This window comes from Tenebrio molitor, chromosome 2, assembly GCF_963966145.1.
Source record: "Tenebrio molitor chromosome 2, icTenMoli1.1, whole genome shotgun sequence".
Taxonomy (NCBI): Eukaryota; Metazoa; Arthropoda; class Insecta; order Coleoptera; family Tenebrionidae; genus Tenebrio; species Tenebrio molitor.
In genome coordinates, this window is record NC_091047.1 from 13786243 (window position 1) to 14362958 (window position 576716).

General features: G+C 33.8%; 30 protein-coding genes and 6 long non-coding RNA genes across 66 annotated transcripts; 21 read left to right on the forward strand and 15 right to left on the reverse strand.

Annotated features, from left to right (window-relative positions):
* Positions 1 to 2238: 2238 nt before the first annotated feature.
* LOC138123654 (uncharacterized) lies at positions 2239 to 147906 on the reverse strand. Its single transcript, XR_011156874.1, has 3 exons — positions 147702 to 147906; positions 143137 to 147448; positions 2239 to 2573 (listed from the first exon to the last, which is right to left on the reverse strand). It is a non-coding gene; the product is annotated as an uncharacterized lncRNA (long non-coding RNA).
* Positions 4992 to 49293, forward strand: brp (bruchpilot). 8 transcript variants are annotated; one of them, XM_069036820.1, is made up of 17 exons: positions 4999 to 6001; positions 36591 to 36740; positions 36802 to 36898; positions 37101 to 37156; positions 37488 to 37724; positions 37902 to 38228; positions 41175 to 42152; positions 42202 to 42354; positions 42428 to 42756; positions 42811 to 44929; positions 45170 to 45430; positions 45480 to 45664; positions 45720 to 45801; positions 46080 to 46568; positions 46618 to 46778; positions 46837 to 46984; positions 47042 to 47286. In XM_069036820.1, exons 1-17 carry the CDS (start codon positions 5321 to 5323, stop codon positions 47144 to 47146), a joined length of 6558 nt encoding a protein of 2185 aa, XP_068892921.1. In that variant the 5' UTR covers positions 4999 to 5320; the 3' UTR covers positions 47147 to 47286. The 8 variants fall into 8 exon arrangements, with proteins under 8 accessions (XP_068892924.1, XP_068892925.1, XP_068892928.1 ...); XM_069036822.1 differs by lacking the exon at positions 4999 to 6001 and adding an exon at positions 35452 to 35684; XM_069036821.1 differs by lacking the exon at positions 37488 to 37724 and having other exon boundaries at positions 5001 to 6001.
* On the reverse strand, positions 32422 to 115806 carry LOC138122588 (uncharacterized). The gene is made up of 2 exons (XR_011156548.1): positions 115177 to 115806; positions 32422 to 32661 (listed from the first exon to the last, which is right to left on the reverse strand). It is a non-coding gene; the product is annotated as an uncharacterized lncRNA (long non-coding RNA).
* LOC138122791 (phospholipid phosphatase 1-like) lies at positions 55853 to 84347 on the forward strand. Of its 6 annotated transcripts, none has more exons than XM_069037087.1 (4): positions 55853 to 56134; positions 81446 to 81620; positions 83399 to 83877; positions 83934 to 84347. In XM_069037087.1, the coding sequence occupies exons 1-4, from the start codon at positions 56078 to 56080 to the stop codon at positions 84234 to 84236; spliced, it is 1014 nt and encodes a 337-aa protein (XP_068893188.1). In that variant the 5' UTR covers positions 55853 to 56077; the 3' UTR covers positions 84237 to 84347. The 6 variants fall into 6 exon arrangements, with proteins under 6 accessions (XP_068893188.1, XP_068893192.1, XP_068893187.1 ...); XM_069037091.1 differs by lacking the exon at positions 55853 to 56134 and adding an exon at positions 62214 to 62340; XM_069037086.1 differs by lacking the exon at positions 55853 to 56134 and adding an exon at positions 64691 to 64838.
* On the forward strand, positions 65262 to 76679 carry LOC138122790 (uncharacterized). Its single transcript, XM_069037085.1, has 2 exons — positions 65262 to 76521; positions 76571 to 76679. The coding sequence occupies exon 1, from the start codon at positions 67485 to 67487 to the stop codon at positions 69576 to 69578; it is 2094 nt and encodes a 697-aa protein (XP_068893186.1). The 5' UTR covers positions 65262 to 67484; the 3' UTR covers positions 69579 to 76521; positions 76571 to 76679.
* On the forward strand, positions 78574 to 81116 carry LOC138122792 (succinate--CoA ligase [ADP/GDP-forming] subunit alpha, mitochondrial-like). The gene is made up of 2 exons (XM_069037092.1): positions 78574 to 80195; positions 80965 to 81116. The coding sequence occupies exon 1, from the start codon at positions 78787 to 78789 to the stop codon at positions 79738 to 79740; it is 954 nt and encodes a 317-aa protein (XP_068893193.1). The 5' UTR covers positions 78574 to 78786; the 3' UTR covers positions 79741 to 80195; positions 80965 to 81116.
* LOC138123877 (phospholipid phosphatase 1-like) lies at positions 87752 to 92815 on the forward strand. Of its 4 annotated transcripts, none has more exons than XM_069038704.1 (5): positions 87765 to 87863; positions 91583 to 91737; positions 91793 to 91901; positions 91964 to 92442; positions 92497 to 92815. In XM_069038704.1, the coding sequence occupies exons 3-5, from the start codon at positions 91823 to 91825 to the stop codon at positions 92755 to 92757; spliced, it is 819 nt and encodes a 272-aa protein (XP_068894805.1). In that variant the 5' UTR covers positions 87765 to 87863; positions 91583 to 91737; positions 91793 to 91822; the 3' UTR covers positions 92758 to 92815. The 4 variants fall into 4 exon arrangements, with proteins under 4 accessions (XP_068894806.1, XP_068894805.1, XP_068894808.1 ...); XM_069038707.1 differs by having other exon boundaries at positions 87778 to 87863; positions 91606 to 91737; XM_069038706.1 differs by having other exon boundaries at positions 87859 to 87964.
* On the forward strand, positions 98984 to 118869 carry LOC138122587 (facilitated trehalose transporter Tret1-2 homolog). Its single transcript, XM_069036828.1, has 2 exons — positions 98984 to 99279; positions 115801 to 118869. Exons 1-2 carry the CDS (start codon positions 99253 to 99255, stop codon positions 117169 to 117171), a joined length of 1398 nt encoding a protein of 465 aa, XP_068892929.1. The 5' UTR covers positions 98984 to 99252; the 3' UTR covers positions 117172 to 118869.
* On the forward strand, positions 99293 to 100591 carry LOC138122589 (uncharacterized). Its single transcript, XR_011156549.1, has 2 exons — positions 99293 to 100178; positions 100233 to 100591. It is a non-coding gene; the product is annotated as an uncharacterized lncRNA (long non-coding RNA).
* On the forward strand, positions 124150 to 128649 carry Herp (Homocysteine-induced endoplasmic reticulum protein). Its single transcript, XM_069038432.1, has 3 exons — positions 124150 to 124454; positions 124507 to 124853; positions 127895 to 128649. The coding sequence occupies exons 1-3, from the start codon at positions 124320 to 124322 to the stop codon at positions 128325 to 128327; spliced, it is 915 nt and encodes a 304-aa protein (XP_068894533.1). The 5' UTR covers positions 124150 to 124319; the 3' UTR covers positions 128328 to 128649.
* Positions 128472 to 129729, reverse strand: LOC138123653 (TIMELESS-interacting protein). The gene is made up of 2 exons (XM_069038434.1): positions 129203 to 129729; positions 128472 to 129150 (listed from the first exon to the last, which is right to left on the reverse strand). Exons 1-2 carry the CDS (start codon positions 129587 to 129589, stop codon positions 128677 to 128679), a joined length of 861 nt encoding a protein of 286 aa, XP_068894535.1. The 5' UTR covers positions 129590 to 129729; the 3' UTR covers positions 128472 to 128676.
* On the reverse strand, positions 130316 to 132084 carry LOC138123651 (NSFL1 cofactor p47-like). The gene is made up of 5 exons (XM_069038431.1): positions 131941 to 132084; positions 131598 to 131890; positions 131276 to 131549; positions 130754 to 130956; positions 130316 to 130701 (listed from the first exon to the last, which is right to left on the reverse strand). Exons 1-5 carry the CDS (start codon positions 132040 to 132042, stop codon positions 130482 to 130484), a joined length of 1092 nt encoding a protein of 363 aa, XP_068894532.1. The 5' UTR covers positions 132043 to 132084; the 3' UTR covers positions 130316 to 130481.
* Positions 132517 to 135914, forward strand: mIF2 (mitochondrial translation initiation factor 2). The gene is made up of 7 exons (XM_069038429.1): positions 132517 to 132646; positions 132701 to 132824; positions 132879 to 133491; positions 134318 to 134611; positions 134659 to 135027; positions 135084 to 135566; positions 135627 to 135914. Exons 1-7 carry the CDS (start codon positions 132561 to 132563, stop codon positions 135797 to 135799), a joined length of 2142 nt encoding a protein of 713 aa, XP_068894530.1. The 5' UTR covers positions 132517 to 132560; the 3' UTR covers positions 135800 to 135914.
* LOC138123645 (uncharacterized) lies at positions 137010 to 142325 on the reverse strand. The gene is made up of 14 exons (XM_069038418.1): positions 142010 to 142325; positions 141506 to 141945; positions 141105 to 141451; positions 140915 to 141051; positions 140839 to 140865; positions 140613 to 140786; positions 140223 to 140562; positions 139441 to 139986; positions 139214 to 139388; positions 138714 to 139164; positions 138369 to 138567; positions 138133 to 138315; positions 137720 to 138083; positions 137010 to 137659 (listed from the first exon to the last, which is right to left on the reverse strand). Exons 1-14 carry the CDS (start codon positions 142318 to 142320, stop codon positions 137403 to 137405), a joined length of 3951 nt encoding a protein of 1316 aa, XP_068894519.1. The 5' UTR covers positions 142321 to 142325; the 3' UTR covers positions 137010 to 137402.
* Positions 147907 to 150983: 3077 nt separating the features above from the next.
* On the reverse strand, positions 150984 to 156697 carry LOC138123650 (uncharacterized). The gene is made up of 9 exons (XM_069038430.1): positions 156270 to 156697; positions 155919 to 156216; positions 155723 to 155859; positions 155649 to 155675; positions 155423 to 155596; positions 155032 to 155371; positions 151760 to 152026; positions 151544 to 151712; positions 150984 to 151490 (listed from the first exon to the last, which is right to left on the reverse strand). The coding sequence occupies exons 1-9, from the start codon at positions 156509 to 156511 to the stop codon at positions 151033 to 151035; spliced, it is 2112 nt and encodes a 703-aa protein (XP_068894531.1). The 5' UTR covers positions 156512 to 156697; the 3' UTR covers positions 150984 to 151032.
* A 502-nt stretch (positions 156698 to 157199) lies between these two features.
* On the forward strand, positions 157200 to 165191 carry Klp98A (kinesin-like protein 98A). Of its 2 annotated transcripts, none has more exons than XM_069038419.1 (20): positions 157200 to 157411; positions 157491 to 157560; positions 157611 to 157829; positions 157883 to 158136; positions 158189 to 158318; positions 158376 to 158640; positions 158697 to 158902; positions 158959 to 159135; positions 159343 to 159569; positions 159621 to 159743; positions 159792 to 159966; positions 160040 to 160177; positions 160235 to 160369; positions 160449 to 160565; positions 160625 to 160848; positions 160900 to 161143; positions 161197 to 161376; positions 161427 to 161594; positions 163972 to 164041; positions 164100 to 165191. In XM_069038419.1, exons 1-20 carry the CDS (start codon positions 157365 to 157367, stop codon positions 164507 to 164509), a joined length of 3579 nt encoding a protein of 1192 aa, XP_068894520.1. In that variant the 5' UTR covers positions 157200 to 157364; the 3' UTR covers positions 164510 to 165191. The 2 variants fall into 2 exon arrangements, with proteins under 2 accessions (XP_068894520.1, XP_068894521.1); XM_069038420.1 differs by having other exon boundaries at positions 159795 to 159966.
* Positions 165192 to 165402: 211 nt separating this feature from the next.
* On the forward strand, positions 165403 to 168816 carry LOC138123647 (uncharacterized). Its single transcript, XM_069038421.1, has 3 exons — positions 165403 to 165918; positions 165986 to 166048; positions 166101 to 168816. Exons 1-3 carry the CDS (start codon positions 165848 to 165850, stop codon positions 168586 to 168588), a joined length of 2622 nt encoding a protein of 873 aa, XP_068894522.1. The 5' UTR covers positions 165403 to 165847; the 3' UTR covers positions 168589 to 168816.
* Positions 168817 to 169516: 700 nt separating this feature from the next.
* On the forward strand, positions 169517 to 194208 carry AMPdeam (AMP deaminase). 6 transcript variants are annotated; one of them, XM_069038422.1, is made up of 9 exons: positions 169517 to 169917; positions 185174 to 185324; positions 189024 to 189159; positions 189469 to 189634; positions 189850 to 189966; positions 191169 to 191382; positions 191442 to 191712; positions 191775 to 192124; positions 192339 to 194208. In XM_069038422.1, exons 1-9 carry the CDS (start codon positions 169809 to 169811, stop codon positions 193219 to 193221), a joined length of 2397 nt encoding a protein of 798 aa, XP_068894523.1. In that variant the 5' UTR covers positions 169517 to 169808; the 3' UTR covers positions 193222 to 194208. The 6 variants fall into 6 exon arrangements, with proteins under 6 accessions (XP_068894523.1, XP_068894528.1, XP_068894527.1 ...); XM_069038426.1 differs by lacking the exon at positions 169517 to 169917 and adding an exon at positions 181902 to 182051; XM_069038423.1 differs by lacking the exon at positions 169517 to 169917 and adding an exon at positions 182225 to 182494.
* Positions 194209 to 199491: 5283 nt separating this feature from the next.
* Positions 199492 to 200321, forward strand: LOC138124816 (uncharacterized). The gene is made up of 2 exons (XR_011157282.1): positions 199492 to 199802; positions 199852 to 200321. It is a non-coding gene; the product is annotated as an uncharacterized lncRNA (long non-coding RNA).
* A 1620-nt stretch (positions 200322 to 201941) lies between these two features.
* LOC138124125 (nose resistant to fluoxetine protein 6-like) lies at positions 201942 to 211677 on the reverse strand. The gene is made up of 10 exons (XM_069039072.1): positions 211415 to 211677; positions 211152 to 211363; positions 210879 to 211105; positions 210738 to 210829; positions 210495 to 210691; positions 210288 to 210445; positions 206265 to 206433; positions 202912 to 203247; positions 202521 to 202853; positions 201942 to 202467 (listed from the first exon to the last, which is right to left on the reverse strand). Exons 1-10 carry the CDS (start codon positions 211599 to 211601, stop codon positions 202273 to 202275), a joined length of 2106 nt encoding a protein of 701 aa, XP_068895173.1. The 5' UTR covers positions 211602 to 211677; the 3' UTR covers positions 201942 to 202272.
* A 5232-nt stretch (positions 211678 to 216909) lies between these two features.
* On the forward strand, positions 216910 to 219214 carry Rsph4a (Radial spoke head protein 4a). The gene is made up of 6 exons (XM_069039011.1): positions 216910 to 217313; positions 217368 to 217557; positions 217608 to 218274; positions 218324 to 218524; positions 218582 to 218866; positions 218914 to 219214. The coding sequence occupies exons 1-6, from the start codon at positions 217165 to 217167 to the stop codon at positions 219147 to 219149; spliced, it is 1728 nt and encodes a 575-aa protein (XP_068895112.1). The 5' UTR covers positions 216910 to 217164; the 3' UTR covers positions 219150 to 219214.
* Clbn (Nuclear export mediator factor NEMF homolog Clbn) lies at positions 219150 to 224183 on the reverse strand. The gene is made up of 11 exons (XM_069039010.1): positions 223972 to 224183; positions 223415 to 223923; positions 223198 to 223361; positions 222764 to 223144; positions 221875 to 222210; positions 221549 to 221817; positions 221047 to 221493; positions 220829 to 220986; positions 220653 to 220780; positions 219461 to 219738; positions 219150 to 219410 (listed from the first exon to the last, which is right to left on the reverse strand). The coding sequence occupies exons 1-11, from the start codon at positions 224025 to 224027 to the stop codon at positions 219212 to 219214; spliced, it is 2925 nt and encodes a 974-aa protein (XP_068895111.1). The 5' UTR covers positions 224028 to 224183; the 3' UTR covers positions 219150 to 219211.
* A 122-nt stretch (positions 224184 to 224305) lies between these two features.
* On the forward strand, positions 224306 to 244286 carry Myo81F (Myosin 81F). Of its 2 annotated transcripts, none has more exons than XM_069039009.1 (18): positions 224306 to 224521; positions 226514 to 226620; positions 232419 to 232481; positions 234445 to 234712; positions 234766 to 234956; positions 235012 to 235389; positions 235447 to 235689; positions 235745 to 235937; positions 235992 to 237003; positions 237055 to 237565; positions 237622 to 237972; positions 239912 to 240501; positions 240554 to 240740; positions 240795 to 241728; positions 241784 to 242290; positions 242352 to 242647; positions 242790 to 243029; positions 243083 to 244286. In XM_069039009.1, exons 1-18 carry the CDS (start codon positions 224494 to 224496, stop codon positions 243431 to 243433), a joined length of 6450 nt encoding a protein of 2149 aa, XP_068895110.1. In that variant the 5' UTR covers positions 224306 to 224493; the 3' UTR covers positions 243434 to 244286. The 2 variants fall into 2 exon arrangements, with proteins under 2 accessions (XP_068895110.1, XP_068895109.1); XM_069039008.1 differs by having other exon boundaries at positions 224307 to 224521; positions 237055 to 237568.
* On the reverse strand, positions 225367 to 230425 carry LOC138124088 (uncharacterized). The gene is made up of 3 exons (XR_011156997.1): positions 229128 to 230425; positions 228415 to 229075; positions 225367 to 228365 (listed from the first exon to the last, which is right to left on the reverse strand). It is a non-coding gene; the product is annotated as an uncharacterized lncRNA (long non-coding RNA).
* LOC138124081 (asparagine synthetase domain-containing protein CG17486) lies at positions 243689 to 246298 on the reverse strand. Of its 3 annotated transcripts, none has more exons than XM_069039012.1 (4): positions 246054 to 246288; positions 244819 to 246012; positions 244533 to 244774; positions 243689 to 244481 (listed from the first exon to the last, which is right to left on the reverse strand). In XM_069039012.1, the coding sequence occupies exons 1-4, from the start codon at positions 246111 to 246113 to the stop codon at positions 244307 to 244309; spliced, it is 1671 nt and encodes a 556-aa protein (XP_068895113.1). In that variant the 5' UTR covers positions 246114 to 246288; the 3' UTR covers positions 243689 to 244306. The 3 variants fall into 3 exon arrangements, with proteins under 3 accessions (XP_068895113.1, XP_068895114.1, XP_068895115.1); XM_069039013.1 differs by having other exon boundaries at positions 244819 to 246006; positions 246054 to 246287; XM_069039014.1 differs by lacking the exon at positions 243689 to 244481 and having other exon boundaries at positions 244539 to 244761; positions 246054 to 246298.
* Positions 246299 to 247079: 781 nt separating this feature from the next.
* Positions 247080 to 255016, reverse strand: kra (basic leucine zipper and W2 domain-containing protein kra). 2 transcript variants are annotated; one of them, XM_069039016.1, is made up of 7 exons: positions 254791 to 255016; positions 254222 to 254292; positions 253989 to 254165; positions 253775 to 253935; positions 247968 to 248510; positions 247587 to 247913; positions 247080 to 247371 (listed from the first exon to the last, which is right to left on the reverse strand). In XM_069039016.1, exons 2-6 carry the CDS (start codon positions 254280 to 254282, stop codon positions 247587 to 247589), a joined length of 1269 nt encoding a protein of 422 aa, XP_068895117.1. In that variant the 5' UTR covers positions 254283 to 254292; positions 254791 to 255016; the 3' UTR covers positions 247080 to 247371. The 2 variants fall into 2 exon arrangements, with proteins under 2 accessions (XP_068895117.1, XP_068895119.1); XM_069039018.1 differs by lacking the exon at positions 254791 to 255016 and adding an exon at positions 254484 to 254630.
* A 1943-nt stretch (positions 255017 to 256959) lies between these two features.
* Positions 256960 to 258533, reverse strand: Stoml2 (stomatin like 2). Its single transcript, XM_069039020.1, has 5 exons — positions 258393 to 258533; positions 258233 to 258343; positions 257784 to 258180; positions 257330 to 257730; positions 256960 to 257277 (listed from the first exon to the last, which is right to left on the reverse strand). Exons 1-5 carry the CDS (start codon positions 258435 to 258437, stop codon positions 257089 to 257091), a joined length of 1143 nt encoding a protein of 380 aa, XP_068895121.1. The 5' UTR covers positions 258438 to 258533; the 3' UTR covers positions 256960 to 257088.
* LOC138124083 (coiled-coil domain-containing protein 112-like) lies at positions 258499 to 260648 on the forward strand. The gene is made up of 8 exons (XM_069039015.1): positions 258499 to 258785; positions 258855 to 258955; positions 259104 to 259330; positions 259391 to 259538; positions 259590 to 259813; positions 259928 to 260130; positions 260186 to 260434; positions 260490 to 260648. Exons 1-8 carry the CDS (start codon positions 258499 to 258501, stop codon positions 260530 to 260532), a joined length of 1482 nt encoding a protein of 493 aa, XP_068895116.1. The 3' UTR covers positions 260533 to 260648.
* Positions 260517 to 261881, reverse strand: LOC138124087 (maspardin-like). Its single transcript, XM_069039021.1, has 5 exons — positions 261740 to 261881; positions 261437 to 261677; positions 261155 to 261384; positions 260853 to 261101; positions 260517 to 260804 (listed from the first exon to the last, which is right to left on the reverse strand). Exons 1-5 carry the CDS (start codon positions 261836 to 261838, stop codon positions 260736 to 260738), a joined length of 888 nt encoding a protein of 295 aa, XP_068895122.1. The 5' UTR covers positions 261839 to 261881; the 3' UTR covers positions 260517 to 260735.
* Positions 261882 to 262188: 307 nt separating this feature from the next.
* LOC138124085 (uncharacterized) lies at positions 262189 to 263682 on the forward strand. Its single transcript, XM_069039019.1, has one exon. The coding sequence runs from the start codon at positions 262288 to 262290 to the stop codon at positions 263479 to 263481; it is 1194 nt and encodes a 397-aa protein (XP_068895120.1). The 5' UTR covers positions 262189 to 262287; the 3' UTR covers positions 263482 to 263682.
* Positions 263683 to 292710: 29028 nt separating this feature from the next.
* Positions 292711 to 303587, forward strand: LOC138124415 (aristaless-related homeobox protein-like). Of its 2 annotated transcripts, none has more exons than XM_069039448.1 (3): positions 292711 to 292923; positions 295815 to 296038; positions 301829 to 303587. In XM_069039448.1, exons 1-3 carry the CDS (start codon positions 292812 to 292814, stop codon positions 302294 to 302296), a joined length of 804 nt encoding a protein of 267 aa, XP_068895549.1. In that variant the 5' UTR covers positions 292711 to 292811; the 3' UTR covers positions 302297 to 303587. The 2 variants fall into 2 exon arrangements, with proteins under 2 accessions (XP_068895549.1, XP_068895550.1); XM_069039449.1 differs by having other exon boundaries at positions 292711 to 292911.
* A 26285-nt stretch (positions 303588 to 329872) lies between these two features.
* Positions 329873 to 379484, reverse strand: LOC138123732 (retinal homeobox protein Rx1-like). Of its 2 annotated transcripts, XM_069038522.1 has the most exons (4): positions 379414 to 379484; positions 371587 to 371891; positions 351143 to 351420; positions 329873 to 330858 (listed from the first exon to the last, which is right to left on the reverse strand). In XM_069038522.1, exons 2-4 carry the CDS (start codon positions 371771 to 371773, stop codon positions 330487 to 330489), a joined length of 837 nt encoding a protein of 278 aa, XP_068894623.1. In that variant the 5' UTR covers positions 371774 to 371891; positions 379414 to 379484; the 3' UTR covers positions 329873 to 330486. The 2 variants fall into 2 exon arrangements, with proteins under 2 accessions (XP_068894623.1, XP_068894624.1); XM_069038523.1 differs by lacking the exon at positions 379414 to 379484 and having other exon boundaries at positions 371587 to 371909.
* Positions 379485 to 397177: 17693 nt separating this feature from the next.
* LOC138123707 (kynurenine/alpha-aminoadipate aminotransferase, mitochondrial) lies at positions 397178 to 399546 on the forward strand. Its single transcript, XM_069038500.1, has 4 exons — positions 397178 to 397388; positions 397592 to 397947; positions 398005 to 398463; positions 398847 to 399546. The coding sequence occupies exons 1-4, from the start codon at positions 397313 to 397315 to the stop codon at positions 399255 to 399257; spliced, it is 1302 nt and encodes a 433-aa protein (XP_068894601.1). The 5' UTR covers positions 397178 to 397312; the 3' UTR covers positions 399258 to 399546.
* Positions 399547 to 436643: 37097 nt separating this feature from the next.
* LOC138123240 (homeobox protein orthopedia-like) lies at positions 436644 to 480980 on the forward strand. Of its 3 annotated transcripts, none has more exons than XM_069037851.1 (5): positions 436644 to 436797; positions 444572 to 444864; positions 468879 to 469065; positions 469160 to 469315; positions 479389 to 480980. In XM_069037851.1, the coding sequence occupies exons 1-5, from the start codon at positions 436773 to 436775 to the stop codon at positions 479652 to 479654; spliced, it is 927 nt and encodes a 308-aa protein (XP_068893952.1). In that variant the 5' UTR covers positions 436644 to 436772; the 3' UTR covers positions 479655 to 480980. The 3 variants fall into 3 exon arrangements, with proteins under 3 accessions (XP_068893952.1, XP_068893953.1, XP_068893954.1); XM_069037852.1 differs by lacking the exon at positions 436644 to 436797 and adding an exon at positions 436971 to 437302; XM_069037853.1 differs by lacking the exon at positions 436644 to 436797 and adding an exon at positions 436971 to 437298.
* Positions 480981 to 526479: 45499 nt separating this feature from the next.
* LOC138123670 (glucose dehydrogenase [FAD, quinone]-like) lies at positions 526480 to 537467 on the forward strand. Of its 2 annotated transcripts, none has more exons than XM_069038448.1 (2): positions 526480 to 526850; positions 533885 to 537467. In XM_069038448.1, the coding sequence occupies exons 1-2, from the start codon at positions 526536 to 526538 to the stop codon at positions 535535 to 535537; spliced, it is 1968 nt and encodes a 655-aa protein (XP_068894549.1). In that variant the 5' UTR covers positions 526480 to 526535; the 3' UTR covers positions 535538 to 537467. The 2 variants fall into 2 exon arrangements, with proteins under 2 accessions (XP_068894549.1, XP_068894550.1); XM_069038449.1 differs by lacking the exon at positions 526480 to 526850 and adding an exon at positions 533008 to 533293.
* LOC138123671 (uncharacterized) lies at positions 530616 to 532544 on the reverse strand. The gene is made up of 2 exons (XR_011156882.1): positions 532194 to 532544; positions 530616 to 531156 (listed from the first exon to the last, which is right to left on the reverse strand). It is a non-coding gene; the product is annotated as an uncharacterized lncRNA (long non-coding RNA).
* Positions 537468 to 576716: the final 39249 nt, after the last annotated feature.

Sequence of the window (576716 nt, forward strand, 5' to 3'; positions counted from 1 at the left end):
GCAAACTTCATTCTTTTTGACAGCAATAGAAAAAAATATCCCTGTAGAGTTCACTATTGCAACGAAAAATTGTAGGTGATTGATTACGACGTTTTTATAATTCTGTAAATGCTACATTTAACATTAGCCATAAATAATACCGCACATAATGATAGCTTTTACTCACTAGAATAAAATTTAATTATTATTTTTATTTGTTCCGCACTTGTAAACGTCAGTTTTACAAGTCACTGTATTGACCTTGAAAATGTCTCTTAACTGGCTCGCCTGTAAAATTTTACACACAAATATTGGAATTTTTAATACTTAGTTTGTATAACTATTTACAAGTGTGGAACAAATAAAATATGTATTCAACAATACACGCAAGGTAACGGGTTTTACTGGCTCCAGAAGGTGACGGCCCTCCAGTCATATCCTTCTGTCGCCAGTAAAAACCCTTTTACCATGCTAGTACATCAGTACAAATTAATTTTTGATACTTCTTGTGCGCTGTAAACTTTTCACCTTACGATGGATTTATTATAGGTACTTTTGACATATCATGTATACAGAGTGTTTCTGAAATAAGTGCCTAAATTTTAACTGGTAATAGAACTCATCAAAAGGAACAACTTTTCTCTCTGCCATTTTGGCGAAAAACGTTGCGTAATGGCTTAAAAAACTAGGAAAGATTTTCATAAAACCGTTCATATCTCCAAAACTAAGCTACCTAAAAACGTGAAACAACCAGATTCTTACGAAGTGGATTTTTTGCTATACGGGTAGATTTATTTGAATTTCGATTTCGGCGTTAAAACACGTTTAAGAAAATTGACGAACAGAAACATATTGCTCAAATTTTATTTTTTTTTTACAATTGAAATCTAAATTTATAAAACAAAGTCAGGTTAGTTACACCATTTATAACTCAAGAACGGCTGGACAGATTTTTATGATCTTTGATTGTTGGATTTGTCTCCGCCCCGAATAGCAGAATAACTATTACAACATCGGAAAAATTCACGAAAAAAAAATTATGAAAAAAATTGATTTTGAAAGATTATGTCCTTTGTCATTGTGTGCGCATTAAGAATCAATCCAATCGGTAATGTAACTCATAAATTCATAGGCTCTCAAACATGATCTAGATAGTATGTGTGTTCACTACTTGTAACTTCTGAAATGATACTTTTTGTTCCTCATCTAATACTTAACTTACTTCCTGTTTGATGGATATCAGAGACCATAACCCTAGTTCCCTCACCAGAGGAAAAAGTATGTTACGGTCAGGCTTTTTGCTCTCTTGTAACAACCCATCGAATATTGATCAGGATCACTTTTATTTCTCAATTTAGATCTTGCTCATAAGAAGCGATTTCCATTGAAAAGGGTAATGATTATTATTAAGAGAAATCAGATGACACAACAGCTACGAGAGAACAAGTTTACAGTTCGCAAAAACTGCCTTGTCCAGATCTTGGACGTAGCATTCGGACCCTTTTTGGGAATTCAATTCGAATAGTACAGTATAGATAAAATTAATAGTTGTTTGGATATCAAGGCCGCGAAATCATTCTTTAATGTTTAACGTACCGAGGCCGCTTGCGTCCCAGGCAGACAATCGCCAGGATATTAAAGGAGTTCCCGACCAAGGTGTACACAACATTTTTTGTGGAACCCATAATTTGTAATTATTATAAAACGAACATAAAAAAATCATTTTTATGTAGACAGAAGTTGATGACAAGATGTTGGCATTTTCTGGAAACTTATACTGCTCTTGTAGTGGGCCTTTCTTGCTGCTGTAATGAAATAACATTAGCGGACATTAGCGACATTAGCATTGTAAAAATGTTCATATTTTCCTTGTCTTCTTGGTTACACATTGAGGTCGTCGGTTTCGAAAATTCTTTATTTGTGACGCCACGAAATTTTTTTCTTGCAAATTGAATCTTGTTCTCGACACAATCTTCAATGTAGCCATCAGCTGTACTTAAAGGCTTCCAGCTTCCAGCCTTTGCCTTCGTGTCTTTTCAATGCAAAAAGGTCTTCACCTTTATTAACTAACAATGTAGCTGAACTTCCAGGAAACGCGTTTTCCGAATCATTAAGATCACTCATTTTACTCCTTCTTTTTCAACACGACTGACGTTAATTATTATAATATGTAATTGGGTAATTTTGAATCAATTTACTTACCTTTCTAGAACACGAACATTACTTACCGTCGAGTTTATCGTTAGCAACGAGTAAACACAATTTAGCGTCTTGGTAACAGACGCAGTAAACAAGCAAATACAGTATGTACAATCGCGCAAAAATAAATTTTGATTTGTTGAATTTTTCCCTGAGTTTTATACGGAAAATTAACTTCTAAAATAAAATACTGTAATGATTTGAATACATTACTTTTTCCGCCAAATATTTGAACCTGCGCAAAACGGTAACAAATGTGGTCGTGATCGTCATCGAATCGGAGGAGCCCTACGTTGTGATTTTCTTTTGGCGGAAAAGGTTCGGAATGCAAACGATGAGGGTTCCAGTTGGAAGAGTGCCGCAAATAAAACACACATGTGAGGGACGCAAAATACCTTTTATTAAAAATGTCTGTAATAACTTTGATGAAAAAGAAATTGAAGCGAATATAAAGGACAGAACTTAAGTTAACGAAGTACAAGAAATTAACTAGTTGAGTACATCACAAAGATAAACGACAAGATGAATGCAACCATATTTAACATAACAGAAAAACGGCACATGACAGCCAAACTGACAGTTAAAGCTTGCAAAACAAGTAAACAAATTATGGTGCAGTTATTACAGACAGGGACGGATGAAAAACCCTCTTCAAAAACCGTATCCCAGGTATTACTCATATTTTACAATTCGATTAATGACAAAACAATGTTTAATTTGGAACTACGCGGTCAAGGTACGCCGACGGGAACTTAGAGCTGGAGGTAACAAACTTTCGGCCGCGAGGGGACTCAGAAAATCTGAGTCGTCTTGAAAGCAGCGACATTTATAGGTACTCGGGGTATCGCGTGTCGGACTACTGTGTACCGACCAATTCCGAGTGATATTAGCGTTCGGGGTTGTACGATGAGCTTCTCAGAGTCGCGTAGAGCAGAACTTGTTCCACCTTCCCCAACCAACCGTTTCCGACAAACTCCCAAGATCCCTATAACTGCGACGGGGGCTTCACGTCAGCTTCTCAGAGTCGCATACAGCAGAACTTGTACCACCTCCGTTATACGGTCCTACATAACCGTCGCCCCCACGGAAATTTGACTAAACAACCCCTCCGACCTCCTGAATGTCACCTAGCCCCCATGTGATCGTACTTACAACATTTTAACTTTAACTTTTCCGAAATCTAGCAACAACACAAAGAAAAACAAAAACCGAGTTTAATTCAATCAAACAAAGAGTAACATTCAATGATCGGAAAATCCAGCAAAACAGAGCGCAACATTAAACAATGATAAAATAAGCAAAACAAAACGCAACATTAAACAATGATAACATAAGCAAAACAAAACGCACATGAAACAATGAGGAAATAAAAGCGAACAAACGCGAGGTTCAATAACGATAAAATAAAACGTTTTAAAAAGGAATACCATACTTGCTGGCAATATTAAACAAAAAAAAAAAGGAAAATGGCGGGTCGAGTGCTGTTAGAAAATGTTAGAAAAAAACAACATGGACGCACGCGGTTAGGACGACGGCTCCGAATTTTCGAAATCACCAGGTTGCAAAAAAAAGAACCTCCCGGGAGAAAGATAACGCTTAAAATTAACGAATGGGCGCTTCTTAAAGCAACAGCATGCAACAAAATAAAATCTACAACATACCCTTACCACGTGGTCCTGGTCCCAAAAACCAAACACAAAAAAAAAAGCAACGAAAGTGGGATAAATTACCCAGGTGAATTAAAACGTTGAATTCCTCACGGGGACCCAAAATATCTACTCGGAACGGTAGAGTAATCGGTTCAGATGTAACTTACAGATTTTTGGAATATTGGATCGCTCTTCGCAAGGTCTGTTCGTTTCGAAAAACCAAACAAAAGTGACCTACCCCCGTCAACCACCCGCGCGGGCCCGTTTCACCCCCCGCTATATTTCCGCTCGTAGTGCCTAGTCTAGCCGCTAGTACCTTCACATTTGGTGCGCTGTTGTGGCGGTACCGGAAATTTAAATTTAAATTTTAAACTGGGTCACTACAATACACATTTGTGAACTGTTATGTTTATTATGTTTTTATGTTCTCATAAAAGCTTTTATTATATTATTCGGTATATTCTTAATAATGGTACTGTAACTGAACGCTGTACAAAATTTCTTACAAAGGTGGGACATAAAGTGATTGATATGGAGTCTGCGATTTTGTAGACCCTCCAAGAATTATCGTTAGACATCAGAAAATGCACCAGAGGCTAAGGACAATACATACCATCAACCTGTCTGGTAGATTAGTCTGATCTGCAAGCACAATAAGTTTGGTAAATTTGTTTTATGTTTAGCTCATTCCTTTAAATGAAATGATGGTCCAGGTTATGTATTATCTTTATTCGAACTTATTAATACTGTAAAAAATTTGTTCATCAATCACTAAATCCTAATTTGACTTTCAAACTACAAATTTATTTCTCTTATGATAGGAATGCCATAAAATGGTAATTTTTTAAAATAAAACGGACCGCCAAACACGGCTGCTTTTAATTAGTCGATGTAAAGAATCTTCTTATCTTTCGGTGGAATGTGGTAAATGAGGATTAAAATTTAATATCATTTACAATAAGCGGTGAAGAAACCGTAAGGAAAAAGCTGATATGATTAAAAGTAAAATTCGTACGGACGCGACATCTAGCTGCGAATAGATCAACAAGGAAGGATTAATCTATAACATCCTATAGAGTAGTGACCATGTCTTTCATTGTTCCATCTTCTAATTTTAGATTCTGCGCTCTTCCGGACCAAAATAGCATGCGTTTATTAATCATGTATGTATTGTTTAATTAACCGATTCGATACGTTTGCGTTTGGTGCTACGGTCGTAGCCATGTTGGGAGGTCCGGAAATCGGAAAAGAAGCGAGCTTTGGAGGGAGCAATCGAACTAGGTACCCCTGAAAAATTTAGGTATGGAAGAATGAAGCGGTTTGCGGTCGCGTGCGGGGGTGTACAGTAGGTATATGCGTGTAGGAGCCGCGTGTGCGGTGCGCGCGTCGCTCTACGCTACACCCGTTCATTGATCAGAGCTCGGTACGGAAAGTACAGTGCAAGAGTGGAGCGCGGACGACATCTTCAGTGCCCGTGAGTGACATGTCATGAGATGTCCCGAGACGCGTACGTGGGGGGCAGCCGGTCCCCGCGGGGCGTGAGACTGCCCACCGTGGACCGGTCCCCCAGCCGAGTGTACCCTGGCGGCAGCCCCCTGGGCCGCAAGCCGCTGCGGCAGACCCGATCCGGCAACAACTCCCCGGAACACAGCTACGGCTACCACCACTCGCCGTACTACCGCGACGAGGACCTCGGCAGCCCCATGCTGGAGGAGCGGGGCCGGCCCGTAGCCGTGGGGCCGGGGCACCACCGGTCGCGGAGCGCCACCAGACCCTCCAACCCCATGTCCGTGCGCTACCAGTCGCTGGACCGCGGCCCCACCGTCGATCACGAGCGAGAGTTCCTTCCCATCAGAGACAGACGGGACAGATCCCTCGACCGCGGCCTCTACTTCGACGATGAGCCCTACAGCACCAGGTCCGCGCGCCAGTCGCCCACCTCGCACCAACCCTTCATCGGGGAGCTACAGCACCAAAACTCGGACCTGCAAAGGGAACTCGGCAACCTCAAGAAGGAACTGGAACTCACGAACCAAAAGCTCGGCTCCTCCATGCATTCCATCAAGACGTTCTGGAGCCCCGAACTCAAGAAGGAACGGGCGCTGAGAAAAGAAGAGTCCGCCAAGTACAGCCTTATCAACGACCAGCTTAAATTACTCAGCAGTGAAAATCAGGTCAGTGCCACCAAAACACTGCGCATCCAATATTTATCGGCTCAGCCAGGAACTCAGTCCCAGAGACCTCTTTAGCGCAAAATCAAACTGATTTCAGTTAACTCGAAGACCTGACGCACCAGTCGATGGAAATACAATACTCCACTCACGTTTTACGAACACAATCTAGCACCAGGTAGCACAAACTTAAAAAATATCAAGGGTAAATCACCCACACGTACTTCAGACTTTCCCAAAAGTCGCACTTGACCCAAGCAATAAACATTAAATCCAGTAGCGCAACTTGCGAGGGTGGCATTTCCATATCAACGGTCAAATCTACATAAATTTTATGTCATTAAAAATATAAGTATCTCATAATGATATTATTGACACATAACTGTATGAAAATGTTTTTTTTGTCTTTGTTATCAGCGCCGAAAATTCGATTTTATGCCCGGTGAGCTGTAAAAAAGCAAGACGCCCGACAATGATAATTAATGACCTTTGTTTAACCATATCAGTGCATTTATTTGTTGAAACTAAAAATACAATTCGAAACACTGTCGAAACAAAGATCTTCATCAGAAATTATTTTTTATTTCATAATTTAACCCACTCCACGACTCCTCTAGGTGATATTGCAGCTGCAGATAATCTACAGGGTTCCTCTTTCAAACCAGAAATCAATCGCACAATCTTATTCTTCATCTGCTACTGCTAATATTTCTTCGGGCATTGTTTAGATATGGTCTCAATTTTCCATTTGTACCATGGTAACTAACCCCTTTTGCCAGCCAGATACCACCTAATAATTTTCTAACGTGTGTTCAAAAAATGTATGGTCAGATGGACGGTACTTTTTGTTTCTGTCAATTTCATCAGCTGTCATTATTTTATGAAACAGGAAGTGTAGACGGAAAGAGTGGAAGTGGACGACCATCAATACGAATTTTAGAAAGAGTTATGGAAATTATAATATATATATAACAGTTTTAAAAGTTTTTTACCAATAACAGAAGAACTCAATAATTGCTATCTGCAACGTTAAAAATATCTCGCTCTTTCTGTTTGAATAATAATAGTATATAAGTGTAAAAAGTTATCCTTTATTGCACGAACGGGTTTAAAATACGAGCGAGCTACGAGCGAGTGTTTTAAAGGATGTAAGTGCAATAAAAGAAATTTTTACACGTATGTTTTACAACATTTTATCAACGATCATAACGTTTTACTTTTAGTAATTATTTTATTTAAAGTTTTTTAAATTGTAACATTTCCAGCAAATTGTATTATTGTATTCTGACAGTTCTGTGCAATAAAAATTTTATTGCACAGTTCAGTCAGTGCAAAAAGTGCTTTGTACACGATCTCATTTATTATAACAGTATTCAGGTATTATGATAAGAATTTAGGAGAACTTAATGAAGAATATTTCTTAACCCATATATTCCCACACCAAAGAGCATGATAGAGGGAACATGGTAACTGGTTGTGGTGATCAATGTTTGACTGTTAAATAAATACGAGATAATTATAATATTATATAATATCCTTTATTACTGTACACTAGGTATTTTCTTTTTGGACTATGCGCATGGAATGATACAGAAATAATTTTCGAGTTCCCCTAGTGGCTAAACCCTAATCCCGACATTCGGGACAATCGCTGAGAAAAACCGCCAACCAAATGAAGAGTCCAAGTACGTGCGTTGTCGGCTTTGCGCCTTGTAATCTTATTAACCCATCAACATTGCTCCATTGCAGCTGAGCTTAAATGATTGAATTACGTCAAGCGATGACATTTTCAGACCGAACTTGAATTATTTTCAAGGCTGCACGAAACTTCATGCAACAGCCTATCTTGGCCTCCGTCCAAAAATTTAATAAATTCGTGGCATTTACAGTTTAATAGAGCGATAGAAATCTGGTCGTTTTTTGAAGTTATTTCGAATATAAGCAGTGTGCAATCACCTGCTTATTTATTTTCCGACACATGTCACTATCTGTTTAGATTTCAGGGTCGTGCCACAGATGTGTCCGATGTTTAAATAACTGTCAGAAAGGAATGCCAAATTAAAATAAACATAACGCCAGAATTGATTTTTATCTTTTTCCTGAGTCGATTAATCTTACCATTGCGAAAGCATTCTTCTGTAAATTGTATCGAAGAGTCAAAGAAAACTCCAAAATTGAGGTCTTCAGAATGGAAACGAATTAGAACCCATTTATCGATCTCTTTCTGTTGTTAAATTGATGTTGAATATTAACGTAGTGTCATGGTACCATTAAAAGTTAATAGAGAATACCAACAAATGATTGATTCATTGATTGGCAAAGTAAATAGTTTATTCAATAAATGAGCATAAATGGAACATGTCTTCTCTGGATGAAATCAACATTTATAGACATTAAGAGTCGTTAAAATTGTTTACAAAAAAACAACCGGATGTAATTGTTACCAGAAAAAACGAGCAGTGTACTCAAAAGAGTTTGCCTTGAAAAGAACCTTTATTCTTCTTAGCTAAGGGTCTCATACCAAGTTTTAATTTTGTACATTTATTTGATATAAGAACCAAAGTCTCTTTCATAAGATATTGCAATGTCTCTTTTGATTTAAAATGCTTCGAGGACGCAGAGTAGTTTTAACAACAACACAAAATTCCTGCAGCATAGACAAGAAAAGCTTTTTAATAAAAAGAGTGGTTGTTAATTTGATCAAGTAAAACTTGAAATTTGGGACTTACTCGTATATTTATGTATTATAAACAGTATTTGAAGGTAATTCTTTGTGTTTAAATTATGGCTTATTGGACACAATACTTGTGTTAAACCTATTATCTATTGATTACGTTCGTGATAATGTTGATATTTCACAACATTTACTAGACGCAAACACACTCTTTTTTACATTTTCATAAATTACTACTCTATACCGGGTGGGGCATCGTATACGCGCACGCCAGAAATCGCGACTTCTAATTAAATAAAATTGGCGAAATTTTATATACCTGACTAATTATTATTGATAAGGTATATTTGAGAATTTTTTAAATTTTTTTTGTTAATAAATAAGGCCGTAACAGTTTTATTAGTTTTCTGAAATTAACTGTTAATTTACCTATAAAATTTTTACACTAAATGAATCTGTATCTGCTAGCGCATCAAACCCTGGTGGGACAATTACAAATTTTGACTTGGTTTGCTAAATAATTAGCTTTTTTATTTAAACGTAAACCAGACGGGTGATTTACGGGACAATGGTATAACTTCCCAACAAAGGTATAGCCGACCGTTTTAAACCTTTTTGCCATAAAATTGACAGTTTCCATTGTCACCTAAATTTACGACAGCACAAGTAGCAGGTCATAAATAAAAATGATTTTGAAAGTTGAAATGTAAAAGTGCGTTTAATACAAAATCTAATTGGTATTTTTTTCCGTAGATTTCGTAAATAATTATAGGAAGTGAATCTGGGTAGGTTAGTATAAAAATCAGAATTTGACTTTTTGGTTGAAATTTACATTTTAATTTTTTTTGGCTTTGTTTGTAAGTGAAAAATTATCAAAAAATTATGAAATGCACCTTACCAATAGCCAGGTAATTTTGACAATTTTATTTAATTAGAAGTCGCGATTTCTCGCGTGCGCGTATACGATGCCCCACCCGGTACAATTCATACACAAGTGTAAATAAAAAAATCATTGAATATGTATTATATCATTTTTAAATTACATTGGTACTGTGCATGATTGTTTACAGTCTAATTATTTTTTATCGTCCATTTTTTCAATTTTTTTTATGAAAGCTGTTTCGTAACGGAGGCTGCGTCTTGGTCGTGAATTCCCTGATTATTATTTATTGTTCAACTCAGTCTCCAGGGTTATCTTTTTAAGACAACCTTCGGCATTTTTCCTCTACCATCCAAACATAAACAAATTAATTAGGAAGAGTTTTTGTGAATATTCTGCAACTGTATTTATTTCGACCTAAATTGTACTGTAGTGCATGTAACGAACGGATTCAAAAATGCATACTGTGTTCATTAGCTATGTAGAATGTTAAAAGTGTTCGGTCTACTGCACACATCGTTTAATTTTATTACACAAATTATGAAAAATGGGGTAGCAAAAAATAACTTTGTTTGTCTGTTTCCGCAATTTCATTAAATAAATCCTAGTTTTCAAAATCATTTTTATTTTTCAAATATTTACCATCCAATTCAATTAACGGGTGTATAGTTATCAAAATAAAAGTTCTACTCTTCTGTTGCTTTAAAAATTAAATCAAAACTACCAACCACTTGTTTTTCAATTTGGGGAACAAAAAGGAATAACAAGGTCCTAGGTAAAGACTATAAGGCGGATGTTCTCATAATTTTACTCCTGATGCCTTCAGAATAGTAAATTATATCATTAAGAGTAAAAGTGAGTCTTTTTGTGCTAAGCCCAGAGATTGAAGGCCGAGACGAAGTCGAGGTCGCAACTGGGCGAAGCACAAAAAAACCTTCTTCTCCGAATGATATGTATTATTTTATCTTCAAGCGCATCACAAAAAAAATCAGACATGAACTCATTTATTTATCAAATATTTCGTGTAATTATTGATAAATAAATCGTGAGAAATGCTTCAAATGACCTTACATTTGACTCGGTCGAGCATTTCAACTCCTTGGATTTAAAGTGTTTCAAGTCCGGCTACAAAAAAAAACCACTTCAATCGTTTCTATAGAGATACACAAAGGCGTGATTTTCGACCGCTTGAAGATAAAGTGTATTGTTTGATGTAAACTATGAAATGAAGCGTTGTGGTGGTGTAAACTACCTCACTTTTAGGATGCCGTAAACTACAATTTTAACACTTTTAGAAGACATACTCTTGTGTGGTATTCTGCATCAACTTTGCATTGACTCCCCAAAGTTCCCAATTTTGAGAAAAAAGAAGCAATTGTGTGTTTTTCTCCATTTGCAGTTTGCTTAAGATACCTCTATAATTATATACGTGACTCAGTTACCATCTTCTATCGTTTAGGTATGAATAACGGCTATTTTTCACGAAAACTGCCAAAACAAAACGACGCCTTGTGATAAATTGTTTCGATGTGAGAAAAATTATAAAATTGGAATCTTAACTCTAAAATTGTTGCCAAAGTAAAAAGGGGACTTAAAATTAAAAACATAACACTATTGGCTGTTGGTGATTTCACTTGAAAGCCAAAAAGAATTGTTTAGAACAAAAAACTCCTGTGTATAAAATTTAAAAAATGCTATGTATAAGAAAAGTTCCTTCATAAGTCCCTGGACAAGAATATCTGTTGGTTTACTGAATTACAAGATAACATGTTTAATAAAACATTTTCAATACAATCAATTGTAGCCAGAATCGACCAAATTCACCAAGAAACCAACCTCCCAAGAACATCGTTAAATTTCTTTACATTGGGAAACCATCAGTTGTCCAGTGTACATAATTTACCTTATAATTTCTGTTGTATTTGTGTTACGAAACGTCAGTTTAATAAAGAAGAATGTGTGTTGCAGATATGTAGCAATTTTCTTTGGTAATGTTATAATATAATGGTTCAACTAGATAGTAAAACCTAACAATTACTTCCTTACTTTCATTTATAAATAATTAATGGATTAGTCAAGCTAGGATTACAACCACACCATAACAAACGCGGTGCACGATTTTGATTTGTCTAAAACAGCAAAACGAGAGATTGTATCTTCGTATGTGAGTGAAATGGTAGTTTATTGTCGCAAAATGGCAGATGTGAACTGATGGTTTATACGAAAGTTTTGCAAAGTTCACAACGGTTCAGTTTTATGTTATTACTTCATAACTAAAGTTTAAGTAAACGATGACGCTTACTCCTGAAATTTCGGTTCGACGGAACGTTTATCGTCGATAAACCTGTATGTTATTAAGTTAGATTGTGCAGTTATCCGAGATGATAAAAATATTCATGTGCAAACAATTGCTCCATTTAATCGACACTGTGATATGATTTTGATAGGACATAATTTAAACTGAACTGAAAGAATATTTGTATTCGAAATGCAACCTCATCAGCCTCGGAAACAATGACTTCAATTTTCCCCTTACGAATAATTTAGACCAAGCAATTTTCCATCCAATCATTGGTGGATATGGGCGTTCCAAAAGTCAGGGGAAAGCCTCATGAATGTTGGCTGACGTGTAAAATTACAATCGGGCTTATTGATTTTTAACAGGTTTTAATCGTTACACATTTCCGGCCATTCATTAACATCGTTCATTTACAACGTAATAAGTTATTAATGGTCATATAAATCATGAGCGAAAAAATTTAAAGCCTAGCTGGTCATGAAAATTGAAAGTCAATTCGCAGATTAATTCGTGTGGCTTTACTTGTCATAGTAAAATAAATTGAAATCTGTTGTTAACTATAATTTTCTATTGTAATTTTTTTTGGCACTTTTTGGTTACATTATTGCATTGTAGTGACAGCAATTCCCTCGACTGTGATATCAGTGGCAGAGAATCTAATCTGACCCTTTTTCGAGCGACCCGTTTAATTTTCTTGTGAAAATGAATGCATTAATTTGTGTAAATGAAATGCATTTGTTGGGTTTTGTATGTTCCATCTATGTAGTTATATTGTTTTGAGATCGCTAATTGTGCTAGTAAATTCAGATGGAATATTTGTTAATTTGATTCTTGTAATTGTTTCAAAACACATATTAGATAACAGTTATGATAAAAAAAATCATGAAACTATATTGCCTTCATGACATATTAAATTTAACTCAAAGAAAGATTTATTCTTTAATGATAATTTAGTTCGAACGAAATCTGCCCAGATGTGTCATTAGATTTGAGCTGTCATAAATTCACACTTCGACTGGAAGCAGATAAAGAGGAGAAATTTTTAACGCGTCTTGCAACATTTAAAAACGCTTCTTTTCATTTATGTAAGCTAACCCCATATGACTGCTGCAGATGTGACACCACCCTGAAGTCATTTTTATTTTGACGAGTGCAGTAGTGTGAAACAATCTGCAAGTCTATTATTGTTTTTCATTACGAATTGGTCTCATACATTTTTGAAGTAAAAACTTCTTTAGGCGCACCGCGGCATTATTCCCGGGCAGTGAATTATTTTCACCGTCACGCGTCACTCGTCACGTCACACGCTCCGAGGTGAAAGGCTCATTCGAGTAAGCTTGCAGAGCCGAGTTTAGCCGAGCGAGCCAGAAACAGTCAGCTGTGCGTCACTTCCAAATTTTTATTGATTCATTGTGTTGCAAAGTTTAAACGACGTCAATGCAGAGCTGCAGGAGTAGCCATATACAGGTGTCCCAGAATTCGCGGATCAAACTTAGAGTGCGCTTTCTGGATAAATGAAACCAATAGCGTTTAAAAAAATAGTCAGAGTGTAGTAGATTTTTTTTAATTAACAATTGAAGTTTTAAACATGTTTACGAAAAAGCATTACAAATTGATTTAAAATTTGCAATAAATTAGCGATGAAAGTGTATACCCGCTATGGATAAGGGCGAAAATTTTTGATTGATTTACATTGTTAGAGAAAACATTAAATAATTAAAATTACCATGGTTACAAAAAAATTGAGACTAGTTAATCACACAAAACAATTGGCAATTTTTGGGAACTTTTGGGAATTTTGCAAAATGTTATAGAGAAAAATTTTCATAAATTGGCGAGTTCTTTCACTGGTTAAAATTAAAACACGTATTTCAGATAGACCCTGTATATTTGTCAATTTCGTATAAAATATTCCTTGCACTATGCTAATTTTTTCAGATAAGAGATCTACTTTTACAGTACATATAATGTTTTCCTAAGGAGAAGAAGTCCGTATAAATAATTGCGAGATTTTCAAATTGAGAAAAATTAGATAATACAATTTTTAGTTGTGAAAAAAAGGAAATTCTTGTTTGTTGAAAGAAGTTGTCAATGCCGAAGAAGAATTGAAGTTGAGACAGTGTGACATTTTGATATATAAAATATAGATCCAGCAAGACATCTGATCAAGAGGTGAAAAACGTGGTATTGCTATATAAAAAATGCTCTCTAACTGGTGATTTTGAAAAAAAAAGTACTTTGAATTGCGTATGCCAAGATCTACAAGTAGAATTCTAACATTTCAGAATTGCTTAATGTGACATATCCAAAATTGGCATCAGCAGAAATGAAAAAAAAGAGACTACAAAAAAAAGCAAGAATCCAAGAAACAATAAATCGTTGTATGCTGTATTAAGTCAGACCAAATTTTTGAATTTTTTGACGAAGTTTGTATGCAGGTACTTACGTTAGCAATTCTGTTCTAAAGGTTTAAACTTTTGGCGTACTTGCTAAAGAATATGTCAAGCACAAAAATACACGGTGTGACAAGCTATTTATAAGAAGAGAATGAAATGAAGTCGTGAGTTTCTGAAACCATAATAGACGGGAAATTTTTACAAGAATATAAAAGAGGCTAGTTCTTTTTGTTAGTGCCACATGTTCTCTGTTGGACTATTGCTTTTCAATACGGATAATATTTTTTTCCAGAAAGAGAACTACTCCTCAAGCCTCTCTCAAACTAAAAAGATTGTGTGCCCTACAAACTTAGACCTAAATTTTTCAAACCACAAAAATTTGCCAAAAACGACCATTGTTTCAGCGATTTGATAACCTTTGAACTTACATTAGCAAGAACAAGAAAAAAGCGTTGACTTAATTAAAAACACCAACATTTTCAGGCAAAAAATTTAATTTATAAAGAGATGTAATTTTGTTAATCAAATTTTGTTAAATTTACCCCTCGCATTAGATTTTTTTAAGTAAATTCATTCCGGTTATATGGTATTTACTAACCGCATTTCACCTTTTCGTTAATTAAATTTTGATAAAAGTAGGATGATAAACTAATTTTATAATTAAACTTCGGTTTAAGCAGTTGCTAAAACGGAGTCAAAGCCTTGGCACCGCGAGGACCGCACCACATACATTATAGCTTTCAGCGTGAGGATATAATTAAACTGAAGGAACAATAAGTTCAGGATTCAGGAATAAATAATATCAGAGAGGATTCTTTTTAAATAGGTCAGAAGCGACGATATTTAATTAAAGGTTTTATAACGTATAGCGCTGAATGCACTATCATCCGTCGAAATAATAGTTGCTATGGTTATGACAATCGTTTCTATGGATTTATTCTGCAGTTATATTTTACTGACGTTCATACCACCCCCTCTCAGACGTACACTATTTGCTTTCTCATATATTTTGCACACTACATTTAGCAAAATTAATGAAATCGTTATTCAACTCACAACATGCGTTCAAGGTTGCTACGAACGATAATTTTCAACATAAAAAGCAAAGGATTAACTGCTACCACCCACGTTAAGAAGATGTACAAACTTAGTCGAGAAATTGTTAATTACTTCACAAGTTAGTTTGATATTGGTACCTTCCAAACAAAAACTATAATTTATGAACAAACTTTTGTTTTAAGCTCAAAATTACGAAAATAACTTTGTTGAAAGAATTAACTTACTTACATATTTTATGTGTTGTATTAATCAATAGGACAAACTTACCTTGACTATAACACAACGAGATTAGCGAAGCGGCTTTTGACATGGTTGCAGTTGTAGTGAAGTGAAAGCTGCATCAGTAATTTCACCTAGATATTAAATTAAAGCTCAGCACTCAGCACTCAGCACTCCCTGCAAAGAAATGATTTATTAACATTTTGATATTTAACATTTTACATTTCAAATACTTCAAATGCTAAATTCTGCCTCAGGTACCGCTTCTGGATACAACAAAAGCTTTGACTTGTAACACAAAGGGAGAGTATCCATTTAATTTTTTAAAATATTATGTCAAAACAAGACCTTTACGATTTATGATTTTTTTTTCCATTTATTACAAAAAAATTCAGAACAATGTACATATGTCTACCCGTAAAACTTTAACTTTACCATTGCCTAATGTAATCCCTAACTCACTAAAATTAAAACATAAATAAGGTTAGACTCCAGTCGTTTTGTGAAGGGACATTAGGTGGGGATGTGCAGCAACGCTGTTTAAGGTTCTCGATAATAAATAAGGTTATAATGTTATGAGCATTTTAGGAACTACAGGGTTATTCACGCAAGATGACGAGCCTGACCAGGTAATGCAACCCAAAATACACTTTACAAAGCATTCATTAAGTAGGTATTCTATTAATATGCATTTTTCGTTCATATTTACTTAGCCAATACTCTTGTGATTTTAAGTGCTTATTATTGTTATTAAATCATACCTACTTTCTTGAGAGAGGTAGAGAGATATTGGCATTCATTAGGCTGACGTTAAAAACTATCTATGTTTTATGTGGATTATGATAATGCCGGATAATGTAACAGGGATAGAGATTGCTTTGTGAATTGTCTTTTGGGTTGCATTTTTACCTGGTCAGGCTCGTCATCTTACGTGAATAATCTTGTATACAGGGTAATTCAGGAGTAATAATGGGCCTTACAAACATTGAAACGCAACCAGTTATACATTTTCAATCGCCTTCGTTGATCATTAATAACTATTTAAAAAATGTAAAACATAGTTGGTTTTACTTTTTGTTTATTTGACATGAAGTTGACATCTAAATTACTTAATGTGAATTTTTATTTAAACACGAATACATTTTAGGTTTGATAGATGTCACGTAACGACAACTGGAAATTGTCTTAATAAAAGCAGTCTTGGATTCATTAAAAAATAAAAAGATCAATTGGTATCTACTCGTTTGAGAAAAATGTTTGTTTGGTTGCGTCGGGACGTTGTTAGGCCATTATTACTCGTAAATACCCCTGTATATAAAAGATATATACCAGGGTTGAATAAAACGTAATACCTACCTGGGATTTTATAATTCATCAGTAGTTGGCAGCACTGACGAGCAGCAAACACTTATTTGGCAGTTTTCCAGAGGCAGTGTTACAGAAGTTTTGTAGCTATAGCTTATAATATACACAGTGATCAAAAAGAAAACAAATCAGAGCAGGCACTGCAAATTATCGTAGCGGAATCCTATGCAAATCAGCGTCCAATGCATGGGCGTAGACAATTTGTGGTCTCAAACGCTACTTTATAATAATAAAGAATACCTCATGAATTTTACACGTTGGAATAATTGTGCATTTTATTATTATTATCTGATAATGGAGAAAATTTATAAAATATAGCTATATTGTCAAATACCACTCCACTGATAAGCAGATTTTTCGGTGAAATGTCAAACAAAGCTCAGTTTTAACCTTGAAAATACTTTAATAAAACGACTGTGTATAGCAACTATACATATAGTGAAATTTTTTTAATAAACAATTGCCAGTGTCAAAATGAAGTAAAAAACCATACTGTACCACCCTAAAATTTGGACATATTGACCAGCTGTATAACAATTTGACACCAAATCATGGTTAAGGTTATGTTCACTTCACTTCCCGTACTTTTCTTCCGTGAATTCATTTTCAAAACAAATTTAATGAGAAATCAGGAGAAACCTTTTCGAATTTGAAATAAACTCTCGCTCGTTGGGGCGCAGGCTCAGTTACATAAAAAAAATGTTGACACTCAATGTGACCAATCGTATTATCATGAAAATCACAGTTTGGCTCATACCAACAAGACAACGTTTTGACAATTGTTTATTAAAAAAATTCAACTATATGTGGAAGATCAAGTTAAGATGGCGTTTCGATAAAACAAAATATGAGATAGCCCTCTATATTTATTTGTTTTCTTGTTGATCACTCCGTAGAAGCATATTGTGACCCTTTGTCGCTGTCGCAGCGACTTCAGTAACTTGCACTGATTGAATTTCTCTCTTTGTAAAAACCGGCTTCAGTAGAAATTCGCCTACTATTACAGACTATTTATGGTGAAGATTGATGTGAGTAATGTATGTACGTTATTTTATTAAAAAATGCAGAAATACTGATCTACGTAATCATAAACGAAGCAGACTGCAATAAATGTATTTAACTGAAAATGGTTCTAATAAACTATTTTTCAAAAAAATGTGTTTTTTTTATTTAACGTCAAGAATAGATCCCCGTATAGGCATGTCGATCATCTAATAATTTCTGCAAATTTGTTTATTGAAACTTGAATCACACACATCTATGTAAGTACAGTTGCGGCCGTTGAAAACTCAGACACTTTGACAACGCCAAACTTTTGGCTTTGTAAATGGTACTGAAAGTGACGTTTCCCGAAATGTCACTCAAACATTATCCACATTAATTTCTCTCGCAATGGCTGTTATACTCACACCGTCCCTCAGTCAAACACATTCTTGCAAATCAGATAATTGCGGCATTTCAAAAGTTACGCGCGATTCTGTCCTAATATGTATGTCAAATACTGACACTGACTTTATAATCCTTGATGAAAATCCTGTTTACGCTAATCAAATTTCGGAATTTATACAGAGTGTTTAAATCTTTCCTGTCTGATATTTCAACGGCCGCAACTGTACTTACAATTAATGTTTATTCTATTAACATTTACTACACAGTACATTTGTATGTGTTGCATTTTTCATAATCTACATTAAATATTAAAATAGCGTCGAAGTTGATAAATCATTTACTAAAAATTGTTCTGCTTAATCAATAATCATTATCCTGAAAATAGCTGTCTTTACCAAACATTCGAAAATAATACGCTTCGTTCACTTGAACTATTTAAATATTTCACAATTTCTAAAACTGAACTTCATTAAAAATACATTCGATTCAAAAACCTACCAAAACTTTTGTTACGAAACTTAAATTGAAATATGTATGTCTATTATGAAATGTAGAAAACAACAAATTTAATGTTTCCCCTTTTTAGGTTATTAGCATAAACACTGAAAAAGTTAAAGTTTTAATATGACTTGCTTAAAAATGCTAAATATTGTACAAAGTAAATTTAATATTACGTTTCTGAAATCTTTTCAAGAAAGTGTAACAAAATGAAATAAATTGAACAATTTCTTAACAGTGCTCCGCATTCGCCGGATGAATTTTAACGCAGAGGTATGGAATACAATTAAAATACATTTGTATTCGTTATTGTGGTGCGAAGAAAACTTAGTCTTAATAAATAATAAAAGTTGGTGAAGCAATTTTAATTTTTACATTTATTATATTTTTAGAGCATAGTAATCACACAGTGAGGCCATTTCCTCTTTCCTTATGTGTTGGCCTCTGATGTACGTGAAAATGAAAAATTATCAACGAATCGTCGGCAACATGTGTGAAACGTGTCAAGCTTGTGAACATGTACCAGGCGCCACATATCCCAGAACTGTATTGAAACCAGGAAACATTGATCTGGTTCATGATATAATCTTCCATGTGAGTTATGGCTTTTCTGTAACTAGATCTGTTAAAGCTTCAGACTAATCTCTGAAACAAATTTTGCTGTGTAGCAGAGTCTCGATGAATTTATTATTTTGTTACGGTGAAAGTCAAGCCGACAAAGCATGTGGTGGAGAGATAAAGATTTACAATCTCCAGCTCACAAGTAAAAATTATCCAAAGCATTTTCTGAGATTCTGATGGAGTGCTTTTGATCAAGCATTTGTGACGTGGACAGAAGAAGAAGAAGACAAGCAAGTATTGTGTTAAATTAATTTTCGAAGTAGATGAGGATACCAAAAAAGAGCGGCTTAAAAAGGCATACATCATCATGTTGGTTTCAAAATATTGGAACAGTTATTTATTCCCATGATTAAAAGAAAATCTTTATGGTTCGCTAAATGAAAAAGCAATGTCGACAGAGATAAATGGCTAGAGGCACAAACAGGATTTTTTTTCTAAGGCCATCAAAACACTTCAACGTCGTAGCCTTAAGTTTATTAGTATCTTGGACGACTTTGCTGAGATTTTTCCTAGTCTGCTTGTATACCGGGTGTAGAATTGTTTTACGAGACATAGCATTTTACATGGAAAAATAAAGACTTTCAATTATTTGCTTTCCTAACAATTTTACGGCAAAATAGTTAAAATGAAAGTTGAAGAGAATTAAAATTACAGTCTAATTTCGGTCTTAGTTTTTTTCTTGTGGTACTGAAAGAAAGGCAAGAACGGAGACAAAATTATTATTTGTCGGATGGCTTCACTATTATTTAATTTTGTTTTGATTTGCCCCTCAAATTAACTCGTACAGGACTACAGGACGAATGAAAAGGTATCTTGGATTAAATGTTCAAACTTCTCTACAATTCTTCGAATTGTTGCTGGAATTGGTCGGTCTGAGAAACTTGAAGCAAATGTTGCTTGGAAGTTTCTTAAAGAAGATCCTCCATAATACCCATTTAAAGAAAGAAAGAAAATTTCATGCCTAGTACTACTTTTTAATATTTTTTACTTTCTCGCCTTTCTTTCAGTACCACAAGATGGAAATTAAACAGTCATTTTAACTCTCTCTAACTTTCATCTTAATAACTATTTTGGCATAAAATTGTTAGGAAGGCAAATAATTGAAATTCACTATTTTTACATGTAAAATCCTATGTCACGTAAAACAATTCTACACCCGGTATGTATAGAATAAATTGACGGTAGCGGGTAGAGTATTGTACAAAATTCAAAATAGGTGGTATTTTTGATAATGTGAAAAAATGCTGTAAGATGTAACTAATGAAAAAACTCTACTTGGAAAGAGTTTTTACAGGTGTATCTGTTAGTGTTCTTTACATTCTTTACGTCACTAGGATCTCTATTCGTCAGTATTACACTATGTTATTTATTTGTCACAAAAAACTCAAAAACCATAGTAGATAGGTACAGATTTAAAACATGTTTGTTTTTTCATATTTTGAAATATCACCAAGAAAGCTCTTCAGAAAATTAAAAGAAACTAGTATTGTTTAGCAAATTTTTAATAAATTGTTTACATTGTCATTTGGATTTGGAAGAATGCCATAGCCATAACATGAATCATCTTGAAAAAATTGGAAATGACGAGCCGCATTAATACCTTACAAAATTCCAAACGTCAATTAGAATCATACTTATTCTGCCCACGAATATTTTCTTTTAATGAATTTTCAGAATTTTCAAATTTGTATCATAGTTTCCTTGATTTCGATAAACTTTTCATGCTACCCGGTTCGTGGAATCTTGCTACAATTCTAGAGTAAGGCCGGTCTGAGATATGACATTTGGTGGGGGAAATCTGCGCGGACAAAATATTCCAGTGGCCTGACAAAACCAGTCACAGCAGAGAATAGCGGTCACAGTTACAATCAGCTGATTGTTAATTTGTTGAACACCCCTATTTTGCGAAGGATGGACTCGTCCGACTATTTTCCATCTATGCACTCTCCCACCAAATGTCATATCTCAGCGCGGCCTTACTCTACTAACTGTGAAACGTGTAGTAGGAGACCTCTCCGTGTACCTACTCCAAATAAAACAAAGCGCAGTTTTCCTGATGGCTCCGTAATCCGTACTCAACCATCAATTCTTTATGTTTCAGTTAAATTTGGCATTTTTTGTTTTGACATTCCAACTAGTACAGGATTATTATAAACTAGCTGTTGACCCACTTCACGCGAATGGATTTGCCTAAACAGAATAGATAAAAAATTGTGTATTTTCGTAGATAAATATTCATAGCAAATAAAAAATTTACCTAGGGGGAGGCAGAGCAGTCACCATTAGATATTAATTAATTACAAAGATTAAAAACAATCCGTTTTCTACATGCAAGAACATTTTGTAAACCTATTTTCTATTTTTCCCCGTGGAGCAAATTAAAATATATGACCACTGTTACTCACTGTAATACAGACCACGTAAAACTGTCCACACAGCAATTTTCACGTAGGTTCAGATCAATCTATTAATTCACAGTTTGGTTATAGAAAAAATAAATAAAACAGTAATGAAAAAGAGACTGTGTATACACATTGTGATGTAAGATGTGTGTGGAGGAAACCTTAATTGAAATTAGGACACTGTATTTTTTCTTACAAAAGACAGCATTACGTGTAAATGTAATTGCCGCAATTCTCACACATAAAAAATTGGTTGCTTGCCACGATTACAAATTTAAATCAACGAACTCAACTTTTAGATGATTTGCAAACACTCAATACGCAACTGCTCCGAATGGTTACTACAGAAATTCCCTCTGCTTCATCTTTTTCGTTAATACTGAGCCCTATGTCGTGCAGTGGTGTTTTTTTCTAAAACTGTAGTTAAAGAAACACTCTATTCACTATTAATGAAAACCCCATTAAAATACGAAGAGTAGGTTTTCAATGAAAAGTGTCCAAGAGCAGGTAGATATAAATTTTGCCTTTTAGGTATATGTTAAGAAGATGTTTCTTATATCATAACTGGTTGTAAAATTTGCTATGTACAATACATAGCGTAATTAAACTATACCGTTGATGAGGAGATATCTCGTCATACAAACAAAAGGGAAATTGTGTGATTATTTGGTTGCCTAAAAACAAGAAGCCTTAAACCACAAAGAAATTCATCTGTAGTAAAAAAGATAAAAACATTGTATTGTTTTCTTAGAAAAATTGTTCACTACTACATATACTTAATTACTCTTCTTCCCTTGTTTTCAAAAATGGTGTGCCTCATTGTCTGACTAATATTGCAGTGTAATTTCTTTCTGTAGTATTTAACTGGTCATTTAAACACTTTTGGATCTTTAATAAATGATCCAAATATTGCAAAATGTTTGTGGGTTATGCTTTGGTCAGTTCCTTAATCCTTAAACCACCTTCCTCGAATTCTGAAAGCGCTTCAGTTGATTTTCCTTTATTTACGCTTTTAGCCTAAATTATTGATGTTGATTACATTTTATCAAGTGGACCACCAAAAACATTTTCTGTTTTAGAGAGGTGGGATATTTTGTAAGGTATTCACTCTTGCTCTTTAACATTGAATAATTCCACTCACCATTGTTGAATATTCCATTTCAATAATAAGACACTACAATTAATGTATCCTCTTTCAAGGATTAAATAATTTTCTTTGTTACAAAAGTAAAACAGTGTTTATATTCATATGTAAAGAAAACGTTTACTGGGTAGGTACTTACTACATACAACTACCACTAGTAGCTAATGTCCTGCACAAGAGAACCTTAAAAACCTCCTTTACTGTCTTAATTAACACCTTGAAAAATGGTTAATAATGAAAATTGCAAGGTGACAAGTGTGAGCTGTCAAAATTACAAATCCAGAAGAGGCGCCAAATTTATTCGTATACCATCAATCACAGCCAACTACCATGTAATAAACATTTATAATAAATAACCCTCTGGAATAGTTAGATAAAACATCATTAACGTTGACGATCTGTGACGTCACATTAACATACATACTGTCACAACAGCGAGTTTATCAACAATACTAAAACATTTTTCACGTTTCTAAAAGGCCTCCTTTGGGGACATTTCAAAATAATAAAAAGCAGAAGTTTTCAAAATTTATATTATTGTTTTTGAGTAACAAATCGTCATAATCCTTGACGAATATGGGCTCTGGTGACGGTAAAAAATGCATTTACATAGTTCCTTTAAAAAATGTCTGAGGACATCGCAATAGTAACAGATACACCTGTCAAAATCATTCTCAAGTGTACCTTATTGTATCCTATAGAACTAATATTTGCCTTCTTATGATCTAATAAGTAATTTATATTTGGCTAAACTGCTAAAGTAAATATATTTCTCTGTCGATAAGTTGTTGATTTTGCTGTTGATTTTATAAATCCATTATTTGTTTCAGTAACAATTGAAATTGGGGAAAAAACTTTCTCATGAAGTAAAACTTTCGATATCGAAAACATGAAACAGTCACATTAGTAGTTTATTTAACGAGTTCGTGTGTAAATTGGGCCTTTTTTGGTACTCGTGGGCCTTTAAAACGCTCAATGAATATGTACGTTTTTTTTTTGTTCGACGAGCCTCTTAAAGGCTCCAAATCGCTTAAAATCTTTAAAATTAGCTTGACGTTTCGTTTTGACAAGTTGTGACATTTATCAAAATCCGTTCACACAGGAAAAAATTCTCAAATTCTGACAGTGTCGAACAAAAAACATTTTTTGTTGTTTTATTTTTAACGATACAGGAATAACAAAATGTTACTACAGCAATTGTAACGGATTGTAATTACAATTAAAATGTTTTTATATTTATCTAGATGTCAGGTAACTAACTGAACGATAAAAATATTTCAGATTCGTCCACCTATTCAGTTATAATTACTGTCTTCAGGATGTGAAATAATTCATCATTAGTTGGGGGAGTTTGATTATTGATCCATGAAAATATTTCCTTCGATATAATCCACTAATTATGCAGTTTAACGGCAGCGAACCAAGCGTAGTTCATTTGTTACACATCTTTGCTATGTATATAAACGCTTCCGGTTATTGACTGGCTACGTTTTACACTTTATGGATGTTGTGAAGCCAAATATCTCCGGAAATTAAATTCCTTTAAATTTATTACAAATTATTCAAGCTAAAAGACAAACCATCGGCCACCCTTGCAACAATTATGAAGCTAATAATTCCCCATTATACCTAAGAGGAATTTTAATTAGTTGAAAGTTGAAAGCTGTCCTGATTTAACTTCCACATTATGTCGTTAAACAAAGGGTGAATTTAATAGGTAAGCCAATCGAAAGATGTTACGTTATAGATGTTCACCGAGGAAGTGACTTGACGAATTACTATGGTTTTTTTTTTGTGTCAAGCGAATTCCGCTATTAAGATTAATTAAGACATAATTAAATCTAACTAAGTGTTATAAAATATGAAAGTTAGAAAGTCTAAGGTTTACTTGTAATAAAATCAAAACATCGCTGATAAAATGTATAAAAAATGTATGAAATATTCACTTGTTCACGGTAACGCCTTGTTCTAATTATATTGATATCATCTTGTACCACGTCGTCATGATTCATATTCAACGCTAAATTTAGATACATAATTGCAAAACTTAGAAACTCTACTACTTGTCACACGACGAAATAAACTTGGTGCGCTTTAAGCAAAAAAATTAAGTTATTGCCGTTAATAAAAATTAAATTTGCTTAAAGTTTAAAAATATGTTTCATCTTTCATGCAAAACTTGTTACTCATAATTACTTTTTTAAGATAATGTTTATCATTTTGAGACAAAATTGATGTAGGTTCCGACCCCATAGTTATGTACCTACCATAAATCTTGTTTCGTAGTAATTATTTTAAAATTATTTTAAGATGCAGATAAAATTTAAATTATGTACCCTGCTTGGCATAACTCAACGATTTAGACTTAAGTTAGATATAAAGCGTTTATCTTCAAACGGTCGAAAATCGCGCCTTTGTGTATCTCTATAGGAACCGTTGAAGTGTTTTTTTTTTTTGTAACTGGTTTGAGACACTTCAAATCCTAGGAGTTGAAATGTCCACAGGCGGCTCGATCGAGTTAAATGTAAGGTCATTTGAAGCATTTCTCACGATTTATTTATCAATAATTATACGAAATATTTAATTATTAAATTATCTCTATTAAAAAACGCCTCTAAAAAGGCGAAATAATGAAATTATTACCCAACATTTAACCGGTACCACTGTGGTGTAACACGAGTCGCCCGTGTGCACGGATGACAGATGTTAAAATCAAAAATAGCAAGATGGCCGTTCAACGTTAAAAAGTAAACTTTAGACTTTCGTAGACTTTACTACATAATTTGAACTTCAAGTACTAATAATATTGCCACAAGAGAACTAGGAATTATGGTCCCTTAAAATTTGAAAATTGTAAGTTTCAAAATGGTCATTTCACTGTAACTGCAGCAAAAGAAAATAAATGAGTTGATGCATGCCCGATTTTATTCATATCATTATCAATGACCTATACCTTTTACCTACACTGGTACCTGTGCTTTTCTAACTTTTTAAAACTTCCTGACACTTAGCGGTATTTAAGCGGACATCCAGTGACAAAATCAATTACTTCTACAATTTATTAGCAATTGATTTATGAGAATCAGAATCAGAGTTATCATTTGTTTACTTTAAAATTTGTTCGTACAATTTTTTCTTTTCTAATTTTCAAAAGATATTTCAAAGTACATAATAGTCACGAACAGACATCACACATCAACAACAATTACTAATCTTTCAAAAATTTAAAGAAAGATTTCAAGAAACGGAAAGCACCATTTGCTGGGTCTGGTCCAACAAAAATCTTTAACATATTTCTAAAAAAAAATGTTTATTTGCATTGTCATTTAAGTAACGAACATTTTAAAACCAATGATAAGGGATTGTGTAAATTTTGCTCCCACTAATTAAGAAACATTATTCCAGTGTAAATAATTCCAGCCTGATTTGGTTAATATGCCGATGTGAAATTAAGTCAAGTAAACAGTTGTAACTAAATTAAAGAAGTACATAATAGAAGCACTTTAAAAGATTTACTAGCACGTTGTTCAAGATTTTATATAAAGGCAAAATCCCTTGGATAAGAAATGTAAATGTTGACTAAATACGTAGGTAAATGCTGCGCAACGCCCAATAATTATTGAACAATTTTAATGAAATAACAGAACCAGCTAAACTCAACAAAATATAAAAATGATAAAAATTTACCTAAAAAGGGACAAGGACAACAAGAAATACCTAATCAATAATGAGTGGTATCACCACGATTTCTTATACATTCAGACACGATGGAAATCAGGTTATGAATATTTGGAGCATTTCATCCCAGACTTTCTGGCTTCGACGTCAGGTCATTAGACGAGAACTATAAGTTATCTATCTTAACACCTACGATATTCCATACGTTTTCTATAGGCTCGTCGGCCGTAGCTATAATATTACGTACTAGAAAGTCTTGCAATTGTTGCGATATCTGAAGACGATAAGAAAAATAGATTTTTGCAAGCCACTTACGTATGCGGTGTTACCATGACTCCTAAATGCTCCCAATGCAGCGAGTTGCATTTAAATTTCACAAACTAGAGCAAACCAACTTCTGAATGATACCGCAGCCCAAACTATAACACTCTGATAGACCCATCAGTAGCAAATTGCAGCAAAATTTGAAGTTTCCCTATTCGGCATCTTACTCTTGATCCCATTCCAAGAATCCAGAGTCATCATACACCACTCAAGTCTTGCTTGGAGTGAGTGGTATGCAAAGACATGAACGGTGTGTTCTGATACAAAAAAAAATCTCATGTAAATGGCTGCCGTAGAAACTCTGCGTTCACATACTACCAACCAGTCTTATCCAATTTCCGTTAATGTTGAAAATGGGTCTCTCAGAACAGAGAGACGAAATGCTTCATCTTCACGCTCTGTGGTTCTTTTAAGACGTCTTCATCCAGAGCTGATTTTGTTTTTGTTGTTGATTTTTACCATTCCAGGACCATCTAGAGTCTAGACCAACAATACAGAACGACGAAAACACTATGTATGACCTATTCTTAAAAAATTCGCATACGAAAGATATTCGACCCTCGCCAAAGTCCCTTCACTGCCTAAAATCTGCACGACATTGAACTGGGATCACCTTTTAGAACTTTTTGTACCCAGTGTCATCTTCTAGAGCTGCTGGCATAAAGGAAAAACAATATAATATGATTCTTAAGTTTTATTGGAGACCAGTTTATACATTTATCTTATTGAAGAAATAAAAATTCAATTCTAAGCAAAAGTTCTTCATGTTGATTTCGTTCTTTGTGTTGATTTAATGTCTTATTAAGATATAAATTGTTATTACTTGTAATATAGCTTCAGTAAATTATAGTGTATATTCTGTTTCAGTCAAAACATAACCTTAATAAGTCATAAAGTACCTAGAGGACACCCGGTATATGTAAAAATATTTTCACCTTATGCCCTTCCATTACAGTTACATCAAAATGACATTTTATACATGGAATCCTTGCATTTATGATATTATGCGATATCGTGATGACACAGAGAATAGATGTTTTATGTGGGAAACTATTCTGACCCAGATTTAATCTACAAATTAATCAATCCACAGTTGAATTAACTGTTCAAATTTGCAATATCGCCACATAACCAGACGCTTGTCTGGCAAAAATAGAACAGATCATGGACAAACCAACTCTCCATGTTTGTTTACGTTGATTTACTGAGAATAGATTGTGTGTTAATTTTGTTACTAAAGAAAATTGAGCATAACACAGTTGCAAAAAATGTTTTCTGTTTATTAGTTTGTAGTTTTAAAAAATTAAATTGGTCAGAACTGGATGAACCAAAAAAAAAAATCAATCTGAATATTGTGACTGTCGTTAAAAACAGGATCATTTAATTTAAGTATGTCTAAAAATAGATATAAAAATAAAACATTAACAAAAATGATGGGCAGAGAGATAAAATATTTATTCGTAGAAAATTTCTTTGTTAATGACTGTTTTACATGTGCTCCACTACAGTAGGTAATAATAATTATTTATGATCAATGAACATCAAAATTGTACGTCGAGTTCAAGCCTTCAATTATTTTTTTCAAATTAATGGTTTTCGTCTATTAGGTGTATACACGACACAAAAAGCAGAGAATTTACAATATGAGAAAGCGATTTTTTTTAAACGTTCCTGGACTAAAGAGAAAAATCATTGAAAGAGTAGCGAAATTGTATAATTGTAAGTAGGTAACTATTTAACTATTCTTGCTTTGGCAATAATCCTGGTGGCTAAAATGTATTCCATCCATAAGTTTAATTTCGCTTTTTAGTATTTTTATCTGACTAAAAACTGTTTGTGTCAAATTGTTGTTTACGTTAAATAATACGTAAATCCTACGTAAAAATTATCTTCAAAGCTGATATTATACACGGACAAATGGAAAAGCAATTACGTCATGTAAAAGAGAAAATGATATTGTATAACGATTTAATCTAGATAAAAATGAGTACATGTTTATTTGTAAAAGGCCTTTATATCTTTACAAATCCGCCATTTACACGAAGTGAGCTTCATTTCAAATGGGAGACAGATCTTGAGCGAAAAAATTGTTTATGAATGATACATATCTCAAGAATGTATTCACAAACTATCCTTCTGTTTGAAACCCGAAGTCAAAAATATCTCCAGCTTTTGTTGTTGCATTTTTCAGGCGTACAATGTCAGAAAATAGCGAAGGTATAAACTACTTGTCAGTCGTCATAAGGCTGTAAATCCTATTGATAAAATTCTTGTGAAGGTGAAGTTTGCACACGAATTCCCCAAGAATAGACAGACGAAAATCAATTTGCAAAATAGAATAAAACTCTGCCTTTCGAAATGATCTCACTTTTTGTTTTATTTAAAAACAAAAGTTGGAGTAAAACAATTACAAATAAAATATTCATTACATTTACGCTCTTTCATTTACTATTCTCGGACACTTTGATAAAAAATAATGCTTCGTTTATAAACGCCTATTTTATTTATTAGAAGCACTTTTTTAAAACCTAAATATTTAGTTTGAGCACATTTTTCATGGTAATGAACTGCATCACATATAAAATTGTTTAGTCGTCCAGCATGTTGCAAAATTTCGTTTATTCGAATCATTGTATGACTGTCGTTATGTTGGTTTTTTTTTTCTCCGGAAAAGATAGTTATTTGTCTTCGGAGAACACTTCACGACAACAAGCCTCTAAAGGCAGCTTTGGTCAACCTATCATTTTTATGCAAGGAAAGAAACCTTCAGAACGGCTGATACATAACTTGATGTTCAATCTAAAAGTCAGCTATTATTTTTTAGAAACATCAACACATCACTTTTAAAACGCAGTAAGAAGTATTAAAACCAAATTATAATTAGTATAAAAGAAGAATTTACCAAATTGAATAAACTGACCATAAACACGACTGTCAAGTAAATATTCGACACTAATTTCAAAAATAAATAATCAACAATTTAGTCTGCGTGCAAAGCTAGTTAACAGAAGTTACGGTAAACGATATTATAAATAGAAATAAAATTTTGAAGATGTTAGTCCATATTGTACGAACAACAATTTTTTCCATGATCATTGAATTTCAGTGGTCTTTGTCACTGAAAATAGTGAGCAAAGATGGCAGTTGAATAACTAGTGAGGAAAAATATTCTCGTACGGTTTGGGTACTCGCCTTCGGCTCAGACGCCCAACTTCCGTACTCGTGATTAAATGCACTACTTTGCTCACTTGTATTGAAAATAGCTATTAGAACCTTCTAATATTTAAAAGGGGAAGACTTAACTTTGTTCTGATTATTAATTATTACGAGTAATACAAATAAACAATATATCGACAATATTTAAAGCTCTTGTTTGCTTGTTTGACATTTTTTCTTAAATGGAAAATTCTTACACAAACATGTACATATTTGTTGTTGCAGATAAAATATTTTGCCATCACTTAAGTCACACATTTTAAAGTATGTTGAAACTTTTGATGTAGACCTGAACACTATTAATTCTGTCAGGGAAATAAAAACTACTTAGTTATATAAAAATTTCTGATACATGAGATTTGAATAACGAAGGCGATAACTTCCAAGGTATTTTTGTCCGGAACAGCAAGCAAACTTAGTCATATCGAAATCTCAACATACCCCCAATGGTAATATCACACGTGATCAACACATTTACTGTGCAAAGATAAGATTTTACGGCTCATTGAAAATGATTCTTTTTAAAAATAAATATCCAGTTATTACGTCATCCTACCACCTCAACCGTTCGCCACCGTTCTGAACATTTCTCCCCTCCTCGGAAGCAAATTAGGTGACTTTCTGTGCATTCGTTAAAATTAATTAACATGATTCGACGGCCTGAACAACGCACAAATACATTATGCAAAAAGGACATGGTTTATTCATTTATATATTTGAAATAGGCCAAATACTTAATTAAACCACCCCATTCGTTACTTTAGCAGTCATGAAAATAACTCCATGGAGTTTCTGAATGAGTGTGCACTGTAAACAAGGTAATAATTCCAAAATCAATGTAATATGCTGTTCCCAGAGCGCGTGCAAAGAGCACGCAACCGAACGAAAGAAGGAAGCTCTTCGAGTTTTATTTCCTTTTCGGCCAGGCGACATAACAAGAATCGTAAAATTGTAAGAAACACCCTACGAAATTGCTACTACTTTCACATGGCTGGAATTAACTAGACACATGTTGCGTGAATGTAATTAAAACTAACACAATGAAATTTGTGCACCCCATGACCCCACTTTCCATTTAGAATTAACTTTTTAAAAGTTGCAGCGAAGAGGTGTCTTGGGATAGGTTTTACGTAAGTCGCAGCACAGAAAGTTAAAAATACTCGGCCTCGAGCGGGTTTTTTGCATTAAATTGGGAAGAATATGAAATTAAATATACCCAACAATTGAGGCTTTTTAATGGCTTCATTTTATTAAAGCAATGTAGAGCTTTTAAATTTCTCTTGAAAGTTTTGGCTAAATTTATCTTCTCTCATGTGCATTGTGCCGATCAATAAATAGGGTCGTCGACCGGACCAATCCGGGAGACTTTCAAGTCTTATTCAACTATTTCTTTTAAAGCGAACCCATCAACCTACTGGGGTTAGACATCTCTTTACCCACTTACCCATTTTCCAGAAACAGTGACAATTACTTACATTTCTTCAATCATACACGAGCTATTGCAAGAGATTTTTTATCTGCGATTATACTTCTGCGTTTTTAAAAATGACTGTGAAAATACAAAAATAAAATCAAAAGGGTTTTGTGGAACAGCTGTAGGTAGATAGTAACGGCAATGTATTAAACTGGTTGCCTGTACTCCAGGCGTCATCATCAATGTGATTGCAGTGGCGTACGTCAATGACCTACTTATAAAAGCTTGCCTGTCTCCGTTACTGATATCGATCCTCCCACACTCACCCGTAATAGTGACTACCCTTACCCTTTCATTTTTATATTTTATGTGTGACCTCCAACTTAACACAAAGTGTGTTTGTTTAAGTTTCCACATGCTTAAGATATTTGATTCCTCGACAACAGAAAAGGAAATAATAATTAACGCCTCTGTTTATCTCTTCCTGAATAGTCACATCTGTGTTTGTTTTATAAGAAACCTAAATCTATAGCTGTAAAAAAACAACGTAAAAACCACCTAATTTTGTTCCAGATTACTGTTCGCGAAGGACAATTATGAAAAGAGAAAACTAAACCGCTGAAAAAAAACATTACATTTAAGCAAAATGTGTTTCTGTAAAAAAATCGTGATATTGATTTTACAATTCAAGCCAGAAATTTTGATCACACAATTTATGTTGAAATAAATTGCAAAAATATAAATTACGAATCATACCTGAAAATTTCAGTGACAAGGATTTGAATAATATTTTGTGATGGGTCCAGATTAGCTCAGTTTCGAATCGATCGAATCATTCTTAGCAATGTACAGTGGGGAGCACGGAATTTCGCACGCCAATTTGTACGTCATTAAAAAAAAACTATCTAGTCTAAGCTTTATTGTCATTATAATCAATAATGAGGTGGGATACGCATGATATATGTGATCATGACTGATGTTTCACCTAAACTGTCACGAAACTGCCGCCAGTAGGTATCTCATTTTAATAAAATTAAGTCAGTGAAATGTCCAATGTGTGCGAAATTCCGTGCTCGCCACTGTACCTAGCGAATTGTCACAATCGATATGAAGCCAACCTTTTTGTGTCCCCGTAAATCTGTTATTGCAGATATTATAAAATCTTGTTTTATGATGGCTCGTGCCATATATTCTTTATAGTGATTTCACATTTATACGAAATGCTCGACGTTTTACAATATAAACAAATTACAATAAGCGAATACAGCGTATAATACGTAGGTACAGGTATAAACAAACAACACGAACTAAAAAAATATGTCTTTTTGTTCATACTTTGTGCTAAAAGAAATATTTTAAAAATCTACACAGATACCGTTTCTATTAAAAATTTCAGTTTATAGTAGGTGTATTTCATAGTACGGAATTCATGGCTTCTTATAGCAATAAAAATGAAATATTGTAGAAGAAATTGCACTTTTTTTATCATCAGCACATTTATTCACATTTTGTAGAGACCGTAGGTACCTACTAACCTACTATAAGAGTAAATTCGATACGTACAAAAACCTATTGTGCTTTTATGCTGTGTATCCACCAAAAGAACAAAGGCTAACTTTTTAATTACTATTGCTTGTTGCTGTAAAAGTTCCGATACGTTCCTTAGCCTTTTATATTGTCAAAAAAGCACAGGCACACTTGTTAAGACAAATTATCTGTATGTACTTGGAGTAAAGAGGCGTCCCTTCATGGAAAACGCTCAAGCGCTTTTTATTATTTTGTAACCTCCATTGCTGTTTTTGTTTTGAGTTAACGCAAAAAAATTAGACTCCTATAAAAATTTTCAAATTATATACAGGATATTTCACAAGTGATAATGAGCCCGACGGAATTAAAAATGCAACCCACAATACATTTGTAACGTAAGCTGGATATGGACGCGCTAAATATCTTTACGCTTTACGTTCCAAATGTATCGTGGGTTGCATTTTCAATTCCGTCGGGCTCAGTATCACTCGTGAAATAAGTACCCTGTATATACAGGGTGGTCCCGATATAACCTGCCAAAAAAATTCTGGGTCATTAGAAGGATCTAACAAGTCCAAAAAACCCCCCTTCGTTAGGTCCAAAATAATGGGGATAAATTAACCCCTATCCACAGCCATTCGACGCTGCTGACCACAAAAATACGTACCTACTCAGGAATTAATTGTTGGTGTTTGTAAGGATGACAGTATCTAAGCAACATAGGTACCTGTATCGTTTATGACAAATCTCAAATCTGACAAACTAAATCAAATTAATGACATTTATTGAAAACGCTGGACACTGTGTGCGTTAATTCACCAGCTTATTTAAGTACAAAAGCTGATTTTGTAGACTGAGATGAATGAGTAATAAATAAAGTGGTGTTCCTCAATGTGTAAATAAATGTAGAGATAGTGTGTGCAAAATTGTGGAAGAACTGTGTAATAAGAGTATCGTCTTAATTGTGGTTAAATAGCCAAAATAATGTATTGAATAAATTTATTTACACTTTACATATTCGTACTTTCAACTCTAACTGAGAATATCTACTAACTAATGAAAGGTAAACTAGACTAGAAACATTATTTTATAATAAATGTTCTGTGTGCCTTCCGTTGGCATTTAAGCACATTTGAGTACGCCGGTACCAATTTTCATAAACAGAATTCAGCATTTCTGGGTTTTTACGAATCTGGTTCGCGGCATCTGTGTCGCGTTTCTGGAGTTGGCTTTTTGTATTTATTTCAACTTCGTATACCAAATCTTTCGTGTGGCCCCAAAAATTAAAATCCAGAGGGGTTAAATGGAGGATCGGGGACGCCATCGTATTGGAATCAGTCAGAACCAACCTCACATAAATGCAGATGTAGCTCCACAAAAGTACAACGGGACGGAAGGACTCCTTCAGGAAAACGCTCGCCGTATGGTAGCCTTGCCGGTCTTGAATTACCACGTGCTTCGCCATAGAGTAAATGCAAATCGGCGTATTCTTGTTTCGTGAATTTCATAACTTTTTAAAGGATTCGCAAATTTAAAATTAAACTTGATAAATGTCATAGGTGTTGCAGGTACCGTTGCTAAAGAAATCGCAGCCAAGTAACCAGAATTACCTTTTTAAAACTGATTAACTCATTAGCGTACAGCAAATTTTGACCAAATTTTCAATTATTTTTATCTCGAAAACGAAAAGACTTTTATTAGAAACTTTTTTTGTGTATGAGTTCTACTCATCGTCACCTATTACTGGATTTCTTCTGGCAGGTTATATCGGGACCAGCCTGTATAGTATGTCCTGATATCAGACCGTCGTCTTTCAAAGAATTCATGACACTCATGTGAATCCACCACACTCATTTCTCGCTCGGAGGCTCTGATTCTCTTTTAATTTATGCGTTTTTCTTTTCTTCTTCATCTCACTTCATGTAAACTCCTACATCTGCTGACCAAAGTTCGTCTTCTTCAGCTTAAACGTCGCTAATCCAGTAGATAGTTACAGCCAAATCTTAACAGTCTTAACAAGTAGCGCAAAAACTAAGCTGATTTAGTAAACAAATAATTTCTACTTCTTACCATGAGTTGCTAATTACTAAAAACAGTAAGTAACAACTGCCAATGAAAAGTAAGTTCCTCAAATATCTTTTAGGTAATAATCTTCCGTTTCTTGTTCGTCACAAAATATTTTCTCTTCTTTCTTTTCTACAATAGAACGTTTGCGTAATTTTATACTGACGGGTCGTTTAGAGCAGTAACGCGCATTTGGGCTGTTTGGTAGAGCCCGACCTTTGAACTAGTGTTACGTGACTCGATACGTTACTTTCATTAAATTTGCATTTATTTGGTGTTAAAGACGAATCGACTGGCACTTCAAAGTGATTATTAACAGCGGATTTTCCTAAACTTCCCAAAAGGACATTGCGAAACCGTTAGCCCAAAGTGCTTACATAGTAATTCATGATGTCTACCCAGAAGACATGGAACGAATGGGCGCTACAGGAGCAGAGAGGCTGTAAACTCGCGACCCAGATTTCCAAAGTCAACCCTTCACGTTATTATGGAAAGACTTGGACAAAATTCTGGACAAGTAAGTGCCTCACAGCTGATCGAAAACCAAAACATAAATCGGGTCAACATGACGGTTAACGGTAGCAGTTTCAATCTTTTGGAAGCTGCTGGAATGGACTTCGGTCATCGATGGGAGTTCAATGGACCTTATGGATGGCGTGATGAACCTATACGCGTCTCTTCCACTTCAGGTCTGTCCTTATTGATGTCTTTGGTCCACCACTGACTGGTAGCGGGTAAGCCCTTCCAGTCAACGATCGCGCTAGAACATTTTGTATTTGGGGCGCGCTATTCCCTAGTAGCACCTCTAGCTTTATGAATATACTGTTAATAATCGTGAAGTGAATTTTGACGTCAATTTATCTTTAATGCCAACAAATTTGCAGCTGGAACTTGTAAACAAATCGACCGAATGGCGTAGCGCTAGGGCGGGCTCTTCAGGGCAGCACAAACGCGCGCCACTTTTCTCTGTAAATAATCTTGGACCGAAAGACACTTTTTATAGCACCACAGAAACTGAAATCTGTATAAATTACATAGCATTATCTTGAAAATATTTTAAGGTAGCCTTAGTGCTCTGCTGACAAGATAAACCTATTCTAACCTATTTACCACATTTCAAACGTTATGTTCTTATTTTCTGGTTCTTGGCAACATAATCGTATTTCTAATAAATCGATAAAAAGTATTCACTCGTTTATCGTCTCTGTCCGCACTTAAAGAATAAAGTAAACATAAAATGTCTACCTACACTGAGACTGCGTGACATTTCCACCTTTTATCTCTATTCAGGAATATAAAATATAACACTTAAACTCTAGTAGTTTAGAAGAAAAATCCAAATAAAATGGATTTAAAGAATGGTGCAAAGGACTTTGAGTTGCTGCTTGTTAAACATGGTTGTTGAATGATTGATTTCTTTTAGAAACAAGCGATGTTGGTACGACAATTAGAGGAGGAACTGCGAATGCGAATGCGAGGTCCCAGTATAGAAATGCAACAACAAATGGAAGCGCTTTATCAAGAGAACGAACACCTAACTAGAGAGATAGCCATCTTGAGAGATACAATAAAGGTTTGAAATGTTTATTGATATGGCAATTGTAACAATTGCAACTGTTTTGTGTGTGGAGTAGGAACTGGAGCTTCGCATCGAGACTCAAAAGCAAACTCTACAAGCTCGCGATGAGAGCATCAAGAAACTCCTGGAGATGCTCCAGAACAAGGGCATGGGTGAGTGGTTTTCGTGTGTGTTTTATCGCTGCTTGCCCCTGCACAATCTGTTCCTTCAATTCTTCTGACGGCGGCGCTCGGGGAAGTCTTACATAGTTACAGTGCAACACACTTAGCATTGTCACACGTAGCCGGAGAGGTGTCTGCCTTGAAAGTGGTGAAGGTACTTGGACTAATCCCTCGGGTGTTGGCTCTGTTCCAGGTAAAGAGGAGGAACGACAGATGTTCCAGCAAATGCAGGCCATGGCCCAAAAGCAGGTGCTTATCATTCATTGTAATTTAGTAAGACATCTTGTCGAGTGAGTGTGTGTGATTGTACTTAGTCGTAATTCATCTGGCACATAATCAAGATATACCTCAGACTCATTAAGCATGTTCGATGTTTCCATATGGCTGTCTCATATCACACCAGACCCAAAGTGCGGACCTTACACTGCCCAAGGTTGGGTGCATGTGCCGTCCCCGGCGGGAGAAAGCTTTCTTTGACTAACAGGTGGTGGTCTTGATCATGTGTCGGTAACGGTGGGTGGTAAAGCGAGCGAGCGAGCGGTCGGCAGCACAGGCTTGTGACCGCTGCTTCCCTGTGCAGGAGCTGCAAGCCGCCAATGAGACGTTGCGCGTGCTGCAATCGCAGCTGGAGCTGGTGCCCTCGCCTTCCAGCAGCACGGTCAGGGTGCTCCTGGATACGAAAGACGCTAGAATAGCGACTCTGGAGCGCGAGGTCAACCTGCTGGAAAGCGAGGTGGAACGGCTGGGTGGGGGCACCCAACCTCCCCTCCCGTCGAGTACCGCGGACATTCCACAGGCTCTCCCATTTAAGCGACAAGTAAGTTTTCTGTTAAACGATGTGCAGATCGGGAAGGATGGCGCCGTTATTGGTAGACTGTAACTAGCTGTAAAGACTCTCCGGCCGCTTGGCGCTGAGTTCAGTTTTACCACCTCACTGTCTCTCGGCACGCATGTGTCCCGCATGGATAGTGCATGCCTCCGCTCATGTGTGCAGTTGGACGAGTTCCGGGTGGAGATCCAACGCCGCGACCAGGAGATCCTCGCCATGGGCGCCAAAATGAAAACCCTCGAGGAACAACACCAAGACTACCAACGTCACATTGCGGTTCTCAAAGAATCCCTGTGCGCCAAAGAAGAGCACTACAACATGCTACAAACCGATGTCGAGGAACTCCGTCAGCGGCTTGAAGAAAAAAACCGACACATCGAAAAGAAAACCCAACAGCAACAACAGGAACGAGCTCGGGCCGCCGCAGAAATTGCAGAACTACGAGAACACATGGACATCAAAGATCGTAAAATCAACGTCCTACAAAGGAAGGTAAATCGACACTGAATTTCGGACGTTAACATTTTTATTTTGAAAATTTTGATCCAACTGCATCAACAAGACATGCTGAGAATTCAAATGATTGCACATTTCTATGCTGCCGTGTGTGTCTAAAAGCTCATTTACGAAACAATATATGAGCGAAATACACAAAATTTTACTTGTTTTTCTTTCCTACAGTTTGTACATGTAAGTAGTTCACCTAATTGGAAACGCTCTACTAGTTTACAAGAATTCGATACAATTCCAACCAAAACCAAAAAGTAGATTTTTTTTTGTTTGGAATTCCACGGCAAATAGAATAAAGGCACTATTGGATCTATTCTTGTTGTTTGTCTTTTACTCTATCCACGAAGGCTGTTCAGAAAATTCTCAGAATTGAGTACAATCAAGCAAAATATTGTGGTGATTTGATTATTTTTTTATTTTTTGGTGTAATATCTTTTAACGGTATTTCACTGTTCTTACACTACTAGTCTAGGCTATTTCGTCAAGGTGTTCAAAATATGCAAAACATTTACTTCAGTGACAACTTTTTCATTGATGTTAAAGGAGAAATGGAAATTGTTGATTTTTTTGTAATAGCAGTTATTGCAGAATATCATTGCCATTTTTCCTGTGAAGCGTCTCCTCTTCAGCTTTCATCTTCAACTTCTCTTGCAGTTTGCAATAGTGGTCGGCTGTGATTACCTTTTGATCGTTTCTAAATAATCGCTGAAGATGATTCCTTTATTACCAAAAAAAAAATGAAAAAAACGAAACGAAGCTTCCCAACGAACTGAATCTTTCTCGGAGGAGGAGAATTGCCACGTTTTTATTGTTTCATAATGGGGTCATAACGGAATGAAGCTGCAGTTTCATATCGATGTAATTTTTCTGTAAGAGATCCAGACACTCTTTAGAAGTCACTCTTTTACTCCGACACTGCACCCACCACCCCATCCAAGTTCGTTTTGATTGTAGCGTCATTAATATTAGAATCCGGGAACTCTCTGGACAGCTCTCTTATACAATTTGATGAATAATATCGGACAATTCTTTGTTTTATTTTTAAAAATTTGCACCATTTGCGAAACATTTTAGAACACCTAATTAAATCTGTTGACAAGGTTTCACTTCATAGAAAGAATAATTGAAAATGTTAGAATATTGATCACTCCTAAAAAATGAGACGATAGTAAAGAGTTTCGTCGATTTTCAAAACTACGGCAACCTGTAACAGCATAGACTAACCTCTTTAAACAGACATCTCATTTACACATGTCGATTAAGCTTACCGGAATCAATGCCATTTGATGGAAGATAAATCACCCCGGATTTTCTTGGCAAAGAAAAGAGAAAATTTATCGACGTGAAGAGTAAATTGTGTGAAATAGTGTATCCGGAAATCGATTTAAAAGGAGAATAATATTGCAAAGAGAATTAGTGAGAGATATTAACAAGGACGCACTGGAACTCTTTACATCAAGGGAAAGATTTAAATCTGAATGCTGCTTACAGTGTAAATACCTATTTAAATGTAACAGCAAGATAGGTTGTTTGAAAAAGAGTCATTAGTTCGTGTTGTTGTCAACTATGGAGCCTAAACAAGTAATGACGTTAAAAAAATCTATTTATTAATAAAATGTAATTCCCTTTGAAGAAGTCTGTTAAGCAGACTAAACTTGATACTATAAGGCAGCGGCGACCAACTTGATTACTGCAGCGTTCGTCTTTCATGTTTTAAACGTAGCCAAAGCAACCATAGAAGACATCATTTTGCACCTTCCGGAAGTTTATGGATCTCTAGAACCGTCAGTTTATTCAAGTTTTCTGATAGATGTGCAAAAATTCTGTATCTAAGCAAAGGAAGAAAAATACTGCAGTATAAAACTTTAAATAACACATGCTTTTCTGTCACCTCAGAGTATAGTTTTCTCCACGAAAAACCAAGTCATTTGGAGATAACACTGCTGACATAAAAAAAACTTGTAACGGCTAAATTTTATAATTGTGTTTTCTATAACTGTCAATCAATGAAATTCTAATAATTGTCCAATAATCAGCCTTTTTCCGCTGTTTGCACTCTGAACTTCCATTGTATTTATTGCATTTATTCCAATACAGTGTCCAAATATTGCATCAAATCTACACTTAGTTCAAAATTCCAGTTTTATTCAGATTCTCAAACAACACTTTTTCTGCATTTAGAGACGTTAATCTCAAGGCTCGAGTTGTTCTCTTGTTTTCGCCAAATGTGTCTTACACCAAATTGCGCCAATGACATTTGGTTTAGTCGTTCGTTGGTTAAAAGCTCTAACGCTCCAAACGACAGTTCCTTCATAATAAGATTAATGCGACTTATTTTATGCATTTTGTAACTAATAGGATCTTATTTTCGTCTTAACAGAAATTCCATAGAGTGATCGATGACGTTTACATCATTAACTTTTTTATCCTATAAGTATTATTTTCTCTCCTGTTCATTCTAGTCTTGAACTTGTCAACCATTTCAAGGTACTCCTTGACAAGTTTCAAATTGTTTCTCTATTTTTCCACGGGATACAATGACCTCGTAAAACATAATACGCATGATTTTTTGCCACTCTTCAGGAAATTGTTAACAGTGTTTAAGTAAAACACGAATTGATATTTAACACGCTTAACATAAAACTTTAGAACGCATATGATTTTATCATTTTTGACATTGTTTTTGTACTGTAACAGAACGTGACTGACTGTTACATTTAGAGAATTTGCAAGCAACACACGTGAGAGAACAATTTACGTAGATCTCAGCATGTCATCTGGAATTTTGATGTTTAAAAAAATGATTTATCGTATGATTTTGCAAAAATTCTTCTGCTGCCATCTGTGTCGCTCATTTTATCAACGGTGTTGGTGTATCAGTGTTGAGGAAAGAAAAATGTTTAAAAATGTCCCTTAAATAATGAACAGGTCGAAAACCTCGAAGATCTACTAAAGGAAAAAGACAACCAGGTCGACATGGCCAGAGCCAGGTTGTCTGCGATGCAAGCGCACCATTGCTCTTCCGAAGGCGCATTGTCATCATTGGAAGAAGCGATCGGTGATAAAGAGAAGCAGATGAATCAATTACGCGAGCAAAGAGACCGTGCAGAGCAAGAAAAGCAAGAGGAACGCGAATTGCACGAACGTGAAATAGCCGAATACAAAATGAAAATCCACGCCTTGAACAGCGAAGTAGAAAAATTGACTGCACGTTTGGAACGAGCCCAAAATGACAGAGACCGGCTCGAGTCGAAATTAGAAAGTTCCCAGTCAGAATTGGGTAAATCCAAAGCCGAACTGGATAAAGCCGCAATAGAAGTGGGTCGCAGTGGCGCCGACTGGGAGCAAGCCAGACAAAGACTGGCTCGCCTGGAGTTGGAGAATGAACGGTTGAGGCAGGATAATGAACGGCTTAGGCAGGATAACGAACGAACGCAAACAACATTCGGCAGGAACACGTTCAGCAGCTCCCACGAATTGGACAGGGCGCAGGAACGCGTCGACAAGACATCTTCCGACTTGAGGAGATGCCAGGCAGAATTAAGAGTGACACAGGCCGACGCGGAAAGAGCCCGCTCCGAAGCAACAGCGCTACAAGAAAAACTGGAGAAGTCACAGGGGGAAGTATACCGCCTCAAGGCACGCCTAGAGAATTCACATCAAGAACAAGACAGCCTTCGCGAAGAGCTGGAGAGAGCACAGTCTACCACAGCCAGATTGCACGCGGACAAGGACAAAGCGTATGCAGAACTGGAGAAGGCTCGAGAAGAACTGGAGCGTATACAGGCGACCTTGGGAAAGGCCCAGTTACAACAAGACAAACTACAGAACGCTCTAGACAAAGCACAGACAGAGGTAGACAAACTACAAGAAAAATTAGACAAGTCAGTTGGGGAGACCAGAAGAGTATGTGAACAGATCGTTAAAGGAAACTGTTGTAATTGCGTTTTTTTAGATACAATTGGAGAAGGAAAAGCTAGGATACGATTTAGAGAACATCCAGTCGCAGTTGGACAAGGCTCTAGGCCAGTCTGCTCGTATACAGAAAGAAAGGGAAACCGCACAGTTAGAAGCAGATCGTCTTAGGGACAAATACGAAAAATGTCAGGTATTTTCTCACTTGTTCCTTCATTCCATGCGATTGTTAGTTTATAGCACCAGTACTTAATAACATTTTGCAGATGGCTATAACACGTCTACAAAAAGAAAAGGACGCGTATCAAGATGACTGCGAAAAACTTAAGGAAAAAGTAGAAATACAACTGAACCAAATAAGCAAGACGCAAAGAGAAAGGGCTGATATTGAACATGAATTAGATGTTATCAAGGAAAGATGGGAAAAGGCTCACATGCAGCAACAGAAACTGCAGATAGAAAGAGATGATGCATACGCGGAGATCGACATCCTGAAAGAGAAATTAGAAAAAGCAATATACGCCTCGCAGAAGGCAATAGATGACAGGGAAAATATGAATAAAGAGTTTGAAAAAGTTTTGGAAAAATACGACAGGTGAGTAGGTAGAGGTAGATCGTAGGAATGTTAACAATATATCTTTTTCTTTAGATCCCAGAGTGACCTCTATAGAATTCAGAATAAATTAGATACAGTCCAAGCCGAGAAAGATCGATTCGAATTAGAAGTAGAAAAACAACAGTTACTAGCTACGAAAACAAGAGAGGACCAACGTAAAGTTCAAGACGAGCTACAGAGAACACAAGAGCTATACGACAGAGCGTCTATTCAGTTGAGCAGATCCAAGGAGATGGAAGAAAAATCGAAGGAAGAGTTAGAACGCCTAGGCTTAGACGTGGAGATGGTACGAGAACGGTACGAGAAATCCCAGTTGGAGATTAGAAGACTGCAGAGTGAAAAAGACAAACTCCAATCAGATAACGAAAGACTTCAGTACGAAGTTGAACGCGCTCACGCACAAAGTGGCAAAGCACAAGCAGGTTATGAAAAGAGTCAGGAAGAAATCGCGAGACTCCAGGTCGAAGCAGAAAAGGCTCACGACAAACACGACAAATTACAAAATGAATTCCGCAAAATTGTTGCCGAATACGACGCCCTGCGAGAGACCAATACAGGTACAAGTCGATATTCCAAGTATGACAGAGATGACAGAACTAAGGAAGAAAACGACCGATTACGAGCCGAGGTCGAAAGGTTGAGAGAAAGACTCGACAAAACTCTGACTGATCTTGACAGATCCAGGAAAGACTTAGCTTTGGCTGAAAGCACAAGAGGCAAGTACAGTTACGAACAAGAGAAAGAAAGGAGTGCCGAACTGGACAGATTAAGAGACGAGTTGCAACGAACGTTAAGTAGCAACCAACAACTGGAGACTAAATTGCACGAGGTGACGATGCAACTCGATCTGGCGAGACAAGAAGTCGCCAAGGTCTCAAGCGGTCAAGATAAACAGCGCCACGAACTGGAACGTGCTGTCATCGAATGTGAGAAGTTGCGCGACCGACATGACAAATTGAAGCTGCAGATTGAGAAATATGAGAAGGAGAATGAGAAATTGCGTCTAGAATTAGCTCAGGCTGAACGCCGTCAAACTCTGGCCGCTGACAAGGTCAGAAACGATGAAAGATTAGAAATCGAACGCCTTAAAGAAAAACTAGAGAAAGCAATTCAAGCTAGAGATGCTACCGAATTGGAAGCTGGAAGACTGGCACAGGAATTAGAGAAATCCCAATTGCATTTAGCTAAAGCTTTAGAAACTAATGAAGCAACCAAGATTGAGTTTGAACGCATGGCAAACGAACTAGCTCGCATGCACGAGCGAATTGAAAGAGATAAGTTAGATTGGAAGACAATGGAACAAGAACGCGATGTGTTACGAGCAGAATTGCAACAAGTCAGGAGCGGTCTTGATACGCAGAGAAGAAGTATGGATCACAGAGCGCAAGAAACTATCGTTAAACTGCAACAAGAATTAGCTCAAGCGTCACGAGAACGAGAAAAAATGGCGTCACTACTGGACAAGCAAGGACGACAGGGTGATTCGATCGAGAAACAAATAATTAAGTACGAAGCAGATATAAAACAGTTGACGATGGAACGAGATCAACTCGTTATACAATTAGAAAAGTCTCAAGATATGCTGATGAACTTCCAGCAGGAATTAAATCAGAGCGAAGCAGAATTGGAAAAACACAAGACAGAGGTGGCTCGCTTAAAGGCTGAACAAAAGAAGATGTTGCAAGATATGGAGCGTGGAACAAAGGAGATCCTCGAGAATCGCGACAGAGAAATTACCAAGTTACAACAGCAACTGGCGAACGTTCAGAAAGAAAGGGAAACGCACAAACAACGTGCGGAGAAAGCAGAAAAGAGGTTACAAGAGTCGGGTGCTCGTGGCGATTCTGAATTGGAACAGTGGCGAAAAGTTGTTGAACAAGAAACCAACCGAGCTGACCAAGCTGAAAAAACTGCCCAAGATTTACAAAAACGTATACAAGTCATGGAAAAACAGCTCCAACAACAATTACAACAGATGGCACAGTATCAAAAAGAAAAAGGTATTCAACCGCCCATTCAAGACGACAAAGAGGTCGCTAGGTTAAGAAAAGAATTAGAAAAAGCCCAAGCAGAAATCAAAAATAGTACCACTGAGAAGGAACGTCTGCAGTCGCAACTAGAGATGCTAGTGCAAGAATTAGAAAGGAATCAGGTTGGTAAAACTGCAGTCGACATTAAAGTAGCCAATGTTGCGACTTGGAATTTTTATTTAACTATAGATTATTATTTTAAATTTTATTATTTATTTTTTTGCTAAATCTTTGTTTTATTTTAACATGTGAATCCTTCTAATTGACCTTTTCCTTGATTGTTTCTACTATTATTAATATTGATGTTACGCTTACGTGTATAAAGCTCAAAATTGTTTTGTCATGACGAGACCTAATTGCAGCTTGAGCTACACGAAACGACGAAGAAACTGCAAAGTGTTGGTGCCCAGAGGGGACCCGAAGATCTATCCGCACAGAAGAGACAACTAGATGACGAAAGAAAACGTAATGAAGAGCTCAAAAAGCAACTAGATGAACAAAAGAGAGCTACAGATAGCAAACACAGGCAGGTCGAAGAAAAAGAAAGAGCGTTATCAGAATTAGATAAACAGTTGAAGAAGAGGAAAGAACACATGGACCAATTAGAAATATCCTTACAAAAAGTAAAATTAAAAATATATTTTTACGTTATAATGTTTTTTTATCTTCAAGGCTGGTGGGAGTGCGGCTGCAGCTGGAGAACTGAACAAGAAGTTAGCAGAAGCCGAAAAGAATTTGGAAAAATCCCAGGAAGAATCAAAGAGATCTGCTGCAGAAATGGAACGATTGTTACAGTTGGTACAAATGAGTCAAGAAGAGCAAAATGCAAAAGAAAAGCAAATTATGGATTTACAGCAGTAAGTTGAGGTTTAAATTTTAACGCGACAAGTTGTAATTTTGGTAATTATCAAGGGCACTGAAGAATGCACAGGCCAAACTGAAAAGCCAACAGCAAGTAAATGCACAATTAGAAGAACAAAGAAAAAAGGAAGAGGTGAGATCTATTTGTGTAGTGATGAATCCGATACTAATGAATTGTTGAAAATTTCTTGCTTTCTGATCTGGATTCGTATGTATGTTGTGCTACGTTAGGCGGGTCCCGCTGGCTTCCTCAAAAGCTTTTTCTAGTCTTTTCAAATTTATTCATACAATACAATGTTGCCTCATTCCTATTACCACGTATCCATGTCGACTTTCTTAATTTGAGCAATCTTAATGCTTTGTCCGTTTTGTATAGTGTTAATGTGTTTTTGTTCGTTTTGTAAAAATTAGGTAAATAAAGACGAGGGTCTTGTAATTTTCGATTTACAAGAAAAAGATTCTGAACTTGATATTAAAGGAGAACTGTTATCCAAACAAAAATACATCGTTGAATTGGAAGACGCGCTGGATTCTTACGAGCAAACCATGAAGGAATACAAAAATGAATTACGGATATTGGAAACTAAACTGGTGAACAAAGACGCCATAATTAGCGATCTCGAAGGCGCTTGCGTCAAAGTAGATGATGTGGGAAGACTCCAGAAGGAGATTGATCAAAAATCAAACATAATATTACAACTTAGAGAACAATTAAAAGGATTAGAAGCAAATCCATTGCCGACCGATGAAGATGTAGAAGAAATGGCAAGACTGGCGGAAGAAAAAGATTCAAGAATTGCCGAATTAGAAGACGCTCTGAGAGAAAGCATGATAATATCCACCAAGCGGGAGGAAGTTTTGCATCAAGAGGAAAAGAAGAGAAAACAAATTCTCGAGAAGGTAGTTTTGTTTTGTTGCTTGAACTTGTTTCCCATGGTTTTTTTTCTAGGTGTCAAAATTGGAACAAAGATTATTATCACTTCAAGCTGCTCAAGCAATGCGATGTCACTCGTGTCGTCCATATGTTTCTAGGATGAGTAAACTCGAACTAAAACTTTCCCAGCTCGTTGCTGAACGAAAGGAACATCTCCAAGAACTTGCCCAGATGAAGTAACTGTCTTTGAAATATGTATTTGCACGTGTCGAGAGAAAAAATGACTGATTGCAGGAGGGAAGCTTTGGAATCTGCGATTAGTGAAAAAGATGCCCACCTAGCACTGCTGGAGATGTCGGGGATAAGAAGCGCGAGGCAAGCCGACGAAGCTGATCGTCTTCGAACGGACAAACGAAGACTGGTCGAACGACTTAAGAAAGAGGTGCCGGTTAAAATTTGAACAAATTGTCGTCGTTTACTTGACGTGAACGTTTTGCAGAACGAGTTGAGTGTTTCATTAAACGAGACAGACGAAGACGAGAGGTCCTTTTATTGTTTTCAAGAAGAAGACGAAGCTCAAACCGATTCCCTTGACACTACTTGAACTAAAACCAAATTACCAAAGATTCCAATGATCTCAGCAATAAGGAGTATTTATAGGCGACCGTTATCCGGTCTCCGCCATTATTACAGAAGCACTGCCTGTAAAATTGTATTAAGTACCACATAAACATTGTGAATGTGTTAGTTTATTATTGTTACCTGTTCGAGTTTAGACATGACAATAATTATTGGAATGGGGCAGAATTGTTTTCGGTAGTTCGGTTGTGTTACTGAAACATCAGCCGCCTTTGTCGGTGTACACGATAAAAACACTCAATTTAAGCGAATTAATGTTTCGTGATTTAGTTCTTTTACTCTGCAATTTGAGACCTATCATTTGGAACACGTGCTCTCTTGTAAAGCGGCTATAATTTTGTATTTTGACTAATTTTAGAAATTGTAAACTATATCTTGTTAGTCGATGCGGCCGACCCGAGTCCGATTACATTATAAGTGCGCTGTGCGTGTATGTGTGAATTTCCGCCACCCTTTGCGGCTTCTCACGAGTATAAATTTCTTTTCGTCGATACACGAAACAGTTGTCTCAGAGGATTAAACGAATAAGTAGGTACCTATTGGTTCAGACATTCCCGCAAGCGTTCGTTCACATTCCGCTAGTGTAAGTATTTTAAAAACGAAAATCGAACGCTGCAAACGGTGGCCCTTTTAGCGCCTCCTCTTTTGTAAAAAGCTGGTATGTTATACTTTGAGTACAAATGAAATATTGTATTTATCCATGCAAATACGTATTATACATTTGTCATCAAAAATGTTCGGAGTAAATAATTTCAAATGCCTTGTATATCAATTTGTACATTCATTATCATATCATAGGCCGAGCAACACTGCCATCTCGTGCCATTATCATAAATAAACAGCGTCTGAGAGCCCCTGTACATAGTGCGCCCAGCCAGCTTCTCCACGTTGTGTCTATCCGAATGTAGCGGTTAGGATTTACAAGAGTAGATAGACGAGAGACCAAGTGCGCAAACGCACATTTAATTAATTATTAACTCTATTCATTAATTCTCTTCCGTGTCGCTTTTAGAACATCTACTGGTTGGGCGAACATGCGGGTTTCGTTTCTACTTGTGCCCGCATATTAGGGTTGTATGCGGTGGTCCGCGATTCTCCACTCCTCCTCTTCTATTTCGTTGTCCATCCACAAAAACTGAAATCTCGAAGGAATTCGAACAGCCCGTGCGAACGTCCTTCATCGTACTTCAAGAGGGTTCCTAAAACGGAGTCCCGGACCAGTGCACCCTAAATTTGTTAAGCGAATTTAACCTTAATCTCTAATAAAATTTCATCCATCAGTGTTAAAGTATATTATGGCAAATATTAAACTAAGCACAATAAGTATGTAATAACGGTTATGATGTATAGTTAGGGTAGTCACGATTATAAAAGAAATGAATTTCATTATCAGAGGGGTTTTGATGTAAATAATTTGTTTGATTTGTTTCTTCCGTACTAAAGCGTGGTTTGTCCGTTTCGTTTCCGATTGAGGCCAAACCGCATCATTTGGCGACAGGATCGAGCTACGTCTGGAAATTTCTTTTACAGTTTGCTCTTTATGCATTGTATGTCTCGTTATTAATACTAAGCACATGGCGTGTATCATGAACTGAATAATAATAACACATTTAATACATTTATTTGATGGCATAATATCATCTCTTCCTCTCGATACTCATCGAAACCTCACCACTTTAATGTCACCTAACATATCTCATCCAAACTTATATCAAATTGCTTTTTATATATAATAAATTTGGAACTTGGAATAGGATGGATAAAATTGTTAGCAGTTACAATAATAAATGTTAATTGTTGAGTACGTCAGACGTTGTACGAAATAATTTCGTCTGCAGTTGATATTTTAACGATGTAAGCAATTCGTTGGCCACTTCATCAACCACTTAAGTCGGAACCCTTCAGATGCCATGTGTGCTTCCGAATTACCCCATGAGGGCTGTCAAATGAAACCGTTAACGGTTTGCTTACATTTTAAAATGTATAGAAAAACTAGTCTAAGTAGTTCATGTTACTTTCTTAAGTTGGTACTGATTTATTTATGTCACGCTGTTGTAAAAACATGTTAAGAACGATGTACGAAAGTGTGAAAAGAAAGTGATACAAAAACAACTACTGTCTTGTCTGTTTGCTACATTACTGACGAGTACGACCGACTCGAATTTAGAACGACGGGTTCAAGGCTTCTGACATTCAATGCTACCATGCCAAAACAGCAGATCACTGAAACAAATGGAACGAGTAAATGCTACATACTTAAACTTTGTTAAACTATTTGGAACAGACATTGTACAAGATCTCTGTCTGACTCTTTCCTTTATCACTCCTCTTATCCTTACTTATTATTACTTATCCTTCAAGTTGCATCTTCGAAATTATTATAGAAACAATAATTGTAAAGTAATCTAACATTCTGCTATTTGCAGAATAATGAAAGTACCTAGCACCCGCCACTTCACAATTTTAAGTTATTTTATAAAATTTAATTTAAAATTCCAGTCAAAACGGGTGATCCCAATGAATGTAATGAGAATTTATGCTTATAAATCAAGTAGGGTAAAATATATATTTTTGGTCATTGTTCACTTTAACTACTTCTGGAATTTTCCCGTTTTTTCTGGCTAGACAGCCTCAGGACGTCCTCCTACATCGTTTCCCACCACTTAAACTTTGTGCAAATGAAAATTTTCCTTACCCTTTAGTTATACTAAGACTTGGTGCGACCTTGAAACGCAACAAGAGAGAAAAAAAAAGGCATTTGCACAAGGTTTGAATGGTGGGACACGATCTAGGAGCACGCCCTGAGGCTGTCTAGCCAGAAAAAACGCGAAAATTCCAGAAGTAGTTAAAGTGAACAATTACCATATTTTTTTTATATTGTGCTACAAGGTTCATAAGTACAAACAATGTAATAGAATCGAGAAGGACTCGACTGCGGAAAGTGAAAAAATGAGACTTTTCACCTTCCAAGATTCTGTTATAAATAAGCATTTAACAATCACATAATATGTATTATTTTTTGGGCGATCGAATTTACAAGGCAAAAAAATCTCAAATTTTCACCAAAAAAAAAAAAAATACGGGCCTTATACCGGCTGTCTCACAGAGTGTACTATATACGGGGTCATTATAAATGATTGTATGTACCATCGTAGGTGCGCCGCTACGCCCACTAGTTGTTACAAACATTTATAATGACCCCGTATTTAAACCTGTAGTTGAGCCGCAAGTGAAGTTTCTTCAAAAAAAATTCAGTGTCCTAAATTTAACCGTGTGGGTACAAGAGCAATTTGAAAATTTTGTAAATGTGGCCACTGTTTAGAATTGGGTCAATGTCAAAGTCGCGCTAAGTACTTTTTTATTTTGTTGAATGAGGTGAGCTTATCATTTGTACGTCCAACAAATAAAAACTTAGTTTTTTCGACGTTGAGTGTAGAGTGTAGATTATGCATTATTTGTGTATTTCTTTTCCCGTTTTTATTCATCACTTTTAATACCAATGTCAGCGGTCCTCAATAATGCATTTCAGTGGTTTGAATGTCAATTTTTTTTTCTCACGAATTTTTGTTTTCAATAAATACTATGGCGGCCAATAAATTTTGGCCGTCACTTTCTTGACATTCAAATAAAATGTAAATAAACCTTTAGGATCGTAACCCCACTTTCGATTCTTGTCATTTTGACAATCAATTTAAACTGTTTGAAGCTCAGACATTCCAAAAATTCGATACGAATGAACAAAATTAGAGCAATCGTACATAGATAACCTGAGGTAAACGTTCTGTGTAGTAGAAATGACAAAATAATTTTGAGTTTTGAAATTTACCACCCAAAAAATAACGTTCGTAATTAAGACGGTAATCATGATGACAATAAAGTACGGATTACAATTTTTTTTTTTTGATTTGATAGACAATGACGGCCAAATTTTTTTGGCCGGCATAGTACGGTTAAAGATACGTTCAGGGTTTGCATAATGCAGGATTTGAATATATACCATACTCTGTGAGACACCCTGTATAAATAAATTACTGTTGTCTTGTGTCTTATTTATTACATACTTACTTTGTTTCTTTTACAGGACAACATTAGTGCTGTTATATTTTATAACCGCACTGATGTTTTGTTTTTCGTTTTGTAGAGTTTTGTAATTGGAACTTCCATGATTTATCAACACTGGTAAGTACCTACAGGATGAAACACAACCCCGCTATTTCTAGTGGGGTCGTTACTGATTATTATATTGGGTGATTCAAAATGAATGTAGATAAATAAGTATGGCAACTATGTACGAAGATTTATGTGGCAACTGTTGTGGGAGGGGTATAGTTGTCATTTGTATCACATTTCATAGACGTGCATTTGATTTTTTTTATACCATTGCATGTTGAGTTGACAATTTTCAAAATTGCGCGACTATGAACCGTCAAAGAAATGTCAACTCTATCCTACCTACAGAGTTGCCACATAAATTTTCGTACCTACATAGTTGCCATACTTATCCACAATCGTTTATTTCGCTGTCATTAATTTTTCTAACAAAACATGAATAATGTGTTCCTTTGTACTAGGTACTATTGCGATCAAAAAATGTTGGACACTAATGTCATCGTGCTGTCATATATTCTAAAACGACCCTTATGTATTAATTTTGATTGCGTCAATTTTGAAAATGTGAATGTCAGATTTACCGAGAAAATATTCAAAAAGTTGTAAAAATCAAACAAATGGTATAGAACGAGGTTTTAATTAATAAAAAATACAAAACAAATACCCAAATGTACTCGCATATTAAAAAAAATATATTTTAAACCGGTGTCAAATTGACAACAATTTCATCTTTCATGTGACAGTTTTAATAAAGCATGATTTAGAGTAATTTTTTTAATGTGACAGAAGTTTGATGTCCAAAATTTTATGATCGTAATAGTACAACTTGAAGAATTTCTTGCTTTATCAACTTAAAAATGATGTCGTAGTAGTTCTGTCCGTATCAGTAATAAATGATTCCGCTCTAATAACAATAATAATAATTAATAACTAAATAAATGATTTGTTTATGATTACTTTTAATTGACGAAATTTATTACCAACTGAAATTTTGCAATACCGTCTTCCTCCTTGGGCTTTGATAGAAGCTTGTAAAGGTCATCCGTCTATCGTAACACGTAGAACATCAAGGGGAATTGACGCCACGTACTTTGTGAAGAGTACATACTTGAACCATCTCCTCAAGAACAAACCATAGTTTATAGTTCAAAAAATTCAGAACCCTCTGCGAATCAGTGTTCAGTTGTAATCGCGAGGTTTTCTTCTCTTTTAAACAGAAATAAATTGGCATCACACCGTCATAAAACACACCCCACTAAAATGGGATAATGACCATCCTTGATCTTATAATATTTTTTCAGAAACTTGTCGGGAACTATGGGCATACAGCCGATCATTTTGTTTGTTAAATAGGAAATATTTACCAGAAGCGTAGATATATCTGACAGTTCTTATGCACAGTAAAATACTTTCCGTATGATGGACTGATGGATATTTTTCATATATTATTTATAACTGCTAATTGAAAATATACCCCAAATTTCATCTAGCTGGAGAGAAAAATCCTAACTGCCACCGAATGAATGGTGTTGTTGAAAACTTGGATTTCTAATTTCTCTGATCTCAAGTTCTTACTGTTGGTGAAGGTTCACTTGGTGGGGTCAAAAGTTGTGAGTTACATATCATGTATCACAATCAATGTCATGGCCAAATCAAAATATTTGTTAGTCACTTTTACGGGTTTTAAGAAATTCATTTTTCATCTAAGGAGTTGCAGTTGTTCATTATTTTTTGATGCCCAATTCTAAATTTCTATTTTTAATATAAAAGTTTAAACAGCTACATCTACTAATTATCTCTCTTCCGTAATCGAATGTAGACTTTCGCTGCCGTTGTCCATGAGATTGTGGGTTTCCGGTCGATAAAAATCTGCTGATGTTTCGTTAGTCATACCGTCAGCTTCTTCAGACCTGGTCTGAAATGTATTTTCCTGGAAACGACCTTATGCTAGGTTTACAAACTTTTTGCGCCACTTTTTAACACTTATAGTTTATATTTTTCTGCACTAATTATTCTCGAGAACTGAGATGCGTTATCACCTTGATGATAGTCACTGTACAGAACAGTGAGATTTTAAACAAAAAAGGTCAACAAATTAACTACCAATGTGAGGCAAAACATATACTTAACCAATAATTAACAACATGACAAAGTTGTTGGTCATAGTTTGAGTAAGGAAACAATAGGACAAAATTACTTTTTCTTGTGTATTATTATTGAAAATTATTGATGTTTGTATACTTTAAAATGCATGCCCTAGTTTTTATAATTATTCAGTACATTAAAACAACAATTTAAAGTGTTGTTCTCCTATTAATTTTTTTAGTTTTGTCGGTGTTGTTTCTCAGTAAATACCAGTGGTGAATCTCAGTGCATTAATATTAATTTATTTCTAAAAAGTGAAGTAGGTAAACAGGAATTGTTTTTTTCACAGACCAACACTGTAAATCCTGTTGAGTCATATTTTTTGTTGAAAATTCCTTTCATCTTTCATATGAGTAATAAAATTTCAATAGTTATTGAGGTATAGCGTAAAATTATTTTCAAAGCACACTATTAATTCTACATAATGTTATAAAATGTTAAAAGAAAGATACAAATGAGTGCTGTGAAGCAGTAGCTCAATGGTGTTCTTGATAAGCGTATCACTTGAAAACGGCTGACCGATTTGGCTAATTCTTTTTTTTTTTAATGTTCGTAATAGTTCGAATAAGGTTTTTAGTGAAAAAAAATTGGAAAAGTTGCCCCGAAAATTAGAAAATTCGGGAAAAACTGAAAATGCTTTTTTCTATGGGTTTTTGTGATGGATATGCGTAGTTCTTTTTTTGTTTTGTTCGTTATGGTCATGGAAAAGTTTTCAGGAAAAAAATTCATCACAATTACAAAAGAAAGTCGGAAAATTCGGACAAACTGCAAAAATAATAATTTTTGAATACACTCTCGATCATAACTGACGATAGGAACGACATATTTGATTGATTTTTTTTTATTCGATATGAATGACACAATTTTATATTTTTTCTTGTCAGAAATATGGCATGTTTGTTCCGACATTGAAATTTGAACAATGTTGTCTAATTTAATTTGATTAAAATTTTTTGTTTGTTTGTTAGAGTATAGATTAAGGTACAGTCGCCAGCAATAAATTTTGTTCGTCAATGTCATTTCAAAATTTGGTTAGATTATCAAAAATTTAAAAAAAATCTCCGTCTGATTATACTCACGTCAATCAAGTGTCAAAAAAATGGGAAAAAAATACAATTATTAATGTTTCATAATAGAGCATTTTCTATTGCGTCAAAGAATGACATTGACGACTAAGATTTATTGCTCGCAACTGTACTTACCATTTGGTTAAAACAAATTATAAGAAATCAATTCGTGATAGAAAAAATAAATACATGCTTACTCGTGTGTCAAAATAATAAGCGCCTACTGAAGGGTTAATCCTCTCAGGTACCGAACAGACCACCGGAGCAATTTGCCACTTTCCACTTTGAGGGTTGAAATCGGAGGAATTTACGTCTGCCCCGTCTCAAAGTATTAGGTATTTTATTTTTATAGGGTTAATAAATAATAAACCTATTCCATGAGTTAAAATAATGGGTAGGTACTTAGTATCTATGTATATTTTTCAGTGGTTATGCATAACAGGTGTATAAATTCAGTTATTTAGATAAATAACTGAAGAATTTAGTGTTTTACGCATAATAACTAAAAGTTTAAAGATATCATTCAAATACGCACCGAAATCTCTGGGGTGCATGCATATTATCGAGAGATATTAGTTAATATGCATATTAATTAAAATCTCTGGGTATTGTGCATAAAACCAGATTTAGCATATTAGCAGTAACATATGTTAAAATACATATGTTATAATAACGAAAATATCAAGCAAGTGCGACACACTGTAAGTTTCACTAAATAAATTCAATTTTATGACTCAACCCAAAAAGATGTTCAGTGTAGAAATAATTAGGTATTCTCGGCATATAATAAAAAATCTAATTTCCTTTAGAAAATAATTCACGTTTAGTAACATCATTATCATAATTGTGAGTCATGACTCATGATTCATACGTCATTAAACACGTTACAATTATTTTCCCTGCCTTTACCTTCATTTGAAACGCGCTGTTAGCTGTTACACACTATGTATTTGCCTAACGAAAAAATGATTTACTGATAAAGAAGTAAAATAAACTATAGTCTTTCAATAAGGGCTTGGCCAATGTAAATGCGACCGATAAAAATCAACCTCAATATCCGTTAAAAAAAATCCCATGTTTATTGTATAGTACGAGTATGTGACAAATTGGACTCCACACTACCGACTTGCATGTTGACATTATATTAATGTGGCTATTTTAAACTGCACTCCATTATCTGTACAACCACATGCTCTCCTCACAATATTCGTCAACAGTTTTTATGTTTACACATGGGTTTGTGTATCTGCTAGAGGACAGAGAAGAGAATAAGCTCAGAAGAAAGCACTTAAATACTTAATTTAAAGTAATGTAATGGGTAGGGTTCAATCGAGGTCTGAAGGTGCCGCACGCCAGTCTTGCGGTTGGTTTCACAGAAACAATAACTCTTGAATTCTTCTTACAGATGATTCCGTCCTACCTGGATGGTGCGTTCGTTTATTAGTCATACTCGGAATGTTCGAAACTCAGTTTACCTGTTAGTTGACCAACACGTGGTTGGCTTCTGAATGTTCGTGCAAATAACTTCTTAGTGGCTAGTTATAAGTTCAGTTTTAACATTTTCTAAAGTAAATATGAATAATGTTTATAATCCCAAAGAAATTTATAGCATAAGGGGCGACATGTGCTACGTAAGTATTATTTATTTCAACCGATTGTTGTTATTTATGCTCGAAATCGTAACCACAATAATTCATACAGTAGTTATAGACCAGCGAGAATTGCGATATTTTTATCAAATTTGATAACATATTAAAATAAAAATAGCAAATTGTTAAATATTTAACTTCTTTTTTATCAAGAAACCTTGTCAAACCGCTGGATTGATTATTTTATTTTGTTGTTAAACTCGTGTACGTATGCTCTAGTTGAGTAGATATGTCGTTATAGAACACCTCCTAAAACATATTATTGGAGTGTAAAAACTCTGCCCCTCACACAATGAAATTTCGACACATCTAAATCTTGCTTTGTTTAATACCTACTCATTTCATTATATGTAGGTATTTTACGATACAAAAAATCGTCAAGGATAAATTAAAATTAATTGGTAATCAGGATCAGGGAAACACTCACACACACTCATATGTAACGATTTAAATTCAACCTTAATGGTCTGCTAGTAACTCATAATTTTCCAAGAACACTACTTTCACTGCCACATTCCTGTGTATTAAGCAGTTCTGCTGTACATTAAACGTTTTATTTATTTAATTATTAGTAATGTGATAACTTATTTCATTTGGCTGATAATCCCCAGATATTTGACAAAATTGATTTGTATACTGTACATATTGTAGTGATTAAATGATTAATCAATAATAATCATATATATTTATTGTGTTACACATATTAGTTAGGTTCCATGATGAATCACAGATTTTTTAAATGTAAAACACAATTGATAACAGATATTATGTTTATTATTTAATTTTTAATTATAAAGTTTAATTAGTATTTTATCAGCATAGAAAAATTTAAAAGAGACATAATTTCACTCAATGTTAGTTTCACCACTTTTAAATCTGAATTCTAATATTAAATGATGATTTTACTAAGGTAAGATTTGCTATTTCTAAACATAAATGGGGACAGGTAATCTCGCCACCGTAATTACCTTAATATTTTGCTCATCCCCGTTGAGTAAAATCCCATCGGTAATTTCGCCACCAATATTTTTCAATACATTTTTATTGAGGATCATACCCAATAAGGGTAGGTTTAAGTAACTACTGACACCTGACCCAACTTTATTTGTGTTTTTAGAAAAACTGAAAGAATTTCAAATAGACACTTATGTGAAAATACAAAGTCTACATTTGGTAGCAAAAATTCATAATAAGCATGTCAGAGACAGACAAAAATGTATAAATAATATGATAAAACGACATAATAATAAAGAATTAATCTTTCCATTGTAATCTTAAATAATAAATTGTTTTTCCATACACATACATGCATTTACTTGTTTTCCTGTCTCAGACTCTCAGATACAGGATACAGAAATATTTATGTAGGCGCCGTCCTTATGGGCAGGTAGGTGTACAATGTAGATTAATTCCGGGAAGTACAGTGGCGAAATTACTGGTAGGCTTAGCATGGTAGTGGCGAATTTACCTGTATCTTAATCTCGTAATGATGCTTAGTGGCGAAATTACCAACACCGACATAAATATAAGAGTTATTTATAACCAGCAGCGGTGCGATTATCGCTTTCTCTTTTAAAACTATTGTTAAAATTCTTATCATCGTCACCCGTCTCGTTTTAACAATGTGAATAAAATATTGAACAATTGACAATTTGACGATTAATCATCCATCAGCACCTACAAAACAGAAAAGTTTAACAACGAAAACGTATTAAACAATTTGTAATTTCACATGTTATACAACGTGTTTCACCTAAAGTCGGCCTTACACCAAGGCAACATGTTCCATTCAAATGAAAAGATACTCTTCAAAATTATACAAGTTTACTATACTATGTATAATGCCTAAGATCTAATAGTACATTATATGGCAAGTGATTAAAATCCATCTTAAAGTCGTTAACAATTTATCTATTGTTTTAAAGTATTCCACAACGTTCTACAAAATGTAATAAGATCAGACGGGTTGAATTTTCAGTCCATTATTTTGATTAAAAGCTGCATTAAACGCATGATGCCAGAAGAAAATCGCACCCCAATTAGGGCCAACGACCAGGTGCAGAGCCGGATTTAGCACGGGGCAACCGGGGCGAGAGCCCCGGGGCCTCCACAAATCCCCTGACACATTTTTTTTTTAATTATTTATTTATGGTTATGAAAGTACTTAATAAAATATATTGAACTAATAGTTATTTTTATATTAAGTGCGCGAAGAGAGTGTTTTTTGTGCATGAAAAGGTCTTTTACGCCGAGACGAAGGTCGAGGCAGTATAAGCCTTTGAATGCACAAAAACATCTTCGCGCACGAAATATAAACAATATTTTTTCTATAATTGATTCAAAAAATTGAAATTAAAAATTCAAATTTTTGAAGGAACTCTGAAGTTTCAATGCAGTGACCATGTTGCTAGGTAACTAATAAAAAACAGTGCGTGAAATGAAAAACAGAAATAGTCGTATGCGTGAAATTGCATTTCACACACTGTTTTGTATGGTTTCTATGGTTTCGATCTTACTAACAATGCAAAAAAAATACACGTTAGAAAATGACCCACTTCAGGCACAGATAACTATAGTGCATTCATTTTAAATGTTGGGTTTTGTAATAAAACTTGCCTGCTTTGACACTTGTCCGAAACTCAGTGAATCTAAAACTGTTTTCAATATATTCGGGTCCAAAATTAAAGAATGGTGGCATCGAGATTAACTTTTAGAAGACCAAGTGAAACCATTAACATTTGTTGCCAATACTGGTGAATCATCTAGTGAATTTGATTCAGATGACGATTAATTTTTTATTTGTTTACGTATTTTATTATTTATTTTTTAATTACTTTAAAAGATACGTGTAATGGATACTTTACTAATTACTTTTATTTCTTTATTAAGTAATCTTATTTGTTAAATACATTATTTAAAATCAGCAATCTCTTTACATTTTTTTGGTCACTGATCACAAAATGTGTTTTAATTTTTTTTTACTTGTGGATATTTTAACGTCTCTTTCTTTTGCTCGTCGATAAGATGGTGAAAGTACGACGTGGTAACAGTTTTATATGGGGATTCCTACTTTACGGTACCGATACAATGAAAATTTGCCGCTTTCGTAATTTATGGTGTTTTGTGTTTACAACTTTACCCAACGTTTAAAATGAATGCCCTATATGCGTGAATTTCAATTTTTTGAATCAATTATATAAAAAGGATATTTTTATCCTATTGTTATAGTGTTCCCATTTCTAATTTGGTTTTACTACCAGCCCTGTTGTCAGGGAGTTAAATACTCCGACAATAGGCAACTATCGCCATAAATTCTAGGACTGTAAAAGAAGGTCTGTTATCTGTTGTCTGATCAGGCTACAATATCTTCACGTCTATTGCCAAAACCATAACCCCAGCCCCTAATAATTACAATTGGACTGCCATAAAACCAAATTATAAATGGGAAAACTATACCCGTGGGCCGTTTGGTTGCGGCCTTCAAGAACCACCACCGCTAGTTCTTTTGTAGTGTTAGGTCCCAACTTGCTAAATATAATAGTTGAATGTTCCTGCACAAAATGCGGCTCTTTTAGAGGCTGCAAGGAATTATAAAATCTAAAACATGTATCTATTAAAAAACAAAAAAATATTATACAGGGTGTAATCAAAATAGGCGAAAATATTTTAAGCCGTAAACCACCAAGACATTTGAAGACGATTTGTGATGGCTGAAATTCCGTATTTAAAAATTTAAAATTCAGTTCATTCTGGCCCGTGGTCAACGCTAATGTAGAGCAAACGAAAGTGAAACGGTAAAAAAGCTACAACGAAAACGATTACCACACAAGAAATTTGACACTGACACTGAATTGTGTCGAAAAAACGAACAAAACAATTTTACTTTTTAAGGCTTTAAGCATACCTACCTTATTCACAGTAAATGCTGAAAATGTTGTCCTTGATTCGTGATACACGCTTGTGCCCTCCGCACCCTTGAAAAAACTTCACGATCTTCCCGAATTTGAACACCAGCTGCCACGACTCGTCCAGTTAGGTCTTCTACTGAATTTATCTGTATCGTATTTATTTAAATCCGAAGATCTTGGCGGCTAAAGTGTTGAACCGTTTCGTTCAGTCCACCTTTCAGGGTAGTTTTGGTTCCATCACTTTGGCGAGCATAATGTGATGGTACGCCATCTCATTCTTTGCATGATATCTAAGCTTCGTCCAGTAACTCAGGCAAAGTATCACTCAAAAATCGAAGTACATATAGTAGATTATTCTTGAACATAAATAAATCAAACCAAACGTGATCAAGACAGAAAAGACACATCTATAATCTGCTTCTCAATTCGATTCCGCTAAGACATAAAACAACCGAAGCACTGACAGATTCCAGTGCGTCCAAAACATTTCATCGGGGAAGTGTTATGCTGCTTATAGAGCGCAATTCAGCCTACTTGATATTTTTAGATTGTCTGCTCTAAAGGACCACTATCCCTTACCTGGCATCTTCCAAACATTACCTTTTCTCACCTTACGCCTGCACACAGCTTTCAGAACAAGGATGGCCAATTTATTAACGTGAGTCTAGCACAAGTTTCTTTCTAACAAAAGAAACTTGCATTTGTGGGTGTTAAACGGTGATTATTACTAATTTATGACAACTCGAGTTTACGACTTATACGCATCCAACTCAGGACTAGTCTAATCAAAAATTAATTTTGCGTTCAAGTTAGCTAGCCATGTGGAAAATCTGTTCAACCCCCTTGCGGCTCTACCTGAATCTTCTCAGGTAGTGACCAAACGACTGAAGCATTCTGCCACTTCCTCCAAAGATTAAAAGGAATTCTTCAAAGCAGTTAGAGGGCAGCAGTCGGAGCTCTAAAAATTTATAGGAAAAAAAAAACATATTTTCTACCAATAAACAACCACACAGGTATCTACGAATAAAAGGTACTTAGATAAAGAGGTGCGCCAAAGTTAATTTTATAGACGTTCCATAATTTTCACAAATACATAATAACATTTCTTTAGTTAACTTTAATGAATGTTAATAAAATAAACTGTTATTTAAGAAGTTGTCATTTACAGCAAATGTGAGCTTAAACTGTTTTAACTGTTAAAATAACAATACATAGAGGAATTCCTTTTTTTAATGTTTTTTTTTGTTTTTATAATAAATCAAATTTGGTGGTTTTTGTATATTATATTTGAAAATAGATAGAATATAAAGTTTACAAAAATGTTCAACTATTAGATACCTACGTAATTAATTAGGTAAGTACTAAGTATGTATGTAGGTATACCTAGAAATAGTTTTAAAACCCTTTTAGTTTAATATTTGTTTCATTCCTGACATTCTACCATGAAATTGTTTATGAATATTGTTATTTGTTGCAATGTTATTCAATAACCTTTTTCTGTATTCTGATAGTTCATTACCACTCTTGAGTAACAACTGAAATTCTTAACCTCAAAATGAATCATAATTTCAACATTAACTGCGTTTTGTGTTTCGAAAGCATCAGAAACAAATGCATTTTAAAAGGAAAACCACATCAAAAAATATCCGTTAAATAGGTATCCAACAGATTTGAAATAATTTGCTGAACTAGACCGCGACTTCTTGGTAGAGAATTATCAAACTAAGCACAGTTTAGTCTGGGACTCTGCGCTATTCTTTATTTAATTTCCACTTGCAGACGAATCTGACACCAACATCAGGTGTTTTTTAAAAAAAACACAGGTGTAAATAACTTTCATCTGAGGTTTCTTCAGAACATACGTATCACCTATTAACAAATTGTATTAAACAACACGACAGTTTATCTCATCTTAAGGCATTATTGCATTGTTTTACAGTAGCTCACATTCCACCACTGCCCATGGGAATGTTGTTTATTCTTCTAATAGAGATTGCCACATAAGTTTACCTTAACGTAAGCATTACACGACAAGGCAAACTTTAGCTTCCTGAGAAAAGAGAAAAATAATAATATCTGAATAGATTCTCCACTTCACTCTAATTTAAAACAGTTACTTCTTCCGTACGCTGTTGGATGATTCTAAATAAGTTTCCGCAGTAGTAGTAACACTCAAGACACAACACTGGAAGAAGCTTCTGAGGTGTAGTGGAGTGGTGGATTTGACATTTCCGTTAAAAATTCTCGTTTTCGTTCTAGACTTAATTCCTCGAAAACAAGGTGAGAATACAACATTAAAGATACACGGAATTGATCAATTAGATTCTTTTGCTCTGAGTAAGCACATGTGCAGTTGGTCATCTAGCCTTGAGACTTAAGAACTTGAGATTAAAGATTAAATTATTTACGTATGATTAACATTCACAATCAAATGTTTATTGTTTACGTTTTAGAAATTTGGAAATAAATAAAGATAGTACCACACAATAATTACATAGTGCTTTGATTTTTACGACTTTTTGTAAGTAGGTACTTTATTATAGGAGATTAATCAAAGATAAAGAATAAAACAATAAACTGTAAAGAACGACTTCTGCAATTAACCTTAATAAGCGTATTTATTATATGGTTAAAAATTCTATGAACAGTAAAAAACATATTTTTGCTTTTTAATTAAATAGCTAGACCTTAATGTGTTTCTTTCGCAATTTTTTTTCGAGAAATATTTGTTGACAACATTTTTTATGTCCCTGTAAATTAATGGCGAATGTTCTTGAAATGACTAATTAAAAAAATTGAATCGTCAATTGCAAAAATAAGTTACGTTATTTGCAAGTTTTAATTGGCCACAATGAGTTACTGCCACGTGCGGTTACGTAAAAACAATAATATTCTTTATTTTCGGTTAAAAAATACAATAAAAAATGTCTAAAATTCTAGACAATCCCAGACCGCGGTGTCAGAATATACTAAAGGACGCATTGTCGTACGTTAAAGAATAATCACAATATGTATTTAATTTCCAGTCATTAAACATATTTTTCATTAATTTATCAATAAATTTTCACTTTTGTCTCCGATTGTATCTACAGAATTTCCTTAAATAAATCGTAAATATTAAATTTGACATAGTGTTGCCACCGACCCTCTGGAGCGGTCGAACTGTCGAGTTCATTTTCGGGGCCGGTGTCGAAATTTCTTGACCGATGCCTTTATTAACGTCGGGGTAGCACATGCATCCCGTCGAAAAAGATGGCCGTTCCGTAACCCAGCCGGTTTACCCGGACCGTCAGGCTCTAAAAGAGCCGCATTTTGTGCAGGAACATTCAACTATTTAGAAAGTTGGGTCCTAACACGACAAAAGAACGAGCGGGGGTGGTTCTTGAAGGCCGCAACCAAACGGCCCACGGGTAACAATAGGATAAAAATATCAATATATTTTATTACTTTCATAACCATAAATAAAAATTAAAAAAAAAAACGTGTCCGGGGATTTGTGGAGGCCCCGGGGTTCACGCTCCGGTTGCCCCGTGCTAAATCCGGCTCTGCTGATAGCAACAGTATATATAAAAGGTCCAACTAGATAGTGTTATGCAATAGTTTGTTTTGTTTGAAATGTACACATCAAGGAAGTGATTTTTTACTCGATTACACAGGTAATAAATACCATTGTTGATCACCTAAATGTTAATCATTAAAATAAAATTTATATTTTATTATTATTTCGAATTTGCCAATTTTTTACAATTCTAAGTTATAGGCTTAGGGTTAATAAGAAAAAAAATTTTTCTTCAAGTGTCAGTCATTAAACGAATGTTTTGGTAGTTCTTTCTCGTTTGTATACCTAAAAAAATGAAACTTCTAAACTAGTAAAACCTTGTTTTGATTCAACCACAATTAAAGCACCACACGATCAAATAGAATATTTTTGAAACACTTTTCTTAAGCCTTTTTAGCACTCTGAGTCGGTATTTCAGTCAAAGAAATCTCTGAAATGCCAATACATACATACCTACTTCTTTTTTCACGATTGTTACAATCTCGATTTTTCGCAGTTGATAAAAATTGCAAAATTTCAGGAAAGTTTTCAGCACGTCGCACAAAAAATTTAATGTTTAGCTGGGTTCATTGCCTTAATGGTCTAATTAAAAACGATGACTAAACCGTTTCATTAAACATTATTTTTTTTAATTAGTTCACGTACCTCGCACCACGAGGCCATCGATGTTAAATTTGATCTGTTTACAAATCGGATGAACATCCATCCGTACATTTATTATTCTGTTATATTAATACATTTTCTCCATAACAACAAAAAATTGTTGGATCCTGCTCGTGCAAGAGGTCCATTACATCTGCCATAAACACATGTTTGTTTTGGTGTGTTTATAAAATAATCATTTTATAATATGTAAACCATGTCGCTCTGTGATGGATGTACCTACACAAAAAATAATAGCATCTGCACTGTGTGGTAATTAAACACTGTCATTTTTAATTTCACATCAGACGTGAATTTCGATTTCGTTGATTTGTGGATTTGATTGTATGACATTTCAAAACGATTCATCGAATTAAGTGTGTTTCTGTTTTCCCAAGAGTCTCCTCTTTACGCATTTCGTATTTCCTTCCGGCAGGCGTCGGCAGTAAATTCTATTGTAGATAAATTAGTTGTGTTTACGACTTCGTTTAACAACCACGTAAACAAAATGAAAAATGCTGGACTCACAGAGTGTCTGCGTTTCTTTACATTTCAACGAAGAACTCCCTTACGAATTGTAAGACCCGTTTACTTTATTATTATATTTAATTAACTAAATAGGTGTCTCATTTATAACAATCTCGATGGGTTACGGCAGTCCTTTTACTCTTCCTACTGATTACGTTTAATTTTCATATCCTCACCCACTACTGTTTAGTCAAATTAATTGACCCTTGAAATCTGGCGGGTTAGTTCGTTTAAAAACAATACCGAAGCACTTTCGTGGTGTGTTTAATAAATAGTTTTAGGGATTAAAATAAACCCACAGTAAATAATTATGTTACAAAATTTTATGTACTCTTAGTCATTTTGCGTTGCGAGGATTAAGTAAGAACAATGGATGCCAAAGTGGTTATAAATGAGGTAACTTAATTTTTTCTCTTAGTTAAGTTCTATCAGGTACAATAAGTTGAGTGATACTGATAATATGTATGTAAGTAACACTTTGAACATTTTATATTTGGAAAAATATATCTTTAGACAATATAATTCATGTATCACGTGATCATGAATAATCCAATGAAAACGCGTAAAGTCCTTAGTTGCATGGCTATCACAGCGATAATAAAAAAACAAAAAATTATTATCTTATTTATTATACTTTCGTCGTTACGATTTTTGATTGAAATAAATTTGTCAGTTTGACAAATAAATGAATAATTTTGTATTTCATTCATTATATTGTCTCATCGAATATAACACGTGGTATGATTAATCATCGATGATTTTAAATTCGTGAAATTTCACTCATAATATCATCGATAATAACCATACCACTAGTTATATTATAGCCGACAATAATTTAAAATCAAAAAATTTACAAAATAAGTAACTTATTTATACTCGTACATGTGTTGTTGAAGTAAACTGGTTGTACATAATATTTCTATAATGTAATAATTGAAATAAATGTAGTGCTTACAACTAGTACTTTGACAGTGTAAATAACTAAAGTACCGGAAACGATATAAGTTTACCTAAATATTAACTAATAAACTAATCCTAACTAAACTAAAACTAAAATTTCAGAGCTTATAGTAAAACAGATTAATATGAAGATATAATTAATAATGATAAACATTGATAAGAAAATATTGTACTTTGGGAAGTTATTGCCACAGTAATGAGTAATATTATCTTTTTTTAGCTTTTATTTAAATACAAATATGCTTTTAAACCTTTTTTAAACATTTTTTTCCTTTTAGCTAAAATGTTTTTTGTTTTCATGGTCCACTACTTTTATACTTGATAAAATTATAACATTCTATTAAAAAATCGCTTGTTTAAAGAAATTGAAATGTCTAAACAATGATAAGACAACAATATCCATACAACTCTCTGTAAGAGTATGCCTACATTTTTTTTGAAAATACTTAATAACATCTAAATACGAGTATAAACCAAAATGTTTGTTCTAGCCAAATATCAGGCTAAATTTTATTTCATACTGGATGTCTGGATCTGCCTCTTTTCTTTTTCATGAGTTTCAAAAATTAATCGTTCAAATAAACTTCTAAACTGTTTTCTGGTAATACTTGTTCGTTAACTATCCTCTAATCTCACATATTTTTTCAAGTAAATTGAATCCCTTCTGTACTCAACCGATAATCATTGTTACAAGATTCTACTGCCCTATTAAAATGGATAAAATGAATTCTTTCAAATAAAACTACTATAACGGCCCCTTCAGCACACAGCACTTTTTAACGTAAAACACCCCGTTTTTCAAGGGTTAACAGAAAAGCAAAAAAAAATCGTGAAAACATCCCGATTTTCAAGGGTAAACATCCCCGATTTAAATTAACATTTTTTCAAAGATTTTAACCTGTTATAGTAATAATAGAGGATTAGGATAATTATAGAACTACTTATGTCAAAAATAGATAAAATTTATTTAAAAGAATCATATGAGTTGGTGCATACCCAAACGGTATACACTTCAGAAAAATTCTACAAATCATTTGACGACCGGGAAAGTTTCCAACTCGTTCTTGAAGAATAAAAAACGCGATTATAAGAATCACAGACGATTAATTAGTTTTATTATTTGATCGATAAGACCACATTTAAATCCAAAAACTGTCAAGTCAAATTTATCAGATTTAACTAATGTATTCGAAATATCATCAAATTCGTAAAACATTTTATCTTTAAAGAAATATAAATTTCTATATCTGAATGCTCTGTTTATATTTGGAGGTATTCCACCAAATAATTCTGAAATAAGACCGTTTTTCTTTGATCTAAACAAACACTCATCAAACTCAATATATAAAGCTTTATCATAAAATATATATGTTTTTCCAGAATAAGTTCTAAATATCGCATCAATTCTTTTTCCTTTTGGTATTCCTAAATTTTCAATAGATTGACCATTGTATCCACTTTTAACATTAAAACTTGGAAAATCAATTAAATAATATAAATTTTTAACAATTATTAAAACATCACCTGAAGGTCTTTGATAAATATGCGAAACTTCTTTAAAATCATCAGGCAAAAAATATAAATAATCTTTAATTAATTTCGGTTCTTTATCATAAGTCATATCTTTTAAATTGACTAACCAAACATACTTCTTATAAAAAATATACATATGATGATTTGCAATTAAAAATGTGTCAATTTCTTTATTAAAATCACATAAATTCACCATAGGGTCATGAGTCGAAGACGAATTACCAACAGTATCTTTTACTCCGACTTCAATAAAATTATAATTGAACAAATTAGTGAAGGCAATTCGTCATCGAGTTCAGATAAGAGTTCATCTTTGACACATGAGTCGTCCTCGATGGATAAATATTTTTTAACACCACAATCAAATAATGAGATTGTGCTAAATAAACTAAGTTTAAAAAAAATAAAAGCCATCGCAAAAAGACTGGGCTTAAGAAACTATTCACAATACAACTCGAAGACTAAATCAGACCTCATAAAATTTATTCTAAAAGAAGAGCTCGATGCTGGCGACTGGTTTAATAAATTAAGTAGACTCAATATTAAAAAATTAAAATCAATTGCTGAAAAACTAGGTCTAAAGATAAAGCAAAATAGTAAAAAGACAGATCTAGTGAATCAAATTTCAGATAATGCCCTCATGAGCGAAGCGAATTTAAATACTGTTCTTAAAGAAATCGGGTCGCAAAGTTTAGAGGAATTATTAGAGGAAACCATGTCAAAAAACGAATCAACTCAGAATACAACGATAAAAGAATTAAGAAAAATTGCTAAAGAAAAGAATATCAAAGGTTACTCTAAAATGAAGAAGGCAGAATTATTACAAAAAATTAACGACCAACCGTTCGCTTTCGAATATAGTTATTTTACAGAGTTTTCAAAAAAATCTAAAATTAAAATAATAGAAACAAATGCTGCATACACCAAAAGATGGAGGAAACATAAAGTTTACTATAAAGTTATATTATTGAAAGAGGAAGAATCATCCGATTCTGATCTTTCAGACATAATTATGAAAAAAATTACTGCTGTTAGAGAGGGATTAAAGGAAATGATTAAAATAGTAAAACAGAAAACAAATTTCAAAGAAGGAGATTTAGTGAATATAGTGGTTAATCATCCTGATCTTTGGAATCCTATTTCAACAGGTATGTCAAGAACCTCAGATATTAATAATTTATTAAACAATATTGAAAGTATCTTAACTTCAAATCAAGATTTAGATATATACGGTTGTACGTTTAATGCTGAAGTAGTTAATATGCCTAGAGGTGCTACTAATGCGAAAAGATTGCTAAATATAGCAGAAGACTCACGAACAAAGAAAAGCATAACATCGATAAAAAACAAAGATAATTTATGTTGCCCAAGAGCTGTTATTGTTGGATTAACTTATCATACAAATATTATACTTGGTAGAGAATATGATCATAATGATATAAGATACATAAGAATGGGAAGAAATTTACAAACTACTTTAGCTCAAGAACTATGTAATCAACTTGGGGAATATAATAGAAACTATTTTACTTTAGATGATATTGCGAATATAGAAAGATTATTAAATATTCAAATAAAAATCGTAGCAGCCGAATGTTTTAATTCTATAATATATTCAGGACCTGAAAAAGATGTGAAAGTTTATTTATATAAAAATGGAAATCATTTCGATACAATCAATAGTATGACAGGTTTCTACGGTCAGTCTTATTATTGTAAAAAATGTGATAAACCATATCAAATCAAAGACGACCATAAATGCAAAAAAGAAAAGAAAATGTGCCTAATGTGTTTTAACCCCAAACACAAAGAAGACTCTAGAATATATTGTGAAAAATGCAATAGATACTGTTTTAATCAAGAATGTTTAGAAAATCATTCAGAAGTTTGTGAAAGATTTCATAAATGCTTAAAGTGTAATAAAATACTCAAAAGAGGTGATAAAATGGTTGACGAAGGTAAAAAAATGATTGAAGAAGGAAATAACAAGAAGGGTAATCAAATCATTAAAAAAGGTAACAAAATGATAGAAGAGGGTTGTAAAGAACACAGATGTGGATGGGAAAAATGTCGAAATTGTTGTAAAGAAGTTGAAATATTAAAATATAAATGTTATATACAATGGAAACGACAAAAAGGTGGAATCTGCCAAACAAAAATAAAAGAAAATGACAAGGAATACACAGTAAAAGGTTGTAAAAATTGTAACGAAAAAGGTTGTACTATAATATACTTTAAGGAAAAAATTGAAAACAAAAACTATTGGGTTTATCAATGCTGTGATTGCAAAAATTAATAAAAAACCACTGAATGATACGAAACCGTTTAAATGTGTTAACTGTGGTTCTACAAGGCATACAAACCATTGTACCTATACAAAAAAATATTTATTCTTTGATTATGAAGCGATGCAAGAAACAGGCAAACACATCGCTAATTTAGTTATATCTTACGATTTTAGCGGAAATGTTAATTCTTTTAAGAGTAACGAAGATTTCTGTAAATGGTTAATTTCTAGAGATCATCGAGGGCACACAGCTATTGCACATTATTCTAAAGGTTATGATTCTTACTTTATTCTAAAATATTGCGTTGAAAACGGTATTAAACCTTTCTGCGTATATAATGGATCTAAAATAATGCTAATGGAAATAAAATCAATTAATTTAAGAATTATTGATAGTAGTAATTTTGTTCAAGGACATTTAAAAAATTTCCCTAAAACATTCGGTCTAAAAGAACTTAAAAAAGGATATTTTCCACATTTCTTCAATACTACAGAAAATCAGAACTATATTGGAAAAATACCTGATACAAAATACTATGGTGTTAATTCTATGAAACCAAAAGAAAGAGACGAATTTTTAGAATGGCATAAACAAAAAAGAAAAGAAAATTATTTGTTTGATTTTAAAAAAGAACTTTATGATTATTGTAATTCTGATGTTGACATATTAAGAAGAGGATGTCTTGAATTAAGAAATCAGTTTCTAGAAATTGCTAATATAGATCCTTTTAGATATATTACTATTGCAGGTGTTTGCTTGGCTATATATAGATCAAAATATATTAAGAAAGATACAATAGCTGTTGTTGATAATCTGAAAAAAGATCAATATTCTCAACAATCAATTTCATGGTTAAATAGTTTTCATAATCCAAATATAAAACACGCATTGAACAATGGTGAAGTGAAAATATGTGGATCAAAAGTTGACGGGTTTGATGAAAAATCCAATACTGTTTACCAATATCACGGTTGTTTTTGGCACGGTTGTACAAAATGTTATAGTTCAGATTTTATTAATAATAAGAATAAAACAACTATGGAAGATCTTTATGAGAAAACAATAGAAAGAAGTGAGCAAATAAAAAACGGCACAGGACGATTGCGCCGGTATTACCTGAGTTGTTTTAAGCCGATGGTACGATTGCGCCGAGGCGACCCAAGTGGTTGTTAATACCTGGGCACGATTGCGCCGCACCCCTGATTCTGTAAGCCCCTCAATAAAATACAGGTAGTAGGTAATGGTGGGCCCCAACGATGTTTAAAAGCAATTATGAAAACCAAATAATATAAAAGATTCTCAACAAACCATTTATTTACAAAAAAATATATACAAACTACATACGTATATTTCGGAATTTAAAATTTTCGAAAATTACAAGAATCTTGCCACGTTCACTAAGCATCTTCTCCATTGTAGCGTTTATTCCAGCGATCACTTGAATATTGTTGGACGAAACTAATGATTTTACTAAAACGTTGTCCGAATATTCTCAACTACCCCAACTTTATTTGCAAACAGGTACAGGTACTTTTCCAATTACCCTTCCCGTTAAGGGATTAAACTTAGTACTGGCGCAATCGTACCTGTGGATTACAGGTAGTTTGGGAGACCCCGGATTATGGCAGGTCATATCGGCGCAATCGTCCCCTGCCCATAAAAAAAGCTGGTTATAATTTAATAGAAATGTGGGAATGTGAGTAGACAAAGTCAAAAGAATATAAGAAAGAAATGAAACAAATTGAAGAAGAAATTAAGGAATTGGAAGAACTTAATCCTAGAAACGCATTCTTTGGTGGAAGAACGAATGCAACAAAATTGCGCGTTAAGGCAAAGAAATTGAAATATATAGATATTTGCAGTTTATATCCAACAGTACAATGTTACGATGATTATCCAGTTGGACATCCTACTAAAATATTCAAACCTCGTACGTATAATTCAGATTGGTATGGTTTAATAAAATGTGCAATTTTACCACCAAAAGGTTTGTATCACCCCGTTTTACCTGTTAAGAATAAAACCAAATCTGGTGATGAAAAACTAACATTTCCATTATGTCAATTGTGTGCAAAATTAAATAATCAAAAAGATAAATGTTCTCATACGGAATCTCAAAGAATTATCAGAGGAACCTGGTGTACCAACGAAGTAAAAAAAGCAATTGAAAAGGGGTACAAAATAATAACTATTGATGAGGTTTGGCATTTTTACAAAAAATCATCATATTTATTTAAAGGATATGTGAAAGCCTTTATGAAAATTAAATTAGAAACAAGTCCTTGGCAGGATGATTTTGAATCAGAAGAAGAATATAGAAAAGCCGTAAAAGAAATTCTAGGTATCGAATTGGGTAAAATAGAAAATAATCCTGGAAAGAGAGCTGTTGCAAAAATCTGCTTAAATTCTTTATGGGGTAAATTTGGGCAAAGACAAAATATGGGCGCAACAGAATATGTTACAGATGTTAAAAGGTTATATGAAATTTTATTAGACGAGAAACTTGATAATATACGTATAAACGATATAAATGAAAATATGTTACAAATTGATTATAAGTTAAAAGATTGTTATGTTGAAAATGATTTCAATACCAATATATTTATAGCTGCCTTTACAACTGCAAACGCAAGACTAAGATTATACGAAATGTTAGATAAGTTAGGAAAAAGTGTGGCATATTATGATACAGATAGTATTATATATATAGACGATGGAAAAAACACTGTTAAAACGGGCTGTCTATTGGGAGATTGGACAGACGAATTAAATAAAGGCGTATGGATAATAGACTGGATATCAACAGGTCCAAAAAGTTATTGTTATAAGACTAATACGGGTAAAGTTGTTTGTAGAATAAAAGGATTCACGTTAAATTATGAAACGTCCGAAAAGATTAATTCCGATAGTATAAATAATATTTTAGAAAAGAAAGACAGTAAAATCAGTACACAATATAATCGAATTACCAGGGATTCTAAAACTAAAGAACTTTTAAATAAATAGAAACAAAAGAATTTGGTTTTGTTTATGATAAGAGGGTTATTCTAGAAACCTTTGATACAGTACCATTTGGATATTAATCGTTTATTTATAGTACATTAACTTGTTATAGTTTTTGAGACACATTAATTAAAAAAATAATAATTTTGAAGAAGTTATTTATCTATCGTTTTTATTCCATCATATTACTTATTATACAAATTGGAAATTTAATGTACATACAAATAATAATTGAAGACTTGTTAAGGTCTAACCTATTTATGGAAAGTTATAAATCTTTTGAATTTTGAAATATACATAAATTGCATTGACATTATAATAAATGGACGAAGCCTAGTGATGTTTTAGCGTAGGATCATTGCAATTGTAGGGTAAAGTGGTGATGTACCACGTGACAATAGGCTACGTCAGATTTGACATTTGACAACAAATACGGCTGACAACTGACAGTACACACATAACCTCTTTTCTTAGCTGTAATGTTTTCTACAAGAAAGATTCTTTGTTTTCCTTGGGAAAACTACAATAACAACGTCTTTATATTGATAACACTATTGTTATTTAACTTACGGATGAAATGATATGTTACGAGTACTATGCTTTTTAAAACTATTTTTGCACCCAAACACCCAATACTTTACGACCATTGCATTTATCTAACTACTACTAATAGTTTCTGACAATGTTTAAACGTACAAACTACTGAACAAACAAACTACTGAACAACTAAACCACTAAACAATTACACAAGTGAACAATAAGATAAAACACTAACACTTTAAATTCAAATATTCCTCCGAAACAAGTCTTTCAAATTTGACAGATTCAGAAGTCAGTGTTGCCAACCTGATGGAAAGATTGACAACATTCGATCAGCTGATAATTACTTTTTTCTTTCTATCTATTTTTATGTATTGTCACCACCACCTCTCTCTCTAAGTCCGTCCATTTTATTATAATGTCAATGATAAATTGCATGCAGCAGTAGTGTTAAATTGGTTGCCTAGGTATCTCGGAAAATTAATACTGGTTTTAGGGATTGGCGTATGGGTTGTGCGCATATGCAAAATGGCTGTTTTGATATTCTGTATTATTGTTATTTTAAAGAAATGCCATCCTATGCCTATGTTTTGTGGCCATCGTAGTTTCCACTCGATTGTTTTATGTCTGTCTGAACACCTTTAGGGAAGAAGAAAGAACTGTTTTGTTTATTCCGTCGGTTCTGTGGCATTCGCCTTGGCAGCGTATGTGCAGTTTGCCCTTGTGTAGTCAGAATTGTGAGATAAAGAAGAATATAAAAAGCGTGGTAAAAGCCAGTTATCTACATTTTTGTTGATAAAATGGATATGGAAAAAATGTTAGAAGAATATCGTCAAGCGCAGCGGATACGAATTAGTCGTAAATTATTAGCCAACAACAAAGCAATGACATTGGTTCAATTCAGAAAAGTACAAGTCCAAGACGACGACGGCCCATGTTTTAAAGACGTCACGATGGAGATTAGGAAAGGGACACATCCCGATCCAGGCCTAGTTGTGTTTTACAATCAAGCTGCCAAATTTAATCTCATCATAGTGGGTTGTTCATTTATTTTTAACGATAAATTACCATGTGAAAAGCAATTAAAAATAATATTATTATTATTATTATTTGGTATGTTGGTTAACAGGTTGTACACCCAAACAAAAACCAACAGTAAACAGCGTTATACAATGCAACAGCTCAAAAAGCGACTGTGTACCCGTTACGGGAAACGCTCAATTAAACCTCTGAAATGCAGGTAATCAATCTCTTAAATTGTCCAAGACTAATCACAAAAATATCGCACTCACTGCAGTTGCTATTGAATAATGTGCAGGCAGTATAAAGAGGGGAACGATGCAGTATATTAGTAACTGCTCGCGGAACATAAAAAAAAACGACCAGATCTAAGATTTGCCCGAGGCACATTGAAATAAATTTGGGATAACAAGAAGGGAGAATTAATAATGCCGTGTATGATCTTATATAGAAATATCAGAAAACTATCATTGCGTCTCATATTGAGAGAACGCAGATTTGCCATATCATAAAGAACAGAATTAGGAGTACCTCTTGGAGGAAATTCAGCAATTAACTTGAACAGAAGATACTTGGCAAACTTCCTCTGAACCGACTCCAAAGCATCAACACCTCTTCGATAGATCGGCGACCATACAATTGAACAGTACTCCAATTTAGATCTGACCAAGGTAAAATAAAGTGCCCTTAAGCAACTCTCAGACCTGAATCGTTTGCACGATCGAAAGATGAAACCTAAAGTTTTGACTGATGATGCCACAATAATATCAACATGTTCGTTGAAGGTGAATTGAGCGTCAAATGTAACGCCTAAATCCTTGAAAGTGAAACACCTAGTCAATGAAGCATTCCCAATTCTATAATCGAACGAGAGAATGTAGCATTTGTCACGATTCAAGGGGAGACCATTACTGCGACACCAACCATAAAGCACATCAACATTTGATTGCAAACGCATACAGTCAGAAATATCTCTAATAGTAGAATACAGCTTAACATCATCGGCAAACAAAAGCACATTTAAACTAAATATTTCAACGATATCGTTAATAAACAAAAGGAAAAGCAAGGGATCTAAATTAGACCCTTGGGGAACACCTGAATTTACAACTAGCCGAGCAGAATAGAAACCTAAAACATTTACGTAACAAAAACGATCCAATAAATAAGACTCGAATAGATTTAAAAGAGAGTCACTGAACCCGAAGTGTCTGAGTTTATTTAATAAGATATTATGATCGATGCGATCAAATGCTTTTGAAAAGTCGGTGTAGATGACATCAACCTGAGTATTTTTATCCAACGCAGCTGAAATGAAGTGCGAGATGCAGGATAAATTGGTGGACGTAGACCTACCCCTAAAAAATCCATGCTGATGTTCAGAGATAACATTTTGTACATTAGTATATATACATATAAGAGTAAATAATAGACTCAAATACCTTGGAAATATGCGGTAGAATGGTGACAGGTCTATAATTTGAGATGATATTCTTCTTACCCGACTTGAATATAGGACAAATCTTACCAACCTTCCATAAGCACGGATAAACTGAGGTTGTTAAAATTAAATTGTATAAAAAATGCAAAGGCGTAACCAGTATTTGAGCACAATCCTTAAGGATAAAACCAGGAAGGGCATCATCACCGCTGGCAGAAGACGGCTTCAGTTTTAAAAGATGCCTTAGGATATCATCAGTAGAAATACTTGGCAAATGAATATAATTGTTGTTACAAGGATTATTAAACTGAAAATCCGTCATTGATGGTGACGAAAAATTCTTTTTGAAGTAGGATAGAAAGGCGTTAGCGATAGTATGCGGGGTGGAGTACTCGACCTCATCTAATTGCATAACTGAAGGAATAGTACTAGATTTCCTTTTATGGTTCACAAATGACCAAAAACAACGAGGGTCGTGAGTTAGTTGCTGTTCAACCGTAGAAATGTACTCATGGTATGCTGCATTAATGCTGATCTTAAGATCACGTCTCAAGGTCCTAAATTCAATTAATGTAGAGCGTGACTTAGTTTTTTTGTATTTTTTAAAAACCTTAAACTTGTGTTTTAATTTCCTAATAATGTCGGTTGTATACCAGACCGGATAATGTGAAGAATTCGCTCTGTTCAGCGGTACAAACTGCCGAAACATGTCATATAACTTTTCATAAAATAAACCGACTGCCACATTCACATCGTTCACAGCATGCAGAAAACTCCAGTCACAATTCGCAATACAATCGTAGAGACCCAACAGGTTAGCTTTACGGAAATTAAATCGATGAACAAGAAGGGGAAGAAGAGAGAAGAGAAGATATCCATCTAAGTTTTGCCACGGCAGATCTGAAAAATGAGTGTGTGGTGGCTTTAGTAAACTATTTGGACTTGAAGTGAGAAATCAATCTAGCAAATCTATTTTATTTTTTATTTTATTTGTAGCAACCGCTCAAGTCCACTTGTATAAGAAGAATCATGAAGGATCATCTAATAAAAAATCATTATAAATTTCAAAATTAATGTAAATTAAAAATAAAATCATTTGCATTAATTGACAAATATATATTTTCCAACACTTAAATCAAAAGGATGGAACCCAAACAGGACAAAATGACGAATTTTAAAGTGTTTTCAAAGGTGAATCGGTTTCGCCGAAATCGTATTCATGTGTACTGAAATGGCCCAATAAAAAAACAAAGTCAAAATGCTTAAAAAACAAAGAGTCTGGAGGTGCCTTATAAAGGTTTATTTTTATCAAAATTTTGTTCAATGGGTGGATTTCCTGAATCATTAATTTTGAACTGTTGTGTTGAATAGACCCATCTACATGAGTTTGTATGGCATGCTTTCTACCTTATAGAAACAGGGCAAATGTTCTGAGGGGGGCCTTATAAATTTTGCACTTTTCGAGTTACCTTGAAAATCAGGTTGTTTTCCTTAAAAAGATAGATTTTCCAGACGCCCTAAAACAAGGCGTCAAGAAAATTGATGTCAAAACAGTATTTATTAACGAACCGGGTTTGTATTTATTAATTATGAAATCTAAATTACCACAAGACATCGAGTTTCAAAAATGAATTTACGCTGGCTTTAAAAACAGGAGTGTTTTCAGGATTTTTTCTGCTTTTCTATTTACCATTGACAATCGGGGGTGTTTTCCTTAAAAATGTTAATTTTAAAATATACCTTTAAAATGGGAAGTGATTTCACGATTTTTTCTGCTTTTCTGTTTACCCTTGAAAAACGGGGTGTTTTCACGATTTTTTTTTGCTTTTCTGTTAACCCTTGAAAAACGGGGTGTTTTACCTTAAAAAGTGCTGTGTGCTGAAGGGGCCGTTATAGTAGTAATAAAGTCAGTCAGTGTGTATCTAAACATATCACTCTTTAACAGTACAATTTAAAAAAAGTTGTCACTTCCTTCATAACAGATAAGATTATCGTCTCTAATCTCTAACTCACACCAATTTCTCTGTTTGCAAACGATGTTTCGAGGATATTTGAAAATTGAAATCAATCCTAAGAACCCTTTAAACGAATTCATATTTAAACTATTCATTACATGATTCATATAAAAAATAACCAGGTATCAATTTTAAATAAAATGTTGGATTTGTCATTTACCATTAAGAAAGTTTAATCATTTTTACAAAACAAAAAAATACGTGTACTTATGCACGCAGCAAAAAGGGAAAACCAGCCGATGCACACAGCGAAAAGCGATAAATCAGCTTACTGGTACACGTAAAGTATGAAAAAAATTCTGTTGCAAATGACAAGTGGTTTTTTTCAACTTAAGTCAACTATAGGTATACTCGTATGTAGGTATGTAGGTACAGAACGACTGGTTGATATTTCACAAATTTTAATAGAGTGCTCATGCGGATTTCTCAATTTAATATAACACAACTGCAATAAAATGACAAGACAGGGATATATTACATTTAAACAATTACGACATGCGTTGCAGAATTTGAAACAATACTGATCGAATCTAACATATCCTAAACTATGGTTGATAAACATGTAGAGATAAGAGTGAGTATAGTACAATCGTCAGGCATTGGTGTTTTTCAAATTTATTCTCGGTTTAAACATTTAATAAAATCATTTTGACAGCTCATGTCATCATGACATTTTAGATTATACGTTGCCCTGGCGGCAAAACCAGGAAACTAGAATTGACATAGCCACGGCTTCCTAGATTAATAAGAGTCGAAGCCTCTAATACGGCTGGTCGAGTTCCTTGAAAACTGTCTGTTCCTTCAAAAGCCAAAAGTATAGTAGCGCCCTCTACCAAAAAACGAATATTTTTTAAATTAAATTAATGAAAAATCGTATTAATGTTTTTTTTTCTATCAATAATCTACTTTTTGAAGTAGTGTATGTAACATACAAATTACGATTCTTTTTAAAATGAGATTTGTAGTTGTACGCGGTTAAGCAGCCAAATACACAAATGTATAGTGGCGCCCTCTCAGGAACAGTAAAAATGCTTGCAACTGATGAACTCGACCAGCCGTATTAGAGGCTTCGACTCTTATTAATCTAGGAAGCCGTGGACATAGCTGGCCATTTTTGTTTATGAATGACAAGTGTTTTAAGACATTTAAGACCTCATCAGAATTGATCAATTTAAGGCCAGTATAACACGCTGATTAATGATGATTTCAAGAATGCACTGGATTCGACGTCTTAGTTATGATTCGACAAGATTCAATCTTAAGATAACTAAAGAAACTAAAGTCATATGTCAAGGTTTCACCGGAAAACAAGCTACATTTCACTGTAAACGCGCTCTTGAATATGGAACAAAATTAGTTGGGGGTGTTACTCCCGGCAAAGGTAACACGAAACATTTAGATTTACCTGTTTTTAACACCGTTAAAGAAGCCCATGCCTTTACAAAACCAGGCGTGAGCATAATCTACGTTCCTCCTTTTGCTGCGACCAAGGCAATATTGGAAGCCATAGATGCCGAAATTCCTCTTATAGTTTGCATAACAGAAGGAATACCGCAACACGACATGGTCAAAATCCGCTACAGGCTCGTACACCAAAACAAATCAAGACTCGTCGGTCCCAACTGTCCCGGAATTATAGCCCCCGAACAATGCAAAGTCGGAATAATGCCTGCCATGATTCACAAAAGAGGTTCAATTGGAATTGTTTCGCGATCTGGAACTCTCACATACGAAGCAGTGTCTCAAACCACAACTAACGGTTTGGGACAGACGTTGGTTGTCGGAATCGGCGGCGATCCCTATAACGGAACCAACTTTGTCGACTGCCTAGACGTTTTCCTGAAAGACCCCGAGACGAAGGGAATCATTCTGATAGGAGAAATTGGCGGTGTCGCTGAAGAAGAAGCTGCAGACTTTTTAATGAAAAATAATGCTGGACCGCATAACAAGCCGGTGGTTAGCTACATTGCGGGGATTTCGGCACCGCCAGGGCGAAGAATGGGACATGCCGGGGCTATCATTTACAGAGGAAAGGGTGGGGCAAAGGCCAAAATGGACGCTTTAGCTAATGCTGGGGTCACGGTCTCCAGATCTCCCGCTTTTATGGGAGATCACTTAAGGGCTGAAATGGCATCTCGAAAATTAATTTAAAAAATTTTCGCACGCTGATTCATTCAAAATCTGATTTAAAGGTCGTTGATTTCTAACTTTGCTATCTTCTGTTGATATACCTCTGAGAACACACTACTAATCTCTCTTCTTGAGAAAAACTCAAGTTTTGTTTGAATGTTATTTTTTTGAAGTGTCATTAAAGAGGTCTCTACTAGTTGTTTAAAATCTAGCAAAAGAAAACACTAATGGTCTACTGCCGGTCAAGATTTTTTTTATTTAAAGACATAAAATGTAAAAAGCTTTTCGGTGAAAGTTAAAATCTTGGAATTTTTTTTTTTTGAAAAATGAATTGCAAGAAATTAATTTCATTACTTTAAATATTCTGCTAAATAATTCAAAAAATATAAATATTTATCTTTGATAAGACATAGTTGAACTGTTCAAATGTTAGTTTGTGACAGAAGGTAATACGAAATGGTTCGTTTAGTCTAGCTGTGAGTAATATAATATGTGTATTACAAATAAAAAATTCTACTTCAGGCGTATTAATTTATTTGTATTCAAAAATAAATTCAATCTTGTGTAGTGAAGCAACAATTTTTTATTTTTTTTTTAATTTAAAAAGTAATACATATTCAATATAATTAATTCATTGTGTTTGAGCATGTTTTTATAATAAGTACATGAAAAAAATATTTTTCTCCCTACCGGTTAGAAATGTAGGCTGTGGATACCTCATTTGAGGTGAGAAAATTCAACTTTCTCACTAAGGTAAGAAAGTTAATCATGAAATGTTTATGGTAAAACTGTACCAAAATACAAATGTCAAAAGTATCAAAAGTGAAATAAGTTATTGATAAATGAAAGCCAATTCAATGAAGTAAGTTGGTAGGTCAATCATATAATCTGGAAAATAAACAGATAAGCTAGGTAGGTAGATTACTTTACCCTGTTTATATCAAATTTTCGAACAAACCTCAAATCTTCAAATGCGATGACAAGTTAATTAAACAAATAACACAGCCTACTATTCAATTCTCAAAATTTTCGTTTTAATCACGAATATAACCATCTTTTTTTACTTTTTTCAACAAAGTTGTGCCGGTAGGGAAAAAAATTGTATTCAAACCTTGTTAAGAAAGTGTCCTTGCAGACCTTAGGCACTTACAAACCTCGTCTACGACTCGGTTTATAATCTTTGCCTGCGGTCTGCAAGATCCCACTTTCTTACCTTGGTTTGAAATATACTATTAAATGGAAAAGAGACATTTTGGAAGATTTCTTCTTGGAAAAAAGTAGTATTAGTCTAATTACCTGGAAAACGTAATCTTGTTTAATAACATCATTTCCGAGTCTAACTGGAGTTACAATGACGTCAAAAAAAGTGAAACAGCATATAATATCTGAAAAAACATCTGAAAATGTGGAATTCAAGGCCGCTGATGAGATATATCGATTGCTTAGAAAAAATTAAATACAGATTAATATTAAGTAAAATCTCCGAATCACATTCTTTCGCTTCGTTGGAGTTTTAAAAGGTAAATTTTCTTATAATACCCTAACTGAAACTGACGATTTATTTGCAAACAGAAATAAAAAGTTTTATTTCATAAAACATAACAGAAAATTAAGAATACAAACTGCTATGCAACACATAATTTGTCAGTGGTTTGAGTTTGCCTAGTTCCTAGTATAAATGTTACTTCAGAAACGATTACCTAATAAATTAATATTTTTGTTAAAGGACAACAAAGTAATGATGGTGGCGACGCCCTCTGTAGGAACCTTGGACGAAGTCATCACTACCAACGTAACAGGACGCGATAAGAACATCAATCTAGAAAAGCGAACGACACTGGAAAAATTACGAGCGCGCTTGCGTGTACCAGTCCTGTTTGATATTGTGATAATAGTAATAGGTAAGTCAATAAATAGTCTAGTAATTGAAATTTACAATTACGTAGAGATCACCTGATGATTGCCAAAATTATGTCGTTGCATATTACAATTCGTACAGATTTCATATTTAGTAGGTTTTTACAATGACAGGGAAAATTGCAAACTTAACATGTTTGATACCTACATTTTCTTTTGCAAAAAGAATGTTTTGTGACCTATTATGTGATAATCCCAAGCAGTTCAAGAAACTATTCATTGTTCCAATGTTTCACTGTACAGTGGCCTTGATGAACCATAAAAGTAGACGTCACTGCCACATGCATTTGTTAATTAGGCTATAATTTACGATATTTACATTAAGTTAATTAATTATTTTTTATTTTTCGCATTGACCATTTTTGTTATTAATAACAGAAAAAATATTTTTTATTCAAATACCTACCTACTTTTCTTAAAGAGTTTGTAGTAAATGCTTTCAAAAAATTAATTTAATTTGATTTCTCAAAAAAAAAAAATATCTTGGACGCACTTCTGTTGGGCAACTTACTTTATTTTATAATGCATATCGCATCGTGCTATCTCCAGATTTGTCAATAATTTTCGTTACCCCAAATAAATCATTTTCCTCTGTTATTTGCCATTTCCAAAACCCAATGTACAGTCACGGCCACGGAATTTCGTCGGTCGTTGTCATTCACAGTGACATTACCTGTAAAACAGGTTTTATATATTTCTAACCCCACATTGAAATTTTTAACTTGGATGTCAATTTGTCGATCAATTTTTATTGTGCGTGACAGAATTTCTGTCACAAATATTTTGAATGTCAGTCACAATGACAATAAAGCTTAGGCTACACAAGTTTTTTCGAATTGACAGTAAAGTAACTGACGAAATTCCGTGGCCGTAACTGTACATATTAGTTTTTAGTTTAATTTTAGTAATTTTGAAGTCAATTAATCGTCATTTTTTTTCAACTAGAGCCAACTTTCTATTTAGATATATTTTGTGCTTATTCTATGTTTTTGACCAAAGCTGCAAACTTTACAGCTGAATAAAAACATCACATAACTGTTACAGTCATAATTAAGTCAGTTAAACATATTTTTGACAAATTTAGAAAGGCTTCTGAATTGATTAGTTAAGATAGTTTAGATATTGGGTGATTCAAAATGATTGTGGATAAGTATGGCAACTATGTACAAAAATTTATGTGAGAACTGTGTGGGTAAGATAGAGTTGGCATTTCTTTGACAGTCCATAGTCGCGCAATTTTGAAAATCAAATTAATGTGCAATGATATAAAAAAATCAAATGCACGCTTATGAAATGTCATACAAATGCCGACCCCACCCACACAGTTGCCAAACTTATTCACAATCATTTTGAATCACCCAATATTACCAATGTTATTGTTAACTGATTTTAGCACGGTAATGAATGCCTTACTGTGAAATTGATATTCTATTAAATAAGGGAGTGAAAAAATTACATTGACATGTGGGTCGTTGGTTACAATTCGCCTTATTCTCGGATTATTACTTATCCAATCATTGTTTCTTTACTGAAATACTTCCGATTCTCTAGATAGTTGGTCATATTTTCTGTAACAGTGTAGCGATCCTTTTCATAATTTGTCTTTTCCTTTCGCCCAGGTTAAATAAATGGTGGCCGACATCTAAAAAACGATGCGTAGTCGCTACAAACTTTTATTCAGTAAGTTGTACTTCGACGCTCAGACGTAATACCCCTAAAACCCCCATAAAAAAATCTCTCTAATCGTGAAGTTTTGTTACAGTTGCATTGTTGGTATGTTTCGTGGAGTTTGGCATCCTACCCAACACAAAATTGGGTTTCATATGCAAAGACCCGAAGATATCGTACCCGTTCAGAGGAGATACAGTCACAGTGACAAATTTACTACTAAGTGCATATTTTGGACCTATACTTATGATAATGATAGTCGAAGTGTTAAAAGTTCACTCGTTCAAGAAAGTGTGTGTTGGAACTGTGTGGAACTACTATAAGGAATGTTTGATTGGAGCCACCCTGGTTCTATTAATAACGGAAGTTATCAAAGTTATAGTGGGGGAGCCCAGACCCCACTTTTTAGACTCTTGTGAACCTGACTCGAATAAAATCTGCCAAGAAGGCACTTTTATAATTGACTACAACTGTACTAACACTCGTCTGAGCAATTTTTTCAGAAGTGACATCACTCGGTCTTTTCCTTCTGGACATACTTCTGTTTCTATATTCATCGCTCTGTACTGCTCGGTAATTTGACATTTTTTTATTAATGAAACAAAAACGTCATGTGTTACATTTTTCAGTATCTTATCCAAATTCGCATTCCTTCAAAGTCCGTGAGCACTTTGACAAAACCATTCCTCATTGCTGTGTGCCTTACCTGGAGTCTCTTATGTTCGTTGTCGAGAATAACTGATCGAAGACATCACTGGTGGGACGTTCTTGGTGGAGCGTTTCTCGGAATATGTGGAGCTTTATACACGTTAAGCGTTCTTCACAGCAAAGAAAGAAAAGAAAGGGCGAGAAACAGCCTTCGTAGAACTAGTACGTCCATGACGATGTTGCCTGAAGTTAAAAATAAATCAGCAGAAAGTGTTGTTATATAAGTTTTTTTTTGTATAACATTTTTTCAGAACTTTTTGTTAGTCTTCTAACTAACATTTAATTTATTGTACATTTGTAAATAGTAGTGTCTACGAATAAAGATGTTACCTATATTTTATGCGTTTTAATTACAAAATCGCTATTCTATTCTCCTTCTACAAATGCATGTACCTAAGTAAGTCACACAAGGTACAAATGTGTAGATATCAAGAACAAAATAAGAGATGCAAGAACACAAATGGAATAAGTATTAGCCAAAAGTTTAAACATTTATACAAAATATCTCATAAATGATTGTCGGGTCAAGCCAGCTTTGGAAAAAAAATTATTATTAACGGTCATTTCTCAGTTCTGACATTTACGATTTGTTCAAGCTTCGTACCAATTCTTGAATATAGGGTACCTACACTGCGTGGCGGTATGATGGGAGGATGAGTGTTCCATCGGAGTGTTCCCCTGTTGATGGTGTGGAACTGTGGAGTGTGGACCCGCGTGGACATTAAATATACAGGCTGGTACATGTAGCCCGTTCGTTAGAAACTTTCTGATTTCGATTCTACGTTAAATTTTGACTTTAGAAAGTCCTTTTGTCAACACTTATCTGTCATCGTTTATGACCTATGTTACCTTTTTCGCAAAAAAGCAGGGTTGCAGGGCTTCATTAAAAAATTTGTAACTCCCGTACCATTGGATTGAAATAACTGTTTTTTTTTATTGCATTGTTAACGGTTTGGCCGATCTTTTAGGCCACTAAATTCTTTTATGTTTCATATGCCTACTGCACTTTTTCAAAGTTGATAATCAAAATATGTGGAAAAGTTTATTTTTTTAATCGGCAACTACAATTTCTGAAACTAGATATGAATGTAAAACTTAATTTTAGGCTACTTTTATTAACATTGTGTATGCCTATTTCCAGCCGTTTTGGCGTAATTTCTATTTTTTTGAATAAAATATTCTTTTTTTTAATCAAGCAATTGTTTTATTTGAATTCTTATTCAAAAATCGCATTGCAATAAATAGTAAATATGTAACAACAAAATAATAAAAAATAAGCAAAATACATTGAGTCTTCAGTTGTAGTCAATGTTATGCCGATTATTTTTGTGGTGGTGTTATGAATGTCAACGGTGCTGGGATATGAATTTGACGAGTGCGTTAGCACGAGTCGAATTCGAAAGTGCTTCACTTCAATTTGTTAGAAAATAATATTTTTGTGTTCGTTTTTCCCTGCAAAATAGTATAACATATACTATTTTTTCTTCAAACCTTCATAACAAATTATTTAAGACATGTTAAGAAACCAGGTAGGAATTTCAAATGATTTAGCTAGTTTACTTTACAGCCGCTCATCAGCGAAGATATTGGGTAGTATGAATAAGAATAAGCATTTGCTTATACTATATATTTATCTTTTTCTATCTAATAGAGTCCACGTATTTCTATCTCTTACTAATACAAGTAAAAGCATTTGCTAATGGTTTATGCATATGGCCCAATAACTTCACGGACGCCCTCAGCGGAGATAATAACTTCACGGACGCTCCTCAGCGGAGATAATGGTGGCATTCAGCAGAAAAAGCGCTACCGCTACGCTACAATGTAGCAGCTCAGTGTTCTGCTGTTTTGTATTTTTGTACTGTTAGTTGTCAGTTGATCTTAACCTAAATATTTTGACATTATTGAACGTGGTAAACTGGTAAACGTGGTACTCAGTGGTGTTTTGAATTTCCCTGTTCTGGTAGTCCATTTCCCTCTCTTTTACCTCTTAATAGCTCAACGGCTCAACATGTTCACAAAGTAGCACAAAATTTTTACGCTACATAAAATGGCGTCCGCTCCCAACATGTTGAGTGGTAGCGGTTGTTGGCGCATGCGTTCAACAGAAATTTACTCAACAGCTACGGAGCGGCTTTTTCTGCTGAATGCACACAATAACTTCACGGACGCTGGTCAGCTCGTTAGATGCCATGACAATGAAGTGACACTTTAGCATTATCAATGCAGCAGTACAATGTCATATTTTACGGACGTTTGAAGAAAAAAAATTTTAATGAAGATTTTCATTTGTTTAAAATATTCACTTCGATTACTATATTTCGTCCAGTGAGAGATTGCGAGATTTTAAATTGTATTAAATTAACCCCACACTACAAAATGCACTAGAATACATTAGTGAGAGCATAATTTCAGGGCAAAAATGTTACTGCTTGAAGCATACCTATATTTGAAATTTTACGTGCGCTATATACCTACTACTTTTTCTACGTAGAATTTAGTGATCTTTTATGTCAACCAATCTCTCGCTGGACAAACTTTAGTACCGTCGTCTTTAGTATGTACAATAGTCGCTGATATTTGTACCTACTAGTCCAATATCCGCTGCAATTCTTTTGTAACCATGAAAATCACTAAAATTAAGTTTGTTTCATTGGTTGATGAATATTAAGTGACAGATGAATTAAATAGTCATTAAAATACGCCGCACATTTTCAAAAGTTTTGTTTTCCATAACCTCAACCTCCGCTTGTGTCTCTTTTTATCATTTTGTATCTACTTACGTAAATATAAAGTGATTTGACACTTTGTTTTTCTAAAGTAGGTATCAGGATTCTTTATACAGGTGTCCCCAAAAAAGAAGACGAGTCCATAACTCCGTTATTTATCGGAAGATTTTAATTATCTGTACACCAAATTAAATGATTGTTAATAGGCTACAAAATGGCCTAATAAATTCAAGTATAGCCCCATGGACTTCAAGGGTAAACTGTCAAAAAAAAATTTTCAAATGGGATTATATATTTTTTTTAAGTAATTCTGATAGAGATTTTTATTCTGAAAATAACAGTGTATCACAAGTATACACTTAAATACCAAAAATTCACAAAAAAAATGTAAAAAAAACGCTAGTATCGTCTATGTTCCATTTTGCGCTAAACATTGGGGGCATGTCTGCGCAATCCCACATATTATTATTTGTCATTTGTTTTTCTAGCTACCTTAATTTGGTTATTACATTGTAACGCAATGCATTTTGATAGCTTTTCGCTTGGTGCTCGTCATTTGTTTCAAAAGTTAGTGTTATTTTTTTATGTCAAGTTATACTTGTGATACATTGTTGTTTTTAGAATTAAAATCTCTATCAGAATGACTAAAAAAAAGTATGTAATCCCATTTGAAAAAAAATATTTTGACAGTTTAGTCTTGAAGCCCTTGGAACTATACGTCAATTTATTAAGCCGTTTTGTAGCCTATTAAAAACCATTTAATTTGGTGTATATATAATTAAAATCCTCCGATAAATAAGGGAGTTATGGACTCGTCTTTTTTTTTGGGGACACTCTGTATAAAGTCGAAATATACTAAAGTCTCTTATTCCTGCAGTCGCTAATGATCATTAAAACGTGTGTTTATTTTGGTTTGGCAACAATAACAGTGCAATTTTTAAATGCTGTTTCACTCTTTTCAATTGATGAATAACTTTCGTAATTACCTGTTTTCATTATTTTTATTATCAAGCATGATAATCATGCGCATTGAAATAACTTTTACAGTTACATAGTTTAAGAGTACCTAACGGTAAAAAGAGTTCCCAGTGTTGATGTGTTATAAGAAAATTCAGAAGTTTGGTAAATATAAATGAAATTATTAAAGAATTACTAAAGAAAATTTACTCATTCAGTTAACTATTGCGTATTGCGTGTGTTGTGTGTTTATTTATAAATACAGGGTTAATATAAATGATTGTAGTCGAAGTAGGCCATGCCCATGGGGCAGTATCAAATTGCAGCGGCGGTCAAGTCTTAATCTTTTAGGGGAAGCAGGTACTGATTTCCAAATAAGTAAATAGCAGCGCTTGTCATTTTACCCCCCAGGGAGTGGGCAGGTAGACGATTATGAATAATAACTATCCCTTACCTCCGACTTCTAAGGAGGTAACTAATTAATCATCTGCAAAGTCTGCAATTTTCAAAAAAGAGAATAGTAACGGGAAACAAAATTTTCTTCGAAATTATTGGAAGGTAAATTATATTTATTTATATGTAAATTGAAATATAGAAATATCGTTGGTGTACAAGAAAAAACCCTCATTTTTCAGTAGAATCTAAAAGAGTTTAAAAAATCGAGACGAAGGAGGCACATAATGTACATTTTTATATCCGTGAACAGTGTGAAAACGTATCGTCCGCGTAAATTTTTGACGATGTTGACAAAAATTTCAAATTTGTGTGGCAAGAAAAAATTATAATGTTTTTCTTTGTCATTCACCTGAAGAAAATCCTGATTTCGATTAGTTTTAATTTGAATCGATTCAAGAGCATCATGTACACCCTTCATAGGTACATCTGCGTAATGAACCGAGAAGTGCAGTGCTACCTGAAAATTTCTAAATGATAAGCCGAGCCCTTATTAAGATTATAAGCGCTGCAGTTTACATCAGGTTATTAAAACCCAAACTAACCGCGCGCTGCAATTTAGTCTTAGGATTGTAAAACCTTCGATCCTCGCTGCAATTTGATATCGCCGTGCCCATGTTATGAAATTTTTTTGTTCGACACTGTCAGAATTTGAGATTTTTCTCCTATGTGAACGGATTTTGATAAATGTCACAACTTGTTAAAACGAAACGTCAAGCTAATTTTAAAGGTTTTAAGCGATTTGGAGCCTTTAAGGGGCTCGTCGAACAAAAAAACGCTGTATTCAACTCGTTCGTGTATAAATTGGGCCTTTTTTGACACTCGTGGGCCTTTAAATCGCTCGTTTCACTCGCGTTTTAAAATAGCCCACCCGTGCTAAAAAGGCCCAATTTACACACAAACTCGTCAAATAAACTAATATTTGCCGCTTTTATGTGGACTGTCATTTTTTTTTTTTTTTTTAATTAACGATTGAATCCAAAAATACTGAGTTGTTTTGAAACCAATTCTAAAAATATTGGGTTCTTTGGCACCCAATTTAACTCTTGTGTGCTCACTTATTCACATCACTTTGATGTTTTTTGTATTGAGCGGCAACCATAAATTTCACATTCAGTTTTTACGCCTACTTGGACTACAATCGTTTATAGTAACCCTGTAGACTACGTATTAAAATGAGCCTATAGTAATTTTTATCTATTTTATACAGGTGAGTCGGGAGGAACGGCCGAAACACGTGAAAATAATGTAAAATAAACTCATATGTTCTTATCCGATTTTCATTTGTTTTCAAGTTATAGCGTAATAAGAAATAAAGAAAATTGCAAACATTAACATTGTCTTAATAAGCACGTTCTTTTGTTAAATGTTAAAAAATACCGCCGTTGACCTCTAAACATTTTCTGCTTCGCCTACGAAGGGCGCTTGTTGTTCTACTAATTGCTTGATGCTTTTCTTGGCTGCAAGTATTTCTAATACGTCGAATTAGTGCTTTCCGCGTGTTCATTTGTACTTTGTACACTTCATTTTTCAACCAACCAAATGCTTTTTAGCCTCAAACATGGCATACTCTGATTACAAAAGGTTTTCAATGTGATACAAGTAGAACGCTAGATACAATTTTTAATTACGCCATAACTTGAAAACAAATGAAATTCGGGATAAGAATATACGAGTTTATTTTACATGTGAATACACTCATGGAGTTTCGGCCGTTCCTCCCGACTCACTCTGTAGATGTGAATTGGGGACTTGTCGATAGGTTGCCACTACCAGCGAAAGTAACTACGCGCGCCAATAAGGTTATTGGAATTATGACAAATCTCACTAATGTATCTACAGTTCAATCAAGTTTTAAGCGACCTTAAGTTTGACAATTCACATCCAAAACGTTTTTACTTTATGCAAGATAATTAACGTATTGTTGACTCAAGTTGCAAAAAATCATTTTGCATTTGCAACAGCACTTTTATGGCATTAGTCATTTGAAATTACTTTAAAACTGTACTTATATGGAAAATATCCAACCCAAGCTATGATTTTCTGGTCCCTTGGTGCCTTTATTTGGTTCAAAAATATGAAAAAAATGCTGTTGCACATGACAAGTGGTTTTTTGGAACTTGAGTCAACTTTTATAATGTGACAGCCCTAAAAATGCGTAACTCCAATTACGCATTTTAAAAACGAACCTACATTTAATATTTGAAAATTGATCGCAGCAAGAAATTCTGCTTTTATAAATCATCTTGATCAAAAATTATTAAATTTAATAAATTATGACCAGAATTTATTTGAAATATATGTTATAATATGGCATGATTAGAAAATTGTTTAAATTAAGATGAATTTTTGATTTTTTATTCATTTTTAAAAAAGGTGCATATGTGTTATGTTTCCTATGAAATACGCTATCAATAGCAACGTATTTTTTAAAATTATAAAATAAGGTGATGGATACTATTCAAGTAACAGTTTATTCATTATGTTTACAGTAATTATTTCAAAAGTGAAAAGTTCCCTTTTTCTTATTTCTTCTGGAATGTTTTGGCACATTTCAACGATGAAAACTGTTTTTTTCAAAATTTGTTGATATTATTACCATAGTACCCACGACAATCTTCGCATTTTGTGTATTGTGACGCGCTTCGAATAATTTATTACATTTTGGAATGATTTCTGAATTTATTAAAATTTCTAATAAAATGTTAGTGTTAGAAAAAATCTTGAAGACAACACGTGTTTTATAATTTAAAAATTTCGGTCTAATAAATCCTCGATTTTTAAGTCATCTACAGGGTCATTATAAATGATTGTCCCATCGCAGTAGACGTTGGTGACGTAGTTGAATGTGCCGCAAGCCTCATAACATGAGTGAGACTAGTATCGCCGATAGGTGGCGCTAAAGGCTGTAGTGTAAATTTAGATAGGTACTATAATCGGGACAACCAACAGATATAGTAATAAAACCGCCCCCTAGTACCCGCGTATTTTAAACAGCAGCTTCCAAATGGCTTATTCAAAACGTGCGCATATTTTTGAAAGCCTTATGTATATCCACAAAAATTAGTTGACGGCATTTCATTAGTTTTAACCTCGCTTCGACAGTTTGACCACGTGTTCATGTTTGGAGAAGATGTGCACGTCAATGAATGCAACATTTTTCTCGGTCTATCAACTATATCACATTCTTATAACAATGACAAATGGCAAAGAACCTGCTTCATTGTGAAACACGCTTCGGCGTATATCGTTCTGCGCAACTAACGCCACATCCCATTTTTTATTACTATATCTGTTCGTTGTCCCAACTATATTTTGTCTAATGTTGCGAGGCTGGCGGCGCATTCAAAATTTGTGTGGGTTTTCAACGCCAAGTGCGACGGGACAATAATTTATAATGAGCCTGTATAAAACACTTGCTGTCTTAATAGCTATTAATACGTTGTCATCCCAGCCATCTACGTATAAAGATATCTATCTAGATAACTTTTCTATGCATCATCGCTCACCAAAATCGGAAACAATTAATTTTGAGGATCTACACGTTTTAAAAAACGCTTTTAACAATGAATAGTACTTAACCGAAGTAAAAATCTAACACCTTGCCTGATACAATTTCTTATCTGAAGTGCAATTTTTAGATCGCCAGGAAGATTATTTTATCCACCGTCATGTATTCCATTGTATGTCATCGGTTTATTAAGATACTCTGTATTTATGCGATGCAAACGTACTATAGACTTCTGTTTCGTAAGTAGACAAATATATTTTACCATTAAATAATTCAAAACCATGTTTTGTTTTTATTGCAGTTATCTCTTTATTGTTCTTGCTTGAATATAATGTAATTCCCAATACCAGATTTAGTTTTAAATGTAAAGATCCGAAAATATCATATACATTTAATGGTGATACCATTTCTGGAAAAGATTTATTATTAAGTGTATACTTTGGACCTTTCATAATCTTAGTGTTGATAGAAATTTTAAAAGAAAATTCATTAAAGAAAATCAATTTTGGAACGGTATGGATCTACTACAAGAGATGTTTCATTGGGTCTATGTTTGTTCTTTTAATAACAGAAATTTTGAAAGGTGTCGTGAAAGAACCTCGACCACACTTTTTAGACTCTTGTAAACCTAACTCAAACGAGATATGCCAAGCAGGGTCCTTGGTTTTCGAATACAACTGCACAAATGATCATCTAAGCACATTTTACAAGAACGACTTGACGAGGTCTTTTCCATCTGGACATACATCGATCTCAATATTTATTAGTTTGTTTTGTTCTGTAAGTAACAATTTTTACATTTTAAAAAATGGTTATTAATTCTATTGTTTTTAGTATCTTATTCACATTCGAATCCCTTCGAAATCGGTTCGATTCTTGACGAAACCGTTCCTGATTGCCATATGTCTCAGCTGGAGTTTGTTGTGTTCATTATCAAGAATAACTGATAGAAGACACCACTGGTGGGATGTTCTGGGTGGAGCAGCTCTCGGTATATGTGGTGCACTGTACACATTACATTTTCTACACAAAGATGTTATAAAAAGTACAACATGTGACGTGAAGAAATCACAAACTGAAGAAGTGATGAAATAGAAGAATTAATAGTAAATTGTTAAATCAATGACATCAAATATATCATTCATTTAACCGTTTTGTAAGTTTTACTTTTCCACAGGTGATCCATAAATCTCCTTTCTATTTAAAAATCAAATCAACTTTTGTTTGTACATATTTTTTGATCAATTAAAAATTAATTTAGGCTGGAATCCGTTTTTCCAGATTTTTCTCCAAATTTTCCAGATTTTTTGTTCAGTTGAAAACATTCAATTAAGAGTTATTTACATCCCGAGAGCATATCGAACAAAAAAAAAGAATCAATCAAATATGTCCTTCCTATCGTCAGTGGTCAGTCATGACCGAAAGTGCATACAAAAATTATAATTTTTGCAGTTTGTCCGACTTTTTCTCCTGCAAACTTTTCCAAGACCATAATGAACAAAATAAAAAAAGAATTACGCATATCCATCGTTCGAATCCCGAGTTATGGTCTTGAGTTCATACAAAAATCCCATATAAAAAAGCACTTTCAGGTTTTCCAGAATTTTCCAATTTTCCGGGCAACTTTTCCAATTTTTTCTCCATAAAAACCGTATCGGTCTATTACGAACATTTAAAAAAAAGAATTAGCCAAATTGGTCCAGCCGTTCTCAAGTGATCCGCTTACCAACGAACAGCATTTCAGTTTTATTATACAGGGTGTTTTCGAAGTTGAGGCGTTCCTTATAACACGAGTAACTATACATTATCCTTAAGAATTTTAGCCTAAATCTTCTTAGTAAAATGTTTGTATTAACGGAGATAATTATTGTATATTTTTATTGTTTTCTAAAATTTTGAGTCCGGTCCTGTCTATTTCTCCGCTGTACTAGATTAATAACTGACGTGGCCCAGGATGGTGTCTTTCTGGAAATCGCTCTGCGTACTCTCTGGACGCCGGAGCTGCATTCTGATAACGTGATAACATTGCCCATATACATTAGCAACATATCTGTGAGCTCATTATTTTCGTAATGATAAAGCCATTCCGACTAATTAGGTGACAACTCTGACAGTATTTTTGATTAAAGTCCATGCTCATTTGATTTTTTTTTGTCAATTCTAATTTCTTTAACAAATCAGTGCAAATTTGAGCAGGACCGGTTTGAAACATTTCAAAAAAATTCACTTATTTTATCTTCATTGCCGTACACATTTTACTAAGGTGATTTTGGCTAAAACTCTTTAGAGCAACGCATACTATCACATGTTAAAAGGAACGCCCCAACTTCGAAAACACCCTGTATAGAAAATAAGTAGATACAGTTATTAAAATCTCAATTGATGATAATAATTAACAGAAAGTTGTAAAAACCGTCAATACAGGCCAGTTTTACGATCAATAATAATATATTATAGTGCCATAAAATTGATTTATTTTTCACTTTAATATAATTGAATGATAACTCCTAGGATACGAAATACGTACATGTAAACATGTCCATAATAACTGAGGCATAATAAGAGGGCGTAATAAGAATAAGCGGGCGTAATAAGAATAAGGGGGCGTAATAAGAATAAGCGGGCATAATGAATTCATGACGCCCACATCAATTCATAATTGCAACACAAAAGAAAATTTGACAATTATAAATAAACGATTTGTTTTTGTTTCATACTAAATGTTGTATTTATGTAGGTAAAGCGTAAACAAAGATGCCAATTCTTTGTCTTTTTTTTAAAGAACACGTAGTGAAAAGTAAAATCTTGTATGCACCACCGCGTTACCGAATGATTACGCCCATCGAACGATATCCATCTCTCGGGCTAAAGCCCTCGAGCTGGATTCATTGTTCTCCGGGCGTAATCATCGTTGTAACGCCATTGGTACATAAATAACTATTATTACACTGACATACAATAATCATATAGTGAAGTTTTAAACTTGAAAGTGATAGGGAAATATGTCGAAGTCTTAAACGTACAAGGTATTAATTATTATAAATGTTTCGTACATCGTAGGTGGCTGTGCGCTATGCTTTAGGTGCGCCGTTACGCCAACTAGATGTTAGAAACATTTATAATAACCCTGTATGGATATGTATACCTCTTGAAAAATTTAATGAAAAATCTTGTTGTTATTACCACAACACTGAAGTCGCGAGACGGGGAAGATAAAAATGCTGCCAAATAAAAGAAATCACAGAAATAAGCAACGTTATTAAAAAACTTTTTTAGAATCTGCGACTCTAATAGGTCTATTATTGTATTCAATTTGGACTCGTTTATGGCTATCTATTAGAGCACTCGTAGTTTAATAGATCTCTAAGAAAATTTGTTATCAATATTTCAGTGTATTATTGTCATTTACACCAAAAAACTTCCAATATTTTAATGTTCAAATTCTACTATTTAACATATGTTGCAGATGTAGTTGCATCCGTTACCTTGAATTACCAATTAATACAAAATTCCCTAGAATTTTTTTATTTAAAAATTAAAACAAGGGTGCAAATTCTAAAAAATAACATAAAAAACTCGTTTTATAAGGGCATTGGCGCACTCGTCCCATACAAAATTCCCCTACGGGTCGTTTACTACACTTGGGACTCGTGCGCCAAATCAACCCTTATAAAACTCGTTCTTTGATATACTATAATCGGTAGCTACATTGCTTCAGAATACGTACGTGAGATTCAATCTTCATTTCTGAATGTGAATTTATTTTTTACAAATGTCCAGGTAAATTTAATCATTATTTTATATTTAGGTCACTTCACATTACGATAAAAGGGAATTTGGCGAAGAAGATGATTCACCATCTAAAACCCCAATGTAAGCAACAAATTATAAGACGTTTTCCTCAGAAAAAGTTGTCCAGTAAAATGGATATCAGCAAAATCTCTGTAAAGCGAATTTAGGACTTGTGTTATCGAAAGATTAGAAGCTGGATAGAGTCGATTTATTATTTACTTTTTGAATGTAGGATAAAGATCCCTTAGTAGGTATAGCATATACTCCTAGATCTATTTTTATTTTTTATTTGTATGTAGGTACTTACATTTTTTTCCTTGTGAAAGAATTTTACTGAGAATCGCCCTCAAATGTCACATGATTTATATTGACAAATCACAACTCCGAATTGTTTGAATAGCAACCAGTCACAATTTAATTAAGCGGAAATTTTCCCTAGGGAAAATTTCCGATATAATTTACCTAGGGAAAAGTTTTTTCGGGCGATTCTCTTCCGAATATACCTCGGGACAGATATATATCGCCAGAAATTTTTTCTTGCAGTCCAACACTCGTGTTTGTCGCTCAAAATTACCCTCGGGCTGGCGCCCTCGTGTAATTTTCTTGCTGCAAACACTCGTGTGTCAGGACTGCTCGAAAAAATTTCCGGCAATATATCTGTCCCTTGGTATACATATTTATTTTACTATCCCACCTCCACCCGGCGGCACGGCAATTTTGCCGGAGTACATACACTATTACGGATATTACTATCAAGTAATAGTGCAGTGCTTATCAACATAATTACCGGCGTCTTGCCTCCGCATTTTGACTTTGTTGTGTATTATGTTCTGTGTCAATGTTAAGGAACTTCCTCACGATGTGACATGAGTATAATAATATACCTTTTTGAATTTCAACTACCATTATATATATTATATTATATTATATGATAATAATAAATGGTATCAAAAATTCAGATATGTTTTCTTTCGCGTTCGTTTAGTTATATGTAGTTAATAACCCTTAGTATAGTTGTCACGTCATTACTTTACCCCCAACTTGCCCCACTTCAAAATTTAAGACATGTTCTTTGTATAATGATAATGTATAAAAATAGTTCGTAAGCTTAAAAACATTAATACTATATTATGATACAAGTTTTATAAGAAACATTTTGTAGCATGCACGGGTTTAGAACACGATGAGCTTGCGAGGAGTGCCATAAAGGAGTAAGTGCCATTTTTAAGTGAAAATGAGCAATTTTCAAATTTGGGAAATTTAGCCGTGGTTGGCAACAAATGTCTTATTGTTTAGAAGATTCAAATTTCAATTGTTAGTAACAAATTAATGAACGAAGACAATTGTATATTCCACGAAAATAACTTAAATTAATTCGTTTTATTTTGGCGTTTATTTTGCACTAGTTTGTTTCAAAACGCGAATTTCTTTACAGCACGTAAAATGGGTTTTGTAATAGTTTTCATACAGACGCTAAGTAGAAAAAATATAAATATAAACTGACTTTTGAACTACGTTAAGGATAATTTAGGCAAAATAGCAGATAATGAACCACAGTAGAGACACTTTCCTCAAAGGTTCAAACAATGGTATAATCCAATCAACAAGTTCTACGAATAAATTAATTGATTTAACTTTCGCATAGAAAAGTTTTGAAAACTGAGTAAAAGGATTAAAAGTGTATCACAAAAAATCCATTTTGGTCTTTTCATAAAAATATCTGCGATTTAGACAAACAGGATTTAACTTTAAGTTCGAAAACAATTGCGCGAAGATTACTTGATTTTAGATTGACTTGGAAACAAAGCGTTAAAACCTGCAAGAAAGGTAAGGATAGTTGGTTTGAGCGATAAATTTAATGAATTAAGAAAAAAGATTAAATAGCAAAATTGCGATGAAATTCACGATTAACAATTATGTTGGTGTGGTAAGTATTTATTTTTTGTTATGTTAAAGAACTCTCCACACTATCCATAAAAAAAACGGAAAGGATAAACAAATTGAACGTTTATTATTGAAAATGAATAACAAGCACGTAATAATGACAGACTACTTGATGACAAAAAAATAAAACAACTTTTTGGGCTTCCCAAACTGGTAAACACACCTTTACCTTTCACTTTAGGTTAAGGTAGCTCCGATTTCCCGACGCATGTTGTAAATTTCTGGGGGATATTTACAACATCGGTAGCACGCACGGTTAATTTTCTGCTTTTACAGTTAGGTAAAATTAAAGTGTTCATACCTACGTTACTTTAATTTAGTGAAAAAAAAAAACACATTTACATGTGTTATTTTTCCGATAAATGTGTTTCTTTAATAAATAATCACAATCATAAGAGAAAAATACAAATATCAGGTTGGCAGCTCTGTTTGAGACTTGTTATTTCATGAAAATCTGCAAAAGTGCAACAAAATACAAAATTCGGTCAGCCGAAAAGTCTAATACTCGGCTTCGCCTCGAGCCTGAAACCTAGTTTTCGCGCTGGAAAATACACCTACCGTACTCTAATGTAAATAACTATTGTGTCTGTCACTGTTGAATAGATAACTTTTAGGTTAAATTTGGTAAAATATACTGCGATAAAAAAAATTCATAAATCGAATAAACGTGACAATCATGGTGTTCAGTTGACAGCATTAGTTTAAATATTGGTGTCTTTGACAACTGTCAAAATTTTCTGTTAGAGCTTAGAGGACTTAAATATGTTTCTTTGACAACAACAATATTTGAACTAGAACTGCCAGTTGAACCACGACCACGACATAAACGGCTTACTCGAGTTTTTTTCGATCGCACGGTATAAATAACGTAAAGAATAATTCAAGCTGAAACGATAATTTTGTTGGCGTCTGGATTTCTGTGCACACAGAAAAAAATTATGTGAAATCAATCTGCTTCAACTCAACAGTTGGAGATAAAATCTCCCCTAAAGTTGAGGCATTAGGCGTTATTTACAAACATTTGCTACGCAACAAACAAAAATTTCTCACAATGTCTAAATCTGCGTAAACCACCCGAGAACGTTCCGTTGCAATATATTTGAAAATCTTCTTTCATTTGTTTTTATTTCCGTGTAAACTATATATTATGTGAAACACAATTTACAGGGGAGCGAATTTCCATTTTATTGTTACTGCCGTACTTTCACAGCTCCAAACAGTTCGTCAAATTTATATGAAAGTCGCTCGTCGCAGTCCCGCTATAAAGTTTTGCAGGAGAGTAAGTGCATCATTTCAATATTTTTACAACCCCTTTGTTGGTAAAACCGAAGACATAGCGGGCACGTCGCCACCGTCTCCTTACAGAGTAGGAAAACAAATGTTTAATTACAGATCGTGATAAAACAGGATCCCGTTTGCGAGCGAAACCTAAATTAAAAAGCATGGTCGTCGCGGCGGCGAAGCCCTTTGAAATTAGAAATTCCTTCAGCACTTCCGCACATAATCCAAGCAAATAGATAACAAAGGACGTGACTACATACAAATTTGATGTAGTTGATACGCAAAAGCAACACAATAATGAATTTGTTGGCGCGGTCCGGACCGCATAGGGGTGGTGGGTCGATATGTAGCGGCTCTCCGCCGCCCCTGGCACAGACCGCGCGCACGACAACGCCGCCTCCGTCGCCAGTCAACGAGCCCACAGTTCGCAGTGCTGTGAAATTCACTAAATCGCCGGCATGGTCACGCACTTCTTCGCCGCCAGTCTTCAGTCAACGAACCTCTGCCGCCGCCAACGTCCATGAAGTAGACTCCCACCAATGTCGCGCGATGTAGCGCTGTGCACGTGTTGCGATGACCCGAGAGCTTTACACCCACACGGTAAGAGCAACCGTCTGCGCGATTTCAAACCATCAACGGCCGCGAAATTTTATTGCCTGGAAATGGCCCATCACCGGCTTCCATATATTTTTCAACCAGGGGTTGAATCTTGTTTGCTAAACAAAACTCCGGCGTGTTGTTGATGCTAAAACCGTACTTGCATGAACAAACAAAATTTCTTCGTTTCGATTGGGAATACAGACTGACCAAAACAAAAACCGTCATTTATTTTGATAGATGTTGGAGTCATTTAACTTGGTTAAACTAATAAATTATAGGGCTTGAAACCTTTGTAACGCGGACTCCCTAGAGAGTAAAAGTTTCTAACCGAGTCCGCATTAAAAAGTTTTTATAGGAAATTTTCAAACTAAAAGTTTGAAAATCCTGCATATACAGGGTGTCCCAGAACTCGCGGATCAAATTGAAACTGTATATTCCTTGATGGTAATGAAGGTAAAAAACGTTTAGAAAAATATTCAGGGTGCACCAGCTTTTTAGTTATGAATTAATCAAATTGACCAATAGAGCTCGATCTAATTTTCCCTTTATGAGAAAATTGAGTACCTTCCCTCAATTGCCAAGCAACGTATAATTCGATGAATAATAAAATTATTTTCAATATTTATCTGGTCAACTTGTCGAAGCAGACGTCAAAAGTGACAGCTACTTTTGAAATAACCAAAAATGGGATAATTCTGCCAAAAGCAGGTGAACAAATGTATAGAATCTAAATCAGGGAACGTAAGAAGTTTCTTCTTCCGGCAATGAATGAAATATGGTTTGTTATGAGTGAAAATTTCCAGAGCAATTGTAACCTTGAGGGGTATGGGAAATTGACGGGAGGGATATGATGAATTGAACCTTTGTTGATGGAAGGTAAAATGACGACGTAGCGTCAAGTGAGCAGTACATATTACTACCTTAAAAATCTTAGTAAAAAGTGAAATATGCAGGGCCTGTGAAGTGAATCGGAATCACAAGAAATTTATCCTGACTCCTGTGGATACACTCTGCATCTGCAACGTATTTGCGCAGCTACACGAGCGGGACTCGTCATCGTTGAAATGAAAGAAAAGACTTTTAGGAACATTCTTGACATTGCAAAAAAAGCTGGAGTCACACGTAGGTTTTGAACAACAGATCAAGCATAGTGGCAGTTCTGAAAGAAAGAAGACAAAACTGGATTGAACTAACCTATTTATTTTAGCATCATTATTAGTGAAAATTTAAGATCAAATTTTATAACTAAACGATGTAGAATGCAACAAATGAAATAAGAAACATGCAAAATAAAAAGAATAATTTATAACAAGTGTTCAAAATGACCACCTTTCATCTGAAGGAATAGGCTAGCTCGTTTTATTAAATTTTCCCTTGCCAGTCTAAGCATATTAGGAATAACAGTAGCCAGTGTTTCGTGAATTTGGTCATTTAGTTCTTCTAAAATATTGATAGGTTCGCGGTAAATATAGTTCTTCAAATATACTTCTTCTACCGTCGTCATCAAAGGACTGAAGAACAGCATCTTCAGTCTCTGGCGTTCTAACTTCTCGCGCGGGACCACCAATTTCTTGTCAGGTAGGCACCAAGGACCCAGCACAGGGACCCAGTGTCTCGAGCACGGTACACCAACCGTAGAAATACGTTATAACTTGGATGTGGCAAACGTCGTGGAAAACGTATTGCATATTCCCTTGCATCCTCACGTGCATTGCGCCAGCACTCTCCATAAATTATGAGCATTTCGGTATACTCTGCAGCTGTATACATGATTTCAATACGAAGTTCGACAATTTCGAATCAAATAATAACTTGACGTTGTCAAAATCTTCACAGTTGCCCAAACATTTACTTGAAATTCCATACCATTCTTACTAGAATTATGTTGCTAGGCAATTCAAACCTTTGGTTAAATTTACGTGAAATTCAAATTAACAGCGTCCTTCTGATTGGTTAACTTTAACTATTCATTACAAAAAATCGATTATACCCTGTCCTTTTTTTTAAACGCTATTGCTTTCAGTTATCACTAAGGAAAACGCACTGTAAGTTTGATCCGCGAGTTCTGGGACACCCTGTATATTTGAATATAAGTTTTATACCTACTGAAAAACCAATATACCTATGTGAAGGGTCTATGTCTTAAAAACACTTTAGGACACATGTTTTTCGTTTATAATTAAGCAATAATAATTCAAAAGGACACGACATAGAGGCCGGATTTCTTTCTCACTACGAATTTATCATTTATAAATACATATTTCTATCAAGTAATGATAATTCTTTTTTTGAAAGCACTTTTTTATGTTATCAATTATCCACGACATTTTTTACATGACAGGTTGAGTTTGTTCAGAGGATATTACGGATTACAGATAATACTGAAATAAAGTGATGAAGCTAAGAATTATTGAAGTTACAACAGAAGGCGGATTCCTCAACGGCCACCCGTCCAAACACTAACCGTACCCGATCTTGCTTAATCTCACGGATCGAATGCTTTGGTTGGGCCGCTATGAATGATAATAATGATTCTGATTAATGTCGTTTTCAAAATAATAATATACGGTGCGATCAATTAAAAAATAAATCGAGTCGGCGTGTTATCTATGGCAACCCATGCTATAGCATAGGCTCCAAAGCAAACTCGATTTATTTTTTAAATGATCGCTCGGTATTAATACACAATTATTATAAAAAAGGGGGACCAAATTTATTTATAATTGATATTTCTACCAAGTATCGTATGATCAAAAAGTCTTTGGATCAGGGCTGCCGTGGAATTAACAAGCTATCTCTGTAATTGGATTTATATTGGGTTTATTCGCCTCGTTTATATTTAAATGAGTTCTGTGAAAGATTTGCGCTATTTTGAAGTACATACACATAAATACTACGGGCAGTAGAAGTAAATAATTTTATAGATGGTTTTTACATTTCATGGCTATCGCGATCCAAAGACTTTTTGATCATACGATAGTTATTCCTTCGAAAGCATTATTTTTCAAATTATCATTTATTTTGTTATCATTTATTATTATCAATGATTTGCAGAAAGTATGTCCTTAATGAAAAGGTAAAATTTTAATTTCCACAAAATTGTATCTTCGGTGATGGTATTTTTAAAAGCGTTCATATTACAAGGGTATAATGGGAATGTTAGAGACGAAGTATCTACGGGAGCACCTATAAGCCAAAGGTCATTAAATTCGTGTCCGTCACATGTGTTTCCATTTAACAGCTTATTACTAAGGGTATACCTAGTACCAAAAGGTCTTATTAATGGATCAATTACAAGAGTACATACTTACTCAACAGAGTAAATATGAAGAAGCTTCCATAATTTCTTGTGTAACTGTCCAACGTAGAATTTTGCGAAATATTATTATTAGCTTGTTCCACGATAAATGTATAATAATAAATATATTTTGTTTTTTACAAAAATATTTTATTAAGATAAGAACTATGAGCGGTAGGAACAGACTTTTATCAATGAAATACAAGCCATTTAATTAATTTTTGGTTTTAGGCAACGCTTGGGAAGTTCATATCTATCAAATCATTCTCGGTTGTCATCTTTTGTCACATGTAGTAATTTTTTGCAAAAAACGGTCGTTTCTGTTTCTCAGAAGCGGCAGAACAGATTCCGTAGCGACTTTTACAATTGCCACCCGTCAGCCAATTTATTTATATTTGTTCTCGTTCAATGTGACGAGAAATGGTTGCAACTCCAATATTTAATTTTGCAATTATTGCAAAGTTCCCTTAATATTATTCGAGGATCGGCCTTCCTGGTATTCAAAACATCATTGTCAAAAACTTCATACCGATCTCGACTTTCTTGTTCTTTTCGACTTTTGTCTACATTCTGCAATGTTGTAAACCAACATTATACGTCCTGTATACAGGCATTTCTCAAATGCAGAATTGGTTAATAATAATTATTTGTCTTGGCCTAAATTTATAAAGAAAATTCGGTTGTATTTCAACAATATTCATGTTAAATAACCCTAGACAATCGAAAGTAAACACAAATAAAGAAAACACAAAGTGCTATAGTCAAAACGAATTGTGTCAAACATCATCTAAATCTGTATACTGGGTGCCCCAAAATTCGCGGAACAATTTAGCAGTAGGTACGTTTTTAAGTAGTCATTAAAATATGTATCAGGTAAAAATGTTAAAAAAATCAATCTTCTTTTTTGTAGAAGATATAGACCTATTTGATTTGTTACACTAAATGTGGCAACTTTTAAAAACATTTTATGTATCCCAACAAGGCGATCTTCATTTACCAGGCCATGACACTGACCAGAGACAGTATGCTCTGGAATGGCCTACCACAGTCTGGCAACATTGCTTCACCAACATTTAGTGAAAAAATTCAAAATCCACTAAACCTGTTATTGTATTTGCATTTGTCAAATATCAGTTATCTAAGTTTACGACAGTTCACAAATGCGTTATCGCATTGTAATACACAGTTTAAAACGACCTTGGAGTCAGAAAAATAACGGTGGTCATTACTGATAATATTTTGGGTGCTCTGCTATGTTCCGGCCTATTGAAACTGTTTGATTATAAAGTGACGCGAGGTGGGCATTTTCAACTTAAATACATATAACAATTTTTTTCTCCCCATTGCCTAAATCCCACACAATTTCTTGTTTCTTGTTTCGTCATTAATAATTTAGATTATTTCTTCCGAAAGTGTAATTTCTTCGTAATTAGAAGTTATTGGCACGATTCGCTTCATTTTGTCTCCATTGATATCTGTTTCCCCAAAATGTTTAGCACAAGCATGGCTGCTTTTGCGAATTCTTCACTCTTCGATTTTTAAAATCTCTTTCCAAATTGGCTTCCTTTCCTCATTTGATGGAATACAGGTACGTAATTTGAAGAAGAAGACGCATAATTTGAGTTGCAATTTGGTACGCAACACTTAAATGACATTTTTAATTCAATTTGAGGAATTTGACCAAGGACTTGTCAAAATTTATTTTAAATGTCGAATTAGTTTCAAAATTTTAAGAACATCGTAGGTCATAGAATGACCTACCAGGGAATGTGGCAACACACCCAGTGTCCTGGCCTGTAACTTGACCCAATAGTCCGCAAATATTTCATTTTTGTTGTATCCGTGGATGTAAGAAAGAAAAATCAAAGCCATGTTGCCATACGTTATTTGAGATAAACCGGACATAAAATCGCTTCTTGGAAATGCTGGACATAATGAAAAAAATAATTGCAAACCTGATCACAATTACGCAGAATATTATGCCACTGGCTAGTAAAAGACAAACGGTCAAAATCTTTTTTAATATTTAAAAAAAAGAGATCAAAGCTGCACCTTTTGAGCCCTCATATGAGTATCTTAAAATCTAAAAGGTATAGAATTTTTAAATTATTTTTCTCATTATTTTCTAACATGAGTTGACATTGCCCCATTGAGTTGTTCGGCGAATTTTGGGCCACTCAGTATAATCTCATTTTAACAAAATAATGTTAAGTTATTGTTGATTATTTTACAACGGTTACTTTTACCAGTAAGTTTATCTTTGAAATATTGAAAATATCTACCTGAAAATATTTTTTATAATTATGTTATTAATATTTAATATATTGCAATTCCTTTTTTATAAAGAAAATTCTGTTTTTGTTAACTATCTTAATCCATCTTAAATCCATCAATGTCACAAAGTTACAAACAAGTAACATTTATCTTATAATAAAATAATTTTTGTTAAGTACAAGTACTACATCCATGGTAAGGATAAAAAGGGAGGAAATGCTTAAAAAGTGAGCAATTAGTCCTACTCAGGGCGGTCTTAAACAAAAGTTTTTACATTTTTTTATTCATAGAACATCTATTAAAATACATGAAGTACATAATATTTTTGTTTTACAATACAAAAATTTCCGATATTAATGCGGAATCCGGAAAAGTCCCTCGAATGCTTGCAGCGTTTCCACGTTGAATTTCTTTTATTTTGAATCGCCTGATTCCGCAATAAGTTGATTCCGATGACGTTAACGAAATCGATGGCTTCTTTGCACCAAGGGCCTAAGGTTTCAAAGGCTAAACCTTTAAATATGTAATTTGACGAAATAATTGAACTATATTTGCTATGTTTGCGTTTGCAAGCCATTTCAGCGGCAAAACCTAAAACTTCAGATGTTTTCAAAACGTAACTGTCTGCAAGTGTATCTACAACAGTAGTTGTTTAAAAAAGAATTTGAAAGAATCTCTTTTTCTTATTAGATTTAATGCAAATTTTCAACAAATACCTGGACAAAAACGAAGATATGATTTTTTCAATACTTCATTTTTTTTTTCAATAATTCTCGTCAGCATTTTTATTTCCATATTCTTTTATTGAATGTACACTGGCGGACAAAAAAATTGTCGTCACTCATTTGACGGCACTGTCATTTTATTTAATGTTTCGTTAATGTAAATCATACTTCTAATTTTGAGGTTAACCAAGGCGAGTTCCATTACAAGTCTATACAGAAACTCACTTGCCATATGTCACTTATGATATGACATATTATTGTGAAGGTTTGCAAGCATGTTTTACACAATAAAAATAATGAAAGACATTTTGGCGACAATTTTTTTGTCCGTCAGTGTACTGTATGTAATGTATTGAATGTATACAAAATGGTACTTATCTGTTTACTCTTTCGCAAAGTAATTTAAAACAGGAAACCTATTAGTGGTGAAATGTAGAGATATAGTAGACTTCGCGTGAGCCAATTATTAAAATATCTCATTTGAAAAATGATAATCCAAATTGTAAAAGACAGCCGGTGTCCCTATAGTTTTACAGCGCGGGCCTTCAATATTATTGATGTATTACATTCACATACTTGGGTTGGTAGAGACTAACGACTTCACCCGCAATCATACTGCGATCGAAAAAAATCGAGTAAACCATGACTATCACGATTGAGTTGGCAGCACTAGTTTAAATGTTACTGTATTTGACAACCGTCAAATTTCTCTATTATTATTATTAGAGGATAGGGAACTTAAATTATGTTTCTTTGACAACAGCAACATCTAAACTAGCGCTGCCAGCTGAAGCATTATGGTGATCTCTTTTTGGATTGATTTTTTTCATTCCTACTGTACAAATTGCTTTTCATGCTGTTGAAAATCCTCACGTCTTTAGCCCAGCTAACGACCAGCACAGGTTTAGTCTGAATATTTGAGTTGGCAGTTGGCATTGTCTGCAATCTTTTAACTGGACCACTCATTTTTCCCATCATCTTTTGCTGTGGAGATTTTTTTAGAATTTGTAACAAATGGTTTTCAAAATGAAATTGTTGATGGCGTCGGTGAGGTTTAATGAAGATTTTCGTGGGAGGTAGATAAGTAGAGGAAAGCCGTTTCAGTGGCCATCTAACAAGAGGTGGTTTACTTTAGCAAAAATTCTAAATTCAATAAAAGTATAATTTTGAATTCAAATAAAACAAACATCAAAATTAATTTCGTTTGTTTCATTAAATAATCCCCGATGTTCAAGACCGGTCACGTTGCGTGGGCACTGTTTCAGAGAGACCATTGAAAAAATATTTGATCTTCTTATTTTAAATCTACTGCTTTAATTGGATTTTATTGAGAACAAAAGTGTTAATAAAAACGAATATTTTCAGCAACATCATCAGAAGACGAGTTGTAGCTGAAAATAACGATTGTTATGAATTTCAAAATCTTAAAATAAAGACGCTATATTGTTACGATTTTCAGTTTTACTAAAATTATACTTTACTTGCTACTATCGGGACTTTAATTGAAATTTGCAATAAACTTTAAAGAAAGTTCAACAAGTGTCTGAAAACTAGTTCTTGAAAGTGTCTAACGCGCAATAAATAATCACACTGTACCTAAAAGTTGTAGCAATTTACTTCGTGTTACTCGAGTTCACTTCCAACTGTTACAAAATTTGGGAACACAACTTTCATAATTCAGATTGATGGTCCCTTTGTTACAAACTGTGATTACAAATTACAGTGAGATGCGCATTTTTACGCTTGACGTGACGGTTTTTGAAATTATCTTGCTTTGTCAGACATGATTATTTTTAACATTTTAGTCAACTTCAAAAATCACTGCCATCGAGTCGTACTAATCATAATTAGAGACACAAAATGTTTTCTATTCAAACTGAATGAAAGGATTCCGTTTTAAACATAAATACATATTATTATCGGAGTAGGTTATACTCGTATAGTAGAAGTTAGTATTTTTGTGGTAAGCCCAGAAATTGAAGACCTTCTACTCTGAATTGGGTGATAATTTCGTTATTTCGGCTTTTTTTTTAATAGAGATAATTTAATTATTAAATATTTCGTGTAATTATTGATAAATAAATCGTGAGAAATGCCTCAAATGACCTTACATTTGACTCGGTCGAGCCGCCTGTGGACATTTCAACTCCTAAGATTTTGTTTCAAGTCCGGTTACAAAGAAAAGCGACTTCAACCGTTTCTATAGAAAAACACAAAGGTGCGATTTTCCACCGCTTGAAGATAAATACGATTATTACCTATTAACAAATCTAAATTCAATTTTAATTTAACGAAAATATAATTCTCGTGTCACATGGTACATTTTTGATTAATTTCATTAGTTAAAATACGAAAACAAAGACGCAGAATAGGCTATCAAATCGATGATAATTTTATCACCGCCTGTTGACTGTCACCTGTTTTTAATGAATAAAATTGTTTACTGTCAAAGTGACAGAAAGTTTCAATGGACGCGTTGATGCTAGAAAATAGTGCTGACCTGACCTGACCTGACCAGAAAATATTTCAACCAGTAGATCACCATCGATGGGGAGATGTTAACGAGGAAGAGATTCGAAAGTTAATTGAGAAGAAAACTCCACAAAAATATTGTATTGAGTATCCGGTAACTGTAATTATTTACTGTCAAACTGACATCGTTTAAAATTTTTGACTTTTAAAAAAAAATATTTTCTGTTAGCGTTAATTATATTCTCTCATCAAATATAACATGTGTTATGATTAATCAACGATCATACCATTCGTTAAAACCTACAGACTCGTGCTGCGCACTCGGTCAATTTTCATGTGTTTTAACTCAGGCTATCGCCGATGATAATCATAACATTAGTTATATTATCCCCGAAAATTACTATCTTCATTCACAACAGTTTTGGCCTTTTTTTGTATAATAAATATTGCATTATAAAGCTGCATGTCAGTATTTGTAACGTTTCATATTCATCATGGTTAAGTGAGCATTCAACAATAAATGCTTTTAATTTAATGACAGTAAATGTGTGACTAATGATCGCTGAAATTTTTACTTGCCAGCCAATCACCATATTCTATTCCAGTGGATTTCAAACTTTTATTCTCTCTAAAGGAGTAAATATTACTTTTGCGAAAGTATGTCTTGCTTTCAAATGAAAAATAATGTAAACGTTTTAAGATTAACAAATCATTAAACATTTACAATTGTTGAGACAAAAATCGCAGTTATTTATTGTGGACATAACTAAGAATAATCGTTCAGTTTATAAGTTGTATTCGAAAATTATAAGAAAATACTCTTTGGTTATCCTCATTTCGACAGCAATTTTTTTATGCCTTAGGGGATTCATATCTGTCCACTCTGTAATGTAAATTTTACTAAATTGTAAAGGTGTCACACTGTAACATTTTATATGAAACGCAATAATAACCTAATCAAGCATATAAACGTAATTACAGTAATTCAACGTAGGGTTGAATAAGGGAATATATTTTCATTCAACGAGCATACAAAAATTAGTTGAATGTCTCTGCAGATTTTGTTGCAGACAAATTTTAAACTGTCAACCACACAGCAGTAGAGCTTGTGCCAACTGTCATGATCGATGACCTTGACAAAAGCTGCGCGACGGCGGAGCCCAATTTTAATAAGTGAAACGTAAAAACATCGGTCGTTTGGTTAGAATTTTCAGGGTGCCGCCAAATTTGCATTTTACACTGTCCAACGGTTTGGGTTAGATGCCGGACATTATCTAGGGACCTGTCGCTAAATAAATATCAACATAAATTAGTCCACAAATCTGTAAAGTGTGATAAAATGGTACCGATGTTTTTAGTTCGAATAATAAGGCCGCTTCGGTACGCATTTTGGTTTCTGCGTCATCGATGATGAGCTCTACCTAGCAGTACTGTAAGATGACTGTCAACCTTCTTTTTATCTAGTGAACGGATAGCAATTAACTCGACTTTACCTAAAAATACGAAAAGTGTAAGGTTTAAATTAGGAAAAAGATATTAAGAATTTGTAGGGCTTCCGCAAAACTTAAAAAGTCATATTAAAAAAATGTGAAGCTCGTATGAAGGTTTGAACGATTGAAATGAATAAGTACTTCCTTTACTTTTAAATCTGTCACTTATTAAATTACCTATAATTTATACTTTATTATGTCTTTCTATTAAAATAAATGTAGTAAATTAGAAAAACCCTTTTCCCCGACACCAGCTGAACGAATTCACCCAAATATTGCATACTCTCCAAGACCATTTTGAACAAGTCAACATTTTTACATAAATCTCCACTGTATGCAGTATTATTGGAACACCGCATAATATGTACAGTCGCCGACTCGGAATTTCGGGCACTACTGTCAATCTACTGACACAAGCACTAAAGTAGTCCTTATATTATTAACCTCACTTTTACTGTTGCTTCCAAGATAGACATTTATATAGATATTATTATTTGTCATTTTGACACTTCAAGACAATAAGTGCAAAAATTATGTTCTGGGGCCCAAGATAAACAAACACGTAACAACAATATGAAAAAAAGATTCCTGGTTAAATTTAAATGTATTAAATTTCAAAATTGGCTTTTGAATATGTCATGTTGACAATAAAGTGTGATTTACACTGCATATTTTTGAAGTGACAGAAGAATGATGCCCTAAATTGCGAGTCCCCAACTGTACATAATCCAATATTTGCTAATGAAACTAAAAGATGGGAAAAAATATTCAAAGAAAATCGCAATCCCATCGCAAATAGGGAAATGAAAATTATCTATATAAATATTGATAATAAAATTGCCTCGAAATATTTATTTAGTTTAAAAAAACTAACGCTAACAGTAAATATGTTTAAGATAAAACTTCAATTCTCAGTTAGCAGATAGTAGATTAAATTAAAACATAATTCAGCTGGTATATTAAAGACAAGTTTCATATAATGTTGACTCAAGTTGCAAAAAACCACTTGTCATTTGCAACAGCATTTTTTCAATATTTCCGAACCAAATGAAGGCACAAAGGGACCTGAAAATCATAGTTTGGATTGAATATTTTCCATACAGTATATAGTATATAGTATAAGTACAGTTTTAAAGTAATTTCAAACGACTAATGCAATAAAATTGCTGTTGCAAATCCAAATTCGTTTTTTGCAACTTGAGTCAACTTTAACGAATGAGTTTAAGCTTGGACCACGACCCGTGGAGTTTTCCAAAGAACGAGAGCGCTAATGTGCTTATTTTTGCTTAATAATGATGTTATTCTTTTAAAATATTAAAAATTTAATATCCCATCAGACATGGATATTGATTTTCACATTTGTAACACAAATTGACAATATTGAGAGTGACAGTTAAGTATATAATGTATATTAAAAAAAACTATCAATATAGTATTTTTACCCCTAATAGAAATATTGACTAAAATCATAAATCACACCAACAAAGAAACAGTTCCTAAAGCACCCCATCCGGTAATTTATGGTGGGGTGTTAGTTAAATAACCTCAGCCAAATATTTGGTGGCAAAAATGACCGGTTTCTTACCTGCAAATGTAAGTACCAGTAAGTGGATTGTAAACTGTTTCTTTGTTGGTGTGATTGATTTATGATTCTAATCAACATTTCTATTAGGGGTAAAAATACTATAACATTAGCTGTTCAAGACTTCATAAAAAAATCTAATGGATGACAGAGATCTAAGTTGTACGGCCCGTGAATTGTGGGAAGTAGCTGAGGGTGCTCTAAACACTTTACTTCCGAAGAAGTCGAATGAGTCCTTTAGTAACATTTCTCTGACAACTGAAATAAGTTTGGTAATAAAAATGTGGGATAATGAAGCTCTTCATCACATAAATTTTATTGATTTAATAAAAATTATCTTAGAACTTAAGTAAATAACTTTCACCGCAAACCTGATGATGTGATGAATAATAAAAAATGTGGTAGCGTTTTTATTTGTTGTCACACTTCTTGAAATACCACAGTCAAGTTGGGGTAAACTGGGGAAATTCCAATCAGATTAGATAAAGCCTCGTACATTTGATAGATATTTTAGTATGTACCAAAAAAAATCAAAGACTTCTACTTTCATTTTAATCGTAGTATATCAACAACAATGCTCAATTTTATGAAAACACGTCAATCTGAGTAAATAGTGAACTTTTTCCACTTTGGTATCATAAGCGAGTCTTTGTGAAACTAAAAGTAGTGTCACAAAGGAACTTTTTGTGAAACTGTTTTTGGATTTTTTTTATACGTAGTACGTTGCTATTGCTGTAATAGTACGCTGGCCGTGGCCGTCGTCCGGCATCTCCAGGAGCTCCTGTTAACACTTAAAATATTTGAAATTTGACATAAATTACACAGAAATGCCATCATAACTCATCCCACATGCCTAGATTATTTCATTTTGATTTGATTTTTGAGTTTTTATCAAATTAATGCGACCAAAGTAGAAAAAATAGTAAATACAGGGTGTCCCAAAAAAAAAGACGAGTCCATAGCTCCCTTATTTATCGGAGGATTTTAATTATCTATACACCAAATTAAATGGCTGTTAATAGGCTACAAAATGGCTCAATAAATTCACGTATAGCTCCAAGGGCTTCAAGACTAAACTGTCAAAACATTTTTTTTCAAATGGGATTACATACTTTTTTTTAGTAATTCTGATTGAGATTTTAATTCTTAAAACAACAATGTATCACAAGTATAACTTCAGAAAAAAAAAATAACACTAACTTTTGAAACAAATGACGAGCACCAAGCGAAAAGCTATCAAAATGCATTGCGTTACAATGTAATAACCAAATTAAGGTAGCTGGAAAAACAAATGACAAATAATAACATGTAGGATTGCGCAATATGCCGCCAATGTTTAGCGCAAAACATAGAACATAGACGATAGTAGCGTTTTTTTATTTTTTTTTTTGTGAATTTTTGGTATTTAAGTGTATATTTGTGATATACTGTTGTTTTCAGAATAAAAATCTCTATCAGAATTACTAAAAAAAATATGTAATCCCACTTGAAAAAAAATATTTTGACGGTTTACCTTTGAAGTCCATGGGGCTATACTTGAATTTATTAGGCCATTTTGTAGCCTATTAACAACCATTTAATTTGGTGTACAGATAATTAAAATCTTCCGATAAATAACGGAGTTATGGACTCGTCTTCTTTTTTGGGGACACTTGTATATTACACTCGTTTTGTAAGACGCACTGTGACATTCGTTCTGTTGTGTCACAATCAAGCGTCTTATAAAACTCGTATAATAATATACTATTGTGTATGTTCTGTGCGATATGGACTGTACAAGTCCACATATTTCTGAGCCTACAAATACTGCAATATCAAGAAAAATTTGATTGATTTATTTTAAATTTTCTATATTTTAGTGCGCTAAGTGTGCATAAAATTCAAACATTTGAGTGCGTAAAGCAGATACTTTACTGTTGTAGATGAAATTAGTTTTTAAAGTTAAAGTCGATTCTTTAACAATGTAACATCAGAACTTCACTTTACTCTCTGCGGTCATAACCTAGAATGTGCTATGTGTCGCATATCTGGTAACAACTTCTGCTACTTGCTTAGAAGAAAAAAATGACTAAATGACTTTTCCGCTACACAAAATAGTTTTCGTCTTCCCTAACTGGTAAACACGCATTTACCTTTCATTTTGGATTAAGGTAGCTGCGATTTCTTACAACATCGGTGGCACGCACGGTTAATTTTCTCTTTTTACAATTATGTACTTTAAAATTACAGGTAACACATACAGGTATTATTTTTCCGATAAATGTGTTTCTCTAATTTTTATTGACTAATAAATAATGATCATCAAATAGGGAAAATGCAAATATCGGGTTGGCGACTCTGCATGTCAAAAAGTTTGACATGTTATTTCATAAAAATCTGCAAAAATGCAAATAAAACATTCGGTCAGCCGAAAATTCTAATACAAATGTCGTATGGTAGGTATTTTTTCTACTAGAGTTTGGAAAACTAATATATTTGAATTCTAATTTGAGTTAGGAAAATTGGAATATTTCCTAACAAGTGCGGAAATAATATTTCAACACTAGAAATTCAATTAATTTAGATCGTTTCCTGAGATACGTAACTTGAAAACTGTCAAAGATAACCTCAAAATTTACAACTAATAAATGTTTTTTTAAGACTTTCCTTAAACTAACACGAAAAACGTTGTTCAATATTCGTGCGCTCTTACTTTTCAGGTATTCGGCCTGTCTTGCATATTCTTCAATATCAAACCATTCACTAGGTATAGCAGACATTTTAATAGAATTTCCATAAATTTACTCGAGAAAACACCTTAAACGCCTTCACAAACTTTGTTTTTTTTATAAACAAAATTGTTTCTCAAATCTAACGAAAACAGAACAATTTTGATTCCACATTTTAATTTATAAATAAATATTGGAATTGAATTATTTTTTTGTTCGACACTGTCAGAATTTGAGAATTTTCCCTGTGTGAACGGATTTTGATAAATGTCACAACTTGTCAAAACTAAACGTCAAGCTAATTTTTAAAATTTTAAGCGATTTGGAGCTTTAAGGGGCTCGTCGAACAAAAAAACGTTGTATTCAACTCGTTCGTGTGTATTAGGCTTTTTTTTGGCATGAGTTGGTCAGTTTAAAACGCGAGTGAAACGAGAAAAAGCCCACGAACTCGTTAAATAAACTACTATTTCCAAACTCCAGTAGAAAAAATAATGTGTGCAATACGTAGGAAATCTTTTTTTTTTTCGTACGACATGTTGATCTCGGGTATCACCTCGATCAAAAATCCCACACCTAATACGGAAAAAAATGTACATTTCCTAACTTATTGCATAAATAGCTATTCCAGCACTCAAACTAATCAACGACCCTCGGCTTCGCCTCGAGCCTGAAACCTAGTTTTCGCACTGGAAAATACACCTACCGTACTGTAATGTAAATAACTATTCAGATTCGTTTTTCCAAAAATCAGTGCTGAACAGATCACGTTTATCTAGTTTTTTTTAGAACTACAGTGAACAGAATGCCCACATGATCGAAATTTCCCCATTACATACAAGGCAAGTCACATAAGGTTTATTTCTGAATTTATTTTGTACGCAACCAAGAATACTAATTATGCTGACTACTTGATACCATTTATAATGTGATTTTATTTAGTAATCCACGTAGGTATGTAATTTGGCTAAAAATGTCAAAATGACAGAACAAGGAAAACGTAATTGTGACATTTTTAGCCAAATTACATACCTACGAGTACGTTGATTACTAGATTAAATCACATTACAAATGGTATCAAGTAGTCAGCGTCATTAGTATTTTTGGTTGCGTACAAAATAAATTCAGAAATAAGCCTTATGTGACTTGTCCTGTATACACATTTATGTCAACCGATTTTTATTTCATAAACTATAGTTGTATTCTATGTTTTCAGCTTTACGACGTAATGCAGATATATCTCTTGTCTTGACGATAACCGGCCGGATGCGGCAAACAAATCCTACGCTTATATGTATATTCTGACTCGACTTTTAATAAAGTGTTTTAAAAAGGACAACAATAAATGGACTGTCGCGTGCAATAAATTTTGGTCGTCAATGTCATTTCAAAATTTGGTTAGATTGTCACAAATTTAAAAAATTTCCCTGCCTGATTATGCCCACGTCAACAAAGTGTCAAAAAATTGAGAAAAAAATGACAATTAATGTCATACAACATGATGATAGGTTATGATATTTACGACTGTTTTTGGAGCATTTTGAATTGCGTCAAAGAATGACCTTGACGACCAAAATTTATTGCTCGCGACTGTACATAAGTTTCAGTACAAAATCGTAGCAGTAAAAATGTACAACTTTTTACTTCTTTCATGATCGATATCAACATCGAATGAAGATAATCTATTTCTGACAACTCAAATGCATTACTTTCAGTACAAACGAAAAAGATAAAATGATATATTTTTCTAACATTTTAACCTTTAACTCCTACATTTTTGGTGTCAGTGGTGACCTGACAATGACTAATGGGAATATATAGCCAGTTCCCCTTCCTTCATAACGCTACGCAATTTGTCGAAGTAGTGTTTATTTGTTTCTCGGGACATACAATATAGGTCGACAAATGATCTATTTGTGGCAACCGAATCGGACTTGGGTGGTTACGAAACAATAAACACTGGATTTTGTTGCAGATAGCGGGACCCGGAGGACGCCTTCTCGTTACCGGCAAACCTGAATATCTAGGCCAAGTCCTCGCCTCATTAGCAGTTTCTTTGGGTACCCTGACCGCCGGATTGGGGAAAGGCTACTGTTCACCAGCGCTGGCATCGTTACAAGACCGCGACGCCGACGCCTTTCCCGTCTCCAGACAAGAAATAAGTTGGTTGGCTAGTCTGTCCGTTTTGGGAGCTTTCTTCGGCGCCCTCCTCGGCTGCGCCGCCGTTCGCTGGGGCCGAAGACGCACCCTCATCCTGACCAGCATCCCTCTGTCCGTTTGCTGGATCGTAACCGCTTTCGCCGTGAGCGTGGAAGTAATGTGCTTCGCCGCCTTCGTCAGCGGCTTCCTCATCGCAATTGTCCAATTAGCTGCTCAAGTATACGTAAGTGAAATAGCGGCACCTTCCATTAGAGGGGGATTAAGCGGGATGCTGAAAGTAGCCGGGCACGCTGGCGTGCTTGTTGCTTACGCTGCTGGTGCTTTCTTAGATTGGAGGCAATTGGCCGGATTAATTTCTCTCGCTCCGGCAATGATGTGTTTAGTTATGTGGAAAGTACCGGAAAGTCCCGGCTTCTTGGTGCTCCGGGGCCAGGATGACGAGGCGGAAAAAGCTCTGCGATGGCTGAGAGGTGACAGTGCAGATTTGCGATTCGAGTTGGCAGTTTTACAAGCTCATGTCCTTACTCGAACGGTTACGGCAAATCACAAGCGCCTTTTGCGCGCCCTCATGACGCCGGCTCTGATCGCGTGCGGTTTGATGTTCTTCCAGCGCTTTTCAGGAGCTAATGCTTTCTATTTTTACGTGGTGAGCGTGTTCAAGGAGACTTTCGGAGGGACGAACCCTCACAGCGCGGCCGTTGCCGTTGCCGTCGTCCAGTTTTTGTCGTCGCTGCTGTCAGGGCTGTTGGTGGACAGCGTGGGAAGACTGCCTCTCCTGGTGGCGTCCAGCGTTTTGATGTCTCTAGCGTTGGCGTCGTTCGGCTCTTTCGCCTACTACGAAGACGCCCACCACAAGAACGTTCCGAATTTGGACTGGATCCCTCTGCTTTGCGTGTTAGTATTTACTGTCGCTTTCTCGTTGGGGATTAGTCCGATTTCGTGGCTGCTGGTCACGGAATTGTTCTCGCTGGAACATCGAGGATTGGGCACCGCTTTGGCTACGGCTTTCAGTCATTTGTGTTCTTTCGTGGGAGTCAAGACCTTTGTCGATTTTAAAGAGCTGTTGGGGTTGCACGGAGCTTTTTGGCTCTACGCAGCCATCTCAGTTTGCGGTTTGTGCTTTGTCGTGTGTTGCGTCCCGGAAACCAAAGGCAGGGATTTGACGGAGATCGACACGGTTAGGTAATCAAACGCTGTCAGGGGGAAACGCAAAATTTCCATCAGCGTAGTGGAGAGGTACTGCTGATCGGTTATTAATGTCATTACTTTGTGATAATGAAATGTACAATCGTGATATTTCCCCCGACGAGGTCAGGTTCCTTTCAAATTGGTTCGACTACATATCGATACCTTATCAAAGAATCCCCTTTGGAAAACAAATCTTTAGCGCCGAGCTTCAACTATACTTATCAAAAATATGAAATCTTTATCGACGATATGATCAAATTACAGTTAAATGAATCGTGGTCCATTTTGACAATACCACCATTTGACAATATTATATAGACAATACTTAATCATTAAAATGTTAGAGTGATGATCGACTTACATCTTTAAAACATTTAGGTGCTATTTAGAAGCTTTAGCAAAGATAATCAATTATGTACCTAATTAGTTCTTAGATGATGCAATGTCCAATGTCAATCCCAACAAAATGTACCCGGTCGAATCCAGCTGTTCAATTATAAGTTCAAATGCAGAAAATGTGAGATCAACTGAGATAAATTGATAATTTGATTCAGCAATTAACCAAATTAATGGCAAACAGTAGTCATTGTTCAGCTCCAATTTACATGGAGTTATAGCAGCAAATAATAAGGAAGCTGCCAATAACGTTGTTTACCTTATATTCCAGCAGCTGGATTCATTGTGGTTTAAATTATAAAGCTCAATCTAAAGTAGCCTATTTCCATGACAATATTTTACAGTAGGTATTTGGTAGGAACGTAAGCGTTTAACCAGCGAAAATTTGTAATGTACTCGGGCGTAGTTTTAACGATAAATCTGGCGGATCTTCCTATTGTTTGTTGCATTATCTCGCATTCAACTAAAAATTGTTCAACGTGTTCACTGGTTCGGGATTAAATCAAACTTTATATCTCCAACCACGCAGCATAACATTACGGAAGAGGATGTGTGCCGAGCAAAATGCAAGAAACATTCATTTTTATAAACGTAAGGCTGTAGTGTGATTTTTTTAAACTTGCCACTTACGTAGTTTAAAACTTTCTGTTGGCTAAAATGTAGACATCCAACATCTTAACAAAGACCAATCAAATATGTATATGTTAAATGCTTGAAATTATAACAAAGTATGAAATGTTATCGTTGTTTGTTAAAATTTAAATCTACCTAGTTTTTTACTATGGATATTCTATATTTATCTAGTTTATTTATCATTAGCTCACCATGTCGCATAATAGGTATTATTCTCTGTAGTGTTTCAACCGTTTCAATTTAGTTAATTAACAAAGAGAATGTTTTAGAAGATCTAGAGGTGATTAGAAACTGTCAAATTTCTTGTAACATATAAATGTAAATCACTGTTCATTGTCCTCACTCAAAATCAGATTTTTTACTTTCAATTACTTCATCACATCAAGAAACAAACAATAGGAAATTTTCTTATGTACTTTACAACTGGTAAATTATACAAACTGACAATACCTCTATTATATTCTGCTCTTTACTAAAGTAAATCTATTCATAGCTGGTCTATGGCACTATTGTGATGTTTATGAATGAACGAATGTGTTTATTGTAAAATAAACTAATTAGAATTTTTGTGAACGCTTCGACAATAATTTTTAAACGCTCCCTTTTTATAATAGTTTACTTTGTACTAGAAGAATTTATTACGAAATAAATAAAAAATAATGATATACTCAAATGATGTCTCCCTTTTCCTTTTTACAGCAGTCACTGAAGATGGATTTTATTGTTTATAGCTGAGTGAATCTCTTAAATTGTCCACTTGAATAAATGGAGCTTCGGGTAGACAATTCAACCACCATCGAAAAGGACTGGAAATTACAGAATTTACAAATCAAATGATGCTTCACGTAAATACTGGAACTGAATTTACGATTGTAAAATTCAAATCAGTAAGTTAAACCTTTTCGCTAATGCAAATATCAAAAGTACGACAGTGCTGCTGAGTTATCCAAGACTACTTATATTGGACAAATCTACCTATATTGTATGTATCAGTATGTAAATTTTCTCCATTTGTTCATTTATTATACCATATAAAAATATATACCCACAGTGCTCTTCATATAAGAATAAATACAAGAAACAATAGTAAAATAACACAAAGAAATGTCTATTCACAAATTAAAAAATGTTTACAATTTTTTAACTTCATTCGCAAAACGTAACTTTCATGACATTACATGAAGTCTTGTTCTTTTGTAGTCATGTATTTAAGGAGTGGTGTGTTGAACAAAGTTAAGTGTATAAATTACCATGGTTCTCTTTTTTAGTATTAAAAAGAATTGTGACAAAATCGTGTATGTATTTTAAAATCAAAAGCAAAAATTCTTTTTTGTGTTCTTTCTACGCCCTTCTTTGATTCTAGAAGAACTCCTGTCTGGTAGGTATACACTCTGACATCTCCCAACCGACAGCTTTTTTAATGTAAAGAAGAGAGTAATAGTAGTACGAGAAGACAGAAATCTGTTCCTCCTTGTTGTGCTGACAATGATTTATAGTAAAAAGTTTCTTGAAAAGAAAGTTTAGGTATTTTTACACCAATACATAAATTGTACGCGTTTAAACTAACGTAAATAAGTGTATTGATTTTATATTAATCTATCCGAGATTTGTATGATAACTATTTCTGAAAAGTTTATAACTACCGTATACGTAACTTTCCGACCCTGACGAACTTTAAATACAACTAGAATATCATTGGTTTTATGAGAAGCTTCTGAAGTCTAACATCTAACATCAATAAAGGTACAGTTAAATGCCTATTTCTTATATTGTTCTTACTGATTCTTGCCAATAAAATTACAAAATAGAACAAATCACTGAAAACATTCTTTTGTTATTGGAAATATCTTTTCTCATTTCTGCAATTACAAAATAAAACGACTTTAAAGTGATTCGCTATTTAATATTTTATTACCTGTCAGATGCAGCACATGATTGACATTTCTCTTCCTAAGTATGTTTTGTTGTTAGTTTATCAGATTGAACATAGTTATATAAAAACACAGTTAAGAGTAAGACTCATGAATACGAGATACAACGTGATTCGCAAGTAATAATGAGCCTAACAAAATTTGTGACGCAACCAACAATACATGTCCCCCAAACGTCTAAAGACTAAAGAATGGGTCATAAAGTGTGTCTATCGATATTTTGAACACTAAAAATAGTTAACATTTTGGGTCGTTTATGATGGTCTCATTACTATAGGGGATTATTTACCTATCCTGTAACAAAAACTCTCGATGGTACCTGCGGATTATTGAGGATCGGTTACTCACTACTTTTACAACAATCTTTGTTAGCCGGCAATAAACCACTGAAGGAAGCAAAAGGTCGTTTTAAAATATCGATAGACGCACTTTATGCATAAACCATTAGTAAATGCTTTTACTTGTACATATTAGTGATAGGTAGAAATACATGGACTCTATTAGATAGAAAAAGACAAATATATAGTAAAAGCGAATGCTTATTCTTATGCATACTACCCATTGTTAGAATAAGTTCAACAATAATAATTCCACATAATGTTTTTTTTTTATTAAATTTGACAAATGTAATGTCGGACATGTTGACTATGTTTTATAAAACTAAAATAAGAAGCTGTCTTATAAAAAAATGACCCACGCTATAACTTAGCTATTGATGACCCAAATAAAGAAAAATATACAGGAAACGAAATGGCTCTAAAAACACTACAAACCTGAGTAAGCATAAAAATTTTATCTCATCTACCCACTTATAGACAATGGGCAACTTTTATTTTTCAAATGGTAACCTATAATTTTTTTATTGATTCTGTTAGGGTTTTTTTTAATTGTAATGGCATTAAAAAACTATACCCGTTAATAAGAAAATTTCCGTGAAAAAAAGGAAAATATGTTCCATCAAAATTAGATTGACGTTTCGTTTTGACAAGTGGTGACATTTATCAAAATCCGTTCACATAGGAGAAAATTCTCAAATTCTAACAGTATCGAACAAAAATAAAATTTGCAACATGAAACGTGCGTAAAATTGACATTTAAGTGAAGTCCAGCATACAACCAACAAATTTTCGTTTATGAAATAAGGATAAATCTAATTTTGATGCAACATATTTTCCTTTTTTTTCTCGGAAATTTTGTTATCAAAGGGTATGGTTTTTTTATCCCATACAATCAGAAAAAAAACTTTAACAGCATCAATTAAAAAAAATAAGGTTACCATTTGAAAAATAAAAGTTGCCCATTGTCCATAAAAGGGCAGATGGTATAAAAATTATATGCACACTCAGGTTTGTAGTGTTTTTAGAGCCATTTCGTTTCCTGTATGATCTTTTTTATTTGGGTCATCAATAGCTAAGTTATAGCGTGGGCCGTTTTTTGTAAGACAGCCTGTATTTTTAAATCCACATAATCGGTGCAAATGTACTGCTGGCTGTATCACAAATTTCGTTAGGCTCATTATTACTCTAAACTACATATTTCATCTTACTGCTAGGTATAAACAGGAAACATAAATCAGTTATATCTTTCTAGGTAGGTAGTTCGTTCAAACCCTCACAGAATCCCTGAAAATCGGTGTTTTTATGTATCTCGAAAACTATGTACCTAAAAGAGAAACATTTCACGGACAAAGTTTTTTTCACGCTCTACAAGAATAGAAGATTTTTAAAAATAATAAAATTTCATAATTCAATCTATTTTACCTATCTAATTTCATCCCTTCTATACAAGCGTCCCAGGATGAACCAGCATAATTTTAACCACGAGCTACTGGCTTCATGTAGAACTCGGAAAAACATTTAAAAAATTCTATATTAAAAAATAAAATGACATTTAATTTTTGAGGTACAATTTTTTTAATTGCTTTTAGTCTTCTACGTTGTCCCACAACCTCGTAGGGAAAATTTCGGCACATTTTAAAAATACACCCTTGTATGTCATATCGAGCTAAAGGTCTCGGGTCTAACCAGAATAAAAAAGCCCAAATTCAACTCGCAAAATTGTCAAAGCAAAAAGTTTTCGTAAAATTGAAAAATTTATCCGATAAAAAAATTAGGTCTTATTATTTTACCTTCGATTAATTTCCACATACATCAAACGTTCGTATTCAGCCAATCAGAGCGCTTGCTTTCATCCAATCAAAAATGTTTATCGCAGATTAATCGTCCTCCTAGTCTGTCTTCTGTCAAAATCGGATAAAATTTCATGTTACTCCTGTTAGATTTTCAAATTGTTTTTAATAATTGTGTTTTTCATAACTGTAATTATTATAAATAAATAATTAACGTTAAAGTTTGTATTCTGGAACTAATCTTGCCAATAATAACACGACCGAATTTTTTATATCTGATAAATTTCCCAATTTTCACTTAAACGTTTTTGCTTTATACAATTTTACTCGTTGAATTTGGGCATTTTTATTCAAAGCTAAAGCTCCCGGGTCTAACCAGAATAAAAATGCCCAAATTCAAGTCGTAAAATTGTCGACTGTAATTACACAAGAGGTTTCATTTAGTCGGATATAGATATTTTTTGCAACGAAAACGTATTGCTTAGCAATTAGACGAGAAAGATTGGCACGATAAAAGCACGACGGCCGTAGGCCGGAGTTGATTTTATCGTGCCAATTTTTCGAGTCTAATTGTCAAGCAATTAGTTTGAGTTGCAAATAAATATTTTTCCTGACTAAATGAAACCTCGAGTGTAATTCGGCGAGACAATTTAATGAATGAACAATAATTTTTTTTTTTTTTTATTTGGTATTAAAGGTATTAGATGCCTAGCAACTAAAGGTATAAGTTACCTGAGTGTTTTTGCCGGATAAAAGTTAGGGCAAACTTTTATCCGCTGTCAAATTGACAAAATCACAGCGCCTTATGAGACTTTTTATACATGAATTAAATTGTCAAAGCAAAAAGTTTTCGTAAAATTGAAAAATCTATCCGATAAAAAAATTAGGTCTTGTTATTTTTCCTTCGATTAAACTACGTAAACCCAAAAATAATGGAAGTTGCTGTCGTTTAGTTTGCAAAGCAACACAGTCTTTGTCACGTGCTGAATCTGTAGCTATGTGGGAAGTAAAAAATAAATAAATAAACATTAGCCTTATTGCTAGTTCACAACTGTTAAGAGTTTAATAAAAATAATCCAGATATTCTGCAAGAAATTGCCTTACCCGGAGTAAGTACAAATAAAATTCGGAAATTTTCGCTAACTGATTTCCTTATTCTTACGTTTCTTTGCTTTCACTCGTTTTGTTTTTATTAAATTTAACTCTCAACTTTCTAAAATTTCTTGAACTCGGGTTAATAAAACGATCAGTGCTACAATTTCACCTCCGAATTAACAGTCAAAGTATTGCTAAAATATATAAAATTCAAGCCCCATATTTTTTTTACATTCTGTTATAATTAAACTTTCTGTAAACTATTGTATAGAACTGTTTCTTTATATAATATGAAGATTTTTTTAAATTTTTCCACGGGTATATTTACCGAAAACAATTGCTATTGAATAAAAAACATATTTTTTGAGGTATTCTTTTTAATTTTTTTATCATTCCGAGTGAAACAGTAATTCATAGTAAAATCAACTTCTTTACTTTCATTTTATTCATTTAAATTATTTTGTTATAGCATAGCCATAGGAGGCCTGCGAATCGACGAAACTCTTTTATTAATTTGCAAAAGTAGGTATGCAGGATTGCAGGTTTCTGTTTTAACATCCGCTTAGCTCACGCGGGTAGGTATCTACTCCACATTGTGGATTCCAAATTCTCAAATGTTCGCTTTATTTTTATTTTTCTAATAATGTGGATTAACTTATAAATACACGTATAAGTACAAGCAGACGCTTCCTGTATAAACAATAACCTTTTTGTTCTGATAACAAATTCTTACAATACGTGGACTTTTAGCAGTGATAGTACGCTCCGCCCCTGGCTCTTGATGTCACATGACCGAAACGAGCCAATAGTCAACCGACAAATGCTGTAGATGTTGATAAGCGATAAATATGTCATAATCCTAGAAATAGCTGAAAAGTAATAACATTTAGAGTGCCAGTTTGTAAATAATATCGCTCACCGTGTCAGTAAGCAACAACCAAAGTGGAGTTAAATAAGGAAGACATGGAAACATTGCCAATCACGTTAATAGTGAAAGCGCCTAATCAACAAATTGAAGATCAAACAATCAAATGTGAGCTGTCATGGACTATAAATAAACTTAAACAACACCTGTCTGAAGTTTATCCAAGCCGACCAGTAAGTACAGCTTTCTGGATATTTTGGACAGGCTTATCCGTGATTATTTCAGCCAAAGCATGAGCAAAAACTAATATATTCCGGCCAACTTTTGAACGACTCGGTGACACTAAAAGATGTCTTGCGACAATACGACGGTCAGGAGACTCACACTGTACATTTAGTGTGCACTCCAAAGCACTTGAAAACTCCACGACAAGACTCCACAAAGCAGCCAGCTCAAGCAACGATGACTACTAATTCCACACCCCAAGTAACACCATCTAGCAGTTCTACTGAACAGAATGTTCCTAACATGCCGTGGGCAAATGGTCCAGGGATGGATCCCAATCAATATGCCATGCAAATGGCTTGGATGCAACAAACATATCTTCAATACATGACACAATATATGCAGTTGTAAGTATAAACAATCTGCTGGCCTTGATTCCATAATACTTTACCTACTAATTATTTGACCTTTGTTACTCTAATCATTACTTTAATTTAAACAATAGGCTGAAGTTTGGTAAACAATTCTTTTTTCTGCTAGAACAACATTCTAGATAATAGTTAAATGATATAGATCTAACAAGTGATAAAGAGATGAGGTAAAATCTTTTGAGTTATACAGTAATTGTCAGTTTGAATAAATGCAGGAAGGCAGGTTTTTAATGTTAAAAAATTCTATTGAATCACCATCACATAACCAGTATTTATTTATATAGTGTCCCAAAATCACCAGAGGAGCTTTTAATGGTGGATTTGTTGCAATAATCTAATACAAAAATCTTGATACAATCATGTTGAAACTTTAACTGTTTGACGCTATCAAACTTTTGCAAAAAAAAATCCCTTGTGCGAGGCTAGTTGCGTGTTATTGGTAGGCCCTGGAATTTATTGTCATCAATTATCTGTCAGTTGGCTGTCAGGTACATTCTCATTTTTGCACGAAAATATGCGATTCATTTTTCCAATGGAAATCATCTGAAAACAATGTTTTTTTAAGACTGATATATCATACAAAAAACACAGTCACTTTAATTTGTTCATATAAAAGTGTGGCTGGTCGCCCGCATACGATACAAATTTCTGCAAATGAGGATGCTGTTATTAATGCAATTAATTGATAATGATAATCAACAAATTCCTCACGAAATTAACACAAACCTCAAAAAGTGGAACACAAAATTTTGGGAAACAACAAGATCATCACACGCGTCTACAAAATCTTATACCGCAAACATTACCAGAACCGTCTAAATATCTCCACTTGGATTCTGCAATAACAGATGAATACAGAATTTTTGTTAAAGTTACAATATTCTTCTGAAGCGTAATTTATTAATTATTACGTCTTGTACACTCACGGCCACGGAATTTCGTCATTCAACCGACATTAGCTGTAAAACAGGCTTTATATATTTCTAACCCTACATTGGAATTTTTGACATGGATGTCAATTAGTCAATCATTTTTATTATGCGTGACAGAATTTCTGTCACAAAAATTTTGAATGTCAAGTCATAATGACAATAAAGCTTGGGCTACACCGTGGAGGGAGAAAAGACTGGAGATGGCACTAATTCAAATACGTGTACCGGCCCGCGAAAACTACAGAGTCATAAAAGGTTTCTGAATATAGACGCTAGGCCAATGGCTTCCTTCGCCTTCCTCCCACGCGTATTGTGCTTCTTTATCTAGCACATTGTGGACTGGGTCATAAAAGGTTGTTGCACGTGCTTTTAGAGGGTACGGAATTTTAACATGGGAAGCATAGGAAATGCCATCTCCAGTCTTTTCTCCCTCCACGGGCTACACAAACTTGTTCGAATTGACAGTAAAAATTTCGTGACCGTAACTGTACCTCGTGCTTGAGGGTTGGCTTCTGTCTATCACTGTTTATCGAGTTTTAAATTTACTGTTTATGTTCATCCTTCAAAATTCACCAACAATAACAGTATTCATTGTAGGTACTATTCCGGACACGGAATCTTGGCCACAACTGACATTTAACTGACAAATATGTGTGAACTGGCCTTTATTGAATATAACCCAAGTTTTGACTCGATAATGCCATTTCCCTGCTTTTTTGATGTCACAAGAAAATCTTCAAAGTGATTTGTAATAATAATGTCACTAATGATTGGTTGACATAATTTTTTTAGAAATGTCCAAAAAAATGTTGGCCAAGATTCCGTGACCGGAATAGTAGATAGTTGATAGATGTTACAGTTGATTAAATCTTTATCTTCAGTTACGCATTTTATTGACTATACAACGGTTTTGGAATTCCCAAAACCCCATGTTGTGTATTGAACCAATACGAAACGTAATAATGACAAAAACGCCAGGTGCCTGGCAACTGACAAATATATTCTAAATTCAGTATGGTTATCGTGATTTATTTTAATTTCTGCTCTTAAATACAGGGTGATTCATCTTTTACCGCCGGTGGCAAAATTGACCTTAAAAATTATCATTTCCCTTTCATATTTTGCAGACCTAATTTATCATCCATAAGGCAAATAATATCAAAAAATGAAATTTATAAGTTAATTACGTCAAATTTTGCCATTTTCTCAATTATTAATTGTTTAATTTATTCAACTTTGTAGCATATGCACACTCAGGTATTTTCACACAATTTTACCATGTTCAATTAATTTTAGCGTATGGTATTATTGAAATAAACGCATTTTGATATTCAAATTTGTATTTGCTTCATGATTTACGACATAATGTCCAAATATCTTAACAATAAGATTTATTAGAGAATTTTTATTGCCACAGCAGGGGGTCCTTTCTAAATTGAAGAAATTCGCCTAAGCAGGTTAGTTTTACAAGTTAGTCATTGTTGGAGAAAATGTACAACACTAAAAGCCAACAACCATCAATAAAAGCAACTTTTCCATTAAAATCGATTTAATTCAAAAACTATCAAACATTTTTCGAAACGGATTGCAGAAATTGATTTTATACGCCATTAGCCACATTCTGATGCAAAAATTTGAACTTTTTTTTTTTGAAAAACAGTTTTATAAATATCTGCTCAATAATTTTTTTTTTTTAATAAATTATACCGGTCGAAAGTAAATTTTTCGACAAATCAACTCTAAATTTTATAAATGTTTCTCAATTCTTAAGGGTCATTTTGCCACCGGCGGTAAAAGATGAATCACCCTGTATAGGTACATTTAATAAACCACAACTAGCCTCGCACAAGAAAACTTTAACAGCGTCCCAGTTGAAAATGATTGTAGTCTAGACATAATTATATTAAGATTTTTTGTTTCATATTGTCGTAAAGAACTCGCTACTACGAGTTCCTCCAATAGTCTTGGGGCACCTGTATTCGTTTTAAGATCATTCAGTTCCATTTTTATATTATTTCATATTCATTTGAAATAGATTGTCAGGTTCTTTTTAAATGTTCTTTGACGCAAGACTTAATGTTATAGGGCTGCAAATTCTTATGGAACTGGTTCTGCATCTGCATCACCAAATGTCGCCCCTGACCCACAACCCCAGCAGAATCCCCCAGAACAAGCAGCGCCACAAGCTCCAGCAGCAGCAGTTCAAAGAGATCCAGAGAACCCAGAAAGGGATTGGTTGGATATATTTTACATGTTGAGCAGAGTGATGGTTCTTTTCAGTGTGGTGTATTTTTACTCAAGCCCGTTGCGCTTTGTGTTTGTGCTTTTGTTGGGATTCACCCTGTATCTATACCAAATTGGATTCTTCAGAAATATTAACAATAACAACAACAATAATGTAGTACCTCCAGATCCAGTGCCACAAGAAGAACAAGCACCCTCACGACTGATGATTGTGTGGACATTTTTTGCAACGTTTTTCGCCTCTTTGATTCCAGAAATTCCAAATGCTGTATAAATAGCAATAACACGTATGAGGTTTATTTGAAAATTAAATGATATTATGTTTAGGTACCACTCTAAATTTCAAGTGAATTAATGGTTTTATAATTTTTTAACAGATCTGCTGATATTCAAACCATGTAAAATACAAATACAACCAAATTATTAAATTGTTTATATTACATGTTGTATAGCTTTTAATGTACATATTATAGCTTTAGAAACAATTGTGATTTACATAATAAGTATCTAAATATATTTTTGTTTTTATTTATAAAAAGTATCTGTTGTAACATAACTAAAATTCCAATAAAGGTTTTTTATCATCATAAAGCAAACCCATCATTAAACATTATAACATACAACTAAACTGCAGTTGTTTCACCAATATCTTGACTGCTTTGGGATCTATCATAATTATCATTTTCCTGAGAGTTCACCAGCTCCTCATCTCTTTGAACTTTCTGACAAATACTGTCATCATTTTGCTGGTCACTTGGTAATTCAAAACTTGCATTACTAGCTTGTCCTGTTACATCTGAAAAGTGGATATCATCATTTGTCAAATCAAAGTCTGCACTTTCAATGTTTTGCAATTCATTTCCTTGTGTTACTTCTCTCTTTTGCATTAATTTCTCTTTCCTTAACTTTTCTGCCCTTTCTTTGTTTAATCTAATTTGTTCCAATTGCTCCTCACTAATTTCATTTGATGGTTCTTCCAGAGGAGTATCAAACAAATCATCAAACTCATTGTTTGGAACCTCATCAACTACTGAATCATCATTAACTGTTGGGTTCTCATCAAGTAGTAAATTAGTCCGTATTTTTTTAACGTGAGTCTATAAAATGAATCATGAAAAAACAAATAAATCAATTAACAAGGCAACATACCACGACAGGTCTTTTTGTTCCTAAATGTTCAATTTTCGCGATGCATTCATCAAATGGATATTTTGGAAATAAACGATGACACCAGTATTCATATGTTTTCAAAATCACAGACAAATCTTGCTCTTCATGACCCTGGCCCTTGTATTTAACTCTTTCAAAATAAGATTCTAAAGCTGTTATACCCCGTTTCCCTTTTAATGTTTCTGCGTTTAGCTTAGGCCGTGGATTTCGAACTACGCGTTTGGGCTTCACTGGCTTGTCAGCATTTTCTTCTTCATTCTCCCCACCTGGTTGTTCTTCGGTATTTTGTTCAGGTTCATGTTCTTCGATTGTTTCCAAGTCATTTTCTTCCAATTCAGCGACAGATAAATTTTCTGGACTATCCATTTTCTTCGATTTACGACAATTACAATAGTTTTCCCGCTTTACTTTGACGTTATAGGTTATGTGATGAGCAAACTTTTAGGTTATGTTACAACAGGGTTAGGTTTTGGTTATCATTCATTAATAAAATTCATTATCTCCACTGGAGACAACGGGGTCATCAGCTTCGACAAACTTTTCCAAAGCATCATCAGACTGGTTTATTCTTGTTAGAAATGACTGAAGAAGGTTCTTATTCAATTTGTCCGTCAATGTGATTTCAGATGCTTGTTTCTCTTTTTGTGTTAAATCTTCGTCTAGCTTTTTTTGAGAATTATCATAATTTTTACCTGGCATTCTCTCAAATGTTTTGTACTTTTGTAGGATTAATTAGAAAAAATTAAGTATTGCGGCTGTCGGCTTATCGATGACGTAACGTGAAACTGAAGTGATATAAATTTAAATAGATGGCGCAAATCTCATAAGCAACTACTGAGCAATGTAAAGTTGACTCAAGTTGCAAAAAACCACTTTGCATTTGCAACAGCACTTTTATGGCATTAGTCATTTGAAATTACTTTTAAACTGTACTTATATGGAAAATATTCAACCCAAACTATGATTTTCTGGTCCCTTTGTGCCTTTATTTGGTTAAAAAATATGAAAAAAATGCTGTTGCAAACGACAAGTGGTTTTTTGCAACTTGAGTCAACTTTAGCTTATTTTTATCCACAAATAATAGGTCAAGTCTTATCCAATAACAATGTTTTGGATCACAATTATTCAAGATCCCTTTATTCCTATACTTTTGTAAGATTTTTAAATAACTAACTGTATTACATTATCAAAAAAGAAAAGAAAAAATGACCTAAAAAATTATAATCAAAATACACACAACAGTGGTTGACAAAATTACTTAAATTAATTTCTGCATTATTGCAGAATTAAGTAAATTTCCCTCTGCCAAAGTTTGGGAGTCCTCCAGAATCCGCGACGGATATCCAGACAGTAGATTGAAAGACCTTGTCTGGTACTGTGGTCTTGCTGTTAAAATGTACTGACGAACTTGTCCCACTGTATGAGTGTGATTAAACTGCGCAACAAGTCTTGATCCATCAGACAAACGAATTTGAATGCTGAAATATTACAAATTAATTTTTGCTATAAAATGTTTGTTGAAGTATTTACTTTGTTGTAGGCTGAGATGTATCTAAATTTAATCCTTCTTTTGCGCGAGCTTCATTTGCAGGTTTATCTTCTTCCCTTGATGCACCAACTACAGGTGGCGCAGGACTACCTAGTGTATAACCATGACCTGTGAATGGTTTTATGCCTTTGTCCGCGTTTTGCTTAAACGCTTCCACTCTGTGATCTTCCATTGATAAATAAACCTAATTAGATAAGGTATGATCAGTCAAAGTTTTTTAAACTATAATATAAACTAGTTTCATCATCATGAGTAACTAAGCAAATCAGGAAAAAGAAACAAGATTTGATTGTACCCAAAACTGTTTTATTCTTTATGTCCCTGATCTTGAAAATATTCTTTAGTAAATAATAATACCACAGATTATTGAGTGCTAATGCAAAAAATTAATCATAATGTTTTATGAACATTGTTTTCACTTAAATGTTTAGTTTCCCGTAACAAATTGTAGAAAAACATAAATACTTCTTTTTTTTTTAAATCAAAAAACCTCAAAATCTCACCTCTGAATTACCTTGACGTAATTCTTGTGGAATTTCACCCCTCTGAATACTTTGCAAAAATTCTGTGTTACCAGGATCTGTATATGATCTTAACTCTCCATTATTTACAGTAAAGCCATCTTTCCATAACTTCAGTACTACTTCAGGAGAGCGTGCAGGTCCTGCAGCTCCTGTCACTTCCACAGAGTCATCTGCAGTTTGGCCTAATTTATAACCTGTACCTTTAAAGGCCTTAGAACTACCAGGTTTCTGATCTACTATCTCGACACCATGTCTATAAAAAGTTATTTAATATTTTCACTTTGAAAAAAGAAGAATATACTTGTGCACAGATTTGAACATTCCTGCTACAATATCTTTTTTCTTTGAAGGACCTAAAACTTGTTGCCCACTGTGTTCAGATCCTCCTGCATAAAATGCTTGACCTTCTTCCTCATCTTCATCACTTGAAGTAGTTAATGTATTTAAAGTGGCAAAATTTGAATTTGCAGTTTTAGTTTTTGGTCTAGGGGGTGTAGCTTGATGCAATGGATCACCTTCAGGTTGTTGTTGGCCTGTTGTATTGTCATCTCCCTGATCTAGACCATCATTTTCATAATATCTGCTAATTGCTAACTAAAATATCTTATATTTAAATACCTTTTCTGAAAATTTTTAGAACTTACGTCAAGCTTCCAAGCAGATGACTCCAAATAAAATTTTGCTCTTTCTTCATCAACACCTGTTATAGCAGTGAACTGAGATATCAGTTCAGGATTGTCACTCATTTTTCGGTTATTGTCCTGTACTTTTCGCTCAAATTAATTCTAAACCTGACAAAATACGCTGTAAATATATTATTGTACATCAGTTATTAAACGACTCTTTCAGACGAGATTCTTAAGAATCATCCTAACCTCGAATATTTGACAAGCACTGATGATCACGGAAAAAACCAACATTTAAAAAGTCAACATATCTAATTTTTATCGTTTCTCGGCAATTATTTAAACAGATGTTGGTATTTTGCCACTTCCACTATAAAATACAACTCAGTAACAAATTTTGGACCGTCGGTCTTCCGATTCTTCAGTCTTCACGTTCGGATTTTTTTTGTTATTTTTGTGTTTTAGGAATTTTATTGAGATTGCATGCAATGAATTAGTAGAACTCCCGAAAAGAGTGAATTGATTTCGTTGCATTTGCTACCCTGTAAAGTGACAAATTTGAATGGCTGCATAACCTAAGTTTTTTAATTTTAGATTTTTGGGTGAAAAGTTACTTTTATAAAACTCTGTTTAGTTAAATGGCGTTATATACAAGATTTTTAAAGTTTTACACCTTATTAAACGTATCTTCAAAAAGTGTCAATTTGTGTAGTAATAACCAAAGGTTGTTAAATGTTTTTTAAACTTGATGAGTCCATACATGTCACATCTTTTGCAGATTTTCATATTTAGTTTATAAAAAACTTAAAGACAATGTTCATGTACTAAAATACAGTTCACAACAAGGAAATATACACACAACTTCCATATTTTTCAAAAGACGAAAAACAGCTGAGGAAAAGGTTAGGATGAAGATTAACATGCAGTATGTATTGTATTTTTTTCAAATTTTGCAGAAAGCGCCTAGAGTATTAGAATATCCCAAAGTTAAAGGTGAACTTGTCGGAGTGTGGAAAGACATAACAGTTGGTGAACTAGCTAATGTGTTAAATGAGAATGTAAGTTATGTTCAAGAAATATTTTTGAACCAAGTGAAAGGCTCTAAGACAGTAATCAGTGATATGAAAGTTCTTCAACAAGGAATCAGACGCAGCGGCCGTCGTATGAAAATCATTGCAAAACCAAATAATAACACTGAGAAAGAAGTAATTGACAGTGATATATATCCAAGACCACTTGCATTAAAATCAGAATTAAAACCAAGACCTCCTGTAGTTACAGTCATGGGACATGTTGACCATGGTAAAACAACATTACTTGATGCTCTGAGACATTCCAGCATTGTGGAACAAGAATTTGGGGGAATAACCCAACATATTGGAGCATTTTCTGTTGTTTTGGAATCTGGAGCAAGAATCACATTTCTCGATACTCCAGGACATGCTGCGTTTAGCGCAATGCGAGCTAGAGGAGCACTTGCAACTGACATTGTTGTGTTGGTTGTAGCTGCTGATGATGGAGTCATGGAGCAAACTCTAGAATCCATTAGAATGGCTAAAGAAGCTAAAGGTCAGTACAGCTTGACAAAATGGATGCGCAGTGGACTGAAATCCCCCCTACCCCCGTCCCCCCACTAGCGGAGCGCACTTGTTTGTTGTGTCTGGAGGTGCTTAGAATTTAGATCATGTAAAATGGACGAAAATCAGATCTTCTTTCCAAGATTAAAAAAAATCAGTTCTTTACAGAGCTACTGCTTTTGCTTTGTGTTTGTTAATACATAATAGTGATTTTCAGCAAAAAAATGCCTCCATATAATAAGAAAAACAATATCTCCGAGTGAAAGTACGCTCTTGAAAATTTTATTTTTTACATTAAACATTTCGTTATAAAGAAAAATAACCAAATAAACGATACAACACTTTTTCGGGCAAACAAAATATATTTTGGTTAAATTTAACTGTCAAATATTATTTGTTTTCTGTCTGTTTACTCAGTTTCGTTGTTAACTTACTAAACAGACGAACAGATGGCGCCACGGTCAGCGTCCGAAAAAGAGTTACTTTTCGTCCGCTTGGGAGTAGGTAAAATTACCTTTTTCATTAAGGGTGCCTAAAAACTAAATTTTTTGTTCTTCAGTTGAAAACATGTTTATTTTCTTTTGTAATAAAACTAATTCAGTAACAACATTCTGATTAAGAAATAAGTAAAGTCTTTAGACCTCAAAATCAATTGATATATGCTTTTATTATCAACAACTGGAGGAAAGTTTCAGATCAGAAAAGAATGCTATAATGTAACTTTTTTAACTATGGTTAAATGCTGTCTGAAAATATAAAATGATAACGAAATTACTCGCATTTTGTAGTTATTTTTAACACTAATTTTAAAATTTCAGTACCCATATTAGTTGCTATTAACAAAATTGATTCTCCGAAGGCTAATATCGAGAGAACAGAGCAAATGCTAATGGAAGTGGGTATTCAAGTTGAGAAACTTGGTGGAGACATACAAGCTATTCCAATCTCTGCCTTAAAGAAACAGAATTTAGGTCAGCTCACCGAAGCCCTGGTTTTGCAAGCCGAACTTCTCGAGATCGGAGCGGACCCCACGGGCCCAGTGGAAGCGGTTGTTGTCGAAAGCAAATTGGATCCTAATAAAGGCAAATTGTCCACCGTTATTGTACAAAGAGGTAACAATTACGCTCGCTAAGTCAAGTAGATGGTAATGTGTTCGCAGGAACTTTAAGGAAAGGCGACATTTTGGTCGTGGGAACTTCAATGGGCAAAGTTCGAGTTCTGCGAGATGCAGAAGGTAGCATAATGAAAGAAGTAACACCTGGCTACCCAGCAGAAATTGAAGGCTGGAAGGACTTACCTTCTCCTGGAGAACAAGTGTTGCAGGTTGAAACCGAAAAACGAGCCAGAGATGTGATCAGAGTACGTCAAAACAAAATCGCCGTTGAGAAACAACAACAAGATGCGATCGTTATCTCTGAAAAACAAGCCCATCACGAGAAAGAGTACAAAGAAAAATTGAACTATAAGAGAAGTTTAGGAAGATATAAACTGAAGAATGAAGGACCACGAAAGCCAGAGATTCCAAAAGGTGGTGCAATAAGACAGTATCATCTGTGCAGATAATATGTATTTATATTTTTGTAGATGATGACCCCACACCTACTTTGAATTTAATCGTGAAAAGTGACGTAGACGGTACACTGGAGGCTGTACTTGACACTTTAGACACCTATAATTCTCCCGAGTGTAAAATGGATTTGATTCATTATGGAGTAGGAGCAGTGAGTGAAAATGACATAGAATTAGCACAGACTTTTAATGGGATTATTTATGCCTTTAATATAAACTGTCCCACTAATATCCAAGAAATGGCCGAAAACTTGAATGTTAAAATTAAATACTTTAACATTATATACAAGTTAGTCGATGATGTTAAAGAAGAAATTAACAGTCGATTACTCCAAAAAGAAATCGAAGAAACAATCGGTGAAGCAACGGTCTTACAACAGTTCGAAATTAACCAAGGTAGAAAAAAGGTGGCCGTTGCAGGCTGCAGATGCACGAAAGGGATGTTGAGAAAATCCGCAATGTATAAAGTTGTAAGAAACCAACAAGTTGTACATACAGGTAAATTTTCTTAAGATCTCAGTTTTTTCGATTTAACTACACTTGGGGAAATTCTTTTAGGACAACTGACATCAATGCGACATTTAAAAGATGAGGTGGATGTCATTAAAAATGATATCGAGTGTGGACTGCAGTTCTCAGATAAAACAATTATCTTTGAACCAGGTGATACAATTGTCTGTTATCAGAAAAAAATGGTGTCTCAAGTAACCTCATGGGACCCAGGATTTTAGTTAATTCGTTGTTACTTGAAAATATATAAATTTGAATTCGAATCTTCGCTTTTGGATAGATCTAAGATGAACGATGTTAATTCGCAGTTCGAAAATAAACGTTTCGTTGAAAAGATACCGTTTTGGTCCTTGATTCCTTGTGTCAGCGCCAAAAATTCGGGTGGATTTATTTCTAGCGCTTCAACGTCACAAATTTGAAACTTAAGGGATTGAGTCAGTGCATACGAAGATGTGACTGTACAGCTGTCACGGCATTACTCTGCATCCAAACACCCTCACTTCAAAATTACAAACGGTGTTTTAAATAGGCGATTATGAAAGCTTATGTCAAATGAGGACTTTTTTGTTCGTTTGTGTAAAAAAAAATATTCGTTAAAAAGAAAAGTTTTTGCAATACCTATGTATTAGATCTCTAAATCTAATTCTAAAAATTTAAAGTCTCAACTTTTCGCGCGAGTACCCGGAATATTTGACTCGCTCCCATGTTCTACAGATTGGTGACACGCATCACGGCGCGTTGAAATCGATTCAATTCCACCTTACCGTAGTTCAATCCAATCACAGTTACTTTGTGCAAAGCGGAGTCTATGTTCCTTGTTACTTCTTGAATTTTTCGTGTTTCTTGTCCATTTCTGATCTGCTGTGCATGGTTCTCTATATTTCATAAGTGTTTTTTTCCAGCGATTTTGGAACAAGGAATTCTTTTGAGAATCGCCCTCAAATGATTTATGATTTATATTGACAAATCACAACTCCGAATTGTTTGAATAGCAACCAATCACAATTTAATTAAGCGGAAAATTTCCGATATAATTGACCTAGGGAAAATTTTTTTCGGACGATTCTCTTCCGAATATACCTCGGGACAGATATATATCGCCAGAATTTTTTTCTTGCAGTCCAACATTCGTGTTTGTCGCTCAAAATTACCCTCGGGCTGACGCCCTCGTGTAATTTTCTTGCTACAAACACTCGTGTGTGAGGACTGCGCGAAAAAATTTCCGGCAATATATGTTCCTTGGTATATTATATGACAATAATTCGCTGGGCAAAACCCTTTTCTTAAAAAAAAATCTGCATCGCTTTTTATACCAATGTTTTACTATAAGTTGTGAACGTGGGTGAGTTTTTTAATGCTTTCAGATTTGTATTATTGATTGGTGGGAAAAATCAAATGCATAATGTTACCAGTTTATATCAAATCGCACGATCAAAACTTCTGAACATTATTCATCAACAAGCTTCAGTACAGACTGTTAGAGTTTACGAGTCAAACACAATATACGAAAATATCATGCATAAATTTGTAAATCCCATAGAAATAAATGTTTTGTGTATTTAAAAATAAATTGGAAAAAATCTAAATTTACAATTTTTTACTTATTCACAGTTGATCACCACAATAAACAATCAGTAAATTAATTTGGCTGGTGAATGATTTCTAAATATTATTATGAGATTCTTTGTTGCATTACATACTTATTGCGTTACAAAAAAAAAAATAAAATAAAATAAAACCATAAATAAAATACTTAACAGGTATAGTAGGTAGGTACATCAAATCTCATTGAAACTTGAATCCTTACATTAAAAACCACTACGTTTATTTTGCAGCCATTTGTTGTAAGAGACTCATTAACTTATGAAACCTATTTTTTATTTCTAATAATGACCTATTTTCAAGGATTTCAGATATATGTTTAAAAGTCGCTTCGTTGTCGTTTCTTTGCCGAATAGCTTGTAAAATAATTTTATCTTCTTCCCTAGTCCATGGCACCTCTTTTGAACCATCGTTTGTGTGATGATTTTTACTTGCTGACGCGCTAGAATCGTCACTGTCTTGAGACGAATCGCAAAATTCTGAAATTAAATCAAAATATGGTACTTTAAAAAAAAAAAAAAAAAAATGTGGTATCATACCACATTCAGAGTCTCCACTGTGGTCAGAATTAACTTTCAACTCAACCAACTCTGCTGGCTCTTCTGGTTCTTCCGCAAGTCTTTTTTGTTGACCGATGTTGGATCCTGGTTTGTGCTCTGGGGTTTTCTTTGTGGTAATATTTCGTTTTTTAGTTTGTCTTTTTGGGGATTTCCTAGATGATTTGGCGTTATCAGACTTTACTTTATCACATGAATTTGCAACTTCCTTTTGATTTTTTTTTCCAGAGTCTTTGGTTACATTTTTTTCACAATGTTTCACTTTTCGTTTTTGTGTTTTGGCCGAACGTTGATTCTTCTTCTTCCCTCCGTCGCATTCATCGTCGCTTTCGTTACTGTGACGTGGCTAAAAACAACCACATAGAACAGAATATTCAATGACTGTTGGTTGTTACTTCTTCATGTGTTTGATTTTCTTTATTTGGTGAAGTAACTTGTTTACTAGGGCTTGTTTCACTACGTTTACGTTGCTCAGCACTTAACCGTTTTGTATGGTCCTTTTCTGGGTTTGTTAGAAATGAAACCACAGCAGGCCTTAATGCTTTTCCTGTTTGGATATATATCTTTCCCTGAATAAACTAAAATACATGTCACCAAAATAACAATTGAATATTTTAGAATAATCTTCAACCTTTAAACCACATTTTTTACAATGTTGGGTCCTTGAATTAAATTGCGGATTTTCAACATTATGACAAGTGCAAATACAAGTTGGTCCACCATAAGGATCTTCAGTATCTGGTAGAACCACAGTTTCACAAATATCTTCATCGGGTGGTCTTGCAAGTTCTTTTGATATATCAATGGCTTCGTGTGGTCCACTTGTTAAACTGAAAACATACTTTCAGTATGCTGAATGTTTTGTTTCAAAACAAGAATATGTGATGATTAACATTTTTTTAAATAAACCTGTCAGTTTTAATTTTCCAAAATAAAAACTTTAATTGTATAAACAAAAATTAATCAAATTACTTACAGATTTGGAGGCTTTTCACAAGGAAAAATTTGCAAAAACCAATCTGTTAAGGCTGCATTTCCTTTAAAAAGAGGTAAAATTGTAGTTTTCATGATATCAATTGTTAAATTTGGATTTTCTGACAAATCTGTTAAACATTTAATAATCTTTTTCATTTGTGATGGCTGATCTTTAAAGTATACTTGTAACTTCTTCATAAATCTGTCCATATCTTTCATCACAAAATATGGCATAAGTTGACCAACTTTGGATGCTTGAATGCTTGTGAAAAAAAGAAGAAATTCTTCTAATAATTCCTTATAGTTAGGAAGAAGAACAGACAGTACATTATTATAGAACTCCACAAAATCACCATTAGTTTCATCATAATGTGCTAAAATATCTATTATTTTGTTGTAATCATCTGTAGTTAATGTCTGTCTCAGTTTATCAAAGAAAGAATCTGCAAAATCTTCAAGACACTTATTAATTAATTCAACATAATAAAATAACCTCCATACTTTCCTCTTTTTGACTTTGTACCTCAGGATCATCTGGAGTGGCCATAACCAGATTAGCAAGAAATTCTCTTCTTAACTTTGCACGTTTCTTTTCAGCACCTGATGGCTCTTTTCTTGGTACAGTCTTAACTGTAGAACTTGCTCTCATTAATTCATTAATATCATCAGGATTATCCTACAAAGCAAAGATTCAAAAATTTAACTGTAAACATATGGTATTGAATAACCTTTTCTGCCACAGAAGTGCTAGCAGCACTTATACCCTCAAAATTACGACGAACTTCAGAATTACTTTCAGGTTTATAAAACTGAAAGTTAAGACTTGTGGTGATATTTTTAAAGGATAAATTTTGTTCTTTGTTGCTGCTCGCATTTGCATCACTTTGTTTTGAAGCAGTTTGTTGTGCATCCAAATTCTGAGTATTTTTCATAGGAGTTGCTCCAAGATTAGGCATATCAGGTAACATTTTGTCAGTCTGTTTATTAATCAAAGTTGAAATGTTATTATTATCCTCTGGAATTTTTGTTTTCTTTATATTGTTCTGTTTCACTTTTTGTACTTTTTTTACAGTGGGCTGAGCTGATTGTTTTAACACTGTTCTTCTCTGGCCAACAGCTCTTCTCTGCACAATAACTCTCTTAGCAAAATTTATATTGTAAGCAGGAACTGAATTTGTAGCAAACACTGGCCAAATTTGAAATGATGGAGATATTATTATTGTCTGATCATTTAAGTTGTAATTTTGTTGTTGTATAATCTTTCTTTTTTCTTCCTAAAATTTAAAAACCACCATAAACTATTAAACAATAAATAATATGTATAAGAGATCTGACATCTGAATAATTAGTACTTCGAAAGACCCCCTAGATGGCAAGACTCACGTTGCACATGTCAACCAGGCTACAATTTACGCGCCAGTTTTTGAAATATCAATTTATTTATCAAATTCAAATTATCATCTTTGTTAAGCAACTAACCATTTTTTTTTAGTTTTACCATGTTACTAACCTCGTAATTCGGATATAGATATTGACGCCACTGATAAGGAAGAGTTTCAGGACTTCTTTTACATGGTGGCACTATGCTATTTTCATCTAATTGGGTAACATAATGAACTATTGGTGGTGCCTTTTTTGTACGATAGAAATATTTTATAGGATTCTCTTCACTAGTGGGACGTTTTTTCTTAATAACATATTGTCTCATTTTTGCTGGATCCACATGAGGCATTAATAATCTATGTATTAATTCCCAAACATGTTCCATATTAACTTTTTTCCATTTTGTTAAATGGAAGGGGTCATTCTTTAAATAATGAAGCGCCTGCTCTATGAAGAGAGCAATTAAACTAAAAATAATGTTTCAGTTCAATTAAAGGATATTATTAAAAAGCCTCACTTTTCCTCTGAACGAGTAAAAAAATAATATGCAGTTCTTGTAACATTTGTGGATCTAAATGGAATTCTTGGAAGTAAATTAGGATAAATAAAAACTTTACTGTTAGAGATAGTTTTCAGAACGAGAGGTGGAAAAGACACGATGTAAGTGGTACCAGCTGCCCTTGCCTGTATCCTATGAGTAACATAGCTTTTAAAAAATACCAATAAAACACATTGTTACTTACGATTCAGCCATAACTTTTTCCACATATCTGCAATTTAATTAGTCAAATACCAATTTATATAATGATTTTCACTTACTTTTTACACTCTAAAGCTTCTTTGCTTCCAGTTGCAAATAAATGCTCCCAATTTGCAATCAATTCTAATGCACCATTTAAATTGATTGCATGATATATAGATGCTTCTTTTCCTTCCGACTCTATTTTTATGTCCATCTAAAACAATTTTTGTAGAAATTCTGGAATATTTTATGACATAATTTATTTACAAGCATTTCTTTAAACTTTATGGCCAAATCTGAAAATTCTGGATTTTCATATGCTAGCAGATAATTATGTGTCAACATTTGTACATGTTGTCTCATTTGCTGAGCTAAAATGGCAACCTGATACTCTTTTATTAAAATATCTTGTTCATTTTCTACATCAGACACTACATTCTGGACTTCTTGAGGCTCCTCAAAATTCTTTACTGAAATCTCTTCTGTTGAACTTTTTTCGTTTAATTTGTTTGACTCATAAATATCTGCAAATTCAAACAGTTCTGCCATCAAACAATTAAATTCTTTTCGAGAGACTGTCACAGCTCTGTCAGCTCTTAACTCTTCCTTATCCACTGAAACAATTGCAATAGTAGTTTGAATTTTTTATTTAAATATTACACTACCACCTTCATCAATTTCTTCATCTGCTAAAACATTATATTCTGGATCATGATCTTCATCTTCTGCTGCCTTTGTTACTTCATCTAAAGGTCTAGTAAAAGTCTTTAAAAACTCCTTCCACACATCATCATCACAATCCATGTTGTACATATCAGTTGTGATATCTGGTGGCATAAATGCTTCTTCTATTACCTCTAAAGGAGTGTGACTGAGGCTTAATTTTGATCGTGTCCTCAGAGCAATGTTTGCCTTTTTTTTAGATGAACTTTGTAATACATCCAGAGAATTTTCACACAAAGATTTATTACTTTGGTTTTCAGGGACATATTCATCACCAGATGAATCTTCTTGTAGTTCTTCATTAAACAACATATGAACCACTGATGGTGTTTTTGGTGGTGATGCCCATGGTAAAATATTTTGAGTGTTTGTTGATAGCAATTGCCTGTAAAGATCCCACAGTATTATTTAAAAAATTCAAATAAACAACTGCAACAAATGCAACTCACTTTGTTTTAGCTCTGGTGTATTTCGGTTCATACACTGGTTCATTGTTATCCTCTGGATTTTCAGCACTTCTAACATAAGCTAACACATCTTCATTGGTAATAACTTCTTTGATTATATTCTTTACATTTTTAGCTGATAAATTTGCCTTGGCTGCTTTCTCTTCTAGATTTTCTACTAAATCCTTTTCAACGCATTCAATGATTTTTTTCTCAACTTCATTGAGATCTTTCTTAAATCTCTTTTTTGGTTTAAGACTATCAGCAGTTTGTAGTCCATCATTAGAATTTTCATTATCCAGATTGTTTTTCATTTTACCTGTAGGAGGGCACATTAAAATTATCGTTCATTTAATAACTACTCTCTCTTTTTCGTCTAATTTTAGTCTCAAAAATTAGAATGTTTTTAAAATTATAAAAAGGAACTTGTTAAGACTTAACCTCAACAATTTAAAAATTTCCAAAAGTTTGATGTTGCATTTTGCATTACATGCGCACAACCACGATCGCACAACTAACGATAACGATAACGAACTAACCAACCATAGACTATGCTAACGGTACGTTATTTCTGCTAACGGAGACTAAACACAAAACCATAGATAATACATATCACCTGTCTATGAAAATCTGACATAGTTGGCAATATTGTGATTTGGCATAATAAATCTATTTTAGGTTGTAATGATTTGAATACATTACTTTTTCCGCCAAATTTTCGAACCTGCGCAAAACGGTAACAATGGTGGCATTCAGCAGAAAAAGCGCTACCGCTACGTAAAAGTAGCACAAAATTTTTACGCTACATAAAATGGCGTCCGCTCCCAACATGTTGAGCACATGTTGAGTGGTAGCCACAGAGTGGTAGCGGTTGTTGGCGCATGCGTTCAACAGAAATTTACTCAACAGCTACGGAGCGGCTTGTTCTGCTGAATGCACACAATAACAAATGTGGTCGTGATTTATCTAGGGATTCTAGGGTCGTGATTCGTGATCGTCATCGAATCGAAGGAGCCCTAGGTTGTGTTTTTCTTTTGGCCTTTTGGCGGAAACAGGTTCGGAATGCAAACGGTGAGAGTTCGAGTTGGAAGAGTGCTGCAAATAAAACACACGTGAGGGGCGCAATATACCTTTTATTGAAAAATGCCTGTGATAACGTTGATTTTCGGCGAACAAATGAAATGAATCCAAATTAACGGGGGCCAAGTATAACAAAGTACAGAAAATTAACTAGCGAGGCCATTACAAAGCACAAACAACAATATTTATACAACAACATTTAAAACAAACACAACGGGTAAATGACAACAACAATGACAAGTTAAAGGTTGCAAAAAAAACACAAGTAACAAATTCATAATCACAGACAGGGACGGATAAAAACCCTCTCCAAAACCGTATCCCAGGTATTAAAATACTCATATTTTACAATTGGTTATGACAATTCCAAGTTTAATTAGTAACTACGCGGTCAAGGTACGCCGACGGGAGCTTAAAGCTGGAGGTAACAAACTCTCGGCCGCGAGGGGACTCAGAAGAATAATCTGAATCGGCTTGAGACCAGCGACGTTTCTAGATACTCAGGTTAGTAATGAACGTCGGGCTATTTCACCGACCAAGAAAGAGTGACAGAGCGCCTCGGGGTTGTACGATGAGCATCCTAAGCCGTTTCGAGCAGAGCTTGCTCCGCCTTCCCCAACCAACCGTTTACCGACAAAAACCTAAGATCTCTAGAACCGCGACGGAGGTTTCACGTCAGCATCCCAGAGCCGCATCGAGCAGGGCTTAGGTCCGCCTCCGCTAACGGCCATAACTTAACCGTGGCCTCCACAGAAATTTACTCAACAACCCCACGACTTCCTGATTGAAACCTAACTCCCATAGTGGCGCACTTACATTTTACAACATTTTACTTTAACTCTTCCGAAATCTAGCGGTGCTTAACAACAACATAAAGAAAACCCGAGTTTAATTCAATCGAACAAAGCGTAACATTAAACGGTGCGAAAATTCAACAAACCACCACGGAACATTAAACAATGATAAAATAAACAAAACAAAGCGCAACATTAAACAATGATCAAATAAACGAGAACCAAGTGCAAAGTTAAATAACGATAAAATAAAACCACGTTAAATGGCACAAATATCAGTAAACAACATAAATCACGAATACAATAATCGCTGGTAATGTTAAACAAAAAGAAAATGGCGGGTCGAGTGCCGTTAGAAAATGTTAGTGAAGAAAAAAAACACGCGCACGACGTTTTCCGCCAAAAATAATAATAATCCGAATTGAGAGGGGTGAAACTATAAAAGACAGGAGAAAGCGCGGGGAAGGGCTTTTTGTCTTTGGTCTTTGGTCAGAGAGGTGAGATCAGTGTGGGACTATGAAAGGGGCTGAAACGGCGAGAAAAGGGTGTGGAGAGTCCAGGAAGTCCAAACCCCGACGCCCAGGAGCGGATTTACGGATCCCCGACGGAAGGTTCGTGAAGAACCAAACGCCGGAGTGCGAAGTCAAATTCCACGCCTGGATTTCGTCGTCTACCGTGGGCCCGAGAAAGTCCAGCTCTCCAGAGACGTGACGTCGGCCGTCTCGTGACGATCAAGGTCAGGGTGAAAGAAAATTTTTTTTGTTTTAGCGAAGCCAGCGCGTCGTTTCAGGCAGAACGATTTTTTTGTTCGGGTTGAGTTATCGGTCTGCTGGTGACCTCGCCTGCAAACGGCCGGTCAGGTCGATAATAGTTTTTTTTTTGTGAGAGTTCTTGTTTATTTTATTTCTTTATCTTTTGTGTCCTCGTCCGCCGCGCGACTTCCTTTTCTATTTCGAATTTGGCTTTTTTTTTGGGACACGAGGTGAGGCCCGAGGGAACGGCCCCGCCGATCGTGGGCGGCGTAGAAGAATAGCGTCGAGGACGATATCGGGCTTCACTTCCGGCTCTCCCTTTTTTTTTTAATTTAGTTTTGAATTCAATTAATTTTTCGAGAGTTTTCCTTTTTTTTTGTCGCGGCGAGGGCACAACCCTTCATTTTTGTACATAATTATTGAGCGTGAGAAACGTTTTTGTTGTCAAATAATCAGATTTGTACGTGTGCTGAACTGAGTGAAAATATATTCATTTCGTTTAAACCACTCGGAGTTTACCTTCTTCCGATTATCACCACCCACCCCCACATTTAGGTTGTACTCTCGAGCAGTCTCCAGTGCATCTCGACCCAAAGTCTGTTAAATCGTTATTTTGGGAAAATTTCCCCATCAGGGAAACGTAACAGTACTTATGTTTGAATTACCGTTGAAATTTTGCTTTTAATATTATCGGCCGAAGTTATGTTACCTACTCAATATAATTTTGAAAATATTATGAATCTTATTAACATTTTTTACAAACTAAAAAACTCACACCTGCCACTTTCTGCTAAATTTTAGTATAAATCCAAAAATCCTTCCAATGTTTTCATTCAATTTTTTTATGGACGGAAGTGCTGTTTTTTTAATCCAAAAAAATTTCCAAAGTAGGTACATATTGCGTAAGTGTAGGACTGCTTCCTGCCAAAATTTTGTGTGCCCCAGATTTTTGTAAACTCCACAAGTAAGAGGTTTCTCGCAACGTGAGCGAAATGTCCCTCCCTCCAGATTATTACCAAAGAGTTTGTCAAAAAAGTTATTGTTTTTGCAGTTTCCAATTCTTCACCATTTAGGTTTGTTCTACCTGTTAGTTAAAATATATATTAGATTATTAACAACAATGTTATTAGAAATTACCACAGTTAACTAATAGCGTGATAGTTGATTTAATCATGATTATGACGACTCAAAACTTGAGTTGCATAGGACATCTTTTGGATCTTTTCTGCATGTCCGTAATTTTGTGGAGGGCTCTTAATTCGCATTCGCCCCACGCTGAGTCATAAAGATAAACCTTAACTATATGGTCCAATTTCACACTTAAAGTTTCTTCGTTTACTTCCCAAACCAAATCTTTTGTTATTCTATTATTTCTAATTCCTTTAATAAGATGACGTGTATCAAATAATGGTCTAATCTCTTGGTCTTGAAGTATTATTTTTCTTTCAATTTGTTGATTGTTTTTTTTTTTTTTTTAATTTTGCTTGATTCTCTCAACACCAAAATTTAGCAATCTTAGCAGCGGTACTACAGGGTTATTCTAAATGATTGTAGTCGAAGTAGGCGTGAAAACTCAATGTAAAATTTATGGTTGCCGCTCCACATAAAAAAACATCAAAATGATGTGAATAAGTGAGTACACACGGGAGTTAAATTGGGTGCAAAACAACTCAATATTTCTGGATTCAATCGTTAATTTAACAAAAATAAATAAAAATCTCATCACCGCACTTTTCACCTAAAAAATTACAGTGACAGCGACAAAACTGACAGTTCACATGAAAGCGGCAAAAATGTAATAACATGGGCATGGCCTACTTCGACTACAATCATTTAGAATAACTCTGTACATTACTTGTGAACGTGACACAGCCTCATTTCGAATTACAAGATAGTGACATAAAGATTGACACTGCTTTGACTAATTTTTAGATTATTGAGATTACTTTGATTTTAAAGTTTTGGCTTTTTCAAGGCCGTCTGAATCAAAAAGCTACGCTTATAAGGCCGTTTCATTGTCCATGATAATTGTTTCTGCAGAGTGGCCATGAAACAAAAGAAGACAGAACCTTATGGCGCGCCCTCGGTGGCCGATCAACGAATTAAAGCTACAATATTGGCGGCAATTTAAAATGTTACCCTTTTAATTTACATAAAATGGTAAAAGCGTGTTTCATTTGTGGGGCAAAAGATGTTCGCTTATTTGAAATTCCGAACAATATGGAACAAAGACAAAAATGGTTCGAAGCTTTTGAAACGTTTTGCGGTAAGCAAATTTATGCAGACAATGATAAGGACAACCTTTTAATTTGTATTTGTAATATAAGACACTACAAAAATTACTTATTACTCAGAAATTTGTGAGCGGCATTTTCAACAAGACTTCATAATTACAACCTCCAAAAGACGACGCTTATGTAAAGATGCTGTTCCTTCTATTTTTGTAAGTATCTATAATTAAAACAGACTTGTGGTGTTTATTGATACATGAAATATGTCTACATAGAAGCGAAGTCAACCACGAAATATGAGAAAATAAAATGAGCTTCCTCTTCTCATTTTTCAATCAATTACTTATTAGTTTTCACAGTCATAATCAGGAACCTCCAGTTATTAATTACTGTCATCTTATTAATATTTTTGTTTTTTACATTTTTCCCACTGTAACTCCGCTTGAAATTCCTGTACCCCAAAATCCTGTAGAGTCTTTCGTCATGCCAACCATTCCTATCACATCCAAATCAATTCAAGTAAATAGTATTTCTGCGGAGTATATGGCTAATCTCCAGTACCACTGCAAAATGTTGACCCAAAAGCTGAAACGAACAAATTGTTTAGCTAAATTAAAAGATTTAGAGGAAGAGAAACGTAAAAATTCAAAAAATATGAACTTAATACATAATATAATTCAAAACGCTGATGAGAAGGCCATCTTTCTGATGGATCTTATAAACAATTATAGCAAAAGAGTACCGAGATGGTCTGAAATATCAGCCAGAACGTGTACAGTATGTAGATTCTGTTCAGCTAAAGGTTACGGGTTTTGACATAACAACTTAACAAAATTACCTTCAAAATCAACAATTTTGAGACATCTTGGAAAATTCGACGATCAAAATAATGAATGTATCCAAAATAAGCTCGGATCTTGGTTATTTTATAGCACTCATGTTTTACTTGACGTTTTAAACATTTAACCTCAAAATAAAAAGAGGAAAAGTCCACGGCCTCCTAGATTCATAAGAGACTCGTCTCTTATAAGATAAGAGACGAGTCTCTTATGAATCTAGGAGGCCGTGGAAAAGTCTCAATCGACTGCGTTCGAAATCGGTAGATGGAGCGCAAAAAGGTTCTGCCGCCCGAAATGTCACAAAAACAAAGTTTATATGGAAAAATCGAAAATTGAAACGGCCTAATAAGCGTAGCTTTTTGATTCAGATGGCCTTGGGCTTTTTAAAACATTTGCGCCCTCTTGCGGTGTGGTGAGGGTGCGCTAAACGATTTTCCAAAAATTTATTAGGGACTTTTCGTTAGTACCTTCAAGGTTGGTAGAACTGACTAATTTGTATAATAGGTTGCCTCGTTGCCATTTAAAGCAATAGTTTGAATTATTTCCCCCCGCAAAAGTTACTCGTGACGTCACAGTGTACTAAACTTTTACGACAGAGTGTGCGGATCATGCATTAGGTGTTCCCTCGCTAGAATAAAGCCCAAAAAGCCCCCCAATAAACTCCACGGGGCTTATAAACCTTGGGTTCTATTCGAACACCCAAAATTTCTGGGTTGATTTTACGTCACGAGTTACTTTCCCCCCCGCCCCGCAATTTTCAACGAGGCAACCCGTGGAGGGAGAAAAGACTGGAGATGGTACTAATTCAAATAAGTGTACCGGCCCGCGAAAACTACAGAGTCATAAAAGGTTTCTGAGTATAGACGCTAGGCCAATAGCTTCCTTCGCCTTCCTTCCAGGCGCATTGTGCTTCTTTATCTAGCGCATTGTGGACTGGGTCATAAAAGGTTGTTGCACGTGCTTTTAGAGGGTTCGGATTTTTAACATGGGAAGCATAGGAAATGCCATCTCCAGTCTTTTCTCCCTCCACGAGGCAACCTATTATACAAATTCGTCAGTTCTACCAACCTTGAGTACCTTCACCTTTGGCGCGCTCTCGTGGCGGTACCGGGAATTAAAATTTAAATTTTAAACTGGGTCACTACAAGGTTATAATTTAATTGCACTTATAGTAGTTTATTTGACGAGTTTGTGTGTAAATTGGGCCTTTTTTGGCACATGTGGGTCATTTTAAAAAGCGAGTGAAACGAGCACTACAAGGTTATAATTTAATTGCACTTATAGTAGTTTATTTGACGAGTTTGTGTGTAAATTGGGCCTTTTTTGGCACATGTGGGTCATTTTAAAAAGCGAGTGAAACGAGCGTTTTAAAGGCTCACGAGTGCCAAAAAAGTCCCAATTTACACACGAACGAGTTGAATACAACGTTTTTTGGTTCGACGAGCCCCTTAAAAGCTCCAAATCGTTTAAAATCTTTAAAATTAGCTTGACGTTTCGTTTTGACAAGTTGTGACATTTATCAAAATCCGTTCACATAGGAGAAAATTCACAAATTCTGAAAGTGTCGAACCAAAAAATCAATTAGGTACGGAATTGACGACAAGTCGAATATTTAATAACGAAACGTCATATGACAGGAACTGACGAATATCGTGAACGGCTAATACATACAATTGGCACGACCTGCTGTATTATAACCATGTTATAACCGGCCTGTTCAAAAAACACAGATTCAAAATCAAAAGTGTAATTTGAGTGATCCCCGCACAGTGCTAGTGTACGGGCGCTTTTTGGGGATATTATTCATCTTAAGTTTTTGTCACCGAGAGTTTTTCTCGTTCAAATGACATTCGAATTTAAAATCAAAAATACAAAAATACAGTTGTATCACTACACAGCATAACGCTGTATTCAGTACCCATCGTTTTAGAAAGAAAATATGAACTTACTGTAGTCAATCTTAACTCTAAAATCATGTCTAAAATGATAATTGCAGGATTTGACCCCTGCCTTCTAGATTCCTCCTATTCTAGTCAATCTAGTCTTCTTGGTGTCGATTCGCCTAGCTTTTGCCCTGAGGCACGACTGATGTAGTGCAATTTTTGTATTTTTTCCAGGTTGTTACGAAAGCTCCCGTAGGATGAAGTCCAACCTGTATTTATAGTTACCGTTAAAATTTGGCAAGTTAATTGTAGGTAATTTAGTATCGGTAGCGTTATTGCTAGACTGCATTGTTCCGCGCTTGAGAATTTCTTCTGTGCACATGTTATTGCCTCGTAATATGTACTCCGATTCGAATGTGTCTCGTAGATCTTCGTTTTCTTGGTTATTTTTTAAATGCAATTTGTTAAATTTTTCAAGCAAGGGTCAAGTCTTGTACTACCTACTCAAGTTTCTAATGCTGTTAGTATGATTAAAATTTTTGACAAATTTAATAAAACGATTTGCTGACGATTATCAGTTGGCGCTCGTTACTCTAAGCGTCGATCAAATCGGTTACCTATTGCTGTTCTGACTCTAGCATTTTTCTTTTTTTATCAAACCGCGGAAGAGCTGATACACGGGGGATTATTAGTAAGATTGCCGAAAATATGAGGAACTACTGTTACATTTTAAAAATTCGAATCGTTCTCGAACATTCGATCACCGTGTGTACGACTCGCGGCGATTTCCGTTTTCCGCCGAAAACGAAAAAAGTCCCACTTGAGAAGGGCGAAATTATAAAACGAGGGAACCAGTGGCCTTTTCAGTCTTCTGTCTTTGGTCAGATCTGTGCCGGAGTGCGAAAGGGGCTGAAAGGATTAGTGGTTGAGCGGGGAGGGTGCGGGAAGGTCGAGGGTCCGAAGAGGGTGAGGCTAGAAAGAGAGTCCAGGGAATCCGAACCCAGACGCCGAGGAGCGGAAAACGAACGCCGCGCCGTAGAGCTGAGTCCATTCCACGCCCGGATTTTGTCGTCCTCCGTGGTCCCGAGGAAGTTCCCGAAGAACGACCGGAAACTCCAGAGACGTCAACTACCCCGTGACGACCAAGGCTAGAGTGATAGCTTTAAGTTATAGTTTCGAGAAGCCGGACGTTTTTCTTTTTTTTTAATTTTATTGTTCAAATCTCGTCTCTCACCGGATTGATTGTCCCGGTATCTTCGAGACATCCATCCGGAAGGCGAGCACGCCGTTTTCGAGTACGACCTTTTTTTATATAGGGATTGTGTTATCGGTCTGTCGGCGACCTCGCCTGCAAGCGGCCAATTATACCGATACTTATAGCAAAATAAACTTCTCATCTTTGATCTTTTAAAAGTGTTTTATTGCAGAACAAAATCAATCAGATCATTTACAAATTTGGGAGAGTCTCATACGGAAAAAGCGGCAAAAACCACTCTGGCAATGCTGCATTTCCTTTAAAAAGAGGTAAAATTGTAGTTTTAATCGTTTCAATTGTTAAATTTCGATTTTGAGACAGATCTGTTAAACATTTGATAATCTTTTTCATTTGTGATGGTTGATCTTTAAAATATATTTGCAACTTTTTCATAAATCTATCCATATCGTTCAACATAAAATATGGCATAAGTTGACCAACTTTGTGGGCTTGGATGCTTGTGAGAAAAAGGAGAAATTCTTCTGCTAATTCCTTATACGTAGGAAAAAGAACTGATTGTACATTTTTATAGAGACCCACTAAATCACCATTACTACTTTCATTATGATGTCCTAAAATATCTATTATTTTGTTGTAATCATCTGTGATTAAGGTTTGGTCCAATTTATGAAAGAGAGAATCTGCAAAAACTTAAAGACAAATATTAATTAGTTCATTAAATGTAACAGAACATCTTTAGTACTTTCTGTTTTTTGATTTTGTACTTCAGAATCTTCGGGAGTGGCCATGACTAGATTAGCAATAAATTCTCTTAACTTAGCACGTTTATTTTCAGGACTTGAGGGCTCTTTTTTTGGTACACTCTTAACTGCAGAATTTGCTATCGTTACTTCATGAATATCAAGATTATCCTACAAACCAATGATTAAAAACCTGTAAATATGTGCCATTAAATAACCTTTTCTGTTACGGTAGTGGTACTATTATTAACAGCTGTGCTGGTAGTAGTTTCATTTTGAGAACTAGAGCAACATTCACGTATACCTTCAAAGCAATTTTGTTCTTTCTTGCTGCTTCCATTCACATCATTTCTTTTTGAAATGGTTTGCCGTGGATCCAAATTATTTTTATTTTCTATGTAGTTCTCTGTATGTTTTACAGAAGTTACTCCAATACTGGGCACATTGGGTAAAATTAATAAAATGGTTTGTTTATTACTCGGAGTCTAAAATTTAAAAATAAACAAACAATATACATACAATTATCTAAATCGGAATGGGGAAATTAACTCTTATCCATGCACTTTTCACACCACTGGTAAAAAATTGGCATAATTAATTTGGTTTTGTTGAAATGACAACTGTGGTCAAAATTACTCATCATCAGTGTTAGGACAGAATAGTACCGGGCAGTCGACCAGTACAACTTTGCGTAATCCCTCGCTCGCACATAAACACGATTCGGCTGGTTCGCCTGTTATTTAAAGTGCAGGGCTTCCAGCGACAGTGTAAAAAAATTATATGATTATATGACTTTGGCTACTATAAATATGACTAAAGTATGTATAAATATGACTTAAAAATAAATTAGGACCATATTTTTTTGTCTTCAAGTTTATTTGATTTAGAATAAAAAAGAAACCGTAATATTAACAATTATAATAAAATAACATTTTTAATTTACAATGCGAAAATTTCCGATAATAATGCGGAATCTGGAAAAGTGCCCCGAATGCTTGCAGCGTTTCCACGTTGAATGGCAAGGGAAATCCTCTCAAAAAGGAATTTCTTAGATTTTGAATCCCCTGATTCCGCGATAAGTCGGTCTCCGATGACATTAATGAAATCTATTGTTTCTTTGCACCAAGGGCCTAAGGTTTCAAAGGCTAAACCTTTAAATATGTAGTTTGACAAAATAATTGAACTATATTTATTATGTTTGCGTTTGCAAGCCATTTCAGCGGCAAAACCTGAGACTTCAGATGTTTTCAATACGTAACTGTCTGCAAGTGTATCTACAACAGTAACGTCCCAAACCAAAATTCTTCTAACAAAATATAAAAAGGAATTCTTTCTTCCGTTTTTTAATAAACGAATTGATTAAAGCACTTTTGCGTTTATTAAGGCTAATTTTTTTGGTTTCAGCAGCATCTTTGGTTTCCATATTTTTGATTTGCTGATAACCTTCCAAAAGACCTTTGGCTACTCTGACCTCTACTAGGTCTCCCTTCTCAATTGCAGAATCAAGTCTCTCACTAGCTTGCTGTAATATAGAACAGGCAGCTTTATTTTGTTGGAGGACATTGCTTTCTCGCGTTTTTAATTCACTCTCCAGAGCTTCCAAAGATTTTGATTCAGTAACGACGACTTCAACTGATGTTTGAATGGATTTTAATTGATCTCTTAAATGCTCTTCCTCACAAATTCTTTTCTTTGCTCCCTCATTCTCCAGATATCCTTGATAACTTTTGTGGGCTAAAGTTGCCATTTGAATCAGCTTCTTTGAGATTCGGGTCTGTTTTCATACATTGCGAGACCATCAATAATATTCAACCGGGCATTCAAAGTCCTACATAAGAGCCCAGTCTTATCATCAGTTAGAATTCTCTTCGATGTTGAAAAACCTCTCTCCACATCAGCGCTTCCATGAGATAAAGACAAAACCGCCTTGACCACTTTCGTGATATTAGCATATTTTAGAGTGATGTCATCTGCATGTTTAATTTGGAAAACGTCTTTCCAAAATTTTTCGATGCAGTTACCTTCACCACACGTCTGATAATTAATTACACATTTTTCACATTTCAAAAGAGACCACTCATTTGTAAGTAGAGTGTTATTTATGTCCATTAAAGGTAATTTCTCTGCTATTGCTTGGACATGACGTTCACTAGAGATTTTAATTTGGTGTGGTTGCAAAATACGGCAATATTTTAAAAATGAGCTGTCGTTAATAGATGACTTTTTAAGAATATGTTTGGCCACTGCAACATTATGGTCTCTTACACCTTTGTAAAAAGTAACGCGATCCAATTCTTTAAACTCCGGATTATTAAAAACCTTTCTGGTATTCACTCCAATGTTGATCTCTTGAAGAGGAAGGTAGTTACCAACATCAAAAATTTTAGCTTCCGAGTCATTACGTATATCAAAAGAAATATTATTCTTGAAAATCTTCGCAACAATGGTGTTAAACAAATTTAACAACTCATCTTACAAAATCTGTATTAGAGGTTCATCTTTTTGAAAAAATCGAGTAAAATGGGTAATAGTTGAAGTACTTTCTACAATGAAATGCAATTTTGGTTTTAAACATTTGTCTGCCAAAGCTATGGTGATAGCTTTGTATTTTGGCGTACTGGTCAATTGCTTCCTTTTGGACGGAATGTAGTTTTTTGCTCACGATTCTTTAATGTGTAGAACAAAATAAGTAGGAAGGTAAAAAATATGATCAAAGTCATATTTATTCCCAGTTTTCATCAAAAATATGACAAAAAATGACATCTAACGTAAAATATGACCAAATATGACAAATATGACTCGCTGGAAGCCCTGAAAGTGAACCAGCTGAATCGTGTTTATATGTGAGCGGGGTATTACGCAAAGTTGTACTGGTGGACTTGTCCGGGACTACTCTGTCCTAAGACTGCTCATCACGGTTGTTGTTGAATAACGTGTTTCATCACCTTCAACTTGGCAGCGTACGGAAAGTTCTGATCAAATTTTCAATTAATTTTATTTCGAAAACGAACTTTTATGGTTTAGCACTTCTACTCATCATGACCAATTACCGTTCTTCCTTTGTACGTGTATTTCAAAAACATCATGTGTAATACACATAGAAAGTTGTTGTTAGTTGTAAGTTTCGTGTGTTAAAATAATTTGTAGGTACTTTGAAAGCCTACTCTAGGCTTGACATTTTGGTCGTAAAGACCAGAAAGAAGAAAAATTAATTCTGGATTCTCCGTTCCAAATCTGTTCACAAAACCTGACAGGGTGAGGATGACGCTACTATTATTTAAATACTAAATATGCTCAAAGTAAAACGAAAAGTGAGTGATTGGGTAAAAGGTAAATCTTCATGAACTGCTACATCATCTCGCTGATATAAGGTATGGTTATAGAAAACAAAATTTCTGAAAACGTGCGGCGTAGCTGCTTAATTTTTTTGTTGAATTCAAATTACTATCTTTGATAAACAACAATTTTTTAATTTTGTGATATTACTAACCTGGTAATTTGGGTACAGGTATTCACGCCATTGATAAGGAAGAGATTCTACACTTCTTTTACATGGTGGCACTATGCTATTTTCATCTAATGGGGTAACATAATGAACTACTGGTGGCGCCTTTTTAGTACGATAGAAATATTTTATAGGATTCTCTTCACTAGTGGGACGTTTTCTCTTAATAACATGCTGTCTCATTTTTGATGGACTCACATGAGGCATTAATAATATATGTATCAAGTGCCAAACATGTTCCATGTTAACTTTTTTCCATTTTGTTAAATGGAAGGGGTCATTCTTTAAATAATAAAGTGCCTGCTCTATGAAAAGAGCCATTAAACTAAAAACATATGTTTCATTTCAATTAAAGGATATTATTGAAAAGCCTCACTTTTCTTCTGAGTGGGTAAAAAAATAATATGCAGTTCTTGTAACTTTTGTGGATCTAAATGGAATTCTTGGAAGTAAATTAGGATAAATGAAAACTTTACTGTTAGAGATAGTTTTTAGAAGGAGAGGTGGAAAAGTCACAATATAAGTGGTGCCAGTTCCCCTTGCCTGTATCCTATGAGTAACATGAATTAAAAAAAAATTCAATAAAAAACTTTGTTACTTACGATTCTGCCATAACTTTTTCCACATATCTACAATTTAACTAATTAAATCAGTTTTTATCATTATTTTTACTTACTCTTTACACTCTAAAACTTCTTTGCTACTGGTTGCAAATAATTGCTCCCAGTTTTCAATCAACTCTATTGCACCATTTAAATTCATTGCATGATATATAGATGCTTTTTTACCTTCAGATTCCATTTTTATGTTGATCTAAAAAAAATTTTATAAAGTACTTATATACTTCTTAAAATTTTTATATCATAATTTACAAGCATTTTTTTAAACTTCATGGCCAAATCTGAAAATTCTGGATTTTCATATGCCAGTAAAAAATTATGTGTCAACATTTGTACATGCTGCCTCATTTGTTGAGCTAAAATGGGAATTTGGTCCTCACTAATTAAAATACTTTGCTCATTTTCTACACCCAACACTACATTTACTTCTGGAGGTTGCTCAAAATGTTCTTGTAATTCTTCTTTACATAACATATCAACTTCTAATTCTGTTTTTGGTGGTGATGCCCATGATAAATTATTTGGTTCTATCTTTATTGACAACAATGGCCTATGAAGATATCAAAGTATTATTTAAAGAATTCAAATAAAAAGTTAGCTCACTTTGTTTCCGTTTTTATGTATAATGGTTCATGTAAAAGTTCACTGTCATCTAGATTTTCAGCTAATATATCTTCCTTGATAAAGACTTCTTCTTTTATTACGCTCCCTTCTAAATTTTCTTTTACATCTTTTTCAATATATTCAATAAAGTTTTCATCAACTGCTTCAAGCTCTATCTTGATTCTCTTTTTTGGTTTGAGATTACCATCAGTAGAATTTTCATCAACCAAGTTGCTTTCCATGTTTTTCAAGAAGACACATTAAAATTATCTTACATTTAATAACTACCTACTCCTTTCTTTTAGGAACTCTAATTTTCGTCTTAAAACAAGTAGCAAGTCTCTGGTGTATATGTCCCGTATATGTCCTCAAAATTAAGAAAATGAAAACAACCTTTCAAAACTTAACCTCAACATTTAAAAATGTTTAGTTACTTTTTTGCGTCGTCCGCGCTGATAGAAACAAGACTAAAGTTAGTAACTATTATAAAGGAGGTATACTTCGTCCAGTGAGCGATTGGGAGATTTTAAATTGTAGACTTGTATCCCAAGAACCCAACACTACAAAATGCACTAAAATACATTAATTAGAGCATAATTTCAGGGCAAAAAAATGTTACTGCTTGAAGGTAAATAAATAAATAATTTGCGCTAGGGAGTATTTTCTCTGCGTAGAATTTAACCAATCTTTCGCTGGACAAACTATATCAGCGCAGACGCCGTGTTAAAGCTACCAATCTCTAAACATAAAATATGAAAAATACGAACCCAAGCATAAAATTCAAAGGTATAATTATTTTCAACAAAATAATTTGAAAAATTGACGAGATTTGCAAATATGTAATATAGTTGTCAACTAGAGTCAAATTTGATGATATATTTAAATACCTCTGATTTGAATTACTCTTTTTGTTGTTGGGCGAATGGTAAACCTGTACAAAACGTCACAAAATTAAATGGCGTCATTCCGTCATTGTCATTGAAGTGGTGACAGCTGTAAAATGAAAACAAACTCGTAGAGAGACGTGTTCTGCGTAAAACAGTGATCAGCAAAAAATGATCTTTTTTATCATTTGAAATAATTTTAAGCAACGAAATGGCGTCAGTGAAAGTAGCAGTAAGAGTACGACCCTTCAACCAAAGGTAATTTTAAAAATTTAGAATAACATGGTTCGATGCACAACACAAAGAGCAATGAACTTATTATATTTTTACGTTTTAGGGAACTTGATATGGATACGCAATTAATCATTCAAATGAACGGAAAGACTACAGGAATATTAAATTCCAAGGTAACTGGTACCTCTTGTCACACAATTATAATACACTTTTATTTTTGAAGGCAAATACTAGAGATGAGAACATCAGGCATAAAGAGTTTACTTTTGATTATTCCTATTGGTCACATGATGATAATTCACCAAATTTTGCTTCCCAAGAAAGAGTATATAGTGACTTAGGCACAGAGGTTGTTGATTGTGCTTTTGAAGGATATAATGCATGTGTCTTTGCTTATGGACAAACTGGTAGCGGAAAAACTTACACCATGATGGGCTCACCTGTAAGCATTTTACTCCAATTTAATAGTCTTAAATTAAGATTGTTTTCATCCAGGAAAATCAAGGCTTAATTCCAAGAATATGTAAAGCTTTATTTGACAGAATGATTGAAAATTCTAAAAGAGGTACAACACACAGAGTTCAAGTTAGTTATTTAGAAATTTATCAAGAAAGAGTAGCTGATTTATTAAGAGGTCGGGACAATACATCACTGAAGGTTAGAGAACACCCTAAAAAAGGCCCTTATGTGCAAGGCTTAACTACATGCTTGGTGACAAATTACAGCCACATCCAGGAATGCATGAATAGGTGAGTTGCATAATAGCTGTTATTAATTAATGATGTGAACCATATTTTTCAGAGGAAATTCACATAGAACAACAGCTGCCACAAACATGAATGATGTAAGCAGTCGTAGTCATGCAATTTTTACTATAACTTTTGTTCAAGCAGGTTATTGTGATGGTGTTCCTAGTGAGACAGTTTCAAAGGTATTTCATTAATTTTTAGTAGGGGATTTTGTAACTTTTTTTTTAACATTTATGTAGATTCATCTAGTAGATTTAGCAGGTAGTGAACGAGCAGATGCTACAGGAGCAACAGGTCAGAGATTAAAAGAAGGTGCACATATCAACAAATCTCTTGTTACTCTTGGTTCTGTGATATCAGCACTAGCTGAATTGTCAGTGGAAACAAGTGGGCAGAGAAAATCATTTTTTATTCCTTATCGAGACTCCGTCCTCACTTGGCTTTTAAAGGATAGTTTAGGGGGTAACTCTAAAACAATTATGATAGCGGCGATCAGTCCCGCTGGTATAGCATTCCATTAATTTACTATCGAATACATTGATAGGTATTGGTATTTGTAGATTGTAATTATGGAGAAACCCTCAGTACTTTACGATATGCAAATAGAGCTAAAAATATCATCAACAAACCTACAGTCAATGAAGATCCTAACGTTAAACTTATTAGAGAATTGCGTAACGAAATTAGTAAACTTAAAGCTCTTATGTTTAGTGAGCAAAGATCTGACATGTTGGCGCAGTTGCATGAGAAAGAAGCTAGGGAAAAGGTGAGTGTACTTGTTAGTTGTTTTAGAGGACAAATACACAATTTTATTGTTTTAAGGAATTGACTGAGGAATGGGCTGGAAAATGGCGTGAAGCTCAAGCAATACTCAGGGAACAAAGAGCACTAGGTTTAAGAAAAGCTGGACCAGGTGTTGTTTTAGATTCAGACAGACCTCATTTGGTAGCAATTGATGATGATCCACTCAGCACAGGCGTCACCCTCTATCATCTTAAGGTATCACGTCAATATTTTTTAAAATGCAGTGTGATACTTTTGTGATAAAAACCTTGAAAACCTCAGGAAACTGTTTAAAAAAATGTGCTTGTATAATTTGGAGTGTTACGATCAGTGATTGTTTTGTACTGATATTTTATTGATAAGAAAACAATTTTTTATTGAAGATGAAAATGAAAAAATAAATGTTTCTTTTTAATTTTGGAGGAAGGACAAACTACTATAGGAACTGAAGATGCTGACTTCAAACAAGATATAGAGTTAAAAGGCGCTGGTATGGAGACGCATCATTGTACTATCACATTCGAAAATGGTGTAGCAACTCTGATTCCTAGTCAAGGAGCATACGTCATGCTCAACAATGTACTTATTGAAGCTCCAGCTAGACTGTCTCAAGGTTGTATAATTTTTCTTGGTAAAGCTCACGTATTTCGGCAAGTAGATAAATATTTGATATTCAAAACGATAACAATTGTTAATTGCAGCTTCAACGATCCAGCTGAAGCCGCCGAATTGCGCAAAGGTGAGCGTACTTACAATCTGTCCCGTCTGAGTTTGTTGAGTTGGTCGACACCTGACTTGGCGATATCTATGGAAAATTTACAACCGTAGGTGACTTTATAATCAAAAAGCATTTTTTCCATCGGTTGTTTTAGCAGTCAAGATGATGAGAAAAATGAAATTGAAATTCAAAGACTCAACTTGGAGAAGGAGAAGGAAGTATTTGAGAGAGAACAGGAAGAGTTCGAGAAAAAGAGAAGATTATTGGAAAAAGCGCAAGAAAGATTAGAAGCTGAAAAAGCATTAATGCAAAAGGAACATGCTCAACAGGTGTGCATAACACGATTTCAATTTTCTTTTCAGCCTTATTTGTAAATTTATAATTTTCTGAATGTCGCCACAGACCCGTCAGTTGCAAGAAGATTGGCGTAGTTTAACGGTACAACAAACACAACGTGAACTAGAACTGAAAGAAAAAGAGAAAGAATTAATAGCGCGAAGAGAGGAATTGGAGCGTGAACGCCTTAAAATATCGGGCGAAGTATGCAGAACGTCTTCTTTTTATTTCTTTTTGTTTTATTTTGCTTTCTTGTCACAGATAAACCATGAATTCGAACAGTTGCAAGATTTTAAAACCGATTTCGGTATTAAGTTGAATAATGCTTGCCAATTTATTACTTCACACGCGAACGATTTTATTTTTCCTAATCCCCAAGCCAAAAGAATCTTTCAGGTATTTTCCTTGGTTTTTTTCTTTTATTTCGTTAATTACTGCAGTATTAGACTGAATGTAAAACTACAATTATTTACAGGAACTCGTGTTGAAATCTGAAAATAGCTCTCTAACTGATGCCGAATCTGATATTTTAGTTGACGTATTAAACAATGTCAAAGGTCCTTCACTAATTCAAGACTTGGTCATCCAACATGTAAATTTGGTCGTGCGAGGGTGTAGCAATATGTTTAGTGTGTTTTATTATTTTTTCAGAGAAGAGAGTTAGCGGAGCTTCAGGCTGAATTAAATAAGCGAGTCGATGCACTCTCTGAACGACGAAAAACCGTGGAAATGCTGGATAAAAAGCTACTAGAGCTGGTTGATCAACAGGCCTCACTCGATATCGGCACACAAGATGATCACTTGCATGATCTAAAACTGTCACTTGCCTCACGCACAAAAGAAGAACTTGATAAGATCGAGAAAAAGAAACAAGGGTATGTGTTGTGGTAGAGCATTTTTTTGGAATTGATTGTGAACTTCAACAGATTAAAATTGAATTTGAAAAAGATTAATTCGATTGATAGTCCGGATTCTTGCGAAACAGTTTACACGAGCAGTTTAGAAAAAGGGAGTACGTTGAGTAGCGACACGTATCATACAGCAGCTAGTGTTTGTTCTCCCCATTTAATAAATAATTTAGATTGTCTTATGAGTGATAGTGGGGTGGAACTGCGGCCTTCTCCGCGGGTTCAGGATGAAAGTGATTTGTCTAGTAATGAGGAATATAAGGTTAGTCGTAAAGTGCAGTAATTTTTATCTTATCATTGTGATGATTTGTTTAGGTGATAAGTGATTCACAGTCGACGAGTTCGATTGAAAATCACTCTCCTGTCATCAGAAAGAAACGAAAAGATACGGAAATCTTACGCCGGCTAGCTCAAAAGTTAGCTCAACAGAAACAAGTTATCATAAAAAGTTTAGATGCCGGTTGCGCCAAGAGCCAGTTAGATGCTCAGATCGCTGTGAGTTAATTTTTTTTTCTTCTCGTGACACCAACTAATACGTGGTGTAGATTTTGCAGGGGTTACAAAGACAATACATGTCGCTCAAATTTGGTTCTTCTTCGGTTCTTTCGCCCGCAGCTGAACACCCACTGCAGGATGTCGACAGTGCAAGTCCAAGTCCGATTAAACCGTTACACACTGGATCCACTTCAGCGCTTTACTCTCCAACCCTCCAGGTATGAAGCATTTTAATTAAAGTTTATTTCAAATGAAAACAATCGGCAAAAATTGAAAACACCAATTTTTTTTAAACTAAGTGTTTGCTCATTTGTTACTGAAGGGTACTAACAATACGATATTACATAAATTTTTATGAAATCACGTTATGATGATAATCTGCGAAATCCGGCTCGAAGGACCAAAATGTTGCGCGGGAATCAAAGACGGATAATTAATTCTATGTTTATTGAACGTACACTTGATATTTGCCGATCTCTCGCATACAAAAATAACGTAAGGCTTGATTTGTTGCTGTCAAGCTCTGAATTATAAGTGAGTCCGTATTCTAAAACTACGACTACATAGAACATATGTAACTACGAGGCGGGGGGTAGGCTGACAGATGACCAACGCCTCAACCCTAGTTCAGGTAAACTGAATAATATTTTTTGTAATTTGCCTCCATTTTGATTCTCTAATAGACATAGTAACGAACGCGACGTCATCATCTGGGATGTCCTTATAGCCATTATTTCACGGAACATTTAACGAAAATTTTTAGGTTGGCATAGCTTGATCCGTCATGCGTGTCAGTTTAAATTACAAAATGTGCAAAGAATTATTTATCAGGATTTATCAGGCAACAAATTCGCGACCGTATTTTTGGCAATTTCACGTATTTCAGCGGGCGTACATGAAAGATTATTTTCCACATTCGTGTTTTGTGACAGAATTTGGATAAAACAAAAGGCGACTTTGAAGACTTGATCAAATTTTCACTTTTAAAATTAAGACATTACCAACCGCCACAAAAATCCCTAAATCGAGAAAAGTAAACATTTTTGTTTAAAAACGACTTAAAAATGGCAAATTACAAAAAATAATATAAAAAACCCGTTTCATAAGACCTTGAAGCACTCATTCTTTAAAATAACTCGTGGCACGCCACTCGTTTTTTAATCTTGAATTCGTGCTTCAAGACTGCTCTTACGAAACTTGTCTTTTAATATACTATTAAGGCCCAGTATTTCAGTGCAGGGTTAACTTTTGGGTTTGCAAAACGCGGTTAAATTTTAACCCAATTATTAACCTTGTATGCGTATTTCAGTGCTTAGTTATGGGTTAAAGTATTTAACCAACTTTTTCTTAATGTTGGCAGTGCTTTCGGCAGACATATTCGAAAAGCTCGTAGCCAGTCGTAGCGGACAGGTGTAGAATGCTGCCGTTTGCTGTCAGCTGTGACAGTATTTAACCCACGTGTAGAGTTGTTTTGGTTAAAGAGTGAGGTGTTTTTATTCAAAAATACATACCTATTTTTTTATAATGGAATTTTACAACAGATACCGACTTTTGGATGAGATATGTATATTAAAAAACAGAAAATAATTATAAATATTAATGTAACAATTAAAAAAAAAAAAAAAAATCTTCTAGCTCTTTTTAATTCGGGGAAAATCAGAATTTATATAAAAATTTATGAAACACAAGGTACGGGCATACTATTAAATAAAATAATCTTTTATTAACAAAAAATAATTCTTTTACAATACTGTAAACTATAATAAAAAAGTATCTATTCAAGTAAAAATAAATAATACCTATTGTAAGATCAAATTAAATTGAATTTCACAATTAACATTTTAATGTAAATACAATGCTTATATCAAACTCTAATTTTTGGATCTTCGACGACTGTCCATTTTCAAACTTTCATTTGGCGCCCCTTCGAAATGCGAAATAGCCGTTATAAGTGCTAATTTAATATTAAACTTGCCAAAACAGAAAAATAAATAATTCTGCACCGCACTTTTGGCACGAGTAGTGCGCATGTCTAACCGAGAAAAAGCAGGTTAACCCACCCCTATCCCCTGGGTTAACTTTCCAGTTAAATTTAACCTTGATTAGAACCAACCCGACACCGAAATACCCCTAACCAGGTAATTTAATAGTTAACCATTTTTATTTGGTTTAACCCACGACTGAAATACCGGGCCTAAAATTACTATTTAAAACCAGTTTAACTAAACACCGTTTACGTTATGCCAAAACAACGTGAATGCATTTTATGTATCTGTTCCTAAAATTTCAAACTGATTTAACAAAGAAACAAACAAAATTCAAAACCGTCTCTGATAAACAGACAAAGCAATTAGGTAAGTAGGTGTAATAAATAAACTTTTGATGGTCTCATTTAAACGGTCCTTCGTTGTAGGATTATTGAACTAATAACCAAAAAGGGATAAACTATTTCAAACATCGAAATTTGGTTTTTCAACTACTAAATCATTTAAAAAATTTATATTAAGATTCCTGTAATGTTTGAAATTTGTACACAGTACACAGCATTAAAGCTTTAGGAAGTTGGAAAAATATAACTGTTCTTGTTTTAATTAGGTTCAAAGCCACAGGTTGTTGCCGTACCACAATTACAGCCTCCACAGATCAATGCCCTCTATTGCCACAGGTAAAAGAGTAAATTTTGAATCAGCGTGGCTCTCATCCAAAACGTACGTCATTTTCAGAGACCGACAGTGACGCAATCGTCACCATCAGTAGCTATTGCATAAGAGGTGCCGGAAGTAAAACACATTACGAGTACGAGGTTCGGATTTGTACGAGTGACGAACATTGGAGCATCCTACGCAGATACAGCCGTTTCAGAGATCTGCACATCGCAATGAAAGCGCGATACGGAGACAGAGTCGCCTCAATTCCCTTTCCATCCAAGCAACTTTTTGCCAATTGTGAAACAGTAGCCAAATCGCGCAAACGCCAATTAGAATTTTATTTGCGTCGACTCATAGATACCTGCAAAAATCATCCGTCTTGTCCATTGGCGTACGGTGGTCCAGTTACCAAAGCGGCCTTAATTAGTTTCACGCCATTTTTCCGAAAAGGCGTTTTCGAGAATGGAAAGTACGGAACATCTTGATTTTTTCTTTTCTCTTTTAGAGAACACTTGGGTATATCGGATGTCTATGTTAAATAATAGCCAGTTTTTCCTGTGACACTACACTTCTTCTTTATTATTGCTAATTTATTATTAATTGTTTAATCTGTTAGTTAATTAGTTTTAAGAACGCTGGAAGTATTTAACAATCTTTTAAGTTATTATTTGTGTTTTTACTCTTAACGAGACATTGGACAAGTCAAAAAATAGGTAATACAAACTTGGTCTTTTGGGCTGCTCTATTTAGGATTTCTAATAATTATTTAATACGCCTAAAAACTATTCCGCTTGGTTGGGACAAAATAAGCTTTAAAATGTACCAAAAATGGTTCGATGTATTATGTATAATAATGTAAAACGGGTTCATAGATTTGAAATGACTTCCTGAACAAATGTAAAATCGTGTTGAGATTTGATGCTTCAATAAATAACGGTAGATAGGAATATAAAATCTACTTAGCAAAAATGTGATAATGATTTTTATAGTGTGATAAAATGCAATTCGTAGAATAATAGATTGAAATTAAATGCAATGGTTATTGATCTTTCTCAAAACGAGTATGTATTATAAAACTGTTGGTTGAGATTTGTTATTATATTTTTTTTAATGTGTAAAGTCTGTACAGTCTGAATTTTGTAAGATGCAATAAAGTTTCTAAAAGTACTACCGGTCGCGTTTTTTTAAATATTTTTTTGCGAATCAGTTTTTAATACGAGTAAATGAGTTACGAGAGGACATAATTAATTGTTAAACTATTCAAATATGCTAACAAAGGATGCCATAAATTCAAGGTTCGATGCAGGATATATAAAAATGCACGCTGTAATGCACAATAAACAGGATTTTGTGGGGTAAGGTCAAGTTTAGTGTCCTCACTGTCCTGGTACGGGGAATCGCGTGCGCCCTTGCCACAAGATAAAATATTTGCGGACTTATATCGACTTTCATAATATAACAAAATGTTGAAAAACATGTCTCAAGTAGAAAACCCTAAACCGAGCTCGGTTGCTGTTCGCTCTGCCCGAAGAAATATTTAAATGTGTTATTGGTGTTAACTTGCAAGGATAATAAAGTGATTAATTGAAATCCGTACGCACGCAACCATCCAACTGATTATATCCTGCAATTAAAACAGCATTGTTTGATTGGTTTCAGCAGGAAGGGAAATTGTTGCATTCGATCAACCCTCTCGTGCGCCACGTAATTACATCGCGCATACATTATAATGTGTTACGTGTTCTGACGTCGAACCGGAGTCAGTGCGGCGTGTTCTAAACCAAACAAGTATTTTTTTTAATTGTCAAAATAACGAATCTAAAATGACGTTTCACTTTAAAACCGAAGAGTACTACAACCGATTTATCGAACTGCAGGAAAAATTGAGAAAAAGGTAAGCGACTTCCTTTGTCTGCGCTTTGTTTGTATTGACGCTAAATTGGGTCAAACTATTATTTCAGCGAGGAAGAACGCCTAAAACTCGAAATGAAATTTAACGAAATGGTGCAAGTAACTAGAGAAGAGTAAGTAGTTTCTGTTTTTGAAACTGAATTACCTACTTTTGTATTTTTCAAGAGAACAAATGCACTATCGGAAATTGAGAGCGCAATACAAACGATTTCTAGAAGAAGACAGACGTCGACAAGATAGAAACGAACGAATTGCAAGAACTTTAGAAAGAATTGAAAGTCGAGTGGCGATGCTAGTGGCAAAAACAGAACGCTACAAATTGCTAAGGCAACAGTATCACACCTTTTTGGACCGGATTTATAAAGACAATGAAGTAAAGAAGCCTGAGGCTCCTTACGAACAGAAACAAAAACAAAGCGAAAAATCGAAACTTACCGACGACACGAATGACGTGGTACAGACGTATCTTCAGAACTTGTCGTCACAGAAACTGAGAGAGTTGTTGAAGAAGGAAGAAGATGCAAGGAACAGACTGTCGGGAACTATGACAACAAACCCAGATGACAACTATAGTCATGGGGACTTGTACACGTTTAGTGAGAACGAATCAAGACCCAACTATGCCAATTCGATAGCCGACGATATTATGAGTTCTATCTACCGGAGGAGTAGCAAGCCAGTTGAGAATACTAAGCACCGGCAACCGAGAGAATTCAATAATAATGTTAGTTGGCACCCCAAAGTTGAGACGAAAAGTTATCCGGATAATTATCAGAACACGTCGAAAATTGTTGCGGAGCAAAAACATTCAAACACAAGCAGTGATACGGAAGATTTTTCAGAAACAGATGAAGTTATATTCAAAAACTCGAATCAAGTCAACAAACCGTCAGGTACAAATGAGACAGAAGTAGGAAAAATTAAAGACGATTTACTGAACCAAGGATTGAGTACGATTAAAAAGATGGGTCGTGTTTTGGACGATCAAAAATTAAATGATTTTGCGAAACGTCCAATAGAGCAAAATAGCAATCAGAAAGGGAATATCGAAGATAAGAGTTGTTATATTGATAACAAAGAAGAGAAACAAGACTTCAACCGAGAGATCAAGGATAATGGAGTTAAGGAAGAAATACAAGCAGGAGTCCAGGATCATCAAAATATTGTAGAAGAGGATAAGGCTGGTTTGGGTGAGAATGTAAATCAGGAAAGAAAACAGATTTCGAATGAAAATAATCTGCTGCCGAGTTGTCAGCTGAACAGCGAAGAAGTTGTAGAACATGATCAGAATGAACTTTCTAATACGGGAGAAAAAGTTACAGCTGATGACGAAATAAAGGAAGAACAGTTTTCACAAAAGTTAGAATCAGAAGCAATGGAAAAAGTGACAACACCAGAACAAATAAAAGAGGAAGAGAAAGTCTTAAGTGTGGAATCAGAACCTACATCCGTGCTGCAAGAAAGTAGTATAAAGATTCATCCGACAGATGACAGAAATTTGAAAGCAGTTAAAGATGAAGGTGTCGATGATAAGCAGCCGCAAGAGCAAGTAGTACACCATGAAATGGAAGAAGAAAAATTAGTTTCTCCCCAAGAAGGTTATAAAGAGAGTGGAAAACAAGCGGAATTAGAAGGTGAGACCATTCAGTCAGAAGAACAACACAATTTGTACGATCAGACCCAATATGGCGAGAACGATCTAACTGCTGAACAGTATCAGCCTGGTGAAATCCAGCAGTATGATGACAATGGTCAACCGATTCAAATACAACCGTACGAACACGATCAAACTATACACACTCAGCAGTATGACGATAACGGCAAAGCTATTGACATGCAGCAGTACGATGAACATGGCCAACCTGTCGATATGCAACAGTACGACGAAAATGGCCAACCGGTCAATATGCAACAGTACGACGAAAGTGGCGAACCCATCCCAATACCTCAATATGACGGCGATGGTCAACCCATTCAAATGCAGCAATACGACGAAAGTCAATATTTGCAACAATTTGACGAAACGGGTCAATCTATTCAACATTACGATGAAAATTCTCAACCCATTCAACAGTACGACGAACAGGGTCAACCTCTGCAGCAACAGTATGCTGAAAATGCGCAGTACGATGAAAACGGTCAACTTATTCCTCAATACACAGAACAGTATGACGAGCATGGTCAATTAATTCAACAATATGACGAACAGGCCCAACTTATACAACAGTTTGATGAAAACGGCCAACCCATACAACAGTATGAGCAGCACATGATGCAGCAGTATGCCGACGGTCAACAGCCCTTCCAGCAGTATGATGAAAACGGCCAGTTGATCCAGCAGTATGACTATGGTCAGCCGCAGTATGACGAAAACGGTCAACTTGTCCAACAATACAATGAAAATGAAGCGCCATATGTGAATGAACAACAGTACTATAACCATCCATATTCGGAAAACCCCGACGAGGGAATTATTCAACAGGAACCGGCTTCTCAAGTCAGCGAACCAGAACCAGAGAAAGATCAAAATTTAGCTGCACCAGAAGAATCGAAAAAAGCGAATGTGATGGAAATGCTGGACACCGATACAGAAAGTGTGAAACAAGACACGAAGATTTCGCATGACAGCGATTTTGATTTCAGCAACGGCTAAATTATTAAATTGTAATAGCGCTACGCAGCAAGGTAATTCTATTGTCTCATTGTAATTAACTGAGATATACAAATACATTTGATTTATCTAATTCAATTTTGGCATGTTAGGTGGTAGTTTGTGACTAGAATAATTGTATAGCATATCGTTGCACTTAATTAAATTAGCATTGTAAATTATACCTATGAATCATTTATTTGAAATAAAATGAAAATTAGATGAACATCATTTTGATGTAATCACAGAGGACATTAAGTACAAAAGCGAATAAAATATTTACAAAAACAGTTTAAAACTTTGAAATGGTGGATTTTTTATGTACTAGTGTATAACTGTATAATTAATGACATTTGAAAAATGTCACCTTCGTCGTGAATTTATACGTCTTTATATCCCACTGGTTCCAAAAATAAAAGGTAAGTATTAATTCATGTCAACTAGATTCAATCTTTGACTGAAGGCCATGTGTTTCCAGAATATTGCATGTGTATATTTTTAGACTAATATTTTTACGCAGCAGTTCGGTGTGACTAATCCACTTTAAATCCCGATTTTATAAAATTTCTTATCATCAATGTTATTCATGTTATGTATCTATTATAAACCAAATGTTTACTTTAAACACATAATTAGGTAGATATCACATATTATTCGAGAAGGTCCATTTGGATAGCCAGCATGCCGGATAGATCGCCACGTTATCAGATTATCAAGAACAAATTGATAAAAAAATAGCTGTGTGATAGTTTAATTTAGCTGATGCGATGCTCGCGAACGTTCACCATGATGCGTTGTGACCTCGGGACTCGAATTATTTAATTAATTCAGATATTTTTTAATTGTGAACAATGGACATCGGAATAATTAACATTTTAATTGGCAATGTTTATTTTTACTTAGTGGCGTATTTATAGAAGCCAATGAGATAAGTAGATAGAGTGTGGGTCTACCTACTTCCAGTGCAGCACACATGTGCTTAAAAAATATTTAATCATTTATTAGTTATCTCTATTCCGACGTATCGAAAGCACATATCGTAAAATCTTCCGCTGCGCGTTTGCTGGAGGCGCCTTATGCGGTGCCAAAATCAATATTTCCTGCACGAAGTTGTGTCGATGCAAGCACGCACGGTGTGCGCTCTTTTTGTTACATTTGACGTGGTTTTTTATGTTGAAAAGTGTTAAAGTTCAACTGGAAATTTTTGATTTTTATTTAAAATTATGGCAGACTTGTACACAAAAAGTTTGAGTAATCCCAAGTGCTCTATGACGTTTTATTCGGACTTTGGAGACGGAGAATCGGAGCCAACTCTTCTTGAACAAAGACAAGGTATATAATTAGCATTACTCCTAATACCCATTTTAGGTTATGTTTACAATTTAAACCATATTTGAACAAATTACGTTCTCGCCTCGGTTTTTCTCACATTATTATTAGGCCTATTTCGGAAAAAGCATGTGTTACACGACGTGGAAACTGAAATGTAATTAGTTTCCATTAAATAAATTGGGTTTTCGGGTGTGCCGGATGTCGGCATGTCCCATTCTACCTAATCTATCCTATAAAATGTTTTCACTTTTCTTTACATCGTCTAGATATTGTACATAATTTAAATATTAATCTACTCTCTGGCTATTGTTACATTAGTCATTAAACTATGATGTAATATGGTGTACTTTTTATTTATTACGCTTTCTTGGCCTAATTTATATACCTAACTATTTTGCATACGACGTACCTATTTCAAATTTTCTCTTTCAAAAAAAATCACAGTTTTGAGCAGCACTGATGTTCATCTAAATGTAAAATATTAAGATTTTAGGGTGTGTCGCCCCAGCTGATTTAGGGATGTTCTTAGAAATGGATAAGGAATTTTGTTTGCAAATCGTATTAATTATTTCAATTCTATTTTTGGAAAGTAACAGCAACTGCTCAGCACAGATATGTTATTTTGAGCATCATATTTTACACTGGACTGTAGCGTCTACACACTGAAATGTACGTTATCAAATTATTAATTTTTGTGTCGAATTGTTTCCATTTAAAATGATGCATATTTTACGATTACGACAAGAAATACAATCATACTAACATGACAATGGAAAACTGATACTCTGTGCTGAGAACATTCTTGATTTGTTTCTTAACAATGACAGTTCCAAAGCTATTATTTGCAGTCAGAGCACTCGGAGCAAACAAATGGAAGAAGCGAAGAAGTTCGGGGTCGTCACAAGAAAGAGTAAATGGTGTAATAAGTGCCCCCACTATGTATTCTTCTATTAAATTCAAATTTTTAGTGGTACTTTTGTAATTCAGGCACTGAAAAACATGTGTTATGTTCAGCCGAGACAAGCACTGATAAGATTGCTAATGTAGTAAATTCCCACTTACTTTATCACAATCTACTGTTACCTATATTATTCTTATAACGACCACATTATGAGTTTGTTTTGGGTTTTGATGTAAATACGAAAAAAAATAAATTTCAGTTTTATGATTTTTTTTAAACGCAACTAAACAGTGTATTTTCTACACAACAGACCTGATTCAAGTCTAAATCATTTGTGTGGCAGTTTATACCCAATTTGTTCATTTTTTGAAAGAGTAATATACGTAGAGGTATCATAGATGTCTGAACAACAAATTGAAAAAAAAACAATGAAACAAAATGAAAAAAAAATTAATAGAAGAATATGTAGATGTAGATCAAGAAAAAGAATTTCTTTCTATCAGAGAAGTGACCTGACACGGTCACATCATTTACCTAGTAAGCAAAGAAAATCTGTAAGTGAACATTGTTCGAGCCGCGTATAAAACTGGAATTTCTCTGGGACATTTTTCGAAAAAAAGTTTATATCATATAACTGCTTATTGCTAAACAAAGAAAATGTGATATTACCCCCATTGTTTTATTTAAAATGAAACAATTCAGATGTTTGCTTTATTTCAATTTTTTGTAGCGATGGAAATCTTAGTCAAATAATTAGTTTAATTAAACACGATTTTTAACATTCATCATAATTATGCTCACGATAAAAACGAATCTTACATTGCAATCAGCATAAATAATTAATGTATAATTGCCACTCGAAAATAAACTCTTTGTAAGGATCAGAACCAATATTGATCATAATCAAATTGCCAAATTTAATGACAAAATATTTACGTCGTTTACAACTTCGGAAAATATTTCTTATTATATGTAATTTTAGGCCCGTAAATTTAAAGTTAAATTATTTGATTGAAATTAAAAAAAAAAGTTCATAATGTAGGTACCTGTAAAGTTCGTAATTGAATTAAACAATATTTAAAAGACGGTTTTGCGAACATTACTACAGGGTAATTCTAAATGATTGTATTTAGTCCAAAAAACATCAAAGTGATGTGAATAAGTCAAGTGAGTACACACCGTTCACACACAGGAGTGGAATTGGGTGCAAAACAACTCAATATTTTTAGAATTGGTTGCAAAACAGCGCAACATTTTTGGATTCAATCGTTAATTAAAAAAAAAAATAAATAAAATCCTCATCACCGCACTTTTCACCTAAAAAATGACAGTGACAGCGACAAAAATTGACAGTTCACATGAAAGCGGCAAAAATTTCATAACATGGGCATGGCCTGCTTCGACTACAATCATTTAGAATAACCCTGTACCTACTAAAGGGTGTTTTTGTTAAATTTGGCGTCGAAGTTGGCGTTGGAGAGTCGATTGACAACGCACCGCTCGTGTAAAAGCGTAAAGGGCCCCACAGACTGCGTTTTTATTCAACGGTTTTGTTCGACGAACAAGTCTGTGCGAACAAATCTTGCAAAACAACTCAATATTTTTAGAATGTTAACTATTTTTTAAATTGGTTACAAAACAACTCAATATTTTTGGATTCAACCGTTATTAAAAAAAAAAAAAAAATCAACACCACACTTTTCACCTAAAAAATGACAGTGACAGCGACAAAAATTGACAGTTCACATGAAAGCGGCAAAAATTTCTTAACATGGGCATGGCCTGCTTCGACTACAATCATTTATAATAACCCTGTATAATAAATTCATAACTATTTCTCTATTCTGTGATCAACAGATTAAAAATTATTATTCAGCTAATAATAACTTATCGTGGTCGACAGCAGGATAGATATTGTGATGCTAATAAATAACACATAAGGTATATTTATATGGCTAAATAACAGGTTGAGTGGTATTAAGTAAACGAAGAAAATTAAACTTATAAAAACTAATCAACAACGTTTAAAGACATTGAATGACTAGTTTGAAGAGCATTGAAAATCGTGTACGTGTGCGTAAAATTGTGCATCAACTTCAAATTAAAAGTACGTGCAAAAAATAAGTAAAAGAGAGTAAAATACTTTGTACTATGGCGGCCAAAAAATTTTGGCCGTCACTTTCTTGACATTCAAGTAAAGTGTAAATAAACCTTTACGAATCGTAACCCCACTTTCGATTCTTGTCATTTTGACAATCAATTTAAACTGTTTGAAGCCCAGATGTTCCAAAAATCCGACATGAATGACCAAAATTAGAGCAATCGTACATAGATAACCTGAGGTAAACGTTCTGTGTAGTAGAAATGACAAAATAATTTTGAGTTTTGAAATTTACAACCCAAAAAATAACGTTCATAATCAAGACGGTAATCATGATGACAATAAAGTACGGATTACTTTTTTTTTTTTTTTGAATTGACAGACAATGACGGCCAAAATTTTTTGGCCGGCATAGTACCTATAGTTGTTTTTTTTATATTCAGTGTTTTTATGTGCCTATATACCAACAGATACTTTACAAACATAATAATTACTATATAAACAAAAGCTGATGTCGTAAGGTTTGTTTTTCGTTGCTAAACTTAACTACATATTTTAACATACCAGTTTCTGACCTTATTACTTTTCTTTTGAAGTAAAAATATATGAAATCTGCGCTGTCTTTTAAAAAGTAACAAAAAAGCTATTTTCAATAAATGTTGGCTTTATTGATTTAGCTTTAGTGCTTATTCACAATGGACATAACACACAAGAAATATATAAGAAATACCTAAGAATAATTTGTAAATTTGGGCAATTGGAAAATAATTTATGTGTCCTTATAACTCGAATATGCCTTTTTGTACACAACAATAATGTTCACTGAGGTCACATCTCATAAGTTACGTAAAAATTAATAGTATATCCACTGCATGTATCATGAATTTCTTATGCCTTATGTCAAGCTTACGTCCATTGTGAATAAGCACTTAGAATATAATAGTATATTATATTATACAGGTGTCCCAGAACTCGCGCGTCAGCCGTTAACTGCTAATTGTAATATTTAATCCGACAAGAATTCTACAACAAAAAACGCCAAAAGCATGTTAGTTTCGAAATGAAAACGATTTTAAGATAACCAATCACACACGCCTTCCCGAAGGTAACTCTACTAAATGTATGCGTTTCCGAGGAAATGACTTTAGATGTTGCTGCTAAAAAACTGTGATGAAATGTTTGGACAACTTTTATTAAATTCTGTCACTTTGACATTTAACAGAAAACGGAAACAACATTAAACGAAAAGTACATTTTTAAAGTAAATGTTCAAATTGTGGATTTTCTTCTGACCATACGTGAAGATTGTGACTATTAAAAGTCCCTTTGTGGCAAAAATAGGATTCATCCGTAAGTAACACATTTGCAAGAAAGCCTGTATTCTCTTCGTGTTCCTGGAGTTCCAATCGAGGTGCATAATCTTCCGATAATAGACGTTGAACTTTGGTGTAATGATTCGGGTGCATGTGGTTACCTTTTAAAATCTTATGAACAGTATTTTTTGATTGATTCAGGATGTCGGCTACATTTCTAATACTTCTCGTTCCATCTTCCGTAAATGATTGAAGTACGACTCCTTCCGTATCAGGAGTGCGAACCGTGCGGTCAACACCACCAACTCGTTTTCTATCGGGAAACAAAAAACCAATGGTTCTTGTTCTGTTCACTAAACCTAAAAATACGTCCGAACTAGGATGCCGACGATGTGGAAAGCGTTCACGATACAACCTTGGGGCCGCTTTAGAATTCCTGCCACTTTCCCCGTAGATTATCATTTCGGTGTATTCTTCGGGAGTGAATATTTCTTACTGTGTTGCCGTCCAAAAATCGACACTTTTCAACTGTAATAATTAATGTCACTTTGACGTTAGTATAAAACGTTTGCATAGTTGACCCGACAAATATTGACTTTTTAACATTAATTTTGTTACCTGGTAACAACAGTACACGGAATAATTCACCTGATACACTTTACTAATCATTCTTCTGTGATTGGCTATCTTAAAATTGCTGTAATTTAAAAACTAAATGGTTTAAGAAAAAAAAACTTGAAAATCCTATATCAGATGAAGAACAGAATTTGTGGTTTACGGCTGACGCGCGAGTTCTGGGACACCGATATAAACCACGGTGGAGAAGTTCATTATAGCCAGAGCGCCTTACATCCCTCGGCACGCCTCGGGATCTAATCTTGGCGCTCTGGCTATAATGAACTTCTCCACCGTGGTTTATATACAATTTTTTTCACTACTAGATACGTTAGAGCCGAGATTTTATAATCAGCCGAGTCTGTTATTTGCGTATCGGCCGTGTGGCGTTCAGTACATACTTTTCATGATACATACCATGAATATTTAATATTTGAGGATTCGTAAATTTTGCTTGTCTTTCATCACTAATACAATTTACGAGTGATCTGTGGCTTAATTGCGTAATATCATAACAACGGAATATTGTATATACCGTTAATAAATAACGGCCGTGGCTGATATGACACACATATCAATTGAGGAGAGTACTGTTATAGCAGGTTAACAGGATGGTATCATGAAAAAACCCTTTCTAATAATAATTATTAATTAAATTATTTTGTCCAACGGTTGCTATGAAAATTGAAAATCGTCTGTCTACGTTAACCAATGAAATCAACGAAAATCTTTCGTTGCTAACTTGCTAGTAACCAGTGGTTAATAATGAAAATTTATTAACCAGGAGAACAGAAATTCTACTTCTGGGGGTCTATTCTTCAATCTCGCATACGACATTTGTCACTTCTCGTTTCATTCGCATTTTAAACTGGCCCAATCATGCCAAAAAAAGTCCAATTTACACACGAACTCGTTAAATAAACTACTATTCACGTGGTATTCAAGATTGGACAATATTTGTAGTGTGCGACAACAACCGTTCGAGATATGTCGTATGCGACATGAACTGATCGAGATTGAAGAATACATACCCTGGGTTCAGTTCCAGAGTCAATAACGATGCCTTCTAAGATTAGTAGTGAAAAAAAGCACTTTTCCTTATATTGAAAGAAGTTAATTATTATGTTCTGTGTCAATGTTAAGGAATTTCCTCACGATATGACATGAGTACAATAATATACCTTTTTGAATTTCAACTACCTACCAATTTGTTCTCTAAATCCAGAATTTTTAAATTTTTAAAAAGAAATTGCGGTACTATTCCCGTTGCTGAAATTATAATTATAGTTTATTATTATAGTATACAGTGAGTTTTTTTTAAGACTGGCCATAGGGTTTTACATGCTAATTTTTCAACACCCTGTTAACTTTTGTTCCGATGAACCTATTTAAACCATTTTTGGAATAAAGTTGGAAGATTTTTTAAACTATCGGATAGATTACAATTCAATATCCCAAACTGTCGAAAAAGTTGTGAAAAAAATGAAAAAATATTCTCAGGGCGCCGAAATAATAGTACGGCGAGCGGCCGCCACAGTAGCGCCATTGTCGGCTCAACCAGCACCTGACGATCTCCACTTTTGGACGCTTTCGGCGCGCTAAAAAATATTTTTTTCACAACTTTTTCGACAGTTTTGGGATATTGAATTGTAATCTATCCGATAGTTTGAAAAATCTTCCAACTTTGTTCCAAAAATGGTTTGAATATTTTCATCAGAACAAAAGTTAACAGGGGGTTGAAAAATTAGCATGTAAAACCCTATGGCCAGTCTTAAAAAAAACTCACTGTATGTATTTATTTTCAAACGCTGAAAATAAATGACCTGACTTAACAGGTGTGGTTACTTTGCACTCGTAAATATTATTTTAAGGAAACATAATTTAAACAATACAAAGATAGATTTATTATGATAAACAAGTATTCTTTTTGCAAAGGGTAGGTATGGAATTAAGATGATTTATTCAAATGTGGGCGCACATAATACAAATCGTAAAATAATACTTTGATGATTCAACTTACAATAGGATGTACGGTTTTGAAAAATAGATTATTGTATAGGATTTTTTTAATGTGTCACCGGTGTTCTACGGTTCATGCGGTGAAGACAATTGCTATTAAAAATATAAATTGTTCGTTATTTTAACGAACAAATTTTCTTTTTTATTTTTTCTAGCATTGCAGAAGAACCACTCATCCATTGTGGTAGTAATTACACAATTATAGATATAACATATAGGAGGCTTATGATTGGGCAAGGTCGTTTTTCAAATTAATCAGCTAATGACTATTGCTTCGACATTACCGAAACCAATATGGTAGCTTCGTAGTTTACATACGCAGGTATAGGGATTTGTTTATGCACGTATTACTCATCTTAATTAATTATTTAAATAATGCGACATATTAATGGCAGATTATATGTATATTATACCGTGTTAAAAATAAATAATATGTATTTATCGATTAGCAAATAAACCGCTCGACAATTGAAATGGAACACTACAGATAACTAGTGTAAAAATGTTATAGGTACTCGTAACATAATCGTATTGAATGTGTGTTAGTGTTGTACACTTTGGAGGACCGAGGACATCTTCTGTTTAGGAAACTGACACTAAGTGCTTGTGCCAGTGAGTGAAACATCAAAAACACTTGTAGCTTCTTTTTGCATGGAGCAATATTGTTTTAAACGACTGTAAACCATTTTTCAATTTTATTAACACCAGGAGCACCGTTCAGTTTAATATGTTGAGTTTACGGTACTGTTTAAAAACTAACCAACATCAAGGGGAGAAGCATATCTTGTATTCATATAAAAAATCCATATGTTTTTAAATTATGGCTTATTGGTAATTTTCTAAAGGAAAAAGTAGCATGCAGAGTTACAGTCGATAAACCAATTATGTACATATAAAGAACCACGTAAGGCATCTGAACCCTAGGGGCCTGGAATGCACCTATGGCCTGTTTACATATTAAAGATCCACCACCTGTTTGCTTGTGTTAGTTAAACAATAAGTATCCTTATAATCCTGTATAGTAACTAAATAAACACAATACAAGTTGGCACAAGTGAAACGATAGTTTAATCTTGTCATTGGCCCATTTTCTTTAGAAAATTTTGAATTTAATATAATGTCTTGAAAATAAAGAAATGTGCTTGTTATGGTAATTATTTAATTTGATTTTCCTCACCAATGCCGAGTTTACCGATATGGTGTTACCATATGGGCAAGCCTTTGGTAATGACCTGACCTGAGGCCCACCATATGTACTTGGAATGATTTCCACACTTTGAAATTTTCGATTCACGTACATTTACGACCACTGTTCAGCGGTTACGTAACCAGAGAAAATTTAGATCTCCAACTCAAGATCTGGAACGTCCAAGAAGTGATCGCGTTTTTTAAATTGAACCTGAAATTCTGCAAGCCATGGAAGAAGAGAAAACTTGCTTTACGTGTAGGTGTTTCTACATGTATTGTCTATCGTACTCTATATGAAAAAACATTACATTCTTACCATGTCAAACGTATTCAGGCACTTTAGCTTGAAGATTCAGCTATCATCAGGATAGTTTTTTGTCAATGGTTCAGTTGGAACATAAATGAGGAACAAAACTTTTTAAGTCGGTTATTAACTACAGACGAAGCAGGTAATGGTGTGTTCAAGATCCATGACACTTCTATGGGCAAAAGTATTCGGAGGGAACTTTAATTTCTTCCCTAACCCAAATCAATGCCATAATAAGACCATAAAATCAGTGAAACAATTCGACAATATCCTGAAATGCTACTAAGAACGTAAACTTCAATGACAGAGCATTTGATATAAAGTGATTTTTTTTTTCCTTTTACTTCACCTTCTTTTGTTCACAACAGGAGTTTCATTAATAATTCTTCGTCTTTACATTATTAAACCACCGCAAGATTCAATGACAAATCACATCACATGTTATCATTTGTTTTTTTGCAATCGGTGTTGCACACACACGAAGGGTAGCGGTTTTTGTACCAAATATATTTTGAAATTTTCTCCTAAACAAAACTTTTTCCAAAAAACGACAAAATTACTGAAATTAGGAAATTCTACTATCAGTTAAATTATTTGGATTGATTTCCCTAACACCATAATGAGTAAATATAATTTTAATCCTTAGAGTCTACTATCTCTCTGTAAAAACGTTCTAACAATAAGCTTTGGTGCAAAATATGTGGTTTAAAATTTCTTATTCCAGCAAATAAGAAACGTAGATTAGGTACGATAAGATTTGTGACCGTCATAGGTATTGTGTGTTTTGAACGATTATTTGAACAAACAAACCTAATTTTGTTTGTCACAGTTGTGGTGATAATAAAATTGAAATTAGCATAAAACATTGATCACAAATTATACATACCCGGGATCATTACTATCCGTCCATCACCTACTACGTACATAGAAATTTTACAGAATTATGTTTTGGAGAGGATTTTGTCAGTGTGTCAAATTTCAAATATCAAAACGCATAATACCTAACAAAAGCGTGTAAATGTAATTGCAGTAACATTGTAAGATATAATTATAAAAATTGGTTGAATGTTCGTGCACACAAAGATGAAAGCTGCCAACCATACCAGGTGTTATGGAAGTCCACGTAATAAATATAACCACTAATAGGACTCGTTAAAATAAACATTTTTTTATCTATAATTTTTTTCCGCAAATTATTCCAAACAGAGTTAAAATTTTAATATAATTTGAACCCTAAAATTCATACCCGCTCATATGTTTACACATCCATTAATATTAATAACGAAGCACCAAAAAAGAATTACTCGATTAAAATATTCGAATGAAAAACAGTAAAAACTGTATAGTATTAGAAACACCAATCGTTCTCTCTTAAAAAAACTGTAAAGTTTTTACGGCACAAGAACATTTTCACTCATTTTCGTTTCAATTGATGATTATCCTATGAGCGAAGTGTCAAATTAGGGATTTGAAAAATGTAAAAAAAATATTCGACCAAAAAAAGATCAATATGTAAACATGTTTATTTTAAAGAGTTTTATTGGTGATTAAATTTATTAGGTGGACTTCCATAACACCCTATATAAAGCACAAATTGCTATATATGTACTTCGTCCAGCGCAGGATTGGGAGAGTTTAAATTGTATTAAATTAACCCAATACTACAAAATGCACTACAAAAGTGTTATTGCTTGAAGAGTATATTTCAAATTTTACGTGCGCTAGGTCTACGTAGAATTTAATGATTTTTATGTCAACCAATCTCTCGCTGGACAAACTATAGAAACATTTTTCTCCACGACCATGTAATAATTCTCCACGACCGGAAAGTATGAATCAAAAACAAACAAATCTGAACAATTTGTGTTTATTTCAATTAAAACTTGTCACAAAACAATTAGGACGTCGCACGTTGAGCATAATTATGGAATATTCATTCAGTTACTTGTTATGGAATGAAAATACATACGAAGCAAGTGTTTCAGAATAAATATTCAATCTCAAGAGTTAGAATTTTTACTTTCTATTATTAAAAATGATTTCGGAATTACTACATTCACTAACGGTCGTGGAGAAAATACAGTCTGTTACTTAGAATGAAAATTCGATCTACTTGTGGTTCCTTACGCTCGCTAACGCTCGCGCTCGGAATCTTCCACTCGTAGATCGAATTTTTCTTCTAACCTCGTTACAGAATAATAATTAATAATATACTATTCTTTTGGTCTAGTGGGCGAATAGTAACGAAATTCGGCCGTACATGGTCTAGTAAAGAACGATCAAATTAATTTGTAATCGAGTTATCCATGAATCCGAAATCGTATGTGGTTACTTAAACTCGACGCTCCAATAAACACGCCTAAGGCCCGTATTTATAGTCCAAACTTAAGTTAGACTCAATCTTGAGACAGACTTGAGTTCCGATTTGTGTTTTATAAACAATACTTGAGCATTGATGAGCACTCAAGTTTGACTCAAGCCCAAGTTAGGGGTTAGGCAGACTCAAGTCTTGCTTACATGAGTTTAGAGGTCCAAAATTGTCTTTGTATTGTCTGACAGTTGCTGTTTTCCTGTTTTTCGTTTCGTTTCAATTACGAGTATATGGGTAGGCACTAATGTTCAGATTTGAATTTCAGATGTAAGCATTAAATACTTATTTATCGCAGGATGGAAGATTGTTATGAGTTATGACTTTAAAGAAGAAGTTCCAAATACAACGTATTTTGTATAGAGGGTATTTCATGAGTGATAATGAACCTAACGGAATAAAAAATGCACCCCACAATATATTTTCAAAGAAAGCCGGACATTTTAATTTCAGTAGCCAGCTTTTTTCGGAAATGTAGTGTGGGTCTCATTTTTATTCCGTTAGGCTCATTATCACTCGTGAAATACTCTGTATTGTATATTGGTTCACAGTTTTTTCAATTGCTGGGCCGTGCGTACTGTAGTACTCTCTGGTTAGCTATTGTACTGGGTGTTAATCCTTTACTAAATACTATTTTTTCGTTCTACCGAAACTGTATCTGTTTTTTTATTTTTTATTGCCTCTTCCATATCGTGTATGAGAGAAGCCAACAGAATTTTCTCCTTTAAACTGTACGGGATTTTCATTTTTCAAAAGAATTCTAAACAAGCTGTCACAAGGTGTATGGTATAACCATGGCAACTCGACTCAAACGAAACTGGAGTAAGACTCAAGTCTAACTTTTACGAGTTTAGCCGAAATAATGACTATAATATGCATCTAGACTTGAGCAAAACTCAGGACTTGAGTACAACTTACCCAAGTTGGACTTGAGTTGCCGACTATAAATACCGGCCTTAGATGTCGACATATCAATCGCGAAAGACATACGGATTTCAATCCATGGATGACTCGATTACAAATTAATTTGATCGCTCGATACATATTATATGCATTTGTTTTGTCAGTTTTTATTCTTTGTATTTTGTTTAGTTGGCGTAAAACGAAGTCAACCGCAAATTGTCAAAAAATTTTATCGTAATTTTAGCTGCTGACGAAGTGAATTTGCTTTCTAGTTTATCAACTGGCGGAAACTTGATGATTCTTACATTATTGCAAATTTATAAGATGAAAATGTGAAGTTCACTTATTCTCCGAAATTGGAGATTTAATGAGTACACGAGGTAATCCTTCTCCAGACCGCAACAGCTCATTTTTACCAGGTACGAATAGCAGTGAGTAGGTGAAACGAATAATTTTTGCAGTACGACAACGTGCTAATTTACTTATTATCACAACCTTGAACAAACTGTTGATTTTTATAATAGTTTAGCAAACGCCGTCGACAATTTTTACAACATCGTATATAAAGCAACTGTTACCTAGTAGACGAGTTCAACGTTTACTGATAACTAGTGCTTTTCCTAGTTTATTTTCGTACTAAGAATTTATTGTTGGAAATTGACTACGTATTTTTGGCTTGTTGTACATGTGCCAGGCTGTCCGTGGTTTAGTTTTTATCGAATCTCCTGCATGTGAAGTCGGTATTCGAGCAAAATGTGTTCCCGTGGTGTCTATATTCCCAGCCCTAATGAGATAGGGATTGTCAATGCTCCCTCCTTTTTAAGAGTGAATTCTTTCGTAGACGAAGACACCCCAGCTTCTGGTATGTTTCAATTTTGGATTACACGAAATACCAAGCGCAATTCGATGCCAGTAGAATTCATAGGCGTACGCACAAAGTCACTAAATGATTTTTCACATTTTAATCCTATAAAGTTCTTTAGTTGTAGAGGGTACATACCTAATACATATTTCCAATACATGCACAATATCCCCAGGCATTTGTTAGATAACGCAATGAACGAGGTTTTTGCGTGTCAGAGTAAAATCTAGTAATCAACTTTCTTCAAATTTAACGCAAATGTAACCGAAAAATTTGATTTCATTAACTTTAATTTTAATTGAATACTAGGTGAGAGTACATCGCAAACAACACGTACAATTTATTGTAATTTTTATAAATAAACCAGCGAAATTAGTAACATTTACATTAGCACACTGTGGGGTGGTTTGGTCGAGTTTTATTTTTAAAATATTGATCAAACTATCACCACATCAGTGCATTTGAGGAAAAGAGAAATCCTATTAAGAAAACGTTTTTAAGACAACATCGGGAAATTAATTGAGGTAATTTTACACAATTTGCTTGAATCGAAATTACTGCATTTATAAGAAGTTTATGTAATCAACGTGTTTGAGTTTGACATCTCCCAGGTCTTACGAAGATCGTCTTTTTCTGTGCTTAAGGTGAAACATTTTTAAGTTCGAACCTTTATTGATTAAGTAATGAAACTTAATTTGTTTGGGCCCAGAACATCTTACTAAACCAAGATTGAGTCATAGCACAGAAGCATTGAGAAAATAGAACAATAATAAACTATCCGTATATCTACATTGATACTAAACTGAACAGACATTTATTTAAAAAAAAACTACTTCCATGGATTTTACAGTTAAGTATGCAAGAGCCTAATCCAAACTAAAACAGTTTTTAGCATCACTAAACATACTGGTGCCTCGAAAATGGCGCGCTTCCGATGCACTACGGTGTAGAAGAAATTACCATCATAAACGTGAGAAAAATGTTTAAAAAAATCTATTGGACTTATTTGCTGATTTGGCGGTCTTTGAAAGTGGCACTTAGCAGGTCAATTATTTCGAAATAAATGTATTAAATTGTAATGAAAACTACCTCTAATCGTATATATTATCACAAAGTACAAGATCACTCATTAGTCATTACCGATCCTGCATAATAGAGAATTTGCAATAATTGATTTTTTTGTCTGAAATTTTTTTTCCATATTTTTTTCATGTACATTTAAACATCCTCGATCAGGTAGTAAGTAGTGAGTGCGCCATTTTCGGGACAATGATCAATAATTGAAAAGTACCTACCTAATAAATATGCTTTCTAAAATTGTTTCTTCAGTTTCCGTAATTGGAGTTTAATAAAACCAACTACATGGATGTGTGGTTGTGCAATTTCTCAACACAAGACATTCTGGAAAGATCGTTGGTTTGCAGCCAAACCAAAATCGAAAGATATCTAACACGAATGTTTTTTTTACCAAAAATATTTTTTTCTGGAATTTTACTATTTATAACTTTGATTTATCATTGTTTGCGATCTTGTGACTCATCTAAAATTTGGACAAAATCTAGATCTAAATTTACCGTTAGTGGTACTTTTCCATTAAAAACACATTTTTCTTATTGCGAACAATTTTTTCAAGTTTCTTGCGTTACAAAACAAGTGTATAATTTCGAAATTTTGACAAGGTTAGGTCCTAAATTAAGACCTGTTTAGGCCATTTTCCGTTTAAATGAAGCAGTAATGGCATCAAATTTAACTGAGGCTATTCATTTGGAGACATTGTAAGCTGCTTTGGTGCCATAAAAAACAAATTGATAAAGTGAGTTGTAAAGAATATTGTAATGCGGGTATATTATTGCTTGGCGTGTTATTGACACGATAAGAGAGACAAGATTCTATTTTCATATTTAATGTTGCGATCACTTGTAGTCTTCTGGTGATCAGTGCTGGTGTTGCTGCAGTCCACAATTTGAGCTTGTTTAACACTATGTTTTTTAATTCACCAGCAAGCAGTGAAAGCCATTCAGAAAGCAAATCTAGTGACACCCCTGGTAATACCTACACAATTTTACACATTATTTGCAAGCATTCGGGGCACTTTTTCAGATTCCGCATTATCATCGGAAATTTTTGCATTGTAAATGAAAAATGTTATGTAATTATGTTATAAATTCAGAAATTTAATCAATAAAATAAAATGTTAATAAATACGTAATATGTACAATAATTTTTCAAGAAAATAGTTTTACGACGCCTACAATTTCGATTCGGTTCGTTTATCATTTAGTGTCTTTTTTGAAAGACAGGTACATTTGCGACGGTCAAAATAAAATGTTTTCTCCTTGTGTAAAATGATAAGGCTATTTTTAGAGCGCAAGGTTCAACGATAGGTTAAATTTATAACCAAGGAACAACAAAAAGTTTAATTTTAAATTATGTACTCCTGAAATCTTGGCAATGAAATACCAACGAGATGAGGGTGTAAACAATGAACAGGCAGTTCCTTCTTTCTGTGTCTCTCGTTTTTAAATATTTTTGGCAACAGAAACGCTCTATGACAGTGACCTAGCCCAATAATTTAAGCTATTTGCGGTTAGGTACTTTCCACTAGTTTATTTTAGTTGCAGTTGAATAACACTGGACAGCAGTTTTCAGTAATGATTTATTTTTGGTCTTTATTTTCAGGCAATGAAAGTCCATCATTTCTGGCGAATTCACAATTTAGTGGAATTCAACCCGAGCTTACCAATGAATTGTCAGCTCCATATGAAGTACCACAGTTTCCCATCGAACAAATTGAAAAGAAATTGGCCATTCAAAGACAGCTGAATGTAAAGTAAGTTGCTTTGTAAAATGAAGTAATATCTATTTCTACGAACTCTTCTATGCGGTCGAGGTAAAATAAAATAACTTTATAAAACGTTTTCATTCAGCAACAGTTCTTTAGGGATGAACTTTATTAATCAATATAAAAATGTAAATAAAAATTTTCCGTATTTTTTAGGGAAATGGTAATAAAAAGTTAATCATTCATTAATGGCTTAAAAAATATACACATTTCAAAAATAGTAGATTCGTAATTTTATACTTTTTTCAGTAGTCATCTAAGTAAGTTCATTCAAACATTTTCATTAAAATAAATCCTTCATTTTTCCCAAAAACATTTCACAAATAATAATTAATAAACTTCATAAATTTGATTTTTGAAATATAAATTTCCATTTCTCTATATCGAGATACATATGTAGATTTCGTTTGTTGCAGTTATGGTAAATTTAATGGGCCGTATCACGACACCCTTGTTAAATTTAATCATGACTTTAATTACCTTGGTGACGAATTCATCTCTTTCTGACAGGTTATAATTGCATAAATCTATATCGTTTTATGTTTACTTTAATCACGACTCTAGTTAACGCCAACTTTAATAACGGTGTCGTGATACGGCCCAATGTTTTTAAAACATTCTAAGCCGTACCTATCATATTATATCACTTTATACAGGTGTCTCAAAATTCGCGAATTCCGAATTCAGAGTGTTGATCACTTCAGTGTCCAAATATGGAAATTAAAAAAGTGTTTTCTTCAAATACAGGCTGAAAAGTTCAGTGTTTATTGTTATTCATGGTGTAGAACTGTAGATGATTGTGGAAAATAATAACGTAAAACAATTTTTTGAAGAATAGTTTTACTTTGGAGTAAAAAATCTTAAATTTTTGTAATTTTTCTTAAAAATGGAACGGCAACTTAGCTAGAATAGTACAGGGTGAGCAACAATAACTGTTACAGTTGGCAAAAAAAAAATTTACATAAAATTTTCAAGACTGTGAATTGTACCTATTTCGGTTTGTTTTATTGACAATATTGACACCTGGTATACATTTCAAATTTAAACATCTTGGTGTTTGTAATCTTTTATTAATAAAATGGTTTTCTCGTTGGAACATGACATAAAAGTCACCAAAAATCACCAGAATTTATTGCCAACTCAATCAGTACTTGTTGCTCACACGGTATTTTGTTACTGTGGATATGCAGGGCGCTATGAATTGAACAAAATTAAAGTGCATATATCTTCTTCAGGAAGAGCGAATTTTTTTTCTAAGTGTTTACGAGCTGCACTGGGTCCTTCCCTACCACGCTCTGAATTCGGAATTCGCCAATTTTGAAACACCTGTATATACAGGGTGAAATCGAAATACCGACATCAAAATGTTGAAACCCAAAGATCTTCAAACCATTTGTGAAAATCACGTGGATTTAGTTTTGCGCATTTGTATTTAAATTTCACCCGGTATGGTATGCTGGTGTTTTGCTTAGATCGACATTTATAATGCTTGCTTTATCTCATGAGGTAAAAATATTAGGTAACAAGTTGTTAAAACATCCATTTTCAGTCTAATTAAAATTGTGAAAATAATTGTTAATTAACTAACTAATAGCGCCTCCGTGTAGTTACCAACGCCTTCACTGTATTGCCAACTGTCTACAAAGATATATTTTCTTGATGATTTATAGTATGTTATGTACATATTTCAAAAGCAAACTCGTACATCATTCTAAAGTAAGGCTGAATTAACTTTGTAATCCATAATATGTCAAAGCGATATTTCTGCTATGACATTTTAATGTAAAAAAATAAGTCATCACAGATAACGTTATTCACAATCTGATTATCAGACGCGTACATTTTTTCATTATTTTCATTTGAGGTAACTTTGAAAAATGTCGTATAAGCCATAAACAAAATAAATCAGTGTAGACGTCTCTAGTGTGATGTTATTCGTTGGTTCGTTCTTTATATTTTCCTTATTACACTTATGTCCTAGCTCTCATTGAAAAAAAAATATATTTTTCTACTTTGATATCATAAGTGAGTCTTTGTGAAACTGAAAGTAGTGTCACAAAGAAACTTTTTGTGAAACTGTTTTTGTTTTTTTTTTAACAGGTATTACGTTGGTATTGCTGTAATAGCACGCTGGCCGCCGTCCGGCATCTCTACGAGCTCCTGTTCATAATTAAAACATCTGAAATTTGACATAAATTTCATAGAAATGCCACGATAACTTATGCCACACAAAAGTCCCTAGATTGTTTCATAATTAGATTTTTGAGTGTTTATCAAATTAATGCGACCAAAGTAGAAAAAATAGTATATTACACAAGTTTTATAAGACGCAGTATGACACTCGTTCTGTTGAAGCACTCTTCACTGCGTTCGTCATGCCCCAACCAACTCGTGTCACAATCAAGCGTCTCATAAAACTCGTATAATAATATACTGTTTTGCTTTTTTCTTTTGTATTTGCTGTCACATGGTCTCCATTATTAAATCAAATGACATTATATTTGTATCTTATATTTCTGTTGTTCAGTCTTTATTGATTGCTTTTCGTGTACTATATAGCTCTTGACTTTTTTTTTCTGCCGTTCTACAGATTTCCTATTATTTTTTTAAATAATAAAATGTACCAAATACATATGTATTAGAATTTTTTAAAGTATTAATCATTTAATTATTAATTTATTAATAAAATTAAGTATTAATTTATTACTTTCGTTATACTTTAAACGAAGCTTCCAATCGATACTGGAAAATTTTAATAGCAATTAAAGTGTATTGATGAATTTTAGTTTAACTTTGTACTAATTTGTGTACTTTGTTGTGGTGTAACTGGTACACGTTAATAGTGACTCTTGGAAAATGCATGTTTTTCCCTAATTATATTTGCCATAAAAGCGACATGAAATGTTTATTTTGAACTGTTTACATTGTCATAAATTTTTCCCAATACCCTTCATTAGAAAATTAAAATCATTATACTGCCGCTCTAAAGTACTCATTCATTACTGCGGAAATAATTATTATCCTGCCGTATTTGTAAGGAAAGGTAGGAGTGAAAATGAAATACCGAACTTTGGAAGCTGTAATATTTAAAGAATGTATTGATTTGACTTAGAACATACCTTTATTTCTCTTTTACTCATAATAAATATTGTTGCCCTTGTGCGCCGTCAGAAACTGTTAAATGATATTAGTCTACAACCAAGAATGTAACTTAGTTAATGAAATTCTTAAGATGATTTTTGCCATTTGACGAAAAAATAAGATGATTTCACGAGCTTTAATCATTGTTTCACTGTGGTGTTAATTTGTATTAAAAAATGGCCAAAACTTAACACTTATCGTTCGTTGATTGGATCGTACTGCTAATATTGCTGCCTTTTACAGGAGGTCAAATCCAATGAACGTAAGAGGGCGAGGGTTGGTTTATATTGGCTTGATGTGTGCTACTTGTCACACTTTAGATTAGTTTGTTATGTCCGGTCTAGAGGTGTGGTTGTTCCAACCGCCCATAATCGCGATCAACAGAAACGACTCATATTCCAATTAACAATAGTCGATAATAGTCGTACCCAAATGTTTGGACCTGCTTCCGAATGGCGCAGATTCCAGCCTTATTATCGGTAGTAGTCGACCCTCACCAGTCGAACGATTTAAATTTTGTGGCTTGATTAAAGTAATATATTGCAGGGTTTTGGGTGATAGACGTAGTCATTACGAACCATCAGTAACCGGAGAGGAACAGGACCACGCAGCTTTGGACGATCATGAACTGTACGTGCCGCATTTTCAAAGGGTTTCAATTTCGGGAGAAGACACGAGCGGGGTAAGTCGATTTGAAATCGCTTTAATCGTGCAAGAAGCCTTTCTGGTGCGCATTAACTTCGGAAACCTTAGAGTGTTCCACGCGTCGAGTAATTCATAATGCACCATTGTTGGAAAATTGGCAAAATTGTTGATGCTGTTGTTACATTATGTTGGTTGCAGTGCTTTCTAGGAGCTCAGAACAAGGTGAAATTGTTGTTTTAAGCATGCGGTACAACTTTCCCGATTGTTCTTTCCTGTGCACGAATATTTCAAATAAACCTTGAAAAATATTTGTTCAGCGCTTAATTACAATTTGTCGTTTTAAAAGGTGCCACTGGAAGATTTGGAACGAGCATCTCGACTTATCGTTCAGGCCTTGCAAATTAGGAAGCGCTACATGAAAATCTCTCACCAAAGCTTTTCTGCGACCGCTGCACGATTTCTGGATCCTAACAAAAAACAACCGCATCACGACGAGAAACAAACGATCGAAGGTAATTCGCCGAAATGCACTCAGAATCGATTAATTTAAACGTAAAGTTGATTCGTTATGATTATTTTGTAAGTGTGTTTGGTTTTCATGGTATCTCGTGAGAGTTAAATTTTTATGTCTTAATCTCCCTAAACGGAACTCTGATTTTATTACCCCGATAAAACGTGAGTTTCGGTTCTGCATGTATAAAACATTGAGAGTTTGCATGTGCTGTAGCCGAAAGCGCTTCTTCTTCGACCCCCACAACGTCGAGATCTTCAGCTGATTTGTGTATGACAGAATCGATGAGCGACGCTGTACTCGAAAGTATTTTAAAAGATGAGGTGCAGCAAGGTAAACTCAATTTTGTAAACAAGTGATAACACATTTTACAGTATGCACCACCCTACAGAACAGGTATCTTTTAACTCGCGACAACCATTTTTTATGTCGTAGACGATCCACCACCGCGTTATCAAAATTTGACAAATTATGACAAGTCCCGATTGATAATGAGATCATTAAGTGTAAAATCTCGTGGCTGCTTTTATATTTAGTGTGCTCATTGTCAATCCAATCGTTAAGTATTAAAACATATTAAAAGGCGATTAACAAAATTGATTAAGTACTACATTTGCTCCATGTTTTTTTTAATTGTTATTTTTGAATGTCGTTTGTGTTTATACAGACCTTGTTTAAGAGTCAGTAATTCACTTTCCCCACCTAATACGAATTTTTTATGATCATATTAGGTAGGTAGAGTAATTTTTACTAGTTTAAAGTGGCATTATTGGAATGAGTTTTGGGCAGTTTTTTAATTTTTCAAAATATGTAACATATTATACGAGTTGCACAAGAGAGTCTATTGTCGAACGAGTTCGACAACATATCTTGTAAAACGAGTGTAACATGCTATTTTTTCTATTTCGCTTAATTAATTTGATTTTTATTTTTTTATTAAAAATATAAAATAATTATCTAGTGACTTTTATTTTAATGGTATTGGGTTGGTATTCATGAAGCAATGACATTTCATTGAAAATTAAATTTAAAATTGTCTCCCAAATTTTGTTACAATAATAATCTACCCCCTTTTATTTTGATCCTACAACATGGATTCAGATTCATTTTTGACATCACATTTGATATTAACATATTGGGTGAATCAAAATGGTTGTGGATAAATATGACAAATATTTCAGTTAATTTATAAGACGAAAAAAGTCGCATTTATGTGAGCTTCGGCTTCCACTAAATGATATTTAATCTGATTTCACAGGATCAGAGAAAAACTATTTTATTTTTCAGATATTTATTGAAATGACCCACTTGCAATGAATAGAATGTGATTTCTTTGAATGAACAATACGATATCGTATGCATATAATTTATTTACAATTACATTCAATTAAATAGTCACAGAATGTTGTATTTAATCTTAAACAAGGGATAATTGCTTCTATGTACTTTAATGACTGCTACACCATTAATCTGACCTAACCAACAATTTAATAGAGGGTCGTCCTACCGAGTAATTTTTATATTCTTGTAAACAGAGCACGGCATTCATCCACCAAGCCACCACCCATGGGAGCCTCGTAATATTCCGGACACTAGCCACGTATTCAAGACCAGAAATGGTGTCTACGAAGTGTACCTCAACGAAGAGGACCTCGCAAATGAAAAGACGTGTGACTATCCGTATCCTGATGTTCCCACGTTTGCTGCAGACATGCAGACGATGTGTAACATGATAGCGGACGGGCCCTTGTAAGTGAATTTTTCTTATACTGAATGACAGTAAGTTGTGACGGTTGTGAAATTTTTAGAAAATCATTTTGTTATCGTCGTTTGAGTTACTTGTCCTCGAAATATCAACTGCACGTCTTGTTGAACGAATTAAGAGAATTGGCGTCGCAGAAAGCGGTTCCCCACAGGGACTTCTACAACATCCGTAAGGTGGATACGCATATTCACGCGGCTTCTTGCATGAATCAAAAGCACCTGTTGCGATTCATCAAAAAGACGTTGAAAAATCATGCAGATGAGATCGTCACGGTCACTAATGGTAAACCGATGACGCTAAAGGAGGTTTTTCAGGTATGGGTCATGGTAATCGATTTCACGTTGGGAAATAAATTTTATCGTAAACATATTTTCAGTCGATGAATCTAACAACCTACGATTTAACGGTTGACATGTTGGACGTGCACGCCGATAGAAACACTTTCCACAGATTCGATAAGTTCAATGCAAAATATAATCCGATCGGTGAAAGCAGGCTCAGAGAGGTGTTTTTGAAATCAGACAATTACTTAAACGGAAAATATTACGCCAGGATAATAAAAGAAGTCGCTAGTGATTTGGAGGAGTCTAAGTACCAAAATGCCGAGCTTAGGCTTAGCATTTACGGTAAAAGCAGGGATGAATGGGATAAACTAGCGAAATGGGCCATGGAGTCTAATGTTTATTCCGATAACGTTCGTTGGCTTATTCAGATACCGAGACTGTTGTAAGTATTGTTATAGTAGTAACTTTTAGGGAGTAGACTGATCGTAATTACCCCAAGCTTACATGAATTCTTACGATTGGTTTTGAAGCGAGTCATACCGAAAAATAACAAGATGTAATGACTTTACTATAAATTGATTCCAGTTCATTACAATATTTTAACATGAGGCTCTTCTAAATGTTGAAGTTTTGTGTCATTTTAACATTTTTTCCAGCGACATTTTCAAGCTGAACAAACTGCTACAAAACTTCCAGCAAGTAATTGACAACATATTCCTGCCATTACTCGAAGTAACAGCGAGACCCAGTTCCCATCCGGAGTTGCATCGTTTTCTAGAATACGTCATAGGTTTCGATTCAGTCGACGACGAAAGCAAGCCCGAGAAGAATCCTTTGTTCGATAAAGATATGCCAAAACCTGAAAACTGGTGTGACATAGAGAATCCAAACTATGCTTTTTACCAGTACTACATGTACGCGAATCTGACAGTACTGAATCATTTTAGAGCGGAAAAAGGCTTACCAACGTTTGTGCTGAGACCACATTGTGGCGAAGCAGGTCCCGTGCAGCATTTGGTCTGCGGATACATGTTGTCAGAGAATATTTCTCACGGATTGTTGCTGAGAAAGGTTCCGGTTTTGCAATATTTGTATTATCTGGCCCAAATAGGAATCGCGATGAGTCCCCTGTCGAATAACAGTCTCTTTTTGAATTATCATAGAAATCCTTTGCCGGAGTACCTATCGAGGGGGCTAGTAGTGTCGCTTTCGACTGACGATCCGTTGCAATTTCACTTTACGAAAGAACCTTTAATGGAAGAGTACAGCATTGCCGCTCAAGTATGGAAATTGTCCAGTTGTGATATGTGCGAATTGGCGAGGAACAGCGTTTTGATGTCTGGATTTCCACACAAGAGTAAGCAGTCCTGGTTAGGTCCAAATTATACTAAAGAGGGTGTAGCTGGTAACGACATCGCTCGTACAAATGTGCCAGATATTAGAGTCGCGTTTAGATACGAAACTCTTATTGACGAATTGTCCAATATATTCAAAGCTCATCCGGAACAGGAACAGCAGACTGGTCAAGAAAAGAAGTAACTCGAGTCCGGTTATGTTATGTACGCGTTAAAAATTCTTAAAAATTAATTGAACGGTTTTTATATGATTGATGTAGTGTTCTGGTTAAGTTTTTGAATTTTATAAATTATTTTTTTATATGTAAGCATCTATTATTTAAGCGTAGATATATATTTTATAACGTTACTTCATGTATGTAGTAAATACAATAAAATTTCAAGTTGTGATGAAGATACGCCTTATGATGTGAATTGAAACAGAATTTATATAATTATATTTTTTTATAAACTCTTTTTCATTTAATTTTGACAATGTTTACGACGTTTTGTCATCTTTATTTTTTACATTTCTAGGATAATTTAAATATTCGAGATGAGATTGTGTTAGTTATATTATTTTTTCTTGTTTCCACCTGAATCTTTTATTGTAGATAATTTAAATCTTTCGTGATAGAGTTTAGTTTTAACCACAATATTGAAATTTGTTTCTACATAGGTGCAATTAAAGGATTTAGTGAAATTTGAAAGCAAATTTCTGCGATTAAAGAAAAATGTAATTAGCACGATAGTGAACACCAACCAAATCTTTTTCGTAGATTACCACAACTTTCTATAGTGTTAATAATTTGCTTTCAAAGTTTTACTAGATCCGAAAATATCACTTATTTTGAAAAAAGATAATAAAATGAAGTTGTTAAAACTGATGAGGATAATTATATGGTTGAATATTGACATATTTTTAATTATAAACATGTTTAATTAGGCAGTTATTTTACGAATTTTCATGTATGCAGACCTCAATAACTAACATTAAATACTTAGCGCTAAATAAAAAAAATCAATATTTATAAAGTAATAACCAATAAAGCCAAATTATTGCAATCTTAATAATAAAATTATGAAGTTATAAATGACCAACATTATATTAGAATTTTGTGCCCTATTGTTAAATGTTTAGCGATTCATAAAACTGTATTCTAAACCCGTAATAAAGGTCTAAGAAATGAAACTTGTATTTTATTTCACAAAACATCATAAAATATTCCAGTTGGGGTTGTGTTCGTAAAAAATTGTAGGTACAGACGGAATCCTTCTACAGGAAGTTTCAAAACTTTTTGTACTCATAGCCTTGAAAGCAACGCTTCCAACATTCAACGCTCGCTCCGAAACGAGTGCTTCCCGGTCGACTCGAATGTAAAAATTGCAAAAAACACTGGCCCTTTGAGGCATTCAAAAAAAAATCTGTCTTGATAATAATAAAATTTAGGTCATAAAATACAACTTCCCTGGGTTTCCCTCCATTAAAAAAGTACGGTAAGATTTATAATCGTTGAAAATTGTTCCTACAAAATTCACAAATTATTGCAAAAATTGAAATATCAAGTGAAGCAATTGTTTCCAACAACCAAAGATCACTGCCTACTTGGTTTTATGTTCGTTTATGTTTAATGTATTAAAACAAAAAAATTTAATTTAATTTTCGTACAAAAAATATTGTACGAACCACTTGCGTGAAGACATCTTCCGTTCATTCGCGCTTTAATTAAAGGCACTCGCTCCTTCGTCGCTCGTGCTTTAAAAAATGCGCTCATGCGGGAACATCGTCTTCCCGCACTTGGTTCGTAAATAACTATTACGGAACATGATAAATACACATATACATACGTGCATTATTCATATTATTTTAAGATGGGCATACAGGGTGTAGGTATATCTCACGAATGATAATAATAAGCCCGACGGAATTAAAAAAGCAACCCTCAATACACTTGGAACGTAAAGCTGGATATGGACACGGTAAAGATTCAGCTTTACGTTCCAAATGTATTGTGGGTTGCATTTTTAATTCCGTCGGGCTCATCACTCGTGAAATAGCCTGTGTAGACATAACTGACACGATCTATCAAAAACAATCTGTTTTCGTTCTTTTACCAGACTTTCAAAATAATCGTTTCATTATTACTTTTTTCACTTACATTTGGCAACATCGATTTACCTTGCAATGTGCAATGTCAAAATTTAATAAAGTTATAAAAGTGTCATTGTCAAATTCTGAAGGCAGTTATTGTATACTTAACTTATAAAAATGTATTCATTTCAAGAGTACAGTACACCGGCCTTAGAAGAACCAATTCTTGACGAAATTTCAACATCCCGATTGTTCTTCGCGTGAAAATTCAATATGTTTTATTTTACATTTCTCCAATTGTAATTGACAAACCATTGCAACGTTCATCTTACACCCGTTTCGAAAATAACTATTCTGTCATAAATGCTTTTTGTTCAGTTGGATAATAGTATGTTACATAACGAGCATGGAAAGTGAGTGATATCGTGCGAGTGAAAATCTTGACGATCTCACGAGCAAATGATAGACACTTTCCACTCCAGCGAGTTTGGTACAGTTCCGGGTAATTGTTCACTTTAACTACTTCTGGAATTTTCGCGTTTTTTCTAGCTAGACAGCCTCAGGGCGTCCTCCTAGATCGTTTCCCACCATTCAAACCTTGTGCAAATGAATTTTCCTTACCCTTTAGTTCTACTAAGGCATTGGCGCGACCTTGAAAGACAACAAGAGAGAGAGAGACAGAGAGAAAAAAAGGCATTTGCACAAGGTTTGAATGGTGGGAAACGATCAGCAGGACGCCCTGAGGGTGTCTAGCCAGAAAAAACGCGAAAATTACAGAAGTAGTTAAAGTGAACAATTACTCAATTCCGGCCACGGAATTTTGTCCGTCACTTGTCATTCCATTGACATGAGATGTAAAGCGGCCCTTACGTATTCGTAACTTCATTTTCTGCTATGACAAAACTTGTCATTTTGACGCTGACTGACTTGCATGAAATTTTTGTAGTATTCCGGACACGGAATCTTGCCCAAAACATTTAACTAACAAATATGTGTGAACTGGCCCTTATTGAATATAACCCAACTTTTGACCCGACAATGCCATTTCCCTGCTTTTGTGATGTGACAAGAAAAACATCAAAGTGATTTTTAATAATTGTCATTTACTAATGACACTAACGATTGGTTTATAGTGGCGGCCGGGGAAAATGAGAATGACTTAAATCACTCCGGGCTGTATTCAAATAAAACTGTAATGGTTATCATTATAAAGATTTACGATAGGGCCAAATTTTTGCCTGTCACCACCTGCAAACAAAACCCTTCTTAAATCGTTCCTTCTAAGAACACAGGTATTCAAAGAAATCGGTCCCTGTTGTCGTAAATCTTTATAATGATAACCATTACAGATTTATTTAAATACAGCCCAAAGTAATTTAAGTCATTCCCATTTTCCCCGGTCGCCACTATACATCATTTTTTTTAGAAATGTCTAAAAAATGTTGGCCAAAATTCCGTGTCCAGAATAGTACAATCGCGGCCATCCAAAAGTGAACGATAGCTTGCGAAAATTTCCGTATTTTTCGTTAGATTAAATCAGGCTGTATTCATTGGCGTACGTGCAGCAGGCGTTACTATTTTAATAATAAAAAGTTGTAATAAATAATTTTTAATAAAAATGAGACTGAGAAGTAATTAATACATTATTAAAATGAAAGTAAACTTTAGTAAAGAAACCTTTCCAACACCTATTCGTATTGACCTCTCAAGCCTGTTTTCTTGCCAACGCCTCTTTATATTGAAGATGCAAGTCTTACTGCAATGTAATTCTCTTGGCACAGCAGCCAACGACCAATTTTCTTCTAGCTTTCCAATAGCCCTAGCTGTCTGAATCGCAGTGAGATGTAGCATTTAAAAAAAATAGTTTCAATAATTTTTTAAACGCTAATGTCAAACTTTGACATTTTAGGACGCCTATGATTTAAAGTAAAAATCAAACTATAAAAAAAAACGTTCACTTTTGGATGGCCGCGATAGTACCTACATACTGTCGCGAGCAATAAATTTTGGTCGTCAATGTCATTTCAAAATTTGATTAGATTGTCACAGATTTAAAAAATTTCCTAGCCTAATTATGCCCATGTCAACAAAGTGTCAAAAAAATGAGAAAATAATGACAATTAATGTCATACAACATGATGATAGGTTATGATATTTGGGACTGTTTTACAATGGAGCATTTTCGATTGCGTGAAAGAATGACCTTGACGACTGTACATATTTCAATTCCAAAAGTCAATCATAATAACAGTACCTACTTAAAGCATGAAATACATCAATTTTTTTTAATTGACATGAAAGAGGGCCAAAATTCCGTGACCGCAATTGTACACTATTTTTCCTACGACATTGAAAATGGGGTTTCTTAAAAAATTGAAGTTGAGACCATGTGTCAGTGTCTGATGTTGATATTGAATGTTAGAATTGAAAGCAAGGAATCGATTATTTCCTGTTCTGTTCTAACGTTTGATGACGTTGAATCAGCAACCGCATTTAAAATTTTATCTGCAATTTACATTTTATTGGTAACTGATTCGTCAATATATTCTTCGAGATTTCCATCCAGCGCGTCAACAAGAATGGTAGTCAAGAACCGGCGAAAATTGTTTGTAGGAAAACTCGTACCTGTCCCTGGATTTAGGTGGTAATAGGTTGAGAGAATTATTTTTGCGGCCTCAAGTACTTCTAGTGGTGTACAGTCATGTTCAAATAAATCTGGGACAACTGTTGTAAAGTTCTCCCAGAGCTGCAGCGGTTTTATGACAGGGCAATAATAATTGTTACGCCTGTTGAGATGCCGATAAGCGACATAAACAGACCCTGTCAATCATCATTTTCGTTCTATACCTGTCAGTTTACAGGGTAGTACTTGGACGAATTTACGATTAGGGGTTCTACTTGCGGTTTAAACCTATTGTCGGTGTTGTTAACTTTTGTACAATGGTACCCTGCCATAAAACCGCTGCAGCTCTGGGAGAACTATAACTTAACTCCCAATTTCACTTGTTCATATAAATCTGGGATAACTTTTTTTTTGGTTTTAAATGTGACTTCAAGCAGTTAATTAATTAACATTTTATTAAAAAAAAATATTTTGGCTAAATTTAACAATCCAATGGCTGTTATTTTATGATTGATGATAGGTTATGATATTTACGACTGTTTTACAATGGAGCATTTTCGATTGCGTCAAAGAATGACCTTAACGATCAAAATGTATTGCTCGCGACTGTACGTTACGATGTTTTATTAATAAATTTGAAAAAAAAAATCAAGCGCGCCGTGGAAAACAATGACAATGTCAAAGGCTCAAAGGGATAAATGTCATTTAAGTATTTAGGTCGTACTTTCATTCGTATTTTGACAAATTGGTTTTGCTGTTTATTAATTGATTGTGCAATGGATAACAATCAACTGAAAGACTTGCTGCAAGTGTTTTTCGAATGTAATAAAAATCGCAATCAAGGGATACGTCTTTACCCCAATCGTTTTCCTAACAGGGAAGTTCTATAGTTGACTCAAGTTGCAAAGAACCACTTGTCATTTGCAGCAGCGTTTTTTCAATATTTTTAAACCAAATAAAGGCACAAAAAGGCCAGAAAATCATAGTTTGAATTGAGTATTTTGCATATAAGTACAGTTTTAAAGTAATTTCAAATGACTAATACAATATAAGTGCTGTTGCAAATGCAAAATGGTTTTTTGCAACTTGAGTTAACTTTAGAACCTTTGACACTGTTATTGTTTTCCACGGCGCGCTTGATTTTTTTCAAATTCATTAATAAAACATCGTAAGGTAATAATTTTTTTATTTATTTTCCTGAATTTGTATTATTGCACAAAAGTCAACGTGTTAGACACTTAGACATCATTTAAATCAGAAAAAAATTCTCTAGTAAGAGCTGTCTTTTAATTTGTCGGTGGATAAAATGACAATTTACAGTCGAGCTTTCACATCAATATAGTTGCTTTTATCTGATGATCGCAGATATTTTTATGGAAATAGAGCACGGTCAAGTTACCGTATTTCTGTTGTGAAAATTTTAGAAATTATTCGGAAGCAATTGTTCACTAAGGACCTATGTACAGTTAATTTCAAAATTATAGAGTACACCTCAAAAATCAAGAAGTCGATTAATTACAGTTTTTTCCCCATGTGAAGATGCCTTTTTGAAATTTGAACGTCATATTTTTCATATAGGTTAGGTAAGTTTGACAACATAAATTATCCCCCCCATCGATCACCCTTCTAAATTGTAAAGAATGAACACTTTCGCCTTTTCGGTTAAATCAGGCATTTTGTTTGTCAAAAGTGACATTGACAAAAAATGTAAATGCATTTCACACTGTAGGTAAACTCTGTCCACTCATACGGGGCACTGACCTCTATAACATGGACCGAGGATGCTATGTTTCAAAAGTGAAGCAAAAAAGTCGGCCATATTGCTAGTCTCAGTTTTTAGTAACTTTCTTTTTGTCCAGTTGTTAACTGAATTCTCTCCTGCGTTTCACCGGAGTTCACTGACGTTTGACGTTGACACCTGTGGTTGACACTGACTGTTGACTAGTTAATAGATATATGGTGTTGTGCTCGTTGTTGGGCATAGATAAAAGACGTTGTTGGGAACGAGTTAAATATAACCTAACTTTTACAGTTTTCCACGCCAGTAACCGATATAATTGTTAAGATTCATGTATAAACATTTTTCGTTATACATTAGATTGTTACCTATTACATTTTAGTTGTAAATAATTTATCAAGATCGTCCACCGTAAGAGAGGGGATTATAAAGGTATCGAGAAAAATTCACCATGAAAATAAAAACCTTGTAGAGAAGATGAAAAGTCAAATTCAAAAGGAAAAAGCAAAGCGAAGACTATTGGAAAAAGAATACAGACGTATTAAAAAGAAAATCAGGAGTATCACTTTAAAATGTAAAGAATGAAATTATCCTAGCCTTGCAACCCTAGTACAAATTTTATTGGATACAGTTATACACCATTTTGAAGTTGTGTCCACTGTATGGGTTGGAAAATTATTATTTTTTTTCATATTTTTGAAGTTGGCATAAAAACTGAATGTAAAATTTATCGTTGCCACTCCATATAAAAATTTTCAAAATAATAAATAAACAGAACATTGGAAAGGAACAAACTTGTAATTTAAACAGAGGGAGTAACAATATTAACAAAATAAAGATTCTTACAATGAACATTAATTACTGATTACTAAATATTACAAGTCGTGACAATTTTTTCCTAATTAAGCTTTTGTGAAGCTGCTCACTTTCTTAGCAGCTTCATGATGGAGCCGTATTTTTAAATAACTTCCACAAATTTCCGTGCATGTGACTACGATACCGATACGATATCAGCGATGTCACTAAATCTGCCGCCAACAGCATTTTGGTGTAAAACTAAAAGTTTCCAGTGTGGGACTACAAAGATGGCCGACTTTTTTGCTTCACTTTTGCTGTGGCAGGGAGTACTGTACACGCAGTCCATGTTATAGAGGTCAGTGATACGGGGTGATCAATAAGGACTGTTTAAGTTGGTAACACTGAATCGTATTTTAAATCGTATAACAGGAGTAACTTCCGGTTGTTGGTGGCTTGTCGTTGTTAATGCTATACCTATATCAGATATTTGTCAAATAAATCAACAAAACATATCCAGTTACAGTGTTATAAATAAAAATTTTCTTAATTGTATTGCCAACTTAAACAGTCATTCTTGATCACCCGGTAGATTGATTGACATAAATGTTACTAAAAATGTTCACTCAACGCTACAACAAATAGATCCGGCGCGAAATTTAAAAAAGGAAAGTGGAAAGTGCAAGTTTAGGTACACATGAAGTTTTATTATTATTCTGCATGTTTGCACTTAGGAAAGAAGAAAGAAAACTTCAGTACAGTAGGAGTAATGTATTAGGTTTTATTTCACGAGTAATAATGTCCCCGACGGAATAAAAAATGCAACCCACAATACATTTTCGATTTTCCGAAAAAGCTGGCTATTGAAATAAAAATATCCAGCTTTTTTCGGAAATAGCTAAACACAAGCAAGAGATGTTTGTAATGTCACTTAAAGTGTTCATAATGCTAGATTCTTGAGGCACGCACTCACTTCACAAATTTAAAAAAATCAACAAAAAATTGCAACGGAACAGATCAAAACAGCAACACGATCAAAACGAATAACTTTTAAAACCAGAGAATCGCAAAACAAAGCTCTAAAGATGAAAAATCGCAAATCTAAATGCTTAAACCACTTGACAGAACTGACAATTTCAAATCTGAAATGTCATATAATTTATTTTTCGCGTGGGTTTTATAACAACCAATGAGAATCAGTGGCGCGAATGCTTCAAGATATTACCAACACAATCTTTGATACCTTCTTAATATTTTAATGTTATTGTTTGGGGATTTTCTTATCTAAGGATATTTAAAAAAATGCATTCTATTAGTGGACGTAGTCTACGTAATACGGGGTGATCAAGAAGGACTGTTTAAGTTGGTAACACTGGATCGTATTTTAAATCGTATAACAGAGTAACTTCCGGTTGTTGGTGGCTTGTCGTTATTAATGATATACCTATATCAGATATTTGTCAAATAAACCAACAAAACATATCTAGTTGCAGTGTTATAAATAACCGAATTCAAAAATTTTCTTAATTGTACTACCAACTTAAACAGTCCTTCTTGATCACCCCGTAGTTTGTTTGGGTGCGTATGGGTGTGTGCACATCAAGTTGCTCTGCTGATTTTTTTTTGGACAATTGAAAGAATCATCAGGTGGAGGGTGGAGGGTGATTTAAAAACATGTTGCAACTAAAAGAATTTTTTCGAAACATAATAAAGTTGTCAGATACAAGGACTAAAAAGTGTATTGAACATGGTTGCCTTTGATTTATTAATTTTTACTTTAATAAATTCTGCAGCAAAATTCTAGGTATTTCACATGCTTATTTACAAATTAACAATAAATACCTTATCTACGAACATTCCAAAACTAGATCCTTCAGCCATCACATAATTTAATATAAGAACTGAGAAGTAATATCTATTGTACATGAAATACAAAATAATTACCTAAATATTCAAAAAATTATTAAGTATCATCTGTTCAAAACCTAAGAATATAACAAAATACTTATCACAACCTACTAACACTAGTTCCATTCGTCATGTTATCTCGTATTGTTGTTGAGTCTGTCCGTTCCTGTGGCGGACTCACCCTGTTTGGCATCAATATTTCTCGGAACAATTTTCTGAAAGGTGCCTCAACCAGTAAATAGAGTCCAAGTGCTGTCAAGAAAGACATCATAATATCCGACATAGACAAACTAAACTGGAAACAAAATAATATAATATAATTTAATAAAAGTGTTTATAAATCTCTACCAAATCAAAATATGAAAATTGTCGTGGGTTCAAAAATTTAGAAGCGGCTCTTAACTGAAATTGCATATGCGTAAGATATGCACCGTACACTAATTTGCTGAGTGGAATCCATGGCGACCAAGTCAATATTTTTGCTAAAACAGCTGCATGCCCATAACTACATACGTAAATAATTCCCACACTTCCAAGAGCAAACGCTGCTCTGTTTAGTCCTGCATAAACGGCAGACTCCAACGAATTATATTTGTGATATGGATCGTAAAAGACGGCACTTCCAACAAGACAAGTGAGAATCATTAATGCCGATATTAGAAGAAGCAAATAAGATCTAAACTGTAACAAAATATACATCAATTCTTTTAGACAAATCTTAAAATAAATGTATGCGTACCCTGGACATGTGGCTTTCTTTGCCTTTTAGTTTGTAATATATGTAACCGGCAAACATTCCAATGAAGTATGGTGTAGCCCTAGTGTGGGATTTGATGTAAGTAAGAAGAAAATCTGGATGAATCTTGGGTCCCGTCAAAAATTCGGGATAAAAATGTAGTAAGGCCGGACGCTCATATATTATCGTTAAGGCAAAAGGAATCACAATGGAGATCATCGTGAGAAGCAACAACACATATAGCCCAACTTTATTCTTCTTTTGTAACAACAAACACACTCCGATTGCGATTATAAAGTAATGAAAATCACAGGGTAAGTACCATGAGTGAACCATGCACTGAAAAATATAGACAGTAGCTATGTTGTAAACATCTTCCTAGTTAGTGCAGCAAGTTCTGTTACGAGTATACTCCGTTTCTGAGTTCGATGCCGGTAAGTCGTAAAACCCGGTTGTCATTAATCAATAATAATCACGCACATACAAATTTCTTTTGTCGGGAAGATACTGCGCTCGGCTCACGTTAACAAATTGGGCATCCTCGTTGTGAAAGCTGTGTGCGGGCGTAAGGGTGAGAAAACATGATGTTTGGAAGATGCCAGGTAAGGGATAGTACTTTAGAACAGGAAATCCAAAAAGTTGAATTGTAACATTTTAAATACCAGTAGACTGGTCGAGGCGGCTGATAATTAATTATTCATGAAATGTTTTGGACGCACTGGAATCTGTCAGCGCTACAGTTTTATGGCTTAGCGGCAATCAGGTTCAGAAACAGAGTATACAGAATGTATCTGAAATACGTGTGTTAATTTCAACCAGTGAAAGAACTCGCCAATTTATGAAACTTCTCTAACATTTTATAAAATTCGTAAAAGTATTCCAAATTTTTTTGCCCCCCAATTTTTACCTAGTTTTGTGTGATTAATTTTTTGTAACTTTTGTAACTTTTTGACAAGGCTCCGTTTCTATCACAACAGAAAATTTTCATCTTTACAGAGCAAGTCACATAAGGCTTATTTAATAATAATAATATAATAATAATAGACTCATAAAATAAATAAATAAATAAATTCTGGATTTAGGGAACACATTGGTAGTTGAAATTCAAAAAGATACCTACCTATATTATTATACTCATGTCATATCGTGAGGAAATTCCTTAGCATTGACACAGAACATAATACACAATAAAGTCAAAATGCGGAGGCGAGACGCCGGTAATTATGTTGATAAGCACTGGACTTTATTTCCCAAAAAAACAAAGATAATACATAACAAAATAAAAAAGTATCCTATTAAAAGGTGAGAAATAGGAGGCGGAGTCTAGCTGTAGCTACTCCACTCAATCTCCATAATAAAAAGAAAAGGAAAAATAGACTATATATGTACATAATTATACTTATCTACTAAGTTATTTGAAAGACATAATATTAAGGAAGAAAAAGAAAGTGCAAGTTAAATTCAGATAACAATTAGAGGCCACGACATGTGGATAATAAAATTAAGCAGATGAATGTAAATTACTGATTAAGAGTAGAATTTATTTTGTACGCAACCAAAAATACTAATGACGCTGACTACTTGATACCGTTTATAAAGTGATTTAATTTAGTAATCATATCAACCTATAGTTGAATTTTTTTAATAAACAATTGTCAAAACGCTGTCTTGTTGGTATGAGCCAAATTGTGATTTTCTTGATAATACGATTGGTCACATTGAGTGTCAACATTTTTTTTATGTAACTGAGCCTGCGCTCTAACGAGCGAGAGTTTATTTCAAATTCGAAAAGGTTTCTCCTGATTTCTCATTAAATTTGTTTTGAAAATGAATTCACGGAAGAAAGGTACGGGAAGTGAAGTGAACATAACCTTAACCATGATTTGGTGTCAAATTGTTATACAGCTGGTCCATATGTCCAAATTTTAGGGTGGTACAGTGTGGTTTTTTACTAAATTTTGACACTGACAATTGTTTATTAAAAAAATTTCACTATATGTAATTTGGCTAAAAATGTCAAAATTACAGTTGATGAATTTAATTTTTGATATCATTAATCAGAACAGGATAACGTCATTTTGACATTTTTAGCCAAATTGCATACCTACGTTGATTACTAAATTAAATCACATTATAAACGGTATCAAGTGGTCAGCGTCATTAGTATTTTTGGTTGCCTACAAAATCAATTCAGAAATAAGTCTTACCTGACCTACCCTGTAGAGAAAACTTTAAAGAATTAGCGAGTTCTTTCTCTCGTTAAAATTAACACACGTATTTCAGATACACCCTGTATATTCTTTTATTCATGGTTCATGGTATATATAGGACCTTAAAATGTTAAAACTCTCAACGAAACCATTTTTCTTCGAAAAAAATGTTCTTTAAACGTCCGATTAGATTCATGAAATGATTCTTTTTTAATTTTCAAGAACTCTAATCTTTAAATTTCGTTTTAATTTCAAACCACATAAATACAAAAAAAAACATGTTTTTCATATTTTAATGTAAGATCTCATATTAGAAACTCAGTGAGAATGGTTTTATGTGCCGTGCAACAAACTGACTAGATAAAATAAATACAAGTGTAAAAGAAATTCTGTGGGATTTAACATTGACTCATTAATCATTATACGAGTACAGTCACGGCCACGGAATTTCGTCAGTCGTTGTCATTCAACTGACATTAGCTGTAAGACAGGTTTTATATATTTCTAACCCCACATTGGAATTTTTGACATGGATGCCTGTTTGTGTTTTATTGTGCGTGACAGAATTTCTGTCACAAAAAATTTGAATGTCAGTCATAACTCATAATGACAATAAAGCTTAGGCTACACAAAATTTTTCGAATTGACAGTAAAATAACTGACGACATTCCGTGGCCGTAACTGCAGATTTACGTACCAACCACAGCGATAAAATTGTTATTTCAATCTTAACGCTATTTTTTGCCAATTTAAAGATTATTTCTATTTATTAATGACAATGGACCAAATCATACGGTCCATCATCCTTTCATTAAAGTTAAAGAATGTCGTTAAATTGCTTTGTCTCTGTCTAACATAGTGCTTGGTATATCTATACTCTCACTTTGTGTAATCAGTTATTTAGCTAATGAAATGCTTAACGAATGGGAAATCATACGGCCCATTATCATCAATTCTTTCACTTTATAATTATTTGATAATACTTATAGGTAATAGTTTATCCTACTGTGTGACATTTTATTGCTGAATCATGTTATAAAACCATTTTTGCATCAAAAATCCTTGATACGATAAAAACTGCATTATGTATGATTTTCTCCTTTTCCTATCGCTTGCTATAAAATTATCTCAGTTATATCCACTTACCATGTGATCAGCGTTAACGTAATTACTGATGTATAAAATGTTGGTCCACCAATTATCTTTACAGTCCTGTGAATCTTGGCCTGCCACAACTTTCCACATCGGTCCGGATCCGGTGTAATTAAAGAGTGTAGCATAATAAAATATAACAAAAGCGTAGATGGGAGTCAATCTAAAATCAGATGTGATTAAATAAGAAAATCCTTGAACTAGTGAGAGGAAAAATTTATTCACACTTGAACAACTGCATTACATTTTACATGATTCCAAAATAAAAAGTAAGAAGAGATACTTATAGTTCTTCTTGAAGTAATAATTCTCACATCTAAAACATTTTTGAGGAAAAAAATGTCGTACTAGTTCAAAAGTGAATAATAGCTACCAAAGTAATTATACGTTTTCTGTCTTCCTGTTATAGACAAATACGTTTGAGCAATTGCACTGTTACAAATTTACATATTAAAATTTTAATTTTTATTCAGTGTTGTTGATTTAAATTAATATTTAATTGAAAGTCCTTGTGTTTATAAAATCTATAATAATGATTAAATACGAAAACATGTAATGTTATAAGTAATTATTGTGCACATGGCAAGTTATATTGAAACCAATCAATGTTATTAAGTGGGTACTACTAAATTCGTTTAGGTACATTATTCATTGTAGATTTTAATTGATATTATTTTAAGTACCTAGATTAAGCTAAAATTTTAACCTGTAAAACGGAAAAAAATGTTTTTTCAGTTAAGGGTACATAAAACCAGGTGGCAAGATAATAAAATCTCTATTACGTGTCATTTTTCACTGATAAATTTAACGATATACAACATAATAGGTACACTTAAGAAAACAGTATTTTGGTAAAAATTAAAGATATTTTTTTTAATGTAAGGAAATGCTTATTTTTGTTACACACAGGTGCTTAACCAATTAACCAATTCTTAATATTTCAACAACTTTTGTAGTGAAAGACATATTTAAAATGGTGTTCAACAATAATTTTTGTTTAAAATCAATAAATAGTACTTTTATATCAAGTTTCACTTGTCATGTTTTGCACAAAAATCACAAAACTGATCTGGCAACCAAGCCATTAGTTAGGTAAATATGTAATTGCATTTAGTTTCCTGACTATGAATTTACTTTGACTTATTGTTTAATGTCAGTTTAAGGTACCAATAATTCCTAGTTCTCTTAGTACTTGAAGATTAAAAATGATATTAGTAAAGTCTACTAAAGTCTAAAGTTTATACTTTTTAACGTTGAACGGCCATCTTGCTATTTTTGATTTTGACATCATTCTGCTATCCATGGGCGACTCGTGTTACACTACAATGGCACCGGTTAAATATTGGGTAATAATTACATTATTTCGCTTTTTTTAGAGGCTTTTTTTTTCATAGGAATAATTTAATTATTCAATATTTCGTTAATTATTGATAAATAAATCGTGAGAAATGCTTCAAATGACCTTAAATTTTACTCGGTTGAGTCGCAAAGTCCGGTTTCTATAGAGATACACAAAGGCGCGATTTTCGACAGCTTGAAGATAAAAGGTTTTTATTCGCAATCATTATTGTAATATGCCTATTGTTAACTTGCATGAGGTTGGAAAGTACGTCATTGCTGTCTGAAAAAGATTCCTCTTGGTTGGAAACTGAACACTTGCATGTCTTGGTCGGAAAATGACATTTTTGACAATTTTCCAAAATGTCAATGTCAAATGTCGGTACAACCTTTACAAGAGTTTAATTTCTATTATTTTAAGATTCTGAATGGGACATGTTGTCAGACAAAGAGAAACACACGTTTAAATTTCCAACCGAATATATGTATGTATATGTATATTGTTTAATTTGCCAAACATAACCTCAAAAATATTCAAAATTCAAAAACTATTCAAGATCATCCTCAATTTAATAAAATAAAAAGTGATGACTGCGAATAAAATAGTTCGGTGCAAGTTTCATTCCAGCATGGCGATCTGACTAACCTCGAAGTTACGCCTCTCAGTCATTTAACATGATCGTTCTGCTGTAAGGAAACGTTTTCCACCTTGCATGTAACGTACTAAGTATTTTATATGTTAGTCGTTCTGATGACAATTTCGCGTTTGATAGTGGACAGTATGCGCTTATTCAAGAAAATTAAAACAAAACAAAATATTAAACGTCAACTTTGCCAAACTAATATTTCAGAAGTATCGCCAACTTATCACAAATAGTCACAACCTTTTATAGTCGTCGTGTATAGAGATATTTTCATATTTGATGGCGGAAACAAAAGACTGAGAAATGTCACAAATTTGTATTGTCAGTGTCAAATTTCTCAAAGACGTTCGTGATTTCGATAGAAATGCCGCAAATTGGCAATAAGAAAGTTATTCATCGTCGAACTAGAGAAATAATTTGTAATACGTTTTATTATATGAGAATAACTTTTCCTTTAGAACCACTGACAAAAATTGGTTTCCTTAGAATTTATTTTTTCAGTCTATTTAGCGAAAATTTAAATTTACCTAGACATTCCTTTTTGCGGCGTTTATGAGAAATTTGACACTGACAATACAATTTTGTGACATTTCTCAGTCTTTTGTTTCCGCCACCAAATATGAAAATACCTCTACCTATCTTTCACTAGAAACATTTTTTAGGAATATGTATTTCTGTACAGAAAAAAATGATTTTACATGAAACTTATTACAGAGAGAACTTTTCTATCTTATCTGGTCCAAAAGAGTTAGAAGGGGGCATTGTATGTACAGTTGGTTGCAAAAAAAATGGAAGCTGTCAGAATAAAATTGACACATTTTTACAATTTTACCATAGTGTGAAACCTTCTTACGAGAGATAGGTTAGAATTATGATCAAAATCCAATTACATTAAAAAAAAATATTTGACAGGTATTGTCAAGTAAACAATTAACTGACAAATGAACAAACAAATTTTCTTCAAAATGTCAACAATTCATTGAATTGTCAAGGATTTTTTTGAAAATTGTTCAAAACAATGGACCCAATATCATATTTTAATAAAGCACCCACCATTTTTTTTTATTGAAGTAATTTTATGTAAATACATCTTTCATTTCATTAATTTCGATCATAATAAGCACACTTTTTATTGTGTCAAAGAGTGACATTAACAACCACAATTTAATGTTTGCCACTGTACAGTGGCGAGCACGGAATTTCGCACACACTGGACATTTTACTGACATAAATTTATTAAAATGAGATACTGGCGGCATTTTCGTGACAGTTTAGGTGAAACATCAGTCCTCAGTCATGATCACATATGTCATGATTGATTATAATGGCAATAAAGCTTAGACTAAAGAGTTTTTTTAATGACATACAAATTGGTGTGAGAAATTCCGTGCTCCAAACTGTACCTAGCATGAAAGAACAACATGGTCTGTAGTACGATCTTTTTGTCAGTTGTTATGACAGTTTCTCATATTGTTTATACGAAATAATAAAACCAATAATATAAAAATGTGTCATTATTTAATGTTAGAATATTTTTAAAAATTTTCATAGCATATTTCCCGCATCTGTCTGTCTATTGGTGTCTAGATTCGTAAATAGCTGATTCGGGTGTTCATTTAAATTTCCGGTCAAAGTTGGCGTTGAAGAGTCGATTGTGGACGCACCATTTGTGTAAAAACGTAAGATTTAAACAGCTGATCCGTAAACCATAATCCGTAGTGCGTTCACAATCCACTTTTCAACTCCAACTTTGACCGAAAATTTAATGAACACCCGACATAAAAGTAACTCGCGGCTTTACTTCAGAGCTGATTTAAATTATTAAAATTAGTTCAGAATTTTGAATTTATCAGACAGTTAAACTTATGGGTCCATTAAATTCGTTCAGAAACCTGACCTTAATTATATAAATCCTTGAATAAGTAAACAATCAACACAAGACAACAACGATCATCGTAAGTTAATTATCACTGGATAATCAATTTAAAAATTCTAGGCGCAATTACATTTTTTTTCGCAATGATTAAGTACATACCTTATGTATCGCATCAAGATAATAAATCCGGGTTGAATTTTTTTCTTGTCGAACTGATTGAGCAAACCGTAAGTAACTAATAAACCACCCAAAACAAAGAACGTGTCAACGAATAAATCTCCATGAAATAAAAAGGGCGCAAGTTTTGATCTGTATTGCTGCAATAAACTTAATTATACTTGAGGGCAACATGTCAAAAAAACTTACTTTTTCCACATAGTCAAAATTCAACAACGGTGCCGCCACGAACGTACCGAAACGGTGATCTACGATTATGCAAAATATGCAAATGGTTCTGATTCCATATAAAATATTCATTGCCCCATTTGATTCGTCAATTCTTGTCAAATCATTGAAATTTTTTCTTGCAGAAAATGTCAGAAAAAGCCGCTGCAAAAGGGATTCTGGACATGTGTTAAGAAAGATAACAGATATACAAAGTATTCTTACTTTTGACAGGCTTCTCATCATTTTTCTCTTCTGTGTTATACTCATAAATTGTCGCCCCGACCAACAGCAAAACAAGAATCAAAATAAGTGAACTAAGATTTTCAAGAATTAGTTTAGAATTTGACGGATGGATAATTTTACCAAAAAGATATATCAGCAGCAGTGAAACTTTCTTTATCTCGTTTTGTGTGACAAGTCAATTCCGACACTCGCGTGTCGTATGTAACATTGTCTTGCTTAAGAGGTAAATCTAATTCATTTACATAAGATCTGAGGAAAGTCTCTAAATCTTGTGTAGAGCACGACGCGGGGATGCACCATCCCACTTGTATCACATTTCTAGCTTGTTGAGATACGTCTTTGTACGGCTGGAATTCTGTTTAATTTAAAACTATCAAAAATTTAACTACTTACGTAGATTTTGTCGACGATGTGCTCGTTAGGGTGATGGTAGAGCGAGATCGAATCTCGATTTTGCTTCGGTTTTGGAACGTTGGCAGTGAAGCGAATTAAACAATATTTTGTAAGAAACGGTGCTTCCGTCATTAAACACTGTTCAAAATGGCCCATTTGAAAAACACTACCCCGGAGTACACCCGCAGGTGATTTTGCCGTAGCGTCCCACACTACAAGGATTTTTAACGTAACGATGTGATGAGGATTTTCACTTAACTTACTTTCGTATGCCCATAGAGTAAAATTGTCTAAATTTTTTATATAAATTTCACTTTCCTTCTTGCAAGTTGTGTCGTTGGCGTCCAACACAGCCACCGGCAACGGAGGGAAAATTGATTTTTCCAAAATACCACTTGCCCCAATTATTGTTATTAAGGCACTTGCGAAAAGCAAAATCGTGTGTCGCATATTATTGGCAACTATATTTGAAAGTATTTTTCATTCACTTGTGTTAACTTCAAGAATATGAATGCGTAAGGAAATAAGAGCAAAAAGCTTTTATAACTTTTACATTATGCGCAGTGTAGGCTTGTCCTTCATGCCGACACTCTTTAAATTATTACTTATTTAGTTAAGACTCACCAATTAATAATATTTTTCAAATTAATTATTTACTTTAACATCCAGTAATGAAGTCATTTACGTAAATCTGTTACCCCATTCACCCCATTCGACTATGTACCATAAATACTGATATTACAGTTTTTTTTATAAACACTTGCTATACATATGTAGTATTTGCACGTACAATTAATAAGCAATTTAAAACAGTGACGGAGTTAGGGGGAGCAACTAGTTAGGTCATCAAGAACGCCACACATGCTAAAAAGTGGTAAAATATTTTCAAAAAAACCAGTTGAAATAAAATTGCTTATTATAAAATTATTTTTAAAATATGATATAAAATAGTAGTTTATTTAATGAGTTAGTGTGTAAATTGGGCCTTTTTTCTCACAAGTGGGCCATTTTTAAAAGCGAGTGAAATGAGCGTTTTAAAGGCCCACGAGTGTCACAAACGAGTTGAATACAACGTTTTTTTGTTCGACGAGCCCCTTAAAGGCTCCAAATTGCTTAAAATCTGTAAAATTAGCTTGACGTTTCGTTTTGACAAGTTGTGGCATTTATCAAAATCCGTTCACACAGGAAAAAATTCTCAAATTCTTACAGTGTCGAACAAAAAAATAAATTACTTACCTACTATTTTATTTTAGATTGAACAACTCTTACTACAGGATGGTGTGATAATAATTTCGTAGTTACCCTACTGTCAATACTGTTTTGAATAAATTAGACTAAAAATCATGACCTACAGTTGGCTTCAAAAAAAAAAACGGGAAATGAAATTTGACCTAATGTGAACTGGAAATTTAATTTGTCAATTTGTGTCTGTTTGACAGTAGTATTTGTATTTGCATAACTGACATTTCTGACACATAAGTGTAGTTTTTTTAACCTAAATTCTAAAATACCGTTTCAAACTATAAAAATTTAATAAAATTTGACAGAACTTTTTCTGACAGTTCCCGTTTTTTTTGAAGCCAACGTACACTTCTACAATATTTTTATAACTATATACTTATTTCAAACGTTTTCTAGGTTGTAGAACAACTCGAAACAAATGTAGGTAATTGAGAAATAGATTATGATGTACTTACTGCCGCGAGCAAAAAATTCTGGTCGTCAATGTCATTTCAAAGTTTGGTTAGACTGTCACAAATTAAAAAAAAAATCCATGCCTGATTATGCCCATGTCAACAAAGTGTCAAGGAAATGAGAAAAAAATGACAACTAATGTCATAGAACATGATGATAGGTTATGATATTTACGACCGTTTTACAATGGAGCATTTTTCATTGTGTCAAAGCATGACTTTGACCACCAGTTTTATTTGCTCGCGACAGTAGTTCTTTCTTTATTGATATATACGGAATGACGAATGAATAAAAAAACGTTTCAACATTATTTACACATTAATGACCATTAATGACGTTCCATCATTAATTGGAATGAGCTGAAACTAAAACAAGATTTCCTAAAATTACTAAGTTACTACTAAATTAAATTAAAGTTTGTTGTTGATAATAAACTATTGATATTTTCTCATTATGTATCAGAAAACCCATTTTGCGATGACTTTTCCGATTAAATTGAAGGTTCTTTGAGACCTATTTACATCCTTGTTACTTCTGGTATAACGAAGATCAAAATCAACGGCAACATTATAGTTATGTAACTACGATGATTAAATTTATAATAAGTATTATGAAAAACTACACACGGTTTTATTGTTTCATATCATTTCATGAAACGTAAGTAGAAAAGAAGAAAATGTATTACATATACAGGCTGATTCACGTAGCCCGTTCATTAGAAACTTTTTGATTTCCCAAAATCATATTAATATGAAAATTGGTAGTTGACTATAATCGACTACTCGAAGTTCAAATGAAATATTTTCAAAATGGCGACACTTCCGGAAATACCGGAAATCGATGCCTTATTTGTTTTTTTTTTTAAATAGATAGGCCCCATTTTGACTTCACATTTCGATTCTACGTTAACTTTTGAGTTTAGTACTTACAGTTAATTTCAAAATTATCGAGTACACCTCAAAAATCAAGAAGTCAATTTATTACAGTTTTTTCCACATGTAAAAATGCCTTTTTGAAGTTTGAACGTCATATTTTTTATATAGGTTTGGCAAGTTTGACAACATAAAATGTCGCTGATATTTTAAAACACCATAATAATGTATGCTTTTATATAGTTTGGCAAAAGATATTCTGAACCCTCGCAATTATCCGTATTTAACTTTGTGGGTCGTTTATAACACTATAAACAACCCTCGCTGTAAAGCAGTAGACCCCGACGAAGCTGTGCAGGCAGGTCCAGCAGTGCAACTTAATACTTTTACCTACAACATTGCCTGTAAACCTATTGTAAAGGACCCAAAAAGTTAAATACGGATAATTGGGAACATTCGAGATATCTTTTGCCAAACTACAACTTTATTTATAAGAATATAACAAACAACACATTCAATATTTTGTCATAGCCCCATTAGCTTCAACTACTCCATTAAGCCTTCGGGGCATAGAAGAAATTAAATTTTCCCACAAATTCTGGTCTTGGCTAAGTTCTTCCCATCCCTCTTCAATAGTAGCCCAGAGCTCATTAGCATTTTGAGGCCTAAAGTTTCTTCTATAAATTTTTTTCACAAGTAAACCCCAGACTTTTTCTATTACATTAAGATCGGGACTATTTGAGGGCCATGGCATTACTTCTATATTATTGGTAGCAAACCATTGCCTAACGATACCAGCATTGTGGACGGGGCAATTATCCTGCAGAAATATAAAGTTGTTCCCATATAGTTGCGACACTGTGGGCAGCATTACATTCTCTAATATGTCTAGGTACTTTTGACCATTTAAGATACCATCAATGCGCCATGCAACACCCGCACCCTGCTGAGATATCCATGCCCACACATTGACGGAAAATCGTCCCGATCTAGTCGAGGACGTTACGTATCGTTCATGAAATCTTGTGTTTTTGGGACGATAGGCACGTATTCGGCCAGAATTTCTTGACTGAAAATTTTTTTCATCTGTGAAAATCACGTTGTTCCAAAATTGTGGTTCACGATACATATAATTTAGACCAAATATAATTCGAGACTGCTTTTGTTGTTCCGTTAGTGGAGGTTTTCTGGCGCTAGATCTGCTTGCCAATTCTGAATTTTGAATTCGCCGACAAACTGTTGATTGGGACCCCGGAAAATTCGTAACGGATGCAGCCTGAGTCGATGGTTCAAAAGGATTTTCTCTCAAACGATTCAGAAGAGCTTGGTCTTGTTCCGCTGTCGACACCTTTGGACGTCCCGCTCCTGCTTTTCTAGCAAAATGTCCATGTTCTTGCCATCTTTGTTTCACCCTCCGCACAGTGCTCTTTGCGATGTTATAATGCTGGGCCACCCTCCGGATCGACCACCCTTCTTCTAATTTAGACAGAATGAGCACTTTCGCGTTTTCAGTTAAATTTGGCATTTTGTTTGTCAAAAGTCACATTGACAAAAAATGTAAGTGCATTTCAATAGTCTAATTCACACTATAGAAAATTAGGTATACTCTATAATTTTGAAATTAACTGTACGTCTTTTTGTCAATACTTATCTGTCATCGTTTTTGGCCTATGTTATCTTTTTTGCAAAAAAGTGAGGTTGCAGGGCTTCATTAAAAAAATTATAATTCCTGAACCATCAGAAATAAATAATTTATTTTTACTTTACTGACTTGCCAAAGATACATATTATAAAGTCCATTCATTTTGTATTGAACTTTTCAAGGTCAAATAAATTAAATTTTGGCACTGTAATTATGTTTTGTAAATAGTGACATGCATAAAGCCAACATAATGTGATTTAGCAATGCTCAATTCAAAGCTTACGGTCTTTATCTGCATGTCACTAAAGATTAGTTTGTAAGTGCGTATTGCTTCCTACTATTTATGACTATATTTATAAATATTTAGTGCGATTCTATTTCAAAATTTAGCAATATTGTTATTGAACAATATTGATTTTGCATAGATCAAACCAATCAACAGCTTCATATCATAGCAACTACATATAACATTGTTATATAGCAATATTGGTAACTTTTAAAACAGAATCGCACCAATTATTAGGTTTCGTTATTGCAATTTCTTTTATACTTAATATAATCTTAATTTCATCTCAATTAATGCTAAGTTTGTGACGATGGATCATACATTACCCCATTACCGATCAATAATTTTTTAGATTTTTTTTAAATTGACAAATGACGTCTCACTTACAGTGATACCAATGAACTTTAAATAAATTTTGGATACTATCGACAGATCTGGAAATATATCTAGATACTAATTAATTCGTGTAAATACGTTAATAACATACTTTTTTTTTTATTGAAATTGAAATACCTTCAAACAGTATATTAAAGAACGAGTTTTATAAGGGTTGATTTGGCGCACGAGTCCCGAGTGTAGAAAACGACCCGTAGGGGAGTTTTGTATGGGACGAGTGCGCCAATGCCCTTATAAAACGAGTTTTTTATGTTATATAAAAATTAAATTTTCAAATTCTAGGGAATTTTGTATTAATTGGTAATTCAAGGTAACGAATGCAACTACATCTGAATCAGATGTTAAAAAGTACAGTTTAAACATTAATATTGGAAGTTTTTTGGTGTAAATGACAATAATACACTAAAATCTTGATAAAATTTTTTTTAGAGATCTATTAAACCACGAGTGCTTTAAGAGATCGCCCTAAACGACTCCAAATTGAATACAATAATAGACCTATTAGAGACGCAGATTCTAAAAAATGATATTTCGCAACCGCAACAGCTAACCGGGAACGTAGATTTCGCGCACTAGTGCTTCAAAATCATTCAAAAAGTATTCGCCTTTTTGAGCATTCTAAAAATAATTTGATTTGAGAATAATAAAATCTAGTTTACGAAACGCCACTCCTCTTGTAAGAATTTTTGATTTTCAATTTAACTTTTATAATTTTCAAAAATATGTGAACATAATGGGTAGTATGAATAAGAATAAGCATTTGTTTATACTATATATATGTTTTTTTCTATCTAATAAAGTCCATGTATTTCTATCTCTTACTAATACAAGTAAAAGCATTTGCTAATGGTTTATGCATATGACCCATTAATAAAAGTTTGTTGAACTTTTGTTTTATTTCTTTACACTTTGATAAAATAAAATAATAAACAGTAGGTACACGAGTTTCAACTAGGAATTCCTAGATAGTGTTGGTCTTTGTGAGTCTTTGACTTTGGATGAAAGAGTTTCGTCCCAATTAAGTTTATACATAAAAATCAACTAGGAATTGATTTTATGTCAAACACGTATTGACATTAACCACGATTTAAAAAAATAAAGATAAGAAAACATACCACAATAATGATTAACGATATAAATCTAGGATCTATTATTGAAATCAATGCCGAAGAAAGAGAACTTGCAATACCCACTGTACCTAACGAAGAAAATGAATTTATTTATGCGAAGACATTTTTGCAAAAAAATAGCACTGTCACAGGGGAAAATCTGTAAGAAATTTGTTGCAATCAGTTTTTAGAAATGTAACTCAAAACTTCTTTCAGTTACGATCATCTATCTGAAGTTTTGAACAAAATTTTGTCGGAAAGACCGGAAAATGTTGTCGACTTTTTCGAAGAATATTGCCGTAAAGTTAAAGAAAAACGTTTCAGACCGCTCACCGATCATTTGGAGGATATTTTTGTAGCACCCGGAAGATATCGATTGGCTAATCAGTTAATGCCATTGCTTAAAGTAATATCGTGCATATCCTTGTTTCAATAATAACGTATCAATTTTACTAGCCTTTGCCACCAGAAGAACCGTCTACACTAGACCCTGAAGACCTCGAGAGAGCAGACATGACAAAGAATAATATGCTAGAATTATTGTTTTTCCTTGAACATGCCGGACTGGGACTACCCAGAACAGAAATGTTTTGCTTGACCATGTCTATGAGACAGTTGATAAGAGTAGAACCGATCGCAACTATAAGATTCTGGGGTAAGATTTTTGGAATGCAAAAGAATTATTTGGTGGTGGAGACAGAACTCAAAGATGAAGAATATGCCAAAAGAAATGAGAACTATGCGCTAGATGATAACAAAGTTGACGATTTGGTCGCTGACCAGTTGGAAAATATTACCAAAGAGCAGGAAATTTCTGGAGAGAATGAGCTGCCAAAGCTGTGGGAGTCTCTGCCTCCTTTACCGAAAGTTCACTATGAAGAACCACCAGAACCACCTTCAGAACCGTCAGGCGTCGGCGTTAACAAGAAAGTGTATTATGTCTGTAATGAAATCGGTGAACCTTGGCACCAGCTACCTGACGCTACCCCAAAACAAATTAGAGTGGGTCGACAAATTTACAAAACATTCACAGGTGACCTGGATCAACCGATAATTTCATATCCGTACTTTCCAGGAACTGAAAGAAATTATTTACGAGCACAAATTGCAAGAATTTCTGCAAGTAATAACAATGGAATAATTGCAAACAGACGTATTAGCTTCATTTATAGGTACACATATTTCTCCACTGGGTTTTTACCATTTTGGAGGCGAAGGTATGGGAGAAGGCGAAGAAGCAGACGAAGAAATGGAAATGGGAGATAAGTCCGAAATCAAAGAAAATCCAAAATATGACCCTCTGCCGATTAAAGATTTGACTGATAGATCTATGATGTTTTGGGTCCATCATGTAGCTCATATCCTCAACCAAGGTTCAGATTAGATATATTTTCTCTCGGTAAGTCTGTGTTTCACTCTTGTTGTTACAGGTCGCACTACTTGGTGGAATCCAAATCCTTTACCGGAAGGTTTGGACGAAGAACTGGGAGAGGAAGAAGAAAAACCTGTTGTGATGGGTCCAGAACCAGAAACAGGACCCCCACTCCTCACACCGTGTTCTGAAGACGTTACTTTGGATGCGATTCCCGCATGGTCTGTGCGCTGTTCTTCGAGTATTGCTGAAGAATATGCGGTGGCTATCGTGAGATCCAATTTTTGGCCCGGAGCTTACTGTTTTGCTACACAAGGAAAAATGTTTCACAACGTTTACTTTGGTAATTAAAATTCCAGTTATTTAAGACGCTATTTTGCAAACTTTCAGGATCCGGTCTTAAAACAATGGTTCCAAATTTTTCCCCCGCTCCTTTACCTCCAGTGGAACAAGACTATCCGATAGGACCAGAAATTCTCGAGATAGTCGATCCAACTGGAGCGGAAGAAGAAGCGTGGAGAATTGCGCATTTACCAAAAGAGAAACCTCCTAAACTAGTCGGTGAAGAAGAACTAGGCGAAGAGGAAGAGGACGAAGAAGACGAGGATGAGGATGAAGATGATTAATTTATTTTGATAATTTTATTTACTTTAAAATACATTTCAAAAATATACAGTTTATGAAGAAATTATTTTCGGAGCGTTTGAAGTTTTGGTGCGGAGAGTTTAACTTTTCCCGGAAGATTCCTGGCGAGATGCTCGTCTTTGACTGCTTTGAGCAAGTCTTTTTCCCGTGCAGTTACTGTACGATCTTTCAAAAACATGTTTACTGCGGTGCGTGCAGCTTTACCTCTTCGGCCTGTACCAGGAGTTAGTTTGACCTTGAACCTGTTTAAATTCATTTGTTAATGTCCGACTTGCGGGTGTAAATAACATACTTGTAGTTGGCTAGGGTATTGTACGGAGCGACCACAGGCACTGCGAAGAGTAATTCGTCTTCGGCAAAAGGTACACCAGTGAGAGAATTGATCATATCTAATTCGTCCTGAACCACAGGTTCTTCGTCTTCGCCTCCACCGTCTTCCCCATTTTCAGGCTTCTGTGTAGGCGGCAACCTTTCTTTAATTATCTTAGGTTCAGTCTTTTTAGTTTTAACTGAATTCCCAGATTTTTTGTTCTTCTTGTTTTTCTTTGGCTCTTTTCCGCTGCCAGCAGACTGAAAAAGTTAATAAGCCACGTAAGTCCTTAATATCTTTTAATATTCAATAATAATAGTTATTTATGTAACAAGTGAGTAAAGTAATACTTTTTTTACGAGAAGGAAAATTGGCCGCATGAGCGAAGCGAGTGCGCAAATCCACCGAGTAAAAAAAATACTTTAATAACGAGTTACATACAAAAAAATTTTGGCGTCCGTTATTAAATGCACAGGTTTTTTTCATTCATTTGCGTTCATAAAAAAAATGACACGCTACGGCACTTTTTTTGCCGTACATGAACCGATTCAAAATGCAAATGAATGAAAAAACCTGTGCATTTACTAACCGACGCAAAAAAAATTTAGTATTTTATCCCCACATTTTTGCTTCAAATTTGGATAAAAATAATATTAAATTTTACATTTCATTTCAATGTTAACAATAAAACTATTGCAAACATAACAAGTTTAACAAATACCTTCAAATAAATTCGGAATTAAAGTAGGCTGTGATTTTATTATGAAGTTGGCAACATGGAATTCTTAAGCAGCACAGCAGTGGCATGTGACAGCACACTAAACGTAAAACGTGGTTATTCTGATCGTAACATAAAACTATTTTTTTTTTTACTACTGTCAGTGCTAAAAAGCCTACCGTTAATAGACAATAGTTATTATTGTATTAAGTGCACAAAATGATTGTTTTTTGTTGGAGCATGAGTTTTTGGTCGAGACCGTCAGGTCGAGTTCGAATTCTATTTTGGCATCCAAGGAAACTTTTTGACAAATATTGTTTCATTACAAAAAATGGCATACTTAGCGACTTGATAACGATGCATAAATGTCACGTTTTTTTGACGGTTGTATAAATTACAGCTTACTCTACTAGTAATTCCGAATTTATTTGAAGGCACGATATAAAAAACGTATACCTGAAGGATTTCCATGCGTAACTTTCTTTCTTCTTCATCTTGATCTTTGTACTTTTCCTTAATTTTCTTTAGCTTACTTTTTTGACCTCTCTTTGTCTGTTGTTTCTGAAAATCCTCCTTCTCCTCACCTGAAACAAGTACATTAAGAAATAGTTCAATTTAAATCAAAACATTACTTTTGGATTCTTGTTTTTGTTTTGTTTTGGATTCACTGTTGCCTCGTATCCTCTGATGAGGTTTAATAACGACGGGATTATTATCTCCTAAATAAACAACTGTTTCGCTATTATTCTCTTCGTCATTCGTAATCACAGGTTCCGTTAATATATTAATTCTAAAATAATATTTAAAATTTATAATTTCAAAACCGTACACAAATAATTTGCAAACGCACTTGGTTCCTTCAAAATGTTGAATCTTAATGTGAGTATCTGGAAATTTTGAATCTTCTTCATCATCTGAAGAACTAATATTTTTAGTATTTTCTTTTTCAATATCCAAAGTATTTGTTGGTTCATCCTTAGTCTCCTCGTCATCGCTTTCATCAGGGATTTCAACTTCTTCTTCTTCATCTTTACTAGGCTCGGCTTCGTTCACATTAATATCTTCTTCCCCCGGCGCGACAACTTTCCTTTCATCTTTGTGTTTTTCCACACAGCTTTCTTCTAATTTAAATAAAAAGCTGAAGCCCAGTATTAAATGAGATAGAGGCAAAAAATTCTTTTTACCCCTGATCATGAAACTACCGGTTGTTAAATATTCTCCAGTTGGTGCAGTTTTACTAACTTGTTCTCCCCACACCCAATATGCGTTGGTCACGACTTTAGCTTCCCAAGCAACACTAAAAATTAAACAAAGAAGGATAACCCAAAAGAAAATTAAACAGAAAAAAGCACCTGTAGCAAATAGCCATTGTCCCCGCTTCATTCAGAGTTTTAGGAGGTACTACTTGCCCTGATGGGTTTTTAATGATAATACTACTTGCACCGTGGATATCCGCGTGCACGTACACATCATTGGGCTTCATATATCTCTTAACAATCAACTCATTTTGCTGTTGATCCCGTCCCGCAATAACCAAATAATTTTCTGAACTTATAAACCAGAAAAATTTTTCGAACCAGTACACTTTTCTAGCTTTATTGATATTCGTAATGGTTTGAACCTGAAAAACAATTTTGTGTTTCCCAAAACGAAACTACTAAACTATTTGTATATTTACGTCTTTCAGGGTTTGTTTGGTTTTCTTTTCGGCTGATTTAAAAGCTTTACTTTGTGACTCAATTGTTTTCTGCTGTTTCTTTGCAGCATTTCGTTTTTGATCGTAGTACCTTCTGCCGTTCGCAAATGCTGATAGTTCTAAATCTACGTCTACTACCATCGGGGGAATTTTGTCGTCCGTTTCCCCCTCGGAACTGCTTGCATCCTCAGCATATGGGTCTGTCAGATATAAACTAATGTGATTAGTTTCCAATTTCAATTCCCTTATGCGTTGGGCTATTTCATCACCTTGTGAGGCAGCTTCTTTAATCAAGTCAGCCAAATCAGGCCACGAAATCTACAATACACCTGACAGGTTAAAAAAAAAAGGATTCCAAATGCCAGACCGCTAAACTTAAGTAATGCATGTAAACATAACATTATTTAGGAGTAATTATCCTAACTTAATTCAAAATTTAAAAGAATGTAAAAAAAAAATAGTGCAGCGTCAGTTCAAAGTTGCAGTTGGCGTTGTTTTATGATTTTATTTTTGGAATGATAAGAGATCCAAAGGTACCGTAATTCAGTAGTTTTCACGACTAATGGGGAGCAAATTGACACATTAATTGCCTGAACTGACCAAACATATCTTGACCACCAACATCTGCAAGTCTTGCATTTTAGTCCAATCAACTCAACTCAACGTGGCAACATGCATTCACGTTGTTTTGACATAATGAGAGGCGATGTAAATTTTGCATTTCATTTTATACTGAAGCTGTCTGTTGAATTAGGTTATAAGGTTATAAATAGCGTCAATGTCTAATGCATTGTTGTCAGTTTTACTGGTTTGCAATAGAAGAATACTCAGACAGCGCGGTAAATTCAACATGTTAAAACTTAAAACTAACCTGTGTGGCTAATGCAGTCTGTACAGCTAGAATGGCTTTATCTACAAGTTCCTGATTCCTTGTAATAAGCTCTGCCTTTTGTTTATCTATTTCTTGAGTTTTTTCTAAGGCAATCAACCTTTGACTGTGATCCTTTTTGACATTTTCCAACTTCTTCAATGCCTCTCTTTCTTGTTGCAAAGCTCTCAATTCTAATTTCTGACTTTCCAGAGATGAAAAGAATTCATCCACAGCAGCATTGAATGAGGGAAATTCTTTAAAAATGGCTGATGCATGTTGCTCATATAGAAATGGATGAAACTCCTGATTTGAATAATAATATTCTTTTTCTCGAGTATCTGGATTACTTATCCTTTCTTCCTTTTTTTGAATGATATATCCCTAAACAAACATTTTTACCAATGCTAATTACCAATACACAATAATTGATTTACCTTTGACATGCATGTTTTTGCATTTGCAAAAAGTTTTTCTGCTTCCTCAAGAGCACACAGAACCCTATCTGAATCATTTTCAATTGAAAATGTTTTACCTATTTTGGTACCACTGGTGAAACCCTGTTTTAACAGCACATGTTCAATCACACCTGGTCCATATTCTTAATATCAAAATATTAGCACCTAATAAAACAATAAACAATTCTATAGATACCTAAGTTTGGAACAAGTACTTTTTTCAACTGATCTCCATTTTTTGCACCTTTCAGAATATTAACCAATTGATCTTTTGTCAATATACTGCTTTCTCTTGCTCTATTCTTTGGATACTTTTCTCTAACTACAAATTTAAATCTATCACCTTCAGTATGTGGCCGGAGTACATTCAAGATTGTAAACTCAAAATCAGTAAAAATAATGTTTCCCTTGTCATACAACTCTAATATTACATGATATGCAGCTTCTCCTGATCCAAATTGTAAATCAATAATTCTATCAGTCCCAAGTTGAGTTAAACTCTCCAAGCGTTTGTTTTTCACGTGTTTCCTCAATTTCATGCTAAATCCAGATGGTGCCACATTCTTCGGCCATTCAAACACTGTCTCATGAATCCGACTACCTGATTCAAGTAAAATAACTGATTTCTCTTCGCTCCTCTGAAGTCTTATTAAATAAGTTTTGCTGTCAATGTCGTAAACATTGTTAACTCGCATTCCAACGCACCTTAAAATTAGCTGTAAATAGAGTCATCAGGTATTTAAAAAATCTTACTTTTGCAGTTCTGTCACTGTGCAAACAATGTCGAAAGTATTAAAACGTGTCTTCATCTTTTCAGGGAAAAATATTCTAATTATCTACTATAAATTGGCAGTTTAATTTTTGTAATAATGTTTTTTGTTACCAAAGATTTAACACATTCCTTGCGTTGACAAGATCGTAAAAGCACGATGACATCTCATGATAGCAGCACAGTATAATAGCAGCGTCAATTGACAACTGACAGCCAGGGAGCCAGGCCCAGGCCAGGACAGTTATTTTTCTTACCGACCGCCAGTGTTTTGATTGGGCGCTGCTGTTCCAAAGCACCCTCGATTATCTCATTCAATTTTTCCTCTTTCTTCCACCAGTTCTGCTTCTGTTTTAAGGACTGTCGGTTCTGTTCTGTTTTGTTATTGGTGTTGGTGTGTGCAGGTTGTCCCTTTGTGAAATGTTCGTGAATTAATTATTTTGTGATAAACAATTATTTTTCTCAATGGAAATCAATATATTTATGGCACAGGATTAACAAGGACCATGGTGGAATTAAATTTTTCCTCGACGAGTGAGTAATTTTCATTTTTCGCAACATGCAACCCCTATTAGAAGGGGCGGCTTTGACATTTGCTACATTAACATCGTATTTAATTTTTTGCATGTTATAAACCGATAAAATAATTCGGGGAAAGTGCAAAGTCGTGATTTTCCGAAATACGAAAATTTAATTCTTTTATTGGAGGGTTCGCCAGGGTGCAGCTTGTTTTTTATTTAAATTTTTGATGGACAACGCTTGATAAAATAATTGATGCGTTCATTTAGTGTTTTACATTGCCCTCGGGTGTTAACACATATTTCGCCCCATTTAGTTAAATGGCGGAAAGGGGCTGGGAAAAATGTTAATGTGAAATTACAGGCATGTGGGGTGAAAGTTCATTTTTAAAAGGGCGTTTTCGCCGTTTACATATGTGGGAAATTCGTAACATTACTAACTACATATTTCATGAACCCTTTAGATAGGTACAAGTTTTTTTTTAATTCACTCGTATTTTTTTTTTATCAATCAATGTCATTTTTCATAGTTGCTGTATAATGCTTTTTTTAATTCATTTTTAAATCATTGGAAACATTACAATATGATTCAAAATTTACATATTCACTAGGAAATTGTTCTTTTATTTGTTTTGTCTTATCATATTTGGCTAGAGCTGATTCCGTGTAATTAGATAATTTTGATGTATTGCGTGTGCTTCCGTTGCAAAATCAGTTTTCCTAGATAAAAAAATCCAAAAATGTGTGCAAAAAATTTCAATTTTTGTCAGACATAATATCACAAATTCACAAGACTTCTCATTTTCCGAAAAAAAATGGAAGTCGAGTTATATTTGGCTAGACAAATTCCCGAATGGATAATTCAAACAAAAATAGAGCTTTATTTATCTAAATGTACAATTATTTAATACATACACAGTTAACAAAACTTGGAATCAGATTCAGAACATCACAAAACGGATTAAAGGCTAGTTTATAATTATCATAGTAGGTACTTTTCCTGTAACAATTTAGCTGTTGTATTCCAAATTGTTTTCACACTGTAGTCAATATCACTGCTGGAGTCGTTTCCAAAACGATTTTTTAAATCCATTTCGGAAAACGTCAAAATAATTTTCTGACATTTTGTTCAATAATTTGTGTTAGCAACAGAAACAAAAGCCTTGTCAACGTTGTTTTTCGCCGGAAGGGAGATTTTTGTCGACGGAAGAGGCACTTTCTGACCATGATTAGATTTTTTCGCGATATTCGGCACACTATTGGTCAATATGTATCAACTGTTTTCATAACATGGGTGAATTTCTCTTAAATAATTATTGATCGTTGAAAGCAGTTATTTATATTCTTAAACATATTTTCATAAACTTCTACTATTTTCTGACAAGAACCAAGTATTTTATCAGCATCTTTGCCACGCACTTGGATAGGTAATATGTATAAAAAAATATTAGTTTGCAAGTTTGAGTTAGTATTTTATTGGGAGAAAATTTCTAAAAATCCATAAATTTTTCCTATTTGCACAAATTTAAAATTTAATTCGTATCTACTAACAGGGTATTAGCTATATAAAAGCCAGGTAGTTTAGGTATACATTCCTTCTACAGTTGAACGATAAAGGCTCGGCTTGAAGGAGTCCAGCAGATGTTTCAGACACGTGCCGCTGCCTCAGGGGCCACAGACATCAGCTGGTGCAACCTTTAATCTTTCTCTCTTTGAAAAGCAGCAGGTATTCTACTCAACCAACGAAATTTCCTCTTTAAAAAGACATCAAAGCCGCGAACACAACACGTTGAGGTTGAGGTTCATTTTATTAAAATGTTGCTGGAAGACTATTTTTACCGCTGACTGGAAGTGCAAATTCATCAATTTGGCATTTTGTGGTTTTTCTGCAAACCATCAACCTGTACAGAAGCAGTTTATTAACGCTCAAAACAAAAACGACAACTAAGCGTTATATTCACTTAGTTTGTAGAAAACATTTTTTTAAACTTTTGGATTTCGGTTACAGGTGCGATGCCCGACGATGGTGTCCCCGACATGACGAGGCTGACGGTGCTAGACGAAGAAGTTATCAACAAAAATCTGAAAGTCCGCTACGAAAAAGATTGTATTTACGTATCCTTTTTGCGGTGTAGAATTTTATCATTCCATTATCGCGCCTTCCTGTTTTGATTACATGCGAATTAGAATAATTTCGTGCCGATGCACGAGAACTCTCGCCCAATTCTCATCGATTTCCTATTTGCATGAATGTCACTCTCAAATGATGTTACATTCTAACATGTCGGATGTTGGCAGAATAGACACGCTCGGCGTTAGTCAGCGACGATTCTTGAAATTCAGGAGTGAGGAGTACCGGAACAGAATTAATGACTCAAGTTTATCGGTTTTTTGACCTATAAAAAATAAATTGATCGTTTATACCTACCACTTTCCTCGATGTATTGGGGTGATTCATGTGAGAAGAATCTGAGCGATTTCGTTAGCACGGTCGTACTATCGGGGACAACCATATCTGTGGAGTAACAGATCTGAAAACTAGCAGAACCAATCCAAGGCCGTTTTTTCGTAAAACACATTGCTCGAATTGCAACCAAAATATACTCGTAGACTCGTACTAGATGCTTTACAGATGTGTGGAACCAGAAATTCGCATTAAAATTATTATTTGTAGAGCGAGTTTGATGGTTGTATGTAATTTATTTTTATTTTTTTCATTAAATATTTTGATGATTAGATGACTCACAACGCATCATAACTAGTTCGCTTTGTCTCTTGGGATTTTTATATGACACAGTGATCCCCTCACAAACGCATCGCATAAAATATACCTACCCTCATTCTTTCGTATATGGTTGCATTATGCTGTCAAGCTAACGAACTCAAGGGTGCTGATTGTTATACTGACAACCTCAAGTATTCTCTAACTTGTTACGTATGAGAGGGAGTAATTAATAATAACCTTGTTAACAAGCGTGTGAAACGGCAAATGAAGCGAATTAATTACTTTTTCGGGAAAATTTAATTAAAAAGAAATGAATTTGTATGTTCTAAATAATTATTTATTCGACATAAAAAGTAGACCAGCATTTCTAGGCTTGTCTGTGTAATACATATTTTGTATTTTGTCATTTTTTAATAATGTTTATGATGATGAAATAGATCAAGTTTCCATAGACTGTAGAAGTCTTATTTTTAAAGATTTTAACCTTACATGAGGGTTTTGATCCAAATTTTTAAAAAATATGGAGCTGAATAAGCTGAAATAAGAACCTGTTCGTGGTAAGATTAATTAATTAATTTGAACCAAAATGAAGTATATGGGTAGGTATTATGTATAAAGATTATGAGAAGCGTTCCCGAGAATCCAGCAAGCACTTTGGAATTCGGGTGAATCAATCCATAACTACTCAATCATAGCCGTTTTTATGGAGTTTTATAAAGTAAAAAGTAATACACGCAGGAAAATAAAAACATTCAAAATCGAGAGTGATGTGACATCAAAAAATATAATTGTATCAAACTGATTTTTTATTCTGTCGATGTAACGCAAAATTTGGAACAGTTGACTAAATGTGTGGATGCTTTAAGAATGGAGTTTCTAATATCATTTTGGCGTTCCCATTGCCCGTAGACGTTTTTTCATATTATCCCATAAGTGCTCAATTGCGTTGACGTCAGGATTACGTGCTGGCCACTCTATGAATATTCCTAAGGTAGTCGGAAACTACCCTTGTAATATGTGGCCGTCTATTGTTCTGCGTATAAATGAAGTCTTGTTCTACGAATGGGGCAAATAGCACAACAACAGGTTCCCAAGATGTCCGTGATATATCGATGTGCATTTAAATAGTCTCAATCTAAAATCATCAACTATGTAGCTGCGTCTAAAGATATTCGTCCTCGTACCATTATTGACCCTCCCCCAAAACTCTCTTTAGTAACAAAATTACACTGCGCATATCGCTCACCAGGTCGTCTATTCACCATTACCCGTCCGTCAGACTTGTATAGACAGAATCTGGATTCATCGAAGAACAAAACTCTGCACCAGTCTTGTTGGACCCAATTGACATGTTCTAGTGCAAAGTTTAAGGGAGCCTTCCGGTGGGCTACAGTTAATCTGGATCCTAGATCTAGTGGCTGGTCTTCTCGGACGTATCTGATCTTCCTTTAGTTGTCTTCTAACCGTATTTTTACTCAGGTGGAGTGCATATTTGTCTAACATGCAATTTTGAAGTAGGGGAGCAGAGACAAACCTTTCTCCAATGTTTATTAATCGGTCCTGGTGGTGCCGTTCAGTGTCCCGCTGTCTTCTTAGAGCTCTAGATACAGTAGATTTATTCACATCAAGGCGATATGATATAGTCCTGTGACTCTCTTCATTCTGAGCTAACAAAAGCACACACTTTTCAAATGCTAAGTTGTTCTTAACATCACCCATATCAAAAGTAAATTAAGATTTATCTCAATACTTATTTAATTTCGTGGGCCTTTGTGAATTTTTGGTATTTAAGTGTATACTTGTGATACATTGTTGTTGTCAGAATAAAAATCTCTATTAGAATTACTAAAAAAAAAATATGTAATCCCATTTGAAAATTTTTTTTTTGGCAGTTTACCCTTTTTGGGGACACCTGTATAATGAGCAACTTTAAGTATAAAAACTACACAGTGAATGACCTACAAAATCACTAAATCCGACAGAATTTTTTGATAAGGCTACCTAAAAATAAATTGTGTTCGCTTTTATATTTGAAAATACATATTAATAATAAACGGATGGCTCCTAATAACATGGAAGTATAGGTGATATTGTAAAAAAATGGCATCAAAATTACCAGTGAAAAAGAAAACTCAGCGTGTTGTATAATTTTTATGTAAATACAGTGACTCCCGATTATCCGGATCGCGGTCATTCAAACAAGCATAAAACTACTGAACAAATTTATTTCTTCTCGGAAATTTGTCTGCTTTACTGGCCGGAAGTGACATCCTGCTTATGAAAAAATGGAAAGAAGAGTAAAAATTCCTGCAGAATGTAACAATTTAAAATCGAATTGTTTTTCAACAAACAGTGGCATAATTGAAAATTTTGATTTTGATCTGTTTAGATATACCGTATGATCGAAAAAAGACCGAGTAAGCTATGACTATCATGGTTTAGGTGACAGCGCAAGTTTAAGTGTTGCTGTGTTTGACAACTGTCGAGTTTTTTTCTTGGAGGTTAGAGGACTTTAAATGTGTTTCTTTGGCAACAGTAATATTTAACTAGAGCTGTCAACTGAACCACGGTGATCATGGCTTACTCGTTTTTTTTTTTTTCAATCACATGGTATTTTTTAGTTCCTTATTACGTAAGTGATCAAAAAGAAAACAAATCAAGAGTTTGTTTTATCGAAAAGTTCATCTTAGATTGACTCATACGCATATGTATACTCGTTTTATTAGTTGCCTACCTCTCAAAAAATCTATTCGAAATTAATTATTAATAATAATTAATGCTTTATCTACAACGGTAAAACCCATTTTATCACTTATTCTGGGATAATTGTTAATTACAATAAACTTTGCCGACATGGAAATGTTGTTTTCGAGGTTAACAACAGTACATCGTTGACGTTTCTTTGATATTTCCGCGAAAAATCTGCTTACCACTGGTGTTGCGTTTGGCAATAAAGCTGGAATTACCCGTTCTTACGAATGTAAAATGTTGCTCTTGTTTGTTTTATACATTTTCTTCATTATTAGATTATAATAATAAAATGTATAATTATAATTCCACCGTCTAAAATTCATTAGGTATTATTTATGATAAAGTAGCGTTTGAGACCATAAATTGTCTATGCCCATGCATTGAACGCTTATTTGCATAGAGGTAATGATAGAATCCGCTACGACATGACCGATAATAATTTCAAACGCCTGCTCTGATTTGTTTTTTTTTTTTTATTGATTATTATATTATTATATTATTGATTTTATTGATTACATTGTATCTACAATATACGGTACAAACAAACAAAATAAGATGTCCTCTTTTATAATCTGCGCCAAAGATGTAAGGCGTCATTTACAATTTTGCAGTGGGGGTAGCTGGGGTCGTGACAACTATTCTAAGTTGCGTCCCCCTCCGCGCGAGTGGTATCCTAAAATTTAAAAATTGTAGTAGAGACCATAAATCACGCATCCTCACTTTTCGCTCGAACACCCGATATTTGTGTATGAGTTATTGTGTTGTATAAATACATACATATAACATTTTGATTACATTTTTTTATTGAGTTTGTGTATCGGTAAATCTACATACATATATCAAGATAAAAAAAACACCATATGTTTCAAGAAATTCATAATAAACTCAGCTGTGAAAAACAAAATATTTGAAAACGTATGGCTTAACTTGAATAATCCAGTCGTGAATGTCATTATTACGACAGTTGTCATGAACGAAGTTAAAAAATGGGTTCGGTTTGAGAATGGTTTCTAGATGAACGAGAACGAGTCACGGTCACAGTTATCAACATTTAACTGATCCGCCGTCCCATATACTCTATACGGTCCCAAGTTATATAGGTTAGTTTGAGTAATGATGTAATCACGTTTCCTATACTTTTGTTGTTCACAGCCCTTTTTGATCATACGTTTTTGGAATATACGATGGTTATGTAATAAACATTTTAGGTACAATCTCTTTATTAGCCGAATTTTCGTTTATCCGAAATAGGTCCAATCTGCATTATTTTGGATAACCGGAAACCTACTAAAAATAATCTCACCACCGTACCCAGTGTTTATTGAATTTGTTTGCTCGTCGTTGAATCAGTGCAAAAGTTCTATTTTAAAACCCGATGACTTGAGCATTATTTTTTCTTTTGAACGCTATTTACTAATTACGACTCACTCCAGGGTGAAAATGAATATTTTAAAAATATTTTCTTAATATCTGTACACTGCAAACATTTCCGCCTTCAGCGTTGTTTTAAATTAATTAACTTGTCCTCAGAGAGCCCTCTTTTTCAAAAGCGCTAAATCCGTCACAGTATACATTAAATTTTATCTACAAAGAGTTCCTAAGTTTTTTTAAACGACAAAATGCGCGACACTTTTAATTTGATTGAGGTAGTGCCGGTTCTGCTGAATACCGATTGCGAACGATAAAATGGGGTCAGGAAACATCGGAAATTAAGAAATTATTAATGAAACGCCAACCGGAATTCGGGAAACTTGTATATTTTCTGACTCAGGCGAAAATTTTTAAATATAGATAGGTACAGCAATTATCACTGATTAGTGATAATTGCTGTACCTATCATACCTATATTAGTACCTATATTAGTGATAATTGCTGTACCAGTAAAGTGTAGTGATTACTACACTTTACTTTTGTTATTTTTGTAAATATGTGGCATCGTAAATGATAAAGAGACAAATGGCAGTTTTCTTCGTACTCTCATTTTATACTCGTACACTTATCGGCTAAAGGTGCTCTGAAAATGGTTAGGTACCACGAAAATACATGGTCAATTCTATCTATTTTTGGTGTTCATTAATAAATAATTATAATCAATATCATGGTATAATTTAGTTTTCATTAATTAAATTTTAAGAGTATTTTGACCTGAATACTTGGCACTAATAATATTGCTTTAAGACAAAGCTCTATGATCCATTTCTGCTTCTTTTGTAGTGTAAGATAAACAGGAAGACATGTGCATTAATAATGTACAGTTTTCTTTTGAAGTGGATGCAAAGAGTACTTTTCAAAAACGCCTGCAATAAACCAGCTTGCTGTTGGTAACGGTGAAGTAAAAATTTAATCAACACTGCTTGCATCCACCAACCACTGGTTTAAATGTTTACCCCAAGCAGAGCAAGGCCGGACGTACTGTGTTTTCCTTAATTAGATTTAGACATACACTGGCTCAATCCTCGTCGCCGTCAACCCCTACAAGGACATTGACATCTACACTCACGTAAGCAAACAAAACTTTTTTAAAAAGTAACTTAACATTCGCTACACGCGGAGTTTCCGGGCATTGTGCTTCAGTAAATTCGCAAATCGTTTATCTAGTGTTAATTTTGCGCTTTAACACTTAACATCCTGACGCGATGATTGCTTCTCACGCTATCCTCGTTTCGAAATCTTACGGAATCCAATTTCGTAGAACAACATTAACTCGGTTACATTTAGTCCATTTAGTATTCTTTTGAACTGATAAAAGGATTATCACTCTGCATTCGTTTGCACATCGTGAGTAAGTTGTATGAAAGCCTCAGCGACCTTGCGATTCATGTTGCGAATCAAGGTAACGATTTTTCCTCGTTATGAAAGAAGAAGATGCGATGTACGGAATATGATCAAGTTTTGTTAAAATTTTACAACATGTGATGCCATAATGTGGGTTAACCTGCCAGAGAAGGGGTAGGTTGTAGATATTAGCGAGGGGCTTTATTGATCAAGGCGGTGGCCACCCCAACGCGTACAAATAAAGATAAACTATGCCAAAAGCCAAAACAAGACAGAGACATAAACAAAAAGCAGACTTGAATGAAACACCGGATTGCTCATAAACAGTAGTTGGCAAGCATTTCAATATACCTACAGTATCTTTCTTTATCGCGATGTGACCAACAACAGAACGCTAAAACACATCGTGACATCCATGCGGGTTGAATAAAAAGATGATTTGGTTCCTGTGGTGTCATGTAATGCTCCATTGTACCCCGCCGATCGTTTGTTTAGATTTTTTTAAGCACGATTCGATCCAAGCAAGATTATTTGGATAAAATTGCACATTGAATTATTTAATAAAGCGCGTGATAAATGATAAATTTGCTCATTATTATTCACCACAAGCGGACATAATTAAACGTAAATTTTGTCGGCATTAAAGAATTTAACCTTCCAGAGATACATAATGTTTCTTGGTTCGGTTCAAGTCTAAAAATAATAAGATAACTTCCAGGCACGCACCAAGTTACAAAAATTGTGCCTATTGAATCACGATGCCGTCGGCTCATGGGAGGAATATTCATAAGCGGTAGTTTCTCCGTGCGACACATTTACTTCCTTTTGTGTTATTTCTGGCAATTATCTTCCACTTCCACGAAATAAATGAGTGGAATCGCCTACTTAAACAATAAAGTATGTGCATGCAAAATTTTAAATTATTTCCCTTGTAAATGTAGCAACTAAGTAATGGAGAGTGATTGACCACTTTATTAAAATTATCTTTCTTTGCACTTTGGTCACGTCTTCTCGCATATCTCGCAGTAATGATAAGCTGATTATTTATTATTGAATTATTGTGTGTTAGAAGGCATTCAACGGATATCCGTTATAGTTTTGCAAACCGAACTTATCAGAGGAACTCCTTATCATATCATTAAACTTAACTCCAAGACCACAGTGGAAGTTTTTTGTAATTCGCAATAATTTCAAATAGCTGCATAATAAATAAATATCTTCGTGCATTTCAGTTATCTACTGCAAACATGCATCTCTTATCGTATGCGTTAGACTCTTGGTAATTTATTCAAATCTGACTGCATTGCCGTTTTTCCTTCTCTTGAATCTCTCGTGGCCATTGTCTCCATGTGGTGGGAACGAATGTCAGTCACGGTTAGTGATTGTCCTAATTGTAACGTTTCAAATTTTTAATCAGGTACTGTATCATGGCAAAGGAAATGCGTCGCCTTTTTCTCTTGGGAATTTAGTCTTAGAAAGATTTGATGATAATCCGTGCACCTGCGGCTACAAACATGACACCTGCAGACAAGTGGCGTGTAATAAAATTGGAAGTTTGTTGGTTTTCTCACAACACATCGGTTGACACACGAAAGCACACATATATTTAATAAACGTATTTAGATAGTTTTGTATCGCACAGAGACTTCTTAAATTTCGCTTGAGCTTATCACATGTTTATCTCTTAGCAATATGTGAGTAAATACCAGGGGAAAAAACTGGGGGCTCACGAACCACACGTTTTTGCATTGGCGGAAGCAGCGTATGCCTCTCTACAAACCGACTCAAATGGAAAGGGCCACACGAACCAAAGTTTGGTGATAAGTGGCGAAAGCGGTGCAGGAAAGACCGAAACTACGCGTTTTATTCTACAATATTTATGTTCAGTTACTAGCGGAGTATCGACATGGGTCGAACAGCAGATTTTGGAAGCCAATACCATACTTGAAGCATTCGGTGCGTTGAAAAGTACGTTTTCTTTAAATACCTAAGAACGAGGGCGTTTTTAGGTAATGCAAGAACGGTGCGAAATGACAATTCTAGCAGATTTGGAAAGTTCATGCAAGTCTGCTTCGACTCCAGGTGGATGATTGCGGGGTGCATTATTCAGGATTATCTTTTAGAGCAATCCAGGTTGACGTTTCAAGGGCCGGGTGAAAGAAATTACCACGTTTTTTACCAGTTAGTAGAAGGTGCAAGAGTGAGTTTTTCCCTCATTAAATGTGAACAATTTTTCTAAGAACATTTTGTTGTAGAATAACAAGGAACTAGCTGCACAGTTGCATTTAAAAGACGCCAATTTTTATAATTATTTGAACCAGTCGAGTTGTTCGAAACTTGAGGGCGACGACAGACGACTAGACACGTTGAGACTGGCTTTCAATGTTCTTCAAGTACCAACAAATATGTGTAACGGAATTTTTCAAACACTGTCGGCTATTCTGTGGCTAGGGAATTTAAATTTTGAAGATATAGATGGAGAAAAATGTCAGTTGACGGAAAACGATAAGACAATTTTAGAAACAATTTCGAGTTTATTAGAGTTAGAAGTAGATAGTTTGAAACAAGTAGTTCTTTTAAGGCAAATTAACGTAAGGGGAAATATCACGGAAATTCCACTGAAATTACAGGAAGTATGTCGAATCGTATCGAGTCGTAAACTAATTATAGTACTAATCTTGAGCTTTTAGGCGAGAGAAAATCGACATGCGATGGCGAAAGCTTTATATTCACGTACTTTCGCTTGGCTGATCAATCACATAAACAACTGTACTAATCCGGGCCAAGATTCGAGCAGATTTTTAGGTGTTTTGGATATTTTCGGCTTCGAAAACTTTGCCGTTAATTCTTTTGAACAACTTTGTATCAATTACACAAACGAAAAATTGCACAAGTTTTTTAATCACTACGTTTTCGCATTAGAACAAGAAATTGTGAGTATTTTCTAAAAAAAAATATATCAAATATCATCATTTCTGAATGTCTTAGTATCAACAAGAGGCTATTCAATTTAATCATATTTCATTTACCGACAACACTTTGTGCTTAGAACTGTTAGAAAAACCTCCTCGTTGTATATTACGGTTGTTATCTGAACAATGCCATCTACCCAGAGGTTGTGATGCTTCCTACATTTCAAACTTACACGGTGAATTTGAAACCCACGAGCGATACGTTAAAGGTACTTGATTACTGTGGAATATTTCGCAAAAACTATCATCATAAAAATTTTTAGGAGAGGATAGAAGACGTTGGGAAACAGAATTTGGGATCAAACATTACGCAGGTTGTGTAACTTATAGTGTAAAAGGTTTTGTTGATAAAAACAGAGATGTTCAGCAAGACGTGTTTTTCGATATAATTTCTCGCAGTAAGAATGAATTCCTTCAAGATTTATCGAAATATCAAGACTTGACGAATACCGTGGCCTCACGCCAAATAGCGAACGGGGGTACGACAGTTTCGAGGGGAACAAGTAAGGGTAAACCAACAGTTTCTGACACTTTTCGACACCAATTGCAAGCTTTGGTTGATGTCCTGCAATCGACCACCCCGTGGTACGTCCGCTGCATCAAACCTAACAGCAAAAAACTACCAAATGATTATGACAACAATCTAGTCTTAGACCAATTAAAGTATTTAGGAATGCTAGACATAATTCGTATACGAAAAGAAGGCTTCCCGATACATATGAATTTTGAAGACTTCGTAAGCAGATATCACTGTCTTTCCAAAAACCGTCTTCCACCCGACATGATAAAAGCGTGTCGGGACCTTTTGGAAAGTCACAACTTACCAAAGACTGAATGGCAGTTGGGAAAAACCAAAGTTTTTATGCGATCTCATATCCACGAACCGCTGGAGGAAACCAGGAACAAAATGGTCACTTCGAGGGCAATTTTAATACAAAAAACCTATCGAAAGTATTCTGCACGAAAAGAATTCTTAAAGATCCGTAACTCAGTTTTACGAATTCAACACGCCTACATTGGATGGAAACTAAGGATTGAGTTTCTACGAAAGCGACGAGCCGCAGTAATAATACAGAGCCATCTCAGAGGAGTTTTCGCCAGAGAAGTGGCAGCAGCCTTGCGCGAGATGAGAAGAGTTGAAGAAGAAATGAGGAAACGGGAAAAAATGGAAGAGGAACGTAGAGCAAAAGAAGCGGAAGAGGCACTGAAGAAGAGGAACGAGGAAGAGGAAAAAGAACAGAGTAAGAGGAACGAGGATTTGGAAAGAAGCGAAAAGTACGTTTGCGTTAACGCATTGGTAGATATTAATTGCTTTGCACTTTTCAGAGCCGCCGAGCAAGAAATCGCAGCTCTGTCTCATATGGCTGAACAACTGAAACCTCGCTTGACAGAACCGGTCACCGAATCTGTAGATCTCGATAACCTTTTTGCGTTCTTGTCGGACGTGCAACCGCAAAATCGCAATCAAATCATAGACGAGATAGGCGAAAAGATGGACGAGTTAGTCGAGGATTTGGATGTGGAGCTGGAAACGGTCATTCAGCAAGAGCTTGAAGGTTTAGCCATGGAACAACAGCAACCGACTCCGCCAAAATTAGCGTTGCCCACTTTACCGGAACCGACAGGACCTCCTCCACCACCACCTCCCGCCTTCCAAACTACAACTGAATCTCCGCAACAAGAGACTAAAGACAGTAACAATACAGAGCCGATTTATGAAGCAGTTCTTCCAAGAGACGATTCGACTTGTGTATCACCTCCTCCCCTACCGGCACCACCAAGATTGCCCTCAGAGTCACCGAAAGCTAGTCCGCCCGTTTCACGACCTAACAGCGCGGTAGTAAGGTTCTTTGTTATGAGTGTCTACGAAATAATTATGGTGTCATATTCCAGCCTCCCTCATGGCGGTACAATAATGAACCAGAAACGAACAATGCGGAACGGGAACAAAGACGCAAATTTAGAGTAGAAAAGAAGTTGCAAGAATTGACAGAAACGAGTGAGAAGGACAGTTCAAATGAGGATACATATCACGACATGATTGAGTTTGCTGAAAGCTACTTCAATTCTCACGAGAGAAGTCCAGAGGGTACTATCATGGCAACTTTGACGCGAAAGCGGCAGAGTTCCGAGATGATTCCAAAGTGTGAGATGGTCACGTTTTACAAAGGAAATACTATCCCGAGTTCTCACATACATATGTATGATCCTGATAACATCAACATTGCGTGCAACATTTTTAGGGTAAGTGCACTTCACATGAATTATTTTTTATACTATCAAAATTACTTTCATTCCTGTTCTTAAAATTGCTGAAACGTGTATGTGAATTGTTAATCAAAACGAGCCCTACCAGTGAAAATATGCTGGAACATTTTTAAATATGTCAATGAAATATTTGAAATAGTTCATTTAACCGAAGTAAGTTTTACAAGTACGAAAAAAATTGATAAATTGAGTAACAGCCCTTTCACAATGACGTTAACGTTACGTCGATGTTAAAACGTTAATTTTAACGTTAGATCTAATTACATGGATTTTAGTATTTTTTTTTTTATTATTTCCGTTGGCTAATGTTAGAATGTAACGTTAAGAATCCAGAACATTTCTGGGTCTAACGCTAACAATATCATGTAACATTAACTTTTATCATAACGCCATTGTGAACGGTCTACACTGAAATACATGTAATTTTGAATTTCTGGATCTAACGTTAACATTAACGTTTTAACATCGACGTAACGTTAACGCCATTGTGAATGGGCCTTAAGACACGACTATCATGGTTCAATTGACAGCCCTAGTTTAAATGTAAATAAAATACGCATAATTTAAATCCTGTAACCTCCCTAGGTAACCTCTAACAGAGAAACTTGACGGTTGTCAAATACAGTATATCAGCGTTGCTAACTGAACCGAGATAGTTATGGCTTATTATGGCTTATTCGATTTAATTTTTTTTAGATCGCACGATATTATTCAAATTAATTTATCATTAGTCTAGATCAGTGATTCTCAAAAACATTTAACATGGGAAATCTTCCAGATATTTATTGACCTGCTGTATTATAACCGGCCTGTTCAAAAGTGTCCCTAGTTTGAGTGATCCCCGCTAGAGCGCTAGTAAACGGGCACTTTTTGGGAATATTATTCATCTTAAGTTTTTGTCACCGAGAATATTTCTTGTTCAAATGACATTTTGAATCTGAAGTCAAAAAACTCCTTGTTTTTTTGCTGTTTTGAAATTAAATTCTTGAATTTTTTTCCTTTTTGTTCGTTATTTTTGTTTTTTGTTATAGATATGTATTGCGTATTGATTTATTATCGTTAGTGAAGCGCCCGTTTTGTAGCGCCCTCATCGGTGAAAATTGGCTCTTTCTCGGAAACATTTTCATAATGCATTTTTTTGTTCGACACTGTCAGAATTTGAGAATTTTCTCCTATGTGAACGGATTTTGATATATGTCGCACCTTGTCAAAACGAAACGTCAAGCTAATTTTAAAGGTTTTAAACGATTTGGAGCTTTTAAGGGGCTCGTCGAACAAAAAAACGTTGTATTCAACTCGTTCGTGTGTAAATTGGGCCTTTTTTGGCACTCGTGGGCATTTAAAACTCTCGTTTCGCGCGTGCCAAAAAAGGCCCAATTTACACACAAACTTGTCAAATAAACTACTATTTTATGAAATGAGCAAGCCGGTTATAATACAGAAGGTCGTAATATTTATATATTATGTAGAAATAAGTACTGTAAGAGCAAAAAAAATGCCATAAAGAAAAAATGAAAAAGAAAGTGCCGTGTCTTTGATTAAGAAATTCGTCATGCGTTTGTGAAATCCTGAAATGGGTTATTTATAAATAAACGGTTATAGGTATTATTGCATTTTTTCCCTGCAACATACAGTGCACAAGCGCATCATGGACTGTGCTATCCGTGATGGCATTTTTTTTTGCTTTTACGGTATAAAGCTGTAGTAATATCGTGATTAATAAATGTCTCTTCCTATGTTGTGCGAATTCTTGCGGAACTCCCAAGAAAACTTTACATAGCTCTAATGTTCCGTGGAAAGCAGTTTGGAAATTACTGGTCCAGATATTCTTTAGAAGTATGTTTGAGTGTTAATTAATGAGTTAGAAAAGTTAAATGGGCAGCTGTAGTAATAAGGAATTTTGTTGTAATTAAAGGATTTGTGTAAGTACATTCGCGGTGAAATGAACGCAGAAAGGGAACTTTTGGTAATTCAGACAATAATCGGCCACGCGTTGGAACGTGAAGAAATTCGGGACGAAATACTTGTTCAATGTATCAGACAAGCCACCAACAATCCAAGTTCAGAGGGAACGGAAAGGGTCTGGCTCCTCCTCTGTCTTTGCGTCGTATCATTCCAACCTTCCAAATTGCTCCATCGTTATTTCGTGTCATTCCTAAAGAAGAATCTTGCCCAAGGCGGTAAAATATCACAATACGTTCAATGGTGCATTGATAATTGCAATAACACCAAAGTCAAAGTCAGAGAACACCCACCATCGTCCGTAGAAGTGGCGGCCATGAAACGTTTGGGCACTATCGTGTGCAGATTTTTCTTTCTCGACGGGCGAACGAAAGCCATAGATGTCCATCCGACCGACACTGCAGGAGACGCAGCCAGAAAATTGGCAGAGAGACTCGGCCTGAGAAACCTTGACGGGTGGGCTATTTATCAGAGTCGCCCAGAGGGAGAAGAGCACGTGAGAGCCCACTACTATCTGTATGACGTAATAGCGCAGTGGGAAATGTAAGAATGATCAATTCTTGTCGCTTGCTTGTAATAAAATCGCGTATTTCAGGAGTCAAAATAAGCTGGCGCCACCTAGCGGACTTTCGACGCTGGGTAGGCGCAGTGGGACGACACTGAGTGGCGGCGAGAATCGTTTCATTTTTAAGAGACGTTTGTTCAAGTCTAGTCGAGAATTGAGTCAAGATCCCGTCGAAGTGAATCTATTGTATGCTCAAGCTGTTCACAGTGTAGTTAAGGTAAGTGGGTTGCTCTTCGAAAAGTATTGATTGAATAATAAATGATACATTTAGAGTGATGATTTCCCGGTTACGGAAAAAGTGGCGCTGCAACTGGCCGGCTTGCAAGCCCAAGTGGCGTTAGGTAACCCCAAGGACAATAACAAACTCGAATACTACACGGATATCGATAACTACCTCCCCTACAGAATCAGCCGCACGAGGGGTGATGACGTTTGGGTGCCTATTATAGCGCAAGCGCACAAGCAATATGGAGCTAACCGATCCGAACTGACTGCGAAAGCTTTATACCTGTCCTGCGTCATGCAATATCCTTTGTACGGGAGCACCATGTTCCCAGTGACCTACAGAGGATATTGGTCGTACGGCAATTCGCTTATATTGGGAGTCAACAGTGAAGGAATCATGCTCATAAAGCCCGATGACAAATTCGTTCTCAACGAATATCGCTACCAAGAAATCGAAAGTATTCTCCTGGATCCCAGCGATAGTTTCATAACGATCACGCTACAACGACACCTCAGCGACAATAATCACAAATGTTTTGTTTTTGAAACGACCCAGAAGAACGAAATCGGATCGCTGATTGCCAGTTACTGCCCAAGTTTGGCGGCGTGGCTTACTGAGAATGAAGCACCGCAAAAGAGAGTCAAAGGTATTACGAACGAGGACCGAGTGCGACTGTACCACAATTTGGTCAACTGTCGAAGAGCACTGGTTGACCATGATATATTGCGAAAACCGACAGACTCGTCTGGTAGTTTTCTCAGAAATACTTTACGCAGACTGAGCAAGCATAAATTGGACAAGTTGAGACAAGAACATGGGGGTGATACCGGAGAAACGTACAAAGGCTTCCATTACGCGTTTTGGGCCTTTAGCCGCCAACAATTACCTCAAAGCATTAGTAGAATTCCTGATCAAGAGGAACAGATCATGCTGCAAGTTTTCCAAATCATATTGACATATGCGGGTTTAGGACAGAATGGTAAGTATCTATCAAGTGATTTGTTAACAATTCTTTATATATTATTTTTTGATAGGTGAGACAATACGGAGAGTGGAAGACGAACACGTTTCTCTGTTGCAAACCATTTTGGAAAGATGTATGCGGAAAGAATCTCTCCTGTGCGAATTATATTTGCAACTGATAAAACAGACAACAGATCATCCCGATCCCAATTCTCGAGTTAATTTACGCCATTGGGCACTACTATCTCTGGCCTGCTCAGTAGTTTTACCTCCTAGTAAAGCAATTCGAAGATACCTGATAGCCCATTTGAAGAGATGTAGTTCTGATTATGTTACGGAAGAAGGCAAATACGCAAGATTTGCAGAAAAATGCCTATTGAAGACTCAGGGAACGAGAAGACGCCAGTGGCCACCTTCTCGCGAAGAAATTCTTTGTACAATAAACAGACGACCAGTGTACGCTCGGTTTCACTTCATGGACGGTCAGTACCACTCGGTCGAATTTCATCCATCGGCGACAGCGAAAGACGTTTTGGAAATTGTGCGAGATAAAATTGGACTAGGTTCCGAAGCTAAAGGTGACAGATTTTTATCGATATTTTGGGACGATTTGCACATTTATTATTTTCATTCTTCCAGGTTATGCCATTTATGAAGTTTTGGGCAATTCCGAGAGAAGTCTGGCGGCCGAAGAAAAAGTGGCAGACGTGATGGCGAAATGGGAAAGGTACAGAGCGGCGACAGCGGCAAACACTGCGACCAATACAGGAATAGCGAAAAGAGCAAGACCGCAACACCACTTTTTCCTATTTAAAAAACATATTTTTATGGACAATTTCATTAATTTGAACGATCCAGTTGAAAAGGAATTGTTATACCATCAAGTTTTACACGACCTCAGAACTGATAGATTTCCAGTCACCGACAAAGAAGCGGTACGTGGGGCATTTTTTTCTTGGGAATATGTTTAGTATAAGATTTTACTAAGTAAATAGGTATTTCGAACAAAAAAATTTCAAATCTCGCCAAGGAAACAATTTAATTAAAAAAAAAAGATGGTAACGTCTTTCGTTGCAGATGATGTTAACTGCTCTCCAAGCGCAGCTTGAACTGGGCGACGTCAACGAAGCAATTCACGATTACCGCCCCATCGCTTGCCACTGTTTACCAGCTCGCCTCGTCCCGATTTTGCCACAAGAGGGCGTCGCCATGCACCATCAGTCCCTACGGGGAATGACACCATCGGAAGCTAAACAGGCTTTCCTTAATCTAATTCAAAGCTGGCCTTTGCATAAAGCCACCATTTTCGACGTTATGGTACGAGACTTTATGCTTTTCGCGTTTATCCTTTTTAACTTGTGCGTTTTTAGCAATCGTTTACTTCAAATTGGCCTAGAGTTCTGTGGCTCGCTGTTGATCAGAAAGGCCTCCACCTTCTCGAACACCGCTCACGAAACACACTCTGTACCTACGACTACGGCAGTATCTTGAGTTACGCTCCCGCTCTGAATTACCTGATGATAATTACTGGAAGCGATAAGAAACAAAGCAAAGTCATCTTGACCACTGCTCAGGCGTTTCAAATTGCAACTTTGATAAGAGAGTACATGGAAGTTCTGCAGGGAGATGCAGTAGAAATGAGGAGAGCGCAAACACCAAAGAGTCGACCAGTTAGTGCTTTACATCAGAATGCACCACTAGTACCACCGCAGCCTAGCTAGAAAAGGGTTACTTTCGCCGATCAGGTTATGGCGGCACATTATTAGAAATCGCCGCCTTAACAAGTATTACCTAGAAAATAAACCGATCTCTTTTAAATTAGGAAATTGACAAATATTTAATAGATACGTAAAAATTATAGGAATCTCAGCTTTTTCTGGGGATACTTGTGCTGATCTGCGAAATGGATTTGTTCATTACAGCAGTTGTTTTTTTTTTGACAGGATGATTTGTAATTTTGTAATTGAACAACTACAATTGTACAATATTTTTATTGAGCCATGAAGTATTATTTGCTAAACAAATCACTGTAAATTGATCACTGAACGGATGTCAGTTTGAAACAAATATTAACACTTTACGACCAGATGTATTATACAAATTCCAATTCATTAGTCCGTTATATAGTAGAAATTTGTGAAAAAGACTGACGGTAAGAAAAAAGTAATAGTCATACTGTTTATTATGGTTCGATCAAACACGTAGCTTGATACGTTACGCAACTAGTCAAAATGTATATAAGCCAATCAAGTTTACTTTGTACAGCTGTTATAAATACGCAATTGTTGTTTTATATTATATATTTGCTTGGTACTTTAAATTTTACTTTATACTATTGTGATATTTTCATTTAACTGAAACCATATATTTGAGTTTTGTATGTCATAATCTTGTGCGTTAAAAAGTGTCTACGTGTCTACGCTTTCACTGACTGCCAGTTTTTTCCGAAATCTATCCAATTCCGAAACGATTTACGAAAGTATTCCCCTCAGACAACGTGGACACTTTTTGGCCCATTTATATAAATGTCAAAACTGATTTATATAAATGTACCTAATAAAAATATCGCATATATTTGTATCGTTATTCAGAAACTATAACCTTAGGGACGTTTCGTGCGCATTTTCTTTCGGATTAGCTATCCTGGAACCAAACTGCAACGCCCGTTTTTTTAATCTAGCCGCATTCTTCAAGTCCAAATAATTAGCTAGGGTCCGAAGTAAAATTTTTTCCCCGATTCCTTGTGGCAACTCGTTCGAAGGGAATGTCCTACAATTACATCGTCGCAAACATTTAAACGCAAACAGTTACACCACTTACTTATCCCAACAATTTAAACTTTGAATGAAATCAACGACCTCTTCATCTAGATATGGAGTCCGGAGTTGTCGGCCATGGTCTGACACCACACGGTCATCTCTTGCTAGATTTCTGTGTGGTAAATTTTGCCAATCTTCTTCTAAAATTTCGTGTAACCCTTGCCACCCTCTCTTCTGAAACGCCGCTCTGTGTTTTGTGTAACCACCGAATAACTCGTCAGCTCCCATTCCTACCAATAAAGTCTAAACTTCAATTAACTGTAATTACTTTTAACATCTTCACTTGCCCTGCACGGCGACCTGTACGTAGCCGTTGAAGCTCTGCTCGCGAACCAAAGAGCGCAACCTAAGCTGTCATCCAAGATGGACTTCAAGGGATAGATTAAATCAGAAATGCGTTCTGCTCTGCAAGAATCTAACTCTTGTCTTGTTACATTCACTTCTACGAAGTTCCAGATTCTTTCTGGGCAAAGAATTTGCAACTCGCTTAGGGTACTAAGTCCTGTCAACCGATCGGGAGTGTTGTAACTGCCTTCTTTTTCAAACGCAACATTAATTAAATCAATTGGGCGCGTTTTTTCCACAAACTTGTCAGTCAATAAAGCTAGAACCGCGCAGTCTACGCCTCCAGAGAACAACACTCCAGTTACAGCGTGATCGCATGTATACTGTTTAAAACAATCTTGACAAAACTGAGGCTGTGATAAAATGCGTTTTCTGACACTATTTTCTAAGAGTGTTTTCAAATGCAAAACGTTATCAATGTAAGATGAATTCGTCAATTTACAGAAAACATCATCTGGTGGCAGCAATACTATTTCTTCCAATATTTCCAACTGACTTTTATTTGGAACACTAAAACTTTTGAATTGTTTAAATTGAAATAGCTCAATTAAAATCTTTTGTTCAACAAATAACTCAATTTCCTGCAATTTTTCATTGAAATTCTTATTTTTCCGTTTCCACGGTAAAACTTGCCACTTGCCTGTTTTAAGGTCAATTGAAAAAATGCCTATGCAAGGTAGTTCAATGAACTCAAATTCTGTGTGTCTCATCGCTACGCTTGTAACAACAATTTCATTTGCGTTTTTACCAATTAATAAACTGCGTCTTCCATAACTGTCGCGCCCAAAGTAAATTTTATTGTCTAGAATGTTTATATAAACAAATGCGTACGGACCTTGGATATCACGTAATACATGAAATACATTATCCGACTTCGTTAAAGCTTCAAAAAACAACTTGGTATCACCTACGCTTTGCCGCAATTCTTCAGTTATTAACGTTCCACCAAATACATCGCCGTTATAAATGAGAACTGATTTATCATCTTCGAGAGGTTGAACGGTCATATCTGCGCCTTGAAGCCATAGTACACTGGCGGCAATTAATACACTACTGTCTTTTAATTTATGAAATGCAGTTTTTACCGAATTTGGACCTCGCCGTAAAAGTGACTTCTCAAATAATTTGAACTGGAACTGAAGCGTCATTATTTCATTTTGGATGATTAAAGACCAACCTTTTGCAATAAAATTTCAGGGTTGTTTTGAAGCGAAATCAAACAAAATATTCCACACATATTAAAATATCAATAAATGTTTCATTATCAAACCATGTGCCCGTTTATTTTGTGGTGGGAGTGGGAGAAATGACCCATTGACGTATGACGATTGACCACTATGACGTATGCGATGCGTAAACAAACACCGTTCACCACCCGTTCTCGTTGTTTTGGCATTAGAGGCCAAGATTAATTTTTTTAACGTTGGACACACTGTTTGATTTCCGTCACTCAAGTACTCGACATGCGGACCTATCAAAATGAACATAACATGTTGCGGAATTTAGAATTTCCCGCGATGTTTTAAGTATTTTGGCGGTGATTCTTCTTATAGTCCAAACTAGTAAAACTGACAATGCATTAGATATTGTCGCTATTTATAACCTCAAACTTAGAAAAACATAACCTAATTCGACAGTTTTACTACGAAATTATTGTAAATGCAAAATTTCCATAGCTTCCTATTATACCAAAACAACATGAATGCATTTTTTGCACAACACATTTTATTTATGACATCATCGGCGTTGTGAAAATTTGGGGTTTTGCTTAAAGAAAATAATTTTTACTTATTTATCTATCTAACGAGTCTGATAACAATACTTGGCAATGTTTTCAAGTTTAAATGGACGTAACTATTGACATTTAGTCTACTAATAGTAGTGCTATGGAATTTGGTACGGAACAACGTAATTTTATAATCAAATAACTTCCTTAAAATGTCTTGCAAATCATCGTTTATTAACAAATAAAATGAAATCATAAATTTTACCAATGGTTGTCTTAGTTTCCGTTTGTTAAATCGATCATGACCTACTTTTATTTTCTGTAACCTTAAACTCTTAAAACTATTTTAATCATGGCATGCAATATAAATAGCACAATTTCGTCTTCTATATCCAGAAATTCATAGAACATTAGACCTGTGTATCATTCACGTTCGCACGTTCATCGAGGAAATTAAAATGTATTAAAAAACACTACTAAAATTTGTTTGTATATTAAAAAAATTGACAATAAATCATTTATATATAACATTGAGTCGACAATATTGGCGATATTTGATACAAATAACATTTTTTCCGATGCAGTAATACTTTAATATGAATAATTTGAAGAGGTCAGTACAGTAATACAGATCCCCGGTCACTATTGCCTGCCACACACCAACATAGTAAGGCACCAGAAATGTTTATACAATGATATAATTACATTGGAAAAAATGGTATTTTTAGTTGATAATTTGGTGGCACTGAAGCAATGAAGGTTGTGTTGTCTGAAAAAAAACAAAAACAGAAATTCACTTAAATATCAAGACACTAGTCAAATTGTAACATCTTTCGATAACATTTAGTTTATACAACAACTAAATGCCAGTACTGATGTTATTTAATGTTTCCAGACAGTATATGTTCAGTGTTAATAAAATATAATCACAAATTACCATATACCTCTGGTGAACAAATCAAAATAATAACAATAATGACGTACCTATTCAGTGCTGCCTTCAGAATCACTCTCTTCCTCTGCATTTTGAAGCCACTCGACAAATTGCTTCATTTGATCAACAAACATCATTTTCCCTTTAACACTGTAGTCCTGTTTATACCATTTAAGAATAACCTGTTCTGAAATTACGTCCGTCTTGTAAAAGAGCATGATGATCTTTTGGAAAGCCCTCATGAAAGTCATATTTGAATAGCAATATTCTTGGACTTTTAAGAGCAAGTTTAACTCGGGTCGTGCTGATTGGGTGAACGCTGAGAACAAACTAGTGTACTGCTTTAAGTGACGAACAGCTTGGTCAGTAACTAGTTCCTACAAAAATACATTTAAAAATTAAAATGCGACGATAAGAAACTGCAAACCTACTTCTTTCTTAGACCATTCTGGAATGTCCATGACGGTTGTCCAGATGATGCAAACCGTCTCGTGCTCTTGTATGTTCTCCTTGGCCGCAAATTCGCGCAATTCAGCTATGATATCGCGCTGGGGCTTGTTCTCGGAAAGGCTGTCGGCCAACATGACTTGCAGCTCCTTCTTGGCCTGCTGTTGATGTTGGTCGTTGTATAGCTTGAGTATTTCTTCCAGACCGTTCTCCTGGAAGGCGTTACGGAAGTACACCTGAGACTGTTTCGTATCGGGCACGAAACTCATCAGATGCGATTCGATGTTGGATTTCTTAATGGATGAATGGAGGGAGTTTACGCCCTTGTCCTGGCGCCAATACTTGAACACTTCGATCAGGAAATCTAAAGCCAAGTGATCCTTGACCAAATGCGAGTTACTTAACACCAGGACAGCACTGAACGGGATGCTGCCATTCGATATCCACAAGTACACCATCACAGACAGTTTTTTACGTTCAGCTGGGGTGAAGTACTTCACAAACATCAGCACTTTTTTTATTTCATCCTGTAATACATTACACGTGACATTAGGAAATATCATAGGATTTATTGTTTGGTACAAAAGCTTTTAGACCAATCTAATATTTTCTCTCTTTTTGTGAACAGAATCTTCGATTCATACGCAGATGAAACAAAATCAGTAAGTTTATGTAGTAAATTTGTTCTAGTACAAATTTAAGGACATGAAAAGAAAAGGATTGCACCAAGGCGGTCTCTAGTTAAATAAAGATCGCCTTGATAGCACACATGTACGACGACAAGCTTTGAAGAAAAGTAAAAATTGCACGAGGAACTTTTAGTTTTATTGTTGATATCAAGATGGATGTGTCAAGTGTACTAATCTTGTGAGGAATCACCTCTTATTTTGTGGCAGCCACAATGGAAAGGATTTACAGACTTCAGAACTTGGAAGAAATAATCCCCAATATTTTCCGATACCTCTAAGATCAAACACTCATTGATTGAGACTAGGGTATTTTGAAGCTATTTAAACCTAATCTTGGGGGTCAGACTCATCAAGTTTTCCACTTCATTCTTGTGTTCTTACTCTCAGGTTTATTATTTTACAAACGCTCAATATCAATTTATTGAGAGGTATCGATCAAATCCCTTAAGACCAGTACAACCTTCAAACTTAATTGGTAAAAATAAAAATCTACAGGATGATTGAGAAAAATAGCGTCAAAAATATTTTACTTTAAAAAATTATTGCTCGATGAGGGACCAAGTGATTGTAATACAGGACTTTCATAAATGATTCATGCATCAGGTGTGCTGTGACTCCATTTATTAAAATGAGGCCACAGCATTCTTGTGACACGAATCATTTATGAAAGCCCTGTATATAGACATACATATTTTCAAATGAAAGTCCACATTTACACAATTGCACTTTGTGGAATTCGCGATACGCTAACAAGACTAGATTCATTAAGGCTCTTAGAATTTCTTCTTGGTATTTTAAATTATACAGTATATATGTCCAAAAAGTCTGGAAACACCCAAATGAAAACGTAACGCTTAATTTTTGAAAAAAATCTAGACAGGTCAATTAGTGTTTTAAAAAAGCTTTCCGCTGATAGTGTCTGTTCGGTCTTTTCGATGACCTTGAAAAAGTTGTTATTAAAAAAATTGCTTTTTTTGACCGTCCGGTAGACAATTAAAAGATCTATTAAAACCGGTAGTGAAAATGCGACGTTGCAATTTAAAAAAAAAACCTGACAACTCTTTCAAGGTCATCAAAAACAGCAAACAGATATCAACAGAAAGCTTTCTGAAAACGCTAGTTCACCTGTTTTTGCGTTTTTCTCGAGAAAATCATTCGTTTTTATTTTATTGGGGTGTTTCCAGACTTTTTGGACACACTGCATGTTACAAAGTGTATAAATATAAATTTATTTAATACAAAATAATTTTAGGCGTGATACTAAAATGCAGAAAACATCGTGTACATTTTTTACTTTTCATAATTATCAAATTATTGTTCTTTTTGATTTTTTTGATGACTTGCACTTTCTGAAAAATACAAAAAAAAGGTATTTTATAGCAAACAGCGAAATTTTTTTTTGAATTGTTTGCTTCAATGTTACAACTTGATTTTAATTTTTAAACACTGAAAATATTTATACGCAAAATGAGGGTGTTTTTGAAATACATAACGATTACTTTGATCGTTCAATTTTAAACGTAGAGTAAAGTGACCTAATATGGAATAGGTACTTAATATGGAATACCGTAATATTTTCTTTAATACTAGTGGCATCTAACAATTTCATCAAGAAGTAACACCCTGGAAGCAGTAGTGTGGTGCCCCAAACATTTTAACACTTTAGTACCAGAACTCACCACATAAACGGTAATTATTTGTTTTCGTGAGATTTAAAACTATTTTGTCGGGTGAGTAAATTTTATTTTAGGGTGCTAATAACAGGAACTTCTTCATTACCCTATAATCATGAGCATGCAGTGTGATGACTGTTAACATGCCTGATACTATTTTTCACGAATATGTAACCGATGTTTCTATAAATTTTGTTCATTCTCACATTATGTTAGTTCCTAATATGGAATATATATTTCGACGTATCTTTTGACGTTTTTTTTTAAGAAAAACATCCAGATATGTTGTTTTTTTTAAATTTAATTATCTGTTTTTATTTTATTTAAATATTTTATTTGATTTGTTTGTTATTGTTTTTGATATTTTGACGTTTTTCAAGGAAAGCATCTAGAATTGTTTTTTTTTTTTTGTTTAATTGTTTTTATTTTATTTAAATATTTTATTTCATTGATTTGTTTGTGTTTTTCTTAAAATAATAAAGCATTTAATAATTTTTTATAATCATAATTTGTAGTACATATTCCATATTAACCATAGCGGTATTCCATATTATGAACCCTTTTTTTACTAACTGCAGAAATACTTTTTTGAGAATATTACGATTTACTGTTAAATTTTAAAAGCCTTGTTACCAAAAATGCTAGAATTGGCTTCATAGTATCTCCCCCAAATACTTTGCATTCATATTTTTAAATTTTTCCTAAATTTTCAACTTTTATTAATAAAAATAAAAATGGTATTCCATATTTGGCCACTCTACTCTATCGTAATGTTAAATAATTGAATTTCTAAAATGTGAAATGTAAAAATTCCGATAACAATTACAGCAGAGGCGTCTGATTAGAAGTTTCGTTTTATAGATTTAACTTGCAATAAAAAAAATCACAATGTCGGTTATACCGGGTGTTATGGAAGTTCAGGTAATAAATTTAACCACCAATAGGACTCGTTAAAATTAACATTTTTTAAAATGTATCCTTGTTTCAGCAAATTCTTCCAAACAGAGATAAAATTAACCCCAAAAATTCATACCCGCTCATGTGTTTACACATCCATTGATAACGAAGCACGAAAAAAGAATTAACTTTTTTCAAAAAACTGTGAAGTTTTTACCGCACAAAAACATTTTGACTCACTTTTTCGTTTCAATTGATGATTATCCTATGAGCGAGGTTTCAAATTAGGTGTTAGAAAATGTAAAAAAAAAAATTCATCAAAAAAGAAGGATCAATATGTAAAAAATGTTTATTTTAAAGAGTTCTATTGGTGATTAAATTTATTATATAGATACAGCACAAGCTTATTTGAAGGAAGCGATGTTTGCTTTATTTTATCCCCTGATAAGTAAAATTCGTTTAATAACCAATGTCACAATCAATATTTGTTCAATTTGATATTAGCAGGTATGAAAAGTTGGCATAAATGTTGTTCATGAATTGAAAACCAACCGTTCTTTGAAAACACCGAATGTGTTATGTATCTTTATACGTTACCGATTTTCGAACAGCAGCAAGATTTTTCACCTTTTTACAGAGACAAAAACCAATTGCCAATTACCAAGTCTAGACTGACAGTGGCAAATACTGTAAAAACATTATTTGCTTTAATGCCATAATCCTCAATGTTGTCACTCATTACTAATGATCTATCGGTATTTCTACTTTCAATGAGCGTATCGGGTAAACGAATTTTGCTAACTTCTATGTAGTACGCGCGCTCATTATTAAAAACATTGTGACAAATTTCAATTTTTTTATTTGTGTATTAATTTACTTAATAAGAAAATTCCTAAGTACTTACAAACTGAAGGTCAAATCATTTTCATTCAATTTATATGTGTACAAAAATGATAATCAATAGCAACAAACCCGTTACCCGCTTCCGTTAATATTTATAAACAAAGTAGCTTATTATTCTTGTTTATCCTTAATAAAACATAACTGATTGTAACAGATTTAATATTTCTCAAATAATTACTATAGTTAGTCTGGACGCGTACCACCGACTAAATAGTTGCCCCTGTCCTCAAATACATAATAATACAGATTTCACTAAAACTTTCTTTCTACTATAATTATTTGGTTTCAGAATATTTCAATTGCTTCAACGAATTTTTAACATAATTCTATCCACATGACTTTTGTCAACTTTTGGCAGAATACTCTTCCACTTAAAGTCGTGCCTAACGCTTCACTCGTCTATTTCACTAGTCAATACTTATAATTCCTTCTTATGAGCATCGTGTTCCTAAGTAAAAAATAATGTAACTAAATAAAAGTGGTCAGCAAGCGCCGACAAATTCAAACCCGTGTTCGAAGAGAATAAAATTTGTTCTATTTGGGCGATTAAATAGTTGCCGAGGGAAAGTTGCCATATGCGCCTAGCTTTAATCCTAGCAGAAAAGTTCTTCCCTTTGACAATGGGTTCCCCGTTCCCGAAAACTATTAGCAAGTAGTGCACAAAAGTCACTCTCCCTCTAACGGTTATTCAAGGAAAGATCTTTAGAAACCATGAAGACTATCCGCAACCATTTTTACCTGCAAGTCATTCTTAGAAATTTGGCATCAATTTCATTGTCGAATTCCGGATCTCGTTCCACGGGTTATCCACGGATTCGATTACAAAATAAAACACGTGACAACATTTTTGGGAGTGATGCCAAATAAATACTTGCGTGATTTAACCATATTTAGGCTCTGGGTCGTAATTATGGTAGATGATCAAAATCATTATGTGCAAATAGAAACTTTGGAAGCTATAGCAAACATAACTGTGCTATCAACAATATATACTAGGATCCTAGATACGGTGAAGCAGATAGTGTGAAACAGATAATTTCTTTAAATATACGGAAACCGGAAAATATACCGTGGATATGACTAATAAGAAGTCGCCCGTAAATATTTATCTCTCCCGATTTGAAAGTTTCCTTTTTATTCATACTATATTCCAGTAAATGTATAGTAGTCGTTCTGTATAAAAATATTAGTAATATATTCCTACTTCAAAGTTACTTTAGATGTATAAATTACATATCAATAAAACACGTCATCTGTCCTTGAGTAATCTGGTACAAAAATCACTGTATATTTCCAGACAAGTAAATTATCATTTTTATGAAAGAAATACGCCCAATTCTTAAAAAAAAAAACGAAAAAGTAGAGTGCCTGACGCTTAACGAAATAAATTTTCCATCAATTATGTTGAATAATATATGTGCTCGTTCACTCAATTATTTTTCTTTAAACATGGAAAATGATGAACTGTTCATTATATTATATATTTATATATCGTTCTGCACCAATTAATAGACGACCAACATGAAAGATTGATGAACTGGTCAGCTCAGCACTAATAGAATAAAACTTTTTGAATAATTATTTATTCATGTGGAAATAAATTTCTGTTCATTCAAAATTTCTACTTACTTGGAAAATCTTCTCCAAATATTTATAGCGACGCATAAGCTTAATGAAAACTTGTTCCCAACTTTTCATAATCTCCACATTTATTTCGTCCGGAGCGCTGAAGATACAAGCGGAGGTTTGGTGTGATGCCTCCCCCTCCTGCGACAGTGTCCCACCCGGTACTGTAAACACGAATTAATAACACTGCAAGAGACATGGGAGTAAAAATGCTCACCAAGGATGCCCCCCGCAATGAGTATGTCAAAGAGACTTTCTCCATAACGACGATAATCTTGTTTATTGCCTGCACCGTCCAAAAAACGTGAAATTGCTTCAAAATTGTTGCCGCATTGATCGAGTCCAGAGATTATTGCATCCCTAAACCCTACTGGATCGTATCTTTCCTTTTCATCTGTGAACATTTGAAAGGTTAGCGACCATGTCAATCAAACTTTTCTGACTTTTTACCTCTTTTTCTGGTCTTGATGCGTTGACCGGATAGAACTGGTTTTTCTACTTTTTGACTCATACAAAAATTTCTGGAAAAAAGAATTTCTTAGTTCCGTTTCCGGTTGACTTTGAAAATGTTACGAGGATCGGAATGGACAGGAAATTTAACAATAATATGAATTGTCACGAAGTCATTGCAACAATGTCGAAAAACAAAACAAAAAAAACATTTTGTCCAAATAACGGCACAAATAAACATGGAATCGGGTCAACGACTTACGAATTCGTCCAAGTCAAATTACAAAATTTCGATTTTGCCCTTGTTTTGACTTTCGTGATCGACAGATAACGTGACTAACTACAAAATGGTCGAATTTTCGAAATACGGACGCTATTTAGAAGGTAACATTGCACAACGCGCCCGATTCGCACATCGCAGAAGGCATGGGCCACCATTACAGACAGCTGAATTGCGAAAATACAACAAATGTCAAACTTTCGGCGTCCAAAAATAACTCGCAATTTAATATTTGACAGTATTTATCGTCAAGTTTAGATACGAAGCATTATTTGCAAAATTAACTTACATTTTTACGGTTTTAAAAAAATCACCTCACACGAGCTCACAGGAATTTCAAGACTAGCTCGTCAAAAGAAACTGTGCGACTGCGAACTAGATGTAAAATGGTCGTAAACCGGAATCAATACAGGCGAGCGGCGCGGGAATTTCAAAAGTTCACTGTTTCAAATAACTCTGGCGATGGGTTAAATGCACTTTTTAGATTTTTAATCTTATCGAAAAACTAATTATTGCTAAAACCCTACTATGACGCTTCTAGAAAACAAAAACAATGCGAATTTCTCGGATTGCTAAGAAGTAAAAGGTTTACGACACGTTCATTGTTCCACATCAAGACAGGAAATTACCGCCCAAATTAAATTAGTGGAATTTGCACGAAATGTATCGATGCATCTTCAAGACGTTACTTGCATATCATTCTGTTATATTATTAATTATATCCTGTCAATGAATATCATTGTTTCTCTCGATCATCTCTTTGAGAAACGATTATTGCAATTTAACTTACTTTTCGGTTGCCGCTCTTTTATTAATTACACTAATTAAACAGTAACATGAAAAATATTTACAGAGTTACGTACAATATCTCAAAAAAATATGCAAGTACTTATTGATAAAATATATACGTAAAACCTTTGCATTAGGTAGGTGTTAATTTTTACAAGTCTTCAGTTGTTATAACACATATTTTTGTAAATGGTATACCTAATAGCTTAGACTTTTGACACATGACTTAATTTTTTTTAAATGATCTCAGTTTTTCTCATTACGTGAAACATTTTCTTTTTTCTAACACTTGTAAAGTACCTATACGTAACATTTATTTTAATGTTTTACTAAAGTGCAATGAACTTAGTAGCAGATTTGCGAATCACATGTCTGCAAATATTCTGAAACAATAATACCAGACTTTTTAGCAAATGTTATATTTTTACTACGTGTAGTGGAATTAAATCATTATTAAATCTCGAAGGATAAATACTTAATTGAGGCAATAGAATTGTTTGAACGTCTTTTTAAGTAGGTAATAAATGTTTTGAACGCAAACTCATATGATGTACTTACAGATTTACAGTTTTTGGTGTTAAATATTATACCTACACCTGAAATAAGTACTATCTATTATATTTGTGTATGTACAATTTGATAATTGCAATTAACTATTCTGACAGTTTAAACTTTTCTTTTACATTGTGGCTTTAAAATTTTACAAACATATGTATAATTATTATTGTACTTATTAGTAGTTGTTTTCCTAATAATAAAATTTCATTTAATAAAAGTGAAAACATCATTTTTTATTTTAGGTATATAAAAGTCACGAATTAATGGTAAGTTTTTGGTATCTAATTATTTTTTTGTTATTTCATTATAATAATAATGAGATACAGATGGCATATTCTTGACGTGGCCGCAGATACTAAACAATTGTAGAGTTTATTAATCTGTGACACAGCACTTTATTTCTGCACTTCGGCTGTCGGATTGTTCCGGGGTTTGTTTACATTATCTTTTCCTCCGCAGAAAAAGAAATGGAGAGTCGTTAAAATAAAATAAAAGGTGATGGTCAATTATTTGCGTTTACTGCAGCTTCGGGATTGTGGGGTGTTGCTGCATCTTGCTGAATCCACATTTCAAATCTGTCCTTCACCCCTAAACGTACAAAATTTGCAGTCATGACCCCACATCGCTCCTCGGTAACTGTACTTGTATGATTATCTTTATTTCCAAGGAACTAAGGTCGGTTGATTCCCTGTGACAAAGTACAGCACTTACGGAAACATGTCGCTGGAAACATTTTAATTAAGCCACTAATCGACGTTCCCGACGGAGCAGTTTTCACATTAAAGTAGTGGGATACATTCTGAACGCTAAAATAATTGAATACTAATTTTTAAAATAAAATTGCACGATTTGAATTCGTTGTTGGATTGGAAACTTTTCCGACTAATTTGTTACAAAAAATATAAATATTAATGACCAAAAAAGTTAACATTCTTTAGCCTTTCCTGACTTTTGTGCTTTTCCCATGAAATTATAAAGATATTTAATACTGTATTTCACGCAACCTAAATCACAGATTAATCTAGTTTATTCAATTTGGGAGTAATTTCTTGTTGACAAAATGGCTGTTCCTATTTACCGCAAAAAATGCAGGATTAAATTTATACAAAAGTTGAAATAATGTAGTTGACTGTTTATTTTGTTTTTACTCACAGATGATAAAAAATGTGGCAAAATAATTTAAAAATTGTATGATCTACAACAATGATTTAATTGTAAAACATGATTTAAATAATACAAACTATTTAATAAGAGGAAGAGTTGATTGTTTACTTTTACTTTCTTTGTGCTTTTTTCGTTCTTCTTCATCACTAAAAATCTCAGCATAATTGTGTTCAGGAGAGATAAGACATTCATCTAATTTTTTGTAAGTCTTATTTGTACTATGTGTGCCTTGTGATTTTGAAATTGTCGAATAAATTGACATGGCCTGCAAGACAATATTAATTTAATTTCTATAAAACCCAAAGTACTAATCCTACCTGAGTAACTAGATTGGAAACATCTCCCACATTTGATGGTAAAATCAGTGTGTTATTTGTTTTGGCCAGCTTGTCAAAAGCAGTAACATACTGTTCTGCTATACTCAGCGATGCTGCATTAGGTCCCAAATCATTTTTTAACGCCTCTGCTACAAGTTTCAACCCACCAGCTCGAGCTTCAGCTACAGCTAAAATTGCAGCTGCTTCACCAGCCGCTTTGTTGATTTGTTCTTGGCGTTCTGCTTCTGACGCCAAAATCCTCGACTTTCTTTTACCTTCTGCCACATTGATGTCTGCCTCACGAATACCTTCAGACTCGAGTATAGCTGCACGTTTTTTTCGTTCAGCTTCTACTTGCATCTGCATCGCCTCTTGAACTCTAGGTGGTAACTTGATGTCACCTTGTGCAACAATTAGCAACATAAAAATAATATTACAAAACATTTCAACTTACGGATTTCATAGCGCAAGCAAGTCATTCCCCATGCTTCACTTGCTTTATTTATCGAATCAACTATTGATACATTAAGATTTTCCCTTTCTCGAAATACTTTGTCTAAAGAAATTTTACCCAGTTCTGATCTCATTGTAGTTTGGGCCAGTTGAGTAATTGCAAATTCTGGATCTTCAACTCCATAGCTTGCCAAGTATGCATCTACTATTCTCAAATATAACACACCATCAATATTTAAAGTAACATTATCAGAAGTAATGGCACTTTGTTTAGGAATATCGACAGCGATTTCCTTCAAACTCTGAACATATTTTACTCTATCTACTACAGGAATCAATACATTTAAACCAGGTTCCAGTATTCGATGAAATTTTCCCATACGTTCTACAACCCATGCCTAAAATTATTTGCATTTGAAATGTATTCTAAAAACATATTTATATGCATACTTCTTGTTGAGGAACAAACATTATGACGGTATTTATTGGAGTGTACGATCTGTGGCGCACTGTTACTGAACGAAAAACGTTGTTTTGAACTGATTCAACTCCCAATGGTTGCTGAAAATCAAAAATGAAATATATACAAAATCATGTAATAGCATATTACTTTTAAAACTGTTCTACAGGTATTTAGAAGTTGTCTTGACAACATTTTCGAAAAAATTGTACTTTTACAAATCTAACATAACCTAATACCACCGGCAACCATAAATATGAATGACATTTTTGACAATTTCCGACAGCGCCCTCTAGACACTCTCAAAAATAAAATTCAAATTCCTATACAGGGTGTGTTTATCCTCATTATTTTTCAGAGTCCTGTGATATGCCTGTCAGTACAAACAAAAACAAGCAAAATGAGTTCGTCTTTTTTGTCAGAAGCTAATAAACTGAAAAATATTCAAATGTACTTGGAAAAAAACGACAATTTATTACATTTTTCAAAATATAGTTCAGAATGTGATTTAAGTGAGTATTTTGTGGAGTTGGAAATAACCAGGTAAGGCACTAACTAAAATATAAATTTGTTTGTACTGATACTTATTTCATTTTCTAATGTTTATGAAAGGAAAAGTGAAACGGATCAAACAATAAAGGAACTGAAAGATATTTGGAAACTATTGGATGGAAAGAAAAAAATTCTTCAGCAAGAGGATTTAAACGCCATAGGTATATAAAAAATAAAAAAATTAATAGGCAGAATATAGCCATAGGTATATAAAAATTAATATACCTACTCGTATTTATACTTCATTTTTAATTTTATTTTATGCGATTTACATTTACACAATGTGAAATATACTTACACCTTTTTTAGATTTGCGGTCGTTCAAAAAAGATATGATTGAACTCCAAGAGAAGATTCACACCTTGAAAATTAAACTAAAAGCCAACATCGAAGTATTAAAAGATGAAGAAAATAACATATCTGAAATAAATAATACTTATAATCAAAGATTAACTGAATGGGAAAAACCTATTCGAACATTTTCTAAAAATATTTATGCAGTAAATAGAAACCTTTGCACAAGCAACACCAATAAGGTTTTCAGTATTTTAATAAATATAGAATACCTATCTTATGTACATGTATGCATTTTTTAGGAAGTCAAAGAATTCATGGATTTCGTTAACAAAAGTAATGGTCACGAAAATGGATGGTCTAGCGAAGATCATCAACTTTTTTTAAAATTTCGAAAAAAATATAAAAACGTAGACGACTTAGCTATTAACTTGAACAAGTTATTACCCGGTAGTATTAACAGTAATCAGTGGTACATTGGAAAAACGTTATATTTTGCAGATATTAGCATTAATGCTGTTAAGGAGCATGATAAATGGTTCAGAAAATATTTGCTATTGAAAAATAAAAAGGAAGAAATCCTGCAAAAATGGCGTGAAAGTAAAAATGAAAACATAGAACATCGGGATGTAGATTCTGTAGATGTCAATAAAAACATGTGTAAAAGTAGATCATATCTAAAAACTAAAGATGAAAATGTTCAAGAACAGATTGCGCTGTGGAAGGTAGGTTACAATATGATTTATTTTGTTACTGAATATTCTTTAAAAGTGAAAAAAATGGGGCGGTTTAGTTGTGGAAAAAAAACTTACGAATAATAATAACTTTTATTCAATTAGGAAAAAAAAGAAGAAAAACGTCGACAAGAAAGGATTGCTGAAGAAATTAGAAAAGAAAAAAGAAATCGTCTTGAAGAAAAAAAGAAACATTTTCACAACGAAGTAAAAGAAGCGGTTGCGAAATGGAAAGAAACTAAGGTAACCAAAATATATTATGAGAAGGTTCAAAAAGAGTTAATGGATTATCGAGAAAAAAGAATGAGGTGCTAATAAATGTTTTAGAAAATGTAGGTATTTTTAAAATTGGAACAATTTCAGAGCACTTGAAGCTAATAAGATGATTAAAAAATTTCAATCACAGGATGATATATTCATCACACGAATGAGATCAAGCAAATTAAGTAAAAAAAATGAAATTATAAGGAGCAAATCGAGTTATCTCGTACACAGAGATCCCGACAGGATTTTAAAACCGACGAAGCAATGGTTACTTCGCACCTCTAAAGACAATTTTGTGGATGACGGTGTTTCTTCTTACGTTCCTAACATTAGAGAAATTCCCAAATTGTATGTACGGAAACTTTAAAATTATTCGTTACTTAATACCTATTTCTGATTTTAGACGAGTTCCAGAATGGCGAAAAAACACTTCTGTTCCTTCATAAAATAATTGTTTATTTTTAAGACAAAGCCAGTATCAGAAAGATATTTATCATTATATCTAAAAGATACCATCATTATAATATATGTATAAAAAATCAAATTACACGTTCATTTTAGGCATACTTGTATAAAAACAATTAAAGTTCACCACTAACAATAAAACATGTATAAAAATATATCTGGTGGTAACGATTGGATAAATGGTTTAAAATCTGTTGATCAAAGGTCGATCTGAGGATGCCAAATTAGTATTGTCAAATTGCCGCAGGTGAATCTAAAATTTTATTTTTTTATATTTGTACTTGACCTTTCAGAATATTACCTGTAGGTGCAAATTTACTTCAGCACAACGACTTAAGTATGGGAAGTTTCCACCTGATTTAAGATGAGCTAGTTTGGCACTTGGATAACATTTGTATAATTCTTCTCGTACTGCAGTTGATAAGGCATATTCGTCAAATACATCAATAATGGTAACTTGGGTTTCTGCTAGCTTGTGAGCTTCTACATATCCTCTAAGGCAATTAAGTGTTAATCTACTGGCAAGTTCTGTTTGTGGAAGGCTTTCCAGCTAAAAAATTAATGTCTTATCATTTCTGATTATATTATCAAGAACTTTCTTACTCTCTCCACCATAAAGTCAATAGCTTCTACCATGCCTGGATCTACCTTGTCAGAGCCAAAATTACCCATAATCATACGTTTCAGTACAAGTCCAGGCAGCATCCAAAAAATTGCTGCAGACTCATGGTTATTAAAAATTGCAGTGTCAGTAAAAGTATTACATAATATCAATGATGCAACTCGTGGGCATTTAGATGTATGTTCGGCAAACTTTTGAGCCAAATAACCACCTAAAATTATTCATATTTTTAAGAGCTTATTCATGATTTGTAAATGTTTCACCTAGAGATGCTCCAAAAATGTGAACTTTTACAATTCCTAAGTGATCTAAAAGCTTTTTAAAACCTTCACACCATTCTTTCACATTCCAATATACCGGTGCTTCAGCTGATATTACTCTAATCCCTTTCGCTGATAAAGCAAGAGATTGTTTAAAAAATATATCTGCTGTCCCTGATACTGGAGGAAGGCAGATTAATGGACATTTAACTGTCTTAGGGCCACAGTCATATATCCTCCATACCTAAGGGAAAAACAGATTTTCATACATTGTGTATGAATATATACTGCGTTCTTATTAACAACCTTTGTGTTATCAGTGTCAACAACTAATCTTTTTAAAGGAACACTACTTCTAAAACTTAAGTATTCTTGAGATTGAGATAAATCACTAATGTAACTCATTTTCAGTCTTATATTGAAAGCAGTATCTTGAAGTTAACATTTAGTCAAAACAGAATCTCGCGTTTCTAATAAAATATCTTATCAAAAATATGTACAAATCTTAATTTGCGGTGAAAGAGGGGAAAGGAACAATAACACTTATTCCGGACTGTACAAAAACAAGCTGTAGAAAGAACAGGATCTATTTCTAAAAATAAATTAAATCATTAATTATTAATTTTCTTTGCTAATCGAGTTAACTATTGCATCTAATGGTATAACAGTTAGATAAAATAAAGACTATTTATTTTGCAATAGATGGGAAAAATTTAATTCATTTTTGTGATTTTGTACTACATTTAGTACAGCGGGTCAGCCACAGAACGGGTCAGCTAAATGTCAAATTCATGTGTTTATGTTAACCTCAAAATAAAAAAGATGAAGTTAAAGAGTTGTATCAAATTTACATAATGAAAAAGTACCATCAACTTTTGTTACTAATTATTTCTGTGGTCAGTTTAAGTTTGTTTCTGATTTATCGTCACGAGTACAACAGGTTGCATTATGTGTTGGAAGTTTTTAATTTTTTTGGACAACCATGCAACATCTCGAATTTACAACAAACCGAAAACATCTTAAGTCATCACGATTGGGGTCCGTCTCCTGTATGGCAAGAGCATGAAAGTGGTTATATTTATTCCGCTTTCCTGACTAGACAAAATGAAGCAAAGGCATTGACGCTGCTGAGTGATGAAAAATTGGTGCCTCGTAATTGTTATTTCTGGTTCGAAGATAAAAAGAAACCAGTTATCGGAAAATTTAAATTCTCTAAGGTGATGAATGACGAAAATGTCCGTTTAAATTTGTATTTTTATATTTGTGGAATGTCGAAAAGTGAACATGTACCATATGCTGTATCCTTCTCATACAAAGTGAAGAAAGATAGTGAGTTGAAAAAGATCATGTTAACCAACTCTTTTAAGCATCAAATCAATATTAACTCAACAGTCTGTGTTTCTCCGTCGATTTACAGTAAAAGGCGTCTCATTGAATTTTTAAGTTATCATAAGTTGATAGGGATTGATTCATTCATTTTTTACAACAGAGATATCCCTCATCGCTTGGTTAAAATTATTACAAATCTGTCAATGCGACTAGGTTTGCAGGCCACTTTTTTGCCTTGGAATTTTCCAAAAGGTGACAGCATGATTACTAGAATAACAGTGGAAAATGATTGTTTATTGAGGACTTTTGGACAAAGTTTATATGTAGTTACTTTGGAATTAAATGAATACATCGTTCCATCGCACATATACGGTTTTGACACTATGATGAAGAACGTTGACACAAATTCGGGGAGAGTGAGTCTACCTGTGCAAAAATTTTGTATTGCAAATACTGAAACTACAAAACCAATCTCTATGGTTAATATTAATGTTTCCGATGATTACAAATACAGCATCGTGCGGTATATTTACAAAAATAATGAAAGGAAGGAAGATCTTTCTACTTATGCAGTAGCCCCCGGATTTGCCTCAATTCATAAATATGTGAAATGTCCACTTGAATCCTCCAAAATCCACCAGGATAAGACTATTCTGAAATTTTCCACTGATCTGACCAGATCTACGCTGTTTCAGCTGCTTTTGCACGATCAAATATAGTACTAAGTAAACTTAGTATGTTGAAACGCATTTATATATCCACTTTGGTTGTACATACCTACATACGTCGTCGTTAAATATTTTATTGACAGATTTACAAACATTTCTTTGTTATTACCACATAAGTTATAATAATAAAAGTAGGGTAATTTACTCAACCAAAACCGACTCATGTATCATAAAATAAACAATTTATAACCACTATGTTTTTTTGTTCAAATCCTATAATAAATGATAAATTCTAAAGCAATAATTTTTAAATATGTAAATATGCATGTAACAAACATTGTTTTCGTATTATTTCATAATTTGACAAATTATATGATAATGAAATTGTATTTAAAATCGTAGATGAAATAGGTACAGTCGATGGACAAATAAAACTGGGACAAAAATGACAATCACATAAGTCAAAATTTACAAATTTGCATCGTTTAATTACGGCTTTATCACAAATAGGTTAACTTTGGTATGACATATTATATAGACACTGACAAATATATTGACAATTCAATGGTCTGATTTACATAGATTAAATTATAAGTGTCCCAGTTTTATTTGTCCACCGACCGTACATATTTAAGTTGTAACTATAGCAGGAAAAGAAAACTATAATACTATCCGTTTTTTAAACTCCCGCACTGTCAAAGTACATTTGCAAGTTGCCGCACTGCCGTTCTGAGACCAGTAATTTTTACAAAAAATTGAAATTTCAAATTTGAAGTTAAATTTAATGAATTTTTGACTTTTTCATTTTGGTTCGCTTTGTTTCATTCAAAGTATTACTTACACGAAATGGCTGAACAAGAAGAAGGTATGAAACGTAAAAGAATAGGTACATTACGATATTTTAATATCGCAATAGCATATTTTACCGTACTAGTGGGTTAAAGTAAAGTGCAATGTAAATTGAAAATACATCTTTTCACCTTTGTGGTGACTTCGATGATATCAAAATTGCAATAGCTGCATTTTCTGCAATGTCCGATATCCGAGGATACATCATCTGTTTCGTCTGAATTTTGGTAGTGTTGGCAGAACCATGATTGAAACCAAAAAATGTCTCCAGTGTCTGTTCTTTTCTCATTTACTAAAAATTCCTTACGATCAAAAAAGTAGGGAAATGGCATTATCGAGTCAAAAGTTGTGTAATAGGTAGAATAGGTATTCAATAAAGGTCAGTTCACATATATTTGTCAGTTAAATGTCAGTTGTGGCCAAGGTTCCGTGTCCGGAATAGTAGATACGACTTTATTGTTATCGAACGATAATGACTCAGTTTTCTGATACGTTACTACAGAAATAACCCCCTAGACCATTATCTTCAAATAACAGGCTCTAGGGCGTTATAAGTTCTTTGTTACTTAGTTACGACCAGATTTAATGTATTTCCAAACAACTTTTGACTGATGGGTATAAATTAATCAAATTATTGTCAATCCAAAAACACATGAAACTTATAGTCGGATTAAACGTTGAAGGCACCACGGGTGTTAAATGATACGCCCTCGGTCGGGGTGCTCCCCTCGGGCTAGAGGCTTTCGGGTTTCACTTTGCCAACCTCGCGCGTTATTAACCTTATAACATCCTTGATACCTTAGTAATATAAATACCGTTACATACTTTGTAGTTTTAAAGTTAATTTCTTTTGAAACAGTTTTCGATATGAATTTTTAAGTGCAATATTTATGACCCAAATTAGGTACTTAAAAATAAACTTAAACGCAGAAAGAATTAGTTTTATTTGAAATTAGAATATGGAACTGTAGGTAGCATATCGTAATTAACGTTGACCTAAAATAAATAGTGACTTCACGGATTCCTATTACTTTTACTGTAGCTATTTCGATGTCGTTACAATTTAATTCCGTCCTTCTAGTTGTAGTGGCTCAAAGTGCTGAAGAATATAAAGAGCTTATTGCGTGGAGAGAATGATTGAAGGATTGAGGGACAATGTGTGCCATTAGGAGACATTAGCGCTTCTTTGAACGTTTGCAACCTAATAGCGTAGTAATGGATTCCGGTCGCTCTCAACAATCAGCGTGATTCAATTTTTAACTCTGCAATTTCTGTATAGAAAATGGAAAAGAGAAAAGGACTTGAAACTCTTCTTTCGCAGGTGTGTGCATATATTAAGCGATCTGAATGTGACATCGTGAAAATGACGAGACATTTCTAAGATGCGCCATTAACGGTAATAAGCCATATTATAATATTGGCTGATAATTACGCCTATATTGTTGGTAGAAGCCTGGCTGTACCCAGCAGGAGACGAAGTTACGCCTGTCAGGACCATCTGGCGGTGCTAATAACCCGCTCATTACCTATTATCATGCGGTTTGACGTCTGCATACCCGGCTTTTATGTGTCCTTTAACTAACCAAAAACTCAGATTAATTAACTTGTATAAGTCACTAACTAGCTGCCTCTGATAGGTTGATGGACTTTCAGCTCTTTGACACAACCCGATACTGATTAACAATTCGTAAATGAAGTTAAAACTACATCCACTTTTTGTGCAAATGCTCAAAATAGTAGTTAGGTACCGTAAACATACGTAGTTACTCACTAAATATCTACTAGTTTAAGCCTTAACTTAATTTAATTTAATAGATTATTATTATTAACGAAATAATTATGGCCTGATGAAAATGCACACATGCCCATTGGTACACAGTAGGGAACATTTATTACTTTAGTTTGCAAGCTGCATATTCTGATCAATAATAGAGGGTGAGGAACAGTTTCCTGGATAAACTACATTAAGTACCTGGAATTTTACGGTGTAAAATTTAAAGTCACGTATTAATCGAATGTAATGCATAGGAAGACTATGAACTATGAAGTGAAGATGATAACAAAATATTGCCTTGTTCCGTAATGAATGACGGTGTTTCCCTATTGTTACACGAATATTAATGTAGGTATGTTGAAAACAAGTGATATGTCATTATATTTGAGATATTTTTTTCTAATTTAGAACAAACTGATGCCTATTTAGGCAAGAAAAATTGACGCTGCATTTGGTGAAGCTAGACAAATTTCAAATATTCTTTGAAATAGGTATGTTCGAAGTACGAATTTTACATACAAAGCAAAAGAAAACAACAATAATAAGTAATCGAAAAATGACAATGATCTAATCGATTTAATCGGATTTGTTCCGGACTTTACACTATTAGGTACACTTGCACTGTACAGTATGAGTCAATTGTGGGGTATTTCTGAAATTTTCTTAGAAGCAACCAAAAATACTAATTCCACTTACCGCTTGATACTGTGTTTAATATAAATAATAAATTGAATCAAAATTGCGTTTTTGGCTACAAACGTCAAAATGACAATGTGGGAAATTTAATCAGCAGACGTAAAAATTGTTCAACATACATTCAATTTTGGAGTAAACACGCGTCAACCCTGTTTAAAAAGGACCTTTGAACGTTGTGTAATGTCTCTGGCGTTATGGCCATATGTACTCATCACGAATTCTTTGAGTTCATCAATCGTAAGTACAGGTGTTTGGTAGACTCTTTCCCACAAGAAAAAAATCTAAGGGCGCTGCTAGAGCCCCTTTACGTTGTTGACTTGTTCATTTCACGGCCTCCTAGATTCATAAGAGACTCTTATGAATCTAGGAGGCCGTGGTTCATTTATTCACATCCAACTGTTCCAACAATAAGGGCTAACTCACTTTGTAAAAAATTTAAATAAACAAAAATGTGGCTGCAATTTGGATATTTCTGTAGATACAGATCTACAGCGACCATGGGATTTTTACGACATAGGTACCCCGTACATGAGAAACCATGTCCACTTTTTAATTGTTTGAGTCATACTCATAAGAGTTCATAACCAAGTTCTAGCAAAACTGTCACGGCAAAGTTGACAATTCTCAAAGCAATGCAATCATGGATTAATGTTTTAATTTTTTTTTAATTACAGATCTAGTGAATGCTGGAATTAGTATTTTTGGTTGCATCAAAGACCATTTCAGAAATACCCCACAATTGACTCATACTGTATAAATTGTGATTGTGAAGTAAGTTGTGTTTGAGGTTGCAACGCTGTTAATTTAAGTATGTTAAATATCAAAAACCTTGAAAATTACGAGTACATCACTTGTAAATATGATTTTATTTATCTAGTAGGTATACAGGGTATTTCACGAGTGATAATGAGCACGGCGGAATTGAAAATGCAACCCACAACGTTAACACAAGTTAACGTGGCTATTTTATACAATCTGTAACAGAAATAAGTACATTCATTTTAACTGGTAATAAAACACATCAAGAGCAACAACTTTTCTAAATATTATTTTTTGTAAACGTTCTCGTTAATGAGTTAAAATTATTTAAAATTTTCCACAAATTTCGCTACCCGCCACTGGTCGACACTCGACAGGGATAACCGACTAAACAAAAACAGTTAAAAATAATTTAGGAGTATTTGACAAATATCTGTGACGACCGTTTCTAAGCATTTTTACGAAAACAAAATTATACATTGTTAGATCCTGGCCTTAGAAGATTTACATAAACGGCTCGTTAATTTATGGGGGTGGATGTTCAAAAAAAATTGCCGATTTGGAAAAAATGGTACATAGAAAAATTGTTCATCACGACGAGTTCTGTCACTGGTTAAAATTAGTACTTATTTCTGTTACACCTTGTACATCGTATTATTTTAAAATTAAATTATGAATCCACGATTTTCATGATTGTCTCATACTGGACATTAGTTATTGTAGCAAATACTAAACAATTTGTTTATACCTAAACGGAAACATTTTCTTATTTTAGAGACAATGAAAATGGTCTCATCTACGAAATATGGTAGGTACTATGGCAGCCAAAAAATTTTGGTCGTCATTTTCTTGACATTCAAGTAAAGTGTAAATAAACCTTAAGGAATCGTAACCCCACTTTCGATTCTTGTCATTTTGACAATCAATTTAAACTATTTGAGGCTCAGATATTCCAAAAATCCGACATGAACAAACAAAATTAGAGCAATCGTGCATATAAGGCATTCACGTTCTTTTTGGGACCGAGTTGGCTATGACCATCTAGTGATTTTGTTGGCAGTACATCGGTGATAACTATATTCCCTAAAGGAAATTGACACTTTTTGTATTGGGTTAAGTTGCTTTCAGTTTAGGGTTATATTTTCTGAATAGGTACATTGTTGCCGGATCTCTTAAATGTGGTCTGTCCTTTTTAAATTAAATTAAATCGTTTAATAGAAATTGTTTATCGTAATGAAATTATTTTGGCAATTTTGACTGTACCTTTGACGGAGATTTAAATTATTTTTACACACTTAATAAATCATTTATGTAGTTTCTTACAATATTAAAATAATAAATCTGGCAATGCGGTGGTAAGAAAATGTCGAACAGACACTGACAGAAAAAAAAATTGCATCCATTGCATCACTGAGTCAGTTAGTCCAACATGAAAAGAAAAAATCATAGCCAACTCGGTCCCAAAAAGATCGTGAATGCCTAATAGATAACCTGAGGTAAACGTCCTGGGTAGTAGAAATGACAAAATAATTTTGAGTTTTGAAATTTACCACCCAAAAAATAACGTTCATAAACAAAACGGTAATCATGATGACAATAAAGTACGGATTACAATAATTTTTTTTTGAATTGACAGACAATGACGACCAAAATTTTTTGGCCGGCATAGTACATTAATTGTAGTGTTTTGTTAATATCTGTTCACGTTGGAATGAACATCAGTGGTGCAAATGACCTGACCTGTTACTATGACAACTCATATGAAAGTTAATGCCAAATGTGTACGATTTGCACCACTGATGATATTCAATCCAACGTGAACAGGATATATTTCATTTTATTAAATATTCAGTACCTAATGATCAGTGAACTTATCCAGAGTTGGTTTGCAGGAATAAATATCTCAAAAAATATCCCAATATTTTCAACCAAGAAACGTGTTTGGTAGTCCATATTAAAGATGTAATCAACAAGTTTGTTCAGATTGAAAATATAAATAAAAGAAAACCAACTAGAAAGCTTCCAAAATGCGAGGAAACTATTGAGGATTAAAAAAATGACTGCAGTACAACCTGCAATCATTTTGCGATATTTGAATATTTTTTTGTTCGACACTGTCAGAATTTGAGAATTTTCTCCTGTGTGAACGGATTTTGATAAATGTCACAACTTGTCAAAACAAAACGTCAAGCTAATTTTAAGGATTTTAAGCGATTTAGAGCCTTTAAGGGGCTCGTCGAACAAAAAAACCTTGTATTCAACTCGTTCGTGTATATAGTAGACCCAGAAATATAGTGATTTTATGAGGGATGGAGTACATTAACTTGAGGTGGTCAGTAATGGTAAGGCAATAAGCTTCTGGCACCCGTCGCGCGACTGGGCTTGGGCTCTAGAGTGCATTTCAATGAGAGGTACACAGGCGTGGCTACCGAGATGCGCCAGATGTAGGGGAAGGGCGACCCAAAATCGAGTGCATTGGCGTAATCCAGTTTTATTTTCGTTCTTACTTTCATAACACAGAAAATATCAGATTTTCGCAACCGGGAGTTATATGACATAAAAAAGAAGACGATAAAGAACAATAACCTGGCTGTGATTTGCGACAAAATGGCGATAAATCAGCTATTGAAATGAAATTCCCTAAAAAGTACAAACTAACGCCGCTACTGTCTAGGTAAGCCACGCCACAGTAGACCGAAACAGATTTCTGCGCAAGTTTATAGAGGTGTACCTCTCGTTGAGAAGCACTCTACCTACCTTTGTCTCCGATGGTCCATTTTCAGACGGTTCAAAAACATCTGTCATAGAAGATTTATAACTCTCTTCAAGTTGGTAATAAAAGTGACCCCAAAATTGTAAAAGAAATTATCGGCCTAAGTTCATAAAATCACTATATTTCTGGGCCTACTTTCAATCTCTCATGGGTTTTGACCTTGGAAATATCTGCGCGAAGGCGGAGCGATAAACCAGTGAAGAATTGGTAAATGAAAACTGAAAACATCGACTATTTTAGCCACGCGTTAAATTTCAAAATTACAATTTCATAATGACACAAGACAATGGTTCGTTAATGATCAAACCAGTTGTGAAAAACGAAAATGTTGCAGATTTGCCACTTCAGATATAATAAAGGTTCTACGAATGACGATGTTTTCCGGTCGGTTTGTAGCGCGTACTTGAAACCGATGTTCGTCGTTTGCGCAGATATGACTCACAACCCATGAGAGATTGAAAAATTAGGCCTTTTTTGGCATGAGTGGGCCCACGAGTGCCAAAAAAGGCACAATTTACACACAACTCGTTAAATAAACTACTACCGGGTGATTTTAAATTATTATGACTTTTTTTCTTAAGTTGGGAACATTTTTCAAAAATTATTTTGGCAAACTTGATACCTTAATCAACACATTGGCGTACGTACGTCATTTTGACATTTTATGTATTAAAAAATTGTGTCAAATAGGCGAGGACGCCTATGTTTATGTCAACTATCACATTAAAAAGCAGAATAACCAACAATAATATTACATTCATTTAAAATCACCCGGTATTAAACTTATTAAAGACCACTTGTTTAAATGAGAGTATTTAGGAATGCACGAAGAAAAGAAAATCAAATGTCTGGAACATACAGTGAACCTTTTTTCTTTGAAAGCGATACATTTGTTTTTGTACTAAGTGTGTTTTTATTTTTATCAATTCTCAAAATTTTAATCAATTCAACAGACGAAATTTGTTGAAGAGTGATTTGACTTTAGTAATTTGTTACAACCTTTTAACTTTCTCTTAGACAACCCAGTATTCACATTAATTTATCTTTTAGATAATATAGCCAGTCACGCTGTGTATGGTCCTACAGTACTACAATTTTTTGTCAGGACGTATGTAATGTGTTATCCTTGTATAGGTTCCACTGAAAGTTTCTATAAACTTTTATTAAAAAAAATCTTTATTGTTATTTTATACAGGTGTCCCCAAAAAAAAAAGACGAGTTCATAAGTCTCTTATTTATTGGAGGATTTTAAGTCAAAAAAACTTTTTTTAAATGGGAACACATATTTTTTTTTTTTTTTAGTAATTCTAACAGAGATTTTTATTCTGAAAACAACAATGTATCACAAGTATACACTTACATACCAAAAATACAAAAAAAAAAATTGTAAAAACCGCTAACTATCGTCTATACTCCATTTTGCGCTAATCATTGGCCGCATATCTGCGCAATCCCATATGTTATTATTTGTCATTTGTTTTTCCAGCTAACTTAATTTGGTTATTACATTGTAATGCAATGAATTTTGATAGCTTCTCGCTTGGTGTTCGTCATTTGTTTCAAAAGTTAGTGTTTTTTTTTATGTTAAATTATACTTGTGATACATTGTTATTTTCAGAATATAAATCTCTATCAGAATTGCTACAAAAAAATATGTATTCCCATTTGAAAAAAAAATATTTTGACAGTTTAGCCTTGAAGCCCTTGGAGCTATACGTGAATTTAGTAGGCCGTTTTGTAGCCTATTCACAATCATTTAATTTGGTGTATAGATAATTAAAATCCTCCGATAAATAAGGGTGCTATGGACTCGTCTTTTTTTTTTTGGGGACACTCTGTATATTCACCATTCAGTACAATACACTTGTGTTCGATAGAACCAGTCATTAAAACAAAAATTCCATTATTTCAGAAATATTGTTTTTTGTTCGACACTGTCAGAATTTGAGAATTTTCTCCTGTGTGAACGGATTTTGATAAATTTGACAACTTGTCAAAACGAAACGTCAAGCTAATTTTAAAGGTTTTCAGCGATTTGGAGCCTTTGGGGGGCTCGTCGAACAAAAAAACGTTGTATTCAACTCGTTCTTGTGTAATTTGGGCTTTTTTTTGGCACTCGTGGACCTTTAAAACTCTCGTTTCACTCGAGTTTTAAACTGGCCCACTCATGCCAAAAAAAGCCCAAATTACACACAAACTCGTTAAATAAACTACTATTTTAAACTCAGCGTCTTGACAGAGACTTGAAAATCGTAAACCATTCGTCTTTTAATATGGCGAAAATAATAAATTACAACGTACCAAATCAGAACTCCAGAAGGTCTCCAAAAAGTGCTTTATTTATTGTGCGGTATGTAACACATTTTTGGTAGACGTACGGTTACGCAATATTCTCCACAATTATACATTGATTCCCTAAAGCAACTTTTGCATCTACATTTCTAGATTGCTTAACTTTGACTGGATCAAGGTCTGTGGAAACACCGAAAGAAACTAAGCTATCTTCTATTATTCTTCGAATAGCAAGGTTCTTTCACCAATAACCAACATCTTCATTGCCAGAAGTAGAGAGAACATAAAAACAATAGAATAAACCTCTCATTAAAATAATTTTTATTATGCACCAAAAAATTGTGAAAAACTAATAGTGAAAGTTAGTGCGATCAAATTATAAATAGCTTTCACTATACAAAACAAGAAATGTTTATTTCACAGTCTAATTATCTCTATAGATGCAACTGATACATCGTCGCTGAAGTGCCAATGTCTTGCAACCAACATAAATTCATTTTATCTACTTTGAGTTACAAATAGGCTCATTATTATACCGAAAACAGTTTAATAATGAAGCATATTATTAAACGGTTTTTGGTAACTTTTGTGCTATTGGTAAAATCAGCCGTTTGACGTCAAGCGTCAAGGTAACGAATGAAGCTACGAGGTAAATTTAGTAATTAGGTATAACCTTACATTTTTGTGAAAAATGTCTATTACCAACCTAGCGAAAGTCCCTAGTCTAATATGAAAGCTTGAGCAGCCGAAATTTCAGGGATTAGTAAAGCAAAATAGATAGTAGTATATTATGATGACAGTTACAAGTTATATTTTGATAGAACAATTTTAACTGACATTCACATTAAGCATAACAGACCAGACATTATAATTTTAAATAAACAACAAAAGCAAGCATATCTTTTAGATATAGCTGTTCCAAATTCACATAATATAACACAGACATATAACACAAAAATTAATAAATATTTAGAGCTGTCCGTTGCTATGAGAAATCTTTGGTGTTTAGAAAAAAATTCGATTTTACCACTTGTAATTTCAGCAACGGGAATAGTACCGCAATCTCTTTTTAAAAATTTAAAAATTCCGGATTTAGATAACACATTGGTAGTTGAAATTCAAAAAGGTATATTATTATACTCATGTCACATCGTGAGGAAGTTCCTTAACATTGACACAGAACATAATACACAACAAAGTCAAAATGCGGAGGCAAGACGCCGGTAATTATGTTGATAAGCACTGCACTATTACTTGATAATAGTGTATGTACTCCGGCAAAATTGCCGTGCCGCCGGGTGGAGGTGGGATAGTGTAAATATTATACTCGTTTAATAAGACGTATTATCACATTCGTCGCTACGCTCGTCGTGCTTTAAATCATCACACTCATGTGATAATACAACGTCTTGTTAAACGCATATAATAATATACTACAGGGTGAGCAACAATAACTGTTTCAGTTGGCAAAAAAAATTTTACATAAAATTTTCAAGACTGTGAATTGTACCTATTTCGGTTTGTTTTATTGACATTATTGACAGCTGGTATACATTTCAAATTTAAACGTCTTGGTTTTTGTAATCTTTTATTAATAAAATGGTTTTCTCGTTGGAACATGACATAAAAGTCACCAAAAATCACCAGAATTTATTGCCAACTCAATCAGTACTTGTTGCTCACACGGTATTACGAGTTAGGTGTGTTATGGTACCTATTTTCAGCGAGCTGCAAAACTATAAAAGTCAAATTATTACCAAAGGGCCAGCGATTGTCTTTTAAATATTAATGTTACAACGGAAATTTACAGAAAAATATCTGAACAGAAAGATAATTTTTCTTTAAACTACATTCTTATGGAATAAGCAGAGAGCAAAATTTAAATTTAGCTGTACAGTGGCCGGCAAAAAAAGTTAGCCATCATTTAAATGTCAGTGTCATTAAAGCGTTGATTACACATTTGCAATTTGGTGTGACAAAAAAGTGATGGCTAGTTTTTATTGCCGGCCATTGTACTTGAAATTAACAATCAATGAATTAAAATATGTATGTAGATTAAAATACAAGTAAAAATTTAGTAAATCTTTTGTAAGCTACTTTAAATAATTATCAGAAATTTTGGTATTAAATGAAGTAAATTAAAAAGACAAAACATTTTTTTCTTCTCTATAATTTACGATATTTGGTTATATTGGTGCTCCAAAATTCGCGGAACAACTTAGCAGTACATTGTTAAGTAGTCATTAAAATATCAGGAAAAAATGTTAAAAAAAATCGATTTTCTTTTTTGTAGAAGATATGGACCTATTTGTTATACTAAGGGTCAGTTTATACAGGATGTCCCAGAACTGGCTCCCCAGAAAAAAAAGGGAGCCTTAGGGCGAATATATTAACGTGTATTTTGAAGAAAAAAAGTCCTATCTCAAATGATAACCGAGAAAAGACATTCTGAAGTTGACCAATCAGAGTTGAGCACCATTAAGGTGGAATAATCGCAATTTTGCGTTGCCTAGGTTTCCTTTTTATCCGTAAACCTCTATAATTCTGTCCATTAGATTTGGTCCACTACATTTATTAGAATGATTGTTTACGTCAGTTTGACATTTGTTATAGAATTGTAGATGTGATTCTTACTTTTGCACGATGTGGGAACAATGCACGTGAAGCAGTAAGGTTGTACCGTCAACAATTTCCGCAAAGACAAAGTCATCCGGATCATAAAACAATCCTGAAATTAATCGCTCGGAGTCCAGAAACGGGTCAGATGCAGCCAGTTCGAAGAGAAGTTGGGGGTGCTCCAAGAAATGTAAGGACTGTCGAACACTAGGAAGCCGTATAGATTGTCTTTGAGGAAGACGGAACCCGGAGTATTCTCGTGAAATGGGTTTATCCAAGAGTTCGGTGCAGAGAGGTCTAGCTGATAATGGGAGGCATCCGTATCACTATACACGAGTACAACATCTTCTGCCAGAGGATTATCCAATTAGGCGAGAATTTTGTCTATGGTTAATAAACCAAAACGATGCTCCACACTTCTTGTCACGGATACTGTTTTCTGATGAGTCGCTATTTTGCCGGGAAGGTTGTTCCAATTATCACAACCTTCATATCTGGGCAGAGGAAAATTCAAGAGAATTATTTCCGAGAGGTTTTCAACATAGGTTTTCTGTTAATTTGTGGACTGGGCTATTGGGCCATCGTTTGGCAAGTATAAGTGTGGTGGATCCTTCCATTTGTTAAAATTCCGAATCTCCCGCTCTAGATTGGACTGTTTGAATTCCCCGTAAGATTAACGGGGGCAAGATATGCTGAGTTTATTGGCACGGAGCTAGCTGATTTAATTGGAATTGTACCTCTTGCTTATCGCATAAATGACTGGTTCCAACATGATGGTGCTCCACCACATTTTAGCAGAAACGTTCGGGAAATTTTGGATAACCAATATCCACAGCGCTGGATCGGTCGAGGATCGGTGGCCGATAAATTCAGAGGCTGATCTGAGAGTTCGAATTCAGAAGGCTTTTGTTTCAGTTACTGAAGAAATGATAACTAACACTACTAAACTCGGTACAGGTTGCAAAGACACACTTGTCATTTGCAACAGCATTTTTTCAATATTTTTGAACCAAATAAATGCACAAAGGGGCCAGAAAATCATAATTTGGGTTGAATATTTTCCATATAAGTACAGTAAGTACAGACTAATGCCATAAAAGTGCTGTTGCAAATGACAAGTGTGTCTTTGCAACCTGTACCGAGTTTACAAGAAGTTTGTTACGTAGAGCACAATTGTGCATACAAATGAATGGTGGTCATTTCGAACATCTGCTTTAACATTATTACCTATTTAAATAAATGGTTCTTTTTAGAATCGCCATTTTTATTGTTTTATTTCGAAGTTATTATCTTTTACAATTGTCAGGTCTTGATGTTGATGACAGATAAACGAATTTTTATATCGGAAAACGTCAAAATTCCAGTTGCCCAAACATTTTATTGATTTGTGCGATATCAGAGATTTTTTGTTGTTGTTTAGCAACCGATCGGATTTTTTAGTAATACCTGAGGACGAGCTTCCGGGATTGGTGCAATTAAAAATTTTATAACTCGGTAATTTGAGCTAGCAGAAAATTTATTTTAGTCAATTTAGAGTCTCTTTTGTTGTCGGCACATGCCTGTTTTCTCTGGGGAGCCAGTTCTGGGACACCTGTAGAAGCGAAATTAAGTTAATCGTAATCAAATGCGAGATTAACCGAACACGTGATCAGACTGAACCAAACGCAGTTTCGGATTCATGGGTTAATCGCGCATTAAAATTTAATTCGAATTAAATATTTAATTCTCTTTCTATAAACTGGCCCCTAAATGTGGCAACATTTAAAAACATTGGGCCGTATCACGACACCGTTATTAAAGTTGCCGATAACTAAAATCGTGATTAAAATAAACATAAAACGATATAGATTTATGCAATTATAACGTGCTAGAAAGAGATGAATGCGTCGCCATCGTAATTAGAGTCATGACTAAATTTAATAAGAGTGTCGTGATACGGCCCATTATATGTATTCCAATAGTCTGCAAAAATATTTCATTTTTGTTGTATCCATGGAAATAAGAAAGAAAAATCAAAGCCATGTTGTTATTTGAGGTAAACCGGACATAAAATCACTTCTTGGAAATGCTGGAAATAATGAAAAAAATAATTGCAAACCTGATCAGAATCACTCGGAATTATTATGCCACTGGTTAGTAAAAGACAAATTGTCAAAATCTTTTTTAATATTTAAAATAAACGAGATCAAAGCTCCATATTTTCAAATCTATAAGGTATGGAATTTTTAAAGTATTTTTCTCATTATTTTTTAACATGAGTTGACATTGCCCCATTGAGATGTTCCGCGAATTTTGGGGCACCCAGTAGAAAATGCAACCTACACGTTATAATCGTGTATTATAATTATAAATTTTCAAAGGCAAAATTAGAATAACTATACGTATTCATAATTTGGGCGTTTATTTCCAACACGCTATTGAATATACTTTGTAATGGTTTTCACTAATAATTACGGGGCTTCGGTAAACCATCCATTACACCAGATTGCGAGAGGAAGTACATTGCTTAGGTCTTAAAGTAGAAATACATTTCGTCGATTTAAATCTGTGACAATGACACGCCAATGCTTTAGTTACGATCCATTAAAAGCATTTTCAGAAGATTTTATTAATTAATAATTAACAATATTTGAAAAGATAAATTATTATTTTCAAAGTAGCTTCGGTGAAAATAACTTTACGACAAACCAAAAAATGAATTCAATTTACATATTTGAAAAGTACTAAATTAGGATTGGATTTTATAAAATACATAAATGTATAAGAAAGAGGCAATGATGAAACAAGCACTGAAAATGTTTTAGTAAAAATTCGTCGGGAATTGAAAATGCAACCCATAATACACTTGCTAAATTAACGTGGATATTGTTTTTTGGTTTAAAAAAACATAAAACATAGTTATCTGTGCAGTTTAGTAATTTTTGACTTGGTTAAATGAAATTGTGAAAAAAATAGTAGTTTATTTAACGAGTTCGTGTGTAATTTGGGCTTTTTTTTGGTATGAGTGGGCCAGTTTAAAGCTCGAGTGAAACGAGAGTTTTAAAGGTCCACGAGTGCCAAAAAAGCCCAAATTACACAAGAACGAGTTGAATACAACGTTTTTTTGTTCGACGAGCCCCCCAAAGGCTCCAAATCGCTGAAAATCTTTAAAATTAGCTTGACGTTTCGTTTTGACATGTTGTCAAATTTATCAAAATCCGTTCACACAGGAGAAAATTCTCAAATTCTGACAGTGTCGAACAAAAAAACAGTTTTTAGAAATTATGTATATCAAAATTTACGAAATTACACAGCTATTAGGTATGTTTTAAGTATGTTTTTTTTAAACCAAAAAACAATATTCATCTTGACTTTGCAAATGTATTGTGGGTTGCATTTTCAATTCTGTCGGGCTCATTATCACTCGTGAAGTAAGTACCCTGTATACTTGTGTAGGTATCTGAATGTAAAATTCATAGAATGCTATGGAAGTATAAAAATTAAAATAGCAAAGTAAATATTTATTTAGAATTTTTGTGGATATCTAATAATTTTTTACATCTTTCATGCGTCGACACCATGAATTGCTGAAGTTGATATTATTAAGAGAAATAATAAGTTCTCTGTAAATTGCAATTTTGCTTTATAATTTTTTCAACGCGTGTACTTAAAAAGGTACAATACAATCATTACAGTTACACTTTTATTTGGTCTAGTTACCAAGGGAAATTTCGGCGACTTCACGTGCCAAAAAAAGACTAATATTTCTGAGAACAGTTCATGTTTTCGATACTGGATGTAGTTAACAAGATAGTCGGGGGTGCATTAGAGTCGCTAATTGTGGGTAGAATGCTGGTGTGCAGAGTATCGCGCCGCCACCAGCAGAACACAATCCAGCCTACTCCGATCGAGCGGTTTCCTTCCTCACGCCATTCCGAGCCATTTCCCCACAATCACTTCTTTACTTGGTCTTTCAGACACTTAGGGTGCAATGAGCCGATTACTTCGCCCATTATACCTATTGAGAAACAGAGAACTGAAAATCACCGCTTCGGTACAACGACTCAATTGTCGCATTGTGTACCAATTTATCAGCAAAGGGATTCGATGTGATCCTGAAATCGTTAAACTGCATATTGATTCTGAAATATGATGTGGCCCCGAAAATTCACTTCGTCCGTATGAACTCCTGCTATTTAGAATTCCAATATCATCAGTTGGGATCAATATCGCAGGAAAGTACACCGATTAAGGATTAATTCTGGAGGAGCTCTCTATATATTCAATGTGTCCAATCCTTTTTTATGAAATGTCGCTATTCACAGTCTCGATCCGAAGTTTAATTTGTCGGCTTATGTATTGTGTTTGCAGAGAGGGTCGACACCTATTGCAGCAGCCACTTTATGCTAGTCAGCAATTTTGCTATTCAATCAAACACGCTTCACACAGGACTTCTTTGCTTCGCTCGAACAAGAACAACACCGAGAAAACATGATCGAATTTTGCCAGATGTAAGATCGATAGGTCTATTCTTAACGGAATCTAATTAAAAGTATCCAGAAGTCTGCTAAGAATGGTCGAGCTTTTTCTTACGAATTTCGAAATCATATCCAACATGGTAACTGTGGGTCCCAGTAATCTGTTTTAGAGTAAAGTTCTTTTAACGAACGTTTCAAGGGAAACAAAATTGAATAAAATTGGTAGTAATTTTGCCGGTGTGAATTGAGCTTCGCTTTATTGACTCCTCCGAGGATGAAATGAGAGCTACACCAACTAATATAGCGCAAGAATTCCCAATGCATCGCTCCAGCATCCGCTCGAGCCAAAATGAATAGGAATTAGCCAATTTTTGTCAAATTAAATGTGCATTAACGTTAAGTAGGCACGAGTCGTCATATTGAGCCATACAACCAGTGATGCTCAATAGAATTCTTTGTAATACTATAGTTCCTTCACGGCACTTATATTAGTCCCGACCATCGAATGATGGTATGACGTATGGAAAGCGGGGGGGCTTGTTCTTTGAATTTTGTGTTGCCTAATCGACAAGTGTACCTTATTGAAAACGAGTGACTCGAAAAAACTTGTGACTACATACCATACATTAATTCGGAGCTTGTCGCTAAACATTTCGAATTGTCTGGAAACACTTTTGGGAAGTGCTGTAACGGCACACGAGCCAACAGCAGCAGCGATTTGAAGCGCCAGCAAACAATAGCAAGTTTTAACAATAGGCCGAGTTCAAATGCGCAACATCAAAGTAGTCTGTCAATTCAATATAATACAATTATTATTAATTTCTCCGGAATTATTAAATCAGACACTATGGATGCTTTTCATTATTCCATTTATCGTCGTATATTCGCAATTATTACATTCCGGCAAGCTATAGGTGACTTCACTTCAATATAAACGATGCTATCCAGATATCATGAAATTAAATTTCAATTATGACGAGAGTCAAATTAACTTCTCCGTTTTGAATCGGACTTTTCCTGGAATTAATATTATTGTAAGAAAATGTAAATTCTTGTAATGACATTAAAAATGTCAACGTTAAATTGGAGTAAAATATATTTATAAATGAAAAAAGTATTGTTAAACAAGAGAACGATTGATTTTTAATTTTTCGTGTAATTTTTAGCATATACGGTGTTATGTTATCGATTTTATCTCTTTTTTCACATGTTAAATAAACGTATCGTGTTTATAATATTTTCCTAATAGGTCCCAAATAGGTTTTCATTAGCAAAAGTGTGTCTCATGATGTTGGGGTACCTACTCCATCAGGAGAGCTCAGGAGAACGTGGGGGATCGTCAAAACTCGACTCTTGTTTTATTTTTGTGTAAGAAAGTGTAAGCAAAATATTGGCTTATCATCGGCTTTCTTTAGAAACCGTGTATGTCTGGTTCGTCTGCCTCACTGCGTTCGGCAGCCAATCTACCAGCCGCAGCTCATAAAACTTCATTTTTGCTCCTCATAACATAATATACCTACTATTATCTACGAACATTAAATAAATACGTTTATTATTTACGTAACTATAGATACATTATGCTAGTCATAAATTACTTATTATCATAAGTCACAGATCTTAAAATTTTTGTAAGCTAAGTGTTTTATGAAAAAAAGTCATAGGTCGTAGTTAAAGCCTCGTATTTAACGAATTCGTTGTAAATTATTATTATTATTATTATTATTATTATTATTATTATTATTATTATTTGGTATGTTGGTTAACAGGTTGTACACCCAAACAAAAACCAACAGTAAACAGCGTTATACAATGCAACAGCTCAAAAAGCGACTGTGTACCCGTTACGGGAAACGCTCAATTAAACCTCTGAAATGCAGGTAATCAATCTCTTAAATTGTCCAAGACTAATCACAAAAATATCGCACTCACTACAGTTGCTATTGAATAATGTGCAGGCAGTATAAAGAGGGGAACGATGCAGTATAATAGTAACTGCTCGCGGAACATAAAAAAAACGACCAGATCTAAGATTTGCCAGAGGCACATTGAAATAAATTTGGGATAACAAGAAGGGAGAATTAATAATGCCGTGTACGATCTTATATAGAAATATCAGAAAACTATCATTACGTCTCATATTGAGAGAACGCAGATTTGCCATATTATAAAGAACAGAATTAGGAGTACCTCTTGGAGGAAATTCAGCAATTAACTTGAACAGAAGATACTTGGCAAACTTCCTCTGAACCGACTCCAAAGCATCAACACCTCTTCGATAGATCGGCGACCATACAATTGAACAGTACTCCAATTTAGATCTGACCAAGGTAAAATAAAGTGCCCTTAAGCAACTCTCAGACCTGAATCGTTTGCACGATCGAAAGATGAAACCTAAAGTTTTGACTGATGATGCCACAATAATATCAACATGTTCGTTGAAGGTGAATTGAGCGTCAAATGTAACGCCTAAATCCTTGAAAGTGAAACACCTAGTCAATGAAGCATTCCCAATTCTATAATCGAACATAAGCGGCTTGGTCTTACGAGAGAACGAGAGAATGTAGCATTTGTTACGATTCAAGGGGAGACCATTACTGCGACACCAACCATAAAGCACATCAACATTTGATTGCAAACGCATACAGTCAGAAATATCTCTAATAGTAGAATACAGCTTAACATCATCGGCAAACAAAAGCACATTTAAACTAAATATTTCAACGATATCGTTAATAAACAAAAGGAAAAGCAAGGGACCTAAATTAGACCCTTGGGGAACACCTGAATTTACAACTAGCCGAGCAGAATAGAAACCTAAAACATTTACGTAACAAAAACGATCCGATAAATAAGACTCGAATAGATTTAAAAGAGAGTCACTGAATCCGAAGTGTCTGAGTTTATTTAATAAGATATTATGATCGATGCGATCAAATGCTTTTGAAAAGTCGGTGTAGATGACATCAACCTGAGTATTTTTATCCAACGCAGCTGAAATGAAATGCGAGATGCAGGATAAATTGGTGGACGTAGACCTACCCCTAAAAAATCCATGCTGATGTTCAGAGATAACATTTTGTACATTAGTATATATATAAGAGTAAATAATAGACTCAAATACCTTGGAAATATGCGGTAGAATGGTGACAGGTCTATAATTTGAGATGATATTCTTCTTACCCGACTTGAATATAGGACAAATCTTACCAACCTTCCATAAGCACGGATAAACTGAGGTTGTTAAAATTAAATTGTATAAAAAATGCAAAGGCGTAACCAGTATTTGAGCACAATCCTTAAGGATAAAACCAGGAAGGGCATCATCACCGCTGGCAGAAGACGGCTTCAGTTTTAAAAGATGCCTTAGGATATCATCAGTAGAAATACTTGGCAAATGAATATAATTGTTGTTACAAGGATTATTAAACTGAAAATCTGTCATTGATGGTGACGAAAAATTCTTTTCGAAGTAGGATAGAAAGGCGTTAGCGATAGTATGCGGGGTCGAGTACTCGACCTCATCTAATTGCATAACTGAAGAAATAGTACTAGATTTCCTTTTATGGTTCACAAATGACCAAAAACAACGAGGGTCGTGAGTTAGTTGCTGTTCAACCGTAGAAATGTACTCATGGTATGCTGCATTAATGCTGATCTTAAGATCACGTCTCAAGGTCCTAAATTCAATTAATGTAGAGCGTGACTTAGTTTTTTTGTATTTTTTAAAAACCTTAAACTTGTGTTTTAATTTCCTAATAATGTCGGTTGTATACCAGACCGGATAATGTGAAGAATTCGCTCTGTTCAGCGGTACAAACTGCCGAAAAAATTGGGGTCTTTATGGCATGAGTGGGCCAGTTTAAAACGCTCGTTTCCCTCACTTGTTTTTTTGTTCGACGAGCCCCAAATCGGTTAAAATCCTTAAAATCCTTAAAATTAGCTTGACGTTTCGTTTTGACAAGTTGTGACATTTATCAAAATCCGTTCACACAGAAGAAAATTCTCAAATTCTGACAGTGTCGAACAAAAAATCTAATTTATGATTTTTTTCTTATCATTAAAACTTTGCAGATGAGATCATCCATACGTCCACCAGTATTTGTAGATTGAAGTTTTTTGTTGAGTTGCAATAGGTATAGTTTGGGAACGAGAAATTGGAACTTTAGCTTCTTGACTTGCAATAGGTTTAGGGTAGGTTGTAAAGATTGTAATAATGAAGATTTACGATAGTGGTCAGTTTTTCCTGCCGACGTGCTAGTCTAGTTAGTATACCTGCTAGTTATTAAAAAATTTAAAAAGGGATGCCGAGTATCGGAAAAATGCAGATTGAATAGGGGATGCCGAATAGCGGCAAAATGCAGATTGTTTGTGCCTCCTCATAGTCGTAAATCTTGGTAATAATAATTTTTACAACCTACCCTAAACCCATTGCAAGTGAAGAAGCTAAAATTCCAATTTCTCGTTCCCGAACTAAATATACATATGTATAATCATTTTTTGAAATAAACGCTTCCGTTATTATGGAATTATAACATAACATGGAATTGCGACTTCTTTTGCTATTTGGCGATATACTCGTCTTGTTGCAGAAAAGAAACCAAGTGGTTATTTAATATTCATTTTCGTGAAGTCTTTGTAGGCTATAACAACAAAATTTTGTTCTTCAGTAAAAAAAAGTTTCAATCAGGCTCGTCATCTTATGTGAATAACCCTGTATACCTAATTGGAAATTTTAAATGAAAGCTTACAAAGCTTACATCTTCTTCCTCAATTTAAACAATACATTTTTAACAATTTAGATTCTCTAATTAATATGTATTATAAAAATTAAACTGGTATTATAATTATTGGTGTTTTAATTAGAAATAACATAGAAAACATTTTTATAGACATTTTTAGTTCTTTATATTTTAGTTATACTTTTACTTCTATCGTTGTGTAATGTTGGTTGCCAGCCTGACCTAGTTTAAAAGCAAACAATGTTCCTTCCTGTAATCTAAATACCAATCTCAAATAAAAAACCTAATTCAATTCCTTTCTCTATGGTTGTTAAAGTACAGGTACTTACATTAATTACTTTAGTATAATTATCATGTAAGTACATTGATGTTGTTTATAGAATACCTATACTGTATCGTATCCGTTTCAATGTTTGTTTGAGAAGATTTCTTTTTAATTTCCTTATATACCTACGTATGTATTAATTTCAATTAATATAGTGAACAATTAATTCTATATTCAAATATTTTTTTCTATAATTGATTAAAAAAACTAGTACCTATTCACGAACAGTTATCTATGCGTGAAGTGGGTGATTTTCTTAGATACATTTTTTTTTTACATTGTTAGAAGATTGAAACTATAGAAACCATACATAACAGTGTGTAAAATGCGATTTCACACACATAGGCTTTTCTGTTTTTCACTTTACACACTGTTTTCTATTAGTCACCTAGCAATATGGTTACTGCATTGATACTTCAGATTTCCTTCAAAAATTTGAATTTTAAAATTTATTTTGAAAGCAATTATAGAAAAATATTGTTTATATTTCGTGCGTGAAGATGTTTTTTCTGCATTCGAAGGCTCTGCTTCGACCTGCGTCTCGGCGTAAAAGACCTTTACATGCATAAAATACACACTTCACCCACTTAATATAAAAATAGATATTTTTTTTTATAATAAAACTGGTATTATTGCAACAATAATTGTCTAAATAAATTTGAAATGCACTTTCTTAATATTTATTGTTGACGTGTACTGACAACAATGATTTGAAATGAAACATAAGTAAGTATTAAAACGAAAAATGGATAACCAAACGAAATTCTACTCAACTGTCGTACTGTACTGAATCTTAATTAACTTTTCATAGGTAAAGGTATACCTACCTTATTAACTCGTTCCAGGTGTATTTACATTTAACACAATACAGGTAAAAAGTATTATTCCTGTAAAGGAATTTTGAATTATACTTCTTGGTATAGGTATAAAGGAAAGATTTATGAGAAAAGAATAATTATGTTGTGTAGGACATGCATTAAAAAGCTATTTAGAGGATTGCTTTTGACAATTAAAAATATATTAAGTACATATATTTATTAAATTAAGATATGAAATATGTGTAATTTTTTAAATAAATACATTCTCGACTCAATAGATAGCTATACAATCCTGAATCTTGTTATTAATAGTTAAAACATGCTTTCATGAAATGTTATTACAACCTTGATTAATATCTGATGTAAAAAATTATACATTTTCTGTTTCTCCACAACATACAAATATAAATGGGTTTACAACAATTTTACTTATTTCCGTAAAACTCATTAAAAATATTGAACATAACAAGTACCCATGATGGAGGTACTATTAACTAATACCTACTAGGTCCATGCTACCGATTTATAGGTATTTAAAACGTAAGTATAACATATCGGGTGTTTATTTAAATTTATCCTCAAACTTGGCGTTGAAGAGTCGATTGTGAACGCACCACTCGTCCGTCTGCAGAGTAAAAACACAAATAACGCAAAAGGTGGGGTTAGATTTAAGCAGCTGATCCGTGATCCATGGTGTATTCACAATCGACTCTTCAACGCCAACTTTGAGGATAAATTTAAATGAATACCGATATAATAATGGTAATTGACAATAATCGAAATTCTCCAAAATCTTTATTTAGAACTAAAAGATCTGTTCTTTGGAACAGAATCTTATTCCAAGAAGGTCTTTCTTAAGAATACAAAGTAGATAATAATCACTAGAAGGTATGTTCGGATTATACCGGTGTTCGGTGCTCGATGTTTTCAAATTCATCGTTCAGCACTTGGTTTGCCTGTATCGAAAATAATAACCCTATCGAAAAGTTGTCTTCAAAATTGAACCAAGCCATAAGAGAGTAGCATGCGGATTGTCTCTCATGTCAGAAGATATAATATCCTTTGCTTTCTTATAAACAACTGTGAAAACGATTTCTGGAAGATCAAATAAATTGATTTTCAAACAATCCTCATAAAAGTGAGTACATACCTATTAGAAGGTACCATCTGCTTTCTTATAAACAACTTATTATTATTATTTTAAAATAATACTCATACAAGTCACACAGTGTCACATCCAAATTAAAAGTATAGTCAAAATTATTGTAAATTGAGGTTAAATAACAACTAACTTGACACGTTTAATCCTGCTCATCGATGTTTTTCTTGATCAGTCATTCGATATGTTATGTATCATAGGTGCTTTACATGCAAAAAGAAGATTTAAATTTCGAACCTAGAAGTTGAAACGACTTTAGCAATAACTGTTTTTCAAATTTTACAATTCTGAACGATTTGATATACTTCCTCATATACCTACACTGCTCCAAAAAAGTTAGGGATATTTTCGATATGCGAATGATAACGCTCGTCCGCACAGGATACGATTGGTTTTGGAAACCTTAGATTTGCAGGGAATTCAACATTTTCAGCTACCTGAACGATCTCCGGAGTTCAACCCCATTAAAAGCACCTTGGAAACACTTTCGCAGACTATTTGCCTTATCCAGAAAATATTCGGAAATTGAGTGACTTGTTCCCTATTTTGTGGCAACAGATCCTGCAGGAAGAGATTGACAACTTAATTCGTCGTATTCGAGAAGTTATACGGGTATGAGGACGAAATACCGATTATTTGAAATGAAAACAAAAATTATTTGATTTAATTTAATTTTAATTTTATTTAATTTCATAGATTTTACTTTTTTTTAGTTCCATTTTGAATTGATATCCTTAACTTTTTTGGGGCAGTGTATTTGTTATATGTAGAAAAATGTGAATTAAATGACGATAAATCTTTCATTTTCTAATGACAGCTTCAGTGACATTTTTTAGTAGTCTATATGCAATATGTCGTTGTTTCTTGCAATATACCTAGTGTTTACTGGCACCTTTACGTTTCACCTAGCACGTGTATTTACTAATTTGATTTGGTTCGCTTTTGTTATTTGAAACGGCTTAGACGTCGACCAGTGTCCGGTAAGCCGCCGCAGAATTCCGTTGTTTCCGCTTGAAGAAAGACTTAACAGGGTTTTAAACTAAGGACTCCGTATTGTTTCGTTGAAGAAGATTTTCTCATATTTTTTTGGTGTTTGTCTTATTTTGTCGCATCCGGATCCGCCTCACGTTTGTAAATTGATTAAGTCCAAGTAAATATAGGTTCATTGTGTTTGTGTGACCGGTTCATTGTTGGTGAGATAAATCTGGCCGAAATTAACTTAGAATTAAATATCGAAATGTTTTTCTGCGGAGTGTGTGCGCCCGGGGATTTAATTTCGGCCATGTTTATCTCGTAAAAACCAATAACTGGCCTCAGTGTCAGTGCGTCTCCGAGGTCCGACCGGCGTCCACAGGACGACGCCGGCCTCGGGGCCCTATGAGCCAACACCATTCACGCCAATTCTATTTTTCTCTTTCATTGCAATAAAACGAGGTTAGGTTAGTTATTGGGCCGTTCTATACATCCGGTTAAGGTGGTCAAAACTTTCTAACGTTCCTTCTTACTTTTTTACATTGATGATCATTGGAAATGTTGATGTGGGACCGAGCGTAGTCGTATATTTTTCATGAGAAGAGAACAAAGAAAAATAGGCAAAAATCTTATATGGAAAATGTATTATAAAAGTAATGGTAACGGAAACGAATAAATAATTTTTTAGGCATCCTTAATGAAACCGGTAATTTTACGTAGGTACTTACAAGCGGACGACAAGTAACTCTTTTTTGTACGCACTTTTTCGGAGACTGATCGTGGCGCCATCTGTTGGTCTGTTTACATATATTGTAGGTTGATTTGTTTTGTGATAAAATATTTTCAATTTGTGTATGAAATGTTTAATTAAAAATAATATCACTGGATAACTCCAGCACTGCCTTTATCAGTTTCATATTTGCAATGAGAGCAACAGCAGTTTTTTCCATAAAATTTAATATAATTCTTTAACTTTGCATCGACGTGTATTTTCAATAAAATGTCCCACAATAAAGCGAGATCTCATTTTCAAACTAATTTGAACGAAATATTTTAATTTAAACTTTAACAAACAGGTAGACTAAATTTCCTAGTCTCCTACAAAGTAAATTAAAGTGAACGTTTTCGTTTTGTGGATATACTTAGCGAATTTCGTTTAATGAAGAGCATTTCAATGTGTAATTACATTGGGAACGTGAGGCAGTCGTTCAGGAAACTATCGAAACAGTTACCACGCTGGTATACTTTTCATCTAGGACGTCGAATTGACACAGATGAAATTTTCCGAATCATTATTGAAAAGAAAGTCATTTGGTACATTAATTTTTCGCAGAATATGGAAGATGGTGACGGACAGAAGCAGACAGCACAGCAGGTACTGTTTAAATACGACTGGTCATTAAAAGACTTTCTATTGTGGGAGGATATGGTTTTTGAAGTATGACAGTGTTAAAGTGTATACAGCCGTGAAGCTTTAAGAACATTAAACAAATGTGACTTGTTTAAAGAAAGCTTGGCTTTTTCCTCTCTTCTCACTGTTATTTGGTACTGGCGCTTTAAGTAGATCGTTAATAACCTTTATGTATTATTATTAATTACTTCTATAATAATCATTTACTAACGATGTGGTTTTTGCTAAAGCCAGAAATTATTCTACCAACTTTTATTAATATGTCTAAATGGTAAAACATTGAAAACTATTGCAGAGATTAAAATGAAAATCAAAATTTTTATAAAATAAAGCAACAATTGGGATTTGCTCGATTAACGGCTGATTTCGATCATCTATTTAAAATTGTTACAATTAGATAATAATGATGTAAAAAAGACATTTCATTTATTTATAAATATTAGACATAACAACTATAGTTATGTACGAAGATATGCGCAGTTGTTTCGTGTAAGTAGTATAAAGGGTGAAGCACACGTCTTAAAAACAGTGATTTTTCAAATTGCAGATTAAAAACACAAACAATGCAAAAAGTGAGGTTATATTTAAACAGCTGATCAACCACTCGTCTTAAAAAAGACAGATTTTTCAAACTCCATAATAGGTACATATTAAAAACACGCAATAAGTGAGGTTAGATTTAAACAACTTATCAGAGTTGTAATCCGGTAGTGCGTTCACAATCGACTCTTCAACGCCAAGTTCGACGCCAAATTAAAAAAAAAAAACGCCCGTTACATACTTAGTTTGAATCCAAGCAAAGCACACCGCACATTTTTACCATAATTGTAAGTAGTACCGCCTTTGGTTACCACACAACACAATTTTTTTGATGATGAAAATTAATGGCTGCCTATAATTACACCCATCGTATAGTGATGACGCGATGATGATCAAGAGTGATCGGAGTTACCCCAAATTGTCAGTAGAGTTGATTTTCTGGCATTATTGAAAAATTAATGGAAAATCTGTTAATATCTGGCAACGATATTCCTTAAAAATATGTAATTTCATGTAATGCCTGAATTTGATTTTTTACTGAAACACATCACGATAGTCAGATTTAGAAGAGTCTTTTATTTTGTCAACATATTTCTTCAAATTCTTTACACAATTTTTAAACAATCCAAAAAATCTAACTATTTCTTTAAAGAAGTTTACAGAATTCTTCCATTCCATCTAGATGTTTTATAAGGTTTATCTACGGTGTTTTTATGTGATTCTGATAGGTCTAGTTATGAAACTATAATATCTACCAAATCAAAAAAAGGCATTTTGCATTTTCGCAAGATACTGTAACACAGCAAACTTGAATATTGCTAGCGCCACTTCTTGCGAATAACGGATTGAACAGCCGACCATTTGGAAATCAGGAGTATTGCAATTCTTACCTGTTCGGTCCATTAGAATGTATTTAAAAAAAAGTGATCCTTCTGTGAAGATATTCTTCATATAAATTTACTTAGAATGGAAAAGACAACCGTTTGTTCTTCACGAAAATCCCATAAGTAGCCTAATTTACGCCAATCCTCTTCTTCAAGAAGTAAATTGTTTCTGTTTATTTATAGAATTACAGAATTGCAAATTACAACATTGCTATACTATGACAAAGAGTTAGGCATAAATCATGATTTTTTTAAAGATTTTAAAGATTATTTGTTACTTGTCTTTGGAGAACAGTTTCGTTTATTGGCTCTGTCATTCAAAGGCATTAGATGATTTTGTTTTAGGATATCCAAGTAAATTCAACATGTATTTTTAATATTTAATTAGTTTTTAACTTTGTTTAATGAAAAAAATTATATGTATCCATTCTTTTGATAAATCCAATCTTATACTTATTTTGCCTTCACAAACAATTACCAGTTGTTGATGGCTATCTACTGTTTGAATAATAATTTAATAATAATAAAAAATTTAATAATAATTGGATCGTGTTTTTGTTTTTATGGGTTTTAGATAGTATCTTAAGTTCCCTTTACATCTAACAGATGTATCTGTGACAGAGAAATTTCAGTAAGTGAAGAACGAAAGAAGAAATACACATGCGAGTTTCCAATAAAGATATTTTTCAATCATTCGGTTTCAATTAGCATTTTATTTGTACAAGAATAGGAGATTATAGAAATTAATAATAATTAATAAAATTATTTATTAGCGTCTGTTGACAATAGACAATAGACATCGAGTTAATATAAGGAAAACTAGTCAAATTCGTTAATCAATCATTTTATTATTAATTTATATTTACAGTTAACGCAGACTATTAATTGAATATTAATAAAAAATAAAAGTTTTTTGTCTCAACGATATTGAAATTGACATTTAGAAAAGTGATCAAAATGGAAATATTTTTACACTGTATAGACTGAAAAAATAAACAAATAAGCACATAAAATAATTACAAACATTACTCAAAAACAAATCTTTATGGGTTATATTTATTGTTTAATATTAACCGTGTAATGTACAATGTGTAATATATAATTTTAATAGTGTTTACAATTTTAGTGGAAATAATAAAAAATTCACGATTAGAGTAATTCGAAAACTTAATTATTCATGCAATATTAAAAATTGAAAATTAAAACCGTTAAAGTATTACGTTGATGGAAATAATACATAATCATGGTATTTTAACTATGTTGTAAACTAGGCGTAAAAATTTCCAGTGGAAAATTTCGTTCGAAATTTAATTAGGAATTAAGTAGTTTTTGATAATACTTAATACATTTAAATAGATAAGTGTTTTCCACTATAGAAAATTACACATTATCTTGTCAAATTTTAATGATTTTATAGAAATTTCCACTAGAACGTGTTGTTATTTAAAATTTTTGTTTATGAATAGTCAAATCGATAGGTACGATAAAATTTTATATATCGAATCGAATTAATAATTGTACATAGCATGGAAAACATGGTTCATTACCTGTCATATATTATATAGATGGATCTAAGTTCTGAAATAATAACATATTAAATATGTAGGTTTCAATTATTAGACAATATTCCAAATTAGTGATACTTGTAGGACTAGCAGTCGATATAAAATAATTGTTTTTTAACAGGGTGCATTGTCTCTTGGGATGTGAATAATTTCATATGTAACTAATAAATAAAACGAATCTGTTGAACAACGCCAGAGGCCAGAATGTAGCAAATTGTTGGGAATGAATGGCTTGTTTTTTTTTTGGAGTCGGAACGAAGGATGATAAGGGAAAAAATAACAGCAAATAACTAAGAAATTAATCAGGCGGGTGATATTTTCCATAAAATTGGACTTGTTATCGTTATTAATAGCACCCTAATAAATAAAATACTCAAACAAAATTAAAATAATATTACGTCCGTAATGCAATAATAAAACACCTGATTATTTCTCAAAACGTTATAATCTCATTTCAATATTCGTAGCATAATCTATTTCATTATCATTTAACACAATAAAACGATATCTTAATTTGGACACAATAATCTAGTCGGCGTGGTTACACATAGTTGTGCGCATGCGGAGTGCGCTCGAGCAACGAATTAATTTTCTGATTGGAGGAAAATTGGGGGAGGGTTATTCCTGTAGCCCCAAATATACCCTTTACAAGTGGTTGAAATAGTCAGTCGAGACTCAAGCTGTAGATCGAACGCATCTGAATACGTGCAGGTTTTCCAATTCATTCATTCATAAGTGTTCATTCAGGTGACATGTCGCAAAGTCAAGACGAACTTCGGCCGAGAGCTGTTTACAGTATCGACCAAATATTGGGAGTTAATAGTTCATCGGCGTCTTCGAAAAGTGGAGAAGGTAGGATCTTTTGTAAGTTTTTTTTTTCTAAATTAGAAAAAAAGTTTGGTTAAAACTGCTTGTTCTGTCATAAGTGCATATTAATTTGATTGCGTGTCTAAAGAAGGGTAAAAACAAAAATGATTAATAGTATGTCACAGACAATCTGATAGGCACAATGTAATTAGGGAGATAATTAGACTATATGGGGAGTGAAATTAGGGTTTTACCCTTCTCTATACTGACCCCCTGTAACACGTGTTCTTCCGATTCCAATAATAAATCAATTGGGTATAATTAGGGATAATATTAATGGACTAGAAATTAATTCGTCTGTTGACGTTTAAAAACATTGTTGTTCTCGTTTTTTCATATTTAAAATAAATGAGTACAGTTTTCGAATAAGTAACTAACTGAAAATATTTTCTGCTACCATGTGAAAATATACATATTGATGTTATCAGTTGTTAGATAACGATATGGATCTTTTCAGGTATTTGATTTTTTGGAAACGTGTTATAATTATCATGTTCAACGTATAATTATTTAGCAATTTCCACCCTTTGTGAACCGGAAACCAATTTTTGTAAACTACATGTTTAGTTTAAAGATGACAATCTTTCATACACAAAACAAGTCCATACGATAACTTTTGTTAAATAAAAAATATCACAAAATTATATTACTTAATATTAGAAAATATTTAACGTTTATTACTTACATATCAAAAAATATATTTTTAGTTAAAAATTATTCAAAGTGAAAAATAAGTTAAAAGTATTATTTTATCCAACACCTGTTTATTATGAAGTCATAATAATGCCGATTTTGAATATGTATAATATTATGAGGTCAATAAAACACTAGTGCACTTATGAACCCGTAATTAAACTGTTTTTATAATTAATGAGTTTAGAGGCAATTGAACATCAAAAAGAATAAGAACTGTTACAGAAGGAGGTGTTGGATAAAACTATGTATTACACTCGTGCCTTAACAGCAAATAAGTCACTCAAGAAACATTAGCCCACTCGAGCAAGCTCTCGCGGGTAAACATTTCTTTCGTGACTTATTATTTGCCTTATAAGACACTTGTATGTATAATAAATAGCTATTATTATTATTATTATCCGTAATCGGTAAAAAAGATGATAATGTAGGTATCATCTTTATCAATAATGCTTTTTGTCACATGTATTTATATTTTACATTTTTTTAAGTAAAACTCATTATGTAGGTAGTTGTTAAAATGAAAATTAGCTTGGATTTAAATTATTCCGTTACTTTAACTTCTTTTGAGTAAACACTACGTCATATATCCTGGCGTGTCTTAAGTAAGAAAAAAAAGTAACGGCAAAATTTTTGTTATCATTGGTTAAAACTGTTTCACATAGAATTGAGTCGGACAAGTTGTTTGTTTATGAATAGTGAATACATTAGCAAATAAAAAAAAACAAACCACAGTTGAGCAGTTATCAGCTCAAGAAGTTGTGTTTCTATGCTTTACGTTTGATTTTAAAGCGAACGTGGTTCGGATCAATGCTCTAGACGAAGAATCCAAGATTTTTAAACGATTTTGGGTTCATTTTGTTATTTGGTACAGATAATATCATTTTTTGCATATTTTAATTTTTGAAAAAACCTGTTTCAAATAAAAGAACAATGTTATTGTGTTTAGTAAATTAACATAAATTAACTAATGTAGTATGTAGCATATTATATTTTTAACAAAGATTTATTTTGCATTTTAAAAATTATTATCAATTAAAAAGTGTATTGGCCCTGACGACTCAAAAGTATAGAATAAAACTCTCCAAAAAGACTGCTGCTGAGTATGTACATATACATCTTTTTCTCATCATTCAAAATTATTTAGTATAATTTTTTAGTTCAGTAATAATAAATACAAAAGATAGCAAAATAGTTGAATTCATTTTTAAAATTTAGATCAAAATTTATTTCTATCTACTTAAAAATTAAATTAAAAAATTACTAAGGGTCTTTATTTTTGAAAAATATAATACAATACAAATATGGCAAATGAGTTATTTTTAATAAAACTGTTTAAAACATATGTATGTAGAGCTTGTTGTTTGTATTGAAAAGACAAGACATGAACATTTTTATAAGGGATTAATTATTATATAGTTTTTGATGTAGGAAAAATCATCCCCGAAAACTCAAAATACTCACGTAAGTCGTGACCTAAAACCTATACAATTAATTTTATATCCGGCTTTTTCACATGATAGCATCAGTATAGATTTTAATGAGGGATAAACGAAGCTAAATTAAAATAGGGGTGAATCACGATTGACGAAATAAAGTTGTAATCGAGTGGGATAATAGGGGGAACTTGAGTTACCTGTGCATTTAAATACCCCTCATTGCAAATAAAGCGGATCCTTTCTCAAATGTTTGATTAAGTCCTATGCGGAACTTTTCAGCGACCATTCCAAAAAAATCCAACAAAGAATTATATGTTATGCTCCAACTTAATCTCCTTAACGATTCGCAGACTTTAACACAACTATTAAATTCCAGTCAAAATGCTAAATGAATAACGAAGTAATACATGTCAAAGTTCATATAGTAGATTAGTATTCAATTTGCATAAATAAATCTATACGCCGGCTGGACATGTCAAAGCTTTTAAACACACAAGGCACACTATGAATACCAATTTCATAAGCATGAAGCCGAAGCTGGCTCTGGAATACACCTAACAAAAGAGAATCGCCGATTCGTTGGGCTAACATGTTTAAATTACAAACGTAATCTTATTCGAATATACGTTTTGACCACACCAAAATATGTAAATGTTGAGTTGATGAACAAGGAAAGTGGGAAATTTATAAATAAAGCTCGCATTTCAGCGGATCGCTTTTAAAATAGTCGATGAAGTAATTATTTGTGGGTTTCAGGGGAGTCCGATGCAAAAATCGAATCGGTCAGCGATGGTGAAGTCGAGGAGAGCATGGAAGACATTAACGATTCGAGACCAAGAAAGATCCGAAGATCACGGACAACCTTTACTACATATCAATTGCATCAACTGGAAAGAGCTTTCGAGAAGACCCAATATCCAGACGTGTTTACCCGAGAAGAACTAGCGATGAGGCTAGACCTCAGCGAGGCGAGAGTCCAAGTAAGTTAAGCTAATTATTATTAGACGGTCGCTTTGGGCCATTTTATTGATATAATGGTCGTCTCCTAGAAATTTCCATTGACGACAAACAAAATTAATTTATATTGTAGCAATTATGGAAGATTTCATAAAAACAAGTTAATTAAATAATGTTCTAGTTAATTTACCGCGTATCAATTATAATCTTGTCAGGTAATCCATAAACATTATTTATTCATTAAGTAATCAACTAATTTTATCTATTAATTAGTGAAATAATTTATTTTGCTCGGAGTATGTGACCCTTGTCACTTCATTTTAAATGGAAACAAATCTCGACGACGTAATAGTCAAATTAAAAAATTACCGCTACGGTGTGTACAGCCCTCGTAATGGTTTGAGCCCCGCTCTCGAGTTAATGGAGCAATTATCAAATTATTTTTTATTGTTTCGAGATTTTGCGTCGAATAAGCGTGTCCGTAAAAAATTAATTGGAGCATACACGACGTCCAAAGAAATGAATGTGAATGTGGCGGAGCTTAATAGAGGTATGGCTAAAAGGGCAATTAGAAGAGGCACAGCTTTCGATCATTTTATCTATGAAGCGAGGAGGCACTTTAAATGAGACATCAGAGAGAGTTCTGGGGTCCGGAACCGGTTCCGATTACCTCTATTGTGGCGAACAATGCCCAATTGCGACGCTACTTACGCTGTTACAAGCCAGATTAATTATCCAAATTGTTACCAATTAAGATGCAATTCACGATGGTCATTATCCAGGCATTAACGATTTGATTCTGCGTCATCTAATGCAAATTTGTGTGTTTTTTAAGGAATAGTTTTTGGTGCTTTAAAAAATTACATTTCTGCGAGTGGACGACAAATTTTCTTACACTTTTCGAAAGGATAAAAATGTCGCTTTGTTACAGTTTTTATTTCTTTTCCTCCAGTGTAAATATTTTCACTAACTCCGAAATTATTTATTCATATTGTTGATTTAAAAATGAACCAGTAAATTATTAAAAAGACGTCTGACACAGTTACGGTTTACAGTTGAAGAAAAATCTGTATATTGTATTTACCTGCTCTTAATTTTAAATAAATAGGTTTTATAAAGTTTTAGCTAGCTTATGTTTATTAAATCCAGATTATCATCTGACTTATTATTATTATTACCCAATATATCGCTATATCGGGCGTTCAAATGAAATCCTGGGCTGGGATGGCATTCGAAACCGTCAATTGTTTGGCTTTTTTAAAGTGTAAATTGACAGTTGTAATTAGAGCATGTTGACAGCTAATCTAAAATTGATAAACAAAGGAGTCTTTCTTTTCTTTTCTTTCTTTGCAATGTTTTATATTAAAAATAGAATAACTAACGATTCCGATTTTTTAAGAAAATATCTTTGCTGAAAACAAACATGTTCAATCTTGTGCTGATTAAACATTCACAAATGTCATTCGTGTCAAACGGCGGAAAATTCAAACTTTACACTGTTCCAAATCGTTTACTTTTTTCAACGCCTACTCAGCCTAGGTTTTCTTTGAACGCATGATATCAGGCTTGCGACATTGGTTTAAATTTGTGGTCTAATTAATACGTAAAACGACCAATAATTATTGAATATTTAATGGAAAAGTATACTTTTGGTATTAAAATGATTAACAGAATTAGTCTACAGTGTCTCGCACTCAAGAGAAAGACACTATCATATTTTTTCTTATTTTTAGAAGTAGAAATATTAATCATTGTAAACTGGTAGGCACTTCATGGGTTGCATTTTTTGAGGTATTCAATTCAGTCATAAGTTGTAAACCTAGCCCACTGCGACTTCGGGAGTAGGTCCACTTTTCGATACTTTGCTTTCGTTGGAGATATGCAAGATTATAAAAAGTTCTAGCTTAAACCATTTTAGCAGGACGGAGCCGGTTCCATACATAATCCCAACCCTGTATAAACTTTAATAGTTATTTGTAGGTACAACTAGTTATTAAAGTCATACTTTTTTTCATGAATTTGACAATCATCTCCAAGGAGATGAAATAAAATGATTCAAAAAAGTGCTACTTTCACTACGATTTTGCATGTAAAAAGGTGCCACTTTCATTACGATATGCAAAAAACATTATTTTGAACAATAGTATGGAAGAATTTGTCAGACATTTTGAAAAGAAGACTGGACGTTAACGTGTGGGAATGTCATAATAAATCATCATGTAGTCGGACCTATTTTTATTGATAAACATTTAATTTAATTACCGATAGATATTTGAGATTTATAAGAGAACATGAACAACATGGTAATATTGTTCGTTGGAATTTTACATTTAAACACTACAATTACCTATCAAAGTGTGGAGTTTCTTGATCAACTGTGAACGCAGTACAGGTGAGCGAAACTCGATCTCAGATCTATTAAAAGAAAAGGAAAGACGATAGAAAAAATCTGAAAAGAGGTTCTTAAATGGGATTGAGTAAGGTCCATTTTAAACAAAATGTGCATATTTTTCCACATTTGGAAATTGAAGTAATGACATCATCGATTCTTTTTTCCCAGAAACATACCTTTATTTTGGCGTATTTAAAAAGAGATAATTTTTCTGAACAATTTTTGTAAAGAAAAAAAATTTGCTATCTAGTTTAAATCGTGACGATTGCGAATTTTTTATTATACTTTTTTTTTACAAATTTGCTTATAATTTTTTAACCAAAAAAGATAGCAAATTTTTTCCTTTATAAAATTTGTTCAGAAAAATTAGCTCTTTTTAAATATGCCAAAATATAGGTATGTTTCTACGAAAAAAAAATCGAGCTGACATCGAGTTTCGCATGACTTTAAGTAAAATTTAAAAGATATGTATCGCTATGGTATTCCCAGTTTTTAATTAATTGGATAGTGACTCACCTTGAAGTTTCACGGTGTAAACAGTAATAATAATCGTACATATTGAATGCTAATTAATATCTACAATTTGAAAAATTAGTGGCTGTTGTTGCTAGTATTTATAAAGATGTATCTGAGGATTAGGATGCATGAGGTAATACCTCATATAGAAAGAAGTTGGTAAGCTGCTTCACGGATGTGTAGGTACGAGTATGTGCGTTGTACTACTGAAATAGTAGGTATTTTCTTCTTGGCCGTTACAGGTAATTTTTTGTAAATTTTTTAGTCTAATTATTTCAAAATGTTTCTACTGTTTTCGTAATTATTTTTGTTATGAAATGTAGTGGTGAATTCATGTTTCATCAGTAGTTATAAAAGGGTGCAAGCAGTCTGGAACTTAACATGTTTCTGTTTATACAGAGTTATTCTAAATGATTGTAGTCGAAGTAGGCCATGCCCATGTTATTACATTTTTGCCGCTTTTATGTGAACTGTCAGCTTTGTCGCTGTTACTGTGATTTTTTAGATGAAAAGTGCGGTGATGAGATTTTTATTTATTTTTGTTAAATTAACGATTGAATCCAGAAATATTAAGTTGTTTTGCAATCAATTTTAACAATATTGAGTTGTTTTGAACCCAATTTAACTCCCGTGTGTGAACGGTGTGTACTCACTTATTCACATCATTTTGATGGTTTTTTATGTGGAGCGGCAACCATAAATTTTACATTTAGTTTTCACGCCTACTTCGACTAAAATCATTTAGAATAACCCTGTAGCTACTAAACACGGCATCTATCTTGTAGAGATTTTGAATTTTGAGATAGGCTTTCAGGTAATCTTGCTGTTTTTTATGCAGAATGGCCAATGAAACAGCATTTTTATACAAGCAACCGCGGCATTACTCGGAAACTAAAAAGACCATAGACTACAGCCGCAAAAGCATACATTCAATTTTTTTGAAAGTGCTGTATCCATTCAAGTGATATGCCTGGATCTCTGAAAGTTCACAAACTTTTAATCTTTAATTTTTCGGCAGCATTTTAGTGTTTAGTGGTGGCTTCCTCACTCTTTGCAATTTGGTTGGCCAATGAGGCACAGAATATTATCGTGGGATAATATTCTGTGCCTCATGTTCATGTCTGAAAAGAGTTGTCTATTTTTTTATCATTGCGTGTTAAGTGCTTTGATTGATTAAATAATAATTTCAAAAAACAATTCAGGCTGCAGTCTGAAAAATGGGAGGGATTAAAAACAAGCAACTAACGTTAAAAAAATTATGTTCAGGGAGGTCACGGGTTTTCTCTTTGTTTTATAAAAGCAAGTCATCATTTTAGTTGGTACGCTTTAACATTTCCTTCACATGATGTACATAACCTCACCTTGATCGTCATTTTAATGTGATGTAAATCATTAATCGTACCGCTCTAAGAAAAGCACGAAAACCTCGTGGGTTATTTCTAAAAAGAGCTGTTTTTTACAAAAGAAATCATTCACACCATTGCCTATTCGCTGAATAAATGATATTTGACAGCTGATGAAGTTACGCCACACGTTAACCATCAGGTCATGAACTTTTCAAACCGCCCTCGTAAGGTTATTTGTAAAATTATTTTGTTGCCATTATGTGAAAGCCTTTTCAATGAAAAATATTACGAGATATAAATATCTGTAAGAATGTTGAAGAGTTTCCAATCTGATAAATTTTATTACTACAGAACATTACAATGCCGAATATTCATATAAATTTTTACTCAATAAATCAATATCGCTTTTAGAGAGTATTTATGAATACGAATAAATATCAATTTAACAAAATAATATTTTCACTGACAGACGAAATATACTGGGTGTCCGCACGAAAAGTTCGGATGGGTTTATCTCTGATATTTCTAGAGTTTTAGAGTTTTTGAAATTTTAAGCTGTCAGTTAACGTACTAATTTTATTCAAATTAATTATTCAAAATGATAATCGTTTATTATTTTGATACAACTTATTCTAATTTTTCGCGCGGACATCCGGTAGATATTTTCCATCGTATATTTCGTCTATAACTCACTCCTTTTATAACAAACTGGAAACGAATATGTATTACTTTCATAGTGAAGAACAAAACCAGTGATACAGTGTTTTTCTGTGACTCTGACAGGTCCAGTTATAAAACTATAATATTCACCAAATTAACAAGGCGTTTTATTTTTGTAGTCTACTGTACTATAAATAAACTTCAAGTTTGCTAGCGCCGCTCATTGCGGATAACGGATTTAATAGCCGAGATTTGGAACCTAGGGTTTTACGTTTTGCGCCTGTCTATAGGATATTTATCTGACTCTGAAGGCCCGATTAATAAACCGATAATATTCAATTGTTCACCGAAGGGAAATCAGATAGTTGATGAGTTTCATTGTAATTTTACTTTAAACATATTTTACCATAAGTGTCATGTTTGTCTCATTCACAATTCTTGTCAAATCAGGTAGAATTAGAAACTCCGAACGAATATTCAATCCCTCATCTGCAGGGAGCGTTCTTAGTAAATTCAGATTTAATTTAACTACACAATGCCGCTCCCTGTATTTGGTGAATACATATTATAGTTTTATTAGTCGGGCTTTCAGAGTCAGATAAATGTCCTATATTCCATTAGAATATATTTTAAAGACCCTAGTGTTAAGATATTTTTTAGATACATTTATTTAGACAACATTTAGTAAAAGACAACCGCTGGCTTTTTCAATTTTACAGTTTTACAGCTCGACCTTTAAGAATAACACGAAAAACCTTTAGACAATATTTAAGATCAAGTTAATAATCAATAGAATAACTGAATTATTTAAATAATTTAAATTTGATATACATAAGTGAAACGATTTCTTTAATTTGCGCTGATCCGTTTCAGTTTAAGATCATTTCTTCTCTTTCCAGGTTTGGTTTCAAAATCGTCGAGCAAAATGGAGAAAACGGGAGAAAGCGTTAGGGCGTGAGGCTGTCGTGCCCTTCATGCATCCAGGCGATCAAGCCGGTCTGCCGGACTTTTCGCTGCATAATCACATGGCGATGCCTCCGGTTGGTGTTGGTCCAGCGGATCCCTTTTGGCCTACCTTACCTTTTCCTTCCATGTTTAATCCGGCGATGGGTTTACCCGCCTGGCCTCCAAAATCGCCGATGAGTGTGCCCACGTTTCACGCATTTCTCTCGCAATATGTGCTTGCGGGAGGAGTACCCCAGTTAAATTTAATGAACAATCCTGTACCAGACGAAAGGTCTAGAAGTTCTAGTCCAGAAGCCCCTAGTCCACCACAAATATCTCCTGCCACCTTAGAAGCTTTGAGGTTACGAACTCAGGAGATGTTATTGCCGTCGTCTCCGCAAAAACTTCCGGCTAAATCTTAAAAGAATCTTACATTGTACATAGCTTTCTGAACATAGTAACATTAGTCGTTAACCTTAAGTTTAGGAGATATTGCTAGAATTTAAGTGATCGAAATAGCTGATGCAAGTATTTTGTTCCACGACCATAAACGTGTATGGTGACATGTTTTTCTTTTCACTTCAGCTGCACAAAAATGATACAACTGCATTTTGGGTGTATCACTTATAAGTCTAATAATGCAATAGGAGAAACATGTAAGATATGTGTTTATTATTGTACGACGAATATTAACTTGCGTCAATATATAATTTGTCGTTAACAAATAATAATAATCAAACTGATCTTTTTATCATACCAAATATATTTTTACACTCAATTGTTTTCTTTTAATTTTTTTAAAGATTGATTGACTTTTAGCGACATTAAATGACGCCGTTGTACTTAATTTGTTAAAAATATTGGTTAGCTCCATTACAATTTTAAACGGTAGGTATAAGATCACTTTGTTATTGATACAGAATGTCATTATTATTGTATTAGTTTTATTTTATTTAGCACTAACACAATTGAAAATTAGCTGTACCAAATTTATTTACATAGCTTATATGAATTGAAATAAAAAATGACATTAAAATTTAGCTTCATTGCAGTGCAATTGATTTTATTTTAATTTATTGAATTACAAATGTTGTTCATTTTTAGATTAAAATTTTAAACGACAGATTTGTTGAATGCATGATAACATGACAGCAGGTTAAAAATTAATCGAAAATTGAACAACCATTAGTGCTATTTATTAATAACGTTTTCGGAAACTTTGTTGTACCTGTTAATTTCAGAATAAATTTTGTGTTGTACATAGTACTATATCCAATTTATTTATTAATACCTACTGAAAGAAGGCGTTCATACAAATTTACGCTCACTTAAATTGTGTGATATTTTTTTTTTTTGTAAATCTGAGCGTACTTCAGATTAACCACCTTTCATTATGATCACGAAAAGTTTCTAGTATAGCGATTAGTCCAACATTTTTTATGGAAAAATTTAACAGTGAGTTATTTTACTAGTTATACGATCGATATTAACTGAAACAATAATTAAAATGGCAGGTGTTTTACTTGTCTTGGTTATCAAAAATTTATTATCAATAAGTAATAATCTACTTAATTATGGCGTGTTTATTGATTCATCTACTTTAAATGCTTGTAAAATAACCATTATTACATTGATGTTTACCTAGAAATGATTGATATATAATAAAAATTGTAATAATACCAGTTTAACAAATATATGAAAACGTTAACATTATTTACGACTTTTTTGTTTATCCAATCCATCCGGGTGTGTGATGTGTATCCCCACAACTACAAAAATTTTGCTTGGTTTTTACCGATATATTTTACTTCAGAAAAATAACCGATTATTATCGATTTCTCAGAAGCTGCATAGTGCTTACCCTGTATGTACTCTGTTTTGTCCCACGTTATTAACAATGCATATCCCGAATTATGATATAAATTGTTATTTAAATGTACAACATTTTAACGTGCAATCAAAAAGAAAATATTTGTTTAAGAAATATTTTTTAAAAAATCAGAGACTTTTCTCAGTCAAGCGAGGCAACATTCAGCATTATCCGGCAAATGAAACCGTTGAGAATAGCTGAAATTCAGACGTGCTCCGAAAAAGTTGTGGCATAACCGGGATAAAGCTTTATCAATGGCATCGTCATTTGGAAAGCTCAGTATAATTTTAATAACAATATTAATATGGCGACCTCATTACTATGAAATCACTATCATTCGATCAGTAAAATTAAGCAATGTCGAGCGCGGTTAGTGTTTGGATGGGCGACCGCCTGAGGAAACCGTTTATCGTAAGTTCAGTATTTCATACCTTCATTATTTGATATCAGTATTGTCTGCAATCCGTAATATCGTATGAACTTACTTCGACGTGGATGTCGAGTAAAGGAGTAATGAATAATAATAAATGACAATATAAAGAACTAGTGCACAATCACAAAAAGTCACATCATTGCACGAGATTTTGCTATTTTTGTCAGTGATTTGTAAATGACCACACCACCAAAACCGATACACTAATGGGCAATAATTTATTTAAGTTAATATTTAAGAAACAGATTATAATAATCCCCCACCTTGTTATGAGGAGTCCTAGAATAACAGCAGAAGCGTCGTAAATAGACAGTAGTCAAGTTGGATTGGGGTTTGGTGATTGTCATTGCTTCACATAATAATTGTTAATTTGTATTTGTTATTTGGTATCAATACTCGTAATGATAATGTTCAGTCCGAATTTTAAATACGGCGGTCCCACTATTATGAAAGCACTATCATCACTAGATCATTGAAATTCAGCAATGTCGGACATGGTCAGTGTTTGGATGGGTGACACTCGGTGAAAACTCGTTCACGTTCAGTATTTTATAGCTTCAGGACTCGATTTCAGTATTGTCTTATGAACAAACTCAGACGTGAATGTCGTTGTAAGTAGGTGCGCAAAATAAATGATAATATAAAAAAAAGGTCCATTCAAAAGAATTACCATTACTCGATACAAATACGTAATGATAAATAAATTAGGTCTCGATGCCATGTCTCCTTTTTAATTCCAACAGACAATAATATACATACAAATAATATAATTGGAGATAAATACTAAAAAATTCAATTTATGCCGAAGCGTTTGAATACTAATGGTTGAACAGACACTACAATGTACGAGGGGGTATCGATAACTTTCTAGCCTAGTGTAAAAGGAAACTGGGATATGGTAAATTGCGCACACTGGTCAAATTTAACATTCAGAAACCCACAGGGTCCTTTAAAATTCAGGAAAATTGCGCACCAGTGGTGACGACGGGCGTTCAGTCATAATAATTCTCGTTCAGGACTAGATAATGATCTTCTTTTAACCACTTGGGCTTTAACACTCCGAAATAAATATATCGGACTTAAAGAAAAATTTTTTTTTTGACATTATTCGGTACATCTTAGGTAAATTGCGGTAACTTACAATTTTTACATAATTGAATCTATGTGATTCAGAAGTAGAATTATTCTTATTATAAATTAATGCATTCCTCTAAGAACAACTGCTTCTTTAATATTTTGTCACCTAGTTTTTTTCTCAACATTGGCGCTTCTAATTTTTATTTAAACGGTAGTCTGAAATGTAATAAGAACATTTACAAAATTAAAGATATTTGGATGCGCTGACTAATAGTTATTTACGAACCAAGTGCGAGAAGACGATGTTCCCGCATGAGCGCATTTTTTAAAGCACGAGCGACGAAGGAGCGAGTGCCTTTAATTAAAGCGCGAATGAACGGAAGATGTCTTCACGCAAGTGGTTCGTACAATATTTTTTGTACGAAAATTAAATTAAATTTTTTTGTTTTAATACATTAAACATAAACGAACATAAAACCAAGTAGGCAGTGATCTTTGGTTGTTGGAAACAATTGCTTCACTTGATATTTCAATTTTTGCAATAATTTGTTAATTTTGTAGGAACAATTTTCAACGATTATAAATCTTACCGTAATTTTTTAATGGAGGAAAACCCAGGGAAGTTGTATTTTATGACCTAAATTTTATTATTATCAAGACAGATTTTTTTTTGAATGCCTCAAAGGGCCAGTGTTTTTTGCAATTTTTACATTCGAGTCGACCGGGAAGCACTCGTTTCGGAGCGAGCGTTGGATGTTGGAAGCGTTGCTTTCAAGTCTATGAGTACAAAAAAGTTTTTACTGAAGTGATAAAATAAAATGACTCACATGCGTTGGAAATACGAGCAACACTTGAAGGATACTAATCTCTTGGTTGCAGCTACCTGGTCAAAACCCCTGAACAATTTTAACCATGTGCGCAATTTACCTGCGTTCAAGGAAACTACATATTAGCGAAATCACAAATTAGTTGCACGTGTATTAACACAATTTTGCAAGATTAATTAATTTTACGCACTGGAAAAAATTTTGAATTTGTTATAAATAAAAATTAATAATGATTTAATTTTATTGTCATAGCCAGGAAATAATTGTAATTTAGGTTTATGCACCGTGCCTTCAAATAAATTCGGAATTAGAGTAGGCTGTGATACTCGTATTTTGTCTATTAACGGTTGGTAGACTTTTTAGCAATGTTAATAGTTTTATGTCACGATCAGAACAAAGACGTGTACTGTGCTGTCAAATGTCACTGCTGTGCTATCTTTAATAATAGCATGTTTCCATCTTCATAATAAAATCACAGCCTGCTCTAATTCTGAATTTATTTGAAGGCACAGTATTTACCCATTCACAAAACTCCCGACATTTTTGACATTTTGAGCTTCCCAAAATTATATAATTAATGATAATCTTCTGAAATTTGGGTCGATAATAGGATGATTAGGTATAGCCAATTAAAATATGTATTATTATTATGGTCAGTACTTATGAAATTACTAAGAAATTTACATTTAAAAGTGCAAATGTCACTGGAGTTTACTGAATAGTACATACCTACATACATGGGGTACACAGCAGTAATGAAACAATTTTTTGTTTATTTATAGAAATGGTTTATTACATTACAGGGGAATTTAGTAAGATTTACTCGATCGAGCATGGTTTGCACCTCGAGCGTAGCGATGTAGAACTAGTCCCATAATTCCCATGCAACGTATGTACGTTAATTTTTCGCCACAGATATAATAAACAGTTATTAAATATCACAATTTTTGTCATCGAAACAATTGTTGGCATAGTGAAAATAGATAAACAACACATTACTACTCTTTCTCCAGGGAAGTAAATTTTACTTGTCATGACAACCACAAATTGTGAAGTCAAATCGACCTAGTTACTTCCTTTAAATCTCATATGGTAAATGTCACTTACTCGACGGATGTGAAAAAGAAATTAAAACTAGCAGCAATGTTTCTATTTGGTTATAATGTTTTTGTTTGGTTTCAGTATTTGTGTAATAACCTGCCAAAATGTACGCATTATTTTTAGTATGCAGGTAATTTTATTGCTTGCTATATTTGTCGTGGGGCTTTTCGAATCGATGCAAACTATTATAAGCGGGCTTTCGGACTCATATTAAAAATATAAGTGGCTTAAAGCAGATCCTGTAGGCAAATAAAGGCTCAATTTAAATTTGATCCTCATTAAATTGGTCTTTTGTTTTTTGAATTGTGCTCTCGAGACCCGCTTCGTGCTTTTACGTTTCCATTCAGGAGGCTCTTTTAGCAGAAGTTGTTGAAAACATATCGCAAAATTATTTTATTTACGAGAGGCACATGTCCCCTCAGAGTGGCTGATTTCGTGTTTTAATGTTCCATTAACACAATGCTGCCTTAATAACTGCATAATAGCTTGATATTAAGCGATACTGCGACATTGTGTTTTTACCGTAACTAATAAGGTTATGCAGGTGTTTTATGGTAGTTTTTCATCGAGCTCGGTTTTATATGAGACCGTTTACGGCAACCGAATGGCTTAATACTGACGTTATAGCGAAACTAATCACTTTGGTATAGAGGAAACGTGCTCCCTTTCAAATTGTTAACGCCATCAAATGCCTCTACAGCAATGTAAACCATAAAGAAAAGTTTATTCTAATTGACCCACCTGTGGAACTGGATAATAATTGTTGGTGTAACAGAAATTTTTAATTGTTGGTTCGGATCGAGTAAAATTTTTGTGTAAATGTTCCAGGACTGTAGCGGCAGGGATGTGTGCCGAGGGTTCTCACGGGGCCAGCTATGGGCGCTCTTGCGGACCAATAAGCATTGACACCCGCCGAGAATTGGAAATCAGAGCTCAACTAAATCATTATTATAAAGATCACACTTCAATTAGTTTATCGGGAAAAGGGAGAATTCGACGATATTTTATGCCTCACTTCAGCTGTACATCGATATGGATGGGAAGAATTATCCTTTATTCTTCCGACCCAGTCCACGAGCATTATTCGCACTAAGCCGAATATGGTTAATAAACGAATCGGAAGAAATGTTAAACAACAGTGTGTCCACATCGGCACCAACAATCGTATCTTCTTACAGTCCAGGTGGCGTGCGGTAAACACACCATAAAGAAAGAATAAAATGTACAATAACACATTCAGAGAGTATTATATATTATTAACCAGGTAATTTGAGAATAGGTGTAAGTTATACCGTATACAATTCATCCGTACTAAAGATCGCCGACCATTCACGGGACTGAATGGCCACAGTAGCAACAAACTTCCTTCAATGGGCTCTTTACCTCTGAAGAATGCCACTCGGTCTTAATTAAACTGACGATCACGATCGACATTAATCGTCCAATTTGTTTATTTCTCATCGACGTTTGTCCAATTAGTCCGGGAAAAATGATGGGGTGAGTTCAGCGGCGAGTTAACCATCGGTTAATCACCCATTTGGAATCATGCGAGGGAGAGCGGGACTGAGGTGGTCTTACTCGGCGGGGGTCCCCAGGTGTCAGACTACGCGCTGTTTACACTTTACAAAATCAGAAGTGGGATCAACACTGGTCGCAAAAAGTGTTCGTAACATGATATTATAAGTAGCGGTTTCGTATAGTGCCGACCTCATTAATGAGGTGGCGGTTACAAAATATCTTTTGAACAAGAATAGAAGGAAAACTGGCAAAACTGTTCGAATACCGTTCAACGTAAATCTGACCAAATTGTAATGTATTTGGTATCATTAATTGCCACTAAATACGTCGAATGTGATGCGATTAATCAATGTTGTGTTTACTAATGCACATTTGCAATAAACGAGCAATACATTATTTGTTAATTATGTGAAACGGTGTGTTCTCTGTGCGCGGTTTCGACCGGCTGATTGTATGTATTATAAGCTGGCTTTGTAGCATCCAGTTTCTGGCTTTTATGTTCATAATCTGATATAATTGCTAGCCCTATTGGTCAAGGGTTATACAACATGGAGAAAACATGTTTAGCTATATTTTTGCAAATGAATATTGGAGTAAGAGGATTTTCATCAGTAGCAAATACCGAGAAATAAAGGCTAGAAGCTTGATAAAACATTACAGTTTAATAAAATACACGAATTGTTCAAAAAAATACCAGGATTCATGTACAAAACAGTAAAAGTTGGTTGAAAAATTGTATCAAATAAAGCGATGTTGTGACTGTGTGACTGTGTTTTTTGCTACATATTTTTTTTAATTGCAACGGAAATTTTTTTATACGGAACAAAATTTAGCTGCAAATTCATTTTAAGTACGGTTATGAATAGACATGTAAACATCGATCCAGCTTTGCAAAATTAAATTTTAATTTTTGATGGCTACTGTTGAAAATGTGCATAGTTAGAAAACAGTGAAGTTTTTTTAAAAATGTATTTGCCAAATCGATATATGGTTTCACGTAAAATTTTTCGTGAATTACGGGTTAAATCATCGCGTAAAGTAAATGTCATTTCTGCAAAGTTATTTTATTTTATAGTAATTAATTTTTTAAAATCTAAACGTTGTAAGGTGAGTAGCTGCGAGTGTCGTTTACATATTATTACCGGCAACGTGAGAAGCCAGCCAATCCTGCCTGGTTATAGACAATCTGCAAACCAACAAGATGCTATTCTCACTTTAACTAGTACTGATTAGTCAAAGTGAGGATTAGTAATGATGAATATGCGACCAAAAGAACTGTAACGGTATTTCCATTTGAAAGAAAAATGCTAAACGCCAAGAAAATAAATGGAAAAGCAGAAAAAATAAAAAATAAAATTCACACTACTGTAATAAAAATATGGCTATGGAAACTTAAAAACATACTCACACTGATACAATACAAACAAATAAAAAAAGAATAATTAACTAGATTGGTCAGAAAATACACAACATTACAAATGAATCAAGATCAACTTCTTATTTGTTCCAAAGAATAAGTATTGCAGTACAACGGGGCAACGCAGTCCTTGGAACAATACAAGATTCAAGTACCTAATGATAAATTAGAAGAAATATTTTATATTTTATAAAGTAGTTATTTATGTCGAATGAAATACAAAACGGTTTTTTATTATTGAATTATATTTTTTGAAGTGGAAACTTCTTTAGGCGCGCCACATATATTTTATTCCCGGGTAGGGAATTAGTTTCATGCGACACGGTAAAATCGTTCGCAGCACAAGCTAAAATCATTCGCAGCACAAGCGAAAATCGTTCGCAGATCAGCGACACGGCAAGCTAAAATCAAGGGAGTCGAGTTTTTTAGCGGAGCGAGCGAAAAACAATCAACTGTGCGTCACTTGTCAATTTTAAATTTTCATTGTACGTTGTGTTGTGACCTGATTGACCTCAGTGCAGAGCTGCAGGAGTTGTTTATATATACAGGATATTTCACGAGTGATAATAAGCCTGACGTAATTTAAAATGCAACCCACACTATATTTCCGAAAAAAGCTGGCTACTGAAATTAAAATGTCCGGCTTTTTAAAAAAATGTATTGTGGGTTGAATTTATTATTCCGTCAGGCTCATTATCACTCATGTAATACCCTGTATAGTTTTATATAATATAAACGATAGAAACACGACAAATATTGTAAGTTTACAGATGAATGTAGGATTTAATACGTAATTCTCAAATATATGGCTTCAACAATTCATCTATTGGAAAAATTTGTGCAGCAAAATGTGAAGAGGAAAATGGACAAATTATCATAATACAGGGTATCGGTATTGCTATGAAAACTTGTGTTGTGTTCAATATCATCGTCAAGAAAATAAAACTTAAACATCCAAACTTAACCTCACAAATTTTGCTCGAGTGTATGTCTAAAAGCGGACTCTAAAAGCGGTTTCTATTGAAAAATACAGATTTTTGATGTTTATTTAAAAACAGCATTGGATTTAAAAAATATTAATTATTTATGCCTTGCTCCTTATTCCTCCAAGTCATCCATAATGATATAATAAATATTTTTTATAGAATAGGTACATATTACTTAAAATCAGTAACGAGCATCGTAGAAGTTTTCACTTCTGTCGTGCGGTCTTAAGCACACTCTTTTGTTTTTTTGTTAATTTTACACTCCTTCTTTTAAAAGTGACAGAGTGAAACACTGTTATAGTTCTTTTTTTGGTTGCTTCAGTTAATAGGTCGGGTGAAAAATACAATGCGTATCCATTGCAAAATTGAAGTCTTCACTTTGATAAATACTCGTAAGTCCTAGTTGAAGTGAGGGTAGCATCAGTTTTCAGATTGTATGAGATAGGCAGGCAGATTGTTTGTCGATTTGGCCATTCAGCAAATTGTGTAGGCATTTCGCGGGTTAACTGATTTATACGCACGTCGCTGGTAAAATCTGTTCTGACTGGTTGACAAATTGCAGATGAGAAAAGAAAGTTTTCACAGAAAATAAGTGAGTAAATACAAAATACCTAGTTTTTTGTGAAAGGTTTGCTTTCAAATCTTGTAGACACTTACCTCATCCTAAGTACTTTTAATCTGCACAATTGTTAACCCAGCATAAAATTTTTCTAAACAATGACATTTCAGAAAATCCGCTTTTCACTTAATCCCAAGTGAGATGAACTTGACATTAATCTTGCAGTGAACACTAGTTTTTAAGTATCAGTTTTCGGATTTAATAATATTAGTGCTAATACAGGGTGTTATGTAATTCGACGGTAGTCTCTTAATGGCTGACGTTTATTAGTAAGATAAGTCATAATTGCTCTATACTTTTGTGTTAAATGTCTTCATCTAAGAAGTAGATGAGAAACCAGTCGACCAATGAGAGAGCTTCTGCCAAATTAATTTAAAATTAAGAATCAAGTCCTACCTCATCATGTTAAACGTCAAAATATGAAAACAGTAGTTGTTAAATGTGATAACTAAACAGTGGCGTAATCTTTTTAAAATGGCTGGAACATATGCTTTCCAAGACTAGGCCGACATGCATTTTATATTCGGAGAAATTCATGGGAATAGGTTGGCAGCACAAAGGAATTATGAGAGAAGATTTCCGAATAGACGTGTTCCACATAGAAGCGTTTTTGTCGCTGTCGATAGAAGACTTCGAAAAATTGGTCAAGTTGAGCTAAAAACGGCAGATAGGGGAAGATCGGTTGATGATGATGATGCTGTTGATCGTGATAAAGTAATTTTAGATATTGCTAATACGGACCCAACTCTCAGCATTAATCCTGAATTTTTTCAGTCACTCATTAGACGTATAAGAATTTGTTTGCTACGAGGAATTTCAAACATCTTTTGTACTTTTTTGTGTTTCCTTTTTTTCTAAGAATTGTTAAGTTGTAATGAATATTTAGAAAAATACATTTTTGTCGCCTTAGTCCCATCTTTCCCTGCGCTACTCTCTTAAAACAACTAAATTGACGCAACTGTTAACTTGATTTCTAATTTTGCTGCATATTTTTCCTCAACCCTTATTGGTCTATTTTAATCCCTTCTAGTCCGACAACGAAGAATGAGAACCAAAAAATAACAACAAAGTACGATTCACTTTATCTCTCTTACCAATTAAGTAATTACCGTCGAATTATAAACACCTTGTATTTTTAAGGGTTCAAATACGTCAAGTGGCCTAGTGTTTGCTTTTGTTTCCATTGACGTATGGCGTGGGAAGTGTAGTGCAGTTGTTTTTTAATTTATATTTAGATTTAATACGATTGATTTATTTTATTCAAAATAATTCGTTATCAGCTAGCTTTAGCTATCAGAATAGCGTGGGCATAATTAACTAATAAAGCGACGAAAAAATTTCCATTTGATATATTTTACAATACTCTAGGAGAGATGTCTGTTGAGTGTACTTAAGACGTTTTGGTAAAGACTGGTGCCTTCAAAATCTCTTCAAAAAGCTGGAGACACAAAGGGAATTGTTTTTGTTGTTTAAGTCGGTTTCTTTTTACAGCTTCTGGGAAATATGAGCACGCTTATTTCATTAGTGGTCTTATTTGTCGGGACGATATCTTGAATCTCGGCATGGGTTCCCGGATTTGGGAATATCACAGGTATGTGAGCGGGTGTGCGTTATACACTTTGACGAAATGGAGCCGACATGGGCGTTCAAGCGTGTGCCTTCTCCAAAGCTAATGGACCGAAATTGCGGACTAAGCCAGGTGAGATTATAAAACGTGCTTAGAACATTAGAAAACAAACTAAATGCCGACCACGGCCGGCCTGAAAGGCCTTGGAACGGTCCTGTTTACACGTGTTAGCTTTTAGCAAAGCGCGCAAATTGCAATCCAATAAGAATGACATCAAATCGAGCGGTAGGTCGTAGCGGTTCTAATGATACAAACATCCATATGTAGTACCAACAATAAGAGCACTGCTGCTCATAATAGCTGTTGAAAACCTTTTACTAAATGGTATATATCGGGGGAGCGTTCCAATTTCACCGGCTTACAGTTCATTTTGAGTCAATTGTGAGTCGATCTTTTCATATGATCCTTTATTGAGCATCGTCGTTAAAAATGCTAGGAAAGTGCGACTGCATATTTTCTATTGGCCGATGCAATTGAACCTTCAAATCGGTAATTATTCCAATTTCAACAGCAGTAATTCGGATTGAGTTTCGAACTATAAACACACGAACTTACTTCCAAATCATATTGTGAAGGCACAATTCTGTGTAAATATAACACAGAGGCATATTCAAGATCTATAATATCAAATCAAGTTCCGACTTCCGGCCCGCTAAGCGGCACATTAAACACATTCCTCGTAATCAGTCGGCGAAATCGTCGCCTTTCACACCGGAATCAATTTCGACAGCTCCACGGAATTTTTCATAATGTATCTAACCCGGATTAGAACGGTCTCTGAAAGCGGGAGATTTTCCGGCTTTAGATGGTGTGACACCGCTTATCAAGAATAAGGGTGAAATAAGTAAGAGAGTGTTGATCTTGTCCGACTCGAGTGAATCAGAAACCAATATCCGAGGGTATGAGTAGTTGGCGGCCTGAGGCGGAGAACGTTGTCACATAGACGTTCATATGGTAATCGCCTGCAGAAATCCATGCACAATAGCATTAGGGCCAACTTATTACGTTTACATTGATCTCGAGGTTTATATTTTTCGTTCCATGTTTGTCTTTGTATTTGAATTTAGTTGGTTGCCCCACTAAAACCCTCCGCCGTCATCTCTCCCCAAACTCGCTTTTGAGAGGAATTGGTTCGGTATTATCCAGCAATTATTGCCAATTCACGATAGTTTATCGCCGACTAATAAAAAATAGATCGAAATGTATAACTTATCTAATATGGATATGTGTACTCGCAATACGTTTTTATGAGTGTTATTATTATAAACATGTTTGTGCAATATGTTTTCGTCTTTACAGTAACTGAGGAGATTAATTTTTAGTAGTTTTATAAATTTATATTTAAATTTTATCGCATTCACACATAAAAAACCTTTCTTTGATTATCAAACATGTGAGATCTTCTTTTTGTGTTTCAAAATACCGAATATTAAACATTTAGAATGCTCGATACCTGTTCTCTTGGTTTCGGGTATTGAGATAAACGAGAGTTGTTGTAAATTGATATGTCAAGCTCTTTGCGCAGTGTACAAATAGATTCCTCATTTGTTGGAAGCACAGTCTCAGATCAACATCGACTACCTGATAATAAACAAAATATATGAAAATTCTACAATTTATTACTTAATTAAAAATATTCACGAAATGGATTCTACAAATTTAGTCAAAATCGCATTACATATTAAAAACTGAATCGAAAAGAGTGTGTTATTAATACCGAAACTACAATTTATTAATGTTTCAATATTTGTAATTATATCCTCTAAATGCAATTTGCTCCTCTAATTATTTTGATAATAATAAATAATACGGCGGCTCTAATATGTACTAGGAAAGCAGTGTTATCATCATAGTTAACAGAAATATCCTTAAAGATATATGAATTCGGTCTCGGTGCAGTATCCCTTTTTTTTTATAAGCAATTGTTTCAAAAATTTGCTGCGTTTTGCGAGTACAAACAGGCCAAATCTGTGAAGCAACGGATTTTAATTCATTTTAAAGTGACGAAATGTGGTCTCAGATTTTTGCATAATCGATTTCGAATACTGAATTGGTTTCACGCAAGTACATACTTAATATATCCATATTTTCATTCAAAATTCAATTCAATTCAATTCAATTCAGCATATTCTTCGGCATCGACTTTTGATCATGGTTTCGTTACGAGGTAAGTAAAACATAAGCAAATGGAAAAATCCACTTCTGTTAAAGATTCTTCAGACGCACCAGTATCAATATGACATCGAGTAACCAAAATGATGCTGAATCGAACAGAAAGTTGATGTTCTTTTCAACTTTAAGATTAAGCGAATCTTAATTACTTCTTTTGTTTAATTGTTTGAAGTATAATTAAACGTTATAAAAAAAGTTATATTTTTATTTTACTAATGAGTTACGACCCACTTTTTGGTAGTTTTTACCTACTATTTTTTCATGTACTCGTACTTACTTGACGAAAAATACCCTAATCTTTAAAATAAAAATTTAAGAATTCAGTTTTCAAATCATTTTGGTCAAAATAAATATGTAAAAGTACAAAGCCAAAAATTTTCTTGAAAAAATAAATGTGCAGCAAATTTCAATATACATACTTTTATGAACCTGCAGCAATTGTTTCAAATCTGCTTCCGTTAAAATCGAAGGGAAAGTACGAACATTTCTAATCAATGGAGAAAGACTAACGAGTGAAAAATAAATTAAATAGACATAGTGATTTCACTGTTTGCTTCCCTGGTGTTACGACGATCGTCGTGTGGTAATACCATCGACATATAGATATGTCGATGGGTAATACTCGTAGTTACTTATTGTTAGATATTAAAGTATAAAAGTTATCTTTTGATGGACTAAGGAGCATATTTTAAGCTCCTGAGTTTAGTCGAATAACTTTCATGACTTGGTATGCAATAATTGTATTAATAATTTTGCAATTTTCTAAATGTCGTGGTTGAGAATCATTTAAATAAATAATAATCAGAAGTATGTAAAATTAATAAATATAAATTGTTTAGTTTTTGTGGTTCGATTGTGGTAGTAAATAGCAATATACAGTACGTCCAAAAAGTCTGGAAACACCCCAATAAAATAGAAACGAATGATTTTCGAGAAAAACGAAAAAACAGATCAATTAGTGTTTTCAAAAAGCTTTCTGCTGATGGCATCTGTTTGCTGTTTTTGATGACCTTGAAAGAGTTATTATGTCATCAGAGATTTTTTTTTAAATGGCAACGTCGCATTTTTACTACCGTTTTAATAGATCTTTTAATTGTCTACCCGACGGTTAAAAAAAATTTCAATTTACATAACACATTTTTTGAAAAAACCTAGAAAAGAAAGAGAACTTTAATTTTGAAAGGCAACTAATTCTTTCAACAAATGTTCAAAATGTTGTCCTTGAACATCTTGACAATACACTATCAGCAGAAAGCTTTTTTAAAACACTAATTGCGTTACGTTTTCATTTGGGTGTTTCCAGGCTTTTTGAACGCACTGTATAGCAAAATAGCAAGAAGGACTGTTTGAGTTAAATTAAATATGGTGGTGAATCTGTTCGAGAGCCTAAAAATAAGAGTTAATTTATGTTTAGAGCATTTCCTTTAATAATTTTTAGATAATTGTTCTGTATTTCTCGTTTAATTTCATTTTACCCTTATTTTACCCTTACTCTCATAACCTATAATTTTGCCGCTGTTAATGTTACGTCAGCCATCTGTCAAATAAACCAACAAAACATATACGGTTGTAGTTTTGCAAATAACCAAATAAAAAATGTTCTTAATTGTATTGTCAACTCGAACAGTCCTTCTTGATCACTTTGTATAATTTTCAGATTTTTCTAGTTATGAATTTGGCAGAAGCATCTCGTGGCGATGGGATCTCTTGATGAGAAAAATTACATTTTAATAGTTAAAATTTCGGGAACCAAAAAAAAAAACTAAATACTAAAAATCATATGCCTACTTAAACCCAGGAGTTTCGTGTGATTGAAGAAAATAAATAGAAGAATCAAGATATTCATATTCAGAAAATAAGTGGGCTTATGACCGCACCCCGTCGATGTTTCCTGCAGAGCTACAGAGGATACCCTTCAACCAGTAGACATGCATATTTTTCCAAAAATTCAAACTAAAATAACATCTTACTTTCACCTGTCTCAATCCGAATTGTATACAGAATACTGTTTACGCCGCAGTTTAGCGACCTTCCTAGTGGATGGTGGTTGAGATATAATCACACTTAAGTGGGCATGGTGGATGGGATCTACAAGTATAGCTGAGAGCTACCGAGAAGAAAACAAGCCGTCAATAGTTAATCGGATACAGCGTCAAGAAATTTTAAAGACAGCGAAGCAGATACCATGGAAATTGGACAGTCGGAAGTGGGGGTTTCGCATAATGTTTCTGAACTTCGTACTATCGCGGCCAAAATACTTTGGTCGTCACTTTTTGACACTTCAAATGTAAATAAAGTATTAATGTCAATATACATGAAAATTTCAAATTATTCTTGTCAAAAATATGGTATATTCAGTTTTTGATAAATATAGAATCGTCTTACTTGCTTCTGAAGGTTGTCTAAACGGAGACCATATTGATCTTTTGCTTTTAAACCCTGCCTCCGCAGCTGGGATTTACCCCACCCGTATGACACTGATGGATTAAAATAATTTTGACAACAGTAAAAAATAAGGCACATGTAAATTTTCCTGTACCGCTCTACTTTTTTTTTAAGTGCCGAACTATTAGTACTGTCAATAAATGTCATCATTCGAATTGACAATTGTTACAATTTACTAAACTGAATTAACAAACGTTGGTGGCCACTTTCAACACTAGCTGTGACTTGCTTTTGTTAGCTCCTTTTTAATTTCAATCTCTACTTTGCATTCATATCATCCCTTCGCAATAAATCACATTTGGAATTTTGGAATATTTTGAGGTTAGGCTTTCTTTTTTTTTGTAGAGCGGCATTCGTATTTTTACAAGGGTAATGCAAAGGTAACTAGATGTAAATCATTTTATTCCACACTGTATAAAGCGTGTTTTTTTTAATTTGGCGTCGAAGTAGGCGTTGGAGAGTCGATTGAGATCGCACCACTCGTGTAAAAGCGTAAGATTTAAACAGCTGATCCGTGATCCGTAACCTGTATAGTGCGTTCACAATCGACAGTTTCTACGCCTACTTCGACGCCAAATTAAAAAAAAAACACCCGTTATACGTCTCCATATACGTACGTGTACAGGGTGTCTTACTTACGATGAAGACAGTCTTTTCGTCGAGTCACTTCACGATATTTTGCTTGGAAATTATAAAGAAGTTATTAGACAGTTGTTGCCCAAACTTCGCTCGCACTACAAATTTTAAATTTTCAGTTTTGAAGAAAGTGCAGTGGAAACAAATGACAACAAATAAATTATTTACTCTTAATTCAACAAAAATTTAAACATTGAAACAATGAATTATTGAAAATCACTAAATAATCGCAAGGTCGCAGTTGACTGGGTTTACAACCAACAAAAATGAGAACTTCATGAAGTTCTACCACTATGTAAAAGTTAAAATTTGTACATACTCCTAAAAATACCGAAAATATCAGACTGGCTTCATCTTACTGTTTCAGATTATTTAAGAATGTGCTGCTATGTTGCTGAAGTTGTTTCTGTTTTATTAATATCAAATGATTCAAATGTAGTGTTTTTTATTAATTTTGTTAGGTAATATTAGATAATTATGTATTACATATTCTGAATTAAATGGTAAAGACAAATCTAACAAACTTTATTATGTCATTGTAATGTATTGTACTACAGGTCTAGATCAGACGATATATCTCCCCCAAGGGAGAGAAAATTGATTCTCGAGAGTGAAAAATCATGAATGGAGTTTGTGCAATGATTGAGTTGCGGGAACTGAAAATAAGCCAAAAAGGCTGAAGAATTTTTGTCGAATAAATAAACAATGAATAACTACGGAGTCATTATAAATGATTGTAACAACTAGTGGGCATAGCGGTGCACCTAAAGCATAGCGCACAGCCTCCTACGATGGTATACTCCGTACGGTGATAGATTGCACGTTTTTAAATTCTAGTTCCAAAACATAAAGCAGTGAAAAATACTAAACTCTCCATCTCAATTGTTTCACGTTATGTAGAAAACCATTGTATCCCTGCAGATTAATTCCCGCCAAACCGGTTTCTGTGTCTGTCTTCTGTCAAAAAACGTGCAATCTACCAGAGTACGGAGTATACATACATATAATCATTTATAATGACCCCGCAGATTTAACATTTGCTGCTATGTTGAAAATGAGATGCTGATATCAAAATTATACCATCATACACATTGACGTAAGTTATCAGGTTTTTAGAATTAAACTAAATAAATAAAGTAAGTGTAAAGGACTAATCTAAAGTCTAGCTTTTTTAGATTGGGAAAAAAAATGGGAAATACTTTTGTAGGTAGGTATATGACGTTCTTGTGTCTATTTTGTTGTATTATTGTTGCAACCAAGCGAAAAAAAGAATGTGCAAATAACAACATCAATTATAGCAAGACAATTAGAACAACTAAAATTATGTTTGTAGGAATGTGTCAAATTGTTATGTTTCTAAATATCAATCTAAATTCTATTGCAATGTTCGGTATATCTGGTCGCCAAGGTACATTACCGCCAACGCGGCAACGATGAATGCATCACGTTATTATCTGCCAACTATGTACCAACTAGTAACAGAATAATTAACTGACGATAATGACGACTGAGAAGCGGGATCTCGATAATAATGATGGTAATTTAGCTAGGGGTAAATAAAGGAAGTAGACGATGGGGTGGCCTCGTACGCTCCCACGGTTCCAAATAGTATTACCGTAATCTGATACATGTGACCATTCGTGTTTTTGCAAATGAGAAACTATTTATTAACTGCCTGCCTTTGTTGGTTTCCGCTCTGGTTTCTGTCGATAAAGAATAATTGCCACCGCTGAGTCGAAAATCAGGCAATTGGGGAGCATTGCACTATGCAACGTTCTGAAATTAAGTGGTAATTTATAATGCGAGATAACAATCTACACAATGAAAAAGAGCGTACAATCGATGTAATTTCTTCGCATTTGCTTAAAAATCTTGACCACGAGTGTAAGTTGAAAACAGGAGGACATTTTATGTGGCGATCTCTAGCGGCTGAAGGAGGAAACAGTTCCTCGAAATCTGTTTCAGCAGCATGGTTTTACGGCCGTCCGACAGATCGCCCTGGAGTAATGATTTATCTGTGTATAAAAAGATTGGCGACGAATTTTGAAAACGATTTTTAAATTATTGGCAAAAGCAACAAATTCTGACCTGCAAGTTCTGTTACTAGGTGGGAAATTAATTCAGGGTTAATTGCATGGGATTTGTTGAAATAATGACGACACCTGAATAATTTAACACTTTTGTCACGTGTCTTATCATTAGTGCATAATTTATGCGTTGGAGATATTAATTTTATGATGTTAGGACATTAGATCGAAAAAGGTGGAGAAAACGATCAGTTGTTTCTGGAAATTTTAATGTATTGGTGACATCGAAATGTATTGATTTGGGTGTTTTCAAATAAGTAATAACATTAAAAGCCTGTTTTAATTTATAATTTATGGCAATAAATAGGATTTACATGTATGAAACGTAATCCATTATTTTTATTGAGAAACAATGATAACATCAAGTCCACTTTGTGTTGTTATCATAAATAATTAATTCAGTGCGTGTAAGCAAATTAAGTCTACCTACTTTACTTATTACTTTCGGAATGAAATTTATATCTAAATCGATGATATTAATCACATTTCATAATGTATTGCGTGGGCATTTTAGTAGAAAGTGTGAAATTACATACTTCATACGGAAAAATTCTGAAAAATTTGTTCTTTTTTTAAACATATTTTTTTCAATATATACAAGTGTCCCAGAACTGCCTCCCCAGAGAAAAGGAAGTATTTGGGTAAATGTGATAATCTGAATTTTAAAGAAAAAAAGTCCTACCTCAAGCGAGAAAAGACATTCTGAACTAGATCAATCAGAGTTGAGCACCATCAAGGTAGGATGACCGCAATTTTGCTTTGCATGGGTTTAGAAGTCAAAATTCTAAGTAAACTTTTCGCTGATTGTTGCGATATCAATTTTTGCTGTATTCCAGAACTGCTTCTCCATAGAAAACACACATGTGCCGACAGCAAAAGACTCCAAGATGACTAAAATAAATTTTCCTGCAGCTCACATAACCTAGTTCTAAAGTTTTCAATTTCACCAGTCCCAGAAGCTCGTCCTCAGATATTACTAAAAAATCGGCCTGGTTGCTAGACAGCAAAAATAATTATTGATATCGCAACGAAATTCGAAATTCGAAACCCCAGCAACGCAAAAGTGCGGTCATCCTACCTTGACGGTACTCAACTCCGATTGGTCAAGTGTAGGATGTCCTTTCTGAATTATCGCTTGAGATAGGACTTTTTTTCTTTAAAATTCAGATTATCACATTTACCCAAATACTTCCTTTTTTTCTCTGGGGTAGATAGTTCTGGAACACCTGCATATATACTGGGTGCCCCAAAATTCGCGGAACAACTCAATGAGGCAATGTCAATTCATGTTAGAAAATAACGAGAAAAATAATTAAAAAATTCTATACCTCTTAGATTTGAAGATATGGGGGCCCAAAAGGTGCAGCTTTGATCTCATTTATTTTAAATAATAAAAAAGATTTTGACTATTTGTTTTTTACTAGCCAGTGGCCTAATAATTTTGAACGATTGTGATCAGGTTTGCAATTATTTTCTTAATTATTTCCAGCATTTCCAAGTAGTAATTTTATGTTCGTTTTACCTCAAATAGCGTACGGCAACACGGCTTTGATTTTTCCCTCTCATTTCCAAGGATACAACAAAAATGAAATATTTGCAGACTATTGGGATGCATAGAATGTTTTTAAATGTTGCCACATTTAGTGTAACGAATAGGTCCATATCTTCTACAAAAAAGAAGATTGATTTTTTTAAACATATTTACCTGATCTCTTAATGACTACTTAACAACGTACTACTACGTTGTTCCGCGAATTTTGGGGCACCCAGTATACAGGGTCTATCAGAATTGGCGGACCAAAATAATACGGTGAAATCATCATCTTCTGAGAATAATAGGAAAAATATTTAAAAAAATCCATCCTCATTGCGTGTAGATATAAAATTACCTTAAAAAATTATATTAGTAACTATCGAAACAAATTTAATTGTTGCAAAGACATAATAACGAAAACAAGGTATAATTAATCAACTTACATAACATTTTTGGTTTACAATACAAAAATTTCCGATAATAATGCGGAATTTGGAAAAGTGCCCCGAATGCTTGCAGAGTTTCCACGTTGAATAGCAAGGGAAATCCTCTCGAAAAGGAATTTCTTTAATTTTGAATCGCCTGATTTCGCAATAATAATTGTTTCAAATTCAGTATTATGTCATAATAAATTATTTCTGACAGTTACAAAAGTCATTAAAAACACTTAATGTTTACTTCTTCAGAATATTTTGATATGCTTGTTTTATATGGACAGTGTGATGAGAGTGCCACAGTTGTTGCTCAGGAGTATGCAGTTCGTTTTCCTAATAGGGAATATCCTAGCAGAAATACTATAACCTGAAAAATACTATAACCTAAAAACGTCCGTCATTGCACAAACAATGCGGATACCCAACAATGCATATGCATCATTTGAAATGCATCCATAGTTACAAATAAAGCAGGAAAACTAATTTATCGGTAACTTAACATCAACAACAGGATTGGTCAGTTTAAATTGCTTCTTTGCTAATCACTATTTAAGACTTGCGACACAGGGGTTTATCACCTATTTACAGTAAATTATAACCTTCATCTCATTAGTGCGTGAGATTACCAAAAAAAAAGAGAGGGAAGAAATTGAGACAAGAGATAACATCCCGGCTAAGAGGAACTGAATTTCTATAGTTCAAAATGTTGAATCAGCCCGTTCTAGTCTCTAGTGCTTACTGTTTCCAAATTTCTAAGTAAAGATCAATGATGTAGAGCGTAAATGAGTGATTCAGATATTTTTTTGAGAGGTAGGCAACCAATTAAACGACTGTGTATAATAAGTATACATATGTGTACAGTTACAGACACGGAATTTCGGGCATCACTGTCAAAAAATGTAAAATAGACTTTACATTATTAACCTCATTGATTGACATGCGATTGACGTGAACAGAAAATAAATTTCAAAATTTGACGTTTGAATGTAACGTTGGCAATAAAGAATTACATCGCAATTTTTTGAAGTGACAGAAAAATGATGCCCGAAATTTCGTGTCCCTAACTGTACGATTAAGCTAAGAGAGACGTTTCGATAAAACAAAAGATGAGGTAGCAACTCTTGATTTGTTTTCTTGGTGAACTCTCTGTATGTGTCTACTGCGATAAGGACGATAAATGACGAACCACGTTCGGATTTTTATGTTTTAGTAAATCGATTTTGACCTATTCGTAGACTAACTGAAATATAACTTTAGTAGTATCTAGATTAGGGAGTACGCAGATATTTCCACAAACCCTTATTTTGGCCAAGCCTTTATTATATCTTTATAACTGACAGAAGCAATTTACATTGAGTTTGTGTAACAGTGATATGTCAATCTAAATTGATACGACAAATCAGAAGTAAGGGTGGGGAAGTAGCTGGAAGCACCGTTCTGCTAATGTGTAAACAAGCAATAATTTAGAAAAGACTGTACCCATTATGGTGCGTGACCATAACTGCTATTCTTAATCGCGTATTTAATTAAGTTAGGATTAAGATTACAATAAAATATGGTCACGATATCTCGTTGTGTCACGAGACTTGGGTTTGTTCCCTAATACTGCTTATTTATTTCATTAAAAAGAAACAACTTGTATGCTGCATAAAGAGGTCACGTAGTATAAACTGCTACAGTTTATCATAAAAAACCCTTTGATATTTCAATTTATGTTAAAATATTGTGAGCAGTTTGGCAATTCTTAAATTGAGTGGAAGATTATTTATTGTTATGTTATACATATAAGGGGTGTTTTTTTAAATTTGGCGTTGAAGTAGGTGTGAACGCACTATACAGGTTACGGATCACGGATCAGCTGTTTAAATCTTAGTGGTGCGTTCTCAATCGACTCTCCAACGCCTACTTCGACGCCAGATTTAAAAAAAACACCCTTTATACTATACCTATAGTATTAGTATCTACATAATTACAGATATATGTATGTATTATAGTATTAACGATAACATTGCAATCGTATAGAGGTAATTAGAGCTGTAAGGTTTAACTGGTTTAACGAGTTAAAGCGGTTAACTTAGTTGAGTAGCTGATGTTTAAATTAGTTTAGAAGCTTCATTTGGCAAATAATTTAAACCTCTACAGGTCATAAAATAAATTCTTATTGTTTGGCATTTCAAAAAGCGGTTTCGTTTTGGTACCTATGTGCTTTCATTAATTTTTAGAGTTGGGAGTGCAAAGTAAATACAGTGTGGAATAAAATGATTTACATCTAGTTACCTTTGCATTACCCTTGTAAAAATACGAAATGCCGCTCTACAAAAAAAAAGAAAGCCTAACTTCAAAATATGTATTCCAAAATTCCAAATGTGATTTATTGCGAAGGGATGATATGAATGCAAAGTAGAGATTGAAATTAAAAAGAAGCTAACAAAAGCAAATCACAACTAGTGTTGAAAGTGGCCACCAACGTTTGTTAATTTAATTTAGTAAATTGTAACAATTGTCAATTCGATTGATGACATGTATTATGTATTGACAGAACTAATAGTTCGGCACTTCAAAAAAAAAGTAGAGCGGTACAGGAAAATTTACACGTGCAAAAATTCCAAAGGTAACTAGATGTAAATCATTTTATTCCACACTGTAGTATTATGTTATGAGGAGCAAAAATGAAGTTTTGTGCTGCGGCTGGTAGATTGGCTGCCGAACGCAGTGAGTATGATGTTTTAAAATGTCTCTAGGAGGCAAAATTATAATTTGATTTTTAATTCTTTAAATTTACAATCAGTTGTTAGATTAGAATCTATGTATACCGGGTATCAACCACCAAACCTGGCCATAGGCACATTACACATATTAAAATAATATATGAGTTTCTATGAAACATATTATTGTTTCGTCAAATTTGCCCAATAATTGAGCTGTGATCGTTCTTCCCTTTTCCAAATTTCAAAAGTATTTCTACTTTCTACGTTACCTATATCAAAAGTTTCCTGATGGCATTGTTTGTACGGATGATAATTATAACTGTCAATATGACATTACACAATAATATATTTCATAACAACTCATATATTATTTTAATATGTGTAATGTGCCTATGGCCAGGTTTGGTGGTTGATACCCGGTATATGAAATTTTTAAACTTAAAATATAAAGCTTTTAATTTTAATATCGGTTATAAAACTTATAAACTGTGATTACTTGCATGAGCAAATATCAATGATGCAAATTACAACTCCTATTTTTCTTTTATAGACACATAATTATGAAACTCGTCTCGAAAAATTTTTAACATTGCAAATTATACAACGTGTTTCACGTTAGAGTACCAGCCTGACGAACTCAAAATGCAACCCAATATTCAATTTTCATGAGTACCTAACTAGCTGTAATATATCATATTTTGACAAAAAGTAGTTTGGATATTCCTGAAGTTTTTAAAATTTCCTCTTGTTCACACATTTGCGGAAAAGCTCCCCAGCGATTGTGTTAATTAGAGATGTCCAAAACTACAATTTATAATTTTTAATGAATCTAGTTCTCATTGGCAAATGTATTTTGTGTTGCGTTTAGACTTCGTCAGGCTCGTAATCTTACGTGAAACACGTTGTATATCTACTATTCAGTTAAATTTACCTATTTTATTTATTTTTCATTATATATTTTAAGGTTTGTCTCTAAATCATGCAGCAATTTTAAGCTGCAAAAGGTACCTTAATTATGACAGACATGCTTTCAAGGAAATGTCGTGTGTTTAGTTGCAGTTATTCCAGGAATGCTAAGTATTCACGGAAATGGGATCTTCAGAATTTTGGTAATTGTTGCAAGGGATGACAAATTTTATTTGACAAAATTAAAAATTTACGATCTAAAAATAACCAAAAATTGAGTTGTTTTTAAATAATGACATATTATTCTAAAAACCACCATCATAATTACGTGTGGAAAACAACAGTCCAATGTCTTAGCTAGAATCTTATTTATAATATTATTACTGTCATTTAGTATTTTATTAAGCACTAAAAATTGGTAGAATTGTGCGTTTTACAATTTTCATCACATGGTTTTTACTTTAGACGGCAAAGAAACTTTTTCTATTTGAAAAGAGTTATTTTCTCAAAACTAACGAATCTTATAAAATATGTAGTAGATTATATCATTAAGAGTAGAACTAGGCGAAGCACAAAAGGACCTGCTACTCTGAATGATATACAGGCTGTTTGATAAAAAATGCCCCAACCCATAACTTTTGATGAAAAGAAAAAAACAAAGATATGGTTTTTCATGCGCTACGAAGCAGCCATAAAATATATTTTTTTTGCGTTATTTTCAATAGCTAACGATAGTCAACATTTTTTTTTAATGGACACATGTAGTTTTTTAGTCTCAGTCTGGTAGAGTTTTTTTTTTCTGAATCTAATGATGTATTAATAGTTATTTAATAAACTAGTTTGTTAATGAAGGCGATTAATAATCGAAACTGTTTAAAGCACGAACGAGTGTAGCTTTAAGAGTTGATTACAACATTTTTTCGTTGACCGCAAACTTTTTTTTTTGGTGACAAATTTTGAAATTAAAGCCAAATCAAACCCAATTTCATATTTTTCCATAAAGATAAGACCTTATAAATACCTTCATTCTTTTTTTGTCCTCAGCGTAGGCCATTTTTAAATTTTTCAACACTTTCTATTCACTTTTCCACAAAGAGTGTCAGAAGGCGTCAACTCCATTCACATTCAATTTCACGTAAAAATCACGGTTGCTACGGAAACCTAGTTACCTTTGAAAAATATGACATGCGAATTATAACCAAAAATGTCGGTTTTTGAAAAAGTGAATTTGTAATTGTGCAGTTATGGAGCTATAAAATATAGAAAACCCTGCTGCACTACCTGCTGCAGTGCTGGTAAGTGCAAACAATGCATGTTCGAGGTTGTTTATACATCAAAATTTAATCAAAACGTCAAAATCGCAAAAATCGTTGATTAATGAAAAATAGTGTATTAATGAGGTCCATTAATACACTATAATTTAGATAAAAGAATTCATTAATACTGAAATTAACAAGCGGTCAACGGAAAAAGTTATTGTGGTCCCTAGCTAACTGAAAAAAGAAAAACAATTTTTAATTGTGGTTTAGCTTATTATAAAATTTTCAAGTAAGCCGTGAAAAACAATTGGAATACAAATAGCAACAAATGTCAAGTGTCAGTTTGAAAATTTTCAGGTGCAATCTTGAGGTGTTTTATTATTATTTTCTTGGAAAACATGAATAATTATTATTTTTATTTTTCTGATGACTGCTATCCTGCATGACTGGCAATGTTGTTATTTTATACTTAAATAAAAACAGTTTAAAAAAGCAGATGTGAAAATTTCTAAGCTGACATTTACTGCACTTTGTATTCCGATTGTTTTTCACAGGACTCTTAAAAATTTCATAATAAGCTGAACCACAAAAAAATTTGTTAATTTTTTTTTCAGTTACCAGACAGCCTAAAAAAACTACATGTGCCCATTAAAAAAAAAGTTGACTATCGTTAGCTATTGAAAATAACACAAAAAAAAATATTTTATAGCTGTTTTGCAGCGTATGAAAAACCATATCTTTGGTTTTTTTGTTCATTGAAATCGGGTAATAAATAAAAAAGTTATAGGTTGAGGCGTTTTTTATCAAACAGTCTGTATACTATTTTACCACCAGTAATTCCTAATTCTTTTGTTGCAATATTATTAGTACTTGAAGGTTCAATATTAGTAAAGTCTACTAAAGTCTAAAGTTTACTTTTTAACGTTGAACGGCCATCTTGCTATTTTTGATTTTGACATCTGTCATCCATGCATCTGGGCGACTCGTGTTACACCACAGTGGTACCGTAATAATTTCGTTATTTCGTTTTTTTTAAATGGAGTACTTTCGGCCATAATTTAATTTGTAAACCCTTAAAAAATAGCTTTAACTTTAATTATGTATGTGTTCTTGTTATATTATGTTAGTTTTACTCATTTAATAACAAACATAATTGTTCCTATAATGGTAGTTTATGGAATTGAGAATCTGTTTTTCTGAATATAAATACTGTAAATATTTTTCGATTGTGTTAATAATTTAGATAATGAATGTCAGAAAAGCAATTAGGCATGCCTCGTTCAATGATTGAAAGCGCTCTGCCAAAATTAGATAAAATACAACAAAAGAAATAGCCAAAAAAGTAAATAACGAATAAAAGAAGTTAAATTAGGCCGAGTTCATCGAGGCGGAGTAAAGTTGGGGGTGCATTCAGCCAACCGTCAGTTTGGTTAAATTTATATCAGATGAAGCGAGCGGACCGCCGGCAATAAAAGGGCAATTAGAATGGTTGGGCGGTCTGGAAACAGTCTGATTAAAAAAGAGAAGGACCAAATAGACAGGCACAAACCAATAAAGTAATAAGAGAGAGTTAATTATCGCGGCTGCGGGGCGAATGATCGAGGAGAGGGGTCGGGAGAAAGGGGCGCCCGCTCTTTTACCACTATTTCGTAGGGGACTACCTAATGGTGAGGAAAATGATAATGTCGTCGCCTCCAACACCTTTTTCTCTCCTCGTTCACGATTGAGCCGCTGAATTTAAAAACGAATTTTATTCAACAACTGAAACTTACCTACCTCGGTTTTTAACTGTAAATGCACTTGCAATTTATCACATGTGAAGACCACCAAAATTGTGGACAGCAACACAGCGATCCATCTTGTTTTCACTCCATTTTAAAACCTCGTGGTCAGGGCAGATAGAGATAGTGAAAATTTTTAAAATGACGAATTTTTAGTCGAAGCAAGACAGCAACGGGATTGCCCTAAACTGGGCAAGATGTGAAGCTCGTGCCATAGTAACGGCTGATTAGCGACGACAAACACGTATTAGCATTTTATTGCTTTAGCCAGACTCTCTACGCCCTCTAGATAAAGTGGAATTAAAACTGAAGTGCTCTTTGATCTCCACCGTATTAACTAAACTCAGCTATTGGCCGCACTTATTAAATGAGAGGGAGACAAGCTAACGCCTCTCCTTCTTTTTCTTTCTTTACGTTTAGACGCAACTTAATAACTTGTTAAAATGATGATTAAAACATTCTCTCTCTCGGTTTTGGTTTAATTTTGTTTCTATTAAAACACGGTAACAATTTTAATTTTAATTAACACATATAAGAAAACTTTGACGTCAAAGAAACCTATTATATCGTTTAAGTAATATAATTTATTGTGCTTTATTTACAAAAATTCACAGCTCTAAAGGAAACAATTATGTAGTTAAGTAATTATAATCAATTTCTTTTTAATCATTGCGAAAGTACTATCGACTATACAACCCATCCACAAACTTATCCACATAACAAATTGGTGGATGCGCCGGGTTGACATTTAGACCAAACTTATTGCAAACACTCCACCTTCATTGAATGTAATTAATTTAATAGTGTCGTTTTGATCTAAATTTCAATTGCCTTAAACAAACTTATGTACATAATCAAATTAATTTTAAGAGTATTTTCGATTTTACACAAGATAGCACAATGACGCCGTAATAAACTAAACCTGGTTGAGGGGTATGGCCAACTTTACTTCATAAATGTGTTAAAAATATAAGGTTTGAAATCTTGATGGCGGTTATAAAATCACATAGTAATGTCTAATGAAAACATTGTATGTAACACTCGATCACAAAAAGTCCAACAACTATACGGTAATAAATGTACACAATAATAGAGACAAAATATACACATTGATATTTACAGGAAACGAAACTCGCAACACAGATATATACAAAATGATTGTCACTGGAACACACCTACACCATTTGCAGTCCTTTGGTGATATTCTCGACGTGTTCCTTGGCCTTCATACGCAGTGCCGCTATGGAGGTAGTTCTTAGATCTGGTGTTGTCGTGGGGGAGTGAGAATGTGCGACGGGGGGTGGTCTGCTGGGGTCCGTCGCGATGGGTGACGTCAAATAGCTAGGGTACCCCGTTTGGGGATGGCTGAGGAATCCCGGAAGGGCGGACAGCAGCGGCGGCGAGAGCCACGGGTCCATAGGCAGAGCCAAGGTTGAACCGGCGGCTCTAGATAAACTGGAAACGGCGTGATACTCGCTCAGACCAAGTCTTGCCGCCTCCATTTTTTCTTGGCGTCTCCATTTAGCGCGGCGGTTTTGGAACCAGACCTGCAATCGAAAATTTTGGAGTCATTCGAAAAAAGTCGGACCATAAATATTTGAACAGCCATTATCGGTAATACCGTTTTTTGATTACAGGTTAGGAAAAGCTTTTACCTGAAAGCAAATACGTTATTTGTTATAAATCAAGATAGCATCTATAAAATGAAATTACTGACGTAAAGTGGACTTTATTTGGTCGCTTGGAGGCTATTAGCGTGCAACCGTTGCACCAGAGGTATTAAACAGGTGGTTTCGGTATCACTTTATTTGCTTGCTTTGTCTGCATGTCAAAAACTCGTTAAAGTTGAATACACACAACGTTTTACTTCTAACTGGAAGTTTCTAGGCTTCAATTTTATTTCCATTTTCTAGATAAACACCTGTGTTTATTCGGTAATCGATTTATCTTTCCTTATTAGAGATATTTTTACGTGCATTTCCATTTGATTGCTACATAAACATAATCATGTTTTCTAAACAATAATGACATTAAGCCGGATCGATTCACTTTATTTAACTTTAAACACACTAAACCACTAGATTACCCCTAATGACTGTTTAAACTACTTTATGCAATAATTACATTTGACATATTTAAAACATTTACTTCGTAAACTCTCGTAATCTAAGTGGTCTTACAAGCGATTGAATTTCCTTCGACTTAAAATAATCTGTAATTACCCAGAAAAAAAAACAGTTTACGTTTAAGCATTTAATGTTAAACCATTAGTAGCTACCGACTTGATCAATTTACTACTCAAAGCATTGTCTGTGAAGAAAATTTACACTTTCAGCTTTAGAGTCCCTATTTTTAATAGTTTTAAGTACAAAGTGATCAAAAAGAAAACAAATCAGAGCAGGCGTTGGAAATTATCGGTCACGTCGTATGGAAATAAGCGTTCAATGCATGAGCGTAGATAATTTGTGGTTTCAAACGCTACTTATAATAAATTATACCTCATGAATTTTAGACGTTGGAATTATAATTGTGAATTTCATTATTATTATCCGATAATGGAGAACATAAAATAAACAAGAGCAACATTTTACGTTCGTAAGAATGGATAATTTACCAACTTTATTGCCAAACGCGACGCCACTGGTAAGCAGATTTTTCCGTGAAATATCAGACAAACGTCAATTTTAAAGCAACGGTATTTCCTGTAATTGTAAGCAACATCTATCCCAGAATAAGTGGTCAAATGCGTTTTACCATTGAAGATAAAGCATTAATTTTATTAATAATTAATTAATAATAGATTTTTTGACAGGTACGCAACCAACAAAACGACTGTATATACCAAGTATACATATGTGTACGATTAAGCTAAGAGAGACGTTTCGATAAAACAAAAGATGAAGTAGCACTCTTAATTTGTTTTCTTGTTGATCACTCTGTATTAGAATAAGTTGTTTGAATATAATCCCCTTGATTAAAAATCTTTTGATCAAAAGCGACCTTTTAAAGCTTTTTATAGTACATTTATTTAATTTATTTAAATATGTTACGTAGGCACGACATTAAGTAGTAAATATAAAAAAAAATCAAAACACCGAAATATTCCTGTGAGAATATGGAGAAATAGAATTTGTTGTTTAAGAAATGGTAAAACTGTCAAAGTTTGTGCTTGTATGTAAGCCACTCTTAAAAAACGCAGGAGAAAGGGCGTCTGTAAAGGGAAGAACTGTGTCTGGACCCTCCCCTAACCGTCCTGGCACCCTTGATTATCCTTATTCTTAAGTTTCCCCACAGGCAATACGGCCATGTTGATGCCGTAAGCGCACCGAGAATTGGTTTTGAACTGATGCATTAATTGACAATTTGATGTCATTCTTTGCCCGAGCTAATGGCGGGCTGAAGCTGTCCTAAATTGACTAAATCGAATAAGAAACTTTTAGCGAACTTCCAAAAGCAGAATGTAATTTTCGCTTGTTGTTCGAAGATTACGAGCTTGCAAATAGGAGCTGACGCGGCAACAAAACAATTTTCATTTTTAACGTTATTTATCGAAAAAAGGGGGAATGTTACGAGTGCTCAAGTAGAACTGCCGTGAATTTATCTCAACAGTAGAGGTAGTTACTGTCAGATTTGTTGATAAAATCAATGGTTGTTGTCGCTGTAACAGCAATAGCAGTGAGAACGACGGTACAAAGCGGCATTGTGTCGGCTAATAACACGGCAGCAGCCGGATTGGCCCTATTATGTTCAAGATTGTATTACGGCATGCGGATCTGCGCCTGACGTCTTAGCAAACCGGGCCCAGCTTGACATATGCGACCCCTGCACCAGGCAGCCGCCCTGTTAGGTTAAGAATTTTATAAAACCATTTATTTTCTGTCAAGATATCGATAACCACCAATAAAATTGAGTTCGCAACAACGAACTTGAAACACGGAGAAATTTCCTGCTACAATCTGTATTCTTTTTATTTTGTAGTGGGTGAACTAGTGCCTATTAACAACGCATCCATCTCAACGTATTTTACACGGAAAGTACTCTATTGTGGATACTCAAGTGTCCATGAAAAAGGACATGGGACGGTTCAGGTCGTAGTTTTTATAAATCAAATTCACTCAAAAGATCTGTACCGATTTTTATTATAAAAATATTAAACGAACACGTTTATTTGTTTCTTGTGCAACCGTACGCGAAACGAGCACTTCGCGTACCGAAAACAGGCCGTGCAATCAAATTTCGCGGCCGTTGCTTTTAACGACGGCCGTTGAAGTAAATGTCATTTTAATATTTGATACAAATCAGAGTTTCAATGTAAGACTGGCTTTTAGATTTTTCGGGTATGAAATTAGAAACTGCAGAATTTATAGAATTGATATAATACGTACTTTTTAACTCTGGATGAGTAGGTACCTACCTACCTACACGAAACTGAAATATCATTTTCCCTACAATTTTTTTCCAACATTTTTACGATTATTTACAAAATGAATTGTTTTATTTATGTGATTTCATTTGCGACATGTAAGCCGAATTTATATCTACGTATTTATTGACAGTGAAGTAAATTTTGCCTGTTCGTTTTATAATAATTACAAGTTTTCGGTTGCACAAAAATGTTGTGTACACCTTAGATGCAAAATCCTTTACCATCCTCGAGATTGTCCTGCCCGGCCGCAAGCGGCCTCTTGGTTTTTCTTGGTACGTTAAAGAATGATTTCGCGGCCTTGATATACAAGTAACTAATTTATCATTATAAATGTGTTAACAAGCAATAGCCCAGAATAAGAATTTTTAGTTTGTGATTAACAATGAAACCGATTTGTTATTAATATACCAATTTATTATTCCATGTTTATCTGATTGTACATGAAAGAAATCAAGTTATTATTTTTAACTATGAAGCTAGTTCTTCTAGTTATTTATGTCCCTTTGATGCGTAGGTGTAGAAACAATATAGCTCATTTATTGTTTGAAGAAATTTTATTTTTCTTGCGAGAAATTCCTTGTGAAATCACTTCATAATAAAATCGAAATCTACCTAATTCCGAATTTATTTGAAGGCACAAGGATAAGATGTCCAAGTTACGTAAATCTTTACAATTTAAAAGGCTCGATAAAAAATAAAATGATAAAATTTTAGGCGAAATTCAAAATTATTAAAACTCCAAATAAATAAAAGATTTGGAAATGAATGATTTCGTGTACTTTGTGCTGATTAACTATTTTTAGCTTATCCATTTTTGAGCGAAAAAAATGGAGATAGCGGAGAAGAAGCAGAGCAAACTGGAGCTACTTGAAAGATTCTGTAGAAGTTTCAATTGCATAATTCGTTGTAAAAACGTCGGGGCAGAGTAAGCGAAATCAGCATCCTCTAGAAACCGAGTCAGAATTAATTAAAGCATCTTTAATTACGGGCATTAATTGAGTCGGCCTCGAGTAACGACAACACGCGCAGCTTTGACGACAAAGCTTGCCATAAAATAATTAAATATCAAAATGAAGACAAATTTAATATTGGGTCGTCTGCGAAGCCGCGGGGTGTGCACGGCATTGCACCAGGAACGGAGACGGCGGGGGTGCCTGGGACGTCTCGTCAGCACTAGGGCTGCTGCAGCGGCTCTGGGCAAGCGTACACACCACCTATAGCAAACCCTCTACATCACCTCCCACGTTTAAACAGATAAAACCCCAATTTAATACCGTTCGAACAATAATTTTTTCATTCGTTTTGCACACTCCGCCATCATTTAATAAATCGACGTGTGTACGTCACTCGTACCGAGGACAATTTCGCAGTGGATGACAAGTTTGATAGTTGCGATGTTTAAACTTCACGAAGCGAAGAGTTTGGCGTTGGAAGTACGACGTTGCAAGTTAATTGGCCTAATGGGTTGTAATTAGAAAGGGCCCGCGGGCGGAACGTTAATTCACGTATTCTCTCTACACAGGTCCTGAATGCCTTGGAATTGTTAATTAAATCCTTAGTTTAACTGAGCTTTGTCCTGGCAGCAAAGACGAAACGTATATTCACTATCGGTCTACACTGAATCTTAATTTGCTAAATGAAACACGCTCGCCATTTTTACCACGCCACTCTTCTATAATCACGCTAATTTCATTTTCACTATAATTATTATGCAGTGGTTCAGAATTATGAAGTGTCATTTTGAATCTTCATCTAATCTCAGTTAATAAATTACTCGAAAAGATGTAATAACAATGACAGCCTACATTATTTCCAGTAAAATGTTTTTTATACTGTTACAGTGCTTCTTTTACTCAAAAAGGCAAAACCCGACCATCTTGGTGAAGATGTCGGAAATAAATGGAGAATTACAGAAGCAGTTTGAGTTTTTTTCAACACTATGTACATAGTTGTATTTTTTTTAATTTCAAAATCATAGTTGGAATGGAATAACTTTTTTCCTCTAGTAGAAAATCTTTTCATAAATATCACGAATTGTTTTAGACTGTTTAGTTACGATTTCCGTTTGAGTTTCTGGCAAAAATTGCAAATAAATCATAGTAGATAACAATTTACAGAAAATAGCTACATTTTCATGCCTATAATATTGTTATTTTATCTGTTCTATCTGGCAACTTTTTTATGCATGGCAATAAAACAAAATGGAGTATTTTAATTTGTTTACAGAAATGAAATAGCTCTCATTAAAAATCACTACTTTAGCAAATTAAGTTAAAAATAAAATTTAGTTGCTGAATTTTGGGTGGGTTTGGAACGGCTTTTTATCCTAATCACGATCCCATCCCCTAACGCTTTCAAAAGGAGTAACCTAACGCTAATAACATTGATTCAGAGCAAACAACGTACAACACTGTAACTAGTTTTAAACAATCGGTACAACGTCAGCGGTCACGTGTCTGTCACGTGTCGGTGCAAATTACACGTCACACGGGACTGATTAGTCTACTACAACAAAGAAGTCCGTGGTGACGTTGATGTGTGTAGCTACCAATTTATTAGCGGGGTGATGTTTGTAGACCACCACCGACAGCAGTTTCACCCCCGCGGAATAATAAGGGCTATTAACGTTGAGTTGCAGAACCAGTTATTAGGGAAATTAACTTTGCTTTGACATGTTTCAGTTTGCACACGTAGTATGCAGATAATTTCGTAAATGTCACTTAACTACTCTGATCGAGACTGATTAATTTGTTGCCCAATAAAATGCTAAAGTAAAACATATATCCTCATAACTTAATAATTAATAAGTACCTACGCTTGAATATCTTTAATTTATATGTATTTACATATTTTTTACATATTTAATCCTTTAAGTGAATATTCATATTAATATACATATTCACAAAATTATTTTATTGCTAGTAGTAAATAATAATTATATGTATGATAACTTTTCATGTTTTTGCATTTAGTTAATGGTTAAGCACTCTCTATGTTTATAGTAAACTTTACTGCTGAGACCACACACTTTGATCATTTAATTACTAAAGCAAAAAAATAATAATAATATTAAATAATGAATAATTATTATTAGTGTACCATAAATAGCTTAAAGTGGCACCTTATTTTATCACATTGCACTTCGTGTTTACTCACGCAGTGTTCGCGTGAACAAAAAGATATGTACTCGTATGTTATGGATTCAATTCAATATATGGTTTTCCTGTGTGTTTTGTATTTCTACATATTATGTTAGAATTTTAACAATTTCTACAGTATGAAAAAAGCAAGGTGAATGTTACGAGTACTACATATTCTGTTTCATTCAATAGCGAATGACCCATAACTCTTTTACACATTGCTCTCAATGTCAATTTTTCATTTTCTTTTATTATTTAAAAAAAGAATGGTTACCATAATAATCGTTTGAGTGTAAATCGTTTCCAAAAATTGAAATTTACACACATACACACATTTAAATCTAGGAAGAAAGAAAGACAATCTAAACGTGGTTGTTTAGTGTTGTTTTCAACAATTTTTAATATATCTCACCTATTAGTTGATAAATAGTTATCAAAAGAGTTCTGAAGGGAGTGGTTTTTTGAAAGACAAAATGAAAACGGAGGAATTAATTTGCAGAAAAACCAAGAAAGCACGAAAGAACACAACTCAAAGTTTCAAAAATTGAAATTTGTAATGGTATCTATCTCATTTTGCCTACATACAGTTGCGAGCCATAAATTTTGGTCGTCAAGGTCATTCTTTGACGCAATTGAAAATGCTCCATTGTAAAACAGTCGTAAATATCATAGCCTATCATCATGTTGTATGACATTAATTGTCATTTTTTTCTCATTTTTTTTGACACTTTGTTGACATGCGCATAATCAGGCAGGAACATTTTTTAAATTTGTTACAATCTAACCAAATTTTGAATTGACATTGACGACCAAAATTTATTGCTCGCGACAGTACATTTTCAAATATTCCTAACATCATGCGCTGCTGTCAAATGTCAAAAGCAGACGCAGGTCATGTCGACTTTTTGACTCGGACTAACCTCATTGGACTATAATTATAAATGGACTAGAGTTATGTATATTTGAAAGAAAAGTATAAACGACAATGTATAGTAGCTGTAGAGTAATCGTTTCTGTTAACTCCAAGGTCCTAGTATTATTGTAGCACCTAGTTCCTAGTGACAGTGACATGTGTTAATTAACTTGAATCTATTTTAGGTGTTTTTTTAACAAGGTATGTAATTGTTTTCGTTGCATTGAAGTACTTTCTTCCTCTTATAAAAACAAATTCATTCTACATATTCGTTTTGACAGAGTCGGGTGAAATAGCAGTAAAATTCGTTTCAATTAACGGTTGTAGTGACGGCGATGAAGCAGAGGCTTGAAGTTTCGTTGAAAAGAGGCGGTCTGATAGAACAGTTTTTGCATCTCGGCTATTGTTCGTCGCAATCTTTCAAGACGTCTCGCATTACTGGTATTAAGTTTCATGCTACTGAGCCTGTGATATCGTCCGCCCATGCCTTAAGCTTTGCGCGGACGTAAATTGAAAAGAGTCTTTTTTCACTAATCGGTATACCTGACGGCCCATGATACATCCATCTATTCAGGCTCAAGGTCGCTGCGAGTCGTTAGTAATTAGTTGGACTTAATTAAATAAGGAAGAAAAGTCCACAAAGCTTGAAAGCTTTCACCCCCTCGCTTTAAATAAAGCTTGTGGGTCTCGACAGTTTTGCGCTCGACTGCGCATCACACCCCAATATCTAGCTGACTTGATCCAAACGCATTCAACAACTCACGCAATTGTTGTATAATGGAGCCAACAGAAAACCATTGTGTTCCAAAGGACTTGATGAAAGGGTGATTGCGTTAACCGGCCGGTATTTTCAAAGGTGGCAGCTTTTAAGAGGACACTCCAATTTGTTACTTGCAATCCATTCAAAGATTTTGAGTTGATGGCATAATAATGATTGCGTTTTATCCAAATTTTCTCATGTGGAATGTTTGATCAATATTGTATGACAGGGTGGACGAGTAAATTGTTTTGGTTTGTTAAATTCGAGGTCGTTATAAAATTACTGATGGAGAAGTAACAAATAAGGTTTCGTCGGACCTGGTGAAAAATTTCGCCAGACAATTTTATGCCTGGTTGGAACAGTGTTGTGTCGGTAATGGTGGAAAAACGTGAGTATTTTTAAACCAATTTGCGAGCTACAAAAGAGCAAAATTGACTCTGCAATAAAGAAACGAGAAAACAATTTTCTCCAAACGTCGTTGGAAGAGGATTGTGTGTTGGAAACGCATCAGGAATGCATCTGTGAAAGAGGGTTGCCTAAACAGCCGGTGAACGCGGAACGAATTGGTGAGGAAATACGGGAAGCGGTAAAAAGCGGCAAAAGCGATAAAGATCGGCAAAGAGCGCGATCCTCGACTGCTATATAAGTGTGGGAATGGAAACAGACGCGGGGCGACCATCCAGAAAATTCGTTTGTGGAGGAAAATGGAACCGGGTTTTTCTGAAGACAAATGATGTGGGGTGATGTATCCATACTAATGCGCCGTTTTCGCCCCGTCAAGTCCACCGACATCAGACATCACTTGCCGATTTACCACAATTATTATCTTTGTTACTACGTTGCCAGCTCCAACTAATCAAAATATCCTTAAAAATGATCTTTTCTTAATTTATAAAATCATACTTGTTCCACGTTGTAGTCAAAGTTACATACTTTTATTTCCAAATACACACGATATGTCAACTAAATATCCTGCTTTATGGAATTCAGATATAATCATATTGCTGTACGTAATTAATTTTATGTTCATTCTTACATTGTGTATCACATTTAAGAAAAAGTCAGCCTGATAATCTCGAAATCTGTAGAAGTAGATTTAAATTTTGCACAGTCGTAGATCTTCATAAGGTGCATCTTTTCAAATACTTAAACTCAACTGATATTACCAATTGGCGATATTTTGCTTAGAACGTATTTTGCTTTCGAGTTGGAGATATTGAAAAAGTTTATTGGAAAAAGTTGTCTGTGAAACTATTACATTAATTTTTTTAAAGTAATTTTTACTAGTTCATTATTTCAGTATTATTTTTTGTTTCATATATCGAGTGTTAATTTAAATGTATCCTCAAAGTTGCCGTTGAAGAGTCGATTGTGAACGCAACACACGTCAGTCTGCAAGTAAAAACACAAACAACTAAAAAGTGAGGTTAGATTTAAACAGCTGATCGGTGATCTGTAAGCCGTGGTGTGTTCAAAATCGCCTCTTCAACGCCCACTTTGAGAATAAATTAAAATGAACACCCGATAGAATTCTTTTATTTAATTTTTTTATGTTCCTTTCATATGGTATAAATAATATAGAACAGAATAAGCTGACTTTGATTTATTATAATAAACTGAGAGAATGCAAGCTTTCGCGGTCGTTATCCGTGAAGTTAATGGTTTCCGGGTGATACCACCATCGTCGAAGTGTAGGTGCTGACGTTTCGTTAGTTATGCTACTAACTTCTTCAGAGCAGGTCTCGAGTCAGTTTCCGACTTTATTAATTATTATAAAAAAAAAAATAAGGAAAGCACAACATAAACAAAATTAAATAAAAAACGTATGTAATTTAATCCTTTAATTGTTGGTAATGGTTTTAATCTTGGCTGCAGATGTGAACAATGAACAATAAATACAAACCGCAGAAAATTCTGTTACATTTATTTTAATGGGAGATAATAATAATAATTGCCCTTGTGTGTATTTTGATCGGTTGTTTCAAACAAGGGGGATGTTAAATGACGAGCGTTTAGTCTGAGAATGAACACAGATGCTTTTTTATTGCCTAGTGTTAACGTCTCTATCAACCATTAGTAATCCAGACTAATCCACGTTCATGGAGCAGAAGTCATCTATTTTGTGTGACAGTCAAGAACACAATTCATTCTTGCACGGTTGATCATACAAATTAGTAGAATTTAGCTTCAATAAAGCTCACTTAAAAGCATCCAACGAAATTTATTTCTTTAATGACGAAAATTTGTTCTTTTCATCGTTTATTTTTAGCATCGTTTGGGTCTTTATGGGCAAATGAAGAGAGCCATTCGAAAGTCAGCAGGAGGTATAATGGAGATTCGAACGTAATTTAATTTAAATGTTTAACGTTTGATTTGAAAACGAGGTGATGAGATGGTTGATTGAATTTATAAAGTCTGGCAGATGATGTGAAATCGGGCAGATGTTGAAGGAGCCGACGAGGAGTTGCCCGAGAGAGCGTTCTATGCTCCTTGATTAGTGTTTATAACAACCTTCATTAAAACTTTGATTAATAACCGCTAAATTGAGTGTTAAATTCATTACACAAAGTGAATAAATTGAAGATTAATTAACCATTGATAATTTAAACTCGCTAGGCCGTGGCTTAACGAGGTTAAAATTTGCATTTGAGGACGGAAAGCACTTTACAGGCATAAACACAATTAGGAGGGGGCAACGCGTGGGAGGAATAGCAAGGGTTGCTTGCTGATGGACCTACGTACGGACTACATAACAGTGCCACTTCATTAAGCAGAAGAAGGGTTGGCCGGAAGTGTCAAGTGCACGCGTACTTCCGCCGGCCATCTGGACTACCATCTATCACATCCTTATTCGCCTAATCCTGGACGCGATGATGCAGTTCGCACGTTTCTTGCGTGCCGTCGTCGAACTACTCTTCAATAAGAAATTATAATAATTAAAGGATATTACTACGTTTATGGCGCAACAGAATTGAAAATTGTTGTTACAGTTCCAATTGAGAATAATAGTCGCAGACAGGAAGTGAACCATTCAACGTTTCTTATTTGATTGTACCTGTGAAAACGAGGTGCAGACGTTAATTTACAGTAAAATAAATAGGTATCCAACATTCTGATTTATCGATATTTGTTGGAAACAGAAGTTGTAAAATATTTCTTTCGAACAATCGCCATTCTTCCCATATTATAAGAACGTAAATAGATGTTCGCTTTTTCACGTCTTCAATTAATGACACAGTAACTAAATTATTTACGACGAATTTGCATGAACAGTTTCTAATAAGTACTGATGGTAAGTAAGAACCAAGAACTAATGCAACTGTAGTTTAAGAACAGTGTAATCAAAATTGTATGAAACATTCACACACACTATGTGAAACTAACAGTATAAAAATTTTTAGACACACGGTTATTGTGTTATTAAAGGAATTTAAATTTAAATTAAATTGTTTACAGGAATTGCAAACTCGAACAATCTGAATTAATTGTTGTACCACTTAGGTGTATAAACAGTGTATTACAGAACAAGCGTGGAAAATGACAGATTTCGCATAAGTGTGTATGTTTATGGATAACGCGACAGTCGAGCGCAGAAATCACACGAATGCATCAAAGACATTTATGGCCTCCTCAACTCTAAATAAATAACATATTTACACATTTTGAACAGCTACGGTATCCTGATTTTTACACACTAACCAAACTATCTGTCATTTTACCGCACGGTATGTGTAAACTAACACGAAAATTTTAAGCTTTCAGGGACTTAAAAAAATGTTAGCTTATCATAAATAAAGTCCATTTATACTAAGACCGCTACCATTGATCCGTCCAGTTTTCAAAAATGAACATAATTTAATTGTTTTCGTCTAAAGTCTGATGGCGCCATCTTGGTGAATGTCAGTTTATCGGTATAATAGATAACTTTCTGCCATTTCATTAATCCACGACCTGCTGTTATAACCGGCCTCTTCATTTCGTTAAAAATACATTATGAAAATGTTTTCGAGAAAGAGCCAATTTCCGCCGATGAGGGCGCAACAAAACGGGTGCTTCACACTTAAATAATAACACAGGTCTGCAAAATTGGGCTCATCAATACCTGTTTTAGTCTTAATAACGGTTTTAGGTGTTTTATATGGTGATGATTATATTGGGTGATTCAAAATGATTATGGATAAGTATGGCAACTATGAACGAAAATTTATGTGTCAACTGTGTGGGTGGGGTATAGTTGACATTTGTATGACATTTCATAGGCGTGCATTTGATTTTTTATACCATTGCACTTTGATTTGACAATTTTCAAAATTGCGCGGCTCTGGACTGTCAAAGAAATGTTAACTCTATCCTACCCACACAGTTGCCACATAAATTTTCGTACATAGTTGCCATACTTATCCAAAATAATTTTGAATCACCCAATAATATTAGCGTCGTTTTTTCACATAAGATTTTTCAGGAAACGAGATTTTTAAAAATATGAAAAAATACAGCATAAATTTTAAAATTATATATATTTATATTAAGAGAAATAATATTATACTGTATTAATACATTTAAGTACATTATAAATTCTTGTGATATCCTGTTTTTTTCTCCTCAAAGGTTCTAGTGTGCCTTTCCCTCTTGTGAACCATGTGAGATTCATCTCTTTTTAACGTCCAGTAATACCTGGCACCCATGTTCACATTCCATCTGCCTTGGTACCAGCATTCCCTCCTTTATGTCTTGGCGGTGAAATCTTTCACCTTGTACTTCACTGACGTCTCTCAGATTTTCGGGAAAATAGTCCAAATGAGAATTTAAAAAATCCGTTTTGAAGCTCATTCAATAACCTAAATTTTTGAAATTGATGAGTATATCTTTAACTAAGCTTTTATAATTTAGGCTTTTATGATTGCCGGGAAAATTCTGGACAACTTCTTTAAAGGATTTCCAAGCCTTTTTTTCAATTTCTTCATTTTACATTCAAATACTTTCATAAGCTTCCGGATGTCTCGGCCAATAAAAACGCCTTCCTTTAATTTGGCTTCTGATAAATATCGAAATGTTTAGCACAAATACATTATGTAAAACATTCACCCCGCTTTAGTTTCATAAGTCAAAGTTTCATATTATGAAGTAAAGGGGAACTTTTTGGGGATCAACTAAATTTTTGCGTATTACGTTTTTGCTACCGATTTTAAAATAACTCTAGAAGACCACTCCTTGCTGATCCAGTATGTATCCTTGTTTCTGCTGTACCATTCACATAAGAAACAAAGATACTTTGTATATTTTCCTTTTTGTCCAAGTTTGTCGCCATTTCAACAACTTTTGTAATATTTATTTACTTCCGTGTTTTAAACTGGCCAACTCATGTCAAAAAAAGCCCAATTTACACATGAACGAGTTGAATACAACGTTTTTTTGTTCGACGAGCTCGTTAAAGGCTCCAAATTGCTTAAAATCTTTAAAATTAGCTTGACGTTTCGTTTTGACAAGTTCTGATATTTATCAAAATCCGTTCACACAGGAGAAAATTCTCAAATTCTGACAGTGTCGAACAAACAAATTACTTATATCGTTGATTTTTGACAAACATTTTCGGATATGTCAATTTATATTTCAAAATTCCATTTGGTGTAAATTACAGTTTTCGATTTCATCCAATGGGGTAGCAAGAAGCAACTCAAAAATTTTAAGTTGGGCCACCACTGGTTGGAATATAAAAGTGTAGCCTATAAAGGCTGTTGTAGCTTATAAAGGCTGTTTTTTTAAATTTGGCGTCGAAGTAGGCGTTGGAGAGTCGCTGATCCGTGATCCGTAACCTGTATAGTGCGTTCACAATCGACAGTTCAACGCCTACTTCGACTCCAAATTTAAAAAAACACCCGTTACTAAAAAATGACCATTTAGAAATACAAATTAATCTACCTCACGATTTTTCCCCAAATTAACAACATAAATTTAAGGAATTTCATTCCCTACTATACTCGCACTGTTTGTAATTCACCACACCATTATCGTATTAGCGATACCTGTGAAGCTGTGAATTAGCTAAATATGAGTTATGTCTCAATAAATTACAATCGTAGCTTTTGACGTATTTATATAGACATAAATTGTGGTCCATAAATAAAACATCGATAGAAAATGCTTTACGGGAGTTGAAATGAAGATGCCAACATCTTCTTATGTCGTTCCACAAATATTTTTAATTTTTAATTGATAACTTTTTTTCTTTCAGTTTCAAGAAATTTTTGTTAAATGGAGATGATTATTGTTAGCTCGTGTCCACGAAATAAGATTGCCAGTTTAACTTAATAGATATCTAACTGCAACGGTTTATGACATCCCGAAAATGACAAATGGATTAGGCATCATGAGGGGTGCATGCAAGTTTGAATTATCGTCGAGTTCGACGTACCGACTGGGAAAGACCACAGATTCTGATATCGCCGCAAGTGCACGAGATCCTGGTGAAAGGACACCGGAGCGGCGATGCTTCTTCTGGGATAATGATTGAAATGAAGTGGCGTCGGTGTAGGCAAGGGGCGGCAGGTGATGTGGCCTTGATTAAGTGGCGCGTTTAAGCGTCGCGTGACTGCAGCAACGCCGTTATTAGACACGACATTCGGAATTATTTTATCAGCGGCTGAGACGCACGAGGACCCTTATTTCCTGCCATTTATTAGCAATCACGCGCAGCACTGGCCTTTTCTTACCCCGTGCCAGCTTCGTGATCGCATTAATTATGCGAACCACCCTTGCATGCTAGTTTTAATAGTCTCGCGGAGTTCGGGCCCGAGCGGAGCGTTGGTTGTTGGTTTAGGGCCGAATCGCTGGCCCCGTATAATGTAAGATAAATTAATTTTATTGCCGACTAAACAGCCGAAGATTGTTGTCGAGTCGGCACGCGATGTGACATGTATTTATGCCGGGGTCGCACGAACGCCTCGTTACGCACCGACGGAGGGGGCGGCGGGACGCCCGCGCCCCCGCCGAAATCTGAAACTTTAAATTAAATTTCCGTTTTTGAATTGCACGCAACAAGCCAACCAATTGCCGTTTTATATTCGAGAGTCGGTCGCCCGGGGCCGGCAACTTTCCTCCTCGGAAAATGGCTTTTCTTGTATATTCCCCGGCCAATATGAGTCGAAGAGCAAATAAAATAAAAAGACACAAAGTTATTCAATTTATACGAATTTTCCGCGCGAGTTAACGTATATTGAATCGGTGTGGGCTGACAGCGGGCGGAACGACGCCGTCGCCGTCGCCGTCACCGTCGGCAGGGCGCTCGCTCTGACTCACTTGATTTCCGCGATTGTCGCGTGCACCTGGACGACTCGGCGCCAATTTATCACAGCGCCGAACTAACAAGACGCTCCTAACGAGACAATCGGATTACACTCTCGATCTCGTGTCAGATTGACGCTTCCATCTCGACTTAGCTTCTATGTTCCAGACACAAAGCCCGAACGGGTAATTACCGGCCCTTCCGTGGCTCTTCTTTGGCCGCTCCTCCCCACACCCAGACCCCCGATACCAAAATGTGTCGTTCCGCTCTTAAAACGATTGTCATCGGTGGTCGCGCTCAACGAATCTTTACTCAAATCAAATTTCAAAGTACATACTGAGTGTCCCGTAATTATTTACTCACCACTTATAGATTCCCTCGTAACAACAGCTGCTACTACCACTAAAATTTTACTCGTTACGCTGATAAAACACCACGATGCAGATGACTTGGATGAAAATGTCTGAGAACTCAGACAATACTTTTGTTTTTCACAGCGTCCTCTTATTTACGTTGAAGAGTCGATTGTGAACGCACCACTCGTCCGTCTGCAGAGTAAAAACACAAACAACGCAAAAAATAAGGTTAGATTTAAATAGCTGATCCATGATCCGTGTTGCGTTCACAATCGACTCTTCAACGCTAACTTTGACGGGAAATTTAAATGAACACTCGATACTTACGTTGTCACGGTCGAAAATTTCAATTGTAATAAATTGAACTGATATGAACTAAAGTTGTTAAATTTGTTCTAAAATGTGGACCTTTATCTGATTCTAATCTTATCCTATGAAATGTAGAATCACTATTTACATTTTTAATAAGAAGTTGTTAAAGTGTCTCGCCTTTATGCTGTCCTGCAGGCTCCGACCTTTGAACTCTACGTCACTAGTTCACTTTGTTTACATATTCCACGTGCTACTCTCATTAAATTTTCATCTATTTAGCTTTAAGGATGAATCGATTTGCACTTCAAAATTCAATTTAATTCATAAAGTTGGGGGTGCGACGAGGAAAGAACGCACCCCGATCCAAAACAGCGTTGGTGGGAATCGCTTACCCTCTTCGAACCAAAGACATCAACGAGCGCAACACCAAAGTAGACGAAGTACATGATGGGGTTCACGATATCCATTCAGAAGACGAGGAACGATTGGTTGCAGTTAAGAAAGCGCTGCAGGAGCAGAAAGACCTGAGGGAACTGTTTCTCGTGACCGAAATTCCCAATTCTTTTCTTCAGGTCGTTAAAGACTTGGACTCAACTGAGTTATGGGCAGTGAGGAGTACGTCACAACTGACTAAAAGTAGATGATCAATCAGGTCAACATTACGACTTCTCAGTTCGCTTCACTATCACTGTCATTCGAATCTGTGGGAACGACTTTGGCCATCAATACGAGTTGAGTGGACCTTCTAGCTGAACATGATTGACACAACACGCGTCTTCCACGTCGGTTCTGCCCTTGTTGATCATGATCACTTTAATTCATCGTTGAGTGATAGAAGTGGGTTGGCTCTTACTCCAATGCTCTAGCAAGGTGATTTTGAATTTGGGGTGCGTTGTTTTCCCGTAGCACCCCAAATTTCCTAATCGTAAATAATTTTTTTGGTTTTGGTTGGATTCACTTTTAACGAACTTGGACTGAGTAGCATAGAGCTAATTTAAAGTCCCGGAGAAACAGGAGCTCGAATAAGTTTTATATATACAGAGTGATTCATATTGTATCATACAAACTTTAACCGGTGGTAGATTCCAACCCCTAGACACTCTTACAAATTGTCAGGCATTTTTGTCAAAATGAAACTAAAGCGAACTTTATAATACCAATATTTTCTCTATAGCAACAATTATTTGCTTCTATGTATTATGACATTCATGACATTTGTTATACATTGGACGTAAAGTGGAATAATTTAGCGAAGAATGGCATTTACTAATAGTAAAAAAACCGATATGCCAATTTATGCCAAATTTTGGTTTATGACTCCAAATTTTATTGTCAAGAGCCTTTTGAGACCGGAACCTGCCACTGGTTAAAATATTTATGAAACTATATGAACCACCCTGTATATTACTCTTTCGGATTTGTCTGTGTGGCTTGGTAAAGATCGCAAAGTGTTTGTCGAGATTTTGGTACTTGATATTTAAGAGTTCGTGTTTGAGTGAGACCCCGTTGATCTGTACATTTTTTTTATTTGGTGCAGCTTCGCCCGACAGCTCAACATGTAAAAGTACTTGTCGATTCTTGATAAAGGGTTGAGTTAAACTCGACCGCCACGCAATTTATCTCCGTACGATCTGGTTATCTTCCACTTGTGGCAGTGGTAACAATTTTAGCCACTGAACTGCTTACATCCCTTCGGATTCAAGGGGGAGCCATAACATCGGAATTCGCAGCGCCCTATCAGCGCCAGTTGCGGACCACCCCCAACAAACGTTTGAGCTAGACCAGGCCGAGGATCTATTCGGACTGATCTGTCCACTTTGTAGCTCACATAGAACAAATCAGAGGCATACTAGGCATATAGAAGTTCTTGCTTTTACAGAAAACAGTGTGAGTTTCTTTTAAATCCGGAAAAATATAGTGTTTAAGAACTGTACCAACAAAATTAATATCATTCAGGCCCGGTTTATTCACCTTCAAGTAAATTTATCTGGCCAGTAGTTGATATGATTTAGAATCTGCTATTGATAGATCCATGGTAATTACCGTTCAAATAAAGTTACTTGAAGGTGAATAAACCGGGCCTGAGTCTAACAACCACTCGTTAAAAGATGTTGTTCTTGATAAATATGATTTAATTAACGATCTCGGTGTCGTTTTTTCGTCTTATGGTGATACTGGTGACTCTTTCAAGTTAGAATGTTAAATTTTATAGTCCAAAAATGGAATTGATAAAACTCCTTGTTTAACTACACTTTTGTGAATATTTACGAATCTATTTTTGTTTTTGATATCCAACGAAGCTTTTGTATCTATTTAATCATAAAACATCTAAATCAGACAAGCAGAATCGATATTTGTTATTTTATTTTTACATTATAATAAGTAACTTTAGAAAAAAATCTACATAACCACTTACTTGTTTTAGTTTTGTTGGCACGAAAAGGGTGTTTTTTTTAATTTTGGGGTCGAAGTTGGCGTTGAAGACTCGATTGTGAGTGAACCATTCGTCTTAAAAGCACTGATTTTTCAAACTGCAGATTAAAAACACACACAACGCAAAAAGTAAGGTTAGATTTAAATAGCTAATGAAGCACACGTCTTAAAAAAGACTGATTTTTGAAACAGCATAATTATTATAAAGACGCAAACAGCGAGGTTAAAAAAGCTGATCAGAGTTGTAATCCGGTGGTGCGTTCACAATCGACTTTTCAACGCCAACTTCGACGCCAAATTTATATGGTGATTATAATTATGCTCATATTATTCTTAGAAATTATGACGAGTGCGAGACTAACGGTGAGTGGTTTGTCATCTTGCGAAGTGTAACATACTATACTCGACATGCGTTCCTAGAATTTTTCAAAGCACCCTTGATCAGATTTTTATTTAAATACCAGATACATATGTATGTAAAATTCGATGGAAGATAGATAGCAGTTAAGGATATGTGCATGTATGAACGAAGAGGATGACAAATTCGTATCGACGATTACGAATGCGTAAACTACACTAATAAATTTGCCTAAACTTATGACGGATATAAATAATCCTAATAATGTAAAGAAAACAATAAATAATCAAAACGAGGGTGGTTTCGTGACTGGCTCGACTAGCGTGTTCGCATTACACATCTCTACATATACGCCATAATTTTTAATCAACAATCATAATTCGTTATAAATTTATTATGAAACCAATTTTGTTTATATTGAATTATGATAATATTTTGGATGTTGGGTCGTCGACAAGCGGTGACGTTTCTAAAAAAACTCGACGCGAATATAAAAAGATTTCCGCATGTCATGATATATAGATTTTCAATAATGCAATCTTACTTGAACCTAATCAATTTCTCATTCGTTTTGTTTTATTGGCGAATTATTATTTTCTGTTGTAAAGTCGACTGCCACAGATCCAACAGTAAAATATACCCTGTCATGCGTGATGTCTGATACAACCAACTTAATTGGACATTTTTATGGCTCGTTGAGTTATTTTTTCATAAAACGGTTGATTTAGAATTAGCACAGTAATTGGTTGAAGCAGAAATCTTTTCTTAAACTTAAACCAAACTTTCTCAAATGAATGATTTCCACAATGAAATAGTGCAATTATGGCTAATTTGTACAACCGTTATGTGCAAAGCTAATTAATTGTGTCGTTCTAAATACAGAAATCACATAATTCGATAACAACAACAAAAAATACACACGCAAGATAGTAATATTTGTTTTTGTACTCATACCCTCCAAATCGTTCCCGATTGTCCTCGGAGTGCTGGAATAACGATTTCCCGCATGGCGTGTTTTTTACTTTACAGCAGAACTAGGGGATTGTAATGCATTGTAAGGTTGGTATTTAATGACGTAGACAGACGGAAACATCAATTCGTGACATTTGCAATTCTAACATCAATTCTCAATAACACAATAAATAAGTAATTTTATTATAAACCAAATAAGGATACAATTCAAAAAGGTATGAGTAATAAGAGGGCCCTGGAAATAATTACTGTTGTTTTTTAAGTGAAAAGAAAGAATTTGTTCAATGTGTTGTGTTGTTGTGTGATCGTAGAAGACGCTCTAAATTTTAATAATCTAGTAATCAGCACGGAAGGTGCTACAAACCCAATAGTACAAAACTTACTAAATGTTAAATGATTTACTTTTTTAATTTCATTTTTTGAGTTATTCGTTACATAAAATATTGTAATATACGTATACTGAAATTTTGCACGTTTTTTGACCGACACAGAGACAAGTGTTTACGGGGTAAAAAGTAGAATAATGCCCAAAATTATGTATAACAATTCATTCTCGAAGAATCAATAATTTCAACAATAGTTTATAACAATTGAAAACACTTGACAGATTGACAGCTGTAATTTTGTAAACAACACCATTGGCGTAGGATTACTACTGGCGGGAATTAATCTGCAAAGCTACAATGGTTTCCTAAATAACGTGAAACAATTGAGATGGCAGTTTAGTATTTTTCACTGCGTTATGTTTTGGAACTAGAATTTAAAAACGTGCGATTTATCAGTGTACCTAACCTTTGCGGGAATAGTAATAGTACCTATTCAGGTTTATATTTTTCTGCTTTCTTATTTAATTATTTAAAGACAGTAACATATTCTTACCTGCACTCTGACTTCCGGAAGATTAACTTTCATTGCAAGTTCTTCTCTGCTGTAAACATCCGGATAGTGACTTTTCTCGAAGGCGCGTTCTAATTCGTGCAGTTGATATGTCGTAAACGTGGTCCTGTTTCTTCGATGCTTTTTCTTGCACCCGTCCCCCTCTGATAGACCGGAATTATTGACTGTTCCTTCATCCTCGGAGCCGCTTCCTACGGGGCCTGATATTTTCCCGTATCGAAGTTCTGATACCCCATCGTTGGAGTTGCAACTTCCTTCGCCTGAAATATATTGCAAAAATTCACCCCTCTAACTAAATTTTCAGTATCTTGATGCACGATTAGGTCTTGACTGATTAATACGAAAGTGCGAAGGACAACGAAAGGTTCTTTGTGTGTGTTATATCATCATATTTTGACTTCAATCGATCACACGGTAATTCATGTATAATTAAGTAGAATCACACCTGTCCCAGGGCGGTAATCAAGCCGACAATGTTCCTAACTAATAGAATACAATACAAACACGCGATACACATTATATATCATAACCTAATGTGCAATGTCCGCACTATCGCCTCAACTATCGCTTTCAAACGGTCCCTCAATTATTTATCAATGCAGAAACACATTAATTACTTTCTTATCAGACATAATCTCGACACGTTTTCAAACAACACCAGTCTATTAAACCCCAAAATTGTTATTATTGTAATCATTTATTCATTGTAGTATCCTGTATCGATTATAAAATTAACGATGGACCCAAATGACCAATTTGATACGCTTGATTAACAGCTAGAAATATTTAGGTTAAAAAATGACGAGATGTAAACAGACATTAAATAGCGATTCGTGTCAAAGTATTATTTATTCAAAAATTATTACTTCAACTTTTGCACATAAAAAATGTATTCAGTTAAATTGCATGAATTAAAAAAAAATAAAGAACTTTTTTTTTTCTTTATACAGGTTTGTTATAAATGATTGTAGTCCAAGTAGGCGCAAAAACTGAATGTAAAATTTATGGTTGCCGCTCCACATAAAAAACATCAAAATGATGTGAATAGATGAGTAAACACCGTTCACACACGGGAGTTAAATTGGTTCCAAAACAAGTCAATATTTTTGGATTCAATAGTTAATTTAAAAAATTAAATAAAATTCTCATCACAGCTCTTTTCACCTAAAAAATGACAGTGACAGCGACAAAAATTGACAGTTCACATGAAAGGGGCAAAAGTTTCATAACATGGGCATGCCTGCTTCGACTACAAACATTTATAATATTAATAACCCTGTACGTATGACTCAAAAATGTAAGTATGTACATGTAAATGTATCTAATTGCACCGTAAGTCCTTTAATGCATCTGTTGCCAGTTTCAATGTCAAAACAAATTCGAATGATTATGAAAAACAAGCTGAAAATATTTTTCATAACTAACCATTTTTAGAATACTTTATGATGAGTAATACACAAGCAAAATGAGTAATTTACTCTAAGTTAAAAAACGAAGAAACGAACGTTCAAACATAAAAATTATTTATATTTCGATATTTTCTGTCAAATTATGACATTTGACCTTGTATAAAATGTCAAATTATGTGAGATTTTGAATGTAGAATTAAAGTATATAAGAAACTATTTTAACCAGATAATGAAAGTTTATTTTTAGTGTTTGTTTACAAAGCTCAAACGAAATTGGTAATAAAGTTTTAACAATTTTTACTTAGGTACTATAAATGCAAAAGAAATACTCATGAACTTGAGTGAGATACGGACGATAATGACAGTGTTGCGCCCGCCCGATGTAGAAAAGTTTGTCAGATTCACAATTGATATGTCATCATGGCCAAAGCGCGAAATTGGCTACTTCGCGAATTGGCTGGAGTAGATGACCACTCTGAGATACAAGAAAACGGTGAACGTTTTATTATCGAAATTTTAAAAGTGTTCAAACTAGTCCCCCTCCCCCTGGCATAAATGCATCTTCTAGGAATTTTCCACAGGTGAAATGCTTCAAGTGACCCACTTTTTAGAATCAATGCAAAGTATTCTCTCATCCATCAATCTTATCCGCGGTCGAAAAGCGGCCACCTCTTAAGTGCTTTTTCAAATTAATAAATAACCAGAAATAACACATGACCAGATCGGGGAAGTACGGTGGATGTTCGATGTACTTGATGTGATTGTTTAACAACTGGACCGTTTTTCTCGTCGTATGAGAATAAGTCTTGTCGTGGTGAAGCATTAAATTCTTCACAATCAGTTCTTCAAGCGCTTCTGGAAAAATTTTTGCTGTGATTGACTTCTGTCCATCTAGTTCTGAGAGATCTTGAAGGTACTCCTGAACATAGCGTAGATTACATTCTTCATTGATTTCTGACTGTTATCGGAGTAGAATCACTTTTAAACCTACATTCGGCTTTAATCTCGAGTTGGATATAGTAAAACCGACAATAGGATTCATCATCAGTGACCGCCATCAAAGTCTCTGGTTGATTCTAACTCGGTCTGACTTTTGCTGTTCCGTTATGACTGTTATGAGGAACCCAACGAGAAATCAATGAAATCATAGAAAGTCATTGCTCGATAGTTTTCTCGCTTAACTCCATGTTGATGTGATTTCGGTCTTTTCGTTTGCCCATCACCATTTTCGGACCCTAAATTGTCACGCTTGTCATTTACGTTCCTTTGGAAGCAAAGCAGTTCGTAGAGTAGATAAATCAAGAATTTCTGCTTAACTCGCGTGTTCGCGTACTGACCATAATGCCAGAAGAGTGTAGCAGTTCACTTGGGTGTAACATGTTGAGATATACAGGGTGTATTTGAAATACGTGTGTTAATTTCAACCAGCGAAAGAACTCGCCAATTTATGAAACTTTTTATGAAAAATTTTTCCCCCCAATTTTTACCAAACGAGTCGTTTTGTGTGATAACTAGGCTCAATTTTTTTGTAACCATGAAAATTTTAATTTTAATTATTTAATTTTTTCTATAACAATGTAACTTTTTGACAAGGCTCCGTTTCTATCACAACAAAAATTTTCGAACTTACCCACAGGCGGGTATACACTTTGATGACTAATTTGTTCCAAATTTTAAATCAATTTGTAATGCTCTTTCGTAAAAATGTTATAGAGAAAAGTTTAATGAATTAGCGAGTTCTTTCTCTGGTGAAAATTAACACACGTATTTCAGATACAGCCTGTATTTTTTTGCATATACAGGGTGATTCAAGTTTTACCGCCTGAGCGAAAACACACACTTCTAATCGATTTAAAATTCTCAAAAAATTCAGGAATGATTGTGTGACGCTGTAGAACATTCTGTAAAAATTTCAAATTTTTTAATGAAACGAGAAATATTTCGTTTTAATTCAATAACCGCTACATTAATTTACGTAATATTTCACTGAGTCCTTTCAAAAATTTAGGAAAAATTTGATGTCATTGAAATGATGAAAGCATCACCGGTTTTTTAAATAAATGGAATTCGATATTAAAATGCAAAATTTAGCTATGATTTATTATTAAATTGGGCGATTACTTCAACAATAGAGGTTTACATGGGTTACTGATGGTACCCTTAAGGGACTAAAGAATTTCTAGAAAAGTTCTCAACATATGTTTCCCAACAAAGAAGTATTTATTTATGACACTACAGTTGTGATAAATCTTGATAATTTTTCGCTGCTAATGTTAAAATTGGAATAATTCAAAAACAATCCTTTTCTTTTGGTGCGAATTTCATAAATATGTTCTTTGAATTAATTGTTAAATATCAGCGTGCACGGAAAAACATTTGTTTTTTTAATCAAAATCAATTTTTTAAATTTTATGGCTCCGAGTGAAGTGATACGGGAAAATTGATTGCACACGTTTGAAGCCTTACGTGAAGGGAATGTAACCCTAAAGTTTCGTAATTTTTACTAATTTTTTAATAGGGTTAATCGTGCGGGTGGTAAAACTTGAATCACCCTGTACAAACCTAATCTTCTTTGAAATTCTTCTAATGAAATGATGAATCACGAATATGCATTCTCAGATTTTCAATTATTCAGAATTTTACACAAAAATTATATTGTCAAAATATGTCATAACGATAATAAAACTTATAAGAATAATGTCATTATAATGAGAGGTAAACATTCTACCTATCAGAATGATTAATTTAGTGAAGAGATACTGAAAAGTGAAAGATAGAAAATTATAACCTTTGGTCAGTTTTAAAGGGTCATGTCTAGGACTGGCCAGCCCCCCCCTGGTCGTAATTTCTTTCATCTTGTGTCGTATTTTTTTTTGTTAAAACTAAAATAATTTACTCAACTGAGCAAAAAACGTTTATGATAGAAAGGTATTTTCGCAACGGTCATAAGGCCAAGGAGGAGTGGTCCTATTCAGGGTAACATTGTTTACAAAAAGTACAGCCTTAGATTCCACAAGTTGCCGTTCATTATGAACAATTTTAGGAGTGTTTTAGATCATACTGTGAAATTATCTCGGCACGATGGAAGCATAACAAGAAAAAAAGGAAGGTGAATTATGGAAAATGAACCAAGAACTTCCCTCCGTCATTTATCTTAGCAAATTAATCTTTCTGTGGAAACGTGATGTACACTGTTAAAAAAGTATTTACATTACATTTATATCATTCATTGGTTTCAGTTTTGTGAATGGTTCTATACACGCTGCATAATGATGATGCAACCCTAAACAATACTCTTTTTATTGATGAAGCTTGGTTTTATAAGAGAGGATATGTGAATTCACAAAACATGCAAACATGGAGTGCAGAAAACCCACACTTCTTCTTACATCCTCAAAAACTTGATGTGTGGATAGCAGAGACTAATAGGACCACTTTTCTTTGAATAAAAAAATCCTTCATTTCATACATTTCGTATATTTAAACTCAGTTTTATTGAATAGTCAACGTTACTTTTCCGTTATTACTTGGTTATTTACGTTAGCTTCTCCAGTTAGGTTCTAATTTTCTTGTATAGCCTAGTTTGCTCAATTACAACATTAGAGAATCATAAATCATAACTTCTAACTTTAGGGTAAAAATTGTTATCAATTTAAGTGAATTAATTTAAATAATACGCTATTAATTATAGTCTGCAATATGTCATTTTAATTCTAGCCCACACTAACATTAAACAAATCTAATGTGACTTTTATTATAGTCTAAATTTATTAGTATTTTGCATGATTAAAAAAACGCACTTTACGTATTACATCATAAGCACAACACACTCTGATTAATCGCACCTGACGTATATGTAAATTGGAAAAATTAAAACTGCACATACACGTGATTTTATTAAGCGGCAGTGGAGAAACGTTCTTGCTAATTGCATGTAAAAGTCACATAACGTGAAAGAAAGAAATGGAAAATACGCCGATGGGAATGACGATAAAATTCGAATAATTAGGAACGGAAATTTCAGGCCGTAGTTTTTTGTAACAATGATGGCGAATTTAAAAATAATCAACGCAAATGTGCTGTATTTTTTTATACGACTGTAATTAATTTTATTATTGAGTATGTCCATCGGTAAACGTCACACAAATTATATACCTGATGTAACAAAACAACGTGAAACTGCAATAAAACATTTTAATTAAAAATAAATGTAGTTACAAAAAAAGTTTCAACGTAATTTTTTTTTCTCTACCTAATTCACCAGCATACATATATTGGGTGATTCAAAATGATTGTGGCCAAGTAATCAAGTATGGCAGCTATGTACGAAAATTTATGTGGCAACTGTGTAGGGTAGATTTGACATTTCTTTGACAGTTCATAGGCGCGCAATTTTGACAATTGTCAAATCAATGTGCAATGGTATAAAAAAAATCAAATGCACGCTTATGAAATGTCATACAAATGCTAACTCTACTCCACCCACACAGTTGCCACATAAATTTTCGTACATAGTTGCCATACTCGGCCACAATCATTTTGAATCACCCAATATGTACATTTTAGTACTACATACTTTCATAGTTATTAGTTATTATTTCATACCAAAATTATACATATATTACTAGCTATTTAACGGTGAATTCGTCCACGTGGAATGTGGGACAATATTTTAAAAATTTTGACAGCAAGTACTCCACTATCCAACCCCTTGCTTTGGCATTTTCATGTTTCTAGAATTCTAGATCCAGAGGTTTGGGCTGAGCAGTCAGTCAGTGAATTAGCACATTCGTTTTTATATACCGGGGTACGTGCGAAAAGTTCGGATGGTGTCTTTACAAATGTTAAATCTTATTGTAGTAAGCTCATAGTATAGATGTCACGTTATTATTCTACCCCAAGCTGTCCTCAACCATACCCAATTTAAACATTGAAAAGATATCCTATATACAGGGTGACTCACCTATGACTTATAGAGTGGAAACACTTTAAGGAGAACATGTTGAGTCACCCAAATCTGTCACTGATGTTTTGTCCAGTGACGTGTCATTAGCGTTCTAAAATGGGGGGACGGTAAATACGCTTTTATTTGAATTATTATGAGATATTTAGCCTTGGAAAAGAAGAGAAGAACTGATTTTAATGTAATAGAAAACAACCCAGAAATCACGAAATACAATGAAATGAATTTTGCCAATGCAAATCACAAAAAAGCACCAACGTACGCCGCTGACGCAGCATGGCTGGTCAACGGTTCATACCTTCCTACCCCTAATTTTGAAAAATGGACTCGACTAACGTATTCCGTCTACTGCGCAACTATATTGGTGTGTTCTCCTTAAAGTGTTTTCACTCTATTTCACTCTACATATTCATGGACCGATTTTTGTGAAATTTAACAGATAAATAGTACCTCCAGTCTTAAAAACGCCATTTTAACTCCCTTCATTTATGAATTAAATCCTTTAAGGTTTATACTAAACTGTAGAATAACAATAAACAATGACTTCCGCAAAAATTCCTAAAGGCAGTCGTACTACAAAAAAAAGAGGAAAAACGGGGTTCATTTTCCAAAAGAAATTAAAACGTGCATATCCATGAAACAAATGGGCACCACTGTAGAATTTTGGACATTCCTGCAATTCCTGTTCAAATGTACCACCATTTGTCTCAATGCAGGTTATTGAGTAAACGCTCAACAGATGCGGCAAACATTCAGGAATCAAACAGCGTCAATTATTTTCATTTATGTAGAACGATTTGGAAGGTAGGAATTTTCGAACGGACCCCTGTAATTCGAAATTCTGGAGAATAAAGCGCCACAGATCAAAAACTATGGCAGATAAGTGAAAACGACCTCTATAGATTTGATGATGATGATGATGATGTGTAGTAGAAGCGTAGCTATCATCTAGTTCTAGAGAAAAGGAAAAGTTGATATCTTTAATAACAAACAAGTTATGGAGCTTTTTAGCAACTCTGGGACACCTGTATATACATTTATGGACGTAAAGGTTTATCGAATTTAAATTTTAATTAATCGGGCATTTTATTACCATTTATTTATTTTTCATTCACTAAAATACCTATCTTCCAAATTTCACAAAAATCGGTTCATAAATAATAGAAATGTAACTGTAAACTGGAACTGAAAGTCTCAGGTGGCACACTGTACAGTGAGTGAATATGAATGAGGAAAGATGCATCTGTATAAAAAAGTGACAGTTCACGAAGGAGTTTTCGAAATATGTATTTGACTTAAAAAATAGAATAATTTTATGAAATATAAAAATTAAGTTGACTTAGAGACAAATAAAAAAAAAAACTTTTCAGTTCAGTTTCAATTAGGTAATAAATTCTAATTTGAATAAAATTCTATGTTCAAAATGGTTACCATTTTTTTGGGTCACTTCCGTAACCTTTCATGTCAGTAAAAATTTTCAAGTTTTTACATTTATTAAAAAAATATTTCAAAAAGATCCCTCTTCAAAATTTTTTAGTGAGGTTAGTTGGAACTATAATAAATTATATCCCCTGATGGAATTACTCACATCCTAAAATTTCAAATCTGTAACTTTAAAGACACCAGAGGTTAACCCATCTGAACTTTTCTCCGTGAAACTCTAAATTATCTATTCATTGACCTGCACTATTTTAGACCTGGGTGAAACATGTTGGAATAGTTAGGTAGACGTGGTCCAACCGAATACAGCCAGCTCATTTGCCCGATCTAATCTCCTTCAATTTTTTCTTATGGGGATATGTAAAATCGCAAGTTTATAGTATCCTACCTTGATATTGCAAGAGTTGAGGAGCTGAATTACTAGAGAATGTACCATCATTACTCCAAAAATATTTAAACGTGTGAGTGTATGGAATGTCAAAATAGACTATTTTATTGACAAGAGGTTTTAAACATTTGTTGAAGGGACCTCATTTATTTGCATTTTTTACGTTTTAATACTCCTCGTGCTATTTACTGTTTTGTTATTTATTGATCATTCTATCTAATCTGTTTAAGATACATGTTTGCATTTGATAGAAATAGAAAATTCCAACTGATATACTGATGAATCCCCTTAATAATGGAACAAGAGACTATGAGCAAAGCGCTCGTGCAGCATAGATCTGGAAGCAGGTACTTGTGTGACAATTTTTCGGATTCCGCATTCAGTTGGGCGTATTATGTGAAAGTTGCGCATATAATAACGCATTTGCGGCGATTACGTTATACATTGTTAAACAAGCAAGGGACATTTAAAGGCCTGTATAAAAAGACGTATGCATGCGAAAACGCAATTAACAATTACCGGGCTTATCGCAAATCTGTTATGTTTATTATTAATGCAAGGCAATTAGATCGCACGAAAACGACCGGATCAATGTTCCTAATTAAATAATCAATTGCTTAACTCAAGAACTGCTACTAATAACGTTTTTACACACGCTCACTGTCGCACAGGTGGGAGTTCCATTACGACTAGTGAAATTCCACAATGAAAAGGTTGCTCGTCAGGGTTTTAGTCAGAATGATTGTGTCGATAAAATCGCTGCTGCCAATCGACGCTAAGTGGCCCAACATCCCACCTGGAGGCACTACAACTTAATTTTCCTTAATTCATCAATTAAAAGACCATTCTCGCTAAACAATAGCTAGTTATAGGCCTGTTATGAAACGACAGGAGGCCCCACTAAGAGACCAGTGGTTCTCAACAATACGCCACGATGAACACAAAGAACTCAGACCGCTGTAACGCGGTTATTTGTTGTCGTATTGTGGCAAGTAAAAAAGTAAAAGACACATTAGTTGAACCAATCACGGCCATTAAGTTAAACGAGATTTTTTTTGTGTTTAAGTATATAAACACTTTCTGAATTTCAACTATTTCAAGTGTTACAGACTGTTGCTACATTAATCATTTGACTGACACATTCTTACTTAAATAAAAAAAAAAAATTAATATGACAATCCTTTTGGTATAGTATCGGATGTTCATTTAAATTTATTCTCAAAATTGGAGTTGAATAGTCGATTGTGAACGCACCACGTTTGTAATTAGACACGAATCAGCTGTTTTAACCTCACTTTTTGCGTTGTCTGTATTTTTACTCTGCAGACGGACGAGTAATGCATTCACAATCGACTCTTGAACGCCAACTTTGAGGTTAAATTTAAACGAACCACCTGATGTATCCACTGAGACTTTCGTTGACAGGATAGTAACTAGATTACTATGAATTGAAAATTTATTTTCATATGGCGCGAAAATTTAAATTGATTCTTAGGTATAAAATAAGTTTACATTATTACGGTACATTAAGTCAACTGAGCTGGATAAAGGATGTAATCAAGAACCAAAGAACAGCTGTTATTTTGGATTTTTATTAAAATGATTATTGCAATGCACTAACTCATGGTAGGTAATCGAATAAAAAGTATATTTTCTTTATTTATTAGTTACTTTTCAATTTACGTTAAGGTAGCTGCGATTTATGGACGGATGTTGTAAATTTCTGGGGGCGTGCGGTAGTATGGACGGTTAATTTACTCTTTTTACAGTTACTTTAAAATTTAAAAGTGTTTATATATTACTTTAATTTAGTGTTAAAAAACACATTTACGTGTATTTTTCCGATAAATTAAATAATAATTTAAATTTTTATTGATTAATAAATAATCATAGGGAAAATGCAACCTATCGGGTTGGCAGCTCTATATGTCGAAAAGTTTGACATTTCTTATTTCATAAAAATCTGCAAAAGTGCAAAATAAATCATTTTGTCAGCGCTTGAACTGATCAGTGACTCGGCTTCGCCTCATGCCTGAAACCTAGTTTTCGCGCTATAAAATACCTCTACCGTATTTTAATACTTTGTACGACAAACAGGTCTGTGGTTCACCAAGAAAAATGTTAGATATCAATTTTTATTATTTTAGAGAATGTTATTAGAAATAACGATATTTAATTTGGTGTCGACGGCAGCCGTGACTACCAATTGACATTCTCTGGTTAAGTTCAAAAATTAATCACTTTTTGACGGATAATTAATTTGTAAACCTAACTAATTAGTAACTGTGTTGAGGTTTTATATAACATAGTTAATTACATTGCGCCGGGAGAAAAAGTAATTTGTTGGCTGGAAGTAGTTTCAGACGCCGAGAAATGAGTAATCGCTTTAACTTTAAATAACAAAAAGTTAATTATAATAAACTTGAGAGTTTACTTCGAATTCGTAGAATTAAACAGAGACGTTTCAGGTTCGATTATGGTGATTATGTGCGTTCCAGAGATGTGAATGTCTTGTTTTAATTCATCGCTATCTTCGATCTGGCAAATTATCTAAAGTACATAAGCCGGACCTGGCACTTCGTCTGACAGCCAACTATCTTCGTCCTGATCTTGTTTCGGGTCGACACTTTAGAGATGTTCTCTTTTTTTTATTTTCGAAGGGTGCTTCCAAATTTATTCTAGCCTCAATCACTCGTCCTATCTTGACGATCAGTGAATTAGTCGAAATAACAGAAATTACTCTTTTTTGTCGGCTTGATTGGTCGCGTTTCAAGGTTCGCTCCATTTTCATCTTGTTGTGATATTTATAAATATAATTTCGGCATTTAATATAATAATAATACGTTTTCACTGTTTTGGTTTATTTTCGTGTTGTGGTAAAGGTACGTGTGGGTGAAGTTAGGACTTCTATGCCTTCAGAGTTCGCGTGTTCATAATCATGTCACCCGTGATACGCTGGGTTTAATGGAACACCACTTAGATTACTTAACTTGATGTTTTTATTTCGATTTAACTAGAAATGCCGCTAATGCAGCGATGACTTGTACCGCCTCTTCTGCCCCCGTACCCATTTTACTGCATATAAAACGCTAATTGAGTTAGATATTACAGACTGTCGATGGTAATTACCCTTTTACCGCTTCTGCTTCTGAACTGTGTTCGTATAAACGTGCTGGGAAATGTCGGACTAACGATACACATGCAAACCGGACATTTTATTGTGTGCTTTTACGTGTCTAGATGCTTTGTTAACATTGTTTGCAGATTTGTGGTTAATTTTTACATTAAAATTTATTTCGTTTGACATTCGTGTAGAATCTAGTTGCGTTGCAAACGGTTTAAATTTAATTTAATGTTAGTTAAATACGTTTGCAAACGTCAAACCAAAAACAATTTTTCGAAACTTATTAATGGACTGTTTCATCCAAATTATTACATTACCATTATAAGTATCTATACTTTTAAAATATACAATATAAATCGTTCTTTTTCTCTTCATCAAAATGATTAATGATTTTTCAGAAACACTAGTTATATTTTCGTAAAATGAAAATTAGATATTGACTACATATTAGTTATGTATCGATTTATGCTAGGACGCTCATCTCACCACAATAATAGTTATTTGTGGTACATCAAGGCCGCGCGAGAAAAATTATCGCCGAGGCTGTTCGCGACCGAGGCAAGACAATCTCGAGGATGTTAAAGGATTTTGCGGCCAAGGTGTACACAACATTTTTGTGCAACCGACAATTTGTAATTATTATAAAATGAACAAATAAAATTACTTCACTGTCAATAAATATGTACATATAAATTCGGCTTACATGTCGCTATAGAAATGACATAAATAATTCATTTTGTAAATAATCAGTAGTAATATGTATAAAGAGTGACATGGACATTGCCGATTATATTTCGGCTGAATTTTACGAGTTGCTAGCATTTTGAAAATATAACGACTGTGAATACGAGTTGTGTTTCCAAATATCATAGCAACGAATTAAAATTCAGGAGAAATATAATCGCCACATGTTCATGTCAATGAGTTGTAGGTAAGTACTTAGTTTACATGAGAATTTAACAAACCAGAACCACAGACATTTACGAAATGGTATTTGTTAACATTAACATATGTATTTATAAGATTACGTATTAGCAGTGCCATCTATTTGCTTGCATTTTTGTTGCAACTTTTATAATGAGAATGACAAATTTAAACTGTCAAAGGCGAATTTGTTGATTTGGTCACCATGGAACGTTAAATGCAGAATAATCGCCTATTTATTTTGTACCTGCAGAATACTCAAAAAAGCTCGCTAGTAATTAATTGGCGATTGTTCAGTCCAGTTCTAATGTTCATTCTTTGATACGTGCGTTGAATTCTCGTAAAAATATAGCATGGGAATTGCAGTGATAGCGATGTTTCAGTTTACTGTACTCCTCCAGAATTAAAAAGTATTATAAATTCTGCGGTTTCCAATTGGATAAGTTAGTAGGCTCATAAAATCTAAACTGCAGTCTTACATGGAAACTCTGATTTGTATTAAATATTAAAGTGATGTTTACTTTAACGGCCGTTGTTTTAGGTATGCGAAATGCTCGTTTCGCGTACGGTTGCAAAAAAAAGTTAAAGTCTCTATGGCTAGAATTAAGCATATTGTTCATTATTATATCGAGCGAACAAATTAATTTGTAATCGAGTTATCCATGAATCCGAAATCGTATGTCGTTTCTTGAACAAAAAACACAGCTTAAAACACAGGTTAGATCTGAGCATATCAATCGAAAAGACATACGGATTCAAATCCATGGATGACTCGATTACAAATTAATTTGATCGCTCTTTATTCAGCCATTTATAATCATTGAGTACATTAAATTAAATGAAAAAAGTCAAATTTACAAATTATCTTTCAAAAATTAACATAAATTAACAACGTCTGCACTTAATTTGTTTAAACCATGTATTAAAACAGTATTTATTAATGCTTTAGTAATGTTTCTTAAGTACCTACCTATGTGAAATTATATTTTACTCTAATTATTTGAAATAATTTGAAATTATTTGGAAACCACTAATTCGAGTGGCAATTCGATTGGCACGAAAATGAATTCTTACCAAAGTCAAATAGTTTGGAACAATAAAAATACTAATTAGTGTATTTTTGCAGAAATAATCGTGAACGAAATTCCACAAATAAATAGGCAGCACACGCACAGCCACCACGCGGAAAATCACTTTTCTTTATGTTTTGAGGATAACACAATCAAAATCTGACCTTACCGCGAACACAGTTTACCGACCATACTCGTTGATATTTGGGCATTTTTATTCAAATGTTAAACCCTCGAGCTAAAGCTCTCGGGCCTAACCAGAATAAAAATGCTTAAATTCAACTTTCTAAAATTGTCAAAGCAAAAAGTTTTCGTAAAATTGAAAATTTTATCCGATAAAAATTAGGTCTTGTTATTTTACCTTCGACAAAATAATTGTTAAGGCATCCAAGGAAACTTTTTGACAAATACTTATTTTTGATATGTCAAAAATGACATACTTTGCGACTTGATAACGATGCAAAAATGTCGCATTTTTTTGACAGTTGTAGAATAGTACATTCTTCAACGAGCGTATAATGATGGCTATTATTCAAGAGGACGTAGGCGAGTGGTGGAATACTCCGATTGAGTAATAGCCATTATACGCGAGTTGAAGAGTATACTTTCTCCATGACTACACCAAGAAAAAACAATCTTTGAAAATTGAATTTAATTTGACTTTTAATATTTGACAATTAAAATTGTGACTCATTTAGCGGTTGCTACGCAATGCGCGACTGATTGTTTACAAACGTATCCGATTGCGATCTGCCGGTGATAGAATGTAAATACGAGGGATGGATTGGCCGACAGCCGTGGGTTTTAGTATTTTCTATCACTGGATGTGGAATTGATATCATTCTTTCGTTGAATATTCAACAAGAATGCAATCATTCTTTAATAGTCGTGGAGAAAAAATATTGTTTTTGGTTCGACACTGTCAGAATTTGAGAATTTTCTCCTATGTGAACGGATTTTGATAAATGTCGCACTTGTCAAAACGAAACGTCAAGCTAATTTTAGAGATTTTAAACGATTTGGAGCTTTTAAGGGGCTCGTCGAACCAAAAAACGTTGTATTGAACTAGTTCGTATGTAAATTGGGCCTTTTTTGGCACTCGTGGGACGTGGGCCTTTAAAACGCTCGTTTCACTCGCGTTTTAAAATGGCCCACACGTGTCAAAAAAGGCCCAATTTATACACAAACTCGTCAAATAAACTACTATTATTTTGTTTTCAACAATGCCTACAAATTTGATAAGAACAAACTGTCACGATCAAATAGTGATAAGTACCAAAAGTTTTTCAAGTCAATTTTCTGTAAGGAAACAGTGCTTTGTGAGCTGTTAAAACAGAAATGATTAAAATAAGTGGTGTCGTTATAATAAACGAGCTACAGATGTATTTATCAATGTAAAAAAGAAGATACGTTTTTATCGATATCAAATTGACAAAAATACTTCTTTCTGTTGCCTACTTATTATACCTAAAGGAATGAAATTATCGTATATCCGGTGTGTCAAAAAGAACGGACACCAAAGAAGGTACAAAATTTAGGGTAATCGTGGAACATCAAGAATTTTTTTTTGCTTTTGGGCTTTCGTTAAAGTGAAGAGCTTTTGGAACTTAAGTACCTGTAAAACTAAATAATCCTGTTACTGATATGGGAACATAATTATATGTGTCAACTTTTAAAGGTGCCATCAACAGATAGGTATCCAAAAATTCCTTTCACGAATACATTTGAAAATCGTTTCTTCATCACTTCATCAGTGTTGAATATGATGAAATTCGTAGTAGTTTTCAAACGCGGCATCATTGCTGACAAACGAATAGTATCATAGTAACAAAAAAAGCCACCTTTATAAAATAAATGTCAATTAAATTGTGACAGTTTTCAAATTGTTTTCAAAATGAGTTGTACCGCAGATTGTAATATGTATGTATTTAGCTCTTGGTGCCGCAGAAAATAACGCAGCATTTAGCTGCACGAACATACTCGTATGTAGGTACTATTCCGGCCAAAAAATTTCGTCCACCCTTTTCCTGTGATTTCACAAAAATTGGGTGTAGTTTAACCTGTATTGTCATTATGATTGACGTTTGCAAATTAAAATTTGAAATTTATTACTGTCACCCATAAGAACATAGACACAATTAGATTTTCCTACCGAAAGGCATCCCAGTGTGAATGTTATTATAGGCGTCTTGACCAGCGATTGGGAGAAAAAATGTAACCATGACAACTACATATTAGGTTAGTTTTAAGTTACCTACAGGGTGTTAGGTTAGGTCAAGTCAGGTTAGGTCAGGTTAGGTAAATGTACTGCCAAACTTTAAAGACAGCATCAGAATGCTGATCAGATACAAAAAGTCCTCAGTCGTTTTTGGCTCAGCTGCATAGTTCATTTTAAATCTGTTGAGAACCACTGAAAATTGTATTATTGCAGCCTCTACTACCGTAAAATATTTAAATAATATCCTTGGAAACTAAACTTTTTCTTAATTGTGAATCTCAAACGATGGGATACATTTTTCCCGTACCCTATTTTGAAGGAAATTAGCATCCAAACAAAAAATGGTAAAGGAAAGATCTACCTAATTTTGCCTAATAATGACCTGTTTACATTTTGGCAGATCATTTACCGAACACTCTGAATTGCCTTGCTGCCATATTCATTTTCACTTTCTGAGAGTTCTGCAGAACTGCTTTTGGTATAAAATCGGGGTCTATGCTATGCTATGCTACTGAAACGCCTGTCTGCTCTTTTTGATACACCCAATATAATACAATGCGGCTGATTATTGCTGACAATATTTGTAGTTGTAGAACAACAATAACTGTTGTGAATATTTTCCAAAAACAGCAGCTACTAGTAAGCAGCAAGACAATCCAAGGAAACAATGAAATAAAAAAATAACAACAATTTAGAAATTTAGTAATCTTATCATTACAGTACCAAGACGACTGTAACTATTTGTGAAACAATCAAAATTCTCTACAACACTATGAGATAAATTGTCAAAAGCCACATTATCTAAGTGCCGCAATCGGATCCCCTCTGAGAAGGAAACGAAGTAATTTGTAATTCACTAAAATTATTTTTACACCAAATAAATTTTGATGTACTTATTACTTAATTTATTTAAAATTCAAATCAGATGGTCGTGTATTTTGATGTTAATATTATCACTATACGAATTTTTGACGTAAATTTTGCCGAAATTAGAAAAATCTATGGCGGCTATTGGCTGAGTGCACAGAAATGCAAGTAGGTATTTGATTGGCCGCTTTTTATATAAAGTTAAAAATTGTAGATAAAATTTAGATTAAATCACTAGCATTATTAAAGCATAATCTAAATTTCAGAAAAATGTTTTGTCAAACATTTTTTTTTATCTAAGTTAGTTAAACCTTTTATTCGTAGACGATATCTTAACACTAAGGTTGACAATAATAAATCCTGTGTTTTGGTGGTTGTTTTATTTACATATTACGTGTTTGAAAACCTCTGATTTTGATTCAAAATAAAAAAAAATAAGTATTAAAGTCGATTTTAATCTAACTTCTAACCGAACTTATCTAGGTTTTAGAAAGGCAGAGTTCATGTAATAATGTGAAACGCAATTTTTTTAGCGTTCTCAAAATAACTATACATATAAACTCTAATTGTAATCACTTAATTAAGGTTTATTTTTACCGGGTGTTATGGATGTCCACGTAATACATTTTTTGTACTCGTAGCCTTAAAAGTAACGCTTCCAACATCCAACGTCGTTCCGAAACGAGTGCTTCCCGGTCGACTCGAATGTAAAAATTGCAAAAAACACTGGCCCTTTGAGGCATTCAAAAAAAATCTGTCTTGATAATAATAAAATTTAGTTCATAAAATACAACTTCCCTGGGTTTTCCTCCATTAAAAAATTACGGAAAGATTTATAATCGTTGAAAATTGTTCCTACAAAATTCAAAAATTATTGCAAAAATTGAAATATCATGTGAAGCAATTGTTTCCAATAACCAAAGATCTCTGCCTACTTGGTTTTATGGTCGTTGATGTTTAATGTATTAGGTAAAACAAAAAATTTTAATTTAATTTTCATACAAAAAATATTGTACGACCCACTTGCGTGAAGACATCTTACCTTCATTCGCGCATTAATTAAAGGCACTCGCTCCTTCGTCGCTCGTGCTTTAAAAAATGCGCTCATGCGGGAACATCGTCTTCCCGCACTTGGTTCGTAAATAACTATAACCACCGCTAAAATAAGCATTTTTTTATTTATCAATTTTTCCGCAAGTTTTTCAAAACAAAATAGTATATTATGTTATGAGGAGCAAAAATGAAGTTTTATGTGCTGCAGCTGGTAGAACGCAGTGAGGCAGACAAACTAGCCAAAGCACATAAAACCATTTTTGCTCCGAATAACATATAAGTACTATTTTTTCTTCAAACCTTCATAACAAAAATTATTTAAGACATGTTAAGAAACCAGAAACCAGGTAGGAATTTCAAATGATTTAGCTAGTTTACTTTACAGCCGCTCATCAGTGGAGCTAATAACTTCACGGACGCCCTCAGCGGAGATAATAACTTCACGGACGCTCCTCAGCGCCTCAGCGGAGATAATAACTTCCCGGACGCTGGTCAGCTCGTTAGATGCTATGACAATGAAGTGACACTTTAGCATTATCAATGCAGCAGTGCAATGTCATATTTTACGGACGTTTGAAGAAAAAATTTTTATGTGTCCATGTAACTCGAATATGCCTTTTTGTACACAACAATAATGTTCACTGAGGTCACTTCTCATAAGTTACGTAAAAATTAATAGTAGGTATATCCACTGCATGTATCATGAATTTATTATGCCTTATGTCAAGCTTATGTCCATTGTGAATAAGCACTAAGGGTTAGAAAAATCTAAAAAAAAATATTCGATTAAAAGAAGATCCAATACCTATGTAAAAAATGTCTATTTTAAAAAGTTCTACTGGTGATTATATTTATTACGTGGACTTCCATAACACCCGGTATAAATTATTCTCTTATCTTAATGGCTTACTTTATTTATTCTATTTCGATCGTACGGTATACGGTACAATCAATAATAACGTTTAAAATATATCTGCAATGTTTTTGTGAAGATATTTTAATTTATTTTATTTTAGACACACACATCACATCACACAAAGCTGAAACTAGGGTAGACAAAGTACTATAGGTAAGTAAAGATCTTTTCTTTAATCCATAGGAACTTTGAACTTTGAAACACCTAAAGAGGAGTTGTTTAATTACATATATGGTTAGATGTTGCATACTTTGCTTCAAATTTCGAAGAAAAACAGACATCCAAAAAGAATTTTAACGTAGACACATTATTGACATCACTGGCATCTTTACATGTGGAAAAATCTGTAATAAATCGACTTCTTGTTTTTTGAGGTGTACATATGTACTTAATAATTTTGAAATTAACTGTACCTACAAAAATGTTTCACGTATAAAAAAATTAAAGCGTTTTGTTATGAATCTTCGAAAGAGAAAGGCTGACTACTTATGAAAGTGCTAATAGATAAATTATTAAAAAAATTAATTTATTCTTTTTATATTTGATTTCAACTAAATATTATAACTGTTATATTTCAAACCATCATTAACAGATCACATAAAATTTTAAAACGTTTTATTCCTTTTAAGTCCGCGTTAAATTCTCTTCATTATATTTCTCCGAAATATCCATTAATTACGAAAGGTATCAAGCCACTAATTTTTTAGGAAGCTGTTCACGCAGCTCCTTTTTTTACAACACGTAGGTAGATAAAAAAACAAGAAGCTCTAAGCTTTATGAAGTCTTCAAAAGAGAAGGCGTGACCATCATAAAGGCGACTCATGAATAACTACTTCAACTTAATTAACAATTTAAAACAGTTGAAAGTAATTATATAGCCGCCAGTTCAAGATAACTACACAAATGAATTAATTAAACAAATTGATAAATTTAAGCATAACTAATTAATGCAACACTCTTTCAATTAATTATCTTATTAACACAACATGTGTTATTTTTGTCTTTCACTATTATAACAAAATTAATTTGTTTTTTGTAACATAACAATTATAAATATAAGACTATTTTGTGAATAAAAGTACTACCTTGTTTAAATTTAGGATAAATTAAGCAACAATTAGGTTGCATTAACTGAAGTCGCCACTCACATTCATTTCAACAGATTTTAAGTAAGTAGTTGAGTAGATGTTAATGAGTAAATTAATTAATATTTGATAAGTTACACCCATCAATTAATAATCGACTTAGTCATGGTAATGCATGGTCCATTAGTGGGTTTTATTGTTTTCACGAGAGTCTAAATTGTGAGATGTGTGGTGGCTAGATAAGTATATCTACCGGTGTTAAATAATAATAGTCAATTATTTTTCGAATTTTTTCTTTTCATTTTTGATTTTGATTTCAATTAGCGTCAAAGTAACATGCACTGGAATCTTCACTAGAACGACGTAGTAAGTTTTCAGTTTTTTGTCGTCATTCTGGGCGTTGAGTCAAACATGAAAATAAGCTCTGATTTTAGATATTTTTTCTCGTCTTTATCCTCTATTGACAGCAGCACTAATTTGACGTCAGCTTACTTGACAGGGAATTATATTTGATAGGATTACGAGATTGACAAATAGGATGAAGGAGATTTAATTGCGTGTTTGAGTACGTTGTTTGTTGAATCTCAATCTTGTTCAACCAATTGATTTAAAATAAAAACAAAGCATTATAGAGCATTCTAGTTCGCTCTGCGTTAAAACCTAAAGAGTAATTCATTCTTAACCCAATTTTCTCACTTAATTTTAAGATACTTACCTAGTTACGGGTCGAATCAAAAAGTTTCCACCAAAAGCTCTTTGATATTTGTAACACAATCCAAAATAAAATCAGTTTCCTTTAAATTATGGTTAGGTCACGTGCGGTACAAGAGCTAATTTACAATTATAATGTTTGCAGTTGTTACATTATAATTACATTACATTACACGAACAAAGTACTGATTAGCAATTTGAATTGTTAAAAATTCTGATGTATTAAGCGAAAATCTGAAAGCTTTTAAATGATCTCACCTGCGCTTTCGCCGTTTCCGGGTGTCGCAGATCGGTCCCGTTCGCTTTCGTCCTTCCGGGCGAGTCCCAGTATGTTGTCGATGGTGTGTCGAGGTCCTGTACCAGGACTGGCGACCATCCTCATGGGTTTCACATCCAGGCCGTAGTTAAGCATGGCCGAAGTGTCTTCACAACGGTCCGATTCCATCGCGCCACATCAACTGACTGAAGTTGGCTTCCACGCTTGGGTACCTAGGGGCGGTTTTTGAAGGCGTGTTCGATAGGTCGAGGACCAATGAAATACTCTCGACATCCATCATGGAGTCCTGGAGGGCAGAGAGAGATGAAAGTTTGGATGCCCGCCAACAGTAATAGAGTCTGTGCTGTAAATTTCACAGTATAAAAGCTTGAAAATTGGTGTCAACAATCTGGATTAAGTTGTACATGTTGCTATTGCTACTCGTTTTTAAGTGGGGCTGCCAATAAGATATGTTATTGGTCTCGCCAGTTATTCCATTACTGGGAAACCGATGGATTTGTCGTGTTGACTCCTCGACACTTCACGAAATCAAACCAATTTACTCGTGCCCTCCCCATTATGTAAATAGCGACATATATTAATTAAGCTTTGTTGAAGTGCTTCAACTGTTACAACTCACCAATTTTTGAATTTCATTCAAAGAACAATAAATTACTTTTTACTAAATGACGCAAACTTAGATTAGGTCCTTTACGTAAGTCGGTAAAAAGATGCAGATTAGTAACATTACAGCTAGTTCAACATGTACCTATTTAAATAATAAAAAAAAAGTGATACTTAGTATGTCCTAGTAATATTACGTACTAGGCACCTGTACCTAATGGAGAAATTAAACGGATATCTATTGCAACAAATTCGAACATTGTTTTAGTATTTCAGTATTTTTTCAATACAACGTTTAAGTTTTTATTAATTTAAATTGAGTACCTACCTACTTGCATGTAGGTACTAAAACATAAATACCTAATCGTAGTCGCATAATGTAATTAGAATATCTGAATCTGAAGTTTAGAAAATAACATATACTATTTTTTCTTCAAACCTTCATAACAAATTATTTAAGCCATGTTAAGAAACCAGGTAGGAATTTGAAATGATTTAGCTAGTTTACTTTACAGTCGCTCATCAGCGGAGATAATAACTTCACGGACGCCCTCAGCGGAGATAATAACTTCACGGACGCTCCTCAGCGGAGATAATAACTTCACGGACGCTGGTCAGCTCGTTAGATGCCATGACAATGAAGTGACACTTTAGCATTATCAATGCAGCAGTGCAATGTCATATTTTACGGACGTTTGAAGAAAAAAAAACTTTTATTTGTGTCTCGAACCACACATTTAGTACTTCCACCATCATTGCTTCATCGGTAGTGTGGACAGTACCATGAAAGTCATTTAAGGGTATAAATTAAGGGTTAGATCTGACAAAGAGTGATAGAGTTTCAATGTTTTAAAACCGGTACGTACTAAAGACGCAGTCATGGAATTGTAATTATTATGGGCCAGTAACCCAGTGTCGTATCGTCGCTTATTTAAGGTGACTTAACATTTTCGGTACTTATCAGGTGCCACTTTTTTGAAACTTAATTTACTGTGCAAAATGTCTTTTCCCTTCCCACTGAAAAGTACAAATTCTCTCACATACAAATGTATGTGTATGTGTCACAATTAAATAATTGTGACAAGTCAATGTTTTTCGTGTCTTACCAGTAGGTACCTGGTGTATACCTAAGTTCACAAGATTCACTGTAACATTTAAAATCTCTAAACCGTATCTTAACCTCGTGCTTGATAAGTTGATAAGAGTTTTGTCTTATGGGTATCTTCTTACAAAGACAAACTTCACTGAACATTGATTGGCATTGGAATAATTCTTAAATGCAGAAATAGGCATCTATTTATACTTGTTTTTCTCAATACATGACCATCGGTTGGTAAATATTTTCTTATTTTTCAGCCAACGCTCTCTACGTCAGAAGCTATAAAGCATGAACTACTTTCCTATCAATTTTTTAAAGTTGCCTATTTCTTACAAAATAACAAACAATAATAAAACTTGAAAATTTAGGTACAGTTGGATTTACATAAAAAAAAACGGGACATGAATCTTTTCCTAATGTAAATTTTGTTTTGTTCTAACCTATCTCTCGTAAGAAGGTTTCACACTATTAAAAAACCAAAAGAATTGTGTCAATTTTTTTGACGTGTCCCGTTTTTTTTTAATCCAACCTAAGTGCAAAGTATAAAAGAACGTAGGTATGCCTATCCAGAGTCCTGTGGAGTTCGAATATACTTTTTTGATTTTTGCCGCTCTATAGCAAATAGAAAAACAGAGGTTATGTACATAAGTCAATTAGTAACAAGTTTTTAATAAAGACTGTTGTAAGATGAAAAGTAATTAGAATACAAAAACCTGAAGAAAATCACAAGCAGAACAACTAAGACATGGAAGTCACAACTAACGCTAAGATTTAATAATTTGACTTTTGACATCTGATTTGACGCCTTTAACGACTTGATATTTTGAAACAATAAAATTATAGAGCCTTACAATTCCACAAGACTCTTGATATACCTTCCTTTACAGACACTTTGTATATTTAATACATCTTATGAAACTGTTCTCATAGTTTTAAGGTGAAAAAACCAAGCACATTGTGTTTTGTTAAATCTGAACAAAAATTGTTTGAAATCTTATTTGCAGCACGGTTAAACATGTTGCAAGAAAAACTCGATTTGAACTATGTATGTACATACCTACTCGTACATTTATAAAATCAAACCACTTCAACTTTTGATACTAGCTTTATTGAAAATAAAAGACACTGCTTACTACCTGAAATCGATTGTACTTTTAAAGGCATGCTATACTTACAATGTTAAATAAACTGTTTATTGCACATTCTCTTAAAAATACCATGTTTAGTGCCCGACATTATGTGTTATTTGTAGAAAATATGCTCAAGCAATTTCTCTCTATATGTACCACAAACGCGGAGAGTAAAATATTTTTTTAATTAAATAATAAATACAGGGTTATTAATTATAAATGATTGTCCCATCGCAGTTGGTGTTGGTGACGTAGTTGAATGTGCCGCAAACCTCATAACATGAGTAAGACTAGTATCGCCGATTCTGGCGGTAGTGGAAATCTGTTTGGCCGGACATCCAAAATTTGTGTGGTTTTCAACGCCAACTGCGATGGGACAATAATTTATAATAACCCTGTACAGTGATGACAGGCACTTGGTGAACGAGAGATATTTTGATGTTATGTTTTTAATTTTCGATTTAGATTTGTTTCAACTAGGTACTAATGAAGAAGTCAGCTTTAGCGATATAATAAATATTTATACCGAGTGTCAACTACCAAACCTGACCATAGGGATTTAACATAAAAAATTGTTTTTGCGTGATTTCTGGTATAGTCCGTACGCTGATAGATTGCACGTTTTTAAATTCTAGTTCCAAAACATAACGCAGTGAAAAACACTAAACTCTCCATCTCAATTGTTTCACGTTATTTAGAAAACCGTTGTAGCCTTGCAGATTCCCGCCACACTTTTCTCTGTGTCTGCCTTCTGTCAAAAAACGTGCAATCTATCAGGGTATGGAGTAAACCTACGAGGGATGTATGATAAGATTGATAAGTACCCGTGTTAGGCAAGAAGCAAAAATTAAAAAAAAAATCGATTTATTTTTCAACATAACTACTTTTTGGCTCGATACACTTGGCTCAACCACTTTCTAGCTTTTTCAAGCCTTCCAAAAATAGGATTTGTCAAACTGCGAAATAAGCTTCAGTTTCGGTAATAATCTCCTCGTCCGATGCGAATCTTTTTCCACCAAGCCATTTTTTTCATGTTTGGAAACAGGAAAGAGTCGCGGGGGCTAAATCTGGAGAATACGGTGGATGTGGCAGCAATTCGCAGCCCAATTCCACCAATTTCGCTGAGACAAGGAGGGATCGGTATGCCGGCGCATTGGCTTGGTGGAACAGTACTTTCTTTTTCGTCAAGTGGGGCCGTTTTTCCTTCAATACATCGTCAAATCATCATCTGCCCAATAATTAAGCATAATACTACCCTGTGATCGTTTTTCCTTTTTCCAAATTCCAAAAGAAATTCTACTTGCTACGTCTACCTACTCGTACATCAAAAGCTTCCTGATGCCATTGTAGTTTGTACGGATGATAATTACAGCTGTATATTTTTTTTTAAATATGGTAATTTTAAATGTGCCTATGGCCAGGTTTGGTGGTTGATACCTGGTATGATAAAGTAGCTAGGATCTTCTTGAAATTACCGATTTCATTAAAAATCTAAGGCATGGTACAGTGGGACACAAATAGCTCCCCTTCAATCCTACTATTTTCAACCAGGACATCAGGACATGAGGACATCAAAACAAAAAGTAGCTCCAGCGGTTTCGGGTTACTACTTTTCAACGTAAAATAGAAGAGGGAATCTGCAAAGACGACGCTGGGGACACTATCAACTTTGAAATTTCAAATAGCAAGATAGATAACGATTTTACCACCCGATCGAAAACACCCACTTCTAATCGATTTAAAGTTGTCAGAAAATTCAGAAATGATGTGTAGGTACCTATTGCTGTAGAACATTTTGTAAAAATTTCAAATTTTTTAATAAAACAGGTAAAAATTTCATTTTAATTCAATAACCGCTACATGAATTTACAGATTTTTTCACTGAGAGTCCTTTCAAACATTTAGGAAAAATTTGGTGTCATTGAAATCATGAAATCATCACCGGTTTTTGAAATAAATGGAATTTGATATTAAAGTGCAAAATTTAGCAATGATTTATTATTAAATTGGGCGGCCACTTCCACAAAAGAGGTTGACATGGGCTATTTATGGTACCCTTTATGAAGTTAAGAATTACTAGAAAAGTTTCCAACAAATGTTTGTTGGCTGTTTACCAACAATGAGGTATTTTTTTATGGCACTGTAGTTGTAAATCTTGGTCACTTTTCGCTGTTAATCTTAAAATTGGAATAATTCAAAAATTAATAATTTTCTTTTGAGGCATATTTCATAATTGTGTTCTTTCAATTAATTGTGAATTATGAGGGTATACGAAGAAAAGTTTTTTTTTTGTTCAAAATTGATTTTTTTAATTTTATGACTCTGAATGAAGTGATACGGGAAAATTGATTGCCACACATTTGAAGCCTTATATCAAGGAAATATAGCCCTAACATTCCGTAATTTTTACTAATTTTTTAATAGGGTTTATCGTGCGGATGGTAAAACTTGACTCACCCTCATCATTTGAAAGGTCTTCCAATTCTGTATTTAACAGTGCCTTGATTTTTTTACTGAATAAATTGTATCCTCCATGAATTTACGCACATTTTTAAAGAAAAATATCATTTCGGAATGTATGTGAGTTGAATATAACTTTAATGAGTGGAATGAACTAAGAAAACAAAAAATAACACAATTTTTATCAAAACTTAGGAAAAGGCCAAAAAAATGGAAATAAATGTGGTCATTTCGATAAATGGTCAAAATATTCTTCCTGCACTCTTCTTGGCAATAAAACAGTTTATTTTGTCATTCCTTACACACATTGTTGAATATTTATGTATGTAATAATAGTAAGACTCATCCTCATAATTCTGTTACTCAAATTTTCCAATAACGAGTTGACGAGTATTAATCACTAATAAAAATATCTTTATAAGAAAAAATCGAGAGAACCTCAATCCGGAGAATGAGATGGTCATTCGCACGCGATCATGTCTATTCCAATATACGAGTATTTGGTTGAGGCAATCTCGTGCCAGCCTAAAATAGTGCGGCGGAGTTTCATCTTGTTGAAAATGGCATTTGTGTTCGAAAGTTGCTTTATGCGACGGTGATACCAATAGATAAACCCTACACCAGTTTTTATTCGATCTTGCCTGGTTAAAAAGTTGGTTATAAAAATGGTTTTTACTCGAGAATACTTACAAGATATTCATGAGGGAATCCTGTTTTAGAAATGCAAACAACGAAAATGTTGATTGGATTTACCACAACTTTATTTATTATTGTTTTGGTAAAACCTCTCTTCATCGTCGCGATTAGCTTGATTGAAGCTGATTATTTCAGAGACTTTGTTTCCATGACAGACCCTTATTTTTTGTGTTGATCATATTGTATCGAGCGATCAAATTAATTTGTAATCTATGGATTTGAATCCGTATGTCTTTTGCGGTTGATATGTCGAGATCTAACCCATGTTTCAAGTGTTTATTGGAGCGTGGAGTTCAAGTAACGACATACGATTTCGGATTCATGGATAACTCCATTACAAATTAATTTGATCGCTCTTTATAAATAGATGTTATTTATATGTATAGAGCGATCAAATTAATTTGTAATCGAGTTATCCATGAATCCGAAATCGTATGTCGTTTCTTGAACAAAAAACACAGCTTAAAACACAGGTTAGATGTGAGCATATCAATCGAAAAGACATACGTATTCAAATCCATGGATGACTCGATTACAAATTAACTTGATCGCTCTTTACTTGAAAATTATATTTACTTAAAACAAAAATGACAATTCTCTGAGTAATTATTTTCGTTTCAGTAAATTGTAAAACAACATATTCGACTGGTTTATTTTATTTTTAAAATGTTTTGTTTAACTGTATGTTAATGATTGATATACCTTTCGGTCCAGTTGACGTTTTACTTACCGCACGACCAATTCACGTTCTGCCGTCCAGATTGGAGTATTTACCGACGAGGCAGAATAATGTTATATGAAAGTAACGATATGTTGACAGAATTAGTGACCGAGAAGTGTCATTAGTGGTTGCAGCGCAGCGAGGATAAATGCATCAACTCGTACTCGATATTTACACATCACCCTTCAATATACCCTTTATTAAACTCTTCAACCGTAACACCAATTTGCCTCAAACATTAACAAAATAGTAAATCAATTAAGTAGAAAAAGTGTGAGGGTACGCAAGCATTGTAATCAGAGTTTTTCGAGAGAGGTGTTACCGAACGCGGAAAGCATTTCAGGGCTGGAATTATAAATTATAAAAGCCAAATGCAATAAAATATAATGATGTTATTTCCCCATTCAATTTCCCTGCCTTTATAAACACTTAAGCGATATCTGCCGTATTAGAATTTCATCTTTGATGCAGTGCTTTTCGTTTTTATATAAGGTGTTAAAAATTATAAAATACCTGCTACAAGGGCGTTTGCGACGTTCATTTTTAACAGGACGGCGTCGTTGTAATTTTCTTTTATACTCTGAGTACTAAATGAAATTATTATTATTATTAACGATGCTAACAATATTCGTGCATAGTACAAATGACTTTTAAATTGAATTGTACGCTGGAGGCAGGGCGCTTCAAAAATGGAGTACATAATGTGATTAGTTCCAAGATAGGACGCCAGATGGGAGCTGCTATAAAAATGCTTTTATTATATTTCCAGCTACAATGGGCCGTTTAAGGACAAATTGGCACATTGTTACTCTCTGTCGTGGATGTATGTGCGGACGCCGTGATTGTTTTATACTCTTTGTGCGCCCCCTAATTCGATTTGCTGATGTGATAGTGTTTTTAATCGCAAATAAATGACTTCGGCCCTATTAACTCCCATAATCTCGTAGGTTTTCCGGAGCGTCATTTTGATTGCGATCGGTATGGACCGATACGTACACTCTAAAAAGTTAAAATCATTACTTGACGTCGAGTTAATATGAATAATCTCGCATAAAACTTTTTTTGGTCAAGGAACGTATTAAATATGTATTTATCTTACCTACGCGTATCATTCCAGATGACAAATTTTAACCAAATGAACATAAAAAAAAACCGCGCACACCATGTACCTACCTACTGATTTAAAAATTAAGTTACAATATTATCTGTGATAAGTTTGATACTAGTCATTTGGAAAGATAATTACCTATAATAACATGTATTGCCAGGCTACGACGTATTAATGACGTTCATCCTAAATCTAGGTCGATTTCTTCTCAAATTTACAGCAATTACAATTTGATAATAGCGACGGATGATTTTATTAGAAGTTTTATTCCTCTTTTTGTAACACTTTGTAGGTGCTACAGTGTTTAAAACATGGTTTTAATTGTAATGTTGCAGAATTTTGTTTAATATTTTTGATGTATTTAAGCAACGTGAATAAGAGTTGGCACGTACACCTCCAATAATAATTTGTCATTGTAAAAATATTTAGTTAAAAATGAATCGTTTACAGGTATTTTTGGTATTCACTGGCCTTCTGTGAATCCTCGAATCCTATTAGTGCTGCTTTCTATAGTATAGTCAGATTCTGAAGAAAAAGAGTTTGATGTCTAAAGCTTTCCAGAAAAGTGATTTTGTTTGTGAAGTTGTTTTTATCCTTTGTCAACTATGCTTGGTTGTTTTTGGAAATCTTCTTATCTGTTGGTTAACAAAACTTTAGATAATTTGGCTTCATTGGACCAAAATAAGTCCCCAGAAGACTCTTCAAAAGTGGGTAGACACCTACATTTTTTCCACATTATTGGAAAGTTGTTCAACAGTACCTACCTCATGTACTCGTATTTGTCAGGTTGTTATGAGATCTTTAATAGGTAGAAGTATTAAAGACCTTCAAACACTCTTTCCGTTTATTAAACGGAACTTGAAATTCACAAACGGCAAACGCAAAACATTTACTTACTTCATTAGTCATTACTCAATTTGAAATCAAATCATCCCATTTTTGAGGACGCCATAAACTATAATTTTGAAACACAAAGTAACAGTTGTAACATGTCCATAAAGTAAGAAAAAACAAGTAATTTTCACTTTTCTATATTTTCATGGTCTGGTTAGGGAATCTTCTCATGCACAACACTAGGAAAGTCAGTGTTAGACGAGGTGTTAGAGGTGTTGGATTCTCTCATGGGCTGTGACGCGAAAACGGAGCGATAAACCAGTGAAAAATCTGTACCTAAATGAAAACTGAAAACTGAAATTCAAAAATGTACGGTCGCGATCAATAAATTTTGGACACTAGTGTCATCGTGCTGTCATACATTCTAAAACGACCGTTATGTGTTAATAACCTCAATTTTGATTGTTACGTATGTCAATTTTGAAAATGTGAATGTCAGGTTTATCGAGAAAATGTTTAAGAAGTTTTAAAAATCAAACAAATGGAATAGAACGAGGTTTTAATTAAAAAATATAAAATAAATAAATCAAAATTAAAAACTTCATGTGACATTTTCAATGAAGCATGATTTAGAGTAATTTTCTTTATGTGACAGAAGAATGATGTCTAAAATTTAAAGATCGTAATAGTATATACCGGGTGGGGCATCGTATACGCGCACGCGAGAAATTGTCACTTCTAATTAAATAAAATTGTCGACATTTTTCAGACTTACCTGGCTATTGGTAAGGTACATTTCATAATTTTTTGATAATTTTTCACTTACAAAGAAAGCCAAAAAAAATTAAAATGTAAATTTCAACAAAAAAGTCAGTTCTATTAAAAAAAAAGCGTACAAGTAGTGAGCACAATTTTGGCTAGATTGCCATATTGTAAACCTATCCTTTAATTGTTGTTACTTAGAAACCTGTAACAAAACCCATGTTGATAGCTGGAATTTGTCAATGTATTTTTCAGAGATATTAATGTGTGTAAATGTTTTGCCTTATTTATTAGGTAAGTATTACCTATTACTGAATTACTACAAACACAACTCAAACTTTTATTCGTAAATTTATAGAAAAAGGCAACTCTTAACAATCTAACAACAATTTAAATATTTATAAAAAGCAATTTTCACACATTTGACATACATACAAAATGTCAGTAATACCGTAATACGTTTGCTTGGAAACGATTAATTAATTTTATCCCCATTTACATTAGTTCTCAATACGTGTACGCTTTTTTTTTAATAGAAGTGTACATACATACAAATAGACGAGAGAGACGTAACTAATGTAACGAATGACGATATTTTCCGGTCGGTTTGTAGCGCCTACTTGAGACCGACATTCGTCGTTTGCGCAGAAATGACTCATAGCCCATGAGAAAATCCAAGACCTCTACAAGATACTAACATAAAACGTTAGAGGAAGAATAATGGTTGCATTGGGGATAGAATGCTGCTTACGAAAACACAAAGTTTGTATCGTTAAAAACTGACTTTAGCCTTGCAAGTGGTCCATTGTCAACACCAGTTGCTAAATTCACTTGATGATCACGCGATTTTATTACTTCACAGATTCGGTAACCACACCATAGACTGCCTAGCATTGTTCGGAATTGGATATATGGTACGAGTACACACCCATTTTCTTGACACATAAGTGACTGTGCAAAATATTACTAATAGCAGTCATTCCAATGCTCAAGCTACTTCTTATAATATAATACAGTAAATGATAGGTAAACAATTTCGTTAATGGTATTACAAATATTTATTATATAATTTATACCTATGTCGTTTGAAAGTGGTATACTACGAACCGTTCCAAGCTTTGAACACACAGCTCTTGAGAACGATATCTTCGTCTATTCCTATTTAAAATTAGGTATATTAGGTTAATTCTCCAGGAGGATTGTTATATATTTGCTGGAGTGACAATTTTATAAACAGACAAAGGTTTGTTTTAGTATTTTAGTACTTTTTTATTTATGACCCGATTTCAATGAACAAAAAAATCAAAGATATAGTTTTTCAAGCGCTACAAAACAGCTATAAAATATATTTTTTTTTGTGTTATCTTCAATAGCTAACGATAATCAACTTTCTTTTTTAAATAGACACATGTAGTTTTTTAGGCTTGGTCTGGTAAGGTTTTTTTTTCTGAATATAATGATGTACCTATTGAAAGTTATCATTTGGTTCATAGCTAACTGAAAAAAAAATAAAACAATTTTTTGGGGTTCAGCTTATTATAAAATTTTTAAGAGTGTCGTGAAAAACAATCGGAATACAAAGTACGATGAATGTCATCTAAACGTCAGCTTAGAAATTTTCATCTGCTTTTTTAAACGTTTTTTTATTTAAGTATAAAATAATAACATTGTCAGTCATGCAGGATAGCAGTCATTTGACTATTATTTTATGTTCGAGTGTAATAAAAATCGTAATTAGTCAAAAACAAAAATTTAATAGAAATAATAATAATAATAATTATTATTCATCTTTTCCAAGAAAATAATATTAAAACTCTTCAAGATTGCACCTGAAGATTTTCAAACTCACACTTGACATTTGTTGCTATTTGTACCCCAATTGTTTTTCACGGCACACTCGAAAATTTCATAAGCTGAACCACAATTAAAAATTGTTTTATTTTTTTTTCAGTCAGTTATGGACCAAACGTAACTTTTAATACACCATTACATTCAGAAAAAAATACTTTACCAGACTAAGCCTAAAAAACTACTTGTGTCCATTAAAAAAAAAAAGTTGACTATTGGTAGCTACTGAAAATAACGCCAAAAAATAAAATTTTATGGCTGCTTCGTAGCGCATGAAAAACCATATCTTTGGTTTTTTTGTTCATTGAAATCGGATAATAAATAAAAAAGTTATGGGTTGAGGCGTTTTTTATCAAACAGCCTGTATATAATCAAAATTTTGTTTTCAAAGAAGATCTGCAAGTTGAATTTATGACGCATCTTAATAACTGACCCACTACTCTTCGATGGGCGTTAATATTCGTAGGATTCCATCTAGGAGTCAACAATAGTTTTAAATAGTGAATTGACGATTTAAACATTGTAGAATTTTTTTTTTTTTTTAATTCCTAGAAACGGCTATCATTTGCACGTCTGTTTCATCGGTGAGGTTGATTATATTTGTTGATGAAATTCGGGGAAGTGGAGAGAAGGTACCTAATTGGATGTTATGCGATTTTGGAGCTTGTATCAGAGCAAGTCGGGCCCAGACGCCGTAATGAAACTAAATTGTTTAAATGTTGGTAACACAAATATTGGAGCGCCGTAAACCGATTTAATTTCCGGCAGCCCGGCCGCATGACTATGGTAATTAGCGCGCAGGTGGCGCCCCCACCCTGCGGCGGACAGACGGAGAACTAATCATGACTGCGACCGCAGTTAGACTCTATTATTTACTCAACTGCTTTTACTGATTGAATCTGATTGGAAATTGCCATGGAAAATACACACTTTACACAATAATCCATCAGATATTAGCCGATTTCGTTGTTTGGAATGGGCGTTGATAGATATCAAGCTATGGTCACCGGAGCACAAATCACAACAATGAAATTTTCGGGCGGTCCTATATCTGGCAAAGGTGTTACAGTTGAAAATGCATTAAGCGTTTGAGACTATTATTCTATTATACGGCAGGAGCCTCGTATTTGGTAAACATATATTGTTAGGACGTCCCATTTGCGCTTGAGCCCTCATGAAAAAAAAAGTAATGAGGATGCCGAAAAATCAACAAAACCTAAGCTGCGGCATAAGGACATAATACGCTTGTTTTCCATTGTGGTCGACTTGAAAAGAGCACGGGATGGCAAACATAACCTCGCCATTACCTATAGCGTGTCGTCGGAATATTGCATTTCAAGAGTCTTGCATTCCTCTATATTTACAGTATCTTTGCGGATCTCGGACTGTAACAAGTATCAAAAGGCGGCTTATCCTTACTTGAAGACGTTCTGCAAAGAATCGGCCTTTTGTAATTGTGGTTTGTTTGGGGGGTTTAGGATGTATCCCGCTGAGAACGTGGCCCGTGTCTGATCACTATCCCCCATTCCCATGTATATCGAATAAAGAAAAATTCATATTATGGCAAAATGTACGCCAACAGATGGTTTTATTATCGAACTGAAATATCTTTTTGTTGCATCTCTCCGGAGAAAATTAGCTTAACAGAGTGTTTACATTAAAAAAAATAATTTTGTTATTATCTTAGCGCAAGTAGCAAACACGATATTTTTAATCCATTTTTTACTCCTAATACAACATATTATTAGTGGAAAAATGGCAATCTTGAGTCAATTCGTGCTCGAGAGAAAAATGTACTCTGCTCGCTTTTCTCAAGAAGGAAAAAACGCCAGGTCACATAGTTACTGATGATTTACCGCGACAGGGATAGGATACTTCCTTAAAGGACTTGAAAGTATCTCTGTTTTAAATGGACTTTTCCAATCCCTCTGACAATAATAGTAGATTAGTACATAGTACCTTATTGTTATATTAGTGGTGTACCTAGTTGTATTACATAGTAGTATTAATCCTAGAATAGAATTTTTGTTTGAATTAGCATTTCCTCGTTATGCATTTCTTTTTTACAATAATCAAAGTTGTATCAAAAATTGGGCGATTAAAAAAATATTTCTATTACATTGTCATGCCATTCTGAGATTAATGAATACGTGAATAATAATTATTAACTTATTTAAGAATATGTTCATGCAAAGTAATAACTATGGAATAATTCTAATCCTAGACGAACAGTAAGTTTTTAATAACCACTTTTGCTACATATTTAGTCACAAAACGAAAAATTTGTTTGGGTCGTATTTTTTTAGGAAAATAAAATTCGTTTATTAATTGTTATTAAAAACACTTAATGGAATAATCATTACTCAGATAAGAGAGTTAGTAAAGTACAGATTTAAAATTGTAATTTGTTAATTGTTATAAAAAATAATTCATGGAATTACCATTACTCAGATAAGAAGCTTAGTAAAATACAGATTTAAAATTGTAAGCCGCCATGTGTGAACCCTGCAATTTATTCAATTTGCAACAACTTCAATGGAACTACGAGGCGTGCACAATCATCCCTAATGATAGTGTTGAACCGTCATCCCTCCATCCATTTTATTTTTTCAAAGGTACATCCAAGAGGTGCCTTTAATATTATCAGTTTTCATACCAGATGTCATCATAACGACTCAGCATGTGGTATTCCAATCAGAACGCAAAAATAACCCCTGTATTAAAACATCCTATTGAAAATGTCACATATGAACGTAAGTTTGTTTTTTATAATCGTTAAATTAAAAAATCAATAGTAAAATACTTATAAAGTATTACTTTAACAACATGTCGGTGCTTATAAAATAGCCGAAAAGCTTTATTTGGGGCACACCTTTCCTCGGAACCCTTTTAAGTTTCTATTAGGGTTGGCAAGATCGAGGGAAGATAAGAGTGGCAGAATTGCTATAGCTTTAAAACAGATTTCTATGCAATCGGAATTATCATCATTCACTTTAGGTAATGTGATGCAGAATGGCACGCATCACTTTAAAACACGTTATCCTTCCAGGTTATTATTGTTATTGAATGGAGTGATTTTGTGACTGTCGATCTAACGTGATAACGATAATGATTATAGGCTACAAACGCCATTAGACCGCTTAACAATATTAACACCGATGACAATTTTCAAGTTGAAAATTGTCCACGTTCTGGAAAGAAAAATACGGATTGAAACGACGCCATTTGTCCATATTTGGCAATAATTTATGGTTGATGGAAACGTTTTTTAATTTGAAACTTTTTATGCATCGCAAAGCATTCGATCAATAATTGCATCAGGGACGGACAAAAATTAATTGGTTTTTATGGAGGTGATTGGTGATTGCTTTGTTCGATATATTCGGGCTAGGCGAGCGTGCGGTTACCTCCAATCATTACCGTGACCATAATTCAATCACAGTAATTCCGTATTTGCTTTATATTAGACCGTATCTGTCCAGAGCATGTGCTTTGTGCCGAGCTTTGGTTAAATCCTATCAGCGTGGCTAATCTACAATCTACGAACTCTCCTCCTTACATACTTTATTGGTTGTTATTGTATTGTATCCGACACAATTGATTCAATGGTACGGGAAATCAGACTTTGTTACAGTGCGGACCATTCACCACTTATCTGCTCTAACGCAGGAAACACTCGTTCCATCCGACTCAGGAAACTTCAATTCATGACAAAAACGGAGCAAGCCCGCTCGGGAGCCAGTTTCTCTGGACTTTCTAGTTTTCTGGTCGTCTTCTGTATCGTTTCCTCCCAATAAACAATAATCATGCACCGTTCAACAAATAGACAACGTCCCCCAATGTGTGCGAATACAAACGGATAATGACATAAGGGTATAACTAGTTTATAAGCGTAGAGCAAGATGAAGGAGGGAGAGTTGAATTGCCCCCCTGGGGTTAATCGGCGCCTCGGTTCCATTGTTTACATTTGTATCTGACCGCTTTGAGCCATTCTTCGGTAACAATACCGCTTTTTGGTGCGTTGTGTATGTGACAGTCTCACCTCACCGCAAAAGCAGGCTTAATCCGACTAATGATGTATTTTCACTGAGTTCATAAGCCAGTGGCGCTGCAAAATGTTCCCTTTTAAAAAATGCCTGAATTGAGTTAAATCAATTTTGAAAGCCTACAGTCGTACAAAGCTTGTCATGGGTTAATTACCGCCATACATCAAGAATGGTATTTTGTTTTGTCAGAGTTTTTAACAGGTTTATTTGGTTACTGAGCTTTTGTACATGTACATGAATTTTGAGATAAAACAAATTCTTCGTTTTAATGGAAAAAAAGTAGATGAAAAATTACAGATAAAACGAAAATACATTTTTATAATAGCCATATAATTACTTACTTTAAACTTTTAACATTAGAATTTCCAGCTGGCACAAAAATTAAATATTTTATTAATAAAGGTTATACGTTTGTTTATTGAAAACCTAGAATAAATTAAGAATAAAACAAACAAAACAAATTGTGCTTGTTAAGTTTGCCGCAAAAACATTATCTTAAGGCAATAATAAGGAAGCTTATATCGGGTGTTCATTTAAATTTATCCTCGAAGTTGGGGTTTAAGAGTCGATTTTGAACGCACCACGGATTACAGATCACGAATCTAACCTCACTTATTGGGTTGTTTGTGTTTTTACTCTGTTGACGGATGAGTGGCGCGTTCACAATCGACTCTTCAACGCGAACTTTGAGGATATATTTTAAATGAACACCCGATATATTTGCATTGGCACAGTTATTTTTAAACAAACTGATCAACAAAATATAGTTAATAATTTGTTAATAATAAATGAACCTATGTATAATAGAAAAAGGAAAGAATTTTTTTGGATAAACTTATTATATGTATAATATTAAATATAACATATTAAATATTATGGTTATTTATTGTTATGTTGAGAAAACATTGACAATGTATGTAAATTACTGTATACTTCATATCAGAAAAGTAATTATATTTTCAAAGATAGCAAACCATTACGAAAGAATAATAGTAATAATAGTTATGGACAATTGAAACTAGAGTTATCAAAAGTAACGAGTAGTTAGTGGGTAGTAGAATTTACTATGATGCCAAGGGGTCTATCCTAGAGGTAAGTCAATATCTGTAATAAATATGTAAACATAAACAATTAAAGAAAATCATAATTTTGTCGCCTTTTCGTTAGAAACCTTTGGCCCATGGAGCACAGATGCTAAAGAGCTTTTTAAAGATATAAGCAAGTTGCTGCTTGAAAAATCTGGTGTTTCCGAGTACCCTAGCTATTTCCAGCAAAGAATAAGTATTGCTATCCAAAGAGGAAATGCTGCTAGTGTTTTGGGAACTGTTGCCAAATGCTCAGGACTTGAAGAAGTTTTTTATTTGTTTAAAATTTAGTTTACATATCATATAAATATTATACATTTTTATGTACCTATTAAAAAAAAACTGCTCAAATACCTTCAAATTTTACATTAAATTTGATATAAACATAATTTTTATTTTCTTTATTGTTTTTTGTTTCTACACCGGTTTTGTCGTATGTTTTCCAATTTATTTCCACAATGTTTCAAATAAGAATTACATAAAAATATTTAGTAAATAGCTATTAAACTGAGGAAAGTGGAATACATTCAAAACCAGTAGTTTTTAATTCATCATATAAATATCTACCTATATCAGGTGTTGATTTAAATTTCTCCTCAAAGTTGGTGTTGAAGAATCGATTGTGAACGCACCACGAATTACAAATTACGGATCAGCTTTTTAAATCTGACCTCACCTTTTGCGTTGTTTGTGTTTTTACTCTGGAGACTGACGAAAGGTGCATTCACAATCGACTCTTCAACGCCAATTTAAATGAACACCCGATATAAGATAACTACAAAAAATGTTTTTCATTGTGAAATTTGTTGATACAAGAGTGATACCTATTTAATATTAAGTTTTTCTAATCTCCAAATAAGTTTCGAAATTTCCAAATTTGTTTAGTGTGCTTTTAGTTGTCGCCCAAGAAAGTTCTAGTGCTTTATGTCACTATTACACATTTATATTTGCATCATGTTCAAAAGAGATTAACGAGAAGGTTTAAAAAGTTTTAATTGAAGATTCATTAATTAATTATAAAATCCGTTTTTTGTTATACTTACTGTTTTTGATAGGCATTTAATATTTCTCAATGAGGTAACGAGCCGCCCCTGATTTAAAATTTGCAGATATTGTGGGGATCAAGTGCGTAACCGAAGCAAAGGTAACAACATTATGAATGGTCTGACGCTTCTGCCAATATGTTCCGAAAGAGATTCACACCAACGGGAGACAAATTTTGTTTATAGGGACAACGCGTCCGCACAAGAGATTATCAGGTAAAAACTGGCAAGATAAAAAGCTTTCAGACCTATTATTAAGAGCTTTCACAGGTCATGCCTAAATAATATCCAGCGCATTTAATAAAACACTTTGTTTTTTTTTTTTGTCTATAAGAAGATTAAATCTGACGCATCTCTAAAAGTGAAATTTCTAACCGAAAGATCGGTGACGTAATTTCACCGCCCCCTTTTTTACATGGAACACGTGATAATTCGATAAAAGTCGATCGGTGCATCCCACAACAAATGTCGCAGGGATGTTGAATTTAATAAACTATGAAACAAACCTAATTGCGTTGTTCAAAAAATCATTACATCATCGCTCCGGGTGCAAATGTCCACATAATATGTGTATCCCAGCGAGTCCACGGAGCAATTTAAGCCCCTAAACAGCCCTCGGCCTAGGGAGAGATCTCCATGAAAGAGCTACATATCAATGTTTGCAAAACTACAATCATTTGAACCAGTCGGGTGTGGGGAGAACGAATTTAATTGACTCCTTGGGGGACGTCAACTTCCATTCCGCATTTTTACTATTTAATTAAATCGCTGTACACGCACTCATCCCATTTGCCACATTTGCAATTACAGAATACATTTCAAAAATTGATAAGTGTTAAACGTGTTTCGTTAAAACAAAATGTTCTCTGTACATTAATATAAATATATTTTTGTGCAACCGTACGCGAAACGAGCACTTCGCCTACCTAAAACAGGCCGCGAAATCCAATTTCGCGGCCGCTGCTTTTAACGACGGCTGTTAAAGTAAACGTCATTTTAATACATATTTGATACAAATCCATGTAAGACTGGCGTTTAGATTTTTCGGGTATGAAATTAGAAACCGCAGAATTTATAATATGTACGTACTTTTTAACTTTGGAGGAGCACCCACGCGAAACTGAAACATCGCTTTGACTACAATTCTTTTCAGACATTTTTACGATCATTTACAAAATAAATTGTTTTATTTATGTTATTTCCATAGCGACAGATAAGCGGAATTTACATGTATTTATTGACAGTGCAGTAAATTTTGCTTGTTCATTCTATAATAATTACAAATTTTTGTTGCACAAAAAATATTGTGTACAGTTTGGCCGCCAAATCCTTTAACATCCTCAAGATTGTTCTGCCTCGGCCGCAAGCGGCCTTGGCGACAATTTTTCTCTCGGTGCGTTAAAAAAGGACTTCGTAGTCTTCATATACAAATAACTATTATCTGTTACTTCGGATATATTTTGAATAAACAATATCTACTGACTTGCCGATGAGGATCATGAAAGGAACAATTGTTTGGAAAATGTTAGTCTTTTTCTCAAAAAGGGATTTAGCACAAGCAAAAATAACTCGGAAGAAAAAAAAATGGATTTTCTGATTGAAATAAGTTTTATTTTTTAATTTTCATTTTGCAAAAATATAATACAAATATAATCGTATTACTTATAGCTAACTTAATTTAGATAATGTGAGGACGACAGATGTTAAAAAAAAAATTATGTTATTACTTTAACATTCAAAACAATTTTCGTCAAACATTTCAATTGTGTAACATTAAATAATTCTGCTGATAAAACCACGTTATTCACACTTGGACAGTTATCAGTAGATTATAGCTTATCGATCTGAGTTATGGTCATCGGTAAGGCAATTATGCAAGGTTTACTATCTGATGCAATCCTAAAACAACCTGGTAGACAATAATTCAACATGTACAGATGTAAGAATGAAATAGATATCTAATAGTATATTTTTGCTCCGAATAACATATATGTACTACTTTTTCTTCAAACGTTGGAAACAAATTAATTATTTAAGAAATGTTAAGAAAATAATTAGAAGATTGGCTAGACTGATTAATACAGCTCGTTTTGGAAAGCGTTACTATGACCATGACTAGTATAAACAGCGCTGTGACCAAAATCCGATTTTTTTAATAGTAGTTTATTTAACGAGTTCGTGTGTAAATTGGGCTTTTTTTTGGCATGAGTGGGCCAGTTTAAAACGCGAGTGAAACGAGCGTTTTAAAGGCCCACGAGTGCCAAAAAAGGCCCAATTTACACAAGAACGAGTTGAATATAACGTTTTTTTATTCGGCGAGCCCCTTAAAAGCTCCAAATCGCCTAAAATCTTTAAAATTAGCTTGACGTTTCGTTTTGACAAGTTGTGACATTTATCAAAATCCGCTCACACAGGAGAAATTTCTCAAATTCTGACAGTGTCGAAAAAAAATAATTATTCGTCTCCCAACCAATTTTAATTTAGAGTAGTATATTTTTTATATAGCATATTTTATCATGTTCTGTAAAGTTTTGGCGGCAGTTTTGAAACACCCTGTATATTAGCTAGTAATAATATCGGCATACTTACAAGGAAAAGAAGTTGCTAAGAATAATACGAGTACCAGAATTGTGCTAAATAAATATAATATGTAAATATGTATAATTAATTTGTAGTTAATAACAAGGTAGGATGTGTGTTGGTCGTAGAAGTAGAGAGAATAATGACATTATATGAAAAATTGAAAAATTAATGAACGGATAATTTATTAAAGCCGGAATAAATTATTTTCTTCCCAGGCAAAGGTTAAATTATTTTTTGCGAAGCCGACGTTAAAAGAGTTCTCGATCTGTTCTAATGACGATTCCTCGACGTAAAAGTCAATTAGTGCTCTCGAATTCAATTAAACGCTTAATGAAGTACTTTTGCTGTTCCGTGAAGATTTATATCTACTCAGATAATTGCATAAAAACAATATCCTCGTTACCGAGGAAGCGAAATAATAATTTGATTGTTTTACATCCTACTGATGCTGGCACAATTTCAAATTACTTTAGCTAGTTTGATTAAAAGTGATTTTTAAAAAATTGTTTTGTCGAGCTTTTGTTACCGAACACAGAATAAAAATAACCCCATACCGGATTAATCCATGATGACAAGATCAGGCGCAAAACATCGATATTAAATGTGAATCAAATTTGAATTAGAGTAATTGAGTTTTGCGTAGGGGAAAGCGGATAATTCCGTTATGTACCTCGGACAAGGGTTGGACTCTTCGTAAAACCTAAATGACAAACTACTCATTTTTAATAAAAATATCTTCACATCAGTTCCCCAGGATTACGTTTAGTTTTGAATTCAACGTGCAAATCCCGATTCTACAAAATCGCATCGTTCCTAATGTTTATTGGATTTTTTTGTGACTGAGATTCATCTCTAGAATAAGATCGTTAATTTCCGTTAACTTTGGAAATGAGACACGAATTGAAAACTGATTTCAATTTCATTCGATGAAAATTCATTTTCTTTAACTTGCTATCCCTACACTTTAATAACCACCATGATCCAACGAGACAAAATCGAACTATCTAATACTTAAATTTTTTATTAATCGTATAATAAATTCACTCTAATTGCAGTTAAACCCCTACACTCTCGTCGATAATGACAGTATTTTTTTATTTAAAATGACAAGAAAAGTTATTTGTACATTAATAAAACATGATAAAACAACACAGAATTTCCATTAAAAATATAATATGTTATCAAAAAACAAAAGTTTTATTTTTATAGCTTTTGAAATATACTTACTTGGGAATTGATATAATTTGTTATTTTGATGTAAAGTAATATTTCGCCATCCAGTTGTATTACAAAACAATAAAATATTACAACCAACACATTAATTAATGTAACCGAAGGAAGTAAAGAGCCCTCTACCATACTACTTTTCAATTGATTCAACCCTTAACAAGGGGTATTACAACGAAGGTAGGTGCCTACTGAGAGGTCAGAGTATAGTTGGGACATCGCCCAACAGATGGAGATCTTAATGAAAACTCCTAAACACTCCTGAAAATGATTGAACATTTCTTTGCGACCCTGAAAAAATTCCTAGTTTAATTTGAAATATTAAATATTCCGCAATTTTTAAATATTATTGAATTGGCGATATTTACACAAATTGCCTAAACAATAATTCTGATTAAGCCTTGGGCGTAATCTTTTGCATGTAAATAAAATACTTGGTGACGCAACGTATTGAAGACTAAGCATATTGTCATTAATAAATCTGTTTTTGAGAGTGACAAGAGTGATTAATGCTTAAATCAAATTGTTTTAAATAGTAGTTTATGTGACGAGTTTGTGTGTAAATTGGGCCTTTTTTGGCACACGTGGGCTATTTTAAAACGCGAGTGAAACGAGCGTTTTAAAGGCCGACGAGTGCCAAAAAAGGCCCAATTTACACACGAACGAGTTGAATACGTTTTTTTGTTCGACGAGCCCCTTAAAGGCTCCAAATCGCTTAAAACCTTTAAAATTAGCTTGACGTTTCGTTTTGACAAATTGTGACATTTGTAAAAATCCGTTCATATAGGAGAAAATTCTCAAATTCTGACAGTGTCGAACAAAAAAAAATCATTTTTTTTTACATGAATTATTAGAAAAAATGGGAAAGGGTAGGTACGTTCATCATCTTGTGTTTGTTGTTGCAACTTCGTGAAGAAATTGATAGAATGAAGTTGGGAAAAACATTGTCAAGTCAAATAATATTATTCACATTGTGCGTCAAATAAATGAAGTATTATTCTCAATTAATCTTTTGTTGTAAAATTAGATCTGACCTTTGTATAAAGATTAACATCACTTCCTCTTTTTTTTGGCAACATTTTTATTCAGGTCGTTCTCCCGGCAGTCAGATTAGCAAAACTATTTTACTAACTAAACTATTTGTAAAATATAAAAATTATTCAATGGGAATACTAACAACGAGACTTGTATGCACGTGTATGGATCATTAATTTAAAATAATAATAGTATTCTAATGTAGAATATTGTCAATCGTGAAGTGTTACACGTATATATTTTGGAAAATTATAAAAACGTAAACACATTCATATATCAAATATGACCTTTAGCAATGTCTTTTACATGGAAACTGACCTACTTTTTTTGCATTATATAGTAACAAAGTCAATGTGATTTTTATCAATAAGTTTATTGCATTTAATTGAATATATCGTGTTTCGCAGCAAAATAAGCAAAAGCTTATAGATACTCGTACGTCATCAGAAATGTATGCGATTTATGTTGTTCTTGTTTATTATTATTCTGAGAGTCCTTTATTTAAACTGGTTTGTTTTAAAAAATAGGTGCCTAAACAATTAAAATTGTTTCATACAGTTTTACAAAAAGAAATCACATAATGTTTGCATTTTTATAAAGTTATTCTTTTATTTGCAACAAATTTAGAATCGAATTGGGTTTGTAACTTGATAAGTGATCTAAATTAGCTAACTAACATGTAAATTAGCTGTATCATTAAAGAAGAGAATTCTCAGAGTAAACTAAGCAATTTCACCCTCCTGATAATGGATAACGATATTCGATATTCAGATTGAGTATCCAAAGACACAGCAAGTAAGATTTCTATGAAGATTAAATATTGTGAAATTTTAAATTTAATATACAGGGTGTTTCTGAAATACGTGTGTTAATTTTAACCAGTGGAAGAACTCGCCAATTTATTAAACTTTTCTCTATAATATTCTGCAAGATTCGCAAAAATTTTCCAAGTTTACTTGTTCCCAAATGTCATTTGTGTTTAAAAAGAATTATAAATAGGAAGGTAAAGTATGAAGGCTAATCTGCTGGATAGATAACTAAAACACTTTTCAAATGATGAATCGCCTTACAAATGATGACCTCTCTTGCTGTTTGAAATTTGATTAACGCTGGTAAGGGTGAGATTTTTAAATCAGAACGCTAATTATACTTTCCCTAATTTATGTTGATCATTCATAGCAATGCCTAGCCAATCCAGGTCATGATAATTATTTGTTACTTTGCCTACCGATTGTGGACGTTTTCTACATTTCCTACGCCGGATTTCTTATTTTGTCGATAACAGATACATCAAGTAAACATTTGTATGCATTTATTTTTAAATTATCATCTCTGATTAAAGAGACACCCGATACCTGCATTAAAGAATAGAATATTGGAGTCTCAAATGAATCAAGAGCTACAAGAATGTTTATACATAAAGGGTTCAACAAAGGTGTTCTGTGTTGTTGAATGTTGAAATTTGGATTTTCTGATTTTATAACGAGTTTCTTTTTAATCATTCTTGTCGAAATGAGAACATAGAACATGTGGTAACATCTTCTGCTTATCGTCCTAAAATAATCACTGCTGAGGTGCCTGATGGTTCTATTTTAGGATTTTTATCTTTCTTATCAGTGACTTCGACTGCATTCTACTGGATGCAAATGAGATGAAAATATTTGGTAGAATTGTAACAGAAAGGAATGTCCTGATTTGCAGATTATTTTTACTAGAAGTGACAAAGGTGTAATTTACACAATTAAATAATTAGAAAATATTAGTCTGGTTAGAATGCGAAACGGTCAGAGTATTAAATCGATTGGCTTATTTTTTTTTGTTTCAGTTATTAGCGACAACATTTTTGAAAGTAACATTCGACATTTTACATTTTTGCTAATACCAAGGTTTAGAATAGTGTAGTGAGTGGTACACGTGCTAATGATAACATGATTAATTAAATAACAAACTTTTTTGGATTATAAAATAGCAGCAGCTACATTTGTTTTTAACAGACGTTATGTGACTTTTTACCCTTAAGAATCGTTAACAGTTTTCATTAATAAATATCAGTATTTGTTGTCTGCAGCCATAAAATATCAAATATATATTATAAAATTTTATCTCATATGCGTCCCGAAAACAACTGTAATTGACCATGAAATGTAGGTCACATTTTAATATTAATAATTATTAATTAATCGATAGTAAATGAAAAAGTTCGAATTTTCAAGAAACCTATGAATTAATATAATAAATTTGCCATATAAAAAATTGCCGTATTAAAAATATGTGTATACACCAATGTGTAGGCATCAATAATAATTCCAGAAAATAAATAAACTCTGAATGATGTCTCGAACAAAACAACCATTGTTTACTAAATAAAATATTTTGTTAATAATTGTAACTGGTTCTATTAGCATTATTCATTGATGAATCGACGATCTCGGTTAATTCATATCAGAACCCGTTACGACATTAAGTATGTAGATTTATGCAGCAGTAACGTTGACATATTATGACTTTATAATAAACTTGGCTAAAAACCAATTTAAACTGATATTCACCTGATATTGGTAAAAATTGTATAAACAAAATATTTGTGATAAAATAAATTACATCACTAAAAATTCGTGGTATCAGTTAAGAGTTTGCGGCGTTGTCAAAAATGTCTGATGCAATACTTTGGACAATTTAGAAGCGTATTTTGCCAAGTATTTTAAAATTACCCTCCATAATGGGAAATACTTTCTGAAGTAAATTTTCTTGTAAGATTTTATCAGTGGATGATAAAATTAAAACCAAAATAGCTTGTGGGAATTACCTTGTTGCAGTCCGTAACAGAAGTAATAAATTATGATATAGTAATAATAACTAGAATTAAAATGAAGATAAAAAGTGTATAATTAAAGGAAAACAACATTTTCCAATAAAATGTTTAAGTAATTGTTATTTTTTATTGCTCTAAAGTGTTGTCGTCAAGAGTTGTGTATTAAATTTTTTAAAGAAGTTGAAGATTTAAAAAAATGTCAAGTCATTGTTTCAGTTGTCATCTTCGGTTGGTACACAAGAATTATCATCCGATTCTGAAACTGAATGGAAACAGATAATTATAACTTGTTTCTCAACTTATTTTTCGCTGCAATTATCTGCGAGCAATTACTTCATAAATAATAAAAATTTTGATAAACACTATTGGTGATTTTGAATTCTGACTTTTGGCTGGAAACAATTTCATCAGCTTATCGCTAACGTTTTTACAGATTTGGTTACATCATCTTTTCGGCTTTGGTGGCGCTATAAAATCAAACTCGAGCCTTCCGACCAGCATTCGCATTCAGGTCTTCTGAGCGTCAAGTTCTCTTGCTATTGCATCAGCTGTCGTTTCTGTACGAGTTCTTGTCCTGTGTTATTTACAAGCGTTCAAGAAAACAACAAAAAAAAAATGGCAAACATCGACTACAACTACTTTATTTCTCCTCATGCCTCCAGAAGAAGACCAGCGCTTACTAGAGAGCTAAGTAAGTTTTTCTATTGTTATCATTATTTATTAAATGCGTCTGCACAAACATCGACAAAGAAATTAGGTTAAGAACATACAAATTTCGCTCCACTATTCCACCATCTAATTGAACTTTTTAATTTTTTTAACCATACCTATTATCTGAAATAGTTTAAAAAAGACAATAAACAAATAATTAACAATTTTTACTTGCGTTTTCAGCTAAACGTGCTTACGCAGTCAAAGACACAATTTCTCTTGCGGAGGGAATGCCAAACGAAGTGACTTTCCCGTTCGAAAAGATGCAAATTTTACTGAAAGATGGAAGTTCTATTACGCTGCAAGGTCAACAATTACACGCTGCTCTGCAGTACATTCCGACCCAAGGCTATCCTCCTCTGGTAAAAACCTTGAAAGAGTTCATGCAAAAGGTGCACCAACCGCCAAACTGGCAGGACCGTGAACTGTTAGTGACCAATGGGTCTCAAGACGGCATAAGCAAAACCATCGAATTGTGCATTCAAGAAGGCGATCCTGTTCTGGTTCAAGATCCGCTTTATGCAGGAGCGGAAATAGTGGTAAGTTGATAACCGCTTAATTCTTCGATCTATTAGCTTACGACCTTGTCTTTGCAGTTAAAACCATTTAAAGCGGAACTGATCCCTGTGGAACACGATCAGCATGGGATGAGCGCGCAGCAACTGATGAACGTTCTAGAAGACCGGAAAGCGAAATATACGGAGGAGGGCGGAGGGTGTAAAATGCCTAAATTACTATATATTAATCCAACGGGTTCGAACCCGGCAGGGACGACGATGCCCGCCGAAAGAAGAAAAGAAATTTACAACATTTGCTGCAAATACAACATCCTCATTCTGGAAGATGATGCATATTGCTTTATGCATTTTTTGGACGAAAATCCTCCGTCTTTCCTTTCTCTGGACACCGAAGGTCGTGTTGTCAGATTAGATTCCTTATCAAAAGTATTAAGTTCTGGTCTCAGAATGGCATGGATAACTGGACCAAAACAGATAATCGCCAACATTGAATTACACATTCAAAGTTCCTGTCTTCATTCAAGCACTTTATCTCAGGTAAATTCTTATGGTCTTACTGCGGATGTTATTTTATACATAATAATAGAGATACATTGATGTCAGAGGTTGAATATTCTATTGTGGGACTGTTACAATGTGCCATAGGTGATAACCTTTGCATGTTTTGTGATACATCCAGATGTTGAAACAAGAACCTCCTTGATTTGCAATCTGTGGGTTTTGTTGTTGCAAAACACTCTATTGATTATAAGAACAGGACTGACGTCAAAGTCAATGTACGGTTAGAAAACAGTCTGTTTTCCTATTACAATTTTAATGATATTTTTCACATTGATAAGACTGAAAAATCCGGTAAAATCCAGTTCTAAACTTGACCTGTTGCTCTTAGATGTATTCCTATCTTGTTGATTTTGTTTTAGGTCATCACCGAAAACCTCTTCCAAGTCTGGGGTCATGACAAATTCATGGAGCACCTGAGTTTCATCCGAAAATACTACAAAGCTCGTCGAGATTTGACCATCGATTCCATGGAACGTCACTTGAAAGGTCTTTGCGAATGGAACGTTCCAACTGGCGGGATGTTCGTCTGGATAAAAGTGAAAGGTGTCTCCGACGTGTATGACATGTTGATGAGTCGAGGCTTGAAGAAGGGTATTACTTTTGTACCTGGACATGCTTTCATGGCTGATCCCACGAAAGCGTGCAACTATATAAGAGCTTCTTACAGCAAAGTGCCTCCCAAGCAGATCGAGAAAGCCATGAAGCTTTTGGCTGAATTGATAAGGGAGGAACATTTGTTGTTGCGTAGGAAGCTAGATAATTGTACTTAATTTTTTTACAGAACCCTAGAAAGGGTTCTTTTACATATGCATGAAAAGCACTGTAATTATTATGTCTTCAACTCTCTTTATATTCGGAGTTAGGGGACTATATTATCGATTTCATTAGTTACTCTATACATCGACAGAGGGTAATGTGACACAGTTATTGACTTATGATAATATTTTGGAGGGTAGTTTTATAACAATACATGTTTAATGTAGTAATAGACTGTTTTAATTGTACTGTTGTACTGTTGTAATTTTGTTTTAATAAATATAGAATATCCTCACATTTGCACGAATTTGTTATTTTTTATCCTTTTGCTCTGATAATCTGATTGGAATCTTTTTAAAAATACATTCACTGACGTATAAAAAATGTTTAATTATGAGATTTACTTTAATATACTTAAGGTCAGTAAACATGATGTAAAATATTGTTAGCGTTTTATGCAATAAGCGTTTATCTTCTGAAGCTTTCGAAATAACTTTTGTTATTCTGCTTTTGGATATGATGGAGTAAACAAGTGACGCTTTCATTAATTATTATTGAAAATAATGATTAGTTAAGTTTATTCATAATTTAAAGATTTTCTTAAAGTGCAGTCGGTCAAGTGACAGGTATACATTTTTATATTCATATACATATTTTTAAATCAAAATAAGGATAGTGATGCAATAAATATCGTTAAAATATTATCTCTAGATTGAAATATATATTTGTTTGTGATTTGTGAAAACATCTTCATATAAAAAAAGGCAAAAAAAGTACCGATGATATCAACTATGATATATTAGTACATATTTATGACTAGACTTACGCGAAAAATAGTGAGAGCCACAAGAATACCTCCCACCATCACGATCCAGTGCAGCGCGCTCGATCCACGCTTTACGCTCGCAGCGAAAAAGATAGCGGTGCGCCGCTGAAGCGGGCTGGTGGGGAGCGTCAACTATTTTCCGCCTAAGTCTATTTATGACAAATCGTAAATTTGATTAAACTTTCTTTAATTCATTATGTTTTAATACAAAAAGTGGCAAAATCCAATATTGTTTTAAAATATAGATCAATTACATATTTTAGATTAAAATATCTAAAGTTTAAATAGTCAAAAGTCAGTGTTACAGAATATGTAAGTATTATGCGGAGGAGGTAACAGAATATTTTTAGATTCAACTAAATTTTGGATATTTTGCATTCCAGGATGGACGATGGAGTGATTGTCTTTTCTAATGCAAGACTATACTGATTGTATCACATTTGCTGTATATTCAAAACTATAGTTAATATTTTAACCAGTGATAGAACTCCACAATAGGTAACAATTGAGCCAATAATGCCTTATACAAATGTTGACATTTTTCGAGAAAAAAGGGCTAAAATTTTTCAAAAAAAGTTTGGGAGCCACAGAATGTTATCCAAAATTGATCAAAAAAAATCATAGTAGACTTTTTTGTTGTCATTTAATTCAAAATTAAGTCACTTGGACAAGAACGAAAAAAATTAAATCCGAACATTTAAGTACAAATTGTTTGATAATAAAAAAATTTAACTTGTTAAAAAGAAAAAATTAATAACTGCTATGACCTCCTCTGACCCGGATTAATTCAGCACAACGACGGGATATACTCCTAATCAAATTTGAGATCGCCTCCTGGGGTAGTAGTTCCAATTCCTGAAGAAGAAGTTCTTCAACATGTTGGAGGTTTCATATGGGTTGGTGTTCCCGTATTCGTTTGTTCAATGTGTCCCATAGATGTTCGTTTGGGTTAAGATCTGGACTGTTGGCCGGCCATTGAATCACTTCAATATTGTGGTCGTTGAAACAATTTCTAACTACGCCGGCTATGTGAGGTCTGGCGTTGTCTTGCTGTAAAATGAAATCACGTCCCATATTCTCAGCAAATGGAACGACATGTCGTTCTACAATGTCTCTGAGATACCGTACAGCTGTTAAAGATCCTCCTGGAAGAACCACTAGCTCGGTCCGACCATTTAACGTTATTCCACCCCATACCATAACACAGGCCTGCAAAACAAAACTTTTTAATCGATGTTTTGATTTTGATAACTGATTTTGTATAACATTGGAGCCCTGATTACAAAAATACAATTCATTTTTTTGTATCACGTCAGGTTTTTTCACAATTAACAAAAAAAAAATTAAGCAATTTATTTAGGAAAATAAGATGTTTATAATAATTCTTGGTTAATAATCTAACTAATTTTTTTATTCCTTATGAGAATGGCATCTTTAACGCTTTGTGAGGAAACTTCTTTTAATTGATTGCCTGCTGTATATTTTTTTTGGGTACATCGCGCTGTAACATCCAGCAAAAGTCTACCATCATTGATACGCTCCATCTTCCTTGATATCACCTCTCCATTTGTTTTATATCTTGGTCAAGACGTTCCCCTTGTTCCTCGCTGACAGCACCAAGATTTTTAGGAAAAAGATTTAAGTGCGAAAAGAGGAAATTCACTTTCAAACTCATATTACATCCCAAGATGTGAAAATTTTTAAACATGATTCTTACAATATTTTCGTAGTCTTCATCTTTGTGATTTCCAAGCAATTTTTCTATGACGTTCTTAAATGCCGTCCAGGCATTCCTTTCAACAACATTCATAGAATTTTGAAAATCATTACCTTTGTACAAAGATCTTATTTGAGGTCCTAACCTCTTTTCATTTGGCATTGGAGAGATCTGGTAACTTTGTACATTAATACTTGAAACATTGTCCATTTTTATCAAGAGGCTTTACAAATTGCTTCATCAAACAAAGTTTGATATGCATTGGTGGTACCTAATACTACTTTTTTAGGATACAACTAAATTATTTTTTATTATTGCTTCCCGGTACAAGTCTAGTTCTTAAAGGCTACTTCTTTTGAGTCCAATGCTTGTCTCGTACCCGGCAGTCCCACTCGCAAATAAAACAAGTAAATTTCGAATATCCATATTGTTGTCCGATATTACAATATCGAAATTTTGAAATAATTCATTCATTCTAGGTGAACATTTCAATTTTAAGAAAAAACGATTTGTGAAAAAACTAGACGTGATAGCGCAAAACCAAAATCATTTTCGTAATCAGGGGGTCGAAATTGTTCAAAAACTGTCAATTTTATGCAAACATCGAAATCAGTCCAGGCTTGTGTAATCGACCCTCCACCGAAAGCAACAATTTCTTGTAGAGTGGAGTCTATGTATCGTTCACCTGGGCGTCTCCATACTCGAACTCGTCCATCGTTATGGTCTAGACCAAATCTGGACTCGTCCGTAAACAAAACATTACTCCAGTGTTCTGGAATTCCAGTCGCGATGTAATTGAGCAAAGTTTCTTCGGTTTCTTCTATGGACTGGAGTTAAACCAGGTACTTTTGCTAGTTCCCTTGCACGGAACTGGTTTGCATGCAGCCTTTCGAACAGTTTGGTCCGAAATTCTGGTTCCAGTACTTGCCACGAGTCGATTTTGAAGAGTGGGTAAGGGCATCGTTGTACAATACCATAAGCTAAATGTCTAACCCATGCTGTAGATATTGCAGAATGACTCACATGACTCAATGACTCAATGACACTCATTTGGGCAACACGTCTCCTTGATGACCTTCTTCAATTAATGTTACTGCTATAGCTATCTGAATTTCATTAAGATACACCCTTGGTTGTCTCAAAAGGGTAGAATAACGTTTTGTGTTGATTTTTGTTACGGTGTTTTGTTGCTTTTTTGTTTATTTGACAACAAAAACAAGAGAAAAGAGTGGCTACCTTTGCAGCGAGTGAATCGTGAGTATCTCCATATTGGTGGTAAAATTATAATTTGTTTCGTAAAAAATTGCACAAAATAAAGGTATTTGCACAAGTGTCTCTTTATTCGTTTTGAGTACTTTATATTTCTCTCCCTTATCGTGTTTGTTTATAAGTTATTTTTGATTTATAATTTATAATAAGTTATTCTGGGCACATTTTAACAAAATATATATTCAATTATCGAGAATTTATCAGCGACGAGACCTATTTTGGAGAATAATTTCGATATCTTACATGTATATAAATTTACCAGGGAAATTCATAATATCATAAATTATAAAATTTTTAAGAGATTTAGAGAATTTTGCATCAGCTTTTTGTTTATTAGTTAATCAACTAATAAAACTTACAGATTGGAATGCTGACCTCTAGTCTTGCAATGAACTTAATAAAATAGTTATCTAGTAATTAATTATTATGTATCTATGTACAGTTGCGGAATTAAAATTTCGGGCAGTATTGTCATTTTCATACTGTAAACTCTAAAATAACCTTTACGTTAATATAATTTAATATTTTCAATCAAATAAAAATAATCGAATTGCGACGTTCTCTAGTGCCATAGGTTTGGTTTTCTCTAATTTTTGACGGATTTTAAATGCTGCTTAATTTACGTGTTTTCATTTTATTTTACTTAAGTTTTAATTTTTTTCTAAGATTCTATCGAACAATTCAATAAATCTATTACTAATATCATTTAATTCTAAAAAAAATAAGCTTTTTAAGGATGCCCAATTTAACCCATGTTCCCATTTAAAAAAAATCAAGTTGGCTTGATATTTTGAAAACTTATGTATATTTTTCTTTGTTTTTAATTTGATAAGTAGCTTTTAATGAATCCTAAGCGCATTTAAAATTTCAGGGTTCTAGCTTATACCATTTTAGCAGGACGGAGCCGGTTCCATACATAATCGCAACCCTGTATGTACAGCTGAATTAAAAAAAAAACCAGAAACGAAATTTTTCCTGATGTAAATTTGGTTTTAAATATTTGTCAATTAACTGTCTTCTTGACAGTACCTATCAAATAATTTTTAAAAATGTTATTGAATTATTTATTTATAAACTGACATACCGACAAATAATTCTAACCTATAATCTTGTCAAAAATAAATTACTCCCTATAATTTAGGGATATTCGTTACTAGGTTGCCATAAATTTGGTTAGGTTGGAAGCTATGTGGTTTCTGGTGACAAACAAAAGATATCGTAACCATAAAGCAGCGAATTCCTTGTAACAGTTGCATATGGCTCTATTTCTCGCTAAGTGATGGATATTTTTTCGTTTCACAATCAATTTTGGTTTCTGGCGGCATATTTAGTTGGACTTAATCTCTCAGTTCATAGTAACCAACCTTAAGCATTCAAAATTACTTTTGAAAATTCTAGTTACACACAACATGAAAAACCTTATTTCCCTAAAAGTTCGAATTCTAGGGAGTAATTTATTTTTGACACGAGAGCATTTCTAAAATCCATTTTTAAGCTATGACAAAATTTTAAAAAACTTGTCATTTTTTTTTGGCATTTTCCATTTATTTTAATTCAGATGTTTGTCAACAAGTGATAGATTTTAGATGTTTGAATTTGAACACATTTTAAATATCCTTTACCAGTTATCTGAACTTGAACGAACTTAGATTCTGCCATCTATGATTTATCTTAAATACTATGTGTGGCAGGTATCGATTACAGTTTCTCTGTGGTACGGAATACCAATAGTAGGTGGCGCTAATAGCTGCAGATTAATTTCAAAGCCAACTTGGATATTGTGCATGTTAAATTTATGATTTTTTTCTTTCATTGTCACTATTTAATGAATATGATAATAAGTACTGACTATACAAAAATTTGTAATTGTAATTTTTTTTTCAAAAACTTAACGAAATAACTACTCGTGTAAAAACAGTTGATCCGTGATCCGTAGTGCGTTCACAATCGACTCTTCAACGCCAACTGTGACTGGAAATTTAAATGAACACCTGATATTTTTATGACACTATTTATTATTATCTATATGTATACTACGTTTAAAAGTGTTTTTTTTTTCTAAAACTATTTTTATGCGCTTACGACAATTATTAATATTTTTACTTAGAAATGTATTATCACTATGACTCCATACTAGAAGTACGTATCTAATTGGTTATTTATGGCGGTGGGTATTTTTCCAGAGTTCATTTTGTAGTTTTGATATTAATTTTGATAAATCTTTGGTAATTTTTTAAGTGGCAATAAATCGTGTCAGTTTTTGGAATAGAGCGTTAAATCGATGGGGGCGGCGGTGGAGGAACGATATATAAACGCACACGTCCAGATCGTGTTTCACTGTGAAGGCTTAGCAACGGCCGGCTTTGCCGGTATTACACTTTATACATAAATCTACAAGATACATAACTCTCCGGCGGGATCAGAGAGTAGCATCCAGTTGGCCAAACTCCGGACCCCGCTCCGGGCCGCGCTTTGTTCCGGATAAATATGATAGCTTCCATTGTGAAAACGGCGCCGCCATGCGATACTCTAACGGAATTTAAACACCCATTTTTAACAGAGTTTCGAGACGATCGAAAATTTTTCAGTCACACGAACAGATTTTTTTTCCGGTTGGTAAAAAAAGTCCGGTGAAAGGTGTGAACAGAAGTGTTTAATTAGGAAAAAAGGGATGTAGGCCTATAAGTGTAAATATTAACGAGAGTAAATGTGAAAGTAGGGAAAGGTCCATAATTCATTCTCGAAACACCAGTAGGCAATATGGGCACCCCATTATAGGGCTTCTATATGGGGAAGGTTTTACGCTTTATATCTCTTTTATTTCCTCTTTTATTTTATGTTTATGCCGTGATTTCGTAAAGTAATAATAATAAAAAATATTATATCGCCCATAAAATTTAATTTTTATCATCAAACTTAACATATTATTGCGTCACGGAATGCGGATTAATTTCGATTCGACGGTAGCAGCACGCGTGGAGCGGTGGAAGCTTTTTAAAAGTTTAAATATTTACAAAGTCGCGTCGGGTTTTTAGTCTGAGATTTAAGAAGAGCAAAATTTAATATGAAAACATATATTGTAAGATTTATGCAGCGAGTAATTTAAAAGTTTATTCGGGGGTGGAAATCCATTAGAGAGGTGACGTGAAAAGCAGGGCGGAGCGCTTCTATATTAATTAAGGGCTACCTGTCACTAACCGGCCCGTCTCGTGATGGATGGCCCCATAGGCGGCACATAACCTCACCATCTTCCCGAATAAAGCTGCAAATTCCCGCCACGACGCGTTCGATATCGATCCTTCGACGGGGTAGTTTGCCACAATTACCGATTACCTTCACTTCTCCCCCAATTAACGGAAGCCACCGGCAAAAATCCGATCGGTCGGGAGTCCTACTTCACTGTACTCCCAGACATTTCTCCTTTATTATTTTCTTCTTTTAGCGTTGGCGCGACGGCGACGCGTGGCAGACCATTTACCCACTAATGCATCCTGACATTTGCCAATCATTTCCTTCCTGCTTCCACATCGGAAACTCGAATAACGCCACAAAGTGGAATGGTAATGGAAATAAATTCACCGCCGATAGTGCAATCAAATAAATACCATTTCGCTGGGCGTGCGTGGAGCCGCAATTAATGGGAGCCACCGCGTCCCAATAAAACTCAATAATTAACAAGTCAAAAGTTTCGTTAAAAATTCAAATCGCAATTTCGGTTTTGGGTATGTGGGGCAGGCCCCACAAAACGCGCCGCGTCAGACATCCCCGCGGGGTTCCCCTGTATTATGCATGGTGTTATTATACATATTTCACCGGTACGGAGCTTAATGTGTTGGAAGATAATGGACCGACAAAGAGGCATTGAAAAAAACAGAACTTTCCTTTTACGCCGTGTCACGGCTTTTATCTATCGCTGCACTATTTATAAATATTAATTTGTCCGATTATTGACAAACGTCGAAGCGTCATTTTCAATTTTTCGGAAACGTTACAATCGTGCAGCTCGACACTGAATCGAGGCACCTAATGAATTTAATTTGGAACGTTATTAATTTTCCAAATTCCTAACCTTTATCATATTCTCAAATGGGAGTAGTAAGTTAGAGTTATCTTCTGCAATGACCTGGACGATCCTTTGATCCTGCTCCCCCAGCTAGGAATAAAATAAAGCATCCAAGGATCACGAAGGCACAACGAGAATAAAAATTGCCTTTTTTTCTCTACGCAATCAAAGTTGAGCTCGAATGTGACCCCTTGTAATCTTAATATTTCATATTTTTTATCTCGGTCTTCTTTACACTTTCCATACCGTAACGTTTTCAAATTACCTGGAACACCTTTAATAAAGATGTTTTTGTAAACATTTTGGCTCGTAATTAAATCCCCAGAATTATCAAATTTTTAATAAGCGTAAAATTCACAGCTAATCTTTCCATCAAATCCACTCTTAATTCGTTTCTTTTCGAATTGGTCTTGGTAGCAATACGCACCCCATTGTGTTTAATCCGCAACATCTGCTCTTGATTTCCTATGAATAATACATTGCAAGCAATACATTTAATCACATTTATAATCCACTATTATAATGAACATGAATTTGAACTAGTTCATAAACTGTGACATGTTTACACATTTTTTATGTTGTTGTGAAATAGGTAGTTATCATTAAAATTAGTGTAGATATAGACCGAATAATTAATAAACTTTTTTTTTCTGAAATGATAATGTAAGATAAGAAGAAGAAGATAAGATGCTGTCTGTACATGTTTTCTCTAATTAAGTGTTCATGTCGCTATCGATAAATCACAGAGCCAACATATTGCGGATCAAGTAAGCTGTGGTCACGTGTCTCGCATTACCACTGTTGCCAAGAGCCTTTGTCCCCTGCAAACTTAATCCAGTTGTAATACAGATATTAGTTTAGTAATAACAGAGGATGCATTGACGTGATGCAATATAGGAAATTGTATTGACGTGGAATGCACCTTGGTTAAATTAACAAATAAGTACATGACAGGTATGAGCTAGGTACATCCCTTGTTCCAGATTTAGTACCAAGTTACAATATGAAAAATTTTTAATTTTTAGTAATTGTTAAGGTAATGTGATAATATCAAAACTGGTAGACAGAGGTAAATATATAAAGTATAAAATAGGCAAATAAATGAGAATGAAAAACTAAGTACCTGTTATTGTACTTTTAGGCCCAGTTTAGAGAAGCGAAATTAAGTTTGTCGTAATCAAATGCGAAATTAGATTGATCCAATCGAAGAACCAGAACCAATCGAAGTTTCGGATCCATAGGTTAATCGTGCATTAAAATTTAATTCGAATTAAATATTTAATTCTTTCTATAAACTGGCCCTTAAACTAAAAGAAATGGCATAATATTTTTCAGCAGACTTATTTTTTACTCAAGTTATCTCCACCTCCTTTACAATACTTCAATAGGTATCTGTTTGTTTTTGTTTATTTCTGTTCTCAAAATAAAAATGAATGTAGTTTTCTAAAATAATACCTATTATAATTTATTTGCAATAGTTTTCTAACATGTGATATACCTAGACATTTGATGGTTGAAATCGATTATTATTAATGATGAATAATGGAATCATATTACTTATTAAGTTTAGATAAATATTAGGATTTAAAATTGCTTCTGCAGTCAAACAAATTTAATTTTCAAAAAAATATCTTACAAAAGTCATACATTATTTAAGTATAGTCCCTAAAATAGGAACAACAAGCTAGGAAAAAGTAAATAATTTCATTTTTCAGCATAATCATCTAGCAATAAGATGCTACTTAATATCCTCGTAGTAAAGATTTTGAAACAAACTACTGAATTTATCGTAGGAGTCGTTGCGGAAAATTGTGCTGTCAACAAATAACAAAATTTTATATTATCATTTATCATTAACTGGGGTCAATCGAATATAGTGGTTTTTATCAATACAATGCTAGTTGTTGAAAAACGTGATTACTTTAAAAATGAAGACCGGTCTAATAATAAATTGCCAATGTCTACACTATCAAGAAGGGACAGTTGTATCTATTAATGTTTATCTACGATTGTGTAAAAAGTAGTCACTTTTGCCGTTTAGTGAACTGACTGAACTGTGCAATAAAATGTTTATTGCACGTTTTTATTGCACAGAACTGTCAAAATAAAATAATACAATTTGTTGGAAATATTTCCAAATTATATTATCCCAAAAAATAATGCACATCGACACTAATCTTGCAATTGGAGCAATGGTCTGGTACTGGGTGTAGGAGGTACAGTGATGGCATCGTGAATCTGGGCATGACTGGCTGTTTCTTGCAAAAATTCATTTGAAATAGCAATTTCATTTTTCTCAAATTCTTGTATTGGTTACCTTCTAGAAGAGAATGAAGTATGCTAAGAATATTTACACTTTTAGACACACACCACTGCTTGAACTTGTTACATACTAATTCATATTGTTGGCGTGACTTCTGAGGAACCAAGTCTACAACTGCCTTTTCTGCAAAGTCTGCTACCTCTGAAGAAGTGCTCGGCAGATCGTTTGCTTCGTTATCAGTTATCACCATTATTATCACACATTTTATCTTTATTTTTCAAAAACAGTAATGGCGACTGAAAATTCTCAAAAATTTTTTACAAGTGGGTTGCTGAACTATTGTTATTGAATAATTCTGTAAATGCCAAAAGAAACAACAACTACTTACATAATTGTCCACAGATGATCATTCGTTCAATAACAGTCGTTTGTTAGTCAACATCTTTTACGTCTTTTACGATTATTTTAAATTTTGCGTTGCTGAAAAGTGTGGCTGATTTCATGATGTTTAATGTTAGCACTTTCAAGGCACCTGTAGTAGACATTGCATTATCAAGGACAACTTGAGTAATGGAAGGGTTAATATTATTATTACTGCACTTATTATATTATTGTTTTGATAACACAAGCTGTTTATGTACTTATTATAGGCCAGATATTTTGAATATGATTTAGATTCGTTCTAATTTACTACAATAACTTACGTACATAATCTAACCGTTAGCCTACACACTTGTACGATATATTATCAAGTATTATTAGTATTAATTTTGTTATTACCTTGACAAAGGTATCAAAGTGATCAAAGAGAGATGACTCCTAAGTATACGCACTGTTTGTTAATTCTGATTGAACAATTTTTAAAGAGCACTTAACGCATTATTTACTCTAAAATTAAAACACTTACAAGTGTCTCTATTAAAACAACAAACCGGGCGTTAATGTTTTCTTATATTTGTAAGAATATTAGAAGGCTTTTACATTTTTTATTGTTTAATTATTAGTCGTTAACACCAATCGTGTTTTCTGTGTTAGAAAGTCAGTGTCAACAGTGGTTTAATAATTATCAAAAATAACTTAATGAAACAAAATTTATTGTAAACATATCACATTTGCGGTGTGGTTAAATTAATATACTTTTTTGAGTTAACACATGCAAAGAACTGAGAGTGCAATGGCAAATATAAGGTGTTAGAAACAAAATAAATTGGATTTATTTTTAAATCATCCTTCCTACAAAATACGAAATCAACGTGTTACATCTTTACACGTCTCCGGCAAATTCCTCGAATGCAGTTGCTCGAAATCAAATGCTCGAAATCAATTGCTCGAAAATGAAATTGCTCGATTGTAACTTTTCTCGAAATACAAGTTCCTCGAACTGCAATTTCTCGAAAATGTTTTGCTCGAATTTATATGGTCGAAAATGTGTAATTGGAGTGTAATTAGTAATTAGTAATTAAGGACTAGTCGTAATAATGACATTAATGCATTCAAAATATTCCTGTAAAAAATTACTTCGAAGCCATTTTTTTTCGTATAAGCGATTTTTCAAACTCTTTCTCGATTCTGTTATAAATTATAATGCACTTACTAACCTTATATCCCAATTGCATATTGCATAAACTTATTGTTTTATAAAAAAAAAAACTGTTGCGACCTTGGAGAAAATAATGAAATCTCAAATGCCTGCACCTGAAGATCTGTAACGGCCTTACCGCAATTACAAATCCCACATCATAAATAAAACCAGTCTTCCATATTTTTCTTCGGTAATTTCGTTTAAAAATTTGAGAAATGAATCCTCTTATCAGTGTAAAAATCAGAAGTTAAAAATTTTGTGTAAGACAGTTTTTTTTTTAATTTATTAAATGCAATACGGATGTGGCCTTTGTAATAACAATCACCGCATTATCCTGTGTATGATAATTACTTTCGAGCAAAACATTTTCGAGAAACTACCCTTCGAGGAACTTGCAATTCGAGCAAAGTCATATTCGAGCAATTGACTTTCGAGCAGCTGATTTCGAGCAATTCGTCTTCGAGCAATTGCATTCGAGCAGTTTACCTAGAATCATCTTTACTTATATATATTACATTAAGTATGGAGAACGGTAAGGACAGCGTATCAATCGAAGACAATTGAAATGTGGATTTCTGAGAAATCTTGAGAATGCTACGAGTAGGACTAAGAGTGACTCGTTTCCTCGAAGTTCAACTACATTGTTAGCTAATAAAGGTGAAGACCTTCTTGGACTGAAAAGACACAGAGGCTGGAAGTCTTCAAGTAGGTACAGCTGAAGGCTACATTGAAGATTGTGTCGAAAACAAGATTTAATTTGCAAGAAAAATTCTTCATGGCGTCAAAAATAAAGAATTTTCGAAACTAACGACCTCAGTGTGTAATCAAGAACACAAGGAAAATTCGGGGTATGAAAATTTTGACAATGCTAATGTCGCGGCAAGTCCGCTAATGTTATTTAATTGCAGCGGCAAGGAAGGCCGACTACAAGAGCTGTATCTATAAGTTTCCAGAAAGTGCCAACACCTTTTCTTCAATTTCTGTCTACATAAAAATTATTATAATAATTTACTTACCGTTCTAGAACACCAAAATTACTTACCGTCGAGTTTATCGTTAGCAACGAGTAAACACAAGTTACCGTCTTGGCAACACGTGGCAAACAAGCAACTAGAGTACCTATAATCGTGCCAAAAAATTATTTATTTATTTATTCATTGTGATTTATTTTAAAGAAAAACAGGGAAATAGCTGGGTAACTGGTCATTACATACCTACTAGATGAAAATCATGCTTTGATGATAGAGATTTTGATACTTGATAAATTGGGAGCACTCCATGAAAAATTCTTATTGACCGGGAGTTAGCCCGATCTCCTGGGAGGCCCAAAAGTCGACCAAAATGGGTGTTTCTAAAATGTCTGTTTCTGTTAGTTCTACAGAAGAATTTTATGATTAACCATTTAAGAGACCGACTGATTGACTGAAGTTTACGATGTAAAGCTGGTGCGTAAAGGTAGCCCACACTGGTATGTTGCACCACTGCTGCTTTTTACTAAGAATGAAATAAAATAGTAGATTATATCATTAAGAGTAGAAGTGAGTCTTTTTGTGCTAAGCCCAGAGATTTTAGACCGAGATGAAGTCGAGATCGACAACTGGGCGAACAGGCGCTACAAGCTATTTTCTTACCGCTACGCAAATATTACAGTTAATGATTCAAAATCGGCTGCAAAGCTCTTACTCTTTCCATCTGTAATTTTTCCACAGTTTAACTTGAATATACTTAATTAGCTGGCAATGTGGAAACAGATAGATGATTGTGCACGTGATACCTAAATAAAGTATAAATGTAAAGTAGTACCTACAAATCCATGTGGGAGATTAATTTTACGCGCCATTTGTGACGCAATTGTCATTTCAACGAAAAAACTTGATGTGACCTTTTTGTAGTAAATTTTACATTGGAGATTTTTCACAATTTTCGACAACTGCTTCACCTCCTGGTGAATAGAGCTCACCCCCGATCAATGTGGATTTTTGTTATGTTACCACGGGGAGGTGCCACAAATAACCCTGCCAACTACCGAAACCTCTGTAATTAACGCATGATTCACACCTATTTTGCCCTGACTAACTGTTTCCGTTTGAGGCGAAATTAAATAATACCTAGTAGTCTATTTAATGAGTTCGTGTGTAAATTGGATTTGTTTGACACGAGTGCCAAAAAAGGACCAATCTACACACGAACGAGTTGAATACAACGTTTTTTTGTTCGACGAGCCCCTTAAAGGCTCCAAATCGCTTAAAATCTTTACAATTAGCTTGACGTTTCGTTTTGACAAGTTGTGACATTTATCAAAATCGGTTCACACAGGAGAAAATTCTCAAATTCTGACAGTGTCGAACAAAGAAGTAAATCAATAAATATATTGCAGGGCGTTATTATATTATGTGAGTGAAAAATGATGTAATAATAGATACTAATACATAATATATTTTGAAAAACCTTAATAAATACAGAGTTATTCACGAGAAACTCCGATGAAAATTTCGTTATATGCAACCGAAACTACAATTTACAATAGTTTCTAGCTTCCTAAATTTATAAAAAGTAATACTTAAATCAACGATTGCTGGCCCTTATTGTCTGTCATGTCAGTATTATCTGTCATGTCAGTTTTGCTTTTGCTTTTCACTTTTGGTCATAACCTCAATAAAGAGAAAGTGTCATAATTAATCTTATTAGCCGAGCTACTTGGATTGCCAACTTATTTCGAATTAAACAAATATCAATTTCCAGGGGTTTCTTGTACAGTGTGGAATAAAATGATTTACATCTAGTTACCTCTGCATTGCCCTTGTAAAAATACGAAATGCCGCTCTACAAAAAAAAAGAAAGCCTAACCTCAAAATATTCCAAAATTCCAAATGTGATTTATTGCGAAGGGATGATATGAATGCAAAGTAGAGATTGAAATTAAAAAGGAGCTAACAAAAGCAAGTCACAGCTAGTGTTGAAAGTGGTCACCAACGTTTGTTAATTCAATTTAGTAAATTGTAATAATTGTCAATTCGATTGATGACATTTATTGACAGAACTAATAGTTCGGCACTTCAAAAAAAAAGTAGAGCGGTACAGGAAAATTTATATGTGCAAAAATTCCAAAGATAACTAGATGTAAATCATTTTATTCCACACTGTATTTTGGTTTGCACATAATGAAATTTTCATCGGAAGTCTCTCGTGACTAACCCTGTATAGTCATGTAGGTATAATAGACAAAAGACTATTGTTCATAATATGTAGGTACTTATGATGAATACATTTATTATGTACCTACAAAAAATAAAGTAAGGTAAGATAAACAGGTTGTGAAGGTATAAACTTTGGGCGTAAAATCACTTTCACATTTAATGATTTGTTCAAGGGAAGCGTTGATGCAACACGTGCAGATCACGTGCCACGCCGTCGCCTCCCTTGATCGAAACAATCAACTTTTTACTAACATTCGGGGTGAAGCTGCATCTAAATAAAACAGGTAACTATCAATATACGTACGGGAAGATCAAACAAAATATTTTATTAACAAGAGTGCAGTCACCCGTAACGCCTCTTGCACAAATTAATTATAAATCAATAATGCATCAAACGTAACCTGACCTTACAGTATTGGAATAGACGTGCCGTGTTATGCACCTAGAGACCATGAATAGTTACAGAATTGCAGCTGACATTGGACAAGAAAATTCACTATGATTATTTAATCAAAAAATCATATTCTCAAATCTACGTTCTGTCTACGTATAGGATTAGTCTAAATGTGGAATCTAGCTGAGACCTGACCTTCACCACTCGTAACACGCCAATATTCCATTTTTTATTCGATCGGTGACACAAAAATTTATTTAGGGTTTTATTTATGAGAGATTTTATGCCGATACAGCTGTAAATGTGAATGTTTCGCATCGTTTAAGAAGACGTTAAATGAGTGAGCCTTAACAGAAAATTCGAAGTTATAACGCGTTGTATTGGTAAATTGGAAATGTCGTTTCGACATATCCTGTCTAGTACACACCACCACACCCACTCTGAAAATTAAATTACAAAAGTGTGCAACTGGCTGTCAAAGCAGCCATTTCAATCGAGTCTTGCAACAAACAACGACAACCTGCGAAAATTTCCACGCTGCTGTTTTCGTCATAACCGCAAAAATAATTAAAAGATTCCGTCTCCGTCTTCCACAATAGTTGTGGCGAATCCGACGAAACGTCGGAATGGCAAATGATAGAGAAAGCAGAATATCAGTTGTACCCTACGCCATTTTACGTCCCGAGGGAGACGAGCGCGAGTGCAGTTTCGTGTCCGCATTATTCTTGATTTCCTGCTGTGACGGCTCCGATCCTGCTCCTATTCTCCTGCTCTGGACTTTTCGCTAGATCGAACCGAGCTGCCGGGGAATTAAACCGAAATCCTTCGGCTCGCTTCCTTGTTAATTAATGCCCGGTTTAGACGTACGGACACATGCGTTAAGATGGATCATTTTTTCCGTGCGACGGATTTATACAAAAAAGTGGAAAAGCGTTAAATACTTATATAAGCTATTAATTATGAGGGAACTGTTAATATATGTGAAACGAATTCTACTTATGTTTGAAGGACACTTTTGTTGCTGAATCCTTTGACTTCTAATTAGATACTTGTTTCTAAAACTAGCTATATATTTATGAGAGGAACTAGAATCCCACCATTACGGCAAAGTTATTACCTTCGATCTTGAACGTTTTATTGGACAACTACCTGTTATTACTGAAGTGTGTATTTGCTACAAACCAAGCTACAAGAATTGTAGAGATCTCTTGTTTACTTAATGCATAAATAAATATATAACATGCATGTTTAACTAAAAGGGGAATTCAGTAATAATTTCAACTAGTTTTAGTGTTTTATCAGCAACATCAGAACAATGCGATTACATATTTCAAAAAATTATCAAACCTGTTTTCAACGTTTGGTCAAAAAACATAAAATATTCTAAATATTTGTTATAATATCTACTATTTTGCTTACAAATGAAGAACGAAGATACCAATTTTATATAGGGATTTAAAAGCTGAATAAATAATCTTGACGAAAATTTGTTATTTTAATTTATAATACATATACTCGTATTAACGAATTCATGTTAAATCATTTTTTGTCTTGTTACAGAAATGATTTGAAATATATATTTTCTATTTTGCACCTTTAACACAGTCATTATAATTTATAATTTATAACACTCAAACGGGTTTCAAAAAGGAGTTCTTTTCGATACCGGTTACAGGAACATTTACTTAAATTTTTAATGTTGGCAGTGACTGATAGTGAGTAGCCGCTACGCGATTATTTCACACTTTAAATTCAAAACTTGAATTGTTCGTCTAGTTACCAGTGTTACTAATCCTTTTCCTCGTACATATTATATTTAGAACTTTTTTTTTAATTTAAAATTGAAAATAGGGGCAAAACAGAAAAAATATTGTATTACACTCGTTTAATAAGCCATTTTGTCGCACTTGTTTGCTTTATAGCACTCCTCGCTGCGCTCGTCCTGCTCTAAAAAACGCGTGCGACTCTGTAACCAAAAAATAGCAGTGGCAGTATGTATTTGCAGCAGGTCTAAACTAAATGTAATGTTATGCTCTTGTAAGTGTCAGAATTATTCTGTGAAGATGACTGATAAAATGCTATGTTACCCAACGAGTTCAGAATACTGTAAACTGAAGAGGAATGTTTGATACGTGAAAAACTATTGCGAAAGTTATCAACTGAATTAGAGTTTTCCACCTTGTTGTTAGTAGATAAGTTTGGAAACTTTTAATCAGGCCATAATAGTTTATTTTTGTTTTCTTGGACGTCAACTATAGTGAATCAGTTAAAACAATTCACAACAATCAGCAGTTGTTTTGAGTATCAGGGCAAAAACTGAAAGCGTTTCAAATGCACAGGTGGGAAAAGTTGAAAATTGAACCAAGTTAAGATTAATGCAGAAGGCATTAAACAAAATAAGGAGTAGAGTACTTGTCAACTCCACAGACAATGAATCGTTAGGAATATTTAAAAAATATTAATTAGCATCCGAGTGTTCGTCAAACGAAATCCATGAATTTCAATTTATAGAGTCGAATCAGACACTACTGTAATAGCATTGTAAAGCATTAATAGCCAGTAACGATTTAGATGCTTCTTCTAATGATGGCCTAAAATTAGTTACGAATTTGAAATATGTATTAACATTGTACCTAACTGAAGTCAACACGTTACTTTTCAAACAAATTTGAATCGAGGTTGTTTGTGTGTTAGATGTAAGAAGTGCAGTAATATAAATAGCATTTAAATATCGTGTTGTGGTTACGGCCATCTAAAAAATGAATGTAAAAGTAACGGCATTGTTTATCCAAAGTGTTGCGACACCCAATATTTAAAGAGGAAAATAATGTGTGTAATAAATGTTAAAATGAAAATAGTAAGAGATCATAGTGTTAACGGTCCATCGTGTTGGTGTTACCAATCTAAAGTTGCTTAATTGAAAAACAGAATATTTTATCAGGTGTTCATTTAAATTTCTCCTCAAAGTTGGCATTAAAGAATCGATTGCGAACGCACCACGGATTACGGATCACGGATAGGTGGTTTAAATCTAATCGCACTTTTTGCGTTGTTTTGTTTTTACTCTACAGACTGATGGACGAGTGGTGCATTTACAATCGACTCTTCACCGCCAACTTTGAGGAGAAATTTAAATGAACATCCTATACCTACTAATCATGGCTAATTATTTTTTTCACCACCACTAAAACAAGTAGTTATTTTTAAATCAATATTAGCGTCTAAAGTGGGCCTTCTTAGACTTTCTGCTAAAATATCTCTCAGTGCTTCGTTATCCCCTTACACTACCGTATTCACTCATTTATGGAAATAATTGTAAACATGGTGACAGCTTTTGATGTGTCACTACTGTCACTAGTTACCTAAGTTACGCAATGGTATCGCGCGTTCAAATAAAATCCTGGGCTGAGTAGGCACTGGAAAAATTAAACCGTTTAGAACAGTGTACCTAAAGTTTGAATTTCCCGGCGTTTGACAAGAATGACATTTGTTTATGTTTAATCGGGACATAATTGAACATGTTTGTTTTCAGCAAAGGGTGCCCTTAGATATTTGCTTCGAGAGTAGGAATCGTTAAGTTATTTTATTTTCAATGTAAAACATTGCAAAGAAAAAAAATAGTAGTTTTAACGAGTTTGTGTGTAAATTGGGCCTTTTTTGGCATGAGTGCGTCAGTTTTAAAGGCGAGTGAAACGAGCGTTTTAAAGGCCCACGAGTGCCAAGAAAGGCCCAATTTACACACGAACGAGTTGATTACAAGTTTTTCACTCACTCGTTTTTTTGTTCGACGAGCCCCTTAAAGGCTCCAAATCGCTAAAAATCTTTAAAATTAGCTTGACGTTTCGTTTTGACAAGTTGTGACATTTATCAAAATCCGTTCACACAGAAAAAAATTCTCAAATTCTGACAGTGTCAAACAAAAAAAGATTTTTTTGACTTTAAATTTTAGGTTAGCTGTCAACATGCTCCTATTAAAATCTACGCTTTAAAAAAGCACAACAATTGACGGTTTCCAACGCCTTCCCAGCCCAGGATTTCATTTGAAGTTCGTCCAGCGAGAGATTGGGAGATTTTAAATTGTAGATTTGTAAGCCAACACTACAAAATGCACTAGAATGCATTAACTAAAGCATAATTTCAGGGCAAAAATGTTACTGCTTAAAAGATATATTTCAAATTTTGCGTGCGCTAGGTACTCGCACTATTCTCTCTACCTAGAATTTAGTGACTTTTATGTCAACCAATCTCTCGCTAGACAAACTATACCTGATTTATTTCATGCATTTTTTCTTTATAATTTTATTTCACAGAGACAAGGGTGTTGCAAAATATTATGCATGCAACTTGTGTATAAGTCACTTTTTTATGCGTGGGATTACTACGCTCATGTGTATAAACTACAGAGTGATCAACAATGACTGAGTCTGTTGACAATGAAACAATTGAAAAATATTGCTATTTTTTGTCTCGTAAATGGCACTGAACGGATGTTTTAACTTGAGACGACATTAAAAATATTTTTGGTTATGTCGGTTATGTTTATGTAATGTTATTACAAAAATGAACCTTTGATGGTAGATTTTAAATTTGCCAAATTTCATTGTTACCAACAGATTCAGTCACTCTTGATTACTCCGTAATAGGAAGTATGTCTACTATCTCTCTATCAATCTAAGTGTCGATGTTTTCCGAGGCAAATATTCAATACGAGACGGCTCAGTTCTATTTCTCTGGTAATTTCAACGTATACTCTATTTTATCATTTCACTTCCCAACTATCGACCATGTCATTAATATAATGTATGATTTGAAACAGTCTGTCTGTGGAAGTAATAGAATCAGCGCTAAGACGCTGCAGTTGTTTTTAGCAGTAGCAGGAGTACATATTACATTACATTACATTCTTAATAATTACAGAATTTATCGAATCATTAACGATTATGATCACTTTATGTTACACATTTATTGATAATTATGAAGTCCATAATATTCGAATAACTCAGCTTCCTTAGTTACTTATAATATGTTAGTTAGTCATAATAATACATTAGTTACGCGTTCATAATACGTTAGATACAATGATACGATAAAACTTGAAAACAACTCGGCTGATCGCCTCGTCACCTGGCAACGTCCTCGCATATTATAAATCCCATAATCTTCTCGTTATATTAATAGCTATTAAAAGAAAGTAAAAATACATTTAATTTTGATAAATAAATGATATCAGTAAAATACAGATTTATATGGATAGCTTTGTTCTTAATAAAAGAGTAGTTGTTTATTGAAGTATGTTGTACAATTTACAGATACTCCTATTATGAGATCCGGTCCAGTGAAACTTGAATATACATCAAAGGAAGAAAAAGAGTAAAATTTGGAGACGAATTGCAATGCTACAGTTCAGCAGTTCATATATTGCGAAGGAAAATGTTTCGCTACATTTAAATTTTATTGAATCACATACTCGAGACGAATAAGGCTCGAAAATGGAAAATTTTTAACAATTGTGTTCAACGATGCAAAAAATGTATAAGATGCACTTGACTATTTACAATTTTTATTAAATTATAGAGTAGACACAATTATTTGCATACAAAACACGTGATTAAGGAGTATCTGCCGATATATTGAAGATTCGTCATTTTTTAAAGCATGCATTAACATATTATTGCTAATCACTTACATAATGTACTTATTTATTGCTATTTTTATAAACCGAAATTATTTCTTGATGCTTGGCACTATGCTTGCCTATTATTGAACAAATTAAATTATTGGTATTCTAAAAATGTTAGGTAGGTACTGTCGCGAGCAATAAATTTTGGTCGTCAATGTCATTTCAAAATTTGGTTAGATTGTCACAAATTTAAGATGATATTTACAACTGTTTTATAATGGAGCATTTTCGATTGCGTCAAAGAATGACCTTGACGATCAAAATGTATTGCACGAAAAGGTTTTTTAAGCCGAGACGCAGGTCGAGGCAGTAAAAGCCTTTGAATGCACAAAAAACATCTTCACGCACGAAACAATATTTTAACAATATTTTTTCTATAATTGCTTTCAAAACTTAATTTTAAAATTCAAAATTTTGAAGGAAATCTGACGTATATCAACCAGTGACCATGTTGCTAGGTAACTAATAAAAAACTGCGTGAAGTGAGAAACAGAAATAGTCATGTGATGTGCGTGAAATCGTATTTCACACACTGTTATGTATTGTTTCTATAGTTACTACAGTACTAACAATGTAAAAAAAATACACGTAAGAAAATGACCCACTTCACGCATGGATAACTATGCGTGAATATCAATTTTTTGAATCAATTATAGAACTTTTTTTTAATGCGATAATTGTTTTTTTAACACATAAATGTGGATAATAAGTGCCCTTAAAACAGTTTTCTGCATAAAGAGTTTAATTTTATTAACCATTTAAAACGTTTTCAGTAGACAGTAGACACAAAGGAAAAAAGAATTAATAAAAATTTGTTTTGAAAAAAAAACCTAGTTTGAAAAACAAGTTAGTGTAATCATAATTAAATAGTTTTTAAATAAATATTCATATTCAGCATAACAGACCAGACATTATTATTTTAAATAAACAACAAAAGCAAGCATATCTTTTAGATATAGCTGTTCCAAATTCACACAATATAACAAAGACATATAATACAAAAATTAATAAATATTTAGAACTCTCCGTTGCTATGAGAAATCTTTGGTGTTTAGAAAAAATTTCGATTTTACCATTTATAATTTCAGCAACAGGAATAGTACCGCAATCTCTTTTTAAAAATTTAAGAATTTTGGACTTAGAGAACACATTGGTGGTTGAAATTCAAAAAGGTATATTATTATACTCATGTCATATCGTGAGGAAATTCCTTAACATTGACACAGAACATAAAACACAAAATAGTCAAAATGCGGAGGCGAGACGCCGGTAATTATGTTGATAAGCACTGCACTATTACTTGATAGTATTATCCGTAATAGTGTATGTACTCCGGCAAAATTGCCGTGCCGCCGGGTGGAGGTGGGTTACGAGTATTATTAATTAATTTGTTTATTTCAACGTGTTTTTCCATATATCACCTGTATTAAATATACATACTATGTGACTGTATCTTCCCCAAAAAAAAATATATAATTGTTACAATACCAGCAGTGAATCAATCGTTCCCGACTAACTTTCATTGAGCTTTCTACAGAAATGATATTCTTGCTTATGTTAATCATAATACAAAACTCCACACACATCAATCAATTTATTATTATTTACAATGAAGTAAATAGATTTTAATCCTTAATTTAGAATAAAACTAATTTGTTTTTTTATCAAATTATTTATATCTATTATTTTATTTTAACCTAAGTTAACCTGACAGATAATATTTTAACCATGTAATTTTTTAAATTAATTAATTATAAAATTAAATGTAAACAAACTTACAATATAAAAATTTAAATAAACACGTCAAAAGGTATGTAAAATTCCAAATTTTTTTAACAATATCAATTTTGTTCAGTCTATTTGTTTAATTAATTTACACAATGACAGGAAAAATTTGGATTTTTTTAAATAAGAATTTTTGCTAAATGTTGCTTTGTGGTGAAATACACGTTGCTAAAACCATGGGCATGGCTCAAATTTATTATTTACCTACAACGAACACAGTATTATAACATGTGTTCAATTGAAAAGTTCATCAAATTGGCTTTGATTTTTGTCGCTATCCGTGTCTAACCAACTTAATTTACGATGTTGTTGTCTCTTAAAAAATACAGTCATAGCCAACTTGATGAACAATTCAATTGAACACTTGTTATTTATAGGTGTATTGATTGTGGAAAAACATATACATATTTAAAGCAAATTAATCTACGCTTTCTTTTGTCAAACTTTGAAGAGGTAAATAATAATTAAATTATAAAACGTAATACATATGTATGTAGTTATTATTTAAGGTAAAAAGTTGTTTTTTTCAAAATTTTATTGATATTAATTTTAATAGATAATTTAATAGATAAAATGTATTGCGATCTAAAATATATGCTAATTATTATTTTGTATGTGTCTACCCATTATACAAGTGCTTCAGGCAATTTTTATGTAAATAACACTGTTGAATATTTGCAGAATGACATGTAAATTCGGGACACAAACTATTAATAATGTTTCTTTAAAATACATTTTCCTTAAAGAAAAATTGTATTGATAACATAATTACATAACATTTTTGATTTACAATGCAAAAATTTCCGATAATAATGCGGAATCTGGAAAAGTGCCCCGAATGCTTGCAGCGTTTCTTAAAATATAAAGTAAATTGAAATACCTTTTCTGTATAATCTGTGTCATTAATCGTTGATATAGAAATGGTCAATTGTTGTTGTTTCGTTGTACTTATATTTGTTATAAATTGTGTATAAATGTGTATTTATCATTGTTCAAAATGGAGATGAATTTGTTGTTACCTAAGCAACCTTTAAAGCTTTAGTGTTTTAAAGGCCCTTTTTCGCACGCATTTTAGTGTCAAAAACAGGTATAATAAAAAATAATTTATGAACGAATGGTGATTTATTGACACATAGGTATACAGGGTTATTCACGAGAGACTTCCGATGAAAATTTCGTTATATGCAACCGAAACTACAATTTCCAATTGTTTCTATCTTCCTAAATTTATAAAAAGTAATACTTAAATCAACGATTGCTGGCCCTTATTTTCTGTCATGTCAGTTTTCACATTTATATTAACTTTTGCTCATAACCTCAATAAAGAGAAAGTGTCATGATTAATCTTATTCGCCAAACTACTTGGATTGCTAACTTATTTCAAATTAAACTAAATATCAAGTTCTAGGGGTATCTTGTATTTTGGGTTGCATATAACGAAATTTTCATCGGAAGTCTCTCGTGAATAACCCTGTATGTTTGCTTTTAACAATTAGTCGGCCAATTGCTCAGTAAGATTCGTCTACAAATAAATTCTTCTGTAAAAGAGATATCGTTTCAAGAAACCCGCAAGGGCATGAATGGAGTAAGTAAGCGAATCTACATCTTCTACATCTTAAGTGATTTGAGAACAGGTTCAGAGATTCTCCACTTGGCAGATAATTTTGAGGATATGCACTAGGCGTCAACCACCTCAGAAATTGTATGACAAAAAACATCGAATTTTCCCAAGAGATGTTTCCCAAGATACATTGTACAAATCATAGGAAATTTGTATTAGAAAGATTCTCTGGGTTTCTGTATAAGTAGCAACCAGACAAATGAATCCACAATCTCTTCCAAAATGTCGTTCAACCATCTCAGCAGCAGCAAGTTATAGTATCTAATAGGTTTTGCTGTATTATGGCTAAATTAATCTGCAAAGTACTTGATGTTATCGAGGAAAACTGGAATATTTGAACGGACAGGACAACGCTCCGGTACCTACATTTCTACTTTCTATAACAGTTTTCCTAATGGTATAAAACCAATTCTATAGGTCAGGTCAGGTCAGGTCAGGTCAGGTCAGGTCAGGTCAGGTGTGTCTAAGGTGGTTACATTAAAAAATAAGTGTTCCAATTACTCTAGTTTTTGTTTTTATTCAAAGACAAACAATTACTGACAAAGGAAGAATTTTTATTCTTAGGATGATTTTGGAAAACTTGGATTCAATCGAAAATATAATTAATTCTATTTAGTTAGGTATGTAGTAATAATATTTAGTAGGAAGTATATTATATAATTAAGGTTGAGAAAATCTCAGTGTCCTCTAGATTCAAACTTGGCGATCGGGCTATAACATTCTTCTCAACCATGGTGAAAATTTAGCTTGTGTCTTAAAATCAAATAAGAATTTAAAAAAAAATCGTTCTTCGTTGTTAAGAAGAGTTTCCTTCGTACCAGACAAAGAAAATCGACACTACTTTGACAAGTTTGCTCCCTCTTGACAAAAAATAAAGAAAATACTGAGTGTTACAAACAATCAGTAAAGAAGAGATTGTAAAAGACGTATCTACAAGAGCGTAGGTTCATAAAATAATTTGATAAAATGATTTCACTGATTGTTAACTGAATTAAAAAACCACTTGAGGAAAGTTGATGATTAACCAAGCATTTTCAATTTTAATTTCGTTAAAAAAAATAATAAGGCCAGTCCTTTACTTTAGTTTTTGCTTTGTACCACTTGGATTATTTCATTTTTGATAATTTTCGTTATTAGTTCATTAATACAGACATACCGTTCAGATTATAACAAATTTCTGCAAAATGAGATCATGAATACAAGTTTTTTAATTGGAGAATATCTCTGTCCCCAATCGGGCGTCAATGAAATTAAATTTCTTTTAAGGTAATGTCTCCGTCTTATTAGATGTCACGTCGCCATCTGAGAATCGTTATTAATAAATCCGGCTTCCACAATCTTTTGTTCCACTTCTAGAGACAAAATTGAAACTTGAAGTTGGTGGTGACGGGCGCATCGTATGCGTCTCTCTTCGTACCGTTGCCATGCGATACGGTGAGTACTGCGCGAGTTTTGTGTCCTTTATTCCGGGCACAGTCAAAGGGAAGTTTCGGTCGGGGCCGCCCGTGGAATGCAGCTAATATGAACCAACAACGCCAGTGCACCACTTCACGCTAATGGGGAAATATTTTACTGGCTTATTGCGTTTCTGTTTTGTTCCCTTTACTTTCTACACACACATATTCTACACAGAGATTCTGCTTCCGTGCCTACCTGCTTTTGAATCGATGTTACGCTGTTTGTTAGTTACAACTCATCGCTTCAAGTCTGCATATTGTTCATAACTTGTTAGGGTACTTGGACTTATTTAAGGATGACTTTGCTGAACTACTTTTTCAATTGCATAAGGTATATTCGAAGATTTGGTCTAATATCTTCCAGTTTGTCACGAATGTACACATGTTGCATTGATGGTTTAATACGAGTACAAGTACCGTGCGATCACTTAAATTATAAATTAGAGTAGGCGGGAATTTTTTAATATCGTGTGTTCATTTCAATTTATCCTCAAAGTTGGCGTTGGAGAGTCGATTGAGAACGCACCACTCCTGTAAAAGCGTAATATTTAAACAGCTGATCATTTATCCGTATATTGCGTTCACAATCGAGTCTTCAACGCCTACTTGGAGAATAAATTTAAATGAACGCACGATACGATTTCCCAGAACGCCAATTGACTGATTTAATAAATGTGAGGTTATGGTTAACTTTGTGGCGTTTATGGTTCTCATATTCAATCGTTTTAATTTAAAGGAAATGAAAGCAATACAGAATAATATAGTTTTATTGAGAATTACAGAAAGTGTTCAAAGTGTTCTTCCCCAGCTTCAATGCAACTGTTAACCCTCCGTTGCATATTTTCAAATGCATTTTCGCCATTTTCCAACATCTGAACGGTTATGGCGTTGCATGCATTAGAAATTGCTTAGAAATAATCTAAATTAGAAATTCAAAAACTACTGACAGTATCTTATTCACGTAGGAAAATCTCGTGGGAGCAGCTGTTGAACGACGGTAATTTTATAGGAATGAAGATTTAAATCTTGTTTTAATATTTTCCATATGAGAGGTCCATCTCTTGGGAGAGGTTTTTTAGGAGACTGCTCCATTCTTGCTGCAATATCTGCCACAATCTCAGGACTTCTTTTTTTGGGCGCTCCGCTACCAACAGTTCCAACATCAGGAAATTTCACCACACATTTAAAATTTGTTGGACAAATTTTTGGTAATCTACAGGAAAATTAGGGAATGCGGTTTGAAAATCATTAACGCGGTGCTTTACAGAATAGTTCCATTCGCCATTCTCTTGTTGTTCAGCGTTTTTAAAATAACTCTCAATAAGAAAAATGTTAGTATATAATTTATAATAATTTAAATGATCGCACGGTATGTATCGGGTGTTTTTTTTTTTTAATTTCACCTCATTGAAGAGTCGATCATCACGGATTACAGATCATGAATCAGCTGCTTAAATCTAACATCACCTTTTTCGTTGTTTGTGTTTTTAATCTGCAATTTGAAAAATCTGTCTTTAAGGCTAAATTGTGTATGCCATTAGTAGGTACAATACGTAAGTACGGTGCACTGTATGTTTTAATGATTTTAAATAAACACTCTTCTTTTTCAGAACGTGAAAATGGTTTTGTTACAACATAAAAATTTCATACTCGAATCTTACTTTAGGAGTTGATGGAGTATGGCAGTACTCAATTCAAGATTGTTTTGAAGAGTTTCCCCTTCAATTGCCGAAAGTTGTGTTGCATTATGAGAATTTTCGTTAACGACTTATTAGAAAAAACTTTCTTCAGAGATGAAGCTCGCAAAAGCCTAATTTTAGGATAGAGATCCACAAAAAATTGGAGTGTGGGCGGCCACTTCAAGACGTAGAAATAGTTGGGCCATACTTTTTTGAAGGTAAAAATAAGACAAAAAGAGTTTGTTTGTTGAAAAATTTACAAGATTACTGTCTCAGGCACTTTGAATGCACAAAGATATCGAGATGAAATTTTACAACCCTTTTTCGAAGATCTACATGATGATGAACTCAGATTTGATTTTTTCCAACAAGATGGGGCCTATGCGCACACAACGCAAGATCTTAAATCTCTAAGGGTACGATTATGTTGGAGATGCGATAAGGCGAACTGCCATTTAAAAACAGACCTCACGCCATGTTATTTTTTTTTGTGGCCGTATTTAAAGAACTCCATTTTTGAGCAGCTTGTAGACAACCTGATGAGGGCGGTTGCCATTTTGATTACTTATTGTAAATTGTTTATTAATTGTTAATTAATAAAAGTTTATTTGATGAAAATGTATTATTTATCGCACACCCAAAAAGTGACGTTCAGGTTAAGTTGATGACAGACTGATGGGTGGTGTGTTCACAATCGACTCTTCTACGCCTACTTTGAGGTGAAATTTAAAAAAAAAAAACACCCGATACTTACCTACAGGGTTATTCACGTGAGGGGTACTTCTAGATAAAAACTTTGTTAGTTTAAGTCACAAATAATTGCAACTTTATATAAAACTAACAGATGTGTAGGTATGTATTTCACATTATTTACTTTGTGTGTCACGATCGAATTAACAAAACTGATGTAATTATTGTTAGCAAGAGCGGAGTTATTGGTTTTCAGACTAAATAAAAATATGCTATATATACTGCGTCAGGAACAATCGTATAGCGGAATATTGTTTAATAATAATAATATGTATTAAGAATGCTGCGAAAAGCAATGAAATAAAACATTTAAATAATAGTATAATATTATACTATTATAATATTGTGACACGACGAACGCAGTGAGGAACGAGCGTTACAGTGCGTCTTATAAAATGAGTGTAATATACTATTTTTTCTACTTTGGTCGCATTAATTTGATAAAAACTCAAAAATCTAATTATGAAATCATCTAGGGACTTTTGTGTGGCATGAGTTATGGTGGCATTTCTGTGAAATTTATGTCAAATTTTAAATGTTTTACATAATTGTTAATAGGAGCCGGCCAGCGTGCTATTACAGCAATACCAACGTAATAGGTAGATACGTATAAAAAAAACAAAAACAGTTTCACAAAAAGTGTCTTTCTGACACAAAGACTCACTTATGATACCAAAGTAGTAACTGAAATATGATCGAAGAAAAAATATAATGATTTAGCAAAGTTAATTTAATTATTACGTAGAGATCATTAAACCTTCAGTACCTACATCAGAAGATGTCACTTAGAAATAGTTATTTACGAACCAAGTGCGGGAAGACGATGTTCCCGCATGAGCGCATTTTTTAAAGCACGAGCGACGAAGGAGCGAGTGCCTTTAATGAATGCGCGAATGAACGGAAGATGTCTTCACGCAAGTGGTTCGTACAATATTTTTTGTACGAAAATTAAATTAAATTTTTTTGTTTTAATACATTAAACATAAACGAACATAAAACCAAGTAGCCAGTGATCTTTGGTTATTGGAAACAATTGCTTCACTTGATATTTCAATTTTTGCAATAATTTGTGAATTTTGTAGGAACAATTTTCAACGATTATAAATCTTTCCGTAATTTTTTAATGGAGGAAAACCCAGGGAAGTTGCATTTTATGAACTAAATTTTATTATTATCAAGACAGATTTTTTTTTGAATGCCTCAAAGGGCCAGTGTTTTTTGCAATTTTTACATTCGAGTCGACCGGGAAGCACTCGTTTCGGAGCGAGCGTTGGATGTTGGAAGCGTTGCTTTCAAGGCTATGAGTACAAAAATAAACATTAGCTTATTCTATATCACTGAATACGATTTTGGATTTACCTAATAATGGATGAAAATTTAGACAACAAAATATAATACATATAAAATTGTTTATAAATAATTGTTTAACAGACGGGTAAAGCCGTTACATCTTACAATCTTTAATTATATTTTTTTACGTTACATTTCTAGGATTATTAGATCACATTTATTATCTACACCTACAAATGAGACATTAAAGTTATAACAAATATCAAAACAACATTGTACGTAAAATCCAGGATCAAATAGGACAACTGATGCTTTGCAGTTATGACGAGTTAAATTATTTCTAAAAAGCTTACTATTCTACATTTTTGTAAACATCAATCGTTCTCACTAAAGAAACAGTGTGTCCAACTACGGTCCAATCCAACTTCAAAAACTGCAAAAAAATTAAAATAAACTAAATTCTTTTATTCCTAAGATTCATTTGTTAAAACGGCTTACATTAAAAAAAAACAAATACCTTTGCCGATATTTCTCTTTTTGTCATAAATATAATTATAATTAGTATTATTGCAAATAGAAAAAATGAGTCTGTACTGAAGAATTTCTCTTATTAAGGTCTCTTAAAGGTCGAGTAATTGTTTTGTTTCTTGAGAGATAAAGAGTAAGTATAAAAATACATTTCAACATTTGTGTCTTTATAACTACGAGTACATCGTTGTTAGTTAGTTAATTTTACTGCACTTGTCTTGTTTGCATAATATTAGAATTAATGCTTCATCAGGTAGATGCTCTAATTGCTGTTTTATAAATCCGAATCGCAGGTTTATTAGTTAGTTATACGATTAGCTGTGACTTTTTTAAATCAATATTTATGAAATATACTAAACAACATTGCACTACTGTAACTGGAATAATTAGATTTCTTTATTTTTATTTTTATTTTTATATTCGGGTTTGTAGTACCTATACAACTTCACCTATTTTCATATTTATAGAACCCATAGGATTAAACCGCTGTTTATTTCTTTATATTAATGATAATATACGAGGAATAGTATTGTAATATAGTAGTATAGGCCATAAATTGCTTCGATGATCACAGTAGTTCATGATAAAACATGGCAAATCCTTTCGATGGATTACTGAAGGGTTCCGTCACCCCATAAAAATTACACTGTGTCCTCCTCGCGGACAATTTATTTAAAAGAAACAATTATGTTATTAATTCTTCTAATAAGTTAAGCAGTCAAGTTTCGCGTAATCATACATTGCATACTGTATGTTGCAGGTAAGTTGCCTTCCATATTTGATACAAATGCTGTTGCCGATTGCTCCGTTTTGGAGACATAAATGTTGTAACCACATAATGTAACGTTTAAGTAAATATGTAATTTGAAGAAAAATTAGTTTATTCAATTCATTGTGCTTTATAATTTGGCAAGTTAAATCAAGGTGATACATTTTTAATACCAAATTTTATATAATTGTAATGTAATTTTTGGATACTCTAATCATTTTCTTTAGATAATTCTAATGAAACTTATTCTCTAAAGTAAATCAGATCTAACTCGTAATGAGAAGTTCCTGTTTGTTTAGGGATTTTAGGGAAGACGTTTTGCATAATGAGGTTCTTAATTCGTGTCATTCCCAGATGGGATTTAATTTGGACGTATGTTTGATGGTGCAATTTCACCGTTTGATCGGCAATATCCTGTCTACGAAGTTACAACTTTCAGTCTGCATGGAAGTATCGTCCGGGAATTGAGGGGTGAGCAGCGTGGTTGATCCCGTAATGGTCCCGATCAGGCCAATCTCTCCCGCGAGTCTCACTTCATTATTGACCTATTCCGACGACACTTTGACAGACAGATTTAAGGAAGTGTTATGTTCTCGTTTGTATAAAATATTCCATTTGCGGATTTAATAAGAATTTACAACTGACGATTGAATTTGGAACGCCCTTTATTAAGCTTATCGATTTATTTAATTTTTTAATGTCATTTATTCAATTTAGAGAAAATTTGTTTAAACCGTTTTTACTAACTGTTAGACAAGCTCTTAATAACTATCGAATTACTTGCTGCTCATGTACGGAAATATGTGGATGCTATGTTTGTTTATTATTGTTTTTAAAAAAACCTGTTTCATTTGCATAAGAAAATAATAACTGTTTGCTCACTAATAAGTGTAACTATGATATTTATGAACGAAAAATTTATTCAGCAGACCATTGTTTATTTATTAATTATTGTACTGATTATATCTTTTTTTCTCAATTTTAATAACTGGCGTCGTTATGAAAGTAAACAACAGCCATTTTATATCTATATTACGTCTTTGTACATTAAAATTATTCCAAAAGAATCTGTTGTTTTCTACGAGGACGTAATATAGGTATATAGATAGGTATAAAATGGCTGTTGCCATGCATGAATTTGTAACATTAACTCCACATTCAAAGTTTTATTCTAAAAAAGGGTGCAGGTATGTCCTGCATTATGTGTTTGTAACTTTAAAATCGTATATTTAAATTAGTTCGCTCACAAATACTTGATAGAAATATTAAAACATAGACAGGTACATATTAAGTTGTGTAGGTGTGTTAATGACTAGAGAAATCATAGACAGGTTAAGCCGTAAAAATGAAATATAATTAATACACAATATAACGAACTTGAATCTTGAACTGAACGAATTTTATGTACCTAGGCTAAGTTCCAAAACCTACTCCAGAGTAAGAGTAAAAGTAGGTATAATAGAGTATAATGAAATAAGAAGGGGTGTAAGGTTAAAGCAAATAAGTTTTGGAACGACACATTAAGTAGGTATGTAGTCTCGATGTTTTTGTTTTTTAATTTTAATTTTTATTGGTGATTTCACAGTTATTATTGTCACTATGATCGCGGCTTTTATTCATTTCATTATTAATGACGGAGACTCGCAATGACTTGGTAAGTTTTCTAATACACTGCCCCAAAAAAGTTAAGGATATTGCTGTTTCTGAACAAGAAAGGAAGAATAGGGATCATAGTCGATACACATGTGTAATTCCATTCATTTTCAGTCAAATCAATACAGAATGGAACTAAAAAAAAAAGTAAAACCTTTGAAATTAAAATTAAATTAAATTAAATAATTTTTGTTTTAATTTCAAATAATCGGTATTTGGTCCTAGTACCCGTATAACTTCTCTAATACGACGAATTAAGTTGTCAATCTCTTCCTGGAGGATCTGTTGCCACAAAATAGGGAACAAGTCACTCAATTCCCGAATATTCTCTGGATAAGGCAAATAGTCTGCGAGAGTGTTTCCAAGGTCTTAGGCGGGTTCAATGGGGTTGAAGTCCGTAGATCGTGCAGTAGCTGAAAATGTTGAATTTCCTGCAAATCTAAGGTTTCCAAAACTAATCCTGTGCAGACGAGCGTTGTCATTCACATATCGAGAATAACCTTAACTTTTTTGGGGCAGTGTATTTAGGTTAAGTTCCAAACCAAATATTAAAATTTTGAGTTGTCAGAGTATTAGCTACCCTCTTAATTTAGTAGAGTACGAAATAGCAAGCTCTACAGATTTACCATAGTAATGGAACGTCAGGGTACTATTTGTAGAGTTCAGTAAGTACTCTCTTTGATTTTATTAAATTATTTAATGAGTTTATAGAATTTCCAAGAATTACAATGCGTTTCTGATATTTTAAGTTTATAAATCGAATATTTATATATTTTTAAGATTTTGTAGGTTATATTTAACTGTTTCTTCTCGTAAAATTCATTTTGGTAATGTATCTTTTTATTGTTAGTTTGTTTTGTTGTACTTGAGTTCGTGACATATTGTTTCTTACATTTTTTAATAAAATTAACGTTGCTCATGTTTGTGGCTTTACGTCAGAAAAGTCAAATAATAAGTGAGTATTTATACGAGTTGCATTTTTTCTTAATTTCGTTCTTGTCTTTACGTAGTACAAAAAAATTACGAAATACTTCAAACTTTTATGTTAAGTTCATATTTAATGATTAATAGATAATTGTGATAATGTAAACACTATTTACGTTGTTTTGGCATAATGGGAGGCCAAGATTTATTTTTTTAACGTTGGACACATTATTTGATTTCCATCACTAAAGTACAGTCACGAGCAATAAATTTTGGTTGTCAAGGTCATTCTTTGACGCAATCGAAAATGCTCCATTGTAAAACAGTCGTAAATATCATAACCTATCATCATGTTGTATGACATTAATTGTCATTTCTTTCTCAATTTGTTGACACTTTGTTGACGTGAGCATAATCAGGCAGGGAAATTTTTTAAATTTGTGACAATCTAACCAAATTTTGAAATGACATTGACGACCAAAATTTATTGCTCGCGACAGTACCTACCTGACATGTGGATCAATCAAAATGAACATAACATGTTGTTGAATTTCTCGCGATGTCTGAGTATTCTTCTATTGCGAACTAGTAAAACTGACAACAATGCACTAGACACTGACGCTATTTATAACCTCAAACTTATAAAAACATAACCTAATTCAACGGACAGCTTTACTAGATACCAATTTAAATGCAAAATTTCCATAGCTTCCCATTAGGTATGCCAAAACAACGTGAATGCATTTTAATTGTATTTTCTGTTTACACAACGAATTGTTTAATAAATGTATGATGTATTTAAACTTGAATTAATTATCCTTACCTACATTAATCCACTCCTTTACACGAGAATTCACACTTATTTCGATGGAATGCCGAATTGAGAACAATTTGTGTACCAATAATGATGTATAATTTTGATTAATAATACATATGTATAAAAATAATATCATCATTTTTTAAATACGCCTGATGCAGGCAGTATAACCAATAGTAAATGAAAATCTACTGAATTTAATTCAATGAAGTAAGTACGTTTCCTTTAAATGAAATATGTAATTAATTAATATTAAGTACATTTTTATTTTAATTTATTAATTATTAATTATTAATTTGTAACAAGTGCTTTCAATTACTTTCTTTACTAATTTTTGAGAATAAAACACTTTTAATAAGAAAGTACACTCTTTAGTGAGTATCAATTGTGGGACCTAATCCATATTTAATTAAAACAAAAGATATTATGAGAATGAATTAATAGAATACATATTACGTTACAAGATCGGTAAGTGCCTCATAACAGATTGAGACAAAGTGGGAGAAATAAGATCCAAGGTCGAGTTTTTCCAAATTGTTGAGATCTGTTATAAAAATTTAACGAGCAAGTATCGTACAGTATTGTTTACGCAACGAATGAATAGGTCGGTAGTTTAAAAAATTATTATCGTCTGCAAAAATATGTCTAAAATCTTTTTCAAAGTGATTTTTCTTTGATCGTTACTGATACAGGTTGATCTAGTCTAGTTTTTAATAAAAATTTCCTGCATATCATTAATTACCTAACCGTTTTCGTCCATTCTATTTAAATTATCCACACATTCTACAAACTCTCCCTTGAAATAACGAAAAGAAGTTTTCATTAAAACGCTATTTCCATTCATAGACTTATCGATTTTATACATAAAAAATAGAATATTAGCGATTCTTGTGTTTCAAAGATTTTTTCTAGACATTCACACTTGAATTGTCACGTTAATTTTCACGAGATTTTAAAACTTTACCCATTGCATATGTTCTTTGTTTCAGAGCCGCAATTTCAACTTCGTAATCTTTTAACTAATTTTTGAATCGTTGAAAAATAGGTAGGCACTAAAATCAATTGGCAAGTACCAACCAACACAATAACCAATTACATACCAACAATTATCTAGGTATCTATAGCTAACCAGCTTATATATTATCCTAGAAATTTGCAGGAAATAATCCACTCCTGCCAGAGTGATAAACCTAGTCCTTATTTTTACATTGGCTACCTAGGTAGGTACAGTCAATGGACAAATAAAACTGAGACAAAAATGACAATCCCAAAAGTCAAAATTTACAAATTTACATCGTTTTATCACAAATAGGTTAACTTTGGCATGACATATTATATAGACACTGACAAATATATTGACAATTCAATGGTCTGATTTACATATATTAAATTTTAAGTGTCCCAGTTTTACGAGTATTTGTCCACCGACCGTACAATCGCGGCCATCCAAAAGTGAACATTTTTATTTCATAGTTTGATTTTTACTTTAAATCATAGGCGTCCTAAAATGTCACAGTTTGGCACTAGCGTTAAAAAAAATATTGAAAGTATTTTTTAAAAATGCTACGACATCTCACGCCGATTCAAATTGCTAGGGCTATTGCAAAAGCTAGAAGAGAATTGGTCGTTGGCTGCTGTGACGAGAGCATTACATTGCAGTAAGACTTGCATTTTCCTACTGCACGAACGCCATTGAATACAGCCTAATTTAATCTAACGAAAAATACGGAAATTTTCGCAAGCTATCGTTCACTTATGGCCGCGATTGTACATGTACCTAAGCTTCACGTAAAATATAGGTATGTATAGGTACCTATGCAAGTCACTAAGTTGATTTGTGGTTTGTCCGAAATATGAATGAGGTGAATAAAATGTAAAAGAGGTGAAATTAAGATTGAACCAATCAAAGTTTCGGATTCATGGGTTAATCGCGCATTAAAATTTAATTCGAATTAAATATTTATTTCTCTTTCTATAAACTGGCCCTTAGTATTCTAAAATCTGGACAAGAGAGTTTATGTTTACGGAGTAGTTACGTTATGCAAATTTATTACACCCGGTATATAAATAAACTTCAAAAATACTAGTTTATGGTGACAAAATAGTTATTTGTGGGTATATCAAGCCCGCGAAATCATTCTTTAACGTACCGAGAGAAAAATTGTCGCTGAGGCCGCTTGCGGTCGAGGCAGGCAATCTCGAGGATGCTAAAGGATTTCGCTGCCAAGGGGCACCTACACAACATTTTTTGTGCAACCGAAAATTTGTAGGTAATTATTATAAAATGAAAAAGTAAAATTTACTTCATTCGCTGTCAATAAATAGATACATAAAAATTCGGCTTAAATGTCGCTATTGAAATGACATAAATAAAACAATCCATTTTGTAAATGAATTTTGGAAATGAAAGTGATGTTTCGTGTAGGTACTCCTCCAGAGTTAATAAGTAGATAGGTACGTATTATAAATTCCGCGGTTTCTAATTTCGCACCTGAAAAATCTAAACGCCAGTCTTACATGGAAACTCTGATTTGAATCAAATATTAAAATGACCATTACTTTAACGGCCGGCCTGTTTTAGGTAGATACGCGAAGTGCTCGTTTCGCGTACGGTTGCACAAAAAATAGTTTTATTGGTAGTAGTTTTATTTTATTAAGAAAACTGATTTCATGAATATTTAATCTTTGGTTCCAGGGTTTCGATCCTGGTTACAATAATGTATTGTGTTTGCACATCAACCTATATATTTATTACAAATTTGATTAGTACCGTAAGAGATACATTAAATGTCACTCCGTTTATACCACTAATCGGTGATCTGTGTTCCGTGCTGTACTCTTGGTCGGCCTGTGAAGCACCCTCCGACTTTTGAGCCGTCGATTCTTGTACGAATTTTCGTTCGGAATGCGAGCATATTCGTTTGAAAATGCAATACAAAAAGTTTAATTACTTTTTTGATTAAAAGAGTAGAACGGGAGCGGGTCTCCAGCGAGCGTGCGGCACCGCTTCCGGCCGGGGAACAGCAGGAGAACAAGCCTTCGTTCTCTTTTCGGAAGAACACCCACCACACCGTGCAATGGAAGCGTAGGAGCCACGCCCGCGCCCCTGGCTCCGCCCAGACGGGGGTTCGGCCCCCATTGGCTCGCCTCCCACTCGTACCTCTTCCCAGCATCAACAACATATTCACAATTCAGTATCAAATCAGTACTCATTAAATAAACAGTGCAGTGCGTCAGCCTGGACACCGTCGTCTGCAGCAGAAACATGCTCAACAATCTGGGCCCTGTCGGTAAGTTAGTGGGGGCACTAATTGACGCTAAAGTCTTTAGTGATTCAGCGTACTAACGATAGGCTAGTTAAATGGGCTAAATTGAAGCTGCCTCGCCCTCATTAAGCCAATATCGCCGGGCCGCTCCGGTAGGCCATGCAATTAGGGACACGCAGCCGGAGGCCCACACACTCTTTCATACTTTTAGTACAGTGGCCGCGTCCTTATCCGGTACCGATAGACGAGACACGTCGGGCCTGGAACTGTCTGAACGATCACAAATTATTTATTCGATTTAAACGATATTGCAAGAAACGATCACGTGACAATAACTTCTGGTTCTTGCTTTGAGTTAACATTTTGTGCTGGTTTTGTCGATGCTCTTCCGTGATGCACTCCCCGTCTGAGTTGTTGTTTGTCGTTAGAGATATTTGACTTAATTGTGACCATGTTGGATTCTATGAGTGCTGAAGAAAACGTTAGGTGATATATCGGGGAATTTTCAATTTATTTACCATGATGGTGGGTACGTATAAAAATTGAAAATCATTTTTAGACTTTGGAAATTTTATTCGCGTCACATACATAGATATTTTGCAATAGAATTTGCTTAAACCTATCGGTACCATAGGTATCATATGTTGTTGAATCGTTGTTGTCGACAATTAAAAAAAATACAACATTGTTTTTTGCATTTTTTTAAATTCTTTGTGAAAACATTTTTTTTTTGACTTAATTAATTTTTTAGAATATCTACTTACAACAATTTGCCTATTTCTCACTTTTCAATATTTTTATCTAATTGCATCTCTTTCATCTGTTTTATAATTAGTCGTGGATATTTGCACTTAATTATCTTATTCGTGCCTAATGAAACAGTAAAACAAATTTCTAACTTTGCACTGTGGTAAATTTCTGTTTTACATTCTACATGTATAAAACAGATTTATTCCAAATAAATTTTAATTTTATTGATAAGTATTTCTGACCAAAAGATTAATATTTTACATTGTAGCAAAATATGTATTGGCAAATTAATCAAAATACACAAAAGCTTTGTCGACGAATATTATGTAATGTTGTTAATACCTTTGAGACAATAATGCAAATGATTGACAATGATAAACAATTAGTTTTGGACTTTGGTCGGAGGTCAGAGGTTAGCATTTTGTGTCAATCTTGCCGATTTTTCCTGATGAAGGTTTCAGTTTTTATTTAAGCGGTGTAGATAATAGCTACTTACATGTATTTTAAACCTACGTAAGCTATAATTGTGACTACATATTTTCAAATTATTTGCCATGATGGTGGATACAAATCAAAATTACTAAAGACATTTTTCACTTTTCTTAAAAAGTAGTAAATTCAACCCAAGGACATGCAATCTTAATATTTCACATTTTCATGGCATGTACCTAAATAAACCTATAGACTAGAGATCTACATATTTGTGCACTAATAAAAAAAATTTTATTATACCTGAATCATAATCCCTGTTTTTGACACTAAAATGCGTGCGAAAAAGGGCCTTTAAAACACTAAAGCTTTAAGAGTTGCTTAGGTAACAACAAATTCACCTACATTTTGAACAATGATAAACAGACATTTAAACACAATTTATGATAGCAACGAAACAACAATAATTGACCATTTCTATATCAACGATTAATTTACTTCGGAAAAGGTATTTCAATTTACTTGTTTTGCTATAATTTTGAGATTGTAGTGCAAGTATAATAAAAAATAGTGTATGATACACGTTTATAAGGGCCTTTAAAGCACTTGCGACGTCAAAAGCACTCCGCTACGCGTCGTGCTTTTAAAGTCGTCGCGCGTGCTTTAAAGGTTTCCTTATACCTAAACTTGTATCATAATACAGAGTGTTTTCGAAGTTGAGGGGTTCCTTGTAACACGAGGCACCACACATTATTCTTCAGAATTTTAGCCTAAATCTTCTTAGTAAAATGTTTGTATTAACGGAGATAATTGATTGTGTATTTTTATTGTTTTCTAAAATTTTGAGTCCGGTCCTGTCCATTTCTCCGCTGTACTTGATTAATAACTAACCTGGCCCAGGATGGTGTCTTTCCGAAAATCGCTCTGCAATACTCTCTGGACGCCGCAGCTGCATTCTGATAACGTGATAACATTGCCCATACATTTGCAACATATCTGTGAGCTCATTATTTTCCTAATAATAAAGCCATTTCGACTAATTAGATGACAACTCTGACAGTATTTTTGATTAACGTCCATGCTCATTTGATTTTTTTTTGTCAATTCTAATTTCTAACAAATCAGCGCAAATTTGAGCAGGACCGGTTTCAAAAATTTCAAAAAAATTTACTTATTGTATCTTCATTGCCGTACACATTTTACTAAGGTAATTTTGGCTAAAACTCTTTAGAACAATGCATACTATCACATGTTAAAAGGAACGCCTCAACTTCGAAAACACCCTGTATACCTATTATTTTTTATTAGAATACCTAAGAACAATTTTCTGAATTTACATGTGCTTAATTACGATAACTTGATTTTTACCGATGGGACTTTAATAATTGCTGTGTGTAATTAATTATTATTATTAATCAATAAATATGTAGATGCAATTTTGGTTTACCGATGTATCAAAAATATATCTAAGTATTATACTTATGTTTAAGAACTGAATTATTAACTAGAACACTAGAACTAAAATAATAAATACCTAATCTGCATAATAGGTATAATACGATATTATAAAACATCCTTCTAAAAGCATAACAGATTTTTAAAAATACACATCGGGCTCAGTTTCATATTATCAAAAAAGTTATAAAATCAACGGTTAATTCGTTCTAGGGATTCACTCTTACAATTTACCTATTCATTACTACTATGAATGGAACATAATATGTATCGAAATTGATTGAAATATTCCAACTTGTTAAAAATTATTTATATAAGTACAGTAATAACATTAGAAGATTAATCTATAAACATAACACTGCAGGTTTTATATAAAGGAGCAAATTTTACTGACAAAAGAGTAAGTTTTTTCTTGTTTCAAGAAATTAATCTAAGAATTGATTTCATTTAAAAATTGAAAATCGAGCACATTATTGATAGTTAAATAAATATATGTATGTACATATACTGGGTGCCCCAAAATTCGCGAAACAACTCAATGGGGCAATGTCAACTCATGTTTGAAAATTATGAAAAAATAATAAAAATTCAATATCTTTCAGATTTGAAGATATGGACGCTCAAAATGTGCAGCTTTGATCTCATTTTTTTTTTTGAATAGATATTAAAAACATTTTGAGTTTTTGTTTGTTACCAGTTAGTAGTATAATAATTCTGAATGATTGTGATTAGATTTTCAATTATTTACTTCAATATTTCCAACATTATGTCGGTTTGACCTTAAAGAACATATGGCAACATGGCCTTTATTGTTCTTTCTTATTTCCAAGGATACAAAAAATAAATAAAAATTTGCAGATTGTTTTAAATTGCCATATTTAGCGTAACAAAAATGTTCAAATCTTCTACCAGAATTTTTTTTATATTATAAATTTATAGGTATTATAAACTTACTACATTTTTAACAATGGATTATGAAAAACAACATCTTTTTTAGTAGGAATGTTGTTAGGTAGACCGTAAAAAAGAGTTTTTGAGATATTGAGATACTTATATAGGTACTATTGAACATTTTTATCGGTTAGAGAAATCAATTTGATCTAGTTTAACACCAGACATTTTTCAGAATTTTAAATGACTTTGAAAATCAGCTGTATTATAATTTAAATAACAAACGGTGACCATTTTGAATATTTAATTTGATTACATACAGTTGGACGTGATTATTGTTATGAAATTGCAATAAAAATCTTGTTACTTTTATGTTATTTGTTTTTATGAATTACATAGTTAAACATTTTTGTGCTCCATTTAGGCTTTGACTCCTTTATTCATTTGTTTTCGTTGCTATAACCTAACTTGATTTCTCTACTTCAAGAGTATTATATACCTACAGATTTTTTAAAACTTCAAAGTCAAATATCTCAAGAACTTTTTCTGTGATCTATCACTTTTTTTTACGCGGACATACTAGAAATGATGTCCTCTTTCATAGTCCGTCATTAAAAATGTAGGGGTCATTTAAATTTTTGATGTAGGGTTGGCTAAGGCGACGGAGTAATGAAGTGATAACCATACTAAATCAGGTCCTCCTATGTGTTGTGCAGATTCATAATAATTATTCTAAAATTTCATATTTGTAAGATTAAGAACACCAGAAATAAACTTACCCGAACTTTCCTTGCGCGTATCCGCTGTAAATACATACATATAAAGAAGAAATCATGATGAAATCGTATCCGCTGTCAATTCAATAACTCAAGTACATATTTAAAGTCTGATGTCTGAGTCTGACAAAGAATAATTCAAATTTGCTTAATACAAAGGAAAATTAAAGCAGTGTATGCACATTTTGCATCTAAACATCATGAACACCATTGTGGTGCATCTTCTTCAAACTTTACCTAACCCAAAAAGAAACATTTAGAAATATTCTATGGAAAAAATTCATTGATAATATTGATTTTTTTTTTTCAAGATTGGATTGCTATTTGTAACAATCATTGAGATATATACCTAATCCGACGAAACAATTTTAAATCATCGGCATGTCATAGGTTGGGGATATCTCTTATTAATCATCTAGAAGGATGACATTCGTATCAAAAAAACATAGGTATTACTTTTATTGTTAATACAATGTCGTACTGTTAGTTGTTATTGAAAGACCTAATACATTGAATCAGAGACCCTCTGAATTATTATTCAATTTAAACGAAATCGTGACGAAGACTCACATGGCAGTAAATGCTGGTCATAAATGTTAATTTAATACATATTCCATGGTCCATGCACATTCTTGAATCTTAAATTATACTATATTTTCCTTAGCTTTTTAACAATTCAATTTGTTTTATTAGGGATTTAGGTAGGTATCGGTATCGAACTAGGAGGTAATCTTTTTTTTTTCTCTCAATTGTTACGTTAGAAGTGCCTTCACATTTAAGTTTCAGTTTTAAGGTCAATTTCGTATGGCTAAAGTTTAAAGTTTATAGATATCGGATTTTGATCATTTTATTTGTGCGTTTCGAGTAGAGATTATTTTGCCGGGGATTATTCGAATGTCTCTTGGTACAGTAGTATGTATGTATACATACATACTACCGTGCGATCGAAAATAAAATAAAATCGAGATGGCGATGATTAATACATTTCAGTTGGCAGCACGTAAAAATTAAATTCAATTGTCATCAGATGTCATTATGTAATTACAATAGTAACTATGATTCGGGACTTTCAAGGCACTTACCAACAACTTGCCTTGATTATTTTGTTTTTCCATACCTGAAAAACAACGTGTTCAAAAACAGGCCTGGCACAGTTCCCGAATGAATGCAAGTAATTACTAATAACTGCAATTTAATTGATGTCCCGACTTTGCGAAGGTCATTTGAAAACATAGAGCGAAGAGAGTAGCATTATGTTTGGAAGCTGAAGACAGACATTTCGAACATTCACTCTAGTTCGTAAATACGATTGGAGCTCCTCATGATTCTTTTACAACCGACAGGTCACACATAATGTACACCTTTATGAAAATCAAGATTTCAACGTTCTCAAAATCACTAACCTAACTTTTAAGACTGGCATCTGATATGAAATTTTAACGAATTGCCAACTGAAATTTTTAGTCACAGCCAACTCTAATTTTTTTTTTCGATCTCACGGTAGCATTATACATACAACATTTTCATACATCATCAAATTTGGAGTTCATTAATACTAAATAAAACATTTCAAACCTTATCAAAAATCATAAAATAAAATAATTAAATAAGACCCTGAATAAAATGTTGATACTATTTACTGATTCTTGTTAATTTTTCGTATCCCACCTCCACCCGGCGGCACGGCAATTTTGCCGGAGTACATACACTATTACGGATAATACTATCAAGTAATAGTGCAGTGCTTATCAACATAATTACCGGCGTCTCGCCTCCGCATTTTGACTTTTTTGTGTTTTATGCTCTGTGTCAATGTTAAGGAATTTCCTCACGATGTGACATGAGTATAATAATATACCTTTTTGAATTTCAACCACCAATGTGTTCTCTAAGTCCAAAATTTTTAAATTTTTAAAAAGAGATTGGGGTACTATTCCTGTTGCTGAAATTATAAATGGTAAAATCGAAATTTTTTCTAAACACCAAAGATTTCTCATAGCAACGGAGAGTTCTAAATATTTATTAATTTTTGTATTATATGTCTGTGTTATATTGTTATTTTAATTATTAAGTATATGTTTATTAACAGGTGCATAATATAATGGCAGCAGAAAAGCGGCAAGTTCTTTTTAATCTACAGATCTGAGTCGAAAGTTGTCATTGCTGTCAGTGTTATAAAAAGTGAACCAATATAACTTCAATAATAAGTACATATTTTTTTAAATAATCAGTGCTATGATTATGAGGGTTAATAGTTTTGTTCCTAAGATTTTACAACAGCTACCTTACGTTTTGGTACGGAATAAATTCGATCGATATGTCGCTTTAATACAAGATTAATAATAAAATATTTTGTCTTTGTTTTATTTGCTCTTAACTGTTCTTTGAGAAATTAAGAAAACTATAAAACAGTTCAATTTATCTATAGCCGGAACGTTGTAGATGTGGACTGGTGACTTGTCGGTAAGTTGGCACTACCAGGAAAAGAAACTAGACGCTTATAAGGTACATATTTGGAATTTATGACAGATTTCTCACTAAAGTAGGTACAGTTCAATCATTAGTTTTAAGCGACCTTGAGTTGGACAAACCACATCTAAAACGTTTTTACTATTATTTAATTTAGCAACGAACGTTTAGATTTTAAAATACAAAATCACTAATCATGGAGAGGTAGATTTTAAGCTGGCTACTCACGTTCCAACACCACAATACGATTTTGAGCCCCCATATCTTCAAATCTAAGAAGAATAGAATTTTTAAATTATTTTTCTCATTATTTTCTAACATGAGTTGTCTTCAACACCATCGTACGCAGCTTTTGGGACGTGAGTGGCCTGCTTTAGAAATTGAGATTGTTTCATTCTTGTGAAATCTGCATAATGCAAGTTATCAATGTTTTTTACATTATTGTTGGATGTGATATTTGCCACCTAAAATACATAGCGTAACTAGACTATCCTAAAGGTAAATGTATGTAATTATTGGTTGCCTGTCTCGTGATTCGGAAGTCACGTTAAGCCATTGGTCCCGGTCTATTGAGTTGGTTATCATGCCCCTCATAGATTTGTAAACCAGTCCTAGACTGTGTAACAATTTTTTTCGAAAATAAAACACGTTAAGATAATGTAACTTACAGTAAAAAATTATAGCAATCAGCAAATTAAAATCAAATACTTCACAACCAATTTAAAACAAATTATTAATTACTTTTGCTCAAATTACCAAACATAAATCTGTAATTAGATACAAGTTGTAAGTTGTTTCTTTTTTACATCTGGTAAAATAATCTGCTGATTTGACAAGCCAAGTAAACACTACGCAGATACGACAATAGTTACTCTTTTTTGCATGTTACTCGTAGTTATTTATTCAAAAAATACAAGGTACAAACAAACTATTTACGTAATGTGATTTGCTTAGCTTTTAATGAACTGATAAATAAATATTACATGTTTTCTTTGATTTCCATTAAAATAACAATGTCTCTATTGCAGGCATAAAAGAAATGTGCGGCGAGGACCTGAAAAGACACCAGAACGAACTAAAAGTGTTGGAACAACCCCGTTTAAGTGGGTTATGCGACGGCCTACCGTCGTTGAGCAATTCTCTAGGTAGCAACAGTTCCAACGATGGAGACAAACCTACGAAGCAGAAAAGACACAGGACGAGGTTCACACCTGCACAGCTTAACGAACTGGAGAGGTGTTTTTCTAAAACTCATTATCCGGACATTTTCATGAGAGAAGAGATCGCCATGAGAATCGGACTTACAGAATCTAGAGTACAAGTGAGTGATAACGTTATTTCATTAAGTTGTAAAATAAAATGTTACGATTTTAACGAATTCGATGGAGCGGCGACTTAAAAGAACTTTGTAAACCGGAAGGGCTTTCATGCCACACGATCGAACCATTAAATTTTATGGTGGCCAATATTCACTGCTACATGCGAGTTTCCTACCTGAAATGTTTTGATAAGGGGACGTGTTTGCTTTTTATTGCTACTTTGTATACCAACATAAAGTCAAAAAGTTGACCACTTTTGGAAACAGATTTAGAAAATGTGTTTCAATTTATATTAATTAACGTGCTAGAGTTTACGTAAGTTGGCAATCCTGCGGTGTTTCGGGATTAAGTTGAGGGTTAGACGACGAAGACCACGGGCTTTGGAGCTTCTGGTAACCCTCACAAACTTTCTAGCGGTTTCGCTTACACCTCATTGGCTAAGTGAATATCACAATTAAATTCAAACGTGCACCAATGGCACAGGCTTTCTTTATTTATTCATTAGCCTAACAGATGTCCAACTTTTGCGTTGTTTCAATTTGCTTTTTAAAATATTCGCGCATGTCATGGAATTTGAATTGCAAATGTCATTATGATCACACCAAAAATGCATCAGTGGCTGTTTTTGTTTTCAACGAAAATGCAGAAGAACTGCCACCGCTAATGAAAAATAGCGGACTAACATTAAATGTGTTTTAGAATCATCGGATTAAACTTACTAAAACAAATGCAATATTCTTGTAACTTCCAGCGAAACTTTTCATTTGTGTCATTTGTCTCTGCTTCATGTCCATTCCGTTATATATTTTATATGAAGTTACCGATTTTATTGGCTGATGTTAATTTTTTAGTCAGCGGGTGCCGTCAACAGTGGAAGCTTCTCTTTCTGTACTCTTTTGTTATATCAAATCATCACTCTTCATTAAACATTTATACAGACATTTGACTGTATAATGAACCGTAGCTCTTTGTGGATGGGGTGTTTGCCTCGTCGCGTCGATCCCGGAGGGAGTGCTGAAACTTACCCTTCGATATAAATCTCTGCGTAGAAAAACAAATATTTATTCCGTAGTGTTGCTTACTTTATGTCCACACAATATAATAACACGCATCCCTTGTGTACAGGTCCCTTTCAAAAATAATTGACGATACCTAGTTTATGAACAAATACACATTATAATTTTTAAAATAACATTAAAATATACAATATGTTTTATGTATGTAATTAATTGAATTTGACTAAATCATCTTAAATATATCTATAAACAACTGATTATGTGTACTTATATATATGTATTATATTGATGAATATAAAATAAAGATATAAATCCAACCGTTAACATTTAATATTTTAATTTGTAATTAGCTCGATAGAAAACGTGATAAAGACAGTGACGGACACCTAAAATATTTTTAAAGATAATGAGCCTCTTAACCTTGTAAAAGACGAGAAAACTTGAACTTTAAGGATTTAGAAAGATGATACATTTATTGGTTCTACGGATTTATTTCTTTTTGACAAGATGAGAAAGTAGCTACAGAAAATTTAACTATGAAGGAAAAAACCACAGCCACCGTGCAAATTTTTTAATGCTCCTTATAATAATGCATCATATACTCGTATTTATAATCCATGATGAAGTATAATTTCAATATCAATAATAAAGTAATACATTTTTTTTAACCATATCAAAATGACTAATTATCATTCGATTAGAGAAGTTAAGCACCGCTGGGCACAGTCAGTATTTAGATGGGAGAAACCGGATTTCAGTATATATTTGTTATCCTCAATAACCTCCAACTTAGATATCGTGAAAAAAATGGGTGTAAAGAAAAATAGCTGAAGTAGCTGAAAGCAAAAATATGTAAAATTGCGTTTATATTTTTCTTCTTTTTTGAAAAACATCAGTATATTTTTTAAGGTTCCTATAGCTACAAACTGAGGGAGTAAAGTGGTACTTTAAATTGCGCTCCGAAAAGTACTTAGCTAATCGAATCTGTGGTCAGTGTCGGCAATGTGGTTTTTCTAAATCCTTTGGTCAAACCGACTTTGCAATTAAGCAGATGGATCAACACCGGATCACCTGGTTTTCCATGTTTCATCTGCTGTTCAATTTGCTTGTGATTCATGCCCTACGGGGTAGCAAACGACCATCATCAAAGGGGGTTATAGACGATCACGCTTAATCGCTAATACTGAGGTGATGCACTGACTTTTATTAGACTATTAGGTGTTTACATAGGGTTGGGGTGGCGGTAAACTAATTGTATTTTTGGTTTATACAATAACTAAATACGGTTTAGCAGCTATATATGTAGCTGTTGTTTTATTGAAATATCTATACTAGAAATTAAATTAATAATATAAACAGTTATTTACTTCCACATGTTACGCTTCTATTGAATATATTTGATTCTGTCCCAATAAATTATATAAATGGTATAAATCAATACATGCATCCAATATAAAATCATAGCGTATAACGCTCTTAATTAAATAATGTAGAAAATGAAATAAATAAATACCACCTCGGCTTTTCTATTTTGACTTTTTATGAGGTACTAATGGATGAAGCGGTTTATTCTATTTATTTGAACAATGAAAATTAATTCTGGGTGCAGGTTCATGTTGAAGTAATTTTTATATTTCAATCTGAAATATATTTTTGCATTAAAGGTGTTAAAATTAAAATCGTAAAGTTAAATTAATTATTACCTATAAATTGAAATACTAAAATTTAAACTTTATAGTAGTTTTGATTAAGACGACATAGTATCTATAAGGTATAAAAAGAAATACATACTTATCTATCTATAGAAAATTTAGAAAAAATATTTTTTTATTCGACACTGTCAGAATTTGAGAATTTTTTCCTGTGTGAACGGATTTTGATGAATGTCACAACTTGTAAAAACGAAACGTCAAGCTAATTTTAACGATTTTAAGCGATTTGGAGCCTTCAAGGGGCTCGTCGAACAAAAAAACGTTGTATTCAATTCGTTCGTGTGCAAGTTGGGCTCTTTATGGCACTCGTGAGCCCAATTTACACACGAACTCGTTAAATAAACTACTGTTATGCTTAGTTTGCCTTTTTTAAGTGGTTAATTTTGATTATAAAATGGCATTTTGAAAATAAACTTTCAACTACGTAATGAGTTCAAGAAGAAATCATACCTACAGAATAATCACGTATGTAGTAGGTACAATATAAGCTGCTAACCTCGTTATCAAATATCTCATAAGAATAAATAAAAATTCACAGACTTTATGTATTTTTATGAAAAGAGTGATCAAAATAGTCATTCGTCAAATAAATAAGTAGGTGGCCTAGAATCTTCATTTGACAATTTAGAAGTCCAGTTTATTTCTTTATTCCGTCATTTACAAGATTTACTGACACAATCTAGACAACTTGATCACATATTACTTGTATTTTGTAATAGATGAAACCGACAATCCTATAGATTATATTAGGTAATTTTATGCGATTTTGGGAGGAAAGAATAGAAAATGGTTTTCTTATATGTATTGTCTTCCATATCTTCGTAACATTTATAACCATATGTATGTCATTCTCTTATTATTGAAAAAAGCCACTGCACCACATTGAGAGGGGATTCAGTTGTAACGAAAAAGGTAAAGCAATTTGGATTTCTGTAGAAAGTATTTGGAACAGCTTACATAGCATTCTGAAGTTGAATTAATTGATCTAAATTTGTGACTGTGACACTGGCAAAGAATCGAATTTTGCATGTTTGAGAGTTACTGAAGTTACATTTTACATTTATATGCCTTGATTCTGTAGACTTGTGTTTTATATTAAAAAAATACTTCTAATTTCATATCTACACATGATCTTGTTTCTGAGGTCGCTGACATTTAATGGCGGTGTCCTAACTTCAAATTAAATCTTCCTCCAAACACATCTTACATCATAATTTCATTCATAATTTCTTTTTCATTACTATATTATTCGGTTTTTTGTTGTAACTAGTGAAGTAATTTATTGATCTCGATCTACCTACGTGAAAACTGCTTTATGGACAATTTTACGTGGTCTGTCTATAGTATAGTGAGTGACGTGGGTAATGTATTTTTTTCACTATCCCACCTCCACCCGGCGGCACGGCAATTTTGCCGGAGTACATACACTATTACGGATATTACTATCAAGTAATAGTGCAGTGCTTATCAACATAATTACCGGCGTCTTGCCTCCGCATTTTGACTTTGTTGTGTATTATGTTCTGTGTCAATGTTAAGGAACTTCCTCACGATGTGACATGAGTATAATAATATACCTTTTTGAATTTCAACTACCAATGTGTTATCTAAATCCAGAATTTTTAAATTTTTAAAAAGAGATTGCGGTACTATTCCCGTTGCTGAAATTACAAGTGGTAAAATCGAAATTTTTTCTAAACACCAAAGATTTCTCATAGCAACGGACAGCTCTAAATATTTATTAATTTTTGTGTTATATGTCTGTGTTATATTATGTGAATTTGGAACAGCTATATCTAAAAGATATGCTTGCTTTTGTTGTTTATTTAAAATTATAATGTCTGGTCTGTTATGCTTAATATGAATGTCAGTTAAAATTGTTCTATCAAAATATAACTTGTAACTGTCATTTTCCAAACAACTTTCTGGTGTATAACTATAATGTGGTTGTGTATTCTTTAATAAATTGAATTTAACAGCTAAATTCATGTGTATAATTTTAGCGAATATATCGTGTCGTTTTTTATATTCGCTTTGAGCCAAAACGGTGCAAGAAGAAATAATGTGTTCAATTGTTTCCCCTTCAGTTCCGCAAATCCTACATTTATCAATTATCGATTGTAAACCGCATATGTGTTTTTTATAATTTCTTGTATTTATAACACGATCTTGTATTGCAAATATAAAACCCTCCGTCTCAGGGTGAATATTTGATTTCTTAAGCCATGCATGAGATGCCTGAATATTAACTTCTGGTTGTTCCAGTTCTTTAAAGTATCTCCCATGTAAAGACTTCTGTTTTATATTTGCTATTGTGTCAGGTATATTTGGCTTAACAATGTCTGAAATTATATTATCACTTAAATTTAAAGGTGTGTAGCCTTTATCGGCTGAAACCAAAGCATTGAAAAAGGTGTTATCACGAGCTCTATTGAGGAAATAATTTTTTAGTGAAGCAATTTGATTTTTTAGCAGTATTTCTAGATTTGAAAAACCCCTACCACCGTTTTCGCGTGGTAAATTAAATCTTTCAATAGCAGATTTAGGATGGTGTTTACTAAATTTTGTAAAAAGAACTCTAGTTTTAATGTTTATGTTCTGTAAATTAGTTTTGGACCATTTTATAACACCGAAAGAATAGGTCAGTAATGGAACAGCATATGTATTAACTGCTTTAATTAAATTATTACCGTTTAATTTTGATTTTAAAATAGATTTAATTCTTAAATAAAATTGCTTTTCTAAATTTTCTTTTATAATTGAGTGTTGAATATGATTTGATTGATTAATACCTAAATATTTATAAAATTCTCCTTTATTTAAATTTTTAATGATTTCTCCTTCTTGAGTTATATATTCTAAATGTTCGTAATGACCGCGACATATTGATTGCATTTTACACTTTTTTTTACATTTTACACATTTTCACTACTAGTAATAAAGTCTAGGGTTATCGGTTGTCATAGAACACTGAGAAGTTACGTTTTTCTACGTTGGCCCAGTGACAGGTAAATAATTTTTCATTATTAACCAGTGGTGAATAATGGAACAACCGTCACCTAGCAACGAAAGATTGTCGTCTATTTCATTGGTTAACGTAGACGATTTTCATACCAACTGTCAAGAAATGACAACTCGGACCCGTTGCATCCGACAAAATAATTTGATTAATAATTATTATCAGAAAGGGTTTTAACGCATCTAGTAGTGAAAAAAATAGTATATAAACCACGGTGGAGAAGTCCCTTATAGCCTTCGCGCCTTACAACCCTCGGCGCGCCTCGGGCTTTAATCTTGGCGCTCTGGCTATAATCATGAACTTCTTCACCTTGGTATATAATATACTATTTTTTACTACTAGTCTTAGAAGACGTCATTATTGACTCGCGAATTGAACCCAGAAATAGAATTTCTCTCCTACTAGTTAATAATTTTTCATTATTAACCAGTGACAGCCGTCACCTAGCAACAAAAGATTTTCTTTGATTTTATTGGTTAACGTAGACAGACGATTTTCAATTTTCATAGCAACCGTTGAAAAATGAGAACTCGGATCGTCGCATCGGACAAAATAATTTAATTAATCATTATTATTAGAAAGGGTTTTAACGTATCTAGTAGTGAAAAAAATAATATATACACCACGGTAGAGAAGACAATTTTAAGCCTCCCTTCTTTATTATAATAAACTACCTCGAGTTAAAAAAATGTCTTCTCTACCTTGGTGTATAATTACTATTATTGTTTTCAACTGTCATAAATTTTAATTTTTCTCCTTTGCAAACTGCCTCTTAACTGCCCTAATGGGTCTGTCACAATAGTGTTAATGTTAGTGGAGATGGCAATGGTGATGTTAGTAGTCCAGTGTTCACAATAATGTTAACGGAATGTTACTCTTACAGCTGTCAACGTGGTGTGAACTGTCACTGCGCCTGCGCGTGCCTGAAATTCTCGATGGTGATTGGTAGATGTTAACGAAGATGTTAAAGAACCAGACATTTTCTGGATCTCTTAACATCGTTTCTAACATTAACATCACCATCACCATTATTGTGAACGGTTGAACGTTTCACCAATGTTCTGAAGATTAACATTCTGGCTAACACTAACATTAACATTACCATTAACACTATTGTGACAGATACATAAAGCAAAATGAGCAGATGACGAACCGTTGCCCTAGACAACACATCCAACGTTACATTTCTAACAGGTCTTAAAAAATTTGTCAAAACTGTCAAAAGCAAATACGAAACCATTTGTAAAAGATTTGGATGCTTCAGGGACGTCGTTTCAAACAATAAAATTTTGTATGCAACTCGTTTCTGGGTAAATTGGGCTCTTCGAATTGCCCTCGAGGCCTTAAAACCTTCGCTACGCTCGTGTTTTAATCTTGACCCTCGGACAATTAGAAAAGCCCAATTTACACAGAAACTCGTTGTTAAATAACTATTAACTTGCTCCACAGAACACTGAAAATTAGTTTACAATGAAGCCCTTAGTTGTAGAAAACGCATTATTTTTGATCTTTGTTTTTAATGAATAATATTTGTTACTCTCCCTCCCCCCAGCCAAGAGCGGCTGTGAAAAACATAAACAAAAATTGATAACTTCTGGCTTAATTAAAATAATCCAAACGTAAATGTTATTATTGATAGTTGTCATCAAGAAATTGTATAAAGTAACGAATAGAGGTGTGTTTCAAGTTTCAGCAAGATCAAAAATGGTTTTGGTTTGAAAGGTTTCCTACATCAAAGAGCCACCGTTACCAATATGTGACCTAGCCGCCATCACGTGGCTACGGTCCAATAGCACTGTAATAGAATACGTAAATTCAAAGTTAGGTTATGTGAATCTTAGTCTGTGGTTATCTGTAATAATGTAAAGCTGAGTCACGCATTCATATGATATGATCAAGGAAATTCGATAATCGAGTCAGAGTTGAGGATGAAACTACAGGGTCATTATAAATGTTTGTAACAACTAGTGGGCGTAGCGGCGCACCTAAAGCATAACGCACAGCCACCTACGATGGGACAATCATTTATAATGACCCTGTATATGTACTATGCTCCGATTTATACGCTTAATTGTGGTATCTGCTGAATTCACAATTTATTCTTCGACGTTAATTTTCGTTAAATTCGTGGCAGATATTTCATTACAACTTGAACCACGGCGGCACACACCGGACCTAACCTTACTTTCCAATTCTTTTCTTTGGCTGTCGTTTATAATCGGTGTTAAATTTCTCTTCAAAGTTGGCGTTGAAGAGTCGATTCGGAATGCACAACGAATTAGTAGGGATCACGGATGAGCTGTCTAACCTCGCTTATTGCGTTTTTGTGTTTTTACTCTGCAGACTGACGAATGGTGCGTTTACAATCGACTCTTCAACGCCAACTTTGAGGAGAAATTTAAATGAATCCCCATTATAATATACAGGGTTATTAACGTAAGATGACGAACCTGACTAGGTAAAAATGCAACCCGAACTACATTTTACCTTGTTTTGGTACCTATTTAATATTATTTCTATTAGTTTGAAAGGTATATCAGTCATTGCATTTTTCGCTCATATTTAGTGTTTGAAAATGTTTTCGAACGATGACAAAACCGACATGATCCTAGTTACCCATTACTTTTGTGATTTTAATTGCTTATTATTATTTTTTTATTATTAACTCATACTCATACATTAACTCATAAAGCTACCGGGTGTTTTTTTAAATTTCACCTCGTGTTAAAGAGTCGATTGTGAACGCACCACTCGTGTAAAACGTAAAATTTAAACAGCTGATCCGTGATCCATAACCTGTATAGTGCGTTCGCAATCGACTGTTCAACGCTCACTATGAGGTAAAATTTAAAAAAATACCCGATATCTATGTTTTATGTGCATTATGATAATGTAATAGGGATCAAGATAGCGTTATAAATCGTATTTTGGGTTGCATTTTTACCTGGTCAGACTCGTCGTCTTACGTGAATAATCCTTTATGTGGAATTAATTTGTAAGCTTTGTGTTTTGGAAAAATTATTTATTGACTTTAACTCTTTGTTTACTCCACAAAAATAAAATAGCGTTAAAGGAGGATGTATGGAACTGGTACTAAGCCAGTGCCACTGTGCAGTTTTTTGAGTGATATGAGTGAGATTCGAGAAAGACACCATTACAGCTATTGTCCAATAAAAAATTTTAATGGAACAGACACACAGGAACTATATTTATAATATTCCAGAATTTCTGTCAACTCTGGAATCTCCGTCAGAAAGATTTGTTGGATAGCCCATACAAATGCACAAAAGAGAGAAGCGGTGAAGAAAATATCACTCGGAAATGATCCAAACTTATTATTTGCGTATCTTGCAAATATAGTTGCAAACTAGTACGTACCGATGCAAGAGCTTTGGACGAAACAGACGTAATTATATTATATTAAAATAATCACATAAAGTTGATGACATAATTGAGTAGGTATAGAAGGGGTAAACTTGTACGATCGCCTCTCCTATTGTTCTCCTGAAAAATTTTAATTGACCGATATTTTTCCCGTAAAATATGAAATAGTACAGTGTGGAATAAAATGATTTACATCTAGTTACCTTTGGAATTTTTGCACATGTAAATTTTCCTGCACCGCTCTACTTTTTTTTTGAAGTGCCGAACTATTAGGTAGTTCTGTCAATAAATGTCATCAATCGAATTGACAATTGTTACAATTTACTAAGGTGGCCACTTTCAACACTAGCTGTGACTTGCTTTTGTTAGCTCCTTTTTAATTTTAATCTCAACTTTGCATTCATATCATCCCTTGGCAATAAATCACATTTGGAATTTGGATATATATTTTGAGGTTAGGCTTTCTTTTTTTTGTAGAGGGGCATTTCGTATTTTTACAAGGGTAATGCAAAGGTAACTAACTAGATGTAAATCATTTTATTCCACACTGTATTTTGTTATATTCTGTTTCACTTTGGCCACCAGTAATAGTTAATTATTCTCTTTGTTACTAAGCAGCTAAGTTAACTGTTAATTTATAGACGTGTGAATTTAATGATTCTAATAATCACCTTAGATAATAATAGAATTTCAAGAACTCCACTGTTGACTCACTAACATATCGTTGTAGATTTATGCAGTGTCCATTGAAGTACATAATATTATAATTTTTCTCTATTCTTTTATAACAACCACTATTAATGTATCTGTTGTAACAAGAAAATTTCAAAGACATCAGTGAATATCAACAGATAGGTTTTTTACGGTCCATTTGACGGTTCATATTGTTTACAACCGTTTAAAGTAATGTTTCTGCCAACAATGACTTTTTTATTAACCGAACTGGTGCTGAAAGTGTACCATTATAAATAAATTCGCTTTACGATCCGAATGTAATAAAGACTAGGCGGCGGATAAGGCTGTGGCTATATTGCTATTCTAACAAATGGTTAATATGTTAACGTTATTGCCGCGGTAAGCCTGCAGGGAGTTAATTTCGGCGTTGTTGGCATCATTAATCCCTAATGGGGCGCGGTTGATGTATGATCAAACTGGCCCTGCTTCACGCCACCCTCACGAGCTATACGCAGGGCGCCGAAAGTCTACCAGCTTAACTCCCACACCACATCTAAAAATTAAAAATTTCTTCACGTTTGGCAATTGTAGATTAGACTTTTAGTGAAAATTTTATTTCCGTCCGTTTTCTCAGCTTTGACAGTGGATTGCGGGACGGCGTGGAAAGATTTCACCATGAATTTCTATAGCGGATTAGGGTTTACGAGTTTCGATTACCTTTACGGCAGTTCTAAAGCCCGATCAGCACGTTATGTTATAAAATATTACGATTCTGGAAGAACCGTTCGCTGGTTCGTTCTATGTGTGCTTTCTCGCCTAAAGCCTGCTATTCGAGAACTAATTATAGTTTCGACAATATCTTGACTTGGATAAAAAATCAAACGAAAGTTTTATAGATTTTTGTGAAGGAAAGGAAGAGTGTTTACAACAGCAGGGAAGGTTATTATTTTCACATGTGGATGTCGAATATCACAGGTTTCTACCCCATCGGCACGTACGTTCTTCACCCTACTTGTAAATACAGACAGGTCAGTTTTATGATCAGTAAACATATAAAACTTAAAAAAGTCACTGTACACAATACCTCCGAAAAACAGTTTTTAGTTTTAACGCTTTTAAAAATGCTGATAAGTCAAATTCCAAGCTACTTACGCACGTTGTATGGACTCTGGAAATGCATACTGGGTCTGTAGATAACAAAAGTGAAGAAATTATTTCCAGGATAATTTTACTAGGGTCAGAAACCCTACGCAGGTGCGTACGACCGTCGGATACCAAAGTTAAAAATAAACTCATTTAATTATGAAACAATTAAAGCTGCACAACTCCGGTTAAAACTTGGATATGGTTAAAAACATGTTTGCGAACTGCAATTTCACTATAAATACACCGAGATGACCATATAAGTAAACATGTATTTTGCTATGACAAATTAGACATCTTAAAATCATTTTAATAATTTGTCAAGTTTTCGATTTTTCACCTCAAGTGGAAGTTTAATCTTCAGTTTATGACTAAATGTGTTTGCTTTTTATTTTGTGTTCTAGCTTTATTAAAAAATTGTTTCTTTCAAAACCCACTAATATCTAATATTATACAATGGCCTATTTAACTGAACAAAAGGTAGTTCTGACAGGAAATTATTTTCGCAACGTGTGCTACAATTGTTTGTCACTTGTCGTTAGGTGAATATAACATATCATGCTGGACATGAGTTCATAAATTTTTGAAAGCACTCTTGACTAGATGTTTATTAGACATGCGATAGTTGCTATTTCGGGATTTGGATTAAGGGAATGTGTTCACATTGATGGTTTTATAAAATAAAATCTAACCGAAAACATTTACACAAATTTACTTAGAGTACATACAGAGTGATCAACAAGAAAACAAATCAACAATGCTACATCATCGTTTATTTTATCGAAACATGTCTTAGCTTAATCGTACACACATGTATACTTGCTATACACAGTCGTTTTATTGGTTGCCTACCTCTCGAAAAATCTATTATTATTAATAGTTGATGCTTTCTCTTCAATGGTAAAACTCATTTTACCACTTATTCTGGGATAACTGTTGCTTACAATTACAGGAAACGTCCGTAAACTTTTTTCAAGGTTAACATCAACACCGTTGCGTTGCTTTAAAACTAATGTTTCTTTGACATTTCACCGAAAAATCTGCTTACCAGTGGCATCGCCGTTTGGCAATAAAGCTGGTTGGTAAATTACTCATTCTTACGAATCTAAAATGTTGCTCTTGTTTATTTTATAAATTTTTCTAGATAATAATAATAATAAAATGCACAATTATAATTCCAACATCTGAAATTCATAAGTTATGATATATTATGAAGTAGCGTTTGAGACCACAAATTGTCTACCCCATGCATTTTCATTTCTCAGTTGCTCTTAATTCGCCCCTTTTGTTCTTCACACAAAAGTTTCTTTCTTGTTAGTGTAGTAAAAATCAGATGATTTATCTATTAAATTTACTATTACCTAGATACTATTATCGCCTTTTATATTGCTTGATGATATTTTTGATAAACGTTATAATAATTTTTATTCTTTACAATCCTTTTGTTTAATTTAATTAATCAATTGTTTTTTGACAATTTTTAATACTTATGTGTACAGGTTTTTTTTTTGTCTTTATTATTAATACACTTCACTGTGTGTTCAAAAATCTTTTATCCAAAATTCAAGATCTGTTACAGTCTGCAAACAATACAGAAAATAAATAAAATGTAAAATTTACATAATCATTTTTTAAGGTGCTTAATTGTAAAAAGTAATGAATAAAGATTTGTGGAAGTAGTAGAAGAACATTTTCTTTTTTAATGTATTTGTCATTTGCAGAGATCAATTAAATTTTTTGGAGAACACAAAATGTCCCTCTTTATCCGAATTCCGAGATGACCCAAGAACATATTTCTTCACTTTTATGCAACGGTGTCGGGGGAATTTTGTGAAATCTCTCGGGCCACATGACAGTGGTTATCCATCGCTCGGAGATGTATGGATGTTAAATAATCCAACACCATTAGCTTTTCGCTTTTGGCCGACCTCGCATCTGGCCAGTCTTTAGGTCCGTCGAGATTTATACCCCTCAGTTTTGGAGTGATGGTGCGTCGCTTATACGCCGTTTCCACACATTGATCCCTCATCAACTGGGACCGTTTATCAAACACCCAACTTTCTCACCGACTCCGCGTGATATTTTTTTTTAATTCAACGAAATTCTTCCAGAATGCGCGAGACGACGCGACGTAATCGTAGAATCAATTGAGCTTTCATAAAGTGGATCGAGCCAGCTGTCTTGGAGAATTTGAACTCAAAGAGGGTGGAGGCTTTGGGGAATGTCAGGATGCGCTCCGACACGTCAGGACTCAGCGGGTATTCACGGGCGAGGCCGCTCGATAATGCGACTTTCGGTGATCAACCTTCTATTAAAAATTATTTCACGCACACTCCATAGACGGTTGCATGAAAAACTTTGAAGTAACAGTACTTATTAATTTTAATGAATAATATCATTTAAGTGGCCATTTTCCTGAAAGTTTTAGCGCAGATGATATCCTAAATTTATTTTAAATCATTAAAGAGTAATATAAATCCGAACAACAATTATGCAGGATTAGAAATCAGTACGATATATTCTAGAAACAAATAATGCCACAGAACAAGGTACTCTGAGATTAAATAACACAACCTGTAAAACTAAGAACAAACCGATGGTCGTGGGAATTATCATTGTATGTAAAGAAGATAATTACCAAATTTACGTTGCACTTTTTCGAGACGAGTGATGTGCACTGAGTAAAATGTTAACCAAACAACGTGAGTTTATCTAAACAAGAAGTGTTTGAATAATCAGTAGTTTATCTTTTGATTAAGCCATACATTTGGAAAAACTTTGTTATGATGTGATATGACTCTTTAAGTTAAAAAATGGGTAATTTTATTTTGCGTATTTCGCATATTTTCAAGTTTCATGGCGTTATGTCCAGGTACTCATATTTTCATATGAAAAACGATATCTATACGGGTATATTTTAATTATTTTTATTACTATGTGCCTATTTTAAACAAAAGTCTTATTACAAATTGTTATAGCTGGTACTGCGGTAAGTTTTACTTCCATCTACAAAGTCGTGACATTTAATTAAACAAATTCACTCAAATTTAAAATACATAACTGATGAAGCATTAAGACCATATTTTTTTGTACTTTCACCTTTGTATGCAAACTTTGACAGGAATTTGAGATTTGATATTTACTAGGAAAAATTGAAGTAACCCGGAATTTTGCTGCTGCTGGGCACTGAAGAAATGATTTTTTTCGATAACATAATGAACTATGGAGAAGTCCTGTGTACTATTATTATCGTTACAATTATTTTTGTTTACTGTTTATACCGATGGTGGAACAACTAGTTCACACTCTATTGAGCACCGTATGATTAACATACATAAAGATCCGTAGTTTGGGGAAGAAACTCTGTCAAAGTGTTCCACTGATGTCAAAATTTGAAGCAGACAAGTTACTGTGTCCCATTTATCCAAAATCAAGCAAAGAAAATAATACAGTCTGAAAATTTAAACACCATATAATGTTACTCAGTTTGTAATTGTCTTACTAGTTAATTTAGATTTTGCAAAAATATAAGTAGAAATATTGTTACCCGCGATACAATTGAAAATTAATAAACATAATTTCATGATAATTAGTCCAAATTTAATTGTTAAAAATGTTGTTAATATAAGAATGCACTATCGCTGATATACATATGTACAATAAAACCAAATATTATGTACCTACCTACGTAGGTATATCAAAGTTTTTCAGACTACATTTTTTCTATACACCGACGGATTAAGTTGTACAGGTTGGTACAATTCAGTGTAGGAATATACTCGGAAGAACGCTAAAGTTGTCAATATTAATACATAGTAGATTATATCATTAAGAGTAGAAGTGAGTCTTTTTGTGCTAAGTCTGGGGATTGAAGACCGAGACGAAATCGAAGTCGGCAATTGGGTGAAACACAAAAAGATTTTCTACTCTGAATGATATACAGGTGTTAGGGAATGGTCTCCCAAGAATTTCAGAGTGAGTTTATCAGGGAAAATGTGGTAGAAAACCTTTATACTGTTTTTGGATAAATTAAACCGTTTTATGAAAATAAAATTGTTCTCCGCTGTTTTGGGACTGCTTAAATATTGCTTTGTGCACGAAAAAATCTTTCGACTTAATAGTTATTTACATAATTAGTGGGATAAAAGCAATATTACAGGACTCGAGTGTGAAGATTGCAGATGACGAAGGCGTAATCACACGAGTTTCCTGTAATATGCTTTAGCTCACATTTTACAACATTTTATCTACGGCTGCTAATTATTAATAAAAAAAAAATTTTTTTGGCAAAAACGTCAAGTTTGACATTTACAAAAATATACTACGCGACAAAAAAAGGTAAACACCCTTTTATTGATCTTGATTCTCTTGTTGTCATCCTACGACGTCCGGTGCCCCTAGTCCTGTGTTCACGGCCTTCTGGAGTCCATGCCTGACAACATCTTAAAATGGTGCCTACAGATCTGCCAATTCTACTGGCAATTTCTAAAATCCGCCCTCTTTCAAAGTCACTAATTTGAGGAATCTGACCAAGTGTACGCACTCGCGGCATTTCTCGCCTTACAAAAACACTTTTCCCACAAGTTTTCTAAAATTCAAAAGTCAAAATTTTCAATGTAAACAAAATTTCCTTACACTTGCAATAACCGAACCAGCAGCACAAAAGGCAGAATACTGCATAGATAGGGCTGCAAATTTAATCATTTCTTATCTGACCCAAAACACATTTGCTCCCAAAAACTTATTGAAATAAAACTGTAAGTACTGAGTGTTTACCTTTCTTTGTCACGTAGTATATATTTTGATAATTGTTAAATGTCAGTTTCAATCGTTTTCATTCAAAATCAAAGCAACAATAAGATTGAAACAATTTGCTCAATACCAGGACAACCAACTAATTTTGTTTGTAAACAACGCGTTGTTTTTAATTTTTCATAATTGAGAGCAGGATCGTTTACGTCTTATCGCGGTTGTCGGAAGTGAAGTGACATTGTGGTGAGTACATTGAGGTTACCCCGACGTCAAGTGAGAAAAGTACCAGCACCTGGAACGGAAACGTATATGATCCTGTTTTGAGGACGACCTAGAGTGCAAGAGACGAGCGTCTCTGGAGGTGTCACTGCAGTTTGCGTCGTTTTTCCAGTATGACGTGTATTACAAAGTGGTCTCTTGTGCGAACAACGAATACGAAAATAGTAGATGATATCATTAAAAGTGGAAGTGAGTCTTTTTGTGCCAAGCCCAGAGATTGAAGACCGAAACGAAGTCGATGTCGGCAACTGGGCAAACAAAATGCAAGAACTGTGTGATTAATATGTATTTACAATAAGTAGCTTTTCTTTTGTATTGTTGTCTTTCAATAAATTTTGTCTGTTTGCTTCTAAATAAAAATGCGTTACGTAATGAAACCAGTGCGGTAATGAACTACATTACGCAACTCAAATGACTGTAAATGAATGTGGTTATAAGGTCTTATCCAAGCAGCCGTAGATAAAAACGATTACCTACTTGGTGATGATTCGAAATTTACTACTATCAAAGTTTACATTTTAATTTAATCTATCTTTTATCCGTCGCCTGCGAAGATTACAATTGTTTACAATGCCCGAATATGTATCGAGGTGTATGCAGATATGTATTTTGTGTATGGCAAATATACCGGAAAGGCCAGTGCTATTGTCTCGGAACGACGGATCGTCAAATATTGAGTTGCTTGTGGCAAATGGAGGATATTTTGAAAATTTATTATGAATTTTTTCATTTCATTCAACGTGGAAACGCTGCAAGCATTCGGGGCACTTTTCCAGATTCCGCAATATTATCGGAAATTTTTGTATTATAAAACAAAAATGTTTATGTAATTATGTTATACTTAATATAAGTTCTGTTACGAGTGAAATAAATAAAGTTACGCAGAAATTAACGAATCTTATTAGTTGGTGGTCAGTAGCAATAAGACAAGAAGGCACTTACCTCAAGGTTGTGGTGAATGTAGATAAATATTTCGAATGAATTATTGATTTTGGCAATAAAAAAATGCAATCCTGGTAGTTTTTGATGAGATATTATCCAAGGACACTATTTAAAACCGAAACGTCATTGTGGCAGTAGGTACTCGATAAAATCTGACATAAAGGCATTGTTGTCTTTTGGTTGCTAAGCAACTAACTTTCATTACAGAACTTTAATTATTTATTTAATTATTACAACAATAAAATGGTGCAAAAGCTCCCAAACAGTGGGGCACCATTTAAAATTTTTATTTTTGAGAAAACCATTCATGTTTTCGATATTTTATGTAATTATTGATAAATAAATCGTGAGAAATGCTTCAAATGACCTTACATTTGACTCGGTCGAGCCGCCTGTGGACATTTCAACTACTTGGATTTGAAGTGTTTCAAGTCCATTTATAAAAAGAAGTTACTTTAACCGTTTCTATAGAGATACACAAAGGTGCGATTTTCGACCGCTTGAAGATAAAATTAATTGCGTGGACGCTACATTCTCAAACACAACACTGTATGAATGAAACTTCCAAAAAACCTATATTCTAAGAAGTGTTCTACAAAATTATACTTAGTTGACGATAGGGATTACATGCGAGTTAGATTTATGATTTAAGGGGAAAGAAAAAAGTTACATAAATTTGTTAATTACGGACAATAAGTTGATAATCCTGCTGGCACCTGAAGTTATATTTTAGGTAACAAATATGTATGAAGTAAATATTAATTAAGAATAATTATTTATTTATGTAAGTTAGAGCAAAATCCGATGATGTAAAAACACCCAGTAAGGGAGAGTAAAGAATTTGTTTAATTTTTCACATAACAATATTAGTTCATTTGGGTAAGGCACACATATAAACGTAAGAATTAGCAATTTTAATAATTGTTAGAGTCACTAAGCCGTTCCAAGTAAATGTTTGCTATTAATTAAGTGTTATAAGCTTAAACTAAATATTTAACCTTACGGTACTTATCCTTATTCTTGTTCTTTCTCACTGGAAGCGTTATCAAGAAATAAAAACTAGTAGGTAGTAGTAGTAGTAGCAGTAATTCATTTTTACATGCCATGACGACAAAAATAAAATAATAATAATAACTTTTTTCTTATAAACGTGAGATATCTACAGTGAGCTGCAAAAGTATGGAATAAATTCTTTAAAAATTAAACAAAATTTTTTTCAAAAAAATCTTTGGATTGGTCAATTTTAGTTTATAAAAATACATGTTTTAGTATCAAAGAAAATTCCAAGCAGTCATTTGTTTTTTTAAATAGAAATCCCCTATTTTTTTCTTGATTCTGATAGACCTTTTAATTGTCTAAACGCCAGTATAAAAATTTTGTTACCTTACATAAGGAAATTTTTGAAAAAAAAAATAATAAAGTTGGAAAAAATAAATTTTATAACGAACAAAAACAACTCAAAAAATCAAGTAGGTAAATCAAACAGTCAAATGTTACTGTCAATTTCATTCGTATGTGTTATTTGTTCTACAAAACGTTTTCGAAAATGACTCATTTAACAGAAACACAACGTATAGACATTTTAATTTTGATTGGGTGCTGGGATAAAACTAAAACAGGGGGAATTTCTTCATAAACTTGCTTATTGTCAACAAGCTGTTCGTTATAAAATTTATTTTTTCCAAATTTATTTTTTTTTTCTCAAAAATTTCCTTATGTAAGGTAACAAAATTTTTATACTGCCATTTAGACAATTAAAAGGGCTATCAGAATCAAGAAAAAAAATTGGGGGTTTCCATTTAAAAAAAGTATCGATGACATCATAACTCGAAAACAAATGACTGCTTGGAATTTTATTTTATATTAAAATATGTATTTTTATAAACTAAAATTGACCTGTCCAAAGATTTTTTTGAAAAAAAAAAGTTTAATTTTTAATGAATTTATTCCATACTTTTGCCGCTCACTGTATATCAACAGATTAACTTCTAACAAGAGCAATGTGCCTACATTTTGTTATTTTAATTTATTAAGTACAAGTTTATTTCTTGATTGTTTAGTGATCAAAAAGGACTGTTTAAGTTGACAATACAATTAAGAGCATTTTGTTTTGTTTGCAATACTGCAACCGGATACGTTTCTTGACAGATATTTGACGTGAAATCAACAGCGACAAAATTATAGGTTATGTATGTATAAAAGTCAACGGTACAAAGAAATAACTTGAACTGTCAACCGTCATTGTGAAGTCGTCAACAACCGGCAGTTACTCCAGTTATACCATTGAATAAAAGTAAAAATCAGTATTGCCAACTCAAACAGTCCTTTTTGATCACGCTGTACATCAAGTAAATAGGTATGAAATTAAAATGGTTAGTTTTAAATTGCTTCTTAATAAATTTGTTTTATCTACGGCCTTATAACCACCTTCATTTATAGTCATTTGAGTTGCGTAATGTAGTTCATTACCGCACTGTTTTCGTTACGTAACGCATTTTTATTTAGAAGCAAACAGACAAAATTTATTGAAAGACAACAATACAAAAGAAAAGCTAGGTACTTATTGTAAATACATAACACAGTTCTTGCATTTTGTTCGCCCAGTTGCCGGCATCGACTTTGTTTCGGTCTTCAATCTCTGGGCTTGGCACAAAAACACTCACTTCCACTTTTAATGATATCATCTACTACTCTCTTTTGGGTTACTCGCACAAGAGACCACTTTGTAATACACGTCATACTGGAAAAATGACGCAAATTGCAGTGACACCTCCAGAGACGCTCGTCTCTTGCACTCCAGGTCGTTCTCGAAACAGGATCACACACGTTTCCGTTCCAGGTTCTGGTACTTTTCTCACTTGACGTCGGGGTAACCCCAATGTACATTTTTCGAAGTCACTTCACTTCTGAGAGCCGCGATAAGACGTAAACGACCCGGCTCTCAATTATGAAAAATTAAAAACAACGCGTTGTTTACAAACAGAATTAGTTGGTTGTCTTGGTATTAAGCAAATTGTTTCAATCCCGTTGCTTTGATTTTCAATTAAAACGATTGAAACTGACATTTAACAATTATCAAAATATATTTTTGTAAATGTCAAATTTGACGTTTTTGCCAAAAATTGATTTTTTTAATTAATAATTTGCAGCCGTAGATAAAATGTTGTACACGTGGACTAAAGCATATTACAGGAAACTCGTGTGTTACAGATGAATTCGAGCTAACGCCCTCGTCATCTGCAATCTTCGCACTCGAGTCCTGTAATATTGCTTTTATCCCACTAATTATGTAAATAACTATTACACTATTTACCATTAAAAATCTATAAAGGGTACTAAGTCTGTTGGTATCGGCAAATAATAAAAATAATAAATAGTAATGTTCAGCCTGAATCTCGGTTAACTGCCGGGTCAGTGATGAGAATAGATAACAAAAGTAACAACTAAAATTGTTAATGTTTACAAAAATAACTGCTTTTGTTTCAGAAACATCTTCCATGACAAAATAACCGCTCGTGCTGAATATTCGTTTCACACTTTTTGAGCGTGTGTTTGCTTGTCTTGAAAGTATAACAAAACTACAATTTATTTTGTCACTTAACGATATGTTCGACAACGTTGCGGCTTACGAAATAAATACAATGCACAAGTAAACTATCACAATGAAGTGTCGGTTTTTCAAATGGGACGCAGTCAGTAAATACGAGTTGGACCAATTTACGTTGTCTCCATGCTTATTGACAAGCTATAGCTTGGCTTTTGTTGACACCAAGAACATGGCCTCAAATGTGTCCCAAGTCAGGTCCACTAAATTATTTTAATTGTTAATCTGAATTGCTATGACGAGAAACCGTTGTTATCAGAAAAAGAAATAGGTAGAAGGACCACTAACACCCTGTATAGATCCATAGAAGATGCTTCTCAAAACAGGGATTTGACAAATAGTTTGTTTACCGGTATCTTTGATACCGGAAAATGGTTGAACTTTATTAAAATAGAAAATGAATTAAGTATTATCATTTGCAAAGAAATGGTTCAGTCAAAACACACAAATCGTTATTATTCGATAAAAAGAAGAAAACGTTGTGAACATTGATTGTTTATCTCCATCTCCAGTAGGGAGTGTTTGTGCATACTGTCGCGAGCAATAAATTTTGGTCGTCAATGTCACTTCAAAATTTGGTTAGATTGTCACAGATTTAAAAAATTTCCCTGCCTGATTATGCCCACGTCAACAAAGTGTCAAAAAATTGAGAAAAAAATGGCAATTAATGTCATACAACATGATGGTAGGTTATGATATTTAAGACTGTTTTACAATGGAGCATTTTCGATTGCGTCAAAGAATGACCTTGACGACCAAAATTTATTGCTCGCGACTGTACAAATGCACCTTAAACTATTTAGAACGACAAAATGTAGACGTCCAAAATTGGCAAAACAACTCAAAATTATATGGTTAAGTTTAGTACAGATAATAACAGAATGTTTATGTTCAATAGCTATTTGTGTATTAAGAGCGCAAAGTGATACATTGTCGATTGACACCATTTTTTCTACAATCGCAACTATGGCTATTACATATTATTTTATTTGGACCAAATCAATGTAATACCTTCTTAAAATCAGAAATTATTCACAACATTGACATTAGAAGTACAATAATTACAGTTTCTGAAAAGTAATCCATGCTCTGGAAGTGTGCATTCTGGTTCTTTTGCTGCACTTACAATTTCGGGAGGTGTACACGAAAACGCTTCCTCAACAGTTTCCCTTCCTTCTACAGTCTTTTGAGCAATGATTTTTGTAAAAACACAAAGCACGCCGACACAAACTGACACAACAATTCTTTCTGTTTATTCGTTGTCACTAGTTACAATAATCACTGGATATCTGATTTTAACAAAAAATTCGGGGAGCGAGCGTTTCGTATATTTTTTCGCGCGTGAGCCTACATCAATTGTAGAAAAAGAATTTTTCTAAAAGTAAAGTTTACAACATATGTATTGGATTTATTTCAATAATGCATATGTGTTTGATATGTTTTATATTTATGGAAATAAGAACTTAAAAAAGATCAATCAAGGAAAGTTTTTATCTTAATATTTATCTTTTATCAGTAATGATATACAGTGAGTTTTTTTTAAGACTGGCCATAGGGGGATTGAAAAATTAGTATGTAAAACCCTATGGCCAGTCTTAAAAAACTCACTGTAGAAGTGTATGCGGATCTCTGTAATCGGGAACTCTACTCTTTCGAGTGTTTCCTCTTTTACAGAACAAGCTTCTTCGAAAGTTCTATTTATTAATCAATCTTTTATATTGCCAGAATGCACCTTTTGGTGCTACATTTCCAGTTTCTCTTATTCTTCAGTTTCTGAAGAAAAAAAAATGCAGGACCACCAAACTCGAACAAAATCACTAAACTAGAAATAATGAATATGAGTCACACGGAAGAAATAAAATAAATACGAAAAGCAACAAAAATTAAAATATAAAGTTTAAATTTTGGAATCAACAAGACAATGACACGTTTCTTGACAATCAAAATAACATTGTAAGCAATTTTGCTTTAGAGGTGAATTGAAATGCAATATTGTCATACGTGTTACCAGGTAAAATAGACACCAAGTTACTTGGAAATGCTACAAATTGCACAGAAAATAATTACAAATCGGATTATAATTCCTCAAAATTGTTAATAAACAAATTATGAATTTCTTTTCCGATAATAATCAACATAAATACATAATGTTAAAAGTGTAACATTTAAGCTTTTTCTTAACATTTCTTCAGGCAAATATGGAAGTACATACATTGTAGAGGCAAAGCGATTATTGATGACGAAGGTGTTTGAAAATGCTATACAGGGTATTTCACGACTGCTAATGAATCCGACGGAATTCAAAATGCAACCCAAAATACATTTGCACAGTTAATGTGGATATTTGTTTTTTGATTTAAAAGACATAAAACATAGTTAGCTGTGCAGTTTCGTAAATTTTGACATAAACGTCATTCACTTGGTTAAATGAATGAAATTGTGAAAAGGCGAAGAGTTTTTGGGAAAATGTTTATTGTCTGCACGGCTGAAGCATTTTTATTACATTCGCCATAAGTCAGGATCATGTTTGTTTTCTTATCGTGCGAATACATTTTAATCGTCGTATTTTAACTTTTTCATAAATGTCAGTTGTGAGAAAATTATTGGAAGCAATTTTAAAACAATACGATATTTAAAACAGCCACGTTAACTTTGGAAATGTATTGTGGGTTGCATTTTCATTTCCACCGGCTCATTTGCGCTCGTGAAATACTCGTACCTGTATAAGATAACGATTATATTAATTTAGAATAATATTAAATTACAATTAATTATTTTGAAATTTCCTTGGTGATACTTTTTCTGAATGACTGTAGCTACACATACAGGGTGATTCACACAACTTTCCAACCTTAACGAAATTTAAATACAGCCAGCAATACGTTTTTCATTCATAACTTGATCCAAAAACATGAATAATTTTAAACTGTTGTATGTTTTGGACCTCACTCACAAAAGTCCCAATTATAAAAATTTAAAAATGGCAGTAATCGACAATATTTCTTTTTATTTAGGAAACTCACTCATCATATATCGAGCGATGAAATTAATTTGTAATCGAGTCATCCATGGATTTGAATCCGTATGTCTTTACGACTGATCTGTCGAGATCTAACCTGTGTTTCGCGCTGTGTTTATTGGAGCGTGGAGTTCAAGTAACGACATACGATTTCGGATTCATGGATAACTCGATTACAAATTAATTTGATCGCTCTTTATCAATATCATATCGATCCTCTCGTCATTGAAGCACATTTTAATTAACAAAAATTATTTCAGAATTATACAAAAAGGAACTGTCAAGTGATGCCAGGAGTGTCCAGATTTCATAGTATAAATAAAGGTTTCAAGTTATCACTGAATAACGTATTACTGGCTGCATTTAACTTTCGTTAGGGTCGGAAAGTTATGTGAATCACTCTATATGTTGGTCTGTGTTTGAATTTGACTGATTTTCAGTAACTATAGCAAAAGTCTTTTATTTTTGCAGGTTTGGTTTCAAAATCGCCGAGCGAAATGGAAGAAACGGAAGAAGACCACTAATGTGTTCCGAACCCCGGGTGCTCTCTTACCTTCGCACGGCCTTCCGCCCTTTGGGGCAATGGGAGATGGACTCTGTGGGTCCAGTATGTTTAGTACGTCGGAATCACGATGGGGCGTCGCTGGAATGGCGACAGGTACGTTTTTTAAACCCTAAACAAATATTTGTACGGACGAAAGCAAGCAAACATCTTTCGTTTGGATGAAACAGTTTTTTTCTGTATGTTACAGGTTTGGGACAACTTAGTCAAAGTTCAGTTTCCATGAGCGGATTCGGTCAGTCTCTAGGACAACTCAACCAAAGTTCAGGATTGAGTCCTGCGCTGCCGATAAGCACGGCGGCTGCAAGTACCGTATACCAAGCTCATTATGGACTTAATTCGTTAGGTGAGATGTTCCCATTAATTAAAATAATTTGTCCAGCGTAAAACATTCTTCTAATTATTGTACAGTACGAGTGTGAAGTATGGAACTAATTCGATAAAAATGACATTTCGAAATAATCAAGTGGCGAACAATGTATGCTACTTACACAGAAAATACATCTATTTTTTTATTTTATAAAAAATTGTAACAAGATTCATATCCAGATCTTTGTAGAGGAAAGAATATTTAGAATACTAATCACTAAAGTGAACACGAAAGTGTTTAGAGTGTTTACGAAAGAAAATTGATTCATATTTTACTTGAATTACTTATACAATAGTCTCGTAATAGTTTTGTTTATTTACAATACAATACCTACTTACAGTTTGATTCATTTTATAGTTCCTTAAGGACTACTCAATTCCTATTAGAGGAAAAATTCATTGTCTGACACATTAATACTCTGTTGCCATTATTTTGTTAAACCGTAACTCCTATTTTCTTGCAGATTTAAATTGAATATTAAATTGTGATTAATGCCCATGAACACGGTTCATGTTGTTTTGGCATAATGGGAGGCCAAGATTGATTTTTTTAACGTTGGACACACTTTAATTTCTGTCACTAAAGTCATCAGTACCTACTTATCAAAATAAATATAACATGTTGCTGAATTTCCCGCGATGTCTGAGTATGCTTATATTGTAAACTAGTAAAACTGACAACAATGCACTAGAAATTGAGGCTATTTATAACCTCAAACTTAGAAAAACATAACCTAATTTAACAGAGAGCTTTATTACCAAATTTAAAAAATGGCCATGGCCTCCCATTATGTCAAAACAACGTGAATGCATTTTATATTATGTATGACCTTTGAACTGATCGTTCCTACGAGTAAGATATACAGGTGCCCCAAAATCCGCGGAACAACTCAATGGGGCAATGTTAAGTGATGTTAGAAAATAATTAGAAAAATAATTAAAACATTCCATACCTCTTAGATTTGAGAATATGGCGGCTCAAAAAGTGCAGCTTTGATCTCGTATTAAATATTAAAAAAGATTTTTACTATACGTGTTTTACAGCCAGGGGCATAATAATTTTGAACGATTGTGATCACTGATCAGGTTTGCAATTATTTTCTTCACTATTGCCAGCATTTCCAAGTAGTTATTTTATGTCCGTTTTACCTCAAATAACATGGGTTTGATTTTTCTCTCTCATTTCCATGGAGACAATAAAAATGCAATATTTGCAGACTATTGGGATACTAAGGCCCGTATTCACCAACGCCAGTTAAAGTTAACTGTAGGTTAAAATATACGAAAACATTGTTATATATAACAATAGGTAACTAAAGTAACGAAGTATTTAAACCTACTAAATTTTAAAGACTGTTAAATTAAGTTGTCATAGCAATGACCAATCAGGGCTTGAAATTTTAAATTTTAAAAGACGCTAAAATTTTAACGCCCCTTTTAAAAGTTACAGATACGCCCCATAGAGTGTTTTTAAATGTTGCCACATTTAGTGTAGCGAATAGGTCCATATCTTCTACAAAAAAGAAGATTGACTTTTTAAAAACATTTTTACCTGGATATTTTAACGACTACTTAACAACGTACTGCTAAGCTGTTCCGGGAATTGTGTATATTTTCTATGGTAGTTTCGCAAATTAGTCTTAATTACTTGGGCTGCACGGTTGAATTAGTTTAACCAATTAAAACGATGACTTGGGTTCATTAGCTGATGCTTAACTCGAATAAAGAACCAAACCGTTAAAAATTAAGCTATTTGACCAGCTAGCTGGCTTAACCGGTTAATTAGTTAAAGGATCAGCTCGTTATGTTAGAATAGTTAACTTGGTTAAGTAATTATTGGTCAGCTTAGTTCAACAAGATACATAATTTGTTAAACTCTGAAATTCTTTCAAATATGTTATTCTGTTCAATTGATCAACCAACTAATTTAACTTGCCAAATAGCTTAATCAGTCAATTTCATTAGCCAATTTGGGTACCAGATTTGCCTTTTTTAACCGGTATAAATAATAGCGGATTATCCAAATTAACCGCTTTAACTGGTTAATTTTTACCCTGCTTTGAGGTTCATAACAATCACTTGTTATGGACAAGGTGAAAGAAAAAATGTAAAATGCATAATGTAATAAAATAAAGATTCTAATTCAATGTACTGTTCCGGACACGGAATCTTGGGCAATATCTTTTTGACATTTCTAAAAAAATGATGTAAACCAATCATTAGTGCCTTTAATAAATGACAATTATTAAAAATCACTTTGAAGTTTTTATTGTGACATCAAAAAAGAAGGGAAATAGCATTATCGAGTCAAAAGTTGGGTTATATTCAATAAAGGCCAGTTCACACATATTTGTCAGTTAAATGTCTTTTTTATTTATTTTGAGAGCCGATGATAGAAAAAATATATGTCCTTCGGAACATAGTGTGTTCTTTTACCTCGAAAATTTTTTGTACATCTTGACTGCAATCCAGTAATCCAGTAATCAAAAAGATAACAAACCATAGCAGGCGTTGCAAATTATCGATCACGTCGTAGCAGAATTCTATGCAAATAAGCGTCAATGCAGGGAAGTAGACAATTTGTGGTCTCAAACATTACTTTATAATAAATCATACCTCAAGAATTTTAGACGTTGGAATTACAATTGTGCATTTTATTACATATTATTATCTGATAATGGAAAAAAATTATAAAATAAACAAGAGTACCATTTTACATTCGTAAGAATGGATAATTTACCAGCTTTATTACCAAACGCGATGCCACTGGTAAGCAGATTTTGCTTTGAAATGTCAAAGAAACGTCAGTTTTAAAGCAATGGTGTTTATGTTAACCTTGAAAAAAAAATTCCATTTCGGCAAAGTTTACGGATGTTTCCTGTAATTGTAAGCAAGTATTATTCCAGAATAAGTTGTCAAAATGAGTTTTACCATTGAAGATAAAGCATTAATTATTATTAATAATTAATTAATTAATAATAGATTTTTCGACAGGTAGGCAACCAATAAAACGATTGTGAATAGCAATATTACATATACAGGGTCGCTAAAAAGTATGGATACAGCTAAATGTTTTCAGAACGGTTTACTAGAACTCGTTGAAATTTAGCACATAGTTAGAAGTGTTTAAATTCTATCATCTGAGATTTTTTTCAATATTCTAACCTCATTTATTCTGAACCTACAAGACTAACTTGATTTTTTTAAATGGCTCGGGGGTCAAATTTAATATTTTTGAAAAGAGTATTTTTTTGTAAATTCAGTGATGTAACACACACCCATATCGCCGCCATTTTGAAAATCTTTTTTAGCGTAAAATTTATGTAAGTATTTTGCGTTTAAATTTTTTATTAAAATGTATTTTGTTTCGGTTAAATGTCTAATTTTTATTATTATTTATTATTACCTTTTATTTATTTTTTAGTCAAAATACATATGGCAAAGAACTAACGATAGATAAAGACAACATTTCCAAGGTTAGATTTTTTTCAAATTTTATTAATTCGATAATTTTGTATAAGATTTCGGTTAAAATAAAATATGCATGTGTTACATCACTGAATTCACAAAAAAATACTCTTTTTAAAGATATTCAATTTGATCCCCCGTGCCATTAAAAAAATCAAGTTTATTTTGAAGATATAAGATCTTCAAAATAAATGATTTTAGAAAATTCAAAAAAATGTCAAATGATAGAATTTCAATACATATTTCTAACTGTGTGCGGAATTTCAACGATCTCTGCTAAACCGTTCTGAAAATATTTAGCTGTATCCGTACTTTTTAACGACCTGTATGTACGATTAAGCTAAGAAAGACGTTTCCATAAAACAAAAGATGAGGTAGCACTCTTGATTTATTTTCTTGTTGATCACCTGGTATATTGTGAGAATGTTGCTGTACATTTAATCAACAGTAGATATTTAGAAAATGTATGAGTTGATTAAAAGTTGCGATCATCGCTGCTAGAAACTTTGTAGTCATTTGTTGTCAAGTGCGTTACTAGAGGTGACATAATGCTGTTTGACCATAAGAACATAAATGTCAGTGATATATCATGAAACAAGATAGTAGACAAGTAAATTTGTATATTTATTAGTCATCTATGACCATTACCACAACAAACATGGATAATACCTAAAGAAAAATAGAAGCTTATAAGATTATATTTTTGAAGCTTTGCCTACAAAAGGATACATCAATCTAATTTTTTGTGATTTAGCAAAGCCAGAGACGAAAGCTCGACCCGTTGTGATTTGTTTATCAGATGTTGTAGTTAGTCTATAAAACTTAATAGACATAACTTTTAAACATTTACTGTCCGCCAGTATAAACCGAAGTTAAATAAACCCACGACATTTACTTTTGACACCTTCGGTCGAAAGTAACAACTCGGTGCGGCATTCCGCAGTCGGAGGAGTGGGAAGCAGGGGACACGGAGTACCACAAAACATACAATTAGCAGTGATTAGAAACAGCCTCGTTACCCGCTACCGAAATACGCGTCAACTATTCTAATTACTTCTGCACACATGTTTTACCATTAACGTGTTTGCCATGATTTCTTTCACAGCTACTACGTATCTTATTTATTTTCAATCAATTTCTGCATCGGTGCTGTCACGATCCCGATGGCCCCAACACCACAATATCACAAGTTTAAGTGTAAATATTATATCATTACGTTCGGGTATCTGCATGTAGATTAAAATGCAAATAGGAAAATGTGCGAAATTTCTATAGCTCCAGAGAATGTCAAATGAATGAAAAAATTAATTTGCACAAAAAAAAATGAAAATGAAGTGAATCACGACTATGAGACACCTGTACGCGCAACTACTCTATATTGGTAGCCCTTTTGTTTGTAGAAAACATTACCATATACTTAAAATAATTAACACTCTTTTAAAATGATAGTACTTAGTCATTTTTATATGTTTGCACATAAAACACCAAATGCCTTGCTAATTCACCCATAAGAGAATCCACCTATAGAAATTTTAGCCACCTATTTCCTAACTTTTGTTTGTCAAAGTGAATGCTTCACCTTTCCTTGGAATTGGTAATTGTCGAGTCTAGACAGTTTTTGTTGGTAAAGGGTGTATTCTATTTCACGTTATTGTAACGATTTTTGTGTTTTGGACAAGTAACATCAATGATTCGTTAGAAACTTTTGGTTCAAGAATACATGATGCCTTTCTATATACGTATGAATAATTGATGAAACAAAAGCAAATAGATTTACACTAAGACAACATTCCCCTTAATACAACATTTACATGAAATTTGTTTGTTTTGGCTTTTTATGACTTTGTCTGTCCAGTTTGAGTGAATATTTTTCACGTACACTGATCACATTCAACAGACCTTTTCGTTAAAATGTCCAGTCAGATGTTAACAATTTTAAAAGTAAAAGTATCATTAAACTTGCTAATAAAGCAGTTAAAAATTTTAAATTGTGTGTTAATTAAAGAATTCGTTATAAATGTAAACGGCTTTTATTGTTGTTAATATGGACGATGAACGATAACTAATACTAATTTTTCTTAATTTGAGAGTTAATATACATTTGCTTTACTAATGTAACGCAAATTGATGTAATGTAATTAATTACAATAATCAACTAAAAGTACAAATAAAATCATATTTTGTAAAAAAATTTGTTTTATATTAATTAATGCCTAATTTCCTAATTTGTGATTCAAAATCAAAGAAATTCGTTTTTGAGAGGATTTGCCTTGCCATTCAACGTGGAAACACTGCAAGCATTCGGGGCACTTTTCCAGATTCCGCATTATTATACAGGGCAAGTCATATAAGGTTTATTTCTGAATTTATTTTGTACGCAACCAAAAATACTAATGACGCTGACCACTTGATACCGTTTATAATGTGATTTAATTTAGTAATCAGCGTAGGTATGTAATTTGGCTAAAAATGTCAAAATGACAGTTGATGAACTTAATTTTTGATTTCATTAATCAGAACAGGAAAACGTCATTTTGACATTTTTAGCCAAATTGCATACCTACGTTACGTTATAAACGGTATCAAGTGGTCTGTGTCATTAGTATTTTTGGTTGCGTACAAAATAAATTTAGAAATAAGCCTTACGTGACTTGCCCTGTAGGAAATTTTTGTATTGTAAAACAATAGTACCTATATTGTATAACAAGTGTTGAAAATAAAAGATTTCACGCGAGTTTGCACAAGCGTAAGCGTGTGGCTTAAGCAAACGAGTGTGAAATCAAATTTTCAATACTAGTCCAATCAATAGGGAGTTTTACCTTGCAAAAGGTACAGAAAAGTTTATACTTGCCAAGTATCTTCTATCAGGCATATTATTAATATTGTTGAGTTTGCGACCTTGGGGGATTGCCGCTCGCCCCGCCATATTAGAGAATAGGGGTGCAAAATCACATTTGTGGGATTATTTCATTATCCGTGCGAGATACCTCTATCTAAGTTATTATAGAAAATGTAGAGCATGCAATTCTCTACATTTTTTGTTGTTTATGTTTTTTTGTCAGATCAATAGTTTCGTAGTTACAGCGTGTAGAAATAGAGATTTTTTTATATTTTTGTACTTTTTATTCTTTTTCACACCACCACAGAGGTAGAGCAATAGGGTGCGTTTTTTTTTTGACGTGGTGTCCCCAGTGGGCATAGTCCACGATGCAGTAGAAGTTTACTGTTTTACTCTTTTTGATCAGTTTGTAACGTAGACGGACCCGAATGATCTGGATCGAACGGTATAGATGAGCTGAATTCATCAGAGTTTATGAATTCGAGAATTCCTCTTGAGAAGTTTCCTCTTGTTCCTCAATTTCAAATACGAGTATCATTCGGCAAAGCACTCTAGCTGCAGACAAAATAATTATGCCGTTGCGCGGAAAGGTAGACATCGTTAATCATCGGCCTGTGTGCAAAATAAAAACACAGCTGTCGGCCAATCAGATTTCTCAAATTCTTCATTTCACACGGGTAGGCCGTTCGTTCGTCTTCGTGTTGAAATTGTTTGCAATTTTAAATTTTCACTAAGGGAAAACTGTGTGAAATGTGCCATATTGCATAGTGGTCGTCCGAAAAAATATTATGTATACTTGTATTCAAAAAAAATCGCGTAGGTACACCATCAGATCAAGTAAGCAATTTTTATAGGTTTTTGTATCGTTTAAAAAAGGGCTCTTTCAGTCATTTTGAGAAAAGTTATAAGACAGGTTATGTTTTAATTTTTAGATAATTTTATTTGAATATTACATTAATATTTGGTCGTGGCGCCGTTTGCACTTACAACCGCGATTAATCTACGTGGCATAGACTGCACTAAATTCCCACTTTTCTTGTTCAGAAACTTTTGGTAATGGTATTTTTGAGTAACTTAAGTGTCACAGTATGACGTTAATAAACGACAGAACGAGAAAATTACACATGCAAGTAATAGGTGTACGCGATTTTTTTGAATTTTCATGCATTACCTAATAGACCTCTTTTTTTAGAAGAAGATTAAGGTTGACAATACATATGTACAAACATGAAATCCTGGAACAAATAAAGTACATACAATTAAGTATACTAAGTACATATGTGAATTTAATGAATATTAATGAATAAAATGCCATATTTTTAGAAAAAAAAAAGAAAAAAATTAGTCTTTAAATAAAAGTTGAATCAAATTTATTAATTGTTTGTAATTTTCAGCCAACTCGTTGATATTGTTTGATTGGCTACTTTAAAATGTTGCCTACTGCTGATAATAATATTTACTGTGACCTAGGTGTAGATTAGACAATACATATACAGAATGTCCCAGAGTTGCGAAAAAGCTCCATAACTTGTTTGTTATTAAAGATATCAGTTTTTTCTTTTTTCTAGATGATAGCTGTAGCTAGAAGTGTCCCTACTTCTACTCCATATTCGGAAAATATTGCGGTATATATACAGGGTGTCCCAATATTATAAAACACTAAAGTTATGTTTTTTTAAATGGAACCTACCCAGTTTTATTTCATTCTTGGATTCTATGCTAAATTGTGAATCAAATCTACACAGGTCGTTTTTACTTATCTGCCATTGTTTTTGATCAGTGGCGCTTTTTTACCAGAATTCCGAATTGCAGGGGTCCCTTCGAAAATTCGTACCTTCCAAATAGTTGCACATAAATTAAAATAATTGACGCTGTTTGATTCCGGTTTCTATAGAGTCGCAAAGCTCTTGCACTGCTCTTCCACATTCGAAATAAATTTGTGTAATGTCCACATATTCTCCGTTATCCACGGTAGTGGTGAAAAGTTAAAAATCGTTGCAATTTATTACCAAAAAATCAAACTGTTTTGACAAATGGCGTGACTGACAAATATCCAAAGCTCACTTAGTCATTTCGAGCATTTAGAATGAGCTTTTCTCCTGTTTACTTTGGTCACTTGATTTTAATTTTTTTTACATTAACTCCTTAATCTCTTGACTTTTGTTTAATATATGGGTATAGGGTTAGTCACGAGAGACTAAATTTCATTATATGCAACCGAAACTACAATCTCCAATGGTTTCTATCTTCCTAAATTTATAAAAAGTAATACTTAAATCAACGATTGCTGGCCCTTATTGTTTGTTCTTTGCATTTGCATATTCAAAAAATATCTGTAACATTGAATTAAAAAAAATTAAAACACAACAAGAAGTTGATGTTCATCTGTCCAAAAAACTAGACGCATGACAAAATATTAATTTAGTTGGTATTGAAGTGTTTGCAAAATTATTTCATCTGGTTTGTCATTTAATCAAATGGGATAAAAATAAGCAAGATACAGCATCAATAAAGGTCTTTCGTCAGTCACCTGTCACATATGTACATATCTGAATTTAACTAAGAAATCAAAAATGCTTTAGCAACATTCAATTAATTTTTCTACTCCAATTGTACATACAATACTATAATTATTAAAGAGGGTCCCGTTAAATAATAATTTCAAAACTCACAGCAAATATCATAGCATTGGCTTATGAAGTCCAATCCAATGTATCCAGTATGCAAAGTAATAACTGTAAAAAATCAATTTCAAACGTCAGCTTCAGTGTGTGTACCTAATAATGAAATTTCTTTATCAATTTCTCTTCATAGTCGTAGAAAAAGTATAGTATTCTACTCGCGGATAATGCATATTACTCACTCGTTGAATAATATACTACATATTACATATATGAATTCATATTAAAAAATATGTGACTACAAATAGCTACAAATGCTCATGTTTGAAAGTTACTTGATCTAAATTGACTTTTGTTTTCTTGTGAATCCATACACAAGTAACTGAAAATTTACTAGCCTCTTAAAAATGTGTTTAATTATTATTATTGTATGCTGAAAATATGTGTAATAATTTTAGGATAATTTTAGCAAATTATTTCGAACGGTCAAACTAGATCTCAAACTCGTAATGGAAGATTTTCTTGTGTTTTACGCAAATTCAGTTGTTGTCTAATATATTCATTCATCTGTAAATACATACATAATTCAATGAATATACAAGAATACAATTTTTATTGGCCTAAATCATTATAAAAGAGCGAATTTCATTTTATTAGCGAAAGGTAGCGGGTAGCGCCCATATAAAATATTATAAGAACAAAAATGTTATCTGTAAACAAGCATTTTAGAATGAACAACATAGAGTTCTTTCGTTTTCTTAAGCAAGTTTAGCAAGGACCAATAAATTGAATATTATAAACATTATTCCAGTTTTACTAACCTCTTATTTGCATTCTGTATTTAACTCATAGTTATTGGCAATATATTTATTCCTTGTTGCGTTTAAGAGTTGTGTTAGTTAAATAATTAACTTTATGATATGTTCTTAAAGCTTAGTGAAAAATATAAGCAAGTATCAAGAACAAGAACTGTAATTTAGCATCACCAACCCAACACAGATCAGTTTTCTGTTTCGCAAAATTGAATTGTGAGAGCGCACGGATTAATCCGAGAATAATAATTCAAATTCTTTGATACATACGTCCTCGGTTTGACTGACTCTCGTGATTTATCTGTTGCAGGTGATAGCATGATGACGTACTGCAACAACGGTGGCGGTAGCAACGGAAATGGTGGGACGGGTGGTTCGCCGCCCCCGCAAATACCGTGCTCGAGTGCGGCCACTCCGCCAGTGGCGTCGGGCACCTCCCCCAACGAGCAAGAGGAGGACGTGTGGCGCGGCCATAGCATAGCAGCGCTGCGACGGAGAGCTTCCGAACTCAACGCCGCCATTCCTTCTTACCTGCAAATCAACTACGACACCCACAACAATGCTTCTGTATATTAGTTGCTTTTAGTTACACAAGGATTCCGGACAACTGTACTAATTTTATTAAATCAATACACGTAATTACTGTCAAGGACTCTGGAATAATTCTCCAAGCTCAATGCTCAACTTGCCAGTCCGTAATGTTTTACTCGATCGATTTGTTAAAAGTAAATAATTTAGAATTGCAGCAAAAGACAGAAGATTTTTATAACGAAAAAATTGAACTTGAAATTGATTAGCTAAAAAATTAATTAAAAACAAATGGTATTGACACAAGGAACCATTGAAAATTACTAAAAATCTCCAAATGTGAATTTTACCTTGAAACTAGGTGCAAGTTGATTCTGTATAACATTTTATAAGTTATTATAAAAAGATATTCTTGTATTTCTATTAACATTAACAACCTTTCTGGTTGCTAACGAAAAATATGTTGTTATTGTCGATTTGTAATTTAAAAAAATATATCTAAAAATTATGCAGAAATAAAGTAGAGGACTGGCATGTTGGCACTGATTTGCCATTTCAACATTTTGCATTAGGTTTTAAAATATTTTAAAATTTATTTGCTCACAATTCATAATACATTGACATCATTCACGATCAGTAATAAATACCATACGAAATAACTAAACCGGGTTTAAAAGTATACGGAATTAAACTAAGTAAATAGAGAAATATTCTTGAACAAACTTAATGCAGAACGTACGTAACACAAAACAAGCCCAACTACTTCATGCAATAATCTGGAGCATACTTAATAATAATAATAATAATAATTAATTGTTATCATTAACATGTACTTCCTCCAAAATTAGCGCCGGAAAAGTTATTGTCTTTATTTTAACAAAACCTATAGAACTTAGCAAAAGAAAATAGAAAAAGTTTCCGTGCTAAAACGACTTATTGTTTGTAACTGTGGCGTCTATGTATACGATGTAAAATAATTATTGTACAAAGAAAAATCGTATGTTGAATGGATTCCATATTAGTGTGACGTGTTGTTTTAAAAAATTTATGTCCTTAGATTAGAGGATAAAAACAATTTCGTATTTTCTTGTTGTATACTATAAAACAGATGGTATACGTCGTTTTTCATTATATATTTCTTTCTGATAGGAAATGGAGGGGAAAATTTTTCGCAAAATGAGAGACTACGATCTCGTATAAATTCAGTGATAGAATTCTACTATTTTGTTATGTTTAACAATTCTTCTTACTTTCACGGTAGTATTAAGTAGTATTTTTAATGAAAATAATGTATGTATATTATTAAAAAAAATAAGTTGTATTGTACTATTATTGTATGATTCTGTGTACAATTAAAAATGTTTCATAAATGGACTATATTTTTTCTTTGTCGGCTTACATCATTCATGAAATAATTTAAACAAAATTGATGCAATGTTTTGTTACTAATTATTTTTTTTATAAAAAATAAAAGATTTTAGACGATTATGTTGCATTTATTTGAATACACTCAAATTTGTCTTTAAAAATTTGTTGAGTAAGGTGATAAGGTGCCTACTCTGTAACGCTCTGTAACTGGTAACAATATAGTTTAAGGTTTTACCGACTTTGTCAGCTGTTATTTATCTTACCGCTAGAGGCCGCTGGAAGAGATACCTTAAATTTCTACCTGAAATAATTACACCTATTGTATGGTGCGTTTATTAAATTTATCCTCAAAGTTGGCGTTGAAGACTCGATTGTGAGTTTGTGGTGGAGTTATGTAAACTTTATCTTTTAAAACTAACCTGATAAAAAAAGTCGCACGAATTGAGATTTGATATAGTTTGTCCAGCGAGAGATTGGTTGACAAAAAAATCACTAAATTCTACCCAGAGAGAGTACTACCTAGCGTAAATTATTTATTTATTTACCTTCAAGCAGTAATATTTTTTACCCTAAAATTATGCTCTAATTAATGTATTCTAGTGCATTTTGTAGGGTTGGGTTACAAGTCTACAATTTAAAATATCCCATATCCCAATCCCTTGCCATTCAACGAACCTCATTCGTGTAAACATATCACAGACTTCGGTACCTTCCCCCATCTTATTCTAATCTGTAGATATTAAAATATGTTTCTCTCTGTTATTACATACTCGTACGTATGTTGTTTTGATGTTTCCCATATGTCAATTTTGAAATTTGAAATTAATTCAAGAGTCTGAAGTGTCATAAAACTTGATGTTTTAATTTCCAACATTATTCCTGCATTCATAAAATAGAACAATTGCACTAATGAGAACGTGCAGAATTTGTTCTACTCCTTATAGATAATTCTTCAAGACAAGACTTATGTTTTCACCGGTACGTAAAATAGGCGATTCTTGACAAATACCTAAGACCTGCGTGAAAAAATTATTTCAGTTTTGCAAGAGAAACCTTCTTAAGAAACAAATGGATATCAGCATATACATATGTACCTACTCATCGTGTGGAAGTTTCAAAAGATGCGGTTATTTATTCAAAACATTTTCGGAATTCTGATTAGGATGAATGTAAAAAACCGTGCAAAATTTTAAAAAGAGATTCTATATCTTCACAATACCTGAATTTTCCTACCACACCTAATGAGCCTTTTAATCTCAATTTCTCTCTCAATTTCGCAGAAGAACATTGTAGTGGCTACAAAGGTTTAGCGTATAAAACTTAAATATTTAATTTCTCTTTCATAACTTATCTATTTTTAAAAATTGTTAGAAAATGAAACGACGGCTATTCAATCAGCAGATGCTAGATATATTGCACGATTTTAAATTCTAGTTCCATAACATAACGCAGTGAAAAATACTAAACTTTCCATCTCAATTGTTTCACGTTATTTAGGAAACCATTGTACCCTTGCAGATTAATTCCCGCCAGTAGTATATGCCGTTCACGATTGTTTTAAACACGCAGGAGGCCACGATATTTTTTTGTTAGATTGGCGTCAGGTCCTGTCATATGACGTTTCGTTATTAAATATTCGTCTTGTTGTCAATTCCCTAATTGATTTAGTGATAGAAATGCATCATTATACAAGAGTGAGAATTTTGACCGTCGATGCGCTTGCGCACGAGTGGGACACTTCTCACGAGTTTCATAATAGCATTTCGATCACGTGTGATATACGACGTTTTATCTTACAGGTGCAACTATTGCAAAAATCCAAGAAATGCAGTTTCATTCAAGTAAAATGACAGCTGTCAAATTTAGTCACTTGTGAGTGATTTATGTCAAGTTAAATGGCAACTGTCAAATTAACTCACTAGTGAGTACTTTATCTCACTTGTGATTAAAATTTGACTTCTGTCACCGAAAACAATGGTCTAAGGTAGCTCAAAAACTCCACCTGTAAGATAAAATAGATTTATTATGCCAAATCACAATATTGCCAACTAAAATGTCAGATTTTCATAGACAGTCCGAATTTGAAATAATCGTGAACGGATAATAAGTAATCCTACGCCTACGCCTATGGTATGGTGTTATTTACAGAATTACAGCTGTCAATTTGAACGAAGTTTCAGTACAAGTGTTTTCAATTGTTATAAATTATTGTTGAAATTATTGATTCTCAATAAACGTGCAATTTATCAATGTAAAATTTTAACAGCGCACTCTTTTGAAGAATAGCTTTATTAGAGAGAATAATGTGTAGACTTCTATGATCGAGACCAAGATAAAAGATAATTGTGTTGCTGTGTGATATATATTTTCCACTACCTGCTGTATAATAACCGGCCTGTTCATTTCATTAAAAAAGCATTGCGAAAAGGTTTCCGAGAAAGAGCCAATTTTCGCCGATGTGGGCGCCACAGTACGGGCGCTTGTAAAGAATAAAAATGCGGAAAAATATGTTTAGACATGATTTTAGAGTTAAGATTGAGTACAGTAAGTTCATATTTTCTTTCTAAAACAAAACTAAATACAAGTGTATTTTTAATTTTAAATTCAAATGTCATTTGAACGAGAAAAACTCTATGTATCCCAAAAAGCGCCCGTACACTAGCGCTCTGCGGGGATCACTCAAATTACACTTTTGAACAGGCTGGTTATAATACAGCAGGTCGTGATATTTTTATATTTATAAGAGAAATCCAGGTTTCTGTAATTTCTAAACAGTTTTCCATCAGGTTAAACAAAAAACAAACATTCATATGCTAATGCCATTTTATAGATGCAATAATTGATCACCAATATATTTTTCGTTCTAGATTGTGTCACAAAAAGACTAGCTCTGTGAATACATATTAAAAATACATATATATCTATAAAATATACATATAACGGACCGACGTTTTGATATTCAGACAGAAAACTGTTTGGCAATTGCATTGATTTGTTTTTTTTTCCTGAATTTTTCACAGTCCACTTAATTCACTTTACACTTTCTCGAAATTTTTACGATTCCAGCTTTTTTTGAGTTTGCAAAATTTCTTTCCCTCCATCATATATCCTTTACATAATGCAACTCTATTATTGGTCGTTTTCTTTTCTGGTTTTATTCTTGCTAATAATTATATACGTTGCCGCTAGTTGCCGCAACCAGTTCAGAACTTGACTTGTGCTATACCGTATTACGTATTACGGTAGCTTTTTACGTACAGCGTACAGGTTTAAGTAACGATATAAAATAAAAATATGTATGTATTTAAATAAATCATTTTCCATTAAAAGCAATATCTGAAAATAATTGCATTTTAGTATGTATTCGATTTTACTTAATATCCATATCTACACATTTAAATAATAGTTAATGGAGTTTCATTTATCAGATAAATCAAAAATGTACCAACTACATATTTCATTTTTAAAAATTAATTTTTAATAAAAATAAGTTTAGCCACAGCAGCCAACGACCAATTTTCTTCTATACTTGGGCCAACCAACAGATATAGTAATAAAAAAGGGGGATGTGGCCTAGTTGCGTAGAACGATATACGCCGAAGCCTGTTTCACAATGAAGCAGGTTCTTTGCCATTTGTCATTCTTATAAGTCTTGAAAAAAACTATTTTGTAATATAAATCGAAAAATGCCAAGGAAAACAAACAAACATAAACATGTGGTCAAACTCCCGAAGCGAGTTTAAAACGAATGAGATGGCGGATGCCATCAAGTAATTTTTGTGAATGTACATCACCGTGTACATCAGGCTTTCGAAAATCTGCGCACGTTTTGAATAAGCCAATTGGAAGCTGCTATTTAAAATACGCGGGCACTAGGGGGCGGTTTTATTACTATATCTATTGGTTGACCCAAGTATAGCTGTCTGAAACGGAGTTCTAAACTTTATCCAACGCCTACTTAGCCCAGGATTTCATATAAACATGGCACAACTTTTAACATTCAACCCGATAATGTGCACCAATTTTTCTGTCGCTTTGTTTTGTCACAGAATTTCGAATGGATGATTTTTCTGAATACAAAATTTCTTTTAACGTATTTGTAGTGTCAGTATTCCGAAATAATGGTTTACGGGATAACGGGAACGGGTTTGTTGGCCGTCGTCTGTGTCGGCATTTCTACCTGACCGAAAATGCATGCATTTTGTGACCATAACTTCTGCTCCAAGGACCCCCGGCAAATTGATTGACATACGTCAAAATTTACAGAGTATACAACCCACATTCCTCGAAACTGGAATTTTATTTTACTCCACCGGAGCCTTAAACACATGATATCTCTCACAATGTTAATGTTAGTGGTAATGTTATAATGTTAGTGGAGATGGTAATGGTGATATATGTAAGATGTTAGTAATTCAGTGTTCATAACCACATTACCATTACCAACTACATATTTCATTTTTAAAAATTAATTTTTAATAAAAATAAGTCTAGCCACAGCAGCCAACGACCAATTTTCTTCTATACTTGGACCAACCAACAGATATAGTAATAAAAAAGGGGGATGTGGCCTAGTTGCGTAGAACGATATACGCCGAAGCCTGTTTCACAATGAAGCAGGTTCTTTGCCATTTGTCATTCTTATAAGTCTTGAAAAAAACTATTTTGTAATACAAATCGAAAAATGCCAAGGAAAACAAACAAACATAAACACGTGGTCAAACTCCCGAAGCGAGTTTAAAACGAATGAGATGGCGGATGCCATCAAGTAATTTTTGTGAATGTACATCACCGTGTACATCAGGCTTTCGAAAATCTGCATCTCCTAACATCGTTTCTAACATTAACATCACCATCACCTTTATTATGAACTGTAGTGACCCAGTTTAAAATTTAAATTTTAATTCCCGGTACCGCCACGAGAGCGCGCCAAATGTGAAGGTACTAGCGGCTAGATTAGGAACTAAGGGATGGGGTTGGCAATCCTGGGGAGTTGGCGAAGCGGAGGAAGAGCGGAAATATAGCGGGGATGAAGCGGGCTCTCGCGCGCGTGGTTGAAGGGGGGTAGGTCACTTTTGTTTGGTTTTTCGAAACGAACACACCTTGCGAAGAGCGATCCAGTTTCTCAAATTTGTAAGTTAAATCAGAATCAATTTCACTACCGTCCCGAGTAGATATTTTGTGTCCCCGTGAGGAATTCGACGTTTTAATTCACCTGGGTAATTTATCCCACTTTCGTTGCCTTTTTTGTGTTTTGTTTTTGGGACCAGGTTATGTAGGACCGTATAACGGAGGCGGAACAAGTTCTGCTGTATGCGACTCTGAGAAGTTGACGTGAAGCCCCCGTCGCAGTTATAGGGAGGGACCTCGGGAATTTGTCGGTAAACGGTTGGTTGGGGAAGGTGGAACAAGTTCTGCTGTATGCGACTCTGAGAAGCTCATCGTACAACCCCGAACGCTTATATCACTCGGAATTGGTCGGTACACAGTAGTCCGACACGCGATACCCCGAGTACCTATAAATGTCGCTGCTTTCAAGGCGATTCAGATTATTTTTCTGAGTCCCCTCGCAGCCGAAAGTTTGTTACCTCCAGCTCTAAGTTCCCGTTGGCGTACCTTGACCGCGTAGTCCCAAATTAAACATTGTTTTTGTCATTAATCGAATTGTAAAATATGAGTAATACCTGGGATACGGTTTTTGAAGAGCGTTTTTCATCCGTCCCTGTCTGTAAGAACTGCACCATAATTTGTTCACTTGTTATGCAAGCTTTAACCTGTCATTTTGTCTGTTATGTACCCGTTTTCTGTTATTTTAAATATTTTTGCATTCATCTTGTCGTTTATCTTTGTGATTTACTCAACTAGTTAATTTCTTGTACTTCGTTAAACTTAGTTTCTGTCTTTTTAATTCGTTTCATTTTTTTTGTCATCAAAGTTATTACAGGCCTTTTTAATAAAAGGTATTTTGCGTCCCTCACATGTGTGTTTTATTTGCGGCACTCTTCCCTCACCGTTTGCATTCCGAACCTTTTTCCGCCAAAAGAAAATCACATCGTAGGGCTCCTCCGATTCGATGACGATCACGACCAGATTTGTTACCGTTTTGCGCAGGTTCAAATATTTGGCGGAAAAAGTAATGTATTCAAATCATTACAGAACGTTTGAACGTTTCATTAATGTTCTTAAGATTAACATTCTGACTAACAGTAATATCAACATTACCATTAAAACTATTGTGACAGATACTTAAGAGAAGTAGAGTTATTTTGTCTTCTTTTAAATACGTACTACCTCAGGTGAAAACATATACACAACTTTCAAAATCAGACTGTATAATGTTCCTAAAAGTAAAAAAATATTTGAAGATAGGTACTACATAACTGAGATTGTCATAGAAATCAAGTTTGTCAACAGAAATTTGTTAATGTTATTACCTAAAACCTGACACCAATTATTTATTCCAGTAAATATTTATAAATCTCTCCAGAGAAACAAAAATGAATCATTTTACTCTGCATTTAAACATAAAGTATTTCAGACACGTATGCACTGAACATTCAGACTGCTAAATTCAGCCAAAAGAAAAAGTATCAACCTAGCTTTCAAAATTAAGTAAAGTAAGCAGCTCATGTTTATTTAAATCGCTGGAATTATACTCACTAACTAACTTTTACTAGAATTACCACCTATAATAGTGTAAAAACTTGTTGGTTTTGTAAATTGTTTATCTAGTGATAAGTTTTCTAAAATAAATAAATATAACCGAGCGAAATCATTAATACATGAACAATTTAAACCAAACGAGGATTCTGTCATATTATATGAAGCCAATTTATCGATAGGAATTTTCCAAGGAGGTGAATTAAATGTATTTACAAGATTTATGAAGAGTCTATATTCAATATGACACTTATTGATTTCTGTTTATAGTCGTAGAGCGCTGTTACTTCAAATTTTGTGGTGGGCACTTATGGTGGTGGTGGAGTTATTGTGGTTAAAAACGTATTATTTTTTAAATTTACTATAGGTATTTACGTTTTTCGAAACTTTAATGATAATAAATAATCGTAGTTGTAGAAGATCATCCAGAATGTAATAACACGAAAGACCTTAAAATTTGTATAAACTGTACATCTGTAGCTCTGTACCAAAAATTTTCGTGTAAGTAGTTAAGTACATAATATCAAAATTAGCATACAGTCAGAAATTTATACAAACCAATTATAAAAAGTTGTTATTACTTTCTTGGGACCCCTGATGTTTAGATAGCGATTTAGTGGCAAAAATAACAGTTACATTATTTAATGTCATCAATATAAGTTGGCACTGTCAATTTTGTGTAAATTTTTCATAGAAGTTGTCTCATATTGAGAACTGAAGAGTTTTACATAGCATGTGAAATTGTGTGGAGTTCGTTTGTTTATATGCGATAAAAAAACTCCAAAAATTAGGGATAAACATTTTCCATTCACAGTTGTTATTTACATTTTCGCAAAACCATGCATTCCTTTTAAAAAGAATATTAAATGATCGACATTAAAGAGGAGTAGAATAGATTCAACTGTCACTACAATAGCGTCGCTGTCGTTGCAGTGTGACATTGTATTAGGTATACTTTGAAAGTAAAAAATAATGAAATTCTAAAAGGTGTAACTGTTGTCGACAGATTTATTGATTTATTTTTAATCTGAAAATTAAAGCTGTAAATTCTATTAACGATAGATTTTACGTTTTTTCACAGACACGGAAACACGTGATAACTCTTGGCTACGCGAATGCTACGCGATAAAAGTAGAACGGTCCGTAAAAATTCCTCATATCATTCATCTTCAATCAATAATTTCAACAAAAGTGTATAACAATTATAAACGTTTGTACAGAAAATGTTTTCAGATCGACAGCTGTCAATCCATCATCATACACACAACGTGCGTGTAGGATCACAAGTGGTGCAAATTATTCTGCACGGCTACCATGGTATGTACTGAACAACTTGGAACAATTAACATGGCGGGTTTAGTATTTTTCACTATATTAATTTAAACAATTTTTAATGTACATTTTTTTTTTTGGTCTCCTTAACTATAAATGATATTCTTACACATTTTGAACAGCTACCGTATCTTGATTTTTACGCACTAACCAAACCATCTATTTTTGAAGCAATGTTTGTCATTTTCTAAAAAAAAAAATTGTTATATGTATAAGGTAAGTACCAGTCTTTTTTTATGCATCGTTTAGCTAGTATGATGGTCTGCCAGAAAGTGAATAAAAAATTGGGGGTTGTCATTTACAAAAAATTGGTGACGTCATTATTAGGAGATGAAAAGCTGTCAACATTAGTATTGAGGAATATGGACTTTTTAAAATTAAAGTTGGACCTCTTCGAGGACTTTTCTCAGAAATTAATAGGTACTTACAGTTTTATCGAATTTACTCCCAACTTTATGAACGTGCTGTACGTAATGTATACAGTGTGGAAACTTCAACTGGAATAAAATTCATAACTTGGACATTGGCAATTTTTGTAAAAATCCCGAAACAGGTCGATTTTTGTTTTTCCTTACCCACATTTTGGCGTATATGGTTTTTGTATATCTACTCCTGGAAGTGCGCAATCACCCCCAACTTTTTTTTTCAAATGTAAAGGGATACCCAGAGATAGCTCGTTTGAAAGCCCACTTTGCAAGAAATACAGTGCATTATGTGTTTGCTGAATATTTTCAAAGCCTACGTGCTAAAAAAATAAAAACCAATTTTAGAAGTTAAATACTATTTAATGCAGAAAATGTTCAAAATGGGCCCCGTTTTTTTCTTGGCAAATTTCAAATCGATAGCAACATGCATCCTTTACGTTTTGTAGCATTTCCGGTGCGATTTGCCTAATTTCATGCCCAATACGTTGCTTAAGGTCCTTAATATTGTTCGGTTTTGTTACATAGACCTTACTCTTGAAATATCCCCATTAAAAACAAGTCGAGGGGAGTAAGATCCGGAAATCTTGCCGGCCATTCAATTTGACCTCTTCTTCCAATCCGTGGATTGGGAAAAACTTCGTCTGAATATCTACGAACGATTACAGCATAATAGGGTGGAGCTCCGTCCTGTTGATACCATATTCTTTCATGGGGTACCTAAATCTGGATCTAACGGATTTGGAAATTAGACCGAGGGACCCTAACCCGAGATCTTCTTGAAGGAAAAAAAATTCATCAAGTCCATCATTTGCTCCCAAAATTGGATTCGGCGGTCCGGGTCATCCTCAACTGCAGCAGATCTAAACACTTTCAGGGCAGTGGTTGATATTGTAGATTGATATCGGTGTCACGGGCCAGTTGCCGGGCTGGAGTCACCGGATTTTCTTGAATAGTTAATAATACGTTTAACCTAGTATCCCCTACAACAGTGGGTTCTCGCTGTTGTCTGAGCGCAACCCTTACATGACTCCCGATATTGTACCCCAATCTTGCTTAGGCAAAAGCCAAACAAGGCTTTTGAAAAAAGTTACTATAAGATATACACCTCCAACGTGTTCAACGTATAATAGTATATTATATCATTAAGAGTAGAAGTGTCTCTTTTTGTGCCAAGCCCAGAGATTGAAGACCGAAACGAATGATCGCAATTTGTAATATTTAGTATCCTGAACTTTTACTACGATAGCAGAGCCCAAATCTTCGATATCTCTCATTGTCAAATTGGTACAGGGACAAGTAAGACAGAGCTAACCTACAATAGTGCGTTGTATTCCTTGCGAAGTAGCCTTTCAAACGAGGTGTCACTTGGCATACCCTTATATTTGAAAAAAAAAGTTGGATCTGGTTGCGCACTTCCGGGAGCAGATATGTAAAAACCATATGCGCCAAAACGTGCGAAAGGAAATGTCCAAGTTATGAATTTGATTCCAGTTAAAGTTTCCACACTGTATTTCGATATTTCTATATCCAACTACGAGTATGATAACAATATTTCAGGTTCAGGTAGCGTATCAAAAAATCTATAACAAATTTTCAACGCAAGTGGCGTCGCTTTAGGTAGGTATCCACAATGCTGATAAGTTATGATTTTTATTTTTTAGTAACACGATATTGTTTCTTTTCGTCATAGATACAGATTGTGAAAAACAACTCATATCTCCCTTAGGATTTGTCAATTTTTTTTTGCCCTCCACATTGTTGGCAACAAACTCACGAGAACGAAACTATAGCAACCACATATTCACGCAATCTTCCCTGCTAAATATTTTTAATAAAATTGTAACTTTTAAGTAGAGAGACTAAAAAATAAAATATTGTATGCACCACGGGAGATATTCATGTTGTTCCCCTCGGTTGACTTATAATTCCTCAGGCCAAAGGCCCTCGGATTATAACCACGTCAACCTTAGGAAAAAATCATGTTCATATCTCCTTTAATGCATAAATATCTATTCCGTTGCTGTGACTCATTTATCGATATTTTTAATACAATTTGACAATTTGAGTAAGATACAAAATTATTTTTGTATCCTACTCAAAATGTCAAACTGTATTAAAAATATCGATAAAATGTTTTATAACACAAAGTACATGTTAATAAACTGCAAGCTTGTCCTGAGGGTTTTACGAGTGTGACAAAAGTAACCTATCAAAACTAGATACAATTTTGGAAATAATCACTGGCTAGGGACATCCCTTATTGTCATCTCGATAGCCTGACTTTTACACTGAACATAACATTATTTTTCAATAGAAGCAAAGCGGATGGGCAAAAGTCACGCTCGACTGAGGGAAAAGAATGTTTATTGTTTTACTTAATTATTTATTTGTCATTACTTGATAACCACCCTCGTAAGGGTATAGCTGTTAGCTAACGTCGGAAGAGCGGAGAGATCTCAATAATCATAACAATAATAATAATAGTAAAAACACATTAACTATTAAATTATGTATATTTTTATTTTAAAATAATATGGAACCACTACATTCTAGTGTACATGTTCAGTTTCCGATACAATCCAGTTTTTAATTAATTAAATTTTGTAAAATTTTAGAAAGATATGTATAGTCTGTCTCAATTCTAAATTTCCACCACCTGTTGAATTATGTTGGCAAAATAAAAATATTTCGAAATTGGGGATTGTTATAACCAAAGTTGGCAATATAATTATGTTATAAACATGATTCGAAAACAACGTAATTTACTTGACGCTAAAATGAAAAATGCTCTAGTAAAATGTTTCGAAGAGGTAAAAAGGTTGGCACCTCTCTTTTCCTTTATTCTAAAATCTTGAGTTGTAAAAACGACACAGAAAATGATAACCCCACAAATACAACCTGACATATTTTTCACCAAACAGTGTTGCCGGTTGTATTTCTAAGATAGAATGCAGTGTTGGTGGAAATTTAGAATTGAGACAGACTTTATGTTGTAAATGTTTTAAATAGACTAAAGGCCGATTTATAGTTCCGTAACATGCACGTATAGCATAACATATCAAAATTGATTCACATTGAATCAAATGTATTCATTTATAGATCCGTTAAGGTAACATACAGTCGCGGACAAAAAAAAGTAGGACAATGTTTTTTCGCTAATGTAAATTTGCTTGCCGTTTCTATAGTTACTATGAAAATATTTATTTATTTATTATAGTAACCCCGGTTTACTCAACTCAATTTTGGTTAAATTTCTTAATAAGACTTGTCCTACTTTTTTTTGTCCGCCACTGTAAGTCCGTATCCGTTTACATATGAATTGGCCAATTTATTTTAATTTATTTTTAATATATAATTTATTAATAATATTTATTTATAATTTAACAATTATTATGTTATGTACCATGAAAGTTACGGAATTTTAATATTTTTCCATAGAAACGGTTACGTGTAGGTATGCTGTCAATAAATTCAATTTAAAAACATTACTGAAAAGGTGGAAAATATGATGGAAATTTTAATCGTACAGTGTGTTGAAAGGTTCAAAGCACTGTACCATAAGTCGTCCAAAGACTTATGGAGTCTTCCAAAGACTTATGGACGGTGTGAAGAAGGAAATGATTTGGAGGAGCTGATTTATCCGTGTTTTTGTAACTCGTTTTTTTCGTGGTTTCTTCCTTTTTTCTTTATTACGACCTATCTCGTGTAAGACCACAGCACAAGCAGCAGCTTCTAAAACCCCGTCTTCACAAAACATATTGGACAATTGTTTGACACTTAAAAAATCAGCAATCATATCACGTTTTGTCATGAACTATAAATTGAATTTAAAAAGTTATGTTATGTTTATGATTTTTGACTATGTTATGCTATATGTATACGGAACTATAAATCTTGCTTTAGGGCCAGTTTACAGAAGCGAAATTAAGTTAATCGTAATCAAATGCGGGATTAACTGAACACGTGATCAGATTGAACCAATCGAAGTTTCGGATTCGTGGGTTAATCGCGCATTAAAATTTAATTCGAATTAAATATTTAATTCTCTTTCTATAAACTGGCCCTTAATTAATTTTTATAGATAACATTCACTGTTATCTGAACCGAAAACACAACTAGAAAACTATTGTATGTGTATGTTTTCCAAATTGATCATCACCTACATAAATTAATGGCTTCGAAGAAACATTGACTGAAAGTTACATGTTATAATTTATTCAATTTTGATTGTATTTATTCATCAAATTCATTTCTATTAAAATTATTAATTTGTCACATATGTTTAGTTAGGTTATTTATAAAATGCAGTATACATGTATTTTAAATTGTTGTTACCTACGTTATCTATAATTTAATTACACTATCCTAAGGACAACGTATAAACCATTCACGATTATTTCAAATTCGGACTATCTATGAAAATCTGACATTTTAGTTGGCAGTATTGTGATTTGTCTTAATAAATCTATTTTAGGTTATAATTCAACCGAACACTGCTCCAAAGTTGCTACATTTTTTAAATAATTGAACGCATTAGGAACAATAATCGTAAAATTGTAATTGAAATGAAACATACATACAGGGTGTCCCAAAAATGGCGTACTAACTACTTACTACCGTATCGAGGATGTTTAAATGTACACGAAAAAATATGGAAAAAAATTTTTAGACAAAAAATCAATTTTTATTATTATTATTATTAACAGTAATACAATGTAAACAAAGATGTACTCGTACAACATCACCATGCAATGTTACCGTAGTGGATTTAAAATATTTTTTTCGATTTCCAAAGCTTCTAAATTCTCTATTATGCAGGATTAGATATTGGTAGTGAGTAATATTGTACTTTATGATAATATGTACGATTAGAGGTAGCTGTCATGACTATTTAATACATATATTTTGAAATAATTTATCTGTTAAGAGCCACTTTCAAAGACTGCCAAATCAGCAAATAAGTCCAATAGAATTTTTTTAACACTTTTCTGACGTTTACGGTAGTCTCTTCTACACCGTAGTGTACCGTTAGTACGCCATTTTTGGGACACCCTGTATTTGTAGGGCAGTTCTGGGTAAATTCTTATTAACTAAATTAATGACGGAATTGACAACAATGGGAATATTTAAAAACGAAACGTCATATGACAGGACCTGACGCCAATCTAACAAAAAAACATCGCGGCCTCCTGCGTGTTTAAAATAATCGTGAACGGCATATAACACTTTATCTGCCCCGCCCATTTCATTTTCTTAGTTACCAATCAAATAGGTTGTTAAGACGATCTGATTTACACAGTAAAAATTTCTGACATTCGAATTGTCTTAATGACATTTTATTTTTTAGAACCTAAAACAATAATTGTGGACTTGACAGCAAAATTCTAACCTTAACTTTTTTACGTGGCAAATGTGATAAAAAAGTATACAGATTGAATTTGGCTTTGATTCTGATTGGTCAATTTTAGTGGGCGGAGCAGATAAAAAGTTATAACGGCAATACTATAGTAACTAATATAGAAAACATAATACTCAATTCTAGAATTTTTGCCTTTTCTATTTGAAAAATTCCATTTACAATCATTCGCTTGATATCTTGTGATAGTTTTGTAATAAGTAGTTTAGAATACGTATCATGGAGTTTTAATGAACAACTTTGTATAAGGAATTAATCAAGTACATTCAGCGTTTAAACGAATTGCGACGACCGATCGGTCAGACGAAAAATATCCATTAATAATAACGTAACAGAAAATTTTAGTTAAAACAGGAGCTGACAAACGCCCACAACTCAGTATGTATTTTAGATATTCATATCAGCAACCTTTCGTTTCTCCCTTGTTTAGGTTGGTGGCTTTAACACATAAACTTTATGTTGAACCCTCTGCCAATATAAATGATTTAGGTGCACATATTTTATTCGTGGTGACACAAATTACGAACAAAGATTTTTAGGTATCGATTCACGGCGTTTTCTATAATTCCGTGCAATGATAAAAAATAACATTAGTGACTTATTTAAAATTTATATGTCTGATTCAATTCATACGAAAGGAGGCTGTGAAATCGGAAAAAATGTAAAGATTCTTTTCATGTATAAAATAATTATTCTAAATTTCCAACAGCGTACCCGAACTTTGAAGCATGATTCTTTGACAAAAAACAGAAATTGTGTCACGAAATTCAATAACGAGCAATACAGGGTTATTATAAATGTTTCTTACATTGTAGCAGCTTCTGATTTATGTTATATTTGTCGCTTGTTATAGATTTGCAAATTTTACATTTTACAGCTTACACTTTGCAGAGTTCATTGCTTGTATTTTTTCAAAGTGATAATTAAGAGTTCCTGAGTTCATTAAGACAGCAAAAGAGGTTTTTCAAGACAATCTCGTGTAGGACATTAGCTAGGTACTATAGTAAGCGGTCAAAATTTCAAACAATCGTCAATGCTTAATACATTTAATTGCACTACCCGACATTTTTGATTTTTTTTTTTATAACTGCAGTGAAAACACCTAATCTGGGGTAATTAGGGTCTGTTGATTCTATAAACGTCAACAGATTTATTCTAGCACGTCTAGATTCCCAGTTAGGAATAACGTGTGACAGCCCATATGCATTAATGTTATTTTTATTAAAACAGTAAAAAAACTTAAAAACCAATGATAATTCTATTGCATATTGTTAACAGACTAAGGACGATTAAGTACCAGTACAATCCAATACAAAACAAATTTATTTTTTTCTTTTATGCGGGCTATCATCTTCCTTTTGAAGAACCCAACAAAAATCACCCATCATAGCGGGATACCATATCCACTGGTACATATGCCAAACACAACTTAAGCCTACTTAATTTTGCGCCTTCTAGTGTACTCTTCATGCTTGTAAAAGAAATGAATTTACAATGAATATATTATTATACACGAGTACATAAAAAATGTTCATAGGTGTCTAGTTCGCAAACGTGACGTGATGGAATATGGAAATCGGGTGTCATATAGTTCTAATAAATGAAAGGTATAAGAAATTCTCATAGTTGGGTCAGTTAGAAAAATCATGTCGGGTAGTGTTGTTTATATGGACTATTCAACTCACATCAAATTCTCCAATAAAAATGCACGATTTGTCATTTCTGGGCCATTTCCTGATTTTTCATCACATGTGAAAATTATCGGTTATTGAAGTTAAGTAGACTATTTTTGTAGTGTTGTCACTCATAACCCCCACACCTGAGAGTACTACTCGTGCTGCGTACTAGTGATATTCAAATTCAAGCGTGGGTGACATTCGTGACGGCACCACAAAAATAATCGACGTAACATTGCCTACTCATAGTGTTATAAGTGAATATTCAACATTCATAAGTGGATTTATTCGGTGATGGCCGGCTAGAATGAATACCCTACAAAATATTCCAATTTTTTAAAATAGGAAACATTGGTGGTTCATATAAATTATGTATTCACTAGATTTGTTGAAAGTGTAAATAATGAAAAATCAACAGACTTCCACAATTTGAGGAAGTTGTGGAGAATTAAAAAAATGACTAGAGCAGAACTCGTAAAGATTTCGCAGTACCAATTAAGATATTTATTTCAGTAAATTAAATTTAAAAAAAATCGAGTTACCTGGATTGTGCTATTCTGATGGTTTGATTGGTTCAAACCACCATTTTCGCCTACTCTGATTTTTTTTTTTGATCGCACGGTATTTAAGTGACAATTTAATGGCTCCAAGAAGAAATTACATCTTCCTGCCCCAATACATATTGGTCATACGTCTTCATAAGTTAAAAAAAAAACCAGAAAAATAGTGCAGTGAACATTTTTTTTAGTAAGCAATAAATTTGTTTATATGATATATGTATTTCTGTTTTTATGATTTTTCAATAAAATTTTAATCAGTTGAAAAGACGAAATTTGTTATAGGGTGATTTTAGGTAAGACACTTTCAAAATTTTAATTTATCTTGTTTTCGAGCCCTTTGTATTTAGGCACCCAAGTAAACACAACGTTTACCTTTCATTTATATGATATAAATAGTAGACTCCGTCCACTGATAGATTGCACTTTTTTAAATATCCTTAGATAACAAAATCCCCAAACCATAACATTAAAATATTATCAAAGTATCGTAGATTGTGTTGGTAATACCTTGAAACATTCGCGCCACTGATTCTCATTGGTTCTTATAAAACCCACGCGAAAAATAAATAATAAGACATTTCAAATTTTAAACTGTCAGTGCTGTCAAGTGGTTTAAGCATTTAGATTTGCGATTTTTCATCTTTCGTGCTATGTTTTGCGTTCCTCTGGTTTTAAAAGTTATTAGTTTTGATCGTGCTGCTGTTTTGATCTGTTCCGTTGCGATTTTTGTTGATTTTTTTGAATTTGTGAAGTGAGTGCGTGCCTCAAGAATCTAGCATAATGAACACTTTAAGTGACATTACAAACATCGAAAATGATTCAGAGGTAATTTTTGTTCATGCATTAAATAAATCTTTTGTTTGTGTTTAGTCATTTCCGAAAAAAGCTGGATATTTTAATTTCAGTAGCTAGCTTTTTTCGGAAATTAGAAAATGAATTGTGCCTTACATTTTTAATTCCGTCGGGCACATTATCACTCGTGAAATACCCTGTATTAATAAAACCCAATATATTACTCCTACTATACTGAAGTTTTCTTTCGTCTTTCCTAAATGCAAACATGCAGAATAATAATAAAACATCACGTGTAAACCTGCTCTTTCCATTTTTTAAATTTCGCGCCGAATCTATTTGTTGTAGCGTAGAGCGAACACTTTTAGTAACATTTATGTCAAGCAATCTATGAGTGGACAGAGTTTACAGTACACTATGCACTAAGTGGTAAATTTCAGGCCTAACTAGGATGGAAGAAATCTTTATAATAGCCCCCGCATGGTAATTGTTATTATAACCATTGATTTTATGTACTGACAGGATGAACAAGACCATCGAGAACAGTACGATCATGTTGGATGCAACGAGATTTGAACGTGTATGTGGGTCAGCTAGCCGTTCATACAATTAGAATTTTTTCTGTAGAAACAACGTAACATGGTAGCGAATTTCGGACTGAGATAATCACCGAATGTTCATTAACGTTGGTAACTTTCTTTATCATTTTCAGATTTTTGTCAAATTAATGTAAAATCAAAGGGCCATAATTGCTAATTAGAAACAAATGTTTTAACACTAATAAAATAGCTTGAACATACAGTTAGAAAATTAGTTGGTATACTCCGTCCAGCGAGAGATTGGGAGATTTTAAATTGTAGATTTAAATCAACACTACAAAATGCACTAGAATACTCGTACATTAATTAGAGCATAATTTACGCTAGGTAGTACTTTCTCTGCGTAGAATTTAGTGATGTTTATGTCAACCAATCTCTCGCTGGACAAACTAGACAAAACCAAAACGTCACATTAATCTTAGTTAGCATTTTAGAAGTAAAATGTGAGTGAGAAAATGAATGAAAATTTCTTAAAATGCCAACCAAACGTAAGAAATTGCCTCTAATATGTTACAGAAAGTGCGATAGCTGTTAAGAGGATATTTTCGTCGGACATCTCAACTCTACGAACACAAGTCTGTAACTTAAGTGGGCCAGGGCGATTTTCAACAGAATTCTACAGCAATAGCATCCAAAAAATCATCAACAAAATCGTACTGGGGTGTAGCATGAATGGTCGCTTGTACGAGGATGTTTTAACATTTCATTTATGATTTTATAAACAATTTTATCTCTCAATACAGAATACAGTCGTCACTTAAAATACATTGGTACTAATTTGGTGTAGAGCTTTGATGTCCTTCTCACTGGTCATTGGTCACTGGCCACTTGTCACGGGTTTATCGTCAGGGAAATAACACCACACATGTTTTAATTTGGGACTAAAAAAATAAAAACTTGGGTTAGATTTGAGGCTTTGTGGGGTTTCAGCAATTGTGAGAGGGATTTTTGTTTGGTGAAATACCACTCTTCCTTCAAAATATCCTTCTCCTTGAGATACCCGCTTTTGAATTCAAACTAACCGCCAATAAAAGCTATGGTGTCGGTACCGTCGGCGACCGCTTGGGGGGCGGGGGTGAAAATCGACAGGGGATGAACGGCCATGTTTTTTTTTTGGGGACACACAGAAGTACCGTGTATTTTTCTGTGTTCTAATTGTGCGATTTTAGTTGTGCTAAATGTTGCTGTCCAGCTTCTGTTTTTGAACTAGGTACATATGTGTCTGGGGTACTAAAATTATTTCTGTTTCGTACGAATTGTAGTTTAACAATAATAAGACACAAATGGGTCGCACGTGGGTTTTCCACCATGCTTTACAAAATCCACAATTATCCTGACCATCCCCATGTATTACGCTTTTAACATTTATAAGCTTGCGAAGGAGCGTAAGGCAGCTTGGTTCTAGCTTTGCAAATTTTATAAAATCGTACGCCTCACGTTTTTTTTTTGTAAACTCAGATGTAACAATTCACTAACTGTCTGACCTTTAGGAGTGCGAGTCCGAGACTCATCTTTCTCCGATCTGAATAGCAGGCGCCCACACATTGATTGGTAGGGCTGATCAACAGACTTGTCAAGTATCGGGTTACCGTACCCCCTAGCTGATCAATTCACTAACGTTCCTAAAAGAAAAAGGGCACCAAGTTTTAGCGTGGGTCTGTGGCTTTCACTTTTTATAAGAGCACTCCCTCATTTTTTATCCCCTTTTAATTATTCCGAGTGACGCTTTTGGTGTGATAAGTACCTAGTTATTGTTCAACACTTTAATCAAAATTTCAAAGTTTCCACTTTCCATCCCGGTAGCAACCAAATGTGTTTATATTTCAGGTGTCTCCGTGGGTTTTTCCTTAGCTAGGGATCTACTAAATTTAGTTATTTCCACCGCTTAGTCCCGGGGCGCCCTCCATATTATTCAGGGCGCCCCCCCTTGTCGATAAACCGGCTCTAATATGCTAGGGTCGACCGGACTATGTTTTTTTTATTTTTATGTATGTGTTAATGGTTGTTACCACTTTTCCATCCCAATTTGAAAGTGTATAGCTCTGTCAACAAATATTTGTCGCGTTTCTTTTTTTGTTTGCTTTTTCCAGTTTGCTGTAAATGTAAATTCTTGACCTTACCGCGAGGGTCTCTCTCTGTTTGAGGGGTTTTGTTTCCTCTAACCTCCAAGCGTTGAACACGACCTCGCGGCCCTCATAAAATTTGCACCCCAAGGGAGACCCAAAAACCTAACGCTTGGCAGGACTTGTTGAACGCTGGGTTATACCCGAGCTCCATGGCACACTTCCGGAAATGTGATCAGGTCTATTTTCCCTGAGTCTGTGTAGCCTGACAAGCGCGTTTTGTTTTTCTTTTGCTTTAGAAAAGTCATGTTCACTTCCACCGGTGAACTTGAGTACCTAAATTTGTTGACTTAACGTAAAGAAGTTAGGACTTTTCCCTTAGCACTAAATCACGGGTAGGCGGGAAATATTAAAGTCGTAAGGATAGGTGTCACAGACCACCGGACTACACAAAGCCACTCGCTCCTTCTATAGCGTATCTGCCGCACATTGTAAATTAACTTTAAAAAAAACATGCTAAAGTTCTCTTCTAGTGCTCGCTCTCGCTCGAACGGTCCGAAGTAACTGTATTGTTTGTAATGTACATGACCCTTCTGTTTTTTCTGAATTTTTGATTGTGTTGTTTATGAAATCAGTTTTGTTCAATTTTCAATAACTGTCCCGTCCACGTTGTCACTTCGTATTTTCAGGAGAGGTTTTAGCGGAGCCTCATTCGGGGGTCTAGGTGTAGGGGAATGGCCAGAGCTCACCATTTTCCTAGAGTTCTAAATGAGTAGTCTTCTCACATTTGGGGAGACTTAGGGGCCCTCTCCCGAGACGTTTATTATTCATTAATCCCGGCGTTAACAAAAATCATAACTTTGAATAAATAGCTGATTTTAATTATTGTGTTGTTTTATTTGCACTCTTCTGTGTGGTTCACAAACCCTGTTGGAACGAATCTGGTAATGTTTAATTTGTATAAAAAAAACACAACGTAGGAAAATTAACGATGTACGATCACGCGCTCTTGGCCATTTTTTTGAATTTCGCGGGTTTTATTTTCATTGTGTATGTTGGTAGAAAAAAAAAATGAGATGGTCGCTTGGTGGAATTTTTGAATTACCCACTTGGTTCATCACATCCTATTTTTGATTCCTGGTCTAATTTCAAAATTAATTCACTATAACAATCTCTATTTGCGACAAATATCAGTCTACGAGTACTCTAGAGGGTTCCAGGAAAATAATAGCAAAAAGAATTTAGTGAAAACTAGAACAAATTAGAACAAGTTTTTGGTTTTGAAAATTAAAGTCACGTTTTAACTAACCCAGCTAACATTCCTCTTTGACAAGTCCGCTGTATCTAATGACAGAACTTTTTAGCCAATTTTTTTTAAATAAAGTGATACGTTATTGACAATGAAACTATTACGAATGAAGGAACAAGCATTGAATAAGATAGATTTTATTTATCGCCAAACGAGATATCCTGTTTTGGACAGATATAGACTAGAAAAATCAGTAATAAGGTGAAGGTTCAAAATAGAAAGAAGGTAAAAAGTTAAATGGTGTCCAGATCAGAGGTATTGAACAATTGTGGGTATTATCTAAATTAAAATATTCCAAACGACTGCATCTGCTTAAAACAAAAACTCGTTTGAAAATGTCTGAGGAAAGGTTGCTGAGAAAATTGTTGTGAATACCTAGTGAGTTTCAAGCTTAAACTTCCGTTAACAAGCTATTGTTATTTTTTTATTATGTCAAAGTTAACAACTAAACTCAAGAACAAAAGTCTAACTGACTTGGTCTGTATCAGTAATTCACGCTCATTATTTTAAACAGCTCCTTCAGTATGTCTGGAGTTGGACTTGGTATACGTGGTTTACTTTTCTAGTTCAAATTAAGCCAAGTTTGTTGTGTGGATTCTATCTTTGTAGAATTATACACTCGATATTATTGCACCAGAAAATGTAAATGTAAAATGACTGCTGCAAGCAATAATAAAAAATGTTTATACATAACATATACATGTTAACATACAAGGTGATTCATGAGTAATAATGAGGCCGAAGGAATTGAAAATGCAACCCACAATACATTTGGAACGTAAGGCTGAATATGGACGTGATAAATATCCAGCCTTACCTTCCAAATACGGGGTGATCAAGAAGGACTGTTTAAGTTGGTAACACTGGATCGTATTTTAAATCGTATAACAGGAGTAACTTCCGGTTGTTGGTGGCTTGTCATTGTTAATGCTATACCTATATCAGATATTTGTCAAATAAACCAACAAAACATATCCAGTTGCAGTGTTATAAATAAACGAATTAAGAAAATTTCTTAATTGTACTGCCAACTTAAACAGTCCTTCTTGATCACCCCGTATATTGTGGGTTGCATTGTCAATTGCGTCGGGCTCATTATTACTCGCAAATTACTTTGTATAATGGAAAATTTAGAAAAAAACTCTTGATTCTATTTATTTTCGTTGTAAATAAAGTCGTTTTATTACTAATAATGTCACTTACGCATTAAATAAATAAAATAAGTTAGTTGCTGCCTGTGTAAAAAATTTGTATAATTTCATACAAAAAAGTTAGATGTGTTAGACTGAAATCAGACTTGTAATTACTCTATTACTAAATTGAATGAAGTTAATGGAGACTGCAGATTTATTACATATTTTTAAAATAACTGATATTTGTCGATTTACAAACATAATTCGCGCTGTTAACATATCATGTTTATTTGGAAGTCGGTGGTTTTTGTATAAAAATTAATTGATTTGGTTTCAGAAATTAAAAAAATGTGTGCAACAGATTTCAAGAGTATTTTTAAAACAGAATTTGATGAAACGCAAAATTCAAGAACACGGCAAATTTGAAGAACATATTTTTATAGCTGCATTATGTCATAAATAAGGCGAATGTCGAAGCAAAAGTATATGGAACGTAAATGTATAAACGTCGCAAACAAAAAAATGGAACACAATAAAAACGAGAATTTTACGATATTGTTCTGTAAAATATGTTATTGTGGCAAAATAACATAATGGTATAAATCAAAACGGAGACATTTTCTTTTCTTTGAGTTTGCTTATGCGAACACTGAAGTCCGAAAAGTATTCTGTTTGGTCCAGTGGTTGCTTCTACAATGCCTCTCATGTGAAATGAACATTGCTCCGGTGCCTGGAGAGTTATTCGACGTTTGGCCTGACAATCTCTACCCGAGTAGCCCGGAACGAAACGACGAGCTCCGGGAATTAATTACGACTTTCCGTCCTTTTGCTCAACTTACTCGGTACATCAGGGGCACACACGCACGAATAATATGATAATTAACACTTACACCAAATTCAATAACTTAAATCGACGCCACGTGCACTGCACTCATTTATAAAACAATAACGAACTTGGCGGTAACGGCAAAATCATATTCGATTTGGTACTAATGCCATTAAGAAAATGTGTGATTATATCGTTTCCACATCGGTGAATCGATTATAGATTAAATAATTAACGAAGCAGATCAAACGTATTATTGCCAAATTTAAAGCTAGTGGGAAATTGACAAGTTCGCAACTGTTTAATCAAACAGCGTTTATTAAATTTGTTTTATGTTAAGTCGTTAATTTTAAGTACAAAAACAATTACATTTTACATAAAAAGGTGCATTTACAAATCATTTTAATCAGTAAGAAGTGAGGCATATTGAGTATACTCGTAATCCTAATAAAATGTTTACTTGTTTACTGGTGATGAAAGAATAGGCATTTTAAACGTTATTCAGACAAAAATGTAATTACATGTTTAATAATAGTTCAGCAGCTTTAACGAAGCTGTTCGGAAATAGTTATTTACGTATGCGGGAAGAGAAATTTCCTGCTTGAGCACTTCGTGCGCATTGGTGCAATATTTTTTGAACTCACTAACTTCAAAATGACATTTCGCAAACGCAACAGTTAACCGCGAACGTAGATTTCGCGCACTACTGCTTCAAAATCACCCAAAAAGCATTGGCCGTTTGAGCATTCTGAAAATAATTTGACTTGATAATAATAAAATCTGGTTTGCAAAACGTCATTTCTCCAATTGGATTTTGAAAATTTCGAACGAAAGAAAATAAATCGCTATTAATTCGATTGACACTTGGGCAAGCGCCATCTGTTCACTAAATTGTAATTCGGTAATAATTTAAAAATACTAATGTTCCTTTCAAAAAATATTATACAAACATCGATGGGCCAAGACGTATTCGGCACATTCGCGCAAATGAACCACTCGCTCCTTCGTCGCTTATGCCTCAAGTAAGGCGCTCATGTGCGAAAAATGTCTTCTCGCACTCGGTTCGTAAATAACTATTTTGTAACGAATAACTCGAAAATATTTAGAGATAAAATTAAAAAAGTAAATATTTTTTTTTTTTGACTTGTGTTCTTATTTGTTTTATAATTAAATTGTTTTGATGAGAATAAATTTTACAGTTTTCTCTGTAGCTATAATATAAATAAAATATTGACAGTGATTGAATAAGGTGGCGGTTTAGGAAAAACTTAAATTTTATTGAACTGGGTAGCTACTTGCTAAACTGTTTGTAGATATGCGGACATAATAATTTCTCATATAAGTTATGAGCCATATAAACTCCACATCAATTTTATGTTCAGGAGAAATCGTTTCATGTTATGTTTGTGGACAGATAAAGTTTGTTGGATACATAATTGTTTATAAAAAGAAAAAAAACGTTTAATTTATTAAAATACTTCATTTTTTTTGTTTATTTTTATTTTGTACAGTCAACAAAATTATATCATGTCGAAAGTTGGGTTGAAATTAGTCATTTACTGCATTTGAAATTTGTAGTTGGAGAACGTTTTTGGACTGGACATCACAAATATTTTGAGTTGCGATATTTTGAGACGTACGGTCGGTGGACAAATAAAACTGGGACACTTAAAATTTAATCAATGTAAATCAAACTATTGAATTGTCAATATATCTGGTAGTCTCTATATAATATGTCATACTAAAGTTAAGCTATTTGTGATAAAGCCGTCATTAAACGATGCAAATTTGTAAATTTTGACTTATGTGACTGTCATTTTTGTCCCAGTTTTATTTGTCCATCGACGGTACATCGTCATGCGACATTGCATTTGTCCCAGACTGTACATACATTATTATGTAACAATATTCTCTTAATAATACTTATTCTTATTTGTTAGCTTACAAACACATTCTTTCAGGATATAAAAATCCATCAGTTAATGAATCTTTACATTAACGTTTCCTTTCAATCTACAAATTTCAAATGTCTTTGTATGAAGTAATTGGTGTCTTTCCGAAAAATACTTCTACCACAATTGTAAATTCTTTAGTTAATCTCTAGAACCTGCATTTGCAGAAAGAAGTAAAGGCGTCGAGTTTTCCTCTTCTTTCCTTGAAAGCATAACATTCACTTGTGTAGTGGTCTAAGAATCCTAAAGTAATATTGCAGGATTCGAATAGTGATGTGTTTCTAATCAAATTTAGAATTTATGGATCAGTTAGTAACCACTCGATGTGGTCAACAGACAAAGAGGTCTTTTAAAATAAAATTCACATATACAGGGTGATTTTGAAAGTTGTGCAGATATTTTAATCACGAGCTACTGGCTACATATAGAACTCGGCAAAAATATTAAAAAAATTCTATATCAAAAAATAAAATGACATTTATTTTTTGAGCTACAATTTTTTTTAATTGCTTTTAGTTTTCTACGTTGTCCTACAACCTTGTAGGTAAAATTTCGGCACATTTTAAAAATACACCCTTGTATATCATGTTTTATAAAATGTACGCCAATACGAAGTAACCTATAGGAAATATGCTTTAAAACAAGGAAACCGCATTGGTGTACGTTTTATAAAGTATGATATAAAGGGTGTATTTTTAAAATGTGCTGAAATTTTACCTACGAGGTTGTTTGACAACGTAGAAGACTAAAAGCAATTAAACAAAATTGTAGCTCAAAAAATAAATGTCATTTTATTTTTTGACATAGAATTTTTTAAACATTTTTCCCGAGTTCTACATGAAGCCAGTAGCTCGTGATTAAAATATCTGCACAACTTTCAAAATCACCCTGTATGTATGTCACCATTGACAGTATAGTAAGTGGACGTCCATCAACAAGTATTTCAGAAATCGGTAAAAGAGTTAGGGAAATAATTTTGTATACATTGTCATTTATCACTAAAGATGACAGTATGATTAAAATGAGGTTACATGTCTGAAGGATTTGTCAACCAAAAACGGCTTGACCAGAAATTTATTTGAACACTCGTTACCATTATTATGAATTTTTTGAGTCTCTTTTCCAAAGATAATACAAAGACTATACAGGGTGTATCTGAAATACGTGTTAACTTTAACCAGTGGAAGGACTCGACAATTTATGAAACTATTCTCTATAACATTGTTACGAAAAAGCATTACGAATTGTTTTAAAATTTGGAATAAATTAGCCATCAAAGTGTATACCCGCCTATAAGGGCGAAAATTTTCTGTTGTGATAGAAACGAAGCTTTGTAAAAAAGTTACATAGAAAAAAGTTAATAATTAAATTAAAATTCTCATGGTTACGAAAAAATAGAGACTAGTTAATTACACAAAACGACTCGTTTGGTAAAAGTTAGAAAAATTTTGCAAAATATTATAGAGAAAAGTTTCATAGTCTGGCGAGTTCTTCCACTGGATAAAATTAACACACGTATTTCAGATACTCCCTGTATAGTTTGAAACTCACCAAGCAGTTTTTACACATCATGTCGCTGCCAATAAATATCCAATTTTTAAGCAATTTAGAAACTTGGTCTAGTTAGTTGTATCTAAAATTTACAAAACAATCAGATTTGCTTGAAAGACGAAAACGACACATTTATACGACAGAATGCAACTAAATGCAAATGTGGGTTACAACGTTTTTGTTTAGTGCATAGTTTTGGTTGGTAAAATGGAAGAGAGATAAGGTTTTTGTGTTCTGTAAACAATGCAAATGACCAAAACTAGCTGCTATCGTCGAGAGAAACCTAAACTGCAAAAACGTTGGACAAATTTTAAAAAATAAAGATAAATGAACACATTTTATATGTGTGAAAATTATAAGAGATTAATTTTAACAATAAGTTTGTTAAGATTGGTTGGTTAAGATCAACAAAAATTTTTTATCATTTGTGACTTATTTCTTTACTTTTAAAATTAATTTTTAATAAAATATTTTATCATTCTTCACTTTAGTTAATAACATAATGTAATAGTATTATTCACTACCACTGATAAATTGATTAACTTTTTGAATTCATTTAAACTTCAGCTACTTCACTATTTTTCATGTGACCTTATACTATCTGGGTCATAATTTCCCTAAATTAGTATGCGAAAAAAGAGAACGGTTATTACTGTGTGGCAAACAAGTTCTATTTTTGTTACAATTGCATATTAGCGTAGTAAATAAAATTGTAGTTAACTGTATGATTTGTGAAACAGTGTAAAATAATGATAAACTCTAACAATCGCTACAGGTAAGATTAGCTTGCTAAATATTCCCACATTTTCATTTGCATGAAAAGAGTCCACTGCAAATAAATCATTTCATTGTTCCGAAATTCTCTGAAACATTATGTAAAAAGTTTCAGCCGTTATGTGCTCTGTAATTTACCCTCCAACAAAAAACTCGAAACGTACCTGCATTTTGTGGAAAAATGTTTAATGCATTTAACAAAATTTATTTTTAATTTTGTTTTGTTTTATACAGGTAATGTTGAGTAAATTGTATTTCGAACAAAATAAAACCAGCATTGTTAAATACGAGATAAAGGAAAAATGTGTTTGATATTTTCAGTAAATTAATAAGATAGGAATAATACAAAAATTAATTAATTAATACAGGACCTTGTTGAATATTTTATCAAAGTCAACAGCAATATTATTTAGATTTGTAAGGGTATCAGTACTGATCAACTAAAAAGAGGGCAAATACAGAGAGTGTAGGAGTATTATTCTAGAATATCACTTGTATCGCTCGTTCATATGAAATCCTTGGCTGAGTAGGCGTTGGAAAAAATAAACCGTTTAGAAGAACAGTGTAAAGTTTGAATTTCCTGCCGTTTGATAGGAATGACATTTGTTTATGTTTAATCGAGACATGTTTGTTTTCAGCAAAGGATGCCCTTAGATATTTGCTTCGAGAATAGGAATCGTTAAGTAATTCTCTTTTTGACGTAAAACATTGCAAAGAAAGAAAGAAAGAAAGAATGATTTTTAGGCTCTAAATTTTAGGTTAGCTGTCAACATGCTCCATTTAATTTACGCTTTAATAAAAAAGCACAACAATTGACGGTTTCCAACGCCTTCCCAGCTCAGGATTTCATTTGAACGCGGGATAATATCTACGATTTCTTAGAAATAACTGCATTGTTGTTTTAAATGTAATGCTTTCGGGCATTCTTCTTAAACTTGTATTAATAAAGTTTCTTTTCTAAAGCATATTTGAAAGACTGCAATTAACATGTGCAGTTTGAATCATCAGAGTCATCAGACATAAGTGTTTCAATTTTAAACGGAGGAAGAAATTCCCGAGTTGAATTGACTTTAAAAATTGTGCCTAAATTGAATATTTTTCAAATCATTTCATGCCCCCGTAATTTTCATCAATCTAATCGTTTGGTGTCTAGTTGATATGACGAAAGTTACAACAGAACAATTGCATTGAAATTTTTGCTACCAATTGCATATTCTTTTATATTCTATCATTTTTTATTATAATTTCCATAGTGATTCACAAACAAAATGCCTAATTTCTCTAATGGACGGTTGTCCTAGTGTACGGCGAAGTGGAGATCTTACACATATTCAAAGATCCTACGTAGAATGTTATCGTGATCGTGATATACCTTCACATCAACTGTGCATCTTCGTGATCATAACTCATTTAAACCCCAAGTGCAAGATCGTGGTAAAGCTGGTTTTCATCGATTAGCAAATGTAGAGGAGGATATTATGGATGCTGTTGCAACTAGTCACCAGTCCTAAGAGACCTGCACTGCAGCATGGTGACCGCATTCTATGCTATCGGGGATGATTATACGAAACAATTTGTTTGCTGCTCCAGGTGAAACTGTCCAACAACTAAGAATTCGTGTTAAAGAAGCTACGATATAATTATTCCAAGATCTTTATTATTTAACAATCGAAACATTAAGCCGACATATTTTCATTTCAGTATATCTATCGCGTCTCAAAGGCAGTATAATTATTCTTGTTACCCAATCTGCTAGCTTAATGTAAACATCCCAATCCTACGAGACGGACGATCTGTAAAATTAAGATAACAAACTGAATTTTGTTTCCACTGTTCCAGTGTCCAAAGCATAAAGACACAAAAACCAATGCCAGTGTTTTCACATAAAATAGTTTTTTTCTGCAAACTTTGGATTAGATTCATCTTTCACACTAAAAGAACGGATAGCAAGGATTGCACTGTAATAACGTGCGATCAACAATTACTTAGATACGGGGTGGCTATGATTTTGATAGTGTCAGATGTTTCGTATCTTTGCTATCTATGTCAACTGCAAAAATGGTTTTTACTTCAGAATCTTACTTTCGTTCTAATGGTGTTTTCAATAACGAAGAATCGACATACAACGCTGTTGCCTATTTGGCCGAGTTTAGGCAAACATTTCCAATTTAAATTGAAACAGGCATATGCAACCAAAAATACTTCCACGCATCCACAACGGTGCTAAAACTGACGGAGAATGGACATACAGTATTCAAGCTTGCAAAGAAGAATTTTTAGCCAACTACCCGGAACAAAATAATTTAGAAAATCTCTCGCAGCTTACATACATCGAATTGTTCATCGTTTTGTTACCACCGGTAGTGTTGAAAAGGGGAAATCATCAAATAGAAGAGATTACCAACTGTTGTCGTAACATCAATGAACAGATGTTACAAATTTTTTTGAAAATAAGACAGTGAGAGTCAGAAAATATTTAGAGCCATTTTTTTAATTTTCAATGTTACTTTTTTAACTGAGTCACTGATGTAATTTACTTTCTTCTTAAGTACACAAGTGTAATTTGTTAAGAGTATTAAGATTTTCTTTGTAAAGCACCTATTTTGTCAAGCTAGGCAACTAGTAAAATCAATTTGTTCTGAAGGTTGCATATCGTAGGTCATACTAACATTTTTCGGTTTGTGGTGAAAGAGTCGGCAAACTTTCAAGGTATACTAGGATCCCACATTCATTTATAGACACGCTGTAGTATGGCCTTATTAATTCAGTAACAATATTTATTAATTATTTTTGATAAAGATTTGAACTGCTTTCTTGTTAGTGAATTGAATGAAGATAAGAGTTTCATTAAAAACTTTTCAGTCATCTTCGAGAAACCGTACCGCACTGTGATCTGTCAAACTGAGTCTATTATTGTCAACGGCTGCTGTATGAATTATTATTTTAAAAAATTACAAATTTTGAAAGCAATAACAAGAAGCCAGTTCAAATCTTTATCAAAAATAATTAATAAATATTGTTACTGAATTAATAAGGCCATACTACAGCGTGTCTATAAATGAATGTGGGATCCTAGTATACCTTGAAAGTTTGGCAACAAAAAAAAATGTACAAATTTTGTACAGATTCACTTTACGATACTGATCGGCACGGATGATCTGTCTACCCATAGGGTGGTAGGAAAAATGTATCCATCAAAATTAGAACATAGTCACTGTTAACATATCTAGATAGTTGCCAGGCCGAAATTAAAAAAAAAAACTGTTTGTCTCATATAAGAAATCAATCTGTTTATACATAATCGATGCTGTAGACGCAGTTTCCGAGAGTAAATGTTTCATTTGTTAGTCTAGACAAGACCGAATCATGAATATAATAATATGCTCTTTCACTTTACGTAGCTTTGGACGTAAAAATATTTAATATATATTTAAATTCAAACATTACTATTGTTACTAGCCCGTCCTTTTAAGCCTTTTGTGAAACTGAACGGAAAATCTGGAGTTATGTTGAAAGTTAATGTTAAATATTTTATAGCAATCTGGCATGGTACTCAGTACGAATACCTTAAATAACCTTGCGTGGAAATATGTGAAAAATGCAATTTCCCATTGTTGGAATATGCAAATAAAAATTTATCGATTTTAATTTAAATTATTGGAAGAGGTCAGAAGTGCAGACGGATTTATTGTAAGGCGTATATACGATGGAATTTATAGAGATGATTGGGACGCACCGCGTCATAAACTGTGGTAGTGATTGATTCGTATGAATTATCATAAAGCCCGCAACAATTTTAATGCGGCAATAAAAATGCGAGAGGAGCTAAAACGAGTTTTGAAATCTTGTCGGGGCAGGTCCCATAACTCCATGCAAATGATTTATCGGTTCGATATATCGATTTGTTGCGTCAGGTCGGTTCGGTTAAAACCTACATAGTTGGAATGGACCTGATAGGATGGCGTAAACAATGTAAAACGGTCTGTTTACTTGTCGCAAACCATCGACAGGCGCCGGTTAGGTGAAGTGATATCTTCCACCCCACGTTTGTACAAGCTCGAGGGGCAACAACTTGCGTACATATGTATGTATGTAAAGTCGAGCTTTTTTGATTACAGTTCAAGCAGGGGAACGGCCTACAGGAGGCAATACTTTCTATTTTACGAGACTCATATAGATATATTTTATAGGCTAGTTTACAACTACAATAAACTCAAAGGTTTCATCACTCTAGAAGCAGAATTATGTCCAAGTTCGGCGTTAGTGTTCTGGCTGTTGTTGCTTGTCAAACAAATTACCGCAATCTCCGATTGATTAAAACAGTTTATGATGTTTATTACTGCCAGGCAGAAGATTGATAAACAACTCTACACTTTACGAATAACTGGCAATGCTACCGTGTAAACTAACATTTTCTAGCCACAGGTACATATTAAATTAAGCATCAGAATTAATTGACAAGTTATTCGAAAGCTCCGTCGCAAATGGAATGAATGAACATGATTTCTCATCATGAACAAATCAAGCTCGGATTCAACATTATGGATGCAAAGGGCAAATGCTAATTAGACGAACAATGTGACAAACGGAAATCTTTCTCTCTTTCTATCTTTTTGGCATCAAAGAGTTTCAGTAATAGTGTGTCAGCTTATTCTTTTAAATCTCTGGTCACGGGAAATAATAGGATACATGAGCTATTTTTAGTTCGCGGTACTTCTGTAACTCCTATTTTTAACATTATCAGCTTTGATAGATGTATATCATTGTGAAATGATTGTCTGATTTATTAAAATAATAATGATTCCAGGTAGAAGCCAAGAAACATTGATAAACTAGTAAACACAATTTTTGTCTAGGAAGAGCGAGGGGATGGGGACCCCTAATCTGTAGTTTCGGAGGATTCTTCTATTAATATTTACAGAATGAACATATCTGTTGGAATCTTATTTTATTTTGTTCTAATAACGCCCATTTTTATGGAAAGCGTCTTTCAAGTAGTGATCGAAGTGATAGTGTAGTAGTAGTTGGGGCGAATCCCTTAGCACCGATCACGACCTTATTACTGAGGTGGACTCCCTGAGAGGTGCATTCTTCGTTCATTTAGTCTGAAGGTCGCAACGTGATGTGATAGAAGTAAAAGACAACACTAGGTGATGGGATCTGTAGCAGTCGTCTTCTAGTGTCAATAAACAAGAGAGCTACACTCGACCTCTACGGCAAAAGACCGAATCTAAACCATTATCAGCGGTAGCAAATTTCACAGATATTCTTGAACGGCTGACTGGATAAAGAAAAACCGATTAGCACACTCCGTTACATAACGAATGAGGTGATAAGTGTAATTATTGTCATATAGTTATCAATAAGAAACAGAGACGCGCTCTGTTCGAGCGTAAAAGTTTGGAAAGGATGAAGTTGGCACACGTGGAAAGCTTTATTAATTTAAACATTGCTGTCAACGCGCAATATTCATTGTCTAGTGAGCGACACGTGCACAAACAAGAAACTAATTAAAAACAATAGCCTTTTGAAAATGTTTTCCTACAGCTTTGCGATAAAATGTGATAACTTACATTAATATTTAAAAAAACAGTTTGTGTATGACCTTATTTATATTAAATTTCTACACTACTACTATATGCTTTAAATTTTTATAATTTACATCGATAAAAAAAATGCTGTTGTGATTTGCTGTCAAAAATCAACAAATTATTTGAGTTGTGTTCGCTAGAGATTTCTTTTATAGTACTAGTCGATCGATGTTTCTCTAATTATTTGATGTATTCATGGTAGTATACTTTAATTCGCACTTTCATGCAGCGCGGGTCTTAAGTTTGGAATACTAGAAATATTTTCTCTTTGCTTTGCGTGAAATGTTTCAATAGAAAAGATTTTATTTCACATATTTCTGCTGCTATTGATACACGAAAATGAACAGGTAACTGTCACATCTGCTGTTGCAAAACAAAAAGCTTAAGAAATTTGTTGTCACTGTAAATACTATTTATATTTTATTTTATTTACTGTACTAATGCAGAAATTTCTGTTGTAATTAGTTTTAAACAGTATGTGTTGTTGGATAAATAAATCCCTTTTTACATACATACTTGGGAATTATCAACATTTCCACAGTGTACGCGAAACAAGTATGTACATGGTAATGATAAATGTAAAATAAACACTAACATTTAACTTTTGTTCTGGGTTATATTTATACAAAAATATTTTTCGGTATACCGGCATGAAATACCTGAAGCAATTGTGGTTAAATATCTGCATAATTACAAATTTCCCACGATACTAATTTCATATTTCACAGTGGCACCAAATTGTTTAGTAATTTTTCAGGTAAACGGTCGATTTACTGAAGGCAAGTTCACGGAATTGGGTTTACCTTGGCATCTCGCCATGAATTGCAGTTGTTGCACTGAAACATTTATTCGCCACAGTGAGGATTCCAACCGCACAATCATTTATATTTAATTCAGATCATATAAAGAGATTTTCTTTTACAAGGTTTTACAATGATTTGTAATTTTTGCCTTGTGCCGTTTCTCCCCGAAAATTACTTGAAATGCTCAGTTTATTTAACTCCTTAAAGACTTTAAACCTTTTAAGTTTCCTTTTGTCCTCACATGCAGTCGTCTTGATACATTTTAATACAAAATAAAAGAGAAGAAAACCGTAGTGTGAAACACACAGACTACATCAATTTTATATAATTCTGTGGTTTACGACTTTTCCTTTTTATTTTAATAGTCAGATTTTATTTGGCTGCTTTGATTATTTATTTACAAGGTAACCCAGCCGTACTACTGGATTCCAGATTTAAGAACTGTATCTAATTAAATGAGGAAATCGATTGGGGGTGAAAGGGGTAGGTGACTTTAACATCCGGTAAATATTTATTCGCGATCAACCCTTGACTTGGGATTGTTTTGATGTCAGAACAGGATTGTTGTCTCAGATGGGAGGTGGACTCCTTGGAGGACAGGTTTGTTACTTAATATTGGCGTCACGCATTGAACCGCCTCTTCCACCCCCAAAACAGCACAGTTTGCGATTGACTTCCTAGAAATTGCATTTATGGACATTTTATGGTACAGACCGTTACCCGAAAACCCACCGGCTGTTTGCATCAATCCTCGATTTTATTCCTCGTGCCCAAATGATATCCTTTATGGACCATTTCGCTGTTACTTCCTTTAAATTACCTTTACGTCTTAACACACCTGACTGAAATATATTATATTATGGCTTCATTGCCAAATTTTCGCCGACTCCAACACATTTTTCTATTTTAGCAAATGGAGTGCGTATAGTATGAATTTATACTGTCAAGAGAGAGGCGCGTTGTAGCTTTTTGGGATTTTTTCGCTAAATAAATTAATGCAAGGAAAAGAGCAGGAAATATTTGTTTAGGACGATAAAAGATTCAAAAATATAGCTAGGTTTTTGAGATGAAATATATCTCTAAAGTGACACTAATTTGTAGAAATAGTAAGAAAACAAAAATTATGAAACTATTCAGAAAATAATATTCGAAACATCTAATGTGTAGTATATATTTGACACATTTATTCAGTTTCTTACATTGGACTAACTTAACTCTTAGGATTGTAACGTAAAAAGAAGGACGAGACATAAGGGGACATTATCTCACGCCGCTTAGATTAAAATTGACGGAGCAGGAATAAGCGAGGCGACCTCACTTCACTGCATACACAGCTCTCTGAGGTAATATCGTGAATCGATTCAGCAGGTATTGAGTTACTTAAGTAGATTCAAACAGAGAATCAGAGAGATATATTCTAAAAATTTCTAAAAAAAATACCGGGTGACTCAAAAATTTCGAAAATTTATTTAAATATCGAAATAACAAACAAACACTTCAACTTTATTTTATAGGTATAGATATAGATTACCAAGGGCGGTGGTTCACTCAAACTTTTTTTATTTTTATTGTTCACTACAATCCCTCAGCTCTAATACCTTCCATGAAACGAAGGACATTGTCGATGGTCGTGTTCCACATAATTTAATTAAATTATTACATGGATTTAGTACATAGTACATATTGTTGTTTATCCTAGTTTACAAGATTTTGTATTATTTTTTAAATTGGATTTTATATTCTGTGACTCTTGAAGACTTCTTTTTGCATAAAATTTTCTTTCTTCACGACCGTTAGTGAATGTAATAATTTCGAAATTATTTTTAATAATAGAAAGTAAAAATTCTCACTCTTGGGATTGGAATATTTATTCTGAAACACTTACTTCTTATGTGTTTTGCATGTACTTTCATTCCCATAACAAGTAACTGAATGAATATTCCATAATTATGCTCAACGAAATACATAGATCGCCATGGATTTCAACTGTCAGTGTCAGATATCAATGCGGCGTCCTAATTGTTTTGTGACAAGTTTTAATTGAAATAAACAAAAATTGTTCAGATTTAATTGTTTTTGATTCATACTTTCTGGTCGTGGAGAAAATACAGTCTGTTACTCGTTACAAAATATTAGTATATTCAACATACAGGCTTTAATACACAATTCTTGATTACAAACTTCGCCTTTATGGATCATCGGACGCAATCTTTATGCATTTTGAAGTTAAGTCAATGTCATTTCAAAATTTGGTTAGATTGTCACAAATTTAAAACATTTCCCTGGCTGATTATCCCCACGTCAACAAAGTGTCAAAAAATTGAGAAAAAAATGACAATTAATGTGATACAACATAATGATAGGTTATGATACGACTGTTTTACAATGGAGCTTTTTGGATTGCGTCAAAGAATGACTTGACGACCAAAATTTATTGCTCGCGACTGTACATTTCATATCTGGCCCACATACCTATTACCACAAACGTTGATAACATTTTTCTTCCAGTCGTTGTCCTATCTTATTGTATTGGTGCAATCGCGGTCAATAAAATGCAATGAAATGCAACGATGCAATAATTCTGTGAGATTTTTGCGGTCATAAGAGCAAAATTTTCATTTAATTTGTCGACTTCTTTGTTTGAGATTCTCGCAATTATTACTGGCGCAATTGCAGCGATAGTGATCGGCTTTCCTGCCAGTATATTTCAGCGAAGTTTTCACATCGTGATTGAGCCGTGAGTTCCCCGATCTAGGCTTCAGCCTACAGCTATTAAGACGATTAGTGCCATATTGTCTATTGTACTCGTCGTAATCACATTCCATTTAGTAATTGCTGCTAACGCGCAGAGAGGCGATTTGTTGACGCGGTTCTGTATTATATCACAGATTCTTAACAGAAAACCACATAAAAAGCATAAGATTTGTAAGTCGTGCGAGAATATTCCTTAACGACGTTCTAACAAATTGGTCGATACAGAGGCAATGTATCAGATTGGATTAATGCAGTTCCGTAGACAATTGAGCAACTTATTTGAGCTAGGTGGAGACTGAAAGTATTATAACAGCTATAATAGAAATTATATGAAAGGACGTTTCATTTCGCACGTGTTTCAGGGCCAAACTTCTAAAGCAACACGTCAATAATATTATTATATCTACATTTGTTGTTGCAAATAAAACGCTATTGAACATTCTTTATAGACAAAATTTATTAATAAATGTTTCGACAAATTCTTTGTAACACTATTAACAATACATAATTTATTACACACAGGAAGTTGTGAAGATTTTTTTGAGTTACATAATTTTTTCTTGCACAATAATGAATCAAACTTAGAACGATTATTATTATTAGAATGTAAACGAATAGTTAAACTGTGGATATGGATTTTATAGTGGAATGACATGGTTGTACCTACTCTTAGAGATTAAGATTACTTTCTAGAAAATTAATTTATCCAATAACCTGAAAACACTGTTGCAAAAATCAATTTTTGCGATAAAACCTCTCACTGGGGCAACTCACTTGCAGTTTGGTATTATTTTGTTTTGATTTATTATTGGATATTTACTATGCTAATTTGTAGAAAATTGTTCTTATTAATGCAACTTTTCAGCGGTGATAATTTAATTACGTCGAGAAGTAGAACCATTCAATTTAGTGATAGTAAGCGGCATTTGTTACAATTAAAGTATGTAAATAATATGTTCTAAAATATTCGATTATATAACCAAACAGTCTAAACGAATTTGGTGTCAAAAATTGATCCAATCATTGAACTGTAATTATGAAGTGTTTGTATATTATAATTGTGGCATTCGTACACAGACCTATTTGTTTCTTTACAAGAATGTCAATTATAATTCACTAGTTTATGATTATTATGATTATTTTTCATTACTAATTTGAAATGTTAATTAAAAATCTTTTTTCAAATAAAATCATAATTATGTACCTTCTAAATCATTTTTAGTACTATTAATTTTGCACTAACTGTTTCGTTTAATAATACAGTGTTCAGCTCATTTATACTTCACTCTTAATCTAATTAGTTATTAAATTCAAACATTTATGGCTGACTGCAACATCTTGATTTGTTACTGTTTGACTCGTGTGTTTTAGAGACAATCCGCAAAATCTTGAGTGGCTAATAAAATCAGCAAACTAACAAGATGTTGTCTTCCCCATAGTACTTTTAGACAGTGAGGACTTGTAATAATGGAACTTACAAAATAAAAAACAACAATAACTATTACAGAGTATCCATTTAAAGAAAAAAAAATATGATAAAGGCCAAAATAGTACGTTATATTATAAATGAAAGAAATGCAAAATTATATGTTAGTAGGAATTCTGAATCATGAGTGCGTCAGTACGAGTGATACACATCTTACGAGCTTATAATGGCATGTGGTATACGACGACGTTTTATCTTACATGAAAATTAACTCAAATAAGTTAAACAAAAAATTATATGTATTACTATAGTAAGCCACCATTATAGTCACTTGTGAGCATATTATCTCACTAGTGAGTAAAACTTTATTTTAGCCACTGACAATAGTATAATGTATGGCAATAGCCGCTACTGTAAGATTACGATAACCGATAATGGGAATTTATCAATCATATCTGTAGGTTGTCAATCAGCTTGACGTTTTTGTCATTATTACGTTTCTTGATATTTTAATGAATTATGCTTTTCATTGGATTAAAACATAACACAACATGGTAAACCTAAAACTAAAAAAGAACAGTGGCAGGTGGAGCCAACTCTCAGACCAGGTTCAAATCGTGGGGGAGGTTATTCAGTAAGTGCTGCGGTGCTGCAGAATCGGCAGTTTTCGGAGCAAAATTGACCTTTATTAAATTTTTATGTTCAATACATATTTTAAGCTTACGTTAAAATCATAGTACGACGGAATCCGACAGATTAAAACGTTACCTCACACACAAGCCGAGGAAGCAAGCGCTATCGTGCACCGATTTTTACCACGTGGTTTTTAAAAAGGCGATTGTGGTGGAAATCGGTGCTGCGTTTACGGCAGCATCGACGGGTGGGGACGGGACCTTAACACCACAACATTGGCGATAACATCGAACTTATTACATAGATGAAAATAAAAATAAAAATCTTCAATGTTACCTTTTCATCGATAATAAAAGCAATTTTTTAATACAAATAGCATAAATTACGGTTTACTGAACATTATCATTTGAATTAATTTAATGCACAGTAAAATTCAGTAAAACGAGTATATGTACTCCAACAGAATGGTCACAAGAGTGCAAAATCACAAAATTTCATTTTGTCAGTTTAAGGACGAGCAGAGAGCTGAAAGACCGGTTTCTGCGTCAACAACAGAAAACGTGGATGTTACCCATGATTCGATTTTGCAAGATCCATGGAACGTTGTAAAACGAATATCAAAGACTTTGATTATCTCTGATGACTTCTGATCAAATGTTAGTGAGGGTGAAAACATCATCGATTTGCAGCCAAATAGAAGATAATTGGACCGTATAGCTAGAATAAACGAAACTTTGGTACATCATAATGACCTAGAGACCAAAGAAAAAGTTTCGCGTTGTCAAGGTCTGCCAGAAAAGTCCTCACTTCAATTTTCTAAGATAAAGATGTGGTAGTTTTTACTGATTACGTGCAGTAAGAATAATCGATAACGGGGAGATTATTATGTACTCTTAGTTGTTGACAAAACTTCAAACCAAAATTGTGTTGTTTTTGCAAAACAATGCACCTGGTCACAAAACACTGCAAAAAACCAATGAAATTGGTTTTAAAATTTCAAAAAATCATCCAGCATTGACCTGACCTGACCTGACTTGGCTCGTTTGGATTATTACTTAATTTCAAAACTCAAGGAAGTACATAGAGTTGATGGACGATCGTGTTGATTAAAATGGTATTTGACAAATATGTACAGCTTGACCAGAATAGCTTGGCGTATGAGATGCGCACAAAAGGAAACGAGCGAGTCTCTGTAAGACAAGGATATGGCTATGGTTGTAGGTACGGTACACTCAATGAAGCAAATCTGCTCAAAACAGCCAGGACATGCTGTTCACTTGAAGCTTGAAGCGCTGATTTTCGCCCGTTTGTACACGATCTAAACACTTCCACACCCAACAGACAAGTGCGCTCCGCTAGTGGGAGGGATTTCAGTCCACTGCGTCACTCGCCAAGCTGTTGTGGTCGACCTGTAGTTGCCTTTTATACTACGTAGTCTAGAAACTTATCAACCCTCCCTCGTATAATACGTCACGTATTGGAAAATAGTTGCTTCATTCACCGCCACTTACCGAACTATGTTGCTTAAATTTTGATTTTATACATGTTCGGAAATAGACAATCTGAACTATTAATGGGCTAATTATTGTGACATAGAGTACGAATCAATATCACATCATTGTGCCTGTAAATTGGTAAATTGCCATTTGTTAATTCAACATCTGAGTAAATGATAAACTACCATTTTATAAATTTAGAAACATAATTTTGAATTTTAATCATAATATTCCATTTTAATAATTTATACAGACGTTGAAGATTGCAATGTTTTCTGTAATTTTTTTCATTAAAATCCTAGCACTCTTTTCTCTCATTTTTTTTCATCATTTTACAAGAAGCTATCTCACCGTAACGTTAGTAAATGATTTTTCTAATCTACGTTTATTCAATCTTTTCCTAATTGATTGAAAAGTGTTACAGTTCTACTTTAAGGCATGATTTGAATAAAACTTATGACAAGCAAAATTCTTGTAATAAAATTTGATGGACACTTAGTGTTCACTACAACAGTTAATTATTCGCACCAACAAACACATTTTTATTGTTGCTCTGATGATGACAGCTTCACTGTCGAAACGTGAGTCAGCTTTACAAAAAAGTCTGTTGGGTTTTGAGGAAATAATTAAGTGTTATCAATATTCTTGTAGCTCTTACCACAGCTGCCATTATTCGTGTTTTCGACTTTTAACTTTTATTCTAAAATCAAAATAAATTTTTTAAACTAAAATTATTACTGATATACGCATGACAAAAAGTGAAAACATAGTTTGGATAAGTACGAGTATAATTGTTTTGTAGCTGTTATCTCTTATGTGAGTTTAGTAGATGGTTCAACCTATTTATACAGAGTTATGATAAAATAACGCACAAAATTCATAAAACGCACAGTATTTATTTTTGAAAAAAATGCAAAAGCACATCAAAGAGTTTTTAAAATTATGTGTCTTTTGACGCATATAGAAAAAAAAAATTGTCAAAGTTACGATGTCATTAATATTTTTTTCACTTATAATTACACGAGAGCTTTTTTTTGTCGAAGTAAACTTGACATTTCAATGAGAATTTTGTTGCCTGGCAATTTAACGAAAAAAACTGCCTCTGGTAGTGTTTTAAGTTTAATTGCCAGACAACAAAACTCGAATTATAAATGGCAAGTTTGAGTGTGTAATTCGGTAAGACAATTGAATGAATACGTAAATCACTATGATGCAGACCTACTAGAATCAGACGCTTTCAAAAGTTAGGTTCCGTTTTGTCGCTGGAAAAGTTAGGGCAAACTTTTTTCGCTGTCATAATGACAAAAACACCGCTGCTTATGGGATTTTTAGTGTATGAATTAAATTGTCAATGGAATGCTACGATTCCGATTAGATTATTTGATAGAGCTTATTTTTCTGGATTATAAAAATCTAGTTTAAGTAGGAATTACACAAAAAAAGCAAATTAGTAATAAACTTGATGTTAATAATAACTAATAAATAAATTAAACAATACTTTAAAGCCAGAATTTACTCTAAAAATTGTTTGACGTGTTTTTGCATTTTTTTCTAAAATTAATACTGTACGTTTTCTGAATTTTGTGCGTTACTTTATCATAACCCTGTATAGCGTTACAAAAGGAAACAAATTGATAAACTGGTCAAGCCGAAAAACATTATATTAGATTATAAGCAAGTAAAATTAGTAAATGTACTGTATAACCACTTTAACTATGCTTGAAGTTCTAGAACGAAATGATTGTACGGTTGTTACAAAGATGAAAGCAGTAAAATAATCAACCTCATTGTAAAATTGAAGCAATTAAACTTATTAATAAACTAATTAAAATAAAATAATAGTTATTTTAGTGTTCGTTTCCCGAGATACATAACGTGAAAAGTGGTATATAACTAAATATATAAACTTTTCCGTTTATATACCTAGCTTGACATCTGTCAAAGATAACTTCAAAATTTATAATTAGTTAATGTTTTTTAAGGCTTTGCCCAAACGAACACGAAAAACGATATTCAATATTCGTGCTTTGTCGCTTTTCAGGGATTCGGCCTATTTTGCAACACTTGCTACCGTCTCGTGCTTCAAATTTCAGCCTCATACCTGAAAAGTAATCTCACAGCACCACTCATATGAAAATAACTATTATCTACGACTAATACATAATGTAAGTACAGAGTGATCAACAAGAATCCAAATCAGAGCAAGCGTTGCAAATTATCGGTCACGTCGTAGCAAAATCATATGCACATAAGCGGTCAAAACATGGGCGTAGACAATTTATGGTCTCAAACGCTACTTAATAAAAAATGATACCATATGAATTTTAGACGTTGGAATTATAATTGTGCATTTTATTATTATTATAAGATAAGGGAAACAATTTATAAGATTAACAAGAGCAACATTTTACATTTGTAAGAGTAAGTATTATCATCTTTATTGCCAAACGCGACGCCACTGGTACGGAGATGCTTCGTTGAAATGTCACATTTCAAAATTCAAGGTTGTTGTTGTTGACAATTTAAGTGATTTAAGATTTAACCTAGAAAACAAATCTTCGATTTCGGCAAAGTTTACAGACGTTTATTGAAGTTGTAAGCAATAATTATCCCAGAATAAGTTGTAAAATGGGTTTTACCATTAAAGAGAAGGCATTTTTATTAGATTGTTTTCGAAAGAGGGTGAAACAAGAAAATTGAAATTTAAATTTCAATGAAATGACTTTGCTTCGTCAATACCAACCCATTTCCATTAAAATAAAAGTCACTAGATAATTATTTTATATTTAATAAAAAATTAAATGAATGAAGCCGAAGTAGAAAAAATAGCATGTTACACTCGTTTCACAAGACATGTTGTAGAACTCGTTCCTTTAGAGCACTCCTCACTGCATTCGTCATGCTCTAAACCCTCTCGTTCGACAATGGACTGTCTTGTGCAACTCGTATAACAATATACTATTGTGACACCACTTTTAGTTTCACAAAGACTCATTTATGATACCAAAGTCCAAAAAGTTAATTGTGTCCGTTTTTGGCGTGATTTTATGATGGAAATTGATAAGTCGTAGATAAAGTACACTGTGTCCCATCTACGACTTTCGAGCCTAATATCACTGTTATTTGCCAACGGATTTTTATGGAAAATACAGATAATATGTTAGACGGTGAAGATTCAACTAGCAATAATAAAATTACCTCAAGTTAAAAATGTCATTTTAAAACATAATTAAGCGCAATTATTATTAGACTGTTAAACATTAAAAAAAAAGATGTCTACACAAACAATTAACTAAATCACTCGTCTGATCCAACGAAAAAATTAGATTTTGTTGATCTAAATTTTGAAGGTATTTGAGCACTCACTTTTTGAAATAATTGATGAAACATTGCCAAGCAATATTTTGTACACCCTTTAATTATCATTACTCATTAGAAAAGTAAAATTGTATAAATTTATTGAACTCTTTAAAAATAGACAACAATGGTTGAAATTTCTTCAATATTGTTGAAAAAGGAAACAAATTTTGCAATTAATAAATAACAATAAAACGTGAAAATCAACGTCAAATGTCACCTGCATTTGTGCGTTGAAGGGTGACCAAAATTCGTATTTGTTTCATACGCGTCTACTTTTTTGTATCTGCAGTCATGTTTAACGCAGTTTTCTCCTCTTTTCTTGCAAACCAAATGTCTTTCAAGGACGAATTTCTCCTCACAGGTTTTTTTTGACGATCAATTTTTTGATATAAATCTTAAGTGATTTAACATTTTAAAAAGGCATATAAAAATTGCGTCTTTAAGATTTGGGTTATTTCATTAATCGGATTACTCTTCACGGTCTAAGACATCTGCATTTTACATTTCATAAAAATCCGTTGGAAAATAACCGAGATATTAGGCTCGAAAGTATAGTATACAACTCGCTATAATGGCTGTTATTACTTCAGCCTCAGATGATTACACCACTCGGTCGCTTTACTCGCTCGTGTTGCAAAATTCATCTTCGGTAATACAGCATTCATTACAGCGTCGTTGTATAATATACTATTACATATTTATTATTATCTATTAGAAACTTTTTTATAATAAAAAGTAATTATTTCAACTATTCGTAGTTTGAGAGGTATTCCCAATTAACGCATGAATTTTTAAACGCATTATTACCTAATATAAGAATGTTACTGTAACGAGCAGCATTGAAAGTTTTTTTTTTTAAATTAAAGTTTTATAACCAAATTGAAATATATTATGTTCTTAATGAATATTATTATACATATATGTAGTTTCTTTAATTACAATAATCATTTTATTTGAGTTTTATTTTTTACGTAATTTAAAAACACAAATTTGCATGATTGTAGGTAATGAACTAATGAATGAGCGTTGAAAAAAAATGTGGTCAAGCAAGGCGTTCTCTTTTTAACAAACACAGCCTGACAGTTTCTTGAGGCATATGACTTAATTATGTTCATCATTTCATTGTAAATAAAATCATTAATTTAATTTTAACTAAAGAAAGCTGGTTTCTGCAAAACAAATAATTCACATCACTGCTTGTTCGCTAAAGAAATGACATTTGACACCGATGACTTAAGAGTTGATATATGTTATGTATTAATGCCCGTTTGCACCGTAGTACTCGTATTTACTAAGTAATGCTTAAGTATTGGATAACAATGTGATTCCAATACTTAAGCATTGCTTAGTACGACGGTACAAACGGGCATAAGATAAATAAAAGACAGCAATGACTTTTTGAAAGTTCTTTGCTATGTAAAATACATGAAAATAGATTGAATTGATACATATTTCATCGATGAACTTTATTAAAATGGTTAACAGAGATTATTTTTATTCAAATGTAATTGACGTCGGGACATTTCTGTGCATTAACAATTTAAATCATAATAAAAAACTAGTCTAGTGGTCTACCACAGCGCAATTTCATTGTGTTGAGAAATATTTAAATATGCTATAAAATTATTTCTTTGTAAAGGTAAATAAATAAGTAATATAACTTTTATAGGTTTAACAGTTCAATTTATTTATCGCTAAAAATTTGGCAATTTACGTAAGAAGGAAGTCTGCAAATGCCCAGCAAAAAAGAGCATTTTCATTAACTTGTACAAATAAAAACAACAAAATTGTCTCAATTAGTTACGAATTATAGAAAATTCGTCTCAGGCTGTAATATTTTTGCAACTGCTTTGAATTGTTCAACCCAGCTGAAAAAGTGCAGCGAGATTCAAATAATGTGCGTTGAAGCGCAACAATTTCCTTTCTTGTGATAAAAGTTGCCCCTTGCTCGGATGTTGCGGTCAGTCAGTATCTAGTTATTAGTTTTTTAATAAAATCCGAGCATTAATAGAATTTTGCGAAAAGCAGCAATTTCCGGTTTCACTTCGAGAGAGTGCACCATACCTGGTTTATCGATTTTTCTTAACCACCAATTTGAATATGATTCCTTTCTAAATAATGGAAATGCTGGTGAGAGGCAAGAAAATGAAAACAGGCTCGAATTTTAATCGGCCTAACGTTTAGTCAAAAATTTTAATTAGACCAGATACCTTTGTTCTTTTTGCCAATTGTGACTGTCTGATTGCGTAAAAGTAACTAAATGAAACACTGTCTATTTTTCCAAATCGACCAAATAGAGTCGTGAAAGCCCGGGAGTGGAAGGGCGACAACGGAGTCTAGAACATAAAAAATCCAACGCATAATATCTAAGCGTGTCTTTTCTGCACCGAAACGGAAAGTGCTTAGTTCGGTGTACGCCATAGTGGCAGCATGTCTTGGATACCTCCTAATTTAGCACAATCATGTGCGGTTCAAACCACCGTCACCACCTGTCAGCCGCAGACGTTTTTGTTCCTGCAACTCGTCACACAATTATTCGGACAATCTCTGGACTCTGATTACAGTTATGGCCAAAGTGGTTACAATTATTATGGTTCAGATTTTTACAACTTCGACAGGAGTAGTTTGGGCAGTGAGGGACACTATAACCAGAAGAGACAACAAGAATACGACTTCATCGTGGTAGGTGCCGGAAGTGCGGGGTGTGTTTTGGCGAATCGTCTCACGGAAATATCCCAATGGAGAGTAAGTAGAAATACGAAAATTACTAAAATTCTTGCTCAAATTTAAACCAGGTGAAGGGTTTTAAAACGTTTCCTCTTATTGTTTCTTCGACGGATGTCTAATTGATTATGTACTCATGAAGGTTTCTTTGAATCATTGACTTTGAATTCATTCTTCACCGATCTCACTCATTTTTATGAATAATTGTCAGTAACAGTTTTTAATAAATGTGTGAAACTTTAAGTTAGCATCGAATTGTGGAAAATCTCAGCTGTGAGAATAGTTGTGTTAGAATACATTATAAAAATTTACATTATCGGGTGTAAGGAATACTTTTTAAAAATAATTGGTTTTGCATGTAATTGTGCGTATCTTTCCAAACTTTTTTATTTTAATTAACGTAGAAGAGTAACCTCCACAGATTAGCTAAGACACTATACTTTACTGAAAAATTTATGGTAATTAATGCAGTGCAATATTTTATTTACTTGTAAGTAGGTAACTACTCGTATATTAAAAGTTTACTATGCTTCAGTGGTTATTATATATTTCAAGGTTTACCACTAAAATTCTGCCTGTCTAAGGGCCGGTTTTTCAATCGATGATTAACATTTTGATTAGCTAATCGTTACTTCTTGATTAATTTCAAATTAATCATGGATAGTGTTTTTCAAACGAAAATTCAATTATGATTAACTAACTAAAAATTAATCGAAAGTTTGTTACGTTGGTATTAACTTTTCTGATGCTTTTCTGTTAAATCTTACAACTTGGGGATTTGTCATTTGTGACAGTTTCAAATTTGTAATTTTGGTTCATGGTAATTTTAGTTAAAAACCATTTCTTAGATAAGTAAATGTATTAAACATGCAGGATTTATCAAAATGAAAGATCATTTTGTAATTAGCATGGCGAGTACAAGTGTGAGCAATTCAACTAAGCGATCTGGCAATTTCTCTGAAGAAGAAGAGCAATTGCTTGTGAGCCTAGTGGCACAAAATAGACATATTGTTGAAAATTGAAAAAAATAAAAAGCACAAAACAGTTTCACTGGCTGTAGATTTGTGTGCACCACAAAACTCTCCAGCAACGAATGATCCTGTTGCATAAAATCGGAGACTCAAAAGCAACTAATTTTGAGGTGATAGACAGTCATTTCTGAAACAAAAATGTTGCTGGTAACACCTGAATTTGATACAGACTACTCCATAACACTCATCGGTTAGTTGGATAGGAAATAGCTTCTTCTATTTTTTCTAACAATCTTTCTACTGTTCGCGAAGACAAACGAAAGCGACTAAAAAAATCTTTTTGGTTCCATTCTTCGAAGTGATTGGGCCTGAAACGTATAGTTTTTGGCTTTCGTTGCTCTTCATCACTACTATAAGCATTAACGTCATAAATATCATCAATCATTATTCTTTACTTATGGTTTTACTATTTTAATCATACATTTTCAATAAATCGGCAATGTCACTTTTGACGTTAATCATCAAATTCCGATTAATTCACAGAACATCGTATGATTAAGTTAATCAAGAATTAACATGAACTTTTTTGTTAATCATAGGTTGAAAAACGGTAACATTATGTTAATTACAAATTAAACCTTAATCAAAAATTAATCATCGATTGAAAAACCGGCCCTAAGAGTGAATAAATTTTGATGATTCAAGAGCTTTGTGGTTTTGAACAAAACTTTTACTAAGAAAAGTCTTATCACGTTCTAAAAGGTTAAAGAAGTTTTGTAAATTTAATTTTTACTAAAAGTAGTACTGAAAGCATAAACTGCGAGTATCTACAATCATTTTGATGTATCATTTTTAGCATTGTTTGTAAAAATATTTTGTAAGGATCTCCAAAATATTCTAAAATGTAGAATTTGGAACCATAGATTATTTGTAGACTACACGGAAATTTTACAATTACGATTGGGAATACCTGATTTGTAGTGTTGCAAATTTTCACCGCAATAGAATTATTCACAGTATTCAACGTAATTTCCTGAAAAAAAATCTACTAATGATGAACATGTTACAATTGATTTGAATTATAAACAGAATACATAGTGATTAAAAATAAGAAAACCAAATATTATGCATTCCAGAGTGAAAATTGAGTAAAATAACATTCCAGTCTTTAAAGTGCAGGTCGAGAACAAAAACTAATTCACTAGTAATAATCATTTAAAAGTTATTTGCTCTTATTGTTGGTTAAATCACCGATATAATTCTTGGAAAATAAAAAATTTATAATACGAGCCTCGATGGAGTAGAACTTTTCTTTTTGTTGTCTATTTGAGTATTTTATGTTTTGTATTAAGTTATTATTATTTGTGTTTGCAGTAATTAAAATTTCTAATTAACTTTCAATTTAAATATCAGTTGTAAAATTTATATGTTGCACAATAACCTATATGTGAGTATATTTCATCAGTGTAATCTTTTATAACTTAAATAATAATTCTTACGTAAGTTACCCATTGTACGCATGCCAAAATATATCCCAGTTTTTATCAACTTTCCTCTTATTTTCATAACATGCGGTTAAATTATAAACTGTTCATTATTGATATTGTTAAGTTATGTAATAACTTTATTTGATATAGGGCCGGTTTCACCAACGTGAGTTAAATTTAACTACAGATTAAAATACACGAAAACATTGTTATAACTTATAACAATAGGTAACTAAAGTAACGAAGCATTTTAACCTACAGTTAACGTTAACTGGCGTTGGTGAAATCGGCCCTTAATAAATTATAAATATTTATATCGCGCGTTCAAATGAAATCCTGGGCTGAGTAGGCGTTGGAAAAATTAAACCGTTTAGAACAGTGTAACGTTTGAATTTCCCGCCGTTTGATACGAATGACATTTGTTTATGTTTAAGCGGGACATAACTGAACATGTTTGTTTTCAGCACAGGGTGCCCTTAAATATTTGCTTCGAGAATAGGAATCGTTAAGTTATTCTTTAATGTAAAACATTGCAAAGAAAGAAAAAAAGAAAGATTTTTTTGGCTCTAAATTATAGGTTAGCTGTTAACATGCTCCATTTAATCTACGCTTTAAAAAAGCACAACAAGTTGAACGCGCGATACTATGTATTTAATAACGAAAAAATTATTCGCTGCCAAATACAGATTATTAATTAGTGAGTACATTGTAACTCTATACTTGAAATTTTTATTAACTTTAAACTTGAGTACGACATAACATCTGAGAACGTTGAAACAATTTTATTGCACATTTCCACAACGTGTTTCACCTAAGACCTGATGAGGTCTAAACGCCACAGAAAATACATTTGACAATGGGAACTAGAAATCTAAAAAACCTCAGGGATGTCCAAACTACTTCTTGTCAAAATATTATTTATTATTACACCTAGTTACTCACGAAAATTGAATATTGGGTTGCATTTTGTGTTATTACTGTTAAATCAAACATAAATAATTATGATGCCAGTGCAGCTTTTCCCTTTTCATTGTAAAAAATAAGACAGCTCTTAAATAAATTCTATATTTGGAACACAACATAATTACAACCTTTTATTTACAACTGATAATAACTCTCAATAAAAATCGAACAGGCTTGACTTAATTTTACATTTGAATTGAATAAAAAAAATTAATTATGGCGATGGTTAAATACCTGTTAACAAATGTCAAATTAGGAGTTTGGAGTGAATGGTTTAACACTAAAAAAATTTATGTGTCGGCATTGACAAGGTTTCATTATGTAGGTTATTGAGAAATATGTCGGTGACGTGAGAAAATTATAGCTGTTGATTTTTTATATTTTGACAAAATGCACTTATGTTTTTAAAAATCTTAGATACATACATACATACATACATAGAAAAAGATCATATTTTATATTTATACATTCAAAATAACATTTGGATTCAATTATAGACCAACAAAAAGACCACAAAAAGAAGATTGATAAATATAGATACTAGTAGGAAATTGTTCAGTTTAAATCAACAGCTACAGAAAATTACTGCTTTAGCCAATATTTTTATGAACAGCTTATGCTTATTCCTTAGTGGAATAAAATGACACTTACGTGAACTTTTTGCTAGTACTAAAGAGTTGTAATTTTGTCGAAGGTAAAGCCTAAAAAAATAGTTAATTAAAGTGATTTGTAAAGTCCGGAAAACTTCCTTCTAAAAAATGCATTGGTTCCGCGTGACACATGTTGGTTGTCGGTCGGTGGCCTGTACGTTGAAGGTTTCGATCAGCAATCAATCAGTAAACCTCTTTGCCCCTCGCGATGTATATTTGGGTTAACGAAACTGAATCCTTTTCTACATCGCCAAATCTAAAACACGTAACTCGTTTATCATTACTTGAAAGATCAATCATGCTGAGTGCTAAAGCTGCTTTGTTGCATTACGCGATCAAGTGAATACTACATATAGTGCAAGTGCAACCAATGTCAATAGTGAAAGTGTATTGTCAACAAAAAAGTTAAACGAGTCACGGTTTACGAGAGTTCATGTATTTAATCCACATTTGATCCTACACTTTCATGATTAGGAATTTTAAACGTAAATAATAAAGGAGCATATAAGAAACTATTATTTTTGTACAATACAATAATTTTAATGTTGATCGTTTCGATTGCGGTAGGTACATAATAACTGTGGCTTTTCATTGAAACATTTACAACTATTTTAATAGAATAATATCAGTGATGACTACTATTATCAGTGACAATAAATGCATTTTTTTGTGTTACACCCTGTATTCGGTAAATATAATAAACATAAAACGTAAATAGCAAACGATTACAACAAACAACTGTTTACTTATTAACATTGAAGGGCAATCCTGCGCTATTTTGACATTTGACATCTGATCTGGTATCCATGGACACGCCCACAACGGCCGGCTCCTCTTTAACCACAGCGGAACCGGTTAAATATTGGATAAGATTTCGTTATTTCACTTTTTAGAGGCTTTATTTTAATGGGGATAATTTAATTATTAAATATTTCGTGTAATTGATAGTTGTAATTGTAAAATAAATCGTGACAAATACTTCAAATGACTGGCCCTTAGAGGCTTTAAATTAATTTTTTTAATAAAACAATTTTATAATTTGCTTACTAAGGTGTAGTATATAGATTCACAAAACTCAGATAAATTTGCAAATCGTTAACGAAACGACAAATACAATGTTTCAACAATATCAGTTGTCATGGTTTTGAATTTGCAATGTCTTATCGAGCCTTACCGGGTTGCGTGAATGACTCCCTAAGAGGTAGACACATTAAAGTTGCCGTAAACAAAATAAAGTAAGTAAGTGATTAAAGTAAACATAAAACGATATAGATTTATGCAATTATTACCTACCAGAAAGGGATGTATTCGTCACCATGGTAGTTAAAGTCGTGATTAAATTTAATATGTGTGTCTTGATACGGCTCATTATCATTTAGATAACAAAGTAGGTTATTACTTTGCTAGAAAATTGTTTACTTCGAATTAAAAATACACATAAATCGAGGAAAATAAACATTGGAATTTTACAGACTTTCTTATATTTAAATACTGATATGTATATCGGTTAATTTCTTCTTTTCTCCTCAAAGTTGGCGTTGAAGAGTCGGTTCTGAACTCACCACTTGTCCGTCTGCTGAGTAAAAACGCAATCATAGAATAACAAGGAAAGTTATATTTAAACAGCTGATCCGTGATCTGTAATCCGTGGTGCGTTCACAATCGACTCTTCAAAGCCAACTTTGAGGATACATTTAAATGAACGCCCTATGTTTTTATAGCGGTTCAGTCTTCTTAATGTTATTTTGTTTTTTTACACTTGACTGATCTGAAATGGTTGGACAATCCAAGCCGTGACTCATCTGTCTATAGACACACACAATTTTCCGCCTCTGTTACACTTTTTTCTTGTTCTACACCGATCTCAAAAAGATTGTGTAGCGAAATAAGAGTGCTATATTATGGTTCTCCTATTTATCAGTTTCATGTCTTGGAGTGTTTTGTGTGTAGTTTACTTATCATTGACAAATAATTGATGTTAACAATACAAAAATGTAAAACATGTAAAATATATTGTTTCTTGTCAATTAAAGCATTTGCTAAATCACTTTACTGAGTGAGTAAAAAAATTACCAACTTTACTTCCTGATTTAAACGTTTTATAAAAACTTACAACAACAATAATGTCTTCTACAGAATAATAGCTTTTGGTGGAATATTTAGAGCAAAAAATGATTCTGACATGTGACAAAATTATAAACTGACCTTCTAAAATTCACTTTTTACATACTACCGTAAAATCTATAAATTGTCTTCCACTATTTGTGTCATTTTGTCCAGAGTTGCAGGTGAAATCAATTTCTCTTTAGGAAACCATCTTATTAAATGCAACTGTTATATAATTAAACGCGTGTAGATATTGTGATTTTTCTATAGATCCCGAGCAAGTCAAGGTAAACCTTTCAATTACTATTAGTGTTACTCTCATTCGACTCCAGTCTCACCGTGTCTTTACTGTAGGCTGTTATATAAGTTAATGGAATTTCAGTGGGTATTTGGAAAAAACTGTTTGACGTATACTGTAATAATAAGAACGGAAAATCTGAGGGAACATATCCTTACATTTTAATGGTTTTAGAGCCAACTCTGTGGATATACGGTACATTAAGTCTAACCGTGAAGGACCATGCAATTTTACAACTTAACAAAATTTATTCATTATACGGATGTCAAAGCACATTACACTTATTCGATTAAAAATATGTGCCATGTATGAACGAGCACTAACATTTTTCTTAAATGACCCAGGAAAACCATAATTAATAAACGAGTCATTTGCAAGGTAGTCTCAATTAATCTTTATATAGCAACATAAAACAACCACTGCAATATGCTAAAATGCAATGGAAGATATTCGAGGAAGTAAATTGAAATGCTGCAAGCAGGGAAAGTTGCAATATTATTACTAATTAACACTTTCACATTGACAGTAGTACCTACATACTCTATTTGTATATTATTAACTTGAAATATATTGTCCACAGGTTCTGCTTCTGGAAGCTGGAGACGAGGAACCTGAAGTAGCCGATGTTCCTTCCTTCGCACCTATGCTGCAAGGTTCCAGTATCGACTGGAACTTTATGACCCAACCAGATCCTAAAAGTTGTCTGGCAAGACGTAATGGACAATGCGCTTGGGCTAGAGGCAAAGTTATGGGTGGAACTTCGACAATAAATTACATGATCTACATTAGGGGAAATCCGCGAGATTACGATGAATGGGCAGAAAATGGCAACCCAGGTTGGTCATACGAGGAGGTTCTTCCGTACTTTATTAAATCCGAAGATAATCACAATCCCGACAAAGTAGCACCAAATGCCCACGGTGTAGGAGGATACTTAAGTGTTGAACAATTTAATTATCAAGACCAAAATGTCGTAGCTTTGTTGAATGCTTTTGAAGAATTGGGTCTTCCTATTTACGACCAGAATTCAGGCGAACAAATCGGAGCCAGTTTGCTTCAAACGACATCAAGGAACGGCCGAAGAGAGAGTGCAAATGTTGCTTTCATCAGACCGATTAGAAGAAAACGACGAAATCTAGTCATTGAAACTAACGCCTACGTGCTTCGAGTTCTCATCGATCCTAAAACCAAAACAGCGTACGGTGTCGAATACGAAAAGAATGGCCATTTGGTTCAAGCTATTGCAAGAAAAGAAGTTATAGTTTCTTGTGGCGCCATAATGTCTCCAAAAGTTTTGATGTTAAGTGGTATCGGCCCAGCTCGTCATCTGCAGACTTTCGGAATTCAAGTCATCAAAGATTTACCCGTAGGATACAACTTACAAGATCACACGACAATTGATGGTGTAATGTTCTCATTAACAAACAGAACTGCAACTACTGCAACTGATGAAGAGCAAAATCGTGACATTTATTACTACAAAGAAGAACGAGCTGGACCCTTGTCGTCGACTGGTCCTTTGCAAATAAATGCTTTTGTTCAGACCAAATACGAATTTGAGCCAGGTCGTCCCGACATACAATATTCCATCGATGCAGCCAATATTCAAAATATGATAACTGATCCAATTTTATCCGCTGAAACTAAGGTGACTCCACTTGCTTACTATGACGGTTTTATTGTGAGACCCATATTACTCAACGCAGAGAGTAGGGGTGTTATCAAACTAAACAATACAGACCCGGTGTACGGTTATCCGTTAATATTCGCGAACACATTTGCAGAAGAAATTGATGCCCAGAGAATAGTTGAAGGAATTAAACAGAGTCTGAATTTACTGAAAACTCGATCTTTGCAAAAACTTGGTATGAACTTGGTTACGAGTCCAATGCCCGCTTGTGATGGTTACAAAGTTGGAACTGATGAGTACTGGAGGTGTCTAGTTGGGTCTTACACTAGCACAATTTATCACTATTCTGGTACATGTAAAATGGGACCGCGACACGATCCGGGGGCAGTAGTAGATCCTAAGCTGAGGGTCTACGGTATTAAGAATTTGCGAGTCATCGATACGTCTATTATGCCGAGGGTTGTAAGAGGTAACACCAATGCTCCTACGATTATGATTGCTGAAAAAGGAAGTGACTTTATTAAAGACACATGGTTAAAGAAGAAAAGTGCTTCGAAATTGAACTTCAAGCAAATGCTTAAAACGTTCCTCTTAAATTATTAATGTTTTCAAGATTCTCATGTTTATAAAGCATCTTTTTTCTTAACCATGGAGATGGTGTGAGCTTTTGGAGTTATGGTTTATTTTTCAATGATAAAGAAATTCAGTAAACACATGGCTGTTAATATTTTATGAAAATGGATCAAGAAAAATTGAATACCCACATTCCTTTTTAAAATTAAAAGTTTCAAAAATCACTCACGAAAAATTAATTCCCAAAATCAGTAGGTGATTGATTTATTTTTTATAACACTGTAACTTTAAATGTCATACAACTAAAGGCTGAGCAAACATTATAATAGCGGATATTATTCTATATTTTTAAATCAACATTTTCAAAGACTTGGATGCTTAAATAGAAAAATATTTCGAATTTTTAAAACGAAATAATGAAATGATTTTAGGGTCCAAAGTAATGTAAATTAATACAGTGCAGTGCAGTACAATTGTCCAATTAAATAGAGAATTGAGAAATAATTCTGAATTCGTCTCATAGGTCAAAGCAAGACACTGACATTGATATTTTTTGAAATAGTCAAGTTCAAAGTAGGTACACATGAAAATGCATAAAAAACTGAGTTAGCAATGGAATATATATCGTTATTTTCAAATGCGAACAAATTGAGTTTTCACGTCCTAGTCTTCTCTAAGATTTCAAATTTCGGCTAACAGACTATCAATATTCCACCAAACTCATTTTTTTCTGCAATTTTGCTTTACTTTAAATTGATTATCTCAAAAACTGTCATTGTCAATGTCACACATTGACATATGGCCGAATTCAGAATTCCCACCTCTATCCAAATATGACGCAAACAATATGAGGCGCCATTTATTTAAAAAGGACTGTCGATGACGTCACAGCGTGCACCAATTGAAATAATGTACATTTAAAAATAAGATTAAGATTTTGATTGTATCGAATTAGTTCCAGACTTTGCACTCACACTGAATAAGAAAGTGTAAATAATAATCAAAAAATACTGTAAGTTGATTTGGTTTTGTATATTAAATCATCTCATGGTTCAGACCCTGTTACAAATGCGTACGACGATTGTCGTAGGACAACTGCCTTTCTTTGTTAAACGAGTATATAAATTGGTCAAATTTTTAAATAATTTTTTATCATTCCATTATCATTTATTGACATAGGTTTCAATGAGTTTATATAATAATAATAAAATACTTCCTCGAATGCACACGTAATCTGTCTTTGCAAATTAATTTCAACGGTCTGCTTTGATAAATTTGTCTAAAATCTTAGTTTTACGACTGACTGGCAATACATTTAACAGTTTAAGTGCCATGACGGACACCTGTGTCCGTTCTTGTTGCGCATTGAAGGTTGTCTAGGACGAGAATTTATTCGGTCTAGCATAATGTCTGATTCTTTTTGCCGTCAAAGTCAGTAAAAAATATTTTCGTGGTTAACGGTATAATACGCGCATAATTTCAACTGTTCAAAATAAAATTTGGTAATTATAAGATCGAATGTTGTCAATAAAAATGTGAAAAGGAATGTGTTGTACATGTAACGATTATTCTGGTTTTTGCTGTAATTGAAAGTAATATATTAAGTGCGTTTCATTTAGATTTAATGATTAAAAATAGCTATTTTCCTTGATCCATTTTTGACTCAACAGAAATAACATCGCAGTCATAATGTATGTATGTAACTACTTGTACCATGTTTATTTTTTTTTTACTTTTTAGTAGTATTTTAGTTAAGTAGTCATTTCGTTGTAACAGTTTTGTACATATTGTTAGCAGTGAATTTTTACCTAAAGGACCAACCAAATGTGTTACCAAGTCATTTTGTAGTCAGAAGAAACATTTCCTAGAATAGATTTGTTACTTTTCCTACCATATATGTTAAGATGTCTTGTAAATAAAACAAGTGAAGTATGTATAATAAATAATTTTAGCAAATCAATCCCTTACATTTTTTGATGGTGCATTTTTCTCTTCATTAAACTCGTAGAAGATTACTAATTGGGGCAATTACGTTTACGCAATTCCTTCTTCCTGGTGGAAATAATACAAATTTAATACAATATCAAGCATCACAAATCAAATTGTTACAGATGAGGAAATATTAAATGGAATCACTGTTTGTGATATTTATTTACATGAACCATACGACCAATTAATTAATTTAAATTTGCGAAATTGAACATTGGAGTATCCATTAAACTTGGCAAATACACATTACTGTCTGAAAATTGGTATTGTATTGCTTTGGTAAATTCGGCTAATTGTATTTCGTTCGCATAAATAATGATGTCCGTTTAACTTGTATCCAACAACAAGTTTGTTCAGCATTATAACTTTGTGCACCGAAGCGTAATTGTAAATTCGAAATTCAAAGTGACTGTTAGGGTGATCTACATATTATATTCGATTATAAAAACACCGAATTCTTTGATGTTTCATGTTGTTAATGTACTTTCACTTTACTTTTAGGCGTTTAAAAAGGATTGCTTTATTTTCCAAAATCCTAAAATGGGATGGTTTCGTCTCAACTTCAGAAATTTCTAAATTACAAAACAATTGATTTTTTAATGCAATTAGTAGGTAATAATCTATTAGGTATTAAATCTATTATCAAACGAGTGAAGAGTGAATATTAATAAAACAATCTACTGCGACCTGATTTGATTGATTTTACACATTATAATACGGTATAATCAAGAATACTGTATACAGAGTATTTCACGGGTGATAATGAGCCCGGCGAAATTGAAAATGCAACCCACAATACATTTCCAAAGTGAACGTATTGTTTTAAAATGAAATTATGAATCCATGATGGCTTTGCTTCCAATATTTTTTTTGCCACAACTGACATTACGAAAAAGTTAAAATATGACAATTAAAAAGTATTCGAACGATGAGAAAACAGACACGATCTTGATTTATAGCCAATATAATAAAATTACATAATTCTACTGTTGCGCGTTTATGCAGCCAATAAACATTTTCCCAAAAACTTTTCGTTTTTTCACAATTTCATTTAACCAAGCGAAAGACGTTTACGTCAAAATTTACGAAACTGCACAGTTAACTATGTTTTATGTTTTTTAAATCAAAACCCACGTTAACTTTGCAAATGTATTGTGGGTAGCTTTTCAATTCCGTCGGGCTTAATATCACCCTGTATCAAAATTCATATTCTCAATTCCAGCAAACATAGTTTTCATTTAGTTGTGTTACAGTCTCCATATTTTAATTTATTTATCTTTTTGTATAATTATAGTAGGAATCAAAAGTTATAACATGCTGAAGAACAAAAAAAATGCAAAACTCAGAAAAAATCAGTTGTTTGCCTAAATTTGTTTATTTTTGTTTACATTTCTAACTCTCCAAGGCATACATAGATGGAATTAGACGGTCTATGTCTCCTTGTGGTAGGTGGGGACAGGTATGCTGCACACATCTTGTTGGCGGTTCAGTCGAGAGGTGAAATTTGATCGATGCTTTGCACATGTCATGTGCTCTATTAGTTATAAATCTGGAGATCTTGACGGCCAGTCAAGAATCTCTATGTTGGACGTTTGTAATAGTTATTTTCATATGAGTAGCGCTGTCAGATCACTCTTCAGGTATGAGGCCGAAATTTGAAGCACGAGGCGTCAGCTAAGTAGTGCAAAAGAGGCCGGAAACCTGAAAACTGACAGTGCACGAACGTTGAATAACATTTTTCGTGTTCGTTTGGGCAAAAAAACATTAATTTATTGTAAATTTTGAAGTTATCTTTGACAGATGTCAAGTTAAGTATATACCAACCGGGAAAGTTTATATATTTAGTTATATACCACATTCCCGGTTATACAGGGTGACTGACGAAAAGCCTTTGATGCTGTATCTTGCTTATTTTTTTTCCGATTTGAATAAGTAACACATCAAGTGAAATAATTTTGAAAACACTTCATTACCAACTAATTAAAAAAAAATCTTCCGTTCAGTTTTTGACAGATGAACATCAGCTTCTTTTTTTCAAATAGCACTGTAAATTTTTTTTTTGTTCAGTATTGTAGAGATTTGTCTTCTGAATATAAAAATTCAAAGAACTATACCCATTCATTAAACAAAAGTCAAGAAATTAAAAATCAAGTGACCAAAATAAAGAGAGAAGTTTGTTCTAAATGCTCGAAATGACTAAGTAAGCTCTGAATATTCATTTGTCAAAACAGTTTGTTGATAATAATAATAATGTTGCTGTGGAAGAAAATTTCCAAAGACGATTTAGTGTTAACGTGTGGTGTGGCATTTTTGGAGATAGAATGGACTAGTGGGTTCCTTTTTATTGATAGCAGTCTCAATCATACAAAATATCATATTATTTATTATCAAACGAAATAAGCCACTTTCTGGATGAGATACCATTAGCAGTGTTGAATAGAGTCGTGTTTCATCAGGAAGGCGCCATACCACATAATGCACACATGAATTTTGTATTTTTAAATCATTTAAATTATGTTGGTGAACGATGAATGGGTGCTCATGGAGCTATTCGATGGCCCGCTAGATCCCCAGATTTGAATCCATTGGATTTCTTTATATTCATTGGAATCTTTCGAGACAATGTTTATTTGACCTCACCAGGTACCCAAAAGAGTAAAAAAAAGGGTAGTGCGAGTATGTCAGGAAAAACCTCGAAATTTTGTACTGAATGCAAAAGTGGGCATTTCTAGAAGGTATCGACAGTGTCTGCAACAGCATTGAGGAAATTTTGACCAACCAGAATAGATTTTGTATTGTTCACAAATTTGATTACTTGATTTTTGATTTTCAATTTTCTTCAATTAATAATAAAAATACATTTTTTGTTTTTTCTTTTAATGTACGAATATTCAGAAGAAGATTCTTTATAAGAACGAATAATAGTTATTTATGTATTAAGGGCATAATCAGGAGATTATGGCACGAGGGAATGTTTAAAGCCCGAGGAACGAGGGCTTTTAAATTCCCGAGGGCCATAATCGACAATTATGCCCGTGGTACATACAACGTTTTATTCTATTTTATAATTTCTAAAAGATTCAAACAAATATTTAGTTTTCCTTGAAGGAAATCAACTAAAAGTTGTGTCCATGCAAATTTAATTAGGTATTTTGATGTTGTTAGGGTTACTATGTATATAATCTATGATTTTCTTTAATCGAATAATGTTTGATACCATTGTTTGAATAATTAAACCAACCGTTGCTTGGAAGATTTTTGACAAATCCGGGCCATAAAGGCCAATTTATGCCCTCATTTGGGGGCGTATAAAGACGATTATTGACCAAAATAGAATAAAAAAATATGTAGAGTGTAATTTAAAAAAAAAAAGTTGGCTATCGTCTGTCAAAAAATAGATGTCGAAAAAAATATCGAATAGGATAATAATGAAGTGTTTTTCGAACTATTTTATTTGATGTGTCATTTATTCAAATCGCATAAAAAATAAGTAAGATACAGCATCAAAGGTTTTTCGTCAGTCACCCTGAATATCTCAGGAAACGAACACGAAAAAACTTTAAAGTTCGACGAGCTGTATGGGGTCGGGCATTACCTATCCTGCTGAAAAATTATATTAGTAAGAGTTTGGAGATCCGGCCTAACAACTGGTTGCAGAATTTTGGTGATATGCCGTTCTGCTGTTAATTTACATCTAAAGAAGACTGGAGGTGAACTACTTCTCAAGCATACACCTCCCACGCCATAATTCGTTCAGTGGTTGCTGTGTGATTCTGCGCTCCTTAGTAAAACAAATAGGATTCAGGTCCAAGTCCCATTCGATTCTAGATCGACACCAATGAAAGCGACAAGCCTTGTGACACACTGTAAAAGGTAACATCCAAAAAGGACGATAAGCATTGTGATTTACAGTTATCCTGGAAAGCATCACAAACTTGCCGTCAATGTCGTACAGTAAAAAGTCGCAGATACTGTTCGTCGCTTCCTAGGACGACGAGAACCTGCTCTAGGCAAATGAATATGTCTATCAAACAATCTTTTACATTTTCTCACAACCGTAGAAATGTAGAAACTTTAATTTTAAACTTCTGGCTATTTCTCGTCTCCTTCATACCAAGAATTTGGCCCGTTTCAAATTCTGGTAATTATCCAGCACGAATTCTGGACATTTAAAGAAATTTTAGAGATTTATTGTTATTTAGTTGTGCTATTTTTGGTTTAAAAACCAAAGAAGTATTGAAAATACGAAAATCGGGTATCGAAATAGATAGTAGGTATCTTCAAGCGAAAATCGCACCTTTGTCTATCTCCATAGAGACGGTTAAAGTGTCTTTTTTTCTGAGCGGAGTAGAAGTGTCCCATAGGCGGCTCGACCATTGTAATCGTTTGCTATTCACGTTTTGATAATTTTTGTTGAATTTAGCGAATAAGTGATGCCATTGAAAACGAAATGCACCTCGAGAATAACAGAATAATTGACGCAGATTGCGGCAAAGTATGTAGGATCTAGTCCCACCAAAGTCCCGAAAAGTGTATGATTGCTAGATAATGCTCATGATGAAAAATATCTGGCTACAAAGGTAAAATTTCTGAGTTTCCTAGAGGAAGAATTATAAATTATTATTGTAGGTTATGTCTGACCGGCGCTTGTGTTGCGATCAATTCACAAATTTGACAATGAATGATATCGAAGATTTGGGTTCTGCTTTCTTAGTTAAATTTCAGGATACTAATAATAAATACAAATCGCGATCATTCACCATTTTGAGAAAATTTTACCTGGAAATTTGTTGAAAATACAACAATGATAATTTAGGTAGTGTGATATAACATATAACACAAAAATTAATAAATATTTAGAACTCTCCCTTGCTATGAGAAATCTTTGGTGTTTAGAAAAAAAATCGATTTTACCACATAATTTCAGCAACGGGAATAGTACCGCAATCTCTTTTTAAAAATTTAAAAATTTTGGTCTTGATAAGCACTGCACTATTACTTGATAGTATTATCCGTAATAGTGTATGTACTCCGTCAAAATTAACGTGCCGCCGGGTGGTGGAGGGTTATGAAAATTCAAGTAAGTACCTACCAATAATATTACAATGGAAGTAGGAATTACTGTTACCTTAAAATTTAAAAATTGTAATACACATTAATGCAACTGCAGGAAAAGAAATAAATGAGTTCATATCCAATTTTTTTTTTGTGACCCGCTTGAAGAAAAATAGTATATCATTCAGAGTAGAAGGTCTTTTTGTGCTTCGCCCAGTTGCCGACCGCAACTGGGTTTCGGTCTTCAATCTCTGGGCTTGGCACAAAAAGACTCACTTCTACTGTTTATGATATAATATACCTACTATTTTCCAAAAACACTTCAGCATGATTACTTTAAATATATTCCTAGAACTGATCATGCAATAAGGTGCAATAAAAAATAGCCAAAGTAGCCTATAAACAAGGTGTATATTTTATCTTACGTCTTTATTTGCCTGACCTCGCTTGGATGTGGAAGGAGTTGTTTCCATAATTTCCCTAGTATTATCTACTACTTCGGCTGTTTTTTTTTCGCTGCCGATTTTCTTCAACACTTCCTTTTTTTATAAATAATTCAGCAGTTTTCCTTACAATTTGGTAAACGTCGTCATAAGAATGGTCGGCTGCTTCGGCGGGAATAAGTTTCTCAAATTCCTTATAATAGGGAAGAAAATAAAATTTAAGAACCTATTCCTAATCGACGTTGACTATTTTTTTTTTCATTGTATATTCCAAGTATGGTTATAAATACATACATATGTACAGGTATCCCCAAAAAAAAATACGAGTCCATAGCTCCCTTATTTATCAGAGGGTATTATTTATCTACACACCAAATTAAATGGTTGTTAATAGGCTACACCACGGCTTAATAAATCCACGTATAGCTCCAAGGGCTTCAAGACTAAACTGTCAAAATATTTTTTTTCAAATAGGATTACATACCTTTTTTTTAGTAATTCTGATAGAGATTTCAATTCTGAAAACAACAATGTATAACTTCACATAAAAAAAATAACACTAAAGGCTGTATGACACGATGCTAAATTTTGTAGACTATATCATTCATTACTTTATAAACCAATAAGAATCTTTGATTTTCTTTAGTTACCATGTATTACAGCGGTTATTTTAGTAACCAGGGCGATTTCGAATATACGAACCTTTGTATATTCGAATATACCAACCTTTGTATTTTCGCTCGCCTCCTTAACTTACAAAATTTTTTGCGCTAGCCGTCAAATCAACGTCACATCAAATCGCTCTGCTACTGAATGCACCTAGTCGGTTTCGGGAACCTGTTTATTTGTTTATTTTTTTTTATTCATGATATAGTCTACCCGTATACAACTCGAGGATGGAAAATTCTCGATTATACTCGACGTGTTACCGGAAACACCACTCGATCTACGATCTCGTGGTGTTTCCGGGCAACACGTCTCGTATAATCGAGAATTTTCAATCCTCTCGTTGTATAATATATGAAAATTTGTTAGAAAATGAGAGAGGACCAATGAACGATCAGGATCTGACAAAGACAGACTATGATCCTGGTCGTTAATTGGTCCTGATCGAGGTCTCTCTCATTTTCTAACAAATTTTCTACAAAATTTAGCATCGTGTCAAACAAGCTTAACGTTTGAAACAAATGACGAGCACCAAGCGTAAAGCTATCAAAATGCATTGCGTTACAATGTAATAACCAAAAACGGATGTCGCAGCGTTAAAATACGACATAACCTCACTAAAAAATAACGGCATGACACGAATTATGATAAAAAGGTATTAAATGAGGTGCTGGAAATGTCTACCTTCTTCTTTTCGTAACAATTTGTGGCACGTTCCAGCTTTCCTAAATTCCTACATAAGGTTCAGTCTGTTGCGTTGCGATAACTGACGCACTGAAGTGTGGGGAGCATTTTGCATTATTTCTCTTGCAGTTTCAATAACTGCATACTGCAGCCGTGCGTTTTAGCGGTTGTCCGGTAGTTTTTCTTCGGTAAACGCCTCCAGTTTCATGAAACAACTTTACACACCGGTTCAGGTTATCTTCGAAGGTTTTCCGTCAACAATAACATTGGGAAATTCGGCGATAAACTCTTCTAAGCAGTTTTGTACAGAGTAGATCCTTGAACAATTCACTTTCAAACCATTGCGATTGCGAAAATAACTTTCTATCAAAAACGTTTTCTGCTCTAACGTGAACACCAGCAAACAGTAAACTTGTCTGAACGCAAATGTCAAAATTGACAGATCTATTCTAATTTTACTAACGGGAAGTTCAAACAACGACATGCCTTCACAGAAACAAAATATTTCTGTAGGTAATGCTACCAGAATATTAAATGAACACCCGATAGTAGAAGCGGTTTTTAATTTTTTTTTTGTGAATTTTTGGTATTTAAGTGTATACTTGTGATACATTGTTGTTTTCAGAATAAAAATCTCTATCAGAATTACTTAAAAAAAATATGTATCTAATCCCAATTGAAAATTTTTTTTTTTTGACAGTTTACCCTTGAAATCCATGGGGTATACTTGAATTTATTAGGCCATTTTGTAGTCTATTAACTACCATTTAATTTGGTGTACAGATAATTAAAATCTTCCGATAAATAACGGAGTTATGGACTCGTCTTCTTTTTTGGGGACATCCTGTATATTTTACATACATATTCAAATACTGTTTGAATGAATAACGGGAATTAATGAATAATGATTTTCTTTTCCTGAATAAGCATGTGTATATTGGTTATCTGACGATATTGATGTTGAATACATGTACAATGAGGGACATGGAATCCTGGGCAGTCTGTTATTGTCATTTCAAAAAGTGTCAATGTAAATGCACCTTTACCGTCATTATAATAGATATTTTCAAAAAAACTGTCAACTTGGTTATGAGTAGCTAAGGTATGGTTTAGAAATTTTGACAACTGAATGACACATCTGCCCAGTTTTCCGTGTCCCCAATAGTACAATGGCCGGAAAAAAAATAGCCATCATTAAAATGTCAGTGTCAAAAAAGCATTAATTACACATTTGGATTTTGACATAACACAAAAATGATGGCTAGTTTTTTGCCGGCCATTGTACAAAGTGATAAAAAAAAAACAAATCAGAATAGACGTTGCAAATTAGCGGTCACGTCGTAGCGGAATCCTCTGCAAATATGTATGAAAGAAGTTTTCAATGCATGGGCCATGGGCGTACACAATTTGTAGTCTCGAACGCTAGTTTATAATAAATCATGCCTCATAAAGAATAATTTACAAAATAAACAAGAGCAACATTTTACAAAGACGACGCCGCTTGTAAGCGGCGGTGAAATAAAAGAAACGATGTTGAAAAAAAGTTTTCAGTTTCTGCAAAGTTTACGGACGTTTCCTGTAATTGTAAGCAACAATAATCCCAGAATATGTGGTAAAACGTGCATTAATTATTAATTAATAATAGATTTTTTGAGAGATAGGCAACCAATAAAACGACTGTGTACTTAAAGCAAGTATACATACATATGTGTATGATCAAGCTAAGATAAAACAAAAGATGCGGTAGCACTCTTGGTTTTTTTCTTGTTGATCACTCTGTATGCTGGCGTATTATTCTGTTGTAGAAACGTTATTTTATATCATTGATATAAAATTGAAGCGAAGATGGTGAATTTTATTTACATTTCTTGACTGTTGTGGAAAATTAGTCGATCGAGCTACGTTCTCTTTACAAAGAGGAAGACAATATTAATGTAATTAGGCCGTTCTCGAGCCGTCGACGATGATCCAAATTGTAATAGCTCAAGATCCTGACCCCTTTTAATCGTGTAAGACATAACAGTAGACGTCATTCCTAAATTAAATTTTTAGTCGAGAGGTATTATGTCGCAGATCTAAGCAAGTCCGATGATTTATTTATTTATTTATTTATCTTCGCTGGGGTTGCTTCCAGACGAAATAGCTGTCGTGTGTTTCTCCAAAACGTCAATCAGGTCGATAAAAAAGTCAGACACGAAATTTTACTGGTTATCAGTGGAATTCGGAAAGCTATCAGAGGAACAAACACCACATTGATATTTTATCGCGAATTTCAGACGCGTCTAGTGCACGCTTGAAGCAATCTATCACGGGGCCCCCGGAGGCCTTCGAAGGGCGCGTGTCCTTCAGCAATGTCAGCGCCCATTACATTCCAGGACTGCTTTTCACTAGCATATTTGCCTGTAAAGGGTCTCGGATCGAATGAAATCTTGCCCGGTCCTATGGTCGAGAGGCCCTCGATTTGTGATTTTTCCCTTAACTGTTGCTGTGTAATTTTGAGGTGCGGTGATGCATTCCAATCCACCATTAAGGGACAAAAGGTGTTAGTGTCTCTGATGTAATCCCATCCAGTATATTTCGCGTTCTGCCCGATGAAATACCCTCGTCTGCAGCGTATACCCATGCCGCCAGTTCGTTGTTGCTCTGAATAGAAATGGAAACGCTACATTTCATTTATCCTTGTATTGAAATGTAGAAGCGCGCACATTCTATCCAATATATTCAATTCGATACATCGTTTCTCAGCTCTGATATTTCGATTTAACAACTGGATTTCCTGTCGTAACTGAGTTGATTAGTGCGATTTTTTGCCTTCCTACATCAAATTTTATAGTTTTGCTGACCATGTTGAACTGCGATTCGAATTTATGGAATGGACGCAGTAAGACATTGTTGAACACTGCTTTTGTTTGGCTTTTCACGTTTCATTTAGTAAAGAAAGCGTAATAAAACAAGCAGGGGCTGGTAGAGGTACAGACTAATACGCGAAAAAGGTTTTGTGTTAAGGTTAAATTTATATCTACAAAACTTGTATGTGAATGCTAACAGTTGTAAGCCAAATCAGATCAGATAGAGTACGGAATTGCAACTGGAAAAGTTTTATAAGTTATAAGTATTTTTCTTTTATTAACCAAGTTCGTGTATGAAGCTCCATTTAGACAATGTTTATTTTTATTACTTCCACACTGTACTGTATACATGAATGTAACTTTGAAAAGCTATGCGCTATTAAAGCTGACTTAGTTTAACGTGAGAAAGCTTTGCTGGAACTACTACATACTTACTACTAAACGTTACTAGAACTTACACAATTATTTAAGATTGCTTGAGTATCATTACTGAAGCTGGAATATGCAAACTGCATATTTTTGTAACTTTTGCATATTTTTATGAAATGCCCATATTTTTCGATGGCTTACTAATTTCACTACATTTTCCAGTGAGTGGTAATGAATCAATTACAATTAAATTTAAATTTCTTCAGAAAACAGGTAAGGAACTTTACACTACCACTCATCACGTATAAAGTATTGAAAGAATTTAAAACCAATCGGTCTCAATTTAATTCATTACATCCGTGTCACTCCTAGGATAAGTAGCGTTGCGAAAGAAGTAAGATATCGGTTTCCGTTATTATAATAAAAGATAAAATCAAAAATGGAAAATACTCGTACATGACATTCCACTGCCTTCGAAGCCGGTCTGACACATGGCTGGAAGCCATTTTATTTTATATACTTCAATCAAATAAAAAAAGTAATAAGTAGTTAAATTAATGAAAATTTATCCATAGCCATCAAAGAAGTAAAAAAATGAAGTGTTAATGGTGCACAGAGAGGCAAAGGATCTGTTCAACAAAAATAAGGGTTTCACAACTTAAACTTTTGTTTGAAATGGGAAGTTTTCAGATCAGTTAATTATTTTTTCAAATATTGAAACTTGAAAATATGCGCCTATTATATTTGTCAACGTAGAAGGTATTACAGGTACGGGGTATTTCACGAGTGATAATGAGCCCGACGGAATTCAACATGCAACCCACTATACATTTTCAATTCATTATGACTCGTGAAATACCAAAATTAAAGATCTTAGAACACCGCAGTGTAGATGTGGCTACGCTGTTGAATTTCTTTAATTTTTTTAATTCTTCTGCACAATCTTTTTAGTTTCTTGTTAAGCAAATATCCTTTCTTCCACGGCGTTGTATTAAAATTTTCTAATACACATGTGTTAATGTGGCAAAATAGTTATAGTTCGGACAAAATAAATGTGAATCTATCGTTTCAGTTGTCGATCGTTGGTAACTTTAGTTACCTTTACCTATTTACCTTCTTGAAATGACGACTAGTATCATTAAATGATTAAAAAATTGACGAGTATATAATTATACAAGTATGCACAGAACATAAAACACAAAAAAGTCAAAATGTGGAGGCGAGACGTCGGTAATTATGTTGATAAGCACTGCACTATTACTTGATAGTATTATCCGTAATAGTGTATGTACTCCGGCAAAATTGCCGTGCCGCCGGATGGTGGAGGGTTAAGAATGCAATACAAATACATAAATAAATCATTTATTATTGCAATTATTATTTCATTAGGCAGAATATAGCCTAAGGGAGTCCGTTTCGGCTCAGGGACGCGAGGGTCGCGGGTTCGATTCCGACCCAGGGCGAAATTTAAAAAAAGGCTATATTCTGTCTCGTGATTCGGAAGTCACGTTAAGCCATTGGTCCCGGTCTATTGAGTTGGTCATCATGCCCCTCATAGATTTGTAAACCAGTCCTAAACTGTGTAACAAATTTTCATTATAAACGTTATACTTTCTTGGAACAACTAATTTTGAGCAGTTATCTCGAAAACATAATTATGTATAAAATACCCACTGATTTTAGTTCTTGCATGTAGTAATTATACAGGTGTCCCAGAACTCGCGGATAAAATTTACAGTGCGTTTTCCTTGGTGATAACTGAAAGCAATAGCGTTTAAAAAAAAGGACAGGGTATAATCGATTTTTTGTAATGAATAATTCAAATTGACCAATCAGAAGGACGCTGTTAATTTGAATTTCACGTAAATTTTACCAAAGGTTTGAATTGCCTAGCAACATAATTCTAGTAAGAATGGTATGGAATTTCAAGTAAATGTTTGGGCAACTGTGAAGATTTTGACAACGTCAAGTTATAATTTGATTCGAATTTGTCAAACTTCGTATTGAAATCAGCTGCAGAGTATGCCGAAATGCTCATAATTTATGGAAAGTGCCCGCGCAATGCACGTGAGGAAGCAAGGGAATATGCAATACGTTTTCCACGACGTTTGCCATATCCAAATTATAACGTATTTCTATGGTTGGTGTACCGTGCTCGAGACACTGGGTCCTTGGTGCCTACCTGACAAGAAATTGGTGGTCCCCCGCGAGAAGTTAGAACGCCAGAGACTGAAGATGCTGTTCTTCAGTCCTTTGATGACGACGGTAGAAGAAGTATATTTGAAAAACTATATTTACCGCGAACCTATCAATATTTTAGAAGAACTAAATAACCAAATTCACGAAACACTGGCTACTGTTATTCCTAATGTGCTTAGACTGGCAAGGGAAAATTTAATAAAACGAGCTCGCCTATTCCTTCAGATGAAAGGTGGTCAATTTGAACACATGTTATAAATTATTCTTTTTATTTTGCATGTTTCTTATTTCATTTGTTGCATTCTACATCGTTTAGTTATAAAATTTGATCTTAAATTTTTACTAATAATGATGCTAAAATAAATAGGTTCGTTCAATCCAGTTTTGTCTTCTTTCTTTCAGAACTGCCACTATGCTTGATTTGTTGCTCAAAACCTACGTGTAACTCCAGCTTTTTTAGCAATGTCAAGAATGTTCCTAAAAGTCTTCTCTTTCATTTCGACGATGACTCGTCCCGCTCGTGTAGCTGCGCTAATACGTTGCAGATGCAGAGTGTATGCACAGGAGTCAGGATAAATTTCTTGTGATTCCGATTCACTTCACAGGCCCTGCATATTTCACTTTTTACTAAGATTTTTAAGGTAGTAATATGTAGGTATTACTCACTTGACGCTACGTCGCCATTTTACCTTCCATCAACAAAGGTTCAATTCATCATATCCCTCCCGTCAATTTCCCATACCCCTCAAGGTTACAATTGCTCTGGAAATTTTCGCTCATAACAAACCATATTTCATTCATTGTCGGAAGAAGAAACTTCTTGCGTTCCCTGATTTAGATTCTGTACAATTATTCACCTGCCTTTGGCGCAATTATCCCATTTTTGGTTATTTCAAAAGTAGCTGTCACTTTTGACGTCTGTTTCGACAAGTTGACCAGATAAATATTGAAAATAATTTTATTATTCATCGAATTATACGTTGCTTGGCAATTGAGGGAAGGTACTCAATTTTCTCATAAAGGGAAAATTAGATCGAGCTCTATTGGTCAATTTGATTAATTCATAACTAAAAAGCTGTTGCACCCTGAATATTTTTCTAAACGTTTTTTACCTTCATTACCATCAAGGAATATACAGTTTCAATTTGATCCGCGAGTTCTGGGACACCTGTATATTAAATTAACTCTCTGATATTAGATAATTATATTTCCCTAGATAATTAACTTAACCTAAGATATGTTATATCAAACAATGTTCCGCAACAGGTTCTCAAGACATAAGACATATGCATAATAAAATTATTTGTTAGTATTACACCAACAAATTATTAAATAATTTTCCGAAAATTCTAAATTTAGAGGTAATTATTATAACAATGTATAAAAGAATATGGTGTAGGAGTAATATGATAGGATTATATACCGGGTGTAGGATGGATTTTGGTTCATAGGCACTTTACGTGTAAAAGTAAAAATCCTCGGATATTGGCTCTCCCAATTATTTTATAACAAAGCCTTAAATACAAAAGTTGTAGAGTTTTAAAAATGGTACCCAATTCTTATTATCTTTGTTTTTTAACATTTTTCGGAAGTACACAATAATGGGAAAAAGAATTGAAGAATTTGTCATATACAGGGTGTTTCTGAAATACGTGTGTTAATTTTAACCAGTGTAAGAACGCGCTACATCATGGAACTTTTCTCAATAACATTTTTACGAAATTGATTTAAAATTTGGAATAAATTAACAATCAAAGTGTATACCCGCCTATGGGTAAGGGCGAAAATTTTCTGTTGTGATAGAAACAGAGCTTTGTTAAAAAGTTCCATTGTTATAGAAAAAAATAAATAATCAAAATTTAGATTCTCATGGTTACAAAAATAGAAACTAGTTAATCACACAAAACGACTCGTTTGGTAAACATTGTGGGGCAAAAAATCTTGGAATACTTTAACGAATTTTACAAACTGTTATAGAGAAAAGTTTCATAAATTGGCGAGTTCTTTCACTGTATAATACAATAAGTTGTCTATTTTTTTCCAACAAAATCTGTCATTTAAGACATGAGTAGCTTTTGCTTTTGGAAAATTACACTCGTCTTCTTCGTCGACTCGTGTAATTTTCGTTGCAAAAGCTACTCATGTCTTAAATGACAAATTTTGAAGAAAAAAATTAGACCACGAATTGTATTCGACTTGACAATCCACCGAGAAATTTTTTATCGAGTTGACGTTTCATTTTGACATAAATTTTTTCGCTGAAAAACTACTAAAGTTTGTCCAGCGAGAGATTGGTTGACATAAAAACCACTAAATTCTACATAGAGGAAGTAGTACCTAGCGCAGGTAAAATTAGAAATATATCCTTCAAGCAATAATATTTTTGCCCTGAAATTATGCTCTAATTAATGTATTCTAGTGCATTTTGTAGAGTTGGGTTAATTTAATACAATTTAAAATCTCCCAATCTCTCGCTGGACAAAGTATAGTTGTTTTTTCACTCTGCCCGGTGTATTGTCACTATAAATCAATTTGATTGTCCAAATTTGAAAAATGCTGCAATTTGATTGGTTAAAAATTTTCGAGTTGGATTGTCAAAATAACAACAGCTGTCAAGTATAACCGAGGTGACAACCAAAGATGACAATGTATGATATTTGACATGTCAAACTTGGAATTGGACGCTCCAGATAGAATGCAGGAAATGTTGCTTGCATGTCTCTGAAAGACGATCTGGAGTAATACCATTTTACAAAGTTAACTTTTTCTTTATTGTTAAAAGAGTTCATTCTTTGAGGATTCAGCAAACTCGTTATGTTTCTCAAAAAATGAACTTTATTTCTGTCGGGAGTCATGGCTATTACTATTTTATCGATAGATTTTTAGAATTTAGTGTTTCTTGTCTAACAGAATCAGAAGGTGTTAGATGTATGTATATTACAGTATAATTTCAAAGAAACGTCCTTAACAACTTTTATTGGGGGTGGAATATTTGTTAGTTGTAAATTTTAAAAATAAAAATTAAAAGTGGTGATGTAGCACTCAAACGAAATTTGCCAACCGTCTTTGAAATTAATTGTACACGTCCGTGGGACAAATCCAAATACAAGGGTAATAATAAATATTCATGGGGAAAATGTTTCAGTAAAAAACGTATTCGACATTTTCGGGAATTTCAGTTAAATCTGGGAATAATAAAATTATTTATTAAAATTTAACATAAAATAACATTTTTAATTTACAATGCGAAAATTTCCGAATAATTGAATTAATGAATTTGACGTTAGCAAATTAATGTTAACTTGATTAAATGACCTTTATTATGCTCACATGTTTGTCAAATTGTCAAAGAGCGAGAATTGCAAATTAGAAACAAAAGTAGAACAATTCTTAAGTTTAGCAAATTAACAGCAATGCATTTAATTAAATTTTTAAATTCTTAAATAACGGAAATTTCTTGCATTTTATTTCTTATTGTTTTCATGTTGCACAATTATTATTGTATAGAGTCAGTAATTTAGAGTCATTTTCGGATTTATAATCCAACAACAAATTATGTAAATTCTATTTGGTCTTAATAAAAATCAAATCTGAAACATTCAAATCTTGCTTGCTTGGAAGAAACAGTTGCATACAAATTGTAAAAATATTGGAAAAGCTATCGTGACTGGTTAAGGTAACGAATTTAGAATCAAACAGGGCTGATTTGGGCATTTTGGTCAAACAGGGGTTGAGAAAGCGGGGTGTTCGATAATAATCGAAGAAAACGAACCGACTACGGAGAATTTGAAAAAGCGGGGTGTTGGATAACAATGGAAGAAAACTGACCGACTGCAAACAATTTGGGTTTTTGAGAACAAACAAGACAATTTTTCTTTTTCTTCAAATTACTGCAGCTTGGTTAAACCAAAGGTTTTAAATCACAATGTTGAGAAACAAAATTGTTTGCATTTTCTTTATATTTGCCCAATTATTCTTTTTGCACCAATTGTGCCTCCACGCCTATTCCGTCTGCATATAATAAAATTTGCAATAAAACTTTGAGACTGTTCAGGAAATTTTCGTATTTTGATAATTGTAGAAATCCATGACTCGTCCATAATTAATTCTAGTACATTGTAATTATTATGTAAAATGTTTAAAAGAACTATTCATGGAACTTTAAATTTGGCATCAGATAAGCTGATAATAGGGCGTATTCTGTAATTTTTTAAGGGGCGTTAACATTTTAGCGTCTTTTAAAATTTAAAATTTCAAGCCCTGATTGGTCATTGCTATGTCAACTTAATTTAACTCTCTTTAAAATTTAGCTGAGCAGTTACAGAATACGCCCCTATAGGTTTCGATAAGAATAAAGATGCAAATCTTTGTACATACGAGTATAAAGTTGCATGACACGTTCCTAAAGATACCCTCATTTGTTATCATTATCATAGATGAAAAATAAAAATTTTCGGTTCATGTATATTCCCAACTGTTTGAACAGTTTCTGGAGTACATATCGATTGTTCGACATTTCCTGTTTCATAAAGTAGTTTGACACCTAGATCTACAGTTATCTGAAATAATTTATAGTCAACTGCTTCTTCTGGGAATTCCTACAGGTAGCTACTCGACCAAATATCTGTGTGACGATTACTTTCCTTCAATTTTTGCCCAACTATAAAAAAAATCTGTTGTAATGTTCACTATTTTTAAACAACGTATAGAGTGGCCACATTAAAAGTATCCACTCTAGATATTAGACAATGGCCAAAAGGATGGAATTGCGTTACTGAGTTTGTCACTATTGTGTGTTATCCTTGATATTAAAATTGATCTGATTCAGTGTTTTCCACGTAAGTCTGTAACTTTCAAGGTAATCCTGGTGAACACTTTACGTTGGGCTATTTGTATAAAAATTTAATTTTAAATTATCACCGTTGGTTAGATGTTGAACCATTGTAATCGATTAAACCAGCAAAGGAATGACAAGTTTGGCGTCGGATTTAAGATTCAAATTCTAAGTTCGCGACCTGTGGTTCGTCGAGGATGTCCAAAGCCTTGTCGGCGCTCATAAATCACTTCTTGAGACCATCTGAACCAACATCTTAATGCTATTGCTCCACTGTAGTCGACACGTTCGGAAACTTGTCTTACTGAAAGATCAGCTTTGCTCGTAAGGATAATCCGTTCAAGTTACAACTAATTTCATATTTCAACTGCTAACATAATACTTTTCAAATATTAGTTAATTATTTTTGATATTTTAGAAATTGTAATTATGCACTTGGTTATTGGTTGGTGCTACTTAATATGACAGATTCTTTTTCTCACTTTAACACATTTAGGAATTTTGATCTCACAGAATAAGAATAAGGCCCGGTTGTATAAAGCGATGTCAATTCGTTGTTAAAGTTAACATACTGTCAAGCGATCTAATTGGGGGTTATTTAACATTGAATTTGAATTAGCCAATCAAATGGACGGATTTCCGACTTGACGGGATAAAATTGCATAATTGAGCTAACCCTATAATCGGTAGTTCATTCTCGATGTTTATCAGCTAAAACTAGAATAGAAGATGCTATAAGATTTTCCTTAATTAATTTATATGCAGCATAGGTATAGTGGAAAGGCTGCCTAAATTAACATTACCAAGAATATGATAAGTCAGTTTAGTCTTTAGAATTTGTTTCACTTGTTTCCTAAGAAGTTGGAAACTTAATCGGGGTTTATCCGACGTCACCTCAAAAGGGTAAAAATTGGACTATAACAATAAGTATTACCTTGGTAACTATAGAAATAGAAGCTGGACTGGGATTGGAGTCATTATTTCGCCGACTGATTTAATTGCTAGTTGTTACTTGGTAGTAATATGTACTCGTAATAACAAAGTTTAACCTGTTAACCGTCCGGTTAGTGGCAAATCAGATGTAATAATAAGACTTCGACATCCACACTTTGTTGAAAATCAAGTATGCCATGTACGCTGCAGCTGGCGAACAAGATGACTGCTGAGAGAAGAAATATCTCACACTGAACATCAACACCTTGTCCCTACTGAAGAACAAAGTAGTGGAGATACTGCGAGCATTTTTTCTAGCACGGAAGAGACCGATGGATGGAACTCTGTGGATTGAGGGAAAATAGACAATTTCTTCATTTCAACTCATCTAAACCCGGTGCGAGAACGCTGTCTTCCAGGCCGTCTCTGCGGTTAACAGATAGAGAGTTCTATGATCGAGTTTTCTAGAAGGGGCTGCCGGACATCGCAGGAGTTGATGTAAGGTGAGTTTTGAGAGGAAAACGGAACTGGAAGACCAGGAAATTGATGACTCTGAACCGGAGTCTGCACCATAAATTCTCCGTCCAACGGATGTATCTTCCCAGAGAACAGGAAGGAAAGGTACTGACAAACTTGGGGAACCTACACGATGGTATCGTCCTGGGTGTAACTGTTGGAATCCTAAGAGATACAGATGCTTTGATTCGTCTGGGGCGATCCACGAGTGGGAAGGGGTTGGAGCTTTTTTATTCAGGGCTGCACGTAGAGCTGCCCAAGATTACAACATTTTTTGCCGACCCGAGAGCGAACGGACGATCCTTTGACTCCCGTGCTTCTCTGGAAAATCAACAGCAATATTAGGAAGGCTGAGGAGCAACGTCTGCTTGGAGAGCACATGACTAAAGCCATGCTCTGTGTTCTTCAACCACGTTAGAGAGCACGACCTGTTAATCGACCTGACGTATTCCTTCCTGAAATCGCCAATACCGAACACCTACGTCAAAGACCCATTCTGACACACTGATGCACTTGTTGTCAACGTGCCCTTGCTAAGCCGGGTCATTCTATATAAACCGACATAATGCGGCTCTGTGCTGTGGGTAATTTATTACCATCTGAGATATGCCTTACAGTTTGGTCTCGACACCTGTCTGGCCGTTGGTGCTAGGGGAGATCCAGTCTGTCGTGGAGGGTTTGGAGTGCCGAATTCACTGGAACTGCGCATTTCGCATGGCTAGACATCTCTCGGCGACTAAGCCGAACATCGTCTCCTTTTCAACGTCCAAGCCAAAACCATTACGGTTGTTGAGCTTTTCTGCCCCACAGAACCGAACATGGTGGGAAGGAGGTCGAAAGGAGGGAAAGAAAAATACCAAGACCTGATGTTCGAGCCTCGTAAGTTGGGAGGTCAGGTTAACTGTTCTGATTGTCGGAGTCCTCGGTAGTGTGATGCAATTCCTCATAGTCATAAGGGAACTTAACAGCATAACTTCCTGTGGTGCCAATTCCACCTTGATGGCCTGCAAGATCCAAAAGGTAGTCATTCTTGGTTCTTTCCACCTACTACGGCGTCACGAAGTGGCATATGCTGCGTCCTGTCGCCAGAGTGTGGGACATAACACCTGCTCACCCTGGGATGAATCTGGGCAAAAAAAAAGACTGACAGATAATATTTATTTGTGTTAGAAATATATAGATATTTTACATACGTTAAAACCCATGCAGAAAATGCAAGAAAGATTACCTACAACGAAATTGGCAACGAGCTCATTATTTATTAAGAAAATGTAAAGTACTATAGTTTGTCCAGCGAGACATTGGTTGACATAAAAATCACTAAATTCTACGCAGAGAAAATACTACCTAGCGTAAGTTATTTATTTATTTACCTTCAAGCAGTAACATTTTTTGCCCTAAAATTATGCTCTAATTAATGTATTCTAGTGCATTTTGTAGTGTTGGGTTACAAGTCTACAATTTAAAATCTACCAATCTCTCGCTGAACGGAGTTTACTAAGTATCTAATTGTTATTTAATGACAGCAGTACGAATATGTAGCCAGTAGTTAAATGTAGAAGTACGTGTATGTGTATCAAATGATAAGCATAAGTAAGATTTAATACATACTAAAAATCCTCGACGACAGTAACGATTGATAGGATTTAAATGAATGCGTCAGAGAGTTTGATAATCCAAATGATTTGTATTTAATGAGGACCTAGCGATTTTAGACTAAAAATAGCAAACGCCCACCGAAGATAGTTATAAATTGTGTCTCCACTATTAATTGTGCCACAATAGACGGTCCAGAAATTAAATTCATAAATACAGACAACATGTATCATTACATATCAGCAGAGTAATAATTACTAATACTATTTTAATTATTTTATTTATACAGGGTGTAATGTATGTTTAAAAAATATGATGAAAAAAAAATATAATATAAAATTTTTTATCACTAGCTTACAGCCCTTTCACAATGACGTTAACGTTACGTTGATGTTAAGACGTTAATGTTAACGTTAGATCTAACTACATGTATTTTAGTCATAACATCATAACGCCATTGTGAACGGTATACACTGAAATACATGTAATTTTGAATTTCTAGATCTAACGTTAACATTAACGTTTTAACATCGACGTAACGTTAACGCCATTGTGAATGGGCCTTAAGAAAGTGGAAGCAAAAGTAGCCGATTTTGATATCAAAGGAGCTGTTAAATTATTGTCCTCGGATGACTCATTAGCTTCATTCAATGAAGATGTTGATGAAGAATTAAAAAAAAAGCATCCTTCACCATCTCGCGAACTTTTTTTTCCAGACGCTTTCAAAACGGGAGACTTTTCTTTAATAGTTAATGAGCAGAACGTTCGAGAAGCTATCAATTCCTTTCCTGCCGGTTCTTCACCAGGTTTAGATGGCATGAGACCACAATATTTAAAAGATATTATATCTTTATCAGCGGGCGAAGCAGGTCAGCGGGCACTAAGAGCTTTAACAAAACTGTGCAATTTTTCATTGTCTGGCCAACTTCCTTCAAAAATTTGTCATTTATTATATGGTGCGTCTTTATGCGCCCTTCATAAGAAAGATGGAGGAATTAGACCGATCGCTATAGGAAACTGTTTACGAAGATTGACTTCAAAGCTTGCTTGTTTTCAAAGTCGTAATATTGTAAATTCGTATTTATCTCCACACCAACTTGGAGTGGCAACTAAGCTAGGATGCGAAGCAGCAATTCATACTACACGTACCTTTGTGAATAACGACCTAAACCGTAGCAAAGTTGTTCTTAAATTAGATTTCAAAAACGCATTTAACTCAGTCGAACGAGATTGTATTCTAAAAGAAGTCCAATGTCATACCCCACTTCTTTACCCTTATCTTTATCAATGCTATAGGAATCCTTCAACTTTATTTTTTGGTGATCATTTAATTTCTTCTTCTGTTGGAGCTCAACAAGGAGATCCTTGTGGTCCTATGATTTTTAGTCTTGCCATTCAACCAATTATTTTATCTTTGAATTCTGAACTGAATATTTGGTATTTAGATGATGGAACCCTAGCTGATTACCCAGAAGTAGTTTTGCCCGACTTTAAGAAAGTTATCAGTTTATCCAGAAAAATTGGTCTTGAATTAAACTTTAACAAATGCGAGATCTTTAGCTGTTCTGGAGACACAGATTTAAAAGTCATAAAGGAATTTAAAAATTTAGCACCAGGTATTAAAATTTGTGACCGAGGAAGTTTATCTCTTTTAGGCTCTCCAATCTTTGACCAAGGCTTCAAAAACACTGTCGAAAAAACTATTATTACAGTTGAAAATCTTTTAAATAAAGCTGAATTTCTTAGCAGGCACGTGGCTTATACATCAAGAACTGTCTTTTCATACCAAAATTTAATTTTTTATTAAGAACAACTCCTTTTTGGAAATTTTCTAATTACGTTAATTCCATTGATTCTTCTTTAAAGTCTTCTTTAGAAAAAATACTTAATTTACGTTTAACTGATTTACAATGATGTCAGTCCACTTTACCGATTAGATTTGGTGGACTGGGAATTCGCCGCATTTCCGATATTTGCCTCCCTGCTTTCCTATCTTCAGTTCATGGTGTTAAAAAGCTTGTTCCTCAATTACTAAATTCAAAGGATAATGAGCTTATTATTCACCATTATGATGAAGCTTTAGCAGTCTGGGATGTAGAAAATGAGAACGAAAGACCAACAATTCCACAATTTCAGAAGAATTGGGATAATATCAATATCAAAAGAATAATTGACAATGACTTAATCTTTAATTCATCTAGGGACTTGGCTCGTTTTAAGGCTTTGCAATGCAGAGAATCAGGATCTTGGTTACATGCAATACCTTCTCCTAATATTGGTACTCTTTTAGATAACACTTCCTTCCAAGTTTGTATTGGTTTAAGATTGGGTTGTAATCTTTGTACACCTCATATTTGCAAATGCAATGCGAAAGTTGATGAAATTGGTATTCACGGTCTAAGTTGTTCCAAAAGCAGTGGTAGATTTGCAAGACACACTGAAATTAATTCTATTATCAACCGGTCTTTGACTTCTATTCATGTTAATTCAACTTTAGAACCAAACGGACTATCTCGTGATGACGGAAAACGCCCTGATGGGATGACTTTAGTACCGTGGAATAAAGGTCAACCTTTGGTTTGGGACGTTACTGTCGTAGATACACTTGCAGACAGTTACGTATTGAAAACATCTGAAGTCTCAGGTTTTGCCGCTGAAATGGCTTGCAAACGCAAACAGAACAAATATCGTTCAATTATTTCGTCAAACTACATATTTAAAGGTTTAGCCTTTGAAACCTTAGGCCCTTGGTGCAAAGAAACAATAGATTTCATTAATGTCATCGGAGACCGACTTATCGCGGAATCAGGGGATTCAAAATCTAAGAAATTCCTTTTTGAGAGGATTTCCCTTGCCATTCAACGTGGAAACGCTGCAAGCATTCGGGGCACTTTTCCAGATTCCGCATTATTATCGGAAATTTTCTCATTGTAAATTAAAAATGTTATTTTATGTTAAATTTTAATAAATAATTAGTTATATAAAATATAATTATAAATTGACATACCCTCAAATAATTTTAACCGATTTCTAATAAACCTTTTTCAAACCATTAAAAAACTAAAAAAATTGTATCCCTTTTTTTTGGCGTGTCCCATTTTTTTTAATCCAAGTGTACTATATAAGTTTCGGACATCAATTTCATGTTATTGTCATTAGTTGTAAAACACTCTTTACATATTAATAACCCTAGTTTTCACAGTTGTCACTTTGACACAATTCAGATACCTACTGATGGCATGTTCAGATTCAGTTAATCTGACGTTACTTTGCAGTATGTATTGAGAAAATAATTTTAATATATCAGAAATTATGACAATAAAACATAGACTACATTTCATTTTTCAAAATGACAGCAAAATCGATGTCCGAAATTTATTCGCTGGCATAGTAGATACTATAACGGGTGTTTTTTTAAATTTGGCGTCGAAGTTGGCGTTGAATAGTCGATTATGAATGCACTATACGGATAACAGATCATGGATCAGCTATTTAAATCTTACGCTTTTATACGAGTGGTGCGTTCTCAATCGTCTCTCCAACGCCAACAAGGACAACGTAACATTTTATCTGTCCCGCCTATTACATTTTCTTAGTTACCAGCCAGTTAAAGAAAAAACTCTCAGAAAGTGAAAATGAAAGTGGCAGCAACGCAATATAACTAAAGCACCGTATGTAATTGGTATGGTTATTTTTTTTTAAACGCCTAATAAAATAACATTCACACTGGTATGCCTTTCGTTAGGAAAACGCATGGCGTATGTCCGTGCAGCTACATGCCGCGTTATTTTCTGCGGCACCAACAGCTAAATACATATTACAATATTCATCTGCGGTAAAACTCATTTCGAAAACAATTTGTAAACTCTCACAATTTTATTGACATTTATTTTATAAAGGTGTTTTTTTTCGTTGCTATAATATGTTAGCAATGTTGCCGCGTTTGAAAACTACTCCCCCTACAAAATTTAATCATATAACACTGACGAAGAAGCGAATTTAAAACCTATTCGTGAAAGGAATTTTTGGATATCTGTTGAGGGCATCTTTGAAAGTCGACACATACAAATTATGTTCCCGCATCAATAACAGGATCATTTAGTTTTATAGGTAGTATAGTTGTAACTTCCAAATGCTCTTGCGCGTTAACGAAAGAACAACAATAAAAAAAATTTCTTCATGTCCCATGAATACTCTAAGTTGTGTACCTTCTTTACAGGGTATTTCACAAGTGATAATGAGTCCGGCGAAATAGAAAATGCAACCCACAATACATCGGGAGGAAAAGCCGGATATTTATCGCCTCCATGTTCAGGTTTACGTTCCAGTGTATTGTGGGTTGCATTTTCTATTCCGCCGGGTTCATTATCACTCGTGAAATACCCTGTATATTATTTTCATATACGTAAGTGGAAATGAAATATTTCATGGACTGTGATTACCAAGATAATAGGTAAAGTGTCACCTTCAGCAGATTTCAGTTAAAATGTCCATGCATTCAAAATTGCAAATTTATCTCAAAAATGTAGTCATTTTTCTTTAAAATATGTTGTCGTGGAATAGGCAGGTACTGCAGGTAGGAAACACTCGGCTAATTCCTGAACCCATAATGTTACTGCAACTCATTGTTGTTTTATCACCCATACCGTCCGGATTCGATTCCAAAACATCAGGTTTTTTCAAATCACTACCATCTTTCGGAGGAGACGTAAAGCTGTCTGTCCCGGCTACTTACTTAGTAGTGGTCGTTAGGTCATGTTAGAGGCGCTTGCGTGACCTGAAAACTTCTAACACTTGTCTTTAGCTAGAAGGTATACGATTTTTTTTTTATTTTTTATTGTTGTTTTAATTGTTTCAGTTTTTTTTTATTACCCTCTACTTCGTTAATAATATGTATTTATAATTTATAATTTCTAAATATAGATTAAGGACTAAGGTTTTATTGTTATTGTACCTGTTACAAAATTTAGTTCTGACGAGTTTATTATATACATTTTATGTAAACCTTAAATCGAATAAGGAGAATTACATTAATTTGACGTGGAAATTATTACGATTACCTACTCTTGGGGCAGGTACCTAGTTACATATTTGCTTTAATCGTGCTGTTATTAATAGCACATGTTGTAACAAAACAAACGTCTGGAGTCTTGTTAACACCGTCTACACTTGATTCGAATAACATAATCACGTACAATATACCTTGAAGCTTCTCCAACTTGGTTTATTGGTCCAACTTTGGCTTGAGTTTTGCCTTGCTTTACGGGCTTTGACGTAGACGAACCGGATGAAATATAGATTTCACTTCGCTTCAAAGCTTTCCAAGTCCAGACCTCATTAATTTACATGAAAATTTACCACCAGTGTCACGTGGAAAACATGAAAAGAAAATTGGATGGAAGGAATTGGCGATCATTTGACGCAGCTTGATCTAAAATTAAAGTTACTGAGAGAAATGTTCGTCTGCAACTATTAATACACATCTGTATATCGGTGTTCTAATAGTAGTGCCAACATTAGTATTCCGGCAACCAGAAGTCTCATTACGCGACTGCAATTTAGTTAGAAATAATAAGATATTATACAATAAACTCTGAGAATGCCTTACACGTGCGACGAGTTGTATATTTGTATAATTTGTATAAATATGAACGAGTGTGCGTCTTGACTCAATTTCCGCCGTTTATTGGATTAAGAGCTGAGTCCCGAGTCCCAACAAAGGTTTCCTGCAACAGACTGCTTTAATTACAACTGGAACCGCAAATTTTTTAAGCGGAACAACAACTTTCATGTTAACAACACAACTCCCGGCATTAAAAACGCCGCCAGCCAAGGAAAGGAACGGTGTCTCACCAGGTAAACAAAATTAATATATTCCGAACTAATAAAGGCGCTGTTAAATTTAAAATGTCAAATTGAAAAAGTTTTTTAATTATGGCAACTGTGACAGGTATGTATAACATTAGAACACATCTGGACAAAAGTTGCTTATACGAGCTCGCTATTTTATTATTACACGGCTTTATTAAAATTGTCTGTTAAGGATACATCCTAAAAAGCTAACTTAATCCATTTCTTTTTACGAGGCCGTGTTTTTTAAGATTTAACGCTGATGTTGGCAGCTACTCGCTTTACATTCAAGGAATAACTTTTTAATACTCACAGAAGTCTGCATGAAACTGTCTATAGCTTTTTAAAACATTTACCTTCTACATTTAACCCAGTTATGACGGGATTGTAAACTTTTTTTATTAGCGTAAACACAATGCATAATTAAACTTATAATGCAACCATCTATAGCTTACGATAAGCCACACGACTTGCTTTAATTTTATATTTTCACTTGATAATCCTTTTGTTTGTGAACACTGATTACCAATTTCAGTGAAAATGCTGGATAAAAATTCTAATTAAGATAAAATATAATTATGATCTAAAATTCTCATTCATTTCATGTTTCAATAAAAATTATGACATAATATGCACATAATTTGCAATTTTACATATTCTCGAGAGTAAAACTTGAATATTTAAATTGTCCTTTTCAAAACGTTGAACACGTTATAATACCGTGCCTTCGATAAATTCGGAATTAGAGTAGGCTGTGATTTATATATTTTGTCTAGTAACGGTTGGTAGACATTTGAGCACTGACAGTTGTCAAATTAATTCAAATTACAAGAATTGTGAGGCATTTATTTATAATTTTCATTACATTTTTATAATAAAATGGAATTACCACACAACATTTTTCTTCATGAAACTTATTTCCGAAGTGGTAAGTTAGAAAATGGACAATATGTTTATTAAAAAAATCTGTGCATACAGGAGTTCCATCAAGAGTTTCCTGTTTTCGTAATCACTTATACCCAGCTCGTAAAACAAATTCATGCTTGTGTTGACAGATTTCGTGAAACTGGATTAGTAAGCCGTAAACCATGGAGCGGGACATCTAGAAAAAGAACCGCAGATTATATCGCAGGTGTTCAGCGTCAAATAGAAAACTCATCCAAAAAATCAATTGTGAAACTGTCAGAAGAAGTTCAGTCATCTCTAGGAACATACTACACTATACTAAAAAAATATCTGCACTTATACAGGGTGATTCTGAAATAAGTTTGGAAAAAAATCCGGTAATTGATGATGATGAGAAGAAGTCATAGACAAAAAATTTTCTTATAAAAGTTTTTTCGTTTTAGAGATACAAATGATTGAAAATTTGGTCAAAATCGCTAGTACGCTGCTGAGTTAAAGATTACCTGATTATCTTGGTAGCTTAGCGACAATAATAATCAAAGGTAAAAAATGCCCGTCAGTCACAAAATTTAATATTCAATATTACTCCTCTCGATCATTTCCATAGAAACATTTGCAAAGCAGTGTGTTTGCACCTAGGATTTTGTTATGGAGTTGATGTAACAATGGTTGCAAATGAAGTGAAAAAATTCGAACAAATTTTCCCTATTCAAAGGCGTCGAAAATACAAGGATATAGGGTAATTTCCATCCTTTTGATTACACATCTGAAAGTTATTTACGCAGAATTATTTTGTGTCAACATTTTTTTTCCAAACTTATTTCAGAATCACCCTGTATGTGTATAAAATTCAAGCAGTCTATGAACTCGACCCTTAGATTTTGGAAAAAGAACAGCATATTGTCAGTTGTTTTTGGAAAATTTGAACAACAATGACATTCTCGATGAGTGTTTCTTTTCAGACAAGGCGTGGTTCCATCTTTCAGGATATTTAAATAGGTATATAATGTGAAAACTTCTTTATATCCACCAAAAATTGATGTTTGACTACAGGTTTCGAGACGGCGAATCCAGGGACCACTATTTTTTAACCAAATTTATTAAAACCCTTTCTCAATGAGTTACATGACGATGAACTCACCGAAGGATATTTTCAGCAAGATAATGCTACAGCACATTCCGCTAGTCAAACAATTGCTTACCTATTTGAAGAATTCTTTGACACTCGAGCGCGAGCGGTGGAATTTCCTGCAAGGCGTCCAGATCTTACAATAATGGACTATTTTATTCATCCACACCTCAAAAACACAGTTTTTAGAAGCACATGTCACAACATAGAAGAACTTTGTGAGGCTATTAGAGATGTTTGTTGTATTATACATAACCTCCAACAATTGAAAAACGCAGGTGACAACATAAAGCGCCGAGTTCATTTGTGCATTCAAACTGAAGGACAACATTTTGAACATTTGCTCTAAGAATAAATAAATATTTTGTTTTGAATTTTGCGTATATTTTATAAATTTTTATGTCACCACAGAATAAACACGTGTACTGTGCGGTAAAATGTCACTGCTGTGCGGATCTTCGTCTAAAGAACAATATCTCTCTGCGAATTTTCACAAAGACGAAAATTTAAATTCTACTGTTTTTTGTAATTCCCAGGGCGGCTAAGATTGTGAAAATAAACAGCGTTATTTCTACTTTGACTTTGAATTGAATATCTTTTTATTCAAATAAAAGTATGGCGATTTTAAAACATTGTGCCGATCGTAGATACAATTTTGTAAGCAACATGTGGGATGTTACATTATAATAGCACTTCACTGCGTCCGATGTCGGCGTCGGTGTCCCACTTGTTGAGTAATTATTAGGTAATGATAATAATAATAATAGCAACATGTAATGATACAAAGTATACTTTTTTAGGAAGAATAATATTTTCTCGAATTCTGAGTTACACGGTACAATAAGTATACATATCAATGCAAAATATTAAATGCATATATCGGGTGTTCATCGAAATTTCCCGTCAAAGATGGCGTTGAAGAATCGATTGTGAACGCACCTGGATTACGAATCACGGATCAGCTGAAAGTAAATGTAAAGCTATGTCACTGTCAGATAATGTCTAATTCCATAATTCGTGCTTGAAAAATAGTTTAAACAGTTTTAATTTAATTTTTGAATCAATGTATTATACGTAAATGCCTGGCTTGAAACCTACCTACATTTTAAGTGATTTTTGATTCTGTCCCGTGAGAAGAACATTAGCAGATACTGGCAGAAAAGAGCTTTGCGATTAAAAGCACGTTAAAACAATATATTGGTATCATGTTTTACAGGAAATACCAAGTTTTGGTTTCGTTCTGTTACATTCGCATATGAAAACAGAATCTTGTCTGTTCGAGAATAAAGAAGATTTATTCTCTGAGAGCAACCCCAAGGGTTGCATACTAGACAGTTTTAATTTTAACGCTCCGTATTTTCCACAAACTTGTAGGTAGTAATATCACGGGATTCAAGAAGATTTCAGGGCTTTCGTGACCCGCACCTGCTTCTCGTCATATTATATCAAGTACAGATTTATTATTTCCGGTACGTTTAGCTCGGAGAGTATCGGAGATACGATTGTATGTGTAATTAATTAGAACATTTTCGTTTTGTATCTTTTTGAAAAATATCCTCCGGGAGAAAGCAATCCGCCAAACAAGACAGTCACTGACGATACGGTAAAAGAGAAGATGGCTAATTAATTTCGTTTAGAATAGGAATTACGGTAATGTGCTGTGCAGGTAGAAAAAAAGTCAGTAGACAAACGGGCCTAGGGCTAGGTACGGCTAATTATGAGTTGAAAAAGCGTCGAACATTTGTCGGGCGCAACCCAGCCATTTAGGGCACGGAATCGAAACTCCGGGCCGACGTTTTTTCCGCCCGTTGCCCCATTAGGTGAGCGATTCTCGGATGATTGCGCCGCGTAACATACAACTTAACAATTGGATCATGTGTTAAATGTGGCGTGTACCACTCCCCGGCATTGTTTCCTAATAATCCGGCCATTAAGTTGAAGAGACAGTCGCGACGCACCGAAAAATCCGGGCATTAAAATTCCGGAAGGGTTATTATAAAATATTCCATTGATCGGGAACAAATTAAAATCTCCATAAATCACCAGGTTTTGTGTGTGGAGTAAGTAAGTGCGCGACGGAGAACAGAATCACGTCCTGGACAGGCAATGCATCAAGCGAAGGAGCTAATTATTAAAAGTTCCCGCGCTAACCGATACCAAGCTATTATTAAACTGCAATTCTTTATCTAACAACAGCTTAGACTACTTTATAAATCGGTTATTGATGACTCCTGCACCCCGAGAATCTCGTTAGAGACTCCCTTTGTCCGCGGTATCGGCCGCTTTACTGACATTTATTAATCCTTATTTACTGCTTTGTGATTTTTATAATAGACGCTTTAAACGAATTTGCCGTACAAAAGACATTGACGGTAATTATCCTTCAAATTTAACGCCGTCACATCTAATATCTCAATAATTTCTTAGCCGTTGTGTTTTCATCAGCAATTTCTTTTCGGGGTTGCATCATAAATTTCAAAATGGCTATATATCCCCAACCAATATACTGTAAACCATAAACAGAGGATCTTACGTGCACCCATATTTCTGTAAAACATAACATAATGAAAATATATGTTGCACGTTACTTCCAATTATTTCTGTTTCATACTTACTACTGCAGACAACTGAAATATATCAGGACATTAGCTATGATTTTTAAGTAACCATGAAGTAAATACTTTTCGTTAATCAGGATAACGAGAAATTTAAAATAAACATACAGGGTATTTCACGAGTAATAATGAGGCCGACGGAATTGAAAATGCAACCCACAATACATTTGGAATGTAAAGCTGGATATGGACGCGGTAGATATCCAGCTTTACCTTCCCAGTGTATTGTCGGGCTCATTATCACTCGTGAAATACCTTGTATATGTAAACAGCGAGTTTTCCTTACTTCGTTTTATTATTTCGATCAGTAGTGAGAAGTTTACTTGGTAGATTTCTGGAATTCATTTTTCGGAGAAAGAAATATTTACACAGTTAATAGTGTTTCTTACTCACGGTTACATAAAGGATCACCCCTCGTAGATAAGTTGGATATCAAGAGCAACTGTGATTGGTGACGTTATTTTATAAAAATAATAGCTGGATATATAAACACAAATTTCACAAAGTCACGTTCATGTCTGAATATGACATCACCCATTTATATGAATTTCAAATATTCATCCAAGGAATAACTTTACTCGGCGTTAGGTATTTTTTATCATCACCGAATAAGGCTAACTTGTCACAATTCATCACCATTAATTTCATTTGCATGAAAAATGTCAAATCTAAAAAATGAATACTTACAATTATTTTGCATAGGAACAAAAGTCATTATCAATTAAAGGTTTCCCCTGAAAGCCACTCAAATATTGCCCAACTGAATCAACACAGGGTTATTCACGAGAGGGGTACTTCTGATTTTTTTTTGCCGCAACCCATTATACATATTGCAACAATTTCTTTATTTCAAATATTGAAAATAATTACAACTGAATCCACGATGGCGCTTAGTTTTGTATCTTTGACAAGCAAAAAAGAGTGAAATGGTCCTCATTTATGGAGAGTGTGGAAAGAATGCTGTCGTCGCTGCGGATGTTTACACCGGTGGTAGACACATCGAACGCCTTTTACATTAAATTAATTTGTTAATTTATTTGTTGAATTTTGATTAAATACCAATCTGACATTTCTGACAAATGATTTGATTTCTAATTTAAAAGAAATAACACATTTGATTTAGTAGTTAGTGCCATTGGTATTGTTGGTTGCGGCAAAAAAAAATCTGAAGTAGGTACCCTTCTCGTACATAACCCTGTATATTTTAATAGCTGTAAACTGTAACATGTACATAAGTAACAACAGTTAGTTTCATAAATAATACATACTTACTTTGATAATTAATAATAATTAATTAGAGCATTTAATTCATTATATTATTGTTTTAACATTCTAAAATGTCTTCGAATGAAAATGTCCATGTTTTCACTATTGATGTTTATTTTAAATTCGTTACTGTCATAACTGGTAAATAAGTTCTCTATGTCTGTGCCATAATTTAATAAACAATATAGGCTAGGTTAAAGTGAATATTTTATTAATTTTTTAGAACAAATTGTTGCTGTGCTCTTTTGGTAATAAGAAATCACTAACATACTCTGAATTATTTTTCCAACTTTAATTCGATCCACATTATATTATGGTGTGATCAAGAAAATATATAATCGAGATAGGTAACTTTGCAAAAGTCGATGACTGATTTTCACTGATAATAAGTGTCAAATCAAATAAGAGTCCTCTTCGTTTTCCACTTGTTGGAAGTGTAAAATTCCTGTTCAAAGCTACCAAAGCGGTAATAAAAAAAAAACACTTCAATATAACACTAAAGTCTATTGTACCCTGTTTGACCTTAATAATTATAGAAATTAAAGGGAAAACAATTTGTTTTGGGTTACAAACTTGTTGTAGTTTTATTTTGAGTAATACGGGCAGTTGCTTCAATTTTACTTTGATTTTAAAAGCCGCGTTTTTGTTATTTTTGTCTCGAACTCTTGTTGTACTTTTATCAGCTTGATATCCGTGGATCGGCTTTAACCTTTGGCTGTTCTGAAAGAGTTTACATTGCAATAACTCACTACAATGAACTGTAGACCATCTGACCCAAAGCTTGTTTAGTACAATTAATTGTGAAAAACCGGTAATAATAATTACTGTATTTTTTTATATTTTGATTTACATTGAAAATACCTTGAAGTTGTGAGCAGATTTAATTCAACATTTCCAAAAATGTGTTTTTCAGTGAAACATACAAATGATTAAAATTTGGAAAATACAGTCACATAGCCTAGATTACGCGTGGACGCAGACTTTCAATCAAATAATTAGTCGTCTCCTCATCCCAAACTTCTTGTAGCCACAGTCGAAGGCCATTCAAGATTTTTGGAGGGTGGCGTAAATTACTCAATTGTCTTGCCATAAAATATAAGACATGTTTGATTGGGGACAAATCGAAAGACCGACAAAAATACGGAAGGTTGTCAAATCTCTTACAGAACGTGTGTTGTAGTCGTTGTCGTATGATTTTCATGCTAAAAAGTGGAGTTTATCAATGTCTGATTGCCTGTAGTGCGTTGGCTGTGTAACTTGCGGCATTTGAGTTGCCTGGAATGAAAGACAAAGTGATTTGCTACCGTGGCATATCAGCGCCCTTTGCGTACTGGCAGCATGACGTTTCACATGAAATTCAGTATTTCTCCGTTCTTCACACATATGTCTCACTGTCCTTTCCATCAGTATAAATAGTTCTTAAAAAAAAATTTGATACCCACTGTGATTTAAAATTTATGAGTTGACCCTCCTTGTGCAGAAAATGAGTGGAAGAGAAAAGTATAACCTACGCTATAAAGGATGACAATTGACTTATCCGATAATTTTTGGCAAAAATCAACGATATAAATTTAATAAATTTTATTCCTTAAGTTAGGTATACTCGCACTGTATAGGCAGTGTAGAAATGAAGCATACTTAAAATCTGATTAAATTGTGTCTTTTAAAGTAATTAGTCATAAATATGTGATTTTACATAAATCAAAACTGTAGGATTGTAAACAAATATGTTATACATATTTGGTTTTGTTCTAACTTTAATTAAATCCCATATTTATAATTAATAATTTTCATCAAATAATTACATTCATTAAAGCAACAACTATTCAATAGTTATTGCAACAGCGGAATGATTATTAAACCGAATAAAGTGGTATTTGCGTAGGTATTTAAATAATGCCTGGATAAAATATCTAATTTAAAAAGGCATATTCGTAAGCTCCAGGTAATGTGATTTTGAAATAAGCCCACATATTTCTTCTTGGTGTGTCTTAGATTTTCGTGATTTATCTGCGGCACAATTTCCAAGAAATATTAATGTTTTGCAAAAAGTTTTTATCGTCGACGATTCCTTAACAGCATAAAATATTGAGCTCACTTAGCAAATTTCCTTGGGCTAGATTAGGATGCAGTTGCGGCCGATCATTACTATTTCAGAACTTGAGTAACATTTGGTACCTGCAGACGACAGAGCATCGCTGTTGTTACGACGATAACATTTCCCGATGGGTACGTTACACAATACGGAGGCGATGTGCACTGTGGCTGCGTACTGAGAAATTGTAGCGGTGACATGTATCCTGAAAGCCTGGGGGAAGACCCCATGCACGGCCACTCTGATTGAATTCTGACACTGAGCACGGAATCTAAGTAATCCCCCGGGAGCGTGATGCGGCTTGTGGCCTTGCAAGGGAAGCCGGACCTGACCCACCGAGACATGTGCCAAACATGTAAGTAGTTCAACACGGCTTTTATCCGCATGACAGTCTGCAAGCGAGGGGAGCCTCTGCTAATTGAATATCTATGATTCCACGGGATAACATAAACTGCAAGGAGGGGATGTCGTGTCGTCTTCTTGCACACCCCTATTATTTTAGGGCGGATATTCTGAATTTAGAGGTGCTAATGCGATTTACATTTAAAATAGCGTTTCACCGTCAGATAAATTCGCCTATGTATACCCATTTCTAACAGTCTTGACACACGAACTTTGTCTTTTTACCCAATTTCGCATAAACCTGCAGGTGATTGTGGAATATCTTATTCAAAGCTAGAACAGTCATGTTCCGTTTTTAGAGTATCTGCATGAGTAAGACGTAACTAGGTATCTGGGCATAACTTCAATCCAGATAAAACTAAAATTTGTTTTCACACACTGTGAGCATATACTCGGATATATGAAGTTGTGGGATACTTTGCCATAGAGATTGGAGATAAATTACTTACAAGTTGCCCAACTATTTTCGAATGAATCAAGTTTGAAGAAAAATCCTGCGACTGTATAAAAACTGTACTATATTTCACCATTTTTGGTTCGTAATGTTGTGCCATAAAGTCGTTTTGACTTCGTCTCGGTCTTCAATCTCTAGGTTTAGCACAAAAAAAGGCCCACTTCTACTAAATGTGGAAATACAATACCTTTTGAACCTGGGATTCGATTAAAACTGGTAGCCTATTCTTTCTAGTCAAATATAAATGACGTGCTCTGTTGTCCATTCAAAAAGGGAAATTATAATTACCTTGCAACCTAAAAAACCTCGGGAAAAACATAACTAGACTAAGTCATGAGTTCATGACTATCATGGTTCAGTTGACAGCACTAATTTAAATATTGTTGTTTTTAACAACCGTCAAGTTTCTCAGTAGATGTAAGAGGATTTTGTTCAATCGTATGATACTATTAGGCAATTGATTCTTTTTGGAAAGATTAAATCAATAAAAAATTAACAGAAGATACTTATTTCGTCTGTGGTGATCCTTTCAAAATGGATATTGAAACGTTTCGACTTCCTTGGTTCCTCCTCGATGAAACTTTCCTCCCTTATTTGGAATGATATGTTCCGATGATCTAAAGACAAAGACGTAGAGTACTAGAAGATCGGTATTTCCACATACTACAGTAGTCCAGTTAACACTGTTAAATCCTGTGCTAGTTGAAAACTGATGGAAACTGAGGAAACAGTAACTGGTAGCAATAATATCGGTGCCGTTAAGCTGAAATAATCTTGGCGCTAATAATCTTCCATGTGGAAACCTTGCATGCTAATTTTCGCAATTAATTACACACATTAGATTTGTTGGTCCCGCCGTTCTAAACAATAAGTCGCTCATGTGTCATCCAAATAGGAGGATGTTTCGTTGCGCTAAAGACAAAATTTACATTAATTCTCTGTTATATTCGCACTTTATATGGCAGAATGATCAAAATATTGAACTTTGGGTGTGAGATACAGGTACAGCAGCATCCATTTTAACGTGTCAAAGTTTTCTAAATATTGCAACTTAAGTTTGCAAAGACATCAGGGGAAATTTGGGGTATTCTAAAAAAAGCAGCAATGCAAAATGCGGAGAAACAACTTTTGACATTCGTTTTTTAATAAAAATTTTGAAGTTTTATTGCTAAAGATTGTTTAATAAGTGAATGTGACTCTCGATCTCTGAAAATTTGTTTTATTCTGCGTTAAATTGTAACTGCCCACGTCCTACCTTCTTTTAAGTTCCTCGTTTTATTGTTATTTTTATAAGCTTCACAGTTATTTTTTTCTGAAGTTTCTTTAAACGAGGTTTAGGTTAAATGAAATTTTACTGTCAGCGTATTATCGTTTTTCAGTTATTATTTTGTTTCACTACTTCAATACTTCGTATTCAAATTAAAACTTATTATTTTAGGAATTAAAATTCATATTTACTATGAATAATTATGTTTTGTAATCAATTTTTATAATAAGATGAGTTTTATATAAAGAAATAATTAAATGTATTGTTACGTATGAAGTGGTAAACTGTACCGCTAAATGTGTTTAAGCAGTGACATTGGGTGATGAGGGTTTGGGTAATTACACTATTGCTCGAAGGCTTGAAGTTGTCCATATAATAATTTCTCATATTGATTAACGATGGGAAAACCGTAATACATATATCAGGTATTATGAACAAAAAATAAACATTTATTGGTGCTAATGCTTGCGTTGAATGTAATGAAATTGATTTTATGTAGTTAAATTTAAAACACACACATAACAGTCAAGCGAGTGTGACTAGTATCGCCGATAGGTGGCGCTACCGGCGGTAGTGGAAATCTGTCTACTAGTTTGTCTAACGTTGTGAGGCAGGCGGCACATCCAAAATTTGTGTGGGTTTTCAACGCCAACTGCGATGGGACAATCATTTATAATGACCCTGTATATTACGCTAGAAGGTTGATAAGTATAGTATATAAGAGAATGGACATTTTACACTTTCTGAGTTTTGGTTGTAAGCACTTAACAACCTGGTATACTGGGTGCCTCAAAATGCGCGGAACAACTCAATGGGGCAATGTCTACTCATATTAGAAAATAATGAGAAAAATAATTAAAAAATTCTATACCTCTTAAGGCGGCAACATTACTAAAAAATGTTGCAGGCAACATTTTGCCAATTGTTGCCTTGGTGCCGCCTTTAGATTTGAAGATATTGGGCAGTGTGAATAATTAAGCAAGTGCTTTTATTTACAATTTTTAAGTAAAAGCTATGTTTTGGTTGAATAAAAATTCAGCGTTTGCTAAAACTAAAAAGCAAAATCTTCTACCTTAAGCTTAAACTAAATTTTCCAGCATTTACTGAAAACGGTGTGAATAAAACAAGTAAGAGCTAAACATAATTAAGCAAAAGCTTAAATATTTTTAAGTCTGGTCTCCCCATGGCTTAAAAATTTAATCATGGTGAAATTGGCACAGCGTTCATACACGTAAGATGTCAAAAATTTTATGTTCCAAGAGTTACAAGTCGCAATGAAGATTATCACAAGTAATACCGCTTCAGCGAAGAAAATGGGCACATTTTCTGGGGCATAACGAAGAGAGGTTCATTTTAAGTTTAGACGCGGATGCAAATATTGCAAATATTTTTAAGCTTTCTCAGTGATCCAAAATTCCAAACTTAGTAAGTCATAATATGTGGAAATGGCTATTTGTACTTTAAAAAAAAGTATAAGACCTTTTTTATTGGCAATTTCTTAATCTATATCTTTGATAATAACTGTATCAGTCGGAGGACCAACAACAACAATAAAATGCTTTATTTTGCCCTACGGGCTTTCGAATTCCTGATTACAAAACATAAACATAAAAATAACAATTTATTCTTCTCCCTCACTCCTCTCGTTCTCTATTCTTTCTCTCCTCTTCCTTACTCTTTCATCCATCTCCCTGCCGTCTTCGCTCCATATTTCTCCCCACTCCCTTCTCTTTCTCTCTCACATTTCGCCGCATGTGTTCGATCTTCTCACTGTCCTCGCACCTTCTCTCTCTCTTCTCCTTCCTTCCCATTCCTGTTCTCTCTCTCCTCGTCCCCACCTCTGCAACCCGCTATCATTTTCCTCTCTCACACACACTCTCTCCCCTCCCTATTGTACTTCGATTCTCTTATTCTCTCTCTTCTCTCTTATTTTTCTGTGTCTTTGTTCCTCTACCTTTTTATTCACCTTCTCCTTGTACATTTTCTCGCCGAGTCGTCTTCTTATTCTCTCCTTCTTCTAGCAAATTTTCTTCAGTTTCTCCTGTCTCTTATCCCATCTAAACCAGTCCCTGTTTATCTGTATTTTCCTGTATCCTATTTTCACCCTTTTTCCTCTATCTCTCTCCTCTCTGGCCAACTCTCTTAACTTCTTTTGTGTTTCCCTTTCTTCTTTTGTCAAATCGTCATCTATATACATCCTCTCACCTTTTTTTTCCTTTAACTTACTCTTACTTAGCATTATGTTCTTCTTCTGCTCCCAATTTTCTATTTTTGCCAGCATCATCTTATCTTTATTTATTTTAAATGCTTCCTTTACGGTCGGAGGACCAATAGATAAGATAAAATATTTACTGAAAACAAATTTTTGTAAATACTTTTCTGTTCCAGCAAATGAAAACATATGCCAAAATACAGCCAGCTGCGAGGAAATTGCTAAGGAGTCAAGTGTAATTACCGGACTAAGAAGTAATATTACGATAGAATTATTTATTTATATTTATCTCTTCGGAATATTAACAACTTTGCGTGATCTATGCAAAAAATTCCTACAAAGCCAATCAGAATAATTAGTTTGTTACACAAATATAGAATAGAACAGAGAGAATAGCGAACCTGATGGAATGTGTAGACACAGATGTAGTCCTACCGACAATAAACAAACAATTTTGCACTTTGATGTCGGGACTCAGTTGTGTCGTTGTAGGTACATCAGAAGAATTACGGAAATGTACAGTTCTTGTCAAAGTAAATAGACAAACCTGCATAGATCTTTTTATATTTATTTAATTAGAATGTAGGGGCAAACATATACATTTCAAACATAATTTTGTGCAAAATCAATTCAACTGCATAAATCAAGGATTCGAAAATTTTCATTCGATTGAAAAGGTCAGGTGTAAATCTAGCAGGCAGGAAGGGACCACCACAATAATTTGCTTGCAGTGACTGTGACTGATGAGGCCTCTCTTGGTATTTCCTGAAAGTTCTAACTGAACTCCTGCAGGATTAGCGAAGCGTTTGCAGGAAATGTTTGAAATGAAACCCGGACGTCAATGCATTGTTGTTCGGTTGGTCAGGAAGTGCATAAAATT

Excerpts from the sequence above, each read along its gene's own strand:
- brp (XM_069036820.1), top strand. The coding sequence starts at position 5,321 with ATGTCCCGAGACGCGTACGTGGGGGGCAGCCGGTCCCCGCGGGGCGTG. Across the intron at positions 38,229-41,174 it reads TCAACGTCCTACAAAGGAAG|GTCGAAAACCTCGAAGATCT; the intron begins GTAAATCGACAC and ends AATAATGAACAG. Across the intron at positions 42,355-42,427 it reads ACAAATACGAAAAATGTCAG|ATGGCTATAACACGTCTACA; the intron begins GTATTTTCTCAC and ends AACATTTTGCAG.
- LOC138122791 (XM_069037086.1), top strand. The coding sequence starts at position 64,770 with ATGAAAAATGCTGGACTCACAGAGTGTCTGCGTTTCTTTACATTTCAA. Across the intron at positions 81,621-83,398 it reads TATTGTGATAATAGTAATAG|TTGCATTGTTGGTATGTTTC; the intron begins GTAAGTCAATAA and ends GTTTTGTTACAG. Across the intron at positions 83,878-83,933 it reads TCATCGCTCTGTACTGCTCG|TATCTTATCCAAATTCGCAT; the intron begins GTAATTTGACAT and ends TACATTTTTCAG.
- LOC138122790 (XM_069037085.1), top strand. The coding sequence starts at position 67,485 with ATGAGTCGAAGACGAATTACCAACAGTATCTTTTACTCCGACTTCAAT.
- LOC138122792 (XM_069037092.1), top strand. The coding sequence starts at position 78,787 with ATGATGATTTCAAGAATGCACTGGATTCGACGTCTTAGTTATGATTCG.
- LOC138123877 (XM_069038705.1), top strand. The coding sequence starts at position 91,823 with ATGTATTCCATTGTATGTCATCGGTTTATTAAGATACTCTGTATTTAT. Across the intron at positions 91,902-91,963 it reads GTACTATAGACTTCTGTTTC|TTATCTCTTTATTGTTCTTG; the intron begins GTAAGTAGACAA and ends TTTTTATTGCAG. Across the intron at positions 92,443-92,496 it reads TTATTAGTTTGTTTTGTTCT|TATCTTATTCACATTCGAAT; the intron begins GTAAGTAACAAT and ends TATTGTTTTTAG.
- LOC138122587 (XM_069036828.1), top strand. The coding sequence starts at position 99,253 with ATGACCCGAGAGCTTTACACCCACACG. Across the intron at positions 99,280-115,800 it reads GAGAGCTTTACACCCACACG|ATAGCGGGACCCGGAGGACG; the intron begins GTAAGAGCAACC and ends ATTTTGTTGCAG.
- Herp (XM_069038432.1), top strand. The coding sequence starts at position 124,320 with ATGGAAACATTGCCAATCACGTTAATAGTGAAAGCGCCTAATCAACAA. Across the intron at positions 124,455-124,506 it reads AAGTTTATCCAAGCCGACCA|CCAAAGCATGAGCAAAAACT; the intron begins GTAAGTACAGCT and ends TGATTATTTCAG. Across the intron at positions 124,854-127,894 it reads ATGACACAATATATGCAGTT|GGCTGCAAATTCTTATGGAA; the intron begins GTAAGTATAAAC and ends TTAATGTTATAG.
- LOC138123653 (XM_069038434.1), bottom strand. The coding sequence starts at position 129,589 with ATGGATAGTCCAGAAAATTTATCTGTCGCTGAATTGGAAGAAAATGAC. Across the intron at positions 129,151-129,202 it reads GAACAAAAAGACCTGTCGTG|ACTCACGTTAAAAAAATACG; the intron begins GTATGTTGCCTT and ends TTCATTTTATAG.
- LOC138123651 (XM_069038431.1), bottom strand. The coding sequence starts at position 132,042 with ATGAGTGACAATCCTGAACTGATATCTCAGTTCACTGCTATAACAGGT. Across the intron at positions 131,550-131,597 it reads ATGTTCAAATCTGTGCACAA|ACATGGTGTCGAGATAGTAG; the intron begins GTATATTCTTCT and ends AACTTTTTATAG. Across the intron at positions 130,957-131,275 it reads TACGTCAAGGTAATTCAGAG|GTTTATTTATCAATGGAAGA; the intron begins GTGAGATTTTGA and ends TTATCTAATTAG.
- mIF2 (XM_069038429.1), top strand. The coding sequence starts at position 132,561 with ATGGCGTTATATACAAGATTTTTAAAGTTTTACACCTTATTAAACGTA. Across the intron at positions 132,825-132,878 it reads GAAAAACAGCTGAGGAAAAG|AAAGCGCCTAGAGTATTAGA; the intron begins GTTAGGATGAAG and ends CAAATTTTGCAG. Across the intron at positions 134,612-134,658 it reads CACCGTTATTGTACAAAGAG|GAACTTTAAGGAAAGGCGAC; the intron begins GTAACAATTACG and ends ATGTGTTCGCAG.
- LOC138123645 (XM_069038418.1), bottom strand. The coding sequence starts at position 142,320 with ATGAAAAACAATCTGGATAATGAAAATTCTAATGATGGACTACAAACT. Across the intron at positions 139,165-139,213 it reads ACAAAGTCAAAAAGAGGAAA|ATTTTGCAGATTCTTTCTTT; the intron begins GTATGGAGGTTA and ends AGTGTCTTGAAG. Across the intron at positions 138,316-138,368 it reads GTAAAAAATGTGGTTTAAAG|TTTATTCAGGGAAAGATATA; the intron begins GTTGAAGATTAT and ends CATGTATTTTAG.
- LOC138123650 (XM_069038430.1), bottom strand. The coding sequence starts at position 156,511 with ATGGAAAGCAACTTGGTTGATGAAAATTCTACTGATGGTAATCTCAAA. Across the intron at positions 155,860-155,918 it reads TGAAGTTTAAAAAAATGCTT|ATCAACATAAAAATGGAATC; the intron begins GTAAATTATGAT and ends AATTTTTTTTAG. Across the intron at positions 151,491-151,543 it reads ACAAAATCAAAAAACAGAAA|TTTTTGCAGATTCTCTCTTT; the intron begins GTACTAAAGATG and ends TTTGTCTTTAAG.
- Klp98A (XM_069038419.1), top strand. The coding sequence starts at position 157,365 with ATGGCGTCAGTGAAAGTAGCAGTAAGAGTACGACCCTTCAACCAAAG. Across the intron at positions 159,136-159,342 it reads TCACCCTCTATCATCTTAAG|GAAGGACAAACTACTATAGG; the intron begins GTATCACGTCAA and ends TTAATTTTGGAG. Across the intron at positions 161,595-163,971 it reads TTTACTCTCCAACCCTCCAG|GTTCAAAGCCACAGGTTGTT; the intron begins GTATGAAGCATT and ends TGTTTTAATTAG.
- LOC138123647 (XM_069038421.1), top strand. The coding sequence starts at position 165,848 with ATGACGTTTCACTTTAAAACCGAAGAGTACTACAACCGATTTATCGAA. Across the intron at positions 165,919-165,985 it reads CAGGAAAAATTGAGAAAAAG|CGAGGAAGAACGCCTAAAAC; the intron begins GTAAGCGACTTC and ends CTATTATTTCAG. Across the intron at positions 166,049-166,100 it reads GTGCAAGTAACTAGAGAAGA|AGAACAAATGCACTATCGGA; the intron begins GTAAGTAGTTTC and ends GTATTTTTCAAG.
- AMPdeam (XM_069038422.1), top strand. The coding sequence starts at position 169,809 with ATGGCAGACTTGTACACAAAAAGTTTGAGTAATCCCAAGTGCTCTATG. Across the intron at positions 191,713-191,774 it reads CGCTAAAGGAGGTTTTTCAG|TCGATGAATCTAACAACCTA; the intron begins GTATGGGTCATG and ends ACATATTTTCAG. Across the intron at positions 192,125-192,338 it reads ATTCAGATACCGAGACTGTT|CGACATTTTCAAGCTGAACA; the intron begins GTAAGTATTGTT and ends CATTTTTTCCAG.
- LOC138124125 (XM_069039072.1), bottom strand. The coding sequence starts at position 211,601 with ATGCGACACACGATTTTGCTTTTCGCAAGTGCCTTAATAACAATAATT. Across the intron at positions 202,854-202,911 it reads AAGAAAGCCACATGTCCAGG|TTTAGATCTTATTTGCTTCT; the intron begins GTACGCATACAT and ends ATTTTGTTACAG. Across the intron at positions 202,468-202,520 it reads AATTTTCATATTTTGATTTG|TTTAGTTTGTCTATGTCGGA; the intron begins GTAGAGATTTAT and ends TTTTGTTTCCAG.
- Rsph4a (XM_069039011.1), top strand. The coding sequence starts at position 217,165 with ATGATTAACGATATAAATCTAGGATCTATTATTGAAATCAATGCCGAA. Across the intron at positions 217,558-217,607 it reads AGTTAATGCCATTGCTTAAA|CCTTTGCCACCAGAAGAACC; the intron begins GTAATATCGTGC and ends CAATTTTACTAG. Across the intron at positions 218,867-218,913 it reads GTTTCACAACGTTTACTTTG|GATCCGGTCTTAAAACAATG; the intron begins GTAATTAAAATT and ends GCAAACTTTCAG.
- Clbn (XM_069039010.1), bottom strand. The coding sequence starts at position 224,027 with ATGAAGACACGTTTTAATACTTTCGACATTGTTTGCACAGTGACAGAA. Across the intron at positions 220,987-221,046 it reads CAACATTTTGAAGGAACCAA|AATTAATATATTAACGGAAC; the intron begins GTGCGTTTGCAA and ends ATATTATTTTAG. Across the intron at positions 219,739-220,652 it reads TACGCATGGAAATCCTTCAG|TCTGCTGGCAGCGGAAAAGA; the intron begins GTATACGTTTTT and ends TAACTTTTTCAG.
- Myo81F (XM_069039008.1), top strand. The coding sequence starts at position 224,494 with ATGGTGGAATTAAATTTTTCCTCGACGA. Across the intron at positions 235,938-235,991 it reads CCACGAGCGATACGTTAAAG|GAGAGGATAGAAGACGTTGG; the intron begins GTACTTGATTAC and ends AAAAATTTTTAG. Across the intron at positions 241,729-241,783 it reads TGCGGGTTTAGGACAGAATG|GTGAGACAATACGGAGAGTG; the intron begins GTAAGTATCTAT and ends ATTTTTTGATAG.
- LOC138124081 (XM_069039012.1), bottom strand. The coding sequence starts at position 246,113 with ATGTGTGGAATATTTTGTTTGATTTCGCTTCAAAACAACCCTGAAATT. Across the intron at positions 246,013-246,053 it reads CTGAAATTTTATTGCAAAAG|TTCCAGTTCAAATTATTTGA; the intron begins GTTGGTCTTTAA and ends ATGACGCTTCAG. Across the intron at positions 244,482-244,532 it reads AGTTTAAATTGTTGGGATAA|GACATTCCCTTCGAACGAGT; the intron begins GTAAGTGGTGTA and ends ATGTAATTGTAG.
- kra (XM_069039016.1), bottom strand. The coding sequence starts at position 254,282 with ATGAGTCAAAAAGTAGAAAAACCAGTTCTATCCGGTCAACGCATCAAG. Across the intron at positions 254,166-254,221 it reads CATCAAGACCAGAAAAAGAG|ATGAAAAGGAAAGATACGAT; the intron begins GTAAAAAGTCAG and ends AAATGTTCACAG. Across the intron at positions 247,914-247,967 it reads CAGAATGGTCTAAGAAAGAA|GAACTAGTTACTGACCAAGC; the intron begins GTAGGTTTGCAG and ends GTATTTTTGTAG.
- Stoml2 (XM_069039020.1), bottom strand. The coding sequence starts at position 258,437 with ATGTTGTCAAGACAACTTCTAAATACCTGTAGAACAGTTTTAAAA. Across the intron at positions 258,181-258,232 it reads TGTTTGTTCCTCAACAAGAA|GCATGGGTTGTAGAACGTAT; the intron begins GTATGCATATAA and ends AAATAATTTTAG. Across the intron at positions 257,278-257,329 it reads TTTCCAATCTAGTTACTCAG|GCCATGTCAATTTATTCGAC; the intron begins GTAGGATTAGTA and ends ATTGTCTTGCAG.
- LOC138124083 (XM_069039015.1), top strand. The coding sequence starts at position 258,499 with ATGAATGACATTTTTGACAATTTCCGACAGCGCCCTCTAGACACTCTC. Across the intron at positions 258,786-258,854 it reads GTGGAGTTGGAAATAACCAG|GAAAAGTGAAACGGATCAAA; the intron begins GTAAGGCACTAA and ends TGTTTATGAAAG. Across the intron at positions 259,331-259,390 it reads GCACAAGCAACACCAATAAG|GAAGTCAAAGAATTCATGGA; the intron begins GTTTTCAGTATT and ends TGCATTTTTTAG.
- LOC138124087 (XM_069039021.1), bottom strand. The coding sequence starts at position 261,838 with ATGAGTTACATTAGTGATTTATCTCAATCTCAAGAATACTTAAGTTTT. Across the intron at positions 261,385-261,436 it reads CATTTTTGGAGCATCTCTAG|GTGGTTATTTGGCTCAAAAG; the intron begins GTGAAACATTTA and ends GAATAATTTTAG. Across the intron at positions 260,805-260,852 it reads AAGTAAATTTGCACCTACAG|ATTCACCTGCGGCAATTTGA; the intron begins GTAATATTCTGA and ends ATAAAATTTTAG.
- LOC138124085 (XM_069039019.1), top strand. The coding sequence starts at position 262,288 with ATGAAAAAGTACCATCAACTTTTGTTACTAATTATTTCTGTGGTCAGT.
- LOC138124415 (XM_069039448.1), top strand. The coding sequence starts at position 292,812 with ATGTCGCAAAGTCAAGACGAACTTCGGCCGAGAGCTGTTTACAGTATC. Across the intron at positions 292,924-295,814 it reads TGGAGAAGGTAGGATCTTTT|GGGAGTCCGATGCAAAAATC; the intron begins GTAAGTTTTTTT and ends TGTGGGTTTCAG. Across the intron at positions 296,039-301,828 it reads TCAGCGAGGCGAGAGTCCAA|GTTTGGTTTCAAAATCGTCG; the intron begins GTAAGTTAAGCT and ends TTCTCTTTCCAG.
- LOC138123732 (XM_069038522.1), bottom strand. The coding sequence starts at position 371,773 with ATGGAATCGGACCGTTGTGAAGACACTTCGGCCATGCTTAACTACGGC. Across the intron at positions 351,421-371,586 it reads CGGAAACGGCGAAAGCGCAG|GCGAAGGAAGTTGCAACTCC; the intron begins GTGAGATCATTT and ends AATATATTTCAG. Across the intron at positions 330,859-351,142 it reads TTCCGGAAGTCAGAGTGCAG|GTCTGGTTCCAAAACCGCCG; the intron begins GTAAGAATATGT and ends TTTCGATTGCAG.
- LOC138123707 (XM_069038500.1), top strand. The coding sequence starts at position 397,313 with ATGGCAAACATCGACTACAACTACTTTATTTCTCCTCATGCCTCCAGA. Across the intron at positions 397,389-397,591 it reads AGCGCTTACTAGAGAGCTAA|CTAAACGTGCTTACGCAGTC; the intron begins GTAAGTTTTTCT and ends TTGCGTTTTCAG. Across the intron at positions 398,464-398,846 it reads ATTCAAGCACTTTATCTCAG|GTCATCACCGAAAACCTCTT; the intron begins GTAAATTCTTAT and ends ATTTTGTTTTAG.
- LOC138123240 (XM_069037851.1), top strand. The coding sequence starts at position 436,773 with ATGCTCAACAATCTGGGCCCTGTCG. Across the intron at positions 436,798-444,571 it reads CAACAATCTGGGCCCTGTCG|GCATAAAAGAAATGTGCGGC; the intron begins GTAAGTTAGTGG and ends TCTCTATTGCAG. Across the intron at positions 444,865-468,878 it reads TTACAGAATCTAGAGTACAA|GTTTGGTTTCAAAATCGCCG; the intron begins GTGAGTGATAAC and ends TTATTTTTGCAG.
- LOC138123670 (XM_069038448.1), top strand. The coding sequence starts at position 526,536 with ATGTCTTGGATACCTCCTAATTTAGCACAATCATGTGCGGTTCAAACC. Across the intron at positions 526,851-533,884 it reads CGGAAATATCCCAATGGAGA|GTTCTGCTTCTGGAAGCTGG; the intron begins GTAAGTAGAAAT and ends TATTGTCCACAG.